Below are 576,716 nucleotides of genomic sequence, written 5' to 3' on the forward strand. Positions count from 1 at the left end.
CTTGTCCAGCCAGATTGCTACAGGGCTTGGCTTTCTGTGTGAGATGCTCAGATGTACACAGCAGGCCAGAATCTGGCCCGAGTGAAGGATGCTACAGAGCTGGAGATCAATCATGACTATTAATAACAGTTATCACAGGATGACTGCTCAGAGTCAATGTCATATGCAGAATCATTCCTCCTCTTAGCATCTGCTCGCGGGGAATCCAGGCACAGGGGCTTCAGTGGATCGGATATTGAGAGGAAGCCTTCCTTCTCCCTCGCCTCCGAGGAGCTCGGCCACTGTGCTGTTAGCTCTCCTGGGACTCCTTGCTTTTCATAGGCCCCTTGTGGTAACTTAATGTATTGGGGCTCCAGGCATAGATATCTGGGGGTTACTGGAGTGCAGAAAGGGGAGGGTGATTCACTGATAGACGCAGCAAGGAGACAGGAATAGGGATGCCAACGTGGCTGACTCAGCCCTGTGTTCCCCCTTCTAGCCACACTCCATCCAGGTTGACCTAATTTGGAGAATCTGTCACTGAGGTTCCAGTGAGTGTGCGCTTGTGCATGTCTCTGCAAGGCTTCCAGGAATCCTGCTCCCCCCGCCTTTCTGATCCATCGCTGCTCCGAGGTTCTTCCTGGGTTTTCAGAAACCTGACTTTTTTGGGGTGGTTCTGCTGGGGGCCAAACAGGTGCCAGGGACGCTCTGTGGCCAGGACCCAGGTGTGCGGTGGGTCTGGATGCCGTTTCTCTATCCAGATGAGACCCCTGCAGCCTTGGGCTGAAGAAGACTCCATGTGGGGCTGCCAGAGGGGCCACGGGACCCCATTTTCCCAGCCACTGAGGAGCTTCTGCAAGGGAGAAACCGACATGTCCGTGAGGTCTGCAACCTCTGGCATAGGTGCTTTTCTTTGGTTAATCGTCACCAGAGGATATTTTCCCATCGATTTTTAGAGAGTGGAAGGGAGAGGGAGAGACAGACAGAGAAACATGGATGTGAGAGACACATCTATCGCCCTGACCAGGGCTGGGGATCAAGCCTGCAACTGAGGTATGTGTCCTTGACCAGAATTGAATCTGAGACCCTTCAGTCCTTGGGCTGACCCTCTATCCACTGAGCCAAACTGGCTAGGGCTGGCACATGTATATATCAATGAGTGAGATTACAAAACAAACAAACCAAAACAGCCCAAGTACCCATCATGAATGAGTGGGTGAAAAAGCAGTGATACATTTACATCATGGAATACTATGCAGACATAAAAAAGGAGATCTTACCTTTCGAGACAGCATGGGTTGTCTTTGTAAAAATGGGTCCTCTCCTTTGCACACGGGAAGAGGATTTGAAAGGCTCCAAAGGACATTCTTATCCTCTCCACCCTACAGAACCAGATGTCATGAAAGTTACACAGAGAGAGCACAGCTCCCCCCCTCCCCCCCCTCCCCCGCCCCCAGGAGAGCTGGGTGGGGAGCCCGGGGCAGAACCAGAGAAGTCTGGGAGTGGTTCTCAGCCCCACTGCCTCTTCCTTCTTTGCTCACCTCCCGAGTAGTGTTTCTTCACCTGGAAAGTGGGGTGAGAACGCTTGTTTTGGGGCCATTAGGAGGATTAGAGGGAACATATGGTGCGACCTGGCGAGCAGTGGCTAATTCATCATTATTAGGGGAGATGAAAGCTAATCACAAATAGTCCGCTGGCAAAAGGGGAGGAGCACCGCTAGGGAAGGAGGAAGTGTTTTGGAAGTTCAGGGGGGAAGGGGCCATTCTCAGCTGAGACAGGAAAGCCTCCCTGGGCCTGGAAGAAAGGTGGGGATTAGGTCTAGCTTCACCTCATGACTTGGCCAAGCTGGAACTACATTTCCCAGGATTCCCCTCCCTGCCTGGGCTTGAGTCAGGGGCCACAGGGCATTTGCGTGAGGTTTTCATGGTGAAGGAGAAGCAGAGCCAGGGTCCTTTGGCCTTGGGAGGTCAATGCACAGGATCCAGGCACCGTCGCTGCTTGTGCACGTGTCCTCACCTGCTGGCTCACTGGGGTGACTCAGCTGTGCCAGTTTCCACTAATGTCCCTCTGCTCCTCCAACTCCTGGGCGGGGGACGGGCTTAGCTCCATGAGAAAGAATGCCAGCTTCTCCTGCAGGACACCCCCACCATCTGCCATTGAAGCTGGAGGCTTAGAGGAGTAAGAGACGAGTATAAGACCTAAATCACATGAGCCTTTACACCTGGGGAAACACAGGAGGGCCTCGAGGGGCCTCACTGCACTTACCCCTCCCTGTTACGCTCTTGCAGACAATGTCCCTGGCCAACCACTCCCTTTATCAAAGGACAGGCACAGGATCTGCTCATCGCTGGTCGCAGGCTTCAGTTGTCTGTCAGCCTGCAGAGCTATTCTAACAAGCCAACCATAGCCTCCCCTGGGAACCAGGGGCCACCTCACCCTCTTGTTACCACAGAGCCTGCCTCCCACGCCCCCGTGGGTTCGCTCTACTCCCAAGTGTAACCCTCTGTGGCCCTGCGTGTGGGGTCCTCCTCCCCGGGGCTGGGAGCGTCTGAGGATCAAGCTGCTCTCCGTCGCCTCTGTCCTGTGTCAGGTGCTGTGTGTTTGCCTGTCTTCATAACGCTCTGGTGGGAATGCCTCCCTCACCAGCAAGGTGAAGAGGTGGTTTTCTTTCTTTTTTTTTTAAATATATATTTTTATTGATTTCAGGGAGAAGGGAGAAGGAGAGAGATAGAGAGAGATAGAAACATCAACAATGAGAGAGAATCATTGACTGGCTGCCTCCTACACACCCTACACTGGGGATCGAGCCCACAACCTGGGTATGTGCCCTTGACTGGAATCGAACCCGGGACCCTTTAGTCCACAGGCTGATGCTCTATCCACTGAGGCAAACCAGCTAGGGCTGAAGAGGTGGTTTTCAATGCAGAGGCCCACCCAGGTTCCAGCTGTTCTCACGAATTCCCGTTCAGCTCCAGGGTTCCACCTGGCCTCGTTCTCCCCATCTGATACCCATCCTTCCTTCCCATCATCCCCCTGTGGACCTTAAGCGACAGTACCACGCAAAGACCACAGCCTGGCAGGCAGCTTCCAGCATTGCATGGGTCAATGCGAGGATCACGTAACTTACTTTGTCCCTGGAGGCTCCGTTCCGCGTGGAGCAGAAACATAATCCTCTAATTCATGGTAAACAATGAATATTCAGGTTCCTTTCCCCGCTCCCTTAGGGGCTAAACAGGGCCTCTCAGCAGGGGAGGAACTGGGCCTCGCTTGGTATCTGTAGACACTGATGTTTCTTGGTTCTGGTCTAAAGAAAGTATTTTTTCTTCTTAGGAGAAGCAAGTATTTAAAAACTCTTCTCATCTTTTCCTCGGGCTATAGCTTAAAAGAAAGCAGAAGCCTCCGCTAGTCAGAACTTGACCTTCCTTTTTCCTTGCAGCTGACCTGGGGACTTTGCTTAGGAGCCATGGCAGCCTCTGGTGCAACTGGAGAGGCCACGAGGCCGATGGGGGATGGACGGGCGCACACATCACTCAACCCTTCAAAACCCCAGATGGAGGACGAGGGCGGCTGCAGGGCCTAGTGTTATGGATCGAATGTGTGTGTCTCCCCAAGTCCATATGTTGAAGCCCGAATCCCCAAGGCGATGGTGTTTGGAGGCGGGGCCTCTGGGTGGTGATTAGGTTTAGATGAGGTCGTGAGGGTGAGGCCGCCGTGATGGAATTAACATCCTTGTAAGAAGAGAAACCAGAGCTTCCCACTCCCCAACCCCATGAACACCCCTGTGAGCACCAAGGAAAGGCCGTGTGGGGACACAGGGAGAAAACCTCCATCCACAAGCCAGGAAGAGAGGCCTCCCCAAGAATGGAATCCGCGGGTGCCTTGATCTGGGACCTCCAGCCTCTGGAACTGGGAGAAATATATGTGAAAGGCACCCAGTCTATGGTACTTTGGGCAGCAGCCTGAACAGACCAAGACACGGGGGTGAGGAGGGGGTGGGGGGAGGGAAAGAGGGGCAAGGCTGGGAGGGTATTCAAAGGGACAGTGATGAATAAGAGGCCCCCTCTGCACCGTGGTCAGGAAGGCTGCGCCTTAGCAAAGCCATTCGGTTGAACGCCCAAGGGCTGTTTGCTGACCTTTCGGAGAGCATTTTTTGGGAGAACGCCAGAAAGAAAAACAAGATTGTCAAGGGTTACGAAGTAGACGAGGATCGAAAGTATGGGAGTGTTGAGTGCCAGACACTTCTCTGAGATGCTAGAACAGAAAAGTGGAGATGGCTGAGGGAGGCCTTAGGGCCTTCAGGGGACACGCAGGTCCCAGCAGGAGGGAGGGAAGGGTATTTTTAGGCCGAGGGAGACTTGTGTGTGTTGGTTGGCAGAGGAGAAAGAGCCAAAGCAAAGGGAGAGGTCAAGTGTGGGCAAAAAGTCTCCACGCTTTGGAACCTCTTTCGGATCCTTGGCTGCATGTGTTGCCAGCTTGGTGATCTTGGATAAGACACCAAACCTCCCGGAGCTCCACGTTCTTCATTTGTATAACCTCTGGGGATGGCAAGTCTATATCACGGGCTTGTTTTGAAATGCGCTACTATTCATTTAAAGAGACTTTGCATAAATACCACTCATTCTCTAAGCAGGGACACATGTACAGAGCTCACAGAGGCCCTGCTCTCCTCAATTGCACATATCAATTCCCTTAGTTGTGTGGACCAAATGTCTTTCAATCCTCTTAATATTCAAAGCAACACTGTGAGATAATTACTTGTATTGTTTCCATTTTACAAATGAGGCACAGAGAGCTTAATAACTCACCCAAGAACACAGAGCTGATGGCTGGCAGGGAGACTGGCTCCACAATCTATGCTCTTAACCACCACACCTCATTGCCTCATGCTGAACGAGATTCGGGATAAAAATCAATTATGTGGCTGATTGTCTGGTTGAACAGAGAAAGAGGTAGAATAATTGCTGGAAAACAATAGCACAGAAGGAATCCATCGGCAGGATCAACAGCCCAAGGGGAACCTTTGGAGGATGAAGAACGAGGGGAGAAAAGACGAAGCTGCAAGGTGACAGCCACACCCTCTGAGCCCCTGTGTCCAGCTGCTCCTGAGGCTGATCAGACCAGTTCCCCACATTTCTGCTGGAGGCAACATAATCTTTTTTAAAAAAATATATTTTTATTGATTTCAGAGAAGAAAGGAGAGGGAGAGAAAGATAGAAACTTCAATGATGAGAGAGAACCATTGATCGGCTGCCTCCTGCACGGCCCGTCCTGGGGAACAAGCCCACAACCTGGGCATGCGCCCTGACTGGGAATCGAACTGTGAACTTCTGGTTCATAGGTCAACTGACACTCAATCACGGAGCCACACTTAAATTAAGATAGGCTGCGCATTTGCCCACTTGCATCAGAAGAACAATACAGATGTGTGCCTGGAATTTGAGTCGGTGGTGAAGGAAGGTGGGGGGGCGGGCTGTCATTTCATGGTAGCAACCAGTGCCTGTCTAGCTGTCTGCATTCATTTCCTAGGGCAGCTGTAATAACAGGTGATATCAACTGGATGGCTTAGACAACGGGAATGTATTCTCTCATAGTTCTGGAGGGGAGAAGTCTAAACTCAAGGTGTCCCTCTGAAGGCGCCTGGGGAGACTGTTCCTTGGCTCTCCCAGCTTCCGATGATGCTGGCAATCCTTGCTGTTTCTTGGCTTGTAGATCTGTGTCTCCAGCACCACATGGCCCTTTTCCCGTGTGTCTGGGTCTCTTCTGCTCTTACAAGCCATGCTGGAGCAGGGCCCACCCTAATCGAGTATGACTTCATTGTAATTTGACAGCAGCCGCAAAGAGTTGATTTTGAAATGAGGTCACCTTCACAGATACCAGGATGAGGCCTTCGGCACATCTGGGAGGGCATAGTCTTGCCACTGCAGCTGGTCGCTTGTTACACATGGCCATCTTCGGCAAAGGGCCCTCTTGATACTTTTTTCTCATTTCCTCCTACTTGCCCACAAGTGCTCAGGCAGTTTTCTGTCTCGCAGGTCCCACGGGAAAGGTGACAATGTCTAGAACAGAGGGAACGTGCTTGACATTGAGTTCCAGATGAGCCCCTGGGATCCACTGTAAAGGTAACAGTGGATGATGAGAGCTGGGCTTTGTTGAGAGACAAGGGACTTGTGAGTTTTGACAAGAAAGCTTGGAGGGCAGAGCACAGAAAGTATAAAAGAAGTCCAAATCCCGGAGAGGACACAGCTATGATGCAAGGGCAGCTTTCCAACTAGTTTGCCAAGGAAAATAAGGATTTGACACGCAAGATGCTTAGGAGGCGATGAGGTTAGAACAGAGCTCTAGGGAGTTATCTGAGAAGGCAGTCTGCCTCCTCCAAGAGCTAAAACTCTAAAAAGGCAAGAATCATGCCGAGAGGCTCAAGGGACCCCACACGCATAGTTGGGGTACACTGCAAGCTTCTTAGGATGGCCAGAGCACATCGCCCTAGGGTAGCAGGTGCCCTAAGGTCAAGGGAGGTAGTTAGCTGAAGAGGTCCTGAGGCACCCAGTGAGGAGCAGGTCCCCAGATGGAGCACAGAGGCCACGGTAGGGACCATGCACCCTAACAGTGGCTGTCAGCGTGGAATACCCCAAGACCAGGGGGACAGCTTCACTGGGATTGAGGCAGCCGCAAGGGTGGAGGCCATCCTCACCACAGGCAGCCTGTCCACTGTCCTGAATCCTGAACCACGTGGTGTTCTAACTGCTCCTTCTCCCTCCCTTCCCCCAAGACTTAAAGACAGGGAGAAAGAAAGGTAGAAAGGTCAGAAGGGAATCCTCCATTTGTGTAACTACCTACCTCCACAAGCTGAGTCCTAAATTGGGAATGACCAATTTTTTGAACTGAGTTTTTACTTTCAATCATTAATTGAAAAAGAAGTGGAGCTCAGTCATGGAGAAATAGAACCATTACATCTTCACAGATCTGGATTTTTAAAAAAATATATATTTTATTGATCTTTTACAGAGAGGAAGGGAGAGGGATAGAGAGTTAGAAACATCGATGAGAGAGAAACATCGATCAGCTGCCTCCTGCACACCCCCTACTCTACTAGGGATGAGCCCGCAACCCAGGTACATGCCCTTGACTGGAATCGAACCCGGGACCCTTCAGTCCGCAGGCCGATGCTCTATCCACCAAGCAAAATTGGTTAGGGCTAGATTTTTAAAATATGTATATTAGTTACCTATTGCTGCATAACAAATTACTACACACTTAGTGGCTGAAAATTGCATATTTCTATGATTTCACCATTTCTGTAGCCAGAGTTTGGGGGATGACAAAGCCGGCTCTCTGCTTTGGGGTCTCACCAAGCTGCCGTGAAGGTGTTGACCGTGGCTGATTCCCATCTGAATGCTCCAAAGAGAAAACTCCACTTGCAGGCTGTCTCAGGTTTTCAGCAGAATTCATTTCCTTGTGATTGTAAGACCAAGGGCTAAAGGCTGCCCCCAGCTTGTAGGGGACACCCATTCCCTGACATGGGGTCCTCTTCGGGACAGGGCACATTCCTTCTCAAAGGCCAGTGGAGAGTGAAAGTGAGGCAGGAATTAGCATAATCATGGAGTGATGCACCGTCCCCTGTGCCACATTCTACTGGTGAGAAGCAAGTTACAGGGGATTACAGGGAGGGGTGACTGTCAGGAGGCAGGGGTCATGGGTGGGGAGGGGTGTCCCTGGGGTTTGTCTGCTACAATCTGTAACATTTCAAACTTGCTATGCATGCTCAGTGGCTGCATACGTTGCCATTCCAGTGTATGGGTTCAAGTGTTTTCAATGAAGTCTTTTGTCAGTTTCATAAAGTTCTGTTAAAGACTCTATTAAAGAACCTCCCTATGAATTTTATATATAAGCTGGGCAATACCTATCTGATGAAGGATGGAAGACTTGAATACGCAGGACTGCACAGCGACTGAAAAAAGGATAACTTCCAAGGCGAGGAACTGTATATCATAGTTCCACACACCACTCCGGTCCAAATGGATTGTTTTCTTTATTTACTCACGTGCCCCTCAATAGCAGTTGGCTGTTGAAGAAAGATACCACACCTGAGAAACAAGAACTTGCTTTTATTACTTTTATTAAGTTGAATAAATAAGAAATAAACAACGACATGTAGGTACATGACATTAATGATTATTTGAAAATTTAAAACAGGTGTCTTTGAGGGTGAGAATGGAACAGTTTCTTTCCAAATTTAAGCTATAAATACAGTCATTTGTACATTTTTTGGGTAGCTATTCTTTAAGAAGTGGCTTTGATGAACTCTCCATTCATTTCCCTCCCCTTCCTCTTTCCTTTTTCTTCTTTAATATTTGTTGATATAATTTCCTTTATGAACCAAACTGGAACAAATAAGCAGAAGATATGATATAAAATTGAAAAAAAAACTGCACGAAAGGAAACTGTCCATTCACATGCGAACTGTTGGGCTAGGAAGTGGTCAGTATCCAGGACATTCACCCAATCAAAGCCCCCGTGGTGGTGTTGCCTTACGCCAACATATAAAAATACCACAGCCCAAATATTGAAACAGGGCTTGGTATGACTGAGAGGGATGCTGCTGGGAATCATCTGTGGACGGGTGTTACTACCACCCATGACATTAATAAGTGGGTCTAGAGAGGAAGAACTAGTCACCACTGTTGCCATTTATTGAGAACGTATGACGTGCCAGGTACTGTTCTAAGCTTTTAGATGCATTAACTCATTTCCTACTCACTCTGTCCTTAGAAGGAACTACTATTATTTGTTCTGCTTTGCAAATAAGGAAACTGGGGCATGGGGAGTAACTTGCCCAAGGTTCCAAGCTTACCCACAAAAGAGCCCAGACCCGAGACCAGTATTCTGGCTGTAGGTCACACACTCTTAACCACCTTGTCTTAAACATCCTGCAGGGTGAGAGAGCTTGGGCAAGTCAGTGCAAACGTCTTTGGAGTGATTACAGAAAGGCAAGCTTGGGCTCCTGGAGCTGTTCCATTAAGTCTCGACCCGTCACTTGGTGAGAAGACCGGGCATGGTGTGTGTTCAGGATGGCAGAGCGATTTCCATCTGCATAACCAGGCAGGTTCTAATGAAGCACATTCTCCCATATTTATCATTTTTGGTCCAAAAGACTAGGTCATATTAACTTTGTGTGAAATGCCATCTTTTTTGGGGGGCCCCCCTTTGAGATACTGTGCTCAGCTCCAGTCAACAATCTCTTGCCCCAGGTGCTAGAAACACTGGGCTCCTCTTAGCGGGGAGCTGGGGGGATGAATCAGCACAAAGTTAGGTGTCACAAAGGAGCCTGACAAGGAAGCCACACTCGGATTTCTGGAAATGCTGTTACAGGTTCCACATGGGTTGCAAGGCCTATAAATATCTCCTCTTCTACCTTTGAAAGCCCTTACTGCTAGTCCAAATGTCAATCCTAATTAGGTTATACGCCTGGAAAGGATTTTGTCATCAAAGATAGTGCTAAAATTGGATGCTTCCTGGCTGAGTGCAACTCCGCTGAGAAACCCAACGACTTCCCCTCCTTGGTTCAGAGGCCCGACTGTTTTCTTTCTTCCCAAGCCTGTCGATCTGGATGAAAACATCCTTTGCTGATTCTTCATCTGTGCGAGGACCTGGGAGGGAAGGTTATGCCCAGAACAAGCCTCCACCTCGCTGGCCGTTGGCCACAATGTCGGTGGGCTCCCCTGGGGACGCCCACTGGCCTTCCCCCTGGCTCCCTGGCAGCTGTGGAGGGCTGGCTCATGGGCCCATAAGAGTGCGATGGGGCAGTTTGCATTTCAGGATGATTTGTCCTCCTACTTTCTCTGTTACTTCTGGCCAAGATTGACTTGAGCTATCCATTGAGAAGTACTGATAGTATTTATTATTCAGTAACTGTCTCCCCCAAGAAATCTTAGTAAGATTAGAGTCCCTTCACTGCCAGCGAGAACTTCTACTGGTCTAGGTGACTTGTGTGGCAAGGTCACCCCTAAGAGGATGGAGGCCCTTGTGACTATGCCCATTCAAGGCCGTGGTTGCTGTCACTGCCCAGGCACAGATGAAAATGGACACGGGGGCATCAAGAGATACCCCAGGGAGTAACACACATGTTTCTGCACTCCCAAAGGGGAAACCTACTTCCTCACGGTGGTCAAGGTCAATTATTCCCACCACGATCGGAACACCCGTACTTGCCTGCTGATCTGCTATTAGAATGGACCCACGATGACTGGACAGCAGCTGTAGCTTTAGGTTGAATGTGACTTCTGCTGTGTTTCCTCGTGGAAACATCTTTCCTCTGGTAAATGGGGCCTCCAGCCCCCCAGAACCTAACATTGTGGGGATAAAATCACAGATTTCTTTGTGAGTCATTGATGGCGGTGGCAAGCAAGGTCCCTCCTACTCCCAAACTTTTGTTCCTGGCTGCATGCACTACCACAGGGGACTTAGCACCATATAAAGGCTGTTGGTTTGAGGTACATGCTCCACCCTGAAGCACAATACGCTGCCCTCTCAGGGTATCATATCTAACCCAGCATCTTAGCTACATCTTCAAGATGCATCATCGATCTCTCTGGGAGCTTCTGGATGTCTCAGGGCCAGTAAATCCCACCCCTCACACTTTCTTTGCAATAGAGGGCCCATTAGTCGTAGTTTTTTGTTGCATGTGACCTCATGTTGATACAATGTCATGCCATAAGCTCTCAGATGCCGGTGGGCCTCAGCACTGGGGCAGGAAAGGAAGAATGACAGATGTTAATCCGGATCACAATTGCTACCCTTTTTAGGCCAGAGAAGAGGAAGAACGATGTAAAATAAGATATAGCTTCAGGCAAAGTCCCGGGCTCAGACTTGTCTCATGGGGAGAACTGAAGAAAAAAATTACTCCTCAGGAGAATAGTTGTCCTGCTTTTGGGCAAAGGGCGGTGGATTCTAAGCTCTGGTACCAGCCGGTCCCTGGCTAAGACCCAGGGGACATATGCTCTGGGTCTCGCTAGCTCTCTTCTCGTGTGGACAAAGTGGTTCTGGAAGCCACTTTGGAAATTCCTCTGAAGACTCACATGTATAGACACTTAAAGCCGGGGCATGAGTACAGGGGGTCTGAATAAAAGGGATCCAAGAAGATCAGGACAAAGTGAAGACAGTGTCTGAGAAGACCTAGTCCCTGGGCTCATGCAGCTCACGGCTCAGCGGAGAGGCCTACTGTTACAATTCAGAGTGGTATGTGCTATGACAGAGGCAGAGGCAGGCAAGTCCAGTCACTGAGCCTAAGTGTGTTTCCCAAGCTTAAGGGTGTGTGAAGGGAGAAGGGGCAATTATGCCATTGGAGGGCACCTCTGAGCTGAGTTCAGAAAGATGGGTGAGGATTATTCAGACAAGTGTGTTAGGAGGTATGATGTTCCAGGTAGAGAAACGAGTGTGTGCAAATTGCAAAGTCACATGGACGAGAGAGCCAGTACAAGTACCGAAGGCTGGCAGAAACTGTGTGTGTGTGTGTGTGTGTGTGTGTGTGTGTGTGTGTGTGTGTGTGTGTAAGGGGGGGGGGGAGATAGAGGATAACGGAGTGTTGGAGAGAGATGAAAGAGTAGTCAAGGGTAGACAGAGTAGATTAGACAAGAGCTTGACCATGGGTGGTCTTATATGGCTTACTGAAGAGTTTGGATTTTTAATTTAAGGCAATAAAACAATCACTAAAAGAAATTAAGCAATAGAGTCAGTGAAGACTAGTGTGGTATAGAGAATAAGATTGGAAAGGGGAGTGAAGGTCTTTTAAAGGTGGGAGAGGTTGACATCTAGAATACAGATGGAGAGATGAGCTGTGGGTAGGAGGGGGGCACTTTTCCTACTGCCCCAGGAGGGCAGGAGTAAGGAAGGGTGCAGCTCAGAAGAGCCTGGGGGTGATGCAGAAACAGGAAAATACACCTTTTGAGGTCCCCTGCTTTTTGGTTGTCTGTCTACTCAGTGTGGAGAGAAGATGGGATGGGGGTTTGGAGAGGGTCCTGGAGGGTTAGCCTGGCCCCTGTAGCCCTGGGCTAGCATTAGAAGTCTGGTCTCACAGGAGCCTACTGCGGAACACTGGCTTCCATTTCTAAGACTGAGAAGTCAGAAGTACCTACTGACCTGTGTGGCATGGCAGGAGCAGTCGGTGGGCGACTGAGTGACAGGGCTGCACTCACCCAGGACCAACTGCCGGCCTTTGTCCCAATGATGGCAACAACAACAACAACCCCTTTTCTGCTGACTATTACACAGGGTTACCAGCACACACTTGGGAAATCTGCTAAATATGATGCTTGGCTAGCGCCTACCCAAAGAGAAGTTTTTATTTAGAAGGGCCCGAGGGAAGGTCAATATTTTCAACATAAAATATGTGAGATTTTATGCAACACGAGGCAAATTACCTGAAACCTTTAAATAATCAGGTTGTTTCTTCACGCTCCCCTCCTCCCAGGATAAAGAGCAAACACACAATAATTAGCTAAATTTAGGAGTTTATTTAAAAGGTTAAAATCTGTCTCAGAGCCTGGGCCCATCGACATTTAAAGCATCTTTTTTACATTCTACAAAACATCTGAACACCGACATTCACTTCATGAACGTCACTCAAAAACATTGACCAGTTTTGGCTGATGCCTGTGCTGGGTGTAGAGATAATGAAAAAAATGAATAAAATGTAGCCTTTACCCCTCACACACCTCCAAGGAGCCCAAGTATTTACCCAATGAGGTCGGCATCACACTGAGAAGGATAGTCCCCTTGTTGAGGGTGGAGGGACTGAGAGATCTACTGGACCAATCAGGCTTGTTTGCCAATGTCCAAACCATATGGCCAAGCACATGATCTCAAGGTGAGTTCCAGAAGTAATTGGTGCTAGAGCTGAGCCTCTCAGTATGGTGTTCTTGCTATTGCATCATTTACCTGGCCAACCCCAAACCCTCTTATAATCCCACATCATTAAACAAAACTTTTCATATTTGGCATAATGGGCACACGAGGCAGCAAACAGGCGAACACATCTTGAGAACAGTCTTTGACAAGGATGGACACTGCAGGTAAACTCCATAGGCATGTGGATGTCCTTGCCCACATGCTCTGATGAACTTTATTGGAAGCATCTTCATTCTTCTTGGTTTGATACAAGAGACTCTCACTCCTCTTGGCAGCATCAGCACCTTGATGTTGAGCAGTCCCTCTTGCCCCATGAGGGGGCTGAATGTCTTCCACTCAGATCCACTGTGCTGAAGATCGTGAAGGAATTTTCAGAGAAGATAAGTGGAAGTTTCAATGGGACAGGGATATATCTTATCGTGTGGCCAAGCAGTCAGAGAAATAGGAAGAGTGTTGGGGTAAGACCACATTGAAATGAAATCAGTCCTAACTGACGCATCTTCCCCTGGCTTGTGCTTTGCTGTGCATGTGTGGAGGGTGTCTCCTGGGCCTGCCATCAGGTCACCTTCCTGGGCAATGGCAGGGCAGTCCTCGCCTTGGACAAGAAGTAAATGCTGGTGGGTTGTTGACATGGTATGTGGGACGTGTTTGACTTGTGTGTTAGCAAGTGGGGGCACGGTGGTTGCAGGAAGGATTGTGCTCTCGCTCAGGGCAAGGGTTCTCATTTTCAAAATTCCTGGGAGTGGGATGCTGTACCAGCACCCCCAGACTATCATCACCCCGTCTCAGAAGTTGCTCCTTTGTAAGACACTTAAAACCCCATATCTAGAAACAGGAAGCAGTGTTTTAGCCGATTGCTAAAATATTTCTGCATCGAATGGGAAGAGGAGGTCCCCACTATTTAGTGAGTCACTCAGCCCTTAGGGGAGCCTCAAAGGATGAAAGATAGAGACAATCATTGAATTAACTCTGAGAACATTCCCACATGCAGCATGGTTGGAAATGCTGTCATTCCTCTGAGTGCCATGCTCAGGTGGACATTGTAGCCAGTGAGGTGGTGGTGGTCTGGCTCTAGGCTCTGCTGTCCCCAAGGACATGTCTGAGCACCTTCCCCCCAACACACACATCACATGAATGTATGTCCCAGTCATTGTTCTCTGCACGGAAAGGTTATCTCTTTGGGGCAGAACACAGCCCTCTCTGGAGGCACAAACATGGCCCTTTCTTCTCGTAGTTGGTTTGAAGTTTCTGGGGCACAAAGAGCGTTTGTTCTTGGCCAAGCATTTCTTGGGAGATGAAGTAGGCAGCCCTTGCCATGTTCACAGAGCTCCTTCTTCCAAGTCTTTTCTTTCTGAAAGTGAAAGACTGAGAAGAGGAAAAAAACAGAAACAACATTCCCACTAAATTGCAGAAACTGTGAGTGAGTGGATCTCACCCAGAACCTGAAGCTGCAAGTAGGCCTGGTGAGAGCGGAGAGTGGGGTTAGTGCTGCCCATGTCTCATTGGCTATTGTCAAGAACCACAGAGGGGCTCAGTCCTTACCATATGTGAAAACTAAGTCGGCCTGCCATGGTTCCATGGATGCTGGTGGAAGATAGAGACTCCCGAGTTAGGGACTAACCATGTCATTACTCAGCTGGGCAATCGGCTCCCAAAGCTACAGGGTGGTGTAGACCAACCCCAGTGGCACAGTGCACACAGTGGGGTGGTGTCACAGCTTAGGAACCCTGAGATTAGAAAGACCCCCCCAAAATTTTTCCAATTCAACAAATATTTATAAAATGCCTACTATGCACCAGGCACCATTCCAAGAACTGGGGACACAAGTGAACAAAACAAAGAATCCTGTCCTCATGGAGCTGACATTGTAGTGGCAGCAGAGAATGAAAACTACGTTAATACTTTCTAAAGAAGTTAGTTATATAGGAAATCGGAGATGATAAGGGTATGGACAGAGAGCTGGAGGAGACATAGGGGAGGGGGATGCCAGAGGGACAGACGTGGCATGAAATAGTGTGTCCGGGAGGGCTTCACTGAAACCAGAGTGGCCTGAAGATCCCAGGAGGTGAAGGAGCCTGCCCGAGCCCACTCAGCTGGACAGGGAAGAAGAGGGTGGGACATGCCCATGTTTGATGCCAAGAAAACCCAAACACTGAAAGAGGGGCTGCTGGCAACCCTGCCAACCTTTGCTTCAGAGGGAGGCCTTGCTTTTATTATCCTGGTCAGCAGTCAAATCTGCCTGTGCCCAGCAGGGACACAGACCTCCATGCTCCCAGCTATTCATGTGGAAACATCCTTGAAGTGATAGGGCAGAGCAGGATCTGTCAGCAGTGCTGCTCAGAAGATGCACACGAACGTTAAAGACCTAGGAAGACCTGGTCCCCACTCTCATGCTTGATGACACCTGAATGGCCCAAGGAATCCTGACATCCATCCGGTCTTCAGTCCCCACACACCAGGATGGTGGCTCAGCCAGGACCCTGTCCTTCCTCATCACCTAACTCTTTCCTACCTTGGCCCCTTCTGGCTCAGAATTTCCTCCGTTACTCAAGAGCCTTCCCGTCACAAATCTCCTCCTCAAACAAACATGGGAACAAACAGACACAGTTCTCCCCAGGCCTGAGGACGCCTTGATGAAAGCCCTTGTGAGGATGGCAACAGCTTGGTTTCTAAGAGCTGCAGAAACCTTTCCTTCCCTCCAGTCTCATTCCTCCGGCTCTGTGCTTGACAGGTCACTTTGGGCCCAAGGGTGGAGAAGTAACATGGGACTCAGAACCCCTGGGAATTAAATTGTTGACACTTAAGTCTTCCCACGTGTCCTTCAGAGAGCCCATGATACCGTCTGGGCCACATTCTTTGCAGAGTTCAAACAGGCTCTTGAGTATGGATACACTCTTAGCTCCCTTGAAACCTTTCTGCATGGATGGCCTACAAGGAACTAGTCCTTGGACCCCCAGTCCTAGTCCAGGCCTGGAGGCTGCCCACACTCTTCACAGCTGGACATGGGTTGAGAGGTCACACCCTCTCTGGAAGGCCTCAGTTAGTTCCTTAACGATCTCATGAAGCTTTTGGCACCTGGGGATCAAGGCCCCAGTCGGAGGGACCTTAGCTGAGCAGTGGTCTACTGCTTGCAGGGCAGGGGGCAAAAGTAGGTGTACAGTTGTTCGTATGGAAAATAATACAACACTTAATAAGAATACAAGGATAGACTCTCTGTTCCGTGTACTCACCACTGGAAACCTAACTGTGCCCCACCCTATATTTTAAGGGCAGTTTAAGCAAAGGTATGTTTTCTGTGTCTTAAGATAGTATCAGGACTGGCAGCAAGGGCACAAGACAATGGGTTGGGGCTTGTCCTGTCTAGCCTATGTTCACTTTATATCGTCTCCCTTCCATCTTTGCCCACCACGCCTTCACCTTCTCTTCTTCATGGGTAGTGACGGCAGACGTGGTTCGGGGTGGACCGGGAGCTGATCGGAGGCTCCCAGGCTCCCATGGCTGTATGAGCAGAGGGCTGTGTGGCTCACTGGCTCCGTGTTCAGACCTTGCCCATTTCAGAAGGTGGGCATTTTTCAGACTACCAGCCGCATAGATGCCTCGGAGGAACCCAGTCCAGTGACCCAATAGCTATTGTCTGCTGACTCTAACTTATTGGACAGAAGATATAGAATTTATCTGAGTTCCACTACACTAATGCAGCAATCAGCTGCCTTAGACCGTGGGCTAATATGATGCCCTCTCCAAGACACTACATATCAGATTAGCGACAGGCAGGCATCCGGAGGAAAATTAACTCTATTACTCTCAATACTGGTCTTTTAGACATCCAGCGCCCGCCCCTTCACTCCACAGATCCCACCTCTCCGTAGCAGGAACACTGGGCCCCGCCTGAGAGGGAGGGAGGCCGGCTTTTTGATAATGTTTACATGTCAAATCATTTTAACGAGCATTTTCAAGGCAGAATTCTTGCAAGCAATCCATTCCAGAAGCAGACATGATGGAGAATTTTTTATTTATGCACAGCTTGAGAGAAAAATTTTAAAAAGGGTAAACTTCTAAGTTGGGGGAATATAGAAGTGTTCGATGGAAGAAAGAGCTTTAACTTTTCCCAGAAAGTAGCATTTCATTTCTTTTGCATAAAAAAGCAGTCTGTGAGGGTGCAAATCATCAGCTGTCAACATGGATTCAATTCTGAAGCTGTAGAAACAACAACAACACAAAAACGAACCAAACCCACACAGCCCTGGAGTCACCCAGTGTTAGTACCAGCGGGAGGTCTCCACGTGGTCCCGGGCCCAACAACAAGGCACCCAGCGTCGCTGCATTTAAATAGGCAAATGGGCGGCCTGGAAAATACGTGAAACAGGAAGGAGGGGAGGAGAGGGAGGGAAGGAGGAAGGGGAGGAGGGAAGCAGAGAGGAAGGAAGGAGGGAGGGAGGGAGGGAGGGAGGAAGAGGAGGAAGAAGCCTCTGAGCGCCTTTCCAGATGGTGGTACCTGAACCAGCCTGTGCTGAGAGGGAGGGAGCCCATGGCGGTGATGGCGGGAGAGGAAGGGGCGTTCCTGGCGACTGAGCAGCGGGGCATTGATTTGATCACGTTTTCTGTTTGTTGCCAACCTCTGGCATGGCGTCCGGGAACCCTCCCCTTTCGGGCAGAGCGCCCGGAGGGATGGCTGTTGGGAGGGTCACACACTCACTAGGGCGCGCTGGGCAGGGGCGAGCCGCAGAAGGCAGCTCACGCTGGGGAAGAGGAAGCTCCCGGTGGAAGGAGCCGGGAGCCGAGCCCCGTGGTAAACAGTGTGAACGGAGAGGAAGGAAGGTGAAGCGAAGGTGAAGCGTCAGGTTTCCGAGGAGCATCCTGACTATTGCCCAGTTTCCCTCCGGTGCAGGCGAGTGAATCAGAGGCAACGACTGAGATGGGCTCCTGCAAACTGAGGTACCAGGCACGGGGCACCAGGACGGTCTGGAGGCAGGACGCACAGAAGCCTCCTGGTTCCCCGCCCCCTCCTTCGCCAGCCAATGGGGCTCAATGTGGAGCAGCGGGGGGGGGGGGGGGGGGGGGGGGGAGGGGCAAACACTCTGTTCTGGGCCAGACGCTAACCACTTGCAGCGTCGCCGGTCACACCACCTCTGCTGTAACTAACACCTCAACACGCCCCAGTGGCATGAAACAGACAAAACGCGAATGGTGCGTGTGGCTGTGTGCCAATAAAACTTTATTTATAAACACAGCAGTGGGCTGGGTTTGGCTCTCAGGCCATCTTTGCTGCCCTCTGGTCCAGCTGGAGGGTCAGGGGGCGAGGAGCACCACATCTGGGAGGCTCAGGACAGCCCCCGGCTGAGCCCGAGACCAGTTGCGGCTTCTGCGCGGTCCCCAGATGTTCCCACGGAGGCCGGAGCGTGGGCAGCCTGGCTGGTTTATCAGCTTGAGTTCTGGGTTCAGCTCTGGGATTTGCAAACAACAGCCTCCGTAAGAAGGAGGACCCAGCAATCAGGAGGAGACGAGAGAAGCAGACATCGAAATAAAGGCAGACAACCTTTTCTTCTTTATTTCGCTTAGACAAAATGCAAAGAGTGTCTCTTTAAATTAAAAAATAAACGAGAAAGAAAACCAAATCGATCCCCCCTCCCCTTCACGGACGACACTCATCCTAAGTAACAACAGAAGGTGAGACCGGGGCCCCAGTTCCTAATGGGAAAGAAAGGTGTGCAAACATGACTAAGTCTCCCCCTGCCCCCGCGCCAGCGTTCCTTGCAGGTTCAGAGAGCGGAATATGCTTTCCTGTTTTCTTTCTCGCAGCGTGTGTGATAGAACTTCCGGTCAGAAGGTTTAATTAGTCCCCCATGCACGTGTAGAAAATCAGTAAAAATGCAATAGCCTGTGAAGATCATAAAACTGGACTTCTTTCCCAAAAAATCAGATGCCCAGGCAGATGGAGCTCACACTCAGACAGAAAAAAAGCAGGAGAGTCTTTGCACTGTCTGTGGTTGCAGTAGTTTCTCTTTTTTTAATATATTTTGGCAATTTTCTTTAATTATAAATATTGGAATTCCGTAAAAAAAAGGTAGCTTTGATTGAGTTTTTTTAAACCGTATTTACAACCGCGGTCCCGCCATGCTGTTTGTTATACCAGGGTGTACGACTTGGCGTACGGATTGCTGCCTTTCAAGTGGCCCCGGGAGTCGAGCAGCGATTCCTGGGAGCTGCTCATTTTAGCTGCCTGGCCCAGCTCGGCCCCTTCGCGCTGAGGTAATGTGGCCACGGCCCCCTGTGGCCACTGCTGTCCCTCTCGGGCGGAGGATGTGGCCGAGGGCGCCTCCATGGGGATGGGCTCCAGGACTGTGGGGCGCTTCAGGGTCCGACTTTTCTGCGGCTCCAAGCACGCCTGCCCTAAGCTCAGGTCCCTGCTGGTGCCCGGGCCACTTCGGTTCAACAAGAAGTCCATTCGAAGGTATGGAGGCAAGTGGATGAGGTCACCTGCAAAGAAACACAGAGCAGTTAGCGGGGTGCTTCAGGTGGCAAGCGGGTGCTGAGGGCCCCTGTGCACACGTGACAGGCCCTCCAGGGCTCAGAGGTGAGCCCTGCACCTGGGTGAGGCTGTCAAACCCCTCGTCAGAGCTCGCTGCAAAGGCGGGACCATCCTCCCCTCTAACGTGCCGGCCTCTCTATGGCACAGGAACTCTTCAGTGTCACACTTTAACCAGACAAATGAGGTCCCAAGGTCCTTCCGAAGCCCACAACAGAAAGAGAAGCCACATCAAAAATAATCCTATATAATAAAAGCCTAACATGCAAACTGTCCTCTCCACCGGCAGTTCTACTTGCTATGACATGGGCTGACCACCAGGGGGTGGCGCAGAACATGGCGGGCATTGGCAATGTGGCACTGGTAGCCGGGCGGCAGTGGAGGCGCTGTGGCCCTGATGGGTGGGGCCGACGCCTGGCTCCCAGGTGCTGAGGGAGAGAGGGGTGCACAGGAAGCCAGGGGCCCAGGTGCTGCCCAGGGCCCAGAGGTCAGCTGGGACCTACCCTTCCACACCAGACCCTCACACTTCAGTCGCCGGCCAGGCCTGCACTGGGCCTCTAGTAATAAATAAAGAGAAAAAGAAAAACTACATCCAAGGCAGACGTGCACACCAAGTGTGAAATGTGCTCCCCGAGTCCCAGGTGTGATGGGAAGTGCTTGGGGGAGCAGGTGCTCCGGGGGCGACAGAGAAAAAATAACGGAGCACCGGATCTGGTTTCGGCAGTTCCACAGGCTGTGTCACCTTCAAGCTACCAGCTTTCTCTGATCACTTTTGGTGAAAATGGCCCCAGTGACACTTTAGATTTGGCTCCGTGAAATCAAAGGAGCTCTAATTCGATGTGGGCCTCAGTCAGTGAATGGGATCAAGGGAAAGCTGATAAGAAGGGCCTTGACAATAAGCTGGCATAGGACTCTTGGAGAAAGACTGGCATAACAGGGCCTTCTTGTGGAAAGGGTTTTGGAGCCTGGCGTGTCAGGATTCAGGCTTGGAAGCAATGATGCATGGGGTCTGTCACTATGGAGTCTAAGGTCAAAGGTCCAGGGGTACCTTGTGATGGGCATTAGTCTTGTTCCTGAAAAACGGAAGTGTTTAAATAAAAACAATGAAACCTCATGCCCCGAATGCCTTGTATGTTAACATTGAAAATGATTTATCTTTATTTCTGGTGGTGGATGTGGAATTCATTCTCTTTAGTGGGGGTTAATTATTTGCAAACAAATATCATGAAGTAATTAACAGCTGTCATTAAGAAATGACATTAAACTGGAAAAGCTCTTTGTAGTGTGAAGAATATTTTACATGAGTCAACTCTAATTTACCATATTTTAAAATTTGTGGATTTTTATATATCCAGTTTCCTAAAAGTGACTGTCTTTATTCCTAAGAGCCTAATAGGCAAATTATATTAATTTGTCCTCTTATTTATTAACATGACTATTGTTTCTTAGTCTTGTTAAAAAATACTTGACAACATGTGGAGTTCATTGACCTCCAGGGTTATTTAAAAATGGAGGTCAGGGATGCGCCCTGCTCTTCCTGAGGCCCAGTGACACTGGACACCTGATGTGCTAGTCATGTGTTGTCACAGACCCGGGAATGAGTTTCTACCCAGCAGCTCCCCACTGAGTGAGGGGCGTATTAAGCCCCCAAAAGCAATCACATCTGGGTCCTGGCTAGATGGCAGGATGCGCGGGTCCTAGATTACATGGGAAAAATGTGTGTGGAATCAAAAGACAGAGCCCACGATATCCGCCTGCAGTCCCCAGGGGCTCCCACTTTAGACAGAGTGATCAAGAGGGTCAGGGCAGCTGGGAACGACTGGCGAGGACTGGAAATCATGAATAATGGCAACTGCTCAGCGCTGTGTCTATACACGGGCTACCCGTGTCTGCTGTGCAGGTCTGCCAGGCCCCTCTCAATACCCACTATCTCTGCTGATGCGGTTTCTCAGGCAAAGCTTTGTGATGCTGTATGATGCTCTACTAGCTCTTTCGACAGTGTGTGTGCTTTCTGATTAGCACCCAAAGTAGCCCTATCAACTGTGTGAATGCTGCAAACGAGCTCTCTCCATCACTCATGCACGAAGGCAGCAGCGAGCACCCACGTAAGCGGTGGTAAGCTTTGTTTATTGAAGGTACTTGGGTCCATTCAAATGCACCCCCTGTGCTAGTCCAAGGACCACTTGGGAAACTGGGTTCTCCAATCATCCATCCATCTTGCATGTTCTTCAGACGCCGATAGAGACAACCCATGCACGCATTACTCCAGGAAAAGAGAGAAGTGAAATGGAAAACCGTGGTGACAACGTGGATGTGGGCACCTGATGGTCTTGGCCTCCCTGCTCTCCCTGAGCCTGTCTCACACACAAGAAACGAAACAATGATTCTAACGGTGGTGATTAAGAGTAGAGGCCAGCCAAAACCGGTTTGGCTCAGTGGATAGAGCGTCGGCCTGCAGACTGAAAGGTCCCAGGTTCGATTCCGGTCAAGGGCATGTACCTGGGTTGTGGGCACATCCCCAGTAGGAGATGTGCAGGAGGCAGCTGATTGATGTTTCTTTCTCATCGATGTTTCTAACTCTCTATCTCTCTCCCTTTCTCTCTGTAAAAAATCAATAAAATATATTTAAAAGAGTAGAGGCCAGGATGACATTGCCTGCATTTCACCTGCTATAAATCTGGGCTCAGTTTCTTCATTCACAAAATGGGACCAGTGGCAGAACCTACCATTTAGGGTTATGGTGAGGATTGGGTTAGATAACGCATGTGAAAAGGTACGATCAGAAGTCTTCCTTCTCAGAGGGGCTGAAGTTATGGGCTGGGGATCTGCCAGGGACATGAGCTGGGAACTATTTTTTTATACCTTTGTTTCTGTCTTTAGTGGGTTGATTAGAGTTCACCTAAAAGATACGCCCGTGTCCTAGCCCTCGGAATCTGTGAATGTGACCTTATTTGGAACAAGAGTCTTCGCAGGTGTAATTAAGGTCAGGATCTCCAGGTGAGATCACCTGGATTTAAGGTAGGCCCTAAATGCAATGCCACGTGTCTCCATAAGACACAGGCAGAGGGAGATTGGAGGCACAGAGAAGAGGGAGGACGCCGTGTGAAGATGGAGGGGCAGGTTGGAATGGTGCGGCCACAAGCCAAGGAATGCCCAGGGCCACGAGAAACCAGAAGAGGCAAGGAAGGATTCTTTCCTAGAGTTTCAGGAGGGGACCTGGCTCTGATGAAACCTTGGTTTTGGCTTCTGGCCTCCAGAATTGTGAGAGAATTAAATTTGTTGATTTAAGCCACCAAGTTTGTGGTACTTTGTTACGGCAACTATAGGACACTAGCACAGATGCCCGTCCTTCTTGGCTGGGGTGGGCTGGGGAACACCGAGTGAACTCTCTCTGAAAGTTCTATGTAGGGTGACAGTCTCTGCTTCCATCAACCGTGGGAAGGAGGGGATCGCTCTTTAACAATAACAGGAGCCAACGTGGCTGTGGTTCACAGGGTTCCTCCTGTGCTCTGAGCTCGTAGGGGCTCCTCTGTGGGCTAAGCTGTCACCCATCCTTCCTTCTCCACTGAGGCCAAGTCAGAGTCACTTCTTCCCGTTTCCCTGCTCCCTGGGGGAGTAGACGCTTGTCCAGCTGCCCCCAAAGGCCCCCGAGGGTTACATTTGAAGCAGCTCTCCTGGATCTTCTCCAGGAGCGAGTAGGAGCCTCAGCCCCCTGCATGCTCCCCAGGGCTCCACATCCGTAGCTAAGTAGCCAGGACCCCCTTGGGTTCTTCCATGTGTTTGACAGCAGCAGTGACCCAGGAGTTCAGGATCTCTTTTGCTTTGAATTCCAAAAAGTCACTTCTCTCAGGTGCACAGGCCCCTTGCGTGCAAACCCACATGGCCACAAACATGGGCGGAGCCAAAGCCCTGCCTTAGGGCTGTCTCTAGCGAAATCTGTTACCGTGGTGTTCTATTTTCAGCAAGGATGTACACTGTCTATCATTTAATTTCCTCCTCCTTGCTTCTGTCCAGCTTTCCTCTCCACCCCTCTCTGAATTTAGAGACTAGAGAGATGGAAATACACACACACACACACACACACACACACACACACAGAAACAGAGGGAAGAAACATGGAGACAGAACAAGGGGAGATGAAAACAAGAGATAAAGAGCCACAGGTAGAGAAAAATGGATGGAAAAGGAACTGAACTGAATCATGGGATGTGGCAGAGAGGAGGAGAGAGAGGACATGGGGTGGCACTATGGGAACAGATGCAGGTTACAGGTGATGAGAGGGCCCTGTCCCCAGGTCTCACAATGGTGGCCCAACCTTCCTCGGGCCTCTGTGTTATGGAAGCATTTCTCCACTTTGCCTCATGGGCCTGCACAGCTGCACCCCTCACCCCATGCCAGTCAGAGGCTCTTATGATTTATGCCTTGAGGAATGATTTGGCCATGATTTCAAAGTCATGCCTTGTCATTTGTCACAATGGTCTATTTCTAACCCTCCTGTCACTGCCCGCTGGGAACCTTTGGTGCCACTAATATTTCTGATGTTTCCCCCCTGTCCCTAACCCCTTTACTCACTGGTACCGTCTCAATTCCTCACCTCCACTCTGACCAGCACAGGCTGCCCCGGTGGTGCCGTGTCCATCTGCGATAGATGCTTGAAGCCTGCCCGCTAAGAGGGCCTCCGGACCATGGCTGGCCCCGATTGTGTGGGAACTGCTGCATTAAAGCTGCCTCTCTTTAGCCGAAGACCAGGAGACCCCCCTCTTACCAGGAAAGCAAAGCTTCCTGAACAATCTCAATATATTCAGACTCACACACAAGTCTGAATGCATTTCAGCTTCGGAAGAATAAGGGGAAAATCAATACCAGCACAGAAGAATCAGTCTCTTGAGAAAATGTATAATGAGTGCACATCTGCCGGGAGCCGGTCCATCCTTGCTGTTTCAAGGGACCTGGCATATATGGCATACGGTTCTTAATCTGTTTGCTCACCTTCTTGGCGCTGTGTTTTAACCAAGGTCACCTCTCCGAGAAAGGTTGTTTCCCCAGGTAGGGATTTTTCCCTGAAGTTAGGGAGGGGATGAAACTCCTTAACTAAGTGCCAGGCGGGTAGTTAATCAATTTAACTACAAACAATCATGCTTAAGCTACATAATCTTTACTCCCTGGAATGGAGATAAGAAACGCCCTAACCTTTGCAATAGAGATTGATAGGATTGAATCAACTGGTATAAATACAGATGTAACCAGACAGAGAGACAGAACTCAGAACACAGAACTAAGGACACAGGGCTTAGAAGACAGGACCAAGAGAGACAGAGCCTACACAGAACGTTCTCTAGAGACAGAAGAACTTCGCTGGAGAGAGCATGCCGGAGGATCCTGGACAGGGACTGGCCTGGGAGCCTGGAGGCGGAGCCTGGCGAGAGAGCATGGCAGGGGATCCTGGACTGAACCTGACTGCGGAGATTGGCAGGAGAGCCTGACTAGAACCTGGTGACTGAACCTGACTGGAGAACCTGAGCGGAGCCTCTCTGGAGATCGAGACCAGAACTTGGCTGGAGATCCTGGCTAGGCTGCTGATCAACTGAATGCTGTCTCCGTGTCATTCCTTCTTCGCCGACTCCGTCCACACCTTTGGGGACCCCTGGACCTGCTGGGGTTGGACCCCGGCACACATCCCATGAATCTATTCCCAGACAATGCACACACCAGGGGGAAACGTCTAAAGTCTGGATCAATGGTTCCCAGCGTGGGGGATTTTGCCCCCAAGGGGCAGATGGCTATGACTGAAGACATCTTGGGTTGTCACAAGTGGGGGCGGGGTTAGCTCCCCCAGCTTGTGCTGGACAGAGCCAGGGATGCTGGTCAGCATGCTTCTATGCACAGCACCGCCCACCGCCCACCGCAAGGAAGTATCCTGTTGATGAGAAACGCATTTAGAAGGTCAAAGTTCATCTTTCCAAGTGGGTCCTTATATCACTTGAAATACACTAGATTCAATCAGCATAAGGACTCATACTCCTCAGCCTCATCCAGTCCACACGGAGTTATGGCCTCAGTTCTTTATGGGAAAAGTGAGGGATGGGCCCCACGGAACAGCAGCCAGAGGACCTCCACTTGACCTGATGGGTGGGAGCTTAGGACAACGGAAAGAGCGTGAACTAGAGAGTTCTGCACTTTGTGTCCAAATCCTGTCTCTGAGAAAGACAAATATCACATGATCTCACTTATATGTGGAATCTAAAGAACAAAAGAAACTGATGAACAAAATAGGACTAGAGGCATGAATGCATGGGACAGACTGACAAGTCTCTGGGTGGGGATGGGAAGGGATCAAGCAAAGAATATATATGCATATATGCATAGGCCATGGACATAGATATTAATGTGGTGAAGGCCTAGGAGGGGTGAGGGCAGGGTGGGGAGAGGCAAAGGGGGTGAAAATGGGGGACATCTATAATAGAGTTAATAACAAAACAATCCTGCCTCTGCCTTGAAATAGTTCTGTGACCCCTTCTAGTTTCAGCTCTTAACTTTAGTCAATTGAAGGATGTTAATTTATAAAGGTACCTTTACATCAAAAAGCTCCTTTCTTATGCTGTATCTCCCTGTGAGAACTGGTTAAGTACATCTGTATGAGGAATTTGGGGACAAGTATGGAACCAATGAATGCATTTCTTTATATATATTATTGATTTCAGAGAGGAAAGGAAAGGGAGAGAGAGAGATAGAAACATCAATGAGGAGAGAGAATCATTGATTGGCTGCTTCCTGCATGCCCTACACTGGGGATTGAGCCTGCAACCTGGGCATGTGCCCTGACCAAGAATCAAACCGAGACCTCCTGGTTCATAGGTTGATGCTAAACCACTGAGCCACAGCGGCCAGGAGAATGCATTTCTGAGAGCCTCCGATTCCAAGGCCTTCTTCCTCTTTCTTAGCAACTGAGACGTGCATAGCCTTCCACAACAAACTCCTGCGGAAGGAAAGTGACTCAGGGCCCCTAGGGACCTCCATCTCCATGGGGCCACCTACAGAGGAACTCCCATCAATTTCTAACAAGGTCTGATATCTGTGCTTGGAAAAAGCTTGCTATTAATGCAAAAGTAAGCAGCACAGAATGCCAACCTTGAGCTCTGGCAATTTCAATGAAAATCACACGGATCAGACTTGCAATCACACTGCAGCTTCAAAGAGCCAGCCGCCAGGGAGCGCGCAGCCCGCCCACACCAGCGCAGGTGAGATCTAACACTTCTTTGGTTTAATATTAATGCGGCAGCACGGTAATGAAAGCTTGTAAACCAACCTCTCTTGGTAAATGAATCTCCACTCCCTAAGGCAACCAGGAAAACCCCTCAATAAATAATGTGAGATAGCTATCGGAGGCCCATGGACACAGATCCTGTTCCCACCCCTGGCTTGTACTTCAGAGGCCTCATGCATTTTTCAGAGCTCATCGATACATCCTCCTACTCACTAGTGAACTTTAACAACTGCTGTGGCCCTGGCCGGTGGGGCTGCGTTGGTTGGAGCATTGTCCCTTACACCGAAAGGTGGTGGGTTTGATTCCAGGTCAGGGCACATACCCAGGTTGTGGGTTCCATCTCTGGTCGGGGTGCGTGCGGAGAGGCAATCAATCCATGTTCCTCTCTCACATGTACGTTTCTCTCTCCCTCGCTTTCTCCCCCTTTGCTATCTAAAATCAATAAAGAAAAAACAAAAGCAAAACACACACACACACACACACTACACTTGTGTACGAAGTGGGGCTTGGACTTAGTGGCTGCTCACGGCTCTTCTGAACTAAAGCAGTTCTCAACCAGAAGCAGGATTGGAATCTGCCCTGACTTTTAGGCAAGCGTGGAGCTCATTAACAGGGACTGAGAAGTCCCCAGTGAGGAAGAGGCCATGGGGCTCGAAGAGAGTTCCCATGTGAGACCCACGGGGACCCACACACTGGGGGACACTGAGGAGGAGCCTGGCTGGGGCCTTGTACCTGCTCAGCCATGAGGCTGCAGACCCCTCTCAGCAACCCCTGTACATACTGAGTCGTCCCATGGAAGGTCCGAGTTAGCCTGGAAATCAGTACCTTCCAGACAGAGGAAGCAGATGCTTGTAGATTTCAGGAGGCCAGAGAGTTGGAGCCCAGAGAGCAGGGGTCACGCCTGGTGAGGAAGAGAGGCCGGCCTCTCAGAACCTCGGAGGTCTTTATCCTGAGAGCACGGCACCTGGACTGGAGAGGGCCGGCTATGTCACTTGAATTTATGGCGTAGCTTCCCAGTGTGGGAAGTAGGCTGCGTGAGGACTTGGTGCCAGCCGTGTCTACACGGGACCACAGTGAAAGACTATGGTCTTTGGTGTTCTCTTCTTACCTTTTTGTATGTTCCCAGATTGCTCCTGACTCATCATGGCATCTCACTGGGCCGTGTGTAGTCTGTCTGTCTCCCCCCTCCTCTCCCCCGCCCCCCGTGTGTAGGAGGGGTGGTGCCTGACTTCCATAAGCTAGATTTTTGCCTTGTTTCTTCAACCCCCTTGTTTGTCAGTCTTGTGTCTTTCAGACTCTCGGTCTGCTGCCATGATACTCCATGCTATTCTGACAAACTACGGAGACTGTGGGAAGTGTTGGTTTAATATACACTATTCGCACTTTTATGTCTTTGAGTAATACTGGGTGCAGTATCTTTTCATGGAGAAGAGAGTCAATAACTATGGGATGAATAAATGAGTGCAATATACTTGTTTATTTGTGTTTCTGTCGATGCAATCACCGTGGTGAGCCTCTGCTTGCATCTGCAGCCCTGGAATCTAGAAGCTTCCTTCTGCTCACACCACAGGACACAGGGAGCCCACCTGCCTCTCCGTCACAGGTCTGTCAGGCACAGGCCTCCTCCTCACCTTCCACTATCTTTGGGCTCCCCAACAACTAGAGCTGAACCCCAATAAGAGAACCAAGAAAGGCAGCGAGCTGGCGAAGGGGCCCAGAGGCCAGAGGAAAGGCTGTCGGAACAAAAGAACAGACTTGGCACTGGGGGACGCACAGCAGCAGCTGCAAAAACCTGCAAACTCCTAGCAGGTCTGTGGGCTCGGTGCTGCGACCAGTGCAGGGTGGGGAGCAGGAGGCCGCAAAAGGCCAGGGGGCTTAGAGAGTGGGCTTAGAGTTCCCAGCTTGGGGCCCCTCCGAACACGCGCCACTTGATGTGTCCAAGGGACGTCAGGCTAAAATTAAAGCAGGGTCTTTAAGAAAACAAAATTGCAAATGTACATCAGAGAGACTTGGTTTTCCAGGAAGGAGCCAAGATGAGCGCATGCGAATATTTAGGTCCCCCCCGAGCGGGGAGTGAAGAGCAATGTGCGGAGGTGTTGTAATGGCTCCCGGGCCCTTCTAACTTGAATCTCAGGGGTACTTGAAAGATTGTACATTTGGCAGCTCAGAGGGAACTCTTGCTCTCAAGGTCATTCCTGTCTCCCAGCCTTTATCTCCTCTTCCCTCTGGACCCCTGGTCCCTGAGGCTCTCTGCTTCATCCGCTGGTCACTCAGAGAACCGGCCAGCCGGCAGCAGGCAGTGGCCATTTCCAGCCGGGAAAGGGCAGCTGCTTTCATCATGGAACGGCTGAGGTCAAGGCTGGGGTCCCGGGGTGTGACAGCTGAGCTCCAAAGGGGCAGAAGTTTCCCCGCTCCTAGCGGGGCAGGCCCTATTAGGTTGCACATTTGAAGCTTTCACTTGATTTAAGTGGCTTTGTGCAATGGCACCTCTCGAGGGCATAGGGTACGCATCATGAATAAAGAAGCAGTAACCCAAGATCGCCAGAAACTGGCTCAAGATGCTACCTGAAACCAAGGCGAGACGCTGTAATCCAAGTCTCAGAAGCCACCCTGGGCAAGAGGAAAAGGAGCGGTTACACTTTCCAGCTGTTTCTTGGAGGAATACAGAGTTTGGTTTATTTGTTTTGCTTGTTTTTAAAGATGGAAATAGCCATCTCTTACCGAAGAAAACAGAACAAGTACACACGTGGTACTGTACTTAAACTATACAAGTCCTAGAAATGCAGCACATTCAACATCCAGGAATTACTAAAACTCTAAAGCTAGATCCTGAGGTGTGCCTTGGGGGTGAGCTGGCCACATTTCCTGGGGCACCTCCCTGCCCCCCTCAGCTGAAGAAGAGATTCCTCTCGGCTTGTTAAGAGCAAGGAAAGAAAAGAAATTACTCTGTTTAAAGTTCGCCTGGAAGATGGCACGCACTTCCATGTCCTCTGGTATTTTACTCACAATTCCTAATAACCTTCATATTTTAACCAAGTGGCCAGCCATATCACTGTCAGCCACAACCTATTCATTCGCTCGACAATGTTTATTAAGCACCTACTATGTGCCAGACAGAGCGTTAGGAGCATGTATTCAATTCCACTAAAGCATTTAAACATATTCCTCCAATAGTCACTCTGCTGCCAGGTATCTGCTAGACTCTGGGAGAGAAATACAAGACGTGTTTCCTATTTCCCAGAGCCACCGTTTGGCCAAGTTCATTTAACTAGATCTTTATTTGTAGAGAGTTTAAAAGCTTGGGATTGTAAATGGGAAAAGGTAATTAAAAAAGAGGACCTGATGGGAGGAGAAGGCTAGCCAGAGACTGTGAAGGCTGCCCAGAGACACACTCCGACTGAGAACCGCCCAGAACCACGCAAAGCACAGGCACGCCCAAGGAAGGCACTGCTAGTTCCATGTGGCCCCCAGTGAGCAGGATAATAAATTGTCACCTGGGGTCTTGAGCCTGGGTGGCATTTAGTTGTATTATAAGGAGCATCAGAAAGGCTTTCAGAAGGATGAGATTTTTTTCCCCCTAAAAAGCCTATTTAATGTTAACCAAATAGTCATAAAGTGTGGACCAAAGTTGGTGGACATGAGGATTCCCACTGATTTAAAATATTATTCATTCCTAAAGTTATAAAATCATTTTAGTCTAAGGCAGCGGTCGCCAACCGGTGATCCTCAGACCACTGGTGGTGCATGAGGAGCGAAAGGTTGGTGACCGCTGGCGTAAGGAGTATGTTAAGATGATAGCAACTTATATAGTTGCGATCTTTCCACTGCTTTAATGGATCCAGGCAATCACATCATGAAAAGGGCTTAAACTTTTTTCACTCTTAAGCTAACAATATGAACAAGTCATCAGAAAGAAACTCAAGCCCTGACTTATTCCAAGGCTGGCACCAATGGGACAGTCCTGTAATCCAGGAGCTCATCCGTGAAGGGGGCACGGTGGCCGTGTCTCTTAGATGGAAGCCTAAGGTACCTAACTGGGTGGGACGGCTATGAGATGGGTGCTCCCCAGGACATCAATGGCCCCTGAAGGAGAACAAACAAAAGAAGGAAGTGAGAAGGGAGCCAGCAGCAACCCTGGAGACACCCTGGAGTCACTGGGAACTAACAACGTCAACAGGCAACAACAGACACAACTGCTAACAGCTTCCCCTGCGTAGGTTCCATTTGTCTTACACAAACCCCATAGCATAGGCGCCGATGTTGTAACCACAGAGCCAGCTCAAAGTGGTCCTGCCCTATTTCTGAAAAAACCCAGAACCGAAGTTTAAACCTTGAATACGCCACTCAAGAGTAACACCTGTGGACCCTTACCTCCCCACCCCACCCCAGAGCCAAAGGACCAAGGCTTGACCAGAACCAGAGCACCAGGGACCCTTCCAGAAGCAAAGGGGCCGCTGTCCAGGAGATTCAGTGCTGAAACCCCTTAAATCTTGCTCCGACTCCTCCATCGGGGAGACAGAGTCGAACTTTGCCTCCTGTCTCCTTGCCATTTGACTTTCTCGTAACCAGAGCTTTTTTCTTTTCTCAAACCTGTGCCGTAGTATTGGCTTCTATGTGCATCGGGCAGCGAATGCTTGCTGGGTAACAATGTTTTGCCCATGTTATAGATGCAGCAACTGAGGCCCAGCAAGACTAAGGACATGCCCACAGGCATGTGCTCTTGCCTCCTGGTCTTTGTTAAAAAATATATTTTTATTGATTTCAGAGAGGAAGTGAGAGAGAGAGATAGGAACATCAATGGTGAGAGAAAACCATTGATTAGCTGCCTCCTGCATGCCCCCCGCCCCCTGTCCTCCCCACCCTACTGGAGATTGAGCCTGCAACCCAGGCATGTGCCCTGACTGGGAATCAAAACATGACCTCCTGGTTCATAGGTTGATGCTCAACCACTGAGCCACACTGGCTGAGCTCTCCTCTCCTATCTTCCACACATTCAGGCAGGGCAGCCACAGAAAGTCGCAGCAGTTTGTCCTACATGTCTCTGCATTTGCTTGCACGTAAGTGTCAATAATAAAAAAAATACTTGAAATAACAACACCCATAAATAACAGCTCATCCTCTCCCCGAGGAGGTAGCGGAATGAAACTAAATGAAGCCATCACTCTTTATTGTCTGCTGGCGAGGATCTTTGCCTCTGCTTGGAAGATTAGTCGCTGGATAGACAATTCTCATTTCATATATTTTTATGTATTTATGAGGCTCATTTCAGCTGGGCCTTATGCCATAAAACCCAAAGGAATCACAGTAATTTAAAAGTGAAGATAAATGTTTGAAATAGAACCAGTGTCGCGGTTCAGGAAATGGGAGAAAGAGAAATACACCTGGATTCAACAAGAAGGGACAGGCTAGTCTGCAAAGCAAAGTCTACAGGCACCTATTTCAGTGTGAGGAAAAGAGGTGATTTTTCAGAGAATAACTACAATGGGCTGCCTTGGTTTGGACCCAGTCTAACGAGGTGCTTTATTTGCCCTGTATAGTGGTATGCAAACACCGGAGCCAACACTCAAGACCTGCGAGTGTCCATAGAAAACCAAGATTTCTGGCTTCTCTTGAGAAACTCGCTCATACTGGGTCCCCATTTTCACTTGGGATCAGTTGGGGTGAGCTTGCTAGGGCCATGTGCTCTAGAACAGCGGTTCTCAACCTGTGGGTCGTGACCCCTTTGGGGGTCGAACGACCCTTTCACAGGGGTCGCCTAAGACCATCGGAAAACACATCTATAATTACATATTGTTTTTGTGATTAATAACTATGCTTTCATTATGTTCAATTTGTCACAATGAAATTGGGGGTCACCACAACATGAGGAACTGTATGAAAGGGCCGCGGCGTTAGGAAGGTTGAGAACCACTGCTCTAGACAGTCCCTGAGCTCTTAAACTGTCCCTATCCCATCACTCCCTTTCCCCCTGCTTCGTAATCTCTTCATTTAGTTACATGATCTGCCAGGCCCTGCAGGCCTTATGGTTTGCAGCTCCATCCACAAACCCAGCCCACCTCCCAGGCTCAAGGCAGAGTCCAAACTGTGATGGATGTGACATTAGCCAGTCACTGTCATGTTGGGTAACTCAGTAAAACCAGGGTCCAAATGCTGGTGCACAGTAGGGCCCCTCTCCTTTGAAGCCCTCGGTGCAGCAGGTTTAAAACACAGCCCCGTGATTCTGAAGCTCCTCCCATTACATGGTGGGAGTCTCCCTCCCTCTCTAGAACCTGGGCTCCTTGAACAATAGAATATGGCGGAAGTGACAGGTCACTTTCCAGCCCCAGCCTGAAGAAACGGGCCATTTTTACTGTCGTCTCTTGGGACACTGGTTCTTAGCACAGAGTCACCATGACATGAGGAAGCCCAAGCCACCTTGTGGCGGAGAAACCTACTTAGGGTGGATGCAGCTAGCACCAACTCTCCACGGGGCCAGGGAGGGAGCCACTTTGCAGGTGGCTCCTCCAGCCCTAATGGAGCCTCCTGTCTGACCTGCTGGAGCAGAGATGAGCTGTCTCCACGCAGCACCCCGCAAATTTCAAACTCATTAACAAAGTAAGTGATTGCTGTTGTAAGCCAACAGCTTTGGCGTGGTTCACTATGCAGCAGGCAATAAACAGAGCACCCCGTCTAAACCCCAAGTGGGCTCTCAGGGTAGACAGGTGTGAATTGGGGTGGGGGCTTCCCTACACAACGGGTGCGCGCATTTCCTGCTCACCTGGCCGATGTGCCTTCGGAACCGCCATGTTCATCACTCGCCCTCCATCCTGAGGTTTGGGGGGAGACGCAGTGAACCTGCAGATCCCCGACTCTGAAGGGGTGCTGGAGGTCAGGCTGTCTGTGTACTCATTTGTCCCTGCCGTCAACTGTTCGGATGATGTGTCCGAGATGAAGCACTCGGTGATGGTGAACTTGGCGTGCCTCAGCTGCTCTTCCATCTTGGCGTGCTCGTAGGCCCTGGCCAGCTCTTCGTAGGTGGAGGAGGCACTTTCAGTGGAGACCATGCTGCTCCGAGCTCGATCTGCACCGGGGGGCAGAGAAGCAAGGCAGGGGAATGATCACTGTGTTTGCATAGGCTGACCACCCTCTCCGGAGTGGGGCGGTTTCTCCCAGGTCACAGGACCACGCAGCAGGAGTCCGGGGTCTTTGAGGACTGCCTTTGTCACCCAGAGGCCACTTCAGAAGCCTCGGCAAAGTGGGCTCAGGACACTGTGTTTCCAATGGTGGGGTGGGGGTAGGGCATCACTGTAGTCAGATACCCCAGCCTGGGGCATTTCCATAAATCAGTAAAGCATCCCATCTTTAAAAATTCTGCTTTTCGCCCTAGCCAGTTTGGCTTAGTGGATAGAGCATTGGCCTGCAGACTGAAGGGTCCCAGGTTCGTTCTGACCAAGGGCATATGCCCAGGTTGCGGGCTCGATCCCCAGTAGGGGGTGTGCAGGAGGCAGGCGATCAATGATTCTCTCTCATCATTGATGTTTCTATCTCTCTCTCCCTCTCCCTTCCTCTCTGAAATCAATAAAGATATATTTTTAAAAATCCTGCTTTCCACTCAAACAGAATTTTTGGGAATGTGCCTAAATGACCTGCTGCCCTCCCTGCTTGGATTTGCAAACGGCTCTGTACCATAGAGACTCTGATGGACGGGAAGGACAAGCCCCGCAGCTCGGCGTCTCCAGCCTGGGCGTGGCTTGGTCACGTCAGGGAGGCGTGACGAGGGTTAGAAACCAAGCCGTGACTAAGCAGAGAAACTGGCCACTAGGCAGAATGGCCCCTGGCCCCTGGCCCCTGGGACTCATTCTTTGCGGCTGCCACCCTGGGTGGGGACAGGAACCTTGCCAGGCCTGAAAGGGTGCAGCCGATTGGAGGAATCTCTGCATTTCAAGCCCCCGAGTGTCAAAGTTTTGAAGTCGCCTCTGGGGAACTCTGAGAGTCTTGTAAGAGAAATAACAGCCATAAAAATAAAGGTACAAGGTGACACTCCGCCTTGGAAGCACTATTTTTGCAGAATATCTTCCAGAACAAAAGAAAATGAGTGTTAAAATTCCCCACAGCGACTAGGTTTGGATAGAATTCTTTGCAAAATTTAGGATGGGAGGGGGGTAGGCAGCCCAGTGCTATTTTTAGGGCCTGTCTTCTCTCCGAAGTGAAATCTGGGTGGTTGACGGCACAGACAAGATAACTTACCTTATAATCAAGCCCTGCTTAATTGTCAAGCGGGGCACCCTAGAGGTGCTCCGACCTTTTCACTTAACTCCAAGTGCAGCGTCTTCATCCTGGAGAAGGTAGGGGCTCAGATGCCCTCCCAGCACAACCAGACATGACTGCCCTTGTGTGGGTGACCATGTAAACATGCCTGTGTCTGCCAGCAGGTGGGAATGAGAAGGAGAACACAGCCTGAGCCTGGGACTCGGGGCACCTGTAGAATGCTGCCTCCTGGTCCTGTGTGCAGAAGTCACTGGCCTGGAGGGCACCCTGCTGTGCACCACATTGGTGTCTGTTAGACAAATGCCCGCACGTTCCCATTTGAAAGTGACCTTGAAAGGGAATACGTACAAACGTATGTACGTAGGAGCCTGCCAAGCCCTTGGTGTGGGCGGGCTCATCCCCGGTGTGGGGAGGAGGTGGAGACCCTACCTGTGTCCTGTGAGGGGCTGACGCTGTAACTGTCACTCTCCTTGTCCATCGATCCTGCGGCCCTGGGCGTGGGCAGCCTCCAGTCGGTGGTGAGGGTGTGTGTGGAAATGGTGGGGTGGGGTCTGTTGAGGGTCCACTGGCTGGCATACCGGTTTCTCGCTGTGGGCCCGGCCTTGGCGTTCCTCCTGGTGGTGGGATCTGCGAAGAGTCAAGAACAATGTCTGTCTCGGTCGCTGGAGGCGTGTGGTCAGCTGGGATAAAGGTGTTAAATGCTGTGCTCCCGACCCAGCCCTATGACCCTCCCTGCAGGCTCCTGCCTCCAGGAAGCCCTCCGTGACTATGCCTGCCCAGAGCACGCATTTCCTTCCTCCCATGGTCGGAGACGTTTATGTGATTCTGAAACATTTAAGGGAGCTCTGTAAGGGGAAGGACATTAGAACTGGACTCAGCTGTTACGGATCAGAACCACGCATCTGGCTCTGAATAGTTGCATGGCCCGACGCATGTCACTTAATAAACTTCCCAAGACTCCCGTCTCCCGTCACACAAGGAGCTCGGCCAACACGCTCTAACTCGGCTTCCTTTCTACAGTTCTCCTCCCGTGACGTGTTGTTATCGGTTGAATTATGTCTCCCTAAAAGGTGTGTCCACATCCTAATTCCCAGGACCTCAGAATGTGATCTGATCTGGAAATGGGTTACTGCAGGGAGATGTAATTAGTTAGGATGAGGTCACACCGGAGTAGGGCGGGCCCCTGGTCCAACAGGCCTGGTGTCCGTATAAGAAGAGACGGACAGGGCAGGGAGCAGGTTATGGGACGGGAAGACAGAGACTGCAGTGACGTAGCCGTAGGCCAAGGAACGTCGAAGATTGTCAGCAACCTTCAGAAACTAGGAGGAGGCCAGGGAAGGATCTACCCTCACAGGTGTCAGAGGGGGAATGACCCTTGATCTTGGACTTCTGGCCTCCAGAACTATGAGACTAATTTCTGTTCTAAGTCACTGAGTCTGTGGTCCATTGTTGCAGTCGCCCCAGACAACTCATCCGGGCATCTCCCATATACCGTGTTCTTCTATCGACTCTGCCTGGAGTATGACTGTTGTGTTCATTCATTAAATTGCACGTTCCCACAGCAGAGGGACGATGCCTTTTTGTCCTAACGCTCTCTTAGGCCTTTGCACATGGGAGCTTCACTCGGTGAAACTGTCTGAACTTTGACACAGATTTGGATATTCACCGTGGAGACCAAACAGTTAATGAGTGTCTGGATGTCACTGTCCACCAGCTCCCAAAGCACAGAGGCTGTGTCCACACAGGCGGTTGCCACACGAGTTACACTTTCTCTAAATCCAGAACCAAAATCAACAGGTCAGGGAGGGTAGAGGGGGGAAGGGGGACCAAGTTCTTTGCTCAACTCTCCAGTAAGCGAAGGAAAAGCTGTCCTAACAGCACAGACTGGGCACTGGGGTGGACACGCATCTCCCTTTCTGGAAGCCTGTGGAAAGCAGAGGGGCTCAGGTGCCTGTAAGGATTTTTCTGGGCTCTGGCCTAAGGCAGCAGAAGATGCCACAGGGGCGGCTTCCGCCTTTACTTTCTCTGCTTCTCAAAGAGGAACTCTAAGCAGACCCCTTTCAACACAGTCTGGCCGCTTCTAAACACAGCCGTCCATGCTCACTGCTCACCACTAATGGAGCAACTCCAAAGAAACAAAACCAAGTGGCAGCGTGTTGCCCTGCCTGGCTTCTGGGCTCTCAGGAGCCTGCGTGTCTGACCAGGGCAGGGCTGGGCACGCAGCCTTGGGTCCCTTTGCAGAGCTGACTCCCATCCCTGGCACACGCAGGTCCTTAGACGAATACGTATGGTCCAGGGCCACTTTATGGATGTAGCGATGGAAGCTCAGAGAGAAGCGACCCGGTAATGAAGTGATGAACATGGAGCCCAACACTTGACCTTCAGTCCAGAGGTTGCCCATCACTCAACCACACGCGTCCTCGCCCTGCACAGCTAAGTGCTCTGATGCGCTGTCCCCTGGGCACGGGCTCGTCTATAATTCCATGTTGGGTCACGGCAGGCCGACCCTGAAAGCGGGGAAATGACTTGCTTTTGAAATGGAGTATTTTCCTCTGCAAGTTTCTGGTAACTGGACTTGGGACCTAATCCATCATTCTACAATGCTGGAGAGAAGCTCTGAGATGGCAGCCAAATCAATAGAATTTAAGGCTTCCTGGGTCATTAATACGCTCTGTCTTGGTGCCCATTCTCCGGGGCATTGATTTTAAGACACATTTCTTCCTGTACTTGCACAATTTCACGGCAGACTTTAATTGGGAGACTTTTTTTTTGCCTTGATTAGAATGCGAGCGATGGCCGAGCGCCGAGCTCTCTGGACAGCCAGGTAGGAATGATAAGTGTTTCTCCACGGAAATGCCAGGAGAGAGGTTCCCTGAGAGAGAGGCACTCTCTCATGGGTGGGAGGCGAAATGTCCTCCAGGCACGAGGATTTGAGAAGGGAGCTTGTTATTTAAATGCTAATGAGTCTCTTCCAGAAAATTACCCAGTTCCTTACATACATGCTGAGGGTTCTTCATTTTTATTCTTGAAGTTTCTTGCAACTGCTAAAGCTGTGGACCAGGTTTATACCTGGTATGGATGCTTGTGGGGGAGGGGTCAGCCAGATAGTCCCATTTCAAGGACACAATTTCCTCCAACCCCCCAAAACCCTCGCCTGCGTTCCCTCCGTCAAGCCCACCCACAGGTGGTGGGGCCGAGACCCTCACTCCCTCAGCCCCCTTGCTCACTGACATCCCCCATGTAGAAGGTTCCATGGGCAGGAAGCACTTGTCAGCTTCTAGTCAAAGCTCCAGCTCTTCTCAAGGTAATTTGATTCTTCACCCCTTTTCTCTAGACCAGGACAGCCGGGCCGTGGCCTGATAATGTTGGGAATATAGGTCATGATATTACTTTCCTGAACCGCAGCCTGCAGTTCCGTTCTGCTCTGGGCAAACGTGTCTTAATCTATAGCATGCGGGGGTAGGTGACACATTTTTGTAATAATCAGGTTTTTGGAGCTGCTGTGTGCTTGAACTGAACTCTTCTCTATGACAGCGCCTGAGACAGCAGCGAAAGTCAAAATTTTCCTTGGATCCCACACGGTAGCTTCCTTTGTCTATTTCACTGGCTCATCTACTGGCCTAACGCGTGTTGGAATTCACTGCTCCTGCATGGAAAGCCTTTTATGTGACGCCCCAACGTTGTAATATAAATACAACTTAGCGATGCGGCCTCACGCCTGCTAGATGGCTAGTGAATGAGAGGGTAGTGACATACATAATTCTTGGCCTCTCAGCATCGGCTCTGACCCTGCCTTAAGCTCCTGCCCATGGAATCAAGTGATTTTCATGATCCTGAATTTGGGATGAGAGGATTTTGTGGATAATGGGGGCATAAAACATGTCATGGGTGCCGTGATCATGGTATTAATCCGTTTTTATTCCCTGATATTATAGGTGTCCAGGCCGCAGCTTTTCATGAGGGATTTCCCAGCTGTCTCAGAGAGAAGATGAAACTGGCAGGACTGGCTACTCCTGTCACTCAGTAAACCAGCATTCCTCACGGGATTATATACACGGCGCTCCTCGCCCAATCGGATCTCTCTGCAGTGCTGTGTCCGGTACCACTCTGGGCGATGGAGTGTGCGTTCTTTCAAAGTCTCGACAAAAAAGATCCAATCCATGTTGTAAACTCTTCCTACTGAACAGATATTGGAATTTACGGGGTCCCTGGATATCCTGTTAGGAGCATCATCTCTACTTAAAGGCAACAACAGGGGGTTGAGAGTGGGCGCTTTGGAGCTAGGTGCCCTAACTCCCGCTTCACTACTGGCTGGCTGTGAGCTCATCGGAGGTGCCCACTCCCCTCGCCTCTGAGGTCTGGGGCAACATCGCCCACCTGCAGAGCCTCTGTGAGGCGTGGAGAGAGGAAGCTGTGGGCACAAGGGAGGGCTCAGCAAATCTCAAGGTCCAGCCCATGATTCCTGAGTGACAAGCACCAGGCAAGGGATGGAGCACGCCCTGTCTAATGGGAAGATGCTAGCAGGACATTTGGTAGGCTGATCCAGGATGGCTAGAAACTCAATTTAGAGGGTTTGACAGAGAAAATACCCATTAAAAATCATCAAACAAGCCCGGCCAGTGTAGCTCAGTGGTTGAGCATCGACCCAGGAACCAAGAGGCTGCCGGTTTGGTTCCTAGTCAGAGCACATGCCTGGGTTGCAGGCTCGATCCCCTGTGGAGGGTGTGCAGTAGGCAGCCAATTGATCATGCTTCTCTCTCATCAATGTTTCTATCTCTCTCTCTCTCCCTTCCTTTCTCTCTAAAAAATCACTAAAAACATTTTGAAGAAATCATCGCACGAGATGCTGGAGGTGCCTGTGGTGTAGAAAGGAGCTCATCAGTAGTGCTGGTGGGACAGGAGCTGCGTCTGGTGCATTTCTCAGTCCAGCCCCGTGCACATCAGGTGCTGCGTAGATGCTCTTTGCACAAATGAATGAGTGGTGGATGAGTGGATGACTTCCAGGTAAATATGACAAAACAAAGCAAAACAAACCCCAGGTCAAATCTAGTGTTTACCACTTCACATGCGTTTGTAACCTTGCACATTTTGTAAGTAAAATAGATGATGGTAATAATCTCATTGGTGAGAGTCTGCAAAGTGTGCTGGGGGGACTGTGTACATATTAAAAGGGACCCTTCCCACTGGGGGAGGAGATACAGTGTCTCAGGAAATGGAGAACAGAGAGGGAAAGAGCAGATTGCCCAAGTCCTGTTCAAAATGCTAACCGTGAGTTATTTTCTATCCCCTCTACTCTGGTTTCAGAGCTTGACAGTCAGTCAGCATCCTATATAATAAAAGCCTAATATGCTAAGTGTCCAGTTGTCCAGTCATCCGTTCAACCAATCAAAGCATAATATGCTAATGATATGCTAAGGCTGCTCAACTGCTCGCTATGATGTGAACTAACCATTAGGGGGAAGACACTCCGATCGGTAGGTGAGCTTGCTGCTGGGGTCCGGTGGAATTGGGACTAGCAAGATGGGCCGGACACGCCCTGGAGCCCTCCTGCGGTCCCACCCCAGCTGGCCAACCTCCTGCGTCCCTCCCCGGCCCTGAACATGCACGGGTGGGGTCCCTCGGCCTGGGCTGTGCCCTCTTGCAATCTGGGACCCCTGGGAGGATACTGGAGAGCCGATTTGGACCCGATTCCGCAGGCCAGGCTGAGGGACCCCACTGGTGCATGAATTCGTGCATTGGGCCTCTAGTTTCTATATATTTACTGGATTCCTACTGCGTGCAGTGCTTGTGATGAGTTGGGGAAGCTGACAGGAATGGAGTCCCAGCTTTTGGTGTATCCTATCCACATGGCAGACAGGGAAGGGAATGAGGTATGGACACAGCCGAGGCCTGTGTTTCACAGGTTGAAAGAGACAGACGGCACATTGTGCGATGTCTCTCATCCTCGTAATAAGAATTTGTGGCAACTCTTTGGCAAACAGAAAATGCTTAGAGACACAGAATCCAGGATGCTGTCACATTCTAGTGTGCAAACAACTTATTTTAGACACTCTTCTTAAAAATAAGGAGTTCTACAATGACAACACAGTCCTACAGTAACTAGATCGGAACAACAAGGTCCTTTGTCATTGAGGAAATGGACTATCAGTGAACCTCGGCAAATATGCCAGGCTGCAGTGAGGACCTGCTCCAGGGGCCTGACGTGACACAGGTGTCACCTCTGGCAGTGGTGACAGGATCTGTGGTACAAAAGGCAACCAGAAAACTGGGCTTTAGGAAGTGCCTGGCCCAGGCTCCTGGGGGTAATTCTCGGGGGTGAGGGGGTGTGCGGGGGAGGGGTATAGCCACTGGCTCTACTTCTAAATAAAAATGAATGCACTTAGTCCCTCCCTCACTATGTGGTTAGGAGAGAATATTTAATGAAAGATGACCCCAAAGATCTTTCACTACTAGAGACTGTTCTGCAGAAGCTGAATGGATGACTCTCCTTTCATTAGGAACTAGAGACGGACGCATGCATTTGAGTAGGTTTGCCTAATGTTTGTTGACATTATTTAGTGAATTCCTCGCAGATGGAAGAAGTGTGGCTCTGTCAGCTGTGGTTGCTGCATGGGGCATGACCCTCAGGTGGAACCCCCAGGCTCAGAGGGAAAGGCAATGTGTGATGCTGGCCGAGAGCCCCTGCAGGACTGGGCCAGCCATTTTTTCAGTTCATCCTCACCACCTCTGTAGCATGGGCTGGAAACCCAGTTTTCCAGTGAATCTCAGTGAGGGTTAACATGGTTTTCCTGCATAATACACTGCTGCTTAGGGGTCGACCAGTTAGCTCCATGAAGCTCAGGGCATTCCACAAATGCTCGACAAGTCAGAAATTATGGAGAATAGCTTTTAACACTCTAATATTTATTTTTCTAATTATAACACTCTAAGAATATAAATTTTTACAAAGAGAGTGATTAGAGATTTAAAAGCTAGACATCAAAGCTTCCCAAAAGATAATAATCGGGAAATCAATTTCTCAGCCTTTAAAGAGATTTAGAAACAATTTCAATTATGAAGGAACAAGAATATCTCATTAATAAGCTCTAGACACCTATTAGGGGATTTAATTTCATTGCAGTAATTAATTTCCATATATCACATATGCAAATATTGAGAGCAAAATTGAATATGATCCCCAGACTCACCAGAATTCTATTTTTTCTCAAACAGTGTGTTCAGGACAAAATCATGAGCTTCGAGGACAGGCAGAGAGACTGACAGCTTTGGGCTGTTCACCTAACTCTGCGGAGACTCAGTTTTCTCTCTGTGAAATAGGGGCTATAACATGTACTATGTAAGTTGTTCCCTTGCAGGGCTGTTGCAAAGATAACAGATACGCTATCGTCTCTCTCTCCCAGTCCTGGCGCAGAAGATACACACTCATATTAATTACTTTTCTCTTTTCCCGTGTTGCCTAAATATAACAAATGAATTTGACCTGAAATTTCGAGTACTTTCATAGTAAACCAGTACCAAGAGTTATTGGCTACAACTGACACCGTTTAATATCAGCTTAGCTCAAGCAATAAAACTTCAACGTTCCAATTAATGATGCCGTCATCCCTATTGGTTTCTGAGGCCTAGGGCTGGCCACCCTTCCCCCACTTTCCTTTGACAGGGACGGAGCAGGTAACATGCTGTCAGCATCGATATCACCCACACCATTCAAGTGTTGTTGGACCACTCACTCGTTCCCGGCCGAGCATCCGACACATCCACCAGGGGCCCGGTGGCCTGCGACACCGATTGGTAATGGACCGTGTGGGTGACCGTCAGGGACTTCTGCTTTGCGGCCTCCCCAAAGTCAGCATCCGTCAGCAGCACGGTGGAGCGGTCATCTAGGGAACAGCAGGGACACAGAGCCAAATGTTTATCCCCTGTACACGACTCCTTGGCCTTTCCTTAACCACCACAATAACCTCATCTAAAGCAACAAAGACAACAAAAAATGGAAGCTCTGCATTAGAACTGGTCCAGAGTTCTAAAAGTGGACTATCCCTAGGGGTTCCTCTGGGAGCATAAATGAAAGCGCATGACCTCAGAGAAGGGTTGCTCCACGCCCTGGGGCCTGGTCTTTTTATTAGGAAGCACTGATTTGGGGGCGGGGCTTGCTGCAGCTTCCTGTTTGATAGAGTTTGGGATGGATGTCAAAGCTCACCTGGGACAGCACCAGCGAGGTGGGCCCCACCCAGCTGTGGGCTGCCATCTGGAGGAAGCGCTGAGCACTAGGAAAACTCCACTGAAGGGTCTATACCGGGGAGGTCACACTGAACTTGGCAAATGTTTGGGGGTTGGGGGGGGCGGGGAGAAGAAAAAGTCTTCAGAGTGTAGGATTCCTCTCTTTTAATTTAATGGTTTTGAGGAATGTTCCTTTTCTTCTCACCTTTTCTGTGCTCTGGTGACTCTAGAACATCCCTTAGTTGACTTCTCAAAATGACTCCCTTGTCAGAGTCTCCTAGTCCTATTGGTGTGGGGACATGTGGGTTCCTGGAGCACGAGCCTGGGCTCAGATGAATGGGGGGCATTTCAGTGCTTGGAGCAGCAGTTGGTTGAGCTGCGTGTCATGATTTGGTTGCCTCAAGATTTTCATTATTTTACTTTGAGACTTTCCACACTTTCTTAAGAGCATCCTTACTCCAAGGGGAGCTCTGGAGAGGATATACGGATTTGTCAGGAATTTTCAGGGACCGCAGCCTGGGATGGAGCTCGTGTGAGCGATCAGTCAGCGGGGACCAGGCTACGGCGTGCCTCGACGGGGAGTGGGAATGTGAAAGTCACAAACAGCACAGCGAGACTTCTGTGCCCAAAAAAGGCTCTGAACAGAACGAACCTTACAAAATCCAATTACTCAGGTTCTGGCAGGAAAGGAAAGCCTCTTGAAGTCGGAATAAAATTTCTTGGCAGAGAAAGCACAGGAAGACTGCCAAGGTGTCTGCTGGCATTGCAGCGTGTGGCACTGGGAGTTTGGGCCTCAGCAGGGGCAGGGCTGGGCTTGGGGGGCTGGCCCCGCAGCCTTCACTGGCCCCTCAAGTAGGCGGCCTTTCCATAGAGACGGCTCCTCGCCGCTGGAGCCGGCATCAGCCCTGGCATCTGCACGTGTGTTTCATGAACAATACGGATGCCTTGTGGTTTCCAACATGCTGCCGGCTAGGAGCAGACCAGGGCATGTGCGGGGCCAGGTTGCAAACTTTTAATGGGAAAATTCTGGTGCCTGTCAGTGTTTGAGGTTCACCATTCATTCCAGGCAGAAATGAATGGCACTTTCATATTGGACTCTTGTAGTCTGAGCCCAGAGCGTTTGAAAGCATCGTATTTCTACTTCCCCAGTAATTAGAAAATGCCATCGACCACTGTCAGCGTCGCCAGGAGGGAAGTGACTCTGGTGACGGATGAGCCTGCGAGGAATGGGATGCATTTACTGAAATGACTACGGCAGCTCTGTCTCTGGTTTGGGCCAGTGATTGGCTACTGGGAGATGATGCTCTCCCAGGCTCCGCCCAGCTTTTAACAGCCTTCCGTGGAATGCTCAACACTCTAGTGTGGAACAGGTAACAGATACCCTAACTATAAGGCCAAAGGGATTATATTTTGATTTTTGAACTGATATTTCAAAATAAATTTTAGTTTTAATGCCCAGGCTATTGAATTTAATGAAAAAGTTTCCCGCTCTGGCCGGGTAGCTCAGTTGGGTAGAGCATCATCCCAATATGCCAAGGTTGCGGGTTTGATCTCTGGTCAGGGCACATATAAGATTCAACCAATGAGTGAATAAGTAAGTGAACAACAACTCAATATTTCTCTCTCTATCCCTCGTTGTCTCTCTCTCTCTCTCCCTTCCTCTCTCTCTAAAATCAATCAATGAATAAATAAAAATATTTCAGATATACCACTGAAAAGAAAAAATTATCAACGAACAGAACATGGTGCCTTATCCTGCTGAGAGTGAGCTAATGAAATCTCGTGTAGTGCAGGATGCCCCCTCACACAACATGGGTGCCTTTTAACTGAACTTGGTTGGTGGAAAGTCAAATTGGACTTGACCGACCCTCTCGAAGTGCTGGCACGCCCAGACAAAACTAACAGCCAGGGCCTCAGAATTTATGAGCCATTAGGTCAAGAGGTCTCCGCTGTTCTATTAGAACATAAAGCAGGGCAGGGCGAGGGGCGAGGCAGGTGTCCTGCCCACCTGGCCGTTTGCCACTGCCTTCCTGGCAGGATCTAGGGTACGTGCTGGGAGGTAAGTAGTTTCAGCCAAGCCACAGGAAAGGGCTGCCCTGGGACCGAGTGCCAGAGAACACTTTCGAGAACAAACAGAGGCAGCCTTGGCAAACTGCCCTGGAGTCTGTTTCCATGGGTACTGGGAAGCTTGGTGATACTTCTGAGGCGAGGGGTTCTGGGAAGTAGCCTGCTGATATGGAAGCAGGCAGCTGGCGGGGGACCCACCCAGCTTCTGCTCCCAACCATCTGTGTGACCTTGAAAACTACATGACCTTGAAAACTACGTGACCTCTCTAAGTCCTGGTTACTCAGTTGTACCCTTTCCCTATGTGGGTTAGGAGGGTGAAATTAAATAATGCACATAAAGAACTTGTATGCATATATGCATAACCCACAGACACACAGTAGTGTGGTGAAGGCCTGGGGCAGGGGCGGGTGCAGGCTAGAAGGGACTGATGGGGAAAACAAGGGGACATCTGTAATACTTTCAACAACAAAAAATAAAACAAATAAAAAAGAATTTGCAAAAAGTGCGTAGACAAGTACATGGCATGTAGAAAGCTCTCTCTCAATAAATGCGACCTATTCTTCCGGTCATTACTGCATGGAAATACGAAGTCTCGGATTCTGGAGCAAATGGAACTACCTGGGCGGGCAGTGTGGGTGGTGGACTTGGGGTGGAAAGAGGAGGGAAGGAGTCAAGACACCTGGGTCCTGGGCACACAAGTCCCCAAAGCCTTCCAGGTGTCTGTCTTGCCATCGTGGGACAAGGGCACTGTGACCCCCAAAGCACTGGGAAGACACGGAGACTGCGTGTAGGTGCTGGGGGTGGGGAAAGAGCCCCCGCACAGACATTTGTCTGTTAGGTGTTCAGCAGAGTTGCGACGTTCCCGCTAATGGAGGCCTTGGTGGAGCTGATGGGGAGGGGACGTGGTGGGCTTCCAAGTGTGCGCCCTTCTAGGGTTGTTTGATCACAGGTGTTTGTTCTACAGCCTCTCCAGGGGAGGCCCGACGTGGATCAGAGTTGGGGAACTCCGATCTCGGGCAACCTCTGAGGTGAATACACGTTCATTCCCCACCACATTTGCTGGCACTTATTATTCTCCTCTAGCTTCCTACTTCTTTGCTCAGGCAGCATTCAAGATGCTCTCATACCTGCTACTTCCCACACCCCATTGGGTGGGCTGAGAGGGCGTGGCTGTGGCAGCCACGTGGTGCAGAGCGGCCAGCGTGGCCCCTTACCAATGGTCTCCATCGTGTCTCTCTCTTCAATCAGAAGCTGGGCTCTGGGTATGTCGATGTGCATCCTCAGGGTCTGCTGCTGCTTGCTCAGGGTGTCCGAGGTCCGGGTGTTCTTGCTGGGAAGGAAGTAGGAGGGAGGTATGAACACACACAGCTCAGTGGTACATCACGCCCGCCTGTGCTTGCGCACCACCTTGGTTTCCTATCTAATGATGCGACTGCCTTGTGGGGAGGAGGGGGGAAGAACATGGCAGGAAAATGTTCCCTTTATTCAAAGTGTGTTTGTTCATAGTACATTTCAGCAGTCAGTGTCGAGGTTCAGAAAATACAAATTGCTAATGGAGCTTGAGTCTATATCTATCAATAGAACTTTTGTAACTTCCCATTTCTTGTGTAAAAGTTCAGTGGGGGAAGGAGCGATTTTAAACCAACAACACTTTTATTGGTCAGGTGGAGAGAGCCTGCTGGCAGCCAGGGAGGAGGTGTGGGACCAGCCGTTCATCGGAGGGGGTCTGACTAAGGGATTTGTAGTGATAGCTGGTGGGGTTTTATTTTTGTTCTGGTAACAAAGCATCAGCCTTGTTAGCTCCCCTGACATCCGCTCAGTGTTCCTAACAGGTATTGCATGTTAGAATAGAAGAAACCCCGCCATTACTGTAAGAACTCTATCTCAAAATTTGTGTGCCAGAAAATGACTCTTGGAGTGAGCTGCCTGATGATCACAAATGAAAACAGGTAGTAAATGGCATGTGATAACCGCATTCAGTTACAGCCCGGAGTAAAAAAAAAAGTCTGCATGTTACACAAAAATACAAAAAGAGGAGAAAGGCTTTAATTAGCCATCTGCACTGGAGAGCTGTGCTCCGTCTTTACAGAATTGTAAGGATCGGGCAGATTTTGAAAATAATCCTCACTTACTGGAACACCCTCTGAGAGGCAGCTGTCATTCAGGGGTTTCAATCAATGTGGTAATCCACAAATCCAACTGAGAATTGTCAAGATCTGTTCTGAGACAGCTTTCTGGAGCCTAAATGATGATTTCGTGACAGTTCATGGAGGATAAAGGGGGTGTCCCTTCTACATCTCAGTGCTTTTCCTCTGACCAAGCATTCACCAGGAGTCCCAGATCCCTCCTTGCCCCCGAGAACTCTTGTCTACTCTTGAACCTTGTGGCTGAAGGAATGCTAATCCTGCGAAGGTCAAGGTCACTCGAGAGGCCATTAGACCTCTGCATAGGGAAGTCCAGGTTAATATCCTGAATATTTTATAATGGCCCTTGTTTTTCCACTTGTGTGTAAACAAAACTGCCCCCCAAAATAACCTCTTCTGCGGGGCGCATCATTCCTCCCCAGGACTTGACCTTGAACCAGATTTCCTGCTCCACAGATGAGCAACTGGGTCATGTAGCTAGATTATGCTAATTACCCAGAGCCCAGATTCAAACGTGTTGGCCTGAATTTTTCACAAGGTCTGTATCCTCTTTTAGTTACCTAACTTTGTTCTCACTTTGTGTGTGGGTAAGTTTTTTAAAACAAAGATCCAAATACTCATATGAAATGAAGAGCATTTCAGTGACCTGGGCTGTGGTTACATCATGCTTCGACAAGCTCTATTTCCCCCAAAACATATGGGAACTACTCCCTGGTGAATGCCGGAAGGACCTGTTTAGAAAGTTCACTAGGGACTTGAGCTTGTCCTTGTACCAGAAATAGAAGAGTGAGCCACTCCCCCCTGCTCCTCATGAATAGTTATGAGGCAGTCGGGGCTGCTCTGCTAACCAGCCAGGGACGCGGGGAAGGCTGTTCTTAGCAACTAGGAGTCCGCTGGCAGACTGACGCAGGAAGCCAGCTACATGACTGTGCTGCCTCATGGCCCGTGACACAGGTTCAGAATATGATTACACTTTGCGAAGTAGGACAATCGGAGCTGGAGGTAAACGGCTCCTCCAAGGACCTTTGCCTCAAAGCCCTGCAGCCAGAGGCAAAAAAAAAAAAAGGCCCAATCAACCTAGAGAGCCAGGGCCTGATTGCTCCCCCCTCCCTTTGCAGTTGCTGAGCCTTTACTTAGAACACTCTACACCCCACCCTCACCCTAGTACCCACGGGGCTGGCTCCCTCCCTCGCTCTTTTAGAAGGAGTGGGCTTGGCCCTGTGTGGGAACTCCTCAGGCTTCCTCTCCCCATTCTCCGCTGAATCTGGTCTCCTTAGCACTGGATGTTCCCTAGCATATATGTAATGGGCTTTTCTATTATCTGTCTTCCCCACTGGAGTATAAGCTCTACAAGGGGTATTTTTCATCTATTCTGTTCCCAGATTCTCCCTAAAACTTAGAACAGTATGTGGCCAAAGTAGGTGCTCAATAAATACTTGTTGAAGGTTAGTGAGAAACCACGCTGTTTCGTGAGTCCAGTGTGAGCTGAGTGACAAATCCCAGAAGCTTTGCTTAAGGACAATAATATTCTCATTCTAAATGAGTTATTAGGTCCTGACTAAATTGTTTCTTTGCTTTAATTTTTGCTGCCATATTTTATAACCTATTGTTGTATGAAGGCTGATTCTCTAAAATTATAACAATTGGTCATTAGAACAGCAGCCAACCTTAAAAAAAATCTATTTAAAGAAACCTCATTTATGACCTGAAACAATATTCTGAATGCTTTCATTATGAAAACAAAAATTGCCTCTTTTATATAATATAGGATCATACTAACTATATTTGTTATTATTGAAATATAACCTTCCACCACCCATTTGCCATCCGGTTGTCTGACTAAAATGACAGAGCTGATGCTGCATAGTGGATGGCACTCCCAGGGTTAGCCAATAAATTACGTGCAGTTGCTATAACTTTTTAAAGTTTTACTATTTCCTTAAGCTTGTGGGGAAAAACTAATGAATACCTCTGCGCATCACCCCCCTCTCCATCTGATATGGAACAATTTGTAAGTATAAAAGAACTAAGGCTATCAGAATCATGCCATCACAATAGCTGGGAGCGTTATTTATACAATGTGTACAAAAATATGAACATCAAAAATGCTAAATGAATTTAAACTCTCAATTTGAACCCTTCTCTGTTTACAACGAGCCCTTGCGAACATTGGTCTTTGGACAATAATCATGTGTTGGGTAGTGCCTTAAGGAGGCCACTCTCCCCTTTTAGAAAAGGAGTTTTCAAACACTTCTTTTTGCTTAATCATATAAAAGGAAAATCCTTCCCATCTGGGCATGCTGGGTGGAGTGTCTCTTCTCCCCTTCCCTGGGGTGACTGGCTTGGGTGAGAGGGATGAGTGTCCAGTAGCATGAAGCCCACGGACTGGAGATGGTGCCATGTGGGAGGGCCCCCAGAGCTCTCAGGTTGTCTCTGTTTGTCCTGCCTATACCTGTCTGGCTCTGGGAGATCTAATCCCGCTGAAATACACAGAACGTTCTTTGTGGGACATGGTTGGAAAATACATGTTACATTCACCCAGATCACAGAATGATAAAGCCAGGAACGATTTCCAATGGGTATTTTTAGGCAAGGGAAGTTGCACACAGAGAAGGAAAATGACACATCCAAGACCACCCAGCCAGCTGGTGGCAGAGTTAGGCCTAGAATGTAGACTGGTGGTTCTATGTTCTTACTGCACCAGCTTGCTAACTCCTCAACTTCCTAAGAAAGCAGCCGCAAGAACCAGGGACAGCGATTTCGTGGCCTTCTCTGTACTAATGCATGTGACTTGCCTGGACTTCCCCAGTCACATTCAAAATAAGGTTGGCCAGAGACTCACCAGGTAGGTGACAGGTCTGTTGTTGCTTACCCTGTTAGCCTAACTTAGACTGAACTGACTGCATGATCGAAAGCATTGCTTTTACCTCTAAATCAATCCCCAGAAATCCACATATTTGAGGAGCTTAGAAGCGTTCTTCCTTTCCAATCGCTTTCACCCTTTGGAGGAAAACTACCTCAACTACCTCAATTGGGAGCAATTACTAGTTTTAATGTTCCTACTTTTCACGTTGGCAATAGTCAACTGGGAATAGCATTATTAATTCCTACTCACATCAACAGGTGGTCTTTCAACCACAGTAATTGCCCTATTAATGAAGAAGATGCTTTCTAATGTCTTGCTTGGGGCTAATGAGAAAGGGGAGGGCTGCATTCTAGGGCAGCAGAGAAGCTAAAAAATACCAAATCATCCGAACTAAACACATGCTGAACGTGTCAGGAAACAGACTCCAGTGTCTCGGGCTTTGGTCAGAGGCATGACCTATGGTTTGGGGTTGGATGGAGGCAGCGGGCAGGAGCTCTCTGAGAGGGTTACACATCAGGAAAGTGGCCTGGAGTAGGGATAGGGACAGGGCCCTGCTGTGCTGAGCCCAAGTGCTGCGCAGTCTAAAGGGGCACCATATGGAGCTCCAGTCAGCCATTGTCAATTAGGCTGTGTCAGAGCGTTTCCAAGAGAAGTCAGAAAGCCAAAATTCAATGTGAAATCTCTTGATTTCTAAGTGTCATCCATAAATTCATATTTTAAGTCTACATTATACAATTTATTAAGTAGATGAGTTATTTAAATCAAATGACTGTGGCTTTTCCAGATGTTTTGTCAGATTTGCTCAACACAAGCACACATGTGTCTGGGTGCTTCCATGTGGCCACAGAAATGCCCTCCTACTCGCTTAGCAAACAAGCGCCGATTTTCACAAGAGCACGGACTCAAGACTTTTTGTGTAAATTTTCATGATCTCATGCCAGTTTGATCTAGTGTGATGTGGTTAGATACTTTCTATGAAGGAGATACTTTATAAGTCATTGGCATTTCTGAATTCTCTTCTCAGCTCCAGGTTCTTGCTCCAAGCCAGCTGACACTTTCATTGGATGCTTAAAAAGCATCCCACATTCAACATGACCCATACAGGTCTTTTCATTCTCATCAACACACCTCGCCCCCACCCTGCAAAAAATAAAATAAAATCCATACTTTGCATCTATCTTCCTAATCTTGGCAAACACTTCCAATGTTCGTCTGATTGCTCACACCAAGTATTTCAGAATTATCCTTGATTCCTCCATATCCTTTACCTACAGCTCACATTGTTTTACTACTTGGTGTGGCCAAACAGAGATGGCTGTGGGAAATGTAAGCCATGGGCCAATGGTAGCCCACCTCTACCTTAGGTCTTCAAAGATCCTGGTGATTTGGGGCATGGGCTCTTTCTGAATAACAAAAATGTGCTAATTTTTTTATGTAAAGATGGGGAAGAAAATTAAAGCCAACTGTGGTGGGGTAGGCAGTAGGAAGAGACCCCACACCCCATTGTCTTTCTTTCCTACATGAGACATCCCACAATGGCAACCTCAAATTCACCAGTGGGGTCCCTGACATTTTTTCTTACCTGGTTCCTAGCCTCTGATTATTCTTTTTCCACTTTTGATTTAATCATTACAATATAAAATATTTGAAATGCAAATATTGGGATATCTTCTATAGTTGTAAACATCTCCTTACTTTTTCAACTAGCTCTAGTCATTCAATACTGAGTGGGACAAAGTAAGTGCTGGGTGCTGCCAACCCGGTGATGACTTAGGCTATGACCTCCAAGACAGGACGTGAACGGTATTTGCAGCAGAAGTTGGTGAGTGCTCTAGTGCAGGGCGCTGAAGGTGCCGTGGGAGCTGAGGGTAGGGAGGATCTTCCCTGATCAGCCCGTTGCCTTGGAAGAGCACGGGTACCACAAATTTCCGTTTGTGGTTCGCTCTTAACTCTTCTCTTGCTACCTCTGTTAGGAAGAAGGCTTGACCTCAAAGGTGGTGTATTTGGGTGGGAGTAAAACCAAAGCCACTCACTTATAATGTGGCTTTTCTATTCCCAGGTCAATGGGGAACATTCTATCAGTTGAGTCCGGTCAACAAGAGAATACCTATGGCACGTATAAAAGTATACTATTTGCTATGCATATGCCCAACTGGGTATACATGAATATTCTGGTACACAGAATAGAAATTATATGTCAAAAAGAATATGTCTTATCAATTTTAGACTGTCATTTAAAAAATCATAAGGCAAGCTGTAAATTGTTCTTTTAAATATGATACCCAGAATGCTAGGTTTTATTCTTACCTCATGAGCATTTCAGCCAAACTCTTTGCATCTGGGGAAAGAAAGTTGACATTAGTGCATGATTAACAACTCATGAACATTCACTCATGCTTTTATGACAAATATTCTACAGAATCAGGTGACAATAGACATTTTGAAATGTGATTGTATACTCATATCACCACTAATAACCACAAGGTTAGTGGATTCCTTATTTCCTTATTTCTCCTACATGGGATATGTAATATATATATATATATATATATATATATATATATATATATGTATATATATATATATATAAATATTACATTATATATATATTACATTACATATATATTTTCATATATATGTTTATATGTATATATATGTTTTTACATTACAAAAAGCACATAATACTAGAGCCATAAAAATTCTCAGACCCCTATTAAAGGCTTTATTACAACCCATTTATTTGCCACTTTTAGAAAAACCCAACTTTATTTTTGGTTAGAAAATTAAAAATTTTAAAGTAATTCATTTATACAATGTAAATTCTACTATTTTTGCTATCAAAATATCAAAATAAAATAGCTTAGGCACCATAGGTCACTTACAAAAGGCATTACTATAGAGCTGGGGGGTCCCTTAGGTTGAACAAAGAATTGTGTAATTGGCATATCATTGTCTGGAAATTTGGCTGTTTATTTCAAACTCAGAAAAAACATTTTTTCTTTATTTTTTCCCCTCTGAGGACATTGTTTACCAAGACCTCTTCTTACCACTCCCGACTAAAGTAATTCCTACCTAACAATGACATAGAAAAAACAAGTCTACTTTTTAAAAAAATATATATTTTATTGATTTTTTACAGAGAGGAAGGGAGAGGGATAGAAAGCTAGAAACATCGATGAGAGAGAAACATCGATCAGCTGCCTCCTGCACACTCCTACTGGGGATGTGCCCGCAACCAAGGTACATGCCCTTGACCGGAATCGAACCTGGGACTCTTGAGTCCGCAGGCTGATGCTCTATCCACTGAGCCAAACCAGTTAGGGAAGTCTACTTTTTTTATGACATTGCTTTGACATTTTCATTGTCCTTAAAATATAATTTGGTTTTTTTACACATTTTGTCCTGGTAAAAATGAATGTTTCCTTTCTTAGAGGACAAAGGCTTTTTGCTTTCCTTTCATTGCTTTCTAAAAAGTCTTGATGTTAATAGTGTTACATGAACAGAACTTTCTGGAAGTGCCTTCAGCTGACTGTGTGACTGGCTGTACAGGGAAGAAATACATATGTTGGAGCATTTTTATATCATCTTTCATCTTTCAGGGGCTGACATTTAAATGCAATCATTTTCATGCTGGGGAGCAGCATGCCATTGCTGGGAAGTAAGGACAGTCACAGCGATCGCCACACGTGGGCTGGCACCCCCAGGATCCAAAGTCAGTCCTTCAAGTCAGCCATGCCAGTTCCCACTGCCCCCTCTGCCTGGGCCTGCGTTTGTGCACAGATGGTTTCAGTCTGGGAAGGGAAGAGCTCCCTTCTATCCCACCCATATGGTGAAGCAAAGAAAGCAAAGCAGCATTAATTCCCAGCTCATGCCTTTATATTTATCTGCACAAAGTAAACACGCTGAGTTTCTTCTCTTCCTGAATGATTTAACACTTGCAAAGTAAATATACATATGCAAATGCCAGAGCTTGGGAATAATTAGCTCTACGCAACAACCACGCAGTGGCGGGTTCAATACTCTAAGAAAGAGGGAACATTGCCAAGACGTAAACATTGTGCCTCAGCTTCCGATGGGAAGGTAACTCGGACGCAAAGGTCTTCAGAAGGGACCTGCTTTCCCCATTTTGCTCATCGTTCTTTTTCTATTCCTGAGGTCAGTCAGCACAGGTTTTTTTTTTCCCTCCTGGGTTTTGTTTCATATCAATGTGCTAAGGAACTGCAGGGCCCAACAGGTGAGAACAGTGCTCCCTCAGATACCGGTGGGCTCTACCTTGTCCACAGCGTCTTCATTGAGGTTAAGCTGCTCCACAGGAGTAGGTTGCCCAAGCCATTTTGATTTACCCTTCCCCGTGCTTAGCATCTTAGAGCACATCTGTTTCTCTGTAAGTCTTAGCTACTATGTCCTCCTCCTGATTTCATCTGATAGTGTGAGAAAAATAACATTCATGGGAATTCACTTCTTCCATTGAGTTCACCTACGAGAAGCTCTGGTGGAGTTGTAAGCACAGGGAAGGGGTGTGGGTAGTTGCCTTCACATGTGAATGTCCCAATATTCTGGAGAGCGGGCACAGGGTGGGCTGGGCTCCGGGCTCCCAGTTGAGCACGTGCTGGGAGTCTGGATTGTGCCAGCTACTTTAGGGCTGCTAGCTTGGGTTCCCTTGTATCAATCTCGGCCGGGAATCACGTCCTCATTCAGAAACCAGGAAACTGGAGCCCAGATAAGGCCAGTCATTAGCTGTAGCTGAGCGGGAAGTCCTAAGCAACGTCTGTTGGTTCAGACTCCTTTTTCATCACTATCCTATGTGTCATATCTCCAGGGACACACAGAGGAGCCGATGCCAAGTGCCAGCTGACTGATGGAGATGGTCACAGGAGACAAGGATGCCAGGTTGTCCCCACATTGGGGGGAGTATAGACTCAGATGGGAAGAGTGCTCCATGATGCAGAGGTAGTGTGCATTTGAAATGTGAGCTCCTCAGGAAGCAAGGGGTTGGGCAGTTAGTTGGACAGCACAGAGACACTTCCAGGGTGGTTGTGAATTGGGAATGGGCAGTACATTAAGGAACAAAGGGGATGTGACTGTGTGCTACTGAATATAATCTGGAAGCTTTTCAGTGTCCCAAGGGGAGAAGTGGAGGGCAGAGGTGGTGGGGGGTAGGGGTGGGTGCTATAAATGAGCACAAACAGGCCATCAGAGAGCTCAGAAGGGGGACTGGGGCGGGAACTGGTTGGCAAAGGTGAGAGGCCTTGAGGGTTGGCTTAGAGGACTGCAGGGAGCAGGGAGTAGATGACATCACAGCAGATAGAGGGTGTGGATACAGAGCGACAGTAGGAAGTTCAGGGAGACAGCAAGACCAGGGCTGGGAGTGAGGTAACACAAGGACAGGAACAGGAGTCTGGAAGGATACGGAAGCAGCAATTCGGGTGGAGCCTGAGGTCTTTGGCTTCAAACAAGCTGGAGTACTTAACATATTATAGAAAGCTGGGGTCACTAGGTGAAGCTGTTCAAGGCACATTTCAAATCAAGTTTGGGAAAGATATCAGGGCTGAGATGAGGCTCAGGGTCTTATTTGGGTTCATAGGGGGACAGTGGAAAGAGATGATGGAATCTTGGACACACCTCTGTATAGGGGAACAAAGAGAATCTGGGACAAAGGAAAAGCTAAAGGAGTTCATCACCACCAAACCAATATTAAATGAAATGTTGAAGGGTATAGAAGAAGAAGAAAGAAGAAAGAAGAAAGAAGAAAGAAGAAAGAAGAAAGAAGAAAGAAGAAAGAAGAAAGAAGAAAGAAGAAAGAAGAAGGAAGAAGGAAGAAGGAAGAAGGAAGAAGCAAGGAGAAGGAGAAGGAGAAGGAGAAGGAGAAGAAGGAGAAGAAGGAGAAGAAGAAGAAGAAGAAGAAGAAGAAGAAGAAGAAGAAGAAGAAGAAGAAGAAGAAGAAGAAGAAGAAGAAGAAGAAGAAATAAAAATAGGAACAGTAAAATGTCAATAAATACAACAAGTGAATCTAAAAATCAAAATAAATGAACAAGGCATCTAATGAATAAATTATTGAATAAAATAGAAACAGAGGCATGGAAACATAGAACAGACTGAAGAATCTCAGCAGGAAGAAGGGTGGGGGGTGGGGTGGGAAGAGATTAACCAAAGAATTTATATGCATAAACACTGAGTGGCCAGATTATTATGACCGCCCCATCAGTACAATGAAGTGAATTAGTTATGCAAATCCTATCTAATAAAAGAGAAAAATGGTAATTGGCGTACGACGATACCCTTTTCATTGGCTAATCAGGGCTATATGCAAATTAACTGCCAACTATGATTGGCAGTTAACTGCCAACTATGATTGGCAGTTAACTGCCAACTATGATTGACAGTTAACTGCCAACTAAGATTGGCAGTTAACTGCCAACAAGATGGCGGTTAATTTGCATATGTAGGCACAATGCAGGGAGGCGAAAGGGAAAGCAGGAAGAAGCCCCCTGCCACTGACAGTGATCGGAAACCCAGGGGGGAGCTAAGAGCTGGGGGGCAGGGCAAAGGCGGCCCTGGGGCCGCCTTTGCCCTGCCCCCCAGCCATGATCAGAGAATCAGGCGCCTTTGCCACCCTGGCCAGTGATAGCAGGAAGTAGGGGTGGAGCCAGCAATGGGAGCTGGGCACGGTCGAAGCTGGCAGTCCCGGGAGCTAGGGGTCCCTTGCCTGGGCCTAAAGCGGAGCCCACGATCGCGGGGCCGCTGCAGCTGCGGGTCCCCGCTGCCCGGGCCGGACACCTAGGCCAGAGGCCTCAGGCCTGGTCAAGGGGCCGATCCGGTGATTGGTGATCGGAGGGTGATGAGGGTCAACTCCTCTGGCCGAGGCATCAGGCCTGGGTGGGGGGCGGAGCCGGGGATTGGGGGGATATGATGGTCCCCTTGCCCAGGCCTGAAGCCTGGGTCAGAGGCGTCAGGCTTGGGCGGGGGGTGGAGCAAGCGATCAGAGGGAGATGGGGGTCCCCTGCCCAGGCATGATTCCTGGGCCAGAGGCCTCAGGCCTGGGCGGGGGCCAGAGCCAGTGATCAGGGGGGTATGGGGGTCCCCTGTCCAAGCCTGACACCTCTGGCGGAGGCGTCAGGCCTGGGCAAGGGGCCGATCAGGTGATCAGAGGGTGATGGGGGTCTACGCCTCTGGCCAAGGCATCAGGCCTGGGCAAGGGGCCGATCCTGCGATTGGAGGGTGATGGGGGTCAACGCCTGAGGGCTCCCAGTATGTGAGAGGGGGCAGGCTGGGCTGAGGGACACTCCCCCCCCCCCCCACACACACACCCAGTGCACGAATTTCGTGCACCTGGCCCCTAGTAATAATAATAAAACCTTGAGAGTATTTGCTTAGGAAGTTTTCAATATTCGGTAGTTTTGGAAGTGTCAATGAAGTACTGATGGGGTGGGCATAATAATCTGGCCAGTCATAATAATCCGGTCACTCAGTGTATATACTACCTTTGGACATGGATAATAGGGTGGTGAAGGCCTGGGTTGGGGTGGGTAGTAGGTGGAAGGGAGTAATGGGGGGGTAAAGGGGAATGTCTGTAATACTCTCAACAACACAGATTTAAAAAAATCATAGAATCAGAGAGTCTTCTGAACATTAAAGAATTTTCAAATCAGCCTCCTAATAAATGTTTGAGTCCCTTCCCTGGTGTCTTGGACAGATGTTAAAATGAGCGAGGCCATTGGTGCTCCAGGGAAGGGGTCCATGATGCCACTGCACATAAAGTGCCCACCTTCACTCCCAGGGTTGACCTGCCTATCAAGCCTGGTGGTCTCTCCCACCTCCACTTGTCTCCATGGGACCACTGCTTTGTTCTGTCTCCTTAGTCCAAATCTCATTTACTGATCAACAGTTCCCTCCCTCGTCTCCCCAACTTCAGTCTCTCAGCGCTCTAAGTGACAGTCACACTGCAGCAAGGGTGATGGACCTGAAACACCCTCTACTGTGTCACACCCATGCTTGGGAACTCTCAAAGGGACCTCCCGGCGAATGGGACCCCTCAGCACAGTGCCAGCCTTCGCATGCTGGTCCCACATTGTCTGTCTAGCCCTTCGGACCCCAAACCTCTCTCTGAGTGTCTCACATGTTCTGCAGAAAACCCATCACTCTGTTCCCCCAAGGCCTCCCATATCTTCTGGAAACATTTACAAAGCATCCGACTATGTCCATGGAGATGCCATGTCTGTTTCTTGGCGTCTGCTTTCTGTTTTCCAGGCTGAATCCTCTCATTTTCTCAACTTCTCCTCAGATGACAAAATTTTTAAGTAATTCTCGTAGGCCTCTCCTCTATGAAAGACCTGTGATTTCAGACTGTCCTTTATTAAATGAGGCTGAGCACAGAACCGGGGAATTGTTTGAGGTCCTCCTCATACACCAGTAAGAACACGATGCTCATTATATGTGTTGCAAATGAATTTTCACAACTTGCATAGAAGTCTTTACAAGTCTCCCTAGTACATTTTATCTCCTTGGTTCCAGCTTTTTGAAGTCCTTTACAATTTGGATTATTCTTCCCTCTAATACATTAGCTTTCCAACCCGGATTTATGTGAACTCAAGATCGGCCCGGCCTGCCCTTATTCTGGCGACAGCCTGGAGCCCCTTATTAATCAGCCCTGTCAACACGCCCAAGGGGTTTGTCCAGGCCTCCAGGGACCCCGTCATTTCCTAACTGCTCACACACCATCCTTTCTATAACCCAAACTAGTTTATTTCAATCTACAATTTCTAGAATTTACTGTCTTTGAAAATGGGTATAGAGTATAACTATTTTCTAACAAGTTTAGTTTGACTCTTCAAAGGTTATCCACAAAGGTTTTGGGTTTATGTCTGTAAAAAAAAATTTTTTTAAAATATATTTTATTGATTTTTTACAGAGAGGAAGGGAGAGGGATAGAGAGTTAGAAATATCGATGAGAGAAACATCGATCGGCTGCCTCCTGCACACCCCCTACTGGGGATGTGCTCGCAACCAAGGTACATGCCCTTGAGCGGAATCGAACCCGGGACCCTTCAGTCCGCAGGCCGACGCTCTATCCACTGAGCAAACCGGTTACGGCTGTCTGTAAAATTTTTGCTCAGAATTCTAAAATATTAGGATTTTGGAGGTCTACGGACTGGACCTCATGACACCTTCCTTACTCCTCCCAGTGGGGACAACGGTTTTCCCTTCGGTGGACGGTCCCAGCAGTGACTGGTGTCACAGCATCCTGCTTGTCACTTGGCAACTATATCATAGTTTGCTGTAAACATGGTTTGCATTCCCCTACCAGCGAGGGGTTGGGAATGTTATTTAATTTAAATCAATTTATTTTATTTTATTTATTTTTATTTTTCTTATTCCTGGTGTTTCATTTATTTCTTATTAGATTTTGGTGTGTGCTTTTTTAAAAAAAGTAAAACTCCACTTCTAAAAAGGCTTAAAGACAATTTACAGAAATAAAACAAAGTATTAATTTAAATCAATTTAAATGATCAGGGGCTCTGATTATTTTTTCCAATCCTTTCCTCCCTCCCTCCCCCCTCCCTCTCTTCCTCCCTCCCTCTCGTACTTCCTCCCTCCCTCCCTCCCTCCCTCCCTCCCTCCCTCCCTCCCTCCATCCCTCCTTCCCTCCCTCTCCTGACTCTCAGTCTACACTTTCTGGCTTGCCCAGCACGCCTCTTGCTGCACATCAAACAGGGCAGGTGCTGTGCCTGCCAGCTGTTGGTATGAGAACATCGTCCCAAGCCTCTTCTTCTTGCCCAACACGCTCAACAGCCTTTGACGTTGCCAGTCACATTTTCCCACGAATTGCGGCTCACTCTGAGCTTTAGACTTTGTGACAACTTTCTCCAACGGCCTCCTACTCCTCTGTCTGTCCTTGGCTCCTGCTCCCCACTTAACCTTTCGGGTCAGGAAATGATGCCAAAACACCGCCAGGAGGGTCTAGTTGTACTGAAACGTGGAAGAAGGAATTTCAAAAAATACCAGTTGCTCACTCTCTGAATGCACAAGCAGGGCTGGGAAATGATGACTGAGGTGGATTTGATGATCAGAAGGTGACTGGTCCTCTGCCTGCAGGAGCACAATTTCATGTGGGGGGTGTGGGTAGAAGTGACACGTGAGGAGATGGGAGCCACGGAGGGGCAGGGTAGCTGACTACAGAATACTTTCCAAGAATTCAAGGGGGGAAGAGGTAGAGAGAAGGGCAGTAAGTTGAAGATATGCAAACTAGAAGGGAGATTTTTTTAAAATATAGGGGAAGCCTGAGGAGTAGTGAAAATAGAAATTGAAAAAGAAAGAAATCAAATATTTTTGATGGGAAAAATAAAATGATAAAGTAGCTATGGATACTCTGTTCATACATCTCCTGATTCTGTTTCATTGATAAACCTTTTTAAAAAAATATATTTTATTGATTTTTTTACAGAGAGGAAGGGAGAGAGAGAGAGAGAGAGTTAGAAACATCGATCAGCTGCCTCCTGCACATCTCCTACTGGGGATGTGCCCACAACCAAGGTACATGCCCTTGACTGGAATCGAACCTGGGACCTTTCAGTCCGCAGGCCGACACTCTATCCACTGAGCCAAACCGGTTAGGGCTGATAAACCTTTTTAAACTAACTTAATATTGATGAAACAGACTATTTCTTTTTTGAATATCCCAAAGTCTGAGAAAGTTTCACAGAAAGAAATCTGGAGTAGGCGACAGTGAGCTGGGCTCCCCGAGTTCCATCATCATTGATCTATAATTCCGGACAAGTTCCCTTCCATTCTCATGTCAGCAAAATAGGGCACAACGATGTCAGGCTTTACACATGACCTATTTGCACAGTGAGTAAGAGGCGGAGACAAGATAGTGTGCAGCACAGCGCTACGGAAGAGGAAGAAGAGGGGGCCCTCTGCTGATTAACTCACGGTTCAATGAGTTCCTTGGAAGAGGCATCCCCAGCCAGGTCAGGAGCATCCCAGCGTGGGTCCCTCCATCCCTGTGTTCCTTTTGTGGACCACTGACCATCGCTCCCACCGTGGGTCTGCACATGGCGTGGACGTCCCTACCAGTACGGTGGCACAGGGCACATTGCAGCAGAGAGAGGGCGCAGGGAGGCTCGGGCCCTGCACTGTGCCAGCGTCGAGAGTCTGAGCTGCCTCATATCTCACACGCTCACATATGTCTTTAAAAAAGAGGACTCTCAGTCACAGCCACATGATAACATTTTCATTTCTGAAGTGCTCGCTAAGGAACATGGAATGTACCTCAACTAGACAGTCACCTGCACACACCCTGAAAAACAAAAGGCCAATGGCGGGGATGGGGGGTGTGGGGTGTGGCAGACCTTACCCTGCACTTTAGCATCTATCAATCATTCTTATTTGCAAGCTTCCTCACAGCAATCCTTGCTTTTCCATGGGATCGAGATGGGTGTCATAAAGCAGCTATTTCATAGGGGCCATATGCCTGCATTTAAGTTTTGACAATATCGCAAAAGGACGTCCAATCATCAGCATGTTCAAATGAAAGGGGATTAAAAAACACAAAATAAATACCCGAAGAAGAAGACCATTGATACCTGCCACCTGAGAACACAAACACGGACAGGACAGACACCAGGCAGGACAGACCTCCATGGCTGACACCAGCTCTCTTGCTCCCGACAGGACACTCCCTGGTCCTCACTCACTGGTCCTTAACCCTGTTGTCACCCACTATTTCTTTGCCTCCATTCTCTAATACAGAACCCTTGTTACTTAGCTCTGCCTAACAAGTTTAGAGATTTGAAAGGATGGTTTTGTTAAGAAATTAAGCGAAGAAAGAAAGAACAGGAGGAAGGGAGGAAGGGAGGAAGGGAGGAAGGAAGGAAGGAAGGAAGGAAGGAAGGAAGGAAGGAAGGAAGGAAGGAAGGAAGGAAGGATGGGAGGGAGGGAGGGAAGAAGGAAGAAAACACAAAACCAAGAGTTTCAGAGAACATGGCTCTGAGCCCATCAAAACCACTTTGGACATTTGTTGGCTTGGCGATGAAGTCTCCAGGCTGCACTCCCAATTTCTTCACCCACAAATACAGAGCAAAAGTAGGTTTAGAGTTGTGAGTGTGTGGAACACAGAGTTTATTCTTGTATTATTACTTATTAACCATTGTATTATTTTCTACACAAACAACTGTACACCAACTTTTGCCCCGCCCTGTATTGTGTCTCCCACGCACGGAGCTCCTCGGACCGGTGTCCTTCATCCTCACTGACTCAAAGTCCACCTCAGGTCTGTGGGTCCTTGGGCTCCTGGGCGCACACTCCTCCCCCTTCAGATTCATCAAGTTCAGGCCATTACAGAGGAGGAGAGCTTTCACCTCAGTTGCAGAGCAGATAACTGACATCTCAGAACTCAGAAAACGCTGGAGACACCTCATGGCCCAGCCTTACACTGTGCCCGTGCAGAACCACGGGGCCGAATGCTCTCTGCGGATGGCCTTCTGGGCTGACCGGCTTTATAATATGAGGCCATTTCAAAACAAGTTTAACAAAGGGAAGAAGGGCATTTGCCACAGAAGCATGGTCACATTTTCTATCACCCACTGATCTTTACCTGTAGCTTATCTGAGGTCTTGGAAGTAGCTTTATGGCTTGGCACGTGGTGGCTGTGCCAACATAACCCTGCACCCTCTCGGGTAAACTCCTTCAAGGAGGAAGCTTTTAGTGATCCCAGAGTTGATTACTTGGCATGGGGATCACTTTTTTATAAGGTTAGGGCTGCTGGGATCCGTGGCCCAACCAGTTACTCATCCTGTAACCTTGCCCTTCAAAGGGTTTAGAAGTGGGAAAATCAGGGCATCATTAAAAGCAAACTGTGGCTTCTGAACTCCTGGATAAGGTTAGAGATGGAAAAAATGTAGCTCTCACAGACAATTTAGACGTTAGGAGGTCGCTATGCTCTAAAATTAGTAAAGTGCTCAGGAAGAGAGAATATAGGTTGACTAAATTGCTTGAGTCCCATTTTCTTTCTTCTCTCTCTCTCTCTTTTTCTCTCTCTCTCTTTCTCTCCCCTCTTTTTTTCCCTTCCTTTTCCCCCTTCCTTCCTTCCATCCTTCCTTAAAAAAACATATTGTTGTATCCACCTAACTAGGTTGCTTGTCTATATTGTAAAACATACCCTGCTTGTAAACATTTAGTCATTTCTAGCAATCAAAGTCAGCAGTATGAAGTTGGCCTCGTGTAGTAACTTTAACAGTGCCCATTAGTAACCCCTACAATATTTGTCTATAATCCAAATTTTCTCATTCCCATTTTTGATCCTGATTGCTGATTGCTCAGACAACTTTGACATATTAGAAATGTCCTTATTTTGGACAATAAAAAATATTGTACGGAGCAACTCCATAGACGCTGCAAATACATTTGAACTCATTCTGACCAAGGCACAGAATCTGTGCCTTATGTGGGTCAGGTTGTAATTGGGCGATTCTGCTAGTGAACTCTGTTTAATACAGAGGCACCTAGGATATTAAACTCTGTGCCTGTAATTTCCCTCCCTGTTGTTAGTTAACATCTCAGGGCCCTGTAGGACTAACAGACAATGGTCCTTCTGGGGCAGGGCCTGGCTTTTGCCCTGGCCTTTCAGAAAGTCCTAGCCACTCTCTCCTATATGGGACACTTCTCACAGTCACAGGACCATGACCCTGTCCCTCACAGGCCTTGGTTCACAGCCACAAGTGGCCAAGGCGATAGTTCTGGGACAGAGTCTTCGTAATCTTTTCTTTCTGGGACCTAGTCAAGCCCGGGGGATAAGTAGAAACGGTTAAGAGGATTTTCCTACGGGGTTTAAGAAATGTTGCATCTGGCACATGGTAGATAACAACGGTTTGTTGAATTGAATGTGTTTGAGTGCATCCGCATTAAAACTCGCCCTCAGGAAGCGGATGGAACTGGGTCCGGCACTTGGCATTCTCGCTGCCCTCCTCTCAGAGCCTTGAGGTGGAGCCTTTGTTAACACGTCAAAAACGCAAGTCTGCAGAGAGATGCCTTTGTCCCGGGCAAGCGGCTGCTCCTCGGCATCCCTCATGAATGCGTCCTCTCTGCCACAGCAATCACTTTCTTCCTCCTGAAACCCTGGTGCAGGCTCTGTTTTTTTCTCTGGCACAAAGGGAACAACCGTTTCTGGGGAATGAAAGCCCGCACTCCCTGAGGTGAAGCATTGCTTTCCTCACCAAGACCCTCTACAAACCGTGGCGTCCAGAACTAGAGGTGCCTGCAGTAAAAACGTCAGTTCCAGCAGATTTTCTGGACAGAGCCCTTGTAAAGCTGTAACTAACTTACAGGAATGATGAAGAATGAAGGTCAAGGGGGCACGGCCCCCCATCAGACTAACCCAAGTGTCCCAGCAAGAGCCAGCAACAGCTCTACTGTCTTTCCTTGCTCTCGGCAAGGAAAGTGAGGCTGGGCGCTGAAGTCAGAAGTAGAATCTACACTAATAAAAGAGAAACATGCAAATTGGTGTCACTCCACTATGCCCACCAGCCAATCAGAGTGGCTATGCAAATTAACCCAACAAAGATGGTGGTTAATTTGCATATGCAGGCACGGAGCAAAGACTGAAGGCTCCGGCCAGAGTGAAGACTTAAGACTGAAGACTGAAGACTGAAAAGGCTTGGCTTCTCCCCTGCAGCCGGACCAAAGGTCTGGGTCCCGGGTGCCGGAGGAAAACTGGTGCCGGCAGCCAGGGGAAGGAAGGCCTATTATGCGAATCTTACTGCAATGGGCTGCTAGTCTATATATATAAAAGCCTAATATGCTAATTGTCCCTCTGACCATTCGACCATTAGACCAGTCTGATGCGCACTGACCACCAGGGGGCAGATGCTCCAACCAGTAGGTTAGCTTGCTGCTGGGGTCCGACCAATCAGGACTGGGCGAGATGGGCTTGACATGCCCTGGAGCCCTTCCATGGCCCCAATCATGCACCAGTGGGGTCCCTCAGCCTGGCCCGCACCCTCTTGCAATCTGGGATCCCTCAGGGGATTTCAGAGAGCTGGTTTCGGCCCGATCTCCACAGGTCAGGCAGAGGGACCTCACTGGTGCCTGAATCCATGCACTGGGCCTCTAGTAGCTGGGAAACAGTAGCTGGGAAGGAAGGAGGAAGCGTGGGGCCAAGGGAGAGACACAAAGGTGAACTTAGCAGATGGCTTTAGTGTTGGGAAAGATTGCCTCAACTTTAACCCATTTATCCAGACCCTTACTGTGTGTATAAAAAAATGAAATATGGGCAATTCATAGTCTTCTAAACGCAACCAGGCTACCTGCATGTCACAAGAACAGACCCTTCTTGTCTGTCTGTTGTTGGCTCCTCAATAATAATGTCCCTCATAGTCCAGGAGACTGTTTTCTGTGAGAGAGGGTTTGCCACACATCCCTCTGGGCTTTCAGTGGCAAACACTGGAAATGAAACCCAGCCCAGCTCAGCTTTTGCTGCATTTCTCAGCACACCGGGCAATGATGTATTTTCGTGGTGCTGTATCGTGGAGCTCCCAGCTGACCTCTCCATTTCTCCCCATTAATCACTCCTTGTCTTGTGCTTATGTAGAACCTGGAGCCCCATTTTAGCATTTGTGACATTTTTGGTTCTATTCCCAGCAGATGCAGTGTGTCTCCCACCTGCACTAAACCCACGCTTCCCAGGCTCTTTGGTTCCATGTCTGCACATCAAACATCTGGGGCAGGGATAGGGTCTGTGACATCATCAGGTTGGGGGTTAATGCATTACAGGGCCTGTCTCAATGAGCTTGGGGTGCGTCGGAAGCTTCGGGCTGCAGAAGATTTAAACGGAAGGATGGTTAAGTGTACAGATGGAGTGCAGGGCACTTCAAATACTGTAACTATTGGCAGAGTGGAGACAAACTGGTGGCAACATGTGTTAGAGTCACATAGAGGGGAGAGTGGTGGGAGGCAAAGACAGGCGGAAATGTCACCGTGTCCTGCTGCTCTAACTGGATGGTGGTCGGTTTAAGGTTTTGCAGAGGAGTGGATGTTTTCCACATGAATCCTCAAGGTTCAGGATATCACAGATGTGGTTTTTTGAGGGGGGAGCAGGGAGTGTAATCCCAGATGTGTTCCTCAAATGCCGCTTTGAAGAATACACAGAGCCCAGCGCTATGGGATCCCCACTGCACTGACCACACACGCGAGCAACTCGGAGAGGCATTTCGCCGAAAGGCGGCCCGTGAAACACTCTGACAGTGCAAAGCGGAGGGCTGGGCCGCACTTGTCCAGCACAGGTTTTGTGTCTTACAGAACTCGCTGTCCTCACACCGCAGAGCAAGGGCAAGCGTGGGCTGTTGGCCAGGCCTGGACGCAGCCTCCGCCCAGCTCAGCAGAGCCGGGCGTCACAATGGTGGGGCCTGCCAGCCAGGCGCTCACCGGCCTGGGTGCCCGTTCTCCAGGATTTGTCCTTAGTTAGAGAGAAACTCTTACTCTGCACTTCAGCTCCAATTTCTGATTCAGAAAAGTGTTTGTTTTCTGCCTTGTCATGCTCTACGTGTACCATCAGCCTTCAGTTTCTACTCCTGCCTATAAAACAGTTCCCATCCTGCCCGGCCCGGGTGGCTCAGTGGTTAAGCATCAACCTAGGAACCAGGAGGTCACAGTTCCATTCCCGGCCAGGACACAGGTCCGGGTTGTGGACTCGATCCCCAGTGGGGGCTGTGCAGGAGGCAGCCGATCCATGATTCTCTCTCATCACTGATGTTTCTATCTCTATCTCTCTTTCCCTCTCCCTTCCTCTCTGAAATCAATGAAAACATATTTTAAAAAATAGTTCTCATTTCCAGAACACATCTGACAGGTCTTCTCAGAGGAAGCCTACTTGCTGCATCACTGGCCTTGCTGAAAATGAATGAAACTGGGGTTGAAAACTCATGAGGAATCACTGTCTTTGCCTACGCATGTCTGGGGTTTAGGAGACTGACTGTCACTCCATTTCTGAGCGACTGAGCAGTAAGGTTGTGCGACTTTTCCCCCGAAGGCTCTGCAGTCTTGCTGTAGGGTCATCACAGGGCCGGGCAGGGGGGACTGGCTCAGGGGGGACCAGTCGAGTGACCGCGGGCCTGGGCCGGACTCACCTCTCAGCCTCTTCAGCCTCTGCTCCCGCCTGCGCCTCCGCACCACCAGCAGGAGCACGAACAGCAGCAGGACCCCGACCAGGATGCAGGAGATGGTCACCAGCATCTTGAGCCCCGCGTTGGTCGTCAGCCCTTCTTCGCTTTGGACAACGGACTTAATGAGTGGAGGGATTGTACCTGAAAGCAGGGCCGTGATGTTAGGTGGCTGTTAATGAGGTCGGCATGGCGGAGTTTTAGGGATGACGGGTTATAACGATCGCGCCATGTGATCCGAGGTGTCGGCGGTGATGGGGGGTGAGGGGAGTCTTTATCTAGGTTCTTGCTGACTGATCTACTCGCTCACGCCCTTCCTTCCGCCTGATTTGCAACTTAGTCTGCGGCACATCAGCTCGGATCGGCACGAAGGGCAAAGCGCACTGCTTTGAAAGAGACTTTGTTTTGCAACGTCCTGCTGGCTGCAGAGAGTAGCGCAGTGTCCAGGCGAGATGCTTAAAAAAGCCACATGCACTCCCTTGGCCTGCAGTGCCACCCCTAGCACCACTGAGAGAGGCCAGTTTGTAAGATGGCACATCAAAGAAGGAACAATAGTCCTGGCAAGTGGACAGAAGCAGTCGGCAGGGAGACTGCACCAAACACCCCGGCTGAAAGATGCCAAGTCCCCTTCCATTTGGTGGTCCGCTTGCTTTTTATCACAGGTGCAAGACCAAGTGTACGTTAGAAACTCTCATTTTAGGTAAAAGAGCTACAGACAGCTTTTCAGAGGGGAGCCATCCAGGTACCCAACGCAGGCTACTTCTGGACCAGACACTTAAGCAGCGCCGGGACATTCAGATTATTTAGAATTATAAGGAAACACCGTAAGCTGCTTTCTATGAAGAGGCCGAATACAATGGTGCAGAGATGCAAACACAGGCATCCTTCTTTATGTAGCACCCTCCATCCCACTGTATTCTCCATGTCAAACAAGGGCCAGGAAGCCCGTCGTTTAGAAAAAAGTGCAATAATACACCTTCGCCTTGAACAATCATGACCGTTAGCTTGCACTTAGTAGGCAGGGCAGGGAGGACAGAACCCAGTTCTCTATGTGATCAGGACGCATGTCCTTCCAACCTGGCAGTGTTTGGGGCTGGAAACCGAAGTCTGCAAATGCTCAGAGCCCAGGGAAGAGGCACAGAAGGGATGCGGGTGAGGGTGGGTCCGCAGAGTCAAGGCAAACACAAGAAAGAGCAGAGGCGTTTGGCGAAAGAAATGGCAGAGGAGAGAGGCAATAAAGAAATGCAAGAATCTGAAACCTGACAGGTACAGATGTGAGGCTCATTGTTAATGGTTGTTTTTCCCAAAGTGGAGAGAATTCTTTGGGCGGATGTGACCTGAGAGATATTAAAGCTCCGTGTCTACGAAACTGGTTCAGAGCAACCCGTCATCTTTCGCAAGGAAAATAGAAAAATGTACTCGTATTTCTTAGTGTTATAAAATCATTTCCGACTTCAGGAAATTAAATACAGCTCACAGGACTTTCTCATGATTATAATCTAAGATCCTGGATAAGTGAGAGCATGGCATTTTTTATGTGCAGAAGACACACTTTTAAAATCTGCAGAGCCCCGCTCGAGTGAGAACCAGTTTCTCATTCTGCGCGCGAGCGGTTTCTAATTAAACAATTCGCTGCAAACACATCACCGACCGGGGCATTGACTGCCTGGCGTCTGCACAGATTACAGAGAAGCTGCTTGTCCCTGTGATTATCGGAAGCCAATTACTGAAAGTCAATAATCGAAAGTGAGAAATCTACTTGCTACCTACATGGGTCCCTGCTAGCAAAGGACTCAGGGGAAGCCTCAGATACTAAGGAAAGTGTCCGTAAGTGTCCACATCACTTATTGTGTAAACCAAAGAAGTAAACTGTGATGGGCGGGGAGCATGCGGGAAGCGCTCCTCTGCCGGTGGGATGGGGACGGCTCTGAATGATGTCGCGTGTAACCGAGGGCTGGGAAGCTAGAGGAACATCAGCCCAGCAGGACAACGGTCACTGTCCAGGAGCTGGGCGGCTGTCCCAGGGCTGTGGGGCAGCGTGCCTGGCACAGGTGGGCCCAGGCTGGTGCGGCCAATACCGGACAGCTGCCACCCGAGGTCCTTCCTACATCCGTGGGCCCCAGGCCTGGAATGATGGAGACGCAGCCATCGGCCGTCATCCGGGACAATCCAAGACAAGACGTCCAGAGGAGGGTCCCAGGCCACCTCACCTCATTCATGTCCTTGGATTATTTCTGAGGGTCCTCAGGTTCATGGACCTTCTTGTCTTAGGAGAGGATAGCCTGTACCCCATGGAAGTTACAGAGCTTTAACGAAACAAGGTCCCAAGTGCACATAGCAGAGGAGGGAACACCCCTTAACCTGCCCTGTGGTAAGTCAAGTATTGGGGTGCTTGCTCAGGCTCAGACTTTCTAGGCTAAGTCACCCACCACCGTGGTCTGCTCTGATCCGTGAAGATTGGACAGAAGGCGCTGAGGAGCTAAGCCAAACATTCTGACACATTGCAGCCGGTTTTGTCTTGCCATTAAAGCCCTAATTCAGCCCCTGAGGGGCGTCCCTGCCAGGTTGCCGGAAGCAGTGTCAACGTGCTGCTCCTGGGGCTTTCTAAAGCTCCCCAGACGCAGGCCCTCAATGCCGCCACCTTCCAGCTTCACTGGGTTGGGCCCTTGTTCAAATACCAATAAATGGCCCTCGAATCGGAGTTGCAGAAATCAAGGCTAACGATACATCAGTAACGATACAGCATCACAAGATACCTCACCTGGTTTTCAAAAAGCTCATGCAAACTTCCTATGTCTCTGTGTGTGTCTGTATATGTATGTGTGTGTATGTGCATGCATGCACATGTATTAGCATCCTGTGACATAATTCTATTCCCATCAGTGCCTCTATTTCTGCTCAGTGATTAACACAAGCTTGTTTATCATGAACTGGTTTTGCACATGCAGTTTAAGTGCTTAATGAGAGCAAAACAGAAAGTTGTATGTGGATTGGGATGGGCGTGGAAGGGGTGGGAGACAACAAGAGCAATGTTAGCGCACAGTCACAGACAAGGCACAGACCATGTGGGAAGAGTCCTTCACCCTGAAGAGCATCCTCCTCACCAAGACTCCCTAATGTCAGTCCCCTTGGCCCTCGTCCCTTCTTTCTGGATGACAGCCCTGGTCATGTGGGTACAATGAGCTAGGGAGCCCTGGAGGGAGGGGCACTGAAGGCTAATGGAGTCTGTGGGCAGGGGTCACTCTGTGCCAAGGATGAATGTCAGATGGGAAAGAGACAGTGAGCACGTGCACATGTCCCCAGACACAGATAGGAGGGCCGTGGAGCCAGCTTACTGCCATCGTAGTTGAGCGTGGCGAAGTTGGCCTGCTTCTCCGCACAGCCCGCGCTGTTGCACACCCTCATCTGCAGCTCGTACCACGTGGCTTCCTGCAGGTCGTACAAAATGTAGGACTTGGAGAGAGAGGTCCGCTGAGCCGTGGTCCAGACCGTGGTCCCAAAGGGTCTGTACTCGAGTGTGAAGGAGGTGATGGGGCAGCCGCCGTCATTCCAGCCAATGAGGTTCAGCCTCACGCGTGTGGTGTTGATGCTGGCAAAGAGCTCTTGCTCCTTCGAGAACTGGGGCTCTGTGGGAGGAGGCACAACGGGATCAGCTCATGGGACAGCGAATGAGAGCCGCCAAAGGCGTCATGTCCCCCGCAGGCTCCTTCCTCCACCTAGGCAGGGGGCTCAGGACAAGGAGGGCTCGAAGGCCACTCCCAACTGGTCCACCATGGATGGGGTCCTGATGGCTCAGTGGGCTGTCTCCTGTAATGACCGAGGTGTGAGAGGGAGCATTAGGTGGGTCAAGGCCATTTTCCTCTATCTTCTGGTTCCCTGAAGAACAATGCAGTTTCACATATGCGTGTCCTTGAGTGGCTCCCAAGGACCTTCTGCAGTGGGCGCAACTGTCTCCGGGGGTGACCTGACTCCAGAGAAGACAGGGTTGGATTTGGGAAATACCAACAGGGGTCCCTCACTATCCGAATGCTTCATGCTGGAGCCCAGAGACCTCGTGGCATTTCTGCAGAAATCAGTCCCTCATCATGCGAACCCTCACCAGGTTATCTGAAACTCAGGTGCCCAAGAACATCTCCACCTGCTCGATTCTCGCGCCCCTGCCATCCAGCCCACAGCACTGGTTCAAATGCAGATGCCAGGGAAACCTGCAAAGACCCCCTCTTTACCTCCTCACTTACCCTCCCCTACAGCTATGGCCCTCCCTCATCCTGGGGTCCCAGGGCTGCAAATTTCACCGTAAGATGCAGTTTCCCTTGGGGTTCATCTCCTCGAAGGTCCATGTTTCAGATTAAACCCCCCCCCCCACTTCACATGAAAGGTTAACAATCTATCCCAGTCACTTCCCACCTGAAGAGCAGGGTCTTTGAGGAGATATGAAAGTTACAGACAGAGGGTCTGGGGTGAGAAAGGGAGAAGATCACACTAGAAGGTCAAAGGGTAAATATCATATTTCATAGACACTTTATGTTGGCACGAAAGCCCTTGCTTTTCAAATGACACTTCTTTTAGCTGCAGATGAGATATTAAAAAAAATAAAAGAACCAGAATACTCCATAAGGACGAGCCATCCCTCTCATTACTCTGTAACCCAGTCAAACCCATGTTGGGAATAACAGAGTTTAAACACACAAACAAACATGCAAATATGTGATGCATTTGTGATGCCAATGTCCCCTTCCATCTGGAAAACAAAGGAACTCCAGAAATAAGAAGGCATACGTACCTTTCCCTAATGTTTTCGCTTCTATGATTTCACTTATGCGCCCGGGGCCCACTCCATTTTGCGCGGTGAGTGTGAACTTGTACCAAGTACCGCATTTCAGGTTTTCCAGGCGATAAGAACGTTCGCTTGGGCTGATGGGAAAGCTTCCCCACTGCTCACTGTTATCCTCCGAGTATTGCAATATGTAACCTTCAGAAGACAAGAAATGCATTCAAAAGAGTGTTATTTGTTTCTACCAGCAGTTGGTTTTTGTTTGCATTTTTTAAAATATATTCTTTTTAAAAAACATATTTTTGTTGATTTCAGAGAGGAAGGAAGAGGGAGAGAGATAGAAACATCAATGATGAGAGAGAATCATTGATCAGTTGCCTCCTGCACGCCCTTTACTGGGAATCGAGCCCACAACCCAGGCATGTGCCCTTGACTGGAATTGAACTCGGGACCCTTCAGTCTGCAGGCCAATGCTCTATCCACTGAGCCAAACTGGCTAGGGCCAATGTTTGCATTTTGACAGGAGTTCTCAGAACACTCACATCTTGGGAGAAGATTGGATCTCTTCTGGTCCCAGGAAAGTTAACCCAGGCCTGAGAAGTGCCTGGTGATGTAATGATTAGTGAAGGATTTAGGCCACACCCGGCATTACTATGGTGGCATTGTTGGGTGGTGTGGTGAGAATAAAACCACTTTCTGTCCGTTCCCTTTTAGGAAGTGGACTGGGCAGAGGGAAATGGACACTCAATCCCTAAACAGCTGCCCTTCAGAGCCTACACACCAGATCCTTGGGCACGAGCACGGTCTGAAGCTGATTTGTTGTTAAGAGACCAAAGCTCTGGGAAAGGGATATATTATCAATGGTGGTGGGGATCCTCTCTACCACCCTGTACTCATTCACAGCCACCCAGAGAATCGGCTCCGAAGCCTGCAGCCCTCCCAGCATGGCGATGGGAACCTGGCTGCTCCTTGGTTTGAAAAACCCCTCTAATACGTCACATGTACTTTATGCACCTTTACTTCTGCTACAGGTAACAACAACTGGCCATTCCCTGAGCTCTAACTATGTGCGAAGCACCGTCCTCAGCCAGTTACTGACATTACCTCGTGTAACCTATGAAGTAGTGATTAGTTCCTCTAAGGCAGCGGTTCTCAACCTGTGGGTCGCGACCCCTTCGGCGGTCGAACGACCCTTTCTCAGGGGTCACCTAAGACCATCCTGCATATCAGATATTTACATGACGCTTCATAACAGTAGCAACATGACAGTTATGAAGTAGCAACGAAAATAATTTTATGGTTGGGTCACAACATGAGGAGCTGTATTTAAAGGGCCAGAAGGTTGAGAACCCCTGCTCTAAGGTCCAGAGGAACACTCTGAGGTCCAGAGAGGTTAGGTGACCATCCCAGGGTCTGACAGATTCAAACATCAATGTCAGAATCTAAAGCTCATGCTCCTTGCCCCTGTGGTCACTGAGACGTTCCTCCTTGGTATGACCTTCATCCCTGTTACCCCAACCACTTTCCTGGGGTGAACAAATCCTGTCTGCCCAGTCCCTATCCCGTCTCCTAAATGGTCACACCCAGGCAACCAGGGTCTAGCCTGCCTGGTGCTTGGTGTCCTTATATCCATCTTGCCCATGAACTCCATTTCAACACTGGCAAAGTGCTGCTCACTTCCACACTCCGGAGCCGACTAAGCCCACACTGGCAGCATCATCATTTGTCCAAGCTTGTCACATGGAGATCACCATCTCTGACTCCTCCTCCCAAGTAATGTCAGTATCTTCCCTACTCCTTCCTCCTCACCTTCCCTCTCACCCTCTGCAGCCTTGGTGTCCGTCCTCTCTCCCGAGCCTCATTTTTTCTTCTGTGCCCCTGATCTTCACTCCTTGAAGCTCCTTTGATACCTGACAAATCTGGACAAATCAGGTGCCTGATGGGTCTGTGTGCGCCTGCTCCCACCGTCATATCCTGACTTCCGCTCCAGCTCTGTCCAAACCGCCTCCTTGGTGCCCTGCACATCATGGCTATTGGGCTCTTCTGAGCTCCTCCATCTCCACCACTTACAGGAAGCTCTTCTAACCTTTGGTGATGGGAACCCCCCTGCTAATGGCGTTGGCCACCACTGTGTTTGGGGGATCCCTGGTTGCCTTTTCTTGGAAACTCTTCATGACTAAAACCAGCTTCATCTCTAAGCCCTTCCGCTGGGGCACCCCTGTACTCCCTCTCCCCATACTCCCTCTCCCATGCTCCATCGCCTTCAGGACCAACACTTCATTTTCTTCCCTTTCTTTCATTTCATTTTAGCCGAGAGCACTAGGGCCCCTTGAACTCTTCCCTCAGTGCCCCATTCCCCCACCCCTGCCCCCCAAAAAAGGTTCTCTAACAGCCTAGAACCTCCGGTGTACCATGTTTCTAAGGAGGCTGTTTGCAATCATCTTCTGACTTCCTGCTGCACCTATCCCACCAGTCACCAGCTCTTGTCATCTCTGATCTGCTTTTCTTCCCAGCTGCCCAGAGTCACTTGAGGAAGTCATTGTGCTGTGATAACTGTGACCACTACAATCTGTGCTGTTTAGCTGCAGCTGGGGCCACCCTCCCACTTGGCAATGACTTTGTTCATCTATTAATGACTCTCTGTGCATTCACACGGCAGCTGTTACAAATCTTACCCACACTCCTCAAACCCACAAATGATCCTCACCCCTAATCATCCAACTATTTTTAAATAATAATCTCACCTCTTTCTTTCCTAAAAAAAGGGAAGATCCTCCCCTTCAGCCGGAGGAGTGCTAATAAACGTTGAACAACTGGCTCTTGGGGGGGGGGGGAGGGAAGAGTCCTGTTTGGTAGCATTTCTCATCTGTGTGGTGTGTAAACACCCAGCCTGGCTGCAGCCTGAGTGCAAAGCTGGGAAGGGATGTGGCACCCAGCTCGTGCGCTGGAAGGAGCTGGGAGCAGGGGCTTCAGCGTCCACTGGCTTCACCCTAAAATGACCTGTATTTCCAGTTGACATCTCACCCTTCCTGCTTTCTCAGAGGGAGAATACCCTCTGCCTTTGGGAATCTGAGCCTTCCATCCTCTCCCACCCCGTCCTCTTTGGTCAGTCACTCAGTCCTCACTCTGTGCATCTGCAGCCTCAGCTGGGATGTCTCCCTTTCCTTGGTCTACAACTTGCTCAGAATGATGTTTTCCAAACTCCACTAACGCTAGAATTACCACACTGTCTCATTCCATCATTACAAACCTCCTTTATTCCGTTCTACTATGCACTCATTGCAAAATTTCTGGACAAATCAACCATTTTCTATCTAAACTCTAAGTTCTCCAACATTTATTCCTGTACAAGAACAGTAACTGTGGTTACTTGAATGAATGATTGAGTACATGAATGAATGAATGATATTGTGTTGACAACATGGGGAGGAAATGGTATGCGGAATCTCAGGGGGGAGGTTAGCACATTTGTTTTTGCTTTCTATTCTGCATTTGTTACTCTTTCATTCAGACAGGAGACACAACGATGATTTTGCGAATGGGATTCTGTGGGTGAACGATGCATTTCAACAAATACCATCACAGTAGATGTGGTTTCTTGTGGAGGAAATGGAAGAATTCATCAGAGGATGTATTTTGGGGAGGAATAAACATAGGATTATTGGATGAGGATGTGTCACTTTACAGCCTGTGGATAATGACAATTAATCAATGATGGTGGACAACCTATTCCTTTTTACCTCTGATAGAGCTGCCCCCGTTGTCCCCAGGGAGCCAGGAGAGGGTGATGGAAGAAGATGTGGTTTTGGACACTGTAAGCCGAGGCTGATCTGGTGGCACTAGACAGGAAACAGTTGTTAGAAAACAAGAATTAGTTTCTCACATCTTTAATCTTCCTGAACAGTCATTTACCAAGTCACGTCTATCAGCCATTCATTAAAGAAGTGTTCAAGGTTGCCAAAATATGCAATTCACTTCTGTCAAGATGTCTATTTAGTTGATATCCTGGGCTAAAGAGATAGAGCAGAGTGAATCTATTATTTAAAGGAAATTCAACGACATTTCTACTTGGATTTATATCTAACTCATTTCCTCACCGATTCCTTGAATTTCTGAGTTGCTCATCACTAATTGAAATCTTCTTTAAAGTTACTAAGGAGACATGCGGTATTTTACCCTGTATTTCAACCACGATTCAAGTGAGAAAGATAAGTGGCATCCACTTAGCTGCTCTCTCCTCAGTGATGTGAAAGAGGGAGGACAAGGATGGCTTACGGGGAAAGAACTACAAAATTTTCCACTTTTGTAGCTACTCCCCCAAGATACAACACACACACACACACACACACACACACACACACACACACACACGCTGAGCTCCGAAAATCCAAGGTGTGCCATGGAGCAGCAGCACCTGAATTACAATGCTCGTAACAGGGTTTGAAGATTGCATACTTCTAACCAATGGGCTTTGATCTTATTTTGGATTAGCTCTGAGGATAACGCCAGAGAAATTCAGAATCAGGTTATCCAAATTGTAGTGACAGCTTCCCATCAAATGCCCTTTTCTTTACTTCTGAGGGCAGCCGGATATATGAACCCAAAGGCATGAAAAGTAGACCCATCTCTTTCAAGTCACAATATGGTGTCTCTCTTCTAAAATGTTCTGGAGTTCTCCTGACTTCAAGTTAAAATTTCAGATCAATTTTGCACTAGATCTTTAAATAGTTATAAAAACTAATAACTATTAGTTTTTCTTCTTCCCGTCCCTTCTGCTGAGGACAATATTGATTTTATTTTCACTTGCCGTGATTATTACTGTGACAATACTTAAATCCAAAGATTTCTTTACCAATAAAAATCAGGTGCATTCACACAGGAACCCAGTCAATGGCCATGTGGGATTTTACACTTGATTTTAATTTACAATCTTAAGTTTGTTGTGTACTTTTATGTATGCGAAGAAAAACTCCACATGTTTTATTAAATACACAATTAAATATTACAGCAATATAGAATTTAGTGTCCTTTTTACATATTGCACATAAGAATTGAGTTAATCAGCAGACATCAAGGGCCTCAGTTCAGACTTGTTTTTTGTGTTTTCTGGGTTACACTTATACATATGCAGAGTGAACCATGTGATTCGTGGAAGTTATGGAGAAGGGCTTTGTCAGCGAAGCTCACGTGAAGGAATATGAGACCAGCTCTCTATCTGCAAAAATGGAACGAGCGTGACCTCTGGAATCATGACTGCTTCCTATTTGCTTTGTTTCATTATATTTTCCAGAATGAACATATGTACTTTTTGCAACACGAGAACAGCAAGGAGCTTTTTCTCAAGGCTGATTTTTAAATGTGCTCTACCTGCCTCTGCCTACAGGCATGCATACGACAAATACCATTACAGAGAGCCCCACCGTCCTGTACCTTGAACTTGTAAGTTTAAAATGATCTCGTCGGAGCCCCAGTTGTTATTGGCGATGCAGCTGTAGTAGCCGGAATCCTCCGCCTTCACCGTGCGGATGACGAAGCTCCCGTTGCTGAACACGCTCCTCCGCCCATCAATCGTCACCAGGCTGGGCGTCCCGTTACTGCCTCACAGGAAGAAAAAGGCACAGATTAAAGAAATTACAATCCAGGTTAGCTGAGGTTGGGGAAGAGCATAAAGACTCTCTTTGAAGCCAGCAGTGCGTTTGGATTCATAAGAACTAAACTATGATTCTATCATGAGAACAATCAGCTGAGTTGTGTTCTTTGTAAAAAATGCTATGCTGACGTGAGTCCCTGTCCCGGGCCTGGATTCACACATGTCCCTGCCTGCTGTGTCCTCCACCACGTAGACACCTGTGACTGCCTCTTCCTGGGGATTCCTTCTGTGGGGACAAGTGCCATTGACCAAGTCATACTATGAACAACTGGATTTTGGGATCTCTTCTAGATTCACTTAAAGTTACAGTTGTTCGTGATTTTGACATTAAAATGGACAGTGGCATGTCAAGGGGGTGACAAGTTGACCCTAGCATGAAGGGAGTTCCCTCATCATCATTCCCAAGGCCACAGTGGCGATTGTCCAGCCGTGTGGGGTCACCTCAGGGAGAATGCCACCTGACCTTGGGAGCTTACATCCTCCCTTTGGATGAACTGACTTTAAAAGAGATGAGAAAAGTGGTCACTGGGCCAAGACCATTATTTCAATAATTGATGTCTTTTGAGTGCTTTTATTTGAAAATAGGTACTCTTCTGAATCCATTTTATATCAAATCTTTATGCTCTCTAGTGAATTTGTCAATCCTTTAAGTCCTATTTTTTTCCTTTGAATAGAGATGAAACACTTTAAAAAGTTACATGGATAAAATACATCTCACCCACTTTTCCCCCCCATCTTCACTGCTATTATTTTAATAATTACTTTTGGGAATGAAACCAGATTTTACATTAGCAAAGTCCTTATTTCTTACAGTCCCTTCTCAGAGCGTTTGAGTTAGGGCTAGTGGGCCCATTATGGCGGACGGCGAAGAGATAAGTGCTAAGTCTTACATACCCTTGGGCACATTCATCTCAGTTATATGAGAAATTTACATGAGAAGGTACAGAAAACGTCCACAGAGGATACTGGGTTGGTTAAACTATTTTCCTTATAATCCTTCTTTTATGAACTTAAAGGCTCTGAATTTAGGGAGGATTTACATAGTCGATCAGTTCCTTTAGTGCTGGAGCCCAGGTCCCTCCCCACCCTCTCCTCTCTATCTGGGAAGAGTGGGCAGGTTTTGCAGCTCTCACTGGACCCGACTCAGTGTCTCTGGTGCAATGTCTTAGCTCCGCTGACGGCACACATTGGGTTACTGGTTACCTGTCCTTCATCCACTTCACCGCAGGCGCGGGGTCGCCCACAGCTTTGCACGGCAAGGCGATGTCCTTCATCCACGGGGTGGTGACCGTGCCGCTGAAGGTCAGGATTCGCGCAGGAGCTGCACGCCAAACAGAGAAGCCCGATTAATGTGCAGACCCGCCCACACAGAGGTCAAGATGACTTTCCCCAACACAGCAGCACCCCAGCAAGGGGCCTGCGGCCCTGCCCGTGAGCATCCCTGTCCACGCCAGTCTCTGGCACCTGGGTTTGAAGACGGCATTTTCACTGGGAGAACATACAAACAGCCGAAAATCCCCACTGTGGCATTTTCCCCTTCTATTGACTAAACATGAGGAGCCCACATTAATTATTTGGGGCTTCATAAGCCCAGTAGCTCCATCCCAGGCTGCGTTTTCTATGAGTCCAATTGTTTTTCAAAACACTTTATTAAACAATTCATCTCAACACCCAAACTGCACATTAAAAGATACTTTTAATATCAGAGAGAGCAGGCGATACAAAGCATAAAGCTCTGAGGGACGGGAAGAATTAAAACTGGAACAACTCCTATCGATCAACGTTCCGGCCTTTCCTGACGTTATTATATCCACTTGATCTTCAGCACGACTACCACACATTAAGGACAATGCGCATTTTCAGAGGGGCCTCCTTTGAAGAATAGCCCTTTGTTCAGGACAGTGATGATGAGGCTCCAACAGGGTGTCATTCCCAAGTGGCAGGAGGGCCCAGAGGTAGAGAGGAAAACCCGGGGTGGACCTGTGACAGCAGAGGCCTCCTTGCAGACAGGAGGGCAGCACAGACAGGTTCCTGTGCCACTTTCTTGCACGAGACACAAAAGTTACAAGAGGCACCAAGATACCCGCCTTCTAGAGGCAAAGCTAGTGTCCATCCCTTGCTGTCCCCTGGGACACTGCTTTCTGGACGCTCCCTCCAGAAGCTCAGCCCGGCCACATCTGGCCTGTGACATCCTTGCTACAGCCTCCATGCTCTCTCTTTCTCTATCTACATGGCGGGAGATGAAGGACCCCGGGACTTCAAATCCTGCAATGGAAGAAGCCTGGATCCCTGAGTCACCACATGGAGTGAGCCACCCAGGAGAGCCCCTGTCCAGAAATACCTGCGCTGGGCTGGCTGTGTTTTTATGCTGAGCCTCTGAAACTCCTGGGATGCCGATTCCATAGCCAGGCACCCCTGTGTCCCCAGCATCGTGCCAACGTGCAATAGGCACTCCAAATCATTGACCAAATTACCAAATGGTATTTCATCTCCCCAGACAAGTCCTACTCCTCTGGAAGTGGCCAGTTGCCAGTTGTGACTCCTCTGAGCATGTCACATCCTCCTGCATCAGCCAGGCCGGTTCTGGCTATGTCTGGAGATGTAACATTGGACACACAAAGTAGGGAAGAGGTAAAGCTATTGCTACTCCTATGTCCGTGTTGCGGTTCCTTTTTTACCCCACAGAGCAGTCCTTATGCCCAGTGATAACCAATGTTTTCTAAACGTTAGGCCAGCTGGGTAGCATGACCAAAGAGTACAACGGACAAAAAAATCCACTAATTACTTTTCTTACCAACTATACGCTTATTTTCTATCTGCCTTCAGAATGCGACACCACTGTGTTCCTTCCCCTCGCTACGTTGTGCTGCTGCTTTCTCAGCTCTCACAGTTATGAGTACAAGAGCTTGTGGAGGTAACACTGGATCTTGGCAGGTTTATTTTCTCCTGCAGGCACCTCTAACCTTATTAGTAATAAATTGCCAATGTGATATATTCAAGAGTCAGGGGGCACCTCCTGCTGGCCTGGGGTTGCGATGTAAATAGCTTTACTCATGAGGAGTGGTAATTTAGGGGGACCCCAAGCCCCGGATGGCAGTAATGACCAGGGGAAAATCAGAATATTCTGTGCCTATATGTACGTGCCTTTGAGAACCAGTATAACATCTCAGGGTAAAGATCAGCATATTCACTTACAGGAACTTTTTGTTTGGTGACTCCAACTTCCCACTTCTACTCAAGGTCTTTGCTTATAGCATTCTATTAACGGGAGAAGAGCATGCGATTTTCTTATGTTTGTAAGGTTCCAAGTTCTATAGACCAAATAGAGACCTTTCCGTTTAAGAAGTGTGATACCTGGTTTTGAGGCAAGTAGAACTTCCTTGGGAGGCTGCTCTGTGGGGATTTTCACTACACAAAAGGGTGAGTGCGGTCCCCTTTTTCTAATTCTCCCGAAGGCACCCTGAGCTGAAAGGCCACTCACCCTTAGCGCTGTGCTCACCTCTAGGAGGATTCTTTTCTGATTTTCCCCAAAGCCCAGTGCCAGCCACCAGCAACACTATTTCTCGGGCTGAAATGTGGTAACATGGGATATTCTGGCTTACTTGATGTTTAGGGCATTGTAAGCTTTAGTTCAGGTAGAACAGAGACTTTAAAACCAGCCCAATCACAATGGCCAACGAGGTCCTTACTACAGTGGCACACCTTTCGCTAACGGCTCTACTGTGATGATTTCACTGCTGTTGCCTCTGCCGGCTGAGGTCACGGCCACCACCCAGACGCTGTACTGCCGGTTCCGGCTCAGGTTCGGGATTCTGTAGGAAAATGAGTCGGGAGAGGCTTCGAACTCGCTGATCACCTGTGACAGGAGACACAAATGTTCCCACATTCAAGAAGGCAAAAGGCACAAACAAATATCCCAAAAGAATGGCTATTCACATGTTATTTATCATCAGAGTCAAAACCCTCCTCTAATCCTTCTCCAAAGGCTGCGTTTGCTATGTACAGTGGGGCCTTGACTTACGAGTGTCCCGACTAATGAATTTTTTGAGATACCAGCTGTCTCTCAGCCGATTTTTTGCATTGAGTTGATAGAGTAATTTGAGTTAATGAGCTCCTTAGCGAGCTCGGTCTCGGAACGAATTAAACTCGTAAGTCAAGGCCCCACTGTATATGACTATGTCTCGCTGTAGTCTACATTGCTCTATGAAGCAACTTTGACAGCCACGGGTGAGCAAATTAACCCTTAACATGATGAAAATGGACCACACATCTGTTTTCAGCTGAGATGGAGTAGCAAAAACCAGATTTAGTTTTCTACCCGAAACCACCAAAAAACACCTGTTTCAAAGGCTTTGCACACCAGGAAATGAAGGACAATGATTTGTGAACAAATGAGGTGAGGCGTCCAACTGCAGAGATTTTACATTTCTATGCGAGTTTCCAGGCCGGGGCCCAGAGAAGGGAGCCCAGGGGGAGCCCGCCGCTTCCCTGAGTTGAGGAGACAGAACGGAGAGACAAGGAGGGAGCTGGATTCATAGGACAGAGGACTGGGGAGAGGGGAGCTGCACAGAGAGAGAACTCCGGGGATCTGAAGAGGGTCCCTCTTGGGTGCACAGCTGAGCAGATCTATGCATGCGTGTGAGGAACTATCAGAGCCAGGAAAGAACCACCTGGAAGGACTGGAGGTCACAGCAGCCAGCATTCATCCAGGGCTGGGAACAGCGCCTGCCCCCACCAGCCAGGCTGAAAACCCTAGAGACTGTCAGGCGGTGGACACAGTGCGTGAGGGCCTTACCTCGGCGGCAGGGAATAGTTAGCACTAGATTCAACACCCCCTGGTGCTGCCTGGCAAATATTAAAAGCAAGGTTCACGAGAGGCTGAGCCAGGAATAGGACGTCCTTGCTGAGGGATGTGTACATCTATATAACGTGTCTCTTCTCTAGCTGCTTTTTAGGGTTTCTTTTCATTACCTAAGGGTAGGAGGGGGTTTGAATGCCAAGGTAACCACACAGACAGCTTGGAAGGACACAGAGATTGGGGAGTCACATGGGAGAAGGCCAAAGGCCAGCTGCAGCCCTGCGCACAGCAGCAGGAAGGCTGTGCTGGGACTGGCTGTCATGTCCAGTTTGGTGGGTAAGGATGCTTACACGTGGATCCTGCAGGAGAGAGCATGACTGGATGTCTAGAGAGGGATGCTCATGGGCATGAGAGGCCTCCAGGGGAGGTGTGCACTGCACATGACCTCAGGCTTATGTTAAACAGCGTCACCTATTGATAAATGGTGCATAACTCAACCATCGTGGACACGTTCAAGAGGTGGCCACATTTAAGAGAAAAAGAGCTAAATGGGGGGGGAAACATTAATGGGAAGCTCACTCCGGACAGTAAAGCATAGCTGTTTGATTAAATCTTTCTCCTTAATGCTCAGTCCAGAATGCTTGTTCCGTGAAAGAGGGACGAAGCAGGTAGCTTCCTTATGAAATGTTTCCTCGGTACTTTAGTACGAGCTATGAAACCATGGATTGTATTTACAATTCATTAATTGTCTTTTTATTGGATACCAAGTTTCCCCACACAACGATCTAATCGTGTTTAAATTGACTTGCTAATTTAATTTCTACATGCATTTCAATCTGTGACAATCCTTTCCAAATACTGGGAATGTTCAATGAGAAGAGCTCGATTTTACTTCCAGATTTCTCCTGACACTTCATCGGGGCGGATACATCAAAGACTGTGAAGCCTTACATGAGCATGGAGGGGTAGAGAGAAACAAAGCAGAACTTGACTCTCTAGGGCCACAACATAAAGAATTGCAGGGTATAGACAATGGTTCTTAGGGGTTAGAGAACCAAATGGGGTAGGAGACATGTGTGAGGAAGGAAGAAAGACACTTTTTTCAATATTTAAATACCTAAATGTTGAATTTTCTTCTAGGAGATCTTTAACTCTCTAGGGTCATCATCTTTAGAGTTGACAGGGATATTAGCCATTCTAGAAGATTTCACTGGGCCCAAACTGTGAGTTAATCTAGAATGTGTGAATATGATTGGGCTACACATTTGTTTTAAGGGAAGATGTAAGTGTTAGTTCAGGACCCATGGAAATCCAGAAGCAGCCAACATTAAGAAAGTTTTGGTGCCATGCATATGACTTTCCATAGCCATGGTTCTTGATGGGGAATTCTACCCCATTGCTCATTTTTAAAAATACATATATGTTTTATTGGTTTTTTACAGAGATGAAGGGAGAGGGAGAAGGATAGAAAGTTAGAAACATCGATGAGAGAGAAACATCGATTCGGCTGCCTCCTGCAGACACTCTACTGGGTATGTGCCTGCAACCCAGGTACATGTCCTTGACCGGAATCGAACCTGGGACCCTTTAGTCCGCAGGCTGATGCTCTATCCACTGAGCCAAACCGGTTAGGGCCATGGCTCATTTTTAACTCAGCTCTCTGCCTGCCACAAGGAAGGAAACAGGGCATCTGTGGACGGGGATTGCCAATTAGCCTGTGCCTATCACACATTCCTGTTAGCCACTTGAGACAAAGTCTGTTCTTCCGCATCTAAAATGTATTTAAACACACCAATTTGATCAGCATCTGGAGTTAACCTAGCATTTATTAATTAACCACTCTCAATGGACACGGCTCTCAGCGGTAGCCACGTTATTTATTTCTTGGCCCATCAGAGATTGTGGAGTAAGGTGAGCAGATTTTTCTCTAGAGCTGAAGTCACATGACAGGATCAACCCATAGCATTCTTGAGGGAAGGCTTGGGCATTCTGTTTGAGACACCCACTTAAAATATAACATATTTCTATAGTCTTCCTACTGAGCTATGACTCATACTGTGCTTACAGAGGTCAAGCTCATGGTTTTCACTGTTCGGTATCATACCAACAGTTCCTCATTGGAAGTGTGGGCACCTGTGGCTGATGACCGATGGCCAAGGGCACAGGACACTTGTCCAGCCGTATACACGGTCTGTCCTGCAGATCTCTGCCTTGGGTGGTGGTAAGAAAACTTACACAAAAGCTCTTAGCGCCAGGCTTAGTCACAGTCAAAGCTCAGACATAGTTGCTGAGTTGGAAAGCGTACGCATTTATTGAGCTCAATTCCAGGGTGTACACTGTAAGGCAAGTTCCTGTCCCAAGGGAGCAGGAAATGATTGTCGCTGGCAGATGGAGGATTCATTAAAATGAGGCAAGATAGGGTTCTGACACATTTCTGCTAAAATCTGGAAAGAAAACCCTTTGAATTTCCTTTGCAAGAGCATTCCTGTCGTAGTTGAGGACAGGATTAATATTGGCAACATGCCTAGGAAAATAAATGGAAACTTCATGAATTTGATTTAAAAAATATGTCGTTTTTATTAATAAGCCTTCTGACACGTTTGCCTCCCTAAAGTGGTACCCAGAGTGGCAAGAGCAGCTGATGGTGTGAACGTAGCAATACCCACACAGAACGGCTCGCACTCGGGTTCGGCCTTTCTGGGTCTTCGCTTCAGGCCTGGGGGTGGAGGCATGGATTTCTAAGGAACCTGACAGCGTCCTCCTCAACAGGATGGGAAGGTGGCCGGAAGGCTCTTGCGCTTCAGTGTCACCCCATGAAAACCTGGGAACAGCGTCTCCCAGACCTGCCTTCACTCCAGAATTATTCTGCCTCATGGTTTTGGTGTAATCTTTCTCCTTTTGTGTCCAAACCAGAACAGTAAGATAAAAGTAGCCATCATGAGGGACTGCAATGGCTCTTTAATAGTTTCTGCAAACCTGGGTGTTTCCCCAATAATTGCTGCGTTCATTTCTGAATCCCTCACACGACTGAGCTCAGCGGATGAACTTGTAAAGCCTTGTGGCCCCTGTCATCCCTCCATCAGGTGCCCTGTCTGCCCTTTGCTTGTGTTTCTTAGGAACTGATGTTTGTTTCACTTTGGAGCTTGGTCTTTCGTGCTCCTCCCACCGCCCTGCTGGACAGAGTCCAGGCTCCCTGAGGGTGGTCCTGCCTCACCCTCCCTCCCCGCACTCCCAGGGCCAGCGCCTCGCAGAGTGGGGACCTGCTGACTACCTGGAGGGAATGTCTGTTGTATTCAGTGACTTTAATAATGACCTAGAAATTATTTGAGCGCAATAAAAAAGGGGTAGCGAGCAGGCTGCTCAGATCAAATTATTCAGTGTGTCTGATGGATATTAAAAAATTCCACTTAAAAATGCAATTAACGTTTTAATAAAAAAAACTAATTCTGTCAAAGAACTATGGTGCTTTAAAAAGTTCTACATCAAATGATTAACATGCGGTTAAAACAAAACAAAACTGGAATGCTCTGATTTTGTAGATAGAATGTTCGCAGCACTAATTTTTTTTAAAACTTCCCCCAAAGCAGAATAAACAAAATGGGTAGCTCTTTCCACCACTGGGAAATGGCACTTTCAAAACATACAAAATCTTTCTTTTTAGTGGCAGAGACACGGTCTGGCTTACATTAAGAACAGGAAGTTAGCTGGGTCAGTTTAAGATTTGCTCTGTTTTAAAAATTCTTGTGTATAATACATTTTGATTGGATTTATTTTCATTTGATTTCACTATTTTCATCTCTTAAAGCCAATAATAGTACAGCACAAAGACCTTCCTAAAGGGATAGGTAGGTGTCCAGCACCTACAGAAAAAGCAGTCTATTAAAAATGTGTTTTATCCGAGTCAATTTGGGTGGCTTCCTCTGTACTTCACTGAGATCCCTGTAGTTGCTATGTTACATATCACTATTGGCTACGTTTAAAAAAGCCTTCCAAACATCTCATATTTTACTCTTTGGCCTTCCAAAATAAAAATCACTGTCATACTAATTGCAACTGAATTAAAGTTGATATCCAGAAAAAGAGGGAAACGCGTCTACTCATGCTATGGTTGAGGTCAAGGGCATTGTCCAACTAGCCAGACTGATGTTCCAGGAGCCTCATTATTCCCATGCTCTTCCCACAAAATCCCCTCCGTCTACTACAGTCTTGCCTCATCCCTTCTCTGTTGTCATTCCCACTGCCACACACATGATCTATCTGTAAACACGCTTTATTAATTTAACTTGATTGCTATCGCCTATTCAATATACTCTGCCAAAAGACGTAGCTTATCATCATATAACTTCTCCCATGGAATAAAGAAATCAGTATGGAAAAAAATAGCTATTTTCATTGTCTTAATAGGAAAATATTTGAACCCAATGTGTTTCCCTCAGTGGTACCACATGTCTGTGTCGGGTGAAATGGAAAAGGTGTTTTCAGAGCTGGAATCTTTCTGAGCGGGGTGACCCACAGGCGTTTCCTCTGTGGCTCCAGGGGGACAGGAGCAGAGATGGGGGTGCGCGTGCAGATGATACACACCGGCCGACGGGTCTGAGCATGTGCTGTCACAAAGCCAGGAGGCTTATTGGCAATTTATCTGCAAAATTGGGCAGGCTGTCTTGTGAGACTGGGCTTCAAATGAGATTTCAGGGCTCATTTCTCTTTTCTTTTGCTCCATAAAGTACAAAATTGGGCTCGGGATTTTAAAGGCCAGGGTTTCTCTTAACCTGAGAGTACATGTCACCTGCGTTTGGAGCAATTATAGCCCCTGGCCAGTTTCCCTTGATGCCCAATGAATCTGAATGACCACGACAACAATAAAAAAGAAAATGAAAGTACAGATCCCACAGAAAGATCGAGCAGTTATCAGTCGGTTCATGAGAATGAGAGGAAGGGGGAAGAAAGGCCATCGTTAGAGGACTGGGTTAGAAAAGACAAGCAATTTCCCCCACTACCTCAAGGAATCAAAGTCTAATAAATAGATGTAAATTACACCATGAAAAATTTATAGAATATCTAGAACCATTTCCATCAGAATTGGCCGTGAAATACTGAGGTCATTTCCCAGGAAGCTTCAGGAATAGTGTTCTAACGAGTTTTATAAACCAGAGTTGGTCAGCATAAGTCTGGGGTGCTCAGAAGTAGCTTTCTCTCGAGGACATGTGTCTAGGTTTATTCCCAGCAGTAGGAGGACACGCTCAGATGCCGAATGCTGGGGTGAGATCTAGCTGATCACCGGGGCAGAGAGAGCTAGCGCATGCCTCCTGCCACTCAGAGGGACTCGACAAAGCTCTGATGAGCAAGTGACTAGTTTTGCACATGTGTAAACGAGGCATGATGGCTTCCATAGGCCAGCTTGTGGCATCTTCCTACCTTCTAGCTTTGTCATGACAGAAAAGAGACCCACCATGGGGTCATTTAGAATGACAGAAGAAGGGTTTCCACGTCGGTGATCCGAGCACAGACATTTTTAGCTAACTCCCTGTGAAAGAGAAAGCATCCCAGCTATGATCACACATGTTCCCGCCTTATTAAGCAGAAATTTCATTATACAATGTAATCTCCATTGGATGACTCACAGTCACGCCCCGAACACTTTAGTTCAATGCAAAAGCATTCGCTGAACAACCACTATTTCAGCACAATACCAGGTTTCCAGAGGCTTAATGATGACTGACAGTAGTTCTGCACTTCAGAAACAAGCCACCAAAGGCGTCCAACTATGCCCCCACCTAACAATGATGCAAGAGATACGGTCACGCCAAAGGAAGGGTGAGCATCAGTGCCGGGAATCCTGGAGGTGAGGGGGAGCCGGCTGCCCAGGGGGGTGGGAGGCTGTGGGGTGAAGAGCCGGGCCTCTGAGCCCAGACGCCTGTGGATGGCGGACGCCGCCTTTGTCCTGCTAAGCTGCGTGCTTCTGGCCAGACTGCGCGTCTCCCGCCGCTACAGGGAAGACACCGCTAACAAGCGCTCCTGCATCAGTACCATCGGGATTAACCAATGGGAAGCCGTGGTTTTAAAAAATGTGGGTCACAGAAGCAATTTAGTGGGTCATGGTGGTCACTCACAGAAGAAAATAAAAAATCCAGTGGAACAGAAAGTATCCGAGTGCATCACACACAGTAAGGTAAGTTTGTTTACGAAGCTTTGTTGTGTGTGTGCTGGCTTGTGACTATAAAATTTATTCCCTACTGTGCCTCTGACTAAACAAGATCGAGAAGCATAGGCGCAAAGTATTTATCACATAGTGACTAAAGTATGGCAAGGATTCAAAAATGGTGGAATAATTTATACAGGATTTAAGCAGAGCCTTAAGAATAAGCATTTTCACATGGGAGAATGAAAGGGAAAAGGCAAGGAGCACCCAAAACATACATAGACACACACACACACACACTCACACACACACACACACACACACACACTCACACACACTCACAGGCACACACTTTGACACACACACACACACACTCACAGACACACACTCACAGACACACACACTTTGACACACACACACACACACTCACACACACTCACAGACACACACTTTGACACACACACACACACTCACACACACTCACAGACACACACTTTGACACACACACACACTCACACACACTCACAGACACACACTTTGACACACACACACACTCACACACTCACACACACTCACAGACACACACTTTGACACACACACACACACTCACACACACTCACAGACACACACTTTGACACACACACACTCACACACACTCACAGGAGACATGGCATGGCTCAGGTGCTGGATGGGGAAGCTCAGTAGAACATGAGGCTGGGCGGAGTTGGAGGACTGTGGAAGTCTGTTCGGGTTATCTTGGAGATTTCGAACATTTTTTTAGCTAAAAAGGGGGGGGGCCAAGCAATGTGCACAAGGGAGCAGCGTGATCAGACCGAGAGCCTGACAGAGTAACCCTCGCAGTGCTGTGGACGGTGGGCGGGGCTCCTGACTTAGTTTGGGTCCCCGGCGAGGACTTGAACCAAGGCAGTGGTGGTGGGAGTGAAAGGAGGGAGCGGACTGAAAAAGATTTTCTAACCACTACGCTGTGTACCTGAAGCTAATCTAGAATAATAAAAGCAAAATATGCTAATTAGACCGGACAGCCAAACAACCTTCTAGACGTCATTCCAGACATCCTTCCAGACAAAGCCACTGTGGCGGGGGCCAAGGCAGAGGTGGTTAGGGGTGATCAGGCAGGCAGGTGAGTGGTTAGGGGTGATCAGGAAGGCAGGCAGAGTGGTTGGGGTGATCAGGCAGGCATGCAGAGTGGTTAGGGGCGATCAGGCAGGCAGGTGAGTGGTTAGGGGTGATCAGACAGGCAGGTGAGTGGTTAGGGGAGATCAGACAGGCAGGCAGAGTGGTTAGGGGCAACCAGGCAGGCAGGTGAGTGGTTAGGGGCAATGAGGCAGGCAGGCAGAGGGGTTAGGGGCGATCAGACAGGTAGGAAGAGTGGTTAGGGGTGATCAGGCGGGCAGGTGAGTGGTTAGGGGCAATGAGGCAGGCAGGCAGAGTGGTTAGGGGAGATCAGGCAGGCAGGCAGAGGGGTTAGGGGCAATCAGGCAAGCAGGTGAGTGGTTAGGGGCAATGAAGCAGGCAAGCAGAGTGATTAGGGGTGATCAGGCAGGCAGGCAGGTGAGCAGTTAGGAGCCAGCAGTCTCGGCTTGTGAGAGGGCTGTCCGACTGCTGGTTTAGGCTGGGATCGGGCCTACACTGGCAATCGGACATCCCCCGAGAGGTCTCAGATTGCTAGAGGGTGCAGTCCGGGCTGAGGGACAACCCCCTCCCCTGCACAAATTTCGTGCACTGGGCCTCTAGTACAAAATAATATTGAATGTAAGCTGTAATTGAAAAACATAAGATGTGGCAGAAAGAGAACTCTCATGATCCAATGTCACGTTGAGGGTGCTATTTTCTCTGGTCATAAAACCCTCTATCAGGTAAAATTCTGGCCCTCCTACAAGCCAGGGCTGTACATATGTCTCAGGAAACCACCTCTGACCCTATTGCTTGTGCTCTTGTGCTGTGCAGATGCCACTGCTGTGTGCTTCGCCACATCACACAGAATGGCGACAATCTCTGGTTCCCTCTACCCCCCTTAGAAATAGGAATTCAAGAAAAACACTCCATCCTGATCATCGCAGTCCCGTGATTGTGATTAGAGCAGTCTCTAAGCATTCTGGTTTTCTCGTCTTCTGGGGACACAATAGGGCTGAACCTCCTGGTTCCCATGTGGTTGGTGAGGTCCTGTGATGAATGCTAGCCAGTGATTTTAAAAAACCTTTTAAAATTTGATTTTTAAAGAGAGAGAGAGAACCAGAGAGAGAGAGAGAGAGAAACATCTATTTAAGAGTGGAACATGGATCAGCTGCCTCCTGCATGCTCCCTACCAGGGATAGAGCCTGAAACCTGGGCATGTGCCCTGACCAGGGCTCAAACTGGCAAACGTTCAGTACACAGGATATTTTTTTTTTCACAGACTGTTTTTACGTAGGGAGAGGGTTAGAGAGAAAATCAACTTAGCTACTGTCTACCCAGGAGCCAATAAGGTTAGCTCACTTCTTCGGATGTCTATTACTTGTCACACTGTGTGAATTGGTCGTTCGAACTCTTACATGTTCAGATTAATAGCCATGGTCCAAAATGTGTGTGGACGAGTCCCTGATTTTCTGCTCACATCTCTGATTGGGGAGGTCGATGTCTCATTGCATTTCCTTGCCCCTCACGGTGAGATCAACCCGGTTCTACTGCTAGACAACCAGTCTCTGCAAGAATGTACAATCCCTCGTCTGGCCACACACACAGTTTCAAATTCTAGTATCTTTTACTACGCTGCACTGAGACAACACCACAGAACAAACGCGTGACTAGAAAATGTATTTTCCACGTGAGAGAGAAGAGCCTGTGTCTTGTAGCAACGTCCTTTTACAATGAAGGGAGGTGAATCGGGGACCTGGAGAAAAAATTCACACCCACAAGGAGGCCGGCTGCGGGATGCTTATAAAGAAGATGAAATGACAGGGCACGTTGTGTCCTGAGTTACCCTCCCATGTCTACATTCAACCAGGAAATCATTCCAAAGAGAAAGCATCTCAGAGAGAGGAGCCGGGAAAATACACAGCGCTAGCTAGGACTGCCCTCTGGTGGTCATCCTGGCACATAGGCAGATACGGAAAAACCTCCAGAAATCTGATAGATCCAGTTTTCTGACTCAGAATTAATTTACAGAAATTAAAGATGAGGGAGAGGTGGACCATTTCTAGGGATTTATAATTTCCTGTTAATTCCATTACCGCCCCCCCCCCCGAATAATAGATGGTCTTTTCACATGTTCACCACTGAAGGGAAGTGTATTAGTTCTCCCTGATCTTTACTTATAATGGTATTTTGAATTTAAAAGTAGGCTTTGTATGGGAGCTCTGCACCTCCCACTCAATTTTGCTGTCAACTAAAACTGCTCTAAAAATAAAGTCTACCAGAAAGATAGGCTCCGTGCTCTTAAACGATGTTGGAAGCAGGTGATCAGCAAGGTGCCTCCCGAGGGAGTAAAACCGGCCTGGGTTCACGTCACCCCACGGAGGCTGCCCAGAGACCACGGGCACCTGGGCGATCACATCCCTCGAGCTGCAGGGGTTTTTAATGTGGTCAAAAGACGGCACAGCGGCACGCTGCTGGCGGTGGTGAGATGTCAGCGAGGTGAGGCATTCAGTTTTATTGCCCCCCTGTCTGGTGGACTTGACCTCATTACTGCCACACTTTGGAAGGGTCTTGTCCAGGAGGTACTGGGGGGCCAAATCCCAGGGTTCTGTGCATGGAGAGAAGTGGAAATAATTTCTATTCCACTCCGCAGACTGTTTGATCATGATTTCAGGAGAGTGCCTCTTCCTTTTTTTAAAAAATTTTTTGTTAATCCTCACCTGAGGATATTTTTCCTTTTTTTTAGAGAGAATGGAAGGGAGGGGGAGAGACACAGAGAGAGAAACATCACTGCGAGAGAGTCACATTGATTGGTTGCCTCTGGCATGGCCAGGACCAGGGCCAGGATGGAGCCTGCAACTGAAGTACGTGCCCTTGACCAGAACTGAACCCAGGGCCCTTCAGTCCGAGGGCCAATGCTCTATCCACTGAGCCAAACAGACTAGGGCAACTCTTTCTTCTTTAGTGATTCGCATTTGTAGCCTGGTAGCATGGGGACCAATATGCCCACAGCATTCAGGAAGGGGCTTGGTCGTCTCACTCATTTAAGCCTCAGTCACTCAGGACTCATATCAAATAAGCCAGGTGGAAGTTTCTAGTTTAAAGACCAGATTGGGATGACAGAGACAGAGGGAGGCGGACGCTGGTGTTCTCTGGGCCCTGCTAGCTTCTTCCCAGGGTGTTGGAGTCAAGATAGCAAGTGCAAGTCCTACAGCCAACAGACAATGGGATGAGTGAATGCAATTACAGCAGCATTTCACATTCTCATGAAGTACGGGTGTTCTCACTTAGCAAGCACTTTGTCTCTGGTGAAATGGTGGCAATAACTTTGTCTCTTTTGGGGCTAAGGAGAGGGGTCTCCATGAATCGCCTCTCAGCATTTCATCTTGGTGTCTACACTGATCTGCACCTCTGGGCTTTGCTGGGAGGGCTCATCCCTGAGAATTCACAGCATGTTTGAAACCAAATAAGGAACCTCCAAGAAAGTTCTGGAACCAACTCTGCCCATATTACATTTACATCCACCTTGACTGCTGCCACTGTTAACATATAAACAAACGGCAGAACATACAACTCGGCATTTACAGCAGAGCCAGGCCTCAGTGAGCCGCCGCGCTCACCCTGCCTCCCACCGTTGGTCATGGCCACTGTCTCCAGGGCCACCAGGCCTTGGGGGCCCTTACAGACTGGGGAAAACATATCACTTTAATTAAAGGATCAATAGATAAATTAGCTCAGGAATGCTATTCAGTGTTGAAAAGGACGGACGTCTGACACAGGCTTCATGTGGACGAATCTGGAACACGTTATGTTGAACGAAGTAAGCCAGTCACAAAAGGACACATACTGTTGACTGCACTGATTCGAGGTCCCTAGAATAGTCACATCTATAGGTGGGAACTGGACTGGGGGATGCTGGGCGTTGGCGGGAGGGGGATGGGGAGTTAGTTTGTTTAATGGGAACAGAGTTTCAGGTGTGGAAGACGGAAAGTTCTAGAGATGGATGAGGGTGATGGTTGCAGCATGTGAATGCGCTTCATGCCACTGAACCATCACTTAAAATAGTAAAGATGGTAAATTTGATGTTACAATATTTGCCAGAATGAAACTAAAATTAATTTGTGTCTACTCCACAAATACGTATGGAATGGCTACACATGTCAAATCCATGCGGGGAGCAGGGACATAGAAAGATGGAGTAGATAGGGTGCCTACCTCAAAAAATGTCATAAAAACTTCCATGAAAACATCATGAATGTTGATGAACCATTTTTCTCTAAAATTTGCCTTTTATATCTGGTTTAAGAAACACTTGGGCTCTATAGGGTTTCTTCAATGGTAGTAACATGAGCGATAATAAATACTACACTTGGAACTCTTCCCTACTCCAAGTTTTCATTCCTATGCAATGAGCTAAGCTGACTATTGTAACTGGGAGGGTCCTAGAGCCTCATTGCAGTCCCACTAGGTCCACGGGGGGGGGGGGGTTGGCTGCTGGCTTCTTAGTGGAGGATGGGGCAGGGGAGGAAGTCAGGGTAGGAGGCGGACACAGGAGGGAGGGAGGGAGGGGACAGGAGAAAAGGCAGGAAGTGCGTTTAACAACCAGGCCAACAGCAAAATCAATAGGTGTTGTCCACTGACTCTCAACTAAGGCACAATTAAGGCCTCTGGGTTTTGATTTTGATAAGCCGGCTGGCAGTTCTGGGGGAAGTCACCAAATAAACAATAATTCCAGACCATTGTGCCCCTTACAATGGTTCAGACGTGTATTTTCAAACGAGGCTTAAAGGAGGATGGTGCTTTGTGTGTGGAGACAACCAGAAAAATAAACCCACCGAGAAGACCCAAGTAGGCGGGGGACAACGGACGGACCTGTCCCCAAGGAGCCCTCGCAGCTGTGGTGGAGACACGTAAGGCACTTGGCTATTTACCAACTTACTGTGGGGTAGGGGTGCGAGCAGAACACGGTGTACTTCCGGATGATGCCGTTCAACTTGAGCGGGGGCAGCCAGGACACAAAGACCATGGAGGCCGAGGCCGCCGCCGCCTTGACGCCCGCGGGAGGACCTGGAACTGGACACAAGAGTGCGCGTTCAGTCACGGAAATGGGGCCCCCCCTGCGCCCAGGCCCACCTGCCTGGCAGGACCCCACCGGCCAGCAGGGCCACCACTCTCCCCTCTCAGCTTTCCAAGGAGCTGAACTGTGTCCCCTCAAAATCCGAGGGGTGCGGCTCTAGCCCCGTGACGTCAAAAGGGACTTCACTGGGAGGTGGGGTCTTCAAAGGGGCGATTGAGTTAAAATGCAATCGTTAGGGCGACCCTGATCCAAGGTGGCCAGTGTCCTTATTAGAAAAAGGCAAATGTGGACACAGACATGCGCAGCGGGACGATGCGAAGACACAGGGAGGAGTGGCAGGAGCCAGGCCCAGAGCCGTTCTCCCTCGGGCCTCAGGGGAACCAGCCCTGCCCACGCCTTGACTTTGAACTTCTGGCCACCAGAACGAGATAGCGCATCTCTGTGGCTGAAGCCCCCGGGGCGGTGACAGTAGGTTACAGCAGCCGTGGAGCTGAGGAAGGTTCTCTCCTTGAGCCCCCCTACGCCCCGACCTTGGGCATGACCTCTAAGAGCTCCATGTTAGCAAGAATGCTGCTAAGTCAGACGGTGGGCGGCAGTCTGTCTAGGCCAGTGGTTCTCAACCTTCTGGCCCTTTAAATACAGTTCCTCACGTTGTGACCCAACCATAAAATTATTTTCGTTGCTACTTCATAACTGTGGTGTTGCTACTGTTATGAATCGTCATGTAAATATCTGATATGCAGGATGGTCTTAGGCGACCCCTGTGAAAGGGTCGTTCGACCGCCAAAGGGGTTGCGACCCACAGGTTGAGAACCGCTGGTCTAGGAGCTATTTTCTTAAGACATTCCTTGTTGTCAGATGACAGTCGGTAAAGTGCTTTTTCTTACAAAGGCATAGGCAAGCGTTAGCATTTTTGGTGAGTCGTGCCCATTGTTGAGTGAATGTCTGACTGGGATCTGAGGGGCGGAAGGGAAGAGGCAGCTGCGGGAAACCATTCTTCCTCGTTCTCCCAGTCGCCCGGCCCTCCCTCCTGCGCTGCTGATGTGATCGCTCCCAATCCCATTGCATGACACCTCCACTCCGATCACAGGCACCTTAAACCTGCCAGGTCCCCCGCAGGGCTCAGCACCTCCTCTCCTGAGCCTGACCTCCTCTGGCCCCCACTCAGGGAATGGCGCAGCTACCTCCTGTCTGCAGAAGCCAGAACCTAGAATTCCCTTCCTGCCACCCCTCCGTCCCCCTCAGCAATGTGCAGGTGGGGGTCCTTCAGACCTCCTCTGGGCGTGCCTGGTCGGTGGGTGGGCTCCTCCTGGCTTGGTGTTGTTTTAGTCCCTGGAAGTGGCCTCTTCTCCCACCCCAGGACCTTGTTACATGATCATCTAGGGTTTGGCGTTCTTTCTGTCTGGCCTTGGAGCCTATAAGGGTACCCTGCCGCGGAGGGGCCATGGGACAGGCAATGGCAGGCGGCCTCTGGGAGCTCAGAGGATCACAGCCCTAAAACCATAAGGTCGATCCTGCCGGTAACAAGTGAGCTTGTGGGGGCGGGGGGAGGGGACCTGTCTTAGGTGAGAACACAGCCCCTGGGCAGAAGACCCGGCTAACCCAGAGCCACACCCTGACCCATGGAAATGGGTAGTGTGTGTTTTAAGGAGCTAAGTTGGTGGTAAGTTGTTATAGAACATGCATCTAGATTCTAGACAGTGAAGGCCTCTACTAATGTATCATAACGTCAGCCATCAAAGTTGTGGTTCTGAGAACCTATCGCCTTGGTTTGAAGTCTGACGGGAGTCTAAGTGAGTGCCGTACCAACACTTCCTTCAGCTTTGTGTTTGCATGATCACTGCTCCGGTCTTGGTGACCAGGCCCAGGCAGGGGCACGTGCTTTACTGAGGAGGAGTTTCATAAATATTGAACATGATTATTATCCTCGGATTTTATCTACATTGTTACATAATTTAATTGAAGCTGACAATACATTCTAAACTTCAAAACTATAAGACCCCATAGTAGAGTAATAAACAGGATCTATATTCTTAATTTTCTGAAGCATAATTAGCTTTATTTCTTCTTTCAATCAGTCTCAAAATTGCATGCAGTTCTAGAAACTACCCCATGTCTATTTACATTAGATATGGAGCCTAGAAGGGTGCCTGGCACAAATCTTTACTATTTCTAAGCCAGGGAGCTCTTCATGTGAACCTGGGAGATCATGTCATTACTGCACTAGTTTTTCTCTCCTTCACCTAATCTCTGCTCTGCTTCCTCTTTAAAGCTGCGGATGGTTTATCCCGAGGAAACACTGACATTCATTCAGTTCTGCATCACTGCTTGTCCTGTGCACCAGCGCGCATGGCCCCCAGCCCTGGGGAAACGGGGATACCCGAGGCAGGGCCCTCCACAACCAATCCCATCTCCATACACCGCCAGCACCGGATGCAAAAGCAGAGAATTCCTGATGGACAAACTAGACTTTGGGTCTCAGGGTCAAGTTTTGAGACAGAGCTCCATGATTTATAAAGCTGGAGGATTAATTAAAAATTGATCTGAAATGACCACCAGTCAATGAGGAGTTGGGAGAGCCTTCCCTTCTTATTGGATTTTCGTACATTCTTCTGAAAATTGCAGGTGTCAAGATTCCTGTTGCTGATCCACTTGCTCTTTAAATAATAATTCCAGTGACATTCGTGTTATTGCTTAGCAATGCAAAAGAGTGCTCCGCCCCTGCTCTGAAGGAGCTGAGATCAAATAATCAGATATCTAGTGTCAAGGACCATCCCACCATGTGTCAAACTAGGTGTTTGCACACATCACTCCACTTTTTATATTTCATTCTGTCTGATCGTTATGGAAATTTCGTACATGCAGACAGTCAGAGAAGGTTAGATAAGGTGCCCAGAGTCCCACGGGCAGCATCTAGACATGGCTCTCCATCTGTTACCTTTTATTAAAAATTAAACGAGAGCTGTCTTCACTCTTTGTAGATCTCTCTATTAATGTGTGACTTCCTCATGGCGGTGCACTTTGACCTGCGATTTCTCTAAATAATCCGATTCCTTTGAGCAGAACCAGCTGACACCTGCACATTCCTGGGAAGGAATGCTCAAGTGTTCTAGAAAAGTGAAAGCTACTAAGGCTTAACTTGTGTGTGGGCCCTATGGTACAGGAAGGCTAGAGAGACAGTGAGAATAATGTGTGAGGTGGAGGGATGGGACTGCTTGGGGGAGCAGGGCCGGGTTTGCTGAGTTCAGAGCCGAGTGAGGCGGAAGACAGCAGGCCGTGGATGTCAGGGACATGTTGTGAGGAGACAGAAATGCTGAAGAGAAGAGTCCGCCCAGGCCTCGGTGCGTGAGTCCCCGGCTTTGATGCCACAGGACGGATATGGGCTGGAGCAAGAGCATGTTAGATGTTCTACGTGGTGAACAGGTTTCACAGACATCAAACCTGCCAGTGCATGACAGGCCCTGGACGATGGGTGCCCACCCCCCCCCCCCCCCCCGCTCCCCCCTCCAGCCTGGGGAACAAGAGTCCTGGAGAGAAGACAGACAAATCCCAGAGCCAAACTAGCACAGGACTCAGGCATCCTGAGCTCATCTCAACCCTCTCTCTGGTACAGCTCTGGGCTCTGATTTGGATGGCTCCACATGGGGATCAATTTGACATCAGTTGCTCCTTCCTTTGTGAAGGTGGAGACTACTTTTCTCACGACTCCTAGAATACTTATTAGAACTCGAACCGTTCTTCAAAGGGGCTTGAATCCGGCCCCTCAGGGTTTCCCTTAGGATAACGCAAAGAACTGTTTGTCGTGCAGTGTCTGTAGCTTTGGGAAATAGTCACATAACCAAGTCCAAATGAGGTGAAATGGCAAGAACTAATGGTCTGAAACAAAATGCACGGTGATTTAAGGTTTTACTAAGCCATCGTGAACTCTTGCAAGAAATTCAAAAAAATGAGCCTGAAGCTCTCAAATGACGGGCTTATTCTAAAGCGAGTCTGAAGCTGGCACAGAATAGTGGGTCTCCGTCCCTGACGTAACTTCCAAGTGGAAGGGTGGCAAGGGTCAGAGCTTATACCTAATGGCTGAAGAGACCCTAAAATTATCCTAATGGCACACAAAACAGGTACAGCAAGCCCTACCGCTCTGGGAATAAAAGGCGTTTTTGCTTAAAATAATACTTGGCCAAAAAGAAATTATAGGGGAAGAGAGAGACAATGGATAAATCAACAAAGACAATAGGAAGCAGATGGCCTGAAGCCTGCTGGCGGATTTTGGGAGGGCAGCCACGGGCGGGGCTGGGGAGTTAAGGTGCGCCCCGTGACCCCGCTTTCCCAACAACAGCTCAGGCCGGGAGCGCTGCCACTTGGCAGGAGCCTCCTATGTCTCCTGTCCTTTCAGACAGAACTGGGCTTCCTGGCTGGTGTGGCTCAGTGGTCGAGTGTCGACCTATGAACCAGGAGGCCAGGGTTCGATTCCCAGTCGGGGCACATGCTCAGGTTGCAGGCTCCATCCCCAGTGGGGGGCGTGCAGGAGGCAGCCGACCAAGGATTCTCTCTCTCCCTCTCTGCAATCAATGAAAAAGTATATTAAACAAACAAACAATGAAAACTGAGCAGCCCACCCACACCGCCCGTCTCACCATCCTCCTTGGTGCGGGTGAAGATCTGCTCGCTCCTGACGCCGTCGCCGGCGCGGGTGAAGGCCAGCACCTGTATGCTGTAGTTGGTGTATTTTTCCAGACCATCCAGCTCCAGCGCAGGCTGCGTGGTGGTGACGTTCTTGATCTCACCCAGCTCTGGAGGACAAGAAAACACGATCTGTTACCGTGGTGGGGGCACGCGCCTTCCCGGCGCGGTGCACGATGTCTAGTGCCAGCCACGCGCCTCCGTGTGTCACACCCTGACGCCACCCAAAGGGACAGTGCACAGCCTTTTCAAGTGGAAAAGCTCACGCGGACCACACTGCCAGGGACATCCGTCTAACAATCAGCAATTCACCCCAGGTTAAGTGTTAACACCCAGGCCAGCCCCACGTGGCCTCTCCCACGAAGTCCTAGGGCAGCGGCTCTCACGCACGGCCCCTCACCGACCCAGGAAGCCGAGGGCCACATCGCTCCTCCGTGGATACCTTTCCCACTGCTCATTAAGAAACTTCTGTGCAATAACCAGGCACGTGACATGGTCACTGGGCTTGTCACGCTCGTCACCTCGAAAGGTGTATGAATGTCTAACCACTAAGCGGTGCACCTGAGACTCAGGTAACACTGTATGTCAACTGCAATTACATTTTTTTAAAAACTGCACATATTTAATGTGTACATTTCAGTGAGTTCGGACATACGTGTCCGCAGTCATACCATCACGACAACCGAGCATCATCTCAAAGTAACAAAGCTCTGCAAGTTTTTGTTTTTTGCCGGGAGCCGGTCCATGCTTGCTGTTTCAAGGGACCTGGCATATATGGCATACTGTTCTTAATATGTTTGCTCACCTTCTTGGCGCTGTGTTTTAACCAAGGTCACCTCTCCGAGAAAGGTTGAATCCCCAGGTAGGGATTTTCCCCTGAAGTTAGGGAGGGAATAAAACCCCTCAACTAAGTGCCAGGCGGGTAATTAATCCCTTTGACTACGAACAATCATGCTTAAACTACATAATCTTTTCTCCCTGGAATGGAGATAAGAAACGCCCTAACCTTTGTAATAGAGATTGATAGGATTGAATCAACTCGTATAAATACAGTTGTAACAAGACAGAAACACACAGAATTCAGAACACAGAATCGAGAACACAGGGCTTGGAAGACAGGACCAAGAGAGACAGAGCCTAGGCACAGAACCTACACAGAACGTTCTCTAGAGACAGAAGAATTTCGCTGGAGAGAGCATGCCGGAGGATCCTGGAGAGGGACTGGCCTCGGAGCCTAGAGACAGAGCCTAGCGGGAGAACATGGCAAGGGATCCTGGACTGAACCTGACTACAGAGATTGGCAGGAGAACCTGACTGGAACCTGGACACTGAACCTGACTGGAGTACCTGTACAGAACCTGGCTGGAGACCCTGACAAGCAAACCCGGCTATGATGATCAACTGAACGCTATCTCTGTATCGTTCCTTCTTCGCCGACTCCGTCCACACCTTTGGGGACCCTTGGACCCGCTGGGGTTGGACCCCGGCAGTTTTTAAAACCTACTCTGAGTCAAAACACACGCATCTTTTGCTGCTGTTGTTGTGTTAATTACTCACCTGAGGATATTTTCCCATGGATTTATAGAGAGAATGGAAGGGAGGGGGAGGGACAGAGAGAAACATCCACATTGACTGGCTGCCTCCCACATGTGCCCCTTCTGGGGCAGGGCCTGCAATTGAGGTACGTGGCCTGGACCGGAATTGGACCCAGGACCCTGCAGTCCTCTCTATCCACTGAGCCAAACCGGCTAAGGCCAAATACATGTATCTTGAAGCACCTAAGTTCTTCCCTAACTCTGAGCTGAGAGGAGGTGGCCCAGCCAACGCCTGTCACCTGGAGCGAACCCTCCAGCATCCCTGCAGAGGTGACACGCTGATGTATCAGAAGGTAAGCCTCAGCTAAAAACGCTTCCTTTTCTGGAGTGGGATCAGCTAATAATATTCAAAGGTGGGACGTTATGCTCTCTGCTCGCAGGCATATGATACGTGGCAATTGGAGAAAACTTTCAGTGATGTGTTAATACCTCCAGGGGGGCTCAGGTTTCGAAATGAGCCACCTACAGAGGAGCCAGCGCAGGAGAGAGAGGCCCGAGGTACGACTCACCCCTGGGGAAAGTGGCCGTTCGTGGAAGGTTTGGGAGTGCCTGCCACCCTGTGTGCCCTCACTAAGAGAATGGCGCGAGGCGGAGGTCCAGGGGATTCCTTCTTGGGTGGCTGGCTAGAATGAAGGCCACTGTGCACCCATTTAGAAAGCGATAAGGCTGCCCATTTGTGTCTCCTGCTCTCTCTTGCCTCAGTAGAGATAACTGACGTGCCGTGCGCGCTTAACTAGGTGCCAGCACTCTTCTAGGTACACGTGCTAACTCAACCATTACATGAATTCTATTATTCCTACATTTTATGGGAGAAAAACTGCGGCAGAGAGGGGATCAGTACCTTGCCTAAGGTCACGGAGCCTAGCGCAGCAGCCGGGAGCATGGGCTGTGGAACCACGGCTTGGCCTAACGCCACAGTCCACAATCCCAGCCACTCGGCCATGACCACTCTGTGGAACTGTCACATCGGCCGGATTAAATGGGCTTTCGGCCTGGTTTTCTCTTCCAGATCTTTGTCTTTCTTTTCTCCATTCTTCTAGAAGAGTGCACAGTACTTCAGAGGTTAATGACCTCCTATTTGTAGTTATGATGACTGTGGAATGTGCTTTTTAATTTTTGCTTTAGATCATCACCAAAAGGAAGAGTTGACGGGGGCACAGGAGAAATGCTGAATGTAAAATAGTGTGTGGGGGAGGCCGAGGCTTGTCATGCACACGCCGGGAGCCCTGTGTGCGGCGAGGGTGGGAAGGGGGGTGCAGAAACGGGCAATGAGGGGAGTTGGGGCACAGACACAGCCTTGGACCCGAACATGAGCTAAAGGCCTGTCGGCACCTTGAACAGATTGTGGATGAGTTCTGGGGGCAGTACGCTTTGCTGGGGGGAGAAAGTAGGGCAAGAAAGGCAGCCCCCCCCTCTGCCAGACACCTTTACCCCAGTGTCTTCTGGGGAGGCCAGAGGGATGCAGATTTTGGGGGGCCACAGTTTGGAAGCTTCAACAGATGCTTGTGGAACGGAAAAACTGTTTGCTCATGGGAGTGGCATTCTGCATTCAGATAGCCAACAACTGTTCGACCCACCAGGGTTAAAGACACTCCCCTCTGAAGGCCGGGTCCGTCCTGGGGGACCACCAGGTCTCTTCCTGTCATATTATTCATTCATGATGTTCATTTTCCTGAACATGTTTAATGTGGGTCAGTTGGATTAGGATAAAGAACCCAAACATAATGAAAAAAAGTGTTCAATATAGATCTCATAAGATCTTTTCAGATTTAGAGACTTCTATGTTGTACCAAAGATTACATACACATGCACCCACCTGTATATGCACATGCACACACATGCTCATATGCGCGTGTGCACGCACACACACACACACACACACACTCAGGGGAACTACATCTAAGGGGGCAGAGGGGTTACACCGGGCCCTGCCAGGAGCTAGTTATGAGAATGTGACTAAATCGTCTGGCCTCCTGGGGCCTCTGTGATTTGTTTGCTCTTCTCTTTGAAGGGGCCTGGGGGTCTCCACCCACAGAGAAAGTGGGCTCTGACCTCGGGGGTGGGAGAAGGCTGTGGCCGGGGAGGGCTTTTCCTGAGAAAGCGTGAGGAGGGGGGAGTGGTGCGAGGGAGATGATCAGCAGGCGCCTGGTCTTTTTATATTTATTTATTTATCCTCCCCTGAGGATGTTTCCATTGATTTTTAGAGAGAGTGGCAGAGAGAGGGAAAGACAGAGAGAAAGATCGAGGTGAGAGAAACACATCGATTGGTTGCCTCCTGCACACACCCTGACCAGGGCCAGGGACGGGGAGGAGCCTGCAACTAAGGCATGTGCCCTTGACCAGAATCGAACCCGGGACCCTTTGGTCTGCAGGCCAACACTCTGTCTACTGAACCAAACCGGCTAGGGCACACCTGGTCTTTTTAAAGAGCAGCAATTACACCAAGAATCACATCTGCTCATGAATTACTATGATAATTAGAATTCATATTTGCATGTTTATTCATATTGGGGTTCGTATTGTTTCAAACTCATTTATCATGAACAGGAATATGACTGCAGTCAAAGCCCCAGTTCAAAATCATCCCCGGGTGATGCTGCCTGCCAGACCCACTCTGCGCACCCCGCCCTCCCGCGGGAAGCCTGTTCCCTGGCAGCAGGGCCTCCTCGCTCAGCAGATGTGCAGGAAATAGGAGGAAAATCATGAAAAATACAAATGCCAGGCAGCAGGCTTCACTTCCTATTTTCAAAGCTCTGCTTCCTTTTTTATGGCTTCACCACGGATTCCTGTCATCCACCTCTCCCAGCTCCATCGGGTCATTTAAAAGCAGATATATGGGAAGGAGAGAATAGTGTTCAGTTTGTTATCAGAGTAAAATGATAGGAAAGGAATATACACAGTATATTCGGAAGTCACACTACTTCTTTAACCAAAAACGATTTTTAAAATTATATTTTCAAACGGGAGTTGTATGTCTTGATTTATACCCCTGCTCATTCTCAAAGCGTTTTAAGGCAGAAAACCAATAGGGGTGGGAGTAACTGCTCCGGAGCCGCCCACCACTGCGGCCAGCGCCCCGGGGGTGTCTGCATGTTACTTCCAGTTAGAATCCACTGTTTTTGTCCTGAAGACAAAAGGGATGAGAAGTAGCTCAGATTCCGATGGAAGGGGTGACTTTTCAGAATGTGCAGTTTCCTAGCAATCTTAGAGGAATTGCTTCTGTCAGGTCTCAAAGTTACTTAACTTTCTGATTATGATAAAGTGCTCAGGCAGTTCACAGGCATATCATGATTTAACCTATGCTATCAAAGATATATGAACCAGTTTTATTTTATCTGATCACATTAGCAGTAGCAAACTGCTGTCTTACACAGATTTTTGAAAACCTTTGGGCAATTGCTAATCACAGTGGTGGTAATAACCCCAGCCTCTCCAGGCCTGAGTGTGTGTGAGTGTGAGTGAGAGTAGGTGAGAGTATGTGTGACTGAGTGTATGAGAGTGTGTGCACATGTGAGTGTGTGAGCTCATGTGAGTGTGTATGTGTGAATGTGAGTGTGTGTGTGTGTGTGTGTGTGTGCAACATGTCCTGAAGGATGAGGGGTTATAGATCTCTACACAGTCACTACATGTTCTGCATCCGTGGAAAGCTTAGGACCACCGTCTGAGGAGTTTGTGCAAAAGCGCCCAGGAATTCCATGGAATTACCTGCTAATTCACAAATGTCACCTCCCGTAGGTGGCAGGTGAGGCGTGAGTGCTGGTGAGCAGTTTTCTGTTCTGAGGGTCCCTCTCTCATCTTCTGAGAGGTAAGTGGGCGGCTTCTACACTGGACATGAAGCACATCACTTTGACCTTCATACAGTGACTAAAAGCACTTGGGGGACACTATGCATTCCCAAGCATTATTTACTAAGTTTATGTGTTTGAATATCCAGGGTTTTCAACCTTTAAGGGCGCAAAGTTGACAGAACCATTTAAACCACATCGTCTATCATGGGACTTAGATACTAATGGGCAGTATTGGCGAATATGAGTGACGTGAAAATCTGAATGGAGAGTCACCACTGGATTCTGGAAATGTTTCCAAGAAGAAGAAAACTGGAGGAATGTTAGTGTCACACTGTCTTTAGGGGAGTGTGAGGGGTTCCGTTTTATCTTGTCCAAGACGAGGAGCAGGATCCAGACCAGGTCTATGCAATGATACCCTATAGCTTTACCGCAATACAACAGACACTGTGGCACATTTTTGCTGTTTTTAACTTTACATCTGCGGGATTTACAGAAGCCTGTTTGGGAGGAGAGAGTGAAGCTGTGGGACAATCCTGTACTTGAATCTGCGCGGGGACTGGCTGTGCACTGGGGGCTGGGGGGCTCCTTGGCCTGGAACATCCCCGGCGGGTGCTGCATCCTCAGTGTGGAGACCAGTCCAGCACCGAGTAGATGCTCAGCGACCCTGGCCACTGCAGGACGAGCGGGCGACTCTACAGAATGCCTCCCAGTGCCTGGAGCTGAGCGGGGCTACACTGGACACCGAGAGGAACCGAGTCCAATCCTCAGCCCAGAGAGGCAAGACTGGCCACAGACAGAACTAGCTGAGGCGTGGACACTGCTAGTGACTGAGCAAATCGCCATCATTCTGCTACTGTCTTCTTTCTCCCTCTGGGGTCAATAGGAGAGCCCCCTGGAGCTGTTTACCTGCTTGGCAGAGCAGGCCCAGGTCCTGAGCAGGAGTGGGCTGTATCTGGGGGCTCAGCTGTGTTTGCTCAAACTCAGGTGAGTGTGCACCAGGAGGCCACACCCACTCCCAGGGGCTGAAAGACACCCCAGGCCAGAAAGGAGGCAGGGCCCAAGGGCAGGGGTGCAGGAGGAGGCGGGGCCCAGGGGCAGGGGTGCAGGAGGAGGAGGGGCCCAGGGGCAATGGTGCAGGAGGAGGAGGGACAATGGTGCAGGAGGAGGCGGGGCCTTGGGGTAGGAGTGCCGGAGGAGGCAGGCCGGAGGGCAGGGGTGTAGGAGGAGGGCAGGCCGGAGGGCAGGGGTGTAGGAGCAGGGCAGGATGTGAGTGTGTGTCTCCAAAATCTTGGCTCCCAAGCAGTGAGCAGACCTAGGAGGCCTTTCCTGTTAGGGCCACAGTGCAGGTGGGCACCTATCATGCTCACAGAGGGGGGATCAGCTTGGCTCAGCGACACCCACCATCCGAAAGCAAAGTCACCCACATGTATTTGACCTAAGAAACATCTGGCCTCAATCTTGCCACCACCTGAGCAGGTACTTTGCCCAAATAGGAGACTTTTTGTACTAAAACTTGAAAGAAAAAACAAACATAAAGAAATAAGAAGAATGAGGAAAAAGAAGCAGGGGGATGAGGGGGGGGGAGGAGGAGGAGAAACAGGAAGAGGAGGGCACAGACATGGATATGATGGCTCCTCAGGGGGCTAGGGCATCCCCCTCAGGCACCCTCCATTCCTCTGACCCCCCTGGGAGGCCAGCTACCGGAACTTAGGAAGTTTCCCTGCTGAGTTCTGCTGGAGAATCAGAGGCCAACCTACTAGCATCTACATCACCTAGAACTTTCTAAATACAGACCAAGCTTTTGGTGATGCCTGCAGAGGTTTGACATGGGTACTTATAATCGGGAAAACACACCTAGGCCTAGATTTCCCAAGCACCACCCCCTCTTACACCTCCAGGTGCTTTTTGGGGGGACGCGATGCCTTAAAGAGCTGCACACACCTGTTAACATGCTGGCTGAGAGAGGAACAGAAGGCCGTGGGGAAAGAAGAAACTGTTCAATGATAAAGAAACGCCCACCATGTCCTAAACCCACATTGGGACCCGGGCCTGCAAATTCCATTGCACATCTTTTGGGGCAAACGCAAGGCCGCCGTTTCATCCTCTTACCTCCGTCCATGAGGTTGGCCCAGTAAATGACTCTAAAGCCCTGGAGGATTCCGTTCAGAGCTTCCTTGGACAGTGTGGACCAGGATATTGATATGCTTTCCGGTGATGTTGCTATGGCTTGGACGTTTTCAGGGGGGTAGCTGGGCACTGCAATGAAATAATTAGCGTCTGTAATAACGGTGGGTGGTTTTATTGGCAGAGCAATACTAGTACTGAATTAGCAACGTTAGTGTCATGTAGCAACGCGCAAGCCAAAGAAAACAGTTGCACTCAATTCCCGGAATGAAGGGAAACTGAGCACCATTCCCCTGTGCAAATATTATGGGCGACTCATTAGACTATCCTGAGTTCATGCACATGTCCTAATAGACTGCCACTGTCTCTCTCCAGATGAGCTACTGCACTCTAAGGAGGTCATCCCCAGCTCGAGGAGCTGTGAACACGCCTGCTCTTACTGTGTGAGTGAAGGCCAGTGCTTGTCTGGTGTATATGCCACCACCCCTGTGAGTTACGGCCTTAAGCTGTATTTACTTTGTGCAACATGCCCCCTCGCTTTGGTAATATCTGGGATGTAAACCGGAAGTCTAGCTCCTGAAAAGTGTTAAAAAGCAGGCATGTCATCATAGCTCATTTACCGCCCCATCCGCCCCCACAGCCCCCTTTCAATACTAAAACATTCTGTCAGGGGAAGGAGAGAAACTGGACCACGATGTTAGGAAACTACTGGAAGTATTTTCCCACATGGAGCTTAGGCAAACCTGAAATGCTGCATGTAGGAGAGGGGATGAAATACTGACTGAGCCACACGCATCAAGGGAAAATGAGCATCAAAGCATAAACCCAAGGGCAGACACGGCAAAGATTGTGAAGGCGGAGAGACAGCCCCAGTCTTTAAGTCTCCAGTTACCTAAGACTTCTCTTTCTCTAAAAAACGGTCAGCAATTCTCAATGGATGTCATCAACTTCTTCAAAAGAGGAAATTGTGCATTGATAAAGCAACATCTCAAACCTATGCTCACGTGGGTAACTGCACAGGAGACCGCTGCAGTGCATGCTTGTTGCCTTACTACCTGCTACTCATTCCTGCAGCTAACCCCACATCTCATCTCTGCACCCAAAACGCCCTGCCTCTGGACACCAGGGTGCTCTGTCTTTTCAAGCACACCCACCAATCCTAGCTTTTAGGTTTCCTTCACGGTCCTGAAAAGCGAGAATGAATTCTTATGGTCACTAGGGGGCGCTCCAGCACCGTGAGATTTGCTCCAAGTCCACTCAGGTGTGTCCTCTGATCTCAGAGGCTTGAAAATAGAAAGCAATCATAAAAAAGAAAGAAAGGAAAAAACCCTCCTGAACATTGATTTGGGAGGAATTCTTAGAAAACCGGATTTCTGCATCCTGGTCAGACTTTTGCAGTCAGAGGGAGAGCGCGGTGTCCCTGGGGAAAAGCCCAATTCTTGTTTGCAAATGAAGGAGAAAGGTGCTGGAGAGGAAATGGATTTTGGCTTTCCGATCCAGACATGTCAAGGGCGGGACCCAATCAATGCAGGGCTGGAGTGAATAAGGGCCAGCTCCCCCATGGAGACCCCGCCCACCCGCAGGCCAGCTGCCTCATCACTGCAAAGCCAGAGGGCGGGGGCCGGGCTGTGGGGAGCCGGCGCCCCAACCAGAGCCAACCCCGGAGGAAGGAAAGCCAGGGCCGAGGCCCTGCCCCTCGGACCTACCATCCTCGAGGGTGGTGGTGATGATTTCCTGAGAAGAAGGCCCCGTGCCGGCCCGGTTACACGCCTGCACCACCAGGCCGTACTGGGTGAACTTGTTGAGGTTGTCCAGGGTGTAGATCTCGCTGTCCCCGGTGGTGTCGATGCTGATGATGTTGAACTGGAAGTTGCCCCCAGTGCTGTACTCGCGGTAACCGATTTGGTAGCCTCGGATGATCCCATTTTGCAAATGTTTCTTGGGAGCCTGTGCAGGGAAGAAAAGAAGACGCTAAAGACGACTCCACGGGAGGGAGCGCAGCGCCCACCCGTTCGGTAGGGAAGCAAACAGGAAATCGAATGACCACGGGAATAATAACAACAGGGTGCAGTCATGGGAACCGCGTCAGGAGAAGCCACCGCACGTAGAGGGCCTGCTCTCGGCCAGGCTCTTCCTTCTCCTGGATGAATGCAGCCCGGTGACACAGCACCACTCCGCCCCCAGGGGCACAGGAGGCCACACAGACACGAGGGACAGGGTGGGATCTGGCACCGGGCCTGTGCTCTCCACCCCTCCTCATGCTGCCGTGGCTGACTTCTCTAAGTGTTTTGGAAAGATGGCTTGTGTTTGGGGGGTCTCAGCGTACACCGCCACCACCAGGTCACCCAGCAAAGTCTACTGAGCTGGGCCCTCGGCCAGAGAGTTCCCAGCACTGGGGCACAGAATTTTTAAAAATATGTTTTTATTGATTTTAGAAAGAGAGGGAGAGAGAGAGAAACATTGATGGGTTGTCTCCTGTACCAGGGGACCTGTGCCCTGGGCATGTGCCCCAACCAGGAATCGAACCAGTGACCTTTCGGTGCACAGGACGATGCTCAACCAACTGCCACAGTGGCCAGGGCCAGAACTGATTTAAAAAAATGGTTCCTTCCTTCTTGGGGCTCACACCCTAAATGGAAATTCCAGAGTAATGGCGTTTCCAGGCTGGAAGCTGGATGTGGACGGGAGTCCACTGCTCACAGGGAGGCCCGTGCCACTTTGGGTCATTTACGGCGATTTAAACTGGGCAGGGAGAGGCCCGAGTTAGCTTTTCCCTGCTAATGGCGAAGGGTCCGCTCAAAGGCAGGGCAATTTTGGCTGATGTGTTGGCCTTTTAAGAGAAACCAGATTCTTCTCAAATATGTTATGGGACACCATCAAAGGGATGCTGTAAAGTAATAAAGGTTTTGTAGACTTTCAGGTAGTCAATAGACATGTGTGTGTGTACATAAGTGTGCATTTGTGTTATGTATTTGTGTGCTTGTATGTGGGAGTGCATGCATATGTGTGCAAGCATGTGCATGCATGTGAGCACATGTGTGTGTGTGTGTATGTCAGAACAAAACATGGATTTTGATCTCTCAGGGCTCTGAAATGCGTTCTCTGCCCTGAAAATGCTTAGCAATCCAGTTGGAGAGAGGAAACAAACACTTCAGGGACCATAGAGAACTCTGAAGTGTCCTAGTGTGCGGGAGTGGACGGTGAGGGCCAGCAGGCTTCCAGAAGTGGTGCGAGGAGAGTGGTAGGCAGCAGCCAGAAGAGGCGGACCCCAGGTGGGCATGGAAGGGGAGGGGAGGTGTGGTAGGTGGAGCCTGCAGAAAGGGGTGGGGATTGGATAAAGCATGGGAGGTGCCTATAGCACAGCCCTGGGCATGCAGACAGGGGAGCTGCCTGGGGGGGGAGGGGCTAGGAGCTCAGGATATATTTATGGATTTGCCTAACAGGCCAACCTCCCACTGGGATCAGATGCCTCCAGCTGCCTTCAGGTGAGGGTCCGAGCTCCACAAAGAGCAGTAACATCACATTTCTCTTTAGAGTAAGTTTCCTCCTTTACCTGGATTACCATTGCTTTCCTCAACTGCTCTGATTTCATGCATTAACACGATGTTACAGGGATCAATGAGACCGTCATGTGAACCATGGCTGCTTCAGTCGAGGTGGCACCATTAGACCCGGACTAACTGTTGTTATAAGCAAATGTCTATGCCAAGCACGTCAACCTCAAAGGCTCATGCGGGCCAAATAAATGAGGCATGCGACCTGCGGGCCGTGAGTTTGACATGCTTGTGCAGTCCTGTTTTCACATGAGCAACTATGACTGTTCCCTTTGCTTTGAAATCCCATATGAAGATTTTTAGATGTTGAGAATTTGATTACCTGGAATTTGTTTACCTAAACCACTGAATTGCATTTGAATCATTTAAATAATTATTACAATTAATTTTCCTGCAAAAGTAATCTAAAAGTCAAATTTAAAACAAAGATACTTCTATTTCACATGGTTTTTAAATATGAAATACAGTGACCCCAATATAAAGGCTATGTTTACGCCCATTAAGGATCCTAATTTTTCAATGGAATCCCTGTGAAGTTTTTTTTTTTTAAATTTATTTAAGATTTTTAAAGAAGAGAGGAAGGGAAAAGGAGAGAGAAGAATATCCATGAGAAAGAAACATCTACAGGCTGCCTCCTGCACTGGGGATCGAGCCTGCAACCTGAGCACGTGCCCTGACCCGAAATCCAAGCCCAGCCACTCTTTGGCGCAGGGGAGGACGCCCGACCAGCTGAGCCACGCCGGCCACGGCTCCCTGGGAGGCTTTAAGCCTCCCTCAGACACCAAGTCAGGACCCCAGCACGGGGCAATGAAGTCAGACCAAGACAAAAGCATGGGGAGCGGGGGAAATGCCCGTAAGAACACGTCTGCACAGTCACCAGTTTAGCAAAACCCTCTGCAAGTAGAGGGACTTGCTTGCCGACATTTAGCTCCTTGGTTTTGGGGGGATGAATCACAACTGTGATCTGTTTGCACAGGTTGGTGGAGAAATCTCGCCCTCCTCCCTATGGGTAACCCCCCCCCCCCCCGCCACAAACCATTCTAACTAGCTTAAATATGATAGACAGCACAGGTGGTTTCGTTCTGCTTGGTTTCAGTATTTTGTTAAAAATAAATAAATCTTGCCCGCCCAGCGTGGCTCAGTGGTTGAGTGTCGATTTGTGAACCAGGAGGTCACAGTTCAATTCCCAGTCAGGGCACATGCCCGGGTTGTGGGATCCATCCCCTGTAGGGAGCATGCAGGAGGCAGCCGATCAATGATTCTCTCATCATTGATGTTTCTCTCTCTCTCTCTCTTCCCCTTTCTCTCTGAAATAAAAAAAAACCCCGATTTAAAAATAAGTAAATCTTTACATTCTTCTTAGAACTAAATTTTGATCCTGCTAGTCCTAGAATGCCATACAATTTTTGTTTTGTTGGGTTTGTTTTTGCTTGTTACATTCTTCTGAGCCCATTTATTTGGACCATGTCATCCATTTATTTTTCTTTCTAAAAACAAGGATTCCAGAGAGTTTGTTCAGATGCCCAGCCAGCTGATGGGGAATGCATGTTTTCAATAAGGATCATTCCAGACAGACCTATAGATTCACAGCAAATCTCACCTCTTACTGCGCATTAAAGGGAGACTTCGGAAAGTACGTGAGTGGAAAAAAATAACCGAAACCCTTCACTCTGCAGCCGGGAGTCAGCGGTCCGAGCCCCTCCAAGCGGGAGCCTGCTGGTCTTCCCAGACCGCGGGGGTACCCAGGGTCCTGTGTCGGCCCTCGCTCAGGGCCCCTGGGTGGGCTGCAGTGCCAAGAGCAGGCCCTGCCCACTCACTGCCATGTTCCACACGTAAGAATTCAGTGTCGCTCCCTACTGAATGCTCCTCCTCCTTTCATTTACCTTTGGGTCCAGGAACGATCCCAGTTTCTTCCTTTTTGTCTCAGAATCTGCCACATGTGGCCCTCTGGGTCCCCTTCCCAGCCTGGCCTTTATTTTCCTCCTGCCCCCTCTCTCTAAAGCAGTGGTTCTCAACCTTCTGCCCTTTAAATACAGTTCCTCACGTTGTGACCCAACCATAAAATTATTTTCGTTGCTACTTCATAACTGTAATGTTGCTACTGTTGTGAATCATAATGTAAATTTCTGATATGCAGGATGGTCTTAGGCGACCTCTGTGAAAGGGTCGTTCGACTGCCAAAGGGGTCGCAACCCACAGGTTGAGAACTGCTGCTCTAAAGCCTTCTTCCACCCTTCTCAGTGCCCTTTCTCCAGCCTCCTCACCCCTCCCGCTTCCTTTGAGAAAAGGTCTCTTCCCATCTCCATGACAACAGCAGCACTTGTGTCTTGCACGTCCATCCCCATCAGCCTGCAGCTGCCCAGGCAGATTCTCCGCTCCTAAGAGAGCTGGTGCCAGCAGGGATGTGCAGATGCACAGGGCACCCTTTCTCGGATGTGAGTGATTAGAACAGGCATGGCTTCTTCCGAGAGCCGCAGCCAGGCCTGGTCCTGCCTCCCCCTCCCCCGCCCACCGCAGGGACTGCACTCTGCAGGAAGCCAGGGCACTGCGGGGGAGCACAGCCTCCACTGCAGAATTCCGCAGTCCACGAGCACGCATTGCTCCTGCAGGCCGAGTGATTCCGCTGCAAAATGAATTGAAAAGTCCCTTTGGGTTCCTCCAAACTCAAGTGCAATGGACCCTGTCCCAGTTCCCTTTGATTACGGGTGGGGGCTGCCTTCGCATCCCCCCCAGCCTTCCCTGCTCCTCAGTGTACACAGGCAGGAACCAGGCCTGGTCTGCATGAGGCATCCTGTGTGTGTGTGGGGGGGGCACTGCGGTGAGTCTGTGATTGAAGTACAAGTACAATGTGGCACTTGAGGAGCTGAAGGTTTGTGGGAAAGGGATATGGGAGAGGTGACTTTTCCAAACAGGGGCAGAGGGTCCCCAGAGAAGGGGCACATCACCTGAGCCTGAAGGAAGGCCAGCCATTGTGAGGACAGGGCGACAAAAGCAATCAGCATCTCCACTGCCCCCAGGAGCCAGAGGTGACCCAGGGGTGGAGAAGAACGCTCAGGGTGACCCTGCGGGGAGGCACTGGGTGCTTGTCAGGGAGGGAGTGTGGAGGGAGCTCAGGAAACACTCGGGCCCACCCTGACCTTTGAGATCAGAAACACATGCGGGGGCAGGGGGCTGGTGACCTGCATTTTAACGAGCCCAACAGGGGATCCTGGGGCATGCTGGGGTCTGAGCACCTCGCTGTCACTGGGGAGTCATTAAAAGGCTGAGAATTTGCCTCACTTGGGATGGACGATTTAGCTAAAAAGCAATGACTCTGCATTCCCTGGTTTTTCAGGTCACTGGTAACCCAATTACCTGGTCGCTGTCTGCAGAACAACAGAGAATGGATGCAAATGGGACTGGAGCCCTTCACAGCCCTGCAAGTCCCCCAGCAGCGAGGGGACTCGCGGCACCTGGGGCTTGGCTGCAGAGGGGACAGGTGCCCTGCTGGATGGAGCAGAGCTGTGGCCCCACCAAGGACTCAGCACAGCCTCGCTAGGTGAATGGACCCCAGCTTTGGAGGGAGTGATGCCAGAGAGAGGAGAAATTGCACGTCATTGCCTCCAAGCGTGTTTTCATTTCTGTCTCTTCTTAGAGTTGCATTACACTACATACAACATTCACAACCTAGGTCTTATACAGTTAAGTATGGCCACTTGCCCCCCTCCCCCAACATTGCCATCCACCGAGGGCTAGGAAAGAATGAGGGAGATCAGAAATAAAGAGTGGGCACATGATCTGACAATGAGATGTGCTCAGAACATCGAAGATATTTCATTCAGGTTTGAGAAATGATGATGAGTGACAGGAGGCTTGAAGGACACACCGTCTCCAGAGGCCAAGAATTTTGACTTGTCGCCAATAGTCACCAAAATCTAGTCAGACTTGGCAGCGGAGGAGGAGGTGGCAGCCAAGGGTGTGTGTGGGGCGGGGACACAAATGTCAAATGTTAGAAACACGTTCTTGGAATGTTCTGCAAAATGGGACTCTATTCAATTTCTAAACTGTAGGGTAGCTCCCATTTCATTCATTCACTCGTTCGCTCACTCACCCATTCACCAACACACATTTGTTGAGTAGCTACTCTTGCTGGGTCCCTCCTTTTGGTGAATGTTGCTGTCCTTTGCATATCATACCATCTGGTAGCCATATAGAGCATTTCCCTCCGGCCATAAGGGCTTATCCAGTGCCTGGCACCTGCCAATGACCACACAGAGGAACTCAGGGCACGTATGCCAACCAGGGAGCATTAGAAAGTGGAGGACGCACGTGACCTGACACGTGTCCAAGTGCAGGTGGAACCAGAGTCTGTACAGACCCCTGGGGGTGACACCATAGGTCCCCCAAATCACACTTTCCTCCTCAGGATTCTACTTCCGTCACTTCTGAAAGTTGGTAGTAATATGCCTCTTGAATTATTCTGTTATTTACATAAAACAGGAATTATTTTCGAGTTTAGATTGTGACCAGCAGGGAAAACAAGACTGATGGCATTCCTTCAAAAGGCAGCATTGTTCTCTTTCCTGTGTTTCTGTGATTACTGAAAGCACAAAGCACTTTTATTTTGTCTCAACTTAAAATTGACAAAAGAATGTCCTAATGGAGGAACCCATCACAAGCATTGAAAAAAGGTAAAATCAATTTTCAAAGTTTCTAATACCAAGAGGAGTTGGGTCTTTAAATAAAGGACAGAAGGGTTCCTTGACATGGAGTGGGTTGATCACTTCTTAGTGCATTAGGGCAAGTGTATTGATATTAGTGACGTGGACCTGAGAGCAGATACTGTCTTTCTGTTCTGCTCAATGTTAGTATCAAGCAGAATGTGATGCAGGGAAATTGAACAGGCACATGGGAAAAATGAGACTAGATCACCAACTGACATCACACACAGGAATAAACTCAACATGGATAAAAGACTTACATGTAAGCCACAAAACGATAAGAATACTAGAAGAAAACATAAGCAGTAAAACTTCAGACATCTCTTGTAACAATATTTTTGCCGATATATCTCCTAGGGCCGTGGTCGACAAACTGTGGCTCGTGAGCCACATGCGGCTCTTTGGCCCCTTGAGTGTGGCTCTTCCACAAAATACCACGTGTGGGCACGCACATACAATGCGATTGAAACTTCGTGGCCCATGCGCAGAAGTCGGTATTTTGTGGAAGAGCCACACTCGGGGCCAAAGAGCCGCATGTGGCTCGCAAGCCGCAGTTTGCTGACCACTGTCCTAGGGCAAGGGAAACACAGCAATTGGGAAAATAAGCAATTGGGACTATATCTAACTACAAAGCTTCTTCACAGCAAAAGAAACCATCATCAAAATGAAAAGGGAGCCCACTATGGGTGAACATATTTGCCAATTCATCTGATAAGGGGTTAATTTCCAAAATATATAAAGAACTCATACAACTCGACATCAGAAAGACAAAAAAATCCAATTAAAAAACGAGCAAAGGACCTGAAGAGGACATACAGATGGCCAAGAGACATGAAAACATGCTCACCGTCACTGATCATCAGAGAGGTGCAAATTAGAATGACAGTGAAGTATCACCTCACACCTGTCAGAAGTGCTGCTATCAATAAGTCAACAAACAGCAAGTGCTGGCGAGGATGTGGAGAAAAGGGAACACTCATGCATTGCTGGTGGGAATGCAGACTGGTGCAGACTCTGTGGAAAACAGTATGGAGTTTCCTCAAGACATTAAATATGGGACTACCTTTTGACTCAGTGATCTCCAGTGAATATATCCTAAGAATCCTGAAACATCAATCAGAAGGAAGATATGCACTCTTATGTTCACAGAGCATTAGTTACAGTACCCAAGATCTGAGAACAGCCCAAGTGCCCATCAGCAGATGAGTGGATAGAAAAGCAGTGGTACATTTACACCATGAAATACTATGTGGCTGTAATAAAGAAGGAACTCTTACCTTTTATGACAGCATAGAGGGACCTGGAGAGTATTATGCTAAGTGAAGTAAATCAGTCAGAGAAAGACAAGGACCATCTGACCTCACTTATATGTGGAATCTAATGAACAAAGTAAACCGACGAGCAAAACTGAACCAGAGGCACGGACACATGGAACAGGCTGACAGTGTCAGGGGGATGGGGAGGGGAGGACTGGATAAAGAAGGTGGAAGGGTTAGCAAAGAACCTGCATGCATAGACATGGACACAGACAACAGCGTGGTGAAGGCCAGGGAGGGTAGGGCAGGGGCTGGGTGGAGGAGGGCAAAGGCGAGGGAGGGTGGAAAATGGGGGACATCTGTAATGGTGTTAACAATAGAATTTAAAAAAAACAAAAACAAAAACAAACAGAATGTGGAAATCGATGCAGAAAAGTCTCCCAGGGCAGTTGGCTCACGTTGCCCTGGCCAGAGAGCCTCCTGCCCCAGGCTCTGAAGCACTCTGTCCAGCATTTTATTTTTTAATATATTTTTATTGATTTCAGAGAGGAAGGGAGAGGGAGAGAGATGGAAACACCGATGTTGAGAGAGAAGCATTGATGGCTGCCTCCTGCACGTCCTCTATTGGGGATCAAGCTAATAACCCAAACATGTGCCCTGACCGGGAACTGAACCATGACCTCCTGGTTCATAGGTTGATGCTCAACCACTGAGCCACCATGTCCAGGCTCTGTCTAGCATTTTATTTTATTTCTTTATTTTGTATGTTGTTGTTTTTTCTGTCCAACATTTTAAATGATGAAGGTAACATCGGACTGTTTGCCTTGCCTTGGGAGAGATGTCTGCGACACAGCAGATGTCATTTGATGTCTATGGAATTCTTGTTTAGACATAGGTTTTCTTTTACTTTTCATTCTAGATCTGCGCTCCAAGTACTAACTTATCTACCTCATGCGATTTCTCTGATAAAATGAGAAAAGTCACCGGCAAGCTGGCTCCATGACAGCTCAGAAAATTAAGCACATTAAATAGTGCGCGTTCATCCGCTCACCCCACGGATTCCATTCCATCCATGTACAGTCATGTGCTGCTTAACGACAGGGCATGTTCTGAAAAACGTGTCCTTAAGTGATTTTGTTGTTGTGTGAACATCACAGAACACACTGACACAAACCTCGGGGGGACAGCCCACTGTGCACCTGGGCCGTGAGGTTTACCACCTTCGTTCGTGCGGTTCGTCATGGACAGAGATGTCCTGATGCCATATTCACTTTAATTTGATCTTCAGGTTTGTTCTCTGTGAAAAGTGGAGTCGGTATTTTATGAGAACCAGTAAAACTATACCGGAGGCAGTCTTTTGAATGTTTTTCTTGAAATTACTACTTATTTATCTGTTACTAGGTTATTTAAAATAAAAATCTTATTCATCAGGAAAATTTCATAATATTTGCATTTACGGGGACATCTTTGCTATCAGAAAGGACCCTGCTGTCCAGAGCCACAGAGGGTCGAGCATCCAGCATGGGAATCAAATCTGGGCTGTTATTCAAGGACCGACCTACAGACTCTAACTGCTCTCCTGTCCTCCGTTCTCATGGTTCTCAAGCCCGTGCTACGAGCTGAGCAGGAAGAGGACATGCCGCTGAGATGTGCTGTTATCTATTTGTCTGTGACATAAGGGAAAGGGCACTCGGATTGGCACTGGTGAAAAGGGTTCAAGTCTCAGCAATGACAAAGCAACTTGCTCAAGGTCATTTTTATTGATGTAGAGACCAGAAGATGCCTAATTTTCTTGAAGTCCAATCCTCAGTCACCTTCACACTATGTCACAGTATTCTTATTATACACAATTTACTTTCTGCAGATGCATTTAATTGATGCTAATCCTACTTTGTGCATAAGGTAATGGCATATTGTCCAGTTACATTTGTATGTATACTCCTCATTTTTCACTGTAAACATAACAGGGTCATACACACCTATGACACTAAGTTTTCATTGCTAAAGTGACTTATCGTATGCTTACTAGAAGATTAAGTAATTTTTAGTATTATCCTGACCATAAGCAATTTTTATCCTAATAGCCTAACTTTAGAACTTAATCCACTTGTCAAATCTGATGTTGATGCACTAAATCAAGAAAGACCTAGGGCTGCTCATCAATAAAAGTCCAGAGTGTGCCCAGCCAGCATGGCTCTGTGGTTGAACGTTGACCTACGAATCAGGAGGTCATGGTTCAATTCCTGGTCAGGGCACATGCCCAGGTTGTGGGCTCCATCCCCAGGGTGGGGGTGTGCAGGAGGCAGTCAATCAATGATTTTCATCATTGATGTTTCTATCTCTCTCCCTCTCTCCCTTCCTCTCTGAAATCAATATTAAAAGTATATTTTTAAAAAGTCCAGAGTGCTCTTTTAGTTGTAGCCTCAGCTCCTATTCAGTAATCTTACTTGCATTTCAATGCTCAACCACTGAGCCACGCCGGCTGGGTTCTTACTTGCATTTCTGATAAAAGTTCTCTAAGTAAAAGAAAACAAGACCATCCTTGCTTCCCAGCTCCTCGCAACCTGCTAGTTTATAACCTAACCATCTAAAGAGAACGGTGGAAGTGCCCGCCCTCTGATGTCCTACACGGTGCCGGGTTTACCCAGGCTCACTGCAAAGCTTTCAGAAGAAACCGTCTGAAAGGATTGCCAACTGGGGAATGTACATGGCCTTGGTCCTAGTCTTTAGTCCAAGTTCAATTTATGTCCTGTCAGGGTCCATTAGCTGGAGAGGGAGAGCTTTCTACTGGGACTGAATGGAGACATGTTTCCTATGCTGAGTCCCAGCCAAGGTCTCCTCCCAGCACGGCCGGGTGTCAGACCTGGATCTCACACTCTTGGCAGAGGAACTGCTTTTGTGAAGGTGGGCAGCATCTTCTCACTGCACTCGGAGGCGGGGAACCAAGAGAACTGCCTGCTGGGGGTGGGAGGCCAGCCAGGAGCCGTACACGGGCCGGCTGTTGGCTCTGCTCTGGGAAGATAACTGGGGTTCTTGGAGAAGACCAATCACAGGGCTAAATCTAGAGGGCTAATTCAATGGACAGATGGAGAGGGATGCAGACTCCACTCCAAATGATGCAAATAAGCAATGAGTGGCTTTATGAACGGTCTCTGTATAGTTTATATACCGACAAAAAGTAAATGCATATATAGTCAGGTAAGGCTTTCTAAGGAGTCCAGAAGTTTCCAAAGGAAAAACTGCCCTTCTTGATATAAATTATTTAACGCAAATGTGAACACTGGGAGTGATTCCTATATTTATTTAATAAAACTAACTGCTTCTACTGAGGATATAGTGAACAAACAAAACATTCCCTCTATCTTCACAATGCTTATAGTCTAGTCATCTGTAAGAAGTCAAGAGAGAATGATCTTACTCTATATGGATGATCCAAAGATTTTGAAATTTTTGTTTTTTATAGTCTCTTGTTACAGGGGAAAGACTCGTTAAAGTAAAGAGAGCTGACAGTCCCTTAAATACCTGTAGGCCATCAGGCTTTTTGATAAAGATGTTATAAATCCAACCCTAGCACCAACTTATTTGCTCATAAAAGAAAAGTAAATTTTTGCAATGTTTCATAGCCTAAGGATTAAAGTGAGGGTGAAAAACTTAAGCAAAATTAATTCCACTGATATAGAAACATAGGGTGTTGACTTACTCAAGTTACTCTACTTATAATTTGATAAGAAAATGACAGTAGGTAAAAATGTACATTTTCCCCATGTTCTCTAACTCTAACGGGGCTGGGGAGAATTTATAACACGAGGGTGGAAGGAATCAAAAAAGGCACTGGTACCTGTTGAACCTTATCGTGTGTGAGCCACCACCTTGGCCCTGCGCAGACACCCATGTATGAGTTGCTCAGAAGCCACAGGCAGTGGGACAACTGGGGTGGGGTCCTCACTGTGATAGCCCTCCGATCTTAGGCAAGTCCTTCCAGCTTCAGGAACCGCCCTCCTGAAACGGGGTCCTCCCAGTGCTCAGACCTAATGACAGGATCATGCAAGAGATGGGTGTGGCGCTTGGCAGAGAGCGGGTGCTCGGGAAGACGCCTTGCCCAGGACTCCCAGGATGCCCCCGGGCCATCAGGTGCTCCTTTCCCAACACGTGTGCCATTTCCTGGAGGCAGAGGGGTTTCAATGTGGGAGTCGAGTGGAGCCCGCAGCTTATTAAATCATTACAACGAAGGTCACTGGCTTTACATGGCAGACTTAGCCCTTTCCCACTGTAAGAGCTCATCTTGGCAGCATATCATAGATTGTAATGAAGCCTCAATTAGTTAAAATTATTGGGGACTGTGGAGATATGGTGTTCTCATTGAAAGTATTCTTCAGATTGCAGATATTTAATTATGTCCCCAAATACTCAATATTCATACTTTATGGAAGGCATGTGTCTCTTCTGTAACATGGCTTCCCCTAAATAAAATCTTGGCCAGAGGGTATGACGCTGAGGCTCAAGAAAGTGGTAAAGTTGTCAGGATGTTTATCCTGAGTCCTCAGCCTCACCATTGTTTTCAGCACCGCAGTATTTAAGCAACTGAAAATTTCATTCTTTTCAGACAGCCCGTGGCTCTAAAAAAATTCCTCATTCAAAACAAAACGTTCACATCAACAGGAAAAATATCTCTGCCTGATGTCTCTCTGGAGAAATGTTTGCAATCAAAGATGAATGAGATGCTCCCTGCCTCTAAGGAGCCCTGAGTACAGCAGAGAGATGCAACCGAACGGATGCAGAGACCATGTGACCGTAACAGCAGGGAGCCATCTCCAAGAGTAACGAGTGACACAGAGGATCAAATGACTAATTCCACCTTGGAGATGCACACGTGGGCACAGAGAGAGGCACGCCAGACCAGAGGGCTAGGGAAGGGCGACTGGACAGGTGAGGGGAGAAGGTCATGAAGAATGTGCGATGGCAGAGGAGAAAGAGAGAGGAGGACAGCTGGGGGGAGCTGCATGGTCCCCCAAAACTGGGGGAAGGACCGAGCAACAAACCCGAAACAGGCTTTGCAGCCTGACTTTGACTGGCCTAGAGCCTCTTTTGGGTTTTGGTCTCTATTCAGTAGGCCCTGAGCCCCTGTGCCAGACTTGATAATGTCAAAATTTGAAATTTTTCTTTGACAAAAGAAATCCTACTAAAGAGGGAATATGCTAATTGACCCTCATGCCATCGCAAAGATGGTGGTGCCCACAGCCAATAAGGAAGGAATATGCCAACTGACTGTCCCTCTCTCAAAAATGGCGGCACCCACAGCCATAAGATGGCGGCGTCCAGTCCCCTCAGCCCTGCTGGGGCAGCAGGCGCGCGGCAAGGCTGGGCCTGCCAGGTCCAGCTGCTCTGCGCACCTGCCTCCAGAGTCCCCCAGTCTCCTCAGGCCCCCAGCTGCTCAGGGCCAGCCTGAGGCACAGGCAAGCCTTGGATGGTGGCTACACAGGGCCACCCAAGGCTCAGGTAACCAGGGCCGGCTGAGGCTTGCACTGCCGGCAGCGGCAGCAGCAGAGGTGTGAAGGGGCATCGCCTTCCCCTGATCTCCGGGTCGCCTCCTGCCCCTGAGGGCTCCTGGACTGTGAGAGGGGGCAGGCTGGGCTGAGGGAATTTTCATGCACTGGGCCTCTAGTAACAAATAAAAAGGGAAAGCTGTTCATTTTGTTCAACAGAAGGTGTGTGTTACAGAAGTGTTGCTGGTACAATAACAGTTAAATTGAACATCCGTCTCCTGAGTTATAGAAAGGGCCACTGCCCTGGCCGTTAAGAGGTTTAGCAACTAAAGGAGCAATTTTCCCACCCAAACCCCAGGGCTCTTCTCCCCTCTATCATGCATCTCTCCTTTGAGCACATCATTTACTTCCCATCAGTGGCCCTGTGACCCTGAATGAATGAGTTTCCACCACAGACGTCTTACATACAATCCCCGTGTTTCCATCCCAACTGCCTAAGGTGGGCTCCCTCCTGGGTGAACATAACTTCTCCTTTCTTTACGTCCTTCTTCCTCCTCCTTTCCTGCCACCTCCTGACATGAACTGTAAATCTGGAACTTTTCACATGAAGGAAAGGCATACTTTATGCACCGTGTCATATCCCACTTTGCATCTGCTTTAGATGATGGATAAGCACACACAATTTGGTTGAGTGAGACACTTTCCTTACATAATTGGGCCAACGAATGGGCAGCCCTTACCTCATTCGGTGTGAGGTCAGCCACATGCCCGTCTGCGTGCGGACAGGCCGGTCAACAACCCCCGCTATGGAGACAGGTCACTGTTCTGTGAACAGCATCCTACAACCGGTTCACGATCTCATGGACACAAGGCTTCCCCTGACTAGCCCACGCCATGCTCATCCTTTCAGCATTCAGGGGAACTTGAACTGTAATTACTGACTTTGCTGCTGCATTTGATGGTGATGAAAGAAGGTAAAGCCCTTTAGAGCCTGAAGAGTTCCCACGCTTGGTTACAAGGGCTCTGTGGACAGACCCCTCTCTCAAGCAGGACCCCACAAGCTTTAGGGGCCACAGCAATCGCTGGCCTTTTTCAGGGGCGCACACATGCAAGGGAACGAGGAGGGCAAGTGGGTGAAACTTCACAGCCTTTCATCCAGCCAGAGTGAGTCAGCTTTCCGTTTGTAGAGTGGCCGGGACGCGTGAGGGGTTAGGGCTTGCTGAGTGCCTTTCATGACATGTGTGTGATGCTCACAGCTGGCGGATGTGCTCACAAAGATGAATGACACCCTTCCCCCACCACGGCCACACTGTCTGAGCAGCTGAACCATCGTGGCCCGCTGCCCGCTGGCATTGCGACTCACTGACACAAAGGGGCCTGCTGCAGGGACTCGTGTTAACAACAAAGCGGTACCCACCCCTGCAATGAAAATCCCCTTTTAGACAGACGTTGGTCACTGAGTGGAAGAGCTCATGTTCCAAGGAAAAAACAAGGACGGGCTTGGTTTTATGGTTACAGGAGGGGTGCATCTGGAAGACCTCACTCAGCCCCCCTCCCCTTCCCTGAGTGAGAAGACAGAAAAAAGGGGGAGGCAAGAGGCAGGGAGAAAACCCAAGCAATGAGAGAAATCCGGAACTAGATTCGTGAGCGTGACTTCACAGAAGTTTTGACCCAGCAACAGCACCCCAGATAAAGTGGGGTTTGGCCCAAGGTGGTTGTCTCCAAGAGCACATACGGGGTGACTAATTCCCAAGACAGTTTCAGCCACCAGGTGAGTGACGCCAGGTGAGGTCCCTGGGGAGTGGCGCTAGTCTCTGACCAGCTGGCACCGGAATAAGACTCTACTGCTTGCTTTATTGGGAGCTTTGCTACGGAACCCTGGAGGAGACAAAGCAGCTGTCTGCCTGCACTTGGCTCAGGCTTCCTTCCTCTTCCAGCAATGGCCAACGCCCCCTGCTGGCCAGCAGCAGTCTGCACCTGCCGGCTGCATCTGGGGGACTACTGCATGGGATGCAGCCTGCTGGATGGTGCAGTCGCTGGTGAGGAAATGGTGGTGGTGGTGGGGGGGGGGGCTGGGGGGTGTGCTCAAGGACACAGCTAGCAGGTGGCACAGGGAGGACTTGTCTCCTCAGTGGGCTCGCCACACACTGTGATTTGCCACTTAGGAAAAGCAATTAGAACCCGTCTCCCCTAGGGGGCAATCAGAGATGCATTCAGGCAGTCTTTGCACGATTTGTCTGGAGACCAGCACTTAGGACTCAATCAGGATTCAAAGAATAAAAATAAGACACAGCCACGTCACTCTCTGTGGATGTAGAATTTGCTGTAAAAGTATTAGGAATGTGGACACAGATCCTGGATTTTAAGGAAAGGGCTCTTAACCTAATTTGGCAGAACTGAATGTTAGTGTCTCGGCATCGTAACAGGTAACATGAGAGAGAGGTGCTCGCCTCCATGGAAACGGTGCCGGGAAAGCAAGAGTCTGTGTGGTTTACCTTCCAGGTGACCCTGATGCTCTGAGACGAGATGGGCTCCAGGTGGACTTCCTGAGGTGGGCCATCAGGAGCTGAAAGACCAAAACCCACAGGCCGTTAGAAGCGGGTTCCACATGGACCAACACCTACACAGCAGGGCACAGGCCCAAGACAGGCCGCTCAGCACCAAGATGCATGTTGGGGGCACGCCGATCTGGCAGGGTCACTGCACTGAGTACCCCAGGGCTCTCCTGCTCCCGGGAAAAGTGACTCTCCAGGGCTGCCCTCACCTTCTTCTTCTCCATGCCTCGGCAACTTGATTAGTAAACTCAAGTGTGAGCAAGTTAACGGGTAAACCAAGACATTCCTTTTATAAAACTCTGCCTGTGGTGCTGTTGAGTGAAGGCCCTTCTCTTTCCCTTGGAAGTCTCTGTTAGTGTCATGGCTTTGGGGCCGACCAGCTACTCAGAGGTACCAAGGCATAAAAAGAAAGAATAAGAGAGAGGGACAGAGGGAGAGAGGGAGAGAGGGAGGGGGGAGAGGGAGAGAGAGAGAGAGAGAGAGAGAGAGAGAGAGAGAGAGAGAGAGAAAGTAAGTAAGTAAGTCAGGATCCTTCTGCCTGAGTCATGTATTTGCTTTAGTTCTTCATACTTTCCAATTACAAATTCTTGTTAACTAGGGGCCATGGCCACAGATGGCAGAAGCAAACTTAAAAAGCAAAAGTGTGCAACTCACACCAACCTATTTCTAATGGCCTTTGGATTCCAATTACATCCAGTTACAGTCAATTAGCATGTATTGGACATGTACTGTGTGCTAAGGACATTGTGTAGAACTAAGGGATGTAGAGCATTCTTGTCCTCCTGAGTTTGTGATCTAACCAGGACAGATGAGATGACATGGCTATGGCCAAGTGTCATCTGAGCAGCAGAAGCAAACAGTGGCCCAGAAGTCAGCAGGGAGAGACCCCTCTGAATGGAAAGGTGTTGTTGGGTTGATTTCTGTGGACATGGCGCCCTTGGCGGAAGGGTGAGGAGCATCAGGGGCTAAGAAAGCAGAAGTAGTGAATGTGAGCTCATTGTGAAGAATTTGAAAGTGAAAGGAAGGGTAGAGATGAAGGTCAGATTGGAGACTGGCAAGGTCAAGGGAAATGTTTCCCTTTTTTTCAGAGAAAGGAGTTTTGAGCAATAACAGGAGGCACAGATGCTTCTCGTCTTACCAAGGGGTTATGTCCTAATGAACCCACTTAAAGTTGAAAACATCGTAAATGAAAATGAGTTGAATACCACACTGTAGTCTATGGTTGTTCACCCTTGTGATTGCGTGGCTGGGAGCTGTGGCTCCCTGCCCCTGCCCAGCCTCGCCAAATTATCATACAGCATATAGCTAGCCCAGGAAGAGGTCAAAATTCTCACTTGGAAGTGTGGTTTCTACTGAATGCATATTGCTTTGGCACCATCATAAAGTCAAAAAATCAAAAGTCGGCCCAGCCAGTGTGTTCAGTGGTTGGGCATCAACCCATGAACCAGGAGGTCATGGTTGGATTCCTAGTCAAGTCACATGCCCGGGTTGCAGGCTCAATCCCCAGGGTGGGGTGCACAGGAGGCAGCTGATCAATGATTCTCTCTCATCATTGATGTGTCTTTCTCTCTCTCCCTCTCCTTTCCTCTCTCTGAAATCAACAAAAACATATTTGAAAAATCATAAGTGGAACCATCACAAGTCAGAGGCTGTCTGTGGTTGCTAAGTTTGTGGGCATTTCAATCTTTCTCCCTGAGTTCAAATTAGGACATTACCACTTAGTAGATGTGGGTGTTTTTGTTTGTTTGTTTTGCTTTGCTTTGCTTTTGCAGGCAGGCTACATAACTTCTCTGTACCTCAGTACCCTTCTCTATATGATGGGACAATAAAATTTCTATCATAATGTTATATAAACAACCTAAGACAGAGGTTGGAGCTGTGGCCAATATAATTAGAAAGAGATTATTTTGGCACTGCATTTTCCATTCTAAGTTTCTAAAATATCATAATAAAAACTTTATATTAAAAAATTAGTCTGCTTTCAGAATTTTAGTTTTTCCTTACAGCTCCTGAGCTACAATTTTTTCACGGGCCCTCATCTCATTGCAAAGAAACAATTTTTGTAAAATGACAGTCTAAGGCAGATTGGATTTCTAACGCTGAAAGTGTTGAAGATCAGCAATTAGGTATCCATTTATTTAACTAAATTGGAAAGCTGTATTGACCTTGACATTTAAGAATTTATATACATGTTTTTGAAGGGACACTGTAATATATATAGCATAGTTTCTTCTTTTTTTAAAAAACAAAGCAAAACAGAATAGTTAGCTCTTCCCTGAGGGAGGAAGAAGGCTGGAAATAAGAATTAACAATGAATGTGATTTTCCAAAATAAACAATCTGCATTTCTACAGAAGCCCAAACTGTTCAATCAGTAAAACAGTCATAGATGAAGACAAAATGTACAGTTCCTAATGTTTGTACCAGGCAAGGCAGCGCTCACTAATTCTGTTTCGCTGCAACTCAGTGATGGCAGACCCTTGGGCACTGCCAGACCCACAGGTCTCCACTCTTGCTTCCTCTGGGGTCACCCAGGCTGGCTCCGCCTCCCTCCCTGCTGAGCCTGCTCCTGGCTTCCTGCTTCCCTGACTGCTCTCTGTGGCTCTCAGTGGACTGTCCTCTCTCCCCCTTCCAACCAGTCACACCAAGACTCAGCCTCAGCGCTCCCCTCTGCCCTCAAAATAGTCTCTCCTGGCTTCACCCGGAATCTTGGTGATAAACCAATCATTCCACTGGCTCAGGGGTCCTCAAACTACGGCCCGCGGGCCACATGCAAATATAAATATTGTATTTGTTCCCGTTTTGTTTTTTTACTTCAAAATAAGATATGTGCAGTGTGCATAGGCATTTGTTCATAGTTTGTTTGTTTTTTTAAACTATAGTCGGGCCCTCCAACGGTCTGAGGGACAGTGAACTGGCCCCCTGTTTAAAAAGTTTGAGGACCCCTGCACTGGCTGAACGACCCCAGTGGGAATCACCCCCCAATGCCCATCTCTGGTTTCCTTATTGGGGAATCACTCGATTGAGGTTCTGCTACATGCAAGGCCCTAAACTAAGCAAGGGCTGGTGTGCAAACATGGATAAAAAAATGAATTGAGGGACAACTGCAGGCCCACAACCACGTGCTGCTCTCTGCTAGGGTAGTACGGCCCAGGGGGATGCTCTTTGCTTGGGAAAGGAGGCCAAGACTGTTCAGTAAAAATCAAAATAAAACCAAGAAGAGTTGACACCTGGAAGGGGAAAGGATAACTTCATTTAAATAATGATTTCTCAAATAAATTGCTAAGTTATTTAACTATTATTCATTAAGCACCTATTATATGGTTCTCAGTGTCTGGGATATAGCAGTGAACAAAACAAGCAACTATTCCTACCCCTGTGAGAGGGAGGAAATAGGTCATAAACCAAATAAATCAATACATTGTGTGGTGTGTTTGATGGTAACAGATGCTACTTTTAAAAAGCAAAGTGTTAACAGAGGGAGGGGATCAAGCCCAAGAGTGGACTCTGGGTTGAACTTGGAATGGGGAAGAGAGTCAGGGTAGGACTCATTGAAAAGATGTTATTTGAGAAAACTTGAAGGAGGGGGAAGAGCACTCCAGAACAATCCCAGAATATTCTAGGATATACCAGAACATTCCAGGAGGGCTGGCGGGAGTACACCCAGCATGCATGAGGAACGTGGAGGAGGTCAGTGATTTAATTTCCAGTGGAAGCTGGGGAAACGACAGTGGAAGCAGACTGCTGAAGGCTGGGGTCGGGGTGCCCCTGGTTCTCAGTGGGTGGACCCTGTGCATCGGACTCTCTCCTTGCAGAGCAGTGATGCCACCCTGGGCTAATGTGCACCAATACTCGTATGTTTATTGTAACACATCTTCCTCCTTAAGTACGGCATCCTACTCCTTAAGCCCCCATCAGATCCTCTCAGCACACAGGAAACCCTTCTTCTAGACCTGCCGCTGCTCTGAAATGTGAAAAAGGATGCCACGACCATTCACTCAGCGCCGGATCCAATGCCAACCCGACGACTCCACACGGTGACCCCTCCATAATCCCGACCTTCCACTCTCCGAGGCATCTGAAAATTCAGTGTGTTTTCTAGGCGCTCCCGCCTAATTGAACGTCCACGTTCTAAGGTCAGACTCATAATGAAAACGGTGAAGGGATCAGCCAGCCCAAACTCAGCCACGGCACTCAGTGGCAGGTGGCCAGGGCACAGCCGCTAATGGGCGAGTTGGTCTGGGTGAGGGTCAGCTGCGGATGACAGGCCGATCTGCGCCAAAGAAACAGGGCATGTGCATCCGTGCACTTCTGCTCCATTAGGAGCTGACCTCATTATCGCTTGGCAGAGTCTCCACTTTAGCTTCAGCTTCTCCCCTTCGGGGGGCTCGGCACTGCAGAGGGGAGTCGGGAGGAGTATCCTGGACAGGGTGACCTCTGCCCCCTGGCTGTGCCCCGAGGTCAAGTGCAGAAGAGCACTGATGCTGCATTTGTGTACTTTCCCGTGAAAACACTCAGTGTTGTGGCATCGGAACAGGGCTGTTTCCAGCGGGACGCAGGAATGCCATGGGCAGGGGGGTGATTCTCTCTGCACTGGGCTTTGCAATGGATGCTACGGCAGGAACCTGGGACCTGATTGCCCACATGGCAAGGCCGACATTAGGGATCTGCACGCCTTTTCTGTGCGGGGAAGACAGTGAGTATTTAGGCTTTGCAAGCCCCATGTGGTCTCATATTGTTCCTCGTCCTCTTCTTTTTAAAATGTAAAAGCTGCCCTTGCTGGTTTGGCTCAGTGGATAGAGCATCAGCCTGCGGACTGAAGGGTCCTGGGTTTGATTCCGATTAAGGGCACATGCCTGGGTTGCAGGCTCAATCCCCAGTGCAGGAGGCAGCTGGTCAATGATTCTCCCTCATTATTGATGTTTCTATCTTTCTCTCCCTTTCTCTTCCTCTCTGACATCAATACAAATAAAAATATAAAGTGTAAAAGCGATTCTTAGCTCAAGAATTTTAAGTGGACTTTGGTGCCTGGGCTCTAGTCTGTGACCCCTTAAATGAAAGAAGGGTGGGACTGATGGTTAATTGGGGTGCAGGGCCGGCCTAAGGGGGGACCACTCTGTCCTCAGCTGCAGCTGATTCTCACCAAACAGGCACTCAAGAGAAGTTCAACATGTAAATTTCGACCTGAAGTCTCCAGATTTTAAAAACTGGCACCTAGTTGTAAAGACCTGCACAGCAACAGGCAGATGCCACCCAAACACCTGCAGGCTGCTGCTGTGCGAGCTGCGGGGACAGGACCCCTGGGACACGCTCCCCGGTCAGGACAGGTGGGTGTCTCAGCCGCAGGCCTGGATGCTTCTGGTAGTCCCGGTGGGAGCTCCAGTGAGCGGGCCTTCTTTCTCCCACCTTCCTCATCTCCCCTTCAGCCTTACCCTTCTCCTTTCTCTACCTTCCTTTCTTTCTGAGGTCCTTCAACATTTCAGTGTGGGGTTAATCCACCATATATTTTTGTCAACAGTCACACACACACACACACACACACACACACACACACACACAAACACACACCATGGAGTCCAGCGTAGCTCCGAGTAGTAATATAGTGTGTGTGTGTGTGGGGGGGGGGGGGACACAGGCCTACCACCTACACACACACACACACACACACACACACACACACACACACACACTCTGCTCATCACTACTCCTCTTCTAAAACCACTCTGTAAGGCATGTTTGTGATGATCCTCCCACATGTACTGAGCAGTCTCCCTGGTGAACAGCACAGAGCGCCATGAGAAACGACCACATAGCTCAGAGGCCATTGCCAGGAAGACTCCCACTCAGTGCTGGTGGCGGGGTGGGGGTAGGGGAGGTGGCAACAGTGCCATCCAAGGGGCCCGGAGAAGGTTTTGAACTGGCGGTCTCCTTGACCTGGCATTTCAAGAAGAGTACAGACAGGAAGACAGAGTCCGAGGGCCTTCCAGACAGGACAGAGCTCGCATGCCGCGGGGAAGGGAAGGGCAGGCTGTCGCTGACGACCATGGAGTCCAGCGTAGCTGCGAGCAGGAATATAGTAGGCGGGGGACACAGACCTCCCACCTCCCAGACGCATTTCTCCAGCCAGGGAGGCAGTGAGAGGTGTCAGGGGCTCCAGACTTGGGCACTCTATTACCATAAAAATGAGTAGATTTCCAGAAGCTTCCACCCAATGATTTTCACTGCCTGCGTGATGGCTACTTTTGTTTTCTTTTCTTCTTCTTCTTTTTTTTTTTTTAGGGAAAGGGAGCAGTTTCGATGAGGAATTGTCATCTCCACACCTTTGGGCTTCCCTGCCGGGAAGTGACAGTAGCAACTAGTAGCCTCTGTGGCAGTTGTAATGAGGGTGTGTATGGTCAGGGAGCGGGGTGGCTGTCGTGAGGGTGTGTATGGTCAGGGAGCGGGGTGGTTGTCGTGAGGGTGTATATGGTCAGGGAGCGGGGTGGTTGTAGTGAGGGTGTGTATGGTCAGGGAGTGGGGTGACTGTAGTGAGGGTGTGTATGGTCAGGGAGCGGGGTGGTTGTAGTGAGGGTGTGTATGGTTAGGGAGTGGGGTGGTTGTTGTGAGGGTGTGTATGGTCAGGGAGCGGGGTGGCTGTAGTGAGGGTGTGTATGGTCAGGGAGCGGGGTGGTTGTAGTGAGGGTGTGTATGGACAGGGAGTGGGGTGGTTGTAGTGAGGGTGTGTATGGTCAGGGAGCGGGGTGGTTGTAGTGAGGGTGTGTATGGTTAGGGAGCGGGGTGGTTGTCGTGAGGGTGTGTATGGTCAGGGAGCGGGGTGGTTGTAGTGAGGGTGTGTATGGTCAGGGAGCGGGGTGGTTGTAGTGAGGGTGTGTATGGTCAGGGAGCGGGGTGGTTGTAGTGAGGGTGTGTATGGTCAGGGAGCGGGGTGGTTGTAGTGAGGGTGTGTATGGTTAGGGAGCGGGGTGGTTGTCGTGAGGGTGTGTATGGTCAGGGAGCGGGGTGGCTGTAGTGAGGGTGTGTATGGTCAGGGAGTGGGGTGACTGTAGTGAGGGTGTGTATGGTCAGGGAGCGGGGTGGTTGTAGTGAGGGTGTGCTTGGTCAGGGAGCGGGGTGGTTGTAGTGAGGGTGTGTATGGTCAGGGAGCGGGGTGGTTGTTGTGAGGGTGTGTATGGTCAGTGAGCGGGGTGGTTGTCGTGAGGGTGTGTATGGTTAGGGAGCGGGGTGGTTGTAGTGAGGGTGTGTATGGTCAGGGAGCAGGGTGGTTGTAGTGAGGGTGTGTATGGTCAGGGAGCGGGGTGGTTGTAGTGAGGGTGTGTATGGTCAGGGAGCGGGGTGGTTGTCGTGAGGGTGTATATGGTCAGGGAGCGGGGTGGTTGTAGTGAGGGTGTGTATGGTCAGGGAGCGGGGTGGTTGTCGTGAGGGTGTGCTTGGTCAGGTAGCAGGGTGGTTGTAGGGAGGGTGTGCTTGGTCAGAGTAGTGGGGTAGTTGCCTTCTGTTCCAGGTGAGTCATAGGAGGTGAATGACTTTGCATTTCAGTCACGCAAACCTAGGCACCAAGACAAAGACAGAATCTGCTTCGGAGCTTTGCTCAAGCTGCTCCTCCCCTTGCGTCCTCCCTCCGCTCACCTGCCGGTGAAGGAGCGAGGCTGGCAGCCGGCACCTGGTAACCCACAAGGCGCTCCGGGAGCCCAGCAGGAGGCTCTGAGCCCGCCTGCCGCCGAGATCCAGGGAGCTGCTTGCAGACCGCTGACCAGGCGGCTGATCACCTGGCCTCCTGGCTGGGAGAGAAACGTTGCCATGGCAACTGCTGGCTGCAGCCCAGGTCACCAGGGAAACGAAATAAAAAGCAACAACACCAGCCTTCCTAATGGCTAATGGCGATCGGAAAGCAGCCCCCAAAGCACCGCCAGCAATAGCTAGCTACCTGGAGAAGGCCCTCGAGATGGGGCAGTTAGAAAAGGGTGAAGAGGAGGGGGAGGTGGGGCACTGCACTGTGTTATATTTTGGGGGCAGCTTATTGTCCCTAAATATCCAGCATAATGAGATTTCAGGAAGTTAGTGGGTTGCTTACATAAATATTTAAATAAGATTCCATTTGTGCAGGAATATGCAGATACTCCTTTCCCACTTATTTCTGAGAAATGGAAAGTACTTTTAAAGCGTGGCGTTTAGTCCATTTATCCAATGTCCGTGTTAAGGAGGAGGAAAGCATAATGACGTCCACTTTGCAGGTAAGAAATCCGCGGAGTACCAAGTATCAGAAATGGCTCATCCTCAGACAGCAAAGCACAAAGCACCCCTCCCCCCACCTTAAGAACAATTTCCAAGTGCCATTATGTGCCAGGGTTGAGAAAAGAGTGCTCATCGCTGTTCAGGAAGAACTGTATATTTTAACCTATTTCCTTGAGAATCCATTGACTACACATATCAAGAGTTAAATTTCGCATTTGTTCTGACCCAGAAATCCTACTTCTTGTTATTTAAACTAAGAAAATAATCTTGAAAATAGCAGAAGATATACCACAAGGGCGTTCATCACAGTGGTGTTCGTAATAATGAAAACCAGAACACGACTGACATGCCTAACAATATAGAATTGGTAAAATAAATGGCAAAGGTACCATTACAAATTGTAGAAAGATACTTAAGAGATATGTAAGAGGGATGGCTAGCTGTAAAGCCATTAATGAGGGCAACAGAGAAGTAGGTGGTGGGAAGGAAGTCAAGGACAACCCTGAAAGATAAACCTCCTGCTGGACTCTTGATCATGGGGGAATGATCGCTGTAACCTTGGTGACGGAGAACCAGGGACCTGAGACTAAGCTTCCAACTTCCCTGCAGCAGTAGGTAGTGGCTGAGTAGCTCTGACTGTTGGCAGAAAAAGGAAAGCTAGCTTTGGGGGCTAGACTCTTTCACCCTAAGAGATAAGCCAGGCTTTGCTTCCTTACCTTTCCTTCCCCAAGAAAACTCAAGGGCTGCTTGCTTCCACCTCTCCTTCTAGGAGTTAGCTTGTCAATCAGCATTCATGGCCACTGCCAAACTGCTCAGTCCTGTACAAATCGCCTAATTTCACCCCCTGGTAGCCACGAGTGGACCACAGTGTTGAAGGGTGTGTGTACACCTGCGTGTGCCTGCATGCATGTGTGGGTGAGGAAACAGTTACAGAATTTATTGAGCAGGTGGTATCACCTGTTCATAGATAGCTCTAGGTGGATCATGGCACCTGCTTTGCCTTTTTCAAATTGCTATGTCTATCTTTTAAGGTTTCAAAACTGAATATGAAATACTTTGTAATAGGAAAAAAACCCCAAAAAAGTTTATTATAGAAACACTGACATTCCTAGTCAATGAAATAACCTGTACTACCATCTCCCCAGCTGCCCACACAGAGCATATTCTTGCCATTTCCTAGGTAAGCCTCCCTCCCTCACCTGGACAGCACAGGGACATGGGCAAGATACACACTCATGGATCTTCTGTCCACCTGGATTCCACGCATCCAAACAAAGGAAGTGTAACAATGGCAAGGTTCTCTAACTCGCACTAGTGGCTAGTGCCATCTGTCTTTCTTTTAAGTCTTGGGTATGAGAACCCTGAACGAAGCCCTATTTGAAGGGCAGTGCCTCCCAAGCAGGAGGCGCTACACTGTCTGTGCTCTGGTGGGGCGTGGAGCCGTGGCGCGCTCTCATCAAAGGTCTGATCCTGCACTAACCACCTGAGCCCCAGAGCCAGCTCCAGGCTCCTGGGCCTCCAGCCAGCCACACGCACCTGCCTCGTCTGCGGTGATGGACAGCTCGTCGCTGGGCTCACTCTTGCCAATCCGGTTCTTGGCGTACATGCGGATGCTGTAGGTGGAGGAAGGGTGGATATCAATGATGGTGGCCGAGTTCAGCTGAGGGGAAACATCTTTGGTTCTCTGAGCAGAATCCCAGGAGTCTTTTGGGTTTTGTTTTTCAAAAAAGAAGAGATAGAGACGTGAGTTTTTTTCCCTCTGCCTTTGCAAGTTCACAAGTAGGAATTAAAAACAAAATCAGTAAAACAAGACAGAAAGAAAAGTCACAACTCAAAGTGAAATTCTCAATGCATTGCTCCCAGTGTCCTGGCGGGAGGGCCATCAGAGGGGGGACGACAACACGCGCATTGTCTACATTGAGGGGGACAGGGGTGTGGGCTCCTGAGCTCAGGGACTCCCAGGCAACACACCAGGTCTGTGGGTGGAGATCACGGAGGGGAGACGACGAGGCGAGAGCTCATGTAGTGGAATAGGCCACGTCTGTGCTCTCATTGGACAAGGAAACAAAAGGAATTAGGGTTCGGACTCCCCTCCACCATAAAGAAAAGGTATTTGAAAACCAGCACAATCTTCAGCCAAGAAGATCCCTTCTCCTCCCAGTGAGAAGTGTTAAAAACAAAATACAGATAAAAATTCATCCCAGTCTCCAGTATAAACGCTGCTTCCCAAATACATTTCTTAAATCTAACTTGAAATCCTTTAGTCTCAGCTCCTTTATTGCAGAAATTATTTTTGAACCACAGATAATTTTAAAGTCAGCACGTGTCTAGTTTGAAGGGTTATCATTGAATAGGTGACAATATGTACCTGCGGATGTTAGGGCCTCAGCCAATCAGGAGAATGTCAGTAAATGGTTCTTATTTCAGAAAGAGTTTGGGCAGGTGCTGGGTGAGGGATCAAGAGATGATGTTGGTTGCAGAGAACAGAACCCCTGGAGATGGAGGCCAGAGAGGATGCTCACACTCCTACACCCCAGGATCCTTTTGTGTGGTGCTCATCACACTTGTAGGAATTGCACTGGGAGCCTGTGTTCCCTGCTGGATGTTAAGCCCCATGCGGCCAGAGACCATGCTTGCCATGTGCAATGCCATATCCTCAGTGCCCACACAGAGCCTGAGAAATGATATGGGCATGTTTAACAGATGAATATATCAATAGCAAAGACCCAGACCTCTGAGCCGGGGATGATCCCACTCTCCTTTCCACTATGGAGGTTCGGAGGGCTGCTCTGCCCAGAGGTCACCATGGTGACTTGTAGGACCAATATGTGGCCTCCAGCCCACCTTTGCTCTAACTTATCAGGGAATAGAATGTAATAGAAGTGAACAACTAATATTCCAGCTAAAAGAAAATACTGTCATTTGGGTCAAGAGGATTGAAGGTGGAAGAGCATGATGTAAAAAGAGAAGGTGCCGCAAAAAATAAATGGCAGGTGACTTAAGAGAAGATGTATGAGGGGGAGAGACATTAATGTCAATGAAATGGCACATAAAGATGAGCCCTGGTCCCGAGGAGAGAAAGCCCGACCTTGTGGAGAAGACATCCAGGACAAGAGAGAGGGAGCCCAGACAGCGCAGACCCAGAGGAAGTGCTAACCACCCAGGAGGCGCCGGCTCTGTTCCTCAGGGCCCCCATCTCCCGGCCTCACTGGCCCTGTCGCATTCCCTGGTGCCGGAGTGACTCCTCTCAAGAGGCCCCCATGGGCGTCACCTCACCCCAGGACTCCAGCTGCCTCTCTGGGGTGAACAAGCCGAGCGGGCCTGTGTTTCCTACATGCGTTTCCCATCAATCCGGATACGTATTCCAAGTCCCAATGCCATTTCTCAAAGCACCACTCTTGGGCTCGGGTGGCCACGGCAGGGCAATCCACAGTGCCCGCCAAGGGAAAAACAGGGCTGCGTGGGTGGCTTCTGAATCCTGTTAACCCTGCGCGTGCTGACGGCGCTCTAATTCCTCATCTCTTTTGTGCGCGGGTAAGAGTCCACGTGGGAAGTGCAGGGCAGCCGCCCAAACCATGATGGTGGCCAGGAGTCAGCAGCTGCCCGCATGCTGGTCGCTGGCAAGAGTGCCGAAGTGGCTCACAATGCAAGATGAGGCTCAGAGCGAAAGGAGGTGGAGCCGCGCCCAGGAGGGGCACTGGACATGAAAACTCCACCCAGGAAGCGTGGGGGACCTCACCCAGAAGAGACAAACCCGGGACCAAGAGCCCCCTGAGTTTCCTGAGTCCAGGTTTGCTCTCACAGTGACAGCAATGGACAAGGACAACACAAGGGCGTTCCGAAGTGGACCTGAAGCCGGAGGAAACCAAGGACTTACCTGATTTATTTTTGCATTCGATATCGTAGCCCGTGATGGGGCTGTTGCCATCGAACCCCATGGTCCACCTGAGGGTGATTGTGCGCGCCTTCACGTCTTTGATCTCGATTTCCGGAGGGTCCGGCGGCTCTGTCAACCAACAGGACACAGAGGCACGGGGTGAGCGCAGACCCGAGGGGCTGGGGGGGCGGGGGGGGCCGCGGGGACTGCTGCGTGGGGCGCCTGGGGGCTCTGTCAGCACCCCACGCTGGAGGATGCTTTTCCCCGGGGACCATCTTCTTTCCCTCCCCTCACTGCGGGGAGGAGAAACCTCACTTTTCCCGGACTGCCCTCTTCAGAGCATGGGCAGAGCCGGGCCACACCGGGAGGGTTTAAATGCCGCTCTTCTAGTTTGGAATCTACAACTCAAACGCTATTTTGAGTTAAATGTCAAATGTTAAACTTGTCTTTTCTTTCGGATCCTCCGGGGTGAGGAGCCCTAAAATTGAGCAGAGAAGGCACTGGCTGCTGGGTCACATGACCCAGGTCCTTGAAGGACTCAGTTCCATGTTGGGCTGCACCCTGACATATCCGGGGCCCCGCACACACTGCCTCCGCAGAGCCGAACTCCCAGGGAGCGAGGGGCTTCACAGCAAGTGGAGCCCACGCAGGCGCCTGGGCACGCGCCACTGTCCTGAAACCGCCTGTCCCCCCGCTGTCTCTGCTGACCTTGCACTGTGAGCTGAATTATTCCGCGGTCCTCCCCGTAGGAATTGATCGCGTGGCAGGAGAAGAAGCCAGAATCTTCTCTCACTGTTGGCAAAATCTATGTGCAAAGCAGAAAGAAACCCACCTTATCCAGTAACACAGAGTGAGGCTTTGGGCTGCAAGAATCTCTCCACTCCCACCCTCCTCCCACCCCAGCACATGTATGCAAACACACACACACACACACACGCATGCACACACACACACACACACACGCACACTTCCAGCAGCAGATCATTTCAGCACAACTGCTATGGTAAAGATGAATGGCTTCCATGTACATTAGTGACATCAGTTGCTGGCTCCTTAAATTGGATGCCTACTTTATGTAGAATGTCATGGGCAAGTTGATAGATATTCCACATATACTCCCGTCCCCCCTCCCCATCCCCATAGCCTGCCTTTAAAGCACCCACAGGAGCCCTGCCTAAGGAGACGGTTGGTTCTGTGAGTCCTGCATTAGAGCCTCGGGCTGCAAGACCCTCATCGGAGGTTCGCTCCAGGAGGACTGCAGGGCCAGACCAGCGAGTGAATCGACACCCGAGTTTCAGACACACGCGTTCCCCCTTGTGTGTGTGCTGGCATCACCTCTCCCCTGCACGCTAAGCATCACTCAATTAGCTACCAACCGTGCCAAACAATATGAGACGATAACACTTTTTTCCAGCGTTTGTGATGGTCTTTGAAGGACAGGGTTTTGTTACGTTGGGTTTTACCAAAGAAGCAAAATATTTCTCCTTACACTATTTTATCCCAACGCCCGTCCAATTTCTCTCTTTATGGGACGTTAAAACCTGCGACAGCATGGGCTGCCATTCCTCCAGGATGAACTGCCTTTAAGGAACTCTAGTTCTCAGGGTTTTTTTATTATTACTGTTACAGTTGGGTTCCCTGCCGTGTTTGTAATAATTTTACTCTTACTAGCACTGAGGAGAAAGCACGGTTTCTGCAGGCTCCTCGCTAATCTCTCTGTCTGAAGGGGAGAGCGATGGTGCTTCACGAGTAAGCTCCAAAAGGTTGCTCGCTGCTTGTTTATCCCCCACACGCACCCACCCACGTGGCAAGACAGGCCCATTCAGCCAATGCACTTAGATCTGATCCGCGGGGCCTGTCGTGCCTTTACCTGCAGAGTGGAAACCACCTCCTCTCCCGCCTCCTTGGTGGACACGAGGTAGCGGGCCATTTCGGGGTTGATGATGCGGTCCTCCTTCTCCCAGCGGACGATGATGGGCTTCTCGCCGTGGGCCGTGCAGCTCATCTCCTTCTTTTGCCCCTGGGTGGCCAGGGTGGTGTTGGGATAGGACGTGATCATCGCAGGAACTGAAAACCCAAAGGGAAACGACTTATTCGGCCCCGAGGGGGTCTAGATGTTCCCCGTCACACTCAGCTAAGTCATTCTCCAAGAGACGTTTCTCCAAAATAAAACCTATTCACGAGACGGCTGAGCAAGAATCAGGATGAAAATAGGGGGAAGGTGGCAGAAAAATGAAACGTGACCCAATGAGCCCTAAGCAACATTGCCGTGTGGCTTCACGCACAGGGGATGTCTCTCTCTTCCAATCCCATGAGGGCAGATGTGGGTCACAGGCATGGCCCGTGGTCCCTAGGACACTTAGGAAAAAGATTGTGCTTGTCAATGAGACTGGGAAGGGGGCTTCCATTAAGAATTATGCACCTTGTTCTGTAATCACAAGTGTTTCTGTCATTTTCAACAACGGAGATGAAACTTTACTAATGAGCGTAGGCGGAGCCCTGATCATTGCTGAGCAATCCCTGAAATCCCTCCCAGACGTTCCCCTCTCTCACAGTCGCTACACACTTTCATAGTCACTGAGAGACCTCAGACCTCCTCTTCTCGCATGACCTATGGCAGGAAATCGCATCCCCGATTCACTGAGAAAACAGGAACCTGGACTTGTGAAATGTCTCGAGTTCCCTCTCCCCCACCTCAAAATTTGACTCTAGACTTCCATTCTTGGCAGTATAGTGCATGACATAAGATCGCACTCCCAGTCCACAAACCACCTAGAAATGCTGGGTAACACTCTACATTTATAAGAAAGTGGGAGAAAACCCAGGAGCCAGGATCCAAAGTGGATGTTGGAAGGCCAGAGAGAGTGTGACGCCAGAACTCTGCTACTTGAGGGCAGGGAACTCAACGTGAGACCCCCAACCCGGACCCCTCAAACAGCTCCATCTTCAGAGCAAGAATATAGCCCACAAAAAATCTTCACTGACAAAGGGAGAAGCCAATGCCACGGCTCCGGGAGGAGCAGGAAACAGAATGGACCACTGGTCCCGTCTCTCTCCTCCGTCGTGGATATTCCTGCTTCAACTTCGCACCCTTCACCATCAGAGCTCTCGGTGCTACTGGACCCCTTGGAGCAGGGGATGTGGAACTTGCACATCTTGTGTGTGTGTGGATGGAGAGCTGAAAGGGAAGCTCACACCTTGACCAAGGAGGAACTGGGCAGGCGCGTTGGACTTCTGTGCCCTGGGCAGTGGGCACACCTGCTCTGTGCGTGAAGCCTCGCTATGAGCCCAGCCTGCCATGACGCTGTGGCACATGCTCATGGTGCTGGGGACCACTTCCCTGAACGTAGTTATGGGAGAGGCCAGGACCATCTCTGAGCTTCTCCTGACATGTCTCCATATCACTTTTCCTTTAATCAGAGAGCGAGAATTTTCTTTATAGCGGTGTTGTCTCAATCTAACCATAAACCTCAACTGTGTATTTATGAGACAAATGAAGTATCACAAATTGTGTCTAAAAGCCTCCAAAGTAGCCCTAAAATATGTACAAAATGTCTATCCTTTGCTTGATTCTGAACCCAGGGATATGATTTATTGGGCCATCGTAAACTCCAACAGTAGGCATGGACCACTGACTTTGAGCAGTAACTTCCAGTTGCCCACACCCCCCAAGCCCATTTTTCCTTTTCCCCTAAGTTTTTTTTTTAAACATTTTATTAATTTTTTACAGAGAGAAAGGAAGAGGGATAGAGAGTTAGAAACATCGAGAGAGAAACATCGATCAGCTGCCTCCTGCACACCTACTGGGGATGTGCCCGCAACCAAGGTACATGCCCTTAACCAGAATCGAACCTGGGACCCTTGAGTCCGCAGGCCAACACTCTATCCATTGAGCCAAACCAGTTAGGGCTCCCCCAAGTTTTTAACATGCAACATTATACATAAAATATGCCCGAATCAAACAATGTGTTCATGAGCCTTTCTTATAGCTAGGTGTCGCCATATGACCGAGTTGAGGGCGATGACATATCTAGGACTTTGGGGAGGCATGCTCAGCTGGCTGGACGCCCTTTGGGCTTCCTCTGTTTCTCCTGTGCTCGCCTGGATTCAGGAACTAGGAGGGGAGCCCCGGCAGCCCTCTTGCACCATGAGGCGACTTTGACGATGGGAACCTGGGTCCCTGATGACACCCCAAAGCTGTCCTCTCAAACCTGGCCTGCCTCATTGCAGACAAAGTTTACACGAGAAAGAAATACGCCACTTTATTTATCCATTATTATCTTGAATTTTTCTGCAATAGGAGACTAGAATTGTTTTGAGCTGACCTTAATCACAGGTCTACACTCTTTGGGGGAATGTGGCACATGCTCTGTATTGAAAAAACGGTTTCTATTTGATGGCTCTGCAGGAAGGATGCAAGGACACCCAGCTGCATACTCAAGAACACCCCGCCTGCAGAACATGGTGGGCACCTCAGCTTGAATCTGTAGATGTGCCGCTGGCTTACTGTGTAACCTTAAACCTTCACTTAACCACTTAATGCCCCAGTTATGTCCTTTGTCGAATGGAGATGATAATTGTTGAGAGGATCAACAGAGCCAGCCCTTAGCACAGCGTCCCTGCTACATGAGCCCACACGATGGCATGCCATGGACCCGATCGCAGGGCCCCCTTCAGGTGAGGCGTGCGTGTGGGCTTTGAGTTAAGGCTCCTTTACTAAAGATGTCTTCAGTTTGGGTTCAAATTCACTAACCAAGATTTTTTTCTTGAAACGTCTGAGGGCCAGGTCACTGCAATTAAAGATCCCAAAGCCGCCACAAGTGGCCAAAATTGCAAAACTGTGACTAAAACTGTTGTAAGCCCACGTTTACTTCCTCTCCTCCTTTTCAAAGCCGGGAAGCATGAAGCAGAAACTGTGACACTCACATTCACCTTAGCTTTGAAACGTGACCGCCTGGTCCCTGCATGGTCCCTCCAGCAAGCAGCCGGCTTTCCGCAGCCCCGCTGCAGAGCACGGCGAGGGAACTCGGCTGCAAAGCCATGTTCTGGAAATGGATCTGTACTAGCACCTCACAGTGTCATGGGAACCTAAAGGCTACAGAGAGGGCTCCCACGGCGCAGTGTTTTCAAACAGAAAAAGCAGTTTGCCAAAGGGCAGGGCATGAAAAATACAGATTTCCTGTGAGGACGTGGCAAGTGTGGTTGCTTCCCAAGTGCAGGGTATTTCATCGCTCTCTCTTCTCTACATTCCCGTGAGAGTGAGCCATTGTGACATAAGGGCTCCTGTCCTGCCTTACGAGCGGCCATGCAGGGGAGCACATGCCCCGTGAAGGCAGGGGGTTCCTCTGGGATGGGATTTCCTTTGACTTCACAACAGCCAGCGAGAAGGGTGCACTGCTGGTCTCCAGAATAACACAGAATTGCTTTGAGGACTTTTCTGTCCTTTTCTTGATAATGAAAAGTTTCACCCGGTGGGCGTGGCTCAGTGGTTGAGCGTCAACCTATGAACCAGGAGGGCATGGCTGGGGTTGAATTCCCAGTCAGGGCACGTGCCCAGGTTGCAGGCTCGATCCCCAGTGTGGGGCGTGCAGGAGGCAGCTGATCAATGATTCTCTCTCATCATTGATGTTTCTGTCTCTGTATTTCCCTCTTCCTTCCTCTCTCTGAAAAATCAATAAAAACATTTTAAAAAAAGAAAAGAAAGAAAAGGAGACACGCCTTACCTAAATCATGGGCCTCTGGTTTAGGCTTTGCCCATCTTACTCTGCAAAATATGCTTCTCTTTTTACGTCTATTTCTCCTTTGGAAGAGGGACCCACCACAATGGGCATATTCGTTCTGGCTAATAAGTTCTGTATTTGGTCCAAAATATTCTGGCAAGCCCATGTTCTCCTATCTAACCCAAGTATTTCCAGCCTTTAAAAGAATGGTCAAAGGATTTTTGAAAGAAATGGGTCATTATCATGGCTCTTCACGATGCGGATGTCAGACGCACGGCCTTTTTACTTGTCACAGTCATGGACGCCGAGAGCAGGCTGTCTGCACAGATTTCTGAAGTGTAACAAGTACATGAGGCATTCTACCGGGACTGGTACCAAGGAGAGGCTGTGCCCACCCTGTCCACGCTGCCAACAGGAGCAGGGAAAATCCAGACCAAGAGAACTTTGTTCAAAGACTGCCTGCCGTGTGCTTCTCCTGCAAAACTGGCCCATGGAGGATGCTGTTTTGCTTCGTTACATATCAATTTATAAATTTCCTTCCTAACCAGGGGACCTTCGTGTTCAGCAAGTCTGCATCTCACGGTATAAGGAGCGTCATGTGACCCACTTCCTTGCGGCAGAAAGATGCAGCGAGGCAGTGCTCTGCTGTGACCAGCCAGGAGGGCTGATGGTGCACCCACCCTCCGGGGCCATTACCTATTTAGCATGAGATGGGGATGGTGGGAGCATTGACACCACTGAAATTGGCCAGCGCTAGAAATCAGGGCTTCTTCCCTCCCCCATCCCACAGCTAGCTGTTTATCATCGACCAGAACCCTGCACAGGAGGTCAGGGCACAACATTAATGTTTGAAAGAGTGTCCCCAGCACACCAGTGGTACGGATAACTTGGTGACTTTACCAAGGCAACTACTAACCTTCCTAACAGTAAACCTACACAGATGAACAGTGCATCCCTGCATCTTTGCACAGATAATGCAGCAATAATTGATGCATGCATTGATTTTTCAACACAAGGCTATAGAGAGAATGAAAATCTAATCAATCACTGATATTAAAGATTAGTTCCAAAACATACTCTCCTGTTTAAATGGCCCCATCAATAAAACAAAACTGATTCAAACAGATTTTTATTTTTCTCTCGGTCTCCAGCTCTGCTGAAAATATCACTGAGAAAGAAACAAAGGGAATACCAAGCACCCTGGCTAGACAACCGGCCTGTCCCGACCATCTGTTCAATCCCTTCATTTACAGAGAAGGAAAGAGGAAACCAGAGAAGAGCAATGAGCGTCAAAGGCCCAGATACAAGAGTCAACCAGGATCTGGCTTTAATGATTCATCATCAATAATGACCCCAATGCCCAACGCCCAGGACTTCCCCTGTTTGAGCAGGAAGGTCCTGCATCCCGAGAAGCCCCTCAGTCCCTCCAAATGGTCAGAACAGAAGTGGGGGAGGGGGATGTGGGACCCAGAACAAGGCAACGAGGCTGTCCCGGCACCCAAGGTGGACAACAGAGGCAGGGACACTTGATTGTCCAGCTGGGAGGGTCAGGGAGAGAGATGTTCTGACACATGAACATTGTAAACTGCTTCTTCAGATACTTGTTTTTATATCCCCCCCAACATTTGACTATGAAATATCTCAGACACAGAACGTTGAGCAGCCTGGCTTCCACACTGCACATTTATACACAGACTGGATGGAAATTATCTTCACTGTTATCTCATCTGCCCATCAAAATTCACTGAACACATCATTTCATTATTCTATTTAACACAGATGTAGGGGAACACACAAACCAGCGAGTGTCTTGAAGATCAAACACTGAGATGGGGGCCTCTTTCCAGATCCTGTTCCTCGGGGTGCAGGCCTGTTGCCATGCTGCAGGCTGGACTCTGGCCGGGGGTCTGGGGACTTGGCTAGAGCAGTGCCCTCTCACACATGTCACAGCAGAAGAAGAGGCGAGAAAAGACACTGGGAGCCAGCAGCTGGGCTCCAACCTCATGCCACCCAAGGACATACTGCTAACAATGGGCAAGGCCATTGGCTGCCCTGGGACTCGGTTTTCTCATCTGACATCTAGGAGGGCTGAGGCAGGCTCAGGAATGGATTAATTTGAAGTTCTTCAATGGATCTAATCTCAAAGGGATTGAAACAATGCAACTGGGTGAGTCCCAAGCCTTCCCATCTGTAATTCTCCTCTCCTTCCCTTTTTCTTCCTAATTCCCACTTTCTTCACCCCCTCCTTTCTTCCTTCCTTCCCTATTTTTCCCTTTCTTCCTCTGTCTCTCCCACACCAATTCCATAACAACAACAGCTAACTTTGATGGATGTTGACTGTATGCCAGGAGCCTTTCCACACATTATGCATGTATTTAATCCAAATGACAACCCCATGGGATAGAAATTCTGGCCGCAGAAATGATCCAAGACATAGTTTTAAGTAGCATTTTAAGTAGCATCAGATTCCAAATGATGCTGCAAATATGGGTGAGATGCATAGAAATAGCATTTCTAGCAGATCCATTGCATCTAAATTAATATTAACAGATGTCTATGCACACGATCCAAGAGAACCAGGCACCAAACAACTGTTTTGAAGGGGGAACGATTAAGATTAAAATGTAAAGAAATTCTAGGATTCCTTTCACACTTGACATCTTATCTCCCTCCTCCGTGTTTCATAACTAAAGAAACAGAGAACTGGAGGGTTTAAAACTGGCTAAAGGAGAACCTCTTCCCTCTATGCCCCTCTCCGACCCCTGGTCCAAAGCTCTACTTCATCGAGTTAGATTTTTAAAACATCAATCTCACCACAAGAGGAATGCAGTAAAGCTAGTTCCTTCATGCCCTATGATGACTTCTTCCTTTTGTCTCCAGGGTGGGGGACACTAGCGGTCTAGGCTAAGCCACGCGTTTGGTAAATAATACACATGCGCTCCTGTATCCTTAAAACTTTCAGATCTCTTTTACATACGTGATCTCAGAGCAGCATGTGTTTGCACAGAGAAGGGAACTTTTAGTCATAACTAGAATAGGACCAGGGAGCTGAGTGATTCGCCTATACCTTACAACTTGTACATGGAAAATATAGAGGACACCCAGGTCTTCTGAATCTCAGTGGAAAGCACCCTTGTCTGGCCCTAGAGAAAGCCCCAGGCTGGTCCACGGGGCATAGGACTTCTGGCTGCAGAGGCGTGGGGCGGCCGGGGCCTCCATAGAAGCCCCTTTCTCTGGGGCAGAGCCCATTCGCGGGGAGATTCCCAACGATGCCCTTGACATTCCTCAGCTGTGAGACAGGACCCAGTCGGTCTCCTGCAAGCCCACTGTGTATGTGAGAGACAGGACTTGTAGGACCCAGAACAGAGTGACAACGGGGAGCCCTTTGTTCAAACCGCAGGGAAAGGGTGCCTTTAAAGTTCTAAATCCAAAGCCTGCTTCTTTCTTCTGAGGCCTCTATTTCCACATGTCACAATGATTTATAGTTTCTAGTATGTCCTGCTCCCTCGGGCTTGGGGCTGGGTCAGGGCTGACCTTCTGGGCACCCAGGACCTGTCTTGAGACTTGGCGTGTACATATGTGGGTCCTGCCAGCACCCGGGGCTCCCACCAGATGACCACCACTCCCTGGGGTTTGGAGGATGACCCCAGGGCTCCCCGAGTCACCCCGAAAGCTCCGTGGTGTTGCTGCCTCTGGGCAGTGAAGGCTGCCACCACGAAGCCCAACCTGATCTTCCAACACCCCCCCTCCAGGTCCCCACGGGTGAAAAACCACAGTGATTGCTGGGTGGATGCGGAGAAGTGGAGGCCTGGGCCCCGGGCGCAGGAGAGCAGGTAGCTGAGCACCCAGTCTGGGGGCAGGAGGTCGTGAAGGTGAGATGACATGAGGGCAAAGGCTCCAAGTCCCCAGTTCATGCCCCACTGTCCCACTGGGCCTCACTTATAAAACATACCAAAATTACTAAAAATTTCAAGATGGCAGCCTAAGACCATTAAAGTCCAAGTGCGGGCTCCTGGGAGCTCAGGGACCCATGTACCTGCACTGGCCACATACCCCGGACCCTGGCCACATACCCTGGACCCTGGCCACATACCCCGGACCCTGGCCACATACCCCGGACCCTGGCCACATACCCTGGACCCTGGCCACATACCCCGGACCCTGGCCACATACCCCGGACCCTGGCCACATACCCCGGACCCTGATCACATACCCCGGACCCTGGCCACATACCCCGGACCCTGGCCACATACCTCGGACCCTGGTCACATACCCTGGACCCTGGCCACATACCCTGGACCCTGGCCACATACCTCGGACCCTGGTCACATACCCTGGACTCTGGCCACATACCTCGGACCCTGGCCACATACCCTGGACCCTGGCCAAATACCTCAGACCCTGGCCACATACCCTGGACCCTGGCCACATACCCTGGACTCTGGCCACATACTCCGGACCCTGGCCACATACCTCGGACCCTGGCCACATACCCCGGACCCTGGCCACATACCCTGGACTCTGGCCACATACCCTGGACCCTGGCCACATACCCCGGACCCTGGCCACAGACCGTGGACCCTGGCCACATACCCCGGACCCTGGCCACATACCCTGGACTCTGGCCACATACCCTGGACCCTGGCCACATACCCCGGACCCTGGCCACAGACCGTGGACCCTGGCCACATACCCCGGACCCTGGCCACATACCCCAGACCCTGGCCCTGGAGCTGGTGAGCCCCAGCCTCCTCGGCAGCCGCCCCTGTCTCTGGTGGAGAGAGCGGCCTGGTGACCTGGGGGTAAAGAAGCTGGGGTGGGAGGGGGTGCTGAGGGATGGGGCATCACTAACCACATCCATGAAGATGGATGGGGCCCGGCCTCCTCTTTCCCTAGCGCCATGACGAAGGAGGCTGGGGGTACAGAGGCGGACCCTAAGAGAGAAGCCCCAGCCCCCTCTCTAACACAGAGCCGCCTGCCAACATGATCTATCATTAGAGCTGCAGTTTCTGTCCTCACATCACCGGGGGCCGCAAGGAACCCACAAGGCCTTTTCCAACCACGGCACACATTCTCCTCGGCAACCTGGCATAAAAGTCACCATTTTCACCACTTTTTAAAATACATGTATTTTTATTGATTTCAGAGAGGGAGGAAGGAAGAAGGAGAGAGAGATAGAAACATCAGTGATGAGAGAGAATCATGCCCCATAGTGGGGATCGAGCCCACATCCCAGGCATGTGCCCTGACCAGGAATGGAACCCTGACCTCCTGGTTCATAGGCCAATGCTCAACCACTGAGTCACGCCGGCTGAGCCGTTTTAAGCACTTTTAAGTGTGAATACAGTTCAGGGGCCTTCGGTGCGTCCACAATGTGTGCCACTTTCACCATCGTCCATTCCAGAGCTTTCTCAGCTCCCCCCGCTCAGACTCTGCCCCCATTGAACACTCACTCCCCACTCCCCGCTGCCCGCTGCCTCAGCCCTGAATCATACGACATTTGTCCTTGGGAGACGGGCTCAGTGCACATGGCACAATGTGGTCACGGTCTCTCCGTGTTACAGCGCGTGCCGGAACTGCATTCCGTCTTATGCCTGAATATATTCCATTGTGTGTAGAGGCCAGATTCTGCTCATCCCTCATCCACCCATGGGCTCTGGGGCTGCCTCCACCTTGTGGCGACCGTGCTAAGGCCCTGTGGTCACTGGTGTGCAGAGATGATCCCGACAGTGTCTGCAGCGCTTCGCGAGCGCAATGGTTCCAGGTCGGTGCCTGCTTCTGCTCAGGCTTCGCAGGCTTTTCTGTTTTGAGGTCTGGGCCTCTCGGCTGCGTCTCCACTCCCTCCTCCGTGAGAACAAAGAGACCCGCAGTCCCCCTCCCCCCGCTGTAGTGAGGATTAATGAGGCTGTGTTGGGGGGCCCCACCGTGTGTGGGGAGAAAGACCCCGTAGAACAGTGGTTCTCAACCTTCTGGCCCTTTAAATACAGTTCCTCATGTTGTGGTGACCCCCAACCATAAAATTATTTTCGTTGCTACTTCATAACTGTCATGTTGCTACTGTTATGAATCGTCATGTAAATATCTGATATGCAGGATGGTCTTAGGCGACCCCTGTGAAAGGGTTGTTCGACCGCCAAAGGGGTCGCGACCCACAGGTTGAGAACCGCTGCCGTAGAAGCACGGAGTGCTGGTCCCACCGCTGCCGAACCGGAAGTCCCTCCTGTCCACACACTATTGTTCATGAAAGTTTCAGCGAGTGGGGCTGCCTCCTGGGCGGCTCTATTCCCCACGAAGGAAATGAGCTCTCCAGCCAGGAATTAATCAGCTCTTAGCACACACGGAAACACCTCCTCGCTGGGTTACTATGCTTACATAATGACGCTCCTCTGATTATAGCCATTAATCAAATATGTGTTTCCAGGCTACCGTGGGCTGCATTGCTGTTAAACTTCAGCAAGATTGACAGCATCTCCACTGCCTGGCAGCCTGGCCAGGGCCTGGTGACATGATTAATTGCATCAACGCAAACTCGGAGAACACTTAGGTTTTATATCATATTCACTCTGAACTCGTTTCGAGTCGCGTTATTGGAAGAAAGTGGATTTATTTTGCATGACAAGTATGAATGGTAACCCCCCGCTCCCAATATTAAAAACAGCACTTTCCTTCCAGTTCACATAGATGTTGGCAGGTCATTTCTTCCTTTTTTCCCTTTTTGTTTGGTCATGTACATAGATGTTACGTTTGCCTAATAATAAAACTTTTAAATAATTAGGTAGAAAAAATAATAAGTAGACTTTGATTTCTTGTCATCACTGAAAGTAAAAATTTAAAAATTTATGAATATAAACTATATTATGAAAAATGGATGAGGTCCAGAATATTAATCAGAAAAAATATTAATCAGTGGTGTGTAGCCATCCCCCGTGGTGATCCCCAGTGATCCTTGAATCCTGGTATGCAAACCATCCTTTTAGCCGCCTTCTACATTTTACCAGAGTTGTTGTTCTTTGTGACCCACAGAATATGGCAAAAGTGGTGGGAATCACCCTGAGATTAGAGTAGAAAGGACTATGGCTCCATCTTAAGCACTGAAGTTCTGTCTCTCTCTCCGATCACTGGCTCCAGGGAAGCCCACCACCACATCACCAGGACACCCAGATGGCTAGTGGAGAGCGCCATGAGGAATGCAAGTGTCTGGCCTACAGGCTGCAAAGATCCAAGGATGGCCGACTGAGCTTTCTGCCTTTTAAAGCAGCGGTCGCCAACCGGTGGTCCGCGGATCACTGGTGGTCGGTGAGGTCCGAAAGGTTGGTGACCGCTGCTCTAAAGTATTCTGATACACACATGGTCTCACTCATATGTGGAATCTAATTCACAAAATAAACTGATGAACGGAGTGGATCCAGACACATGGAAGCATGGAACAGAGTGTAGAATCTCAGAGGGAAGGCAGGGGAAGGTGGATGGGTAGGAGGTAATCAACCAAAGACCTTGTATGCATATATGCATAACCCATGGACACACAGAATAGGGTGATGAAGGCCTGGGGTGGGGGTGGGGGGTGAGGGCGGGATGGAGGGGGTTAATGGGGGGGAAAGGGGGATATTTATAATACTTTCAACAATAAAGATTTAAAAAAATAAAGTATTCTGGTTCAGTTCTTGGAAGGCAAGAAGTTCCTGTGGAAACAGAACCAGCAGTGTCCAGTGGCTTGGACAACGTAGTTAGGCCAAAGCCATGTTCTAACTTTTGAGCAGGTCTTTACGTACAGCTGTTTAGCACAGAGAAGCAAAGGGAGAGAAGATGAGCCACATCCCATGAATGCTCCTGGTGGTGACCCGTCTCACATTCTGTGGATAGCAGCTCCCTGGCATTCAGGGCAGGGTCTCCTGGCACCTCCCTAAGGAGGTCTCAGTAGGGCATTCTAAGGCTTCTTCCACCTGAAGATGCTTGTGCAAGATGGGCCAGTGCCCAGGACATCGACCCTGCAAGCCACACCATCTTTTTAATTTCTGACATTTCGCCTTTTCTTTGAAGCCACTGCGACCACTTGGTCTTCATCCTGGGTCAGTATCTGCGTCTGGCCACTGAGGACAGGGTCCCATGGGCTTGCATCCCACTGCGTATGGAGTTCTGCTAATTTGGCCATCTGGATTTGGTGATAAAATTGGGTTTCTTTAATTTGGTCATCATTTTCTCTGCGTGTCTTTATCATTTGATTGTGCCAGGCTCAAGTCTTTTTTTTAAAGACGCCTGGTGTAATAATGATGATGCTAATTATAGCTAACATGTATTGACTCCGATGCTGAGAGTTTTAGGAGCTTTTAATCTTTACAGCGACCCTAGGAGGTAGGTGCTATTATTACCCTGGTCCTAGGAGGGCGGTTATTGAGTGAGGCACAGACACACTGCACGTCTCGTTGAAGGTCACACAGGTAGGAAGTGGCGGAGCCAGAGAATGCTGGCAGCCTATGGATGCTTTCCCACCTAGATGCACGTCCATAAGCATCTGAGATTAGTCTTGCCCGGATTTGAACTGTATATATAATACTAGGGGCCCGGTGCACGAAATTCGTGCACTGGGTGGGGGGGGGAGTGTCCCTCAGCCCAGCCTGCCCCCTCTCACATACTGGGAGCCCTCAGGCGTTGACCTCCATCACCCTCCAATCACAGGATCGGCCCCTTGCCCAGGCCTGACGCCTCTGACAGAGGCGTCAGGCCTGGGCAGGGGACCCTCATTTCCCCCCATCACTGGCTCTGCCCCTTGCCCAGGCCTGATGCCTCGGCCAGAGGCGTAGACCCCCATCACCCTCTGATCACCTGGTCGGCCCCTTGCCCAGGCCTGACGCCTCCGCCAGAGGTGTCAGGCTTGGACAGGGGGCCCCCATCTCCCCCCGATCACTGGCTCTGGCCCCCGCTCAGGCCTGAGGCCTCTGGCCCAGGAATCATGTCTGGGCAGGGGACCCCCATCTCCCTCTGATCGCTGGCTCCACCCCCCGCCCAAGCCTGACGCCTCTGACCCAGGCTTCAGGCCTGGGCAAGGGGACCATCATATCCCCCCAATCCCCGGCTCAGCCCCCCGTCCAGGCCTGATGCCTCGGCCAGAGGAGTTGACCCTCATCACCCTCCGATCACCAATCACCGGATCGGCCCCTTGACCAGGCCTGAGGCCTCTGGCAGAGGTGTCAGGCCTGGGCAGGGGACCCCCAGCTCCCCGCGGTTGCAGGCTCCGCCCCTGCCCAGGCCTAATGCCTCTGGCTGAGGCGTCCGGCTCGGGCAGCGGGGACCCGCAGCTGCAGCGGCCCCGCGATCGTGGGCTCCACTTTAGGCCCAGGCAAGGGACCCCTAGCTCCCGGGACTGCCAGCTTCGACCGTGTCCAGCTCCCATCGCTGGCTCCACCCCTACTTTTTGCTATCACTGGCCAGGGCAGAAAAGGCGCCTGATTCTCCGATCATGGCTGGGGGGCAGGGCAAAGGCGGCCCCAGGGCCGCCTTTGCCCTGCCCCCCAGCTCTTAGCTCCCCCCTGGGTTTCCGATCACTGTCAGTGGCAGGGGGCTTCTTCCTGCTTTCCCTTTCGCCTCCCTGCATTGTGCCTACATATGCAAATTAACCGCCATCTTGTTGGCAGTTAACTGCCAATCTTAGTTGGCAGTTAACTGCCAATCTTAGTTGGCAGTTAACTGCCAATCATAGTTGGCAGTTAACTGCCAATCTTAGTTGGCAGTTAATTTGCATATAGCCCTGATTAGCCAATGAAAAGGGTATCATCGTACGCCAATTACCATTTTTCTCTTTTATTAGTGTAGATTCTCATCCTGTCTTCGTTGTCTTGTGTATTATTTCACTCTGTGTGATATCTATGTGACATCTAATATATATATATAGTGCCTGCAAATGTTTTCATGGTTGCATACTATTTCTTTGTATTAATATTTCATGGTTTATTTACTTGTGAGGTTTCAGATTTTGGCCACTGCAAACAGTGCAACTATAAACATTTTTTTGCATGCGAACCCCAGACACTTATGCATGAATTTCTCTAGGGAGCATTTAGAGAAGTGAAATTGCTAGTCACGGTGTGTGTATAACTTTAAATTGATGAGACGATGTCAAACAGCTTTCGACAATAGTTGTACAAGTTTGCAGCCTCACCATCTATCTTTGTTCCTAATTTGTCTACAGCAGTGGTTCTTCAAGAGTGGTGCCTGAACAGGCAGCAGAAGTATCACCTGGAAACTTGCTAGAAATGCAAATTCTGGGACCAGGAATCGGCTGAACAGCCCTCCAGGTGAGAACCACCTGCACAGCTGGTCTTTGCATCATCCCTCCCCCGTCTCCAACTCACCCAGAGCCTCCCCCTCGCCTCGGGAAAGGGTGTGGTGGAAAAGCTGCAGGATTTGCAATCAGAGGAGCTGGCTCTGCCAGTGCAGGGGCTGTCCACCTGGATGAGTGTTTACACTCTGAGCTGATACCTCCGTGGGCACCATGGGGACACTCCCTCAGTACAAAGCAACTGCAAAGGTCAAGTGCAGGGTTGTACAGGGTTTATCATCTTAGTTATCTGTTCTCTAGCTAATATTTACATCCACGACTTGTTTTCCAAACTAGGTTTACATTCACCGAGGCTGAAGGTACATGTGTGTAGGCAAGAACCAGAAAGGAAAACCAGAAACAGTGTGAGGGCAATGGTGTCATAGAGATTTTACAGATTTAAATGTGATGTGGGGCTTTTAGAAAGCTTGAGCAATAAATAAAATATATTTGAACACAAATTTCACTTTTGTGGGTTTTAAATGAAATATTAATAGATTTGGTAAATAACAGTGTTTCTGTTTATTCATGATACTACCTCACATGTCCTGAACCGTGCAATGTGAGGAAGGCATGTTTCATGCAGCCCAGGACTGGAGGCAGGTCATAAACCCCAAGTGCCAGGCTAGCCTGAACTTGCGTGTCCTTTTCTCTCAAACAAGAGCCTTCAATTTGCCAAAATTCTTAGTCTGTTTCCAGCTCCAAACCTTCAGATGCTCGTCAGAGATATTATGGCTTAGTGGTCGTAAGTCTACAATGATAGTAAAGTTTATAATTAAAATTCCGTGTGACACTAGCCTCTTCACAAATGCAGGAGTGTTAGGGATAATGTACTTGCCGATGCAGCCTAATGATGTACTACAGACCACACGAGAGACCGAAACCAGCCGGGTGTACACTTCACATCACCATGGCGATGGGTCTGACCAGGCAGCGACCTGCCTTTAGCCGGCTGACGCAACAGGGTGTGGCTGGGGGCTGCCGGCGGCCATGGAAGGGAGACACAGATGAGACCCAAACAGTCGTGGCCTCATGTTATATATTCCACGGTAACCTTCTGTCAGAGCTGCCACAAAGAAATATATTTTACTTAGGAAGTAGCTAAAAATACAAGAGAGAAAAATGCCAGGCTTGCCAAAATATGGGGTCATTTATTCTCTCATATTTAACCTGAAGAATGTCGCATAGATGTCAATAACTGAGACTTCCAGAGCTGCTGCTTTGGTCTGACCTCAGTCACCTTGCCCTCTTCAGTGGGAAAGGCCCACCCACCAGGTGGGAAGCAGAGAGGTCCATATGGGGGGAAGGACATGGTACCACATCCACGAGGGTCAAATACTGCCTTCCATGCAAATCTCATCCTCTTGTCCCCGCCCAGGACCACCTCATTAGCCACTTCTTCAAATGTATTCACTTGCAAGCAAATTTAGCCTCACTCTGGTGACAACGCCACCGCAGAGTGAGTGGTGACACATGGGGCTTGCATTTCCTCTAAGAGTAAAAACAGATCCATTTGCACCGCACTAGAGGCCATCATCATCGCACAAAGAGCTCTCGCATGTTAGTTATGATAAACATACGTTTGCATCATCAATGGGACGACAGGAAAGAGCTCACCATCACATGGGCGATTTTTCCATTATCCAAAGGGAAGTTGTTTGGCTGACATAAAATTTGCCCAAGGCTGCAGTAAGGAAGCACAATGCGGCTTTGTCATCAACACGACACCAAGAGTGGAAACTGCCTCTGTGCCTCTCCTTTATTCTACCCACCTAAACACAAGACAGCTAGCGCCATCCTACGCAACGGCATGCATTACAAAAGAAGTCGAAACCTTGGGCCTGGCTGCCCACGTTTCCTGCCCAGATCCTGGGCACAGCTTCCCAAGGACAGGGGTTCCAAGCACGGAGCCCAGGGTCCGGCTCAAAGGAGAGACTCAATCAACACCCGATGGGTGAATCTATCAACATGTGCTTCCCAAAGTGCCCGTGCGGAAGGGCATCTGAGCTTCAGCATCTCTTCACCATGGTATCGGCTCACCTGAGCCCACGGCTTTCTGGCCCTAACCTATTCCGAGGAGTGTCTGTGGGTGTGGGCTAGTTTATCATGCTGCACATTCACAGAGCTTCCGGGTCTGCTGTAGGGCATCATTTCAGTGGGACACACATGTGGCGTAAGAACCGCGGCTGCCGTTGTCTTTGGCTTAAGGAATAAAACACCCAGCCCATTGGGGACACAGCACAGATGGGGACCCCGGGAAACAGACGTGTGCCCTGATTCTGTTTTGTACAAGCCCAGTGGTCTGAGTTAAGTTCTTTATCGGTTTCCTCATCTTCAAAATGGGGTTAATAATATTACCCTGTCACAATGCTGGATTCTCTATGTTCATCTTGATAAGGAGCCTGGGAGAATGATTGGTACACAGTAAATACTAAGTAAGTGTCTCCTGAATCACAGTTAGGTTACTGAATCACAGATGCTCTTCTTAACGATGTCTGACAGGAGGCTGTGGCCAACAGTGTCACTGGGCTGGACAACTGTCCTCCAGCTCTCCTGACAACTCCTGGAGCATAGGCGCCCCAGTGCCCATCGCCCACCCTCAGAGCTACCATGCCATCTGCTGCGTGAAGATTGCTTAGTCGGGGTTTGCTGGAAAAAAATGCAGCAAAACTGGTAGGGGGCTGTACTGGTTTTCTATCACCACTGTGAGAGATTATCACAAACTTAGTGACTTAAAATAATGCAAATGTATTCTCCTACAGCTCTGCAGGTCAGGGGGCTGGCAGACCTAATTCCTTCTGGAGGCTCCAGGGGAGAACCAGTTTGCTGGTCTTTTCCAGGTTCTAGAGGCCTCCTGCACTCCTTGGCTTGTGGCCCCTTCTCCATCTTCAAAACCCACCCCTTCAATCTCTGGTTCCATTGTCGCATCTCTGTATTTGACTTTGACCCTCTTTTCTGAAGACCCCTGTGACTACATTGGGCCCACCCTGATAATCCAGGGCGATCTCTCCACAGCAAGACCCATAATGAATCACAGCTGTAGAGTCATGCAGCTCTGCAAGGACCACCAACTTAACCCAGCCTCTGAAAGAGCCCACAGAGCAGCCGAAAGTTGCTCATTAAAATGGAGACAGACTGAGAAATTTGAGATATTTTAATCATGATTGTGTACACTCTTATACCATTTTAAAAAATGTGTTCAGTACTTGTCTCATACCAGTCAATTTCAGGGGTTCCTCTGCACAGGCCAGTCCACTTGAGACTCCCTACTTCCACCAGGTCCTTGCAGAAAAGTGGGGCAAGGAGGGTAAAGCTGCTGCCTAGCCTTAAAATTCATATATTGAACCCCTGGCCCCCAATGGGGTTGTATTGGAGATAGAGCTTTTAGGAGTAAAGGTTAAATGAACTAGTAGTTTAAGGTAAATGGACTGGTAGTCGTATAGAAAGAGAGCAATTTTTCTCTCCCCTCCCATGTGCATGCACCAAAAAAGGCCTCGTGAAGACAATGCAAGGAAAGAGTCACCAGTAAACCAGGAAGAAAGATCTCATCAGGAACTTAATTGGCCATCACCTTGATCTTGAACTTCCACCCTCCGGAAGGATGAGAAATAAATGTCTCTAGTTTAAGCCACTAGTCTATGTTATTTTGTTATGGCGGCCTGAGCAGACTAACGCACCACAGTTGTGTACAAACCACACAGGGATCGTAACAGAACGCAAATTGCTGGGTGCCAGAAGAATTTGGAGACCTTAGTGGTACTGACACTGTGGGTCCCCAGACCCCACTTTGAGTAGCACTGACATACACAACCAGGTGAGGGAGCCATCGGGATTAAGACTCAACCCAAGCAGTGAACACTAGCCATTTCCATGGGCTCTCCCTTAACAAAGGTCTTCATCTTCATTCCCGTCCCATGAGACATTAATCTCCTACAATAGTTAATTTTAGGTGTCAACTTGACTCATATTAAACATTGCCCAGATTAAACCTTATTTCTGGGTGCATCTGTGAGGGTGTTTCTGATTGAGATGAGCTCTGAATCAGTGAACTCAGGAGAGTAGATCACCCTCCCCGATGTGAGGGGACATCAGCCAATCCATCAAGGGCCTGACCAACACAGAAAGGCGGGGGAAGGAGGGACTTGCCCCCGGGCCCCTCAGACTAGGGATTTTCGCCGTAGCATCTTTGCCGTAGACATTTTTACTGTGAGCATTTTGCTGCAAACATTTTCTCTGTGTAACTAATTGGCTGTGAGGCAATTTTGCTATAAAAAAAGATAAAATAACTGGTTGACAAAAAGTAAAATGCACACCTGCTTTTCTGTTTGTTTGGTTTCATTTCTCCATTGACAAATCAAGCAACCACTGGAGAAAAGATAAAATAACTGGTTTCCTGGGTTTTATTTCTCCATTGACGAGTCAAAGGCCTCTGGGTGACTGAAAGTACTTAAGTTCGCTGTCAGTTTGGTTCCATTTCTCCATTGACGAAGTTCCCAATAGTTGCTCCCATCCTTCTGTCACATATAGTCTCAGCCAGCCCTCATAACGGTCTGTACAGTGCTGAGTCGACATGGGGGTGATGGTGGACTTAAAATGGCTGGCATTTCTTCCAGATGACGATGATTTACCCCAAGAGTTGGTTTCTTCTTTTTTAATTGTTTTATTGCTTAAAGTATTAGAAAGAGTATTACATATGTCTCCTTTTCCCCCCGCCCTTGACAATCCCCTGGCCTCCCCTACCCCGTCTTATGTCCATTGGTTATGCTCATATGCATGCATACAAGTCCTTCGGTTGTCCTCTTACACCTCCCCCCCCCCCCGCCCCCCAACCCTCCCCGGCCAAGAGTTGGTTTCTTATTTTGAAACAAACTAAAGTGGAGGAGCAAGCGAGGCGGAGGGCTCTCTTTGAGAGCAGAGTTGCACCCCATTTTCTACCAAACACAGACCAGTGTGAAGGCACCGTCCACAGAGTAAAGCCCGCTATTTACTCAGCACTGCCCCGAGTCTGCACGTGTTTTAAATGTACTCAAATAGTTGGTATTTTGCAAAAAAAATAAAAATAAAAAAATAAAAAACCACTTTAATTTTGTTATGTCCTTTTTAATGTCCCTTTTTAAATTTTTTCTGATTTTATCTCTTTTATTGCATGACAGGCTTAAGGCCCCCCATAGTTGTGTGGCAAAAATATCTGTGATAATGATGTCCACAGCACAGACACTTATGATGAAAATATTGAACATTATCTCCACCTCCACCTCCACCTCCGTCTCCATCTCTGCCTCTATCTCTACCTCTACCTCTATCTCTATTTATCTCCATATCTACCCCTACCTCTACCTCTATCTCTATACCCATCTCCTATTAGTTCTATTTTGCTGGAAAACACAAATACAGCTCCCTCAGCATGAAATACAGTTTGTGCGGGTGATCACCTTCCTAATGACCTTTCGGTCATGAACATTCAGCATTGCGGTAACTCCTCTGTCCTGGTAAGAATGAGAGGGCAGGGCAGGCTCAGTGTCTGGCCTCAGGCTAGACAGAGCATGCCCCCCACAGCTGGGACCTGCTCTCTTTCTTCTCCTGCTGGCCAGTCTCTGCTGTTTTAAAATGCATAATGGCTTTAGAATTCCACACTCACGGTGGACATACGTGACGGATGGCCTGCTAATGTCATGCAAAATGCAGCACTGACATTTCCTGGGAAGAACCAACCCGGAGTTTCTGAATCCCCAGACAGCCTGGCTGCGGCCTCCTTTCATCTCTGTGGCTAATCAGTGGAAGGGCAGCGCTCCACTAAGACAGTGCCGAGTGCCAGCGAGGGCTGCTGACGGCCCCTGTGCTGCCCTGGGTCGGCTGCCGTCCCGCCCTCCTGCTAATGAGAACATCTGAGAGATTCCTGACATGCTCTGTCCCTTCAGGCTGCCTGAGGTCAGTAGGGCTGCCTCGATGAAGGGCTATGCTGACACATCAAAGCCTTGACTGGTAAATGAGTGAGGGATGGGCTGGGGCATGTGTTACCTGCCCAGAGTCACCCAAGCCCTCCCCTTCCTGGCACCCTTCTGGGGACTGTGGAGACTAAATAAGTCACACGTATTTCCTGGATGGAGCCAGTGTCTAACTCTGATATTATAGAGAAAATACCTGGTCTTTGTCCTGGGGTCTTGGCAGAGAGCTTCAAAAATCCTTGGAAATTTCTGAGTGATAAGAATGTGTTTTGTTGCCTGGAGGTGTGGTTCAGTGGTTGAGTGTGGACCTATGAACTATGAACCAGGAGGCCATAGTTCGATTCCTGATTAGGGCACATACCCAGGCTGGTGTGGCTCAGTGACTAAACATCGGCCTATGAATCAGAAAGTTACATGGTTCAATTCCTGGTCAGGGCATATGCCCAGGATGTGGGTTTGATCTCCAGTAGGGGGTGTGCAGGAGGCAGCTGATTGATGTTTCTCTCTCATCCATATTTCTATCTCTCTCTCCCTCTCCTTTCTCTAAAATCAGTAAAAATATATTTTAAGAAAATAATAAAATCTATTCTAGAACTATTACAAGAAATCTCTTCTTACACTCACCACCTGGCATTCAAACCTGTAGACTGTTCTCTCCTCTTCCAAACACAAGCTCTTTCATTTATGAGGGTAAAGTTCATGGTTGAGTGCATTTACATCTTGTATATTACTTTGCATTTATTAGAATAGATGATATAGATATAGATATAGATATAGATATAGATATAGATATAGATATAGATATGTATGGGATAGAAAAATATTCTGTACATTTAAAATATATCAAAGCAGTTGCAAAATATATGCTTTTTGTTAGGAAAAGAGTGATCAACATTGGCCCTCAGCTCTTGATAATTTCATCAATTTATTATTTTTTAAATTTCCATTTCAACTTTGAATTTAAGTGACATAAGAATGTTTTCACATTCTTGCAAATAAGTTCCTCCACAGTGTAAAACTTAGAAGTCAAAATTGTGCAATTGATATGTGCAAAACATATTTTGAAGCAAACCTATTTCAGAACTGTATTTTTCCAGGATATAAAAGTATAGAAAATAGACAAGTTAATATTTTCATTGTTCTGTTGGAAATCATAGACTACCTAGATAGAATAAATTATTAATGAAATGGGAAGAATATTAGTCTCTGTGTAGCTAGCCTTTAAATAACACACACACACACACACACACACCCCACTGAATTTACTTTTAAATTCCAGGCCCCTAATAAATGATATGCCAGAGGTCCTTTCCAACCGATCAGTAGCACAACCAAAGTAAAGAAGAGAAAGCTGGTCAAAGCCTGCAGTTGGCAAGGAGCCCCAATTGGTCGAGTAGAAGATTACACCCCCGGAGAAAGGCAGAAGCCATTCACAGCACAACCCCCTGCTACCAAGCAGCGCTCAGTGAGCGTCGGTCCACTTCATGTTCTTCGGTTGAGTTACCGAAATATGAAAATAATTTGGTTACAGGGGCCCCTTTCCATAAAGTGGGTCGGCACCGTGGACCCTGAGCCACGCTACACGTGTCCGTCGTACAGCTGTGTGCTACTTGGTCATGAGTTTCTGGCTGCTTGATTTCATAAGGATCTTAAAAAGGAAATCGATGGATAAGCGCGCTTGTAAATGATCAAATGCATGAAAAAGGACGTCTGAAATGAACACCTCTGGGAACACAACCGGGCATGTCCCCAATAAAACCAACAGGATAGAAATGCAGGTGCTAAAGGCAGAGACCCACTCTTGCTGGGCTGCCCAGCGCCTGTACCCCTGGCCATGGGGACTGAAGGGAGAGGAGCAAGTGGCTCTGTGCCCCAGATGCCAGGGGACACGAGCATGCTCTCAACAGTTGGCCTGATTCCCTCCTCCCCTTTAATTGTGTTTCTAGGACAGCAAGGCATCAACACAGTTCTAGCAAACCAACATTTTGTTTTGTTTTTAGCCAAATGTGTGTGGACACAAGTGGTGATGCCAGCCCCCAAAGACCTGTGTAGGCAAAACAAAGCTTCTTCTTCCTTACTTTTCACCGTGAGGTACATGGACTTGCTGACGTCCGCGCCCACGTCGTTGCTGACCTTGCACAGGTAGTAGCCGCTGTCTTCCTCCACCACGTGCTTGATCAGCAGCGACCCGTTGCCCAGCACCTGAATCCGGCCGTTCAGGGCGATTGGTTGGAACTGGGGCACCCCAGCCCCTGGAATGAAATAAAAAGGAGGAACCGTGATGCACGCGTGAAGACACGTGGGGAGCCAACGAGCCCATGTTCACCCAGAGTCATGGAGAGAAGTGACTGACATTTAACATATAGCCTACATGACAGTCACGGGATACACCATGTGTTTTGTTTTTTTTCCCTCCCTCCAACACTGAAATTCTTGTCTGGAGAGAAATACATTTATTTAAAATGACAGCATTTCAAACTCTGAGATCAAGAGTAAGAAGCCTTACAGAGTGTGTCTACATAAAAAAGACAAATTTAATGAGTATTAAGTACCTGATAAATTATTCAGACATCTCAGTAGAATGACTACAGAAGTAGCTGCCTCTCATTGCACCCTGTGTTCCCAAGGACTTCATATATAAGTATGTAAACATAAGCGCTCTAGGGATATGGGATCTGAGGGCCTTGCTCCTACACACAGCTCAGTCTACAAAGACGATACAAGTATTGCAGATTTCTCTTCTGAGTTCCAGTCTAGAAACACATTAATGTCGTTTGATGCTATTTAAGTAAATAAGTCAGATCATCGCAGTGAAGCAACCCTCTTCTCAGAGTGCCGGCACTCAAGGAGACAATGACACAGCGACGACATAATGTGACTGAGAGAGCCACATAAAACTGTTCCGAACAACATATTTTAGAAATAACATAACAGAAGATGAATGTCTTGAGTGATTTTGGGGGAAGTGGCAGTTTGGAATGGCTCGCTATGTTGCTTGCCCATCTCCTGGGACATGGACGGGACTAGGAGGGTGTGAGGGCTTCTCTCACCTATGACCTTAGACTGACGTACTTGCCCTCTAGTGAACATTCCACCCATATTCCTTGTTCATGAGTCTATTAGACTTTTGTCTTTTTCTTCCTCATTTGCCAAAGCACTTTGGGTCTTAAGAATGTTTCTATATGTCTATTTTATAACAAATATGTCTATTTTTGTTCTTGCTGTTTTAATCGGGATTGAATGTTGAATATCACTGGCTATCTTTTTGTCATGTATTAAGATGATCATTATTTTTCTCCTACAAAAATTAACTATGCATTTTAAGGATTTGGTTTTATAAGATATAAAATTCCTTCTTATGGATGAGAGGTACTTTGAAGCTTTAAAAAACAGGAGGGAAGCCTGTAAGTTTTAAGTGTTTAAACTGGGTCCACAGTTTGAAAGTCTCGATGCCTGTCTCAAAGTTAACAGCAAATTGGGAGTCTGATCTTGTTTAAAAGACACAACCTGAAAATTCACACAGATGCAGGATATAAATGATATATCAGTCAAGCAAACCAGGAAGTATCAAAATGCTATGGGATTTATGTAAAACCCTAAATTACAAAAACCCTACAAATCTAATGAAATGCTGATAGAATATGAGAAAGTTATAGGACTGTTCATGTCAAAAATACATGTTTTCCATTCCTCAAAGAGTTTTTACCAGAAAAACATTTGTAATATTTGACGCATTTATACAAAAGAATTACAATATGAAATTTAACATTAAGCCATCTCAATTAAACAGATAGAAAGTCTTATCTATTAATACCTATCTGGAGAGAGAGATTGCCTCCTTAGGAAAAGGTCCGAATGAAGACAGAAATAAAGTATAAATGCATTTGAAAAACAACCCCCCCTTTTTTTCCCACAGAAAGCGAACCTAACATGCAGGGTGACACCATTTATAAACCTGATCATGCTTTTTGCTAAATAGAATAAGAGGGACCCATTCCTCTACCACCAGGATGGCAGTCCCAAGGCTTAGTACTTTATTTTTTGAGGGTCATGAACTTCCTCACAATTTGATAAAATTATCTGTCATCGACTTTAAATTCATCATTTATTATAAAGAGCAAAATTTACCAGAGTTCATACAATATTCAACATTCTGTAATCTGGTTAGCATAAGTAAACACTTTGGGTAATTAGCCAGAAGATACACTCTAGGAACCAGCAGTCATTAATTAGGAAGCGGTCCATTTTCTGTGGACAGCTGGGGTCAAGTGGGGACAACGTGGATGCTCTATGAATATGAAAAGATAATGTTAAAGCATTATGTAAGGCACATACCCAATTACTGGCTATGCTAACACTGTGTGACCTTCCTTATTTATTGAAAAGATATGCCTGGCAGTGTTCGTAAGGACTGACGGAGTGGGGAGAGCAGGAAAAGAATAGCTCAGTGTCACCAAGGGAGCCCACTTGGAAGGCAGCAGCAAACATTGGTTCGTCTTGTCTTCCATTCTTGTCTTTGCTGGCCTGTAGTCTACTTTCTCTGCAGCCTTAAGTCCATCATCTATGAAATGGGAAGAATAATCCATTTCCAAACTATATAGATTGTTCACACAAGGCAACAGAACAGATGATCAGAAGTCCATGGGAGCTATCTACGACAGTTTTGAAAAGGAAAAATGAACAGAATATAATAGTATTACATATTAAATTATATTAGGAAAAGATGAACCTCCTTTTTATATGGTCATGATGCCAGAATAGATAGGTCGGTGTAACAGAGGGATAAAAAGACAGACTTCTGTGGACACATTTTTCCCCATAGATTATAAAACAATTCAAGTTCATGGGGAAAGGTTGGGCTATTCAGTAAATGGTTTTAGGACAACTGGCTGGCCATGTGAGCAGATGATAATGACAATAATGATGATGATGATAACAGCTAATGCGTATTGACTCATCGCTGTGTGCCAGGCACCATAATAATAAATGCTTTCTATGAATCATCTTACTCAATCATCACATTAAGCCCTTATTCTACTTGCTTCACATACGAGAAAGCCCTGGTTCACCCAGTTAAGTGATTTTCCTGCAGCCCGTTGGTGGTGTGTGTGTCTGAACTTAGCCCACAAACTTAACTGAAAATTTCTCCTACTTCTCCTAGATTCCTACTTTCCTTATTTTTCTAAAATGAAGCCCCCAAATTTAATAAAGATTAATATATAAATAATAGGGTATAAGATTTAAGGATGGCAGCATAAAACCAGCATTTCTTCTCTTCCTGGAAACCATACAAAAGCAAATGGGAGAAAGAGAAACAGAAAATATAAACTCCATTTTGCATAAAATTAGGCACCACAATAGCTAAAACGTTAACCATAAAATAGGTGACTGAGCAACCAGCCTGTATGCTGAGAAGTGTCCATACAGAAGGACAAGGAGAGGCAGACCATGGCTGTGACTCTGAGCAGAGAGAGGCGAGACTCCGGGCACTGATCCCAGCCTCATGAGCTCTCCTGGAGTTTGTCCATTTCAGTAAGTGGCACCTGACCGGGCATAATACGGCTAGCCTTTTGGTGCACAGGATCATGCCCAACCAACTGCACCACAATGGCCAGGGCAAATGACCGAATTTTAAATGCAAACTACTCTCCACTCCTCTCCCACCCCCAAAACCCAGTCACACTCTGACTCTTGTCTTTGGACATTGCCAGGACCAAAGCTTCCCTGGCGGTCAGAAGTGGCCCTGGCTGTGGGCAGCCAGAGAGCAAAGGACGCGCAGGCGGGCCACGGGCTGTGCCTCGGCGATCTCTTTCATTAGCAGCCCCTTTCTGGCCCCCGGCAGCTAACTAGGGGGTAGCCATGGTCAAGACAGTTACTGAAGCCCGTTCTCTCCACCATGAATGGCGTATATGTGCTTAGCTGTGCATTTCTGGGAGGACAGGTGAGGCCCACCATGGTGTTGAGCCCTGATTTAAAACAATTTTTTTTTTCAGATAAGAGGCCTCATTTGTTCGTGTAAAAGAACAGAAAATCAGGAGACAGAATTGAATGTCTTAGAACTCGTGTATCCAGACCCAAGGTCAAAAATGTAATAACATTATTTTCAGCAAAGATTGTTTCATTTCTGCAACAGCTGCCCTTAGCCACTGCATTTACTCAGGAATGCTGCAGCCCAGGGTTAAATTGTTGCATCTCTCATAGCCACAGGCAGAGTCTGGCTTGTCTGCACTTTTTTTGTCACATAAAAAGGAGCTGCACCTGTGCTCTGAGTATTTGATCATTGGAAACACGTTCCATAAACAAGGCTACACTTTCTTAAGAAATATCTTTATTATTTGAATAATTTGAATAATAACATACAATATCTCTATATTCTACTGGGGAACATTAAAAAATAAGCACAATGCTTGGTATTTTATTGGTTGTAAGGCAGGCAATGCGGTGAACTGTGGGAGAGAGTGCACATTAAAATTCTGGCCAGTGGTCACTGCATACTGAAGGCCATAGAAATTGCTTATTCTTTGAGCCAGCAATTTCATGTGTAGAAATTTATCCCCAGGACAAAATGGACACATGTACAAAGGTCAAGGATATAGAAGTCATTATGGCATTTTTATAACAGTGAAAAACTAGAAAAAGCAAACACACAATATCCAACAATAGTGTTGGACACACCTAATTGCCACTTGCCCATCCTCCCCTCTTACTCGGTGGCCCAGCACAAGTTGTGGACATGAAGTCAGTGTGCTCAGCTACAACACAGCTTGCACACCCCCTATGGCTCAGGGTGACTTAGCCAGGGAGGTGTTAGCGGAATTGATTAATGACACATTCTGGAAAGATCCGACAAGGGAGTTGGCTCAGGTGGGAGTGGCAGCCCTCTCCCTTCACTCTTCCTCCTCCCTGGGAATGTGGAAATGGCCACGGAGCTCAGGGGCCCTTTTTAAAATTGATTTCAGAGAGAAAGGGAGAGGGAGAGAGTGAAACATCAATAATGAGAGAGAATCATACATTGGCTGCCTTCTGCACAGCCCTTACTGGGGATTGAGCCTGTAACCTGGGCATGTGCCCTGATCGGAAATTGAAATGTGACTTCCTGGTTCATTAGTAGACACTCAACCATTGAGCCACAGCAGCTCAGAGAGATATATTTGGGTCCCTGGTGACTTAGAGGAGAAAACAACCTAGTCCTGAACTATCTACATCCAGACTCCTTGTGGTTTAAGTCACTGAATTTAATATTAACAAAGGCAAAAGTAGGTAGATGTACTTATTGATGTATTAATATAAACTCTACACAGACATTAAAAATCATATTAAACACCCATATTTGTTGACAAGAAAAGACACTCATAGTATATTGTTAACTGAAGAAAAAAGATTATAAGTCAGAAATATATGTATATTTATATATATGTGTCTGGGGAGAGGTCCGAAAGGCTAAGCAGTAGTCACCTTTGAATGATGTTATTTCAGGGAACTTAACTCTTTTAAAATTCAGTGGGTCAAATTTATAATTTTTTTCTTTGATGATTTTATATAACACATAAAATCTAAAGATAATAGGCTACTGTAGCTTAATTTGCACATTAATAATGGGAAGGAATAAAATGTATGTAATGTCTATGACAGACAAAGCATTACTTAACCTGTGAAAAATACTCTTGCAAATAAATAAGACACGGAGATGTGTGCAAGTACATAAATAAGAAATTTCCCAAGGGGGAAACAGAAGTGGTCAGTTAACATACAACAAAAACATTTTCAATAGCATTAGTGATCTAAATGTGCAATTAAAACAGAAAACCATTCCACTCATCACACTGTGAAGACAGAATAAAAAGATCTTATCTAATTGGCAAGAATGCAGGGACACGCACAGCCTCATACTGCTGGTGGGAGTGTAAATTATTCTAACATTTCCCAAAGGGCCCTGGGCCCGTGCAGACCCAAATCGTTAATGTGCTCATGCTATTTCATTGCTAGGAATTTAGTGGGAGAAAGCAATCACACTTATGCACATTGCATTAACATGCACAGATGCTCACTGCTGTGGTGTTGACAGTTCTGAGAAACTGGACACAACCTCAGGGAGGCAGGGAACGTCCACAGTGGCAAACATTAGAAATATTTTTTGAAGAAGAAAAGCATCATGGGAAATGTTCATAATATCACGTATGCACATCTGTATAAACTAAATTCAATGTATGATGTTGATTTGTTTCCATGTAATGCAACATGGGGCTTCAAAATAAGAAGTCACGTGGGCACACACTCTGAATAACAGGCTTGTATTTGTGAATAAACCACTTTCACACGGACAATGGATGGGGCCTGCTGCAGGGAGTAGCCTCAGAGATTTCTTAAAAGAATTCAGTTGATTCCCCCTGCAAGCCAATGGCGTCTGTGGTGTCTAGCACCGCCCTGGCTCCCCCTCTTCCTTTCCCTGGGAGGAAATACACTAGAAGGGACTGTGGGAAGTGTGCCATTTGTTTTTTCCCCTATTATTGTTATTTTCATAATAAGAAAATGCAACACTGTATTTTAAAGACCAACATCCAGAATACAAACCATGATTAAATAAACATAAATAAATATACTCGTAACAATTAAACATATACAGTAGGCCCCGGATTGTTACAAAAAGATTAAATACATTTGTTTATCCAACTAGTATATATTTGACCCTCAACTACTATTTGATAAATAAATTACTAAATGAGAACACAAAAACAGCTTCCAGTATGTTCATGCACATAAAGAACCGTCCATGGGGAAGATGATAAGATAGATGTAAGTCATATTTACAGTGTCTAGAATGGTTTCCCCATAGTTTACACCTCGCACATTTTTATTCATGCCCGTTTACAGTGTTACCTTAAAATGGAACTGGTGCTTTGCCTTTGAAGAGAAAGCATGATTAGGAATGAAAGCTCAAAACAGACATTGGATGTGTTTGTATGTGATTTGTATCATCTAAGGTGACCAGTTAAATAAAACAATAAAAAAACCTTATTTTCAACCTTCTAAAACCTCTGAATCTTATATGTGTAAATACTGGAGAAATCAATCTCCAAAATGAGCAATTCTGATCATTTCTACTTGTGCTTCCACCTATAGGGGTTGCAGTGGTCTCCAAGCTGTATCTGTAGGCAATGCAGAACTGTCCCAGGTGCTGAAATAACTTACAGGAGTAACCTGCCTCCCCATTCATGATCTTTTCCAGGTCATGTTATACACAAACAGATACTGTCATAGTCTGAATAAAACACGGAGGCTGGCTACTAGTGGTATGTGTGAAAGAAAGACAGACTTGGTGAAGCTGGGGACATATCTACTTACAGGAAACATCTTTGGAAGGACTACAAATTCTCATCTAATTCTTTGGAATGTGCATATGTATGACAGACAACCTGCAAACAAGTAACTTCATACCTTTAGAGAATTTCCATATGATTGTGGGTACAGGATAACCCTCGGCTGAGCAATTGAGGATGACAGCCTTGCCATAAATCCCATCCTGGTCTCGTGGCTGAACCACAAACTTGGGAGGAACTGAAAAGAGAGAAATGTCACCAGTAATTCAGACAAGACCACAACTCATTAAAGGTACGATTTTAAGAAATCCAAGAATTTAGTGAACATTAAAACACGCAGAATGTTTTATATATATGGACATTTTTTAAAAAGTGTTTGAAATTCGGGACAAATTAGGGAAGCTATCTCATTGCAGGCAACTTTTCTTATTTATACCAATGAGCTTTTGCAGATGGAGTTACTTTGCACTGGGGAAAACTAAACTCTCGAGTTTGGGAGTTGAGCTAAACCAAGGGACTGTGGCATTTTGCGTTTGATTTATGTTTTGGAAGATCTTCAGGAATCCACTCCACGGAAAATAGAATCAGAACCACAATTTGAAGAAGAGATAAAACATATTTGCTCATCAAAGAGTAATTATCAAGATTAAGTATTCCTCCTGGTGTGAACTGCTCAGAGCATTTGATAATTATTCTTCCTGAAATAGGAGATGAAGGGAGAGTGAAAAGGCATTCCCTAAAGGATAAAGAACAAGGCATGTTATTGAACTTCTCTCAAAAATCTGATGACGACACACAGACCATTTTTCCTGATGTCAGCACCCTCTGGGCCAAAGGGGGACTATGGAGGCTAGTTGACGTGAGGTCCCATGATGGCTTTATAGTATAGCAATTTAAGAAGCAGATTCAAGCTATATAGTATAGCTATTTAAGAAGCCGATTAAAGCTATATAATATAGCTATTTAAGAAGCTTTAGTTTTGTGTGGTGTTGGAAAAATTCTATTCTTCTGCAAAACAAACACATACACTTAATTGAAAACATACTGCCAAGGGAAAGTAGGTGCTTTGAGTTAAGGTATTGTGATTTTAAGAGTATTCAAGTCTTCTCTTAAGGAGAAGATATGGATTCTTCTAGGAACAGTAGCATCTGAAGGTTTTAGAATCTCGGAATCTTTTCTAGCAGGGCAATGATGAATTATGGGGTGGGCTTTCAATGAGGCAGGATTATGTGAGAGGAAACAGATTGTGTTGTATACATTATACACTTAGCAAATATGGGTGTACTTTCTCTCTTTCACACAATTCCTTGGAAAGCTAACTTTGTCTGCCTGCAATTTTCAGAATTCTTCATTCTGACACAGAAACGTGAACCTACATGTCCATGTAGGTAGATAGGAGTTCCAGCCATCACATGAAATGACTGGGAGGAAGATCAGAGCCTAGGTCAGCCGTGGGCAAACTACAGCCCGCAGGCCGGATCCGGCCCGTTTGAAATGAATAAAACTAAAAAAAAAAAAAAAAAAAAAAAAGACCGTACCCTTTTATGTAATGATGTTTACTTTGAATTTATATTAGTTCACACAAACACTCCATCCATGCTTTTGTTCCGGCCCTCCGGTCCAGTTTAAGAACCCATTGTGGCCCTCGAGTCAAAAAGTTTGCCCACCCCTGGCCTAGGTTAACAAGGAGCTTAGAAGCACACTGACATTATCTGAGCCATAGTGAAGGTCACTTTGGCCAAAAATAGCCAAGGAGGGGAGAAAAATATCAAATAAAAATGAGGCCATTAGCGTGAGCCCTAATCCAATCTGACTGGTGTTCTTATGAGAAGAGACGATTAGGACACACAGACAAAAACCAGGCATGTGCCCCCATGGAGAAAAGGCTGCCATCTGCAAACCAAGGACAGCGGACTCAGAAGAAACCAAACTTGCCAACACTTTAGGACTTCTAGCCTCCAGAATTGTCAGAAAATAAATGCCTGCTGTTTAAGGTAGCCAGTCTGTTGTATTTGGCTACGAGAGCCCTAGCAAACTAAGACAGTAGTCATCCTCATGGCTCGCTGTGGTTTTGATTTGCATTTGTGACGAGTATCTTTTCAGGTACTCGTTGGACATGTGCGTGTCTTCTTTTGAGAAGTGTCTGTTCAAGTCCTTTTCCCATTAAAAAAAAAAAAGACACAAGAGCAGCTGTCAAAGGAACTCACTCCTGTGTTTCCGGAAGAGACACTGAAATGAAGGCTGGGAGTATGGAGCCAAAGGCTAACCACCTGGGTTAAATCTCTAAATCTGCTTCTTCCTGTTCTTAGATGATCTTGTGCAAGTTATCGAATGTCTTTTAACTTTAATTTTCTTATGTGTAAATGGGGGATAACGACATCACTCATCTTACAGGATTGGTGTGGGGATCAAATGAATTAAGATTATAAATGTTCTCAGAACAGAGCCTGAGTCTTGCAGGAGTGCTGGTTAATTTAGGATATTCAGGTATGTGCAGCTTTAACATGACAAACACAATTCCCAACTCACAAGTTAAATAAGTTACACAGTCAATGGATCTCTTCAATGCTGCTTATCTGTAAGCAATTTTACTTCATTTAGATGATATTCTGAGTCAAGTATATTTAATAAAATGTAAATATATTTAAAATCAGGTGACCAGGGAGGACTACCTGACAGTGAATTTCTAGGAAAATGCTAGAGAATTTATAGAGCAAATTTTTCTAGTAAAAATAATCCATCAACCTCAAGGATAAATTACAAAGTTTAAGACATCACACCAGATTCTTCCTACCGAGGTGGAAGGCAAATATGCAGTCATCTACATTCTATGCTCTATTTGGCTCAAATTCTGCTAAGAGCAAGGAACCCCTTGTCAGATACACAGGTAACTAATCTCTTGTATTTCCTCTGGAAGAATGTCTAATTATAATTGATCCATGACCACTCACATTAATTTGGTTTTAATCCAAAGGGATGTCACTTAAAAACTGATCAAAGAGGTTTGCATGGGAAATAACCATTGACATATTGTGAGTGTAAGGTAATTACAGATGGAAATTGCCCATAAAATTGAGAATTATCTTTCATATTCCTCTTTCATCTCTTATTACAGGTCCTGATGATTCTTGGAAAATATATAATATATCCTCAAATTCTGTGTGTTTTCACTGCCATGCCCTAGTCATGACAGGTAGACAGGGTGTCTGTGTGTCCTAATCGTCTCTTCTCATAAGAACACCAGTCAGATTGGATTAGGGCTCACGCTAATGGCATGGTAAAGTGTCACATACCCTCTGGCTATCTGGTTTCAGCACCCTTGGGCTGGACAATTCCACACACTTTACCAGCCCTACTGCACAAGGACCAGGAGTCTCTGCTGTTTTAGGGCCTACTCTGAAGCCACAAATGCTTACTCCCTTCACTGATGCAACCCAGAAATGTGGGAGACAATCATACATCATTGAAGGACAGGAGAAGGGATAAGTGCCCTACCTTTCCATCCTGCAATCCTGTAGGACAATTCTAGGGCAAGTTCTATACTTGCGCTTCTCAAACATTAGAGGGCATCAGAATCGCCCAAACAGCTGATTAAAACACAAATTGATGAGCCCCATCCCCAGAAAGTCTGAGTCAGTAGATCTGAGGTGGGATCCCAAGATTCGGTCTTTCTAATAAGCTCCCCCGTGAAGCTGAGACTGCTGGTCCAGAATCCATGCTTGGAGAACCACTGTACTTTGTGATTCCTTAGAGGATTTCCACCCCCCAAAAATGACCATCAGTTGCCCACAGCATCAACTAGATTATTTAAACAACTTTTATTGACTTTCCCTTCCTTTCTGATCTTATTTTCTATTTTCTCATTCTGGGCTGTGGGAACTACATCTCAAGTACAAGATTTTCAGTTAATTCTGTACCTCACACTCTGCTTTCAGAGGAACTCAACCCAAGACAAGGCTGATAATGGCACTTATCTGGACTTCTAAAACAATCTCCAGACTGGTCTACCTGCCACCTGCTGCCTCACTTGAATCCATTCTCCACACAGTGACCTGAAGGATCCTTCTAAGACCTAAATTGAATGGCCATGACTTCCTTGTTTAAAATCATCAATGCATTCTCATTGTTTCTTGATACAATCTAGAACCTTACAATATTTTTTTTTTGGATTTCTTTTATTTATTTATTTATTTATTTATTTATTTATTTTAATTAAATCTTTATTGTTCAGATTATTACATTTGTTCCTCTTCCCCCCCCCCCTATAACTCCCCTCCTCCCAGTTCCCGCCCCACCCTCCGCCCTCACTCCCCACCCACTGTCCTCTTCCATAGGTGCACGATTTTTGTCCAGTCTCTTTCCGCATCTCCCACACCCCTTTCCCCCCCAAGAATAGTCAGTCCATTCCCTTTCTATGTCCCTGATTCTATTATGATCACCAGATTATTTATTCACTTGATTCTTAGATTCACTTGTTGATAGATGCATATTTGTTGTTCATAATTTGTATCTTTACCTTTTTCTTCTTCTTCCTCTTCTTAAAGGATACCTTTCAGCATTTCATATAATACTGGTTTGGTGGTGATGAACTCCTTTAGCTTTTCCTTATCTGTGAAGCTCTTTATCTGACCTTCTGTTCTGAATGATAGCTTTGCTGGATAAAGCAATCTTGGTTGTAGGTTCTTGGTATTCATCACTTTGAATATTTCTTGCCACTCCCTTCTGGCCTGAAAAGTTTCTGTTGAGAAATCAGCTGACAGTCGTATGGGTATTCCCTTGTAGGTAACTGGGTTTCTTTCTCTTGCTGCTTTTAAGATTCTCTCTTTGTCTTTTGCTCTTGGCATTTTAATTATGATGTGTCTTGGTGTGGTCCTCTTTGGATTCCTTTTGTTTGGGGTTCTCTGCACTTCCTGGACCTGTAAGTCTATTTCTTTCACCAGGTGGGGGAAGTTTTCTGTCATTATTTCTTCAAATAGGTTTTCAATATCTTGCTCTCTCTCATCTTCTGGCACCCCTATAATTCTGATGTTGGTACGCTTGAAGCTGTCCCAGAGGCTCCTTACACTATCTTCGTATTTTCGGATTCTTTTTTCATTTTGCTTTTCCAGTTGGGTGTTTTTTGCTTCTTCGCGTTTTGAATCTTTGACTTGATTCTTGCGCTCCTCTGGTCTGCTGTTGGGTGTCTGTATAATATTCTTTATTTCAGTCAGTGTATGCTTAATTTCTAGTTGGTTCTTTATCACAACATCGAGGGTCTCATTAGATTTCTTGAGGATCTCACTACATTTATCGGCGGTCTCACCAGTCTTTTCGAGGGCCTTACTAAGTTTATCGGCAGCTTCTAGACAGTTCTTGAGAGACCTTAAAAGTGTGGTTTTGAGCTCTATATCTTCCATTTCTGACATTTGTGTCCTGTTTCTTTGTCTCCGCATTTTTTTATCTTTTCTTGGTGCCTCCCCTAGTGGTCTTTGTGCGCAGTCTTGTAGTTAAGCCTTGATTGTTGTCGGTAATACCAGGGGTGATTTGACCTCCAGGCTGACTGGCTATGAGAGTCAGCTGTGTCTGCAGTGGGAGAGCTTCTGTGCTGGATCTCTAGGGCAGTGCTAATCTAGCCTTTTCCTGAGGCTATCCGGCAAATGGTTCTGCGCAGGGCTTGGGCAGGGCGGGTTGCAGGGGATCAAACAGGGTGGGCGGAGTGAGCAGTTATGGCTGCTCTCAGTTCCGTCCCTAGGGGCTCTGCCTCTCAGAGTCCCAGCAACTGCTGCAAACCTCAGAGAGAAAGCTGCCTTCGAGTTCTGACCGAAGCCAGACAGTCCCGCTTCTCCCGTTTGAGTCTGGGTCCCTAGAGACTTGCCTGGATCTGGAGCTCAGAGTCTGGAACTCCCTCCCGATTGAAAACAACAACCTCGCCCTCTGCTGCCAGCCCACTTGCACGCACTCCGCACCTGAGTATTTCACTTCAGCACTGCGCCTCCTCTGAGTCTGGGTATGATATTCTCTTTCCTCCTAGTTGTAGAATTTCCACTCAGCCAGCCTTCCTGTGGTTCTGGATAATGTCTGTTCTGTCCTTTAGTTATATCTCTGAAGTGGTTGTTCGAGGCAGCAATCTCCGGCGTTAACCTATGCCGCCATCTTGGTTTCTCCCCAAGAACCTTACAATATTTTTAAGGCTTCTTATGACTTGGGTCCTTGGTCTCCAGCTTAATCTCTTGATGTTCCCCTTTTGGCATATTATAAAAAAGCTCTCTTCTTGCATTCCAACCTTCAGTCATTGCATACATCTTTTCATTTGAATTCTTGAATATATAGCTTCCTTAAAGCCTTGCCTGCTAATTCCAACATCTGTGTGTCCATTAGTCAATTTCTTTTAATTTCCTTTCTTTTACTTATGGCTCAAATTTTTCTGTTTCTTCACATATCTAGTAAATGTGTGTAAGACACAGTGGATATTCTATGCTATTGAGAGTCTGGATTTTATTGTTTTGTTTTTAAGAGTGTTGAGTGTCATTTCTGCAGAAAGTTAATTTAGTGGTGGAGAAGTTTTATCCTGGCAAGGCTCTCTTTTGGCCTTTTTATGGCTTCTCTAGAGAAGCCCTTACTCCAGGACTAGATTAGCCCTACTCTTAGGATGTGGCCTCTGAAATTTCAACTGAATTCCTCATGCAGTCTGTATTCTGGTCAGTCAGCATTCCAACATGTTTTAGCATTGTGTAACCTTTGGAATCTTTATTCATCTCACATACTCTTGGTTTTTGTTCTCTGCTAGATTTCATGGAGTCTCACTAGATGCCTATGAAGTGTAGTAATCAGCTAAAGACTGAAAGGAAGCAGGATACAAACTTTTAGTAATTGATTTTTGGACAGTTCCTTACTCTCCAGTACTCTGCCCAGCAAAATCCTGAGCCTCCGTAGTTCTAAATCCCTATCTCCACCCAGAAAGATCGCCGTTACTTCCTGTCAGGGTTTGGAAAGTGCTCCAGGAAGAAATCTGGGGTGAATTTGGAGTTCAACTCATATACTTCCCTTCTCTCAGGATCACAGCTCTGTGCTGCTGTCCCACTCCCTGAAAATGGTTACTTTTATCATTTTTTGTCCAGTTTTATAGTTGTTTTCAGTAGGAGAATCAATACATTACCTATTACTCTCTGGTGGCCCCATTCAATAAATTTTTAAATTAGTGTTTCAAGTTAGTTGACCCCAAATCTGCCTCCCTGAAATTTCCAACCATTTCTGTTGCTTCTACCTCTGGAGTTCACACGCCCCCCCACCCCACTATGGTTAATACTATACCAGTTTGAACAAATTCTACTGAGGCAAAGACTCCAATCCCAAATTATTAATTCAAAGATACTATAATTATTGCCTCTTTATCTTGCCACATATTTTTCCTCTCTATTGACTCATTCCAATCAGCATGTAAGCTTCCCTTGTCCCATGTCCATCTCTAACTTCTCTACATTCTGCTGCCTGTCATATCAACATACCTATAAATATGAAAACAGATGCTTTTTCTTGCATTCCCATACATTCATCCACCCCCCTTTCTGCAGCCATGCCACTCCTCAGGGCCACAAATAATATTCATCTTCCTAAACTCAATGACCAAGTATTATTTTTTCCTCTTCCTTTTTTCCTAGTAGGCTTTGGATATATTGTGTTACCTAACTTTCTTGATACACTGCCAATTTTGTTTCCAAGAGCCCACAGTCCCCTGGATTTCCTCCTATTTCACTGGTTGTTCTTTCTTCCTGTTTCCTTTGCTGATTCCTCCTCTTATTGGAATGCCTTGGGTCTAGACCAGCCGTGGGCAAACTATTGCCGCGGGCCGGATCCGGCCCGTTTGAAATGAATAAAACTTCAAAAAAAAAGACCGTACCCTTTTATGTAATGATGTTTACTTTGAATTTATATTAGTTCACACAAACACTCCATCCATGCTTTTGTTCCGGCCCTCCGGTTCAGTTTAAGAACCCATTGTGGCCCTTGAGTCAAAAAGTTTGCCCACCCCTATTCTAGACCCTGTTTCTCCCACATCCTTGTTTCCCTTGTCACACTGGTTACTTCTCACATCTTCTCTGCCTATGTGGAAGACAATTCCATTTACCTTACTAGGTAAAATACATGCTTCATGATAAATTCCTCTTTCTCTCCTTTGCAGCACTCACTTAATAAACATGCTTTGTTTGCTTCACCTCCAATATATATTGCAACTTCAACTGCCATTACCACCTTCATCCAAGGCGCTTTTATCTTGCCTGAACCTCAGAAATAGTCTCTTATCTATTATCCTTGCATTCTGGACCAGTCCATTCATTGCTCAGCTACTAGTGTGATAATTAGAAGGATCAATCAGGCCATGCTACTGATCTGGTTAAAATCACCAATGACCTGTTTGCATTTAGAAAAAAATCTAGACATATTCCTTTGCTGGTAATACCTTGAAACTTCATATTTTAGGTAGATAAAACCTTGGCTTGGAGTTTAGGAGAGTTCATAGTTAGTTTTGTACTTGTGTATTTTTTTAATGAGACAGACGACAGCAATTTCTATAAATTCTAGTTATATATTCATAATATTTCAAATAAATACCATAATTTTGGCTGCTTAACCACCATACCTCCCACGTGTCCCACTCACCTCTCACTATTAGCTGACTCTGGTGCTCCACGGCCGCTGCCTCGTTCCGGGCTATGCAGGTGTAATTCCCGTTATGCATGAGGGAGAGGTTGGAAATCCTTAAGGAGCTTGTGAAGTCGATGTTGTCAATGGTCACCCCAAGGCTCGCGGGGATTGGCCGGCCGTCCTTCTGCCAGGTGATCGTGATGGGTAGGTCCCCTGAGCCCACAACGCACGGGATGAAGACCCGCTGCCCAATGGAGAATCTCGGAAACTCAAAGGGTTGGATAAAAGGAGGGACTGAAAGAAAGGGAGGAAAAGTAATAGAACATTACTTAAATATTACTTAAATACGCTAATGAGCTGTGTAAATATTCTACATGCTCTTTTCCTATAAACCTTGTGCATGACATGGCGCATCATGTTTTCAACTATTGCAACACTCCTACTTATTATCTCATCTCTTCGTCTAAACCAGATGCTGAGAATTCAGGATACTGATGAGGGCTCAGTCAGAAGCCGGGCTGGCAAGCCAAAGGGAGCGAGAGGCTAAGAATTGCGACACCCCCAGCAGTTGGGGAAGGTTTTCTGCTGGGGCCCTTTATAGTCAGCTTCTGTGCAATCAAAACAAAATTATAGAATTTAATTAAGACTCTGAATCATACATTATAGTTAATATGTTCAATGGAAAAAAGATATAGCCAAACTATTTTAAAACATATGTACATAAAAACCCCACCAAAATAGTTAAACATTTTCATGATGAAAGGAAGAATTTAGTAGAGAGAAGTCATTTTCCCAGAACAATCTCAAAATTAGGTTTGTAACTTGTTGCTTTGCTCCCAACACTAGATCAGGAAGCACATTTAAAAATGCAGGTTAAACCTAGAGACCTAGTTTTTAATCATATCACTTCTCTCCTCACTACAAACGTCATCTCCCTAGCTTCAGCCATGAATCACAAGCCTGCAGTATAAATGCTTTAAAAAGTTTTGAAAGTCCCAAATCTCATATTTTACACAGATATAAAAATTAGAGGCAAAAATGAAAACAAGTAATTTTAAAAACTCTTATATGATTTTGGTCACGCCAAATTGCCTCTTTGAGACACACTGCTTTCACTACCTGGTTCATTCCATCACCTTCTATGGAAAATTCTGTGAGTCTTGCTGATAGTGAGAGCTTGTAGTGTTACAGGAGCAGACATTTCGAATGTGACCTGCAACAGGTTCTGACATAACCTTCCTACATGAAGTATGTACATATCTGCTACATGTCACTTACCTCCAGGTTTGCTAATCTCATTCTCTATAATGGGAGTTTCTTACTCCAAGACAGTGCAGAGCCACTGAATGCTGCCAAATGTTAATTTAGACTCTTCTTGATCTTTAATCAATTAAATGTTCATGCTGTTAGTAATGTATAACACTTATTCTTTATACATCCTTAATAAGAATGTTAAGTAATGCTAATACCTTTCTGTGTTTTGAGCCTCAATTAGTAATCAGATATTCTTTCTAATAGGAGGGAGAACAAATGAAAAGAAACATGGTTTGGGTGTTGGTCAGTCTTGGGTAATTAGCAGTGGCTTTTTGATCCAGTTTCTTTAACTATGATTCTATTTCTTCATGTGTAAACTGGTTATAACGAAACACAATTCATGAGCATGTTTGGGGGAGGGCTTTATATAATGTCAGCAGAGAGCCCAGGGGGTACATAGAAGCTGCTCAAGTAGTATCGTCCTATCTTTCCTCTCCTTTACTTTTTTTGGCCCACGACCCATAATTCACTGGGAAAACAAATCAATCACATGGATGCTGAGACTTACTGAGACTTACTGCTTGTATCGTCATGTACCCTTTCTCAATTCCACATTTTGTCTCCTTTTCCTAGTAGCAACTTAACCCATGGGCACCACACAATTCCCAGGCTCACAGCTCTTGGTCCTGAATGCTCAAAGGGTCTGCCTCGAGCCCAAGTCTCCTGAGTCACAGCCATGGGTGTTTTAACCTTCCCAACTCCTTTCCTCATGCTGTCCATCAAGCCCCTTCCCCCCATCCTTTAAGGAGTTTTCTTTTATTAACATCTTCCTTGCTTCATAAAGTTTTCCCCAAATTGTATCTTCTAATTCAAATCCCATGGCCGGTCTCAGAAAGTTCAGCCTCAATTCCACACCCATCGAAGGTGCCCACATGCCAACTGGATAAGCCCGGGACCTGCCCAGGCTTCTAGCTCTGTGCTGTGCATTGAAACGCGAGCTGTGCTCCACCAATTTCAGCCCCCAAATCCCAAGTTCAAAGTTCTCATGGTCTGAGTCCACAATGGTGGTCCATAGATACTTTATACAAAACCACATCCTTCATAAGACTTTCCCAAGCCACTGGTATTTCAGGTTCCCTCTCTCAGCCTCTCCATAATCCAGATCAGAATTCCTGGAATCATCTGGGTTTTTACCAAACCTTGCTTACCAAATCCACTCCTTCCTTTTTAGCTCTCTAATTTAACTAATCTCTCTCTCTCTCTCTCTCTCTCTCTCTCTCTCTCTCTCTCTCTCGGCTCTCACTATCTTACATCCTTACTTAAAATAATCCTCTTTCTTTATCTTTAAAAAGCACTCTTTCTGAGTTCTTTGCCTCAATTTTTCCTCACTCCCACCCTGGCTTCCCACTGCAATGTGAGTGACTTTTCTAAACCACCCAGCGGAGCTGCACTGAAATCCCAAGATGTGTATTTGAGTCTTAAGTACGTTACTGAGCCACTTTGAGTAGGTCTCCTGCTCTTTCTTATTCTGTTTCTCTAATTATGTTTTATCTACATTCCAGAGTCACCATGAGTATTAATTAAGGTCACACATATGAAAGTGTTTTGTAAACGATAAAGTTTAATGTAAATATAAATAGAAGGTGACATTTTTGTCTAGCAGCCAATTAACTTTCCTGGCAGCGCTGGTCCCTAGCAATTAGAATACTCAATTAGTCACTGTTCCAGCTCAATGTGGCACCTAAAATGAGGAAGAAAACGCTTTGAAATGTGTTAAATGCAACACTGCTTGTCAAGTTGAAGTGAAAGAAGGGTTTTTAATTTTCATTTCTCTTTACATGTTTGAACACAGCAAAACTACACTTCTGGTTAGTCAATTATTTCCTAACTACTTAAGTTTCAGGCATTATCAATAATTAACACATTATATCAACCTTTAAGTTTCTTCAAATTTCCAAGTCATGATACGAAAAAAAACAACAACAAAAGGCCATGACTATGACCAAAAAAGACATGACTGGAATATACTATTGTTTCCAAATGTCATCTAAATATCTCTCTCTCTCTCTCTCTCTCTCTCTCTCTCTCTCACACACACTCACACACACACACACACACACACACACACACACCTCTATTTGGTGTTTAAGTCAAGCCCCTGAAATATAAAAAAAATGTAAAAATTGTTTGGACTCACATTTGCAGCAATATTGATGCAAACAAATCGGCCCACTTCCAAAGGATGTCAACCAAGGAGGCATCATACTTGCTCTTCCAAAATCCACTATGTAGTCTAACAGGAAGGTAACAGAACTGTATATATATGAATAAAAAAGAAAGACCGGCCCTCGCTGGTTTGGCTCAGTGGATATTGGCCTTCGGACGGAAAGGTCCCAGGTTCGATTCCAGTCAAGGGCACATGCCCAGGCTCAATCCCCAGTAGGGGGCGTGCAGGAGGCAGCCAATCAATGATTCTCTCTTATCATTGATATTTCTATCTCTTCTCTCCTTTCCTCTCTGGAAGTATATATATATATTTAAAAATCAATCAGTGAATCCATCGGGATAACAAATCGATGCCTCTCTCCCCCTCTGTCTCTCTGAAATCAATCAATAATAAAAAAAGACTGTTTTTCAACTCTGATCCACAGGGAAAGTAAAAAAAAAACTCAGTCATTTCCTATAATTCAGTTGATCCCTTCTTTTCCCCCTTATAATTGAAAACAGTAATGATTATTCATTTTTTAAAAGTTTTGATTTTGCAATACTATCAACAATAAAAATATACAAAAAGCTTTGATTATTAATTTTTAAAAATTGTGACCACTGGTGTGTGATTTAATTTATATGTTTCATTTGAAATTTCAGTGTGCAGAAGTCAATTTGGTTATGGCCTTCTTAATGACATCTGAGTAAAGACTAACATTTTTAATAGTATGTGATTGTTACTGTATATTGAAAATGAGAGGTTATCCTAAGCAAGAAATGCAAGTGGTATCTTAAATTACTCTCAATATCTTTGGTAGGGTTCAATACACGTGAATATGACAAAATAAAAATAAAAGGATGCCCTAAGTTGGCTTACAAGAATCCAGAATTTATTATTTTTTATGTTTTATCTGGGAAGTCCTATATGGCTTAAACAGGCTAAACCCTATATACCTAGCCTACAATTTCCTCATTCAATATGTACAGTTTCATTAGTCTACACAGAAAAGATGAAATTAAGTAAAAGTAAGGTAGGATATCTTGTAGTATTGCTACCTGACAATTATATTTAGTTTAGAAAATGCTCCTTGCCCAGCTGGTGTGGCTCAGTGGTTGACCATCAGCCCATGAAACAGGAGGTCACAGTTTGATTCCCGTGTTGTGGGTTTGATTTCCAGTAAGGGACATGCAAGAGGCAGCTGATCAATCAATATTTCTCTCTCATCTATGTTTTTCTCTATCCATTTCCCTTTATTTCTCTAAATTCAATTAAAAATATTTTTTAAATGTTCCTTAAACAGAAGAAAACATGTTAGCAATGATTAACAAAAAGAATTACAGTAGAACCTCGATTCTCGAACTTAATTTGTTCCGGACGGCTGTTCGAAAACCGAATCATTATTTCCCATTAGAAGAAATGTAAATGGAATTATTCCGTTCCAGATCTCCAAATGATTCCCTGTTTTAACCTTCCTTATATGCAGCACATGTCTAATATATTTTTCAATCTATAACAAAAGGGACATGAAATATAAATGAAAATCTAATAAAATAAAATGTACAGTAAAAAATGAAAATTTAATAATAGTAAGCAGCAAAAAACCATGAAAATATTCACAGCACACTTTCCTGGGAGGTTTAGAGGTAAACTGACCCACACTTGTGCATTCTCTCCTTTTCTGTTGCCCAAGAGACACGCAACTGGTCATACAGGTATCGGCACGAAAGGGTTGTCGGGTTGAGAGGTGAATTGTTCGAGATGGGAGACATTCGAGAACTGAGGTTTGACTGTAAATGCTCTCTCTCTTCTGCCCAGATGTTCACACAAAACTAATTTACATCTAATGAACACCAAATGAACACATACTTTTTTAGCAAGTTCTGTATTTCCACTTCTTGGCAAACCCACTGTTAAATCTTTTCTAATCAAATTTTTGTTCGTGTGTGACATTCCCGTGAGATGGAGCCGTGGAGAGATGCAAGGTGTCACCTGGAGGCTATTCTTAGAGATGGCAGGGGTGGCTCTTGCTTTGTTGACTTGGTTATAAGTTAATGGAGATCTTTGGTTTCACTACAGTCTGGTATCTAGAGGGCGTTCTGCTCTCTTTGTCTGTCTGATCTGATTGCCACACCTGCCATCTGGTCCCCCCGATCCCCACCCCAACCCTGCCTATCAGTAGTCTTTGCTGGACTTCTATTGCCTAATAGGGCTCTTATCTCTGGGGTTGGTTTCTTTGAAGGAGATGCATCACCATTGGATACAGTATATTTTCTGAGGTACTGACCTGCTCAGGGCCTTTCTTACCTGAGCACACTTTAATATGGGAACACACACATTCTTGAAGTCACTATCAGGCCTGTTCATATATTAATTCACTCTCTTAACATCGATTGTTTTCATTTTCCTCCTTCTCTTGTAACTCAAGCTTGTCCCTGTTGTAAAGGCGTGGTGGAGGCAGGCAGCTTATCCAGGAAGCTCATAGCTTTTGCCACCGTGACTTGTCCAGGAAGGGCTGGTGGTCTGCAGAGGGCCAACCAGAGTCCCGCCCTAAAATCTGCTTGTCATATGTGGAGAAGCTGCTCTGAATGAACTAAGCCCAGGTGCTGAGGGAAACACCAAAGACACAGAGAAGGTTCCGATGGTAATTCAGGGTCTGGACCAGGCCTCCCCTGAGGCCTACACTATCTCAGCCCTTCCCAATGATTGGCTGAATACGCCCTTGAAGCTCCGTCCATATCTCCTCAACACACTCTTGTAACTGCTGTGAAGCTAGTTTGATTCAGCTTCCCGTACTTTGCAATCAGGAAGGCCATGGCCAATATATAGATTTGTCACATTTACAAAATTTAAAGAGACAGATTTAAATTTCAAGTTGCCCTTGCTTGAATTTTTGTCAGACATCCTCTTCAGATATTTGGTGAATCGGTTTTAATGTGAATCTAAGAAAGTTATAAGTGTGTTTATATGAAGTTAAAATCTGGAGTGAAGTTTACAAAGTCCCTTGGTGACCACACCTCAACCTGTGGCCTCACACATGATCTGTAACTTTACACATTATCTATTCCTGATGTCCCAAATCTACAGCCCAGACTCCTAAATTTCACTTCCTCATATAGTCAGGTTCCTACTTAATGGGTCGCTTGTTTGTCTAATGTATATTTCAACTTCGACACATCAACAGCTGGACTTCTACTTTCTTCCTTTAAACTTCTTCACTGCATCTCTTGCCAGCTCTGTTGGTGGCAGTGCTGTTCTTCCACTGCTCAGGCCAAAATTTGGGGGTTATCCTTACATCATTTTTTCTCTCATGCCCACATCCAATCCATTAGGAAATCTGATTGAATAGATCTTAAAAATATGTCCATCATCTGCCTTCTACTTCGCTCTCCCAGGTCCAAGCCTCCTTACTGTTCACCTGGATTAACTTTCTAACAGGCCAGCCTGCTTGTCCCTTCTTGCCTGCCAGTGTAATTCTCAGCACAGGACCTAGGTCAGTCCATATGACTTCTATTTAAAATCATCTGATAAATCTCCCCATCTCACTGAGAGGAAAAGCTCAAGTCCTTATAACCCAAGCCTGGGGTACTAGTTGCACGGCAAATGACCCTGCTCGTTCTAACCTCATCTCCTGTTAATTCTCCCCCGCCCCCAACCGCCCCCTTCATTCACTCTGGTCCAGCCTCACCAGCCTCCCTGCTATTCCTCAAGCTTTCCAGGCACATTTCTGACTATTTTGTCCTATCTGTTCCCTCTGTCTAGAAGGTTCTTTCCCCAGATATCTGTTTGGCTATCTTGAACTCCTTTACATCCTTTCTTAAATCTTACCTTCTCAAAGAAGTCTTCCCTGACCACCTTGTTAAATACTGCAAATCTCAAGTCCCAAAACTGTCCCCCTCACCAGCCATTTCTCACCAGATAACTATAAGGAAAGACTGTACTAAATGATGTAATTCTTTATTTTGCAGTCCTTGCAAAGGAGCTGAAAATGTATATACTGCATATTATATGCCTAAAAGAAAAAAACTCCTGAAAAAAAACAACACACCATTTGATTAAATTGTTTTCTAAAATCATAGACGTATTGATCATAAGAGCCAATAAATTCTCCTATAGGGCACAAGCTAGTCTGAGTTGGTTTCTGTCACTTAAAATCAAAGGGATCAAGATTAATGCATCAATTTATGCTGGCCTGGAAAATTTGAAGAATATAAGTTAATTATTCAAATGGCCTTTGCTTGAGTTTATGTCCTCTAAAATACTAAAATTAAAATATTTATGTCTATCCAATGGCCATACTTCTGGCAATTTTTCTGAAAGAACTCATCTTAAAAGCAGATAAAGGCTAATGCATAAAAATAGTTTGTTTGATGCATCATTCAGAATGGCTAAATATTAGAAATAAACTAAATATTTATCACTGAAATACATATTTTCAAAGATATAAATGTAGTTTTTACCCCTGGGGGATTACTGAGACCCCTTTGGGGAGTTTTCAAGAAGACAACCATTTTCATTGTAATACTAAGACACATTATTTGTCTTTCTCACTGTGTTGACATTGGTACAGTTGTGCAAAAGTCATGGGGGTAAGACTGCTAGGGCCTTAGTACAAACCACAGCAGTGACACCAAAATATGTGAGTCATCATGTACTGTTTACTACTGCACACTCCCAGCTATGTTTTTAAACTAGTTTTATTTAAGGACACTTGATGAAACAAACAAAAAAATAATAATTTTAATAAATCTTGACCCGTGTCATTTTATAATGTCTCTGTTCTGTGTTAACAAAATGAAAATAATGCATAAAGCATGTCTGCTGCCTCCTGAGTGGGAATCCAAGTACTCGTGCACTTGTTTGAGTTACAAGCTCAACTAGCCACTTTTTATTTGATGGAATTCCATCTGTTCTTTAAAGAATGGCTACCTAAAAACTATAGTTATTCAGGCTTGTAGAATTGGCAGGCATTTTTCTGTAAAAAAGAAAAAAATGAGTCTGTTGCTCTTATGATGATTATAACTGATTGTGTTTGTAGCATATAATAAAATTCAAAGTTTCAAGCAAAAAAAAAGAGAAGAATTTTGTTGCAGCTGGAGTCTAAAATAACACACTTTTAGGAGTTTTTAGGAAAAGAAAAATGTTTTAAAATTATCGGTCAGGCCGAGACCAGTTTGGCTCAGTGGATGGAGCGTCAGCCTGTGGACTGAGAGGTCCCGGGTTCGATTTCGGTCAAGGGCATGTGCCTGGGTTGCGGGCACATCCCCGGTGGGAGATGTGCAAGAGGCGGCTGATCGATGTTTCTCTCTCGTCGATGTTTCTGACTCTCTCTCTCTCTCCCTTCCTCTCTGTGGGAAATCAATAAAATATATTTTTAAAAAAATTATCGGTCAGACAACTAGATAATCAGGGCAATAATGTGTTTTGTTTTTTTCTAGGGTAATATTAAGAACACATGTCTGGAACACCAAGCTAGAAATTCAAATGAAAGGAAAGCTATATGAACCACAGACCTTCTGAAGAAGTGATAGTAAAGAAAACAAAACAAAACAAAACAAAGTAAAAGAGACCTGGCTGAGTAGCTCAGTTGGTCAGAGCATTGTCCTGATGCAGGTTTGATCTCCCGTCAGGGCACATACAAGAACAATCAATGAATGCATAATTAAGAGGAATAACATAACTCTCTCTCTCTCTCTCTCTCTCTCTCTCTCTCTCTCTCTCTCAAATCAATAAATAAAAATTTAAAAAATTTTAAAATACCACACAGGGCATCTAATGCAATCTATTGTCCCTCAGTCTTTATAACTGAGGAATATAATGTCTTATGCTAAATATGCAGATTAGAACCCACTCCTAATTGTTGAAATGGCTGTGCTAAGTGATGGTGAGCTGAGTGGGGACAGAGAGGAGGCCAGCCTTACCTTTGACTGTCACGTGGACACTCTGGCTGGTGGAGAGTTGTGGTTGCACCAGCACGTTGCACGTGTACTCTCCCTCGTCAATTTCCTTCTGCACATCCGAGAGTTTCAGAGTCCCATTGTTCTCAAACGCCACTTGGCGATGGTTAAAAGGAAGCAGATCGGAGTTCTTATACCACTTGATGGAGTAATACGGATAGCCAATCACACGGCAGTGAATGTATGTGTCCCGACCCGCGATTGCGGTGATGTTTTTCATTGGTCGAATACTTGCAGGCCCTAGAGAGACACAAAGAAACTCTTGAAAATAATTGAAGGGTACATCTTACGTGAGGATACGGGTACACTTTTCCTTGAGTTAAAAATGTAGGTTATTTTCATGTAAGGACATCTTTTTCAATTCATTTTTCTGCATTTGTCATTTTCTCTAAGATGGTTTCATTTCCTTTTGGTTTCGTGACTTCCAAATGAACTGAATGCGTGTGAAATGCTTTAACTATCAACTACTTCGATTAAAGCGTTTTGAATGATATGACAGAAGGCAACTTAACCAATAAAAACTAGTCTGCACCGAAGAAGCATGCTCCTTCTGTGACTCAGTGGCTTAACTCTCTCTACAGATGATGAAGATGGCGGTTAGGCCACGTTGCACCATGAGTGTAAGTTAACACCATGTCCGTGAAGGTTTACCATGAGCGTCGTAGAACAGCAGAGAGGAGAAAGGAGAGCATGCAGAGCATAAACCAGGAAAGGACAGTTCATGTGAACACGTCGAAGAGTAAAACAGGAGAACAAGTGACTAAAGAAACCAAAATGCGATTTCCAACATGATCTGGGCCAGGGCCATTCCTGAGCGGGAAGGAAAGAGTAGGAGAAGGGAGGGGCCAGCTACTCCGTTTCGGCATTCCACGACCCAGCTTGGCGCATGCAGAGACCTTCTCCACTACCATGACTTATATGTGTGTTTTTTTGAGGAGCTGATTTGACAAGCACCTCTTACGTTTATTCGCGCCTGGTACAGGACGACGCCGGCCGAGTTGTTGGCGGTGCAGCGGTAGACTCCCCCGTCTCGGACCTGAGAGCTGGAGATGTTCAGGTAGCTGACCACGTTCCCCTCCGACGTGATCATCTGGCTGATGCGGTGACTGCCCCCCTTGAGAATTGGGTCATCGTCGAGGGTCCACGTGATTGTGGGCAGCGGCGTGCCCTTCACGTTGCACATGAGGGAGACGGGTTCCGCTGGACTCACCACTTTCTCGCTGAAGGCAGAAATAATTTTGGGAGTTCCATCTGCAGGAAGACAAATCATGGAAGCAAGTGGCACATACCGATAATGAAGCCACTTCCAAGTACGACTATTTCATGATTGGGAAGCAGAGGGAGTGGTTATTAACACTACAAAAAACTCTGGTTTTATTGATAAAACTAGATTCCAATCAGAACTAGACTTCACTTTCAAAATAGGTCAGCACAGCATTAGCAAGCTTTAATAAATCACTTATATATTTCCTAACTTTCGTAAGAAGAAGAATGATGATACAATCCAAGTATTCATGTTAAACAATGTCAGCTCCCTAGAAGTCTACAATTCAAAACTGGATGTGTCCACCCAAAGCCATAGCATAGAGGAAATCTATACCCCCAAACCCTCACTGCAGCTTCCCACTCTGCCCAGTTAATTAGGGTTAGCTCAACAGGAGTTAGAGGAATAAAAGAAAGAGAGAGAGAGACTGATGATCTCATCTTCATTTTCTCATATGAATAATCTTTTATAGTTTTAATGACAAATAAGTGCACGTAAATTTCTGCGAAGGCCCTGTTAATGGGTAGAAACTAAATAAAGTCGGACCCTTCTGGCATCCATTAAATATCTCTGTAAGTATCTCAAGTGAGGTGGCCATGTCATTTATCATCCAGCCTGGGACACTTTTGAGAATATAATGGGTACTATGGACAAATTATGCTAGGAGAACAGACACAACCCAAGACTGTCCCCCACAGACTAGGAGCTTAAGTCTAGGGAAGTTTCCAAGGGAATATCCCATATTTTCAACAAAGACCCAATTTTCATATTCCATTATTTTTCTATTACATATAAGGACTAATTACCACATATTGTATTATTATATGGCAGTAATCACAGATGCCTGTTATTATTTTATATGGTTCATAGAAAAAGAGAAAGAGATATGCATATTAAAGAGAAATGTATAAGTCAAAAGTTACCAGGGGGCCTGCCAGCCTCAGGCACATAAATCAACATGGTGACACTATTTTCCTAGGCAGAAACAGGGCACTTTGACATAATTGTGACCACACGAAACAGGATTTCTGAGTCTAGTTATAAACCTTGCTGGAGGAAATTTTTAAAAATTGTGTTCATTTTAAGGGTTTACCTATAATGGAAGATGATCATTAACAAACATTATTTTTTAATTTTTATTTTAAAAGTTTTATTTATAGAGGGTGTCCCAAAATTCACGCAAGATTTGCAATTCAATCCAATTGCAAATCTTGCGTGAATTTTGGGACACCCTATATATATTATTAAAAAATAGATGTGGGAAACAAAACTGAAGATAGTTTTAAATTCCGTCACAGAAAAAGAACTGTTACCATTTTCAAAACCTCTGGAAGAAAGAGGTACCCATCACCCAAACCTTGCAGCCTACTTCTGTGGCCAGCTGGCCCAGCTGTGGAGGGTTCAGGGTTCTCACTGGGGGAGCTGCCCCAGGTGCTCCCCTGTAGCCCTCTGCCAGCTTTTCATTTGCCAATTCCTGAATCTCAACTTCATTCCAACTCATGTCTTGGGCGGCTGGAGAAGGCCTTTGAGGATCTGGGCCTTTCCCAGATGTATTCATACATGGCCTATTTCAGTGTCCTTGGATTGCAAATTTCTTACTTTAACTGTGCAAGGTGAAAACAAGAACTTCCGGATATTAAAATGAAGGGCCTGGGAACAGCGCAGACACCGCCCCAACATGCTCTGCATTTAATTGACAGAGAAGTTAGACGTCATTCTGTTTGTTATTCTCCCTACACAACCAGCTCTTGGGAGCGCGGACAGTATCTTATTTGACCTTCCAGTTCAACAGAGGTTTCTGGGATGTATTTAGCTGAAAATGTCTTTGCAGGGACTATAAAATGTTTTATTTCTCTTTGATTTTCATCTGCTTCACTCTGATGTACCTGCATGTGGTATTCTTTGTATTTGTTCTTCTTGGGGTTTGCTAAGTTCTTAGCTCAGTAATGGTATTTTTTTATACCAGATTTCTGGAAATGATGGCCATTATTTCTTCAAATATTTTCTTCCTCATTCTATGACTCCTATTTTTCTGTGCCTATAATTATATATGTTTCACATGTCACTGAGGCTCTGCAAATTTCATTTGGAGTCCTCTTTTCCTATGTGCCTCAGATTAGATAATTAATTTTACTCTATCTCCAATTTCACTCATCCTTTCTTCTTGCTTCTGCAATTTTTCCATTAAAGCCAACACAGTGAATTTTTTCATTCCTTTTTTGTTTCATTTTATAGTTTCCATTTCTCTGCTAGTCTACCCATATGTCCATTCATTATGCTCAAATTTTCCTTTAAGTTATTGAACACATTTTAAATAGCTTTAGAGTACTGGTTTGAAAATTCTAATACAGTGGGGCCTTGACTTACCAGTGTCCCGACTAACGAGTTTTTTGAGATACCAGCTGTCTCTCGGCTGATTTTTTGCATTGAGTTGATAAGAGTAATTTGAGTTAACAAGCTCCTTAATGAGCTCGGTCTCAGACCGAATTGAACTCTCAACTCGTAAGTCAAGGCCCCACTGTACCTGGATCTTCTCAGGGTCTGTTTCTATTCCCTATTTTGTCTTTTGACCTCTGGCCCAGTATCCTATTTTTTGTTCGTTTGTTTGCTTTGGACATCTAGTTACTTTTATGGTATACTTGGATTCTCCTTCAAATTTTTGCAGTTCAGGTGTCAAGCAAGTTTTTCAAGGAAGTTTATTTTCATATTTTAAGACTCACTACTGTTGTTCCCTCCTTCTTGGACTCTCCACTCGCCTCCCTCAATTTGCAGGTGATTCAACAGCCCAGACCTCTGTCCTTCTATACCTCAATCCCACAAGACTGGTGAATGTCTTCAGAGGAAATGGGGTGTCAATGTAGATACCACTTAATCTTTTCACTTCTTTTGAGGGCCACATCCTTTCCACCTACCTTTAGACATATCTTTAGTGTCTGCATAGAGTTTTGCTTGTCCCAAAGTTCATAATTTCTATCTTCTTACAGGTTAGTTAGTCTGATACATGCTATTTTATCATCTCCAGAAATAAGACCTGTTCTCATTCTTTCTCTTTTTCTTTTTGTTATTTCATTTTTCCAGTCAGTCTGGTTTGATCTTGGCTGTATAAATATTAGATTCCAGTTATGTTAGATTTCCATGCCAGTTTCTTTGGCCTCATAGAAAATACTCTCTATGAGTATGGCATCCATGGCCATTCTTAGTTCAGGGTATTGCGAGATTTTACATTTATGTGAATCCACAGCTATTTCATTGATAATAATAGGAGCTTATGTCTGAGGATACTAGGTAGGCGCCGTTTGAAGGCAGACACTGGATATGCACTTGTGGTTCCCTCTCTCTCTCTCTTCTCTACATTAGCACGGCCATCTCTCAGAAGAGAGAAAAATAACATGACGCTTCTGGCCCTGAATGGGAGCCGACATGCGGCACATGCACCCGTGAGGATGCTCCGTGTGCTCCTCTCTCCCTTTTTATCCGAGTGACAGGCTTTTCGGAGATGAAAGCCGACATTAATTTCCCAGTGAGACCTGAGTGCCTTTGAAATCTTTCTGGCTGTCACTCTGTGATAACCTGAACCCTTTCGACATCATTATGGATTATCAATATGCTCTTTGGGTTTTCTTAGGCTCGCAGAGGGTTGCCACGGTAACTGGGCCTCGAAAGGTAACCGCTGCCTTTTCTACAAAGAATCTAAAAATAGTGACTGTGTAAGAACCACAGTGCAGCATCATTAAGCATCCAGCTCTGTGCTCACTGATTACTTTCTGCACTTAATTATCCTGTGGAACACAGTGTCAGGCATTTCACCTGAGTAGCGTGCCTTTAGCTCGTTTCATCTCTGCTTTAAAAATCCCTTTGTCCTCAAGTAAACGCTTAAATCAAAATAAGAATGTCATTCTAAGCCTGTTTCTTCCTACAAACTAAGGTTAAAAAAGAAATTATAGAAATACTCTGTTAGCCCCAAGACATATTTAAACTTTTTTTTCATACATAAATGTTTTTCTCCCTTTAGGATACATGAAAGTCAGGTAGCTATTTTATTAATTGAAAACAGATACGTTTTAAATGATATAGAAAGGCCCAGTTTCCAACAAGACACACACAAATACAGATAAAAGCTAGCTCAGTTATCTGGTGATAAACACATGTCTCCTTGAACATTCCTTTAATAGCTCCTTTCCTGGCAGAGAGATAAGCTTGAAGATGCAAGGAGGCAGTAGGCAGTTAAATAAAACAACAACAATGAAACATTCCTAAAACCTGTTATCATGCCACCAGGAAATTCCTGACATTCCATTCACCTAGATCTGTGGATATTTGGACCCCACCAGGGACAGCCCTATGAACCCGACACCATTTTGCTCTCCATCAAGCACAACACTGAAATAGCGCCCTGCATTTTGCCATTAAAGTGTTCTCAATGGGGCTACTCTGCACCCCAGGGGACACCTGACATCCTTGGCTGTCACCGTTGGTAGAAAGGTGCTACTGGCATCTGGTGGGTAGAGGCCAGAGGTGTGGCTAAAATCCTACAGCCTTCCAAAAAGAGCATTCCTGGGAAACCCTGTCCTAGCAGGGGCGGGGAACGTCTGGCCCGCGCCCGTAAAATCATTTGGTCCGGCCCTGCCAAGGCATTAGGGGCGAGTTAATTAAACGTTTGACCAAATGCAGCAGGCTAATTTATAAGCTGACCATTTTGTATGGCTCTCGAACGATGTTCTAAATATCCAATGGCCCTTGGCAGGAAAAGGTTCCCCCCTCCCTAGAGCAGCGGTTCTCAACCTGTGGGTCGCGACCCCTTTGGCGGTCGAACGACCCTTTCACAGGGGTCACCTAAGACCATCCTGCATATCAGATATTTACATTATGATTCATAACAGTAGCAACATGACAGTGATGAAGTAGCAACGAAAATAATTTTATGGTTGGGTCACAACGTGAGGAGGTGTATTTAAAGGGCCAGAAGGTTGAGAAGCACTGCCCTAGAGGATGCTGAAGTGTCAAGTAAACCGTCAGTTTCAAAGTTTCAGAGGCAACTTTTAACCTGTGGGCAGCATTCATGTTCACTGACTTCATGTTAAATCCCATTCCTTATGTGCCTTCTACCATGCATGACTTTTATTTCCTCAGAACCTATCCTTTTACTTGCTGGATTTATCTTGAAAAATCAGGTAGGGTTATCAGCTGGTTGGATAGATAGAAAGGTATAGATGGGAATAAAGGTCAGAGAGGTAAAGGAAGGTGCAAACTGGGAGCTAGCAGCACTGGGCCACCCCGGGTCCTTCCTTGGGAGTGCTCTGGGGCTGGGCTCTTTGCAGCCGAACCCGCACCGAGGCCCACTGACCTTCAAGGACCACCTGCACAAAGTCTTGAGCGGACAGCTTGTCCTCGCGCACAAAGCACTGGTACGCGCCCCCGTCACTTTTGACCATGTGATCCATGATAAGGTTTTCGTGGTTGATCCCTGTGATCCTCACATTTTTCCCAGGGTTGAGGATTTCACCGTTGCGGTACCAGGAGAGCTCCTGGTCCTCACTTGCGGTCACGCTGCAGGACAAGGCCACCTGGCTGCCCACGCTGCTCTTCACCTTCCTGGGGCTGATGGTGGCTTTCAGTGGCTCTGAAGAATGGGGTCAGAGAGAAGGAAGGAGGTGAAAATATCACACATGCACACAGCATTTCAACAGCATGCGGGACTCTTGGCAACGCAGGCGTGTCATGGCAAGCACACTCCCTCTATTCTTTTTTGTTTCTGATTTTTAAGAAATTCTTTATTGTTGAAGTGTTACATATGTTCCATCCCCCCTCCCCCGCCCCCCACTGACCTATGTGTCAGGGTACAGCATTGTGGCTGCAACAGCCTCTGTGCTGCTGTTCTCTATTATTATTATTATTATTATTATTATTATTATTATAGTTAATAACTTACTTTTTAAAATTTCTTTATTAATTAAGGTAGTACATATGTATCCTTATTCCCCCATTACCCCCTCCCCACCCTCCCCCCCACTCATGCCCTCACCTCTTTATTATTTTTTCTTTTTTTTTTTTTTTTTACTTCTCTCTCTAGGTAGCAAATAGACTAATGTTGGTCAAATTGCTTTTTCATTGAATACGTATGAGCATTAGCCCACTGACAATAAGAAATGTGATGCGCTGGTTACCAGGAAGGACAGAAATATTTGAATATTTAAATCCTACTGGCCTTGTCTCAAGGAGGCAGGATGGGTTTGCTCTGGGCCACTGTCACACACATATATACTCACTCACATCCCTTAGGTGGCCTAACCAGGGCCAATGCCAGCTCTAAGGAGACAGGCCGACATTAGCATTTGTGACCATGAAACAGGTTTTTGTTTGTTCGTCTGTTTAAAATGAGGCTAACTGGCTTGGACAGGGTTGGAAATCTCAATCTCGATGTCCTACATTTTCATTCAACAAACCCAATTCAAGCTAGCAAGCATTTATTGAACATGTGTATACCAAGGATGGAATTAAAGTCACAGGTGAGGCAAAGATGAATAACGCTTGCAGTACAATTCGCATGTGCCATAAAGGTAGCAAACTTCTTTTGTATGATATTTATCAGGCTCCCCACTATCCTACAAGGTTTTTTAATCTCCACTTTGGAGAAGAGGAAATGGCAATCCAAAAAAAGTTAATTAACCAAATCCACTCAACAAGTAAATGACAGAAAAAACACACAGTTTTTTTACCCCAGTTATTCCTACTGCTCTATTTTCTCCATGCTGTGAAGTCTTTGGTTCCAAGAAGTTTAGGCTTCTAGGTGGATTAGACAAATACAAGAATGAATATAATAACTAAAATAGTGTATTTGAGACATATAATATGTGGCAGAGGGTCAACAGAAGGTCCTCAGATATCAGCATGGATAGAGCTGAGGCAGAGGCATTGCGGAGACTGGGACTCGCCTGAATTAGGGCAGGACGCACAGTGGGGCCTTCGGAAGGGTCTCTGAGAGTCTGAATGCAGCCCAAGGTCTCTGAAGGGGAATCATGGGAGAAAAATGACAAGGGCATCCGGGACAAGATTGCAAAGAGCCTCCAGATTTGGGAATTAAACCAGAGGGAACTAAAGAAAGCTTCCTAGAATTTTCGGCAAGTGAGTGCTACAGTCAGACACATTTTTTAGGAGAAATGATTCATTCTATTGTGATGGACACACGAGAGTGGAAAACTGGTCAGAAAAGAGGCATCGAAAATGCGCGGCTGAGGCACAGCGAGGGCTGGCTCTGAGCTAGGGCAGAGGTGGAGAAGGTGGAGAACACAACTGAGAAATGCTGAGAGACAGTCTCTAGGACTTGGCAGGACTTGGCCAGAGAAAGAAAAGCCTTAAAGAGTGCCGGGAGCCGGTCCATCCTTGCTGTTTCAAGGGACCTGGCATATATGGCATACGGTTCTTAATATGTTTGCTCACCTTCTTGGCGCTGTGTTTTAACCAAAGTCACCTCTCCGAGAAAGGTTGAATCCCCAGGTAGGGATTTTCCCCTGAAGTTAGGGAGGGAATAAAACCCCTCAACTAAGTGCCAGGCGGGTAATTAATCCCTTTAACTACGAACAATCATGCTTAAACTACATAATCTTTTCTCCCTGGAATGGAAATAAGAAACGCCCTAACCTTTGTAATAGAGATTGATAGGATTGAATCAACTGGTATAAATACAGTTGTAACAAGACAGAAACACTGAGAACTTAGAACAGAATCAAGAAGACAGAACCTACTCGGAGCCTAGAGACAGAGCCTAGCGGGAGAACATGGCAAGGGATCCTGGACTGAACCTGACTACAGAGATTGGCAGGAGAACCTGACTGGAACCTGGACACTGAACCTGACTGGAGAGCCTGGACAGAACCTGGCTGGAGAACCTAGCGAGGGAACATGGCTACAGAACCTCGCTGGAAATCCGAAGCAGAACCTCTCTGGAGATCCAGACCAGAACCTGGCTGGAGATCCGGGCTAGAGATCCTGGCTAGGCTGCTGATCAACTGAACACTGTCTCCGTGTCCTTCCTTCTTCACCGACTCCGTCTACGCCTTTGGGAACCCCTGGACCTGCTGGGGTTGGACCCCGGCAAAAGAGGATCAAGGGCTTAAAGTTCACAGTGGAAGGTGACTTAAGGGGGAAGACATCTGGAAAAACAAGGGGACCCCTTTACAAGGTAGAGATGGTGGCAAGTTTGGTTTGGGATAGTGATCTGTGGGTGCCAGCTAAACATCTGCTATGGGATTGGGAGACACGCTCCACGGACCCTCAAAAAGGAAGCAGAGGCTAAACCTTTACACTTGGCTATGAGGGTAAGAGGGAGCAGCAAAGGAAGAGAAGAGATCAAATAGAGAGGGGCTCTGATTTGGAAGCAAGAGAAAAAGAAACAGTTCTATAGGCCATGCTTTTTGTTAAGAGGAGAGAAAAACAAAGGAGAAGTCAGAAGGGAGGATGGGAACATTCAAGAGGCATTTGAGAACTTGTCCACATGTGGCTGAAGTGTACAATGATGAAAACATACACTCCGAATGAAGACTTTGTAATTTTTAAAACATACACAGTGATCAATGCCTTTCCAGAGAAAGCAATACAATACTCGGAGTTGAACAGAATATTGGGGGTGGGGAGGGGCAGGGAACATCTTTGGGAAAGGACAATGCATTGAACTTAGAAATATGGTAAGTCTTAAACATTCAAGTATTTGAAACCCATCTTCGATGCGGAGGGAGCAACATGACTTGCAATGGGAAAGGAATGGGTTTGAACAGGGGAGAGAAGAAGATGTAGCAGGTGTAGATTTTTTGGGGGAAAAAAAACACTGTGGGAAATATGGCAGGTTCACTTGAGATGCTTCAGATCAGCGGTCACCAACCGGTGGTCTGTGAGGTCCGGAAGGTTGGCGATTGATGCTTCAGATAATCTCCTAAGATATAAGCTTTATTCAACAGAAAACAGAAAGCCATACAACATGTCTGAACACAGAGGAGACTTTGAGCCAGTGGGAATAATTCTAACTAGATGTCCAATGCTTCATAATTTCACGCACAAGTTTCTTCAGCAACAGAAATATAACTGTGCCATTACTAGTATATAACTTCCATTTCTTTCTACTCCCAGCCTAAGCAAGTTTGAGTGACATTTGCAGGACTCACCCTAGGCTGCTGGTTCCAGACAGTCACTGGGATGTTTACTTTAAATATATTGTCTTGGGTTGGGATTGGGCTAAAGCCGTCTACATACAGGGAGACACCGAAGAGGCGCTTCCATAACTAGGCATGGGGCTGGGGAAAAGCCAAGGCAAGACAGTGCCTCCCTTTCAGTGTCAGACTCTAGTGATTCCGTTTGTTCGGTTCAGTCCATCGAATTAGACATATGTAATGCTATCTATTGGCAACTGTGTTGACTGAAGTCCTGCAGCTCCATGGCATCTTGGGTATCTCATTTTGACTTGGTTTCCACAGGAGTAAAACTGAAGGTGTTTACCTAGATTGGAGTGCTTCCCCCTGTGATCACTGCCCTCTCCTTTCCTCCCAGTCTGCCTTCAGCACCCCTCTCCACACGGTCCTCAACACAGTCCCCATCAATCAACTGGAGGTTAAATATATCCACATCCTTGGACTAAATGATCTATAATATTGTGTCCAAGTCTACTATTTGAATAGTTTACAGCCTGGTATTTCTGCTGATTACAGCCCCACTTAGAAATTTAAAGAAGCATCTGAAACAGGCCAAGGACAAGCACTTTGATCTGCGTGTGTGACAGCCCGATCCTGCCCCAGTCCCATTGATTTTCACTAAGACTAGCCGATCTTCATTCAACAACTGGGCAACGTTATCTTGGAGATGTAACCTGGGGCCCGATGGAAATCTTAGAATTTGGGGAGTGGGAATCAGACAGACCTGAATCCAGTCCTAAGCTCCAAACTCTCCAGCTGTGTGTGTAACCCTTGGACAATTTGAGCATCAATATCCTCATCTGCAAAGTGGGGCCAATAATGGTCTCAGCAGGACCGCTGTGAAGATCGATGGGATGCTACAGAGAAAGCCCGGCGGTCAGCTTGTCACAAGAGCCCCACCAGCCAACTTCACCATCACAAGTTACCGTCCAACTTACGTTTCACGTACAGGCGGCCTATCACCTTAGCAGTTCCATATCTGTTGGATACTTCACACACATAGCTGCCTGAGTCTGAGGGACGAGTATTCTCAATGAGTAGCCCCGTCACGGTCTTCTGGAACCTTCCAGAAAGTTCCAGGGGCATGTTGTCTTTCAGCCAGCGGTAATCTGGCTCAGGGTGCCCAAGCGCTTTGCAAGGCAGCTCCACATGCTGCCCTGACATGGCTTTGCGGTGATCAAACCCATCCAGTATGGACGGGGCTGAGTTTGCGGGGTCTGCAGAAGGAAGAAAAACTCTTAGACATAGGGAAGGAGGAGCTGAAGTGAGCATTAGCATCACAGAACCCCCTGCATAGTTGAAATTCTATACGTCATGCCAATGATACACATTTCTTCTGCTCAGAATTTGTAAAAGTTTGAAGCAGAAAAGGTACTAAACACTAAGAACTTTGGAGTCAGCATGCTTCAACAGGAGCGGCCCCACAGGCCAAGAACTGGGTCTTCTTATAACCAGTGAATGTCCTACTTCCCCTTTCAAGAGAGTGACAGTAACATAAATAGTTGTTTAACGTTAGTAAACTTTATGTCACAAAAGGAGTTTTACACAGAACTATTCAATCTGGAGGTGAGGTGATGCATTTATTTATTTCACAAATACTGTTTGAACCCCACGTCGGGAACCAGCCCAGCGTTGGGCATTACAGACACAGGCGAGGTGACAAAGACAGGCAAGGATGCCCTCACAGAGCTGACGTTCTAGCTGGGCCAGTGTGTGTGAGGCAGCAGGAAACATATTAGTAAACAAAGACATAAAGGTAATTTAGCCCGTGTAAGTGCAAAGAAGGGACGAAATGGGATGATGGCATGAGGGAAGGTGAATGTGTTCGGGGTGGGGAGTGAGGAGGCTTTAAGAGTGGACAATCTCTCTGAGAAGATGATGTCTGAGGTGAGATAAAGGAATGAAGACAATCAAGGGTTGGCAAAATCTGAATGGTTAAAACAAAAAAAGGAGTTTCCATATTATTAATTATAACATTTCCCTGTTATTAAAAACTTATAAACAGTGCACGATTAGCTGTTCTACCCAATGATGTTTGGCCCACATTACATTCTTGAGCCAAATAAGGAAAAGAATGCCATGTTCTCAAGATCTGGGGAAGCTGAGTGTCCAAGCTCGCTTTGAGGAACTAATGGTCTCAGGGATTACACCAAGAGTGTGAAAACAGAGATTGCCGTCTGGTTGGATGTTAGAAATAAAACTCAGTGACCTTGACTTGCCCTCTCTTCTAACTCTTCCTGTTCAGAACAGCAGGAGGGCTACACTGGATTCTACAAGGACATTACAGAAGTGATGTGGCGTCCTGACACTGCCTTTTCTTCGCTACGGCTGTCTTGGTCCACCTGCAGTAAACCCAAAGCAAAGGCCTGGATCCTCTCTCTTACCCAGGCAGAACCATCTGGAAAGATCTTTAAAATGCTGAGATTCTGAAGACAGCCACCGGGGGCAGACAGCGAGCATGGATGAAAACAGAACAAAAGCATTCAGCTGTAAATTTCCGGAACTTTCCCTGGTAATCACAGAGGTAGAAATGACAAACCTGCAGCTCTGTTCACTGCTCTAGTCCCTCAGGAGAACAGTGTGAATGTTCTCATGGGGTATGATGAGAGGACCTAGATCACCTCCACAGGAATCTGTGATAGAGTCTCCAGGACTCTTCTGAAGTTCCATCCTTCCTTAACTGAAGGATTCTGAATTAAATAATTACATTCACACACATGTTAGACTGTGGCCTTCAGAGGGATTACAAACATAAAGAGCCACAATGTCAGACATGGGGCCTTTGTCAGCCTGGACCATAGGGCTTCATTCCACTTCCTGGAGGAAATTACAGACAACTTCAAAAAGTGTTGTTTTGACTGGCCAGTGTGGTTCAGTGGTTGAGCACCAACCCATGAACCAAGAGGTCACGGGTTCAATTCCTGGCCAGGGCACAAGCTCAGGCTTACAGGCTTGATCCCCAGTAGGGGGTGTGCAGCAGGCAGCCAACCGATGACTCTCATCAATGTTTCTATCTCTCTATCCCTCTCTTTCTTCTCTCTCTCACAAAATCAATAAAAAAACATATATTTTTTTAAAAAGTGTTATTTTGAAGAACAAGTTAGCTTCTTATTAATTAAGTAGTTACAAAATCTGTCATTTTTCTTAAAATAGGAGGTAGAATTAGGGTAGGAGAAGGTGATACAAGCAAATTGTCACCCTCCTTTGGTGGTATAGCTAATAAAAACTTTTTGCAGAACAAGCCTACAATCTTAGGAAACAAAAGGTTCTTACTTCCAATGCTAGCCATAGCCCAAGACTGCACTTTAAACATTTTAATTCTGTCAAAAACTAATTATTGATAGAAATTTCTCAAATATGTTCAAGATAGTGCTGTATAATTCAAATGACTTTTTACAAAGATTAATTGGGATAACTGGATATCCATATTAAAAAGAACTTTGAGCTTTAGCTCACATCACTTACAAATATTAACTCAAAATGGACCATAGATCTAAATGTAAGATCTAAAACTATAAAACTTTTAGAAGAAAAGTTTAGAAAAAAATCTTCATGACCTTGAATTTGATGACGTTTTTAGACACAACACCACAAATAATGAGCATAAGCAACAAAAAATGAGTATATTAAACTTCATAAAAATTAATTTACACTTTCAAAGACACCATTAAAAGAGAAGCAACATACTGGAAAAACATATTTTCATATTATGTTTCTGATAAAAGACATACCCCAAAAGTACAAAGAACCCTTACAACTTTAGAATAAGATGAAACAATATAATTTTAAAAATGGGCAGTATATTTGATTAGATATATCACCAAAGAAGATATAAAAATGACTGAGAAAAACATAGGAAATGCTCAGTATCATTAGCCAGTAGGGAAATGCAAATTAAAACCACAGTGAGATACTACTGCACATCCACTAGGATGGTGACAATAAAAAACACAAACAAGTAAGTGGGGATGCGGAAAAGAAAGCGGAGCCCTCAGACATTGCTGATGGGAATGTAAAATAGGGCAGCCACTTTGGAAAAACAGTTTGGCAGTTTCTTAAAATGTTAAAATTCAATTTACCATAAGGCCCTAAAGTTCCCTTCCTAGGTATCTACCCTAGACAAGTAAAAACCTACGTTCACTCAAAGACTTGTACACAGATGTTCATAGCATGCTTATTCATAACAGCTGAAATATGAAAATAATCTAGCAGTCCATCCTTTAGTGAGCAAACCAAATGTGTATGTACACAAAATGGAATACTACTCAGCAATAAAAAAATAATTAATACTGATACATAGTATAATATGGATGAACCTCAAAAGATTACGTTAAAGAAGCTTGATACATAGCCACATACTGCATGATTCAGTTTATCTAAAACATGCAGAAAATGCAGGCCTATAAAGACAGACAGTAGACAGTGCTTGCCTGGGGCTGGGGCTGGGAAATGGAATTGACTGAAAAGAGACAGCAGAGACCTTTTTGGATGATGGCGATGTTTTAAAATTAAATGACAGTGGTAATTGCACAACTCTATACATTTGACTGAAATCATTGAACTGTATTCTTAAAATGGGAAAGTTTAAAACTGGCAAATTAAATCTCAATAACACTATTTTACAAAAAAGGAAGGTGCATTTCTGTTATATTTTAAGTGACATTTTAAGCATGCTTGCGACAGGCTTTCGCGGTGACACTTGGTCACACATAGAAGTAATACAACCAAATAATAGCACTGCATTTAAACGTCATCACTTAATCTTCAGTTGATTAACTATGTTTCTTTACAAAAAGATTTTCCTTATGTTACCACAATGCTAATATCACACGAGTGTATTAAATTCTTGGTATTATCCATTATGTACCCTATATTCATTTTTTCTTTATTTCCCACATTATGCTTTCTGTTATGTCTATTCTCTGATGCATTCCTTCTAATTTAATTTTCATTTTTTTCTAAATTATGCCATTTTTTTGTTTCACAGATTCATGTTGCTTAGTCATTTTTAATGAACTCTTTATTCTGACTTACACTCCTCTTTCAAAGTATTAAATTATTCTCAAATAATAAGTTATAGTTTTCACATGATTTGTATGTAATTTTTACTTCTAATTGTCAAAACACGATTTGATTCATTTTCATCTTCTCGTAATAAATTTGTGGGAGGTTGGATCTTTTTTCCTTTGTTGCATGTGAAAGTGAGAGAGGGTTCTTCGTTAATTAGAAGAAGCTTCCTGATGGGGAGGGAGATAGAAAGCTCTCCCAGCTTTTCCCTTTGGTGTCTCCACTAAAGAACTCAACACGTAGCCCCTTTCTCAGAGCTATGCCCGCTCTGGGAGGCTCCCACCTTCGGTCATGTGCTTCCTACATCACTGCACTCCTTGCTTTCTGAGGCAGTACTCCACCTTGTCATGTACTATTTTTCTTTTTAAAAAAATATATTTTATTGATTTTTTACAGAGAGGGAGGGAGAGAGATAGAGGGTTAGAAACATCAATGAGAGAGAAACATTGATCAGCTGCCTCCTGCACACCCCCTACTGGGGATGTGCCTGCAACCAAGGTACATGCCCTTGACCGGAATCGAACCTGGGACCCTTCAGTCCGCAGGTCAACGCTCTTTCCACTGAGCCAAACCGGCTAGGGCTGTACTCTTTTTCTTGCATAACATTATATATCAGGTAAGATAGAATTCCTATGGTCTCCATGCTACCCTAGCTTAGTCTCTTTATGTTAGCATTCTCCCTGGCTGATTTGATTTCTAATTCCAGCAGTTTCCCTCAGGGTGAGTATCTGTTCTTCGAAAGGAGTATTTTCTGAACAGCTCCAGTATCTCTGCGGACCTAGACCACCACTGAGCTGTGTGACCACTGCCAGTTACGGCCTTTCCCACCCATTTTCAGCTCACAGTCCATGCAGGTCTATCTACCTGTTGGGATTGCTCTTAGACACACTTTCCCAGGTTTCCACGGAAAAGACTGTCCTCTGCTTTTGGAGAGGAGCACGTGTTGGTTATTTTGCAGTTCTGTGACTTTATAGTGATTCCAACAGGCCTTCTCACCACCTAGTGCTTCTGTGATCCTGCTGCTGCCCCTCACGCCGGGGGGCCTGTTACTCTCAGTAGTATGCCCACACCCACCCAAGAGTTTCTGGGCATTTCCATCACCTGGTTTTGTTGATGCCATCCATGTGTTTTTTCTTTTATCATTGGACTTATTCTGTTTTAATTTCAGTAGAAGTTGGGGATCATTAAAAATATTGCTGTTCATATGTCCCCACCCTGACCATGTGTGCCCCATGTGTATATTTTAAAATAAATCTGATTTAAAATGAAATTCATTTATTTTTTCTTTCGTAGCTTAGAATTTTAGAAGGGTAATCTGTGCTCACTATGTTCTTTTTTAGCATTAACAATTTTCTTAACAGAGGCACCAAGACCTAATAACTATAACACAGGAGAAAGTAACAATTGACATGAAAAAGACAAGAAAAATACATTCAAGTGCAGAGGAGAAATCACTTAATTCTGCCATCTTTTGGTGCTGTGCCTCAAAAACCAGATGGGCTTTGGTTATCTGGGGGCAGGGGGAAGGGAGATCCAGATAGAGCATCATCAGGGACAATCAGTGGGTGTCCAGGAGACAATGGTTTTAATGACCACCCCCCCCCCCCAACACTGAGCAACTTTCCATCACTTCTCCCTCACAAAACACCACCACAAACACAATTACTATAGTCACTGTGGGGACCAATTTTACATTCTATAGGACAAAGGTCAGATATTTTGCATGCGACTTTCTAATGCTGAGACGGAGCTTTCACACGGCGGGCTTGCTCCAGGAAGGGCTAATGCATCACTGCGCGCTTATTTGTTTGACAGATGGGCCAATAAGGAACCAAATGTGAAGATTATGCAAAAGACTGACACTTTCTCAAAGGGCAAATCCCATCAAAGAGGGCACAAAACTGGCATATTTATCAGAGTGGAGGCACTGCTCTCAGATTGCCTTCACCTGAGAATAATCCTGGAGGGGGAGGGAGGGCATGAACGTCCCTTTACCTTTAGACATGGTTCATTTCCCCAACACTGTAGCATCACTGTGGACCACAGGTGTGTTCCACGTGACCCTGCTCTTCTCCCTCAGCTCGGCGGGGTGGGAGGCATCGTGGTGACGGCTGACGTTATCAGCGACAGGCCACACAAACGTGTACGGCGAGGAGGTGCTGTCTTCCAAGGAGAACTCATATTGCGCCAAAGGGATTTGGAATTTCACAAAATATGAAATGACTCCATTGGAATATCCCTATTTGTACTGCATTGTATTGGTGTTGACTTTTTAAAGAAAACAGACCTTAGGTTGATAAAATATTTTGGGGGAAAAGCCTAAAGTCTTGATTTTAGTCATGAATTTCACCATGTGGGTGGCGCCATCTCGGGACACCAGCAAAGGGAGAGCAGAAATAGGGGGTGCTGAGCCTTTACCTGATACAAAGAGCCGGGCGCTGTTGCTCTGCCGCGTCTCCCCCGTGTACCTGTGGCGCGTGATGCAGCGGTAGTTATACAATCCGTCTTCGTTCTGTACATCTTTAATATACAAGGCTCCCGTGGATGTGATGAGAAATCTAGATCCTGAAAGAGAAGTGCAAACGCAGTCAGAGAGGGATTGTTTTTGCTTGAAGAAACCTCATGCAAAGGCTGATCATAGGTGTGCATGTTAATTGAAGGGTCCAAACCATTTTAAATGTTCAGTAGCTTCAATGAGCAGTTTTTAGTATGTTACACAGTAAGTATATACTTAGAAAATTTAATGCCATAAATTATTTTTTTAGGTCTAGGCAATGTATTTATATTGTAGCAAGAGTTGGCGTAAAATTGGTATGTGACAAATGTAGCAGATTTCCTTTGACTATCATTTTTCTCTTCACATGTGACAGACTGAGGGAGTATTAGCTTTCTTTTGTAAATTTTCACCTCATGTAAGTATAAATGTTTGCCTCCGTTTGAAATATTTCACATACAAAAATAAAGTAATAAAATATCCTACAGCCCAGTTGGTGTGGCTCAGAGGTTGAGAGTCAACCAATGAACCAGCAGGTCAGGGTTCGATTCCTGATTAGGGCACATGCTCAGGTTGTGGGCTCGATCCCCAGTAGGGGGCGTGCAGGAAGCAACCAATCAATGATTCTCTCTCATCATTGATGTTTTTATCTCTCTTCCTCTCCCTTCCTCTCTGAAATCAGTAAAAATATATTTTAAAAAATATATCTACAAACTTCCCAGGAAAGACTATCTGATTTCCCCATAACGATAACCCATACTTATGCTATAAGACAACAATCAGTTCCTCTTATAGTCTGTGTTGTAAAGCACTTTGCTATTTCTCTTTAAAGAATGTTATTGAATCTATTGGGGTAACACTGGTTAATAAAATTAGGTTTCATGCTATTTATTAATCATTACTGAAATAATTGGCAATAACTGTTTCACCTCAGGGAGAAAAAGCCACACACAGCCATTGCTCCTTCACATCAGCATGGGACATAGTGTCTCCATGTGACCCCTGATTTTTGTCACCGCACGGAACCTCATCTTCTCTCCTCTGACCTTTTCTCCTTCTTTCCTTTGATTCGACCTGGCCTCTTCCATCCTGGGAGCCCCTGACTCACCTGCCCCCGCCCCTGGCATGTGCACTCCCTTGATCATTAAGCCCCCAGGACAATCAGTGGCCTGTGTCAGATAATCTTAGGAACAAAGCCTGCGCCAGCGACCACAGAGACAGATAACATCCAGGCTTGGATCGTGTTTGAGCTCCAGACCCGGGAAAGCGAACTGACCCCACCAACCAAATCGATGTGACACCAGACAGAATGACTCCCTGGCTGACAGCAGGACCAGATGCAATGACCACCACCCTGCACCCTAGCACCGATCTGACTCCCCTAGCCACGTGATTAATGATCTTTCCCCGATATGGCCTTATCTTCTGTGAGCCAGGTCTTTGAGGTCACCTGTGACTCTGGGTGTGGTGCCATTTCTTTAAAAACTAACCTTTACTTTTATGGCTGCAAACTCCTGTTCACGGTTGGTTGGGCATTAATGCATGCAGGCCAACAAACCCTTTCAGCTTGATAACAATTCCTGCCTGTACAACTCTAGCTGTACAGAAATGGCTAATGTTAAGAGATAAATGTCAGTGTTGCTTTAAGAAGAATGATGATGATATTTTCTTTTGATAGTGTAACTAATATTTGCTGCTCAATTATAATTTGACTAGAGGCCCAGTGCATGACATTCGTGCATGGGTAGGGTCCCTAGTGGCTGCCAGCCAGGGCCTCCCTTTCCCTGTTGCCTGTCGCCGCTGCCACCAGCCAGGGTGGGGCTGGCCAGGGGAGGGGCCACAGGCAGTTGGCCAGCTGGCCCTGCCCCCTGGTTGAACTCCTGGTCGAGGTCCCAGTGGAGGGGACAATTTCCACATTAGGCTTTTATTATATAGGATGATAAACCAAAGGCAAAAGAATAAACCCCGAAGTGAGTTGTTGCACCTACATGGTGGGTGACTCGGAACACTTTCTGCCACTGTTGTATTCTTCTATTGAGTATTTCTGCATCTGATGCAATTTTATGTCAAAGAGAATGATTTTTTTTTTGTCTGTTTGGGAAAAGACTAACATGCCCCAAATTCAACTTCATTTATTATTCGTTTTCTTTAGGTTCATTTGAAACATCCTTTGGTTTATTTTAATCAGAATTTACCAGGGATCTTGACTTCATTGATTTTAGGTCTCAAATATTTACATTGTGAACACAATTCCTACAGTTCTTGGTTATTTCTTGTAAGGACTACACTTTATTCATAGATCAGTTGCTAAAATAAAATAAAAAGGGCTTATCCTTTCTTATCCTATATAATAAAAGGGTAGTATGCAAATTGTCCCCTCCACTGGGAGTTTGACTGGAGTTCCACCAGGGGGCAGGGCCAGCCCGCCAACCGCCCAAAACCCCTCCCCCTGACCATCCCTGCCCCCGATTGGCCCCAGTCGGGTTGGGCCAGCCCGACCCCACCCGTGCACAAATTTGTGCACCAGGCCTCAAGTGTAAGACAAGAGCAATTCAAAAGGGATTGGAAAAGAAAAAAATCATAAGACCAATACTGATCTGGCATAAGCCTTTCAAAGGTTGCAAATTAAACAATGTATTAAATATTTTTAAATCATAAATTCACTTTTTAAATAATTCCATGTAGTTGCTTATTTTAAAATATGCTATAAATACACTAACAGACAAGCTGGAAAAGCTAATGCTGCATATTCAAGATATTTTTGCTTTATCCTCTCCTGAACGGAAGTAACTAAAAATACCTTTTACCACTTGTCATATGTCATCACACATCAAGCATTTCTTACCAGCATATGTTGTGTATAATTGAAACATTTTTTTCTCTCTCAATATATTTTGCATACTTATATAATGCTTTAACAACCAGTTCCTTTAAAGTACAGAGTGACAGACAGAAAAGAGGGATGCAAATATTAGGCATGCAATTTACGTCTCCTTTCTGATATGGAGGATTGTCATTAGAATTGACAAGCCGTCAGCACTGGCAGGTGTAGGTGGAAGCACTGTGTCCAGTATCTCGGGAGAGCTGCGGGGGCCGGGGATACTGAGGGGCCGGCACGCATTTAGCCCCCCGCTGGCCCCCAGAGGGCTCTATTCTCTCGGCACATTTAACAATCACTCACTTTGCTCCTGTAATACGTCACATTTTCTTGTTTTGTTAATCCTCACCCGAGGATATTTTGCCACTGAGAGGTAGACACCAGACCTGCCAACGCTGTTAGAACTTTGTGTTAACTAAGAGTAAAGGGGTTATGAGGAAGTGCTGAAGTGGGTCTCCAACATTAGCTGACATGAGCTTGTACGTTACAGCCACTAAAATAAACCCCCAGCTCGGGACCAGTTCAGCCAGTCTAGAGACATAAAACTACCAATGAAAATAGGATATTTACACAGGTAGGAATGTTGTAGGAATGCTGGGGCTGTGGGGAAGTCTGCTAGGATAGCCGCAGTCCTCCGGCTGTTGTGGCACTGAGTGGTGGGAGAACACGGAACGCCCACACCGTTTCCTCTCCTGCTCCTCTCAGCCCATTCTCCACTCAACATCATGGTCATTTAACACGATGAATCATTCCGATCATTTGGTGTCAACAGAGGGAGGCTACAAGTCATCCACGGCCAACTACATCTCCAAGAGGTCTCTACTCTCCTTCTTCCACCGTGCCCTGGCCACACTGTCCCCTTAATCACTTCACCAGAGGGCCCTGACTCACATCTCAACCTGGCTGGCTCCTTCCCCCCATTCTGGCCTCATTTCTAAGTCAACTTTCCTTTCAGCCCACATTGACTGCACTCATGGCCACGCACGCTCAGAGCACTGGATTTTATACATCAGTGTGAAGTTATCTATCTTGTGTGTGTGGGAGACTGGTTTCACCTTTCTCTCCTCCAACTAGAATATCAGGAACTTGATGTGTCTTGCTCAACTTTTTTTCTCCATTCCACAGAAAAGTGCGTGGCTGGGCTATCCGAAAATACTTGCTAAAGAGATGAGTGGATGAAACATCTATCATTGCTCCTATACAAGAAGTCTCGTCTTAAGTCTGGGTAAAAAGAAGCAAGCTCAAATACCTCTTTTTAGGTTTCAGCATGAATCTTCCTCATGTATAATACATAAAAAGAGTATTTTCCCCTCTTGGAGTGACTATAATATATTCTTGCATAAAAAATGAGCATATTTAAAGATTTTGGTGTTAATTATTCTTCCATTATACTCCCTCCCTGTCTTTTTCCTACACAGCCAGGCTGTTTGATCTTCAATAGGGACAGTAATGTTTTCAGGAAGATTTTAAAAGCATATTTGATTTTTCACTTAGTCAGAAATATATCTCAGGGTTTTGTGGGTTTTTTTTTCTGCTTTTGCAATCTGAATCAAGCTACTAGTAATTAAAAGAACAAATGGTTCTTCTAATAAGACGCCAAATGGTAGCGCGACACCATGAAACTTTGATCAGCTGTGCCTGTCACCTCCAATTGACAGCCATACTGTGTGACGCAGCTGCGCCTTCTAAGCAGGTGTCAGAACAGCCTCTACCATCACGGAGCACGAGATTCAGATCTAAGTTCCAAGCATACAACACCGGGCCTGAGACTCGTTTCTGAATGGATATCTTACATTTTTTCATTTGAAAATCAAATTAGCATGAATTAAAACAGAAGCGAAAATAGGAACTAAATATATAACCCATGATAACTTTAAAGTTATTGAGTTCTCTTAATTCCAATGTTAACTGGAACAGAACTGAGCTCACAGTTGGGTTCTGAGGTGTGTCTGCTCTGTGATGGGCTGGGTGGGTGTCGAGCCACGATTAGATGAAGGGGCTCCAACTATTTCTTGAGCAACTGAGCGGCCTGATACAAATGACTGCTTAAAGGAAATTATGTCGAAATAGGTATCTAAGAGAGGGAAGGCAGTAGGTCCTTAAGATAAGAGGTGTAACCTGGCGTTCTGGGTTGAATTTGGTCCCCTCCCAAATTGCTAAGTTGAATAACAACCCTTCGCACCTCAGAACGTGGCCTTGTTCAGAAACAGGGTCATTGCAGATGAAATTTGTTCAGATGAGGTCCTGCTGGAGGAGGGCGGGCCCCAATCCAATGGGATGGTTTTCCTTGTAAAAAGCAGAAATTTGGACACGGAGACATGTGGGCATCAACACTAACCCTAATCGGTGCCAACAGGTATTGCATGTCTACTGGGAGCCACCACTGCTCTCAACATCCTGTGCTCCGACCCACTTAGTTCCCGCGACGTCCCCCTGAGCCAGGCGCTGTAATCACTCCCATTTTCACAGACAAGAAGAGTGAGGAGCAGAGGGCGAGTGACTAGCCTGTGTTCACACAACTAGCAGGAGCCCAACCAGCACAGCACGATACCCTGGCGTTCTGGCTGTGAGCTCACACCCTCACCCACGGAGCTCCTGGTTCTGGGTCAGGGCTGGAGTGTGAGACAGCAAGGCCGGGCCACGTGGGGGAACCGTGGTGTGGAACAGGAGCATTGCACACAGAAATGTTTAAGCTGAGGAATCAACAGACTTGGTTGGAGTGAAGAGTTTGATGGCCCCACAGGGCCGACAGCTCTCAGAGCAGATACCTCGGGCCAGGGTGCCTGTTCTAGGAAAGACAGTCATTCCTGAGCAGGCTGGTCACCCAGAGGAGGTGAGGAAAGTCAAGCTGGAGGCAGAGTTTGGGGGACCGTTATGGGAACTGATGCCCAGGAGCCCCCAGGGGGGAGAGAGAAGGAAGAGGGCCAGCAAAAGACACAGCAAGACAGAGGGGACAGACGCCAGGAGGGTGTGAAATTAGGAAAGTGGAGGAAGAGAGACCTTCCAGAAAAAATGGTGCAAACATCTCATTTCTGCGTCTTCTTATCACCATAACCTAGAACAGAAACGCAACCTACAGAGCCTCAGTTTCCTCTTCTGCACAACGGCCAATATCACCTTCCTGCACATACAGTGATGGGTGCACATGAGTGCTTCCATAGGACCCAGTCTTTGAAGGGGACAAGTTGAACTAAAATGTGTTGTGATATTAAATAGGAATGTCTGTGCAAGTGCCTGCACTCCAGGAAAGCGGTAATCTGCAGTAAATAATGATGATAAAATAACCCACTTGCTAGATCAATAAACATACTAAATATCTATCTACAAACAGCTTATAATACATAAAATGAACTCAAAGAACACTATATATATATATATATATATATATATATATATATATATATATATATTTGTCAAAGGACACAATAGAAGGCAGGGACGGATGGAGAGGCACACCAAATTCCAGCATTAGAGGACTCAATATTGCAAAGGTGTCAATTTTCCACAAATGAAATGAATGACATGTTATTTGATTTCTGAACAGAATTTATTTAAACTTGGCCAAGTCAACACAGATTAAACAAGATGCTAGCTTCATCCAGGAGATTAGAAAATAAGTAAAATATGTATTTGATAATAGATAGCCTTGGCAAAGGTGTGGGGACATAAGCACCTACAGGTACTCATGAAGCCATTTGTTCTTTGCTGGGCAATCTGCTAGCATGTTCGATCCTATGGAAACACTCATGCACATACACACATCAATGTATGCACAGGAAATGCACTGTTTAAAAAAATAAAAACTGCAGCATTGTTTTAAAAAATTGTAAAGACACCTAAACACCAATTGAGGGGTGAATATATGAATAAATAAATTAGGGTACTTCCATCCTATGCAGCCATTTTGAAGACAGAAAGGTAAATGCATCCATACTCTGTGGAAAGATCTCTGAGACATAACATAGAGTAACTGCAGAATAATATGTAGTGCTCTGTATACATGGCAATGGACATGTGTATGTGGTTAGAAATGTGTGTTGTACATGAACAGAGAGATGTCAGCAGATACCCACCAAAATGTGAGCTGTAGTTGCCTCTGAGGAGATCAGGGGAAGGGAAGGGACAGTCACGTTTACTTCATAGGCTCATGGATCTGAGTATCTCACAAAGAGGCTGTACCAGCGTGCTGCTCGTGCAATGGAAATGTATTTTGAAGAAGGTGTCCGTGGGTGGTGAGCATATGGGCGCCGCAGGCACAGACCAAACTCATTTGAGCAGCACGGCAGGGGGCAGGTGGGAAATCTAGGAAAATATTTATGTTGGGAGTAAATGTGTCAAAACGGCCTTTTGTGGTGCTTGCTTTTCAATCGGATCACATCTGCGAGTGCTTAAAAGCGGAGGGGAGGGCTTCCAATATTTACCCGGCTTTGTAATCCTTCCCTCCAGCACCTGACCCCAAAGCCTGCTGCACCATGATCTTCCTGGCTGCCCCGGTAACATGCAACTTCCCACCTAATCCCATTCAATCCAGTTGGCTTGTGTGCGTTGGCCCTGCCTTCCCCAGTGACAGCTGCCCCTGTGGGGACAAAGAGGTCCCTATTGGCCTGCCTCACCGCTCTCTCTCCCCCTTGCAGAGTGCTGCATTAGTACCTGTTTGGATCTTACTGACATAGGTATTTTAAATGTCCCCCCAAATTGGCTCAGTAGGATAAGGCATCATTTTGGTGGGACCTGTTATATTTTTCAAGTATCGTCAAGGTGTCCAAGATCCACGAAGGCCCAGCCCGGACGGTGGCTGCCTGGAAGAAGTCAGTTGGCCAGAGAGGGTGGCGTGACCCCTGCCCCACCCCGAGCATGAGGAATAAGCCAGTGATCCGGGCTGGCTCGGATCAGTACGGAGTAATTGGCATCTATATGCTTAGCTTCTCTCGAAGGGATCTCACGGAGACATTTTTCTCTTGTAAATAAAATTCTCTCGGTGAATTCTCCTGCAGTTAAATGAGGCTCAATTACACGCTGCTGATTTCAGCCCGCGCACCGCATTCCGACCGTCTACCTAATTACCCTGCTTTGGCTGCTAATGTCAGATCTTCGCTCTCGAGCAGAAACGCGAGTCTGTCATTAATCTCTCCTCTAGTTAGGTTTCGTGGCTGAAAAGAAGAAATCCTTAGGAAAAACAGAAGCTGATTTTCCAATAGGTTATTTTAAGGATTTATTAAAAAGAGCCACAGAAGTTTATAAAACTTGAATTGTATTTATTCATTTACAGGATGAACAAGATGGTTGGCCCCTGACCTCTAGGAGCAAACATTTTAGTCTGGGAGAAAGACAAAGAGAACAATCACTCCCCATGATGAATGCTCTCAGAGAATTAAGACGTGGAGGCTGAACTTGATAAAGAGGAGTGTTGAGACGGGGCATGAGAGTTAAGGGTTTCCGTGGAGGGTGCATGCAAATGTGGTACAAAGGAACGAAAGGGTAGGGCTGAGAACAAAGAAGAGAAGCACGTGCAATGTCCGGAGGGGGAAACATGGAGGCGTGTTCAAGGAACTGATACAAGATACCTCTGAAAATTAGACGTGACTGTCACAGAATCGGCCTGGATGCTGGAGTGAGGCAAAGGTCAGAGGTCATGCCTAGGTTTGCGGGGAGGGGTGCTGACTGGGTGGAGAAGCAGGGCTTTGCAGCGGAGGAGAAGCCTGGGTGTGGCTCTCCTCTGAGGGCGATTTACTTTGGACTCCCAAGCATGAACGACAGGCGATTTTTGTTTTATGCATCTATAACCAATGCCTATGCTTACTCCTTCTGGGGCTCTACTGGAAACTAGTGACCAGCAAAATTCTATTTTTCAATGGCACCCTGTCAAAGTCCTATTCAATTTAAAGTTTGAGCAATTATTATTTTCAGTTATCTATATTCTTATTAGTTTTAATTGCATATTTCTTCTATAATCATCTAATGAACCTTTGAGAATTTTGAGATAAAACTCCTCCTTGGATTGACTTTTGGTCATTTCTGTCATGAAAATATGGTATGTTATTTGGAATCTTAGTTTCCCATTTTCCCCCCAAATACTTTAATATGGCCAATAAGTCAAATGTGATTTGGAGCGACTCAGATTTCTGAGTTTATAAAAAAACAATTATTATGAAATACTTCTTGGCATAAGAAATGTAGAATGCTGGATAAACAGAATAAACATCTGTGTACATGAACAAGAGAGTTCTCAGGTAAGGGAAGTCCTTGGGGACCTATAGGTGAAGAGGGAATGGGACTCTCTAGGGCAGGCTCTCATTGATGCAATAGATGCTGTGGGACATTTGCTCTTCAAAGAAGCAATAGGGACAGAGCAGAGACATCCTCTGCACGTTGGGGAAACTCCTGCAGAAAGCTGCAACCTCGCTAAGTGGACTGAAAAAAACCAACACCTTTTTAGCAAATAGCCTTGCTGTCCCTGCCAGGGTTTCAGGTAGGAACCATGTCTAACCACAGCACTAGCCTTGCTCAGGTTTGGGGTTTGGGTTTACACACTATCTCCAGGGTCAAAGAAGCCTCAGGACAAGAAATTAACAAGCGGTGACCCAGTTACTGAGAACATCTGACAGAAGCAAAGGCGAGTCTTCCTGGAGGACTGAGCCACGGGGGATGTTTACAGACAAGGCCCAACTCTTCCCTCCAATCCTGAGCTCATTACCCCAAACCACTGGGCACGTTAGAGATCAATTTACCATAAGAGTCAGAAGAAACAACTGAGACCTCAGAAATGGAATCACTGTACACAGATTCCTTAATAATTGTTTTGAAATGGTTGCAGAAATATAAAATTGGATCAAGAATAAGAAAAGGGAAAATATATCAAAAAGGACAGATACATCAGATAAACAATGAAATGGAATACTCAGAAATGAAAATTATAATTCTTGATACAAATATTTAGTTTAGAGATAGTTGGGGAAATTAGTGTACTAGTACTGAAATAAATCTAAATAATTTACCAAAAATATTGCCTAAAGAGAAAAAGAAACACAAATATGAAAGAAAGATGAAGGGCCTTGGAGGAGGACTGAAGATCTATATGGATAATAACAATTCCAGAAAGAGAAAGTACAAAAAATAAAGGCAGATAAGCAATATCTGGAGAAAACAATTTGAAATTTCCCCAGAATGATAAGAAATAAGTTTGGGAGTATAGATTCGGCCCTGGAACTAAAGGATGGGCTTCAGGAAAGGTGAGGGTACCCGAGGATGGAATGGGATGCAAAAAGGAATGATGAACCAAGAAATGGGTATGAATGGGTAACTCTAAGCCAGGGGTTCTCAACCTGTGGGTCGCGACCCCTTTTGCAGTCAAAGGACCCTTTCACAAGGGTCGCCTAAGACCATCCTGCATATCAGATATTTACATGACGATTCATAACAGTAGCAACATTACAGTTATGATGTAGCAACGAAAATAATTTATGGTTGGGTCACAACATGAGGAACTGTATTTAAAGGGCCAGAAGGTTGAGAACCACTGCTCTAAACACACGAGGGCTGCATAAAATGATCATCATAATAATGACTAGTATGACAGGTATAAAAAATAAGATGTACCTAGAACACTGCACAATAGTCTTTAAGGTGGGAGGGATGTCATGGGAGGCGGGGCATTCTGAAATCCTGGCTATTCAGCATGGTGGGTTATATCTGTACCTGAAGGACAGCAATCGCTTTAGTACGCTTAGGACACTGATTCACAATTCCTTTCCACTATGTCTAAACCAGATCATGTGTTTTTTAGTTTCAGAAGGATTTTTATGATCATTACTTTATTGAACCTTTATAGCAAAACTAATAAAGACCATTTAATCCTCCCTCACCACCCCCAATTCTCCACTAATTAGTCAGGTTGTGTTCTTTGAAAACATTTGATAACATTATAAGCATTGTCAGCTTCATATTTTGAGAAATGTTTCTAATCTTCCCAAAATCTATTAGACTGCATTCCAGTGCAAGTTACATACTGGGGCATGACTGAAGGAATTCACAGCTGTAGGGTAAGTGAATCTTGCTTTTTTTAAAAAAATGTCTTACCATTTTCTTCCTACATTTTCCCACCTAGCAGTTGTTTATAAACCCACATAGAACATGTTCATTTTTTTTTTATTGGCTTATACAAGCAATTCTCACAGTGATAGAGTGGAACCATTTAGAAATCCATGGAATACAACATGGTAAATGTGCTCTTTCCTTCAATCTAGTTCAACACGTATTTAATAAAAGTAGGATATCCTTTTATAAAGGATGAATAAAAATTCCTTGTGTTCTAAGATAAATTTCTCTCTTCTTGAGAGAGAGAGTACAAAAGGGTTTCCTCCAATACATTTTACTCATTTTGATATCTTCTGATAAATTATTCTCATGTCATGCTGAGCAAACTTCAACTTGTCATCTGAGCAAGGATATAATGAAGCCCTTATAAATGTCTAGCGCTGAAGCCATATTTCTTTCATTGCTTGGTATTAAATTTTAATTAGAGAATATCCTTTTAAATAACCAGTATTTCATGGAAAAAAATAGCATAAATGATGGTATTAAGGAAAAAGCTAATGTCATAAAAAAGACATCTAACTAATAGGCACCACTTTTTTTCTGGCCCATTCTAAAGATGTCCACTGTGTATAACAAATACCACAAAGGACTATACAAAATCAAGAGATGCCAATCAAGAGATGCCGATCTCCATTTTCAAACTGACAGGTACAACAAGAGGTGAGTGAGTAGTTCATGGCAGCAGAGGGAAGGTCTTGGATGAGTGGACTGCCTGTGCCACTTGCTTTTTGTTGTTTCTTTGGCTTCATCTTTCAATGTGGGGTCTACATTAGTGTCTTTGGGCTGCCATAACAAAGTACCATAAAATGGGGGACTTAAACCCCAGAAATTTCTTCTCTCATATTTCTGGAAGCCAGAAATATGAAATCAAATTGCTGGCTGAGTTACAATCCCTCCCAAACCTCTAGAAATGGTTCCTCCCTTATTTCTTCCAAGCCCATGGTTTATGGCCACATAACTCCAATTTCTACATCTGTCTTCACCTCCCCTTGTTCCCTCTGTGGCTGTGTCCAAATTTCCTTCTTGTTATAAGGATACTAGTCATATTGGATGAAGGCTTCACCCTTCTACAGTATGACCTTACCTAATCACATCTGTAAGGATCTATTTCCCAATAGGGTCTCATTCTGAGCTACTTGGGGGCTGTGTGAGACCTTGAACATAGATAGCATTTCGGGTGGACACAATTTACCCTACAATAGCATCTCGAAGGAGCACATAACCTGCCCATCCCATGTAGCACATGGTTGAAACAAGAGTGAGCAAACTCTGCCTATAGTTCTCGGCAAGGGAAGAGGTAGAGAGTTTTCCCTAAGAGAATAGCTTTATTATGAAAAAAGATTTCACGATATATCGCATTTCACATGAGATGAGTTCAGCTGCATGAAATCACTGTGCTCTGAACACCCTCCGTGGAGCAATGGCCACCTCTGCAGCCTCCGCCACACAACCCGTGTTCTCACACTTCCCCGGGCAGGCCTGTGTGTGGGCACAGAATGAGCATAGAGGTGTATTCAATCATTCAGATGAGCTTCACATAAGGAGCCAATTCTATACAAAGTAGCTTATGGGTTCACAAAAACAAAATACAGAAATCTTGAGGGAATTTTAGACAATGTGCTAACCTTGTCTTTGAGATAAGAATGCCACCATTCTTAATACAAATTACAGATCAGTGAAAACACTCATCAGTCTAATTAAACGAAATAATGTCCCTGCAAGTGATTTGAAAGTACAACTACGAAGTCTTCTACTTTTTCTTTCCTCTGGAGAAACACTTAATTTTGTTGGCTTATCCTGAGATTCATCCCTCTCTCCAATATTTGCACCCACCATGGAGTTTTTCTCTAGGCACGTGTGAGGGTGGGCACAATGTCAATGGCAGGACATCTCCTCCCTGGGCTCCCCCCAAGCTCCATGAGATGCAGCTGAAGAGAAACTGCCCTGAAGGACCAAACAGCAACGTCACAGGACGGACACCCTCAGCAGCACTGGTGAGGGCTCAGTGGGATTCTGATACACGTGACACAGGTGACAAGACCAAGGAGGCCTGGACACAATGAGCACCGCCAGGACCTTCTGCTTTGGGTTGCATCCATCACAGGTGAGCCACTGGGTCATTTTTTGTTTTTAATAACAAAGAACATTTTAAAAATACAAGATTCAAGAGATAACAAAATCTACCACCAAAACCCAGCATGAGCAAGAGCCATGAGGTGAGAGATGTGTGCAAAACTGAACATTAGAGATTAGTCAAACTCAGCTTCCTTTACATAAAGAGTTAGACCTCATGCAATTCACACTGTGTACATTAATACCCCATGTGGTTCACAATACTCACTTCAGGTTGAGACCATTCAAGTCTTCCTGGATGAAAGGTTTAGAGTGCCCTCAATCTAGAGTTCAAAATCAGAGAAATGCAGCCTAGTGAATAAACTGGGGTTTTTTTTTTTTAATTAAATCTTTATTGTTCAGATTATTACATTTGTTCCTTTTTTTCCCCCCCATAACTCCCCTCCTCCCAGTTCCCGCCCCACCCTCCGCCCTCACTCCCCACCCACTGTCCTCATCCATAGGTGCACGATTTTTGTCCAGTCTCTTCCCACATCTCCCACACCCCTTTCCCCTCCAAGAATAGTCAGTCCATTCCCTTTCTATGACCCTGATTCTATTATAATCAACAGTTCATTCTGTTCATCAGATTATTTATTCACTTGATTCTTAGATTCACTTGTTGATAGATGCATATTTGTTGTTCATAATTTGTATCTTTACCTTTTTCTTCCTCTTCCTCTTCTTAAAGGATACCTTTCAGCATTTCATATAATCCTGGTTTGGTGGTGATGAACTCCTTTAGCTTTTCCTTATCTGTGAAGCTCTTTATCTGACCTTCAATTCTGAATGATAGCTTTGCTGGATAAAGTAATCTTGGTTGTAGGTTCTTGGTATTCATCACTTTGAATATTTCTTGCCACTCCCTTCTGGCCTGCAAAGTTTATGTTGAGAAATCAGCTGACAGTCGTATGGGTATTCCCTTGTAGGTAACTGAGTTACTTTCTCTTGCTGTTTTTAAGATTCTCTCTTTATCTTTTGCTCTTGGCATTTTAATTATGATGTGTCTTGGTGTGGTCCTCTTTGGATTCCTTTTGTTTGGGGTTCTCCGCGCTTCTTGGACCTGTAAGTCCATTTCTTTCACCAGGTGGGGGAAGTTTTCTGTCATTATTTCTTCAAATAGGTTTTCAATATCTTGCTCTCTCTCATCTTCTGGCACCCCTATAATTCTGATGTTGGTACGCTTGAAGCTGTCCCAGAGGCTCCTTACACTATCCTCGCATTTTTGGATTCTTTTTTCATTTTGCTTTTCCCGTTGGATGTTTTTTGCTTCCTCGCAATTCAAATCATTGACTTGATTCTTGCGCTCCTCTGGTCTGCTGTTGGGCGTCTGTTTAATATTCGTTATTTCAGACCGTGTGTGCTTAATTTCTAGTTGGTTCCCCAATATAAGATCGAGGGTCTTATTAGTTTTCGTGTAGATCTCATTAAGTTTATCGGCAGCTTCTAAACAGTTCTTGAGAGACCTTAAAAGTGTGGTTCTGAACTCTATTTCTTCCATTGACAATTTTGTCCTGTTTCTTTGTCTCCGCATTTTGTTATGCTTCTTTGGTGCACCCCCTAGTGGTCTTTGTTCGCAGTCTTATAGATAAATCTTGATTGTTGTAGCTAATTCCAGGGAGGGTTTGACCTCCAGGCCAAGTGGCTATGAGAATCAGCTGTGTCAGCAGTGAGAGAACTTCTGTCCTCTAGGGAGGTGCTAATCTAGCCTTTGCCTGAGGCTATCCGGCAAATGCCTCTGTGCAGGGCTTGGGCAGGGCGGGTCGAACAGGATCAACAGGGTGGGCCGGCGAGAGCAGTTATGGCGGCTCTCAGTCCTGTCCCCAGGGGCTCTGCCTTTCTGAGTTCCAGCACCCGCTGCGAAGCTCAGAGAGAAAGCTGCACTCGCTCTGACCGAAGCCAGACAGTCCGCTTCTCCCGTTTGAGCCTGGGTCCCTAAAGACTCCCCTGTATCTGGAGCTCAGAGTCTGCGACTCCCTCCGGATTCAACCGCGCCCTCCGCCGCCAGCCCGCTCCGCGCACTCCGCACCTCAGAATTTGACTTCAGCACTGCGCCTCCTCTGAGTGTCCGTATGCGTTTCTAATAAACTGGGTTTGATTTGGTTTTTAAATCCTCACCCAAGGATATACTCTTACTGATTTGAGAGAGAGAGCAAAGGAGAACGGGAGGGGAGGGGAGGGGAGGGGATGGGAGGGAAGAGAGAAACATACATGTGAGGTTGAAATATGGATTGGTTGCCTCCCACACAAGCCCAGATCAGAGATCAAACCCAAAAGCTGGGTATGTGCCCTGACTGGGAATTGAATCCACAGCCTTTTGGCGTACTGTACAACACTCCAACCAACTGGCCAGGGCTAATTTTTTTAAAAATCTCATTCCTCCTAAAAGCCACACCCAAGGAATCAGGACCCAAGTACAGAGCATCTGGCACAGAATGACATTCAATAAATATGTTGCGGGAAAAGTGAAAGATGAATGAATTTCCACCAAGAAGTGAATAGGGATTTAAACATGAAAAGACATATTCCCAGCTCTTGGGAGTTTATATTTGATTTGGGGGAGAAAATACAAAGAAAGTGCTAGCTTGTTATTAAATTATGTTTATCAGCATATATTTAAAATTCAAGGTATACAGAATCCATGTTTTCATTTTTACAGGGTTTTTAAAATTATATTTTTATTACGAATACTAGAGGCCTGGTGCATGAATTCGTGCATGGGTGGGGTCTGGCCGGCCTGCCACGATGGGGGTGTTGGGGGCCGATCAGGGGTGGGGCCAGCGGGGGGTGGGGGGGATGTGATCAGGACCAGATCAGGTTGGTTGGCTGCCACAGTGCATGTCATAGCCACCGGTTGTTCCAGTCGTTCTGGTCGTTCCGCCTTTCCGGTCGCTGGGCATATATATATATATATATATATTCACAGCATAAAACTCTAAAAAATAAAGAAATTGTACAGAATAAAATATAAATCCGCCCTAATTCCACTAGCAAGGTGGAATAACTGACCTCTATACCTGACCAAGAGCTGATGCTATTAACATTTCTGTGTATTTCCTTCTAAACTATTTTCTGCATATAGGTACATGCTCAGATAATTGAGATTATATTGTGATTTAAATAGTTTTGTATTTAGTTTCTTTTACTTGATGTTTTTATTGTGTGTGTACTCAATGGATATTGTACAAATGCTGCTTAATCATGAATGATTTCCTGTCATGAAAAAGTTTTAATGCATCATTTTAATACTGTGTAATAATCCATTGGGTGGATATACAATAATTTAATTAAACTTTCTACTCTTGGGTACTTCTAATATTTTACTAGTATAATTAAAATAAAATAAAACTCTCACATAGATCTTTATCTGTGTTTCTAATTATTACTCTAACTAGATCCCTTAAGTAAAGTTTCTGGGGCCAAACCTCTACTTTTCTAAAGAGAGACATGCAATTGTTGAACTTTTTAGAGCAGTTAAGGAATAATCCTACAATGCAGTTGTGGAGTGGTTTACCACACGGCAGTCTGCTGGGGTCTGAATGAAGCCGTGACTGGTCAGTCTCCTTTACTCAGGATGTTCATGGACATGAGTGGGACAGAGAAGAGCAGTGAGCAGTGATTTTTATGGATTACCATATTCCAGGTATTTTTCAAATTACCTCATTCAATCCCCCAACATCCTATGAATTGAATGAGGAATTGGAGTTCAGCAAGGCCACATAAGTTGAGGACCGGGGTCACATAATCCAGTTTGCCTGACTCCCGATGCCACGGTCCCAATGCTACAGATAAGATGAAACACGAGAGAACGTGGGCCTGCACCACCCCCATGCCTCTGGCTGCGTCTGGGAAGGCAGCTTTTTCCTACCAAGTCTGAGCCCAGCAGGCAGATGAGTCATCTCAACCCGTTGCTCAGACAGAAATATGTGCACAGGAGAAAGCACAGAGGAGGACAGAGCCATGTCGTCCCAAAGGAGGAGAAGAAGGTGGGAGAAACCTTGTCTTGTGTTTGGCTTTTGAAAAGGAATGAATTCCACCCAAAGGACAGTGGAGAGGAGGATTTTCAACACAGAACTGTAGGACCCCAGGCACACAGATTCATGTTTGTTGTGATTGGGGAGTCTTAGGAGGCATTAGGATAGAGATAGAGAGATAGTCCTAGATGGGAGAGGGCTTTAAAAACCAGTAAATCCCACCACCTCAAATATATGCTACTTAATTCCCAAGGGGACTGCCAGGCCTATTTCAAAGAAAGCATATGAAGACTCAGGCAATTTTACATGGTTAAATTGGAGGGGAATCATCAAAGTTTCTTATTATTATAGTTGTCATAAGTGTACTGAGTCCAGTTCATCTAATTTGCCAAAAGACTTGCAAGACTTTTATGAACCTTCTGACTCTGGTAAGAAATGGTGTGTATGCTATTTGAACTTCCTCCTCACTATCCTTTCCTGACTGCTTCCAAAAATAATTTGATGTAGCTCTGTATTTTTAACTTGAGAAGAGGCTATTCTGGGGCATTTTATTTTATTTTTTGTTTTAATGAAGGTCATATTTGATGACAGGAAATTTCTCTTTTCAAAGATCAGGTATATTTTTACTTTAGAATTTATCTTTGTATTAAAAATTTAGTCTCTTTGGTATGCAGCTTTAAAATGAAGCAACATTTTCTACCTGGAAATTGTTAACATTTTCCTCTATTTTAGGTTGAAAAGAATTGAGAGTAATTTGTAAGGTCATATTTTAGGACCACTGCAATTAGGTATAATTGGTTTAATAATACAATTTGGAGATTTCTGTATAGATTTCATAGTTGCCTTTGCAAGAAATTCTTTTGCTTGCTTTTTCTTAAATCAGAAAACTTAAAGTGAAAAAAATCAAATATAGAGACTTTATTAGTTTTATTTGACAAGCACTTGTTGAAACTATGTAGTGACAAGTAGGTTCTTAGTTCATTACAAAGATGGACTCATAAAATAGTTATATTTTGGTGGCAAGTGAAATAAAGTAATGATTCTTTTCCTGTCTCTGAATTTCTCTACTACAGGTAGCATATTTCTAAATTTTCCATTGATGTGGAATTTTCCAATGGGAACTCTTCCAATGGATCTTAGGTAGAATCCCAGATAAAAAGTGATCAGCAGAACATCTGTTGTGATCAAAGCAGGCACAGTGGGGCAGGGATGCCCCCATCTCACCTCTCCCCACCACTCCAGAGGCACCTCCTCCTCTGTCGTATGGCAGCAAGTCTGAAATTGTTAGGCCTCAGGACTCTTTTCCTCACGCTTACAAATCATCGAGGACCTCAAAGAGCCTTGGATGATGGAATGTACAGCTATTGGCATCTACTGCGGCAGAAATGTAAAAGGGTTGTGAAATATTTATTAATTCTTACAAATGAAATAGTGACATTGCATGTTGATATAAGTAAACATCTTTATATGAAAAATAACTGTATTTTCTTGAACAAAAAAGTGGTGACCTAACTGGTTTGGCTCCGTGGATAGAGTGTCGGTCTGTGGACTCAAAGGTGGCAGTTTTGATTCCCGTCAAGGGCATGCACCTTGCTTTCAGGCTCCATCCTTGGCCTTGGCTGGTTGGGGCGCTTGTGGAGGCAACTGATTGATGTATCTCTCTCACATCGATGTCCTCTCCTTGTGTCTCTCCCCCTCATTTCCACTCTCTCTAAAAATCAATGGAAAAATAGCCTCGGGTGGAGATTAACAACAACAAGAAACAGTGGTGGGAAGAGTGACCTTGTGTCCATTTTGCAAATCCGTGCCGTGTCTGCCTTGGCAGAAGACCATGCGATGCGCGTGCCTACTTTTGCTCTGTCTCCTACACTACGCTGTTCTGCTGGAAGGAGGTCAAGACAAACAGGCCGCACACGTGTGTAGCGGAAACAAAGGAGAGTTTCAATAGCCTCTGCAGGTAATGGCGGGTCATTTTCTTTGGTAGCTGCTCAGAGGTTAGTTGCAGTCGCCTTTTCTTACTCTCACATGAAAACCACGGCTCAGAGTTCTGTGTGACCAGACAGATCTATGGCTGACGCATGACTGTCCCGACACCATGCACTGGTCACTTATAAAATATTGGTTCACTGAAGTATGCAGATCTTCTAAATGCTGACACATTCCCCAATATAATATAAAAGTCCTATTGTGGCAGTCACCACTGATCTCATCAGAAACGCCTTTGACCTTTGGGAGGCTGTCCAGCACATGATGGTGGATAAAGGTTTTCCTAAATGTTAGGCTTCAAATTTTACCAGTGAGCTATCAGTTAATTTCCTTGAAGTGACAGGCTCACCTTGGTTCATTTTTTTTTTTAAAAAGATTACTTCTCCTATATTATTATTATTATTATTATTATTATTATTAGAGGCCCAGTGCATGACGTTTGTGCACTCGGGGTGGGGGAGCTCCCCCTCAGCCTGGCCTGCGCCCTGTAGCTGTGGGAGCTCACTGACCACCAGAGGGCAGCTTCTGCGTTGAGCATCTGCCCCTTGGTGGTCAGTGCGCATCATAGCAACTGGTCAACCGGTTGTTCTGGTCATTCCATTGTTCAGTCGCTGGGCTTTTACTATATAGGATCTTCCAAAGGATAAATTAAAGGCATAACTCACTGAAATCGGATACCTTGAGAATCAGTTTACCCAGGTCTGGCCTGTTTGTACAGGGGTGGTTTGCTGACACACAGGAAGGTGCAGGTAAGAGGGGGCTGCCTGCAAGACGACAGGGAAGCATCCCAGGTGTGGTCTGCCTTCCACAGGGACATGCACTTCCTGCTGAGACACTGACATCATTGTTTTCATCCAGGTATATGGACAGGTTCAGCACAAGCACATACGCACTTTCTTACTCTTTCTGGGATCACAGGTTTTGTCATGACGACACCAATTACAACGTCAGGTAAAATCCACTTGAACCTGAAATGTTGACAGGGTCCTAGACTTTGAAGCTGATAATAAAGCTCACGTGTCGGGTGTTCCTTTGAATATTTGTCAAAGAAACAGCAATTACCGTTTGCAGGGCTCAGAAAATTTGATGAATAAAATATTTCAGAAAATAATATGAAATCCAGGCATCTCTGTTTTCATGACATTAACCATCATCATCATCAATGGGGTCACAATTTATTGAACCACCTGGTAAGCATTGTACCAGTTAACGTGCATGGATTATTGAATCGAATTCCCTAATGACAAAAATATTACAGTTTTGGTGCCTTATAAACAGCATGAATTAATGTCTCACAGTTCTGAAGGCTGCAAGTCCAAGATCAAGGTGCCTACAGAATCAGAGTCCAGTGAGGGCCCAATTCCTGGCGCACAGACGGTGTTTTCTGGCTGTGTCCGCAGGTGGTGAAGGGCTGGGGGAGCTCTCTGGGGTCTCTTTCATAAGGGACCTGATCGCATTCATAAGGGTCCCATCTCATGACCTAAGAACCTCCAAATCCTATCAATTGGGGGCTTCATTACAACAAATAAATGCTAGTGGGACACACATACTTAGTCTAAGGTACCTCACAAACATGTGAAAAGCTCTGAGATAAGCTTCATTCTCTCGCGTGGACTCCCTCTGATCTCAGACTCCTGTCAAACACCTTTCTTGTCTCCCGTGAATAAAAGTTCATACTGCATCACCTGACAACTACCTCACTGCGGGTTAATTTCAAAGGGATTTGTCTGTGGCATGAACAGAATGCTGTTGCAAACACTTTACATTTGAAAACGATTCTGGAAATTCACGTGAATAGCAAAGGGGAAAGGCTTTGGACACCGAAAATCATCATCCTGCAGATTCTGTAAACAAAAGCAAGGTTGGAGACATGTTAAATCCAAAATTGTAGCAGAGGGGTGTGAGATTGAGTAAAATTTTTCAAATGAGCTCCTAAGACACACTCTTCCCAGGAGTTAGAAAGAACTGTGTGCCCACGTGGCCTCTTGAGGACTGGAGACCGAAGGTTGAGCGCAAGGCTGAGAGCGTTTCCTTGGAAACGAGGTGCTTCTTCAATACAGCTCAGGGCCCTTCCGGATGTCACATCTTTTCTAAGCACTTGCTCTGTTCTAGAAATCTGCTCTGTGAATTGTCCTTCATTCAAACAAACAAACAAACAAACAAACACGGGGCGCATTTGACTTTTAGATATCCTCTTTAGAAAGTCCTACGGTTGCTTAAACTCCATTTAGCAAACAGGGTTCCTCAGGCACAGGCTCTGTGCCCCTGGCCATGCACAAAGCCAGTAGAGGAAGGGGTGCTCTCCCTTGATTAGAGCTTATCTTGCTGTCACTGTCTTGAAGGGCTCATCAATTTGTACACCTGACGTTGCTTGATTTGGATTCATTCTGCTTGGATCTAATGAATGGGTCCTCTTTCCTAGAATGGCTGATTCCCGTGAGGTCTGCAGGCATACGCAGTGCGCACAATCACACGGACTTCACGTGGCACAATAAAAATCAGCGAACGGAGGGCTATGTCAGCCCTGTCAGGACGATCAGGAGGGACCTTGCAAGAACAACGAGTCACAGCGAGAGACAAGCAGCTCTCCATGTGAGACGGAGGAAACGGAACAAAATCTGAGCTGCGCACATTTTCACCCACACATCAGGTTCCTAGACGCAGACGATCTAGTGCCCAGGAGGTAGGAAATGCAATCTCATGTATTATCTAGTAAAAATGTAATTCGTTCCAGATGAAATACATAACATTAAAGTGGAATTATTTATTTTCGCTCCATGAACAGATAGTTCCTTTATAACGGGAGTCGTGCCAAGTGTGGGAGACACAAGGAAGAACAGGACATGGTCCGCAGCACTGAGGCCTAGCGGAGAAGACAATTAAGTGAAAAGGTGATTTTCCTACGGAGAGACTCTGATATTTGAGCAAAGGGGACTCTGAGAAAACATTGCGGGGCACGTCGCCCATCTACATGGGACCAGAGGAGCTTTCTTTTATCATCTTACCCTCCTGAGACCACATGTGTATAATAGTTCTGTTTAAATTTAGAAGTTGTGCTATTTACCATGACCTAGAATTATAAGCACTGTGCAGTCGTGGGATAAGCCTTAGGGATACAGTTAAAAATGGTCCCCAATAAATCAGGCCTCCCTGTGCCAACATCCCCCTTGTGATCTGACTTTGCCTGAACCCAGGATTCAAGGGGTAGAGTCTATACCGCCCACACTTTGTATCTGGGATGGTCTTGTGATTTGTTTTGCCCAAAAGAATGCAGTGTAGGTGATGTCATTGGGGTTTCAACAGCATCCTCTTAAGGGTATTACAGCTTTTATCTTGGTTTAAGTAAATTCTGGCAGCCACATGACGGAGGCTAAGCTAGAATGATGGAAAGAGGCCGCATTCCGTGTTTGAAGGTAGACCCTGGAGAATGAGATGCTCCTTACAAAAACGAAGGTCACGTGAAGGAGAAGCGAGGCTCCCACGTTGGCAAGACCAGCCATTTGAGCTATCAGCTGAGGATCTACTAGTAGACAGGAGGGAAGGCTGCCTTTGATTCGTCCACCCAGTCCACCCCAGTCCATGTGACACCATGAGGAGTAGAGACACGCAAAAAGACGTCCTGCTAACTTTCCTGTCCCTAAGAATCCTGAGCTACAAAAGAATGTTTACCTTACGCATTATGTTTCGGGGTGACTTATTATGCATCTACTAATAACTTAATAGAGACCACCTTTCCATGTGTGAACCAGATCCAATCAAACCACCTGGTGGTGCAATGCTGTCTCTCAGGGATCCCATGAAAGGAACCCAGATCTGAATAAAGCTCTCCGGCTACTTGGTAGGTTTGTGTCCACTGAGGTGTTAACAACAATAACAACCATAAAACACACTGTACATCTTTGGTTGAAATGAGGCTTATACTGATACTAAGGGACACAGAACAATGTAAGCCCTGGGCCAGCTGACTTCCCCACATGAGAATAAATAAAGAAAAAAATGTTTATGAAGAATATATTAAGTAAAAGAAACAATAAAGGACGCCAAGTCTGGGCTCCAGGCCACACTGACAACTTTCATCATCTGTGCGGCTGGTGAGAAGGAAAGCCTCCTTGTTACATAGGCAGGTGCGGAACAGGCGCACAGCCAGTGCATTGAGAGAGGCTGGGATTCCGGCCTCCTCGCAAGGTGGGTTGCAGTCAGAATTAAAAACAGTTACTACAACGGGTAACGTGAGGTTTCAGGGATAATATAATATAATAATGTAAAGGAAAATATTGGTTATGAGCTATTTCACAGAAAAAAAGCTCCGGGGCTCTGAGAGAATGATGATAGAAGGTCACCTTTAGGCATCACGTTCAGTTTGGGGGACATATTTAACGAGGGTCACTAACGATCAGAAAACTGAATATCTTCTTGTTCTGACATAGCTACTGACTTTCAAGTCTTAATTGGGTCCTTGTGGGAGGTTTCTTTTATCCTAAGATTCAGTTAAACAATTCAAGACATTGGCTATTTAGTTTGCTTGTCAGCTGGCTCTGTCTTTTCCTCCCTGAGCCCATTTGTTCACACAGAAAGGTGTGCACAGACCTTTCTGAGACACGTCCGGAGGGATAGCCAATCGAGGCGCTCACTCACGCGAGACGTGAGCACTCTGTGATGTCAGCCTTAATTTAATGGCATACCCGTGTTCTTCCGCTGATGTGGTTTTGATGAATGAGGCATTTGTTCTCTACCAGGTAGCAATGTAAAATAGCCCCCGCTCGGTGAGTGATGAGTGGGATTGGAATATTACCATCCGACTTGCTTAGGTGTTAGGTGATTTGTTCTTATTTTTTTCTCTAAAAAATCACTTAATATTTCTTTGAATAGCTGTGTTATGGCCCGATATTGATGCTTATGGAAAAAACACAACATGGTAAGCATTCAGAGTGAGTCAAATACTTCAGTGTTCAACCCCCAAAAGACAGAATTCCAGCCCCAGATCTGCTTTCTCATTCACTCTCTCCCTCTCTCTCTCTCTCTCCTCTTCCCTACCTGAGACCTAAACAATGAAATGGGGACTGTCACTAAGTCTCCTAGATATTAATAGGATCATAAAGTAGTGACATGAACATTATGCACATAAATTCAACAACTCCAATAAAATGGATTAGTTTCTCCAAAAAACACACAACACCACCCACAAATTACCAATATGAAATAATTAACCTGGCCTCAATTATTACCTAAACCATATACAGAGTTTAATCTGAAGTGGATCACAGACCTAAATGTAAGAGGTGAAAATATAACATTTCTAGAGGCGAACATCAGAGAAAACTGCAGTGACCTTGGGACCAGGCAAAGATGTTTTATCTAGGACACAAAATAAATCACTAAAAAAATTGACAAATAACTTTCCTCACAATTAAAACCCTTTGCTCTTCCAAAATTACTATTAAGAAAATGAAAAATCAAATTGGAGATTAAGAATACATATTTACAAAGCATATCTCTGCTAAAGAACTTCCTATATAATAAAAGGCTAATATACAAATTGTCCCCTCGATCAAGAGTTCGAGCAGGAGGCGGGGCCAGCCAACCACCTGTGGCCCCTTCCCCCAACCGCCCCCCCCATTGGCACTCCCTCCCCCCCACCCCGCATCAGGACTGTCCATGGCCCCTCCCCCGGCCAGCCCAGCCTGATCGGCCGGCAGAACCCCACTTGTGCATGAATTCATGCATGCACTGGGCCTCTAGTGTATCTAGAATATATGAAGAATACTTAGAATTCAATGTAAGACAAATATCCCCATTAAAAATGTCCAAAATATTTAAAAAGTCACTTCATCAAAGAAGACATATGAGTATATTACAAGGTGCTTAATGTTATTATCAGGAAAATAGGAATTAAAATCACAATTAGATACCACTCACCACCTCACTCCTAGAAAAACTACAATTAAAATGTGCTGGTGAGGAGGTGAGACAACTGGGCTTCTCTCATTTTACTGGAGGGGATGCAAAATGTTTGTAAATGACTTCCTTTTTCTATGTGCGATACACTCTGAGATATCTAGTTTATCTTTTCCTTTCCTATATATTTTTTCTTTAATGCTTGTCTTGAAATGTGAAACTTACTGTATAACCCAACAATGGGTTGCATCCTGCAGTTCTAAGTACAGTGGGGCCTTGACTTACGAGTTTAATTCGTTCCGTGACGGAGCTCATAACTCAAATTACTCGTATGTGAAATCAACAGTGAACGAGTGAGACACGTCATGCTGGGCTGATGTTGTGGCGTTCACTGTGGCGTTCACGTTCGCTGCGCCAACGAGCGGTGGGGTATCTGAAGCTGGTTCGTACCCCGAATTTTAGCTCGCAACTCAAAGCAAAAAATCAGCCAAGAGACGGCTCATATCTCGAAAAACTCGTTAGTTGGGACACTCATAAGTCAAGGCCCCACTATACACTGATTCAGTTAGCCACGTAGGCTTGTCTTGGAAATCACAGCATAGCACAGAGTGCAGAAAAAGTCTGAGCAAGTCCCTCACCTGCCAACAGGAGCCTGCCTAAGGCTACAGAGAGCTCTCAGAACGCATCAGGTAGACCTTGGGGCTGAAAAGCTAAAGAGATTTGTCAAGAGACAGGAGAAAGGCAGAGGGAGAGATTTAAGAGCTCCACCTTTATTCGGCATATTTATGAGTATTCATGAGGAACTGGAAGACAAGTTCATCTCCCTCCAATAAAACAGATCCACAGTTACATAGAGCAGGGTTTGTGACATATTGCTGAAACGTTTTCCAGGATCATGTCTGTAGTTTCAAGGTGGGATTAGTGGAAGCAAAGGAAGAAACTATTGAGGGGAAAGAGAAAACACCTAGAATTTGATTTGAACATTTTTTTTGGTACGCATTAGTCAACCAATAAAACGTATTAATATTAAAACTAAAATTATCATAAAGAGAACGATTTTTCCAATCAAAGACTTTATAGTTATAATTAAAGAAGTCATGATTTTATCATCGTTCCTATAAAAAAGAGAAGCAGATGGAATTTGACTTAAAATCTAGAACCAATAGCAGTATAACATTCCTGAATGTAAAAGGGCGTTGCTACCTCTGGTTGCCACTACACAGCTCTCCAGGAGGGGGCAGCACCGCTGCGAGGCTTCATACTGCAAATGCTGGTAACACACTGGGCATGTCCGAGCAGGAAATGGGTAAATGGTGGAGAAACCTGGGAACTGCCCGGGACGCCATGGTTACTGGGCGAGATGCTGGGGAGACACACTGGCTGATGGTATGGAGCACAAGGTAGTGGGTGCATGGACTTGGAGATTGTGTGGTGGATACCAGGACAGCAGCCCAGGTTCCGAAGGACAGGGACCTGGCCTGGGCCTGGACCGGATGCTGCCCAGGGCCCAGAGGAAGAAGTGAGCTCTGCTCTGCACAAAGCCCCGTCTCTGTAAGAGCTGGTGATCACCAGAGGCGCCCGTCACAGATGCTGGCCACCTGGGAGGCCTTCTCACACTCCATAGGCCACACCCTGTCTCTGTGCTCCTCACCTAGGTTTCTATGCACGCCTGCACCCCCACAGCTCCCCCAACCAGGACACAGCCAAGTTATGCATCCCTGTCATGCTAGCCATTGTTTCCTACCCAGCTTATTGAGATATAATCGACAAATAAAATTTGTATATATAACTAGGTTATACAATACTCCACACTTTTATTAAGGGCATGTGTTTCATAGCTTGGACTTCCTTTCTTAGGTAAAAAAAAAAAAAAAAAAAGTTGAGATCTTCCTACGCAAAGAATTTCCTTGAAACTCCCAACTCTAGCAGGAGAAGCGTCCACAATCCAGACCCATCAATCTTTCTGGGCTGCAGACATGTCCTTTCACAAGGTGACCAGCACAGCGATCTGAAATATAACCGGAGCAGTCCTGTCCTGGCTGGGCATTGGGATCATTCTCTTTCTGGGCGGGGCCACGTGGATTTACCTCTTCAATGCCTGCCTGTCCTTCAGCGCTGGGGTCTCTCTGTTTCTTCTTGACGGCTTCCTGACCACCCAGCTCCCCCCTGGCTTCCTCCCTGTCCCAGCTTCCGGGTCTGCACCAGGCTCTTGACCTACGGCGCCCGCCCCCCAAGGCTATGTCTTCCCCTGTCTGTGTGTGCTGTATCCATCAGGCGGGAAAGCCTTGCAGCCATTGGCAGAGATGTGCGAGGCACCACCCGTGCCTGGCAGGTGCTGGTGTTGAACAGGTGCTTCTGGAGTTTCCACGTCGTAAACAAAACAGACATTCCTCTGAGCATCGCTTGCACAAATGCTATTGTTTTGCCAAAACAAGCAGACAGATAGTATGAAGATAGGACTGAAACATACTCGTTCTGTTTTAAGGCCAAGTCAGATCAAAATGAAAAAATAATCGTTTTCAGGATTTAGGAGTAAAATCATACTGAGCAACTGGCAAATAAAATTGAGAGGATTCATATTAGGGTCGATTTAACTGCTTGAATTAGTAAGAGAAAAGAAACAAGATATTATATTCAAACAGCAGGGCCATATTTCCTGAGCGCTGGCATCTAGGTGTAGGATCGCAGTACTCTCTAGTGGTCGCATTCGAGAGCAAGATGCTCTCAGAATAAATTCAGGATTTTTTTGAAAGGCAAAGAATGCGATGTACATAACGTTTAAAAAAAAATAAAGAAATGGACTCTGGTTGAGAAACTGGGTGCATGGTGCCCGACCGCTCTCACCAAAGGGAAGACCGGCCTTCGGTAAGCCCAGCGCCTGCAGAGCTAAGGCTGCCCTGCGGGCTCACAGGGCGGTGCACGCCTGCGTTCCGCCACCTCCTGCATGCCTGCTCATGCCCTTCCATGCAGAACTGCCTGTGTGCTGTGGCATTGGTGTGTGTCCTTTAGGGTGTCTCTCTAAACTAGAAAAAACTGGATTTCCAATAGAGCTGGTCTCCCCAGGCTGCCAAGGCTGTGGGACTCTGAGGGAACGAGGGACAGCGACCATGCCCCCAGATCCTGCCTCCCACTGCCCCTTAGGTTTGGAATTTTCACCAGGAAGAGTTGTATGTTTGGGTGTCAGGAGTGGTAAACGTAGGCTCTCACCATTTACCACTTTAGGAGAATTAGCCCCTGAGAAGGTGAAACCAAAATGGAGAAGGGAAATGAAAAGCAGATGGGTTCTAAAGCTAAACGTCTCCAGCGTCCTGCCAGGGACAGTGCCCAGCCAGCCAGCTCTGTGGACAGGACACTGGCCTTTTCCTGGGTCCCCTGCTCAGGGGGAGGTGGATAAGAAACCTTGAGGAATATCTGACAAGCCTGTGGTTTCCCTGCCTGGGCATTACTGTGGATGAGAAGGTGCTGAGCATGAAAGATATAGAACAGGTTCTATAATATAACACGTGCCCCACGCACACCATTCATTCTCTCTCTCTTTGGACTTACACCAGGGAGGGCAGACATTCCTGATCAGTTTCTAGACTCCTTTCTGGCGAGCCCCAAGGCCTTCAGAATGCCTCTCAGCTCTGTATGCGAGGCAGCCCCTCCCATCGGATGGAGCTGGCATTTGAAATGTAACTTATTTCCAGTCTTGGATTAGAAGGCACGTCCCATAAGCCCCAAGGGGAGTGACGTATTTGGCTATTTTCATTTCATGAGCACGGATAGAAAGCCTTATTGTGCCAGCCTGCATACAAAGCCTGATTCTTAAAACTTCATGCATTTTATTCAGGATTTTCAATAACATCTTGCAGACACCACACTTGTCAGCCACAAAACCAACATGTCGTTGCTGCAGGTGTATTCGATCGTTAAAGGTCTTGCAGAAAAAAGCCAACTTTCAGATCTGCCATCAATATGATATGTAATCAACTTCAAAACTGTGCATCTACAGACATTGAATAGTGTTGTCTAATCAGGTCTTTTACTAAGTAATTATAATGACACAATCTTATCAGTAAAGGTTAAGTATCTTTTTCTGAGCCGAATCCGATGAAATTAGTCCTGATGTCATAAGTGCCATTTGTCACGGTTAGAGCCAGAGGTGTTGACAGGGCTCGGATGTCTCCGTGGCAACCCCGGGGTTCCATTTCTTTTTGCTGTAACCTTAGACACTAAGGCTGGGAGTGCAGAGAGCATAGCAGGTACTGCCTGGTAATTCATGTCACCTTTTCTGACTTTGCCAGGCAGCGGCTTCTGAGAGGCTCTGGAAGCGTCTTACAGGAGATGGGTCCCTGCCCCCGATTTTGACTCCGCTGATGAGGAATATTTTGAACAGAAACGTTGTGCACTGGGTTTCACTCCCGAGGAAAATCACTGATGTGCACGGATTCATTACCCATAAAGCCTGAGCGAGAGAACACGTATGTAAACAGGATGTAGATTTCTCCATTTCAGAATTCACAAAAATAAACACCCCTCAGCAATGCCACAGGTTCCACAAAATTAAGCCATTTTAACGAAGTGTTTGTTGCAGCCCATGGCTCAAGGAAGGACATTTGTGGAAGAGCTCGGCCCGTGGGGGCATATTGGCAGCTACGCATGAAATGGCAGAAATGCGCTACGAGACCAAGGTCAGCCAAGGGCACCAGGGCTGGTTCCTTACAGAGGATCCCCTTCAGCTGCAGCTCAGTTTCCAGCCAGAATCTCACCTGAAGACTCATGTGCACAATCCAAAGGCCTTCATTTGGGCCCTAATCCGTGGTAAAATAAAGTCAACAAGGCACTTCATAAATGTCCCTGCTGTCCATCTTATTGGGCAAAGATCTAAGAGTGAAGATTGTGGGTAAAAGGATGGGGGGAATGCTGGGATAAAAATTTAGAGAAATACTGCAAGCAAAATATTTTCTGTTCAATTGTCCTTATTGTTTTATAAATATCAAATACCATTTTTCCACTTTAATAAACTAATATGAAAATAACAATTTACTTCCAAAATTATTAAGTTAAAAATGTAATTATTCTATTTTTAAAAATTGTATGCATGTATAACCAGACTTGGGACATACCTTTTAAAATATATTTCTTCATTATTTCCACACAGAACTTATGTTATAGAGGGACTTGTGTCCCTTCCACTAAACATGTGTTGAAGGTCTAGCCCTAGATCCTCATGAAGGGCCCTTACTTGGAGACAGCTCTTTACAGAGGTATCAAGGTCAAAGAGGTCATTAGTGCAGGCTCTAGCCCGATATGACGGGCTGACCCTCACAGAAAGGGGATATTTGGACACAGAGACAGTCATGCACAGAGGGAAATGGTGTGAAGACACAGGGAGCAGACAGCAGCCATGTGCCTGAGTGATGCAGCCACAAGCCAAGGGATGTGAAGGTTGCAGGCACAAGCCAGAAGCTGCGCCGGCAAGGACCGACCTCCCCTAGAGCCGGCGGGGGTGTACTGCCTGCCCACACCTGATTCTGGATGCCAAACGGTGAGAGAACAGATTTCTGTTGCTTTAAACCAGGTGGTTTTGGGTAATTTGTTTTGGCAGACACAGAAAACTAATACAATTTACCTTGGATGAAAGTTAAATATCTATTTCCAGATCGCAGTGCCACTTAAAACTTCAACAGCAACGCCATCCTACCAATGTAGCAAATGACAGAACTGAGGTTTGAGTCCCTTAAATGAATGTTAGGGTCAAAAAGTTAATGCTATCTCTGAGATTAAAAATCTTTTCCCCTAAATTTCTTGTTCATTTCATAAGTGAATTAAATAAGATTACAACCTTTTATCTGCTTTACTAAATTCTAAGGTATATTGTACTTACCAGTGCTTCCAACCCTGTAGTTCCTAATCAACATTTTGTGGATATATATACACATACACACACCCACACACACATACACTCATATAGATATGTATACATACACATGTACAAGTATATATACACATGTATATGTATACATGAACATATATACAGATGAACAATATGTCTATACATGTTATATTTGTTTAACATATATGTTATATACACATGCATATCTCTAATAATAAAAGCATAATACGCTCATTAGACCGGGCAGCCAAACTACCTTCCAGATGTCCTTCCGGATGACCTTCCGGACGAAGCCTTGGCTGTGAGGGCCGAGCCCCTTGCATGAAGTTCATGCATCAGGCCTCTAGTACATACATGTATGTTTTCATATATGTACAGGGCGGGGCCTCTAGTATATGTATGTTTTCATATATGTACAGGGCGGGGCAACAGTAGGTTCGTAGTTGTAAGGACACAAAACACAGAGTTTACTCTTATATTATTCTTTATTAATTATTGTTTTATTTTCTATACAAACAACTGTAAACCTACTGTTGCCCCACCCTGTCTATGGTATTTTGGCAAAGGGGAAGATAAAGAATGTAAAATTCCCTCTAGGCTAATATCCCTATTTAGTGTTGAGAATATCATGAACTTCCCTTTCATAGACTGGCCTAACACACACACACACACACACACACACACACACACACACACACCCTCCGCATTATCAGACTCCTCCCATTCAGGAAAATAAAACATGATGAAACAGACATTGCGCCTGTGTGTAGAAATCTTGCATTTAGGCACCTTCCCAAGTATCATGGTAAGTAACCCCTTGAACATGAGGACTCTTACAGTCCACACATATGCACTGAGCACACACATGCTGGGCTCTGGCTACCATGCAGGGAAGATAATTGGTGAACAAGACAAAACCTTTGCTCTCAGGGAGCTTGCGGTTGTATCTGAACCTTAGATGTTATTATATGGCATCAATGAAAAACAATTTCATTGCAAACAAAACTGCAACTTTGCAAAGTTTTTCAAAATATCACTTGAGGGTTCCATTTTACAGACTTTAGAAAAGCAGTGCTGCCTCTCCATTGGGTGAGGGCATGAGTGGCGGGGGGGACAATGGAGGGATAAGGACACATACGTGATACCTTAATCAAAAATAAAAATGTGTAAACTCTAGACCCAGACAGAGTGGGCTCTCATCTCAGGTAGCATCCATGGTTCCTGGAATTGAGGGTGTGGACAGATTGGGGGGCGGGGGCATTATTCAGTTTACCGGGCAGAGCAAAGCCCATTACCTAACCCTGCTGTCTAGTGCCCCTTTCATCATGGAGCCAGAAAATGAGCTGTGAGTAGGCATAGTAAAGGGAGGTCTTAGTAACTACCCCTCACTTTGCCGCACTCAACTTTTCACAGCTCAAAGCAACTCCGTGGTCTACGTGTGAGCCTCTCTGTTACACAGATGGGGAAACTGAGGCCCAGAGGGTCCCGTCACTGTGCATGTCCCACGGCTCCTGAGCCGGACTTCGCATCCAGGGCACCTGAGTGTGAAGCATGTTCTCACAGCCAGGACCCCACAGGGCCCCTCCCGTGTGTTGTTCTTTCTGGGCGTGAAAGGCGCATTTCTGCTATAAGCGCTGCCCATTTTCTATGCCTCAAGCTATCAGCACCTACAGGCACAACAGCCAGTCACGTGGTCCTTCATTAATGCATCCGTCCCTAACAAAGCGAGCACCATGGCAGGCGGCGTGGCTGCTCCGGGCGACGTGAGGGGCTGCTCATTCCTCTGCTGCTCCTGCTGGGGGGCCGTCTCCAACCCCTGCTCACAATATTATTTTCTGGGAAAGCTATTTTCCTAAAATGCAGCTATCAGGGAAGGAACATGAAAGCTTGGAGGGGGGTGGTTGGGTTTGCTCTCGCTGTCGGCTGGTGGCAGAACCAGGGTTCGCCCTTCCCACTTACCTCCTGTCTAGGTCAACGATTAGCAAAGACTGGACAGTATCTCCCGAGTCAGAGCCTGGGAGGGGCTAGTGACTTTCAGGGCACATCTGGACCCCTCTCTGCTTCCCACCTTGGTCTTCCACTTTTAAAAAATTGTTTTATATTTCAATGACAGTTGACATACAATATTATATTAGCTTCAGGTGTACAACACAATGATGAAATATTTATATAATTTACAAAGTGATCACCCGATAAATCTAGACCCATCGGATAACATACATCTAACTGGTCTTTCATCCCAGTCTTCCCTGGAGTTCCTGGCCTCACATCGAAGTTGCTCAGCCCAGGCAATTCCACACCTTTCCCTACCAACCACTCATCACTGTTTTCCTTCTCAAGAGTGTTGGCACACACGATGACTCAGTGATAGGTCATTCCTATTCTGAATGTTAATACCACACGAAGTCCACTAGGAGATAATACATCTACAGTCCTACTGACAGACACCATAGGAAGAAATGTCCACCCTCTCAGCTGGTACAGCCAGAGCCTGTGTGAATGACCAGCTTGTATGCAGAGAGAGAATGTTGACATGCCTAAAAGGGGAATGCAAACATGGCAAAACATTAGCAAATGTAAAATAGCAAATGTAAAATAGCAGATGTAAAACTTTCCAGTGTCTCAGATTTAACCTCAATACCTATCATGAAAAACAGATTATGTGAACTTCGGACTTAACATGAAGTGGCTGAACTCAGCCTGGTAGGTGTGGCTCAGTGGTTGAGTGTCAACCCATGAACCAAGAGGTCACAGTTCAATTCCTGGTCAGGTCACATGCCAGGGTTGTGGGCTCAATCCTCAGTAGGAGGCGTGCAGGAGGCAGCCAATGGATGATTCTCTCTCATGATTGATGTTTCTATCTCTCTCTCTCCCTTCCTCTTTCTGAAATCAATAAAAACATATTTTTAAAAAAGATAGAGACTCTTTTCTAAAAAGTGGTTGAACTCAGTCTCACTGGACATGGCTTTGCCAGGCTCTCTCTGGGACAGCTGCTCAGCTGGGGGCTCAGGGCACAGACCCTTCAGTACTCGTTCCTCCTAATGGCACATTATGCAAGAAGAACAAAGTGAGCAATTTTCCTAATCAGGCCATCAAGTGGAAATAATTAACAAAATAACATAGCAGCACCTCAATTATAATTACAAATAGCAATTCCAACTTGCCCTGTGTGAGAAGACGTGTAAAGAGTTATGGATTTGCATAATTATTCCTATTCTCAAAGTTATATGGATTATCAGCAACACACTAGGTGTCACAAGAAATACCTACTTAGACATCATATCAAGATCTTTTGGAGAGAGTACCTTTACCACAAGACCTATCCCAGCTATCCATCAATGGGTCATTTTTTTAATAATACTGGGAAGTAGCCACAGTGATGCTCATTTGTAAGTTGGGGTTGGTAGGAAATGGAGAAAGTGTGAACTCTAGAGTTCCTTTCTCTAAAGACCCCCAATGCTCTCCTTTCCTCTCTCTGAAATTAATGAAAACATTTTTTAAGGAACCAGCATGTCTTCTGGTGCCTGTTGATAAATAGCGGACCTTCGTTCTTTCACGAGGTGCTACAATGCAGGTGCAAAGTGCAAGGTTGTAGGGTTACCCATCATGGTTTTAACTCCCACACACTGCAGATATTGACATCCTACTTCATATATTTATGCCATGTTTTTCTGGAGGGTGGCTGTATGCTCTAATAAATAAAATCGGTATATTTTGATAAATCTTCAACAGATGAAAGTAGGGTATCCTGAAACAGAAATACTTTTTTCTCTTTGCACCAAGCTGCCAAATGGGCTAGCAACAGCCCAGTTTACCATGCGTTAGCTGTGTGTAGTCAGGCAAATTGCTTAATCTGTCTGGACCTCAATTTGCTGATTCCTAAAATGAGGATATTAATATTACCTCCTCCATTGTGGAGCTGTTGTGAGAATATAGACATTAAGGCACCTGTGAGAGCAGGTAGTGCTCTGATAATTAGCTCTCATCAGCTCTACCAACATACACTCAGGCAAAACAGGGTCAGAGTGTGGGTGATCACTTATCAAAGATCCTGTGAGAAATGATCGGCCAGCCCAGTGCTGCTAATATCAGCCAGCCAGCGGTGAGGCTGTTCAGCTGTTAACGCAAATGGACTAGAGTTGAGTCTGAAAGATTGAGTTCAAAATAGAAAGTTTCAAGTTCACATGAAGAGAAAGCTATCTTCAAGAAGACAGGATGAGCAATACTGCAGATGTTTGAACGTGAAGAATTCAGTGCTGAGTGCTTCGTCAGCACATGCTGGAAACCTCTGACCGATGCTGGCTGAGTCTGAGTCCCCTGCACACAGCAGAGCCACCGAGCCATCTTCAACCACAACATGCCATTCTGCACCTTGTCCCCATGCTGAATGCCTCAGCCTGGACCAGGCAGGACCGCTGACCTCATTAGCTTTCACCGTGGCCCAGTCCTTGGAGAAGGGCTCTTCTCTCCTGAGCTGGTAATAGGAGAAAAGAGGAGGGAGCCCCAGCAGCTGGTGTCAGTAAGGACTCCGACTCTCCCCAAAGCCCCGGTCCATGCTTACAGCATGGCCTTTGACCTTTGACATATACACTTGCTCTCTCTGACCATGTGGGTCCCCGGCAAAGGCCGCCTCATCAACAAGCTTGAAGCTTAGGAAAGTCAGGTGGGATGAATCATATATGTCTTGGTTAGGGGAACCCATATTAAATACAGAGAAAACAGCAATATTTGGCTATAAGGCAACCTTGGCTACAGGGTGGAAAATATCCCATAAACATAAATTCTTGGGACATGTAGCTGCCACGTGAATGACATCCTGGGTGATGGCATTGAAGGTCATGAGGAGATTGGCACCCAAAATCCTAATTCTTTGAACTTCTGACTCATTGTTCAACTCAATGAGAGGTCTCAAGGGAGACACATGGAGGAAGGCATTCTAATAAAGGACCAATAGCAAATGTTAAAGCTCAGGAGTCCAGATGCCCAGGTTTGAGCCCTGGCTGTGCCACCCTGAGCAACTTGCTTGACCTCTCTGAGTCTCAGAGCCACCCCATATAACAAGAACTGCCACGGGAGGGAACACAGAGGATTGAATGAATTGAGAAGGAAGGATTCTGTTTAGAGAACACTTGGAGAAAGTGGTAGCTGTTCCTTTTATTAATAGTTATCATTCATGTTATTAGAATGGGCCACCTGGAGCCTTGAAGACACTCTTCTGATTGAGGTCAGGGCCTAGAATGCAAGCGGGCCCAGAGTCTCCGCAGTCCTAACCCCCACACTGATGGCTCAATGGAACCTTCCGTTCCTACCAATCTGAGGGCCAGAAATGGTAAAGCTGGGGAGGACCCACCCCGATCTGAGAGAGACGGAGAGTCTGCCTGAGTCCTCGGTACACCAGGTCCAGACCCTGACCAAGGATTCCAAGGAAGAGACAGCAGCAGGTCCATCTTTCCTGAGAGCCTGTGCCTTTGCTCCCTTGAAGGCCTCCTCCTCGGTCTGCAGTTCCTCCTCAGCCTACCATCGGTTTCCCATCCATCCGGCTCCAGGGACGGAGCCCGAGCACACGGGGATTGTCCTCCGCCTCTAACAGGTGCAACTGTCAATCATGACTTAATTATCCAAGAGAAAAGAGTGTGTTTCTTTTTGGCAGTTCTGTTTCGGTAATAAAGACAGTAGATGCTAAACAGCTCCCCAAAACGAAGAAAGGTGGGATACATAAGGACAGACCGTGATAATAAATTTAGGAAGCATTTACAACGCAACCGCCTCACAGAAATGTCCTCCTCCATCCACTTCCCCTAAACTTCCCCCTGTAGAAGCCATCCATGAACTTCCTGTTCCAAAACACAGATAATTCCCCTCCAGGCCGTAAAAGAAATGAATAATGAACTCCCAGCAGGTGTGGCTCAGTGGTTGAACACTGACCTATGAACCAGGAGGTCGAGGTTTGATTCCAGGTCAGGGCACATGCCCGGGTGCCGGGCTGGATCCCCAGTGTGGGGCTTGCAGGAGGCAGCCCATCAATGATTCCCTCTCACTATTGATGCTTCTGGCTCTCTCTCCCTTCCTCCCTGAAATCAATAAAAATATATTTAAAAAATAAAAGAAATGAATAATCTCAGGATAACATTTAAGCTCCTTGCCCTGGCTTTCTTTCCCCTGGGAGCAGCCTCCGTCTTTGGCTCGCCGTGCTCACTCACGTGACGGATGTAGACTCGGGCAGTAAATATCTCTACAGGTCACAATGGGAAACCTGGGGGAGGACCCACCCACATGGAAATACCCTGTAAATGCACCAACCTAACTTGGAAAAGAACAATTTAATATGCAAATGGATTTCTGAACAATTACTATCTTATGCAAGTTGGTTTGGGAGGTGTGTGCGCACAGAAGTCCATAAGGTTAAGCCAGTGGTCGGCAAACCACGGCTCAAGAGCCACATGCGGCTCTTTGGCCCCTTGAGTGTGGCTCTTCCACAAAATACCACGTGCAGGCGCGCACGTACAGTGCGACTGAAACTTCGTGGCCCATGCGCAGAAGTCGGTTTTCGGCCTGGATGAGTCTATTTTGAAGAAGTGGCGTTAGAAGAAGTGAAGGTACATTTGCTGAGGTCGACTTCTCAGAGTGAGGACGTTTTTAGCAAAGGCCAGCTTAGGAGGACCCTAATTAAGTTAATAACAATGTACCTGCCTATATAGTTTAAGTTTAAAAAATTTGGCTCTCAAAGGAAATTTCAATCGTTGTACTATTGATATTTGGCTCTGTTGACTAATGAGTTTGCTGACCACTGGGTTAGGCTATTTCAGGGAAGTTACGAAAGGAAAGTGATAGTCCTTGCAGTTCTTGTTTACCATGTAAACATATTTTTACATTAAAAGTGAGTTTCCATAGTTAATATAATCACCTCTAAGTATTAGACAAAGTATGAACTGTATTGTCTGCCTCTTGGTATGGAGTAAAATGTTACATGTTGTGACATCAAGCACACAATATAGTATTGGCGCTCAGGTAAGCAGGGGGTGCTACGGGGTTGTGGGGTATCAATGTGTGAGAGTTCTCTCCCAGCAGAAAAAAAGGAAATGGGATACGGCGGGTTTTTTTTTTTCTTGATGCATGACGCAAACGCTTCCCTCTCAAGGCTAATACTTAGCAATGCAGCTGCAAAAAAGGTCTGATCTAGGATCGGTGCCAAGTGCTATATTCTATACAGGAAAATGGGGCAAATCTGCAAAATCCTGGCTGGGGCTGAAATTAGTAGTTTATGTCTCAGTTCTTCAATTAGATGTAATTAGGTAATTCCACATTAGATTCAGAATGACATTTAAAATGAGTTCTGATATTTGTAATCTTTCCATCCCCAGCGTGAGATAGAAAGATGGCTGCCCTATTTCTGAACGGACAAGGCTGTGTGCATGTGAGTATGTGAGGAGTGTGCACATAATTCTCTCTCACACACACACACACACACACACACACACACACACACACGGACTATCACACTCGTATAAAATTACATCAAATGAGGCCTGATGCATGTGTAAACTCTGCCTGTTTTCTGAGCTCAGGGGGTCGGTAGGCGATACCTATGCTCCCTTTTCTCCTTGGGGTGGTCTTCTTCCTTGAGAAGGTAAGGAGGACGGGGACACCAGCTGAAAAGCAGGCTCTGTCCCATTGTCTCCCTGCGACAGGAGATTCCAGGGCCTGTGCCACCAGGAAAGGTCACGCTGACAAGCTGACAGCTGCAGTGCGGGGGATTCTGCAGTCCGACTGGCAAATGGCTTTCCAGCCTCACTGCACAAAACGCCTGCTTTCCTCTGCATTTTCACAACTGCTTCGGGGAGCGTCCTCTGCCCCCACACTGCCCCCCACCCCCCAGCCATCCTTGGGGACCGTGGCCCATCTCCCGATCCAGGGCGTTAGGAGGGAAACCTAACAAGCCTCTGGGTGCTGGTTAGTACAATGTCGGTACATAGCCAGCGCTGCTGATGGTGAGGAGAGATGGATACAAGTAGGGTCCCTAAAGTGCTAGCCATTCTCTTTCCTAAGAATGGATAACAATCTGTTAGGAAACATTTACAGGGCGTCTCACTATGTGAGGAGCACGGAGGGCTACAGAGCACACAGCCCTTGCCCTCCTGGGAATGACCCCAACGAAAAGCATCAGGAGATGAACTGCTCACTCACCAGGAGGAAGCAGCAGCCTGCTCCCGGGTCAGCAGAGGCGGCCATTGTGTCTGCTGCAGTGCAAGGGCGGCCGGGCCCTGGGCTGGGACTGCTCCTGTCACGCGAGAGCCACTTCCCTGCGTAGGAGGCCCCAGCTGGGGGCAAAGTCCCTGAGCGGCCCCCAACCCCTGCCCGCTGGGGCAAAGAGAACTGCATCCTCGTGAGCAGCATCATATACTGAAATGCAAAGGGACACGGGCACCACGGCTGCCTGCTCACGAGAAATAAGGGCGATCGGCTGCTTTCTCTAATCTGTTTAAGCAGAAGCTCTCCCATGTCCTGAGGACTCTCTCTCCTGTGCTTGGAATCTGTTCCTGGTATGAGAAGCAGCACACAGATGGGAGAAGGGCATCAAGAACGCAGAGATAAACCTTCCAGGGATTTAAATACATTTCAAGGCTGTGGCAGGGTAGGTGGAGAGGCAGACAACTGGAACAGAAAGGGGAGACTCGAAAGATATTTATTTTTTAACAAATAAATGTTTGGCATGTGATAAAATGGTATTGGGCATCAGTAGGAAATAGTCAATTATTCAATAAATGGTCTTGAGGCAACTGGAACTTTTAGAAAAACTTGAAATTGCATCCCAACTGAATTCATAGAATCAAACAAGTTCCAGAGATCTAAACAACACAAATAAAATAATGAAATTATTCGAGGAAAATGGGAATTTTTGTTCTATAACCTAAGATAGGAAATGGCTTTCGAAGTATAGTACTAAACTGTGATGTCATAATCAATTTATAAATCCAACCACCTAAAAGTCAAATATTTCTGTAAGGCAAAACTGAAAGCAAACAAAGTGAGAAAAATGTTTGCAATTCATATTTCATAAAAGAGATAGTTCCTTAAACTGTGATGAAATCCTATACAGTAATCATTTAAGGGGGAAAAAATCAACCATCCCCAAAAAACAGGAATGAGGGGCATAAATTGGTGGTTAACTGAAAAGGAATATGTTGGCATATTTGGTTCATTCATAATGAGAGAAGCTATTCAAGTGTCTGAAAGACTGTTTTCACCTATCCCAGTGGCAGAAAAGCAGATGCTTGATGCCCTGAGCCAGCCAAGCTTCTGTGAACACTCACATACGGGAAGGAAAATATATAAAAGCTCTCAACAGACAAATCTGCAATATATATATCACATTTTAAAATCTATGTTACCTTTTTTAAAAAAATCAAAATAGACTTTTATTGATTTCAGAGAGAGGAAGGGAGAAAGAGAGAAAGATAGAAACATCAATGATGAGAGAGAATCATTGATCAGCTGCCTCCTTCATGCCCCCTACTAGGGATCAAGTCCACAATCCAGGCATGTGCCCTGACCAGAATCAAACCATGACCTCCTGGTTCTTGGGTTGACATTTGACCACTCAATCATACTGGTTGGGCTGTATGTTACTTTTGATTCAAAAGGTTCAGTTCCAGGAATTTATATAAGAGAAAAAAGGGCTATGTACAAACTTATTGATTTATTAGATTATCAGTAACAGCCCTGTTTGTAATTGCAAGAGAACTGAACACAAAATGTTCATTATTAAGTGGCTAAGTAAATTGAAGTACAGTCATACATCAGAAATGATACCGCAGTTTATTTTTTTTAAATATATTTTATTGATTTTTTACAGAGAGGAAGGGAGAGAGATAGAGTTAGAAACATCGATGAGAGAGAAACATTGATCAGCCGCCTCCTGCACATCTCCCACCGGGGTTGTGCCCGCAACCCAGGTACATGCCCTTGACCGGAATTGAACCCGGGACCTTTCAGTCAGCAGGCCAACGCTCTATCCACTGAGCCAAACCGGTTTCGGCGATACAGCAGTTTAAAAGAGTGAGGAAACTGATGTGAATGAAAAAATTTTCCAGAAAGGTGTGAGTTATAATCTACCATTTGTTCAAATAGATTATATTTCTGCATATGTTTATAAATCCATTGGGTGTCTCTGAAGGGCATTTCACAGTGTTTGCCCATGAAGTAGGGATGGAGCGACTATGGCAGAGTTTATAACTCTTAAAAAAAATGAAAATGATGATAATTATAACAATTATTATAATAATTGCTTAAGATTTTCTAGAATCCCTTTGTCAGGACCCGGCATATCTATGTCTAGTCTCTGTCTAGTCTCCATGTCTACACCTACGTCTATGTCTATATATAGAGTCTATAATTAAATATCCACAAACTTAATCCTATTTTAACCCTGTGAGGTAGGCGCTTCAATTCCTTGACATCCAGAAATTCAGAGAAGGTCAGTAACCTGTCCCAGGTACCCCACGCAGCTACCAGGTGGGAGAGCTGGTTTCACACCCAAGATTCTGCTCTCGAGTCAGGAGTCCAGAGGCAGGTGGGGTAGGCAGAATGACAGCCCAACGCTGAAGAAATCAGCTGACCTCACGGTAGGGACATTGTCCTGGGTTTCCGGGTGGGCCCAGGGTCATCACAGCGACCTTAGAAGTGGAGTGAGAGTCAGAAGCAGAGTCCATCAGAGCCATGTGAGGTCAGAAAGGCCTCACCAGCCACCGCTGGCTTTGCTGACCGAAGAGGCGGTGAGGGGAGGAATGCAGGCGCGGGAGCTGGGAAAGGCGGGGCAAGGGACTCTCCTCGGCAGCCTCCACAGGAAACCACAGCCCTGCCAGCTCCTCCATTTTAGCCCAGGGAGACCCACTTAGCACATTGGACTCCCGACGTCCACAACTGTCCGATGTGCCTGTGCTCCCTGCAGATGCTTAGGTTTGTGCTGCTTTGGGAAAGCACCAACAGGAAATTAATACTGAGCATAAGGACAGCAGAATGACCACAGGAAGGTCAGAAGGCATAGGGAGCGGTGTAACCCCACTCCTTTCCCGTCGGAGGCCCCTTCCTGCAGATTTCCACCAGAGTTCATGCGAGGAATACACGGGATTCCAGCCAGACCGCCTGCAACCAGACCCCAGAGCTCCGTCAGCGAGCACAGTGGTCCTCACTCACCGTGTGGTCCCTGACCAGCGGCCATGGTGTCCCCCCAAGAACCAGTGAGAAAAGCACATCCTTGGACCCACCTTCAGATCCCAGAAACAGAAACCCCACCAGGGTAGCCACTAATCTGGTTTAGCAAGCCCTCGGGTAATTCGGGCGTGGTGCACATCGAGGACCCTGTGCGTATGAAGGTGCTGATTCAGGCAGAGAACTGGCTCCCTAACTTTACACTTGGAATCCCTTGGGGCTTTCTATAGAACTCCCACCCCCTAGGACCCCCCTCTGCAACTCAGACCGGTTTCCGGTCGGGGAGGGGACTCGGCACAATTACATGTTCAAGTTGATGTCGATCAAGGCTAGAAACGACATCATTAAAAATGGCTACATGAGTCCACTCGTCTGCCCCAGGGTGTGAAGCTGCGTTCTCTCTTCCAGGGGTGTTGCTGGAGCTATTTAAGGAGCGAACAATGACCCCCTGCTCCAACAACTTGTTTGATTATAAACATGTTTGGTAAAAAATATATACATATATTTCAGCAAGACTGTCAAATTCTAAGGCCTGTTTGCTTTTTAAAGCACAAAAATAAAAGGAGAGCACACCCTAGCTGCTTTGGGTGCGAAAATCTCAGAAAAGACTGTGACATATGCAGATGTGGTCACAAGGGGTGCAACATGCGTGGAAGCGCTGCTGGCAAACACAGGCCGGCATCCCGCAGGCAGATGCGCGGGCCCATCTGCGGCTCTGAAGGCACTGATCACCAACCACTAGACTGGCGTCGGGATCACAAGCCTCCCGCACTGCTATCCTTTCAGAAACAAGGCAACATGCAGCCTACACGCGCCTGCCCGCCTGGAACCCGAGATAAATGACATTCACCCCGATCTAGTCCCACCTCTGGCACCGACACCGCCTTCCATTCCTGAAACACTGGTTTAAACAGGCAGCCCTGCCATGGCGTCAGCAGCTCCCATGTGACTGGTGACTGTCCAACCACAGGGTCCCAGGCCTGGAGGTGGGAGGGGGTCACGGAGCCCAGGCCAGTCCCTGGAAGCCTGAGTCCTCTCCATGGCAATTCTGACAAGCAAGTCTCCATCCTCTGCTCCAACAGGCACCGTGACGGGGAGCTCGCTACCTTGCGGTCAGCTTATTCCCTTTGTGAAATATTGTTTTTAATAGTGATCTCTTCCTTGTGTAGGCCTGCAAGTGCTTCCCCCACTCCTGGCCGGTGAGGAGTAGAATCACTGTCATAAATATGGCCCTTCTGACCCCGCAGTGAACCCCACAGCTTCTCTCTCCTCCTGCTCCCAGGACCTCACTTTCTTTAGAGCAAAGTGCTAGCCAGCTCTTTGGAGCCATCTCAGAGCCTTTTGAATTGCTTGCAGGCAGATCAAGGCTGCAAGGACACTGGCACTCCCCCGGTACCTAAACGAGATTTCTGCTTGTTTCCAGAAACACTCACTGGAGTTGATCTTGGCTGATCATCGCTTCAAAAAGTCACATGTTTTTCCTAACGTGGTTATACTTAATATTTAAAAATTTTTAGCTAACTTTGTTCATCTTTTAAAAGTAACTTTTCTATATTTTCATTAACTTTAAAATAACTGGATCTTGTGAATATAGATTTTAAGCTGAAGGATACACTAGCCCAGTGATGGCGAACCTATGACACGTGTGTCAGGTGACATGAGAACTCATTTTTTTAGTTGATTTTTCTTTGTTAAATGGCATTTAAATATATAAAATAAATATCAAAATTATAAGTCTTTGTTTTACTATGGTTTCAAATATCAAAACATTTCTATATGTGATGCCACCAGAGTTAAGTTAGGGTTTTTCAAAATGCTGACACACCGAGCTCAAAAGGTTCGCCGTCACTGCACTAGCCTGTATCTAAAGGTATTTACCAGCTTTTACCACCAGAGGGCTCCCATATTTTGGTCATTAGTACTTTGCCTGTATTTGAACAAACAAGAACATAAAAGGGATTTGTAGAAGCAGCCATACAATTTAAATATAAACTGTTACTGACACAAAGATACATCAGATATTTTTTAAAAAAACACACGATTTGAGTGGTCTTAACCTCAATACACCATCTCCTGACACATATGTACATTCACACACAGATTTAATCCACAATTACTTATTATTTAATTGATCTTCACCCACAAATTTAAATGTTTGTGCTCTGTTTGTCTGCATCTGTAGAAACTGTCACAGGACTGTTTTATGTGAAAGCATGAGTGCTCTAGTTTCAGGAATCTAGAGCTTTCTGGGGGCCCGTATTCAGAAGGGTGGGTATGACATGAAAGTAATGAGCCTCTCAAATTGAGAGTGATAACAGAAGCCTTGAATCCTACGACCTATGCCAGGGAGGACTTTACAGTAATGTCACACCAAAGCCAGCTGTTTTGTCCGGTACTTCCCTCCCGAGGCAAGGGTTGCTCCCGGAAGGTGGCTCAGAGTCGAGGGCTCAGTGCCTCCCTGGCTCAGCGAGGCCACCGCAAAGGGACACCAAAGGTCAGTGTCCCCATCTGTCTTCCCAGGCACCCTCATTGAGCCCAGCAGTAAGGTTACTCATAGTCATGAAGCCACGTGGTTGTTTTTTTAATTAACATTAGCAACTCAAGACTAATCAAGGACCCACCATCTTAAACCCACAGTCCTGGGGTGCCACACGTCCAAGGAAAATTATTATGAATTCTCTGGGTTTTGTTTAGCAACTTTAGTTTCCTTATGGACATTTTAGGGTTTTCCCTCCCTCGGCTCTGGCTGTCATATTTGATTCCAGGTTCTATCTGCCCATTTCTTTCCTGGTACTTTCTCACTTTAATGTGTCAGCGGGAGTAAAATGTAATTGGTAACGATCGATCTGTAAACAGCCACTTCCTCTCTGGAGGTTTAGCATAATTGCCATGAACTCTGACCCGGTTAGTGGCACATTATCGCGTTCACTCAACTCTTTGCTTTTAAAGTTCCGACCTCACATGTAGAAAAGGCAGGCTGTTCACATGGCAGAGAAACACGCTCATGCCAACGCTGCGAGGCCACCTGGCACAGCGGGCCGGACCAGCAGCTGACTGTGAACACGGGGCGCGCTGGGGTCCCGGTTCTGTTCTGAGTGCTTTGCAGGCATTAAACCATTGACTTCTCCACGGCAACCTGAGCAGCTGGCTCCTGTTTTCCATGCTGTGTCTGTCCACGGAGAGACTGAGAACGTGTAAGCCACCTGCCCGAGGCCACAGAGCGCGCAAGGTGTGGAGCCAGCCTTCACCCCCAGGTAGGCAGGCTCTGCACCCCACAGACTCGCCCTCACCTCGGATCCTGTGCATACGGGGAGGAGTCCTGCTCCGTCACATCCCCAGGAGGGAAAGCACAGAGGAGCCAAGGGGCTGAGCAGACTCCTCAGCACTTTTCTGGGGACAGAGCCGGACTGACCTCACTTTCCTGACGCGGGGTCACTCGTGGAAGGTTTTCGTTCTCTTATGTCATGGGGACATGTCAACGTGATGAGTGTGTCTGTGCCTGGATATGGGGAATGTGACACTTCGCCCTTCAGTCCTTACATTTCGAACACAAGATGACATCACATTGCAAACATATGTTCCTGAGTTGATGGGTGTGAGTTTTTCATAATGAGTCATATTCTAAATTCCCAAAGAGCTATTTAAAGCAATCCAGGAATAAATCATTTCTTTAAATGAAAGAAGACTTTTGGGAAATAATCCTCTTGTGATCCTATTGGCGTACCTGTTCTAATTTTCACAAATTTGTTTTCGTTATTTGCAGATACACATGCATCTTTTTTATTGGCTATATTGTTTCTTAAATGGGAAAAAAAAAGAATGGTAAAACTTCATTTTGAAATGATATTATCGTGGGTTTTTCATTACCAGGCCTGCGGGAACGTAAAGATTTAAGATGATATTGCAAATACGTCCAAACCCAAGACGGGACCAGCGGGCGTGGTTTGTTTCCTTTGTGTATATGTTTTGGAGGAGATGGTTCCAAGAGGAGAGCACCATACAGAACCTAGGACGGGAGGCCAGCACCTGGGCAGGGGACCTGGGAAGAGGACATGCTCACCCCGCACTGCGTGTCGGCACACACAGCAGTGCCCTGGGCCTTTGTGTTGCTAAGGTCACAGAGGTCAGCCTCTCAGTCCCAGCAAACACGACCGTCCATTGAGAGCACTAATGTATTTGAGCAGAAGTCTCAGTGTCGTCCTGGGAGAACAAAGGGCCAGTTCATCAAACTGGCAGAGACCTTGCTGAGAGCAGCCAGAGTAACTCAGTTCACCTGCCGGCAAGAAGGGCCACCTCATCTCAGCTAATGGCCATGAACCTCTCGGCCAGGCTGACACAGAAGAGCAGGGTGACCTGCATTCACGAAAGAGTGACACATTCCCTTGGGGCTACAGATGATTAAAGTTACAGCAAATGTGCAATGTGAATATAATGAGACGAGTGTTCGGATTCGTCATGAAGCTCACTGAGAAAACCTACCGCTGAAATAAGAGTAACTAAACAGGAGAATGAGTAGGAAGCCATTCTGACAACAGAGCAGGCCCATCTAAGGGCAGCCATGCTTCCCAACATGCCCAAAGGTGAAATAGGGCCACGATGAGGCTCTGAAGAGGGCCCGTGGTCACCTGTAATGTACATCACGCAGGTCCCATGAGGTCCACATAGGCATGTGCAACTTCTTTAGATGGTGGGCTGAATCGTGCCCCCAAATCATACGTGGAGGTCCTAACCCTCGGCTTCTCAGAATGTGACTGTATTTGGAGATGGGTCATTAAAGAGGTCATTAAAATGAGGTCATGTGGGTGAGCCTTCATCCAGTGATGAAGTCCTTCTAAGGAGATGAGATTAGGACTCAGACACACACAGAGAGATGACCATGTGAAGACACAGGGAGAAGACGGCCGTCTACAAGCCAAGGAGGGAGGCCTCAGAAAAATCCAACCCTGCCGACCCCTGGATGTTGTATTTCCAGCCTCCAGAACTATGAGAAGATAAATGCCTGTTGTTTAAGCCACTCGGTCTGTGGTACCTTGTTTTGGCAGCCATAGCAAACAACTACTGATCATGGAAACACACACACACACACACACACACACACACACACACCCCTAGAAAATTCCAGAAAATGGTCCCAGAACTCCCCGGGCATGCTCCTGTGCAGTTCATAATATTCCATCCTATTGTTTTCTAATTTTTTACAGGTAACACTTATCTGCATCCAAAATATTAACAAGAATGATATACAAATAATCCTACAAAATAGCAAAAAAATGCAGCAGCCACAGAACTCCTGCCTCCTCACCCTTTCCGCTCTGAGCTAGCCAGGCCCCTGGGGCTCCGGCCGAGCAGAGTTTGAAAAATGCCGCTTCCATTCTGATGCCTGGCGAAGATCTAATATGTCAGCAAATTACCTCAGGTTTGCACATTATCATTAATCACGGTTGTCATGGGGGCTAGCAGCACTGCCCGGACATAATAAATAACAACGACCTTAGGCATGTGTAGGCAGACCATGTATGTGTGTGTGCAAGCGTGTGTGTGTATGGGGGAGGGGGGGCCCCAGTCCATTAGAGACACAGGCAAACGCTGCTCTTGGCACGTCCTCTGAAGGTCCCTGTGGAGACCCCCCAGAAAACCCGGCTCCTGCAGACGGGGAGCATCGGATCAACAGGACTGGCCAGCAACCTTCCAAGTCCTTCTGCAAGGCTCTCAAGGGCGGCTGAAATTTGCATCTCTACAGAGGAAAAGAAGGCCTAGATCCCAGGCAAGAGCGGGGATTGTGGCTGCCGGACTGCCCTCCGATTCAGAAGACGGGACATGTCAGAAGCTTCTCCAGCAGTCAGGGGCCCTGCATTGCTCCTGCAGCCAGACATTCAGTTAACGCCAAGCTCTCAATCTCAGGGCTTAGCACTCCGTCAGAACTGGGGCGTCCTGTGTTTACTGTGGGTGAGCCTTCAAACTCTGCTTTGGTGTAGGCCTCCACGTTCAGACCAGGCCCTTGGAAACAGGCTTGTGGCACCCCCTGAGGGCTGCCTGGCCAGCGGGCTCCCTCCTCCTGCAGACTCTGGATTCAGATGTGGCAGGGAGGCTCCTCCTGGCATGGACCTCAGCCTCCTTTCTCAAGGTTGTAGGTTACAGTCAGGGCTCTTTCTGCCACCTTCATCCTAGTCTAGGTAGGAACGCTGCCACCCTCAGTGGCCTTAGCAATGTGCTTCTTAATGAACGTGCTCACTTCTGCATGCAAAATGGTCAGCCTATTCAGTTTGGGAAGGTCCCAGTTTCCTTGGCCTTTCATTTCATTGATTTCGTGTGGGGTTTCAAACTGATTGTTCAGTTATTAATTATCCAATACCGCCTATTCCATATCATGTTTCATCTTGGTGCGGATGCTCCTTCACGTCCCAGCTAAACTAGGGGCCTCCCGGGAGAAGGAACTTTATCTGAAAGGTGGTTGTATTTCTATTGAACTGTCCCTATTTGAAAGGCACGTTGTCCAGATATGTTGATAATTTTAGGGAAGGCGAATAGGACGGGGAAAGCCAGTTAACTCTCAGTTTGAACTGCAGCTCAGCCACTCATTTTGGTGCAAACTTGGACCATTCCTTAGCTTTAACTGTCCTGAAACTCAGTTTCCTACTTTGCTAGATGGGGCTAATACCACCCACAGGGTTGCTATGAGGTTTAAATATTTAGACAACGCTGGCAGAATGCACCACTACGTGCCTGGCACATAGTAATTGATTTATAATGAAAATACTGATGATGATGACGATGATGATGATGATGGTGATTGCAAATATTTAATAAAATGTAGATTTATAATTACAGTTTGCTCACCACTTTGTCAGCTAAATTATTTGTGGTCTTATCTAACAACCAGATTTTGAGTGTGTTTATGGAGATCAAATCAATATGATCAATGCAGTTAACCTTGAACTGGGAAGCAAACTTGAGGGGCAGTCCAGAGGGAGGTGGGAGAAGGCGTACTCCCTCACCTTAGTCCAGTAACCACAGTTTTGACAAACCTAGACCTTCTACCCTGTAAAAATAATATTTAGATTTAAAACTATGTATCTTTAAGTTTAAAAGACCAAGTATATATTTTCATTGCATAAAATTGGGATATTTGGAAGAGCCCAAAGAAGAAACAAAAATTCTAGAGCACTTAGGATCTCAATGTGGAAAGGTTATAAATACATTTTTAAAAAATATATATATTCAAACTTCATTCACACAATACTCATAAATTAGAAGGAATATGAAATTAATGTATTTTTGCTGAATAGCCTAGAAAGATAAAAACAGTTCTCTGTCTACCATAGAAAATGCAAACTTGACCTAATAAAAGCTAAGAACAAAATAAAGGGATGGGGAAAAAACAGACATCATCCTTAAAAAATAAAATTAAAAAAAGAAAGTAAAACAAAAAGATAGTGGATAAAATAGTGTTTATCTAAGGGGTGGGCAAACTTTTTGACTCGAGGGCCACAATGGGTTCTTAAACTGGACCGGAGGGCCGGAACAAAAGCATGGATGGAGTGTTTGTGTGAACTAATATAAATTCAAAGTAAACATCATTACATAAAAGGGTACGGTCTTTTATTTTTTTTAGTTTTATTCATTTCAAACAGGCAGGATCCGGCCCGCGGGCCGTAGTTTTGCTCACGGCTGGTTTATCTGCTAGCCTTTTCTACAGGAGAATTTGGTAATTTCTCTGATGTTCAGCACTGGTGTTTTAGAGGACTGTCTAATTTTTGTTGATCTGCATGAATCACCTATAATTATTTCCACCATATGTACTTATATCCTCTCCAATGAACTTACCCATTAGAAAGAGCATTCGACTCACTTTTCTCTGTTTTGGAAGCGAGTGATCACCCACAGTACCTTATGTGCTCAATTACCTCTACCCTGAGAGGTATGCTCTTAATTTGAGCACAAATTTCCAAATTATTTTAGAATTTTATCAAAATTATACATTTGACTTAAAATCCAGACACACACTTCCATGTAAAAAATTGTGCTCAGTATTTTATGAGATAAAGATGATAAGTTTTCTACATTGACATTTTTCTGCCTACTATTTTTTTTATTCCTCACCCAAGGACATGATTAGAAAGAGGAAGGGGGGGAGGGAGGGAGGGAGGGAGGGAGGGAGGGAGGGAGGGAGGGAGAGAGAGAGAGAGAGAGAGAGAGAGAGAGAGAGAGAGAGAGAAACATCCATCAATTGCCTTCCATTTGTGCCCCAAACAGGGGTTGAACCTGCCCCCCAGGTATGTGCATTGAATTGGCAACCTTTAGGTGGACAGGACAAGGCTCAACCAACTGAGCCACTCATGCTGGGTTTTCTGCCTATTTTTAAAAATATTTCCAGTAAAGTACAACATACTTAGAGAAGAGTACATTTATTTTAAGTGAACAATGCAATTGAATTTTCACCAACTGACCCCACCCATGTGACCAACACTTATATCAAGACAGCTCCCCTGAAGGCCCCTCCCCCAACCCTGTGTCTTTGTGGTCATTACGCACCCTCCAAAGTCAACCACTCTCCAACAGCATCGGTTAGTTTTGCTGTTTTTGAACTTTATATAAATCGAGTCACACGCTACATATTCTGTCATGTCTGGCTCCTTTCCCTCAACACTGCCTTTGTAAAATTCATCCGGGTTGTGTGTACTTGGCGGTTCCTTCTCATTGCCTTGTAGTGTTATGTATTATGTGAACATACCTCAATTTACCTCTCCATTCAGCTATTTGGGGGAATTGGGGTAGCTTCCAGTTTGGAGCTATTATGAATAGTGCTGTTAAGAGCATTCTAGTACCTGTGCATGGTGAACAAAGGTAAATATTTTTGTTGGGGACATACCTGGGAGTGGAAGGGTTTTGTCAGAGAGCAGGCATATGACCAGTTATTTAAGATACTGACAGTTTTCCATAGTGGTTGTACTTGCCTTTCTTTTTACCAGCCTAATGAAGTAGTAAATTACAAAAAGGATTATGCTATACTAAAATTATGGTCATTTCTTTGTTACATATAATCTTCCACACACATGGAACATCCTAAAGGTTCTAATTTTAAGTGAACAAAGACTTACAAACAATGAGATTACTGCTGATACTACCACCATCACCACAACTACGACAACGAACTACAACCATGCAACTGGTAACAACTAACCCCCTGTATGCGCCAGGCCTGGTGAGAAGTGCTTTATGGCAACAATGCATTTCATCTTCTCCGTAACCCTGTAGATTCCGTTGTTGTCCCCAGTTTTCCATGATGAAACCAGAGACATAACCTGTGGGTGACGTGACCAAAATCACAAAGCTACCCACCAGGTCTGTTGGGCTCTAGACCCAGCTCTTTCAGCACAAGGTTCCTGCTTCAGCTCCTGGAAGCACATGGGTCGTTACTGCTCATCCGGGTTCCCTCATGGGGCTATTCTGTTAGTCCTTCTAGAAACATCTCACGTGGGATTCTCGAATGGGTTGTCATAAATGTTTCTCTTTGAACTGCAAGATTTTATATTCTAGCAATGAGGAGAAGAAGGTTGCTAATATTTTAGATGTCATTTTCATGCGTGCAAGTGCAGACACCCACACACAAACACACATACATGTCTAGTGGTTCCTTGTATTGGGTGAATGGTAGCAATGTGTGTGAGCTATACCAAAAATAAATGCATGAAATCAGGCTTCCTTTTACCATGCTCTTTGCTTAACTTAGCAAAACTGAATGTTGTGTGCTAATATTCTCCCCCTAAACACAGTGGCAGAGGCAGGAAGTGCCTGCACTTAACACAAAAAAGAAGGTGGGCCATAGTCAGTTACAAGGTCAGAGGTCATTTCTTTATTGGTCCTCCTAAAAGGCTGCCCTGGCCTCAGGGGCTGGAGTTTTCTGTGCCCGGGCTCAGGCTCCTGTTTGGAAAAGGGGTTGTTCTCTATATCTAGATGCGGCCTCAACCATAAGAGTTACAAAATGACTGGAGCCTGAGACAACCCATTTCCCATGCCCAGCATCCCTCCTTTAACCGTCTAAATCAGCGGTTCTCAACCTGTGGGTGGCGACCCCTTTGGGCGTTGAACAACCCTTTCACAGGGGTCGCCTAAGCCCATCGGAAAACACATATATAATTACATATTGTTTTTGTGATTAATCACTATGCTTTCATTATGTTCAATTTGTAACCATGAAAATATATCCTACATATCAGATATTTACATTACGATTCATAACAGTAGTAAAATTACAGTTATGAAGTAGCAACGAAAATAATTTTATGGTTGGGGGTCACCACAACATGAGGAACTGCATTAAAGGATTGCGGCATTGGGAAGGTTGAGAACCACTGGTCTTAATTCTGTTGAATAGACACGCGGCAGAGACCCATGTGGTCTGCTCACAGGCTCACATACAGTAAGTCAAATTCTATGCATGACAATAGAGGCGACATGTAGGAACATCATAGAATTTGTTTCCTAAACACCTGAAACATGGTGTCAAGATAATTTTCAACCGCTGTAGAAATCACATATTTCTCATGTATATTTCTTCCATATTAAAACATCTAAATATGTAATGTATACAATTTTGATGGTAGAAATTTGGCACCATTGTTGCTTAAAGTTATTAATTTAGGGCCCAGCACTAGGCTGCAGGACTATTACAGGACGAGGTGCCATGCATTCTGAGAGCGGAAAGTTCCAGCGACACTGTACAAGTGTGTACACTAGAAATGCCATCCTCCACCCCCACTCAGACTCGGGATAACTAGACCTTAAAAATAATATTGGTTCAAAGACAAAAGACACGCTAGACAATAATGTTTATGTATTTTCTCTCTAACAACTGAAACACGTTTTGGTCAATCTACCAAATACATTGATTTGGAAAAGAATGAACCATGTCTACTCATCTGGAAAAAAGGCTTTGAAGCTGTTAAATTCACATTAACTCCGCCCACAGGGGCCCCTGCGGCAGAAGCCACTGACTTCATAGACAGTTTCCGGGAGCCAAGGATGGGCTTGCTCAGGAGAATGAACCGGACTCAAGTCCCAGCATTGCTCAGGATTGGTGGAAGTGCCAAAAAATAACTCAACCAGACTACAATAGTATGATTTCCTTCTATGTTTAAAAAGCATACAATAAACCCATAACCACATTAAGAGCAGGAACAGTAAATTATGACGATAAAAAGCACCGTCCTAACTCACATGCAGGGGTGTCTAGTTACTTCATTAGAGTTGGGTTTGGGTTCTTTACAGCTAACTACCCTGGGAGGCCAGCAGGGCAGGTATCAGATCCCTTGGAACAGTGGTTCTCAACCTTCCTAATGCCACGACCCTTTAATACAATTCCTCACGTTGTGGTGACCCCCAATTTCATTGTTACAAATTGAACATAATGAAAGCATAGTGATTAATCACAAAAACAATATGTAATTATATATGTGTTTTCCGATGGTCTTAGGTGACCCCTGTGAAAGGGTTGTTCGACCCCCAAAGGGGTCGCGACCCACAGGTTGAGAACCGCTGCCTTGAAGGGAGGAGGCAGCTGAGCGAGTGACAGCAATTTCATGAAGCCACAAGCAAGTGGGTGAATAACAGAGCAGGAACCAGAACCAGAGCCACTGCTGCTGACATACCGGGAAGGCTGTGCCTCACTCCAAGGGGTCCATGCAAGGTCTCAGTGAGCATGAAGGAGGCGATCTCAGAAGTTGCTGATGTCACTATGGATACTGTCAGAGCAGCAGGACTCCATCCTTCCTGTGAGCTCCCTTCTCATTGTTTCACGCCCGAAAAGGCTCCACACCACCCTATAGAGGGCGCTCTTGCATAGAAAAGATCACTCCACGCCTCTTCATTCACGTAAGTGCATTTCCTCCCCAGGTTCCATAATTCTTAATGTGGCCATGCGAACCACTATTCTAAACAGAACTCCTGTATACCTGTCTGCTCTGTGAAGCACCTTCTCTAATAGGTACCCAACTTTATGCCCTTAGAGCTAAAGAACAGTATAACTAAGTGGGCCTGTTCTCTTAATCCATGCCGATACCCCCACATAATAAAGCCAATGATTGCTTGGGTTACATTTCATACTGGTCTTTCCTCCCATGTCCTATCTATATATCAGGGTCCCCCCCCCCTTATTTTTTAAAAAAATATATTTTATTGATTTCAGAGAGGAAGGTAGAAGGAGAGATAGCAACATCAATGATGAGAGAGAATCATTGACTGGTCTCCTGCACACCCCACACTGGGAGTTGAGCCCACAACCTGGGCATATGCCCTGCCTGGAAATCGAACCGTGACCTTCAGGTTCATAGGTTGACACTCAACCACTGAGCCACTCCAACCAGGCTCTTTTTTTTTTTTTTAAGTAGAGATTTTCTCAAAGTTTTCCCTAGCTACAACACAGGCATCATTTGAAACAATTTTGTGTTTTTGAAATTGAACTGAAGGACAACTTTATTGGTTTTGAGAATCAAAACCAAAGAAATCATAACATTTTCCCATTACGGGAGTCATTTCAAAAGGGATGAGAGCAAAAGGTAACACATGTTCCCAGAGGCTGGGTCCTCCAAGGGGAGGGTGATAAATGCTGTGATTCTAGAATTCTTGATTCCCTTGGTTTATTGTATATGTGAGGCCCCTGTATTTATTCCCAAATAATTTCAACAAGACAATTTCTGTCTTGGCACTGGGCCTCAGCACTTGCGGAGGCGCAAACCTGGGACGCACAGACGGCCGAGTGGCCCACTTCCAACAGATGTGCGCTGGGAAATGAGGTGCTAACATGTGGAATGCTATCAGGGACACTAATGACACCCAGCCTGCCCAACTGTGCAAATGTAATTAAGGCAGACTTGCTGTGCTGCGGATGCAATTATTTTCAAAAATACATCTGACTTGCTTTTTATATGTTGATCGAATGTGGCAGCCAAAGACATCTCATAAAATTTCACAACAAATTAATTGTGACTAATTTTTTTAAAAAAATACACATCATTCTTCTTAATTTTTGGACGGTGAAGGACATATAATGAAAAGTAGTATACACATGTGCATACACATATAAGCACAAGCCCCTAATGCCTTAGCATCACTTACAAAATAGAAATGTAAGCATTTCACCAGTCAGATTTTATTTTAATTTAATTTTGATTCTATTGCAAAGGAAAGAGAAGAGGGTAAACATTTATTGAGGATGAATTATGGAGGTTCTGTAAAATTATGGTTTTTATCATTTAAAATATTTTAGTTTTTATAAGAGAAAAATCAGCTAAATGGGCAACATATTGAGTTAAGAGTTGAGTGTGGCTGGTTTTTGTGTCACTGGCCTAAACGCTTTGACAAGAATTTACAATGGAAATTATATTCTTATGAGCTATTTTTCAGAACAATATTTTGTGTGGATTGTAAAACTGCAATGTCTTCACCCGATTAGTCTATGAAAACTTTCTTTACTAACATCTGTTATTTTTCTATATAACAGAACATATTATAATTAAACACATACAATAAAATTGCTTAAGCTGTTTATCAGGTACAGTTTTCACATAATCCATTTACCAGCTATGAATATCATTAATACATAAACCTTGATGACTATTTTGCCACTTAAAGAGTGCCGTCCCAGGATGGGTAGGAAAGTGGGCCTGGCTCTTATCATGTTAGAAGTAGACCTAAAACACACCAGGGTTGCCCTAAAACACAGGTTTTTTTTTTTTTTTTTTTAATATATCCTTATTGATTTCAGAGAGAGGAAGGGAGAGGGAGAGAGAGAGAGAAATATCAACGATGAGAGAGAATCATTGGCCTGCTGCCTCCTGCACACCACGCCCCACAACACACACACACACACACACTGGGAATCGAGCCCGCAACCCGGGCATGTGTCCTGACTAGGAATCCAATACTGACCAGGTCCTGGTTCATGGGTTGACGTTCAACCACTGAGCCACACCAGCCAGGCCACAGGTATCTTTTGTATGACTAAAGTTTTTGATGAAAGAGGAGTTAAACATCAAATATCTAATTATTTCTTTCTCTCCCAAGGCACTGCGCAATCACATTTTATCTTTCCAGGAATTAAGCTGTTTTAATCTCCATATTTCTGCTATTGGCCCATATTTATAAATTGTTAATTCTATGGACTAATAGGGGGTCCTAGTAGATGGAAGATTATGCATGGTCTTGCTCTCAAGAATGTCCCACCCACCCCCACCCAGGTCTTCTAACCTTCCGCAGACTCCCCACCTTCAAGCATGGCGCACATCGCAAGGCCTCGCACTGGGGTTAAGTCCCATGTTTCCCTATTTCAAGCATGTTGTGAGGAAACTGTAGGAGACAGAAATGGACATAAAATGAAGTGGGCATCGAGTACCCTTATCCAGCTGACACACCCTGGCCTGTTTTGCTTGTCTTTGACTCTGGTGTTTCCAACTCCATGGAGACAGAAGTTCACTAATAGAAGACGTGTAGGCAGGCAAACACTTCCTGGGTGACAAGGCAGAGGACCCCTGTCCCCACCACACAGATAGACTGTCCTGTGGATGAACAAACCCTGGACACCAGATGCTCACTTGCACCAGCTGTAACTCCTTCCCAGGTCCCTCATAATGAGAGTCGAACACAACCTTTGTTTTCATTGTTTTAAGAAAAAAAACACACATTATTTCTGAGCTTTGGAGTCTTTGATAAATTCCATTTTATAAGGTATATATTACTAGGTATGTATTTTACACAATGAGGATGAATTCCATTTAAACTAAGAAATTGGCTTGCATTGTATTTATGTTGCCTTGAATGTAATATAGGTCAGTGAAGGTCACATATAAAAATAAGAGAAAGGAAATTTCAGCACTATAGTCACATCCCACCCTACCCCACCCCCCAGAGCAGATGGTTCCCACCTGTTCTGGTCCCATTTCTTTGATTTGTGCCTGTTAATTTCAGAATTTATCTTTCCTTCCAGTTCTGCCACACAGAGGACCAGTGAGGGTCCCCTCACCACCCACATGGGGTAGGGAAGCTCAAACCTGCACAGTCCAGGGTTCCCCAGGTCAGCCGGATTTAGATTGCTTAACAGGTTTCTCAGATCCACAGAAGAACAGAGAAGAAGCAAGAATGAGAGAACCACAGCAGCGAAATCTTGACAGGGCAGCTCATGGCCAGAAGATAATGGTGAACATTTGCATTGGAAGGCCCCCAATCCCTTTACTCAGGAGCGCACCACAAGTGATTGAACGGTGCACTTCCAACTGGTCATTCTCCAGCAAGCACTTAACTCATTTATTCTCCATGGCTGCACAGACATAAATGCTTTCAAAATTGGCTCCAATTAGCATTTATCATATGCCACTCTCCTCTCAACAAAAATGCATCATTGCTCACTCGTGCTCCAAGAGCCCAGGTTTAAAGATAATTTGGAGATTTGCTTTCCATAAAAAACAGGTATCGACATTCATCTCTGCACAGCTTTGTGTCGCTAAATGGAAACTCATGTCCGAGCTGCATTTCCAGCTCACGTTGGGAAATGCTAACATGACCTTTCAGAGTGCCAGGAATCTTCGAACCACGGGAGTTGTGAAATGTGAAGAATCCAGTTTCTGAAGGAGAGTATCATCGGAGTGCCGCCCAATGTACCCATGAAGCTGAGCGCACAGGAGGGTTAAGAATGGGGGCCTTGGCTTGAGAGCTGGGCTTGCATTCCGCACGGGACCTAACCTTGCTTGGCCTGTTTCCTCAGTTGTAAAATGAGATTGATAACATTTGCTTATTATTGGGTTGCCTAAATGCTCAGTGCAGTGCCTGCTTCACCAGTGGGTGTTCAGGAAACAAAGGCTATTGTTATCACAAGATTGCTATGGTCACTTTTATATGAATGTCTGATGCCACAATTTCTACACTAATGACCTTGGAAAGTTTATTCTAGGTCAGTGAGCCTCAGTTGGCTCATCAAAAAAAAATGGGATAACATCATCCGCTCGGCAAGACTGCTATGAGGTCCAAACAGAGTATGTTGAGCACTGACCTAGTGACTGAGCCTGATAAAGGGTCCAGAGACTTTCTCCTCCTGTACAGAAGGGCAATTTGGACACAATTTCTGTAAGACTAGACAAAAAATGGAGATATTGTTCAACTTCTATATAAGTCAGTGAATTATCATGAAGGAGTTATCTACTATTGTTCAGAATCTATAAGCAGATCTAAAAGAAATTACAATTTAAAGGGGAGGAGCATTTGTAACACTTTCATCAATGAAGATTAATTTTTTAAAATGCCAAAACAATAAATAAATCAAATGAAGGAAAAAAGGTTACATAAACATATCCTAATATGCAATATTTTACATACCTATCCGTCACTAATCTGTGAAAAGTTGGCAGATAGTAAAAGGAGAATAAACACGATTGTAATTCTCCAATAGAATTTAGAATCCACAGAATGCCCAAAACTGCCTGAGAGGGAAGGTTCATTAGAACTCGAGAGAGTTTCTTAGAACATCTGCTGTGCAGCCCATTCTTATTCAAGAAGGGAGCGGGGGCTTTACCTGCCAGCCCAGAGGATGGGAAATATTCCCGGGAATGAGACAGATCGCTAATTCAGTATTAAATGAAACCGTCTAAATTTCCCTGAGCCAGAAAGCAGGCCACACTGAAATATGTGTATGAATACTGACGAGCAATAAAAGTTAAGAAGAAACCATCGTATCTGTTTATGTGGCTATGTAGCCCAATAGAGTAAAGCACAGTGTGTCTGATATGCAGGCAGCTGCTGAGGAATCCTAGCTCAACAGCACAACTAATTCCAGCCACAAATGTTATCGGGTGGCGATGAATTTTGACAAGAAAAAACAGTCGATACCTTCACTGCCTTCTCTCCTGCCCTCTTGCTCAGATACTCCAATGAAAGCAAAAGAAACCTAGAACCTCTACTACAGACAGCAGGGTGGGGAATGTCTGGCATGTCGGCCGTAGAAGGCCCATGAAACCATTGGTCCGGCCCTGCCAAGGCAACTGCAGCAGGACTCGAAATTCAATAAATCTGGGAGCTTTTTTCATAGCAACATAAACTTACATGAAATGAATTATATTAAGTGAATGATGTTATAAATACCCAATGGCCCTTGGCAGAAAAAGGTTCCCCACCCCTGACATACAGGATGACAGTAGCCGGGACCTTCCAGATTGGGCCAGTTTCTACAAAAGATCCCAATTCTTCTTCTTCTTCTTTTTTTTTTTTTAAGGTCCAGAGTGTTTTTTCTTTTTCTTTTTTTAATATATATCTTTATTGATTTCAGAGAGGAAAGAAGAGGGAGAGCGAGATAGAAACATCAATGATGAGAGAGAATCACTGATTGGCTGCCTCCTGCAAGCCCCACACTGGGGACGGAGCCTGAAAGCCAGGCATGTGCCCTGACTAGGAATCTAACCATGACTTCCTGGTTCATAGGTCGACATTCAACCACTGAGCCACGCCAAACAGGCAGGTCCCAGTTCTTTTTTTTTTTTTTTTAAATATATTTTATTGATTTTTTACAGAGAGGAAGGGAGAGAGATAGAGAGTTAGAAACATCGATGAGAGAGAAACATCGATCAGCTGCCTCTTGCACATCTCCTACTGGGGATATGCCCGCAACCCAGGTACATGCCCTTGACCGGAATCGAACCTGGGACCTTTCAGTCCGCAGGCCGACGCTCTATCCACTGAGCCAAACCGGTTTTGGCCAGGTCCCAGTTCTTAATGAAGAATCCACCCACCAACCAGTTGTGTGACTTAGACTTCTTTACCAGGTGGGATGAGCCATGTGTCAACATGCCCGTTAGTTCTATGAGAAAGTTTAGAGAAATGATTAGAGAATTTAACTGTATCTCTCCATTGCCTTTCTCCCAACCATCTCTATGACAATTAGGTCAAAGGGGCAGAAATGCAATTAAGTTGAGCAAATAGTGTTTGAAACCTACTAGATGCAAAGAAAGGAGTCTGCCAGGGCTGAGCTGATGTGAGCACCATTCCTTGATAGGAGCACTCCCCAAGCACCAGGAGGGCTGAAGCTGAGGAGCTGGAGGAGCCGGAGGAGTGGGAGGAGCCAGAGGAGTGGGAGGAGCCAGACATTGCAGGAAAGAAGGTTTGGAGCCCAAACCTAACTTGTTGTTAGTTCTGGCCTTTTTCACTTACAAATATTTTTATTTCTAAAATTTCTGAAACCCTCTTAAGTGCAAATATTTTATAATTACAACATGTGTGGTCTTGTTTCATGGCGACATGGGCATTCGGGTGGTAAATCGCTTATTTCCGCAGAGGTTGTTTTTTATTTCGTTGGCTGATTAAAACTCTTATTTCTACTAATTCTTCCAGGAACCTTTCAGGAGTAGATATCCACTTTGTAAGGGAGAGTGAGTGCCCATCAAGATCTCATTGTTTGAATTTGAATGACACAGCCGGAATGCCAACTCTGCCATTTTATTTTCCACATCTTTTTTTTTTTCTTCATTCATGCTTTCAAAACCATAGCTACAAAATACAATCCTTGACCTTGAATATCTATCTCACAGCCTTTATCACAAAAGGGCTCCAGAAGGGAAAAGATGGCAACCTCACATCTAATAATCTGAGGAGGATCTCAACAAAAAAGACAAAAACAAAAAACAATTTAAAAAGTTAGTGCAGCTCCCAGGGGCTTATAGCAGCTCCAGACTGGTCATCTCCCCAGGACCTAAGGACTAATGGGGGCCCAATAGGAGCCACAACCTAGCAGAGAAGGAGCCGGAGCCGGTAACATACAATAAATACCCTGACAGCGTCTTCTCCTGCCCTTCAGTCTCCCGTTGGTGCCCCCATTAGCTGAGCCCCACAAGAAGCCAGATGACGAGGGACCCCATTGATGTATCCACCCTCCTGGGGCCCAAAGCAGGATGAAGACAGGCAAAGAGTGGCCCTGGGAGAAGGGTGGAAGGTGCGCAGCCAAGATTGCTCTTCTCCAACAGAGCAAGGTCAAAGACGAGGGTGGTTGCAAGGATGCTCAACACAACTTCTGGCTATTACCACTAAACTACTCACTTCAGGCAGCCCGGAGATAATGAGTCAGTGTGTCTTCTGTGCAGGGGTGCCAGATTTAGTCACAGAAATGCAGGGCCTAGTTAAGTCCGAATTTCTGATAAAGAGTACATGGTTCCAGTGTTCTTGTGGCCCCTAAAATATTTGGGATACGCTTGTACTAACATTACCTATTGTTTATCAGAATCAAATTGAAGTGGGCTCCCTGTATTGTATCTGACAGCCCTAGTTCTTTGTATGAAGTTATTACTCCTGTCCCAAAGGACAAGGGCAAACCATGAGTTTCCGCCAAGTGTGTTATATTTAGTATGCATCCTATGAATTTCCTATTTTTGCTTACCTTTCCAATTTAATTCTTGGGTCCTCCCTTCCTACAAAAGATGCTATTTTTATTCATTGCAATATATAGATTGTCTCCATTGAGAATGGTCTGATTTTATTCCCAGTGAGGTTATCCATGAATTGCCTCTTTTCTCCTGAGAATATATTTGTTTAAAATAGGCTCAGCATTCTGTTGCCAGGCACTAAAGTTTTGTTATGTGTCTTCTGTGTGCAATGGGAAATACAAGTTTTAGTAAAGAAACAACCTCATTTAGAAATATTTTCAGTATAGTTTTAAAGGAAAGAAACGCACACTTCTATGGAAACCAATACAAGAGCAAGCAAGATTGTGGCTCCACAGGGTGAAAGGAGTCCTTGGTTTAGTGAAGGAAGGTACTCTTTGGGATGGATCAGCATGGACATTCTTGGAACCCTGCTATCATGGTGCCACACTGCAGCTCACCTATGTGCTGGGAGATGCTGAGGAGGGGAGGGGCACCATGGCTTGGTTGTCGTCACTGAGGGCGCAGTGATGGCTTCTCCCTCCCCCTGACCTTCTTGGGCCCCTTCAACTGATTCCCATCTCACTCAAAATGAAGCCCAGAATCCTCATGGGACTTGCCATGACCTTCCCCCAACACTCAGCTCTCATCTCTTCTTTTCTCATCTCTTAGCTGCTCTCCTTCAGCCACCCTGACCTCCTGAGGGTCCTGAGTGTTCCAGGCACACAACCACAACAGGGCTCCTGCAACTGCTCTTGGGTCTCCCTGTCACCCTTCCATTCCCATGTGGCTTGTTTCCTTGTTCCTTCATGGACATCACTTATGTCTGTTCCTGTGCCAGTACCAAGCAGTTTTGAGAACAGAGGTTTTGTAATACAGCTTTCTATCCGGTATTGAGATCCCACCTACTTCGTTCTTCTTTCTCGGGATCACTGCGGAAGCCTTAAGAACCTTGGTCTCAGTGTCACATCCCCCGAGTTTAAGTTCATCAAACACTAAACTGGCCCTGAGCACAAGGCAGGTCAGCCCCACTGGTAGCCCCCTTGATGCCTGTTGGCTCTATTTAGAAATGTGGCAAATAATTCATGACACTCATATAGCCCTTTAGAATTCATAAAAAAGTCTCATACACAGGATCTTAGTCTTCACAGTAGACCCACAGTGGGTTGTTTTCCCAGCTTTATAGGTGAGGAGACTTGTCAAGTTGGCAGCAAAGGGGTTAAGGGGGGCCAGTGGCAATGCCAAGTCCAGGGAAGCTCCTTACTCACGGCAGTGGTGAGGCTGTGCGTGATGGCCTTGGTTTTAAGTGACTTGGTCACAAATTGCTCCAGTGGAGAAAGCAGTAGCATATGATGACAGAATCTAATTTGAGGCCTTTTCCCTGACTGTCACCAGTTCTTATACACAAAAATGAAAGGATGCCTTCAGCAATTTGCCATGATCAGAGGGCCCCGCTGGGGAGCAGCCAGCAGACACACGCTCACTTAGACATATAATTTTCATACAACCCAGTGAAACAGTTTTAATGTGTGGTCTTTTAATTTTACGTGAACTCGTTCTGGAAGCGTGCACTTTGGCATCCACGAAGTTATCTGGGGGCCTCACACACAGAGACACAATCTGGCCTTTAATGATGGAATCATATACAAACATGCCTAGGAACCCAGGGTGTTGGGGCTGGAAGGGACCACAGAAAATGCAGCCCCACGGTTCTCAAGCAGAGGCCCCAGTAATCGGGACGTGTACACATGAACCCATGGTGTACGTGCTGTCCAGGATACCAGCGTTTCAATGTTGCTTAATGATAAGCAATCTCAGATATTATACCGAACACATGTAATGTTTCCAAGAAGAAAACTCCACATGCATTTTTAAGACTCACTACAGGTTTCACAGATGGTTTAAGCTGGCAGCCGGCTGCTTTGGGCAAATCCCAGATCCTCTGGGTTTTATGTCATGCTGCCCTTAGGGGTAGGCAAACGGAAAGATTGAAGAAAAACGAAATCTACTCAATTAGCAGATGAGTAAAACTTAAGACCCAGACAAGCTCCGACTAATAAAGATGTTAGAATCACTACTGCTCCCAGTGCTGTGCCTCGCCCTCTTTTCAGAAGCTACTGTGCCTGGTGTCTGAACCAGTCGCACACCTGTGCGTTGCACTTGGCCAAGGCATGCGAAGGGGTGGTGTTAGCTTGCTAGGGATGCCATAACAAGGCACTGCGAACTGAGTGGCTCAAACAACAGTTCTGGAGACTAGAATCAGACCAAGGAGTCAGCAGGGCCACCATCCTGTTGATGGTGCTAGGGAAGGACCTGTTTCAGTCCTTTCTCTGAGGTTCTGGAAGTTCCTTGACCTAGCATTCATTTTATTCATTGTGTGTGTGTGTGTGTGTATGTGTGCGTCCAAATTTTCCCTTTTAATAAGGACACCAGTGAGATTGGCTTAGGGATCCACCCTTCTCCAGAGGTAGAGTGTAACCTCCTCTTAACTTAGCTAATTACATCTGCAATGACAGTTTTCAAACCAGGTCACATCCTGAGGTACTGCGGGGTTAGAACTCCAACATGCGGATTTACTGGGTGAACACGACTCAACCCCTAAAACAGATAAAGTCCATCTGGGCTCAGACTGGATGAACCGGTGGTTCTGAGAAATGGCAGCGAGCTTCAAAGCCAAGACAAGCCCATCGGGTGCCCTTCCCTGAGACTTTCTGAAAATGCTCTGCAAAATCCACAGCTACCATAAAGTCTCGGATTTTCAACTTGATATCTCATCTGTGCCCTCCTCAAGAGTCTGTAATTGATTAATGTTGCCAGTCTCAGGTCCAGATGTACAGAGGAAAAAGCAATGGAGTTTTGAACAAGCTTCCTATAAAAGAGCAGCACGCCATTCCATGGCACTGCTGTCCAAGAAGGCCTTTCGGAAATCCATTAAGTGATAAGTAAGAGGCAAGTCTCAGTCAAGCTGGAGTTAATGCATTTCATATGTAAGGGGCTTAGATTTAGATTTATTCTTGCTGTCTGTGTATTTCTGCATTTTTGTCAAAGGGTCACCTAATTCACCATAACTGGACACTCAAGACCTGGCCCAAAGGAAGCATTTAAAAGTGGTGCACTGGCTGGTCAATCAATGATTCTCTCTCATCATTGATGTTTCTATCTCTCTCTCCTTCTCCCTTCCTCCCTCTGAAATTAATAAAAACATATAAAGATATTTTTAAAAATAAAAAATATAAAAATAAAGGTGGCGCACCATGTTTTGGCCTCAGCATCTTCCCATATGAAAATGGCACCTGACTGTCCTCCCTGTCCCCTTAACCGTCTTCCAGCCCCAGCGTGACGAGGGTTCTCTAACCATGGCTGCTGCTTCGGACTCTTTCATGGAATGTCCTCCTTTTATTGAAAGTGAGGTTTGTACTGAGTAGAATGCGAAAAAGGCGAGTTCTACTGCTGAGCATTTAGCACACAGTAAACATGCCACCAAGAAATGAGCGTTGCAAATTCAAAGGCATAACTTATGCTAATTAGATGTCAACTCAGTTATGTTTCTATGGTCCTAGGAAATGAGACTTTGAAAAATCATCTCTTAAAATAGATTTTAATGTCACCTTGGAGTATTGAAGTTAACAAAGACTCAACAATGGCCATCATTCAGAGCAAACATGATTCTTGGACTCAGCAAAACTGCAGTATTCACAGGTATTCCAGGATGACCTTCTCTTGTCAAGGTCAGCTGATTAGTCACCTCAACTCTGTTTGCAACTTTCCACGTGACAAAACAAACTCACAGGTCCGGGCATTAGGACGTGGACCCCTTTGGGAGTCACTGTTCTGCCTACCATATATACTAGTAAAAGTTTGTTACGTGGCTTCCTTTATACACTGCATGTTTCGCCTTATGCTTCTGGAAACACTGTTCTGAGGAGGGTTCCACAGGCTCTATCCGATGGCCAGAGAGCTCCATGGCACTCGATGGGTTGAGGGCCCTGACTCAGGCAGTGAAGCTGAGGGCTAGGACATCAATGAAGCACCTGCCACGCAGACAGGTGCACACATTCCCTGTAATCCTGCGTCCAGCAACCTCCACGCCAGAGGATTGGTGATGCTACTGTGAAACCAGGGTCTTAGAGAGCCATTTGCCAAAGGCCACAAGGCTGATGAGTCCGGAGCTAAATCCTAGGGGTGCTGGGCTGTGCGCTGAGCTGAAAGCCCTCCCCAGGCCCTTTGACATCCTAGCATGCTCACTCACTGCCAGAGATGCTTCAACCAAGAAAAAATTAGGATCGGCCCACATAGGCCCCCTCTTATGAATGCATCTGACCAGAGTAGCAAAATATAAAAAATAAACTCCAGTCACATCTATTGCTAGCTTTCTCATGTTATCAGATCAGAGCTTATTTCCATGCATTTATGACAAGAGCGCACGTCTCTCACTGGCCGCAGCGGCTGGAAGGAAGCAGCAGGCGGTGCCGAGGCTCTCAGGGAGCTGCCGGGTGCCGGCCACACTGTGCCCACACGTGGCTTCAGCAGCCTCTCACCTTCCTCTCGTCACTGTAAGAACCCTCCAACCAAAACACACTGAACAACCGGAACTGATGGCCGGGCTCTTGGAGGGGAGGAATAATCAGGTTGTGTTTCTGCTGGGATTCTCAAGCTACAAAGATTGTGTTTTGTTTGAAGCTGGTAGCATCTACACTAGGTAACGTGGAACCTTGACCCATACACTTAACTTCAGCTCCAATGTCAACACTGACTTATTGGCATTGTGGATTGATTGGCATTGATTATCACAGTATTTATCACTCCGCTGGGTCACTGGCTATAGACCTCTTCCAGGCTTTCGAAGGAAAGGTGCTATGGGGTAGTTCGTAACAGCAATTCTCATCGACGGCTACTGTGTGTGGTAGAACCAACCACGTGACACAGACATCCCACCTCCCTGTTCTGTGTGGCCAGCCCTGGAAGATCATGGGTACCAGGCCTAAACAGTGAGGAGAGGAGGACAGGAGGGGAGGGGAGGGGAAGAAAGAGGAGGGCATCTGCCTATCACCGATACCAAGTCTGATCTGGAATGGAGGCTGACTCCTGGGCCAAGTGGCCATCGGGACTCATGGGCATCAGGTCACAACCCTGGTGGTGGCCACATGGACACAGCTGGACAGGAGGCCTCCAGCCCTGCCTTCCCTTCTCCACGGTTCCCTCTCCAAGTCCCAGCTCTCTCCCTGCCCAGCCTTCCTCAGCTGAGCAGTGCCCCTCTCACTGGGACAAAATTCCCATGCGGAATGCTGTGGCTGGCGGGCGTTACGTCAATGCAAAAATAAACTGCCTGAGATTCAGCAACTCATAGTGGCCACGCTACCAGTTTACCTTGTAAACCAAGCATGTCAAACTCGCGGCCCGAGGGCCACATGCCTCGTTTATTTGGCCCGTGCTAGCCTTTGAGTTTGACATGCTTGTTGTAAACACTGACAGAGGGAGCAGAGCTATTGTTGCAGAGGTAAGTAACCTCACAGGCTAGAACTTTCTTCCTGCTATTTTTAACTGGCTTACTTGCTATTTGATTAGAACAGGAAAGTCTAATGATGCTTATAATTCACTCATCACATTCTAAAAAAAGACTGGTAAATTCTAAAAAAAATCCATTTCCCAGACCTCTGTTCATCCTTTTCAATGCAGCTTGCTGCTTCTTTACTCCGCCTCATGGAATTCCAGAGAACACCTCTCAGTGGCAAACGCTGTAATGAGGCTTCTCCATGTGATGAACCTGGGAGTCCCTTAGCTTCCTCACCTGCTCACAAGAACGCTTACGTTACTAGGAGAACAGGCTGTTGCTAAGGCCTGAGGTGGCCGGCAGAGCCTTCTAGCTTCAGAGATGCCCATTAAATTGCTCTTTGGGGATCTCAGCTCATCACGTCACAACCCTCAGGGAGTTGCTTAATGAGTGTGAACTGCAGTGGCCCTCATTTAAAACCGCACCACGCGTCCGTCTCCTGTCCCTGCGCACTTGGTGCTCGCGGCATGCCTGGCCTTTAACACTTCACCGACCACTCCATCCATCAACACGGATGACTACGAAACGAGCAAAGCTGCTACATTAGCTCTTTTGCATTCAGGGAGATGTTCCCAATCATGCAAAGAACCATTAAAAGAAAACAAGATACCAAATCATCCATCGTAGAGTCAAAACTGAATCGGATGCTCTTGACCTAGCGTGTGCTTCTTTTGAGGCCTTCAAGGCTCACTGAGGAAGCTCTATTACTATCCAGAGCACGCTCGCACTGCAAAAGTATGTAAGCAACCTCAGAAGCTGCCCCGGAAATCTCAAAGACAGACAAGCCTTGTCAAGGCCTCCTCACCACGATCCCCACGCCGGGCTCGCACGCGGTGGGGAGTGATCTGCCCTTGAGAGAGGCTGCTACGTGGCGGCTTCCTCTGTATCCATGGGCCCCTTCCCTCCCTTCATTCCACCTCTGCATCGATGCTTCCTTGTGGAGCTGCTTTACGAAAGCACCAACCCCGGGGCCTCTGTGACCCCAAATCCACAGCTATTTGCCAAATGGATCTGTTGGGAAATGGGTAGATTTGAATGTGGGTTTTTTGTTTTCCTTAAAGTAGAACAACCCGGAATTGAGAAGGCATACATAATCTGGGTGGAGGGAAGCATACGAAGAGATACATTACACTATCAGTGAGGGAAAGAGGCTGTTCGCTTTGGGTATGTATCATTCTGAATCTCAGCAGGATTTAAAAGGAATTTGGACAGGACCCCCCAATGCCCAAGATGATGCCAAACCTCACCATTTCTGAACCATTGGACTTGCCAAAGCACACAGACACGGCATTTGTAACTTTTGGAAAATCAGTTCAATCAATCAGTAATGAAATGAATACAATGGAACAGGTTGAGATTCACGCTTCATCCACACATTAAATGGGAATTAACATGCTGCTTGTAACCCAGAAGGAGACGGTAAAAGTTCCATTTTGATTTTCAGAATAACATTGTTAAATGCGAGCTGGTAACAGTAAGAAGATCCACAGCATAGATGAATTTAAATCAAATGAAAAGCATCCTAACTAAAACGTGTGGCATGTGACCATGCAGAGAACAACATCTGACAGAAAGAATGATGGCAAAATGATGCGCCTCTGAGGCGAAGGTTCGATTACTATTAAAGACTTGGTAAAAACGAGATCAGGGCCTGCACACGGGAAAAAGGTCTAATATCTGAAGCACAAAGTTATCCTTGCTGCCTCTTCAAACTGCAACTTGTCCTCATTGAAAAAAGCTGCCCCGCCCCCCTCCCAGCCCATAGAATTCTGACGGTTTCTGGACACGGACATCGGTGGCCCAGTGTGCGTCACACAGAAAGAGACGAGCTTGACTTGGCCCCCAACCTCCCAAGCACAGTTGTTTGCAGCCATAGATCCCAAAAAAGGAAAGCACTAAGCAGAGTGTGAAAGGAGTGTGCACAGTTCCCCCCCCAATGCCCAAGACGATGCCAACCATCCCCATCTCCCAGGAATCTACTGAGCAGCAAAAGGCCTTTTTCTGAGATAACTTCTCCTTTACACTAATGGGTGGAGACATCGCTGGCAGAGCCCTGCCAACACGCATTAGCCCACGGAGGCTAGATTTCCTTCTCTTCGTGGGGGACTGTGGGGGATGCTATCGCCCCTTTGTTCATCTCGCTCAGAGTGGGCTTGATTCCCCACGGGGCCTGTGTGTTCACCCCAGTAGCAAATGTCAGTAAGAGATGGGTTCAGGTTGACAAGGAAGACCAGACACAGGCCTGATCAATAAGCGGCATTCCAAATGCAGCAGCTAGCTGGTGAGCATCCTGTGGAATCACATGCCAAGGCAGGAATAAGAACCATGGCTTCACACTCTGTGAGGACATAACAATGTCATGGGTGCAGTGGGAAGCAAAACAAAACTAGACTAGAAAGAGAGTTTTATAAGAAATGCTTAGAAAATATTTTTCTGAAAAACTCCAAAATGGCCCCCAAAACATCCCAAAATAAATTACAAAAAATCACTCTGAAATCATTATATTATTGCTAAATCTAATATAGACATAAACCCTATCTGGCTATCTATATATATAAAAGCCTAAGTGAACAAATGACCGAACAAGTGAATGACCGTCGACCAGTCACTATGACACGCACTGACCACCAGGGGACAGACATGCACAGGATCGGGCTCCCTCCTGTCTGGATCGGGCCTGCGAGGATCGGGCTGAAACGGGCTATCTGACATCCCACGAAGGGTCCCGGATTTCAAGAGGGCACAGGCCAGGCTGAGGGTGCACGAATCTGTGTACTGGGCCTCTAGTACTTCAATAGAAGGCGAGCATATTGAGGGAAGAATTTATTAATTTCAGCAAAGCTACTATTTTATCACTAATATCTGTGTGTATAGTCAAAAATGACCTTATTGTTGCCTTCTAATAAATCCTTCTTTTAGGAATTAAAATACATATTTTTAAATACCAAGTTTTCAAGATATTAAGAGTCATACTTACTTACTAGTACATATTATAAAAAAGCAATAAATTTATGTTTCAGAAAATCATTTTTATGTTTGTTCTATAGTTTAAAAAGTCCTTAAAATCCCCAGCTTTTAATAAAAGGTCAGGATTACCTTATATTATCCACATATGTGTTGATAATAAAGATTAGATTTATTTGGTAGGATTTCTATTAATTTGTGTAATTCTGTTCATGGTATGCTGCTTCACAGTTCATAAGATGATGCCAAACCTCCCCACCATTTCAGCACCCTTGGGAGAGGAGAGGAGGGAAGAGCAGACGTTATTATACCCATTTTACAGATAAATAGAAATAGCCCCCAAGAAAACACAGTTGATAGATTGATGTTAAAACTATATTTATATATGGTACAATTAAAATGTGGAGAATTAAGCTTAATGTGAGTTATTCCATACATTTCTTTATTAGAGTAATACAGAACTTCCCACTGAAAAAGAAATTTTCATTCAATGAATGTTACTTAATCACAAAAATAATCAAACATGATCTTGATTAACTTCACTTCTTCAAAGAAAAGGTGTCTTTACTTCAAATAATGGGAGGAATTAAACAAGCAGCAGATCACTAATGTCCCTTTCGGTTCCAACATCCCATGAGTCTTTGAATTGTGTAATTCTCACTGCATTAAGTTATGACCTTGAACTTTCACCAAAACAAGCCCCTTGCACCTCTGATTATGCCCCAGCCTCCTTTCACCAACCGGAAAGGCATCAGGTTGCAGGGAAAGACTTGGGGGGCAGAAATAAGTTCTCTGGCGTGAGAACAGAGAGGGAGACGCGTCGCACAGCTTTGCAATAAGAAGGTTTGAGTTTGTCTGGGCCAGGGGTCAACCTAACAATGACTTCCTTCCAATAAAATGCCTTTCAGGGACCACAGGTGGGAAGAAACGCGTCTGTCCATTCTATCCTGAACGAGCCCTGTTCTCTCTCACTCACAGAGATGACCGAGTGCATTTTACTTCATAGCTATCATTGTACAAGTAACAATTTAACACCTACGCCGTGCAGTCACACTATTGCACACTGGGGATGCAATGGCGAGGAAGCAGGCATATCCGCCGACCTTCTCAATCTCACATCTACTAGTCAAGCTGTTGGAAATAATGGGCCCCTTGTGACCGTCTGGAGTCTACACTGTCAGAGACTGGGATGTAGGGTTCTCCAAACCTTGCAGAGGGGCAGGAGGGAGCGTGTAAGGCCTTCTTCATGTTGCGTTCATTAGGCCGCACCCATGTGTCCGGGAGCAAGGACTAGCTCTCAGAGGCTTCCTGTCAGTGGACATCCTTCAGAAAGCATCGACCTCTGACTACTTGGCTAATCAGTAATGGGAACAGTAGTCAATTCGTCCATTTGTCCCTTTGCACATCATCTCTAAATCTGACTGCACATGTTACCTTTTCACAGGAAGGGTATACCATGTTAGAGTAGGTGCATTGTCCCCCCCCTGGTCACAATGGAGCCATGAACAGCACAACTCTGTCCCCGGGGGCCACTTCCAGAATTACAGGGAAGGGCCACATTTCCAGCTTCCTTGCTGGTCCATTTCCCCCACAATTTATAACAACATGCATCACCATGGCACATGAAACGGGGCTCTTGTGTTCCTCTCTCCCTTTATCTCACTACCCCATTTCTCTTTCTTCTCATTTCTGTTTGTCTTCCTGGAATCCTTGTGTCCTTTTCCTTACCTGCTCTACTCGGTCTGCCTTCTCTTCCTGTTTCCCCTTCTCTCTGCATGAACATGACTAAATTTCACCAAGTGCAGAAGATGTAATTATGAGCAACAAAGAGCACGGCTCACAGCAGGGGACAGCGGGGACCTCTCACTCAGGTCACTCATTGTCTCTAAAGAGATGCCACCTGCCCCTGGACAGAAAGAGGTGGTACTTCATGGCATCTTGTCAACCCAGGAGGGAAATTACTGCCCAAAATAGATGTGCCTGCTATTTCCATCGGCGTGCAGAGAGCACCGCGGCTAAGAGAATAAAATCTATCTTGGGAACAAACAAAAATCTAAGAATAAAAACATGCAGATGGGTGTTGAATAAATGGAGAGATGGCAAGAAAAATAACATACTTAGGAGTGGAATTTTAACATCAGATGTATGTAACAATGAAGAAAACATAGGCACAGTGAGAAATAACCCAACTATTTCCAGGAACCACAGACTGGAAGAGGAAACAGAAAGACACTTCATAAATTTTCCAGGTTCTGGTCACAGGCTAACTAGGTAGATGGTGCCGTGAAAGAGCACAGAACCATATGCAAAGTCCGAGGTCATTTGTGTGCCCAAGACAGGCCTCAGCTGGGCATGGACTAGCAGGCACACATTTTTCTTCAAAAATGTGCCTTTCAAAAATACAGAAGCAACCTCTTGAATAATTTAAGAGAAATAGCGACAAGTACAAAGACAATCCAACGAACCTGGGAAACCACACTCACCCTTCCCAAAGAGTTAGCTGCTCTCTTCACAATCCCAGAATCACCCTTTCTCCCACCCTGTGCTGTCACCAAGCCAGGGCCCCCTGTGCTGCCTCGTCATCCCAGGGAAAATGGACCAGGTTGTCTAATTAATTTTACTACTTCAGAATTCTTTCTGGTAATACAGTTCATTGCTAGAACTCTGGATTAGTAAGGAAACGCCCTGACCTCCAAATCAACACATTAGCATATTCAGAATGTAAGGAGTTTATCTCCTTACTAAAAATAAACCAGGGGCCCAGCCAGTGTGCCTCAGTACTTGAGCATCAACTCATGAACCAGGGGGTCACAGTTCTCCTGGTCGGGTCACATGCCCAGGTTGCAGGGAAACCTTTTTGTGAGTGTGTGCCAAAACCAGGAAAATCTCTGACTCAAAATTCTTCTGCGTGCCAACCCTAATTTTTTGAGAACATGTTACGCCTACTTGATAGCTCTTAAGGTGTACGTATGTGAAGAACCTTGAAGAAATAATAAATTCATTCGAGCGACAAAAACACAGTATATGATGATGAAAAATACATTTATTTTTTAATGTATACATGTTATGTAAAATTATTTATCTAAGATGCACCTACACTGAATTTATCTGAAAAATAAAAATGTTGATATTAAGAAAAAAATTGCAAATGGAAGATTATAAGAGAGGGTTTTGCGTGCCAGCAAAAGTTACTGGCGTGCCATGTTTGGCACGCGTGCCAGGGGTTGCCCACCCCTGCCCTAGAGGGGGCATACAGGTGGCAATAGACTGATGGTTCTCTCATCGTTGATGTTTCTATTCCTCTCTCCCTCTCCCTTCCTCTCCGAAATCAATAAAAATATAAAGTAAAAAGAAAGCATGGGACCTCAGGATCTGTTTTCTTTCTTGACGTTGCATAAAACCGGCAGAGATTTCAATAGACAAGAGTCAGACAGGTGGTCACAGTGTATATGCTAATGTTCTGTGGCAATATTTAATGGTGCAAGTAAGGTAAGAAGTACTGACATCCGTTAAATATAAAAGCAGATTTTTTTATGGGGCCTAAACTGCAGCCACATGTACAAATGGAACCCGCAGAACAATTTGCTTTCATTCCTTGTCTTCTCTCTGGTCCTAGTAAATACAATATAAATGTGTGATGTGCATAAAATAACAGTGGTTACTACATCATTACTGTTACTGATTTACTGACGGAGCTTACGCAACCCCAGCTATCCTTCTCCAATGACCTTCTGCAAGGAAGGGCCATGATTCAGATATGAAGACGCTGAGAGGGTCACCTGGTCATTTTATCCCAAAACAGTGGCAAGGATGGGTGTGGTCTGGGAAGGAGGAGAGAAAGGAGCCAGAAACGGTGTTTTTCTAGAAGAGGAGGTTGTACAGAATTCACTTTTATTAGCATCGATGAACCTGTAAGTATTGAAGACCTAGATTTTAATAAAGGCTGGGAACTCATCCATTAAGGCAAAATAAAAACAAATTCTGGCCCTAGCCGGATTGGCTCAGTGGATAGAGCATCAGCCTACAGACCAAGGGGTTCCGGGTTCAATTCCGGTCAAGGGCATGTACCTTGGTTGCAGGATCCTCCCCAATCCGGACCCTTGTTGGGGCTCGTGCAGGAAGCAACCAATCAATGTGTGTTTCTCTCACATCGATGTTTCTCTCTGTCTTTCCCTCTCTCTTCCACTCACCCTAAAAACCAATGGAAAAATATCCTCAGGTGAGGATTAACAAAAAAACACACAAACAGAAAAACAAATTCTGCACACGGCCTCCTCTTCCTGAAAACACTCTTTCCCGCTCTTTTCTGAATGTATCAAAGTTTCTCAAGTGGAACCCTTTCTAAAGCAATAGTTCCTTAACTTTATTTCTAGAAATGTCTGTGTCATCAAAAAGTATGTTTAATTTGTAATCTTGAAAAGGAAGTTACACAAAGAGCGCAGTCACCGGCAGCCGAGCGTTCGTTCAGCCTCGCCCCTCGACAACAATTGGCCTCTTTTCTCCATCCCTTTCTGCTTTTCTCTAATAACAGTAATTCTTCTTCTTGCTGCTGCTCGGCAATTTGAGAATAACTCGCAGGCATGGTTCCCCTTTGCCCCCAAGCACTTCAAAATTATCCTCTGAGAATCTAAAGATAGGCTTTTATGGAACCATGGCACCATGATCGATTTTAGAAAATTAAGATTTAACTGGGGATGTCTTTGAATTTAATAACTTGCAAATGGTATTGTGATAAAGCTCCAGTCAAAGGTACAATCACTTTTCTTTCATCATAAAGTCTTTTCTCACGCCTCACCCCAAGGAGCTGAACAGAGTAAAGGCTTCTTGAGGCAAAGGTTTGGCCTCCTGCTCCCAGGTGCCCGGAGCCCCCAGGGGCAGCACGGACCTACTACGCGCAGGGACAGTTTGCTGATTTCAAACGTATTTCCAACCGTAAAGTATCCTGTGTGTCTAGAACAATACAGGGCGGGGCAAGTAGGTTTACAGGTATTCGTATGGACAATAGTGCAATAATTAATAAGTAATAATGCAAGAATAAATTGTATTTCACGTACTCACAACTGTAAACTTCCTTTTGCCCCACCTTGTATATGGAGTGATTCTCAACTGTGTTTAATGCCAATGAGATGGATATGACCCATGCATTTGGGAGCATTTTTTTAAAGAATATTAACTCCCCTCCGCCCCCCAAGATAACCCTGAAACATTACCCCTAACTCAGTGTATTTTGAAAAACGCTCGACATTTGTGTCATTGGTTTGGGTGTTAAGCGTCCATTATCTACACCCAACGCTAAGGGTAGTCACCATGTTGGATTGATCCTGGGATCGCTGAATCACGCTACCCTTTTATCTCCCCACCACCCCAGTCAAATGAAAAACATCTTCTAAAGAAACGCAAGATTCTCCAAACTGCTTCTATTAAAAGTAAATTTCTTAATAACTGCTTGGTTTTATCACTACTTCCCCAAATTCTAATTAATTCTAACTCCAAACTGTGCAATTATAATACTTCTGCTGAAATACAAATTATCTGGTGCCCCCGGGGTGAACAGGTTAGAATGTGGCTCAGGCTCCATTCAGCTCTTTCTGAGAGCAAGGAAACCACGCAGTGGCCGGGGGCACCCCTCCCCCAAACACAGGCTGTTCCTCTCCCTTCCTCTTTAGCGAGAAGACGGGGCCAGAGCTGACAGTTGGCATCCAGGCGGTTTAATGCCTCTCTCCGCGGGGCCGGGACAGGCGGGGGCATGCCAAGTTATTTTTGGCCAGGCACCGCAACACACAGAAGCTTCGGGAGCCTTCATTTAGTCAGTGGCCTAAGTGGCCGCTGATATACCTGCAGAATGTGAATTGACGTTGCCATGGAAATAGAACAACTCTTCCCGGCCCTGTCAGAATCCATCTCTCTCTGCAACTCGGCAGCAGTCAGAAAGGAGAGAAAGGCCAGCTCCAGGGAGAAAATGAGCAGAGGGAGGGGCTCTGCCCGGCCTGACAGAGTGGAGAAACCCAGGTGGCTTTTTCTGAATGCACAGGCATTGTTGCCTTGATTTGTTACGTTTTAATATCAATAACGAGGCCTAATCATTGGTATAGGCCTCAGAGATACACATCAATATCCACATGTGGATCCTAAGAAATGAGAAAAAAAATCCTACTTTATGAACCAAATAAGTGTCTGGGAATTGGTGGCCCCAGATTCTTCAGCTTTTGGGAGTCCCTGTAGCGTCTGCAGACATGCAGGGTGGGAACCGGGCTGAGGCCGGGCCTCCCTGCCACACAAGCACAAGGCCTCGTCTGCCCCAAGTGTCGAGGGGGGAGGGGGAGGTGTGCTTTCTGCTTGTGCAGAGGGAACTGTCAAGAGTGAGTGTGTCTGGCTGATTGGCAATCTCTTCATTTTGTTGTTCTTTGCTTTTTAGGGACCAGAAGCATATCCAGTTTCATGTGTGATTTTTTTTTTCTGTGTGGGAAATAATTCTATGTAGTTGTCCACTCTGGTGGCCCTTTTTGATCTCAATATAATTTCTCAGTATTTCCAAATATTTGAGATAGAAAGGACTGAAAGTCCCTGTTTTCCAATGTTCTTGTTTAGAAGCAAACGACGACACCCTGAAACCCAGAGAGACGGAGTGACTCCCAAGGTCACAGAATTGGTGAGATCATTGAGGCAAGGCTCAAGCTCTGATCGGATGTGGTGCCTGCTCTCTTGCACCACGGTGGCTCTGGCTTCACCGCTCACTGTCCACATGGCCATGAGTGAGCTGATTGCCTTCTCTGGGCCCCAGTTGTCCTCATCTGCTGAGCAGGGACAGAATTAGCACCTCTCTCTGGGTTCGTATGAGGATCAAATAAGATATTTCATGTGAAGTGCCTAGCAAGTGTCTGGCTGATAGCAAATAGTCAGAAAATGAGAACTCTCATTATTACCAATGTTTTTATCAATATTCCCATCTTACATATAAAGAAACTGTTAAGCCTCAAGAAGACTTCCCAAGAGACCAGATTTTTTCCTTTTTTTTTTTTTTTTTTACCTTTTGACCCTTTTACCCATTTCTCCTCCGACCCTGACCCCCCTGTTCTCTGTATCTATGAGCTTGTGTGTATCCACTGTTGTTGTTTGTTTTTCTTTTTAATTACCCTTGTAAGAGAGGATATGTGGTATTTTTCTTTATCCATCTGACTTATCTCACTTAGCATATTGCTCTTGAGGTCTACCAATCTACATATATAAAAACCTAAGTGACTGGCCTACTGGCTGGTAGCTATGATGCGCACTGAACACCAGGGGGCAGACGCTCAACACAGGAGCGGAAACCACAGGCATGAAAACATGAAACAGACTGATGAATCTCAGAGGGAAGTGGGGAGGGAGGGCGGGAAGAGATTCACCAAAGATCTTATTAACATACTAGAGGCTCAGTGCACAGATTTGTGCACCAGTGGGGTCCCTTGGCCTGGTCTGCAGGGATTGGGCTGAAACCAGCTCTCCGATATCCCCTGAGGGGTCCCGGATTGTGAGAGGGAACAGGCCAGGCCAAGGGACCCCACCGGTACACGAATCCGTGCATTGGCCTCTAGTGTTGTCATGAATGACAAGACTTCATTCTTTTTTATGGCTGAATATTCTATTGTGTATGTATAGACACAGATAGATACAGGTAGAAATATAGAGATATACATAGATATATCATAATTTCTTTATCCCTTCATCCATCAATGGACACTCAGGTTGCTTCCATATCTTATCTATTGCAAGTGCTGCAATGAACACAGGGATGCATATGTCTTTTTGAATTAGTGTTTTTGTTTCCTTCGGATTAGCACCCAAAAGTGGAATTGCTGGATCATATGGTAATTCTATTTTAGATTTTTTTGAGAAACTTACATACTATTTTCCACAGTAGCTGCATTAATTACAGTCCCTCCAAGGAGGGTTTCCTTTTCTTCACATCCTTGCCAAAACGTGTTATTTCTTGTCTTTTTTATAGTAGCCAGTCTGACAGATGTGAGGTGGTATCTCATTGTGGTTTTGATTGCATTTCCCTGGTGATTAATGATGTTGAGCATCTTTTCATGTGCCTGTTGGCCATCTGTATGTCTTCTTTGGGATCTTCTGCCCGTGTTTTAATTGGATTGTCCCTTTGCTATTGAGTTGTATGTTATTTATGTGTTTTGGATATCAACCCCTTAGCCAATATAAGATGTGCAAATATTTTGTCCTATTCAATAGGTTGCCTTTTAATTTTGCTGTTGGGTTCTTTTGCTGTGAAGAAGCATTTTAGTTTGATGTAGTCCCACTTATTTTTTGCTTTTGGTGTCAGATTTTAAAAATCATCCCCGAGACCAAGATCAAGGAGCTTACTGCCCATGTTTTCTTCCAGAAGTTTTATGGTTCCAGGTATTATGTTCAAGTCTTCCATCATTTTCAATAAGTTTTTGTTTATGGTGTGAGATAGTGGTCCAGTATCATTCTTTTGCATGTGGCTGTCCAGTTTTCTGAACACCATTTATCAAAGAGACTGTCCTTTCCCAGTTGTATATTCTTGGTTCCCTTGTCATTAATTAACTGTCTATGCAGGCGTGGGTTTGTTTCTGGCCTCTCTATTCTGTCTAATTGGCCTATGTGTCTATTTTTATGCCAATACAGTAGTCTCCTATTATTCGAAGGGTATATGTTGCAAGACACCGAGTGGATACCTGAAACCTCAGATAGTTCTAAATGCTATACAAGGGTGGGTAAAAGTAGGTTTACAGTCGTGAATACACAAGACATAGAGTTTATTCTCATTATTATTTATTAATTATTGTATTATTTATTTGTATTATAACTGTAAACCTACTTTTTTCCACTAATGTATATGCTATTTCCCCCCCTATATATACATACGTACACTTTCCAGCTTCTCTTTGGCAAATCCAAATTGGCAGCATCACTGCTCTTGCTCTTTGGGGTCATTATGAAGTAAAATAAGGGTTCCTGGCCCAGAAGCCCCGTGACACTGCAATAGCCCATCTGATACCCCAGAGGCTCCTAGGTGACTAATGAGCATATACAATGTGGGTGCACTAGACGGAGGGATGATTCCCGACCCAGGCGGAACAGAGCTGAACTGTGCAAGATTTCATCACGCTACTCAGAACAGCACACAATGTAAAACTTATGAATTATTCTGCATTTTTCCATTTCATATTTTTGGACTATGATTGACTGTGGGTAACTGAAAACATGGAAAGCAAAACCACGGGTCAGAGGGAACTACTGTACCCTACCGTTCTTAATTGCTTTAGAATGCAAAAATTCTTTTTCGTAAGACAGCAGCGATCCACTACCTTTTCCTTTTCCCCAGAACCTAAAACCAGCCTTTCAGGGCTGCTCCGTAACGCGTTTAGAGCCTCGTTTTCTCCGCTGTCTGCCTCACAGGGAGACTGACTCAAGGAGTGCTAAGCGCTCCCATTCAAGTATTCCCATGATGTCATCTAGCATTCTGCTTTCAGTCTTAAAATGCATTAGGTAGCCCATTCCACCCGAAACTTTACCTGTCACAGTATACATAGGACTGTGCATGTAAGAGCAGCAAATAAACAGGAGCCAGGGAAGAACCACTGTGACTTCTCTCTGCTTCCCTCTACATCAGGGGTGGAGTTTGTTGGTGTTTCTGGGGGCTGCAGCCCTGTGAGGGCCCAACCCTTAGCTGCTGTCTGGCAGAAGGAAGGTCAGAGATATACATGCTGTCCATGGAGAGAGGGCCCAGGCCTCCATTTCCTCGTCATGGGGACTTGCAGCCGCAGCTTGTTCCTGCCCTAGTTGAGACCCAGCACACGGGGGTCACCTGGAATGACCCCTTTGGCTCTGCAAGTGTCTCTAGCTCAGCTCACAGTCCCAGCCTCTGGGTCCCATGGTCTGCTGGCCTCGCTCTGACCTGACAAACTCTGGGTTCACAGATATATTGGTATTTAATGCAGGGGGAGGGCGTACCCAGGGTCCAGGGAGAGGACGAGGAACCTTGGTCATGGTATTACTGAATACGGCAATGCTGGAATAACCAGGAGGGCTGCTAAGTGGCTCATGAGCATATACTGAGTACACCACCAACAACAACCTTTAAGGCTGTTACAAGGGGCCCCAAAGGCCTGAGGCACATCCTGCTTCACTGTTTGGAAGAAGCACAGGCTCAGTCATCACTGATGTGGCAACCAGCTGGTGAAAGAGTCTCACAGCCCTGACAGCATGGCTCAGTGGTTGAGTGTGGACTTATGAACCAGGAGGTCATGGTGCGATTCCTGGTCAGGGCACATGCCCGATTGAGCGCTTCATCCATGGTGGGGGGCAGGCAGGATTCAGCCCATCCATGATTCTCCGTCATCACTAATGTTTCTTTCTCTCTCCCAGTCCCTTCTCTGAAATCAATAAAAGTATATATTTTTTAAAAGTTTCACAGACCATTGTGCACATATGGTCAGTGAGGCTTTGCCCATGTCCACAAACCATCATCACCTAAAACTTCTATGAAATTATACTTCATTGATGTAGGGAGAAAAATCCATGCATCATACTATTTATAAACTTGGTAGTGTCCAAGTGCCTTATATTTAATTGCTCCTAGATGTGTGGAGAAATGTGTGGTTAGTTTTATATGTCAGCATGTGATTTAATGAAATGCCAAAGGAGATGTTGCTTGAAGGTATTTTGGAGACATAGTTGACATGTACAATACTTTCACTTCATGTACAAAGACTATGGTCGATAAACCAGATGGGCCTCAACTGGCCAGGTGAAGGCTCTTTAGAGCAAACACTAGTTTCCTGGAGAGAAGACATTCTGACTCAAGACTGGAGCCTAAAAACTGGCCTGGGTTGTCAGCCCCATGCAGAAGCAAGTATCATTTTCACAGAGGCATGAAGTCAGTAATCAATAATATGAAAACAATCAAGTAGCAATAAACATGAGTAAGTTGGTGTTATGTTTCAATTACACACAGCACCGATGTTTTTAACCTGAAATCAAGAAACCAAACTCTGATGAAGGTTTTATATTTGTTAATTTCGCTGATTTTGGAGCAATAACTGATAGAGAAAAATATATAGATAGAAAAATAAGTAGATATATCAAGAATGTGTATATATATATATATATATGTATATATATATATATATATATATATATATATATATATATATATTAGAGAGAGAGAGAGAAAGTATATATGTCCTCTTGGGTCTTGTTATTATTTTTCCTCTGGGAAACCTTAATGCAATTTGAACATTTTTGACTAATGTTCAAATAAAAAAAATCCCCCAAGAAACAACAACAAAAAAGGCACCTTTGTAAATCAACTGTGTGACTTAAATCAGATCAAATTATTCTAGACCCAAAAATTTGAATCCCCTGCCTCCTGATACATGTGAGTAATTACATTATTTCAGGTCTACAGTCCACTCTATTGGAAGGTGTTTAACTCCTGGGAACCAGTGCATTCCCAGAGGGACATGGCCGCCTGCCCTACATCACACACGATGTCGGTTAGCCTGCAATGCCGGGATTCATTCCACTGGGAGAACTTCCCTGAGCCGTAAACCCACAAACTCCAAGCTGAATGCCAGTGGCCCTCCGAAATGCCCACACTCAGGAGGTGTGCGTGTCAATAGCTCCGCCTAACTTCTAATACAGTACCTTTCTTTTTCAAGAAAAAGTGATTCTTTAAAACACATAGAGTGAGTCAAACAGGAGGGGCAGGATTAAATGCGTTACCACTACATTCAAGCAAATATCCTATATCATAAAAGGCTAATATGCAAGTTGTCCCCTTTGACTGCTCCCTATGATGTGCGCTGACCACCAGGGGGTGGTGAGGAATGAAGGAAGGCCCTGGCCAGCAGCTGGAAGGCCCTGATCGGCCCTGATCGCTGGCCAGGCCTAGGGACCCTACCCTGTGCACGAATTTCATGCACCGGGCCTCTAGTGTTTCCCATAAAAGTGTTTCAAAATCCAAGACTGCTGTCAACAAGTGAACTGCCTCAAGTATGTTTATACTTTATAAGTACTCCAGGGAGGAAAAAAATAAAACCACCAGCATTAAACTGAATGGAAAAAAAAATATAAAGGCATGGGCACTCATCGGCTTACAACTGTGAGTACATGGAATGGGTTATTCTTGTAATTTTATTTATTAATTATTGTATTATTTTCCATACAAACTGTAAACCTATCTTTGCCCACCCCTCCCATACTGTGTATATATGGCAACAAAAGTAATTAAACTTGAGTTAGCACACGATAACGGCGGAACGGGCTTCGCTGCTTAGCTTCTAATCGACTCTGACACAATATGGGTTCAAGCAGCTCTAGAAGCCTTCTCCCTCTCCGTGCTTTTATAACAATCGTACAACCCCTGCTGTATCTAGAGCAGTGGTTCTCAGCTGGGGGCAAGTTTGCCCTCCTGGGGACATTTGGTAAATATCTGGAGATTGTTTTTTTTGGTCACGGCTGAGCCTGAGAGGGTGGGTGATACTGACATCTAGTGGGATGCTGCTAAACATCTCAGAATGTCCAGGAGAGTCCCGCCTCCCACAGAAAAAAAGAATTACTGGCCCAAAATGCCAGTGCTGTGGGGTTTGAGAACCCAACCTCAACCTTCAGGTTGACAAACGCTAGAATGAAATTAGGCATGAAATACGCACCTTCCATTGGTATGTGTTATAATTCTACTGAAGAGGGAGGGAGGTCTCTTGAGGAAAGTGAGGGCATTCCCAGGCAGTCGGCAGACAGAGAGCTGGGGGTCCAGTCACCGTGCAAATCGGCACGCAGGTCTCCTTAGGAGAAGTGCTAAGCAAACAAAGCCCGTCTCAGCCCGGTCGCCACGTGCTCAAATCCACAAGAAGGGAAAACAGCGAGGCAATTTGTTCCACTTGATTATCATTCATGTAGCTCAACAGCGACGTCAGATTGGATGTTCACGATCATCGAGCACAAATCACACAAAATGTATCTAATAAGAATGCAATGTCATTTATAAATGCCTTCATTAATTTGATTTTTCCCCTTTTAAAACAATGAATGCTGGTAGCTAAATCTCAGCCACATTCTTTCTTTGGGCTCTGGTGCCTCAGTGCTGCAGGGTGAGTCTTTTCTAACTGGAATTTTGAGGCCTGGCTCATCCAGGGCAAACATTTTCCCTTGAAAAGAAAAGAAAATTGACCAGCTGATGCCTGTGGTCATTCAGGAACAAAACAAATTTTATCCAGGAAGGCATTAGACCTTTCCACATAAGGCAGGGAGGTTGGCTGAGGGTTTGTAGGACTCAGATGACAGAAGCTGGCAGTGGGAAAATGTCCCCTCCCTCCTTCCTCCAATTTCAATTCCATGTCGCCACCTTGGTGCCCAGAGCTGGGGGTAGTCTGGGGCTCAGGGATGGGAGGGCAGAAGCAACATATAATTGTCATGTGAGAGTGACGTCGATAAGTCAACAATATGAAAACGTTCAATGAGCAACGAATGCTGACGGGCCAGGAAGTTGGCTTTATGATTAGACTACAAGCAGCTTTCGACCAGGAATCAGGAGACCAAGATGCGGATAAGGCTGTACATTTATTAATTCTGTTGACCTTGGAGAAGTAACTTTACTCCCATTTGTGTTTCCTAATGAATTAACGCTTGCAAACACCCAAACACTTCAACTTTTAAAAAATCCTAACCTGAGGATATGTGTTATTGATTTTAGTGACAGAGAGGAAGGGGGGGAAAGGTGAGAAACATTGACGTGAGAGAGAGACTTCAGAGTGTTTGGTTTTCATCACCAAGCACCGATGAAGTGTCCAGCCTCAGTGTCTTGGATTTGAGCAACTATGTGTTTATCACCATTTCTTCTTATTCTTCCCTGCTTTTCTGTTTGATTGCTTTACTGGCTTGGTCTACAGTCTACAATGTTCGGTTATTCCATCCTTAGGGCCCTCTGGCCTTCCAAGCTCACTGCCCCTTTCCCATGATGCTTTGTTCCTCTCATCTTCTCTTTCCCTTTGGGGCACTGCTCTGGGGTTGGCACGGCGCCTCGTCCAGTAAAAGAGAACAAGGACCTTCACACCCTGTGGGTGACTGGCCACAAGGCCAGGCCTTCCAGGAAAGTGCCACTGCCCCAGTCACACCCGCTCTGATCGGCTTGTTCAGGCCCTGAGGGACCATGGGAGGGCTGTTTAAGGGGCTCTGGCCTCATGGGCCCTGGTTCTATGATGAGAACATTCACCAGGACTGGTCATTGTCCTCCACTCCCCAGCTACTTGGAAGATGAGGCAATTGCCAGGGGTTAGAGCTGGTGTGGCGAGTGGGTAGGATTCGGTACAGGAGATGATGAGAGTAGGCCACGCATCAGCTGGAGGGCAGGAACTTCGAGGACCAGATTTTTGAGGCAGTTTGGAGAGAATCGCATGGGGTAGCTTTGTATCTTGCATTGGCCTATAGACCACAGCCCAAGTCAATGTGCAGCTGAGGGTGCAAGAGGCCTAGGCCTCTCTGCACTCTCTACTCTCTCTCTCTTTCCCTCCCCCCCCCCTCTCTGTCTCTCCCTCTGTCTCTTTCTCTGTCTGCCTCTGAAGTCTGCTGAGTTGTCATGTGAATGAGCCCAGGTTCGTCTGTTGGGTGACAAGAGACAACGGGGCCAGTTCCTCCCGTCACCATGACACACACCTGCCCAGCCAAAGCAGAGTCACCATCCTGACCAGCAGCTGACCGCAAACTCGTGACTATATCCAGTTGAGCCCAGCCCAACCGCCAACCTCCAGACTCCTGAGCTAAATAATTAGCTCTTGTTATAAGCCACTGGGTGGGGGTGACCTGTTGCAGTGAGGGACAGCTGATATCATCTGGAACAAATCCAATGCGCCCGTCTTGCAATGCCTGATCAGGCTGCGGTCACTACTGGTGCATAGGAAACACGAAGCCACTCCTGTCTCTAAGGGAGGAATCTCCTTTCTTTCTCGCTGAACACCGCACTGGGCAGAGCTATGGGAAAGGAGAGGGCACCCCTTGTCGAAGCATCTCTGAGATTCGCACAGTGTGAATGCTGGCAGCCATCCTCCATCTCTGCATCCCAAAATAGCACAGCCCCATATGAATGCTTAAGTGCTTCCATGACAAAGACCATAGCATTCCTGTGAAGTCCTCATGATGGCTCGATAAATTATTAATTTAACTTCGCAAAGATCTCCATGACATAAGCGTGGTCATAGCCAATAAATCCTGGGCCATATTGAATGGTGAAATTTCAGAATTCCATTACATGCTGGAATTCTCTTTCCTCCACATGGCTCAAATAAGATGCAACAGACACAGGGCAAGACTCACCATGTTAATTAATTGCTAAGGGAGCCCCTCTATGAACATGATGGTATCATTCTGTTACATTAAATTCTGGCCCCTGTCATTTTATTATACTTATTTAAAGAATATAGAGAAATAAATGTTTTTACAAATAGAATATGCATAAACATTTGTCCTGGATTTTCTGGGACAGCCTGATTTAAAATATCCCTTCCCTATATACTGGGTAATGAGCTTCCTTGAACTAAAAGAAAAATTGTTTCTACTATAACCGTCGTGACATCGCTGACACCATTGTCTATATTACTGATAAACTGTGTATGCTTGGGCCTTATCTTTCTAATGAAATGGCCAGCTCCTTAAGGTCACGGGACTTCAAGGACCCTGAGATTGTTTAAGGAGATGATGAACACAATGGTGCCTCATTATTTTGGCTTCATAATGATCAAAACTACCTCCATCTCCTGCCTGTGTGTGTCACTGGATCTATGCATGTCTGAATGGGTGTATAGATCATTGTCTTTGTGTTGTCCTATATACATACAGACACGATATTTTAAATATTCCAAATGTATTAAAAATTGTGTCTATTTCCCCAGTTTCCTAATTAAAGACCTGAAGCACAAAACGTAACCAATATACAAACATTATAGGAAATGAATCCACCTACCTATCATTTTCCCTTCTTTTTATCTACCTACCCATTCACACACCCCTTCACCAATCTGTTAAAGATACCTAGTGCATTGTATGTATGATCTAAATTTAATGTGGTTGGACCATTTAAAATGCACTCAAGTGATTTTACATCCATGCTATTCCTACAGAAGATCAGAAGTTATCCAATAGAGGATAAAAATCAATGCCAGGGCTCTGTATTAAAATAAAAATTTAAACAGGCAACTGCATTGGGTTTTTTATCCATTGAAATTAGGATATTCCCAGGTTGTAGTATGTAAAAAATTTTAATAAAAATTGACTTTTATAACAAGAGTAGAAAATTTGACCCCAGGTGGCAAAATCAATCCAAATTCCTTTTGACATTTTCTAACCTTAGAATTTCTCCAGGAGCAAAGTAGTTGTATAAAGATTATATTCTTGGGTATTAATTATTTTGAGTATTTCCACAGGGAAAAAAAGTAAATGTCATTTGTGACAGTTCAGGAGAAAGTCAAGGTTTTACTTTCTCTTACTCATAAGACAAAGGAAGAACTAGGGACAGCAACTAGAAAACACATCATCTCAAATATAGCTGAAGGGCACCTCCTACATCAAGGGAGGAATCAGGTGATCAAATGTGTAGGCCCAGCTTCGAGGCACTGGCTGGGGGCTCCTGCCAGCAGTCACCAGCTCTGTCATTTCCCTCTGCAGGGAGATGGCATTTATCATCATGTTCATTTTTATGAACATATTCCATGAAATACTGCCTTGACCAACATTCTTTCCAAGAGCATGTATCTTGCTTCTTATCTAGGATAATTAGTTAAGGGTGATACATCCTTCTTAATTTATTCTGTATTGCTTATTTTATCTGTTATTTATTATCCTCTGGTTTGGAAATAATGTACAGAACTGTATCAAACAATAGCTCACCAAGCATTACCCTCTGGGCTCATCTTAGCATTCTAACTGACTCTCTGGATTTATGTACAGATATCTAAACTATATATATAAAAGCCTAAGCAACCATGCAACCAGTAGCTATGAAATGCACTGACCACAAGGGGGCAGATGCTCCGACCAGTAGTTATGACATGCACTGACCACCAGGGGCAGATGTTCAATGCAGGATCTACCGAGCTGCAGTGACTTGGCTGTTCTTGGATGGAGCCTGATTCTGGGGTGCGTCACCCGAGAACTGCCCTCTTGCAATCCAGGACCCCTTGGGGGATGTTGGAGAGCTCGTTTTCACCCCATCCCCACAGGCCAGGCTGAGGGACCCCACCGGTGCCTGAATCTGTGCACTGGGCCTCTAGCAGAAGATAAAAGGAAGAGAGAGTTCCAGTTTGGGGGAAGACAATGGGCTTTGTGACAGACACACCTTGCTGAGATCTGGTTACCCAACAGGTGGTCATGGTTAGCTGTAACCTTGGATACCAAGTCACTGGGCTTTAATCTTATTCTGCCATTTGTCCCTACATAATCATGTGTATTTCCTTACATATCAACATGGATATGATGATACTCCTTTGAGGGTTTGGGGAGAATTAAATGAGATAATACATATTAGAAGGCTTCAAAAAGTGCTTCATGCAGAGTAATTACATAAAACGATGTGTACTTATCTTATTATAGCATGTAGGAAATTGGGCAAATAATTTTCCAGACTTATAACCTCATCCATAAAGTCAAGCAAAAATAGGAACAGAAAAACAACAAAAAAACAAAAATAGGAACAGAAAATAGAAACAGAAACTACCTGTGGCAGCATGTGCAAAGTTCCTGGCAAATGCCTCAAATGCCTGCCACACTGTGTCTCAACAAGCATTAGTCTCCTTATAACTTCATTCTGCATTTACCAATCAGGACACTAGAGTTATGATGTGTTATGGGTCAAAAAGTGAATTCATCATACATACTGTGGAAATTCAAGTAGCTTTAGACAGAGTATATATATATACTACTATATATATATATATATATATATATATATATAAAGTCTAAGCAACCGTTACAGCAGAATGACTAGAACGACTGGTCACTAACACCAGGGGGCAGACACTCAATGCAGGAGCTGCTCCCTGGTGGTCAGTGCCCTCCCACAGGGGGAGTGCTGCTCAGCCAGAGGCCAGGATCACGGCTGGTGAGCGCAGTGGCGGTGATGGGAGCTTCTCCCGCCTCCACGGCAGCACTAAGGAGCAGCGAGCAGGCAGGCCGTAAGGAGAAAGGGGTCCGGACTGCGAGAGGGTGCAGTCTAGGCCAAGGGACATCCCCCCTACCCCCGCCATGCATGAATTTCATGCACTGGGCCTCTAAAATATATATATATATTCTAGTATAATATATATGTACTTATTAATGTATTCATCTTAATTTTTAGCAGACATTAATTGAGCATCTACTATGTAACAGGCACTGTTCTGGGAGCAGAGGGTACAAGGATGTACAAAAAGAGCCAGTTCTGTCCTTGAGAAACTCAGAGGCCAGTGGGAATGATAGGCAGATAAATATCTAAGACGCCAAGGCCTGGCGGTTGTGACATGGAGGAGATGCTGGCAGCAGATCCAGGCTTAGTCTGAAACAGTTCCACGTGGCAGGCTTGGACGTGGTTGTAAAGAGATTAATCAGAAAGAGATATTGTAGCAGAAAGAGGCAGCCTGGAGCAGACTTACAATTGAACTTGAACCAATTGTCATTTACTTCAGCCCCTTCTAGTGACTTTGGCTACACCAAAGTGGGCAGCTTCCTCAAGCACATGACTATGGTAACAACCCTAACTGTAAAGTGGTCATGTTTTTTTAAAAATGGAAATGATTCCATCTTTTAAGAAAAAGAACTCTGGCCCTAGCCAGTTTGGCTTAGCAGATAGAGCATTGGACTGCAGACTGAAGGGTCGAGAGTTTATTCTAGTCAAGGGCACACACCCAAATTGTGAGCTCAATCCCCAGTAGGGGGAATGCAGGAGGCAGCTGATCAATGCTTCTCATCATTGATGTTTCTCTCTCTCTCTCTCTCTCTCTCTCTCTCTCTCTCTCTCTCTCTCTCTCTCTCATTTCCTGTCTGAAGTATATATATATATATAATATATAATATTATATAATAAAAAAAGAACTCTGATTTCTCTGTTTGGTGTTAAAGAGAATTTAGCCCCAATTAATAAGGAATATCAAAAAGGAAGCAATGCCTAAGTATGAAATGACATTTTGCTTTTATGCTGAGCTTACTTTCTGTGTGTGCTGTCTACGGATTCTAGAGCAGTGATTTATTTTTCTGCTTTGATATTTCTCTAGGTGAGCTCTCTGGATCACCTACTGTTAAAAGCATCAGGGATGTTGTTTTCAAATCAGATCTGAAGGCCCCTCAGACAGACTTGCTCCATGAGAGGGGAGCAAGGTGCATGGGGGAGGACCGGGAGAGCACTGTTCATGTGCATTAGCCACTATGTCCAGAGCTATTTCTCCAGGTCCCCTTTCTTACAAGCACAATAGAGGAAGGAGATGGCATTAAGGTAGCTAATTCATATACGAAGAGAAAGACTTGCACTTCATAGTATAAAAAATTCAGAAGCACTTTTCATGAGTTAGGATTGGGATGGGAAAGACACTACCTGAGATTGACCACCTGTTAGAAATATTGAATTTCAAATGAGAAAGAGGACTTTATTGCTGAAAAGCAAGTTTGAAAGCCTATGACCATTTGCAAAGAAAACAGAGTCACCACGAGATGGACTGTGGCTGAAATCGCCTGTAATTCGTGACAGAGCAAGAACTCCTTTTCTTTCCTGTGTCTGACTTTCAGGGGTAAGCAAGGATGTTGAGATAGGTCCATACGAAAATTCAATTCCCGAGTTTTTGAAAAGGGAAATATGGTCTAGTTTTTCAAGCATAGTTTTTATATGCAGATATAATCCAGAGCATTCCGGGTGGGTCTTGTTTCACCTAATGGCTTTATCAATACAAATCATTTTCACAAATAATTATTTACAAATATTTTCATGTCCCTCAATTGTCTTAGGTGCTACGGAAGAAATATGATTTTTAAAAAGATAACTGTCCTTATGTGCCTAGGACACATTATTTTAGTATAAACAACTTTACACAAATACTTTTATATTGAGTTGCATTATGTATTTAGGGCTGCTTTATTTTGAAGCATGATCATCCTCAATATCTTTAGAATTCCTGAATTCTTCAAATATTGACTAATCAGCTGTCAGATTTAGGGGCTTTTCCTACTCACCTCCTCTTCACACACACCACCAACAAGCGGAGAAAACAAAACACACTCTAGTCATTATTTCATTCATTCATTTCCATCTGGATAAAGGAGAGGCCTTTCCAAATATAAATATATTAACGAGTGCCATCATTACAAGCCCTCATTATTTTTGTTTTTGCTTATCTGTGTTGTCTAAGGTCCATTTAGATTCTTGAGAAGGTAAAGGACAGATCAAACACCAATTCCTCTAAGAAGACTCCACTGACTTTCCAATCTTTCTTCCCGGGTCCAGAGGGCTCAGAGACTCTGCCTTCACCCGAGGCCTGCTCTTCTGTCGGTCTTAATAACCAACGTCTCTTCCTTCCATCACCCGCCATGGACTGTGAGTTTCTGGGGGTCCCAGAACTGTGTTCCACTTTCTTTGTGTGTTCCACCCTCACTCAATATGGCCTTAATTCTTCCAAAGTGTAGGAAGCTTGGTAAAGGAGCCAACCAATAAAATTCTCTAGGATACAAAGGCTTAGAAACTGTCAATCAGAAAAAGATTGATAATAGCCATACTTTCACAAAAAGAAATCACCGTCTACTCTTCCATCTACCACCCATTGTATCTCCTTTGCTTTATGTCAAAATGTCCTACTAGGGTCGTCCAGCCTTTTTGGCCACCTGTTCCCACTTGGATCCACTCCAGCTTGATTTTAGCCACATTACTCCCTCAACAGGCAATCCTGAGCCAACTACCTAACCACAGAGAGAACATATTCTATGAAAAGAAATCGTAAATATATTAAAAGACAAAATGTTGAAAATAAAACTAGGAGAAAATGCAGTGACATAGCAATATAACCTTGATATAGGATAGGCCTTTCCATATGTAAATATATTAATGAATGCCATCATTACAAGCCATCATTATTTTTATTTTTGCTTATCTATGTTGTCTACATACTACATAAATGTATAAATTTTCAATAAGAAAAAAGAAATTCACATTAAGGCACACGAACTAACTCAGAAGTTTCAGTGATAGACCCTATTTCTTTTTATTTAAAAAAATATATATTTGTATTGATTTCAGAGAGGAAGGAAAAGGGAGAGAGCTAGAAACATCAATGATGAGAGAGAATTGTTGATTGGCTGCCTCCTGCATGCCCCCGACTGGGGATGTGCCCTGACCGGGAATGGGATTGTGACCCTCTGGCTTATAGGTCAATGTTCAACCACTGAGCCACACTGGCCAGGCATGTAGAGCCTATTTCAATATTCACTCTATACCACGCTTTGGTAACAGACTACATTTAACCTTTTCTTTGAAACTGGACCAATGGAGGAGAATTTATAAACAACATAAGGCACGTGCTGATAAGCAGCAGATAACAGAAGTTGTAAATGCACAAGGAGACATGGAAAAGCTTGAGTTCCAGTATTTTCAGCAAAGAATCCTAGCAAGAGCCGTCTACACACTGTTGTTTGCACCTTTCCCTTTAGCTTAGTTTACTTCATAAATTAAAAGTTCCCGTCTCACCGACTGATTGAATAGAGGCTCATCCAGAGCTGAAATGTTAACGTGTTGCTAGGAGACGTGTTAATGTGTGCTCATCTCACACAGCAGGGTCATACAGTTCACAGAAATGGATTTCCTTTCTGTAGGGTCTCAAGTCTGATCACTTGCAAAATGAATTTTGAAACCTACTGCAAAGTAAGAGGACATGGACAATCAACTATTTAAACATCAAGGCATCGTTAAGGGAAAGCTACTTTGGACTAACAGGTGCTGTCCTGGGGGCTTTCAGGGATAGACATACATACATATATGTATGCACATCCGTATATGTATTCTAAGATCTAAGACCAACTTTTGGCAAATTGTGGTGTCATTACACCCATTGAAATAAACCTTCATATGTAAAGAAATATGACTATCCTTAAGGAAGAATCATTTTCCAGTATATTAATGTCCAGAAGGACTTTGAAGAAATGCATCTAACTTCAGCAACATATGGCCCTGACCAGGTAGTTCAGTTGGTCTAGGTACGCCAAGGTTTCAGGTTCAATCCCCAGTCAGGGTACATACAAGAATCAACCAACGGATGCATTAATATATGTGAAAACAACAAATTGATGTTTTTCTCTCTCCCTCCCCCTCTCTCTAAAAGTCAATAAATAAAAATTACACACAATAAAAGTAAATTCTGCAACATATACTGCCTTGAAAGTAATACGAAGTAGGCATCTGGGATAAACTTCAATTTATCTTTGCTTTGGACGTGGCAGGTGCCGCAATGGACAGCAATCGTGTTTAGTTGTGGTCTTCGGCAGTTTTCTTCAAGGAGGAGGAATCCGACTGGAACGGGGTGGTAGCCATGACACTCAGTAGTGCGCCAGCTGAGTAGGTCCGCAGCTGGAGACAAAGAGCGAGCCAAGCAGAGCAAACGGAAGGAGGTGGAGAAAAGGGCATAGCAGCTCAGGCATGTCACAGGGACCGCCTCTCTGAAAGCGCATGGCATGTATTGCCTCTCATTTCTCACCGAGACTATCTCTCCAAGCTCTTCACTGAACTAATTAATTTTGGAAGCGATGCCTGATGATTCCAAATCAACAGAATATTTCAAAAATAAGCATCTAATCTCCAAACGGGAAAGTTAGAATGTTCTTTCTAGACATGGTTGGAAATGGCCTTTTCAATGTGAATCTGAAGTTGTAATAAAAGAAACACCTTGCAGTGGTTCTCAACCTTCCTAATGCCGCGACCCTTCAATACAGTTCCTCATGTTGTGGTGACCCCCAGCCATAAAATTATTTTCGTTGCTGCTTCATAACTGTAATGTTGCTACTGTTATGAATCGTCATGTAAATATCTGATATGCAGGATGTATTGTCATTGTTCGCGACCCACAGGTTGAGAACCGCTGTTGGGGCAAAGACTGTCACAAGGACCCCTCTGTTGGCCCGGGGTCCTCTCCCACACAATGCCGAAGTCAGAGGGGGGGTTGGAAACGTGGTCCCAGGATCCTCAGGGCTATGAGGAGGGGCCTCTGGAAGGGGCTGTGGCAGGGAAATCTCTATCCATTCAGCCAGAGCCACCCTGGTTTTAACATTGTCTATAGTATTCAGTGCGTTTAAGATGCCAAGAAGGCCCCATGTGACCTGAGGTTTGCTGGGTATTGGTGTTCCTTTGGATGGAGGTCATTCATTCAACAATAGAATTAATTTAACAAAAGCCTGTGTAAGACTTTTGCAGAGAGGACTAGTGAGAAGGCGGCTTTGCTCTGGTGGAGGGGTGCTGGGCTGGGGCTGGCTGGGCCGGAGGGCACGGTATGAAGGCTGCTGCCCTCTGGGGGGCGCTGGAGCCTCAGGCCTCAGGCAGCCCCTTCCAATTCCCCTGGGAGCCAGCAAAGCAGCCCAAATGGTGCCGTGAGCAGTCCACTCTCCATCAGGGGGGTCTGCACCATCCTGTCTGTCCCCAAGCCGCCCATCCCAGCGGGGCCCTGTCCCCAGGACCCCAGCGACTGCCTCTCTAGACCCCCCCTTCCCTGTACACGCCACACCACGGCCTGCCTTTCCTTCTGGGGCACCTGCCGGGGCAAAGGTCTGAATCGGGGGACAGAGAGGAACATGAAATGGTGGCTACATTCACATCGGCCCAGGAGCCAGCCTGCACCCTGCCTGTCACCTGCAGGGACCGCAAAGCGAACTCCGCAAAGCCACGGCCACGTCTCCTTTGCAAACCCAGCATTCAGCTGCCAGGCCGCGTGGAGACCGTCCTCCTCAGGGTGAAATTTTAATGCACTGTTTGCACATCCAAGCAAAAGGGTCTGCATAATTCATAAAGCACAGGGCATGTTTAAAAGGGGCGGGCGGGGGAGCGGGGAGGCTGTGAAGGAGGAGGGGACCTCCCTGAGCTGTTCAGCCACACAGGCCCCAGGGACGGGAGGGTCCGGAGGGCAGGCGCCTCTCCTGCTTGTAACGGGCACGGTGATGCCTCACCCGCAGGAACCTCGCTCCCAAAGCTGCCGCCGCCCCAGCAGCGGCCCAGGGGGAGAAGACACGGAACGCCAGGCCCCATGGACGTACCAATGCTGCCACCGTCCCTCAAATGTGCATGGAATAGTCCAGGCGCCCTGGCCAGACCTCTGCGCCCTTTCCAGGAACAATGGGCTATCCTGGTCCTGGCTAGGGGCAGGGGCAGGGGCAGGGGCAGGGGCAGGGGCAGGGCCAGGGGCAGGGGCAGGGGCAGGGGCAGGGCCAGGGGCAGGGCCAGGGGCAGGGGCAGAGGCAGGGGCAGGGCCAGGGTCAGGGCCAGGGCCAGGGGCAGAGCCAGGGGCAGGGGCAGGGCCAAGGCCAGGGGCAGGGGCAGGGGCAGGGAGGAGGATGGGGGGGGGGGGTGCACATTGCCTCTGCAACCCCGGGAGCCGGGGAGGAATTCCTCGCCATGTCATCACCAAGGGGCGCCTGGCAGAGGCAGCCCTGCATATGGTGTCTCCAATTTTTTAGTGACAAGTGGTGGCGTGTTAGCACAGCGCCGTGGAGGAGCGGAGCGAGCTGGCGCCTAATCACTCCCCGTTGCCTGCACCCTCGGGCAGAATCAGATTGCTTTATGCAGATGAGCTCATAACAGTTCCTTCAATTTGGCTTTTATATAAAAAATACGCCAGCTCCGCACACTGTGTCAACAGCCACCCGAGGGCCTACCACTTTACAACGCAAGTGTATTACTATTTAAAGACAAGCTTTTAGCTGAACATCAGTGCTGCCTTCAGAGTTTAATTACCGCCCTCCCCATGGGGCCCAATGAGCCGGCCACTCCTCCCAAGGGGCTTCTGCTTGGTGATGATCTTTAACTAAGTAAGTAAATGCCAAACCAGCTCCGCTTAAAGTGCCCGCGTCAGATTTCCCGCACGGCTGCCAGGCTGTAGGTGACTGGTAATGAGCCGTGAGCAATTGAGAACCCTGGGTGATTAATTTCTAATTGAAAAAAAAAAAAAGTAGTAGACCACTGATAATAAACTGGTAGAACAGAACGCACATTACATATGGTGCATACTACCAGACTATAGCCGATACAGGAAAATACATATTGCATTTTTATTCCCTCTTCTGCATTACCAGAGAAAGAGCTTAATAGCAGAAGCCAGCTCCTGAAACTGTTCCCCGTGTTATTAAAGCAGTCAGTCAATCCCGACACCAGAGAGAGCCTTCTCCCGAAACCCTCTCTCCGTTTGCTGAGCTGAGTGGAGCGGGTTTGAGAGGCTGAGTCAGGGTTTCCTCATGCCCTGCACAGCAGTGGCCATTCCCCGGGCCCTTTCTCCCCAAGTCCCATTAAGCAGGCACATCTTTGGGATACACAACTGTCTTTCAGGAGACAATTCAACATGTCAAGAGCTGTACACATTGAAACGGTATCAGAAAGGGGTCCAGAGAGTTAAAATCTGGTACAATTCCAGAAGCCATCCAAGTGTTGGAATAGGGTGAAATGAAAAGAATGCCTCGTATCTTCTAGTTTTGAGAAAATATATTAAAAAAAATTAAAGATGAATTAAGGGGTAAATTCAATCTTTAACTAAACCAAGCTTGGTAGAACATTCCTTAAGGTATCGACTGAGCTGCAAAAAGGCCAAGGTTTTCATTCCGGAACATTCCAGAAGGTTCTTTGGTCATCTGTTTTGAGATTAAAAAACAAACAAAAAAACCCACACACCCATGGCTGTGAAGCTGTGCTGACCAAGAGAATGGCTAAGAAGATCAGTGGTGGTCATTGTGTGACAGTCTCTCAATATTTGTGTAACCAAACTACATCAAATAAAGCTCCAGAAATGTTGATTGGTGGTGCTGAGCCACGTAAATTATGTGTTTATTTCATATGGCTGAGCAGTGAGGCAGAGAGACAGCTCACTCGGGGGTTGAATGACCCAGGTTCTCGTCCTGCTGCTTCTATGGATAAGGTGTTAAATTTTGGAATAAGTCATACTCCAGCCTCACGTTCCTCCTTATTTAGCTAGAAGACTGTATCACCGTATTGAGGTTTTTGAAACTCTAGCTAAGCAAATGCAGAGAGGAGTGGGGTAATGGAGGTAAGAGGAACCACCTAGAGGTACACTGTGCGAGAAGCTGCTGATAAACACTGGTCTCTGTGCTGAGAAAGGCAAGACTTCCATGTATCCTCTACATGCAGTGTACACAGTAAGTCCTCCTCAATGGGAGAAAATTAGCCTTGGGAAAGGGTCTTTGAAGTTCATGTTAGAAGCCTACCTACCACAACCAACATGTAGGGAATCCCCTCTGTTCTTGTCTTTCTTTCTTTTTCTTTCTTTCTTACTTACTTGCTTGCTTTCTCTCTCTCTTTCTCTCTTTCTTTTTCTTTTTAATATGTTTTATTGATTTTAGAGAAAGAAGAAAGGGGAGAGAGAGATAGAAACATCAATGATGAGAATCATTGATTGGCTGCTTCCTGCACGCCCCCTACTGGGGATCCAGCCAACAACCGGGGCATGTGCCCTGACCAGGAATCAAACAAGTGACCTCTTGGTTCATGGGTCGACGCTGAACCACTGAACCACACCAGCTGCCTCTTCGTTTCATTTAATAAAGTGTGAGAATTACAAGGAATTTTAGCAAGCAAACAAGGTAGACCCAAGCTAAGTTCTGGTAAAAATTGAAGCTAAATTCTTAGGAGAAATACACTCAGATCAAAACATTGATCGCTTGGAATATTTTGGGTAAGAAATTAAATTGCAGGGCAGGACACAATCCGTAGCCCTGTTGGTAGCTTCTGGTTCCACCCGCGCCGAGTCCATGACATCCAAGCATGATTTGCATGAGCAAAGGGTGAGCGGGCCACACCCACTGCACCATGACGCTGATCTTAGGGCGGGCTGTGCAGGACAAGTTGGCTGTTTGTCAGGGCTGAGAGGCAAGGCTGCAAGGGAGGCCAGCACCGCAGAGCTCCAGGAGCGCGCTGTCACCACCTGTCCTGGAAGAAGCGCCCGTGCTACAGAAATGGAAGGAGAAACAGCCCAATTGAAAGCAGAGGTTCCAAAATGAGAAAGCCCGGAAATGCCAGCAGCCATTCCCAGACCCGCCCACGATGGACAGGAATCCTTCAGATCTACGATGACAACTGGGGCAGCAGTGCCCTTCAGCACACTACACTGCCCCGCAGCCTCACATGGAGACCCCCACACTGGGGACCAGCTCACTGCGGGCCCCGTGTGCCTCCACTCACTCCGCTCTGGGTGTGAGCAGCACTGAGCACCCGCCACACGGCCCAGAAATCCTCCACATGTTAGAAATACTTCTCTCTCCTTCAACCACCTGCTACTCCCTCTCAGCATTTCACATGCCCAGTGCTGCTAAAAGGCTAGTGGCCTCATCCACTTTCTTTTCCAACTAGATTCAAACCACATTTCAGGCTAACACAGCTGACCGAATCCATGGGGGAAGTCCTTCCATTATATTTTTATCTACATAAATCGGCTCTTATGCCATCTTTCTGCATTTTTCACCTCTGTGCCCACCTTTGTGAACTAATTTCACTATGATTTGTGCCCCATAAATAGTTTGGAGACTACAATTAGATGTTGCGTCCCTAACAGCTTCCTTTACACCCAGTGAAATAATGGGCATTAGTTCCAATGAGTAAGGACTCCTAATGCATCGCTATGATTGCCCTGAAAGAACATACAGATCATCTGGAAACGGTTTTCTCATTTTCTTAGTCTGGGATTAGGATGCAAATCCAACCCGGAAATTGAACCATCCCTAAATTGCATCGTGGCTGATCTGCTTACTGCTCGGAACCATCTGCCCTTAATTGTAAGACAACAAATCGTTTAACAATCAGCTCAGATTAAGGGACAAAGCTCTTAGAAACAGGCTCTATTGGTGGAATTTAAGAATGAACAGGAACAGCACCTATCCCAACATTTCTTTCTAGATTTGGAAACTCCAGCAAGTGTTTTGTTGGTATGTTCGAGTGGTGCTGTTAAGAAGGGACTGGAGGGCTTGCCTTCGATATCTCAGAAAGGACAGCTGTGCGCCCTGAGGACCATCCACGCCCTCCTGAGAACTTCCAGTGAATTCTGAGACCCGCGTGAGAACAACCTCTTATTCGAAGGGCATTTCATACGGAAGGGCCGATGGGGATGGAGCGGAAGGAAGTCCACCAGGGCTCCTGAGCGACCATTCTGTGTGGTAGACACCTCCTAGGTTGTGCACGGAGGGGAGGTCCTTGCGTTATAACCTCCAAACAAGTAAAATATTTTTATACTATGAACCTAAATACATATTCAACTTTTTTCTCACCAAGGCGTCCTCTGACAACCAAGAAGTGCAGTAAAGTCTCCCAACACGTCTCCCTCTCTCTCAATTCTCATGGGGGCTCACCAGTTTTCGCCCAAAAGCATGTTGCAGGCACTGGCCAGCGATCCCTGTTTCTATTCTCAAATTAAGTTCAACTTGTAATTTTTTTCTCCTGAGTTATTTCTTTTAACATCCAAAGGCAGTCATATATGACTGATAGAAGATATTAGAAATGGGAGTTTCCTGAGAGATCACTTAGTTCAATGTGCTCACTGAATGGAGCACAAACTGAGGCCCAAGAGGTTACCTGATTTGTCTGGGTCACAGTAAGTGGTGGAGCCACGCCTGGGAGGAAACCAAGAATCCCAAATCCCAGAGTAGGGGGCTTGCTATCTTGTCATGTGTTCACGTCAAGTTTGTTGGGGCTTTAAAAAATTTGATTTTTTTTTGTTTTCTTTTTACCTTCCTTTTTTTTTAAAAAAAAATGTTTCTATTGATTTTAGAGAGAAAAGAGGGGGGAGGAAGAGAGAGATAAAAACATCAATGATGAAAGAATCATTGATTTGCTGCCTCCTGGACGCCCCTACTGGGGATTGAGCCCACAACTCGGGCATGTGCCCTGACCAGGAATCAAACCAGTGACCTCATGGTTCCTGGATTGACATTCAACCACTGAGCAACACCAGCTGGGCGACTGTTTGTTTTTTGATGACGTTACACATTATTATATTGAACCAATTTAAGAAGTTAACGAACATAATTCTGAGCTGAACAAAACCAGACCATTTAGGTAGAAGATACAGAGGAAAGGGTAGCTACCATTCCTAGAAGAGTGAAAACAAGGTGGTTGACTGGACCTTGGAAACGTGTCTCTGACCGAGGAAACATTTGCTCCCGGCTCATTCCATGCGGATGGTCCTGTGTGAACCCAGCCCCCCTGAGCCCCTCCAGCCTCTCAGCCAATGCTGACAGGCAGCTGGTGAACAGTCACTGGAGCTCCATGTGCACTGGATATGCGCTGAGTAAAGAGTGTGAATGGCAGTCCTCATTCAGAAAAGCACACAGGTGGTTACTTCGCTCTCAAACAGAAACAGACAGCGCATTCCTTCCTTTTCACAAACCATCCCGGTTATTTTGTCCCCTTTGGAAATGACTTTGAACCCTGACTGTTCTTGGCAGTACGCGGAGAAGTGTCCTTCGCTAGGGGTGCCACGATGAAGTGGATTTATGAGCCCAAACACGGATCTGATAAAGGGGCAGAAATCATTTTTATTACGTACATAAAACAGCTCCTGGCCAGGACAGCCACACTGTCCCCGGACGACCAGTCTATGTCACTCCAGAAAGCAGCTTGCTTTTTAAAGGTAACCTTTTAAGAAACTTAAAGTTTAAAATGGAAACTCTCAAAACACAAAGGGAAGAAACGCGATTTTAAAAAGTGAAAAAATAAAGCGCTAACGGGGATATTTGGAGAACAGATTTATAGTTAAGGACAGTCCATGTGCAGACGAACGATTACAAGCAGAATAAGAACCTCAGGGACATGTCCTCTCATACTATATGTGCCTCACAAGGTCCACAATCTTATCCACTTTTAAAAGTAAGAGAGAACCTCAGATCTTAAGCGCAAAGTCATGCCCAGCATTTGAGACTCGTCGTAATTATAAACAAGCACAGAAACCATAATTATGAACTAATAACTACATACGACCGTGTTTTACCGGGGATGGCCAAGGCAACTTCTCTCAGGACCTTTTACTGTGGGAGAAGAAGCAAAAAAGAATGAGACCAATGTTACACTGTGCTTCATTTCTTTTAGGAATTAAAATCTACTATTAGAAAAAAAGCTATTTTAAACCCACAAATTAATGAGAAAAGAAAAAAATTACGGTATTTGAATGACTACACAGATGAGGAAAATGAGTGGGAAAATGGTTGATTCAAAGGTAATGGCAACCAAGTGAACACAGCACTACAGGGTTTTGGTCACATTTTTAAAAAGCAAATGCTACCATCTCACCACTTACATGTCAACGATTCCCATTCGTGCATCTTTTTTAAAAGATATATATGTAGGTACATACATGTGCACAGGCATCAGACATGTGTGTGTGATTATTTTTTAAATGGTCAGTGAGATCATGGAATCCCTGAAAAGAGAAATCCAGTCTGAACTAGCAGAAGGGTCGGGGCTGAGAGTTTCCATGTCTCCCTTTCAGCTGGGGAGCTTGAACCAGTATTCCTCATCCTTCTCCAAGACTTCTGATTCTATGTGTGTCTGTGTGTGTGCGTGCACATGTGCGTGCGTGCGTGCATGAGTGCATTTGTTTGGTGAGAGGACAGTAGATCTAGGCATCTGCATTCCTAGGGTTCTCTGTGTGATTGTTTTGCACTTTGAAAAATCAATGTTTCAAAGATGTCAAAAGCTCCATCTGCATTTTTCCAAGAGTGATGCACGCAGCAACTTTCCCTTTGAGAAGCACAGAGCCCCCCCGCCCGGCAGGTCAGGTCACCTCAAGATGAGGGACGCTCTGGACAAGCCTCCCACTGCCTTCTCCTGCCTTCCAATGAGAAACGATGCCTCAGCCGCCATGATTCCTTGCAAGGAGCCCCTGCAAGTGATGTTGGGGAGGGTCACCCACATCAAGAAATGAATCATGGGCTACCATCTACAGGTGATTCCAGCAACTGAGCACTGTCAGCTCGGGGGGCCTATGGGGCGCAGTGCTTAGCTGCTGCCCAGGACTCCCGGTGTCCCCCCCCAGCACTCCTGTGGCACTGAGGCACAAAGGCACTGGGTTCGGACCATCCCACTGCCCATTTCTGAGGCTTCCCATTATGATCCTCTGTGGGAGGTATTCCCCAATGATGTTGTAGGAACCAACCCCTCATTTTTCTTTGAGCAAACCAATGACACCAACTCACATATTAGAGCTGGTCTCACTTCCTTTTCACAAAGGCCCCAACTGACCATTCATTACCCTCTGTTGTCTCTGGGATACCCGGACGTGGTCAAGAAGAGAGAAAACATTTATCTGCTACTTTACGCCACCAAAACAGATTGGAATTGCTTAAGCTAACAGGTTTGTGGTTGTTTTTTTAAAACCATGCTAAAAGTTCTTTTTAATTATTGTTATTATTTTCCTTATTTCTCCTGTGGCCCATTTGACAAATTATTTCATTGCTAACAGAATGAGAAAATATATATATATATATATATATATATATATATATATATATATATATATGGATTCTCATTGAAATTGTTGATTCTTGTTCTTTCCATTTTGCCGTAAAGTGTAGATGGCACTGTAATTTGATAGCTTTCTCCCTTGTGGGTGTCAGTAGAAAGTATAAAAGAAAATGATGGAAATTTTCCCCACGTGGGTGTAGAAGCAGAACTCGCTGGAAGTTCACTGGAAGTTCATGTTGTCGTTCGGGGGCCTGATGGTCTCATTTATACAACAGACACAAGTTTGCAGCCATAAAATGTCCCTGACTGAGAGCATGAAGCCATGTAAAAAGCTTGCTTATTACAAGATCTCCTGAAAAGGAGGCGCACCAAGATCCTCGAGTACTTTGTGACTCCCCACAGGTCTGGCTTTGTGCTTTGCAAAAGGCTCTGTTTCTTTAACTCCTCGCTCGTCAAATTCTCATTCATGAAGGAAGATGAGAAGATGTCAGAGCTGAGCGGCAGGGCTCACGGGGAGTCCACGTGTGCCATCTCTGCACAAGGAAGGATCTCTCCTGCTCCTCCATGGAAGTAGGAGACCCCTGAAAAGCTCAGGGCAAGACTGGAAGACCAGCAGTCAGGAGGCGAAGCAACTCCTGGGGCTCCCGCATTGGCTGGGGGGCTGGAGGGTGTGATCTGGAAATTCCTGACCAGCTCCCGAGTCCCTGACCCCACGTTCCTGTGAATATCCGCAAGCCCCTTGATGTTGACATTGACCCCATGCTGAACCAGTGAGGACAAGGGTGTCTCCCGTTTATCCACTGTTAATATTATACGTAAGTCCTCTTTGTTTATGGGGATTATGCTAGGAGTTGTGGGTTAACAAATAATAAATGCTACTTTGGAGAAAGAAAGACAAATCTGAGATGGCCAACTGTGCCATTCATTGCCAAGATGAGCTTGGACAGTCCAGCATGGCTCCAATGGACTGATACGGAACTGGGCTAGATTCTACACCTCAGTGTGACCGCCATTTCCACACCTGAACCCCTAATGGTGCCAACCACCTACAGCGGAGATCCAGTCCACCAGAATAAATGAGCGAGGACCTAGCGCCCCCTGGTGGCAACATATCCCACACGCAACAGTTTTTTTCAAGAGTATATACATCCTTTGAAAGTATGACTGACAAAAAATAAGTTCATATGCATTTCAAATACACATCATTCCATCATTTTCTCACAGGAGAAAGTTCTTAGAAAGAACGTAAAACGCCTTGTTTTCACTGAAGTCTGTTTCCACAGGGCAGAGCACTGCTTTGGGGGCTGCCACTTGAGACAATCTATTTGGTCGCCCATCTTCAGCTTTTGTTTGGTGAAATGACAGCTCATTTCCTCTATTTTCCTTTGGCTTTTCTTTAATGGTTTACATCTTAATAAAACTTGGGGTTTGTGTAGGCTTGTCACTGTGTGAGAGTTTTCTATACTTTCTCTTTCTTTCTTTTTTGTTTCAATCTTAGTTCCAACCCCAGCTCTCCTGGTGACATTCATGAAACATAATAATGACAAAAGCAAGCAGACAAAGCCGTTGTTTCCCTTTGTGGGGAGGGAAGGCGTGTATGGGGAGTCACTGAAATTGCTTGGGGGGGATGAACTTGCAGCAAAAGGATGAAGGGAGGGAGGCTGGCCTGGGGCCCTTGGTGCACATTTCAATTTTTAATAACATCCGGGTATATTTCACTTTGTAAACTCCTCAAGTCACATATTTTTCATTATTTAAACGTGACTTCAGTCACTTTTGCCAACACTGGAAGCAATCAAGGTATCTGATAGGCGAATGGATTAAAAACAAAACAAAACAAAAAACCTCTGGTACATCCAGATAATGAAATATTATCCTATATAATAAAGAGCTAATATGCTAATTAGACCAGATGGTGGAACGACCTTCCGGATGACCTTCTGGAACGACCAGTGGGCGGGGCCGAGGGGCTTAGAGGCAGCTGGGGCCTCCAGGTAGCCGGGGCTTCAAGGGCCAAGCCCCTTGCACAAATTTCATGCATCGGGCCTCTAGTTCAGTGATAAAAAGAAATGAGCTATCAAGTCATGGGCAGACGTCAAGGAAACCTGAACGTATGTTACTACACGAAAGAAGCCAATCTGAGAAGACTGAAAAGTGCATGATTTCAACAATATGACATTCTGGAAAAGGGAAACCTATGAAGATAGTAAAAGAAGCAGGGTTGCCCGGGATTATGAGGGGAGGGAGGGATAAATAGGCAGAGCACAGAGGCTTTTAGGGCAGTGAAATCACAGAGTGTTACCCTGCAGTGAGGGATGTAGGTCCCTGTACATTTCTCCAAACCCATAATGTACAGCACGGAGAATGACCCTGATGTAAAGGATGGGCTCTGAGTGATACTGGCATGGCAATGAAGGCCCATCAGTTGTAACCAATGCACCGTCTAATGGAGGAAGTTGGTAGCGTGGGGGGGGGGGCTGTGCCTGGGGGGTCAGGAGGCATATGGGAAATCTCTGTGCCTTCTCCCCAATTTAGCTGTGAACCTAAAACACTAAAAATATAAAGTCTTTCAATTTAAAAAAAAAAAAAGAGTGCCTTTGCTGATGTTTTCAAAGACGACACAAACCTAGGCATCTGTCCATGCTACTGACTTTGCCCACATCCTGGCCTCTGCCGGGAGAGGTGTGCTCAGCTCCTCAAACATCATCAATCGCTTGCTCCCCTCCATCCTCTCGACATCACGCCATGCACCCCCCCTCCCAGAGGAAGCTGAGCTGTTTACCTGAGGTTCCTCCTCACAGTCACTCCCCTGCTTACCCCCTCACATCACCGCCTTCCTGAACGGACTCTCTGTTACCCCTGAAAATAACAGCTCGTTAGAAAGTGATCAGAGATTGAGTGAGCAATTGAATATAATTACACAAAATTATACAGATCTTAAACCAGGCGCCCTGGGACATGTCTGAGGGTGGGAAGCTGACGCTTCGTGTCACTAGGGTGTGACCGGAGGTCCCCTGACAGCCTGAAGGGGGGAAGGAGATGACCCCTTGCTGCCTACACACAGAGCCTCATTCCTCACTGCACAGGCGCGAGAGGTGACGGCGGAGGGAATCAGCAGCCCAAACGTGAACACCAACCGGCAGGAGAGGGATGCTGACATGAAGCATGTGCAGAACCGAGCTGTGGGAGGCATGGCCCATGGGTACAAGCCAGGCTGACTTCTGCCCAAGAAAGTGCCCACAGAAGTGGGAGAGAGTCCATGGTCAAGGAGGCAGTGCCGTCTCAAATGACAACAGTGCCAGGGTGCTCTCGCCCACTGACACCACTGAGAGGGTGGCCTGTTTGCCCAGAACTGTCCATGTTTTCGCCTTGAGAAGCATGCATCCAAGCTACTCCTCTGTCCCTGGCTAACAGGAGCGTTAGTCACCCTGCTCCTGTGAGACCTTCTATACTAACACGCCATGGAGAAGCCATGAAGGCCGGTCCAGAAGCTGGCAAGCTTTCACTAGGTCAAGGATATTACCTTGATTTTGAATAATAATATGTCCCAGCGGGTGATCACCCTAACGTACTCAGCAACTCCTGGTTTTCAGTTGCATGTTTAGAAGCAAACCTATAAAAACACAAACAAAACAAAACGAGCCTCCTGTTAAAGCTCACTCCCGAGGCACAGTCCGGATGGGGGAGGCAGAGCTGAGGAGACACAGGCTGAATTCCCTGGCTCAGCCTTCCCTTCTACCAACACCCACCCTCTGCCCTGCCCTCTGTTTTAAATATCAAACACCTAATGAGGACCACAATCAAGGTATTTGGGCAGGCTTCTAAAATAGAAAACAGAAACCACCATAAAACATCCTGGGCAGCTCTCCCCTAGAAACCTGGTGTTAGAGGGAAGCACCCGGTTACCACGGGGAGCAAAGCGCTTTAGCATCACAACAGACCATCTGCAGAAAATAAATGATTCTAGAGCATGGATGTCCCCAAGAGGGAGAGAAACGAACACGGGTGGGTTTGCCTCCTCCACGTTCTTCGCTCGGGCTCGGTAATTAATCTTCAGAGGGAATTCGAGGCAACCGTTCTGATTTTGCACAGGAACCAGCCAGCCTGAGGGAGGCAGGGCGGCTCTATTGGCTCAGCACCCCTCCTGCCACCCCTTCCTCCTGCTCCTTCTCTATCGCCATTTCTGCGTTTCCTTTGTCCTGTTTTACACACATACTTGGAAACGATGCCCAGTACAACCCTGGTCACAGCAGCCCCGCCCACTACAAGCCGTGTTAGAGACACTTAGCTCCTCTCTCTGAGCCTGGCCTCCGGCATGGGATGCTGTCAAGACCAAAAGAAGGAGCGTGCAAGACGTGAGCAGGACGATGGGAACGTTATAACCAGCCCATAGAGCTCACCCTTGTGGGTTCCATCAGTGCAATTTCCATGGAGTGGTACCAGCCTGGGGGGGGGGGGGCGTCATTCTGGAAACCTATGGGGATTGTTTTTCCATGATGACGGGGCCCTGGTGGGGCTGCAGAGATGGGAGAAGCTGGGATCCCAAAGCCCTAAATGTGAAGACCAATCCCACGTGGGGAATAAATACACCAAGTTTCAAGAGCCTTTCAACTATCCTGTTGTGTTGATGTAGATGAGAAGCCTGTTCATTATTTTCAGACTCCGGAATCTAACTCTATTTAGCTCATAAACAGGAACATTTGGTACTCAGTCCAAACGCATATTGATTTTTTTCAAAAGTGTGATTTCTGTGTAAATTAAAGGAAAGTTGTATGTTTTTCAGCTCATAACTTTCCTGAGAGAGTTCCACTCTTTTTTAAAAAAACAAAAACAAAAACGTGTTTATTGATTTTTAGAGAGAGAGGGAGGGAGAGGGAGAGATAGAAACATCAATGATGAGAGAGAAACATCATTTGATCAGCTGCCTCCTGCACGCTCCCTACTGGGGATCGAGCCCACAACCTGGGCATGTGACCTGACTGGGAATCAAACCAGGAACCTCTTGGTTCATGGGTCGACACTCAACCAGTGAGCCACACAGGCCGGGCGAGACTTCCACTCTTTGAAAGACACCCATGGCACTCCTGAAAATAAACAGTATTACCTTCTTACCCATGTAATGTTTAAACCCTTGCAAAAGATGTATGCAAGTACTCATAGCATCACTATTTATAACTCATGAATGGATAAACAAAATGCGGTATGTCCACACAATGGAATACTATCTATATCAGTGATGGCGAACCTTTTGAGCTCGGCGTGTCAGCATTTTGAAAAACCCTAACTTAACCCTGGTGCCGTGTCACATATAGAAATTTTTTGATATTTGCAACCATAGTAAAACAAAGACTTATATTTTTTATATTTATTTTATATATTTAAATGCCATTTAACAAAGAAAAATCAACCAAAAAAATGAGTTCTCGTGTCACCTCTGACACGCGTGTCATAGGTTCGCCATCACTAATCTATATATGTAAAAGGTGAATATGCAAAGTGTTCCCTTGGGAGTTCAACCTGGAGACTGGGAGTCCATTGCTTACTATGACATTCACTGACCACCAGGGGGCAGCGTGGATCATGGTGGGCATTGGTGACATGGCGCTGGCAGCGGGCAGCAGTGGAGGTGCTGCCGGCCCCAATGGGCCCTGACAAGAGTGGGATGACAGCGGGATGGTGGAGTGGGGGCCTAATCATCCCCTGGTCACCCTGCAGATGGTGACCAGCAGCAGCGGCAGGGGTTGGGGCTTCTGCCTGGCTCCCAGGTGCTGAGGGAGCGAGGGAAGGAGGAGGCAGGGAGGCAAGGAACCTGATCGGCCCTGATCTCGGGCCAGGCCTAGGGACCCTACCCGTGCACGAATTTCGTGCACTGGGCCTCTAGTTTTACAATAAAAAGCAACAAAGTATTGATACAACCTCAAAAACATTATAAGTGAAAAACAACAGACATGGAAGACCACAAATATTATGATTCCTTTGCATGAAACATCTGAAAAAGGCAACTCTCTGGGCAGAAAGTGGGTGTGGTTGCCTAGAGCTGGGACTATGACGGGGAATGACGGCTCATGGAGGCAGGGCTTCTTTCTTATTGATGGAAATGTTTTAAAACATTTAAAATCTAAAATGTTTTAGATTCTGGTCTGGGCTTCACAACTCTGTAAATCTACTAAACATTATTAAATTGTACATGTAAAATGGGTGAGTTTTATGATAGGTAAGTCATGCCTGAATAAAGTTATTAAGACTCAATATAATGAATTAATTGTAATCAAAAGACAACACAAAATAAAAATCATTCTTAATGAAATATGTAATTCCCTGGGTAACGCTTGCACACGAAGCCTGGGAGTTGGCCCCTTGGCACTGAATCTCCCCACATGTGACGTCTGTGAATTCAGACCCCGTGTGTGGACAGGTAGGTGATATCATTTATACATTTCACTTCAGGAAGTAGGGTTATTCCAAAATATCTGTTATCCAAAGGGAGTTTGGATTTGATAGTGTTGGGGACCACTGGCATTTTTATTCTGCACCCCTTCCTGCAAATCATTTGTTTCTATTTGAGAAATAACTCAGAGGGGTTAAGTAAATTACCCAAGATCGCGCCTGTGGAGTAAGGCTGACCTGGGCCCATTCCTGGTTTATCTGCTTCCCAAGGCCAGGCTCACAGCAGCGGCCGGACCAGCCTCCCACAGTCCCTCCATCAAGGCAGCCTCTCAGAGCTCTCATGTCTCCTAAAGCATCAAACTCTCCTGGTTTTCACGTTGAACAAATGCATTTGGCTCTCGGGACCTATTCAAGGATGAGATACATAGCCTGTGTTGGAGGGTGAAAGCGGGGTAGAGAGAGACAGAGGGAGAGAGAGAAAGAGGGAGAGAGAGGGAGGGAGGGAAGAAGAGAGGGAAGGAGAGAGGGAGAGAGAGAAGGAGGGATGGAGGGAGGGGGAGGGAGGGAGGGAGGGAGGGAGAGAGAGAGGAAGACAGACAGAGAGAGACAGAGAGAAATGGCCCCTGGAAAGGGAAAGGGGGAGCTAAATGGAATCCGGGTTGTGGTAGCAGGACTGTGCAGTGGAGGGCAGAGCTCCCCTGCCCTGGCTCAGACACTCAGAAAGGCTCCCTCCTCTCCCTGTCCCCAGGATTTCCTTCCAAAGGGTCAGGCTTTGCACTTCATGGCTCGTCTCCTTGGCCACAGATGTGTGGACCTGAGGCTGACAGTCGGGGAGGGCTGTGTCCTGCGCGGCATGTTGAATAGCCGACCCTCTGCCTGGGGAGTCTGGATGGTAGCTTTCAAAGGCTATGAGCAGAACACAGAGGGCAGAAGCTGAAAGGCAGATGGATGGAGGCCTGACGTGCTAGGAGCTCTGACGCAGGATGAAAAGGACAGCACTGGCGTTGGGAGGGAGAGGGAGGACAGAGGCATACAGGGGCTGAGACACCATGATGGGCTCGCACAGCTCTGAGACAGCGATGAGGACCGGCCAACGACACGGTCACAGGTGTCTGTCATGGGTACCACAATCCTCGAGATCGCGTGTCTTGACTTAAAAAATGCACAAAACTACATTTTATGTATCATATGTGAAAGCTTTATTTTAATACAGAATGAGGGTGAGCATTACTTGGCATTAAGGAAAATCGGTGTGCCTAGAAGATCTGCCTCCACGGTGGGTATCTGGAAGCTGGAGGGGATGGAGGTCATAGGGAGGAGAGAGGCAGGTAGAGTGCAGGGACAATGCTGCTTCCCCAAGCACCTACCCAAAGTGCTGTCTGTTCTATAGTATCTTATTTTATTGTTGATAGTATTACAGCTATCTCCCATTTCCTCCCCATTTACCCCCCTCCTCCCTTCCCCAACCCCCACCTCAGGTCTTCACTACCCTATTGCCTGTGTCCACTGGCTATGCACATCCTATACAATAAAAGGCTAATATGCAAATTATTTCCTCGGGAGTTCAACCAACCGGGAATTTGACCACTTGCTATGACATGCACTGACTACCAGGGGGCGGTTCAGAATGAAGGAAGGACCCAGCCCGGCGGCTGGCAGCCAGGGGAAGGAAGGCCGGCCAGGCCTAGGGACCCTACCCATGCACGAATTTCATGCACCAGGCCTCTAGTCATATATAAATTATTTGGTTTCTCTTTTCTCGTCCCCCCAGCCCCACATCAAGGTATGTCAGTCTGTTCTATGCCTCCCTGATTCGGGTCTTATGTTGTTGGTCAATTCGTTTTATCCATTGGATTCCACAAATAAGTGAGATCGTGTGATATTTGCCTTTCTCAGACTGGCTTATTTCACTTAGCAGAATATTTTCCACAGCATCTTAAGGAAATAATGCTGTTAAGACTATGTAGCGAAGGCACAAGAGGGAAATGGAGGGGCATAGCGTTTGAACGTGCACTCTCTTCTGCCAGCCAAGGTGCCGGTGTCTCCTCTAGCCTGACCTGGTCTCAGCCCCAGGGCCGCTGGGTGTCTGTGACTGAAAAGCCATGTGGCTTAAATCACCTGACAGCTTACCGGCCATTCCTCAGGGCAGCTAGGTGAGGAGACACTCACTTGGAGAAGAGAACTAAGGCAGGTTCTTCTCTCCTGGAAGGAGAGGAAGCCGCCTGGAGCTACTCAAACCCTCAGGTCAGAGGGGACCATGGGTCTTGGAGCCGACTCGGGACTAGTCCGGCTTCAGCCTCTGATTGATGTGGTTCCAACAAAAGCAGCTAAGATGCCACTGTGTTCATGAGAGGCCTCCTGACACATCCTCACAGATAAGCCCCCAAAGGAACCCTGGGAGAAGTAACATCAGATTTCAACTGGAATTGATTTGCATTAACTCGGTTGCTGTCCCCACGTTGTAAATGGCTTCTGCATTATCACCACCAGCCATATGTTCGCATCAGTGCCTGGGGTCTTCAAGACGGACGGACACGGCCGCCAGATTTCCTTATCTGTGGACGGGCTCATGGGCCCAGGCCGCACTCATTTTCAACATCACATAAGCAGGCGAGATTGAACTTGAAGACAGGAAAATGCCTCCTAATGGATCACTTTCAGCCACGTTTAGGAAACCATGCCGGTCTTCCTGCAGACTGCATATTGGAAGATGGGATTATTACCGATCCTCCCAGTTCTACACATGCCAACACACACCTGCAACAGATGAGCCGCTCAGTATAAACTTCACACAGGAGCTAGTAGACGCTTCGGGAAGGCAGGCACACCTACAGAGCTGAAATGTGAATTCTCACACCCAGAGGGGAGACACTTGAGTCCCGATTCAAACCCAGTCCCCTTCTCCCCTGCTAGATGGCCATCTAGCCTGCATCCTTTCCCACTTTCACATGTGTTTCTGTTGCCCTAAATGTCAGGGGTCAAGGTTTTCCCATTAGCCTGCCCTTAGTGTGTGCGTCAGGACAGCGCCCGAGCAGCTGGCACAGTGACGCCGGGAACCTGGGCTCAGATGGCCCAACGTTTCTGGGACCAAATCCTGAGATGCTGGCAGGATGCCATGACCCAGCACATGCCCTAACACTTCACCACACAGAGGAGGGGAAAGAGTAAAAGCAATAGATTGAAATCTTAACATAATCGAGGGAACTGTGGAACTTTCTCTACAGTGAAAGACAGACACAGCTAAACCTTTGACCCTCAAATGCACCCAAGTAGTTTAAGACCTTCTGGGTGCCCTGACTCCCAGGCTCAGGTTCAGCCCGGTTTGGCCTTCCACACGCCTGCTCACCACCCAATATGTTCTTCATGGCTCCAGAGTCATTTGAATTTACCATGGACTGGATTTAGCAAATTTATATTTAACTGAGTTTCAAATTATTTTTAAATTCTCCCTTTAGTTCAAAGCAGTACACATTATGTAGCAGACTGCTTTCAAAACAACCTCATTATCTGCAGCATCTGTGGGTGGCTGCCATATTTCTCTGAAAAAAGTCAGTCAGCCAGGAAGGAAGGGAAGTAACGTCTCCCCCACCCCAGCACCGTGAGAGAGACCCTCGTCCACTGCGTTTGCCAATTTTATGTGTTAACTTACAGCTGGGCAGCAGCACCAAGTTTTTCCAATACTAGTCTAGGTGTTGCTGGAAAGGTATTTTTCATGTGTGGTTAACACCATCTATCAGCCGGTTTGAAGGAAACATGACTACGCTGGGTAACCTGGGGGAGGTCATCTGATCAACGGAAAGGCCTTAGAGCAGAACTGAGGTTTCCCTGCAGGAAGAAGAGACTGTCAGCTCCTGCCCCACAGCTCCCAGCCTGCCCTGATGGCCTGCCCTCTGGGTTTCAGACTTACTTACCCAGATTCCATAATTATGTGAGCCAATTCCTTGAAATACATTATCTATCTATCTATCTATCTATCTATCATCTATTTATCTATCATCTATCTATCATCCCTCTATCTATCATCTATCTATCATCTATTTATCCATCTATCTATCTACCTATCTATCTATCTATCATCTATTTATCTATCTATCATCTATATCTCTGATTTATCTATCTCCCATGGACCCAGACTGATATGCCATCTTGTGCCAGAGCTATTGAATATCTCTCATAAGCTCAAGTTGTGTATAATGAGAAATGTTCTTTTTAGGTTTATGCAGCTAGGTTTTCCCCCAATTTATTTGCTTTTTTGTTTTTCTATGCCCCCTTTTTCCCCAAAGGGGATTGAAGATATCAACATAGCAATATTATAATTTTAAGTATCATAATACAACACACAGGATATTTCATAGTAATAATTAATAAATGACAAAAGAAAGTTTATAACCGAAAAGTCAAGAGGCAAGAATCTAGTTAGCAAACAAAATAAATGCCAAAAGCTGGGAGAAGGGCAGAAAAACCAAACAAAAAAGTCCCTACAAAATTCCCAGGATGCCGGAGACCAATTCCAGCATGTCATAATTTCAAGAGTTTCATCAAAAGGTTAATGAGACTTGGGGACTCAACAGGTTTGAGTCACACATGTAGTCACCTGCATCTGGGAATGGCTAAAGGCATTTCCCCAAACCTGAATAGGAAACTGACTGTGGCTGCCAGACAGCTAAAGGGCATCTTAATCACATGTTATTGCCTCCTACTGGCCAAACACCTGAACAGCCGTAGGCTATTCCCCAAACTGACAATGCTTCTGTACCCTTTGAAACCTTACCCTTTGAAGTGTATGATCTCCACCTTGCCTTAGGACAAATGGTGTTAATAAAAGCAAGGGTCCTAGACAAGGAGGGAGTCTTCAGTTCCTTTAGCTGAAGGTCCTCGGACCCCCAATGCCTTTCAAAATTATAACTGTTCTCTGGACTCTTTATTAGTCTCTGGATTCCTATGTCATCTGCGCACAGCCTTTTCCAGATTCCTGAACCCTTCTTGATGCTGGGACATGAACCCCGGCACCTAGACATTCACCAAGTACACTGTAGTGACCCTCCAGAGGCTGAGAGCAGTCCCCTCGGGAGGAAAGAGGTGCCCCCAGGTGCAGAAAGCCAAGACAGAGTACAGAGAGCAAAGAGAACACTCCAGAAGCTCAAAATGCTGGCAGGCCGCCCGCAAGCAGAACGAGCATGTCCCGGGTGTGGGACACCGGTGACCGGCCCTGCAAAGCACAGGCAGACCTGAGGAGTCTGGCTGGTGCTCCGATCCCAAGCCTTGAAGCAGTCGCAACCCCAGCTGCAGGACGCGTGAGACGCCCGGTGACCTGAATCTAATGAGAGATCTAATTCTGCAACAGAGCCCACCACTGGTTCAGCTGCGCGCTGGATGGACTCAGCCCCACCGTCAGCCTGACAGAGGGGCATGCCCTTCTCAGGAGGCACACTGTGCTCATTTCACAATGTTTAGTACGAAATAAAAATCACAAGATACACAAAGAAGTGAGAAAAGGGGGCCCACCTTTTAAAAAGGGAGCTGTTCATAGAAGCAAATAAAGAAATGGCCCAGATGACTTGAATGATCACTCAGGGACTTGAAAGTCATGAGAATGAAGGCTCTAGAAAAAAATGTTGGACAACATGTATGAACAGATAGAAATTTCAGCAGAAAATGGAAACAGTGAAAACAAAACTCAAATGGGACTATCAAAATGGAATTATGTGATATCAGAGAAGAAGAATTTAGTTAATGGGTTAATTAGCAGGCTGGACATTGCAGAGAAAAAATATCAATGAAATCAAAGGCAAGCCAAAAGACACTACCTGGACTGAAACACAAAGTGAAAAAAAACACAAAAAAAACACAAAGCATCCAAGATCTGTAATATACTATAAAGCATATCAATAATTGGAGTCCCAGAAGGGGACTCCAAAAATTTTTAGAGACAAGAGAAAATACTATTTACATTGATAAAATATATGAATCTACATATCCAAGAAACTCAGCAAACCACAAATGTGATAAATTAAACCAAAAATTTTAAATTATGCATAGGTATAGCTCATCAGAGGCAAACTATCTAAAACCAAAAAATGGGGAAAAAATTCTTAAAAGTAGCTTGAAAAAAAAAAGCAATGTCATATGAAGGGGAAGGAAGTATTAAAAAAAAAAGATGGTTGAATTTCTCACAGTAGAATAAAGTGTTCAGTGCCAAAAGAAAAATAACTGTCAATATAAAATTCTATATTTAGCCAAAGTATACATTAAAAATGAAGACCCTTTCAGCCAAAAGAAAACAGAAATTTTATAGCTACAAGAAATGCTAAAAGAACTTCTTCAGGTAAAAGAACTTCTTTAATATGCATGTGTTTGTGTAAACAGATAAATATATGTTTGTGATATCTATGTAAGATATGTCAAATATATATTTAAGCTAAAATTTTTCAAAGCAAAAATAGTAATAACATGTTGTGAGGTTCATAGACTATAGAAAAATAAAAGAGCACAAAGGGTGGGAATGAGAGAAATGGAATTATACAATCATGAAGCTCTTACATCTTGTATAGAGCTTAATATAATTGGAAATTAGAAAATGGTAAGTTAAAGATACATACTATAATTTCTAGCAAGCCTAAGAATAACAAAAATGTATATTTACATAGTTAAATAGAGTTAAATAATTACTTGATCATTCAAAATGAGGCAGGAAATAAGGAAAGAGAAACCTATATCAAGATAAAATACTTTAACACAGTCATTTGATAATTACATTAAATATAAATGGACTAAATTGCACTTCAAGACTAGTTGTTTTTTTAAAAGCAAGATCCAAATATAAGCCTCTTACAAGAAACACACTGAGAACATAAAGAAAGAGATGCTTGAAAATAAAACATTCAAAAACAATATACTATCCAAGGCTATGTTTATATTGGATGTAGTATAATACAAGAAAAAAAGCAACAGCAGAAATAAAAGGAATATTTCATAATGTTAAGAGGCACTCCAGCAAGAATAACAAACCTAAGTTTATATCTACCTAACAAAGAGCTCCAAAACACATAATGCAAACAATGACCAAATTAAGGGGAACATTTTTAAAGCCTACATTTATAGTGGGAGATGTTAACATACCTTTCTGTACGACCAATAAAATAAGTAGACCCAAATTTGAAAAAAATATGAAAGGTTTGAATAATACTTCCAAACAACTTAACCTATTTAGCATTTATAGAACACTACACTGAACAATTGCATAATACAGATTCTTGCCAAGAGGCCATAAAACATTCACTAAGATAAATCATATTCTTGAACACTTAAAAAACACTCAAGTCAATAATAATTCATACAAACGATGTTAGCTGACAACAATGGCATTAAAATTGAAATCAATAATAATAAGATAGCTTTAAAATTACGCAAGTATTTGGAAGTTAAATAACATATTTTTAAATAGGTGCTGACCTACAGAAAAACCACAAGGAAAAATAGAAAATTTGGGGGATTGAAGGATAATGAAAACACAACATATCAAAATGTGTGGAATACAGTGAAAACAGTCCTGAAAGGGAGATTTATAGCTTTGTCTGTCAAAATAGAAAAAGAAAGTATAAAATAACAAATAGACGCTGCTAAGTTAACAAGCTAGAAGAACAAACTAAAGTAGAAGAAAGGAAACAATAAAAATAGAGTAGAAATTAGTAACATAAAAACAGAATGAAAATTTAGAAAATGAACAATGTGAAACTTGGTTTTCTAAAAATATTCATAAAATTGATAAGACTCTAGCAAAACTATTCAAACAAAGAAGAGGTAAATGTAAATTTTCCATACTAGGGATAACAAAGGTAGCATCTCTCCAGTTCATCCAGGTATTTAAAACATAATAAGAAGATATTATAAACAACTTCATGCCAATAAATATGAATGCTTAAACAAAATGGGCAGAGTCCTTGAAAAACATCTTTCCACAACTAGTGCAAAAAAAAAAAAAAATCCAGGTAGCCCAATAGTTGTTAAAGAAATGAAATCCACAACCAGAAACCTTCCCATCAAAACAAAACTAAAAGAAAATACTTCAGGCCACACATCAACATTTAAGGAAGGAGTGATAACAGTCCTTCACAAATCTCTTTTACAAAATAGAGGAAGAGGAAATATTTCCCAAATAATTTTCTGGGGCCACAGGATCCTGATATTAAAAACCTAACTAAGACATTAGAAGATAAAAAGGATAAACAATATCCATCATGAACATATATACAAAAATCTGTTAAATTGTTAGCCATTGAATGCCAACAACATTCAAATAATAATACATCATGACCAAGTAGAAATACAAATTTGTTTAAGATTTAAAAAGCAATAAAAATAATCTATTACATCAATAGAATAAAGAAGAAAATTCCCATAATTGTTTCAATACAGGATGGGGCAAAGTAGGTTTACAGTTGCAACTGGAAACAGGGTTTTTCTTGTATTATTTATTAATTATAATATTACTAGAGGCCCTGTGCATAACATTTGTGCACTGGGGGGTGGGGGATGTCACTCGGCCCGGCCTGCACCCTCTCGCAATCCAGGAGCCTCAGGAGATGTCTGACTGATGGCTTAGGCCCACTCCTGTCAGTTGGACATCTTTAGCGCTGCCATGGAGGCGGGAAAGACTCCTGCCACTGCTGCTGCACTCAGAGCCGTGAGCCCGGCTTGTGGCTGAGCGGCGCTCCCCCTGTGGGAGTGCACTGACCACCAGGGGCAGCTCCTGCATTGAGCCTATGCCCCCTGATGGTCAGTGCGCGTCATAGTGACCAGTCGTTCCCCGGTTCAGTCAATTTGCATATCACCCTTTTATTATATAGGATTTTCCAGATGAATAACTGGAAATCTACTTTTGCTCCACCCTCTACATACAGAATAAACATGTGACTATATTTAGCCCCATCGAAGATAAAACTCTCAAAAAACTAAGAATAAACAGAAACTTCCACAATCGGATAAAGGACATCTATGAAAACTATACAAATAATGTTATACTTAATGCAGAAATATTGAATACCTCCCCCTTAGTATTGGGATCAAGGAAAAGGTATCCACTCATCACTTTTATTCAATTCTAATCAACACTCAACATTGTATTAGAAGCTAGTGCAATAGAGTGAGAAAATAAAATGTCAAAACCAAACCAAAACAGTATATTTTAAAAATTACTTATAGTACCTGATTTTGTTTTGTTTCATTTTGTTTTTAAGTTGTAGAAGAAATAGGCTTAGGAAACAAGTTATAGAGGCAAAAGAAGGGCTCTTGGAACTTAGAAGTGAGGAAGGTCAAGGTGAGGAGTTGACTGGCCGTGGGGGGGGGGGGGACGGTTGGTGGTGGGGGGGGAGAAGGTGGGAGGGCAGAGTGCCAGTACCTGATTGTTAAGGTTGTAATAAAACCTTCGTCAATCAAAACAGTGAATGCAAAACCACCTCAAAATTACATCATTTGATTTTCATACCAAACTGTGGAACTGGCATGCAGATAGACAATTAGATCAGTGGGAAGAATAGAGATACGCACATACACAATGGTTTTTTTAAACCAAGGTGCAAATTGAATTAAATGGGAAAGTGGGGAGAGAAAAGTTTTTCCATGAGTAATGCTATAAGAATCTGAAAAATAGACAGAGGAAAATGAACCATGAGTCCTACCCTCATTCTTCATGTAAAAATTAATTGAAGATGGATTGTAAGACCTAAATGTAAAAGCATACATTTCTAAAAGAAAGCTTAGGAGAACAGATCTGTGTTGGATGGACAAAAAATGTATTGATCACAAAAATGAAAAAAAATCAAGGAATTAAACTTTATCAATGTATTTTAAATTTTCTAATTTAAAGGCACCATTTAAAAAATACATAGGGAGGCTACAAATAGGAAACATAATGTTAATGAAAAATAATTTATATCCAAAATTTATAAACAACTCAGTAATAAGAAAACAAACAATCCATTAAAAATTAGATGAAATACTTGAATATTCATAAAAGAAGATATGCTGTGCCCAGCTGGTGTGGCTCAGTGGTTGAACTCAGACCTATGAATCAGATCACGGTTCAGTTCCTGGTAGAAGGGCACATGCCCAGGTTGTGGGCTCAGTCCCCAGTGCAGGGTGTGCAGGAGGCAGCCAATCAGTGATTCTCTCTCATCACTGATGTTGCTGTCCCTCTCTCCCTCTCCCTTCCTCTGTGAAATAAATACAAATATATATTTTTTTTTACAAAAAGAAGATACACTTTGGTCAATGAGCACACAAAACAGCATCATTAGTAATCGGGTAAAGGTAAATTAAAACCAAAGTAAAATACCATTCATATACACAAATAATAATAATAATAGTGTCATACTAAAAGCGGAACAGAATGTGGAATAACGAGAACTATCATACAGCTCTGGCAAGACCTTCAACGGCACCTTCTGAATACAGTTAAATATGCAGTCTCACTCTTAGTAATTACTCAAAAGAAACACTAACATATTTCCCCCCAAATATTGGCACAAAAATATTCTTACCAGCCTTTCTCATGTTAGTCAGCCCCAAAGTCTGAAAACAGGAGAACGGGAACTTCCTTTTTAAATAAAGAATCACATTTTCCGAGGCTGCAACATGTGTATTCTTAAGTATTACATCGAGAAATAGCAGCCAGGTACCAAAGAACGCACCCGGTGTGATTCTGTTTCTATGGCCCAGGAATAGGTAAAACTACTCTGTGTTGATAGAAATAAAAAGGGGCTGCATTTGGGGGTGGCGGGGAACACTGACTAGTAGGAAACAAGGGAATTTCCCATGGTTAAAATTAATTGCCATGTTTTACATCTTCTTTGGGATGGCGTTAATATGAGTATATTCAAATGACAAAAGACATCAAGCTGAACATTTTTCATCGGTGCACTTTATTTCAAACAAACTATAACACAAAAAATCAACTCAGAAAAACTATGAATTTCTGTTTAATGTGGGAAACCATGGACAAAGTTAAAATGGTGACATAAGAGGTAAAGGTATCTATATAATAAAGAGGTAATATGCTAATTTGTCCATTACGGTGTCCCAGTCACAACCAGTCTGTGGGCAGGGCCAGGGGCGAGGACTTCCGCCCCCAGCGCTAACGTCACACTGCCTGCGTGCTCCTGCGTGGGTCCCTGTTCAGCACTGGTATGACACTGCTGGGAGGCGGGGGCTGGGGGGGGGGCTGGGCTTGACCGGGGACCTAAGGCCACACCCTCCACCCTAGCTCCAGGCTGGGAGACCTCAGGCTGTGCCCCTCACCTGGCAGGGCTTGACAGGGGACCTTAGGCCACACCCCCACCCCGGTGCCGGGCTGGGGGACCTGAGGCTGTGCCACCCACCCAGAGGGGCTTGACAGGGGTGGGGCCGGCCGGGTATAGGTCTCCTGCGTTTTCGAAGTGCATGAGGGTGGTGGGCGGGGACTTGACTCTAGGTCCTGTGGCGCACCCCAGGTTCTGACAGGAAGGAGATTTTATATACATTTTACTAATTTTCTTTCATCTCTGACACTTTTATTATAGAGAAAGGGCAAATAGCAATATTAAAATATTTCTTCTCATTAATTCTCTTTTAATGTGCACGAATTTCATGCACCAGGCCACTAGAGTGTGAGAGTGTGTGTGTGTGTGTGTGTGTGTGTGTGTGTGTGTGTGTGTGTATGTATATATATATAATGGATTTCAGAGAGGAAGGGAGAGGGAGAGAGAAACATCAATGATGAGAGAGAATCATTGATCTGATGCCTCCTGCACACCCCCTACTGGGAATCGAACCCACAACCTGGGCATGTGCCCTTGACTGGAATCGAACCCAGGACCCTTCAGTCCACAGACTGGCACTCTACCCATTGAGCCAAACCAGCTGGGGCAGGTAAAGATATTTTTAATGTCTAAAATCAACAAAACTTAATATTTAAAATATGTGAAGAATTCCTGAAAATAAAAAGGACTGAAAGCCCAATAGTAATAGAACAAAGAATATTAATGAGCAATTTCTAAAAAGAAAACCCAGAGGTTCAAATGGATATATAAAAATCCTAAAATTATTTTGTAATCAGAAAAAGTAAGTATCAAAATAATGAGATTTTCATCTATCAAAAATTAGAAAATCACCCTAGCCGGTTTGGCTCAGTGGATAGAGTGACAGTCTGCCTGCAGACTGAAGGGTCCCAGGTTCAATTCTGGTCAAGGGCACGTGCCTGGGTTGTGGGCTCCATCTCCAGTAGGGGGCATGCCGGAGGGAGCCGATCAGTGATTCCCTCTCATCATTGAGGTTTCCATCTCTCTCTCCCTCTCCTCTCCTCTCTGAAAGCAAACGAAAATACATTTTTAAAAATTAGAAAACCAGATATTTTGAAGGGTTGGTGAGACTATAAGAACATGGGAACCCTTCTGCCTTATAAATAGGATGCAGGCTAACGCAGCCACCGGGCAGAGCAATTTTGGAACATGTGGTCAAATCCTTCTGTGCCTATCTCCTCAAGAAACTCAGACACAGGCCTAGACAAAGACAAATCTGAGGAAATTTGTGTAGTGATGTTTACATTGGTGGGATCTTAAAGATAATCTGTGTGTCCACTTTCAGGGAAGTAGATAACTAAAATGTGGTGGTTACAGACCACAGCACACACTGTTGCTGTAAGGTGCAAGAAATTCAACGTACACAGAGCAGCATGGAAAAATCCCAAACACACAGTGCTGATGACAATGAAAAGATGCATGCCATCATTTGAATATGTAAATTTAAACCAACATTTGCATAAAATAATTCACAATGGACAAAAAGATGAAAATTAAACACATTAGCACATTTCAAATGATGGGGGGGGGGGCGCTCAAGGGAGTGACAATGGAAATAAAAGAAAATAAACAGAACAAAGGGAGTGGGATTCTCACTTAGACCAGCGGCCACAGTGTGCCACGCATGACAGCAGAGTCCCAGAATCCTCTGAAACTAAACTATTTTTTATTTTAGTTTTTTTTTGTTTGTTTAATCCTCACCCAAAGATATTTTTTCATTGATTGATTTTTTTTTTAAGAGAGAGAGAGAGAGACACATCAATTGGTTGCCTCCCATACATGCCCTGACTAGGGTGGGGGATCAAATCTGCAACCCAGGTACGTGCCCTTGGCCAGAATCAAACCGCAACCCTTCAGTCCACTGGCTGACACTCTAACCACAGAGCAAAACTGGCTAGGGCTGTTCTTCTTCTCTTTTAAAGCTTACCAACATCTTCATATTAGAATTTATTTCTTTTTAAAGAATATAAACAAGTAACTCAGTCAAACATATTTTCAGTTCCAGAGCCACGCATTATCCTCTAAGGATGCTGAAAAATGTAATTTATTTGAGCTGACGCTTATTTTTAATTCCCTGATCGCATATGCTGTGAGATTACCAAGTACTAGTGAAATGTGCTTGAGTCACAAGGTAATTACTTTAGCTAAATGTCATTCTGTGGTTTAAGATTATAGTCCTAAATTCCGGTATTTAACAGAACCAACTAAGCCTCCTTAGATGGGTGACCTAGTCCTAGGATCCGTATGTAATAAAACCCCCACAAAGTAACTCATCCGTATGTCGATTCTGAATGTGTATCCCAGTGGCTGATTTCATGTCTAAATCCAAATCTTCATGTCAGATAACAGCAAGAAGAGAGGCACAATTGTTTTGAAATAATGAGAATACTTATTCGAAAGGCAACAAATCATAAAGTACCTGTGTCAATGTTTTCACTGTGACTTTCAGGTTGCCGAAATGGAAAGAACAAACACAAAGAAACACATTCTCTCTCTCTCTCTCTCTCTCTCTCTCTCTCTCTCTCTCTCTCCACACACACACACACACACACAAAACACAATTCAGAAAAAAAGATAATAGTCCCAACAAGGAGCAAGAACACATGAAAACACTCATAGGTTCTATGTTATAAACATACATGTAGTCAACATATAACTGCTGAGACAAGTCCCAGAAATGGTTTTTAAAATGCACCATTTATCGCAGGAGGACAGACAGCAATGTGGAGAAACAGATATGAACACGCCTCATAAATACTTAAGGAAACTCCAGTCGCCGAGAATCTGTACACATCCCATGCGCACAATGATAAGACCCGGAGAAAGTGAGACTCTGGTAGGTCACACATGGCCTTCTCATAAATACTTACTGGAGGCTGAAATGGGGTCCTGGACACTTGCCTAACTGGAAGCCAAATGTCAGCGTTCAGAACAAAGTGCCCCAGATGTGGGAGAGAGTGAGTGAGCAGAGCCTGCGCCCTGGGCCGGATGGCACAGCAGGTATAGCCTAGAGCGACTGTCCTTACGGGAACAAAGGGACACTCCTTCCTACAGATTCCACATTGATATTTGGGCAACGGAGAAGCAACACTTGGAACGGACTATTAGAATCATAATTAGATGAATTAAATTTACCACTACATTTTAGAAAACAATAAAAAAGAAAGCAATGCCAGGGACAACTGACTATATGTGAACTACGAAGAAAGACCACGTAAGAATGCAGAAAAGTGCAACATGGAATCACGAAAGGAAGCGTGTAAAACCATCACTGTATTTTCCAAGAGACACGCTTTATCAGTGGAAAGCAATGGTGTATGATGGGCCCTGCCAGCCACACACAAGGCTATTTGGGCCAAGCACACAATGGTACCATCCGAAGCAGTCGCTGGTTTCCAGGTTGAGGACGGATTCTATTAACAATTCCAGGCTGGGTTTAATTTCCGTTGATTTGATGCTTAGTCATTCAACTCCCAGAGTCGCATGTGTGGCATATCCATTTTCACAGCTAAAGGCCACACATGAAGGGAACAGTGAAGGGAACATGAGTGCCTCTCCTGCCCTCCTTCATTCCACCACACCCTACACCTGCCTCAGCGGTCTCCGTGGTCTCTTCCCAACATCACCCAACTCCGAGGGTCCCCAGGCCAACCAGGGGAATGGGCAGGAGAAAGCAGAAAAGTGCAAAGAGAGAGGATATATTCTTATTCTCAAATGTGAATTCCCTTTTGGCTCTAAATTTTTTTTTTGAGTCTTTCCAAATTGCTCAGTGAAACCAATATAATCAGACAGTCCAGAAGGATCTGGAAGAATTGTGTTCACACACATGCATAATGAATGACCTCTCCTACAAGACCTGGGAGGCAGAGTAGAGTGTGCTTGTGTGTCACCCGGTGTTAGAGACCATGGCGCTGAATTCCAGAAATGTTGACTGACTTGGTCTTGATCACCTTATGTGGTCCACTGTCATGTAACCACTAACATGGTCCATGAAGGAGCAAGAGCCTTTGGTGTGGGTACCCATCACCCGAGGATTTATTAAATGAGGATTCTGATTCAGGAGGTCTGGGCAGGGTGTGAGGGTTTGCTTTCTTATCTTTTCTATTTTTTCCATCACCATCTATCCCCTCTATGGCCCCAACCACTTCCACCCACTCCCCTCCCCTCCGCAATCACCACTCTGTTGTCCATGTCCATGAGTTCTCTCTTTTTCCTTGTTGCTCAACCCCTCCACTCCCACCCCCAGCCACCCCTGAACCCCCAGAGCTGTCTGCCTGCTCTCTATCTATGAGTCTGTTTCTATTTTGTTTGTTTATGTTGTTTATTAGATTGCACATCTGAATGAAATCATATGGTACTTGTCTTACTCTGACTGGCTTATTTCACTTAGCTTATTATTTTCCAGGTCCACCCATGCTGTCACAAAGGGTACAATTATCTTCCTTTTTATGGCTGAGTAGTATTTCATTGTGTAAATGTACCACAGCTTTTTAATCCACTCATCTATTGATGAGCTGCACCTGGGCTGCTTCCAAATCTTGGCTAATGTAAATAATGCTGCAGTGAACACAGGGGTGCATATGTTCTTTCAAATTAATGTTTCCAGTTTCTTCAGATAAATTCCCAGAAGTGGAACTGCTGTGTCATTTTTAACTTTTTGTGGTAACTCCAAACTATTTTTCACAGTGGCTGTACCGATCTGCATTCCCACCAACAGTGCACGGGGATTCCCTTTTCTCCACATCCTCGCCAACACTTGTTGGATTGTTTGTTTGTTTGTTTGGTGGTGTTGAGTTTTATAAGTTCTTTATAAATTTTGGATATTAGCCACTTATCAGATGTATCCTTGGCAGATATGTTCTCCCATTCAGCGGGTTGTCTTTTCATTTTGTTGATGGTTTCCTTTGCTGTGCAGAAACTCTTTAGTTTGATGTAGTCCCATTTGTTGCTTTTTCTTTTCTTTCCCTTGCCCGAGGAGATATATCAGAAAAAAATATTGCTATGAGAAATGTCTGAGATGTTACTGCCTATGTTTTCTTCTAGGATTTTTATGGTTTCGAGTCTAACATTTCAGTCTTTAATCCATTTTGAGTTTATTCTTGTGTGCGGCGTAAGAAGGTGGTCTAGTTTCATTTTTGCACATTTTATCCCATTTCCCCAGCACCATTTATTGAGTAGACTATCTTTAGTCCACGGTATGTTTTTGCCTCCTTTGTCAAATAGTAATTGACCATATGACGTGGGTTTATTTTGGCCTCTCTATTCTGCCCCATTGACCTGTACTGATCTATGTCTATTGAGGGTCTGCCTTTCTGGCCAGCTTCCAGGGGGTGCTGACAGCCACATGCACCCTTGGGGGTGGCGACACAGCGCTAGATATCTGCCCAGAAGGCAGGCGGAGTGTAGACAAAAATCCATGATTACAACCTAATATTCCTGGAAATCCTTTTTTTTTAATGACACTATTGCAGATGTCCCCGTTTCCCGTCCCCGCCCCCCCTTTGCCTGCCTCCGCCCAGTCCCTGATCCCCTTCCCTCTGGCTGTCACCACACTGCTGTCTGTGTCTATGGGTTATGCATACATGTTCTTTGGCTAATCTCTTCACCTTCCTTCATTCACCCCCGACAGCTGTCAGTCTGTTCCATGTGTCCATGCCTCCGGAAATGCTGGGCCACTGAGGAAAGAAGCGCTGTCCCCTCCATACTTCTGAAATCCTCAATTTGTTTCTGAAGCAAATTCCTGCACCTAATAATCCCATATTCCAATCACAACATCATCAAATTGAACTACGGGGGAAGGCTGGGCTTTCACTGTCAGCAAAGGTGACATCTGGGGCAGCAACCATGTGAGATGGATCTAAAAACAACCAACGAGGCACTCACTCCATCACACAACAGGAAAGAAGAGCAGACGAGTCATTCAAAGGGTCCATTAAAGAACAGAATCTTTTCTAAAAATGCAAAAAAAAAGTAAAACCATTTTAATGAAATAAAAAAACCACTAAATAACAACACACACAGAAAGGAGAATAATAGGTTTGGGAGCAAATTAATAATAACATCACCATGATAACCTCATCAATGAAACAAGGGTTCCTTGGTGAAGATCCGAAATAGATCACAGAGACCAGTCTTTTAACTGAAAATTACCTCAAAGTCACCTCAGTTTTATCTCCACTTTATTTTTATTTTTTACCAGAAAACCAGGGCCACATTGGAGCATAAAGCACATCATTTTTCATGACAACTCTGTGCTATGACTCATGACCAAGTATTTTTCCCTATAAAAATGCTTATCTCTACACTGATATTTTAACACAGCATTCACAAGTACACATTACTTAGAACATATTCATGTTGGAAAATGTTTTCTGTGTTTATTAAATTTTATACCATATTTTCTTAGCATCAGTTAATTAAAAATTGAAAGAGGAAATCCTGGCCAGTGTGGCTAAGTGGTTGAGCATCACCCTATGAACCAGGAGGTCGCAGTTCAATACCTGGTTGGGGCACATGCCTGGGTTGTGGGCTCAATCCCCAGTGTGGGGCGTGCGGGAGGCAGCCAGTCAATGATTCTATCTCATCGTTGATGTTTCTATCTCTCTCCCTCTCCCTTCCTCTCTGAAATCAATAAAAATATTTTAAAAAATGAAAGAGGCTGTGAAGCATATAATTGACTACACTACCACAGGGTGAGAATGCATGATCTTCATCACAAAGACTGAATTTGCCATTTCATAGTCCTCCCCAAATTCCAGGGAGGCCTCCCACCAGCATTCTCTCTACTGGACACACGTCTGTCACTGAAATCTGATAAGGATCATCAGCTATCTAAAAACTTAAATTTTTAAAGATGCTTTCATTGAACTGTTAGCCCATTCAAATTGGAATATTCTGTAAAAGTCAGCATTTGCTGATGTACAAGCCAGGGTGTTCTTTTCATGAACTTGCAACGCCTTCAGGCTTGAGCTGAAGTTGAAAGGTAAACATTTGCGTTTGGGTTAGGAAGTCCTTGTCACCTTCCCATGAAATTTCTGCAGTCTCTGGGGGTTGGGAGATCAAAGTCTCATGCTCAGTGAGCCTATTTTTTATTTTATTTTATTTTTTATGTTTCTGTTTATTTTTTCTTAGAGGAAGAGGAAGGGACAGGGAGAGAGAAACATCAATCGGTTGCCTCCCATGTGCATATACCCTGAACCCAATTATTGGCTGAACCACAACCTGGGTATGTGCCCTGATGGGGAATCAAACTGGTGATCTTTGAATCATGGGACAATTCTCAACCACCTGAGCCACACTGGCCGGGGCGAGCCTGGGTTTTAATCCCTGCCAACAATCAATCATCTGATTCCCAGCACAGAGAGCTGGCCCTGGCACAGCGCTGCCCACATGGTTAGGACTTCACGAGCCTCATTCCACCTGGTCCAGGTACACAGGACTTCACAGAATTGATACAAGAAGAATCTAAAATTCAGACTCCTGCTCAGCATTTGGGTAGAGAAAACTGGTCCCTTTTCCTCTTGCCCAGTAAACAAGTGGCATGGGGTACATCTGTCAGGCCTGCGCTTACATCATTCCTGATTTGTACACCTCACATTTATTTCCAGGGGCCTTGGTCGGCAGGAAGAGGCAGGTTCCACTGACTCCAAAGCTCACTTTCACTGCATTGCAGAACCTCCTGGTATTTATTTTACATTGTCACAAGTTTGGGAGAATTTTCTCTGTGAATATCACTTGGTTAATATCAACATTGGTCAGAACATCATTACCGTAGAAGGAATAAACTTGTAATTAACCTCAAAGAGGGATCTGATGATAAAAGCTTTTATAACCACCAATAGATGCCAGAGGTTTCAGCTAGTGGTGACAGGAAGAAACTAGTGAAACTGTCATTTAAAAAAAAAATAGACTCCTTGAAATCATAGAGACTATATCTTTATTTTTATTTTAATACAGATTCATAAGAAAAGCCTGATCAAATGATTGACTAGCAAAGGAATAAATCATGATAATTCAAAATATATAATTACAGTATGGAATGCTCATATTCTAGTCTTTCATTTTCCTATGGAGCAGACAAAAGAAAAAACATAGGATGTTTTTTTCTGGGTAAACTATTCATGTAATATCATTTGTTAAAAGCCTACGGACTATTTGATTGAAGTTGAAAAATATCATTTCACTTGCACCCTATTCCAGGCTTTTAAATCTTTGAAACACACAGGCGGGCTGCACTGGGAGGGTCTGTTCAGCTGTGAGCAGCAGATTGTGCACCAGGTTGAGATGCCTGGAGTATTCTATTCAAGATGAGTTCTGGGAGAAGCAAGGGAGCTATGACCTATGATGGGTGAATATATGCAGGCTCTAGGGTTGTGCCAGGGAAGTTTCCTAGGTAGGGTCAAGGGACATAGCGAATTCTCCTTTAATAATTTCCACTCAGTCCCTTAATCATATGCCAAGTACGTGTCGACTCTATGAATGGCCCAGAGAAAAATGCCTTGGATTTATGTCATTTAATAGCTTAGCAACCATTTCCCTGGGATCAGCTTGCTTCTATGTAGTAAGTCCTAACCGAGGCTCGTGAAGTCCAGCCCGTTTTACAAGTGAGAGAATTGCCTGCCATGGGAATTACATGATCTGCCCAAGAAAACTACAGCGAGGAAGTGGCAGGGCCCTCCTCCGACTCCCTCAACCAGGACCTCCCTCCCACCAGCTTCCCGGTGGCATCAGGGTTGCTACAGGCACCACATTGGAGGAGAAGGCCACACCTGCCAGGAAGGGGACAACACCCACATGTAGTTTTACTGGTAGCACTAAGTGTGATTTTTAAAAATATGTTTTTATTGATTTCAGAGAGGAAGGGAGAAAGAGAGAGAGAAATATCAATGATGAGAGTGAATCATGGATCGGCTGCCTCCTGCACACCCCCTACTGGGGATTGAGCTCACAACCCAGGCACGTGCCCTGACTGGAATTGAACCCTTACCTCGTGGTTTATAGGTTTACACTCAACCACTGAGCCAAACTGGCCAGGGTAACTAAGTGTAATTTTTAATCTGACTTTTATATACATAAATGATGTATTTTCATTTTGCTAACCCTTGTCTGGAGCCATGAACTTTCTCTTTTAAAGCCCTATGAGATGCTTGGTAAATCTGTAAAAACAATGAACCTCTGTTGGTACATTATTACTAATTGAAGTCCATAGTTTATATTCAGCCTCACTCTTTGTCTTATACCTCTGCTAGGGGCCTGATGCACGAAATTGGTGCAAGGGACTCTGCCCTCGCAGCAGCCGTGGCAGCTACATCCGGAAGGTCGTCTGGAAGGTCATTCAGCTGTCTGGTCTAATTAGCATGTTATGCTTTTATTATTATAGATGGGCTTTGACAAATGCATAATATCATGTCCTCACCATTACAATAGCAGATGGGATAGTTCCACTGCCCTAAACATTCTCTTTCACTTATTCATCTTTGATACACAAAATAAATCAACTTGACCATGGTATCTAAATCTTTTTATACATTGTTAGATTGGATCTACTAGTATTATTGAGGAATTCTGCAGGAGAAATGTTGTTCTACAGTTTTCTTTTCTTGCAATGTCTTTAATTTAGTTTTGGTACAGTCATACCTCAGATATGTTTCAGGTTCAGTTCCAGACCATGCCAAGCAAATAGCACAATTAAACAAGACATACTTTTTTTGTTTCCTAGTCACATAAAAGTTATGTAGTCTGTTAAGTGTGCATTAGCATTATGTCTAAATAAATGTATCTACCTTCATTAAAAAATACTTTATTGCTTAAAAATGCTAACCACCAGCTGAGCCTTCAATGAGTTGTAATCTTTTTGCTGGTGGAAGGTCTTGCCTTTATTTTGTAAAAAAAAAAAAAATGCACTATCTGTGAAGCACAATAAAGCAAGGAGTAATAAAGTGAGACATGCCTGTATTGGGGTAATACTGGTCTCACAGAATGAGTTAAGAAGTATTTCCCCTGCTTCTGTTTTTAGGAAGAGATTGCAGAGAATGGCATCATTTCTTCTTTAAATGGTTGGCAGAATTCAGCAATGAAATCAGCTGGGCCTACTGCTGTCCTCTTGGGAGGGTCATTAATTATTAAATTCCTTTACAGATGTAGCCTTATTCAGAGGATCTATTTCTGATTGAGTGAATTTTAGTAGTTAGTTTGTGTCCTCCAAGAAATCAGCTCAGTTCACCTAAGTTACCAAATTTATGGGGATAGCATTTTTTTTATAACTTTCCTTTATCATTTTAATGTCCATGGGATCATTAGTGATGGCTCCTCTTTCATTTCTGATATTAGTAAGCTATGTCTTCACCATTTTTCTTGATAACCTAATGGGAGGTTTACCTATTTGATTCATCTTTTCAAAGAATTAGATTTTAGTTTTATTGAGTTTTCTCTTGGCCTCCCGCTTTCAATTTAATAAACTTCTCTCTAATACTTCTTTTCTTCTGCTTACTTTAGGCTTATATTGCATTTTTTCCCTAGTTTCCTAAGTTGGAAGCATTATGATAGATTTTAGATAGTTCTTCTTTTCTAATATACCTTCAATGTTATAAGTTTCTGTTGAGGCAATATTTTCAATGCATTGCACACATTTTTATATTTTCATTTATTTTAAACTGTTTTAAAGTTTCCCCTGAGAATTTTTTTTTTATTTAGAAGTTTGTTTTTGTTCTCTAAATATTTAGAGATTTTCTAGCAACTTTTCTTTTACTGAATTAAATTTAAGTCCACTGCAGTTAATTTTTCTGTAGTGTGGGACCGCATTTGGTTTGGTTTCTGAGATTTTAAATTTGGTGAGGGATTTTTATGGCCCAGAATGCGGTCTCAGTGAACATTCCGTGTATGTTAGCAAAAAGGGGCATTGGGTGTTGCTGAAGTGGTCCATGGATGCCAAATAGATTCTGTGGTTTCATGGTGCTGCACAGGTCTGCTACGTCTTTACTGACTCTACTTGGGCACTCTGTCAGCCACTGATATAGAGGTATTGAGGTCTCTATAATAATGGCTTTGTCTACTTTTCCTTGCAAATTTTATTTCACCATCATTTATTCCTCCTACAATGCCCCTCCATTTTCATGTAGATCTGCGTTTCTGACATATCATTTTTCTTCTCTCTGAAGAACTTCTGTTAACATTCTTACAAGACTGGTCACCAGGTCACCTGGTGATAAATTCCGTCAGACTCTGTCTTGAAAAATATTTCTCCTTCACTTTCAAAGAATCACTACATTGAACATATAATCTTATGTTAGTTGCTTTGTTTTTTTCTTTAACGCATTACACATTTTACTCCACTCTCTTGCTTGAAAGATTTGTGGCCAAAGGTCCAATGAAATTTTTATCCTAGTCCCTTTACAGGTAATGAGTTTTTCCCCCCTCTACCTTCTTACAATAATATTCTCTTTACTTTGGTTCCTGCAGTTTGAATTTGACATGTTTAGATGTATAATTTTTGGATATTTATCCTATTTGATGTTCTTTGAGCTTCTTGGATATGTGATTTGGTGTCTGTCATTAATTTTTGAAAATTTCTTCGGTTCCTTTATCTCTTTCTCCACCTTCTGGCAGTTGCATTATACATGTATTACACCTTTTGTAATTTTCCCACATTGCTTGAACATTCTGTTCCTTTTTTTTCCTCTTTGCATTTCAGTTTGAGAAGTTTCCACTGACATATCTCCAGGCTCAATAATTCTTGCTTGGTTGTGTCCAGTTTACTAATGAGCCCATCAAAGCCGCTCTTTTCTGCTCCATAGTTTTTTATGTCTGGCATTTCCTTTAGATTCTTCCCTAGAGTTCCATCTCTCTCTTTACTCACCATTTTTTTGCATATTGTCTACTTTTAATCATTAGGACCCTTGGAACATTTGTAATAGTTGTTTTAAATTTCAAGTCTGGGCAGTGCCCTTGGCAGTCCTGGATCTATCTCTTGCTTCAACAGTGTTTGGACGGAACTGACCCAGGGATGACCCTTCTTCCAGCCTCCGACCACTCTCCTGCCTCTTATCCAGTCACCACCTTCAGAACCACCACCGACACCAGCCAACACACAGTTTTTGTGTGTGATTTTTTCTATCTTAACTCCTTATTGCCAAACAGCCACGAGCTCCCAAATTCATCAGAATTATCCTACTGAGGTGGAGGCTGCAGTCCACCTCGTGGCCAGCCTGCATCTGTGGTCCTCCCGCACCTACCTCTCTCCGGGCTTCTGTTTCCACCAGGATGATGTGGCTCTCAAGGATGTGGGCCACTTCTTGCTGGGTTGGCGGAGAAGAAGAGCAAGGGCACTGAGCATCTCTGACAGCTGCAAAACCAATGCAGTGGCTGCATTCTCTCCAGGACATGCTGAGGCCTCCCAAGATGAGTGGGCAAAACTCAGGCACCATGGAAGCGCCCTGGCTTTGAAGAGGAACCTGAACCGGGCCCTTGAGGAGCTGTAGGTCCTGGTTCTACCCTTGCAGACCCTCAGCTCTGTGACTTCCTGCAGAACCACTTCCAGGTGAGGAGGTGAAACTCATCAAGAAGATGGGCGACACCTGACTCCCCTCTGCAGGCTGCTGGCCCCCAGGCTGGGCAGGGCGAGTATCTCTTCGAAAGGCTCACTCTTCAGCATGACTAGGAGCCCGTGGAGCCCAGAGGCCTTTGAGGGGCCCCTCTGCATCCCCTGGTGTCTAGCTTTTATCTGAACCTCTTCCCCAAACTACTAGCCATTCTTTTAACCACCCTGAAGCCCTCTCCCATGCATTGGGCCAAATGAAACAAGAAAGCTTTTTGCAGGAAAAAAAAAAAGTCTGATAATTTTAACATCAGACCTGAGTCTGCTCTGACTCTTGCTTTGTCTCTTCAGATGTATTTTCTCTTGCATTCATTACTTATAATTTTTTGTTGAAAGACAGTCATGATATATTGAGTAGTAGGAGCTAAGATAATTAGGCTTTTAGTGTGATTGGAGCTGGGCTATCTTTAATGTTTGATGTAGCTCTAGGTTGTCACAGGTTTCCGTTTCCTTGTCTTATTTTTATTTCTCTCTCCTGCGGTCTCTGTGTTTCCCTTGGAATTCCTTTTTAGATAGAGTCTGTGTCCGGCAACTCTCTCCATTATAATACACTACTATTACTCTGGATTCTGTAGATGTGGTGGTAAGGTGTGGAGAGAGGAAACCTTCCATAATTTTATGACTAAATCTGAGGTTTTAGTATCTCTGAGTCCCTCCCTGGGTTGTAATCTACAAAAGTAGTTTATTTTTACTAAGCTCCCCACCCCACCCCGCTCCACCCCCCTCTAAGTGAGAGAGGAGGAAAGCTAGAGGGGGCTATGGTGGGATAATTGCTCTTTCTCCAGTCAGATAAGGCTCTGGCAGAGTAAGTTGCCTTAGAAGTCAGAACTGTACTATTGACAATGCACTGGGGTCATTTTAAATGGTGACTGCTCACTCCCCATGCTCAACACAAGAAGGGGGTTTTCTCAGATCTCCACGTGAGAACATGGGGAGCTTCCTGGAGGTAAAATCCAGGAAGGAGGAAGACTCCCAGCAAATTTTAACGCTCCAGCCATTCACACTTACAGCCAGCACTTTGTCAAACTTGCCATGGGATGTTCCCACCAGTCTTGCCCCGGTAAGAGGACCTTGCCTGTCATTCTCTGTCTGGGCCTCTCTCCAGGTGGCAAACCGCCACTCTGACCTCACTTGTCCAATGAATCTACACAGAATCATTGATTTTCAGTTCGTTCAGGGTTTTTTTTCTTATGGGGAGGGGTTGAGTGATGACTCCTAAGCTCTACGCATGTCAAAGCTAAAACTGAGAGTCAGCAAACTTTTTCTGTCAAGGATCGAATAATAAATATTTTTTACTCTGAGAGATATACAGTCCTCATGGCCACTACTGGAGTCTGCAGCTCAATGTGAAAGCAGCCACAGGCTGTATGCAAATGACCTGGCGTGGCTGTAACTCAATTCAACCTGAGCTACAAAAGCAGGTGGTGAACTGGACTTGGCCTGTGCGCCATGGCTGGCCAGCCCCTGCTCTAGACTGAAGGCCACAGACTGAAACGCCATCAGGGGTCAAGGAGGCTGCAAGCATGAACCAAGTTGATGGGCTTTAAATAAAAACTAAAGTGCTCTTTCCTTATATGCTAAACACATGTTCTTTACGTCCACAACAATAGGCTGTATCTTGTTTTTCTTGAAACAAATATTTCACTCTTCACACAAAGGTGGCTACCACAAACCATTTACCACTTCTAAATCACCCTAAGGAAGTAGCCGGCATTGTGCATATAATGGGTGACTGGCATTTTGTCTCATTGTGAGGGGCCCCTGGGCGGGAGCGGGGGCGGGGGTGATCCCTGGGAAATAAGGGCCTTTGTGGCTACATTTACAGTTTTTCAAATGGAACTCTTAATCTAGATTGTACAGAACCTTTGACATTTTAAATGTTGGCAGTTACTCAAAATAAACTTTTAAGCATCAAAAAAGACAACACCATGTAGACCAAGCATGAATATTCTATCTGGCTGAACCTGGCTCTGGGCTGAATTTGTTCTCCAATCTAGGCCAACCCCTAATTTTACCAGCAGGGTCCCCAGGACTGTGCCATATGCCATCGCTGCCAAGCAGGCCGAATCTGTGGGTCCCAACACAGCTCCCATCAAATGCACCTTTTAAGCCGCAATGGAATTAACTTTTCCCTGCTCTGTATGTACTGAGTCGGCCTCCATATCATTTTCTTCCACCAGTAACACCAACAGTCCCCATGCTTACATTCCGAGGCAGCTTTCTCAAATCAGCTCACTTCATAATTCCTTCTTTTTTTCCCGAAGAGCACAATTATATTTCACTTAATCAGCAAAGAACTAGTAAAACAATCACCATCATGTCTGCGCTGTGAAGTCACAGCAAGATCGATGGTTCTGATCAGTCTTAGGAAGTCTGCAAGGAACAGCTTATTCAACAACCGTGTTCACTCGCTCACAACTGGCTTCCCTGTGCCACACAGGCCTGTGTAGTGCTGAATTGGTCTAAAAAAAATTTTCTCTTTGCAAGGATTTCAGCTTTAATCTTTATTTAGCAGAAAGCTATACTCAATCTTCTGGGGACAAAATAAAAACAGGCGATTGGCGGGCGTATCCCTACCCTGACAGGTCTCATTCCCTATGCTCCCTTCCAGATGGAGGAGGGAGTAAATCCGAAGGGGGAGGGCTGGGGTGACCTCCTGGAGGCTGACAGTGGAGGGGTAGTGAGGAGAGGGGAGCCTCCAGCTGGGGAGTGGCTGGCGGGCTCAGGCCTGCACTCACTGTGGCCCTCACTCACGATCCATTCATTCAAGGTTCCAAAAGAAAGAAGTACCAACTCAAAGGCACCATGAAGGCCAGCAAGAGGCTGAGTATGAAGTACATGCACGATCACAATGAACCTGACTGAAAGATTTCCATGTCAGCAGCAAGAAAATCATTGTCCTGAAAGCCTGGTGACGTCACCTATTTCATTGCTATCACCTTGGAATGCCATAGGAGGATATTTTAATGGCGTTAGGTACAGAGACTGATATTTCAAAAATCTATTTCAAGGTGGAAAGAACAACGAAACATGCTGTGACTAAATGCATTCAATAAAATTAGGGAGAAATGGCTAGATCTTCCCCGGAGAGTAACCAAAGCCGTCTCATCACACGCCAGGCACCCGTGTGTCTGTTAGCATTTCCTAAACTGGTGTTCTAAGGAAAATAAGAGATAGGGATGAAAACAAATGTGTGGGTTTTGTCTAAATTGGTTTCGAAAATGTAGGTAAGATACGGTGAAACGGGTATTTTTACTATGAAAGTTGTGAGCATTTTTACTTGGCTGGTATGCTTCACACTCTCCAAAAGAGATCTCTGCTATGAATTTTCAAATCTATTGAACACCAAGGCTAGTATTTAAATGCACAAAGTCCAGCTTCTCCCAGGGAAATGTTTAACGGGACTTAATTTAGGAAATACTAATTTATTTTATTTGTTGGCAAACTTAAATGATAACTTCACGTACTAAGAAGTTACATTTTCAATGCCCTTAGATGATGCAGCCTGTTTGGTTCCAAGGGTCCCAGGTCCCCTCTTCATCTCTCCCTCCTTAAACTTAAGTGTTAGTTCTCGGAGCTAACGGATTCCTACCCTGTGCCATTCTCATGCTCTACCCATGCTCTCTCATGGGGAGAACATTCTGACGGCGATGAATTGCTTCGGGTTTCTAAATCAGTGTTTTCTTTCCAATCTGGTCTAGGAAGAGTTAAAATATGCACCTCTTACGGAATTTTCAATGCCAGAAGAAGCAATTAAACAAAATTGTTGTCATAAAATTGATTCTGAAGGGAGATACAACACCTGGTTAGTTATCAATTAATACCTTTTTATTATGTTCTGCCTGGCTTTCTTCCTTCTTATGTGTGATGATACCTGGGCCAGGGTTATTTATGATTTACGGATGGCAATTAAGATTTATGCTCATGGGAAATGCTTTGCATCTCTGTGTAGAATGATACTTCAACAGAGCTGGAATCAGAGCCAGGGTCCAGAATGTTCTTTCCATATTTGCATATTACAGTCCAGCATCAGGCTAGCTTAGCTGGTGCTTCCACGTTGCAGGTCCATGGAGGAAACATGGGTGACTGCAAGAGCTATGAGCAACAGGAGTCATGAGTGTGAACTTCTTTGTTCGGGAGATTATATACCTCCACATTTTCATGGGCTTGCAGTGGCTAAAAGGCACCTTCCCTATGTCACCCCAACTTCATTGTATGTATGTTTGTCTCCCCTTTGTCCAGTCCTTCCCCCAGTGATGTGCAGGGAATGGGCCTATAGTACCCTGGGGAGTGAAACTGTAGCCCCCTAGTGAATGCCCATGCTTATAATGTCTGCCTCCCTTTTGCTCCTTTCCTCTCTATAATAATAATAAAAGCATAATATGCAAATTGACTGAATGGCCGAACAGCGCAATGACCTGTCTGGACGACCTTCCAGACAAAGCCAGGGTTGCGAGGGCCAAGGCAGCCGGGGCTGCGAAGGCCTACTCTTGCACAAATTTCATGCATCGGGCCTCTAGTTATTAATAACTAGCTAATTACAGCTGCATCACAAACACCCATATTTTACAAGTTTACTCAAATAGCTGTCTATTTTCTTCCCTCACTGGAATGCAAGCCGTGCGAACACGGGAACTCCCGTCTGTTCTGGTCTCTATGTGCCCCAGTCCTGAACAGCACCTGGAACATACAGGGGCTTAGCACCTGCTTGGTCAATGGAAGAGTGAAGGCATTTGGAAACAGCTTGTATGGAGAGAGGGGCAGCCAAGGCTGAAGAACGAAGAGGCATCAACAGGAGAGAAAGGGGGTAAAGAGACACGGGAGAGAGGGAAGGGTGCAGGGGAGAGCAGCACTAGAGGCAGATGGAACAGACAGCAACACCAACCAATCGTGTGTGAGGTCCAAAGTGTGAGTGAAGACTATGGGATTCAGAATGAACAGTGCTGGTGACCTTCTAGAAAGTGGTTTCAGTAGAAGGGTCCAGTCTGGCAAATAGCTAAGGAGTTAAAGGGAAGATTTAGAAAATAGAGTTAATGAAAATCATCTCATTGAGGAAGAAAGAGGGAGTGAGGGGGCCCTACCAGCCAGCAGGTCCTAGCACAGAATTGGGAAAGAAGTGCTTGTGACTTCAGAAGTTGTGTGTGAGCTTGTGTGTGTGTGTGCGCGCGCGTGTGCCTATGCCTGAATATTTAAGTGTGTCTGTGCCCGAGTGTGTATGTGAGTGTCTGTGTGTGCATGTGTCTGAGTGTGTGTCTTGAGAAGGTGGCAAACACCCAGGAGTACCGAGGAGTCGTCCTTACAAGCACACAAGAACTAACTTTACCACAATCTATTTTATATGTAAATGAGAAAAATTAACATGAATTTAAAATGCCATCGACACTGTGAATTTTAGTTTCTCTATTTCAATTCCAGGAGATAAGATATCACAATGTCCACACTTCAATTTATTTAGGACCTTGTTCCATAATAATTCAGAACTGAGTTTCCAAGTCAAAAGAACTGATCCGAACATGCTGTTGACTCAGACAGACAATGGTTGGAATACAGTAAAGTAAGTAAAATAAATGCCCTGCATACGAAAGTAAAATAAGTGAAAAGCCCCGTAGGACCCAAAGTCAGAGGCAAAATGAAATCTCTGAAGAGGAAAATGCATTTGGTTCTAATATTCTCGTAATAGATTTTTTCAAACATGATAAGGAGATTGAAAGAAGCCTGGGTAACTCTAGATAGATTATGCAAATGCTCGTTTCATTTCTCTGCTTCTGAGGGAAGTATCGCCACCATTTTTAAAGCTGCAAACCTCCAACATTTCCTATCTCTGTTCCCCAGCCGGCGAGCCTGACCAAAGGATTATGCGTAATGCACCGCGATGCGCAGCAGACAGTCATGCGGAGCTCAAAAGCATCTCAGAGACTGCAGTTGCCGGGGGCTTAGGAAGAAGAATTTTAAAATACAGTTCCATGGTTTCCACCAGCTTATCTCAACCAAGAGGTTAAATATTCTCTCTCTACTGCAGGGAGAGAGGGAGAGAGACAGAGAGGGAGAAAGGGGGAGAGGGAGGAGAGAGAGATGGAGGGGAGAGAGAGAGAGAGAGAGAGAGAGAGAGAGAGAGAGAGAGAGAGAGAGAAAGGGAGAGAGAGAGAGAGAGAGAGAGAGAGAGAGAGAGAGAGGAATTTGCTTCTTCTCCAGCTAGGAATGGAAATGACTTTGACTCTGATTTGAGGTTATCTCATAACCACTAGGGCCTTCTCTCGTCTCCCCTTGTTTTGAAAGTGTGAGGTTTACACCCAGTAGATATCTCACACCAAACTTTACCACAGTCATTCTTTCTTCAGGGGAGTGAGTGCCTCTAACCTAGACCAACATGCCTCGCCCTTACCCAGGCTGAGAGGAAGGGAATGGGAGGATGCTGTATTCCCATTGTCGCCTCTTCCTCAGCTGCAATGACGGCCTGCCAGGGACAAAAGCCACTGCAGCCTGAGTATGTTCGTGCAGGATTCCCAGGGCTTCTTTTCACAGCCTCTCATTCAATAAATACTCCATGTCTTCAGAATGTGCCTTTCAAATCAACGCTCCTGCCGTCAGTGTGCCTGGACCAGAGGCCCACCCACACTCAGGTTTCCTGTGGAATGCCCCAGACCCCAGGGGCCAGAGGAGAAGTAAGCCCCCCTTCGTCACTTGAACACGACCTTTGTCACTTGAACACAAACTTCATCAGAAGGCAGTTGTAGTTCCCCATCCTATATAATAAAAACCTAATATGCCAATAGACCCAATGGAGGAATGACTGGTCTTGCTATGATGTGCACTGACCACCAGGGGGCAGACGCTCAACGCTGGAGCTGCCTCCAGCCCTCAGGCCTCAGGCCAGACAAGGCGGGTGCTAGTGGGTGGGCTGCCCCCCTGCCCCCCTGCCCCCCACCCCGCCGCAAAATCACCCCGCCAGTCCAGTCGCCCTGCAGAGGCAGGCAATCAGCGGCGGTAGCAGCGGCTGCGCTGCAATTGAGGGGCGGGGCTGGCCAGCAATAGCCCCAGCGATCACCTCTTAGGCGGGTGCCCCCCCGATCACCCCATCAGTCACCCCATAGATAGGCCCTGATCGCCGGCCAGGCCGAGGTACCCCACCCATAAACAAATCCCGTGCACCAGGCCGCTAGTGTAGAATAAAAAGACGGATCCCAATGGAATTGACCCAGAAATATCTATTCTTGTTGGAATCGTCAGAGGCCAAGGTACCCAACCCACAGCCTTCATTTTTCTGAGGAGGGCATAATCAAATTTAGTCTTTCTTAAGTGAATCTCAGAGATAAGGCCATGCATTATAAGAATAAGTAAACGGCATCTATATTTGCCTTAATGTGCCAGTCCATGCTAAACAGAAATGAGCAATGATGATTCTTCTGTCCTGTATTTGCACTGCTACGTAATCTGTGCTGTCCCTGACCACCCACGTGCATTCCTGAACTTTCCAATGGAATTTCCTTGATAACATGATGCTAACGTGGCCACTAACAGAGGGCTGGACACCAATAAACTAAGTAACGCTGACAAGTACGACACCAAGGTGATCATCCGCTTGGATCATTTCTAGCAAAAACTACCCCACGAGTTCGTCCCTGGAAATAGATTCAAGACTCTTAGCCTAAATATAACTTGTCATTCAAAACAGAATCACAAGCCCTGGGGTTTAATATTTGGGTGCCAAGGCGTCCCCGAGTTTATAAAATTCAAATTAAACAGACAGTCACCACCCCCTGCGAGCAGGGTGAATTCGGATGGTTTTGTCGGCGTGGCAACGCGGGGCTGTAATTAGGGACTGGGTAGTGCTCACTGCTCACCAGTTGGGTGTAAGCTTTAAACGAATAACTCAGCAATTAGGAGAAAAATGAGCAGTAATTACACCCATTTCACTCGCGGCTAGACAGATGGAACGCTTTCTCCTCGTTACTGGCAAACTGTCACGACATTTATTTCATTTTTACTGTTTACTATTTGTTGTACTTTGATTAGGAGTAATTACAGGCTAGGAAAGTATGAAAAACATGAGTGATGAGTATTTTTTAAAAATAGAAGGAGGCCTTTCTCCCGCTCCCTGCAGACACTCGCCTTTTAGATCCGATGGAGACGATAGCCATGTGTTGGAGGCCCCTTCGTTCCCAGAGGGCTCTTCAGCGGGGAGCCTCCACGGTCACGATTACCCCACCGCCCCAGCCCCGTGGTCCCTGCACCGTTTCCCGCAGCCTCTGCAGGCCTCCCGCACCCTTTGCGTCCAGCGGTCCCGCCTGCGCCTGGGATGAAATGAACAATGCGAGAACGTCACGGGGCCTTGCTTTCATTGGTTTTAGGAAGAGAAGTCCAGTCCCTTCCACCACAGTAGCATAAGCCAATCTGCACTGTCCAGTACACAGCAAAGATTTCCCTGCAAAGCCCTGCAGTGCAACTGGCCTCGATGTTAAGGTTACGTGATATTTACCTTGTAGTTACTGACAAGACATCAGCCGGATGGGTAACACCGGTGGGCAAACACGTTTGCAGTCATTTTAAGCCACTGTGTTCCTAGCCAGTATTATTAGCTTCTAATTTATGGGGGCTAGGAAAGTGTGTATTTTTACAGAAATATGAATGACAAGAGAGCACAGAGAATTACCACTCACTGAACACAGGCTCCAGCTGATATTAAAGATGGAATCTATTCTAGAGTAAGTCCCCGCGTGCAAAATAATGTGTTCTCCATGTGCACGGTGCTTTGTGCTGCTTTAAAATCATTTTTTTGTGTGTATCAAAATTACCTAGGGCAGCAGACAGCGAACTGCGGCTCGCGAGCCACATGTAGCTCTTTGGCCCCTTGAGTGTGGCTCTTCCACAAAATACCGACTTCTGCACATGGGCCACGAAGTTTCAATCGCACTGTACATGCGCGCCCGCATGAGGTATTTTGTGGAAGAGCCACACTCAAGGGGCTAAAGAGCCGCATGTGGCTCGCGAGCTGCAGTTTGCCGACCACTGACCTAGGGGGCCATTCCAAATTCTAAGTCCCATGACATAGTCCCGGGAGAAATAAAAGCCATCCCAGTCCACAGTTGGCCCACACAAAAGCATGATTTTACAAGAAGAAAATAAAAAACAAAAGCTTTTCCCTTTCCTGAAAGGCATACTCGAAAACAGCTCAAAAGGTGTTCCTTGCATCAGTTTTTCTTAATGGGGAAAAAGGCGTGGCCTCGCCTTACACGGCTCCATATTGATTCATGGCCTGGCCGTGTGTTAATGGCCGTGTGTTAATGCCGCTCTAATGGCCGTGTGCACGGATCTGCTGCGCCCGGGCGATGCAGGGAATTGATTAGTTCCCTTAATGAGCCTTGGACGCTGCTGCACACGGAATGCCAAGCAGGGGCGAGTGTGGGGCTGAGGGTCCCACCTCAAAACCGCCATCGAAAAAGGGGGGGGGGGCGGCTGGAGGCAGGGATGCGTCCTCTCCTGGGGGCCGCTGCAGACACTGCACCGTCTCCCCTGACGCCGGGCTCAGACCTGCGCGGCAGCGAGAAGCACGCGTGGCCTGGAGGACAGCGGAACCAGACGCCTGCCCTGGACTCGTCTGCCCCCTCCCACTGGCTGGCCCAGCCCGCCCATGGCGATTCACACCTTCCTGTTACCAGGGAAAGAGCCAGGCAGCCACCCCTGCATGCCAGGTGCGTGCACGGCCTCCTAAGATTTTAGCTGGAAACGTCCCAGAGGAAATAGACCACGTAACGCGTTTAAGAAGGCCAGCTCAGCTCACGGGCAGCCAGTGACGGGCGTGCGGGTGAGCGGGAGACACGGGCAGGAGCTGCTGGGGGGCCAGGTGCTGAGGCGGGAGGAGCCCGGGAACAAGCCAGGAGGCGCAGGGGGAGAGGGTGTCGCCACTCCTGTCGCCAGGGCGCAGCCTGCATCAGCCCTTAGTGTGAACACCCAGAGCTCGAGGAGGGCACAGAGGCAGAGCACACAGAGCCAACGGCTCCCCCCCTCCCTCCCCTCCTCCCCGCACACACCACACACACACACACACACACACACACACACACACACACACACACTACACAGCAAACCACACCATATACACACACCCACAATACACACACCACATTCACACATACACACACTACACAGCACACCACACACATACACACCGCCACAATACACACACCCACAATACACACACCACATCCACACATCACATACACACACACACACACTACACAGCACACCACGCACATACACACCGCCACAATACACACACCACACACACACACACTACACACCACACCACACACCACATTCACACACACACACACTACACAGCACACCACACACATACACACCGCCACAATACACACACACTACACAGCACACCACATTCACACATACACACACTACACAGCACACCACACACATACACACCGCCACAATACACACACCACATTCACACACATACACACTACACACCACACCACACACCACATTCACACACACACACACACACTACACAGCACACCACACACATACACACCGCCACAATACACACACACTACACAGCACACCACATTCACACATACACACACTACACAGCACACCACACACATACACACACCCACAATACACACACCACACACACACACACACACTACACACCACACCACACACCACATTCACACACACACACACTACACAGCACACCACACACATACACACCGCCACAATACACACACACTACACAGCACACCACATTCACACATACACACTACACAGCACACCACACACATACACACCGCCACAATACACACACCACATTCACACACATACACACACACTATACAGCGCACCACACATACCACACACCACACACACACGCACCACACCATATACACACCACACACATACACACACACACACACTACACACACACACACCACACACACTACACAGCACACCACATCATATACACATACCCACAATACACACACCACATTCACACACATACATAGACACTATACAGCGCACCACACATACCACACACCACACAAACACGCACCACACCATATACACACCACACACATACACACACACACACACACTACACACACACACACCACACACACTACACAGCACACCACACCATATACACATACCCACAATACACACACCACATTCACACACATACATAGACACTATACAGCGCACACAATACACACACCACATTCACACACATACACACACACTACACACCACACCACACACATACACACGCACACCACACACACCCAGAAGACACACCACACACAATATGCATACACCCACAACACACACACCACACATACCACACACACACCACACCAGGAGAGAAGCAGATGGGAGACTGCCTGTTAAGAATTTCTACAATTTTAAAAAACAGTATGTGGAAACAATTTAGGAAAACATTTCTACTTTCAGAAAGAAGTGCAGTGCGATCACCTAATCCCAGGTGTCCAGGTGGGAGGAGAACTCCAGCCCCGTGCTGGGGAAGGAGAGCCCAGCACTGAGCACCCAGCAACAAGCACCCAGAACCCAGAACCCAGCCCTGTGCTGGGGGAAGGAGAGCCCGGCACCCAGCACCCAGCACCCAGCCTGTGCTGGGGAAGGAGCGGGCATGCTTTCAGAAGGCACCCAGTTGGTGTAGGCTGGCAATAAGGGAACACCCTGCACAGCACCGTGTCTGTGGGGTCAGCGGTAGTTTTCCTCTTGCCTCCGTCAGGAATGGGAGGGTTTTCTTAATGAGATGACCAGAGAAGGGATATTGTGTGATGAAAACTACACATTGACGATAACCCCGATCCTTCGGGCCATGAAATTAACTGCGGTGACTGAAGAGAGAGCCTTCCGGCTAAAGCCACAGCCCTGTTCCAGCCAACGAGGGAAGCAGCTGAAAACAACGTGACTAAAACACAAGAACTGTGGGTGAGGGTCAAGGCCCTAAAGATCACGGAGAAGTGGGCGTTCCCTGACACCCTGGCTTCCGATTTCTTGCTCCCAACGAGAAAGAGTGGGTTGCTGACTTGGTCTAGACCAGGGGTGGGCAAACTTTTGACTCGAGGGCCACAGTGGGTTCTTAAACTGGACCGGAGGGCCGGAACAAAATCATGAATGGAGTGTTTGTGTGAACTAATATAAATTCAAAGTAAACATCATTACATAAAAGGGTACGGTCTTTTTTTTCAATCGTTTTATTCATTTCAAACGGGCCGCATCCGGCCCGCGGGCCGTAGTTTGCCCACGGCTGGTCTAGACTCTAGAGTCCCTTTTCTTGTCCACTGAACTTCCTACAAACTGTCTCTTTTTTTTTTTCTTCTTCTGGGAGGCGATTTTCTTCATCTTAATTCTTCTTCCTTGGATGAAATATTTAGAGAAGATGTAAATCCTGACCCCCAACATAAAGTATCTAAAAGGAAAGACTGGGGGACTCTACCCTCCCGACATGGGAGTCTGTACTTGTTCTTCAATAAAATTTCCACCCTTGCTGTAAAAAAAAGGGGAAAGACTCTCAGGCCCAAAGGGTCACAGGAGGAAATGGGGCACAGAAGACGCAGTAAGCGGAGAGGGGTGTGTGGGGGGTTCCCTGGGTACCTCCCGTCAGTGTCCGAGGAGCGCCATGCCCCTGCCCCTGCACCGCCTGTGCCGGGAAGCTGGGCTCGGGTCCAGCCCCAGGTTTTCTTCCAAAGCGTCTCTGCGCTTTGCTACAACCCTGCACGTGATGCTGCGAATCCGTAACACCATCAAGACGCAGCGTTGTTCACAGTTCACTCTGGGTCCTTAAAGGAGGGAGAGTTCAAGCCGTGACTAAGCGCCAGGCTGGGGACAGTGGGCTCCATGCTGCACGCGTCACTCATCACTCACTGGGTCGGCCCTGTAGGAGCTGCTCGGTGCCTGAGACTCGCTCCTGCGTGGTAACAGCAACAGCGTGGGCCTTCGCCCCGTGTGGACACGTGCTGTGTCTCTAACAGTTACATTTGGATCCTGATTTCTGCAAAGTGTTTCTGAATCGGCTGGCATGCTTCTCTATCAGACATATTTGAGAAAATAATAACTGTGAACAGCTCATTAAACATTCCAAATCTCACAATGCAAAAAAATCTGATTAAACATTAGTCCTAGATTAATGGCAAATTTTACATAAGTTCTTCTTCTTATTAAACTAGAGGCCCGATGCATGAAATTCGTGCAAGAGTAGGCCTTCCGTCCCCCGGCTGCCGGCACGGCTTCTCTCTGGCATCTGGAACCCGGGCTTTCCTCACAGCCCCGGCTTCATCCGGAAGAACGTCTGGTCTAATTAGCATATTGCACTTTTATTATTATAGATAAATTTGACTGACTTTCAAGAAATCCCGTTACACAAACTACAGTCCAAGGACTGGCTCCCCTGTCTAAAATGGCGACATGCTAGGAACAGGACCAGGATATCATAGTGCCGGCGTGGTTATAACCCAGAACCTTTGGCACAGTTAGAATATAAGCTGGAGGTCGCTTAAGACATCATGTCAATTCAAAATATTCCTTCTGCAACTGTTTACCACCAGATCTCATCAGACGATGGTAAGTGACAGCTATTTTTCATTTCATGACTCAGAAACCCTAGGACTTTCAAGACTAATAAAAATGTTGCTGGTTTATAAGATGCCACACATCTGTATGAAAAAACAAACGCTGAGCATCACCCAGCTGTTTCTAAACATCCAGATGTTCTGGAATCATCCACCCGTGGGTCTTGCACGTTGAAAGCACCAAATCATGATGTGAGCGGGCAGCAGTGTAACACAGGGGGCGGGGGGGGGGAGGCATTGACGTGAGTTAGACAATGAAATGAGTTCAGCTGGTACACGCAAGAGAACACGCAAGGATTGACAAGAAAAAGAAAAACAAGATGGCACCACTGGTGTAGGCCATATTCTTACAATCATAAAAACAGGGTTTTGAAAAAGTGGAATAAAAGATTCAGTGACTACTGTGCTGCCTATATTTCTGGAGAGAGATTAAAATAGTCAATAACCGGTATGATTATATCAATCATTAAAAATAAAACTTTTCTCTGGCTATATACATGCCTGTACACACGCGCACACACACGCACGCACGCACGCACACGCACACACTAAAACTGCCCAGCAAGTGTCTGAAGCTAGTGCCAGTCATTCACCAAACCATTTTGCTGTACTTCTGGCTTTAGGAGCTGCTGGTGTGATGGCTTGTTGGGTATGAATGTCCTGAGCCGAACAGCGCCCCAGCTGAGCTGTGATTGCACATCATACACTTTCATAACTTCCTCTCAGTCGACAGTATCAGGGACCTCCCCTGGTCGCACAGCAAGTGCTCGGATTAGATGTGCCCTGGATGCCCGCACTTTCCACGCAGCCTGAACTTAAACGACCAGTAGCTTGGTCCCAACCCCAATTCTGCACCCGTCTCTCACTGGCGGGAATCGAACCTGGGACCGTTCAGTCCACAGGCCGATGCTCTATCCACTGAGCCACACCGGCTAGGGCTCCTGTCATCCTTCCCATCCCTCTTTCACGGCTGCATGCGCTCTTTCCTGGAGAGTCTATTTTATTTGCACACACAAATGGCAATGACCTCGGGTGACTCAGAGTCCCTTCAGAGCCCTCAGGTGAGCATTTTTCGTCTGGTTTTGCAAACCCAGAAGCCAAGCCCACGTTGTGCTTGTGCAAAAGCGACTGTCACCTGGGCCATTAGCGGCGGCCACACCAGCGGCATGCGAGCCCTCTGCCCGGCCTCCAGGTGACAGGGAAAGGCCCAAATGCACTGCTAGACGCTCGGATGCAGAAGGTATTCGGGGGCAGCAGCACGCTCTGCTCTTCTCCCTGTAAGGCACCAGATGCATCGTTTCTGAGCAACCACTGCCCATTTCCGCACCACGTTTGTGGTGGCTGCTACCTCAAGAGGATGAACTGCAATCATGTAATTTTTCTTCCCGACTGTCTTTGACGCTGGCCATGTGAAGGCTGGAGTTTAATTAGGTGTGACATGTGGACAGACATGGCCTCGCCCAGGGAGGCGATACAGGCCCACAGCGAGGAGCGCCACAAATAGAAGCCAGCAGAAGGCTGTCCCCGCAGTGCAAGTGAGGGTCTCATGGTGCCCTGCATCTCAGCCCATCTTATCTGATGCAGAGCAACGTTGAAGACGAGGGGGAGACCAGAATACTAAGTGCCAACTGTATGCAAAGCACTGTTCTACATCAACCCCTTAATGCAAGTATGGTACCCAATTTTTCTGTTTACCGAAAAAAAAGCAACCAAAAAATAAAAATGTGCTTAATGAAGATTTTTTAAAGGTTTCTAATGACTCAATTAGTCAAGTCTTGTATTATAATACAGTGCTGTGGTTTTTTTGCATGAGTGAGTTGATTTTCTATCTACGCCCACCACGTGGGTGGTGTCTTTCTGGACCTTGAGGGAGTGCGCGAACCCCCTTTTGCATGGTCCTATGGACTGGAGCTTGCGGAGTAAGGAGCAGTGCGCATGCTCAGGCAGGCCCCTAAGCGGGACCTTCCATCCCCAGAGGTGACTTGCGCCTGACATGAAAATGGCTGACATGAGAAATACATCAATAACTCGCCCTGGAGATGGGTTCTCTGTGGGCCTAATTATGCAGGCCATTTTCACAGACAATAGGAGCAAACAAACCAGAGTATAAGTCTTTTTAAAACGAAAGGAGTGAGAAGCAACACGGGGGCTGGTCCAAGTGCCTTTCAAGTTGCAAGGAAAAAGGAAATGGACCACGTCCAGGGTTAATTCCCCCTGAGAACAGGAAGGCCAGGGCGCTGCAAGGAAGGAGGAGTGGCCGCGGGCTCTGAGCGCTGGTCCTAAAGCAACATGGCCACGGTTTCCTGAAAACCACCACGAGGGGAGAAATCTTCTAGAATGTGGCAGCTGCCAGGAAGTGCTCAGCGGGAGAACCGATGCTTTGCTGACTCTTAGCACGAAGTGGTGCGTTTTTATTAGTTTATACACAGAGACTTTCTGGGAGGATAGACAACTAAGAAATACAATAGGCACCTGTGTGAGGGTGGGGCCTGCAGACCTGGAATGGGATGGGGGAGGGAGGGTAGAAGTAGAGTTTTCTCTCTATGTCTTTTATTTTCTAAAAACTATATTTTTATTGATTATTGATTTCAGAGAGGAAGGGAGAGGGAGAGATAGAAACATCAATGATGAGAGAGGAACACTGATTGGCTGCCTCCTGTACACCCCACACTGAGGACTGGGCCCACAATCCGGGCATGTACCCTGACTGGGAATTGCACTGTGACCTCCTGGTTCATGAGTTGATGCTCAACCATTGAGCCTCACTGGCCAGGCAACATCCTCACTGGCCAGGCAACATCCTCAGTCTTAACATCGACCTCCACAGCTGGGGAGATGGACAGCTCTCCAGATGCTCCCATTCTTTCTTTCTTTTTTAAAAAATATGTTTTTATTGATTTTAGAGAGGGGGGAGAGAGAGATAGGAACATCAATGGTGAGAGGGAATTGTTGATTGGCTGCCTCCTACACACCCCACACTGGGGACTGAGCCCACAACCCTGAAGTGTGTTCTGGAATCAAACCCTGACCTCCTGGTTCCTATTTTTCATGCCACTTCCTATCCATAACCACTTGACGTTCGGCTCTATCTGTCTCTCTGTCTGTCTATCCGTCCATCCGTCCATCCATATCAACCACTGAACCACAGCACCCGGGCTCTCTCTATTAAAAAAAATGCTTTTAGAGTTTTGAATTAAGAATGTTTTCCTACTTTCAGAAGTAAGTAAAATAATAATAAACAGCCGACAGTAAACCCTGATTCAGAAGATGCTACTGCGTGGGAACTAACTGGTCCCCAAACAGCTGTCCCTAAGGAAGAGCCCCTCCTCAGCCCCAGAGAAGCTGGCTCATCCTGAGATGTTGCCAGGACACAGCCAATCCTGGCAGAAGAAAACATAACCAGGGCAGTTCCACAAATGTCACCTCCTCCCCGCTGCACCGCATTAGCATTTAACTTCAGAGATCGGCGAAGACACTGACCTTCTCCGGGCTTCTGTCAAGCCCTCCAGACAACTGCGCCCCTCTGGCCGCCTCTGCGAAGGCCTGGCAATGAACTAATATGTGGCCTGCACTTCATCTGAGCGAACATCACGGTGCTGTTGAGCCAGAGTGACACTCTAATAGGTCACCGTGAGCTGAGAAGGCCTGTTATTGCAGATCCTCACCACGGGGCATCGTGGGAATTGTACAAGAAGCTTCATATTCATGAAGCTTAATTAGAGCAAAATTGCCAATCTGTAAACTGCGGCTGCATTTGGATACTGCTTTCAAGCCCGAAACATGAGCCAGGAAACCGCGGTCCCCTGGAGACACCCTGCTCTGTGTGCGGAGAAGCACCAGGGAGAGGGAGCTGGGAGAAAGAAGCGAACTGAAAACAGACCAAGAGGCGCTCTATTTACCCAGAAAACTGAAAATGCCAATCGCATCACAGGTCTTATCGCGTCCCTCTAATCAGCCAAAACGTCCACATCGGTGATTAAAGACTCAAATAGCAGCGCGAATCGCAGGCATCATCCTGAAGATGAGACACACTGAGTTACGGAGAGAACTCGGAGGCTGCAGAGGCCGAAGGGACTGCCCATCTGCTCGGTACCAGCTGCGTGAGGCTGAGGGTGCAGCCCCTGCCACGGTCAACTGGAGGTCCTCGGGGCTGCCTCAGAGAAGCAGCGCCTCTCAAAATAGCGGGGATGGAGGGGTCTCAGCAACTAAGAGCAGAACCGGCTCAGTACCGCTCCGCACGCTGAGATGGGCCCGTGTGTCAGCTAGGCTCTCAAATGCATCCGTGTATCTATGTGACAGGAACCGAGGTGATGAAAACTCTGGCAGGGCTATGATTTCCTAGCAAGAAAGAATCATTGCCCATGTGAATCCTTCCCTCCTCCCTTTGGAAAAGGAATCTTGGTTGTGCTCTGGTCCACAGTAAATGCAGAATCCTATGGCATGTCATGGCACTTCCTGTCCATAACCACTTGAGGTTCAGATCTATCTATCTATCTATCTATCTATCAATCTATTTGCCTATCTATCCATCCATTCATCCATATCTATCACCTGCCTACCCCTCTTATCCATATCTAATATCTATTCTCCCATCTATACATCCATCCACCCACCCATCCACCCATCCATCCATCCATCCATTGACCCACAGTTACCTACCCTCCCTCCATTCATCTATATCTATCATTAATCCATATCTATCTACCTACCTACCTATCACCTATCTATATCACCTCCTCACGTAGCTGAGCGTGGCTATGTGTAACGTTCCCTTCCGGCGACCTTTAAAGCTGAGGCAGGTGAAGAGGACCATGATGGGTGATGTTTTCAGACAGGTATCGCCAAATAACTCACATATGAGCAACACCAAATGCACTTCACAATTTTAAAAAAATCACTGTGAATAAATGCACTGCTTAGAAGAGGACAGCCAGTGTAGAGTGACACGGCCACGACAGCGGCAGTGATGACAGCGGCCGCCACCCACTGAGCGCTGGTTCTGTGCTGGGGACCACGTTCAGAGCCTTCACACCCACCACCTTGCCGTGTCCTCGCCACAGCTGAGGAGATAGAGGTCATTACCTCAGGGAACAAGCCCTCGGAGTTGCGTGGCATCAGAGACAGGGTGTGGCCATAGATCTGCTCACTTAAGACCTGAGACCTTAAAGACCATACACAGCTGCTTCTCTCCAAATCCTAATGAAATGACCAAAGAGAGAAGGAGGGAAGAAGAGAGAGAGGGAGGGAGGGAGGGAAGGAGGGAAGGAGGGAGGGAAGATTAGAGGGACTTAAGTCAATGCTAGAAAACAGGAATGATGCCATCACTTGGCCAGAAAGTATATCAATTTATAATCTAACAATAACAACAACAACACACATCTGCCATCTATCTGTAATTTCCAAATCAGAAAATATCTCAAAACTGAGAAAGTCTCTTCATGATTCGCCTGCCAGCAAAACCTGGCCCTAATTGACAGAGTACAGTTTGGTCCCGGTCACACCCAGAATGAAAGGCCTAACGTTCTGCAGAAACCCCTAAGCAGTGCCGCCCCATGTTCCCCTGCGCGGGGTACAGAACATTCAGAATATGCATTATGTCGCTCGTCAAAAATCTGAGAAATTCTGAAGCACGTCTGGTCCCCAAGGTTTGGATCAGGGCTGAGAGCATGTAGTGTCTGTAGACCCAAAGAATCCCTTTGCCATCACATGTCCTTGGCAATCAAAGCAACCAGAAATCAACCTGAGATCAAAGCCAAACCAGCAATGACAGAAACTTAATAAAAAAGGAGCATGCATCTCAGTAACTGATGGGAAAGGCAGCCTGCTCCAAGGCGAGGAGGACCGGGGGCAGTGTTATCACATTACGGCCTGACATCATCCTCTTTCCCCTCCAGGCTAACTTCATCACCCAGTTTAGCCTGAGCCCAAGGACAGCCACTGCTGGACCCTGATTACATTTGTCCCCCCCGGCTCACTGACCCTTGACCTTGAGGTTTGGGAAGTCGAATATTTTGGTGCAGTTTCTGTAGAAAAAATAGGGAAGGTTTGGAGAAATGCTTCTTAAAAACTAAAGGTGAATCTTAACATTTTTTATATCATTTATTACATTTTTAAATCTACCAACTAACAGCTGCTATAATGGACTGATTCATATATACGTTGTAAGAGTATCAAAATATGCCTAGAAATAGGAGTGAGATTTTGTTCTAATATTATTTATGGCAAAGCATGAACCCCTGTCTCTGTGTTGAGCTGAAGTGTCCGTGTTATTATTACTCTGTCTTTTTCTGTTTATGGGAAATGCATGTATTCATCCAACGATCTTTCAACAAGATCACCCTCACTGAACCCCTCCTCTGTGCCATCCCCAGAACCAGACTGGGATGAAAACAGGTAAAATTCCTACTTGAAAGGTTTCATAATTCAAATAAGCAATTATATTCGTTTCTTGGGTCTCCTGAGGACTAGAAGACTGACTTTTCATTGGAGAGATGAAAATGGTGTTGATTTGCTTCATTTAGTGGAGTTCGGATTGTAAAATAGTTAATGACCACAGATTTACCTATCAAAGTGGGTATATCCCTCACACTATACAGAAATGTGGGATGTCATCAGGCAGGGAGGGGAGGAGGCGGGGAGGACCGGAAACTATTTCCGTCTCTGTGGCAGGTGGCAGGCGGGATCTCTGCTTAGATTGTGAACAGGGACAAAAGACAATGTGAAAACGGGAGCTGTTTAACTCCACTTTCCAAAACTGGGCCGATTTCTTTGAGCAGAAGTTTCTTGCTTGGTAAATAAATGCAAACCATATAGCAAATAAATATTTGAGAAAATAAAACTATAAAATTGAGATTTCCAGTATTTACAATATTTCTATGGAGTTATTTTTATTTTTCCAAAGTACTAATAGTACACAGAGGGTTAGAGCATAAAGTCACATAACCAGCCCGTGGTAGCCCACAGGGATTAGGCCTTGGTGAGTGCCCTGGGATGAAGTCACTCACCGGAATCTGAAAATGATCAGTCATGTCATTCACTGTCCAGAAAACATTCTGAACTCTAGATCCTGCGCTGGGTGCTGTCATGATAATTTCCCCAATCCTTCTCCTTACATCCCTAAAAGACCCTGGTACGCACCAAATCACATCAGTGGATTCAGTCACCCAGGGTGACAGACAAGTGTCTGTTGTGCTTGTCCAGGGCCGTGGTCTTCAGCACCAGTAGTACAATAGACTCACGTGGGCAACTTTGTAAAACAGGGATGCTGGGCCAAGCCCGGACCAATGAGAGCAAATCTCTGAGAACAGGGCATGCGTGTTTGTGAAAACCACCCAGGTGGTTATCACGGACGATCGGACCACGGACCTCAGACTTGCCACTCGCAGTGTGGGCCTGGGACTAGCAGCTTCTGCAAGCCCTGGGAGCTCGTTAGAAATGCCAAGTCCCAGGCCCCATCCGGAACGACTGAATCAGAATCTGTTGGAACAAGACCCCTGGGTGATCCATGTGTTCACAGAAATTTAAGAAACACTGTTCTAGGACAACAAAAGGTCACATTTCATCTTCTGAATTAATAGCCTGTGGTACAGTTAGGCTGCCGATCACAACACTGTCGGAACCAACAGCCTTGTAACTTCTCTATGAGACGTAGGTCGCTCCAGACCACCAGGAGCTGCCAAAGGACTCTACCTTCTTCCTTTAGGGTAACCCCACCAAAAGATTGTCACTGGGAAAGAAGAAAGGTCAAGTTCAAACACTGGGGCTAAGAAGAGGCGGTGTGGGAGAGTGTGGGCACTATTAAGGTCAGAACGTAGTAATGTCTTCCCCTCCCTTCCAATACACACTGGATTATAAATCCCTTCCTTGAGTGAAGGGACTATGTTCCTTCCTTATTTATATCCATATTCACAAAGCCAAGTGCTGGGCTTGCACATAGTAGGTGCTCACTAAAAATTTATTGCAGAATTTAGTATCTTGAATAGAGGACAACTCTGTTATTCACATACTTTGAAATGATGAAAAAAATGTCTCCACCCTTCAGTTTTTCACTGTTTTTATCTATATGATCAGCTTAAATTATTTACTTTAAGATACAAAATACTCAGGAACTAAAAGCTCACTGATGTGTGCTACATGATAAACAGACACAGGAAGCGCCGTGTATCTAGAAGCACTCTTCTACATACCGCGTGCCCACCTGGAAACTAGTACACAGATAAATTCCATGTGCACGCATTAAACAAATACCCACTGAGTTTACACGAGGTGCCAGCTCCTCTTTAGACATGAACAAACTGATCAGACACTGCTTTCTTGTAGCCTATATCCAAGTTATATATCATTCAGGCAACCACAGTGTTAAAGAAAATAAAGACTGATAAAAATCACCGTAATTTTTTCTCCAAATGTTATTACAATTTTAGAGTCTACAATTTACTTGTTTTTCATTTTCTAAGAGATGACTTTTTAAAACATATGGCTATATTTAAAAAAAAACTATCCAAATTCAAAACCATCAACCATTTATTCTTTGAAAAAATACTAGGACAAAACAATTCTTATGATGATTTTTAAAGCTATCTCTAAAATACAATGTTACACATATGAAAATATTTAAAGTTAATTCATCTAAGGTCTTTATCTGTGAACAAAATCAATTTTCCCATTTAAAGGGGGAAAATGCCATAATTTTTAGAACTCTGGTAAAAAAACATAATATAAAACCTATCATAACTATTTTTAAGAATACAATTCAGAAGTGTTGGGTATATTCAGATTAGTGTGCAACCAATCTCCCGAACTTTTTGTTTATAAACCTGAAACTCTGTACCCATTAACAACAACTCCTCACTTTCCCACCCCACCCTAGCCCCTGACCCCCACCATTCACTCTCCATGTCTAGGAAACTGACTACTCTAGTACCGCCCATAAGTGGAATCACTTGTCTTTTTGTGATTGACTTATTTCACTCGGCATAATGTCCTCAAGGCTCATCCATGTTGTAGCATGTGTCACAATTTTCTTTCTTTTTAAGACTGAATAATATTCTCTTGCATGTATATACCACATTCTGTTTATCCAGTCTTCTGTCTATGGACATTTGGGATGTTTCTACCTTTTGGCTATTGTGAATAATGCTCCTGTGAACACAGGGATTCAAATTTCTCCTCAATAATTTATTTTGTAAAAAATGAGTTTCTAATTGCTTTTGCATTGGTGATTCACCATTGTCTTAAAACAAAAGCAATTATAAAAAACAGAAGACAAGTCAAATATATTTTTTTTTCATATAACTTGTACAAAAGAAAATAGTGGGTCTTCATCAAATAACATTGCTATTACATTAGCGGGGGGGGGGGGAATCCTGATTTAAAAGTTAAAACTAAGAAGTGAAAAACATTGCTGCAATACAAAAGCATGGAACAAGTTGAAAAGGACACAATTTATACCCATGTTCTAATTAGAAACATGGCCACATAAAGTTTCTCCAGAGAAAATCGATTGTAGTCTGACCACATTTACTTTCTTGAAGAGATATAAAAGTTCATTTCCCTCACTACTTGATTTCAGAAGAAAATTTAAGCGCTGTCCTTGATGGAGAAGTATTTGGAGAAAGATCAAAGTGGAGAGAGAAAATGACCCAAAGGTTGAAAATTGTCAAACTTAAAAGAAGCGGTTGGAAGAATTTCTCCTGAAGAAGAATTGGCTGAGAGTAGCCTGGAAAAGGATAAAGTCTCCACACACTAAACAGGAATGAGGAAGGGGTGACTATGGGCAAAGGAGAACATGGTTTAAACTTATAAAGATGAATTAAAGGCAGCTTGGATGCTCGATAAACAGAAGAGCAAGGAGAACCTAAGTCGGCACTTCTCCAAGAAGCCACATTCACAGCAAAGAGTAGAATGTGCTCTTTACAAGTAGCTTAAATAAGTGAGGCAAAATTAAAGAGTGAATAACTGAGGTGTCAGCTGGTGCCCAGAGTTCTCAGGGTGGGGCAGTTGAGAAGAGCTCACCATCACTTTTTGTCTCAAGTGTCTAAACCATTCGCTTTCCTTAATTTGGTCTAACCTGAAATTGGTCCCTGAGAAAGCAGCTGAAGACAGGGGTGAGGCAGAGTAAGAACACGTCAGATGAAGCCCATGGTGATACAGAAGTGAGAAAACCAGGTGAGCAAAGCTAGGAGGCAGTGTCTTGTGAAAGATGCAAAACCAGCCTTCAGAAGGTACTTTTAGAGAGCTTGAGACAGGACAGTCCTCTCTCATCAACACCAAGAAGATATTTTCTAATAGGGCTCTGCCTATTATTACAAGCTATTCACTTTATTTGATAACATCCATAATAATAAAAGCATAATATGCTAATTAGACCGGACAACATTCTGGACGAAGCCAGGGCTGCAAGGGAAGCGTAGGTCCCGGATGCCAGAGGGAAGCCGGTGTTAGCAGCCAGGGAAGGAAGGCGTACTCTTGCACGAATTTCGTGCATCAGGCCTCTAGTTAAATAATAATGTTTTTCTATCTATTAATAGGACCACCATCTATTAATTCTCCAAGCCAAAAATCTGGGTCATCCTTGATAACCATCATTCTGTCACCTATCACACACACTCAATCTATCAGCCAACATATCAAACCTTCCCCAAGCATTTCCCAAATCTGTCCTCATGTCTACAACTCCCGTCAAGTCTCCACCATGTATACCGACTACTCATTCGCTGATGCATTTGCTCCCACTCCCCACTGCTCTCCATATAGCAACCATGGTCCCATGGTCCCCTGCTGTCCAGTATTCAACAGTTTTCTATTATCTCTATGAAAGAACCCAAACTCCTCAACTGGGTGAGAAGGCCCTACCACTCTGAGCTTCCTTCTCCAAGCTCATTGCTCTTGGAGGTCTTGGTCCCCCCTGAGGACCCACACAGAGCTGGTTCCCTCTTGCTGCTCCATCCTTTCCTCCCACTCCACACATGGTCACTCTGGAGCTGGCCATGATGGTGTCTTGCTTTGTAGTGGTGAGGATACAAATAATGCCAAGAAAGGCAGGAAATAAAATCTGAATCCAATAAAACCCATAACATCTATGAACTAGATTCTAGAAAAATAGAAATTTCAGATTTTTCTACCCATAAACTGTGCTAACATCTAGCTCATTCTTAATCTTTAGTCAATGAACCTAAGACTTAAAAAATGCCACTTTTATATAAATCAGCTCTAGTTCCCTTAAATTCTCTCGTAGTATTTCCCAAATTGTCTTATAAGAAGCATCATGGATGGTCTTGAGAGATAAAAATAAAGGAAAATAAAAATTCCCATGACCACAGGATTCCCGGGGCATGGTCCTTTGGTAAAGAACTGTGTTATTATTTTTTTAATATGTCCTTTCCTAAATTTTTAAAAATATGTTTTTATTGATTTTAAGAGAGAGAGGAAGGAGGGGGATGGAGAGATAGAAACATCATTAATCGGCTGCCTCCTGCATGCCTCCTACTGGGGATATGAGCCTGAAACCCAGGCATGTGCCCTGACCGGGAATCCAACTGGTGACCTCTTGGTTCATGGGTCAATGCGCAACTACTGAGCCACATTGGCAAGGCCTAATTTTTGGGGGGAACCCAGAATCCACATGACCTTTCCCCTATCCACTTAACCTCTCCATGGACACAGCTTGGGACATGCTGGCGGAAGCCATCCCATCAACTTGGAGGAGCATCACTAATTGTAAAGAACAATCTTCTTTATGGTTCTAGTCTTGCCCCAGAATCTCAGAGCTTATAACCAGCAGGAAAACAACACTCCAGAGAATGTATCATTAATTTTTAAAACATGACATTCATAATCTGCCAGGTTCTGGTTTGAAGACGTGCCAGTTGTTCATGTTTAGCTGTGTACTCTGAAGATTCACATAAAAATACCATGGTTTCTTGTATAGGGCGTGTTTCCTCCGTTTTTCATTATACAATATTTTAAATGTGCACAGAAGACAAAACGAGTATAATGAACCTCCATGTGTCCATCACCCATTTTAAACACTGATCAGGTCTTGCTGCACGCTGCCCCCGTGCACTGCATTCATTTGAAGCAAATCCCAGAGAGCCTAAAGGAATTTTTTTAAGAACTAAATTTTGGTTAATATTTGTCATTAAGAGTAAAAAAAGCCACAAGTCTAACCCAACATTTACACATACATAAACAGACACATACAAAGTGCACATGTGTTAAAACACATCATTCCAGTTGCTTTTGAGGTAGGCTGGAGTCCCTAAATTCATCTCACGGCATGGCGTGGGAGGTGTGTTCATGGGTCTCTCTCGTGTTCAGTTACAGATGATAAGGACTCGGTATAAAATGTTTGTTCCAGACCACGGGGATCGATACGATAGCACACTTTTGACTGTCAGATCGGTTTGATCCACACAAACACTTCAACAAAAGCAAATCAGCAGGCTAGAGCGGAGAAGAAAAAATCAATACATCTTTGAATTAATCATGCAGCCGTCAGGGGGAATCCTGGTGCACAGAATTGACGTGGACGTGTGGCCTATTTGCTTTTCGCTTTTCTTCTGGTATTCTTTCATTTCCATCTAGTGCCCAGTCCTTATCGGATTCTGTAACTGAATTCACATAACTGTCCCTAATGATAGTTTCTGTTCCACCCAATTCTTTTAGGAAAGGACTTGAGACCCAAAGATAAGTCAAATTTAAATCCTAGGAAACGGTGCATTCCAAAATGCTCAGTTTCCTCCAGCCTTGAAATTCTGGTTCCATATGACAGTTACTAATAAACAAAATTCTCTGTAAGACTGGATTTTACATCCTAGGTGATAACGTGATGTACCAGGTACATAAAGAATTTTCCTGAACCTTCATGTTAGGTTCTGACTCTCACCATTGTGAACACCCTGTTGTTACACAGGGGCTTTCACATGTTTGGCACTCATGCCACCTCAGTTTACCAGATCCTCCCAAACAGACATATCCTCAGTCACGTGTCCCTAGGCCCAAGAAATACCCTGTCATATGTCCTGTCATAGGCCCTTCTACTCTCCTACTAACCACTTCACAAGGCACAGAGTAACGATCAACAAATCAAGTCACTATTAGAAAAAGTAACCTAATCATAGATCCTGAATTTACAATAGAAGCAAAAATGGGTATTTGGATATTTTTTTCCTATGTACTGCAAATAGGTATAAAATTTGAGATATCTGTGAGGAATGTGTAATCAATGAATATTGTAAGTACATAAAAGCAGTTTTCTTGGTTCATTCTTTTTTTTTAATAGACAATTATGCATGCACTTACCACCTACCAAAGATTCCTTTTTAAAATTTCAATATAAAATTTAAAATAAACATTCTGGTAATTTTGATAAAAGACAAGAGGGACACATATGTAGTCATCTTTCACTTCAACCAACCAAACTCAGTAAACAAAGAACAGGAAGAGTCTGAGAAAAAATCCACCTGGATCCACACGTTTAAGATGGCAGACAAATCACGCGAGGATCCCAGCGGAAGTCACCCGCCAGGCCTCGGAGAAGCCAGAGCTCCGACCTCATGTCTGACATGGACTTCAGAGTGGCCTGGACACCGCTCGGGCAGAGCCAGGACGTCCTGGCCAGCACCGGGAGTTTCAGTTCTCGTCACTGAGGGAATTCGGCAGAAGAGAACCCCGTGGAGACATGGATGGGTATATCTTTCCTCCCACAGTGGGAGGACAGAGAGTAGAAGTCAGCAGAAGAGGGAGTAACTGGGACAGATCGGGGCATGGACTGATGGAAAATAATGGCAAGGCCAAGTTCCTAGGCGCTGAGTAATTGTTTGTGGGTCATTCAAACATTCCCCACCAGGCTGAGATATACTTTCTTCAAGATTTCATTGTTCATGATGGGACTGTGTAATAGAGATAATGTTCTAAAATCCCGAGTCCTAGAATAATTTTTTGAAAGCAAATGACTTAGCTGGGGGATTGGAGCTGTGGAAACACGTCCCATGCGTCCAGATGGCCCCTGCGCTGCCTTTCCTCGGAGGCTGGAGCCCGGCCGCCTTCCCTTCTGGGAAACAGCCCTCCGCAATCTCAAGTTCATTCGGCTCTCTCAATGACAGGGTTCAATTCCAATGGATAGCAATGCCAGGAACTGAAAATGTCACCATCTAATTAGGGCGGGGGAACAACGCAGCGTGGCCTCTCTTTCCTAATGCCATCTATGGTTTGCACACGGCCTGATGAGGGCTTTTTGTAAAATCCCTTACTCTTCCTGGTACAAGAACAACTGCAGTGAAAGTGACTGGCACAGTTCCATGGGCACAGCAAGAGGGGAAACGGACGCGTAACAAAGGAGCAAAGGCAGCAAGGACGGACAGGAGGTCAGGAAAGGGCGAGGCCTTCAACATGAAACGGAGTCTGAAAGAGACACTCCCAGCATCTTTATCAGAGCGTTTCACATGGTCCGAACCGCAGTTGGTCTACTCAGCGGTCGCCAACCTTTCGGACCTCACGGACCCCCAGTGGTCTGAGGACCACCGCTTGGCGACCGCTGGCTACGTGATGGGTGACAAGGTTGAAAGGAAGCAAAAAGTGCCTGAAATTCATGCGGGTTTGGGTGCTTCTAGGTTTTTCTGGGGGTCCACTGTTTCACAGTTTTCCTTACCTCTTCAGCACGTCCCTGATCCAAAAAACATCAAGAAACATTAACCTAAGGACATTTCCACCTATAAAGGAATATATGTGGGTATATATTTTTTCATTCCCAGATATACAGCAGGTTGCTTGCATCAAAACACATTATAAACATTTGACATGAAACTAAAACTTCAAAACTCAGAATTGTAAGTCTACTTCAAAATGATTCATTTTGAGAAGTACAATTTTCAATAAACTTCTTTTAAATCAATAGTTAAAACCACCCCACCAGTCTCTACAGTTTCTTCAATATAGTAAGCCAGTGCCCTTTTAAACGGGTCATAGACTAACAAATGGCAACCTTTACAACAATGCCTTATGCATAGCAAGTGCTTAAATGACAGTCATGAAGGGATTTTAAATTCCCACAACACCCACAACAGGCTGAGCCCTCACGTTGCCACTCACTGCCCGGGGGCCTCTGCCTTCATCCATGAACTCATTCCAGGCGATCTGGCCCAGGACAGAGACCGGTGGACCCTCTAGGCAACATCCCCATCCTCACCCGGGTTCACAAGGGTAAGCCCACAGGCTAGGCACCTGCCATTCCTGCTGCCCCCCCCCCCAAGGTGACCTTTCCAGGGCTCCACCGTGAAGGTCAGAAGGATACTCGGTGCTCTAAATTCTACAGTTGTTAGGTGCAACTTCATCAACTGGTGGAGCACACTGATCCCTATTGGAAACAGGCACACCACGCACAATGCCGTAAGTATAGTTGACTGTATTTACTGAGTGTGTGTGTGTGTGTGTGTGTGTGTGTGTGTCCCCTTAGATCAGCGGTTCTCAACCTGTGGGTCCTGACCCCTTTGGGGGTCGAACGATCCTTTGATAGGGGTTGCCTAAGACCATCGGAAAACACATATATAATTACGTATTGTTTTTGTGATTAATCACTATGCTTTAATTATGTTCAATTTGTAACCATGAAAATACATCCTGCATATCAGATATTTACATTATGATTCATAACAGTAGCAAAATTACAGTTATGAAGTAGCAACGAAAATAATTTTATGGTTGGGGGTCACCACAACATGAGGAACTGTATGAAAGGGTCACGGCATGAGGAAGGTTGAGAACCACTGCCTTAGATAAATGAGAAAAGTATATTCCCAGGCACAAGCCCGTGGCTGTGGATCCAGGACATCGGGAAATGCTATAAAATTCCCCTAAAGGTCTTGGCAAATAAGGATTTCCATCAACTTGCACACCTGCCCATATTCAGTGCCGTATTTTAACAAAGGCTGCAGCATGGAACTGTAAGGAGGTTTTAAAAATAAAATTATTTCATGAAAATCAAAGGAGGCAGCACTGATTTTGGGGCTAGGAAATCTTGGGGATTTGGAACATCCCTTTCCCTCGAACAGCATCCTGTTGTTCAGTCCGCCGTGAAATCCCGGCTGCCTCTGATTGGCCTGCCCGGATGCTCTGCACTGGAGGAGAGGGCCGAGAGCGTACTGTGCAGTAGCAGGAGCAATGTAGGAAAGTGAACGCTCCTCTTAACACACTGAGAGTAATTTGAAAGAAAACAGGGGGGTGGGGGGGCACTGGGGGGATAATGACACATATGTAATACCTTAATCAATAAAGAGAAAAAGAAATAAAAGTTGTTACACTTGCAAAAAAAAGAGAAAGAAAACAGCACCACCATTTTGATGGGAAGGTTGCTCATTCAACATTTATTCAGTAAATATAAGTTCCTACTATGTGACAGGCATCCTGTTATACTTGAGGTCAATGGGAAGAGATGGCTTTAAGTTAAAATTATTTTAATCCTAAATGATCTCAACTATTTTGATTTTCCTCTAGTTGTGCAATATTGTTTCCAAAAAAAAATAACAACACCATGAAGTATATTGTCCTTAAACCACAATTAAGTGCCCTAAATATGTCAAGTGCCAGAAGGTTATACTAGCTTGGATCATACCATAATCAAAATCTATTTACTTGCTTAAATATATCCCTACTCTCAAGTTATGGCTGTTGTAATTTGCATGTCATTCAGTTGACAATTTTTGTTGACTCTAAGGCATTTACACACTGTAGGAAACTGAAAAAAAAACACATAAAAACACACATTTTTTTGAAAGAAAAATCTCTACTAGAGAGTGAGAATTGCAAGACAGGGCCTTGGACAAGTCCTGAAACTCGCTGTGCCTCAGATTTCTCATCTGTACAGTGGGGCCCATGAGAGCAACCGCCTATGAGGCTGTTGACAAGTAGTTAGCTATAGCTTGACATACACTGCTAGCTTTTCCGCAAACATATGCTGATTTATCTGGTGTTTAAGACAAAAAATAAGACCCTTTCATTCTATCTAGCTCATGGCCCATTTTATATGATCCAATTTCTGTTAAAGAAGAGTAAACATTTAATAAAGTAAGTAGAGAGTTGCTTATGTTATAAAATCCAACAGACCCTCTGAGTTCAGTCGCTCTCTAATGTTCTCGTATTGAAATTGTAGGATTTGGGTCAATGGGCTCCATGCCTCCTGGACCACATCTCACACTTTAGCAAAGCTTCTTAAACAGAATTACTTCTGCTGTTGCTCCATGACAAACTCCACACACAAAAAAAATCAACTTATTTGTTTTTAAACCATGGAGTCCTGAGCACCGGGAACACTGTGTCCTTCTTTCCTTTAAAAGAGGGAAACACAGGATTCAGATGCCCAATAATCTACTGCACAAGAAAATAGCAGCGTTTATCAGACGTGTGAGCGCTCACGGTATCATCAGCTTGCTTCCTAACATCTGTCCGATGGTAATGCATCAGTGTAACCCAGAAAGCTGGGCAGGGGGGCAATACAACATGAGTTCAGAAGTTGCAGATTAGATTTAGAAAGTGAGTTGACATGCAAATCATCTCTATCAGTTAGCTCGGGCTGCATAGCAAAATACCACAGACTGGATGGCTTACACAATGGACATGTATTTGCCCACAGTTCTGGAGGCTGGAAGTCCAAGAGTAGGGTACCAGAATGGCCAGGTCCTGGTGAGATCTCACTTTCTTCCTTGCTGTGTGCTCGTATGTCTCTCTTCCTCTTCTTATGAGGCCACATTCCTATCAGATTAGTGCCCAACACTTAGGATCTCGTTGAACCTAAACTAACACCGAAAGCCCTATCTCCAAATGCAGTCACACTGGCGGTTAGGGCTTGTGAGTTTGGGTGGGGGGCACAATTCAGTCCATAGCATGAAACTGCAAGCCAAGAAGTTTGCCTATACTCCCTGGTGTCTTGGCCCTGGCCATCCCGATTCTGTCCCCGTCCTGGCCCAGCCCAGTCTGACACAGGGCGCGTTACATCAGCAGAGGGACAGGCAGCTGACGGTACGGCTGCCAGCTGGCATTCTAACACAGTTGGGGCGGGACTAACACAGCACAGGAGCATCCGTGCCCCTTGCCAAGATAGCTGCACTTCTTGCCAAGGATTTCTGCTTTTTTTCTTCTTTTAAATATTTTTTTTATTTAAGGATCTCATTTATCAGCTCTCTATCATGTGTGAAGCAGGAGCTGGAAAGACATATAATATGTGTGAGAGAGGGTAAAAAAGGAATTAGAAAAAAATTTTAATGTACGGGGTTGAACAGTGTCCTCCCTGAATCTATGCTCTTCCCAGACCCTCCTGATGCGACCTTAATTGAAAATGGGGTCATTGTAAATGTGATTAGTTAAGATGAGATCATAGGAGTAAGGTGGGCCCTTAAGCCAAGATGACTGGTGTCCTTGTAAGAAGAGGAGGTGGGACACAGAGACACACACAGAGGGAAGATGGCCATGTGACAACAGCAGCAGTGATTGGAGTGATGCATCCACACGCTAAGGAACACCAAGGATTGCTGGGACCACAAGAAGCTAGTAGAGAGGTATGGACTGGATTCTCCCCTGGAGCCTGCAGAGAGAGTGTGGCACTGCTGATGCCCTGATCTTGCACTTCCAGCCTCTGGATCTGTGGTGGAACACATCTGTTATTTTAAGGTGGGGTTAAAGGTGTTGTCTTAATGTGTTGTTTCCCATCTAATCTGTGATATTTTGGAAACTAATAAATACTATCTAAAAAAATGAAGAATGCAAAGGCAAATTCATATTTGGTCACAGGTGGCAGGAGGAGAGGAGGCAGTGGGGAACAAATAGGCCGAAGAGAGAAGACAGGTCCACAGTTAGAATCATCTCCATAGAAGTGATGGAGAAAGCCCTGGGAAAGGGATGAGATGACCAACAGAGAAAGTGGAGACCGATGAGAAAAGGGAGCGAAGACTGAGTTTTGGGGTTACTTACTTGCTCAGGTCTGAGCAAGAAAGACAAGATAAGAGACAGTGGATAATGATCAGAGAGGAGAAAGTCAACCAGGACAGTGCAGTGTAGTTTGTCACCCAAAGGAAGGCAACGGGTGGAGGAGGAAGGTTAGTGTGCGCATTCTTCAAGAAGGTCAGAGAGAATTTGCACCAAGAGATAGCCTTGGCATTTGACATTAGGAAGTCCTGGGTGACCTTGAAAATTTAAGTTTCAGTAGAATGTAAGAGGCATAGCCCAAATCAGGAGAGGTTAGGAATAGTAGTGGATACAGACTATTAGTTTTAAAAATGTTCCAGGAACAACAACAATAACAAAACACCAGAAAGAATGAAAAACACACAGTAGTATGAAATTTGACAAAGGGAAAATTTCTTTAAAATCGGGGGACTGTGTCAGAAGAAACACAGTGATCATTAAGGAGATGATGTCAGAGGCAAGAGGAGAAACTTGAAGCAAGGTCCCAGAAAACTCCAGGAATCTTGACAATGGCATTGGCTGGAAGGAAAGAGGAACGTCTCACCCCGTGAGAGAACACACGAACATATACCCAATGTTTGAGGTAGGAGGGAGAGCTGCGAGAGCTGAATTCAAACTCACCATATAAAACGATATAATCTTTGGAAGACTAGAGAGTAGATCCAGGAGAGGCTAGGAATGGGGAACTTAAGACTCTGAGGAGAAGCTTGGCCAAGCCACCTTCAACAACATGAAAGGAATCAACAGAAATATGAAAAGACCTGGAGAAACAGTGAAGGGCCAGTTAAAATCAATTGGTGGGAATGGTCAACGCACAATCCCTAGCGATGCTTTTTAGGCTGGACTGGCAATTCTACCGGTGATGGGCTACCGAGGAGGGAGGAAATCTAGGGTGCTCAAAGCTGCATCCCCTGTCCCATCTGCCTAGCAGTGAAGCCACAAAAGGCTGACAGTCACTGGGACTCGGTTTGGTGATTTTCTGGGGCTCCAGCCACCAACCCACCTTGTGATGAGGGACTCTCCTGCACTTGGTCCAGCCCAGGGCAATGGAAGCAGCAGCAAGAGCCCCAGACAACCCATGTTTATCTCAGGTCTTGACTTTGACTCCATGTTGATCTCTTATTCTTTGTGTTTATAAATGTTTACATTGAAACCTTCATGTTTAAGGTGTATGCTTGTAGATCTTGGGTCCTGCCTTCTTATTGGATGGCTCATTGCCCAAGGAAATTTTGATTCATGATAGCTGATTGTAGCTTGATGACAATGATAACATTAACAATATTAGTGTTACCACTGCCTGGTATTATTTTGTGAATGGTCCTGTTATCCTCTTCAACGTTCCTGCTATATGAGAGCTCACAGATGAACAAAAGACCAGAAAATGCACCTGCGTCCAAATTATATCTGATGGACTTGGCTGACCATCTGCTTCCTGTGCCTAGAAAGAACGAAACGTCACAGAGAGAGGAGCGCAGGCGGAAGATCCCTCACAGCTGAACATAAACTAGATTTACATTTAGGTGAAGCCAGGAAAGAATCGGGTCAATTGTCTGGGATATTAACGTAATCTGGGGTGAGCTCTAACTGTGGGCTGGGAAATAGTGAAGGGCCCTTAGGGGATGAAGTCCTCAAAGTATACAGTGTCTCATTCCCTTGCTCTCTCTAGTACTTCATGCTGGACATACTGAAAACGTGAGTTGAATGAGTGAAAAAATGAGCCATCATCATTGAGGAAATAATCATACAGAAAAGAGTTTACATAGTAGGGCTGGGACTCCTCTCCCTAGAAAGGCCTGTTTGCAAGTCTTGGAGCTGGGATTCCTATAGGGTCCCACCACCCTGACGGTTCAGAGTGGCTCACTGTGCCTAACCTGTGCAAACAATACTGTTTTCGCTGGACACCTGCCCTCCTTCAGGAAACCTGGGATTGATGTACGTGACAGTCAGAGGGTGCCTGTGTGACCCCCCCGCACCCCCCCCCAAATAGCACCCGTGGGCATCGAGTCCTTACTGAGCCTCCATGTAGGTAGCATCTCACATTGGTTGTCACTGCTCCCTGCTGGGGATTGTTTCCTGGGTGACGCCACGGGGAGACTCTTGAGGAGTGTGCCTGGTTCCCCCAGATTTCTCCTCCCATCATGTGCATTCCCTTTGCTGACTTGCTCTGTGTCCCTTCCCTGTAACAATCCCAGCCATGAGCACGACAGTGTGCCGAGTCCTGCACATGCTGCCAGGTACCCCCAAACCCTTCGCACACACCCTTCAGAACATAAAAAGTCTGTGAGATGCGATCCAAGAGGGGAAACTTGGCCTGGACAGTCATTGGCTTGACAAATGGAATCTTCATATCCTGTCATTTTGTAGTGAGGGGAACCAGCACAACCACCTTTCATCCACATGAGGCGAAAAATAAAAAAGCACTTTTCCACGATCACGCGGCCAATCTGTGCTAGAGCCGCACTTAGGAGCCCTGCTCTCCTGGTAACACTTGGAGTGGGGAATCAAGGAGTGTTTTAAGGTGACCTTCATTTCATAGTAGATGGGGTGGTTTGTGCGAACACACACACACACACACACACACACACACACACACACGGCTCTCCTGAGATCCTCTATCTAGCTCAATCTGTTATCACGTTTTCCTGTGTGTGTTTTTTGTTGTTGTTTTCTTTTAAAAAATGATTATGTTAACATGCCTGTGGCAATGTGTGTGTCTCTGTCCCAGCAGATCGGAAGTCAAAACAGATTTGGGGGGGGGGGAACCCCTATCACCTACAGTGCACAGTTTCTGCTTGTGAGAAGGGCATGTGCCCTTCCAAAGGCTGAACCTGGGAGACTTCCGTTTCCTCTGACCTTTCAGGACCTCATTAGTGGGTTATTTTTGGAATAACTGACGAGCCACTCATCTAACATGACCTTTATTCTCAGTGTCATGAAGAATTGCCTCCAGATCCGTAAACAACCCAGTTTCTAATGACTTCCAGGTGGCAGCGGAGTAACACGTTAAAACGGGATTAGTGAGCAACAGACTTAACTGGCAAAATTGTGATCAATTAGTGGCTTTAAAAAAAGAGAGAGGCCAAGACCCTCCGTTCCTGTGAACTTTTGTGTGGAATAGAGAGGGGTGGGCAAAAGTAGGTTTACGGGGCCATTGTCACCTTCTGAGTTAATAAAGCTCCTGTAAGAACCATAGCCTGCATGTCTTTTTCCATTCAAACAACTATAAACTTATGTCGCCCACCTATGTATCTTTCAGTTACCTCACTCCCCAAAAAACAGCACAGTGAAATAGTGCAGCGTTCTTCCTTTCTATTCCCGTTGCTGCCTACCTCCTGTGCTGAGAGCAACTCCCAGGGTTGGAAATGTACCTCGTATTTGCTGGAGAGAGAGGGGGGGGGGGGGGGGAGAACGGACAGATAGCGATATGGATGGAATAAATAGATGAAGGGAGGGAGGGAGGGAGGGAAGGAGGGAGGAAGGACGGAAAATGATCTGTTCCAGTTTTCATTTGTTCTATCAATTAGTTTTAGTGCAGTGCTGACGAACCTTTTGAGCTCGGCGTGTCAGCATTTTGAAAAACCCTAACTTAACTCTGGTGCCGTGTCACATATAGAAATTTTTTGATATTTGCAACCATAGTAAAACAAAGACATATTTTTGATATTTATTTTATATATTTAAATGCCATTTAACAAAGAAAAATCAACCAAAAAAGTGAGTTCGCGTGTCACCTCTGACACACGTGTCATAGGTTCGCCATCACTGTTTTAGTGAGTATCACAGAAACTCTTCTCTAAGTCCGCCACTCCCTGGTACTTTCAAACCGGGGACTACAGGTCTGTTCCTGAAGTCATGTTGATGTTGATCACATTCCCTTCACTCATAAGCACCTTGAGGACTGAACTGGGTCTTATCGCCATAGCAACCTGAGCAGCTATGCAGCAGGTTGCCTTGAAAATGCTCAGTGACTAGGAATAAAATTAAAACATACGTGTCTTAGAAAGAGGGAGCATGGGCTCGCAGAGCCGTGTGTCAGTCACACAGCACATACACGGTGACACACCCACCACGGCATACCTTGCCGCCCCAAAGGCTGTGCCCCTCTCCCTCCAAAAGACAACAGCCCCATCCAAGCTGCTCTCAGTCTAAGTCGCAGGGCTGTGCTTACGGTAAACCTCGCCCAACTGGGTTGACTGTATCCATGATGCATTTTCTCCTAATCCTCAAATGCTAATGGACTTTTCTGAATGGACATCTCCCTCCCCCAAAAATCATTTGAGGGTGTGTCTTCGAAGCCTCTGGCCCATGCGCCTGTGGCAGCCCTCACACCCTCACAGCACAGAACTCTCTCCCTAGGGCTCCCTAAGAGCAAAGCCGTCTGCATGGGGCCAGCGAGGGGAATGCTTCTAAAGCACAGGCTCCGCCTTATCTAGATGGCCAGACCCAAACTCAGCATCCAAGACTCCAACAGCCTCTCATGTGCAGTGCTAGGCTGATGTCCTTTGATATTTAAGGTGGGCAGGAAGTGGTTCTTTTACCCAAAACACGGGAAGAAGAAAAGCATCTGTGGACTTGAACTCATTGATCCTGAGAGATAAGATCCTCCTTGACTCATCACTTAGAGATGATCTGATGGGAAACATTGTGACAGAAATCGGGCCAGGGCTGAAGAGGGAGGCAGATTCCCTGGGAAGAGTACAATGTTTGCTTTCTCCATTTTTTCAAATCCAGTTGCCCTTGGGCTGTGTCTTTGATGTTAATGTAGCTAAACCCCCAGTGAGAGTCTCAGAATTTTATCAGCGAAAACAGACGCGGGATGCTGGGCCCTCCCGTTGCTGGCCTCCCTCATCAGGAAGAAATGCTCACCAGGCCATTGCGTGGCACCCAAACATGAAGCTGTTGTCATTGTTCTTTTCCATAACGGGGTCTTCTGTCTCTATCTCCACAGCAAAACCTCCCAAGGCACAGTAATGCCCAAACTACTGCATTTTTATTGGGCACATTCATATGCTGATATTGACCAGCCTTTCGTTTTGGCTTGGGGAAGTAGTAAGGACGTCTTTAAAATGAGTATAAACATCATGGCTCATTGTCCTGGCTCATTTCAGTTAGGTAGGAAGGCGGTAAGTCAGGATCTATCATCAAAATTGAGGACATTAGATGGCAGGGTGCACATCTGTCCCAGCAATACACATTCTCAAGCCGCCTATTGTCCATTGTTCCAGAGTCTGAGAGTGAAGGTTAACCATGTGGTACCTGATAGCCCAGGGGAAGGGCCCAGGGGAAGAACCCAGGTAGCCGGCAAAGCAGAAGGAAGACAGCATCAGTCCTTAGGAGCCTCCCCTTCCCCTGGGAAACGACAGGATTCCTACCTTTAGGCCTGTCCTAGCTTGGGCTGCTATAACAAAATATACACTGGGTGGCTTAAACAACAGACATTTATGTTTTGACAGTTGCGGAGGGTGGAAGTTCAAGGTCAGGGTGCCAGCACGGTGGGCTCTGGTGACAGCCCTCTTCTGGATTGTAGACAGCAGGCTTCTCAAGTGTCCTCACATGGTCGATAGCGCTCTGGCGTCTCTTCTCCTACGGACACTGGTCCCACCATGAGGGACCCCTCTTCATGACCTAATATAACCTTAATCACTTCCCAAAGGCTCCCTCTCCAAATACCATCACATGGGGAGGGAGGAGGGGATAGGGCTTCAATATGTAAATTTTGAGGGGACACAAACATTCTGTCCATAGCAAGACCACTGAGGTATTCTTCTCCAAAACCATTTAAAATGAACCAACTTATATTCTTAATATCAGTGAACTAATGACCTCATATGACAAGGAGGCACCACTTGATTCCTGAGTCTACAGTCAGGTCAAGTTCAATCTGCCCTGGGAAGAAATCAATGAGTGGCCTACTGTGCAGTAAGCTAATGAGAGCAGCTGCTGGAATGGCTACTGGAACTGCGGTTCACATAGCAACAGAGATAGACCCCTGATAGTTACTTCTCTCCCTATAAGAACATAATCCAGTCATTTATTTTCTCATCAAAGATAAAGGGCAAAACACAGTACGACATGCCAGTGGAAACTGTTTCATTTCTTTTTATAGGAAGACACCATTTTAATTTTTGTAATTGAAAAGGAATTCCTTTATGACAAACACTCATTTACCTTGGCCAAGATTTCCAAAGAGCCCACAACCTCTGTATGAGGCCAAAGCTCAGCCATTAAAACAGGCCTTTGCTGCTCTGGCCTCCCACAAGGTGCTCAGGACCCAGGACCCAGGACCCAGGACCCAGGGGTGGAGCCAGACATCCCAAGGCAGGTGGGCCAGCCTCAGCCTGTGCAGGCAGCTCTCACCCTGCGCAGGTAGCTTCCTGCCCGGAGCCTGAGAGGAAGTAGCAGCCAAGAACCTCCTGTGCACCACGCCCAGCCCTCCACCCGCCTCTCCACTTACTGCTGTAGAATACTTACACAGCCTGGTGTTCATGGCTCATTTAACCCATCACTTTCCAAAGAACTAACAGAAGTGTCCCAGCCTGACTCAGGGGAGGCTGGGATATCTTGGAATCCGAGGAAGAGAGGTGGGATGACAGCCACTGCCAATGACTAAATCTAAACTACTTCCACAAGGAGTTACTGGGCTCATCAAGGTTAAGGTTAAGACACACCTTAACCTTTTCCCGACCATCTGCTGTGCACAGGGATGTCTCTCCTGGAGCTCACAGCTAACTCAGAAGAAGTCCCTTGGTTTCTGGGACCTCTGTGCTGTTCGAGGTCACCCCCCACAGTCAGACCCAGCAATTCCACTTTGGGAATTTATACAAAGAAAACACCACCACTAATTCAAACAGACATGTGCATATCCATGCTCACTGCAGCATCTTTACAATAGCCAAGATATGGAAGCAACCTAAGTGTCCATCAATAGACAAATGGACAAGGACATGGTGCATACACACAATGGAGTATTACTCAGCCATAAAAATGAATGAAATCTTGCCCTCTGCAACATGAATGGACTTAGAGCAGTGGTTCCCAACCTCCCTAATGCTGTGACCCTTTAATACAGTTCCTCATGTTGTGACCCAACCATAAAATTATTCTCGTTGCTACTTCATAACTGTAATGTTGCTGCTGTTATAAATTGTAATGTAAATATCTGATATGCAGGATGTATTTTCATTGTTATAAATTGAACATAATTAAAGCATAATGATTAATCACAAAAACAATATGTAATTATATATGTGTTTTCCGATGGTCTTCGGTGACCCCTGTGAAAGGGTCATTCGACCCCCAAAGGGGTTGCAACCCACAGGTTGAGAACCACTGACTTAGAGGGTATTGTGCTAAGTGAAATAAATCAGACAAAGACAAAAATCTTATGCTTTCATCTGAGTATAGCACTAATTAAAGTGTCTAAGAAACATATGAACACACCCATAACAGTATATGTGCATATATATATATATATATATATATATATATATATATACACACACACACATATATATAAAACCTGTATTAAAAACCTGCACAGAGACTCATACAGATAGAGAACAAACCAATGGTTGTCAAAGTGAGGGGCAGCAGTGGGAAGGAAAAAAATGGTGAAGGGAATTGAGATATACAAACTTCTAATTATAAAATAAATAAGTCATGGGGATGTAATATACAGCACAGGGAATACTGCCAATAGTATTGTAATAAATATGTACAGTGACAGGTGGTTACTAGACTCATCATGATCACATCGTAAGGTATATAAATGTTGAATCACTTGGTTGTGCACCTGGAATGAATATAACACTGTATGCAAATTATACGCTAGTAAGAAAGTCAATTGACCATGGGTGTGATAATTTCCTTCTAGACTTCCCCCTCTGTTCCACTGATCAGCAAGCTTAGCTCTGCACCAATATCATGTGGTCTTGATTACTGTCGCTTTACCATAAACTCTGAAATTGGAGAGTGCAAGTCCTCCCAAAACAAAATAAAATGAATACCAGTGCCTCCCCAACCACTCAGCCCTTGGGGCCCAGAGGAGGGAGGTCCCAGCCAGGCTTGTCCTCTGGGCCTCCCTGCCTCCCTGTCACACTCAGGGTCCTGGCCACAGAGAGAAAAGTAACCCTGCCCACCTAAACCAGCCCAAACTGCTTTATTGACTGTGATCACCAGTGGTTTTTACCGTTTGCAATCTCCATGCCTTCATGACCTCCTTCCCTGGGAGTTTGGCAGGTTCACGGTGCGGGGCTCGGGCACTGGGAACCAGGGCTGACAGTAGCCATCGCCAGTCACAGTAGAGGCTGCATTTCCAGGCTTCCCGTGTGTGGCTCATTATACTGTTTCGGGGGCCCTGTTCTCAGTCTTAACTACCTGAGTATGAAAATAGTTTACATTCTCACTCTGTCTCAATCTCCCTCTGTCTCAATGTCTCTATCTATCTGCCAATTATCTATCAACAATCTATCCACCTATCCGTCTATCTCTGCCATGTGGAGACTCTTGACAATACCCTGTGTTTGATTAAATGGTTTACTTATAAACAAACAAAAACTTGCTATTAATGTATTCTGAATGAGATAAAAGCAGGTACTAGATCTGTTTTCTGGATGTTTTTGTGAAAGAAGAAAAGCCAGGTGCTTATCCATGATACATGTTATTTTTTAAATGTTGCCCATGGATGAAGCTCCTCTGCCTGACCGAGGAGTGGACCTGGGAGTCGCCTGTCCCTATCAGCACGTGTCACCTCTGCATCTGCCTATCAGCATCCTCTCCATTCACTTGGTATAAAATCCCTTACATTTCATTTAATTAGGCTTGTGTGTTTAAAGAAAAAAGAGTGTATTCACATAGATTGCAAAAAGACAGAACCTGCATATGTGTGTAGCACTAACTACAGGTGTTTAGGAAACATATGAACACACACATTATATTATAAAAACCTACACAAAACCTATAAAAGATCTATCTATAGATAGCTATCTAGGTATGTAAAACCTCATGGTAAATACTTTGATTTCTCACCCAGATTTCCAGGTATTCGCTCCTTCCAGGAACATGTCCCACTGAAGTCAGGAATGACCATGGGACTTGCTTTGGCCACTTAAATATGAATAGAAATGGTGTGTGTCACCTCCATGTAGAACAGCGGTTCTCAACCTGTAGGTCACAACCCCTTTGGCGGTCGAACGACCCTTTCACAGGGGTCGCCTAAGACCATCCTGCATATCAGATATTTACATGACGATTCAGAACAGTAGCAACATTACAGTTATGAAGTAGCAACAAAAATAATTTTATGGTTGGGTCACAACATGAGGAACTGTATTTAAAGGGCCAGAAGGTTGAGAACCACTGACGGGGAAGCAGGCAGAGGCAGTTTGCATTCTCCCTGCTCCCTTGCCCCTCCAGGGCAGACCCTGGGGTTGTTAGATGGCTCTTATAAGATGGTGGAGCCTCCATCAGCGCCGACCCCCGAGTGTGGGAGATTGTAAATATTGCCCAAACCCCCCCCCTCCCTGAACCCAGACGATCTGACTCTGGGCTCAGCCAGATGAACTTATTACATATAATCTCTCCATCTGCCTCCAAGAAACCAAAACAACCTCTAAGGAGAAGCAATTAAAACCATTAACAATCAAAATTAGCAACTAGAAGTGCACAGGTGAGTATCTATCCTGATTATTGCAATAGTTTTCACTTCTTAAGCATAGTATGTCTGTCATACTCTAACAAATAGGATGATGCATCAACGTTTATTGTTCAATAAAGTGCGAGGCACTTCAAATTCACTGTAAAGATGATATTAGGACATGCTGAAACATCCATTACATCCTAGTTTACTGTGATACACTTTAAAGGCCAAAGATTTAATTTTTGATCTGGACTTTTTAATGGTTTGATGATTTTTTTCATTGTTCTTAAATAGTAACCTATATTGTCTAGCGGGCCAATAAACTGATAAACAGAAATGCTTTGTCACCATGAGAGTTTAGTTCCAATTTCTTCTCTCTGTAAATTGTCAAAGTGTTGACAGTATTCAAGGATTACATTCAAACGCATGTGCGCAAACATGCATACACATACATGATATAAAGGAAAGCAATTGTTTATAACCCATTGTACCACATTCAGTGCCCAACACAGCTGTTTGCCAAAAGCAGCCAACAGTCATCATCCAACCATGTGCAAACCAGGAAACTGAGGCTCGTGCCCACATGGCCTTTCCAGGTAAGTAGTAAGGAGCAAGGACTCAACTCAAAAGCCGCCATGGAAGAAGTACCCCTCCTTCTTCGAAGCCAGATTCCCATTGTCTCATTGGTGGACACCAAAACAAGTCAAGAAATTACTTATATACAAATAGGCATATTTCAGTGCTGAATAGCTATGCTAGCTAGAATCTTCAAGAACGAGGCCAGAGACGCCTCATCACTCAAAGACTTCCGAAAGGGTCAAAACGGCAGAAAATCAGAGCTTCATTTTCTAGTTTTCAGTTTCAGACTCGTCCTCAATGTACCACCAAGGCCTCTCACAGACAGGATAATCCTACCTCCCTATTTCCAGCTGCATAAATAAAAACACAATTTCCTTATAAAAATAAAACACCAGCTATAGCGTATCGTGTAAGTAACTAATTTTGATCCATTCAGTCAATCACTGAAGAATATCTGATTCAAGCCAAGTAAACCAAGATGAAACGTTGAAGCCGCCATTTACTCATGAGATAGCACCATCTTAAGGACACTAGTTCTCGACTACGATGAACGCACAGGAAGAGGCCCGACTCGATGTGTGGAACACCCTGCGAGAAGGTGACCTGACGCGCTCGCCTGGAGGCGGGGAGCCTACCTGAGATGAGTGAAACAGTGTCTTTCTCCCATGAGACGACGGTGATGTACGCCTCCACCGAGGAGGGGATAATGCACTTGAAGACCGCGACATTGCCTCTCATGGTTTTCTGGTCCTCCACACGGACTGTATAGGGCTCCCGTAAAACTGCAAGACAGGAAGGGGACCGGGTAACACAGGCGACCTCCTTCTGAGAGCATCTCACCTGGATGTATACACTGTATCCCATGGATAGGAACTGCAGCAGAGAGATTTATGGGGGGAAATTTTAAACAATCTACATTTCACGTCTTAAGGACTTTCATTCATTACCAATAAGCTCCCCAAATACGAAAGGGCAAGGGTACACCTAAACAGAGTTCATCTCCCCCAAAGGCAGCTCCATGTGGGAAGTAGCTTCTAAGTGGAGTCATGATGATAGAGAACGGCTCTCCGTGTCCTCTGAGGACCAAGAAAAACATTTCAGACTATAAAGAGAATTTTAAAATCCAAGAAAGGCAACCTCTCCTGGAAATGCTTGCAAACTACACAACAAAGAACTCTTCATGAGTGACATTTTAATGACAGTTGCAAAGCAGTTTGGGAAACAATGATTCTGCTGCCCATCATGGAGGGAAGGACGCTGATGAGGGAGCCTGCCCGAACCCACAGCAATAGGACTATCCCAGAAAGTGCTCAAAGCCACTTCCATGAATGAAGCATCTGGGTTCAAATTTGAGCCCTACCACTCTTGCCGGCTATATAGTAGGGATTTAGATGAAAACATCTACCACAAGGGGTGGTTGTAATGGCCTGATATTGTGGATAAAGCATTCAGGACAGGCTCGGGTACAGCTACACAAATCCACGCCATGTCCGTGGAAGACCTCTGTGTCCAGGGCAAGGAGACATCCATGCGTCTCACCAACATTATCCCTCACGCCAGCTCCGTAAACATGGGAAGGGCTTACTTCCTGAGTGCGTCATTGTCCTCCAATTTGAAACGAAGGTGCTGGTACAGGAAGATCTTCAAGGTCTGGATTTCATAAATCTTTGACTTTCTAAGATATCCAGATCTCTTAAAATTTTAGTCATTTATTGGAAAATATGTGGCAAGAAAACTAGCATGAAATTAATTTCAAAAAATTAACGTATCAACAAACATAGGAATGGTTTCAAAAGGGAACTGTCCTCTTGGGCAGAGGTAAATAATGCCACCTTGTTTTCGCTTCCTTTTTTCTCCTCTTTTCTTCTTTGTTTTGGGCTACTTTTTAATGAGTCCATTGTTTCTACTTTGTTGGTCTGCTAGCCATAACTCCCTGTGTGGTTATTTCAGGGGTTGCTTTTTGTGGTATCCATCTGTAACACCATCATTTATATTCAGGTGATGCTAGACTACTTCCCATAGAATAAGAGAACCCTAAAACACTGTACTTCTCTGTCTACTCCAGGCCTTAATGCTACCATCCTCATTTTATTTGTACCTATGTTACAATCCCCACAAGACACGGCTGTTATTTTGTTCAATTGTTTTTTTAAGGATTTTAAATTTAAAACGGGGTTTATTTACCCATGTAGTTACTTTTTTCATTCTTCTTCTTTGAGTATCCTCCATCAGGTGTCATTTCTTCTAATTGCAGGACATTTTTTCTAAAGATGTCTCATAGTGCAAGTCTTTCAAATTTTGTGTGCCGAACGCCTATATTTCACCTTTATTTTTGCAAGATTCCTGCGTGCAGATTTCTGGATTCACAGACCCTTTTCTTCCAGGACTTCAGAGGTGCAGCCTCACCGTGTTCTCACACTGATTCTGAGGGAGTCTGTCGTCATCTTTCCCTTTGTCCCCCTATGTGTGATGGGTCCCTTTCTCTGGCTGTTTTTAATGTCCTCTCTTTCTCATTGGTCCCACGCAATGTCTTCTGATGCACCCTGATGTGTTTTTCTTCATGTAGTTTATGCTTAGGTTTCCTGGGCCTGTGGGGTCTGTGGATTTATAGGTTTCCTCAAATTTGGAACATTTTGACCAGTATTTTAACTTCTTTTTTATTTTATCATCCATTTCTTTGGGGAGTCTATTTGTATAGTAAGCTTATTTGACATATTTTTCAAGTTTTTGGAATAAACTTTTTTTTTTTCCGATCAGTTTTAGGTTTACAGAAAATTTCACAGAAAGTACAAAGAGTTCCCATATGCTCTTCCTCACCACCCCTACAGTTCTCATTATAAGCCTCTCAATTAGTGTGATACATTTTTATAATTAATAAATGAATATTTATACATTCTTATCAGCTGAAGTCCATAGTTTACATTAAGGTTCACTCTGTTAGACAGGACTATGAATAATGTCATGTATTCATCGCTAAGGCATCATCTGGAATAATTTCACTATCCCATAAATGTCCTATTTGCCCCACAACCCTTGGCGACCACTGATCTTTCTACCTTGCCATAGTTTTGCCTTTTCCAGAATGTCATACCTTTGGATTTATACAGTATGTAGTCTTCTCAGATTGGCTTCTTTCACTTAGTAACATGCATTTAAGGTTCCTCTATGTCTCTTTATGGCTTGATAGTTTATTTCTATCAATGAGTAATATTCCATTGTTTGGATGGATATATCAGTTTATTGTTAAGAAATATTCTTGTTAAAATGTAAAGAAAGACACTTTAAGAATTTTGCAATAGGAGTCATGATTATTTCAATTGGGAGATAAATTTTGCTCAACTGTATATACAGCAAGAACAAGTGAACATAGAGAGCCAACCACAAAGCAAGGGGGTCAGTGGGTGGAAATTACTAAGAGGAGACATCAAGGGTAGGGAGTCTTGTTAAATGTGGGCTGAACACTTACACATCACAAGTGAGAGGAGGAGCTCGACCAGATGTTAACAGTGATCAAATAGCAAATATCAGAGGTGGGGGATGACTTGGCAGGACTCGTGCTGAAACTGGGCTCAGGGAGAATAGACACGGAAGGTCAAACTAGTTGAGAAGAGGGCTCAGAGGAGCCTGGCAGAAATTTACTCAAGGATGGAGTCTTCGTCATTATCCATTCACATACAGAAGGGCTTCTTTGTTGCTTCCAATTTTTAGTAATTATGAAAAAAGCTGTTATAAAAATCCATGTGCAGGTGCCCTGGCCAGGTGGCTCAGCTGGTGGGAGCATCACCGCATCCACCAAAAGGTTGCAGGTTTGATCCCAGTCAGGTTGTGGGTTTGCTGCCTGGGAAGGGTATGTATGGGAGGCAACTAACCAAATGTTCTCTCTCACATCGATGTTTCTCTCTCCCCCTTCCTCTTTCTAAAATTCAACAAACATGTCCCTGGATGAGAATTTTTTTAAAAAGATTCAGCCCTGGCCGGTTTGGCCCAGTGGAGAGTTAGCCTGTGGACTAAAGGGTCCCAGGTTCGATTCCAGTCAAGGGCACATGCCCAGGTTGCAGGCTCAAACCCCAGAAGTCAGCCAATCAATGATTCTCTCTCACTGATGTTTCTCTCTCTCCCTCTCCCTTCCTCTCTGAAATCAATAAAAATATATTTTAAAAAAAGATTCATCTGCGGGTTTTTGTGTCCTGCATCTGGAAACTTAAGGTGAGAAACTGGGGCAATCACAGGGCTCAGATGCTTTATTCCAGTTTCTCCAGGATCACTTCCCTGCACCCTGGGGTGGCCAGGCTGGGAAACTGGCACTGGGTATATTTTGTCTGTGTGTGGGGGTTGCTGCTGCAGAAAGAAGGGAAGATGCAGCCCTTGCTCCTCCATCTTGGCCGTAACCAGAAGTCCAGTCAAATGCCCTTCACCACAGCTCACTAAGGAAAAGACATGGCGAGGATTGGACTTGCCCCTGGTCACACAGCAGATGACCTCGCTAAGCAGTGAGCACCGCACAGGCAAGGGACAGACCAGTGCAAGTGGCCTACTCGCTCCGGTCCCTAGGACAAAGAGGCCAGAACGTGTTTTATTTACAGGAAAACTAAGATTGCTGCTTAATGAGGCAGCATGGGTGACCTTTTCCTAGTCCCTTGGCACTCAGACCTGGGTCAACTCGCTATTAACTAGGAAGAATACCAATGTTCTGTACCGCCACAGGAGAGGGTATAGGCCATTTTACCCAATGGGTTCTTCCAGGGAAACCCCTGTGCCAATGTCAAGGGAGCTTTAGATGACTTGCTACATTGGGGGATGCCCCAGGAGTGGGTGCTCATTCTACACAAGCCTGCAGGACAGTCGGCACTGGGCATCAGACAGCCCCCCACTGCCCTCCTGCCCAGCTGCCCAGCTCTGCACCGGCATCAACACAAAAATGGGGAACCAGCCTTTTAAGGATCTACTAAGCAATCTAAAAATTATCACAACCAGGATGTGCTCATAAGAAGTAAATTAAAGGAAAAGAGACATTTCTTTGAGGTAACGTGACTGTCCGTCGTGTAAGTCCGAACGGACACAGCAGCGGTGTGGGTGCTGGGCTCCCGGAGTCAGGAAAACCAGCACGTGGACAGCAACTGCGTAACTATGTGGAAGGTGGCACAGGTGCCGGGCCAGGCGATGGCATCCCCACCCCTCCCCTGTTCCCTCTGCCCTGCAAAAGCAACCAGTTCTACGACAAACCCAGAAAACAGCAGTTAAAGCCGCAGTAAGCATGTAGTTCCTTTATCTGACCTGAAACTCGAGGCAGAAATAGCAGATTCACACATACAAGCACAGCTGTTTGAAGTTCCAGGTTTTTCTGGGAGTTTGTCTTTGTAGCCTATGAATATGTTTTTTATGACACACTGAGTTTTTTTCAGCCTTCCAGGTAGAAGGCATTACTCAAGTCCCCTGCCGTCTGATTTGGAGGTCCCTACGTGAATTTCACGTGCTTGTTTTATTTATTCGGGACATCAGTTCTTCACCTCTCTTGGCGAAAGCCAACCTTCTTCCTTTCTTCAGTGCATTTCTGTGCAAGTCTTGGTGTTCAGGAGCTTGTCCTGGAAATGAAAACGCAGCTGGGAAATGACGGCTGGTGGGACGGTGGCAGTCTGACGCCGGGTGCTCATGTCCAGGAGACCACAGCTCATGCTGTGATGTCTTCAGGTAAGGCCTCCTCGCCTGCCGCAGTGGATGCCCAAGCCGCTGTCCCGCTCCCCGGGGCGGAAGACAACAAAGTCACGTTCGCTTTGCCCTGCCATTATATTGAGTCGTCTCCCAGTATTTGAAAGGCTAGGCTTTAAAAAAACACATTAAAACGCTGTTTGCTAACTGGAGTCTAGCTGTGCGTTTGTTTTTCAGGGTTTTGTTAAATCGTTAGAATGACACACTGTGTCCTGGCTGGATAACTTTTAAAGTCTGCGAATCAGAGGCCATATTCCTGAGTTGACTTGCAGCGATGGCAATTTTAAAAAAACACACATTATGATGTTAAAAGGAACAAACCAATTCAATAAACCAATGTTTATTCATTGACAACATTCCAGTAACACGTGACACAGTAAAAAATGTTAACAGCGCCTTTTTTATTTCACATTAAATGCAAGACTGTGAGACGGAGTCTGCTTCACTCACAGTACACACCACTGCAGTGGTTTTATTCCAGCTCCGTCCCGGGCCTTCTCTCCTCTGTCTCCTCCCTGCTCCCTCCACTGCCCACCTCTGGGACGGAGTTGGGGAGGAAAGGAGCAAAGAGGGGGACAGAAAGCAAGCACACTGGGTTTGAGGCACTGGAACTGCGAGTCAGAATATCCATTGGTCAAAATGCAATAAATTTGGGGTATGGTTTAGACCAGCGATGGCGAACCTTTTGAGCTCGGCGTGTCAGCATTTTGAAAAACCCTAACTTAACTCTGGTGCCGTGTCACGTATAAAAATTTTTTTGATATTTGCAACCATAGTAAAACAAAGACTTATATTTTTGATATTTATTTTATATATTTAAATGCCATTTAACAAAGAAAAATCAACCAAAAAAATGAGTTTGCGTGTCATAGGTTCGCCACCACTGGTTTAGACCTTACCAACTTAATGTCACTGAGTCCAGCTTTTGGTTCCAGCATGTAAGACACTCTGAAACCTGGCAAGAGAGGCTCTGGCATCTGAAAGAAGCCACCAGCAGTCTCCAATTGAGCATTCGCTGGTTCTCAGCTGACGGTGTTTTTGTTTTTGTTTTCTCTCCTGAGTTTTTCACAAAATCCCCAGCAAATATCACAGTGCCTGGAACAGAGGCCCCTTTCCATTGTCAGTGTTGACCCAGCGTTCTTTCTTTGTCCATGTCTGACTCCCCCATTAGGGCGAGAGTTCCATGAGAGTAGTTACCATTTCTTTTCTCACATCTACTCCGTGCACCCGGCAAAGTGCCAGAACCATAACAGAAGCTCAAGGAAATATTTGCTGAGTGAATACATTCAAATTGACCCGAGCACTGTACTGTAAACTTTTTTTTTTTTTGTACTTGGACATTTTAATGAACTTCCCTCCATGTAGCCTCAAGCTACCAGGACGCAGGCCCCACCAACACCCTTCCTCTTCTCCTCGGCTCTTCCGCTGACGAACTTGGCCTTCACAGTGACAGGCTGGATTCCCCCAACTTCCCAGTGTTCAAGGACTTACAAGGACAGAGTCGTAAGAGTTTACAAATGCACGGAAATGTTCAAATGTGGTAAAAAATGTGGAATGAAAATAAAAACACCTCCGCAAGAAAAAGGCGAAAGGGGAGTATTGACAAGCATCTGGGTATTTGTTTCACTGAGGATGAGAACCAACCGTTTCCACGTTTTTCCCCAACAACGTCAGGCACCCGGAAATCCAGTCGAGAGACACGCTCACAGGAGGGACTGGTGACAGGGTGTTCGCCGACTCCCAGCTGATGGCTGGGAATGTTTGCCACCCGCCCCACCCCCGAAGGCAAGAAGGAATCCACTCTACTCACCAGCCTTGATGTGGACATCCTGACTTCTAATTTTCCCTGAAGGATTCTCAGCTGTGCAATAGTAAGTATTGTCATGGATTAAGGTACTAAAGCTCGAAGGAGGGAAGGGGAAAATTTGGAGAGTGCCGTTGGGGTGGACGTGGCGGATCCCGGGGACATCGTAGATCTCCTCGCCCGTCGCCAGGTACCATCTGAGAGACACAGGAGGGATGCCTGCAGCCGGGCAGGGCACCAGGGTCCCCGTGGTGCTCGCGAACACTACCTCTTGCACAGATGCATTGACAAAGTAGAGGCTGGAGTGGAGGTCCTCACTGAAAACTGGAAGACAACAGCACAAGGATCGGTCAGTTAACGCTCCGGAACCTGACTTTCAGTCAGCCTGGCCCCGGGGCAGGGCGGGAGGGTATTTTGACACATAATTGCAGGGTTCGACTAAAACTAAATAATTCAAAATTACCCAACCTACTACCGACAGAGAGGCTGTACTGAAAAGGAAGCTCCATCCCAGCTGATGTGGCTCAGAGGTTGAGCGTTGACCTATGAACCAGGAGGTCACGGTTGGATTCCCCATCAGGGCATATGCCAGGGTTGAGGGCTCGACCCCAGTGTGGAGGGTGCAGGAGGCAGCCAATCAATGATTCTCTCTCATCATTGATGTTTCTATCTCTCTCTCCCTCACCCTTCCTCTCTGAAATCAATAAACATTTATTTTTTTAAAAAGTAAGGTCCATCCTCCTTTCATGTTTTTACACAAACAGTAGTTTCCCAGGGTCTTAACTTTGAAGTTTACTCTTCAGCTCCACGCCCTGTGCCCTGATCTATCTTCATCGCACAGACCACTCTCGGAATTGACATTATGCATTTTGTATTCATTTTTGATCTGTCTCCCTCTGGAACATACACCCCGTGAGTCTGATCTGCTGACACTGTTACCTGGGCAGAGAATCCAACATCCAGTCACGTGCTGAGTAAGGAGAAGCTAAGTGAAGGCGTGACCAGATCCAGGTGCTAGGATCAGATCATGCTGGTGGGTAGTTAAGCTGAGGGCTAATTTTGAATGAAATTAGTCACCATTTTTTAAATTAAAATTGAAGATCATATGCAAAGCATTTTAAATAGCAAAACTGGTTTTCTGAAAATAGTGTCCCATCAACAATGCGTTTTTTAATTGAAACTATGTAGCCATAATAAAGAGAACTTTGACGAAGGCATCCTTTAATTCCATCAACTTATGGCAGTTTTTGCTTAAATTTTTATATTTCCTCTTCCGGTCCATCTGCATTTCTTACCTCTATAATTATACTACATTTCTTGCTTATATAATTATACTATGCCATAATGTGCATACATAAAACACGCAACTGTTATAGACTGCTTCATTCTCTTAACACTATCTCATACACATAATTTCATCTTCCTAGATGCACTTCACAAGTAAATATTAGTGGATGCACATTTTATGTAACATGGTTTCCCAGACTATTTTCCTGATCTTGGTTATGTAAGTGGTTTCTGTTTTAATTGCTGTCAACAAAGTGTCTGCAAACCTGTTCACACACATTTGGCTTTTTAACTTATTTATTGAGCACCCGCATTGCACTCAGCAACACATAGCTGCTGAGTGTCATTTATGTGAAGAAAAAAAACTCAACATAGAGGACCCCCAAATTAAACAGAATATTTATAAATGCCACAAAGACCTGTTTCACAGACATCTGTGTTTTTATGATTTTCTAAAAATGAGTGCACACCCAGTCACATCTTCACAGCACGCCAAAGGCGCCCTAGAGACTTGGAATTCACCTCACTGGGAGCCATGGGGAGAACTTTCACTGAGCAGCCATGGCGGAGCGGGCAAAGCTGGGAGGCTAGAGGTGTCATTGCATTTACTCCGTGAACAGTTCTGCCAGCTGAGTGTGGGCTCCTCCCTCAGGAAGATAATTTGGAGATTCAGAGGGGTTATCGCTTGACCCAGAATTCAGGACTAAGACGTTAAAAAAATCATCTTTCTGATGAAGATTTCATTTCATGATATGGCTGCCTTGTTCTGCAAATCTTGGGGGAAGCAGAGTGCATGGGCTTTAGAATCCTCTAGATACGGTGTCTTACCTGAACACCCCCCGGCTTTCTCCTGGTCTCTCTCCTGCACTGACCAGGAGTTTGCCTCCTGAGGCCAGGGCTGACTCAGAGCTGGGGAAGCAGAGGGGCCACCATTTGTCCAAAGATGGTGGAGAAAAATGCACTTTATAAAAGTAGTAGTAGATTTACTCAAAGAGAAGACAGGGTGTTCCACAAGCAGTAACTGATAGTTTCCTCTTCCAACAATAACTAACGTTTTTAGCAATGCTCCACAAAGCAGAATATGAAAATTACTAATTAAGAGGTTGGTTCAGATCGGAAGCATGGTTGCGATTTTATATGTGAGTTTTCTAGGAAACTGACATCACCCCAAACACACTGTTAGGAACAAGATAACTGTCACTCGTCAGGGCTAATTAATTCCACCCAGATTCTTTTTCTTTTCCCTTCCACATTACTCTTCTGTCAACTGAATATATTTGACTTTATTCTTTTATATCATAAAAGTAATCCTGTTGCCTAGCCAGAGCACATGTGGCTGAGCGTCGACTTATGAACCAGGAGGTCACAGTTTGATTCCCGGTCAGGTCACAAGCTCAGGTGGCGGGCTCTGTCCCGTGTGGGGCGTGCAGGAGGCACCTGATCAATGATTATCTCTCATCATTGATGTTTCTCTCTCTCCCTTACTTTGTGAAATCAATAAATATATAGATATATAGATATATTTTTAAAAGTAGCCCTGTTAAAAATGAGACTTGAAAAATGTGAATGTATATAAGATATATTTCCAAAATTAAATGTATATTTCCAAAATTAAACGTTTCCTATTGTAAACCACATTCCAAGAGCCAGCTTGTGAAAGTACTTAAATGACTATGATGAGAAAAATGCAAAATAAATGTTTAATCCTAATAGTTAAAAAGATAATTAACCTATGGGGATTACCATCACTTCTGACATTTTTTAAAGGTATTTTATGTTAGTCTTTCTATTTCACACCATTGGGTTTAATAATGGAACATAGACTCATTCTCTAAGATACACATCATTTGGCCACAGGCAAAAAAAAAAGAAAGAAAAAATCACACAAAAATCAAACTATATCCCAACAGCTTTTGTTTCTTCCATCTAAGGGACCATCCATCTGCTTAAATAATAGCACTTCGTTGTACGGAGTGCCATGCACACTTTAAATGCAGTCGCTTTTGCTACCCCCAGGAAGTGCAGGCAATCTGGATGTGAGTGTGAAAGTTCCTTAGCGTAACTGCCATTTCACAAGAGAAAGCCAGCGGAAACACTGGCATGACCCGCTGTCTGACTCAGGTCTACCGTCCTGGGGTGTGGACACTGGGACGCGGAGGAGGGGCTGGAGGGTTACGCGGTTGGCAGAGTTCTCCGTGTTTTATATCGTTACAACAGATGGCACAACCAAAGCTCCAGTGACAACAGGAAGAAGAATGTTATGCTGAAAGGAAAAACAAGTCAATATTGCTTTCTTTAAAATTCAAATATGGTGCACAGAAGAGACGAGGCGGAGAGGGTACAGGAAGCGAGGACACGATCATTCATTCGTGCAACCATCTCTACTGGGCACCTGGCAAGTACCGGGCCCTGTGCAAGTCCCAGTAACGCAAATGTGCATGAGTCATGGTACTGCTCTCAAGGAATGTCTGGTCGCAGGGGCGCCGTGGCTGGCAAAAGATCGATGATAATTCGCTGGCTGTGTATTGATACAGAATTATTCTCAACATGGTGTGGGAGCCTAAGTGACAGACACTAACCCAATCTGGGGACGAGGAGGAAAGCTTTCCAGGTCAGAGGGGAAGTAGATTCTAGGCAGAGGGCATAAAAATGTTAGCACATGGCCCCAACCAGTTTGGCTCAGTGGATAGAGCGTCGGCCTGAGGACTGAAGGGTCCCAGGTTTGATTCCGGTCAAGGGCATGTACCTTGGTTGCGGGCACATCCCCAGTAGGGGGTGTGCAGGAGGCAGCTGATTGATGTTTCTCTCTCATTGATGTTTCTAACTCTCTAGCCCTCTCCCTTCCTCTCTGCAAAAAGTCAATAAAATATATTTTAGAAAAATAATGTTAGGATAGGGAGTTGTCCCAGGAAGGAGAGAAGTGAGAAGACACTGGATCACAGGGACCCCAGGGCAGATCTAACAGTGATGCACACACTGGGAGAGGGAGCTTGAGGTTCTGACACGCGCTCATTTATTCCATGCGTCATCACTCAGCAACTACTAATTACCGGGCACTGGGCCAAGGCCCGGGACACACTAACAGCCACGGAGCTTACATTTCACACGCTCATTGTCAAGTCTAGGTCATAAGGGTGTCAAATCGCATGCAAAAAGCAGGTGCTTTATTCTGCAGGCAGCGGGGAGTCCCATGCACAGGTATATACCTCAGAGAAAAGAATGTGTGTCCACACAAGAACTTTATGATCACCAAATGTGCACACTGCCCAAGTTTATCCATCAAATGAAAAATGGATAAACAAAATCTGGTATATCCACACAATGAGATGTTGCTCAGCAAGAGAAAAATGAAATACTGATACATGCTTTAAATATGACTGACCCTTGATAACCTTCTGCTAAGCCAAAAGAAAGCTAATCATAAAAAATACATCCTATATGATCACATCCATATAAAATTTCCAGAAGAGGAAACCCGATGAAGATGGAAAGTGGATGCCTGGTTTACTTAGGGCTGGAGGAGAGGGTGAGCGGGCAGGGGAAGGATAGCTAAAGTATGAAAAGATTCCTTTTGAGATGATTAAAATGGTCTGAACTCGACTGTGGTGAAGAATGTATATAGCTGAAAATTTACTAAAAACCAGTGAATTGTTCAAATGAGTGAATTTTGTTGAACATAAATTCTCTCAATAAAGTTATTTTTAAAAATAGGGAGGCAATGAACATTTTGAGACAGAACAAGCAATTTCCCAGATTGTAGTTTTACAAGGGAACTACTGGGTGCATGAGGAGTGAAGACTACAGGAAGGAAGTCAGATAGGCTGCTGTAGGTGGCCTAGACCCGTGGTCAGCAAACAGCGGCTCGAGAGCCACATGCGGCTCTTTGGCCCCGTGAGTGTGGCTCTTCCACAAAATAGCACATGCGGGTGCGCATGTACAGTGCGGCTGAAACTTCGTGGCCCATGCACAGAAGTCGGTATTTTCTGGAAGAGCCGGTATTTGTGGAAGAGCCACACTCAAGGGGCCAAAGAGCCGCATGTGGCTCGCGAGCCGCAGTTTGCCAAGCCGCAGTTTGCCGACCACTGGCCTAGACCCTCTGGGCACTGACGATGTGAAGGAAGGAGAAAGCCTAACTATATAGCTATGTCTGCTATGATCCCACCAGAATTTGTGGTCAGGGGTATAAAAGTGATGAGAGTGAGGACAAGGAAAAAACCATTATGATCCTAATTTAATAGCTTGTATACCTGACTACACAGCTACACCGTGAATAAAAACAGAGAACATACAGGGAGTGCTGACTGGGCAGAGGAAACAGCAATGCCAGTTTTACTCAGGTTAAGGGGACACTGTTCTTGGGTCTCCCACTAAGAAGTCGGGAATAGGGGTCCAAGGCCCCAGAGAGAGCCTGAACATAAGGGAAGCTGAAGGCCATCACTGGGTGAAATATACCAAGAAGAAAGTAAAGAACAAGGAGACACAAAGCCCAGAGATGGATTCTCGGGGACAGTTAATAGGTAAAAGTCAAGCAAAAAATATTTGGCCAAGGATTGCACCCCAAAAACATAACGAACTCCTGCAAGTCAATAAGAAAAAAAGATATTCTAATAAAAACTGGGCAACAGACTTGGGCAGTCACTTTCCAAAGGCCAATATATAAGTGATCAATAAGCACATGGAAAAGCACTCAGTGTCACTGCCATCAGGGAAATGCAAATGAAAAGCACAAGGAGTTACCACTACACACCCGTTTCAATGACTCAAACGGCAAAGAGAATATACTGAGTGTCTCAAGGATATGCTAGCAGAGCAATAGGAACCTCGTAAGTTGCTGGTAGGAATGTAAATTGACCATCATTGTGGGAAACTGTTCGTCAGTAGCTATAACACCTGAAACGATGCACTCCCTATGACTCAACCGTTCAACTCCCAGGTCTTCATCCAACGTGCCCTCACAGAAAAAGACACATTGGTACATTCATAGCAGTACTATCTGTAAGAGCCCCAAAGTGAAAATCACTCAACTATCCATCAATAATAAAATATAATAAAAATATACTGTGATATATTTGCACATCAGATCACTATATAACAATAAAAATGAACAGTCTACACAACCATATTATGAATCCCACAACCATAATGTGGAAGGAAATCAAACACAGTAAGAATACATACTGTATTACTTCATTTATATCAAGCATAAAAATAGGAATGACGAGTCTATGATGCTAATAATGGTTGCCCATTGGGGAGGGGGGCACGGAAAATGGAAAGGGCATGCGGGGGCATTCGGGCTGCTAGCTGGCTGTATTCATTTTCTTGTTCTGGGTGCTGGGTACAGTGATGTGTTCAGGGATGAGAATTTCATTTGAGTTTTACCCTGTGATATATTTAGTTGCACACTTTATGGATATATTTTATACTTCAATGTAAAAATTACATATTGTAAAGGAATGGGAAAAGAGAGAAGCACCATAAGGATAAAGAAAACATTCAGGAGCTCCCATCCGAGAGAGAGCAATGCCTTAAACCAGAAGGATGGCATTTGGGGACATCAACTGGCGGTTTTCAAAAGTGTCAATCGCTTCAGAGATCAGAAAACGGAGAACTAAGACCATTAGATTTGCAAATAGGGTATATTCATTTTGAAGGGAAATGGCATTTAGGACTTTTCTTGATTTTATAGGAATATGCAAATAGATATGCTTAGTAAAATAAACTTCTTTGATAAAGGTCTTCCAAAATGAAAAGAAATAGAACTTAGCCTCAGGCAAACATTAACTAGAAAGCATGATCCTTAGCTGATTCTAAGACTCCAAAATATTTTTTGTATTTGAATAAATGCCTTGAAATGTAGAGTCATCTTGATCAAATAATCTGAAAGCAGATAAATGGATAGTCTAATAATAACTTAGAAAGCATTCCAAAATATTATAAAATAATTCCAAATCAGATTATAAAAATGTAGCAATTGTGCATTTAATGCTAATATTTTTCAATAATTATATCTATTCCTCAGCATTGAAGCAATGATGCAACTGTCCTCCTTAGTGAGAATTTGATAAAACTTCACAATGACATAGAACTGAGAAATATGAAATTCTGCCTTTGTCCATAATAAAACAATAAAAACAACAACAAAGGAGCTGGATTTATCCTCCTATGTTCAAACATTCAGGCAATACGGAGCAGTGAGCCATGAGGCGGGGCCTACTAATGCCCAGCTACTTCCTGGAGAGAGCTTCCACATCGTCCTGAAAGAAGGAAACAGAATAGACCTTCTTTTACATTAAGTATAAATGGCCTAAAGACCCCAATCCCAGTTGGTGGGATTTCTTAGTTGAGTAGATAAACTGTGAGGCTCGGGGAAGCCAAGGCCACTAGATCTACAGAGCAGAGAGAAGGAAGCTGCATAGAGAGGGAGCTCCAGAGATCTGAAGAAGGTGCCCTTTGATGAGTCTTTACTGGTATTTGCACATGTGGGAGAGAACTACCAATGCTGGATAGGGGACACCATAAAGGAGCAGGTGGAAAATCCCGGAGCTCTCATATGGGAGAGACTAGTTCATGCTCCGCCAGACAAAGTAGAAAGAACTAACATATAAGGTATCAGATGGAACTCTCAAAAGGGTATCACCACAATAGTGAGGCCCAACGTGTTCAAAACACCTAACGGGAATCGCAGAATGGATCCCAGAGGGATTAAATTGATCCCAAGTAACTTAACTGCACAACAAATACTAGTTAATTAAAAACAACAAATTCAATAATAAATAATCTAACGTATACAATACCTGGCATCCAATAAGATATTGGACACAAGCAGGAAAATAATGCACTAATGTCAAGATTCAATTCATTCAATAGAAACAGACACAGAAATGACAGATGACAGAACTAACAGACATTGGAATTAAAATACCTGTTAAAAATTTTCTCCCAATATATCAGTATATTTTAAAAAGTAAAGGAAATAAAGGGCATATGGATGAAAAAAAGGATATAAAAATAGCCAAAATGAAACTTCTTGAGATTAAAAATATATGAAATTTTTTAAAATGAGCAAGTAAAATTAACAACAGCTTAGACCTTGCAGAAAAAAAATATCAATGAACCAAAATACAGAGTAATAGAAAAATAGAAACTATACAAACTGTAAAACAAAGAAAAAGGCTCAAAGACAATAAACATTAAATCAATGAGATATGAAACAATATTGTGTGACCAAATATATGTATATTTGGAGTTCAAGAAGGTGGAAGTCAGACAATGTTTTGCAAGAATTAATATCCAAAATTTTCAAAATGTAATAAAAACCAGAATCCCCCCAAAAAACATAAATTCATTGAACACAAAACAGAAGAAACATGAAAAAATCAATTCATGACACATTAGAATTAAATTGCAGAGTGTCAGTGATAAAGAGAAAAATCTTGAGGGTAGCCAGATTTTTAAAAGCACACATCATACACAGAGAAACAATGAATGCTGGGAGACTTATCTGAAACAGTGCAATCTAGAAGACAGTGGAGAGAAAAACTAAAGTATTACTCAAAAAGAAAAAAGACACCTATCTACCAATCTAAAATGCTATTCCCAACAAAATCTTTCCTAAATGAAGGAGAAATAATGAATTTTCAAACATTCGAAAACTAAGAGAATTCATTGACAGTAGGCCAGAAATATAAGAAATGTTGAAGGAAGTCAATATTTCAGGTAGAAGGAAAATTATGCCAGGTAGACATCTGTGACTTCACAAAATAAATTAAGAGTGTCAAAAAATGGTAAGTATGTGCATAGATATTTAAAAAAAAACAAAACACCATTTCCTCATTTTAAAAAATCTTCGAAGGACAATTTACTATTTAAAGCAAAAATGATAATAATGTATTGTAGGGTTTACAACATATACAGAGAGAAAATGAATAATACTAGGTGACAATCTACTTTTGTAGGTTTCTTCTACTAAATGTTGTGTGATAATGTTATTTGAAAGTAGGCCATGTTAGTTCAAAAGATGTATGTTGTAAACCATAAAGCAACCACTTTTTAAAAACCAAAACCTATTAACCTATTAATGTAGATAATGTGACCATTAAAAAATACTCCAATAATCCAATAGGAAAGAAGACAAGAAAAAAAATGAGAGAATAGATGGAATAAATAGGGAACAATTATCAAGATGTTATATTTAAATCTAACTAAATTAATGTTTACATTAAGTATAAATGGCCTAAACACCCCAATTAAAAAAGGACTGTCAGAATGGATGAAAAATCAAGCCTAACTATATGTTATCCAGAAGAAACCCATTATAAATATTTTTTTTAATTGGGTAGGTTAAAAGTAAAAGCATAGAAAACTACACCATGCTAACACTACTTTCAAAAAAGCTTGAGTGGCTATATAAATATCAAAGTCGATTTCAGGATAAGGAGTAGTACTAGAATGCTTGCTTCCTAATAAAACCTTCAATTCATCGAGACGACCATCCTAAATGCTTATGTACCTGATAAGAGAACATCAAAGTAGAGAGCACTGAGAACTGGGATTCTTTCTTTTTTAGTGCTAATTGCCATTGGGGTGATAACAATGTTTTCTGTTGAGTATTAATCTGCCTTCTTATACTTTGCTGTTAATAAATTGTGTGCCGGGGTCCAGCCCCAGCGGGTCCAGGGGTCCCCAAAGGTGTGGACGGAGTCGGCGAAGAAGGAATGACACGGAGACAGCGTTCAGTTGATCAGCAGCCTAGCCAGGATCTCAAGCCAAGTTCTGGTCTCGATCTCCAGAGAGGTTCTGCTTCGGATTTCCAGTGAGGTTCTGTAGCCATGTTCCCTCGCTAGGTTCTCCAGCCAGGTTCTGTCCAGGCTCTCCAGTCAGGTTCAGTGTCCAGGTTCCAGTCAGGTTCTCCTGCCAATCTCTGTAGTCAGGTTCAGTCCAGGATCCCTTGCCATGTTCTCCCGCTAGGCTCTGTCTCTAGGCTCCGAGGCCAGTCCCTGTCCAGGATCCTCCGGCATGCTCTCTCCAGCGAAGTTCTTCTGTCTCCAGGCTCCGTGTTCTGTCTTCTTGATTCTGTTCTGAGTTCTGTGTGTTTCTGTCTTGTTACAACTGTATTTATACCAGTTGATTCAATCCTATCAATCTCTATTACAAAGGTCAGGGCGTTTCTTATCTCCATTGCAGGGAGAAAAGATTATGTAGTTTAAGCATGATTGTTCCTAGGTAAAGGGATTAATTACCCGCCTGGCACTTAGTTGAGGGGTTTTATTCCCTCCCTAACTTCAGGGGAAAATCCCTACCTGGGGATTCAACCTTTCTTGGAGAGGTGACTTTGGTTAAAACACAGCGCCAAGAAGGTGAGCAAACATATTAAGAACCGTATGCCATATATGCCAGGTCCCTTGAAACAGCAAGGATGGACTGGCTCCCGGCAAATTCCCCCTTTTTTATTTTTTAAAAGCAAGCATTAAAAAGAAAAACCTGAAACGCTCTCTTGTATCCATTTTAAGAGTAGGATTGGCGCTTTCTGCTATTACCTGAGTCCTGATCTATCACCCCAGGGAGAGCTTGCCAATCCTGCACTTTCCCGGGGTGGAAAGGCTGCAGTGGGGTTAAGAATAAGGCTCCTTGGGCCTACCTTCTCCCATGCCTCTACATTTACCTTTCCGGCACCTTTCCTTCCTCAGAAAAGCATGGACATACTTCTTGTATAAAACGTTCTGTCTGACTGGGAGTAACCTTAATTCCTCTGCTAACAAGCATATATGTTAAAAGATCAATACGGAGTCTTTTTTCTTTAGACTCAGTATGGCACATCTTCTTAATCTAAAGATCAATACAGAGTCTTCTTTCTTTGGACTCAGTATGGCACATCTTCTCAATCTAAGAATCAATACAGAGTCTTCTTTCTTTGGACTCAGTATGGCACAACTTCTCAATCTAAGTTCTGTACTATCCACCTTCTTACCCTACTTATCCTCTATAGGGGGGTCTGTAGCACCCTGGTGGAGTCCTATCCGTCCCGAGTGTGGGGTTCTCAATGGGGGGGGCTTACCTAAGGGAATCCTGTTCCAGGGGTTCCCAAAGGTGTGGACGGATTCGGTGAAGACTATCCACCCTCTTCCTAAGGTGGAGTCTGATCCGTCCCGAGTGTGGGGGTTCTCAATGGGGGAGGGGGGCTTACCTAGGGGAATCCTGTTCCAGGGGTTCCCAAAGGTGTGGACGGAGTCGGTGAAGACTATCCACCCTTTTCCTATGGTGGAGTCCTATCCGTCCCGAGTGCGGGGGTTCTCAATGGGGTGGGGGCTTACCTATGGGAATCCTTTTCCAGGGGTTCCCAAAGGTGTGGACGGAGTCGGCGAAGACTATCCACCCTTTTCCTATGGTGGAGTCCTATCCGTCCCGAGTGCGGGGCGCTTACCTAGGGGTCCCTGTTCGGGCGCCATATGCCGGGGTCCAACCCCAGCAGGTCCAGGGGTCCCCAAAGGTGTGGACGGAGTCGGCGAAGAAGGAATGACACGGAGACAGCGTTCAGTTGATCAGCAGCCTAGCCAGGATCTCAAGCCAAGTTCTGGTCTCGATCTCCAGAGAGGTTCTGCTTCGGATTTCCAGTGAGGTTCTGTAGCCATGTTCCCTCGCTAGGTTCTCCAGCCAGGTTCTGTCCAGGCTCTCCAGTCAGGTTCAGTGTCCAGGTTCCAGTCAGGTTCTCCTGCCAATCTCTGTAGTCAGGTTCAGTCCAGGATCCCTTGCCATGTTCTCCCGCTAGGCTCTGTCTCTAGGCTCCGAGGCCAGTCCCTGTCCAGGATCCTCCGGCATGCTCTCTCCAGCGAAGTTCTTCTGTCTCCAGGCTCCGTGTTCTGTCTTCTTGATTCTGTTCTGAGTTCTGTGTGTTTCTGTCTTGTTACAACTGTATTTATACCAGTTGATTCAATCCTATCAATCTCTATTACAAAGGTCAGGGCGTTTCTTATCTCCATTGCAGGGAGAAAAGATTATGTAGTTTAAGCATGATTGTTCCTAGGTAAAGGGATTAATTACCCGCCTGGCACTTAGTTGAGGGGTTTTATTCCCTCCCTAACTTCAGGGGAAAATCCCTACCTGGGGATTCAACCTTTCTTGGAGAGGTGACTTTGGTTAAAACACAGCGCCAAGAAGGTGAGCAAACATATTAAGAACCATATGCCATATATGCCAGGTCCCTTGAAACAGCAAGGATGGACTGGCTCCCGGCAATTGTGCATACAAAAAATCAAATCTTACCTCTCATGCCTATGGTTGGGTTATTAGGCTCCATCCATATTGGTCTCCTCAGGGCCTTGGGTCCCCAGATCCTTCCCTACGTCATGGCCTGCAAAAATACTGGACTCTGCTGGGATACTTCATCATCCTTTGCCTAATACAGTGGGGTCTTGACTTCCGAGTGTCCCGAATAACGAGCTGTCTCTCGGACGATTTTTTGCAATGAGTTGATAATTTGAGTTAACGAGCTCTTTAATGAGCTCGGTCTCGGAACGAATTAAACTCGTAAGTCAAGGCCCCACTGTACTACTAATTCTTTGAATTTCAGCTTAAACATAATTTTTTTTAGGAGTTGATTCCTGGACTTATGTTTCCCAGACTAGACCCCATGTCCACTCCGCTTGCTGCATCATTCTTTCCCAGCTCTTAGCTTTTGGTGTGTGTGTCACTCATACACATACACACACACACACACACACACACACACACACACACACCACTCTATTGTAATCTACAAGAAGGGCCCTATATATAGATGATGCAACCTTACATGGCGCATCATGCCCTGCATAGTACATCAAAGAAGCCCTCAAAAAGGACTAAGTAAATATTTAAAATATATTATCATTATAGATACATAATTCCTTTAAAGGAATAATATTTAAACTGTACTTCATATGCATCATCAATTACAATCTAAATTCCATTATATAGATGTCAAGGGACAAGAATGAGTGGCTTAGAGAAAGAATTTCTCAGATCATAAGAAGAACACATTTATGAGGTTTTAGCTACTATGTGTAAGAATGTGGTTTTTTTTTAATCCAATATTTGTACTGATTTTGCAACAAGGAATACGAGCTCAATTTTGCTATGTGTTTTACAAATCTCTGGAGGAAAAAAAAAAAGAAAAACGTTAATGTTTTACCCAAAAAACATCTAAGTATTGTTTGCAATATCCTCCCAGAGAAGTATTTCCATGTGTGTATAGGGAATTCATTTCAGATAAAGTCCCTGTCCCTTTGGGTGGATGAAAGTCACTCTCAAAACTGCTGGCAGTTAAGTGTACATTTTCAGAGAAAAATACAGACCCTGTAAGAGTAATATGTATGTAGTTTGCTATCTGCTGCCATTTATATTTTAAGCTCAAAGGTTTCAAAAGGCACGAAAGTGGCTGGTGATTTGGAAAGAGCAGAACGCACTGTGGGAATTATGATTATGATTATAAGCAGCAAAGCACACGAATAAACCCAAATAATGCAAATGACTCCTTAGGATTTGGGAGTATAAAATTTGGGAATAAAAATAGAACAAATTAATGGAGAAAGAGGGATGAATACAGATTCGCATACGGAATTAAAATTAAGAAAGTCATCAACAAACAGAGTGGGGAGAAAGCTAACATCATGATGCTGTAGACAAAATTGCTTTCTGGGGATTAAAAGGCTTGCGAGAGAAAAAAGATTACAAAAGAGAATGTACAGAAACATAGTAATATAAACTAAAAACACGGAACAACAATAAAATCAGACCATCATAGGACAGGCAGAATAAAATTAACTGAAGCCCAACTGAGTCAACTACCCTATGACTGAAGAACAAAAACGAATTAAAACCAGGGACTTCAATGGCACCTCAACAGAAAAAAAATACGTAAAATCTAAGTCTGGTAGTGAAACCTGAAGCTCCAATGGTCATTGAAAGCATGGAAGTCAATGATAAAATGACCCACGTTCTTAACCTCATGGCTCGGCATCCGTTTCTTTTGCTAGAACTTCACCTTGCCCAGGGGCCCTCAACTTTCCATTTGGCTTTGGCCTGAGGACTTACATAAGTCTAATTTTTAAAGTAATTTATTTTTTTAGGTAATGCCTGGAATTTACTTTGTGTTTTAGTAATAAAGCAAGTGGCCATTCTCATAATCGCAAATATCCCCTAAGTCATAAGTGACAACAAATCTTCCAATGAGAAGATTCTTAGAGGACTGACCTGATTCTAACCTTGCTCCCTCCAATGCACCAGCCTAAGTTCCAGACCCAGCTACTCCCTGCTTCCTCTTGTATGACTCTCTCGCTCACTCCTGGACGGTGAATCAGGGACCACCCACCTGCCACCATGGGCATCTCACTGCTGCCTTCATCTTACCTCACTCCCCTGTGTCCTTAGGACCATGTGTCATTTTCTTTACTATCATCTTGAGGGCATTCCAGGGGCAGATGGGCGGACAGTGGCAGAGCATGGATACTCAGCGGCCTTGTCTTCCAGCTCTGCATGCTGTCACAGTGACAAGAAAAGCCTGCGTCTAGGTTCCAGGTAGGACACCCCCCTCTCTCTATACACCACACAGGATGCTGGGGGACATGGCGCAGAACTCACCTGACTCTTTCATCTGTACTCTCAGACCACCTAATCCAATTTTGCATATTTTGCCCTTGCTTCGCCAAGATACTGCTAATTCACGTGACTCTATTCATTGTTGTGCCTTGGATGTACTAAAGGGGACATTACCATCTTTGTACACCATCTGCTAACACAGGATTGACCCCCTAGAGAATGGAACAAACACTTAAATGTCACTCAAGTCAGGCCTCCGTTGAAGTCGAAAGGGTGTTCCCTTGGGACAGAAGGTGCCACAGGCTGCTATGGGGCCTCTCTGGACAGCTGTGTGCCTTTCACAGGAAAACACAGGACGGACCTAGAAGCCTACACCCAGGCTGCCAGGCCAGGAAACAAAGATATGGCAAAGTCAAAACATGTAACTACCCTGCACCCCACTCAGAAACTTCTGGAAGATAGACCAAAAGGCAGCAAACCAAGAAAGAGGCATGTGTTACACCCAGGAAACGGAGCCTCCAGCACAGGTGAGAAACAAAGGAACTTCCCCAGTGAGTCTGCAGGGCTCCAGGGTGACAAGAGCACAGCAGAAACGAGTCCGCTGGTGCAGCAAGAAGGAGCCCAGAGAGGTTTCACAAAATGAATGAAGAAAGAAACGTCTGGAGACCCCTGATGTCGCTGCATGTGGTCAAAGGACAGCCTCGCCCTGCTGCGGGGCGCAGGGGAAGAGGGAGTCACACCCGCAGTGAAAACCACGGAAACAGAAAAGTAAGCGAGTGTTAACCCCGGGAAAACACAAGGATCCCGCCGGTAGGAAACGTGTTCATCACACGCCGTGTGGCTCAGCTGTAGCACGTGCTTGCCTAGATATCATGACGTAAACCCTACATATTCGTTTAACCCCAAATGCTAATATCATTATGTGGAAAAAAATAGAAGATAAGGAGGAAAGGCACTGGCAGCCCATAAAATTAAGTTAAATAGATTTATAAGCCTAAAGAAATAAATGTTTCCATGTAAACAGAGAATTTGAAAATACAGGGGTGGGCAAAAGTAGGTATACAGTTGTTCATATGGAAAGAGACATGCAGGTTATGATCATCACAATAGCTTTATTAACTGAAAAAAAAAGTCACAATGCAGCTGTAAACCTACTTGCGCCATCTCTGGTACAGCTCTTAATATTAGGAGGACCTGCCAGGGCCTCATCGTCTCACATACTCTGTGGTCCCTGCTCCCTGTTCCTTCTCGGATGTTACCTCCTCCTCTCCCTCCCTCATTCCAGCCTCACTGGCCTTCCCACCTTCCCTGGAGCATCCCCGCAGGCTGGGCTCCTGGGTGTGTCATACAGTGTCCCCCTGGCCTGGGAACCACCTGGCTCCTCCCTCCCCTTTTCAAGTCTTTGCCAAACCGTCTCCTTCCCCCTGAGGCTTCCTCTGACCTCAGTGCCTCCACCACAGGGAGGCCTCCAGGGTGCCCTCGGTGCTGGTGCTGTTTCTTTCCACAGCATTTATCCCCTTCCGTGTCCTGAATAATTTACCTGTTTATGGGCCTTTCTGATTGTCTGTCTCTCCCTCCCCTTCAAATTTTACTTCCCGAAAGGTAGTTGGTTGATTTTATTCCCTGCTACAGCTCAATAATTACTTCTTGAAAACGTGACTGTTTGATTCTGTTCAATTAAATACACATAAAATACCCTAACTGGTTTGGCTCAGTGGATAGAGCATCGGCCTGTGGATTGAAGGATCCCAGGTTCGATTCCGGGCAAGGGCATGTACCGTGGTTGTGGGCACATCCCCAGAAGGGGGTGTGCAGGAGGCAGCTAATCGATGTTTCTCTCTCATTGATGTTTCTAACTCTCTATCCCTCTCCCTTCCTCTCTGTAAAAATCAATAAAATATATATTTAAAAAATACACATAAATAAATCTCAGAGAACTAGGACCCTTTACAATGTGCCTTTCACTACAAGTGATTCCCAATGCCGCCTGTACGTCTACAGAGCATTAGATCCATCCCAAAGCATTTTCTGCCAGCCCATCTCATTCAGTCACAGAGTGTTGCTGTCACACCCTGGGCTGGGTGACAAGACAGAGGCCCTGCGTACGGACCAGGGCGGTACAAAGAGGAGGGTGCCCCTCACTCCGGGAGGTGCCTGTGTATTTGACATTAGTGGGCTGCCTAGTTATGTGTCTTGCTACCAAGACAGTATCAACGATGCATGACTCAACCTTAAATTTAGTTTAAATCTATCCTCACTGCCTTTGTTTTGGTTGGAATTGAAGAGCTAACGTTTATTGAACGTGTACTGTGTGCCAGGACCTTGCAAAGTACTTCTATACAAAACTTCATTAACCCTCGAAACCCGTGGTCGGCAAACTGCGGCCCGCGAGCCACATGCGGCTCTTTGGCCCCCTGAGTGTGGCTCTTCCTAAGCCTTAGGAATAGCCTAATTAAGGTAATAACAATGTACCTACCTATATAGTTTAAGTTTAAAAATTTTGGCTCTCAAAAGAAATTTCAATCATTGCACTGTTGATATTTGGCTCTGTTGACTAATGAGTTTGCCGACCGCTGCTCGAAACCAATCTTACAGGCAAGTTGTCATTGCTGCTGTCACGTGAGAGGTGAGAAACCACATAAGCTTTGGCCTCTGCAGGAAGGAGCAGACCTGGGATTTGCCCCCGAACTCATTTGAGCAGGGACTGTGTTAGGGCTCAGACCTCCTGAGAATGAGAGGCTAGTCTCAGGCTTGCTCCTCAGAGGGAGGCAAAGGCACCTACAATTTTGTGTTCAGTTCCTTAAAGGTCGAAATCCCCAAGTCAGACGCCTCGGACGTACCCACTGTGGCCATATAATGATTTCCAATTCTCATCACAGGATGTGCTGGGCCAGGAGCTGTATTTCTCGGGGCTCACTGCAAACAAAGCCATTCTAACCGAGTCTTTGTCATCTTTCATCTCTGTCATCACCTACCTTCAGCCACACTGAGCTCAGCAAGGACATCCTTCAACTAGAACTGCACACAAAAAACAAAAAAAAATCAAAACTCAGCCCCTGACATGTCTTTGATTATAGCACTTATTTCCTCTACCTGTCTTTTTTTGTTTGTTTGTTCTAGAAAACCCTAATTACCTACCTTGCCGTACTTCTTCCCCAAATTAAAACTGTGATTAAGGATTGAAACAACCAAACCAGAAAACACGGTGTTCGGAGAGGTTGCCTCTAAAGCAGTGGTTCTCCACCTTGGCTGCACATTAGAATCACCTGGGGATCTTTTTAAAATCCTGATTTCTGGGCCTCATCCTCCGAAATTCTGTTTCTTTGTTCCTAATGTTGTGGCCCCACCCCATAACAAAGAAACAGAATTTCCGGAGGATGAGGCCCAGAAATCAGGATTTTAAAAAGATCCCCAGGTGATTCTAATGTGCAGCCAAGGTTGAGAACCGCTGCTCTAAAGACATCCCCTCCCCGGTGAAACGTAGCCTGTTCAGAACACACCGAGGCATTAGTGCTAATTTACAACTGCACGAGGCCTTTCCCTCCAGAGACCAACTCGCGGCTGGAATTCATTAATTCTGACAGTTTGCCTAGCACACGAGCGTGGATTCGCTGAGTCATAGAAACTGCGATAAAGAGAGAAGAATCGCATTCTCCCTGCTCTCAAGTATTCATAAGAGAATGGGGTTTGAACAGTTAGTTTCAAGGCAAGCAGACACATCATTAGCCACCCCAGAAGCTCTGAGGGTTCACCGAACGGAGCCCTCCGGCCTCTGGAGTCTCCTTCCTGATGTGCACCAACCAGCTGTGCAACGGGCCCAAGCAGCCTGGGGCTCAGACGGAGGTCATGAAACAGAGTCCCTTATCCCGCCCTGGCCCTGGAATTGGACTTGATCTGGATTTGACACTTCATTCGGAGAAGTGTCCCTGAGGCACATCTCTTCCTGAGGGCTCGGGCTGCCCTGGGTGGCTGGCTGTTGCCACATGAATTCTCCAGAACATTTTTAAACTTAAAGAGGGAGAACTTTGAAAATATTCCCTGCGCCATGGCTTCTGAAAACCAAATTGAGTTGTGACGTCTGAACGACTAACTGGAAAATTCTAAATTAAGCCAACCCAGGCATCACTCATTTCCAAGAGGGAGCGGGGAGACGGTGCCAGCCCCAGCCTTTCCAGGTGTTTGATAAAAATCAGGTCTTATCTGTAAAGACAGACTAGTTCTAACCTTAAATGGCATCACACGGAGGAAAGAATGCCAGGGTGCTTCTGATCCTGTTATAAGTCTCCCCACATGAGAAGTACCTGGTGTGAGATGCGGACGGGACAGTTACCAAAGCGACACCATGTAGGGGAGAGGAAGGATCAGGGACAGGGATTGGGGCTGGCCTCACAATACTCACAATACCCCCGCTTCTGGATCCGCAGTGTCCTCATTTGCACATTGTGGGATGGCTGCAGTATCATATTAACTGCAGTGCATGCAACTTGCTTATGACTGATGCTCACATGGACACCATTAGGAAATACGATAAAGCAATCCTATTACTCTTAGAAATCGTTGGCAATAGAAAGGAAACCCATGGTCCCAAGGATCCCTGATAGGAACTGTCCTCATGTTGGCCTGGAGATTAAAGGCAGACAGCTGCCGCCAGCGCTGAGCCTCGGGCTGCAATGTTTCAGGACGGTGACACGGCGGGGCAGCCACAGCCTTGAAGGTTAGTGGGTTGATGGTCAGGTTCTTACGCCTTCCGATTAAGAAGCATGAAATAACTGGCCTTGGACTAGACACCTTGATTCTGTAACTTGACTGTCTTGGCATCTCCTTCTTGAGGCACATGGGGAGGGTCCTGGAATGAATTACATGTTGGCCCTAATCCCTACAATAACAGAATTATTGAGCCCATTTCAAATGAGCACGAATGGCATGATAGGTTCCTCTTTGTCCCTAAACGGGTCCTAATTAGCTGCAGGTCCCCTATAACTGGGAGATTATAGCTCAAATCCAAGACAGAAGCATAAGAATGACGAATTAAAATCACTTCTTGAGAGGAATCAAAATGTGAAGAAGGCAGTAGATGTGACCATTATCACTATTTAATGATCTGCGAGCTAGCACTGGGCGTGGAGCCAGCCCCTCGGAGATGACGATCTCCAGCTATTGTTCCTTCCACCGTAAAAGTCTCTGCTTCTTGCGCTGGGTAAGATCTATGCACTTGGCAGGTCAGACGCACGCATAAAGTGATCTGGGGAAATTACACCGACAGCTCAAGTTTTATATGGAAAAATGTCCGCATCCATTTTCTTCCAATATCTGAGAAACACATTCTCTAAAATCAATACAACCCATGAGGCCATGCTATGCCAAAGGCTGTGCCAGCACTGGGGGTGGAATGGGGTGGGAGGGGGTAGAGGGTGCATGTAGGCACTGGAGGAACACAAAGCCAGGTAGTTGCTGCTGCCCTGCTGTGAGCCACAGGTGACAGGGATGACAAGAAGGGAGGGTGGACAAAGTGGGGAGGAGGAGGCGCAGCTGGAGCTGGGACAGAGCCCGGGAGGGCAGTGGATGCTGCCTGCTGGTATCTGGCAGCTTCAATCCCCACCCTGGGTCTCTTTCCACGTGGAGGTTCCTTATATTGGAGAGGTGGTTCTCTATTGAGGGGCCACTTGGCCATGCCTGGTGACACTGTGGATTGTCGCACTGGGGGTTGGGGTGCTACAATACATAAAGACCAGAGGCCAGGGGTGCTGCTAAACCTCCTACAGTACACAGGACAGGGACCCCAATAAAGATTACCCAGCCCCGAAAGTCAGCAGCGCGTGGCTGAGGAACCCTAAACTGAAAGGCAATACCCTCGGGCTTCTGTCCTTCCCTCCCCCACCCCAGGCAGGAGGCGAGTTTGGGAGGAGGAGGGGCACATCCCCTCTCCCTCTCCTCTGGCACCTGTCTGCCTGCAGGGACCACGTCCTCTGGTCTGCTCTCCCCCACGTGGTGCACTGAGCTCAGCCTGGCTCTGGGCTCAAACTGAGACTTTGTCACGAAATGATAGTTTCATCTCCATGTTCGTTCTCTCTCTCTCTCTCTCTCTCTCTCTCTCTCTCTCTCTCTCCCCTCCCTTGCTCCCCCCCACCCCCATCCTCGAAGAGGTGTGGGAAGGGAACCAGGATGTCTGATTGGCTTTCCTAAAATCCCAACATCAGTGACCCTGCACTTGAAAATACATGACAGGCCTTCACTACATTCTCCAAATGCCAGCACTTAACGAACGAGGAGGAGCTTGAGCCCGAAGCACGGGATGAGCTGTGCGAGCACTCCGTCTGGGGAGGCACAGCCCCTGAAGGCGTTGGGAACTCGGCCTGAAGACGGAACCCAGGGCCTCAAATCCAAGGAAACTCAAAGGAAGACTCTCAGCTTCAACGGCTTCTAAGGAGACCAGACTGCGGGGCTGCTCTAAGAAGTCTTTATTTTATTTTTTTATTTTTTAAATATATTTTATTGATTTTTAAAATATGCTTTTCATTGAAACCAGGTGTAACTAAGTGTGGAGATGAAGGTTAGCTAGACTTACTGTGGTGATCATTTCACAATATATATACATACAGTAAATCTAGATTATGTTGTACACCTGAAACTGATACGTTATATTTCAATTACATCTCAATTTAAATATTATACTAGAGGCCCAGTGCACGAAATTTGTGTGCTTGGGGTGGGGTGGGGGGTTCCTCAGCCACCACCACTGTGCTCGCCAGCCATGAGCCCGGCTTCTGGCTGAGTGGTGCCTCCCCCCTGTGAAAGCGCACTGACCACCAGGGGATAGCTCCTGTGTTGAGTGTCTGCCCCCTGATGGTCAGTGCACGTCATAGTGACCGGTTGTTCCACCATCAGGCCAAAACCAGCTCTCTGACATTCGCTGAGGGTTCCAGGATTGCGAGAGGGTGCAGGCCAGGCCGAGGGATCCCACCGGTGCACGATTGGGGCCGGGGAGGACACAGGAGGTTGGCCAGCAGGGGAGGGACCATGAGAGGCTCGAGGGCATGTCTGGCCCATCTCCCTCAGTCTGGATCAGCCAGATCCCTGCAGCAAGCTAACCTACTGGTTGGAGCATCTGCCCCCTGGTGGTCAGTGCACATTATAACCACTGGTTGACCAGTCAACTGTCTGCCCCTGATGGTCAGTGCATGTCATAGCGACCAGTTGAGCGGCCCTAGAATATCATTAGCATATTACGCTTTGATTGGTTGAATGGCTGACTGGATGACCAGAGGATCTGACACCATATTGGGCTTTTATTCTATAGGATTAAAATTTAAAAATTATATTTTATATGTGTTTTATTGTTAATCCTCACCTAAGGAAATTTTTCCATTGACTTTTAGAGAGAGTGGAAGGGAGGGGGAGAGACAGAGAGGAACATCAATGTGAGGGAGACACATCAATTGGTTGCCTCTCATGGATGTCCACACAGGCCATATGGCTAACAAGCAGCAGAGTCACAACTCAAGCCAGATCTGTGGCATTCCCAGCCCAGGCTTTCCTTCTAGAACTCACTCTGAGCCTATGATCTTAAGTAGCACAGATGATTTCGGCATCAAGTTATCCTTTCCGATCTTCTTTAAGACCCTACAAAGTTGGAAATTATCTAAATAAGCCATAAGAAGAAAATGATTAATTGTGGAGCATTGGTTTACTGGAATATTATGGATCAAAATTACATTTAAAAAGATTATGAAATACTATAGAAATATTTAAGATACAATGTAAACAGAAAGCAAAATTGCGATTATACCATGATTTCAATTTGAAAAATAAGTTTATATGTTTTTCTTAAAAAAAGACTGTAAGGAATGTTCTAGAATTCTGGGAGTTAAGACTATCGAAGATATTTCCCTTGTCTGATTTCTTGATTTTACTAATGGATGACTTTTACTAACGGGTTTCTGAATTCTGTCTGTTAGTTGTAAAGGTAGGTTTTGATTTCACTATTATACGGGAATGATGAATATGATAAAGATCACACGTTTACTAAAAAAGCTTTATACGGAAATAAAGCAACATTTTCAGCAGCTATCACAGGAATCTGCACGTAAAAGCCAGCAACCTCTCTGGGCAGTGATTCATAAGTCATAGATCAGCGCCTAATTGCAGGGCTGATGGCTCCAAGTCACAGTGAGGGGAGAACCAGCCTGGGTCAGCCTGGCCTCGGCCCCTCTGCTTACGAACCTAAAACCAGGAGGGAGAGCCTGGGTGGCTCCTTCTAATTGTGTGTTTGCTTCACCTGACCTTGATGGTACCGACCGACTTCTTGCCGGCATTTCTTGAATCATTCTGCTTGCCACGCTGCTCTGAGCTCTGTCTAGCTGGACAACAATGGGACCTAGAGCAAATTAATTTATCTAAGCCTCAATCTATTTATCACTAAAATGGAACTAAAATGAGCTTATACTTATGCAAATAAATATGTTTATTTAGTGTAATTTCTGGCCAATAAATGTTCAATGAAAGGCAGTTAGTATAATTAGTAATAAAATAGCATAAAAGATCATATGTAAACTGTGTCTGCTCTGCACACGTAGGCTGAGGAGAGGATTACCTTCCCTCCTCTCTTCATCTTCCCTTATCTCAGCCGTTGACCAGGAGAAAGGAGGAGCCTACCTGATCTAGACAGGGGACTACAGCATAACGGGAGGAGCCTGGCCCCTTTAAAGGGAAAGGTGGGGTCCTGCCCCTGAGGATCAGACAGAGAAGCCCACCTACGTGGGGGCGGGGCAGTGACAGAGAAGCTTGTATAGGAAAGAGACGTGTTCACCAACAACCTCCCCTCTGTTATTAATTTCCCATCAGTGTATTGGGTTGCTGGGTCAGCCATAACAATTACCATAGACGGGGTGGCTTAAGCAGCAGAGATTTATTTTGTCACAATGCTGGAGGCTTGGGGTCTGAGATCGGGTTTGGTGTCTCTGTGGCTTGTAAATGGCCACTTGCTCTGTGTGTCCACACGGTCTTCCCTCTGTGTGACCATGAGTCCTATTTCCTTTGTCTTAGAGGGACACTAATCATCTTGGATTAGGGCCCCGCCTAATGACACCCTTTTCCCTAATGACCTCTGTAAAGGCTCCATCTCCAAATCCGGCCTTATTCTGAGGAGCTAGGCGGAACATTTGCGGGAGAGGGACACAATTCAGCCTGTAACACTGAGGATAAAATACAGCTTTTATTTCCCACAGTCACTGTGGCCCTTAAAACTTATAGATTACAGTTTTCTCCAGCAAAGAAAATCTCCTAAATCAGGCAAGAAGTTTAGTCTCAGTTGCTTATTCCACTTCAGTCTAGTTTTCAGACATGACTTTCAGCAGCCAGGCCACTGTCACAGGTGGAAACGCTCTTCATGAAAGCCCAGCTCTGGAAGAAGCAGTGAGGCTTCCTCTCACCACATGCAGACCAAAAGCCCAGCAGACCTTTACTAAGAAACAGGAGGGGTGTCTTGGCGGTGGAGTCCCCCTAAGGAGCGGGGTCCCAGCCCCACACCAGGCCCCCAGCCCGGGTTTCAGCACCAGGAGAGAAGTCCCCGTAGCTCCCAGCTGTGAAAACCAGCTCTGCAAGCAGCCCTGTACCACCCTAATTGCTCAGCCCATAGCAGTTATAATTGGAAGCAGAAATCAACTGTCACTTGCTCTGTCACCCCAAATCCAACCCATCAGAAAACCCCAACACTCACCCTTTCTATCTCCTGGAAACATGCCCACCTTTCGCCATGTCCATTTCACCTGTCATTAGCAGTATCGCAATGACCCCTATCTGTCTGCTGCCTCATGTCCCACCCTCATTAGGTCGACTTTCACCACAGTAGCCAGAGAAACGCTGTCATATAATGAGTCAGAAGTGACATATAATAAGTCCCATCGTGTCAGTCTGCTCAAACACCTGCAGTGGCTTCCTTCTCCCACTTCCTCTCTGTTCCCATCAGCTACTGCACCCCTTGCTTCCCCTGCTCTTGCCACAGTGGCCTCCTTACGGCATCTGAAACACACCAGACACAGTGGTGCACGCTGCTTGCTCTGCCTGGAAGCTCTCCCCTCAACACCTTTGTCAGATTTATTTCACTGAGCATCGTACCTGCTTGGCGGACTCTCCTCCTCACCTCCTCCAGGTACTCACCCAGATGTCCCCTTCTCAGCCTCTCTGTCTGAAACTCCGCACTGAAATGCCACGTCTCCCCTAAAATTACTCTTCCCCTAACACTGCTCTTCTTTGCTGTTTCATTTTTCTCGATACCCCAACTATAACACAAAGGGCTACATATTCTAGGTATCTTTATTGCCCCTTTTCGTCTCCTAGGGCTGTTTGCCGGTTCTGTTCTGCTATATCCCCAGCACCTAGAATCAATGTGCGACACACAGTAATCTTCCTCAAATTATCTGTTGAATGGACAGACTATACACATCATCTTGGATAAATCTCAAAGCAATAATGTTAAAGAGAACAAAGCCGGTCCCAGATGAACACCTCCTCTGTGGTTCTAATCACCTGAAGTTCAAGAACACACACATCTCAGCAAGATGTCCCTTAGGCCACAAACATCCGTGGCCCAACCACAAAGAAAAGCAAGGACGAGCTAACATCCAATTCAGGAGAGGGGGTGCCTCTGTGGGAAGGGATGTGATTGGAGGGGACACAGGGATTTTCAAGGACACCCTTCTGTTTCTTAAATTAGATAAGGATTTTCTACATGTTTATATTTTCTTAGTGTAACAAATCTTTAAGTTGCATTTTAAAAAGATGAGAAAAATCACTCAGAACACATCAGCAACATCACCTCTCCAGAATCCAATATTCAGAAGATAACTTCTGAATAAATGCCCCCCCCACACACACACACACATTGATCTGATGATCTGTTCTGCTTACTCAGCTGTGTAACAAACTCACGGTGCTGCAAAATCAGGCTGCTTTTTCTTGGCTGCACAGCCCAAAGGGATGACAAAACTCATCCCAGGAGACTGGCCCCCATGAACAGTAAAGGCATGAAGAAGGGGAAGGTTCTCTTATTTTGCACCCCCCAACAGCACATGGCCATGATGAGAAAATTGCCGATTCATTACCCAAACCTCGGGGTTTTACCGAGTAGCATGAGGATCTTTACGCTGATGAGAGAATGGGCTCCCAAAGACTTTGCCAAGAGTGGGTGGGAGCTTCCTTTCTGAGCTGTCTCCCCTTTTCTGAAAGGCCAGCTCAGCGCTTCCTCCTGCCCCGAGGGGGCTGGGCCCCTCTCTCACTCACACGTGGGTCCTCTCGATACCCATGCAGCTGGAAACTACGTCATGAGTCAGAGGCTCCATTAAATGTTCTTTGTTAGGAAAATTACCTGTGGCTCTACCAACAGCTGACAATTTGGCATGGAGAGCAAGACGACCTGAGGCAATATTGAGAAGACATGCAGTTAATGTCGAATAGTGTTCTAGCACTGGATAAGAACAGATGTTCAACTGGAGCCCCTGGGTAAAGCTCAAGGAAATAACTAAGGAAATGCATGAATGGAGGAAGGAGGAAGGGAGGGAGCAAGGCAAGAGGGGAAGGAAATTGGGAAGGAGGGAGGGAGGGGAAGAAGGAGGAAGGAAGGTGTTTGTTCTCTAATATAACCACAGCAATCAACACTAATAAAAGAGAAAAATGGTAATTGGCGTACGAGCTACCCTTTTCATTGGCTAATCAGGGCTATATGCAAATTAACTGCCAACTAAGATTGGCAGTTAACTGCCAACAAGATGGCGGTTAATTTGCATATGTAGGCACAATGCAGAGAGGCGAAAGGGAAAGCAGGAAGAAGCCCCCTGCCACTGACAGTGATCAGAAACCCAGAGGGGAGCTAAGAGCTGGGGGGCAGGGCAAAGGCGGCCCTGGGGCCGCCTTTGCCCTGCCCCCCAGCCATGATCGGAGAATCAGGTGCCTTTTCCGCCCTGGCCAGTGATAGCAGAAAGTAGGGGTGGAGCCAGCGATGGGAGCTGGGCACGGTCGAAGCTGGCAGTCCCAGGAGCTAGGGGTCCCTTGCCTGGGCCTAAAGCGGAGCCCACGATCGTGGGGCCGCTGCAGCTGCAGCTCCCCACTTCCCGGGCCGGACGCCTAGGCCAGAGGCGTCAGGCCTGGGCAAGGGGCCGATCCTGCGATTGGAGGGTGATGGGGGTCAACGCCTGAGGGCTCCCAGTATGTGAGAGGGGGCAGGCTGGGCTGAGGGACACTCCCCCCCACACACCCAGTGCACGAATTTCGTGCACCGGGCCCCTAGTCCTATCCTATCTAATAAAAGAGAAAAATGGTAATTGGCGTACGACGATACCCTTTTCATTGGCTAATCAGGGCTATATGCAAATTAACTGCCAACTAAGATTGGCAGTTAACTGCCAACAAGATGGCGGTTAATTTGCATATGTAGGCACAATGCAGGGAGGCGAAAGGGAAAGCAGGAAGAAGCCCCCTGCCACTGACAGTGATTGGAAACCCAGGGAGGAGCTAAGAGCTGGGGGGCAGGGCAAAGGCAGCCCTGGGGCCGCCTTTGCCCTGCCCCCCAGCCATGATCAGAGAATCAGGTGCCTTTGCCGCCCTGGCCAGTGATAGCAGGAAGTAGGGGTGGAGCCAGCGATGGGAGTTGGGCATGGTCAAAGCTGGCAGTCCCGGGAGCTAGGGGTCCCTTGCCTGGGCCTAAAGCGAAGCCCACTATCGCGGGGCCGCTGCCACTGCGGGTCCCCGCTGCCCGAGCCGGACGCCTCAGCCAGAGGCGTTAGGCCTGGGCAGGGGCGGAGCCTGCAACCACGGGGAGCTGGGGCTCCCCTGCCCAGGCCTGACACCTCTTACGGAGGCCTCAGGCCTGGTCAAGGGGCCGATCTGGTGATTGGTGATGGGAGGGTGATGAGGGTCAACTCCTCTGGCCGAGGCATCAGGCCTGGGTGGGGGGCGGAGCTGGGGATTGGGGGGATATGATGGTCCCCTTGCCCAGGCCTGAAGCCTGGGTCAGAGGCGTCAGGCTTGGGCAGGGGGTGGAGCCAGCGATCAGAGGGAGATGGGGGTCCCCTGCCCAGGCATGATTCCTGGGCCAGAGGCCTCAGGCCTGGGTGGGGGCCAGAGCCAGTGATCGGGGGGAGATGGGGGTCCCCTGTCCAAGCCTGACACCTCTGGCGGAGGCGTCAGGCCTGGGCAAGGGGCCGATCAGGCGATCGGAGGGTGATGGGGGTCTACGCCTCTGGCCGAGGCATCAGGCCTGGGCTGGGGGCAGAACCAGTGATGGGGGGAAATGAGGGTCCCCTGCCCAGGCCTGACGCCTCTGTCAGAGGCGTCAGGCCTGGGCAAGGGGCCGATCCTGCGATTGGAGGGTGATGGGGGTCAACGCCTGAGGGCTCCCAGTATGTGAGAGGGGGCAGGCTGGGCTGAGGGACACTCCCCCCCACACACACACCCAGTGCATGAATTTCGTGCACCGGGCCCCTAGTATAATAAATAAAAGGCCAGCGACCATAATGACTAGAATGACCGCTCAACCAGTCGCTGAGGTGCACTGACCACCTCTTGCTTCCTACCCCTCTCACCCCCCCTACCCCCAGCCCCAGCCGCAGGCTCCAATCACAGCATGGCAAACGGGGAAGCATGGGGAACAGGGGGGGTGGCGGCAGGGCGGGGCTGGGACTGGCGAGCAGGTGGAAGATGGCCCTGATTGCAGGCTAGGCCTAGGGACTCTACCCGCGCACGATTTCATGCACTGGGCCTCTAGTTATTACATCATAGACACTCAATACATATCTGTCCAATGAATGAAGGAAATGATGGCTGTCTAGTGACAGGAGAAAGCATGGCCCCAAATCTTTAGCCCCTGGTCAGGGATGCTCCACCTGAATCACCATCAGCCCTTCCGCGTCCACTGCGTGAAAAGCTCAAGTGAAAAAGCATTTTCCTCTGTCTCTTGCCAGCCTGTGGACGCTCCTGCTCCACGGCAGGTGTTGACGAGCACGTTGCTTTATTTCGTTACTAAATGTTTTGGGAGAGTATCTACTAGGAACCTCCAAGTTAGAGTATCAGGAGGTTTTCCTTGGTCTGCTGTATCCCAGAAAATGACTGTACTCCATGGAAACTTTGATGAGTCCAATGTGGTGGCACCTTGACCTGTATCTCCGGGTTGCAGAAATCCTTGGATTGGCCAAAACCTTCCACAGCTCAGCTACAGTTCTTTCTCCTCAGGAACTGTGCTGTCCAGTGTAGCAGCCACCAGAACACGTGACCATTACGTTCCAATTCAGCGAAATTAAATACAATTAATAACTCTATTGCTCAGTCATCCTGACTACATTTCAAGTGCTCAATAGTCACCTCTTCCCAGAGGGCGGCCGGACACTGAATGGCTTAATGTTCTCGGACAGCGGTTCTCAACCTGTGGGTCGCAACCCCTTTGGATGTCGAATGACCCTTTCACAGGAGTCGCCTAAGACCATCAGAAAACACATATATAATTACATATTGTTTACAGTAGCAAAATTACAGTTATTAAGTAGCAACGAAAATAATTTTATGGTTGAGGGTCACCACATGAGGAACTGTATGAAAGGGTCGCGGCATTAGGAAGGTTGAGAACCACTGCTCTAGAACCTTTTCAGCATCACAATATCAACCTTCACCTGGGATTGTGCCTCTGTGGATGTTTAGGATAAGCCAGCTAGAAATTCTTAAAATCACCAAAAGTGCTAAAATAATCTAATAAAGATTATGGAACTAGATAAAAGACATGAATCATAGTTTAAAAAGCAAAAATATACATGAAGCCACATTTAACGGGTGTGCAGGATGAATAGATCCTCCACTTAGAGATGAAACAACAAATTTATACAAAGAGCGAGCAGATACAACTGACACTATTTAGACCTGTATTGTACTGGATTTAAAGCAAATGCATTGGTCAAGAAACAGACTAATCCATTTACGAACTAATTGGATTGTTAGGTGCACATTTCTATCAGAGTAGCCCGAGGTAGCACTTCCAACTGATGGTAGTAATTGCTTTTAAATAACCTTAAGATGAGTACAGTCATCTTAAATGTCCTACTTAACTCCTTTCCTATTGTAGAAATCACGCTATAGATCAGGCTAATAGGGGACACACACCTAATATGCGTACAAAGGACAACTGGCAGAGTCAGAAGTAACAGGGTACGGAAAGGAACTGGGTAGCCTGCATTGAGACAAAGTCGGAGCTGCCCTTAGAGCAAAGCCGGCCCCCATCACTGGGAACACCCTTCCATCATCTACAGATGCTGCCCCTATGACGTTAAAACTATGACCAAGACTTCTCCCTGGGCAGAAAGGGAAGCCACTGTGGGAGGTGCTCTCACACTCTGTCGCGGTGAGACCCTCACAGGATGTTTGCAACAGAGCTCTAGGGGAGATCAAAGCAAAGACGGGCCGGTTGTCCGCCCCCACCCAGTGGGGTGATCTGAGACCGGCAGGGAATGCTACCCTTGGGCCCCCGGCGCCTGCCAGCCTGGAGGCCACCAGCTGCTTCCTGGTGGGATCTGCCTCCTGCTGGCCCTGCTGCCTGGGTGGGACCTCCCGTCTCCACCAGGTCACAGGTCACAGGTCAGGTGCCCGGTGTAATCTCCCGAGTCTGAGAGCCCCTCTGCAGCGTTATTAGGAGTTGTTTATTCTCCAGGGTGTCTGTGGCCACCAGTGGTAATCTCCCATTAAGAACAGCAACAGAAGTGTCCCCTGCGGAAGGAATTTGAGGCTCTAGAAAAAGGAGGGGGCGTATTTGGAGGCACAATCATTGCCATAGGCTACGCTACACCCTGCACGACCGGCCTTGTAAGAGCTGCACGAAGGCGTGTTTTTTCCAGAAGAAATTAGTTCAGGGCCATTTTGCTAGAAACAGGCTGCGTATCTGCTGCAGGCCCTGCAAGGCGGGTGTTCGTCTGTCTTGGCGTCCCCGCCCGAGGCTGAGCCTCCTCATGACGCTGCCAATGAGTTTTATTAAAGGCAGCGAAGGGCCTTCATTCTGCTGTGTTTCCCTGTGCAGATGCCCCCAGTTCTCATCCCCAGCCCTGGTCAGGGGCGGGGAACATGGTTAGCTTCCCCTGCCCTGTGCCAACCATGCGGCCTCCTTCGCCCCACGCCACACCCGCGTGGCAGCCACACCCCGCCCTGCTCGGACCCAGACCCGCGGGAGGCAGGCAGCCGGTGCTGGGGTGACAGCTGGCACGCCAGCCCCTGGGAATACAACGTTTTAGCACTTCATAAATTTCTAACAAGGTTTCAGATTGCCGCGCCTCCCTCCTCCCGGCTCTGTCAGCTAGCGCCAGGCGGGACGGCTTATTAGAGCTGCGGCGGGAAGTGCTGCTGGTGAGATTGCTACTTATTAAAAATAATGAACTGTTAGGACAAAATTGCAGAGTAAGGAAATGCTCCCGTTCCCCCCACGGAAGAAACTACAAAACACGTCCTTCCCAGCTCACGTGCACTCGGTGCAGACGGATGTACGTGCCAACCCAGGCACGGATCAGAACGGGGCATCTGATACGCGGCATCCTTCAGCCTAAGGAAGGTGGCGTCATAAACCCAACGCCCAGGAACCTCAGTGACAACACTGAGGAGGAACATGGAGGCTGGGTGTCAGCTGTAAAGCAGGTCCTTTCGGATTCTCCTCCTGCATGGTTTTCCCTGGGGGAAGCTGATCGCTGGTGAGGCATTCCACGGAGAGGAACGGGCCCCGCCTTCTGGGTTTGATCGCCATCGCTGATTTTTATAAATAACAACTGCAATAAGCCCTCTTCGTTCCGCGCCCTGTTTGAAAAGGAAACGTGCTGGACCGGGACTGTGCCGGACTGAGGGGTCGGAGGAGGACTGAGGGGTCGGAGGAGGAAAGGAGAAAGGAAGGAAGGTAACGCACAAGGAGTCCCACGTCCACAAGAACACGCGAGAGAGGGCGAGGGACGAAGATCTGCGAACTGCCAGAGAGGAAAACAGTCGCGGATGTCAAGCGCAGCGCAGGGAAGACAGCCCATCATAGGAAACAGCTGTGGGTGGTGTCATGTGGGCGCTAGACTTACACAGGGGAGCACTCCGTAAGTTACATAAACGTCTAATCACTGTGCTGTACACATGAAACAAATAGAATATTGTGTATCAACTGTAATTACATTTTTTTAATAAAAAAATATTTAAAAAATTAAATAAAAACATGTCAGCAGCCCAGGGGACGGGGTGAGTTCAGAAAAATAAAAGAGAAAATTATAGACTTTGACTGTGAGAACGGCACAGCACCATCCCTGCTTCCCTCCACACAAGCACCGCGGCCTTGGCCTGCAGGTGTGTCTCCTACACCTCATCAGCCGGAAATAGCAGGGATCGAACTGGACACAAGAATAGAACGGGCAGAACCAGAGCACGGCCAGATCCTGCCAGGGGCCCGGGTCCAAATCCCTTTGAGCAGGGCCACGGCCAGGCACCAAGCAGGCACTGGGCAGCCAGTAGCCGCTGGACGCACCCAAGGCAGCGGCCACTGCCTACACGGGGGTCTGGCTCCCTGATGTCTGCGGGCTTTCGCAGCCTGAGCAGGTGAGTGTTAGGATGACATGTAAGTAAGCTTCGGCAGCCAGGGTGGGAGGCCATGCAAAGAACACTGCCCCGGCTGCGCCTGCGGTAGGGAGGGTAGGCCTCCCTTAGGACCAGCCTCCCTGACAGAGCAGAGCAGCGAGCTCAGGACTGGGCGTCCAGACAGCTCCGGCTGCATTTCACATGCAGCGCACCACTTGGTATTGGGCCCAGCCCCGCTCCCAGCTGGTCCTGGGCAGCCCAGTTCATTGACGGGAGGCACTGCCAGTTCCACAGATGGCGGCCCCCTGTGACCTTGGGGATCTTTGGAGCTGCGTTACCCATAGTGACTCCACATTGACAAGTAGGTTACTTGGCAGTTTTTCTCTCTCCTCCTCCTCCTCCTTCTTCTTCTCCCCCCTCCCGCCACTAAAAAATATATTGCATTTTATTTTCCCTACATATGCAGAGGTTTGGTGACAGGGTCAAAAAGGAAAAAAAAGAAAAATAAAAAGTGTGCTTAAGGAGAAATGACTTACAAAACACTCCAACGTTGACTAACAATGGTAGAAAACAGAAATGTGGATTTGAGAAATTCATCCAAGCTTTTTGCACATGGCTGTAAGTTCACCAAAGAAAACAAGGTCACCCACCCCAAGCCGGCTCTGCACCCAGATTGCAGCTCTGAGCCACTAGAGGGGACCCACCCACCTGCACCCTTACTTTACAGTGATGTGGCCTTTGGGGACTGCGGTGAGATCATCCTGGGAACAGCATCCTAACATGTTGTGTATGCATCCTGCATTTTTACACAGGTTTCCACGTGATGTTATGGGCATTGTGGGATCTGATGCCTGCGGAAATCACAGCTTGTTTTCCACCAATAGGAACCATTATTCTCTGCCCCTCCCACAATTCCTGCAGGCAGACAGGGGAGGACAAGACAAGTAACCAGCCCACATCTGGGCCTAAGGAAGAAATTTGACTCGAGTTTAAATTCATCAGACACAGTTTCCATTTCCAGGTGTTTGCACGGTTTGCTGAACATCACGGCACGCTCTTTCCCCAGCAAATTCAGAACCCCATCTGTTAGAAGCCCCGGTGACCTACATCCCCCAACCTGGGAGTGTTTCCAGGTGAAGGCAGGTTCCCTGAGGAACACACTGACTGTGGGCAGAGGGAGGCCAGCACTTACCAGGAACAGCAGGAGCCTAAACCCTGGGCAGGGTCTGCAGGGGGAGGTTTGGGGGGGGGGGGGATGGAGGAGCTTATGGAGGAGACACACACTGGAGGAGGTCTACGTGAGACGTGGCTGAAGTTTATCCCACAGGGAGGCTATCAGAAGACTGGCATTAAATACGGTAGGTAAAGACCTCCTTCAGTGTCAGGGTACAGTCCTTTGGGGGCTAAACAATCTGCAGAGGAGTGGGGGCTGTGTGCCCATAATGCCTCACGGGAGCCTGCACCGCGGGGCAGCTAGGTCAGGCTGCTCATCTCCTGGCACACACACTACTACAATTCTGCAGCACACCAACAATTATACTTTTTGCCGATCTAACAAAAAAATAGGTATGTTTTTGATTGATTTATAAGACAATAGTAATGACCTATGCTTTTTGCTCCAAGGTGACTTTTTAAAAACATCAGGTGCTGCCAAACCGGTTTGGCTCAGTGGATGGAGCGTTGGCCTGCAGACTGAAAGGTCCCAGGTTCGATTCCAGTCAGGGGCATGTACCTTGGTTGCGGGCACATCCCCAGTAGGGAGTGTGCGGGAGGCAGCTGGTCGATGTTTCTCTCTCATCGAGGTTTCTAACTCTCTATCCCTCTCCCTTCCTCTCTGTAAAAATCAATAAAATATATTTAAAAAAAAAAACAAGAACAAAAAAAAACATCAGGTGCCTATTCGTGTATGTAAGGGTTTCTGGTACCAAGAATTAACCAATCAAATGCAATCTTATTATGCAACGTGACCAATAAGATGCAACTCTGTTACATGACCTATATATTTATGGTTTAAGACAGAACATTCACACTGAATGGCTACTGCTGTGTTGACTGTTGCTTTTTTTTTTTTTTTTGACAATCTGAGGGGAAAGACGTCAATGCCCTAAATAGTCAGGTGCGACATGTTTTAAAACTTCTTGCAGCACAGATTGAAAATCACCGCCTTTAGAGGCGCACAGGGTCCGCCTTTACCTCTGCCATCTCCTCTGAGGCTCTGAGGGACCGTAATTGGTGCCAGATCCCCCTCATCAGGAGCATTCCAGAACAAAAAGTGACACATTTATTTTTCTGTGATAAACCATTTGCTCCTCCATAAACATATTTTTAATTTTTTTTAGTATTTTTTATTGATTTCAGAGAGAGGAAAGGAGAGGGAGAGAAACATCAACGATGAGAGAAAAGCATGGATTGGCTGCCTCCTGTGTGCCCCCTCTGGGAATTGTGCCCCCAACCAGGGCATGTGCCCTGACTGGGAATCGAACCATGACCTCCTGCTACATAGGTCGATGCTCAACCACTGAGCCACACTGGCTGACCCTCCATTAATCTTCTTAATCATTTGGATTTTCTGAGCAGTCTTCTAGAAAAGATGGTGTAGCACTGTTAAGCTCAGACTCCAGAAGGAGGGAGGCCACAGAATACAGGGAAGGTCCTGCACCAGCTTCGAAACTCACCCCCTGAAAATTGTGATTTTTCTCCATGAAATCAAAGTCACTGGTGTGGCCAAACGGGGACCGGCAGCCCTGAACCTTCAGCACGGCTGGGTTTGTCGGAGAAGAGGTAACAGCTAACATTCACCTCCTGCAACTGGCCGGGTGCTGCTCCAAAAGCTGTGTGCACAGTAGGGGTTCAGAACAAGTCGCCCCAAGATGTGCCCCTCGGCGTAAGGGTTATTTCAGGCTGAACAGCATCAGGCTCAGGGGACTCAGGAGGGGCCCCTGGCCTCCCCACAGCTGCCTGGAAGGGTTCCGCGAGGACCTGCTTTAGGAGGAGCCATCATCACAGGAACTGCAGCTGAACAGGAGCCGGTGTGCTAGACAGCAAGGAGCCCTGCACGGCGCATTGGACCCAAGTCCTCTCTGCGTCCCACCATGAGATGGCCCAGCTCACATGGTTTACCAGCTGTGAGCTCCATCCATCTCACGGCATCGCCTGACTTGCCTTTGAAGTCCTAGAGCAATGATGGCGAACCTATGACACGCGTGTCAGAGGTGACACGTAAACTCATTTTTTGGTTGATTTTTCTTTGTTAAATGGCATTTAAATATATAAAATAAATACCAAAAATATAAGTGTTTGTTTTACTATGGTTGCAAATATCAAAAAAATTTTTATACGTGACACGGCACCAGAGTTAAGTTAGGGTTTTTCAAAATGCTGACACGCCGAGCTCAAAAGGTTCGCCATCACTGGCCTAGACCCTGCTCCCTCCCCTTCGCCCAGAATGACATGCAAACCTCCTTTTGCCTGTGTTTGGAATCTTCACGATTATGGGAATTTCTTTTTCTCTTTTAAATCCTCACCCAAGGATATTTTTCCATTCATTTTTAAAGAGCGTGGAAGAGAGGAGGGGAGGAAGGGGGAGAGAGAGAAATATTGCTGTGAGAGAGACACATCGATTGGTTGCCTCCAGCATGCACCTGGACTGAGGCTGGGGATCAAACCTGCAACCCAGGTACATGCCCTTGACCGGAAATCAAACCCGGGGCTTTTTGGCACTTCAGCTTACACTCTAACCACTGCACACACTGGCCAAGGCGATTGTAGAAATTTCCATATGAGTGTATATAAACTTGATTTTCCCCTGTTAATCTGCTGTATGTCATTTGAAGTATTTGACCAGCTCAAGGAACTAAGAGGGAAAGGGGAAATTTCCTGTCCCTGCCAGCACGAAAACTTACTTAATTCTCACAGCAGCCCTACAGGAGGCAGATGTTACTATTATTCCCCACTTTCCAGATGAGAAATCTGAGACACGGAATGTTTAGGTAAGCTGCCCAAACCGCTCAGCTGGTAAGACAAGAAACAGAGCATCCAACCCTAAAACACTTAAGAGCTTATTTAGGAAACCTTTGATCAGTTACTAAGAAGAAACAAAAAACAAGAGGACCAAGGTACAGCAAAAATAAATCTAAATAAAACATCAATACACACAAAACATTTAAAAGGAGGTGAAAAAGCTGCACGGGTGAGGAGCACGGGGACCTGGGCAGCGTTTTCTCCTGGAACCTTCGGGAAGAGTTAGAATGTCTGGGAAGGAGAAGAGCAGCCATTGAAGCGCCATAGGATGAGCACAGGCCACTCGGGGTGGGCGTGGGGGAGACATGCTCCCAGGCCGGCTGCCTTCAGAGGGGCCTGCGGGGAGCTGCAGAGGCTCCTGAGCAGACAGACCGCTTTGGGCCTGACGCTGCAGGACACGGCCCCCCGGGCGTGCAGGACGCAGCGGGGATAGAGGGGCCGTGGGGTGCACTTGGAGCAGGCCCCGGGGGTCCTTCAAGGGCCTGGGTGCACACTCAGGCTGCCGTCCTCACTCAGCTCTGAGCTGAGATGGAGGGAACCAGATGGAGGGGTCATCCCGGGAGTAGAAAGCAGTGAAGTTCATCGCAGAGAACAGCGCGCCCTTTGCAATTCTCCCGGAATGTGGAATTCTGAAAGTGCGCGCTGCTCCCTGGGACAGTGAGCGGGCTTTCCTTTCTCGGCGCCTACCCCGGGTGGGATGGGCCGCCTCCTCGGCCCTTTCTCAGAGGAGCATTTCCAGGCCTTGCTCAGCCTGGGTACTGGGTCCCCAGTGTGTGGTTCGTGTCCATCTCAACGGTGCCTCTGCGTAAATCAAGTGGCAGCTGGCCCTGCTGGTGTGGCTCAGTGGTTGAGCGTCAACCCATGAATCAGGAGGTCACGGTTGGACTCCCAGTCAGGGCACATGCCCAGGTCGTGGGCTTGATCCCCAGTGGAGGGTGCGCAGGAAGCAGCCAATCAATGATGCTCTCTCATTGTTGATGTTTCTATCTCTCTCTCGCTCTTTCTCTCTGAAATCAATACAAATATATATATTTTTTTAAATCAAGTGCCTGCTGAAGATGGGATGAAGATGGAATGGGGAATCCAGGACAATACATCTTTTATCCTCAATTACTTTAGGTAAAACTCTGAAACCAATCTGTTTGATTTGTGATGCTATTGCTACTGCCTCCAAAACTGTTTCTGATTTGGAAATGCATTCCAAGGGAGTACACTGGGAACGCAACCTAAAACCGCCAGGTAATTGAATTTTACATGCATGTTGTCTTTCCAGGGGAGATGCATGCCTTGCATACAATGGAGAGAGGAAGAGAGGGAGACTGGATCTTAAGGTGTCATCTTCATGTGGATGCTTTTTATTAGTTCATAAAATCTGACCATGTTAATGGGAAGGAGGCTGTGAAAAACATTCATTTTTTGCTGCACAGGCTGAGACAGCAAAATAAGATGGCTGGGATTAATGGAATAGATACAGATTTTTTCTAATAAGGACTGATACAATGTCCTGTTGTGTCAACACAATTCATTCCCAGTTTCTGTTATTGTTTCGTGAGGAATCGATGAAAAAGCAATGCAGTGGTTACGGCCCATCTCTTTCCTCGCAGTTCAAAGTATCACAGGCCTGCATCCTACACCTTCAGGTCTTCGGGGTTCTGTGCGGACCTCCCGTAGGTTTAGAAGCTGCCACAGTCTCCCCTGGGCAGGAGCCCCACCCATCCCAACAGCCTCTGTGGCTCGAGAGCCTCTCCTGCCAAGCCCCCTGCACCTCTGAACCGGGGCACTACCCTCGCCACTGCAGACAGCTGGAGGCGTGGTGGGCATCTGCCAAGCGGCACAACACGGTACCCTGGGTGAGGGTCTCCTGCCATGCAAAGCGGTTGACACTTGTCACCCATCAGGACCTATCACAAGGATTCGGTTAAGAATCACTGGCACGGTGGGAGCTGTGGCAGCCCAGCAGAGCCCGTTCCGAACCCGTGGACCCATCTCCTCGCCACTCAGAGTGTCAGCAGCCAATGCCTCTCAGCCTCCATCACCCCCTCACCCCAGAGAATGTCCCTGCCAAATAAGAGTGAGCTCACCCTGAGGGACACTCCCCCTCCTCCTGGGGAGCCCACAGTGAGCAACTGGCTGAGCTGAAGTTCAAAGGGTGGGGTGGCCCCAGGGCCACGGGTGGAACAAATCCCCTAGGGTTGTGGTCGGCAAACCGCGGCTCGAGAGCCACATGCGGCTCTTTGGCCCCTTGAGTGTGGCTCTTCCACAAAATACCACATGCGGGCGCGCACGTACAATGCAATTGAAACTTCGTGCCCATGAGCAGAAGTCGGTATTTTGTGGAAGAGCCACACTCAAGGGGCCAAAGAGCCACATGTGGCTCACGAGCCATGGTTTGCCGAGCCGCAGTTTGTCGACCACTGCTCTAGGGCACTGCGCTCCAGGCCTCCTGGAGGTCAGGTGAGCTCAGCCTCCAGCTGAAACCACATGCCTGACTCCTCCCGCCCCTCACACTGAAACCACATGCCTGATTCCCCCCGCCCCTGACATGGCCCTTTTCCGAGGATCCTCAGTCATTTGCACAAGAATCCCCTTCTCAGCTCCGCTCCTAGAGAACCAACTGTGTGGGGGCTGCCAGAACTAGTTAGCACAAAATGGGGGCCTAAAGCAACAGGACTTCATTCTCTCGCAATTCTGGAGACCAGAGCCTGAAACTGAGGTGTAGGCAGGGTCGGCTTTTCCGGAGGCTCTGAGGAGAGAGCAGCACCAGGCCCTTCCCTGCTCCTGGTGTTCATCAGCAGTCCCTGGCATTCCTTGGCTTGTAGGCACATCATTCCGGTACCTGCCTCCGTGTTCACATGGCCTTCTTTTCTCTGTGTCCCTGCGTCTACATCTCCTCTGACAAGACACCCGATACTGCTGACCACTGCTCTTGGGCACTGCGCTCCAGGCCTCCTGGATTCAGAGCCCACCCTGAATCCAAGATGATTTTATCTCCAGGTTCTTAGTGGATCTAGAGACCCTATTTTCAAACCAGGTCACATCCTGAGGTTCCTGGTGAACATGGATCTGAGGGGACACCATTCAACCCACTACATCAAACAGACAGTTGAGTATCACACCTACCAGGCAGGGTTAGTGAGAGAAGGCTCAGGTTCTTGGCCTCTCTGACCCCACAGAAAGGCACACTGGGCCAGGACATTGATGGTCAGGCCACTGTGGGTGTGATTCCAGGGAGGTCCCCCCACTATGCTGCTGTCACTCCTTAAAAGGCGAGTGTAAGCACAATCCTACAAGCAAGGGCGTCATGAGGCTGCTGGGCACAGGGCAGTGTGGGCGGAGATGCCAGCTGCTCCAGCAGTTGTTTGGGGAGGCTGGATACCCGTAGCCTTGGGGATCCACTGGGAGCCGGGTTCAGGTGCACTGAACCAACTTCCCCGGAATGGGAAGGGAGCCATTGGTCCCACGGAAGCTGAAACTGGGTTGAGTCCACACACTGGGAACGTGGGGAAAGCGCCAGCTGAGGCACCGTCTGGCATGCAGGAGGGAGCCCCAGACCTCCTTCGCACAGGGGTGCATTTCCTGCCACATCCTACAAGGACAGTCAGCCCAGACTTGGTTACTGTGAGAGCTTCGCCATAAAACCAATCTGTTCTTTCTGCCTGAGATTCTACTAGAAAATACAGAGTTAAAGATTATCCGAGGGAGGGAGAGAAAGGCAAGCATGCTTCCCAGCAGGCCGTGAAGTAAGAGGCACACAGATGACAGTGGCTATGCCCAGAGCCTAATGAGTGAAGCTGGCGGTGGGCACCAGAGTGCAGACCCACGCCTTGCACGAAAAGGGTTGAGACGTGATGTCCAGAGCTTCCTGAAAGCCCTGTTGCCTTCCAGCTCTAGTTTCCAGAAGGGCCACCTGGCAATAGTTCTGTTTTTCTTGATACCTAGTCATGTATCTAAGGGTCCTAGCATTCACTCCCACATGGATCCTTTCCGATAAACTCTCATTACTTAGAATGACATGAATCAGTGTGGTTCCAGTGCATGAAAATAAGGCGACACAATATCCCATCAAGTTCTGAAGATAAAATTATTCCAAATATGGGACACCACACTGACAACCTTAGGTATAAATAAAGCATCTTTATACTAGCTACCACCTTAATCATGACTTAGTCATACTTGTATTTCAGGCGAGTCTGAGAATCCATTTAGTTAAACATCTTACTATAATCACTGAAAGGGCTAAACTCAGATCTAAATAATCTCAAAAAACAGGCTGGATAGACCTTGTTGCTACTACTCACCCATCATCCATTTACTCAGTATTTATTCACTAAACAGAAACTAGGGAATACAATGGTGCATACACGCAGATATAATTACTACGTTGGTGGCATTTACATTTATAGGTGACACAGATTTAACCAGATGATCATAGAAACAAAAGTAAACTTCTCGATAAGTGCTACAAAGGACACATGATGCTATGAGGCTACTTATGAGGGTAGTTTTCTCTACTCTGGGGTCTGGAGGCATGTGGATGGAGGAGAAGGAAAAAGAATCGCTTAACATTAGGCTGCAAATGCATTTGGAGAGAAGGATTTACACCATTGGTGACTGAGGTAAGGACGCTGGTGTTTGTTCTGTGTGAAATTAGCAGGCTTTAAAGTGAGAGATGCCAAAGCCGGTTTGGCTCAGCGGATAGAGCGTCGGCCTGCGGACTGAAGGGTCCCGGGTGCGATTCCGGTCAAGGGCATGTACCTGGGTTGCAGGCACTTCCCCAGTGGGGGATGTGCAGGAGGCAGCTGATCGATGTTTCTCTCTCATCGATGTTTCTAACTCTCTATCTCTCTCCCTTCCTCTCTGTAAAAAAATCAATAAAATATATTTTAAAAAAATAAAATAAAATAAAGTGAGAGATTATATGACAAGGCTCTTCTTTTAAAAAACAATCAAGCTGGCCTTTTAATTCAAGCTGGCAGACTGTCTACTAACATTCCCTCTTTTCTCCCCCACAAAAGGGGGGAAGTCTTATGATGGCAAAGAAAATAGAGCTGTCAGCAATCCAGAGCTCTCAGTGGGTTCAGAAGAGCAGGTTCTCTCGCCACACAGCGAAGATGAGGATTCCATGAGCCCTGACCACGCATGGATGTGCCCAGTTTCGCTCCCCTTTTGCTCCATCTTGAGTATGAATAGACAGCCAACAGCCATTAGACATTCAAGGAAAGCCCACGTCATTAAAGACGAGGAGCAAGGAAAATAAACAGGAAAGCGTGAAGTCAGGATGAGACATGAATCAGATAAAAACAAACTAAAATTATCAAGACCACTATGTCTAAGAGGTATTCAGCAAAGGATTCTAGAAGACCATTTACTTGGGAGATAATAATAGAATAGTGATGGAGAATCTGAGTGGCATTAAGAGAAATGAAGAACAGAATGAGAAAGCCGAACACATCCAACTGGAATCTCAGGGACATAATAATGAATGAGAGGAAATAATTAAAAGGAAAGCGATGTTTACATCTCCAGGACTAACAGAAAACATGTGTCAAAAATCCCCAAAGCACAATATACTTCAATAAATGAAAGTAGGGTATACTGGTATAAAAGAAAATTTACATTTGAGCGCATTTCAATAAAATTACAGAACATGAGATACAAAGAAGTCTTAAAATGAAGCCAGAGAAAAACAACACATCACCTATAAAAACAATTTAAATGGCAGCCGGTTTTCATTTGCCGTATCTGGCATCCGACGCGCAGCAGTCCGCTTTTCTCCAGATTTGGTGGAGGTGAGGACATTCTTGAGGTTTTCCAAACTGCCCACTCAGCTTCCTGGGCAACTAGGGTAGGGGTGAAGGCCAAGGTCTGGAGTTGTATCCTGAGACTGCCCACCTTTCCTTACCTGGAGAGCACCCACTTTGTTAGAATTCACCCATTCCCACCAGCCCCTTCGTTAGCTCCTGCCCATGTCACTTGGTTGTGTATTATGTAGTGCATTGATGCTTAGGGGCAGGAGGTTGTGACCTGAGCTCTCACCTCCAATGTAATCGCTCTGAAGTGTTAGTGAAATTTACTAAGCATACATGAACTTGCACAGCCAAAACTAAGCTCTGGTTGCACTATTTTCATGTTTTAAAAAATATCTTCCCAGTTATATTTACCCAGACATAGGATAGAAATGACACTATCCTAACTGCGCAGACTCAGTTGAGTAGTGCCAAAGGTTCATCAGTTGAGCACCCAAAGGTGATCCTCACAAGTCAAGAAACATTGATGGGAACAATCCTTTCTCACTAGACTTGACACATGCTACCTATATTAGCACTAGAACGTTCTGGAATGTCAGAAGCATCAAGGTGAGGCATTATGCCAACTAATAACTGTAAGAGTGGTCAATGTTTATGCAGCTCTTATTATGTGCCACATACTGTTCTAAGCGTTTTATATATTTAACTAGAGGCCCGGTGTATGAAATTCGTGCACTGGAGTGGGGATCCCTCAGCCCGGCCTGCACCCTCTCACAGTCTGGGAGCCCTTGGGAGATGTCCGCCAGCCAGCTTGAGCCCGCTCCCCCTGGGGATCAGGCCTAAGCTGGTAGTCAGCAATCCCTCTTGCTGTCCGGGACCCCTTGCTCCTTACCGCCCGCCTGCTCACTGGTCCTTACCCCTCAGCTTGCTGCTCCTGCCACCACTGCTGCACTCTCCAGCCGTGAGCCCAGCTTCTGGCTGGGGGAGTGCACTGACTACCAGGGGCAGCTCCTGTGTTGAGCATCTGCCCCCTGGTGGTCAGTGTGCATCATAGCAACTAGTCGTTCTGGTTGTTCTGCTGTAATGGTCGCTTAGGCTTTTATTATATAGATTCATTTAATCATCAGGACATTATTATAAGAGAGCATTATTATTAGCCTGATAGTGCACGATCAGAAGCACAAAGGAATTTAGTAACTTGCCCAAAGTCATCCCTCAGTCCTACAGCCAGCATCTGAAGCTGCGTGTGCTGGCTCCGGGGTCCTGCCCTCTACCACGTGCTGTGTTGTCTCCTGAGTAATTTTGGTTGGTGATTTTTTTGCAGTAACCCTTACATTGCTCACAGAATGACTTAAGCATGTCCTAACCACAGCTGCCACTCGTCATCCCCTGAAGTCTGGCTCGGCCGGTTCACTGGATAATTATGGAATATTGTCTAATTTACTACCAAATCAGCCTGGGAAGACTTCCAAGCGCCTTCCGTCATCCGTCTGCATTTCTTATGTAAAAAGCCAGAGGCCGCCGATTAAATTGGCATCATGCATTATTTATACCCCATGTCCACATGACCCCAGTGGAACTGTGGAAATAGCGGAGTGGGAGTAGCTCATATTACCGAGTGGCTACCAACTGCCTGTGTGAGTGTGAGTGTGGGCAAGTGATGTATCTTCCCGCTGCCACCATTTGCCCGGGCCAGGGGACAGCATCGAGGAGCACAGGGTTCTATTTTACCGTCCTCTGGACGCACGGCTTCCCTTACTTGGAAAGACTGAGTTCAGAAAACGCTCTTAGCCTTGTAGAAAATGAAAGGCTGGCTTCCCTCTCCAAATGCTAATGTCACGGCTGAAACAAGAGGTGCAAGGAGATGTCTCTCTTTTGAAGGAAGACAGCAGTGAAGACAAGAATAAGGAATAAAAACCCTACTACACGGCTGGGCTTATAACAATTAGGTTTACCCTAAATATTCATAAGAGGCTCTTCCATGTGGGACCACCTTCCCGGGGTAACCACAGGAAGAAAGCTGATAGTAATCAATCATAACCAAACACCAAGTCCAAAGCAGTTTGGAGGTGGATGACCAGGGGCTAGAAGCTCTGATTGAAACAGCTGGCTTGGTAACCTGTTCCTGAAAGCATGTGGCCCTTTAAGAGTTCCACCCGGGTCCGACTGGGTGTTCAGTGGTTAGAGCATCGGCCTGCGCACCAGCGGGTCATGAGTCTCATTGCCAGTCAAGGGCATATAGCTGGGTTGCAGGTTCAACCCCCATCCCTGGTGGGGGGGGGGGGGGCATGTGGGATGTAACCAATCTTTGTGTCTCTCTCACATCGATGTTTCTCTTCCTCCTTCCCCTCTCACTTCCAATCTCTCTAAAAATCAATGGAAAAAGTATCCTCACTCTTTGGGTGAGGATTAAAAAAAAAAGATTTCCATCCAGAGGAGGAAATAACAATTAATCAACAATTAAAGGGATTTCTTTTCATGATCCCACAGAAGGAGCTAATGCGTTACCTTAAAGTAGAAAATGAATTCCAGGTAGCCATGCTCAGGCTATGACCCACCAAGAGGAGACTTTTTTCACAAAAGATTGCTTTGAATTTGACACCTGCAGTCACAGTCCAAAGAAACTAGTCTAACTGCTTCTTTGTAGCAACAATTTATTTTTCTGTCTTAACATTTCAGGCAATGACTAGCTAATTATGGAGGATTATGGGCAGATGCGTGTCCTCCCAAAATTTGTATGTTGGGAGTTCTGACCACCGGTACCTTAGAAGGTAGTCCATGAAATATAGCCTGTGAGTCTCACAGAAAATAAGTGACCATAGTGTGTCAGACCCACACTCCACAGGGAGGAGCCTCCAGCCATGTGGGGTTCAGGGTACCCTCAAATGTGACACCAATTTTAAATGGAAAGCTTGTACTCCAGCCACTCACAAGGTCACAAAACATTTTAACATTTTCCTCCAGACCTGGGACAACAGGTATACCTGCCAAATTATCTGTGTGTATTGTCATGCCACTATCATATGTAATATCAAAGTCATATATGCCTGGTCCAGACCCACAGTGGACTTCAAATCTCCTCCCATCATCACTAAACAGCTAGTCCAAATGGATATACCACTTGCTCATTTCATACTTGGGACTTATATACTACACCATTTTTCTTTCTTTTTTTTAATGTTTTTGTTGATTTTAGAGAGAGGGGAAGGGAGAGGGAGAGAAAGAGATAGAAACATCAATGAGATAGAAACATCAATTGGCTGCCTCCTGCATGTCCCCTACTGGGGATCAAGCCCACAACACAGGCATGTGCCCTGAACAGGAATCGAACCAGCAACCTCTTGGTGCATGGGTCCATGTTCAACCACTGAACCACACCAGCTGGGCCTATACCATTTTTCATGTAAAGATTCACCTTCCTTGTAAAATCAAGACACTTGGGTTGCCTTGTATTGTTTAGAGTTGAAGGGTGGCTCATCTTAGAATCGACTCGTCATGGCTGATTCACCTGCATTCACTGCTGTGCACCCATTCTGAGCCTACTTACTGACGTCCTACTATGTGCCAAGAAGCAGTTCTATGTAACATGAGACTCTTCGCACTTAACACCCGTGACCTGCTCAAGCCAAAATGAAGGTACACTCAGTACTTTCTGATACAGCATTCTACCCACAGACAGAGTCAGGAGAGTGGAAGCATCAGACCCTGAAGACATGGGAAAAATCGGGCTGTAATATTCTCCTCTCTCCTTCCCCAGCATTATGCTGGAGGGCAGTTTAAGATGATGGTGAACGGCAAACATGAAAGACGTGAAACATGAAGCAGGGAAAGACGTCACTGAACAAGGGCAACACGCTGTGTGAGCAGGTGTGCACCCCCCTCTGCCACTTGCAACGCTGGCCCAGAGTGAGTGAGTGACCCATTTTGCTGTACAGAAAGCTGACTCTGCGTGTGTGTGCGTGCGTGCGTGCGTGTGTGTGTGTAACACCCACAAACTAACACCAGATTCAAAAGTGCACCCTGTTCTGCCACTTGCAACAATGGCCCAGAATGCAATGCTGTGCAGAAAGCTGACTGTCTCTGTATGTGTGTAACACCCACAAATTAACACCAGAATCACAAGTGCCTTCCCCTTCCTTCACCTCTCCCAAGAATTCCTTACATATCCACAATTAACTAGATCTGTTGCGTTCTGAAATGAATACGTGCTATTCACTAAGAAAACATTATCACACAAATGGATGTGGATTTTTTTCTGAATCTGTATTTCTGTGTTTTGAGTAAAAATAAATGTTTAACCAGCCCACACAGTTTCTTTTCCAACAGAAAGGACAACATAATGAAAATTCAGGGAACAGGGATGGGACCCTGCCCGTTGTGTTTTGTTTATAAATAAATTTGGTTCCGCTTTGGGTTAAAGGGTCACTTTGGTTGGTGAGACAAAGAACTTGCATTTTATAGCTTCACTGGAGGAAATACTATAGCGTGGCCCTCCCAGGCAAAACGGCCGCTGACCACAGCTTATTAATACTATTGCAACTCTTATCCATATTGGTCCATTTCTTCTGTTTCATTTTGGGTTGGGATTGCTGGTATTGCCACTTCCCTGCCCCAGAACTAATAATATTAGATGACTTCTGGCAATAGCTATTTTTAACCACACTCTCTAAACACCAGCGTCCTATAAACTCAGCAATTTGGGCACACAATATGTGTAACTCCCTGGAGAATATTACATGTGGGTTTTATTTTAATATCAGAATCCATTTACTTTAAAAACATATGGAAGGGATTCTATGATGATTTAAATCTAAAACCATAATCCAACTTTTCATTTAAACTAGATTATTGCAAGGACATTCAGTCATCAATCAAAAAGATGAGCTTAATTTTCACATGGCTCTGTTGTGTAATGTAGCACTGTAACACTACCACAGTTTTAGATTTAACCGATAGAAGAAGTGTTTTTCACTTAGCAATCAGAATCTCAGTCTGCACTTTCTACTAGAAAAATATTAATATTTTCATGTCATTGCCTGGAACATAGTTGGCACTCCAGTTGAAACAATAATAAAATATTAAGAAACTGTGACAATTATTTTACTACGCACGCTTCCTTTTACCCTTTGGGTTGACTAGAGGATATTGCACACACATCTGTTGGGCAGATGTTGACAGAGTTTGATAATCCTGTAGGACACACTGGAACCGGAGAAGCACTGAGCCAATCAAGAAGAGAAGGATCCCAGACAGCAGATGACAACCGAGATAAACATGAATCCCGCTTTTGGGGACTCACTCAAATCTTAGTCCTTTGGCTCCAAAAAAAGAGTGACAGCCAGGGAGTGGTGCTCTGAGTCGGATGCTACCTCAGGCCTGCCCCTGCTCTGGCACGTCAGCCTGGGAGACGTGACGGCGAGGACTGGAGGTGGCTGTGCGGCTTTGTCAACAACTGGGACCAAAGTCCATGATCATAGCAGCTGCTGCACGGTGTCCCGAGAAGCCGCCTGGGTAGTTCGAATGTCACACGGGATGCAGAAGAGCATACGGACTTTTCTGTTCTCCTTCCTACGTCGGATGTTCCTCCCCAGCACTGAGGCTCTGCCTGCTGTCTCAGCCCATTCAGCATCAGTAGTCTTGTTCTTCCTCCCAACCAGGGTTGAGCTGTGGCTTTTAAGGCTCAGTAAAGAGACAGACGGGTGGTTCCCGTTCCTCCCAATATCAGAGGTTCACAGCCACTGTCCGCAACACAAAGGAGCCTCAACCTGTTCATTAAAAAGCTCCTCCCCAGGTGCACGCCTACCTTTACGGAGCTTATCCTAGAAGCGTCTCTCATAGGCCCTGACTAAAACCCTACTTATCTTATACAGAACGGAACCCATCGTGGTTTGCTCTTGACGAAGGAATTACTTTTACAATTCCTCATCCTTGTATGTGCTTGAAATTTAAAACACATGACATGGGATAAATTTGAATAAATTTATAAATTTCCCTCAAGGCTTTCTGATGCTTGTGTTCCTGTCATCCTGTTACATGGAATCACTTTTAACAGGCGATTGGGCTTGGTTGACTTTTGGAAAGAATAATCTCGTGTGTGTGTGTGTGTGTGTGTGTGTGCGCGCGCGTGTGCGCATGCACACGTGTGTACATGTGCTATTCCTAGTGCAATAGAGCATAGGAGATGTCCGGGATGCTATAGGATATAGCATTACCAATAACTTATGTAAGAGTTCATGAACTTTCCTAGGGATCATATAACAGAAAAGTAGTCAACATTCCACTCATGTGTTATCTGCCAGCATGCACTCTGCTGCTCCCTGTCCTGGGAAGAACTTTCTGGAAACGTGCTCAGCTGACTGGCTGATGGAGCAGAGGCCTCACAAGCACTGGGTGAGTGGAGGGTGCTACGGGTTATGTCATTCTTCCCAGAGGCCCTAATACATCAAGGAGGGAGATGGCATACACTGCTCTGTATCTTCTTAAGTTGTCATAGCACCTCTAGTCATTTATATAATAAGTAGAAGAATAAAATATCAAAATATGTCATGTTTTGTTCTTGGAGTCAAGATACAGTGAAATGGTTTCCTGTCCTGGCCCTAAGAGGTTACGAAATCGTCTGAGCGAGCAATAAAGGTGCCAGTCCTCATACTGTCTTAATCCCGACCTCGGGCACCTGGGCCACGAAGCGCTGAGCCCGGGCTCTCCCCCAGCTCACCCTCCACGGCGGACTTGGCAGGCTTCCCGCCTCTGTGCTGTCCTCCTGCCCTCACCGGCTCAGCTACAGGCACTAAGCAGTGCCCCCTCTGAGAACTCGGACCAGAAAGGGAAAACCCTGCTCATTCCATCCGGGGCCTATTTGAGTTTCCTTCGGTTTACAGAAGGTTCTCGTACAACGATGAGCGTGTGATGTGGGTGGAATCGCGTCCCTCTAACTCCATCTGTGGAAGGCCTATCCCGCAGCACTTCAGACCTGACCTCCTTGGAAACAGGTCTGCTGCAAATGTCATTCGTCAAGACGAGGTCATACTAGAGTGAGGTGGGTACCTAGCCAACATGGCTGATGTCCTTATAGAAAGTGGGAATCTGCACAGAGACATGCAAACAGGAAGGATGACAGGTGAACATCAATAAGCCAAGAAACACCAAAATTGCCAGCAACGCAGCAAAAGTTGGGGGGGGGGGGCATGGTTCCAGCATGGCCGTCAGAAGGAACCAACCCTGGATCTCAGACGCGTGGCCTCCAGGCTGGGAGAATATACCCCTGTGGGCAAGGCTCCCCTTCTGCGGTCCTTTGCTAATGCAGCCCTGGGGGACGTAGCCAGCATCAATATACTCGGTTGATGTCTTTATAATGTATGCACCACCTTCAAACTGCCGACACCATGGGGCCTTAGCCTCTCATTCCTTACAAGTTTAGGAGCAACATTCTCTCTGTGGATAAAAAACGGCTCTTCACATCAATGAAATGGGTGCAACACTTGGATCTTGCAAAGACTAGTTACTCCTCAAAAGAAATGATGACCAAATGCAATTCCTCACTGAACCAAATTATTTTATGAGGAAAACCATGATTAAAGAACTTGACTAAAATTATAAATTTGAAAGCCAATTCTTTGGTTCATGCCAGATGTGATATTGAGTAAATCCTATTTATTACTCAGTCCACTATAAACCAAAAAGAACCACCCCACTTTGACTTCATATATAGACATAGACACACCTGTATGTGTGCATGTTTACATGTGTGTGTTTGTGCATACATTAACATATATGCATGCATACACATGTGTCTCTGTATAACCTAAGATGCTCTCACCCATGATGTAAGGCAGTGCAGAGCAACACCACACAGCACGTGAGAAAAGACACCGGGCTGACAGGCAGAAGCAATTTAAGGAAAATTAAAGCTTTACAGAAGTCTCTGGGAGCAAGCCAAAGGGCAATTACACCAAGTCCAAAAAATTCAGCATCCTCATTCTCCATTATAACCCCCAACACACACACACACACATACACACACACTCACACACTCAGCTGCTGATCCTCCAATTTCTCCCCCATCACATCCCACGTTCTCCAAACAAACTGTCTCCAGCTCCCCTCCGTTTCTCCTGCTTCTATTAGGCCCCTTCTCCACCAGCAGCTCTCTGCCCGTCCCCATGTAACCCCTTAGTTTTCTGGGTCTTCTGCCTTTAGTTTCACCTTGGGGCAATCGCCTCTTATTCCACACAGGGGTTTCCTTCACAGAGGAGAGTGAAGGAGGCGAGAGGCTTCGGAAAGAATGCAATTACTTTTCATGCCTTATCTTTTCCTTTCCTTCCCATCGTACAAAGTAAAAATTCTGTCACCCTTTCAAAAATGCTATTTCCTATAAGAGGCCCTGAGGTCGTGGACTTGGAGGTGTGGCCTGCTTGCTCAGAGATTCTGCTGACTTGTTAGTGCTCATAACAAGAGAAGCCTGAAGAAGTCTGAGGTGGGTCCCATCTCAGCCCTTGCAGAGACTGCTGCTGTTCACCATGGGCTCGGTGAAGGGGAAGAATTAGAGTCTGTTCAAGCTGCCATAGCAAATACCACGGACATTTCCTCCTCACAGTTCTGGAGGCTGGAAGTGCAAGATCAAGGTGTCAGCCGGGCTGGTTTCTCCTGGAGCTCTCTCCTTGGCTTGCCGGAGTCACCTCCCTGTGTCCTCACGCAGTCTCTCCTCTGTGCACAGCCGACCTGGTACCTCTTCCTCCTCATATAAGGGCACCAATCCTATTGGATTAGTGCCCCACCCTTATGACCTCATTTAACCTTAATTACCTCCTTCTAGGCCCCTTCCCAAAGTAGATTTTCAACTTGGGAATTTTGGGTGGACACATTTCAAGCTGTGACAGAAGGGATGAACAAACATATGACAGAATGGGGAAGGACAGAAGTCAGCTGCCAGGAGTCACATTGACTGTCTTCAGACGCTGCTGGGATCACAACAATGGGCAGTGAGGACGCCGGTGACATCTGGAGAGCAGGAACCTCACAGACAAATTGAAGAAACAAATACGCCGTTGGCCAAGCAAAACACATCTGTGGGCTGCGGACTATCAGGTTCCAGCCCCTGTTGAAGAATTTCTGGCAACTTTCAAAACTGGGTGCTGACTGCCTGAACTGGCATTGGTGGCCCAGCTGTTCGCTTGTTTTGTTTTTGTTGGGTGATGAGAATTCCGTTAGCTATGGGATGGAAGAAGGAGCTGACTCTTAGAATGCATTCCGTTCCCTTGGATGCATATGTAGGGACAAGAGGTACACTACACGTCTCTTAATTTCCTTAAAATCTTACTTCTGCCTCCTATTGTCCAGAGCCAGAATAAAAAGAACTCATTTCTACAGCCTGAACCAAAACATAAGTGTGTGCTGGTGGTTAGCGAACTGGACAAATTGTTAACATGCTGGATAGATGGTACCAAATTCTGACAGAAGGCAGGCAGGTTTCGTGGCACTAGCCCATTCGGATCAGCCAGCAGTGACTGCCTGGAGGATTCTGGGTTTAGATGGAACTCACAAGCTGGACTCCCGTTACTTAGCCATTCCGTTATGGATGGTGGAGGGCGGGAGGGCGTTGCAGCCCCAGGACATGGAAGCACACAGGGGAACCTACCCTCAGACAATCCCTCCCGCCCAGGTGCCCCTAACGGAAACTTACTCTGGGGGCTTTGTGAAAATATAGAGAGCACTTCTGATTTCAACATGAAACCCAAGAAGCAGGTTTATTCCTTTTTATTGCTTGGGAGGTTGGGGGTTAGTATTTTGTGGTTTGTCTTAAAATAATTATCTCTGTAATTTTTATTGAGTCTATAATAAGCTTATTGATTTTTTTCCTCTTAAAATAAGCAATATTCCATGGGAAAAAGGCCAACCTTTCTTGGCATGACCTCTTTTTTTTTTCTTGGAGATTATTAATTTCTTTTTAATAGACCTCATACTGCAAAATCAAATTTTTATATCACAAAGGGATTTACATTTATCTTGAGCTGCACACTCTTCGTCGTCTATCAAACCCCGTTTAAGTTTCTAATTGAAATAATTTTTCAAGTGTTGGGCAATAAAGGGGCAATAAGTGATCTATTTAAATTATTTAATCAGCTGATTCATTATTAATTCGGTTTTGTTCCTTGCTGCACAGTGAGGCTAAGATGATGCCTTTGATTCTCGAATCTTTTCTGTCATTTGGCAATAGCAGAAGTGGCTGTTCTTTCCAGCCCGCGTGTGCGCGGCGGGCTCTGAGCACTCAGGCAGCGTCAGTGTGAATCACAGTGAAACTTAATGCATGAACTTTGTTTTGCAACAGGCAGTTCCCAAAACAGAGAGTGGTGAACACAGCGTGCCTGCTCTTAGTCAAACTAAAAAAGAAATTGACCACCGGATAGGACGAGCCATTGCACTAAGAAAGACCTTGTCCTTCAGCATTTAAGGGCTCATTCATGCCTTGGTCTACACTACACTCTTCCTTCCATTCCTTAAGACTGATCTGTCTTCAATGTGGCTTATGTAATGGATTCTCAGCTAGTCTATCTGATTGGCTGGTTTGCAGATTTCTGAAACCCTTTGACCAGCATCTCTATCTGGTAATCCTTTTCACAGCACAAACTTGTGCAGAATACCAGCCTCCCACTCCAGCTGATTCATGCTCACACTGACTGTTAGAGGTGCTGGCTTGGCACTTCTGCATGCCGCTACGCTTCACAAAAGGGCAAGAGCAAAGGGCCATCAACTGGAAAGAGAAAGGTACCTCTTTGTCCGTATTGTCCTCACCCCTCAGACGTCAGAGGGGGAAGAACCATGTGTTGCAACTACCATGACATTCCTGTAAAACTTTCCAGCACTTGCTCTAGCCACCAAAGGACATCCTCTGATGGAGCAGCTCCCACCTCGTTGCTGGCCGTGCTGACCTTTTGTTCACAACCCAATGGCTTGTTTATTGAACAAATAAACATTAGGACCTACTAGTCCTCATTAGGGGCTGTGAGCATGTGAAATAAAATGACACACTATGCTACTCGGGCAGTGTAGCTCAGTGGTTGAGCGTTAACCTATGAACCAGGAGGTCACGATTCAATTCCTGGTCGGGGCACATGCCCAGGTTGCGGGCTTGATCCCCAGTGTGGGGCATGTAGGAGGCAGCCGATCGATGATTCTCTGTCATCACTGACGTTTCTATCTCTCTCTCCTACTTTATTCCTCTCTGAAATCAATAAAAAAATATTTTTAAAATGACACATTGTGCTTATCTTTACTCTCCTGCTCCAAGATCCCATCACTGGTTTATCACCCTTTTGATGAGTGACACTGACCATTAACAATACAGTAAACACCGCCGATTCCCAAGTACAAGTTACCATCATAATTAGAAGAATAGAGCCCTTACCCAGGGCTACATGGGTAAGAACTCAATGTCATGGTCTCTTCTCCATACAGTCCTAAAACCTAGCAGCCATGAGCCCAAACACCCAAGTAGTAATGGAAATGAGTCATGACCTTTCAAGATGGCAGGTGATAGAGGCAGAAGAGTTAACCGTGTGTCTGAGACACCTTCTCCCCAGTGAAAGCTCAGGTTTGACAGGCTGGTTTATGAATAAATTCATGACGTGTGATGTTTCCAAAATGTCTGTTAAGAACCATTTCAAAATGAAGTCATCAAAATGACTGCACGGTGTATACTTCAGATTCCGACAGCCGGGGGGAAGAGGTGCTTATTACACAGAATTCATTACCAGTATTTCGAGTGTAGCCTCTCTATGAACATTTGTTCAGGATTGCTTTTGCACAATGGTTTGGAACATCAGCAGAGAAAGAGCTAAGTGAGAAATCCCAGAAACCCAGACTTTTCTTCAGCTTGTTTTTCTTCCCCTGCCTTGTTAGAAAAAAAAAAAAATCATTCTTTTTCTTCAAATTTTAATGCAATTGAAAGGATTTGATATATTTTTTTAATTTATCAGTTTATGTTGTTAAGAGTAGGGACATCACTTTAATGTGGGAAATGGAAGCTATATACCAGGGATTTTCTTTCATGATCACATGGGGGTAAAGAAATCCTTTGTTGTATGCAAATTGCCTTTCATAGGTATTTAATTCACAATGTAAGTATGTGCAGACTTACATGATATCAATTCTTATAATTTTTGAATTCAGTCTGGAGCTGCTAAAAGATGAGATTACATGGTTGAACAATCAAATGAGCCAAAGGAGGAGATTTGGGCTCAAAAAATATGCTAAAGGAAAAAAACTACTATTAACATAGAATGACCAAAATAGTAGGTTAAGGATTAGAAATACTGCTGCCCCATCTGATCTAAAAGGAGAGCTGGTTAAGTTCTGACACACAAGCAGAATTGAAGGAGATCAATGTGTAAAGCACAGAGAACAGAAATCACACAGACACACCCAAACAGGAAAAGTCAAGTAGTGTAGAGCACATAAAATCCTATATAATAAAAGCCTATATGCTAAGTGTCCTGTCATCTAGTCAGCCATTCAACCAATCAAAGTATAATATGCTAATGATATGCTAAGGCCACTCAACCACCCACTATGACGTGCACTGACCACCACGGGGCAGTCAACTGCTCGCTATGACGTGCACTGACCACCAGGGGAAAGACACTCCAACCAGTATGTGAGCTTGCTGCTGGGGTCTGGCCAATTGGGACTGAGTGAAACAGGCTGCACACGCCCTGGAGCCCTCCTGCGGTCCCTCTCTGGCTGGCCAACCTCCCATGTCCCTCCCCAGCTGGGCTAGTGCACTGGTGGGGTCCCTTGACCTGGCCTGCACCCTCTCACAATCTGGGACCCCTCGGGGGATGTCGGAGAGCCAGTTTCAGCCCAATCCCGCAGGCCAGGCCAAGGGACCCCATTGGTGCAAGAATTTTTGCATCAGGCCTCTAGTTCAATAATATTTATATATCAAAAAAGCTCACCATTAGCAAAATTACAATACAAACAATGACCTTCAAAATTGTACATATTTATTTAAAAAAATAATTCGAACACACAACAACAAAAAGCTTGCAAACCTATTTTTCAAATAACATACAAAAGAAAAGAAATGGGCAAAGCAAATGAACAGGCAACAACAACAAAATTCCTGGGACAATCTAAATTCACAATAGGGGGACTAGCTGAGTCTATTGTAAAAAATACATATAGTAAAATAGAATACTATGGAAGTACTAAAAAAAAAGCATAATTTTGAATATATGAAAAAATTCCAAAATATTAACAGTATCTATCTCCACATTGCAGAACTACAACCGTTTTCTTCGCTTTGCTTGTGTGCTTCAAGTGTTTTACAAATTCTACATATTCAGTATATATTGTTTTGCAATTAGAAAAAAAGATAATCAGCATTGGAAAAGTTTTAAAAGAATTTAAAACTGGAACAAATTAGATCAAAGACTTCAGCATAAATGAGGGGAAAAATTCTTCCTGGTCCTATAAAATTATAGCCTAAAGACTTGAAATATTTTACTTCCAAGAGTAAACTGGCAAATTTTGGATAAATGTCATTACCTACACTGACATTCTTAGATATTGGCAGCTATGCCTGTAGCAAAGGACAATGTTGAGTCATACATGTAAGGACATAGCTTGGACCCAAAGAAAAATTCCATTTCCTCAATTGTGTTTGCACTGAAATCTGCTGTATTCTGGAGTGAGTGGGGCTGATGGGACCAGAAAGCTGGGGCTTTAGATTGGATGGTGCCTCCTCACTGACTTTGAATCCACATTGCCAGTGGGTTAAGATGGGAGCTAGCACATCAACTCAAGCTTACTGCCTGCATCACCTCCCCTTATCTAGGAAAACCATTCCTGTAACTTTATCAGGGTAACTGATCATTCAAACACAAGGAAAAATAATTATCCTACAGTATGAGTTTCTGGTCGCCACTGTAACAAACTAACACAAATATAGTGGCTTAAAAGAACACAAATTTATTCTCCTTGCAGGTCAGACATCCAAGGTCAGTTTCATGAGGCTAAAGTCAAGGAGTGGGCAGACCAGTGCAACCTCCAGAGGCTCCAGGAAAGAATCTGTTTCCCTGCCTTGTCCAACTCCTTGAGCTGCCTGTCTTCCTTGGCTTGTGACACTCCCTCACATCATTCCAGCCTCTGGTTTCATCATCCCATCTTCTACCATCCCTCTCATCTCCTGTTCCCTCTTAGTAGGATGCCTGTGATGACATCAAGCCTTCTAGACCATTCCAGATAATCTCCCCACATCCAGAATGTTAATTGAAACACATGTGCAAAATCTCGTTGTCCATATCAGATAATAACCACAGGTTCCAGGAGTTAGGACATTAGGACTTGAACACCCTGGGGCAGGGAGGGAGGGGCGCAATGTGAGTCAGCCTACCACAACCACCAATCAGCTAGGCAAGGCCCAGCCTATAAAATTCTCCATAGAACAGCAATTTGGCACATTTGTTGTTGATATTTTAGAATCATGACAAACTATGATTCTCTTCAGAAATATGAACTTGAAGGTAAGGCAGATAAGTGGGTTTCTCGGAGGAAAAGGAATACTCATTCTCAAATTTCTTGTTCTTTCCCCAAGTCTTGGATGAGTGCTGCACAGCAGAAAACTCACATGTTTTTAAAAACAATCATGGCACATCTGCCATATGGTGGATACAGATGTGAGCAGAGGCGTTTGCTTTACAAATGCAAATGACGGTTTGACTTTCCTATGGCCTCTCTTTGCCAAGGGAGCAGAGAAAGATGAGAACACTGCCTGCCACCTGACCGCCCCTGTGCCACCCCTTGCCCTCCCCAAGCCTGATACTCCAACGAAGGGCAACTGAAGCCATCAATGGAGGTTCCTGAAAATCTGTTAAATAAAAATATCAAACCTTTAGGTTTTTTAATGTGGCAGGACCCACATACAGAGGCTCCTGACATATTTTTTGCCACACCCACTAGTAAATGATCTCAAGCCTCCAACCTTTCCCTTCTCTTTCTCCTCACAGTTCATCACCCAAAAAGGTGACATCTTTGTGTTTCCATGATCAACACACCTCTGAGGTGTTTGGTGAGTAAATAGTTACTAGAATATACAGACACTTAAGTACTGAACTCCAACATGGACAGACTAGCAAGGAAGGGGGAGGGGGAGAGGGAGAGAGGATGGGGAAAAGCCACTTTTGTGCCCATACCTGGACCCTTGAGCGTTGTTAAAGACGGGGAAGACTGTGTCACAGCAGATGCATGGTCACCAAACTACCCAGGCCCCTCCACGTCTCCAAGGAGAGGTTCACTCTCCTGCTCTCCAAAATGGGCCTTCACCTTCCTAACCTGCCCAAGCCTCAGCCCCTCACCCTCAGGGGCCAGTCTTCCCTCCCCCTTTACAGAGAAAAGAAGGGTACCGTCAGTTAAATCCCTTTAACCGCTTACCACCACCAAGTCTACAAACATGCCAGGGTCCGATCCATTCTTCCCTCACTTGGGTTAGAATGAGACCGTGACCTGTTCAGGACAAGGCACTCCTCCGGCTGTGTCTGCAGGGAGAGGGGCAGACAGGCCTCCCGTAGCTCCAAGCGTGGCTGTGGCCTTGCGGAGCCGAGTCTGGCTCAGAATCGGGAGAGCCAAGGCCTGCACACCTCCCTTTACACGGAGGAGCGGAGGCTGTTCTTCCAGAAGGTGGTAGAGCCTGGGATGCATGAGCTTAGAGTGGCCAAGACCCCAGTGTCTTCCTCGCTCCCAACGTTCTCTCAATTACCCAGTTCCCCCTGGGTCCTTGTCCCCTCAGTCGCCACTGGCTCTCCAGTGATGGTCACCATGTAAATATGCTCAGGTCTCCCCAGTGTGTAGGTCTCTCCTCGGCCCACACGCTCCCACTACTGACCGCTCTCTCCTCCCCATTCCCAGTCTTCCTGAGGTGCAAACATCCAGTCACTCCGCTGCCCACTCCAACCTACTTCCCGCCCCATCCTCTTAATCTTCAACCATTTATGGCCACCGCTTCCCAGTCTTCTTTCCTGAGCCGCCTCTCCCTGCCCAATTCCAAAATGTTGGTGTTCTTGGGATTCTAACGGAGACCCTCTTCTCAATTCACTCTCCACCTGCTCTTTAGAGACCTCGGCCATACCCGTTGCCTAACTCACCATCTATGGGCCAACTCTCCACTCTCCCCAGGCCTGTCTCTGGAGCTGCAGACCCACACTTCCAGCTGCTCTGATACTCCACTGGAATGTACTCACAGGCATGTCAAACTGACCAGGACCACACCTGCGCTTCTGTTTTCTCCTTCCTCCCTCCCAAAACCGCTGTAACCGCAATGTCCCTTCACTGGTGAAAGGCCCATCCATCCACCCAGCTGTCCAAATAGATTCTCCTAAGTCCATCTCGAATTGGCTCGCTTCTCCCCAGTTGCATTCCTCAGTCCTAGTCCACGCTCCCCTCACCTCTCTCTCCGAGTGAGCTGTAACAACCTCCTAAATGGCCTCCCAGAATCCACTCTTGTCCCACTCTGCGACCTCATTACCTTCCTATAATACGGCCACCTCACTCCCTTGCTTAAATACTTTAACAATTGCCCAGTGGCTTTTGAGTAAAACTTGATCCTTAATATGAACCATCTCTTTCTAATCTGGCCATTGCTCACGTCTCCAGTCCCATGACACATTCTTCCTGTGTCACCCTCCCTCCCTATGGGAAGATTCCCTCAGTTTGTTTGCTCATCCACATCCCTTCTCTACCCTGTTCTCTGGCCCGTGAGCTGCCCAAGCCCTCTGACTTCTGGGGGCTCAGGGCAGGGGGAGCCCCCACAGGAGACGGGAGACGGCTAGAGGAGTGGAGTCAGTTATTAATCGCCCTGGTTTACTTCCTCCTCCGTCTGCTTAGCTTGCTGCATCCATCAACCACAGGTCACCCCTCCTGGCACAGTGACCCTGTCCTTCTGGGAACCACCCCATCACCCTTTCACCCCACCGGGCTAAGGGCAGTGACAAGTCAGCCATTGCAGGGCCCAGGGCCTGGGGCCCTCCTCTGTGCTCTCCTGACACCCAGCCTACACCTTTGTAACGGTCCCTGTGTTAAACACTCTGGCCTTTAGCCGGATTGGGCCATCCACGTCCTGTTGGGATCCTGCCTGGTGTACCCTCGTCCTCCACACTCTAGTCCTGCGGCCCTTCCTCAGATCCTTCAGCAGGCCATGCTTCATATCCCTGGCAGGCCCTACTGCCCTGAGTGACACATGGGCTGCATGAAGTCACCCACTGTGCGCTCTTAAGGAGCCATCAACTTTGCCGCTGGTGCACTCCCAATGCTGCCGGTACTGACTTCTCTCTTTAATGCCAGCTCCATAGGGCAGGGACCATGTGGGTGGCACCCAATTCCCCCAGTGCCTGGCACCCTGCAGGTGCTCAGTAAGTATGTGTCAACCATCAACTAGTTTTTCCAAGTTTCCCTGATGGGAATCTGATGATATTTAATGTTTCACTTAAGCACTGGTGTTATAAATGTAGAATTACTACACAGATAGCTTTGGATGACCTTGGGTAAAAAATGACATCATTTATTTCCAAATCCTAGAGGTATTCAAAACGCATCCTTCATTTTGACAGTGATGAGGTCCAAAAAATGTATAAATGGTACACAATATGTGCAAATGCATTTGAGGGCAGGATTCCCATTAGTTTCATCATCCGAAGAAATCAGTCTTGAATAGCAGACCCAAGGTAATACATAATGAAAAGGATTATAAATATTTGATTAGTGGTTTCTTATTATTGAACTCTGTTGCTGACTGACCATCATACCATAGGGTGTCCAATTCCTTCACTTCAAGAGAAACCTCTATGTCCTATAAACCTGGGTCTAAACACAGGTCCTCATACTGGCTTTGTTCCACTGACTCCTGAGCCTTAGGTTGGGCCATTTAGGAACCAGCCCGTCCTTGGCTTTTTGATTCCCCTGAACTGTTATCAACCAAACTGCAGGTCCTCCTGCCCTCACAGCCCTCTGGGGCCTACCTCCTGGACTTACTCACTTTGAGAAGTGACCACAATACGGCCAGCACTCCTGTGCTAGGTAAATTATACCTCAATAGAGACGTGAAAAATAACATTGGGGAAGTGTTTAATCAACTGAACCATGCAATCAGTCCCCACCTGCCACAGACTAGAGTTAGCTGGCATGTGCCTGTGTCCCCATCAATCTTAATGCTCCGTGTCAGCTGGCATTTCCATCTTATATGCAGAGCAGAGGCCCCCACCTAGTGTGATCATTCAATAATTATTTGTTGAAGTGAACTCTAGTGGAGGCGAAAAAGGACATTTTCTGGACATCAAAATAATGCTTGTAAAAACGGTTTCACAAAACCCTTGCCCTAAAATATTCCTTTATAAGCAGCTGACAAGTGGTGCAGGAAAACTGCGATGATTTGGGTTTGAGAAGCAGACATGACATTTAGCTAAAGACCCAACAAGTCAGTCATTGGAGAAAAAAGGGGGCAGCCATCTGTCCCCTGCTCCAGTGCCCAGTGCCGGCTGCTGGCCCCGCCAGGGAAACTGTCGGATTATGGCCACATGGCTGAGCTCATGGACCGAGGAGGCAGCTGAAGCTACTTTCCACTTGAGAGGAACGTAAGTCGTTTTCTCTCTGGAGTCTGGCGGAAGGGGCACGGCACTTAAATCAAAAGAGAAGCCCTGGCCAGCTAGCTCAGTGGTTAGAGTGTCAGCCCCAGGACCAAAGGGTGGGCAGTTTGATTCCCAGTCAAGGGCACGTATCTGGGTTGCAGGTTCCTCAGCCGGCGCATGCGGGAGGGAGGAACCAATCAATGTGTCTCTCTCACATCCATGTTGCTCTCTCCCCCCTCCACTCTCTCTAGAAATCAGTGGGGGGGGGGAAATATCCTTGCGTGAGGACTGAGAGAGAGAGAGAGAGAGAGAGAGAGAGAGAGAATTCACCAGAAGTTCTCCTGGGCCTTGAAAGCCCAACAACTCCTCCTGATGGGAAGCTATTTGAACCAGGAGCTCGGGTGGGTGGGCAGAGGTGGGCTTTGGGGTCTGAGTGATCTGGGTTTGGATCCGGACCCGTCAGTCATTTTCTGCTCCAGCTCTAACCCCCCTGGACCATGGTTTTCTCACTTGTGCCACTGGAATAATAATAGAATCTTCTACTCGGGGTCAGCGCAGGTTTGAAATGAGAGGCTGGACCATGACTGATGTCGGAAATACTCAGCTCGGTGCCCTGGAGCCCCCAGGAAAGAACATGCCATTAAGGTAAATGGCCAGAGCCCCAGTGCAGCCCGGCAACAAATAAAACCAGCGGCTCCGTGTGCCCTTGGTCAGGATTTCAGAAGCCCTTTCCAGTGCCCATCTGCCCGCGAGGAGGGGGCCTCCGATTTCATCACTTTCGTGCCACAGCCTGCAGACTCGAGGAGGGAGACCCAGAGCAGCTGTGATACACGAAACACAGACTGACTTTCTGAGGGTATTATGTAGTAACCAGAGCCCTCAAATTAGTATCTGAGGTTCTGCATTTTATTTTTTTGTTTGTTTTTTGTTTTTGTTAATCCTTACCCGAGGATATTTTTCCATTGATTTTTATAATGGAAGGGAGGAGGAGAGGCAGAGTGAGAGGAACATTGACGTGATAGAGACGCATCAATTGGTTACCTTCCGCACGTGCCCTGACCGGGGCCAGGGACTGAGCCTGTAACTGAGGTACGTGCCCTTGACTGGGAATCGAACCTGGGACCCTCCAGTCCTTGGGCTGACGCTCTATCCACTGAGTCAAACTGGGTAGGGCAGAGGTTTCATATTTAAGAGAGTCATCACTTCAAGTGAATGATTTTTTCTTTATTCTTGACCCTTCAAGAATAAATCCTGCCTTCTCTCAGCCAAGGTTCTGATAACTAAGAAATTAAGCGCTAAATTTGAGTTGACTTAATTATTCCCACAACTTCACCAATATGAATCATAGAGAAAGTATACTACAAAGAAATTTCAGTTTCACCCGAAGATGGGCCGAAGCAGGCACAGATCCTTCCTCCAGGAATTGAGAAGGGGCCTGGGGCCTCAGAGCTGGTGGCCATACCAGAGCAGAGAGAGGAGGTCTACAGAGACAACGGAGTTGATTCTCTAAGAGAAACAGGCGATGCCCTGTGTGGGCCTGGAGACCGAGCGAGCAGCTAGCCCAGCTCCGGGTCTCTTTTCAGGTCCTGCCCTACTCTCTCGTCTAGAGAAATCTGTGTCTCCCACCCAACCTCCGTGTGGGGGAGTCAGGTTGAGTAGATTTCTTGATGAAGCCCCTTGGTGGATGTCCTGTGGGCCAGGCACCTGAACCACTGTGAGTCCAACTTGGTTTTGGATCGTAATTCACAACCACTGTGTTCTCCAAGTGGGGCACTGGTGCTCAGGTGAAGAGAGAATATTCTTCCTCCAGCCCCCAACTTCCTGGTACTAGGTGTAGAAATGACGGCTGATAGGGAAGGTCAACAGAACAAGGAAAGGCTTAGCTTTGCAGGGAACATATTGTTGAATGAACATGTTGAAGCTTTCCTTAGATGTGTTAGGGTCACCAAGGAAGAACGAAAAAGGCCAAAAGGGGTAAAGAATTATAAATTTACTAGAGGCCTGGTGCATGAAAATTTGTGCACTCCGGGAGGGGGGGTCCTTCAGCCCAGCCTGCACCCTCTCCCAGTCCAGGAGCCCTCAGGGGATGTCCCACTGACAGCTTAAACCTGCTCCCGCAGTCTGGCCTCCCTCTGTGGGAGGCAGGGGAGTGGACGGCCCCACCCCCCAATTGCCCTTCTGCCACCACCACCACCAGTTGCTGCCACTCCCCCCTCCCACTCTCAATTGCCGTCCCCTCCCTCTGCCCGCTGGCACCCACCTTGGCTGGCCTGGTGCTGCCCACTCGCTGGTGCCACCCCCCACCGACCATTCATTCAGCTGTTTGGTGGATTTGCATATTAGGCTTTTATTATATAGGATTATTACATCTGCTAGCAGAAGGGCTGAGACCAAAATGGCATCAGCAGGGCAGAGTAGGGGGAGCAGGACATTTATGTCTCTTGTAAGGGTCAGTCAGAATAACCGGTGCAGGTGGGGGCCAGGTGTAGATAGTCCACTGGAAACTGGGTGAGGCAGTTTACTGGAAACGAAAGGCCATTAATCATGAGATCTATAATGAGAATAACAGGACAATCACCGGGAGGGGCGAGAGCTCCAAGCAGAGTATAAGGGAGCACAAGAAAGTGCCTAACAAGATGGGGGAAGATAGCCAAGGAGGGGCAGGAAGCAGTATAACTGAGAGTGTATGACAAATAGATGACATCCAGAAATCCCTGGCTTATAACCTCACACTCTGCCTCACCCCACCAGCCACTCTTAACAAGAAACAGACCTTTCACTTTCACTGCAGGTGCTCAGGTCAAAGGGCACAACCAGTGTGTGAAAGAGGGTGGGGGTCAGCCCAGCCTTCCCAGGTGACCTTGATGCTCACATCCTCAGCTACCTTGTACTGTCTCCTCTCCTAACACAGGGACAACCACCTCTGTCATCCCAGCTCTTCACAATCAATCGTACCCAGCACTGCCGTCACACCAGATTCCACTTTTACCCATATCCTTATGGCATAGCTATTTCTGGGGGACAGAAGGAAAAGACGGAATTTGGTTTGGACTCTTTGCTTTAGAAGTGACTTGGAGAGTTCCAAGCGGCTACGTCTAGACAACTGAATACACAGGTGTGAAACTCAGAGTAGAGCTGGAAATGGTAAGTCATGGGCATTCATTTTATCATCCAGGAAAAGAGTGGAGAATAAAGGCAGAGGCGAGGCTGGGGTTGAGCATTAATGAATTCTAACACTTAATGGCCATGCACAAGCTGGCAAAGACTGAGATAGCGACTAAAAAAATAGGAGACAGCAGGGGAGTGAAGTAGGTTGGAAGTCAAGAAAGAGATTGTTTCAATGAGAAAGGAGTGGTCACTGAAAAATGAAGATTGAAAATTGTTCATGAATTTGGCAATATGGAAGCCATGATGGCCTTGGAGTAAAGTGTTTTAGTAAAGGGAAGGGGCTGACTGGGTGATGAGTGAATACAAGGTGAGGACAAAGGGTCAGTGAGTGCAGACCTGCCTTCAGTGACATTTGGCTTTGAAGTATAAAGAGAGAGATAAGAGGATAATAGAAAGTGAAGTAAACAAGAAAGCGCTCATGCGCATGAGAATGCAGACAAGTACATACTAAATAGTACGACAGAGAGGATGGAAAGAGCAGAAATGAAATAGCACTCCATTCTACAGAAGGCTGGGGATGAGTTGTTGACATCAAACCCACATCTCTTTGCCCTGAAGAATGTGGTTGGGCAAGAGAACAAAAACCAGTGAGACCAAACATAGGCATTAAGCTAAGTAACAGTGGCATATGAAGACAGGGAGATGGGGGAGGCCTGACTCACTGAATCTTCTGGTCACTGGCAATTTTCCTGTGATCACAGAGACACAGCTGGAAGTCACTGCCGCAGCCAAGCGACCACACAGTACCCGAGAGGAAGCAGAAAGCAAAGGCACTAATAAGCACGTGCGACCAGAATGTCACTGGAGCGTGCTGATAAACAGCTTTATCTGTGCCCCCAAAAGGGCTGGGTGTGCCCACTGGGCAATTCTCACACACATGAGGGACCACAGAACCGCGTGGGCTCTCCAGCTGTGTATACATCCCAGGGCTCTTCTCAGAACCTTTTGGAACACTTTCTCAGTGTTCGACCTCAGGCTAAAATGCTTGAAGCTGTACTAATGCTGTCACTGGAGTTTTCAGAACCATCGGTGTGGGAGCCCCACCTCGCTAGATAAAGGACCGAAGTTAGAAATGCTGAAAGCTCTCCTGAAAAGATGCCCTACGAAAAGAGAAATATTGCTTTTTCTCAGTTACAGTTAATGGCTAGTTTTAGAGCTCGCATAAAGAAGTGCAGTGATGAGGAAGGGAGCTGCTTATCTCTATTGTGTTGGTACTAAAGGCTTTGCAGCAACACTGGCAAATAAATAGCTCATTGACATGGAGAGATTTTCGTCAATCTTGGGGTAGCGAGGTAGAGAGGAAAACGGACATAAGGAAAGAACAAGATGAGATGTTGACCTGTAGATATGATTGACTGACTAGAACCACATCCTCACTGCTCTACAGGCAGAAGTAAACATGGGGACTGTCCACAGAGACAACGAGGCAATCCAGTTAACAGGAGGTAGACCAGATAACTAAAATGTTCAGGTGCTTCCCACACTGAACTTCCATTATCTAATGGCCAAAGAAAATACTGTGAAGGCCTATTTATCTCATATTCTTATTAGTGAAAAATAGCATTTTGTAAGGCAATTGCAAGATTTAAATTCATGATGACAATTTACAAGTTCAGATAAACACAAATAAAAACCAGGACTTAAGAAGGGCCACATATCAAATATCCCTCACATGACTTGCTCTGCTTCTGAAAGAAAAGGCTCAAATGCTACAGCAGCCCTGTGATGGGGGCAGGCAGTTACAGATGACAGTTTTCAGATTGAGTGGAGAAAAGAAACCCATCGTCACCAATCCTAACCTTCCCACTGTCGCCATTTTGTTTATTTCCAGTTGCAAAAACAAAAGGCAATCTTAAAGCAACCTCGATCTAAACTGTATTTGTACGCCATGAGGTGCCTATCCTTTGGGAATTTTCTGGGGACTTAGGAATGGACAGACTTACCATAAATAAGGCTATTTTCCCCGAAACAAAACTCATCGGTTCCAACCAGCAGGCTCAGTCCTGGAGCCTACAACCTGGGCTGACACAGATAATGCCTTAGAGGCAAGATGCTCCCTCACGGAGGCCCAGAAACCTACCCAGTGAATCTGAGCAAATGTAGGTCCTGCCATCTCCCAGGATAGAGCTGGCACCGACCTCTGCTGGAAAAATTCAAAGGCAAATTTTTCCAACGCTAATCAAACCTCTTCCACTTCATGAACGCCCATGTCTTCTAGGGCAGCTGCGACGGTGGTGTTTTGCAAATGAAATCCTGAGAAAGTGGTTCTAACCGCACGTGATGGACACGGGGACACGTGTCCTTGACCAAGGTGTTTTCGCATGCATCCAGTCCATTTGATTTGATGTTCGAGATAGCTTTGTTGAGGGGTACATGATTTTGGGGAATTGGATTATGATACTGGTCCTGACGCAGAAGATCTGAGTCCATGTTGGGCAACGTTCCCCACCTTCCTGTGACCCAGTCTGCTCGTCTGCAAAGGGCAGAGGGCTTTAAAGGAAAGGATTGCTATGAGACTCACATGTGATCATCAAAGATCTTAGCACAATGCCTGGCATAGACAGCTCAGTGGACTGTGGCTGGCACTCTTCTCTGCTGTCGTCATCACCTCCACCAATGAGGCCCCCTGACTGAGAGCCAGGAAGATCCCAACGTCAGACACTCACCCAGAAAGAGCAGATGCTGCTCCTGACCCCCGTCGATGGCTTCTTCCAACCCACCATGGAAGCAACTTGAAAAGCGCAAAAGGAAATAATGGGTGGGCTCTTGCATTTTAAATAAATGGAAGCCGAGAGAGGGGTTGTGTGGCTTGAAGCTTGGGCAAAGGCTTGTGGCTTGCCCTTAGCTCTTGGTGATGAATGCAAGATTTCAAGATGCTGGCAGCCTTCCCTGCCTCCCAAATTAAAAAAGGGGGAGAAGGGAGGGTGGAATGGGGTGATCATCTCCACCAAGAGCTGCAATGACAGGAGGGAACCTTGGTCCCCATTTCAGCATGCGCCCAGGACCAAGGCCCAAACACCGCAGACAGCCTTTTAGCATTTTTTAAGCAACACATGACTGGCTTCAGAACAAATCCATTTTCTTGAGAATATATACCTCCAATCTGGAGAACATATACCTGTATTCATTTTTCAAATACTCAGATATGTCTGCGGGTTCAAACACACCAAATGTCCCCAGGAGGTAACTAGGATGCCCCCGTGAGAAGCAAATTCCGAATCTCCACCTCCTTTCCAGCTCTGTTCCTTTCTGAGCTTCCCTACTGTACCCAAGGCTGAATGGGGGGCGGGGGGGGTGCATTTCACAGCGTTTAAAATCACTGCACTCACCTATGCAAGAGGTAGGGACGGAAAGCTCCCACGGCTGAATAATGGGTTTTCCTTATTTAAAGATATGAAGTAAGTTAGATTTTTTTTTTCCTGGTGCCAACAATTAGGAATACACACTTCCTGTTTCTAAGCAATTTCAAGTTTAATTAGGATTCTTTAAGCCCCATTTGTCTTAACAATTTGACAGCTCTGGCTTCCCCTTCCACACCCACACTTTGCCTTTTTCACACTGTTCCCCGTGTGTAGTATTTCAGTCGGTGTAAGTGCCAGGAGGGAAGGGAAGCAAGCAGAGTGCAGCTCGGGCGCTTGTGTCTTCTCGGGCACCCTTGGCAAGGCACCTGGAGGGGCGGTTACTCTCCCGTGACTGACAATGATCTCTGAGCGAATCATGAAAGAGTCTTAGCAAAAGATGCGTGTTTGAGGGGCTTCCGTGGGATGAAGAAGATGACATCACAGGAAGACTGTGCAGGAGCGCACCCTGTTTGTCCATTTAAATTAGTTTCATCATCCACAAGTGTTTAAAAAGCAGGAAAGCAGGCGTGATGCATAATGCATTGTGTCATGATGCATAACAAGTAGGCCTGCTCCCCGCCACCCGGCTCCCAAGCCTTCACAATCTCTCTGAGTAAGCACTTTGTTCTAAAGGCTCTGACAAAAATGTCATTTAGGGACTTTCAAATTTACAGCGAGGCCATTTGTCATCATGTATGTGAGAGGGGGAGGAAGAGAAAAGAGTGGTGGGCTGCAGGTTCCTCGCCTCCCAGCCTCCTGGTGGTGAGGGCTCCCAGGACCCGCCCTGGAAAGATGGCACGGGCTGTCCCTGCAGGGCGCCTGCACACAGAACCCTCCCCCCGGGGGTGCGCGGCTTCTCTTTACAACAAACAAGAAACTCATATGAGACATCTATTCCCTGTTCACGCATGAGCAGAATGATTTGCTCTTGGAATGGCCAAAGTTAAGTGAAGATTTGGAAATAAATTCCCAACTTTTGTATGGTTTCTCCAATTCCCACCAAGACGGAGGTTGAAGGTGGGATGGCATTAAAAACATTCTTTATTCTATGCCCAGCCAGCGCGGCTCAGTGGTTGAGCACTGACCTATGAACCAGGAGGGTCACAGCTAGATTCCTGGTCAGGGCACATGCTCGGGGTGTGGGTTTGATCTCCAGTGTGGGACTTTCAGGAGGCAGCCAATCAATGATTCTCTCTCACCATTCATGTCTCTATCTCTCTCCTTCTCTGAAATCAATAAAAATATATTTTAAGAAAACATTCCTTATTCTAAAACATCATTTTTAGAACATATGATAAAATCTCAGCTAAAGCTACATTTATGCAACAACTAAAACCCCCTGGGAATTAAGAAATAGATGTTCAAAAAAGAAAACAGATCACATCTGGAATAGACACTGTTACTTTAAAATGATCATTTTATAAGAAAGCACTTTTTTTGGATTTAAAGTAAAATCTAGACCTAAAGTGCACATGTGCTATTCCTCATTGAAGTAGGGAGAAATCAGAATTTGTGATGGAGTAAGCCTCACACCGTGCACTCTTCTTCAGCCACTCATTCCACGCTGAGCACTAGTGTGTGCTGGAGTCTTTACCAAACCCTGGGGCTACTATCCAAGGACCCTAAATGGGGAATAACCGAACAGCAAGCCCCAAAAGCTGACTGTTCTGGGACTAGTGAGAAAGGGTTAACGTAAATGATTTAATGAGTGGATGATTAATGGTATTCAAAAGGCAGATTCAAGTAACCAGAAAAATTCTCTTTCAGCTAATTTAACATTTGGCCATAATTGAGCACAGACTGCCTTGAGCCACAGCACTTTGCTGGGCTGCACCCAGGGATGGGTACTTTCTGGCCCTGTGTTAACTCTCCCAGGCGACAGGGGTGGCCCTTGTCAGTAGAACATCTTCCTGGGCTTTCAGAAATGACACCCAGAGAGCAAAATGCAGGGACCAAACTTCAATGGCTGTGCGCACACGTTTTCAATTGCAGCCACATTTAGCATCCACTACACCAGGAATTCAGGAACATAGAGCTACTGCCAGGTAATTACTGATCCTCACAAACTTCTAGCGTAGTGGTTCCCAACCTTCCTAATGCCACGACCCTTTAATACAGTTCCTCAGGTTGTGGTGACCCCCGACCATAAAATTATTTTCATTGCTACTTCATAACTGTAATGTTGCTCCTGTTATGAATCATAATGTAAATATCTGATATGCAGGATGTATTTTCATTGTTACAAATTGAACATAATTAAAGCATAGTGATTAATCACAAAAACAATATGTAATTATATATGTTTTCCAATGGTCTTAGGCGACCTCTGTGAAAGGGTCATTCGACCCCCAAAGGGGTCGCGACCCACAGGTTGAGAACCGCTGTCTAGTGTGAAACACCCATTTCAGTCGTCCGAAGAGATGATCATTGGCCAGACTCTTAAGACAGATCATGCAATATAGCATCAAGTATTGATCCGCTCTGACCTATACTTCCCTTTCCAATTTCTGCTATCCTTCCCATTCATGCATTTGGAATCACATAAATTGTCTAGAGCTGGGAGGCAGGTCAGCTTGGGTTGAATCCCAGTTCTGTCCCAAATCATATTGTGTCTTCTGAAAAAAGTCAATTTGCATCTTTGATTCTCCCTTCCCTCTTGTCTCTTAAACAAAATTTTGACAGGTGGCTGCCCAAGTCCCTTCCATCTCTAACTGTCCGTGGTTCTAGGACTCTGGGGCCTTAAACCTGGGAAAGTAGGGCAACATTGTCAGGAACGGGATGAGGTGGAAAGATGAATATTTGTGGAGGAAGGTATGTGCTGAGACACATAAATGAAGGCTCCCTCCATGTGACCATAAACATAAAAGTTTTTGAGCAAAAATGAGAGCCATAAATGTACATTGAGGGGGAAAAAAACAGTATCTTAAAGTTGAAGTCCATAGTCATGAAAAAAGATGAAGAATGGAAAAGCAAGGGGAAGGTCTTTGCATGAGGAGCTCAATGTGACTGGAACCCAACTCCATCTAGGATTTATGCCAAATTAAACATCAGTGACCCCTCAGGATTGAGTGTGGGAATTAGCATTAACTTCCTTATTGAGCAATAACTTCTCTAGAGCATAATAATATGTTGTATTTTATTATGCCTTTAATTTAATAAGGTGCTTTTTGTAACATAAATTTTTATTGATTTCAGAGAGGAATGGAGAGAGAGAGAGAAAGATAGAAACATCAATGATCAGCTGCCTCCTGTACACCCCCCTCATTGGGAATCAAGCCCGCAACCCTGGCATGTGCCCCAACCAATAATCGAACTGTGACCTCCTGGTTCATAGGTTGACGCTCAACCACTGAGCCACACCTGCCGGGCAATGAGTTGCTTTATTAACATCTACTATCAACAATCCAGTAAAACGATTATTGTTACCAAAACATGGCAAACAGGTCTACTACAATTTCTTAAAACATCTCCCCCATTTTGATTTTGTCAAGTTGTTATTTTTGACTTTTCACATCCTAGGAGTCAGGACATTTTTTTATTTTATGGTTTCATGTCCCTTGTAATGAACCACCTCTCAGCCAGGCCTTCATGTTCCCTTCGGATATCAATACTTTGGCCAAGTTTTCCCCTTCAGGTTTTTCCAGAAGTTACCGCAGTAGATGTCTAAAAATTAAAACCACTTTCTAAGAAGGATCGTGTGAAATAAGAAATGTAAGGCTATCTACTTTAAATAAAGGAAAACCACAGCAAATCACTTGGACACTCAGATGTGCTGACAGACAAATTAACATCATACATTCAGAAGTCAGAGAACTACAATGTAAATCGTATTTGCTTATTCAAAGGATTACGGTAAAGGTCTCGGGTAAGACTGAATTTGACTGGGTTATAAGGTCAATGAATAATTAAAGATCTTTTATTCCTCACGCTCCACACCCTTTTGGCCAAATCCCCTTAGCACAGATGTTACCCATTCTAGCTGCAATGCAAATCTCTGCTTGTGTACAGACATCAACGTTGGTGCAACATGTTCTAGATCATTATAGAATCATAAAACATAGCTGGTATCAGAATTCTAAGTTATACATTTTACCTTTTGTAAACTCTTCATTTGCAACTGACAAGGAATTCACTAGGTTTCCCTCACTTTATTTCTTTCATTCATCTTTTCCTGCTGAAAACCAAAATCCATTACTTTCCATGCTGTAAAGTCTTAGAGCCAATTCAGGGGTTTGAAACAGCTGTCGTCGCTGCTACTCCATACCAGCTATGTGCCACAAGTGGACGCCTTAGAAGCGCTTCCATTTCTAAATGTCCCCCTATGATGTAAAACTGAATTTTCCCCACACAGCCTTGCTCTGAAAGTCTTTGAAAGCTTCTTGCTGCTGCCTGAATTTCTCTCCTCATCCTCCCACAGACCCATAGATCAGTCTCCAAATGTATAGTACTCACCTCTACTTCCAAGCCTGCAAGCTGCATGCACACCTGCAACACACATGCGCACACACACACATACACACACACAAATGCACACACATCATTGCTGCCAACCCCCAGCCCAATCCTCACATTGCTTCAGCACTGATCCATGCATCGTAGATTTCTACTGAAGCTGCTCCTCTTCTGAGAAGCCTTCCCTGATTACAGCTAACAGCTTGCTCCCTCCTCAACTTTTAATGTTTTTTTCTGAATCATAAGCAACTCAGTTTTTAATTTAACTAGATTAGATTACCAAGTTTATCTCCTCGTATTATTAGTGTATACCTCAGTTTTAAGAAAGACCTTATTCCCTTGTACTTGTTTACGTCATAATTCCCCAATGAAATGGCCAACTCTTTAAGGATGGAAATCATCTTTACACTTTTCTTATCTTATTACATAGTTCCCCAAGGGCAAAAAATAAGCATAGTAAATATTTTCCGGTTAACTAAGAAACACTCTCCTTCTGAGAATGTCCATTGTTGAGTTTATGTTGGTTTCATGATCAGTCATTAGAGACATTAGTAACATTCTGTAACAAATATCAGCCACTTTAGATAATGCCAGTTTGTCACAATATGCATCCAGGAGATATCTATCTATCTACTATATATATATTTCATATATATCATATATCATAAGAAATTTTTCAGTTTTAAAAATGTAATTCTTGCCCTAACCGGTTTGGCTTAGTGGATAGAGCGTCAGCCTGCGGACTGAAGGGTCCCAGGTTCGATTCCGGCCAAGGGCATGTACCTTGGTTGCGGGCACATCCCCCGTAGGAGGTGTGCAAGAGGCAGCTGATCAATGTTTCTCTCTCATCGATGTTTCTTACTCTCTATCCCTCTCCTTTCCTCTCTGTGAAAAATCAATAAAATATATTTTTTAAAAAATGTAATTCTTTATCAATAAGTACAAAAGTAAAGGAGTTTTTAATAAGTTATTATAAAAATAATGCTTAATCTAAGGACACAGATTGTGTGTGTGAACACATATGGAAGGGAAGGAAAAATATAAATTAAAAAATGAGACAAGTAATGTGGCTTATGAACTGCATTGTGCATTAGTTTGAGTTTGGAGTGATTCTAAGTTAATTTTTACTGATTTTAAGAGCAGAGAAACTTTGGAAACTCACAGCATGGAATAAATGATTTAACATGTTTTTTAACGACATCATAGGTTTCTATGAAGAACAGTATATAAAATAATGGGTGCTTGGTAGATAACATTTTACAGTGGTGCATCTTAAGGTTTAGTTACAATGACAAAAATTATAAGTCTTCATAGCTGTGGTTCACCCTTCCTTTTCTGGTTCATGTCAAAGGGAACCAAAATTTATCTCAATTATCCATAAAAAAAAAAGATGGTGATTGCTACAGTGAAACCTTATCTCAAACTCCCTCTCAATTTTAAATTTTTGTATGCTTTCCTTTCAAGAGAAATGTGAAAACTAGAAGGAATTCGAATTGCTAGTTATTTGTTTATTTAAGTTGATTAATCTTTCAGGGTGTGCCCTCTGATCTGTACATACTGCGGTCCTGTTTTCAGCATCTCTGGGTTATGCTGTGGTAACTGAACTGCAGAATGGATTCTCTTAGGTGCTATAAAACCCTGTCCATGGTTTCGTTCATACAGTTTGCATGCAGGCAAATTTCACAGTCTCAAAAAAAAAAAATAGTATGGTAGTAATTAAGCATATAAGGCCACAAACCTATTCACGCCTTTGTTTACGGTAAATCCATGCAGGGAGTAATGGGGTAGTAGAGACCTGTCTTTACGAGTAGTCGAGTTTAGAGCATCCCCACTGATATGCCTCTGGACCCTGTCCATAACCTGTGCATACCGCATCCACTGCCATCCTAATGGCAGCGGCCTCCTCCCTGCTCCCCGGGAATGGCCTGCGATTTTTCACCCTCCCACCAGCACTCGGCTTTGCAAACTTTCCTGTGCACCACAGCCAAAACACAGCACTGAGTGCTCACGTAACTTTGACACTATGACTTTGACACATAAACCTCAAATTTAATTTGAGATTTTTAAATTCAAAGGCCTCCATATTCGCTGGCACTCCCATTTTTAGATGCACTGTCTACAATGACATTGCATAGAAACTCAATGGAGCTACATGCTTCCCTGCCACATCCGGGAAGATCTCTGCTTTTCACCTTTATTTCTGCCACTCTTTGCTGTCCACTCAGAAACATACACATCCCAAAACCTCCTTCCAGCCCCATTCCAATAGGCTAATCAGAAGTGTGTCTGCTTCCGTCAACAGTACAGAACGTCCTCTGCACGTTCAACATGGCAACCACCATCCTGTCCAGCCTTTTTGTGGTTGTGAGTTTGCCCTCTCTTCCTTGGGGCTTTGCTGTGATTTATAAAAGAGGGAATTCTCTTATTTCTTCAATAGTCCTCGGTACACTGACTTGCCCTCGTGTAGTCAGTCAACAAATGTTTATGAAGCAACCTGCCTACATGTCAGGCCCTGTTCCAGGATCTGGGGATACTATGATGGACAATGCAAAATCCCTGCCTCCTGGAGCTTACAGTTTAGTGCCTCTAATAGGTGCTCAATAAATATTTGCTGTAATGTTCTTGAACCAAGCATCTTTGTATTCCCCAAGGTGTACATAATATTTTAATAATTATATAGATATTCACATTTTTAATTAAGGAATTTTTATTGTTATGCCTCTAGGAATGGATCAGAGTTGAAACTTCTAGAGGGTAATGTTTGTTGACCTTTCAATCAATATGCATGTCCAAATATTCCACATGAAAAAAACTCGTGCAGGAGGTCGAGGTAGAATCATCTAAACTCTTTAAGAAACACGTCCCATGGATACTTTTATAAAATAATTCAGCTGCAGTAATGAGATTGGGACTTGTATTAACAAAACTGGTTTGTGACCTTTTTCATAAAAGCCTCAACTGATACAGAATTCACATTCAATTTCAGTCTCCAATTACCACTTTCAAAAAAATATCTTTATATGATGGCCTTGAGAAGATTGATGGTCAGTTCAGGACAAATGAAACATTCTTAAATGTACTTAAAGGAAGATACTCAATTTGAACTTGGGGGTTAGCAAAGACATCACAATGTAATATAGATGTAACATACATGTCACCCCTCCTCCAGTTTCACTCTTAAGCACACTAACTATAGGTCATAATATCACAAAATAGTCCAACAGCTGAAAAGGATAAAAGTTAATTCACTGTCTCTTACCCAACAGAACTCAAGCAAGCAAATGGGGGTTGACAAGGAAATGTAAATGAATTTTCCCACTTATACACTGATTCATAAAAATTGGTATTTCATTTTCTCAACACCATTCTTTATTGTTCAGCTTGAAAGCAAATGTAACATAATCATTTTCAAAGCTGAAAAGAGGCCAGTGAACACACATGGCTTTGTTTGAAAGACCTGGCGACACTCAGGATGTGAAGAAAGCGAAGTCCTGAATCACAGCTCCCGTCTGCCCACGCCCCATGGTCACTGTCTCCAAACCCCGATCTCATTTCCTGCGAAACTGACTTTAAAAGAACTTCCTCCCTGGACTGTGTGAGGATGAATGGAGGCCACGGAGACCAGTGGGTGTGTAAACAGACACGGGTGGAGGCCCGGTTCTGCCATCGAACAGCTGTGTGACGGGCAGCACATCTCTAACCCCAGCTTAGCCACAGTGCTGATCACAGTGATGCCAACCTCCAGCTTCGAGCATTACAGGAAGCAGCGCCACACGTCTAGCAATCGATAGTGTCAATCATTATTGGCATTACCATCACCATTATTATAATGTTCATCACTAGTGCATATAACATGGAAGCCGAGGGCCTAAACACCTTAGATGCCCCTTAAATGTGAGTTTCCCTTTACTCTCCTTCTTTTTATATATGGGAAGAAGTACAAGCAGGATTTCGTTCTCGAAAGAAAACCAAGAGATTTTAATCTGTTCAAATGATATTGCACAATTTTCGGAGTGGGGGGATGTGAAAATCTAAGTGGATATTTTCTCTCCCTGCCGACATTAGTTCTGCTGGTCCAGAAGTTCTGAGGGGCGGTATGTGGGATCAGTGGCATGTTGTTTCATGTGTGGCCTATTCTTAAATAAATGATGCTGTAAGCTCCAGGGAGATCAAGACAAGTGCACATTCTGATACTAAAAATATATATACAGCCTGGCCAGTGTGGCTCAGCAGGTCACCGGTTTGATTCCCAGATTGTGGGCACAATCCCAAGTAGGGGACGTGCAGGAAGCAGCCGATCCATGTCTCTCTCTCATTGATGTTTCTCTCTCTCTCTCCCTCTCCTTCCCTCTCTTAAAAAATAATCAAGAAAAAAAAAAAGTCTCATAGCCAGTTAGCCTGGAGGTCAAATCACCCCCGATATTGCCGACAACAATCAAGGCTTAACTACAACAAGACTGCACACAAAGACCACTACGGAGTGCACCAAGAAAGCATAAAAAATGCGGAGACAAAGAAACAGGACAAAACTGTCAATGGAGGATATTGAGTTCAGAACCATACTTTTAAGGTTTCTTAAGAACTGTCTAGAAGCCGCCGATAAATGTAGTGAGATCCTCAAGAAATCTAATGAGACCCTCGATGTTATGATAAAGAACCAACTAGAAATTAAGCATACACAGACTGAAATAACGAATACTATACAGACTCCCAACAGCAGACCAGAGGAGCGCAAGAATCAAGGCAAAGATTTGAAATGCGAAGAAGCAAAAAACACCCAACCAGAAAAGCAAAATGAAAAAAGAATCCGAAAATACGAAGATAGTGTAAGGAGCCTCTGGGACAGCTTCAAGTGTACCAACATCAGAATTATAGGGGTGCCAGAAGATGAGAGAGAGCAAGATATTGAAAACCTATTTGAAGAAATAATGACAGAAAACTTCCCCCACCTGGTGAAAGAAAGACTTACAGGTCCAGGAAGCGCAGAGAACCCCAAACAAAAGGAATCCAAAGAGGACCACACCAAGACACATCATAATTAAAATGCCAAGAGCAAAAGACAAAGAGAGAATCTTAAAAGCAGCAAGAAAAAGAAACTCAGTTACCTACAAGGGAATACCCATACGACTGTCAGCTGATTTCTCAACAGAAACTTTGCAGGCCAGAAGGGAGTGGCAAGAAATATTCAAAGTGATGAATACCAAGAACCTACAACCAAGATTACTTTATCCAGCAAAGCTATCATTCAGAACTGAAGGTCAGATAAAGAGCTTCACAGATAAGGAAAAGCTAAAGGAGTTCATCACCACTAAACCAGTATTATATGAAATGCTGAAAGGTATCCTTTAAGAAGAGGAAGAAGAAGAAAAAGGTAAAGATACAAATCATGAACAACAAACATGCATCTATCAACAAGTGAATCTAAGAATCAAGTGAATAAATAATCTGGTGATCATAATAGAATCAGGGACATAGAAAGGGAATGGACTGACTATTCTTGGGAGGGAAAGGGGTGTAGGAGATGCGGGAAGAGACTGGACAAAAATCGTGCACCTATGGATGAGGACAGTGGGTGGGGAGTGAGGGCGGAGGGTGGGGTGGGAACTGGGAGGAGGGGAGTTATGGGGGGGAAAAAAGAGGAACAAATGTAATAATCTGAACAATAAAGATTTAATTTAAAAAAAAAGAAAAAAAAACTATATGTATTCTAAGTACATTTCTGGTAACCAGAATACCCCATTATGCTAATAGAGAGTGAAAAAGTAACAGGCTGTACAGAAAAGTCCAAACATTGCTACAGTCCTCAAACTACAAAACAACCATGTAACCCCATGGCCAAGAGCAGAAACCCCTCCAGAGCAGCCCTGCCCCCGTGCGCCTCTCTCACGTCCTTTCCCACACGCTCTCAGCTTCCTTATAGCAGGAGGCACTTCAGAAGCATTTTAACTCGACGGACCTCCACGCCACCCAGCCGGACGTCCCTGGTGTGGAAAAAAACTCACTGAATGAAAACAGCGGTGAACACCAGCACCTTAAGCCACGCTCTCCAAACCCCCAAACTAACAGAAACAAATGGTGGAATACTTTTCAAGAAAACACACACTTGAAAGAAACAGAGACACTGGCCCATGGCCCCCACGGACACAGGAAGCTCATTTCATGTGACACTGGGAGGTGGAGGGATGCAAACAGGGAGGTCTCTCCCCCAGGTAAAAAGGTTTTGGGGGACTAGAGAGCACTGGCCTCCTGCCCACAGGGCCACATCCTCCCCTCCCGCCATTCTCCGCATCTAATGGCATCAAATAATCAGGGCTCTCTAAGCTGGGTTCCACGTTTCCCAGAGGCCTCTACAGTCCAGCCCTGGGAGAGCAGGCTATAAAATCATCCTTTTCCCAGGCAGCAGAGAGGCCTTGCAGTGCTTTTGAAACAGAAACCTATGTTTTCAGGAAGAACAGGCCTCGGCCAGCCCGCAGAACAGGGTGCTGTGGGCACAGGGTGAGCAGGCGGGAGAAAATGCCGTCGGAGCGCTCTGCCGGGGGGGATTCATAGAATCCTAACTCAATCATCCGATCAAGCCCTAATCAGCATCATCACTTGAGGGGAAAGTGGCTGGAGGAGCCCAGGAAGACCTTGACACTCGTGTTCTTAGTGGCTGATGGAAAAAGGGTCAGAGATTTGTTTTGTGTGTTTTTTTAATTCTTGGGAAAAAGTAGTTTCATCAATGACAAGCATTACTAGCTATGATTTTTGTAGCCAAAGAAATGATGATTGAGATTTAGAACATATTCCTTCTTGCTGGCTCTCCAGGATCAACCTAGCATCTATACAAAACTGGTATTCTACTGTAGCAACTAGACTCTAAGTTATTTAACTTAGGGCTTCTGAACCTCAGCACTACTGACATTTTGGACCAAAAAATGTATTTGTATTTGTCCTGGGGCGGTCCTGCACACAGTAGGGTGTTTAGCTGCATCCCTGGCCTCCACCCACTGGGTGCCAGTAGCAGCGCCTCCTTCCCAGACTCCCGAGAACTAAAGTGTTTCCATGCATTGCACCCCATGCCCTGCAGGGTGAGATTTCCCCTGGTGAATGTCACTAATTTAACTGAAAAATGCAATTTATCAGGAGCATTCCCCTTATTTATTTTTTTAAATATGTTTTTTTTTAATTTACTTTAGAAAGAGAGCAAAGAAGAGGGATAGACAGATAGAAACATCAATGATGAGAGAGAATCACTGATTGGCTGCCTCCTACACGCTCCTATTGGGGATCGAGCCTGCAACCCGGGAATGTGCCCTGACCTGGAATCCAACCATGACCTTCTGGTTCATAGGTCGACATTCAACCCCTGAGCCACACCAGCTGGGCAAGAGCATACCCTTTTTTAAAATGATCAAATGATAAAAGGAGGGAGGAGGGAGCCTTTTTTATCCACCTGCCAAAAATAATAAACCTAAAATAAGTCCCATGGAGTTTACCTTGTATCTCATGGCTCTGTTTAGAGCTTCATAATAACCCATAACATCTATGCTTTTCCTGCACTTCAGAAAAAAATCATTATATACCAGACTCTCCCCATGCAAAGACCTCTAGAGAAACACAGCAGATCCAGGGGGGGGGGACCCCAGAAGGGCCACCCATGGCTGAAAACACTGTCCCTTGCTTCCAGACTTCCGTGGGCCCCAAGCCGCTGAGAGATCAGTGCAATGTCCCTCTACCTGCCCACGTGACAGCAAACCACCTGTGACTTAGGAAATCAATACGGAGGCAGGAAGGCGTCAGACCACAGGGAAATAGCCCTGTCTTCCCACACTCTCATTGTGTGAAGCTAAGCTCTGATTTTTGCTCCCAGTTTCCAAGGAGGGAGAGAGAAAGGTGAAAATGATGGCGAGAGAATGAAGTCAGCCCCTCCATTTCAGGCAAATGCGACTGCAGTACAATAGCGATCCTTACAGGGCCCTGGCTGTGGGTCAGACCACACCTACTGACATGCATTTTGTTTGTTTGTTTGTTTGTTTTAATATATTTTTTAAAATGTTTACTGATTTCAGAGAGAAAGGGAGAGGGAGAGAGAAATCAAAACATCAAGGATGAGAGAGAATCATTGATCGCCTGCCTCCTGCACAATCCCCACTGCGGATCGAGCCCACAATCCTGGCATGCATGTGCCCTTGACTGGAATCGAACCCAGGACCCTTCAGTCCACAGGCTGACACTCTATCCACTGAGCCAAACCAGCTAGGGCTGACTCATTCTTATGGAGAGATGTCAGAAACCTCTGGGAAGAATACTCCACTCTTATTAAGGAAGGTAATCAATATTTTCTATGAATTAGGATGATTTTATCTAATAATAAACCGGAGTCACACAACCTCTCCTCTGTATTTTCTCTAAGGTACGTGTTTAACCCTGTATTGTTAGTCATGGGTCTACCACAGGTTATTGGACTTGGTGACGGGAGTGACCATGCCTTTTCCCTGCGGGAGAGATGAAGGCTGGCCTCCTCCGCTGGGAATTACAAGAGAACAGCCTCTACAGCGCCATGTCGGTTGGGAAAACTCCACATCAGAAAGGAATCTATTTTAAACTGGTATCTTCTTCTACAAACTCCCCTGGCAAAGCTGTGCCTTCTTAGCACAGCGCCCTCCCCCTTTTTTAAAGGGACACGGGTGTGGGAGCCCACCGTTGCGGAGAATCGGCGCTGCCCTGATTCGTGGAGTTATGAGTAAGCAGAAATCACGTCTCTTCAGCCTACAAGGTCTTTCATGCCGTTTTCTTCTAAAGCTAAAAATCAAAACAGCCGCTCTGAAAGATAATTTCTATACTGAATCACAATAAAACCGCCAAAGCATTATAACATCAAACTTGTTTAAGATGCCTAGGAGGGGAAGTTATTTTTAATATGATCTAAAATAGGATCTCAGGACACAAAATGATATTTTTAAGGTTCTGAATTTAGGCTTCTCTCCAGCACACATTCGAGTCTATTTTAGTTCAAAAATCAAGGACGCGGTGGTTGGGAAGGATTGTTCTGCCACTAATAACTGTCCTCAATTTGCCCACGTATGTGACAAGGCCTAAAATGCATACATGTCCTTATACACCATGTTCTCCGTCTATAACAACTGAGGGACACGCTTCTTATGGTAAATACAGCCAACTTGGGGGTCATTTACCTAAAAGAAGGGAGCAGAGGCCAAGGAAATCCCAACGAGCACAGGATCCCCAGCCATTTGCATCGGGCTGTGGAAGAAGCGCATGTGTCCTGATACCTCGGCGATGGCCTGTGTCATGTTCCTGCGCCTGCATCAAAGCAAAACCTCCAGCTGCAAATAGGTCCCTCCCCGTCCTGTCTCATTCAGCCCTAGCTCATCTACGCTGTTCAATACCGTGACCCAAACACTTCCCCACCACCGACCTCTCGCGTAGAACCATGTGGTCACACTGAAGTGACCCAGCTGGGTCCGTGCAAGAAAAAGCAATGGAACCAAGTCCACAGGCGAAGCACACGCTAGCAGCTAAACTGAATATCAACTATGCTAAGACAATTTTTAAATGGCACACACATATATATATATATACACGTATATTTATATATGTAGATGCCAATACGTATAGATGGTACATACATGCATACATCATTCTCACTCTACTAGCATCCAAATTCAGTGTCCCAGGAGGGACCCCACCTCCCTCCACTCAGGGTCTCCCCTGTTAGCCGCCCCCACTGCCACTCTCCCCAAATCCATCCAAACCTGTGCATACAACCCCCAATATTCACTGCTCAATAGAAAGCTCTCCCACAGTGCATTGGGGTCCACTTGAAACTTCATTGGGTTGACTTTCTAGCTATGCCTGGCCTTCTACCTCACACAGGAGCTGGGCAGTCCTTTTCAAGTGGATGGTTGGGTCAGAGTGAATGATGGGTCACCTGGATCCGAATGATAATGCAGATTCCCAGGCCATGGATACCCGTGGCTACAGAACCAGCCTGGGTGGTGGTCAGGCCCGGGAAACCGTGTAACAGACTATATTAACCATCAGCTGAGCCTGTGCACAGTCGAGCTGTGGGGCCCTCTGGGGTGGGGAAAAGATGTCAAAGATACAGATCAGAACTAGACCCGAGGTGCTTTTCAAACCACAGCCTGCTCCTAAAACCGAGCCGGCATCGGAGTCTTCAATGGGAGGCTCATGAGGGAAAGGCTCTAGGAAATTTCCATACCTCCTTCCTCTCTGACCCCGCCCACCTGGGAGTTGAGACCAGTGCCTCTGGCCCTCACCTGGGAAGGTCCAGGCAGAGGCACCTGAACTAGAACAGGGCTCAAGGTGTCCACAGCAGCCTGCATCCGTGCCCGAGGGAGCCTGCATCCTCCTTCCTCCCCTCATGTTCCTATTCTCCTCACAGGGGGTGGGAGCAGCGCGTCCTCCATGTTCTTGGTCTTCTCATCACCTTTACTTCCACTGCCTGCAAGCATCTGATACGGCGGAAGCCCACCTCCTCAGCCATGGGGCGACGGGGCTATGGGGTGGGAGGGAGACGGGGGGAGTCCCTGTGACTATTAATAGCAAAGGGGGTGTAACGTGATGTGAGCTCTGTGGCACAGATGAACCAACCACTGATCCAAGTATGTACCCAAAGCAAATACCAAGGTCACTTCTAGGTCAAACGTTCCTCCCCAGGTATCTATCCATCAGGCCTATTGTAAAACAGTAGCCACCAGAGACTGATTCTGGTGAGTCCTCATACACATGCACACGAATGGTAATACACCATCCCACCCCCTTCTGCTGGCATGTCAAGGTACCAGACAGAGACGGCCGGCGAACTTGGGCTTGGCCAACCTGAATAATTTATGAAAGAATTCCGTTCCTCAGAGAGCATTTCCCATTTTTGCAGGTTTCCTTCTCACTGGCCAGCGGACTAGACAAACAACTGCCCTTTGCAGGGGCCGGCGATGACCGGGGTGACTGTATCACGGCGGCGCTCTCCCTGCGGTGCCGAGTTGCCTGCGGAGCCGATTGCTGTGGGGGGCCGGCAGCTCACTTCTGAAATCTCACACGCCATATTACAAAGCATTGTTCTTTCCACCCTGGCAGCTACAAATCAGTTATTAAAAATGCTCTGCCGCTGATATGAAGAAGTAAACACGGTAATTGCGCAGACTGGGGCTTGGGGGTTTTCTGGGTCCTGTGGGAACCCCGAGATCAAACCCAGCCCCAGAGGGGCCGCTGCGCAGGAACAAGTGCACCTGCACGTCCTCTAATGAGAAAGCGAGTTGACTCACAAGTTCCCACAATGCAGCTCAGGGCCCTCGTAGGAATAAAAAAGGGGATAAAATATAAAAACACAGAATTCCGGGGGTTCTAATTATCTTCAGGCTTTGCCTATGTCTTATGACATAACAGGATAAATTTTCCCATCACCCTCAAGCTGGGGTGATGAGTGTAAAACCAGGACCCAGGAGAAAAATCAATGCTTTACTCAGGACTGGGGACAGGAACAATGGTTAAGTGTCTCCACGGCCATCAGCCATTTCCAATGACATGGCCCTTGGCTGTGTGACACAGGCCCCCTCCGTCAGCATCCTGTCCACCCCGGCGGCCCAGGCACCTGGCTCCAACCCCAGTTGCATGACGTCCCCTGAGGATGCAGAAAGCACCTGGGCGCTCGGTGGTCACCAGGCTTCACTGGGAGTGTCATCACCACTGACGTCTGGCAGAAGCATCCAATAATTTGAGAGCTCAGGTATCAAGAAAGAACTATAAACTGACTCTCCCCATATTTATGCACAGTGGACAACAAGAGTTGCTTAGATTCAGTGTAAAACCAGCTAAAAAGCTGTTTCCTGGATCCTCGTTTTCATAGTCAAAGAGGCAAGACTCGCCTGAATGGGAATCGGTAATTAGATCGTTCACCTCTCTCTCCACCACCTCACCCAGCCTGCCCAGCCCACCCATCTCACAGAGGGTTCTTCCTAAGACAGAGGCAAATGGTTTTCACAGCATCAGGTTCGGGGGCAGGACAGGACCTAGCTTTCGTCCAGATTTCCAACCTGAAAACCAGCAGTACTGCCACACAAATTCAAGGGTTCCACTCTCCCTAGAGAATACGGCCAACTTGGAATTAGTAAAACCAAAATGCTACAAGGAAGAGATGCCGGCCTAGGGAGGAAGACGATTTCATCTTCAAGAGCAAGCGTGTTCTTTTTCCTTTGTCCAGTTACATTTATGTCCATCAAACAGCCTGTGGCCACATCACCTGCCCCATTTGAATGACCAATGAGAAGAGCATAAGCCACGATTGAAATCCCCAGAATGTAACATCTCGTTAACATGGAGGAAACTGGGACCATTGCAAGATCCTAAATTTGAACACTTCTCGCAGGAACCACTCTACTGTGAGCATGCGTGTGGCTTCGGCCAGAAAGGCAGCGCTTACTGGGAAATAAATATCTGTAAATTCAACACCTGCCCATCACCCCAGGCACATTTCCAGTAACATATATATTGGCTACCCACCCCCCACCCCCACCACCCACGTCTGACATGGACTTAACCCCTGAAAGCATTTCTAGAAGGTTCTGCAGAGTCAAATTGATTTCTCAGTATTTCACCAAAGGTCGCTCTGCTTTTTTCCTGCCCCCAAGATTCTGTACGGTGCCGGGAGGTGAGGGGAATCCGGCACCGAGTATGGAGGTGATGTCTCGCATTTTCAACTCTTCCTTTCCTCTCTAGCAGCCACATATAAAGCCGGCTTTCTATAAATAGGGCTGCTTGGTCACCCTCAAATCTTACTGTCTTCTGAGTGAATATAACTGAGATAGGGATGCAGGCAAGATTCGCTAGCCTCTCTGGTAGTGGCCTCTTTCCTTATTCTTAGCACATCATTGATCTTGTCAACCCCATTCACCCCCTCTCCATTAAACCATACGCATACATACATAATGCAGGGGTTTAAAGACCCCAAATTAACACAAGTCAATGTTTTTTAAAAAATCTTAAGTATTGATCTTCATTGAACAAATACAGATCTCCAAAAATCAAAAGATGGCCAATACTATAAGCAATAAGACACCTCATTGATTCTCATATTTGAATAAAAATCAAAATTCTAATGATGAAAACGTATTCCTTTTATGTTATTTTAATGTAGGAACCAACTTTTACATTTGGTTCTGCGGCAGAATAGGAAAATAAGGTAATGATGAGAAACCCATAAATCCAGAGGGTGCTTAAGAAAATAGTGTGTGGTATTATTTTAAAAAATGATTAATGCCTAAGAACTGAGCTTTGTTTTGATGTCCTGGGTGGCTCTTTGATGGAGAAATGAATTCCCAGGAACCCCTAGGAAAAAACCATACGTGTCCGTTTGATGTGTCTGGCTGTTTTTCAGAACCGACAGCGCATACGTGGAGTAGAGGGTTTTGAACCCGTCACGTGGCAGAACACACTCGAGAACAAGGGGTCCACGGCATTTCAGAACTTATTTCTGTGACGTGTGGGCCGCTCCACGCGGGAAGAGCGCCCGGAGCAATCCCATCGTGTGATGTCATGGTGATGGAGTCCCATCGCTTATTCCAAACGCGAATCCCTCTTGGAGAAGAGAAGAAAGTGCCCCAGAGCACTTCTAGAAAACAAACGCCTCTATGGCCACGAGCCAGTGTGTCTGAGCGAGATGGCAGGAACTGAGGAGTCCACAGGGTGGCCTGGTGCATCTCGCAATGTTAGCAGGAGAGGCTGGGCTGGGAAGGAGGAGATGGAGGCAGGAGAGGGAGGAGGGGAGGGGCTGGAGGGGAGGAAGGCTCCTCACATCATTCGTTCCTTCTTCACTCAGCCCCTGAACATGGATGTTCGCCTCCTTTGTGCATGCGCTCTGCACATGCGTGTGTAAGAACACACTCGGGCCTCCCAGGAGCCTGACCTGTGCACCTAACTATCCAGGGAGGGAGGCTGCCACCAACCAAATAAGCACCAAATAAACAGAGTTACCGATGGCCCTGGACGCCACCGAGGGACCGTGCAAGGCGTCACGACAGAGCTCAGTGCAGAATTCAGTTCTGGGGAGCAGGTCTCTGACCCGGCCCTTCCCAACATCCTCATCAGAACCATCTAAACCCTGGACCCAACGCCGGGCTGTGTGCACCTGCCCCCGGGTGCTTCCCGCCAGCCCCCTGGTGGCTGGTGTGTCACCTGCAGATGGCACCCCTGGGCCTGCGCCCTGAGAACTGAGGACTGCATGGTGGGCACATGGCAGATTGCTGGAATCCCACATCCCCACTGTCTTATCTTAACCCATAAATGAGGCGAGCAAAACGCAACTTTGAATTTTCTCTCATTTTTAAAACATGGAAAAAAAGGAATATACATATAGTGGGAGGAGGGGCAGGGAGCAAAAAGATGAAAATGCCTGTGCTCAGCTCTCTGGAACACAAAGAGTTAATGCCCAGTCCAGGAGAAAAGGTGCTGTCCAATCTCCCTGGGGTGGGGGGGGGGGGCGAGGGGGCTCCCGGCTCCCCCCAAAGGACCCCCGGGCAGCCAGGAGATTGACAGGCTGCGGAGGCGCCTCACCCGTCTCCATCAGCAGAAGCCAGCAGTGCCTCCTGGAATGACATTGGAAGGTCAGCCAATCAGGCGCGGGGCTGCTCCTGGAGCTGCCACCTCCAGAGGAGACACAGGGGCTGCCACCAGGCCTCCCCTGCAGTTTGAAAGGGGGTGCGGCCCACCAGCCCCCAGACATCGCCTCTGCCTGTCTGTGGACTCTCCAGATTTCAAAATACGGCTTTGAGCACGGCCCTTCTTTGTAAAACTGGGAACAAAGAGAGCTGGACCCTGCCGTAGCCTTTGCATCACTCCCGCTGGAATGAATTCCCCGACACGGGAGTCTGGGCACCATGAACTTGAGAAATCAAATCCGGGAGGACAGCCTCTGACGGCGGCACAGCCTCTCCCCTCGGAGGCGATGCAGCCGGCTCTGCTGAAGCCGCCGCAGCAGACGCGTGAGGTCTGCCGCCCACTAGTGTCCTGAGGCAGGGACACAATTGACATGCAGGTAGCACCACCTTCCTGTCTCCCGCGCCCATGGAGCCCGGCACCCAGCGCCAGCAGGCGCTTCAGCACAGCAGCCAAGGAAATGCCCAGACGCTGCGGTCTGGGTCTGCACGCGACCGCCCAGGGCCCCGCCTGCTCTGCCCGGTGGGCCAGACACACAGGGAAACAAGAAAATGGGGGGGGGGGGGGGGCTCTGAGAATGCTGCTGCCTAGCCCAGTGCTAAATGTGTTCTCTTCCCTGCCTGTTAATTATGAATGAGGCACCTTCATACTCTCACCGCAGGATTCGCGTCCTTTAGTGAAATGTGGGGGCCCTGGGTGTGTAAATGTCTCCACTGAGAAACCCATCCTGTTCTTTTCCAAACATGAATTTCCAGTCTCCTGCAGTGTTCCGAGGTCTCTCTTTATAAAATTACCTTTTCTGTCTCCCCCTCCCCCCTCTCCCCCCACGCCCCTCCTTCCATCCAGTTTGCGTGCACACTGCACCAAGTCTCTTCAGGAAATACTCATCGTGCCTCACCCCGGACACATCCACGATGAGACCCTAGGACAGCTGCGTGGAGGTCCAGAATTAGGGATTTAGATGAGCATTTTCCCGTCAGTAATTATTTTCCACATCAGCGTGCTGTATCCAGGGAGTCAGCGATGCCGCTCTGGTATGAACTGTGGTCACACCAGAGTGGCCTCCAGGAGAGCATCCGGGGGGGTGGGTGGGGGGGCGGCTGGCATTTATTAAAGGTCTGCCTGGCATTTCTGTTTCTCTACAGAGGACATTTTGTGGGGGCATGCAGCTTAAGAGACCTGGAAATTTGAAATGGACCCTGAAATTCTGGGGTAGAATTAGAATCTGCTTAGTAAAACCAGGTGGGGGGTGGAGGGAGGAGGGGGTCCTGAAATTATTCGCCTGATACCACTGACTTACATATATTTACATGAATTAAAGAGAAATCATCTGAAAGCCCTGGAAGTGCATTTGTACTCACAAAGGTCTGCTTCTCAATTTAAATAAAACCCCAAGTTTGTGGCATGCAATTCCTTGCCGAGATGCACAGGTGATGCCTGGAAGGGTCTGGACCCCCACACCCCTCCCCCGCACTCTCTCTGATGACCACCCTCTTTCTCTCTCCCATCACCGCGCCCTCCCCAATGTCCACAGGCTCCCTGAAAATAGCAACACAGAGGAGTCCCCGATTCCACGGCTCAGAAAAAGGCGACACCGGGGCCACACGTGTACATGGAACGGAGATGCAAGGATACTGACAAAAATACATCCTGTACAATAAACCTGCTTATTAGTCACAACCCTGCTCATCCGGAGGCCCACCTGTGCTTTTAGCAAGCATTCTCATCTAGAATGTGCTCGCTGGGGTTAAAGCCAGGAGAAGCTGTGGTAAGACACAGGCAGCATGACTCTGCCCAGAGGAAACATGGAGGGACATGTGTGGACGTGGCTCTGCACATACAGGGACCCAGTCACCGAAGGTCTCCCGTGAGAGCTGCCGGAACACTGCAGAGCAAGCTGACTGCTGTAGGCGTGCTGACTGCACCTGCACAGGTGAGGTCATGCATTCAAGGCTTTAACCCACGACGCACTGCTCCCTGGCTTTCCATTTTTACCCAAACCCTGTCTGCAGCCTGTCCAGCAGCCACGCTTTCAGAAATAAACCTACACCCCACTCCATATGTAGGGGAAATGCCGCTGTCTACTGTTCACACGCAGATGCATCTTCCTTTGCTAGCACCCCACATGTCAAGCTCCATCATCCCTGACACACAGATATGTTTTCATCATGTCAGACCTTCTGACGTGTGTGGCCTAGCAGTAATCAGTTTGGGTATTAGAATGCATGGATCTTGTATCCAGCACATGCAGGAATTTTTCAAAATTAAGGAAGACCGAAATATGACAGTTGTTGAAAAAATATACTTCTCTGTGTTTTTTCCAAGTCTCATTCAGAAAGGAAGGCATCTTTAATTTCACATTTTTAACAAATGAACGGGCAGCATTCAAACCGGACTCATATTATCGCTGATGTGAGTATACATGTTATGGTCCTTTGCACAGTACACATTGAACACTGAGCATCATTCATTGAAAATCTCTTTAAAGCTGGTTTCCCCTCAAAAAGAAAGAGCTCAATGCTCTACAGTCAGCTTTTTTTCTTTTACCAATGCTTGGTCATGTAAAGAGAGGGCCATTTTTATGCAAGAGAGTCAAGTCAGGCCCATCGCCTCCTGGCAGGTGGGATCAGAACATGCTACACAGCAACGTAAAACATTCATTTGCATGTACAGTCTAGACCCCGTATTCTGAAAGCTACCTGTATTCACGACAGGACTCATCAGGGTGATTATCAATGTCCTGAAAAAGGGTATAAGAAGATAATGCTCCCAGAACGTGGTGTTCTGCATACACAGATGCTTTGCATGTATTTTCCATGTAGTAGAATATTTGAGGTCTTATACAATTTTCTCAAGGTATGATTCCTTTATGATTATTTCAGTATAAAAGCTGATTCAAATATTTACCAGTATCAGAGGCTGTCTCAGAAATCCTTCCCTGCTATTTCTGTCACATGTAAAAGTGAAACTGTAGAACAGAAGCTGACGGACTGAGGACCCTAACCGGCACCAGCTCTTTCGTCACCCCGAACCACACTCCCCAACGGGGTGGAGGTTTCCTTTCATCCAGGAACCCAGGCCTCTCCTCGGAGTCCCAAGACGAACGCCCGGTGGGTGAAACAGGCTGTCATGGCTTTGTGGCACTGGACACGTATGTGAGCCTGCCTGCGTGCCCTCCGTTTCGCATGCATCGCCACACATCAGCCCAGGCGGAGCTCCCCCCAAGGTAAATCCCCGCGAGGCTGCAGAGGAGGCGGAGTGCCCTCTGGGAAAGATGGGTGTCATGTCAGAACTTGTTGCAACCCTTCCCTGCTGGGAAGCCTCCGGATGGAAGTTGTGAACACTTCGCTTCAGGTTATATGACAGAGCAAAGGAGCATCTGCATGTGAATTTCAGGAGAGCTTTCCTGCAGCTTACCTTTCCTGTCACCTTTTTTTTTTTTTTTTACAGAGTTTATGCATTTCCTCGGGCCTGTGGGTGTGTTGTTTCTTTAAGTGCTCTCTACACAGGCCAAGAAAACGGAGCCGATGCACTAACACCCAGCTGCCCTGTGCATCCCCCAGGAAAACCTTAGCCTCCCCTTGGCTTCTGGTATTTTCTCACAAGGGCAAGATTTCCTCTCCCTCTCCCTCTCTCTCCCCCTCCCTCCCTCTCCTTCTCTCCCTCCTTCCTTTCCTCCCCCCCTCCTCCCCTCCCCATCCCTGCCTCCCTGCCCTCCTGGGGAGGGTATTCTGCTTAATGCTTTAATTTTAACTGTCAGCAAGTCATACATTTTATGCAGATTTGTGTTCCAAATCTGAACTAGGAATTGACGCTGTAGCGACTCCCAGGCAATGCCAAAGGATGACAATTTCCTCTCGTCCCCAAATAAGAGGGAGCCATTCATACATGTAAGGTCATATTTACGCGGTGACAGGCAGCCGAAGGTGCAGTCACACTTACGAATTGGGTCTGACTCAGAGCCACGGCTGTTCAAATGCCCAGGAAGAAAGCTGTTCAAAATGTACTATCGGGTGGGCATGAGGCAAGCTCGGCTCCTCACCATCTTCCCCGGTTTCATGTGTGCAACCACACAGGTGTTTTTTAAAAACCGGTCCACATCTCAGATGATGTAATGCTTATGAGAGCATATTTTTCTATAAATGCCTGCGAGAACAGTGTAGTACCAAGGAGGTGGGGGCGGGGCGGGAGGGCAGATCTGTCTTACAGCCGCCGCCGGGGGCCAACTGGAACCGAATTAAAGGGCACGTTTTAAATGCTCATCAAGCTTAGCACCTGAAGGCAGATGCGCCTAATGGCCCCTCCACCCGCCTGCACCAGGACTGCCACGTCCGCCTGGGGGTTGTAATGTGTCCAAGTGCCCCTCTCCCCGCTTCCTCTCCCGGCGCCAGGTTGGTTCTGAAGGAGGGGCCACCTAGAACTGGAGTTGTCACTTTGCTAGGTAAGCGCCTCGACATGATTAGAAAGCAATATTCCCGGCCTCCTCACTGCCTCCTCTCCTCCCAAGGAAATTTAAAAAAATAAATAAAAGCATGATCGTGTAAGCAAGCAAAGATGGGGAAACCCGGCAAGACTTCCCATGCATCCAGCCCCCCGCTCCCGTCATAGGAGACACGGGAATCATCGCCACCCGCAAGGCTCACCATTCGCGAAGCTCTGGAACAAGGAGAGGGCCAGTATCCACATGCCCCTGCTGCTCCCCGGCCTCCCGCGAGCGACGCGCCGGCCTCGCCCCCCGCGCTCCGCCCGGCTCCGCTCGCTCGCCACCTGCCCGGGGGCCGCCGCCCGCCCGCCGCCGCCGCCGCCGCCGCCGAGCCGCCTGGGCACGCGGCGCGGCCGGGCTCCGGGGCGAGGGCTGCGCTCGCCGCGCGCCGCGCTCCTGCACACCTGCTCCCGGGCGCCGCGCCCCACGCTGCGGCCAGAGCGGGCCGCCGGGCTGCACCCGGGCGCCCGCAGCTCAGGGCTGCACCCCGGTGCCCTCAGCTCGGGGGGCCGCCGGCAGGTCGGCAGGTGCACAGAGCCGCCCGCGCGGCCGTGAGCTCATCCCGGGCGCCCGGCGCCCCGACTGCGCAGCAAGCGGCCTCCGTGCGCCGGCCTCAGCCTCCGCATCCAGGCAGCCGGCGGGCGGGCAGGCGCATCTTTCCTCTCCTGCGGCCCGAGGCACAGTGATCCCTGCTCACCTTCCCTGCCTGGGAGGCGCGCGGGCGGGCGGGCGGCGGGCAAGGAGCGAGCGGCGAGCGGAGGCGAGCGGGGGACCCCTCCCCTGCCTCTGGCCGCCGGGGCGCTCTGCAGTCTTAAAGCGGCCGCGGAGAAGTGGAGGCGAGCGGGAGGCAGGACCGGCGAGAGCGCAGCCACCACACCCTCACGCACAGTCATCAGGGTGCATTTCTGAGAGGCTTAAATAATCATTTCAGCAGCCTATTATTTTTAGTTATCTGCTTGCCGGCTGCACATAAGACATGGCCAGGGGTGACTGTTCCAGAAGGTTGTCAGCTAAGCAGAGGAGACCATGAAATGCTAGCAGTTTAAAAAAAAAAATGTGCAGCTGGATTCAGATTTCCTATTTACTGTCAGAAAAGCCCAGTTCATTAGCCTGGAGGGAATGATGCTTCCAGATCCTTGCTGCCACTATAAAGATCTCTATGGTCTCACCGGCTAATTTTTAATTATATCAAATACACTGTAAACGACACACATAGGCAATTCTAATTTTGCTCTCTGGTGCAAAAAAAAAAAAAAAAAAAAAAAAACCACAACTGACTAAAATTGCTGATAATTTGAATAATTCCAAACATCTGGCCCCTCCTACATTACTGTGAAAAGCCAGTATGTTCACACTTCCTGAATATTCTGTAAGGTTCTTGAAGTCATAATTATATTCAAATGAAGGCTTCAAAAAGGGCATGCGTCCTACTTCCTCACTTTGCAAAATAATGACCCACAGGGCTGGATTGCACCCCAATTTACAATCCAAGGTAGAATGCCCAGAGGCAGGGCAAAGGCCTGAGGAGGGGCATTGGTGGGGGAAGGGAGGTCTCATGGGAAATGAGTGGGCTTGCTGGGCACTGCCAGGCCCCAGGTACCCCTCCAAACATGAAAGGGGGAGGGTACACACCTCCACTGGCTCACAAATAACAGGCAAAGCAAATGGTGAGGCAGCAACAAAATGGTGCTTTACCCGACTTGGGCACAAGATGGCCAGGCCGTGTGTAAAGGCAGGGCCAGCTGAGCCAGTGATGCTGCGTGCTCGCCATCACTCTGCAGCTGCAGGTGGTCACGTGCTGCTGCCCACTCAGGACCTCAGCCCAGCCTGGCTCTATCGCACAGGCCTGTGTCCTCTGGCTTGGCAGGCGAGCGGGGCTCACAGTCTTTCCTAAACGCAGCCCAGGAAGGCAGGTGACAGGGTGGTTTCTGCTCCTGCATCCAGCTCCCGCACACATACATCCAATTCACAAATTCTTAGCTGCACGCCAGCCCTTGACGAGGCTCCCCTCCGCCTTCATTGTGAGCCCTCCAGCCCTGGTTCCGACACACCTGCGTGGGAGCACAGCTTGGCCGCTGACCCGCCCCGGGCCCCAGGCCTGGTACTGTGCCTCGTTATCCTCATCACAGAAAGGAGATTATCATGGTACACACGCAGATGGTTGTGAAGATCTGGTGGCATGCTCCGGTGGTCACTGCCACAGCGATGGCTGTGGCTGGTACCGAGGTTGGGAGCAGGGCCCACTACTTAAGGTCCGTCCAGCGCAAAATAAAAATGAGGGGCTTCTTTTTCAAAGAGAAAAACACACCATTAAAGGTCCTAAACTATAAAAGTGACCCCTTTCTCCACCTGTCATGGTGTTTTTATTTGCCATTTAATGACATGCTTCCTTGGGCATAAGAACTGTCACTGGCGACTGCACATGACTCGGAGCAGCACCAGTGACCCACATCTACCACCTTCTGCTGGTCCAAGGTGCTGTTTCCCCGGCCAGGGTTTGGGGGGACAGTCACTCTCCCTTCCCGCAGACCACTGCCCCGGTGCTTGGTGATGGAAGAGCCCCAGGGTTGCAGGCACTGAGCTGGGAAGCACTGTACCTAGATCGCAGGTGGGGAGAGGCTCACCCTGCTCAACATGCTTGCAGAATATGCCGTGAGAACATTGCCCTGGGGGAGGGACAGCGGCTGTGAGACCCCACCCTCAAATAGCACCCAGATGCAGGGACACGTTTCCTGCGTGCGTTCTAGGCCCCAGCGGGCAGACAGCGGGTGGCCAACAGAGCCAGGCCTTCTCTTCCAACATGACCCTATTGAGAAGCCCCCTACTGAAAAGCAGCAGTGAGTGCAGAATGGGGGGACAGGGCTGGTCAGGGCCCAGGGCACCATGGATGGGGGAGTGGGCAGCCAAGAATGCCTCCCCAGGAAATGGTGGCAGGAAAGATAGTTTGGAAGCTGTAAATACAGGAATAAAATTACTTTTAAAATAATAAAATAAATTTTAAAAAAAGAAGCAAGACATGAAAGAATATATTTTATATCATTCCCCTTACATAAAAGATAAACATTATAATAAAAATAAATAAATAAATAAATAAAAATAAACAAATAAATAATTTCCTTCCTATGTGATAAAAAAGAAAATTAACAAAAATTTCAAGATGGCAACTACAGAGCATTTAACCCCAAGTGCACGCCCTTTGCAGGGGGGGAGGGGGGGTCTCCATGTAAGTACACTGGTCCCACCCTCTGTGGTTGTCTGTCAAATGCACCTGCCACAGACCGAATTGGTTAATTATCTAGAATCGGCTTAATAGAGGAGAAAACTCTTTTCACAAATATTTTTAGGAAATACAGTGGGGCCGTGACTTACGAGTTTAATTCGTTCCGAGACCGAGCTCGTTAAGGAGCTCATTAAGGAGCTCGTTAGCTCAAATTACTCTATCAACTCAATGCAAAAAATCGGCCAAGAGACAGCTGGTATCTCAAAAAACTTGTTAGTCGGGACACTCGTAAGTCAAGGCCCCACTGTACTTTAGTATAAACACACTTCCCAGGACAGTCAGCTCCATGTCAGACATTGCATCTCTCCAGTTCAAGAAGCTGTCCCTGCAGCCTGGCACAGTGCCTGGCACAGGAACCACATGGAATGGAGCAGATTTCAGATGCCCACGGAAAGTGGCCCGTGCTCCAAGATGCACACCCACAGAGCGCTGTGGACATTTAGAGGAGAAAGCGCGCTTCATACTCACCCTCAGAGAAGTCTTTCCGAGGCGATGGCCATTGAGCTGATGCTTCAAGTTAATGTGAAAATTGATTCAAAGCAAGGGGCATTCTGCTCTGACCCAGTGGACATCAGGAAAAGCTAAGTTGCCAGGGTCCCGCCCCAGCGGTCCAGGGGTTCCCAAAAGTGTGGACGGAGTCGGTGAAGAATGTTTTACACAGAGACAGTGGTCAGAACTCTCTAGCTCTCTTTGGCCTCCGTGGACCTTCCTGTGTCTGGCTGAGGCCACAGAGAAAGATCCCCAGGCAAGCTGAGCCTTTATTTTTACAGTCAGAGGTAAACAAGGTAGTGGTTACCAAAGTTACACTGTTCTTGTGAGTTTCACTTGTTTTTGTTCTTGTTGCACTTCCCTCAGCCCATTAGCTTCCCAGGTAAGATCTAGGGAGTGTCATAAGGTCAAGCCTAATTATGCTGAGAGGACTGTGCCCTCTAAGCTGGGACTTGTTTGTGACTTTGCCAACAGGTCAGCCCGAGGCTTAACCCTATAGCAGCTCCCCACACCATGTTCAGGTTTAACATGCGCTGGTTTGAAACCTCCTCTGGAGTTACCGGGTGAAATATGAAGGCCACTGGAGATTGGTAGGTGGCTGTTCCAATAAGCAAGTGGATGCTTGTCTTGGGTGGCTACCCCCACCCACCAGCATCTTGTGAGTTTATGTAGAGGCCTTCATGGGGTTCAGGCTCATATAGGTTCCAGATGACCTCAGCAACACCTACTCTTTCAAAGTATCGTCCTTGAAGGGGCTCCTAGTGCTGAAAGGAGGAATGGAGGGGTGCGGGAAGGAGCCTCCAATTTCCCCTCAGGCCCCAGGGTCATCCTGCAGTCTGGTCCTCTTGATGGCCTCTTCCAATAATGCAGTTCTCCTCGGTGTTCCTAACTGAGGTAACGCCTGGCCTCCTGAAGACCACCCTTTGACCTGAAAGCCTTCCCTGTGGCATTGCCTCCCTTGTCTGCCTCCTGTCAGCCCTCCTAGCAGAAGAGAGGCAAAGTCAAAGAGACGACTTCCGTGTCCATTTGAATGACACCAAACAAGAAACAACACACGTGGCGAGCAGCATCCGCCAATCACATTGTTACTCCTCTGCTTGTTGTTGGAGGATCGGGAGAGCGTGCCTGGGTGGCGGCATTTGAGCCGTGCTCAAAGGTGAGGAGGAGGTCGCTCGTAGATAGGATGCACGTGGAGGTATTTCGGGTGGAAAGGTCAGCAGTGGCCACAGTGGGACAGCTCACGTGTAGTTAACTCTGACCCAGAAGATAAGTAGTTGCCGGTGTTAGGGTCCTCGGGCTGCCGAAACGAGTTCCACAAACAAGATGACCTAAAACAACAGAATGCACGGTCTCATGGTGCTGGAGGCCCACAGTCCCAATCAAGGTGTTGAAACATGTCGGAGAGGATCCTTCGTCTTCCAGCTGCGGTTGATGCCAGCAGACCTCAGCATTGCTTAGCTTATGGAGGCACCGCTCCGGTCTCCACATGGCCTTTCCCTGTGTGTGTCTGTCTCCTCTCTCCGCGTAAGGGCAGCTGCCATAGTCAATGAGGCACTCACCCTAATCTAGGAAGACCTCACCTTAACTAATTACATCTGCTACTGGCAATAACCTACCTCTACATACAATCACATTCTGAGATCCTGGGGGCTAGGGTTTCAATATCATTTGGAGGGAAACACAATTCAACCCATATCAGGACCCGAGATGCCTCACATCAAAGGCAAGAGGCCTGGGAAAGCTTTCCTGAGAGAAAGGAACATGGTCTGGATGAGGACCCGGGGTCTTGCCCCGCCTCTCACTTGCACCAGAGGCCCATGCGTGGTGCATGTGCCCAGAGAAGCTCAGAATTGATCCCGGAGTCTCAGGTTCTTTCCTTGGAAATGTTCTTATCTTAAATGGTTGTTGAGATGATCATATGAAATATGGATCTGGCTTTGATAAAGATTACACAGAGAACAATTGCATCATCATTACTGTCCCCAACTGGACCTGTAGAAACATTTTGAATAAATTCATCACTTGACAAAGCCTCATTCTGGCTGCTGGTGCTTTGATTAAATTGAAACCGGGCACTATTACACCTCTGAACAGCGAAGGGCAGCGACAGCCAAGGTGTCAGCAATGGCCTATCCATTTCTTCCTCCAGTGAACTGATGGGGACCTTGCACACATATCTGGGGCATTCCTGCTGCCTACAAGGTCCTCTAGCAGTTCCTGGGAGCTTGAAGATGAAAATATGGACTGGGAAGGGCACTGGGTGGCCTCTAGCCTGTTTGAAATGTTCTCTGCCTGGATTTGGGTGGAAGCTTCAGGGATACACACACACACACACACACACACACACACGTGCGCGTGCACGTGCACTCACCAAGCTGTACACTTAAGGTTAGTGTACTTTATGCACTTTATTGTATGCAAAAAAATGACTAAAACACAGTCCCTACTAGTCTCACAATTTAGCGGGATATTCAGATAATGGGTGCAATAACTTGATAAGATAAGCTCTACATTCAGGAGGTGGCACATCTAGGCCTGCTAGCTGGGGCGTGTGTAAGAGTGTGTGTGTGTGTGTATGTGTGTGTGTGTGTGTGTGTGTGTAGGCACGGCAGAAAATGAGACAAACATGGAAGGCCAGTGCAAGGAGGTATCTGGACTTTATCCTGAAGGCAAGAGGAATCCACTGGTGTACGGTCAGGAGGCAGTGACAGGAGCAGATTTATGTTTTGGAAACCTTCCCTGATAAGGACACAGTCAAGAATGGCCTGAGGGGTTTGAGAAGGACACGGGAAGACCATTAGAAAATTAGCCTGAGTCCAGATGGAACATGATTGAGACCTGCTGAAAGCCATGGCACTGCGATGAAGACACTTGCATCCTATAATATTGGGAGACATTTAATAGGTGAGACGATAAGAACTTTGAAATACCACTGAGAGTGATGACAGTGGCTGTCAGTGTCCATGCAGCAGTTCTTCAGCTCATCACTGATGTTTACTCAGCATCCAATGTCCAGCTCCATGCCAAGTACTGTGCATGGGAACTGAATTCAATTCTGGCCTGTGAGATAATGGTATTAGGGTACTAGTGGTACTCCCATTCTTCAGATGAAGAAACCTCAACTCAGAGAGGCCCCGAAGCATGTGCTGTAGCACCCAGCCAGTTAGGGGCAGAGCTTGGCATGAATCCAGGCCCAACACCCTTAGGTCTGGAAAGGACTGGTCTTCTCTGAACAATGGTAAGAGATAGAGAGGAAACAGTAAGAGACAGGCAGGAAGCAGTGAGAAATAGGCAAGAAGTGGCCAGAAATGGCAGGAAGTGGTGAGAGAGGCAGGAAGTAGTGAGAGATAGGGAGGCCTCCAAGATGACTCACTCCCAGGGTTTCATCTCAGATGCCTGCTTGGTCAGAGGAGCCACTGACCAAAGAAAGAAACACCATCGTCTCTTATAGGCTTCTAATGTTCCTCTCTACTTCCACCCACATTCTAGTATTCTAGTCGCTATAAAGCAGCCGGCATGATCTTTTAAAACACACACACACACACACACACACACACACACACACACACACCAGATCACTGAACATTCTGTTCAAAACTCCCTTTTGCCTTTACATGGGCATGTGCTCTCCACCACCACTGTCACTATCATCGCCATCACCACCACCATCACCCCACCATCATCACCTCGACCACCACCACCATCACCACCACCACCACCACCACCATCATCACCACCAACAACAACACCACCATCATCACCACCTCCATCACCACTATCACCACTGCCACCACTATCACCATCACCTCCACTACCAACACCACCACCATCACCTCCACTACCAACACCACCATCATCACCACCTCTACCACCACTACACCCTACCACCACTGCCACCACCCACCATCACCACTATTACCATCACCACCACCACCATCACCAGCTTTCGGGCTAGATCTGCTGTGTTTCTACTTGCACTCTCGGCACTGGCTTCCTTGATTTCCCAGGACAGGCTCACTCTCTACATAAAACCTGCTCCCTCAGGTGCCCCCATAGCTCTCTCCAGACTCTCCTCACTCCCTACACAGATGCCTTCTCTTCTGAGAGGCTTTTCCTGACAAGCCCCTGCACCAATAGCATTTCTACCCTGTCAATATTTATCCTCTGAGTTTTTTGTTCTCTATAGTTATTTATACATACACATACCCATTAATTGGCTCATCCACCTCTGCGAAACCGTGACTTCATCTTTCTCTTCACTATTGTGTTCACCACACCTACAACAATGCTTAGCATGTAGTAAGTGCTCAATGAATTGCTGCTGAAGGATGAGAAACCAAGACGAGGTTTTCAAGGGAAACTTCATCTGAGGCCAACTGTCACAGCATCTCCTCCGTTTCACTTCCTGGGAGGCACATAGTATTGGAATAACAAAAAGGACACCCAGATGCAGGGGAAAAACAACCCTCTTCATGTCAAATAATCCAACTTGCACAAACATTTCATCAAAATAAATATTTCTTTACTCCCCACTGGGCAGGTGGCTTGCTGATGGGCACTCTAACAAGTTATTTTTCCAATGAAGACAGTTTGGGGATTTGAATGAGAAGAGAAGGTCAAGGCGGGGTTGGTATCAAATGCAGCAAACACTTCAAAGGGAAACATAAGCCTGTGTGGAGAGCGCTGATCACGCCAGCCCACTGGGACTAGAGTGATGGGAAGGAGGATGGTGGAGGAAGGGGCTGGAGGAGAGGGGCCATGGGAGAGCAGGAGGAACCTGCCTGAGGGATCCCTGGGTTTCGGGGCCCCTGCATGTCTGCCTGGGTCTAAAGCCAAGGGCTGCAGACTCACCCCTCTGTTAAGACTAGTGTTCACGCAAAGTTCCCGCAGGCCTGAGAAGTTCAAGGCAGCTGTGCTTTGGACTCACTAAAGTAGCCTCAGTTCCGAACACGGACGAGCACTCCTTCTGGGTTTAGCACAGGGCTTCACATTGTGGGACATGACAGGTGTGGCTTAGGGCAGCGTAGGGGAAGCAGGCCACGCTCACTGGGGACCCCGTGTCCGCAGGCACAGCTCAACTCTGTGGTTTCATGAGCAGCAGCATTGGAAGAAGAGCTGATAAAACACCTGAGGCCACTGTCATTCCTGGGGGAGAAAGGACAGGGAGGGGCAAGGGACCAAAACAGCAAGCGGGAACGCAGGGGGAACAGGCCTGTGTCCTCGTCACGTGTGTGGGTCTGGAACAGCGTGGTGAACATGAAGACTGTGGGGTCAGGCCTTGGCAGGGCCCCTCGGAGCTGTGTGACCCTGGATGGTGGTTTAGTTTTTGGCCTCAAAAGACCACCCTCCTGCATAGCCATTATGGCCCAGGGGCTGAACGTGTACCTATGAACCAGGAGGTCATGGTTGGAATCCTGGTCAGGGCACATGCCCAGGTTGCGGGCTCAACCCCCAGTAGGGTGTGTGCAGGAGGCAGCCAATCAATGATTCTCTCTCATCATTGATGCTTCTCTCTCTCTCGCCCTCTCCCTTCCTCTCTGGAACCAATTTTATATATATATATATATATATATATATATATATATATATATATATATATATATACACCAGAGGCCCGATGCACGAAATTCATGTAAGAATCGGCCTTCCTTCCCCCAGCTGCTGGCAGCAGCTTCCCTCTGGCACCTGGGACCCGGGCTTCCCTCACAGCCCCAGCTTCTCTGGAAGGTCATCTGGTCTAATTAGCATATTACACTATATATATAATTTTAAAGTACAAATATTTTTTTAAAAAAGATCATCCTCCTCACCGTGCTTAGGCCACAGGGCTGCAGAATAATTAGACAAGTTAAGTGGGCAGAGCACCTAGAACAGAGCCTGACACGCAGGGAGTGAAAGGCCCAGGAAGTGTCAGTGCTCGCTACTGGTATTGCGGCTCCTTTGTTGTTGTTGCTCTTGGTGAGGCTGCTGTTGGCTGAGGCAAGAATGCAAGAGCAGAGGAAAAGGGCCCGGTGTGAGCACTAGGTCAGGTCAGGAGCATGGAGGAGACAGGGCAGAGGAGAGAGGGCAGCTGCAGTGGGTGAAGAAAACTGTTGGGAGCTTCCCTTTAACTTTGTGAACCAAATTCTAATAGCTTTAGAGAAGTCAGACAGAGTGGGGGGAAGTGAAATCGAACCCTGAGCTCATTTCAGACATATTTAAAACTAGAGGCCTGGTGCATGAAATTCGTGCACTTGGGGGAGGGGTCCCCTGCCTGGCCTGTGCCCTCTCACAGTGCGGGAGCCCCTCGATCAATCTCCCCAAAGAGGTAGGCCCCACCCACCCATCCGGGGCTCCTCGATGGATTGCCCCAAAGAGGTAGGCTGGAGCAGGGGGTCCCGCCTTCGCACCGCACGGTGTCGCCAAGCCCTGGCCACCCATGTGAGCCCGCTGCGCACACATCCTCCTGGTGATGGATTGTGACAGCGAGAGGGCATCACGGCGTGACAGCGTGATGACCACATAGACCAGCGGTTCTCAACCTGTGGGTCACGACCCCTTTGGCGGTCCAACGACCCTTTCACAGGGGTCGCCTAAGACCATCCTGCATATCAGATATTTACATGACGATTCATAACAGTAGCAACATGACAGTTATGAAGTAGCAACAAAAATAATTTTATGGTTGGGTCACCACATGAGGAACTGTATTTAAAGGGACAGACGGTTGAGAACCACTGACATAGGCTTTTATTAGTATAGATATGCTTAATGTAAAAATGAAACAAGAAAAACATTTAGATGGTTTAAAAAAATTAAGCCAACCAATTCAGATAGTAGAATGCCCTGGGGAAAGTATGTCTAACCTCAGGGCCGGGGATACACTAGTAAACTCGGCAGAAACCCCAGGGGCTACAAGAGACAGTCAAGTACAGGCAGTCTCGGCAAAATAGAGCTGAGTCTGGCAGCACACTCACCACGTGCAGGACAGATACAGGCAGATACAGGCCTCATGTCAATCACAGGTTGAACATTTACCGGTTGATAAAAAGACCATCAGGTCAATGGGAAAATGGACACATGGTTTGAATATGACAGTTCATAGGAGAAGAAAACAGAGCAGCCAGTAAACCTGAGAAGCCACTCAGCCAAATTCATAGGCAACAAATTATACGTTTAACCCCTAGAGTGCCGGGGAGAGTGATTGTGCTCCTCCTGTCTTGCGCCAAAAGTGTCGGAGCGCGATCACGCTCCTCCTGCAGTGTCACTATTAGATGCTAGTAGTTCACTCTTTATTGACAGACGGCACCTAAGTGCAGATTACTTATGATGCCAAATGTTTTATGTTCTAAAATTGACCACTGGCATTTATCTGCCTAATTTTTTACAGGTACTATGATTTTATGAAGTTTACTCAGATTTTCAGCCCTAAAGCTTCGAAATGGCGTCCAGTTCTAAGTCTGCTTTTATTAGTGATGATGATATTGCTAAATATGTCAATTCTTGCTGTGAAGATGACGATTTTGTGGGAGATATTGGAGAAGGGTGTCCCTCTATTTTAACATTATATGTTTTGTTCAAATTTTTTTCTACTAGTATTTTATAATACAATCAGCAAACAATATATGTCAAAGATGAAAACAAATGTAGTAAAGGTTTCCTTAAGTTTTTGAATATGTAACTTCATTTACTTGCGATTCATAATTTTTTCCCTAAACTGCTGTAAAATCAGCAAAAATGCCTTGGCAATTTTAGCATAGTTCCACAGGCACTCAAAGGGTTAAATGCCAATTAGATATTGTGTCTCACCATGAATCGAAAGGAATTAGAAGAACTACGAACCAAACGGTAATGTTGGTGGGACGCAGGGAGAAGGGGCACTTGGAGACATTGCTGGTGGCAACGTGATGTTTTTGTAGCTTTATTTCTAACTGACGCTGGCAATATGCATTTTTTTAAAAAAATGGAAAAAAATACACTTACCCTTCAACTTAGCAATCTTACTCTTGGGAATCTATCCCACCGAGATAAAAGATAATAATAATAATAATAATAATAATAATAATAAATAATAATACTCATCCTTAAAGCTATTTGTACAATTCTATCCACTGTGGCATTATTTGAGAAGAAAACAGTAAGAAAAAAGGAAGAAAATTATCTGAGTGCCCGTGAATGAGGAATGTGGAATAAATTTTGTAACATGCATGCAAACATTGAAACATCACAGCAAAAAATAAAAATAAAAATCAGTGATGTAAGGACATCTTCACCACATTTAATTAAGAGAAAAGCAAGATAAACAGGACTATATAAAATATCTCGTTTTTTGTAAAACAAACAATAACAGAAACCGTGTGTGTGTGTGTGTGTGTGATTGTGGAAAACTGTTGCACAACAAATGTAAAGATCTGTTACCTGATTGGACTGAGACGAGGAAACAGGACGAAAGAAGGGAAGAAATTACTGAAAGAAAAAACAGGAGGTGATTCAGAAAAAGTAGCATGTTTAACCTGAGCTCACTTACATGAAATATAAATGTCAAATTAAAATGCTAATGTTAGCCGGCTGGTGTGGCTCAGTGGTTGAGCGTCCACCTGTGAACCAGGAGGCCATGGTCTGATTCCAGGTCAGGGCACATGCCCAGTTGTGGGCTCAGTCCCCAGTGTGGGGTTTGCAGTAGGCAGCTGATCAATGATTCTCTCTCATCATTGATGTTTCTATCTCTCTCCCTCCCTTTATCTCTGAAATTAATAAAAACATATTTTTTAAAATTAAAAATAAGTAAAATGCTAATGGTAGTCGTTTATGCTGTGATACATCTGCTTGTTCTTTACACTTTTCTGAGTTGTTTGATCTTTTATTTTCTTAATAAGAATCTCTATTCAACTATAAAGATAAATTTTTTTAAAAAGAACCTCAATAAATAAATTTAAAGACACTAATGAAATACATGAAGCCCCCCAGCAGGCCTGACAAGGTCATGGTATGAGCGATAGCTTCCTGAATCCAGGTGTGAATCCAAGGCGTCAACCTTCCCATCTCCTTCTCTCCTGGCCTTTCTGGTCCTTCCTGGTGAAACCTGGTCCCACTTTAGGGGAACCCACTTCCCTCCACAGGTGTGGGTTCGAGGGCTGTTCTCCCCTGTGGCTGGCCACTCCTCCTCGTCACCCACCCTCCTGGATCCCCTGACCTGAGAGTCATGCTGCACTCTGGACCTCCCACCACACTGAGTGTGAGGCAGATGGGAGCCTGTTTTGACCTTTTCTTACTATAAAAATCCCTCAGCCAAGCAACATGCACCCTCCCATGCGCCTCCCCACTCTCCCTCCGAGGGCTGAGTCCCGGGACAGGAGCCAAAACCAGAGGCAGTGACAGGAGAAAGAGACCCGTTTCCAGGGCTTGCCTGGCGGAAGCTCTTGCAGAGGAGACCAGCTCAGGGGAACGGGAGGAAAACAGTCGGTTCCAGAAGAAGGGGCAGGGAGCCCCCACGCAGCCCTGTGGCAGGAGAAGCTGGAGGGAGCAGCCGGGCTCCAAGTGCCCTGGGAAATCTCGCCCGAGGTCAGGCACGCAATCCCAGCTTGTCCGGAGTTCATGGCCTTGAAGAAACATCGCAGGCACGAGGGTGGCCAAGGGCAGGTCCTCGCAGCCGAGAAGGCCCAAGGGGCCACCAAGCACAACTCTGAGTCCACACCATGGGCGACGATGTCTTTCTCAGACCAGTTTCCACATGATGTTGTCTAATTTTAAGAAAACCTTTGAAGAATAACTCTTAATATTTGTAAAGTATTTTAAATTCTTTATTGCCATTCTGTAGGAACATTGATGGATATTACTCCAGGAATGGGCATGCTGCAATGAACAAATAAATAACCTTTGCTTGTCAGAAGTACTACTAGCCTTTGCAATCAATGGCAAGGCAACCTGTTCCATCCCAGCGGATCCTTTCCGAAGTAGATGAGAGACGTCAGCGTAGGATCTGTCACTAGGACATCTTGTTTGGTTGACAAGGACTTACTGAGCTGCTGCTATGGGCTAGGACTGGGGCATGTCCGTTACACTGGTGAGCAAACAGCAACCACTTCGCCCATGGGACATGCAGTCAGCATTACACTCATCAGATGGAAATTACACTCACTCTGGTTTGCTCCTGAGAGCACCTTATTAAATCCCAACTGATGTGTTCCTGATATTGTCTTCAAGAGTTCTCTTTTCAAGCAATTTACAATCATGGAAAATACCAGGTATACATTTATGTAAAAATAGAAGTGGGCAGATGGTCATTAAAGTAGTGTTTGCAGTAGCAATTAGGAATTAAAAAATCAAATATCCACTATTGGGGGCCAGGTAAATAAGTAATGGTGCTGATGGTGGAATACTATACAACCTTTAAAAAGCTGAGGCAGCTTTAGCATCTATATGTCAAGAGGTCCAGAATGTTCTGAAGTGAAAGAGAAAACAGTGGGTACTATATGTTCCCACTTACATAATAAAACGTGTATGCATTTGCCCATTTACACGCGTGTACACAACTCCTGGAAGGGGGAGAAGCAGTTGTCCATAGTTGCATCTCCAAAAGGGGACTGCAGTAGGACATGGAGGGAATACTTAATTTCATGCAAGTCTTTCCTATCAAGTAGATGCTTTCTTATTACTTTTGTTTCATTGTACTATGCATACATGTACTTTTTCAGTTATAAGTCATTAGCATAAAGAGATATCCATGAGCTTTAAGTTATTACCTATAGTTTTGTCCAATATGTCAGAACTCTATGAACCAATATATCAGAACCAATATGTCAGCTACTAGTCACATGTGGCTATTTACATTTAAAGTGAATTAATTAAACTAAAATAAAAACCCAGTCCCTCCGTGGCTCTGGCCACGTATGGAGTGCTCAGCAGTCACCTGGAGCTGGAGGTGAGGATATTGACAGTATGGATATCGAATGCTTTCGTCATGGCAGACAGTTTTAGTGGACAGAGCTGAATACTCTTCTCAAATCTGGAGCCAGAAAATTTTCTCTGAAATATCTAAGCCTTTGCTCTTCATAGTAGAGTTAATGCAGAAGAAAAACACTGAACAGATTTTGCGTTATCGAACAAGACAGGCATTTTCTTCAACATAACTTACATCTCTCCCTCTCTCACCCTCTCTAACCACCAGGAAAGTGAGATGCTCAGCCCTTTAACCTTTTACAGTGTTGTGGCTTTAGGCTCTAAGGTACCTTGCATATATTTTACATATTACAATGTCTGGGTACTTTTACCCCATGGCAACCTAAATTATTCAGTATTCATTGATGCTATTTATAAGCATAAAGTGATAAAAAAAAAAGTAAGTGCCAAGCCAAAAGTCATCTGAATTTTTCATTATTGGAGCAATACTGGTACCTCTTCACTTTTTAAGATCCCTCAGCCTCTAACTTGTTTAGGTTTCTGAGGTCCCTCCCGACTCTGAGAAGCCACAAGCAAAGTTCCAGCTGAGAGTGAAGCTTGGGTAACTACGGATCCCCTACGGGGTATTATCAGTACATTTGGCTCAACAAACCACAGAGAACCAATGAGTCAGTTAGTGACTGTCCATCCATTTCTACTCTGAAATTTTCACTTGTGTTTCTTAATCAGACTAGTCTGAATTCAAATCTTCTCTAGCCACTCAAACTGAGGTCTTGGTCAGTCAAATGCCCAGGAAATAACTCTGAAGACTCAGAAGTCTGCTTCCAATCAGAGAAAGATAAATGCAGAATGAGGTCTTCTCCTTGCCCTTCAGAAAGGTGCGAAAGTAGAAGGTGCTAAAGTTCTCTCCTCCGTGTCCAGAGCTGCCTTCCTCCCAGCTACCAGAACCTCAGGTCAGCATCTGGCTGAAGAGCAGCCCTCCGGAGAACTCTGGGCAGAGAACACATGCATCCCATTGGTTAATAACAGTGTCTGCAACACCGAGCCCCACACCCAGCCATCTGTTAGACCGGGGGTTTCCATAATCAAGCCCTAGAGGAAGGAGTGTGCATGAATACAGATGTTCTTCCAGTCAACTTCTTTTTTCTATGGTCGGACTTCCTAGAAGAAACTGCAATGAACTGCCTTAGAGGAGAGAAACTAGCACCTGCAGAGAAACTGCAAAGCCATGTGCTCGCCTGCAAGCAGATATTCCAAGTGACCTTTCTTGCTACCATGAGAGGAATAAATCTCCTGTTGCTGAACACTCTTATTTGCAACTTTTATGGACGTCGGCTTATAATGGCAACCTGATCTGAACTCAGCACGCAGAAGTGAGACAAAGATGGGGCCTGGCCCAGCTCGCACAGAGCATCCTGTCCCAGGCCCAGCATGTCACGAGGAGAGCCTAGCGCAGGATGTGGTGACATAACATGTTTCTGCTGCTCACTGTCACTGAGGCTGGAAGACCCAGCAGGTGTAACCCCACGAGGATCTGCCTTAATTTAGAAGATGCAAAGGGGTGAAACATGACGGGATCCATGGTATTTTGCTCTTTAGCTACCAAAGTGGCTCTGAATACAAATTAAATAAGTATTGACAATTTCACGTTTGTCAACCAATATCCAGTCCATTCCTATGGGTAATTTTTAAGTAAGCATAGCAATGGTTCATTACTGTGGTGCTGATAGGTAATAACGTGTTCTTCGTAATGAATTTTCCCAAAACAAATTTGTGGGACACATTTTATGTGAACAAAAGACACTTCCCCAAATAAAGATTAATGATATCAACTTTAGAGTCAGACAGATGAGGGCTAGCATTTGTCTCTCCAATTACTAGTAATGGGACCTTAAGCAGCTCACTCTCAAGGCCTCAGTCTCCTCATCTGCAGTCTGGGAATATTAACAGAACACCGCTTGTGAGGTTAAACAAAGCACCAACTCTGCTCATAGCTGCGCTGGCCCAGCAGAGATGCTCACATGGTAATCATTTTGCAATATATTCATATGTCAAATCATTATTGTGTGCACCTTAAACTTATACAATGTTATATGTCAACTAGAGTGCCGTTGCACGAAATTCATGCAAGAGTAGGCCTTCCTTCCCTGGCTGCCGGCACCGGCTTCCTTCTGGCACCCGGGACCCAGGTTTCCCTCGCAGCCCCAGCTTCATCCGGAAGGACATCCAGAAGGACATCTGGTCTAATTGGCATATTAGGCTTTTATTATTATAGATTATATCAGTAAAACTTGGGTGGGGGACTTACTACAAAGCTACAGTTATCAAGACAGTGTGGTACTGCATAAGGACAGACGCAAAAATCAATGGAACAGAATTGGGAGTCCAGAAAGAAACCCTTGCATTTATGGTGAATTCATTTTCACAAAGGGAGCTAAGGCAATTCAAGGGAGAAAGGATAATCTTTTCAAAACAAAGTGCTAAGACAATTTGATATTCAAAAGCAAAAGAATAAAAATTGGATCCGTTCCTTATATCATACACATAAAATTAACTCAAACTTAATCATAGACCTAAATGTAAGAGCTACAACTATAAAACTCTTAGGAGTAAATGTTTACGACCTTATATTAGTCATAGACTTACCAAAAAGCACAAGACACAAAAGAAAAAAAGCATATATTAGGCTTCATAAAAATTAAAAGCTTTTGTGCTCCAGATGACACCATCAAGAAAGTGAAAACACAATCCATAGACTGGGGGAATATTTCCAAATGCTATATCCAGGCTATATAAAGGGACTTGTATCCAGAATATATAAAGAACTCTTATAACATAATCATTAAAGAGTAAATAACCCAATTTGAAAATAGGCTCTAATTAGACATTTTTCCAAAGAAGATATGCAAATGATCAATAACACATGAAAAAATATTCAACATTATTAGTTATCATAGAAATTCAAATAAAAACCTCAATGAGATACCATTTAACAAAGTATTAGAAAGAGATAATCACGAATGTTGGCAAGGATTTAAAGTGACTGAAACCCTCATTTAGTGTTGCTGGAGATATAAAATGATACAGCCACTTTGGAAAATAGCTTGGCAACTCCTTAAAAAATTAAACATAGAGTTAATATATGACCCAGCAATTCTAGAGCATCTCCTCAACTGAAATGAGACTTGCGATTACATAAAATATCATACATGAATGTTTTAGAAGTGTTATTCAGACTACTCAAAAAGTGGAAACAACTCAAATGTACATCAACTGATAGATAAATAAAATGTGGTATATCCACATAATGACATATTATTCACCTATAAAAAGGAATAAAATATTGATGCGTGCTACAATGTGGATAATTCTTAAAAACATTATGCTGTGTGGAAGAAGTCAGTTACAAAGGACAACATGGTATATGATTTCATTTATATAAAACTAGGGGCCCAGTTCACGAATCCATGCACCTGGCACGTGGGCTGCGAGGCTGCAGTGGGCACAGGGGCAGGTCTCAGCCCATCCTCCCTGCCCCTGCCCAGCCCCTCCCGCAGTCCCCCCGCCCCCCCCCCCCGTCTGCTGGCAGCCCCGCTCACGCCACCACCGCTCCCACGCGCTGATGGCGCTGCTTACACCCCCTGACAACGCAGAGCGACTGGGGCCGGCGCCAGCAGTGGGTGTGAGTGGCGGCTGCTGCCCCGATCACCCCTCAGTAGCAGGGGGAAGTGGAGAAGCCCTCAGGGGCGATCGGGGCCGGCAGCCACTGCTCACACCCGCTGACAGCGCCAAGCGATTGGGACCAGCGCCGGGTGCCTGCAGCGGGTTCAAGTGGCAGCTCCAGCACCGGCAGCGAGTGTGAGTGGGGCTGGCGCCCACAGCAGATGGGACCGTGGTGCAAGGAGCAAAGAATTTTCAGTAACCACCAGAGGCTCGTCTCTATGACAGCAACCGGCACCCCACCTTGGCCTTGCACCCCTGCTCACCTGCTCCACCATCCCGCCGTGGCCAACACCCGCCATGTTCCATGCTCTACCACCCGCTGCCGATGCCTGCCATATTCTGTACACGCGCCCTGGTGGTCAGCACACGTCATAGCACCCGGTTGTTCGGCTGTTCCGCCGTTCGGTCTATTTGCACATTAGGGTTTTATATATATAGCTACCCAGAGTAGAACAATTCATAAAGACAGAAAATAGATTAGTGGTTGCCTAGGGCTGGGGAAGGAGGGGGAGGAGAGAATAGGAATTGACTTCTGATGGGCACAGTGTTTTGTTTTGTTTTTGTTTTTGTTTTTTTTGGGGGGGGGGCAATAAAGTCCTAAAATTAGATGTGGTGATGGGTATACATCTCTACAAATATGATAAAAATAAATATCATACCAGTTGGGCAAGTTTTTTTGTTTTTTTTCTTAATTCTATGGTGCTCCAGGAGCCATTATCTATGTTTCCTCATTGAACAAATTAAGCAACAATGTGGATTGGTTATTACCCATCTGTTTGTGCAAATAGAGACTAATACTTTACTCAGGGAAGAATGATTAAAAATTTTCAAATCCGTAGTCCAATGTGTCAACAAACCCACAAAAATAACAAGAGCTCTGGGATTCCAAAAGGGCATCCTTTTCTCTTCCCCCTTTTAAGGCATTTTTCCCAAGGTCTAAGTCACTTACATTCAATATGTCCAAGGAGCCATGGCCTACAGAGCTGATGTCGTGCGTAACAGCGTTGAGAGATAATTCACATACCCTACATTTGACCCATTTAAACTGTACGGTTCACAGCCTTGAGCAACCATCATCAAATATAAGTTAGAAGATTTTTGCTACCCGAGAACGAAACCCTGTACCATTTACCTTTTCTTCACCTTTTCCTCCATCACCACCACCACCCCAGCCCTAGGCAGGGACCAGACTGCTCCCTGTCTTATGAATTTGCCATTTCTGGACATTTCATATGAATGGACTCGTGCAGTATGGGATCTTTTGCATCTGACTTCTTTCATTCATGTTGTAGCATGTGTCAGTACTTCATTCCTTTTCATGGCTGAATAATATTCCATTGTATTTACCTTCCACGTTTGCTTTATCTGTTTGTCAGAGGATGGACACATGCTGGTTTTCTTAAAAAATATTTTTATTGTTTAAAATATTACAAATAGTAGTACAGATGTCTCCTTTTTTTCCCCATTGACGTTCCCCCAGCCTCCCCTACACCCCCCCCCCCTGCACAAGCCCTCACCCCACCCCACCCAGTGTCTTGTGTCCATTGGTTATGCATATATGCATGCATACAAGTTCTTCAGTTGATCTCTTACCCCACCTCAACATTCCCCAGCCCTCCCGCTGTAATTTGACAGTCTGTTCGAAGCTTCTCTGCCTCTATATCTATCTATCTTTTTGTTCATCAAGTTATAATGTTCTTTATTATCCATAAATGAGTGAGAGCATGTGGTATTTATCTTTCACTGACTGGCTTATTTCACTTAGCATAATGCTCTCCAGTTCCATCCATGCTGCTGCAAATGGTAAGAATTCCTTCTTTTTTATAGCAGCGTAATATTCCATTGTGTAGCTGTACCACAGTTTTCTAATCCACTCATCTGCTGATGGGCATTTAGGCTGTTTCCAAATCTTAGCTATTGTAAATTGTGCTGCTATGAACATAGGGGTGCATATATCCTTTCTGATTGGTGTTTCTGTTTTCTTGGGATATATTCCTAGTAGTGGGATCACTGGGTCAAATGGCAGTTCCATTTTTAAATTTTTGAGGAAACGCCATACTGTTTTCCACAATGGCTGCACCAGTCTGCATTCCCATGAGCAGTGAAGGAGGGTTCCTTTTTCTCCGCATCCTCTCCAGCACTTGTCATTTGTTGATTTGTTGATGACAGCCATTCTGACAGGTGTGAGGTGGTACCTCATTGTCGTTTTGATTTGCATCTCTCGGATGATTAGTAACTTTGAGCATGTTTTCATGTGTCTCTTGGCCTTCTGAATGTTCTCTTTCTAAAACTGTTTATTTAGGTCCTTTGGACAAATGCTGTTTTAACTTTTGGTTATTACGGTCAATGCTGCTATAAATATTTATGTACACGTTTTTGTGTGGAGATTTCTTTTTACTTTCTTGGGTATAAACCTAGGGATGGAATTGCTGGGTCTTATGGTAACTCGATTTTTAACTTTTGGGGGAACTCTAAGACGGTTTTCCAAGGCGACTTCACAATTTTACATTCCCACCAACAATGTGTGAGGGTCAGGGCTGATTTCTGAAGGTTCATCTCTAAGCCCCTCCTTAGCTGGCCTGTGTGCACATCCCCTGCTGTGGGGCTCAGCCAGGTCACCTCCAACCCCAGCCCTGGACCTGCACGTGGGGAGAATCACTCTGCCCCTTAAGGTCCAGGTGCGGTTCAGGTGGGCTGATTCCTGCGGGCACCGGCGGGGACAGGAGGCTGCAGCAGGTGCTCAGGCGATGATGCAGGCCTGCGTGGCTTGTCATCTGCAGGAAACCACAAAAGTGGCCAAAACCTGTGAATTACAAAGCAATCCTCTCAGGCAGACCAGAAGCGGCTTTAAGGTGAGGGCCAACGGCCGCCTTTCTCCTCTGCCCCAGGCACATGCCCTGGGAAGACTGTCCAGGGAGAGACCCCAGCCGCCAGGTGGAATAAAGCGCTACATCTCCGCTGGAATTGAAGGGAACTGGTTCACCTGATCCCCACTATTGCTTCAAGACACAGAAGCGCTCACACCTGCGCATCAAGTGGTCCATAAAAGACCCACCTTAAAGGAGTCTGACCAGAAATAGTCCATTTCACAGCCGTTCCGTCCAGGAAAGACGCAGCGCTGAGCAACTGCAAAAGCAAAACGAAGAGTGGGCACAAGCAGCCCCACTTTAGGCCCAACGTGGAGCCAGCATCACCCTGTGGCCCCTTCCCGGACTCTACCCTCAGCTTCTGCAAGACGCGCACTGAACCACGGAACCACTGAACGGGCCTAGTAGCCCAGCCGGGAATCTGTCACTTTCCTAGAAGCTCAGAGGAGGAACCTGGGGGGGGGGGGCTGAGAACCCCTTGGATGTGCACACAGGTAAGGGTGGGGGCGGGGGGCGGGCAGGAGCCTTGAGAAAGTAAAAGGGCTGTTTATTGCAAGTTAGATGCAGCTGCGGCTTTGCTAGCGAGGTCACTTTGAAAGGGACAGAGTTGTTCGAAGTTTCTTCATCAGCTTGTAACACAGAAAGGTGTCCATCGGTGAAGTCATTTTTGGAAGCGTGGTGTCCATGTAGGACACTCCTGCCCAGTGGAAACTTAAAGGAGCAACACCCGCGGGCGGTGGCTCTCACCTGGGCTAAGCAGTGGGACAAGGAGAGGCCGGGATCCAGGGGCCCCACCACTCCCCACCTGCCCCGCTGGCTCCTGCACACCTGCTCCCCGCCCCACGCTGCAGCCAGAGCGGACCGCTGGGCGCCCTCAGTTGGGGGGTGGGGGTGGGGCCGCCGGCAGGTGGGCAGGTGCACAGAGCAGCCCCCGGGCGCCTGGACTGCGCAGTAAGCGCCCCCCTCACCTGTGCACCAGCCTCAGCCTCCGCACCCAGGCAGCCGGTGGGCGGGCGGGCAGGCGCATCTTTCCTCTCCTGTGGCCTGAGGCACAGGGATCCCTGCTCACCTTCCCTGCCTGGGCGGCGTGCTAGCAGGGACCTCCCCTGCCTCTGGCCGCAGGCGCTCTGCAGTCTTAAAGCGGCCTTCTCCTCTGACAACCCCGGGTTGAGGGAGGGAGGGAGGGAAGGAGGGAGGAACAGCAGGGAGCCAGGGGACTCAGCCTGAAAAATGGAAAGGTGGACTGGTCTGCAGTCTATTCGGGGCCCCTGGTCGCAGTCTAGCCTTACATCGTGGTTTAAAGCAGCTGTTGTCCAAAAGGCCCAAGAAGTATTATGCCGCCTTATAGATGTGCCCACTAAGCCAGGCGATGCGCGTGGCAGCCTTGAGTGGCACCATGTCCTCTGCGGAGAGCATCCGCGGGCTTCCCTGTGCGCCTGGGAGACAGCGTGTTGGGGCGGCCTTGAGGTTCATCCCCACAGGAGGACACAGACGGGTGTGACTGCCCGGGAACAGGCAGCAGCTGCACGCAGCCCAGTTTCCACCACAGGTTCCACAGGGGGGCAACTGGAGAATGAGTTATTAACTGCATTTTTTGCATTTTTATGGTTCTAGGGGCCTCATATACAGCATATAAATATATATTGTGACATATTTATGCATTTCAGTTCTCTATTATATGTTTTGAAACTTTATTTGCTATTTTTTCATATCACTTCATATTATTACTATTTTTTTAAACAATTTCTTCAGGATTTCTTCCTCAGTACCTCAACTGTCCTTTCGTTCTTTTATTTTTCTCTTTCATGGCTGCCATGTTCTTTGGAAGCTTGTTTAGACCAAGTTAATGGCCTTTTAGGCTTCATTCACATGAGCAGGAGTTCACTTTTTGAATAGTAAGAATTATATGTCATGGGGGGTGGGGGGGCATCAGGATTTCAGAGATGCTTAGGTGGGGCACGGCCAAAAAAAGGTTGGGAGCCACTGTCTAATCGCTGGTAGGGTTCTGAGTCTGTGGCTTGTTCACATTGTCCTCATATTTCCTAACTTTTTAAAGGAAATGTTTCTTGAATTCTTTGTGAATCATTCCCTGAAAGCCTAGAAATGCACAATGTATTGTAGAAGCAAAGGGATTCGCAGTTAGCCACGGAGAGCTGGCCACCGGCTCCCCTCAGAACCTTCCTCAAATGGCAGTAAAAGAATGGAGTCCAAAAGGACTAAGAATGGGAGGGGAGCCTGGCCAGTGTGGCTCAGTGGTTGAGTGTCGACCAATGAACCAGGAGGTCGCAGTTCGATATCCTGTCAAGACACATGCCTGGGCTGGATCCCCAGTAGGGGGCGTGCAGGAGGCAGAGATCAACGATTCTCTCTCATCATTGATGTTTCTATCTCTCTCCCTCTCCCTTCCTTCTGAAGTCAATAAAAAATATTTTTTTAAAAGAAAGGAAATGTAGCCGAAAGCGGTTTGGCTCAGTGGATAGAGCGTCGGCTTGCGGACTGAAAGGTCCCAGGTTCGATTTCGGTCAAGGGCATGTACCTGGGTTGCGGGCACATCCCAGTAGGAGATGTGCAGGAGGCAGCTGATCGATGTTTCTCTCTCATCGATGTTTTTAACTCTCTATCTCTCTCCCTTCCTCTCTGTAAAAAATCAATAAAATATTTTTTTTTTTAAAAGAAAGGAAATGTAATTGTAGGACTTTTGGCTCAACTGTGACTAATATGTATGCAGTGACTGAGGAAATACTAAAACCGAACTGACCAAAGTCTTTACACAAGCACGTTGGGCAGAGCTGGGGAGGAACGGGGTCTTCTGTGGTGGGAGGAAGAGGTGTGTGAGCACTGAAACTCCATGACCCATAGCAGGCAGTCAATGGGTCATTTCTCCAACTGCACAGATGAAGAAGTCACAATATAAGAAGGTTATTGAGAAACAGGGAAGTAAACACTGGGGGGTGGAGAGGAATGATGCTTAAAATGCTCAAGGTCGCTTCTGGGAGTGCAAGTTGAGAGCGGGGAGGGTGGAGTAATGTATTCTCCTCTCCCCTTTTCTTAAATCTAGGCATGCTAAAATAAAATGGCCTTTTTGAAAAATGGGGTTTAAAAGAATTTAATCAGTGGTGTCAATGCTGAGTGGCATTCTTCTGAGGCTAATGAATGACCAGGGTGAGCTTGCCTGTCCCTGAGGTCTGGGCACATGGCCCAAGCCAGGCTGGCCCTTTGTGCGGGCAGGCTCCACCTGGTGGCCGATGTGTGCACAGGATGCCGTAGTGACAGGGATGGTTCCTGGGACTCCTAGGAAAGTGGCAGCAATTCCTTAATTCTCCTGGTTACCTTTGGTCTGAGGAAAGTGAACTGGGAGAATACTGGACACAGGAGACTCGTCCTTCTTCTCCCCACATTTCGAATTGGGGTCCCTGCCATTTCCCCTCCTGGTCTCAACCTTCTCCCCCAGCCCTTTCTCCCCTGGGCAGAGACTAGGGCTGACCACCAATCCTGTTACATCCGGATTTTCTAAAATCACTGTTTATGGCTAGCGCACAATAGGAGGAAGACTGTCTTAACTTTAACCTAGTCAGAGGACCTGTATTACTTTTAGAAAATTATATAAATAATAAAATGTTTATGGGACAAGAGTGTGATAAGCCAGGAGCAACGAGTGGGTATCTGAGGAAAAAGAGTCACCGGCCTACTTCACCCTAATCATCGACCTCCTCGCGCAGGGCGGAGGGGTTACCGTCCAGGAACCCTTTCCTGCTTTCCTTTCCTGATTTCCAGCAGATTTCAGCTAAATTTTCTCAATTTTTTAAAAAAATGGTGACACCATATTGCTTATGGCCCCCAGGCAAGTTGCACAACTTTTTGTGTGTGTAACCAGTTCAGTGCTTACCAAATCTTTTCCCCCATGGAAAGAAAAACCCCATTCTGTCCTTTTACCTTCCCCTAGCTCATTATTGCTACCATTTGCATTCATTTGTTCAGTGAAATTGTACAAGAGGCATCATTGTCCTTAAAATGGACGCTCGGGGTCTCAGGCTGGTTTTTCTCCCAACAATGGAGAGCAAGCATGTCAAACTGGCGGCTAATGGGAATAGTTCATAGTTCATTTGAAATCAAGAATAAGTGTTACAGGGCATATGGCAATTTTACAAGGCCCGCAACTCAGCCAGATTTGGCCACCCCGATTCTGTGACATGGACATTAGCTCGCAGGGAGGCCTCAGTTACAGCCAGAAGGAGTTGCACATCTCACCTCTTCAGCGTATGCACCTTTGGATATTCGAGCAGAACTTTACGGGAAAGGGGCAAGAACTTAAGTTCTGAGAGAAGGGGAGAAAAGAAGGACGTAGCATCCTGCGAGAAGGCGTCAGTTTTCATAGTGGAGAGGTTTTCTAAGAGGCTAACAGGGAGTTCCAGTTAAAAGAAGCTGGGTGATCAGCTTGTTATGTTGAACACATACAAGCGCTTTCTAGAGCCACGTTCGAAGATGTTGTGTGTCATAATATAAACTTAGCATTCCACCTAAAAGTTTTAAAGGGGTGGATTTATTATTCACTATTGCCACATCTGAAAATATTTTAAAGTATTCATATTTGGACATGTTATTAAATTTATTTAATTTTATTTTAAATGATTTAATAAGATATTTTAGCCCAGCCGGTATGGCTCAGTGGTTGAGTGTCAACCTATGAACCAGGAGGTCACAGTTTGATTCCTGGTTGGGGCACATGCCTGAGTTGTGGGCTTGATCCCCAGTGTCAGGCATGCAAGAGGCAGCAGATCAATGATTAGCTCTCATCATTGATGTTTCTCTCTCTCTCCCCTCCTCCCCTCCTCTCTGAAATCAAGAAAATAAATTTTTTAAGTTATTTTAGGCTCCTGAGATATAGAATATTAACACCTAAGGTTTTTACCCTGTGCCTACCTAAGTTGATTATGAAAATCACCTTATAACTTATCCATTCCCAAGTAATTACAATCTTAACTATATCCTTTAAAAAGTGTGTTTTAGGGTTTTATTGTCCTAATGTTGAGTCCAGAACCATCACTGTGCACCTTCCTCACGATCCCACTCAGTCCAGGCCACCAGCTCGGTCCACCTTTAGGGCCTGTCTCTGTGAGGAAGGAGCGAGGGGGCTGTGTAAAGAGTGGGAAACAGCTTCTATGTGATTTGGGAGCAAAGTGCACCAAACCCATAAACCACAAAATAACTTACATCCAACAGCACATGCGCAGTGTGGTGGCGTTCACGCGGTTCTGTTCCACTCCCTCCCTCCTGCTTGTTATTGCATTATCGCGCTGAAACACATCGCACGCTCTCTGCATTGCCTAACAAATCTTTAGGTTTTACGTTCAAAAATGACTTCTATGCTGCCATTTCTGCTTGCAATTTTATGTCAAAGGGTAAGGAAAATTGAATCAGGCCGTCATCCGTGAGCTCCATCTTCACCATGTAACTCCCCAGACATCTGCAGCGTGACCAGTGTTTGGTGACCACACCCTGAGGCTGTAGGTAGAGGCAGGGAAGACACTGTTTTGACGTTGCCTTAAAATTTTGTTAGTAGCCTGGGTGCAGAATTGGGGATCACCGGTACATTTTTAGTTGGCTTAGACTGAACCTCAAAAAATTACTACCATCAGGACGTTTTGCCCACAGACACGAGCCTTTTATCTTCTTGGCAGGCACTTGGATTCAAAGGCAGGGTGTCCCCCGAAAATGTATACACACTGAATAATTATTCATTCCAGTGGGTTAAATCTGAAAAGAAATGAGCATCAATTGAGTTATCAGCTGTTAAATGTGTATACATTTTGGGGATGCCCTATATATAGGCTGAATAAAAACAAAACATAGTGTGTTATCTTGAAGCTGGTATTTAGTTTTCCACTTTATTCTTTCATACCCTCTCCCATATTTCATTTTTTAAAAGCTCCATCAAATGCTATTTTGTATTGTACTATACCGTGTTTTCATGTACATTTAATTAATAAGCATTTTAGGACTTCTGTGTAGTTGCTGTGCTTAAGGGTTGCAGCCATGTTCCATGGGACAAAATAGTGTGACTTCCAGCATTAATTTGATTTGGCTTTAAAGGGAGTGCAATACTGCGGGTGGAGGGGGGACTTGCAACACAATGATGATGATGATGATGATGATGATGTGAATCTTAAGGGCAAATGGATATGCAAATAATTGTAATCCTGAATACAGTGCAAGGAAACTCAGGCACTGCAGGTGGGAACACCTGGGTGCTAGGGTCGTCTACATTGTAGCAGAAACCCGTTGTCCAGCTGCTGGGGCTGGCTCCAAGGCTGTTGCTAATGGCCGCCAACCTTCAGATGACAAAAAGCTAAGGACATGTTTTGGCTCTTAGCGGTTGCAAGGACTCACTTATCACACTCTCTTATTTTTATTGCAAGCATCAGAATTTCCGGTGCAGGGACTCTGATTTGTGCCACCATCCTGGGGAAACTGAGTCTGGGATGACTGTCTTCCCACTATCGTCATGGTCACATTTTCTCTTTTTTCCCAACGGATCATGGCTCCTGAAGGGATTCTTGATCCCCCAGTTCTGTCATTTCAGCCGGGTCCCTTCCCATGCCGAGTAGTAAAATACCACGGAATGTGCTTCGGAGTAAATCAGCGTCCGAGTCGAGCAGTAACCGACCTCGGACTTGGGTTCTTTACCAAATATCGCAATTAGCGGCTGCTTCCCTGGAATATTAGTGATTCATTAACTACACACCTGACCTAATCGCTTCCAGGACATGTGAGTACACTGCCGCAGCCGCGTGGCCCACATCTCTGGCAGGGGAATCAGTCCACACGATTTCAAGCTGTCTCCGTCCAACTTAATGATGTTAACCCAACAGCATGTGTTTGTTTTGGGGTTTTGTGACCTCGCGTCAGGCAAATCGGTAACTGCTCTAAGCCTCCATTTTCTTGTCTCTAGAACGGAGATAACACAACTAAGGTGGACAAGACACAGCTAAATGCATAGACAAATAGGACTCAACGCAACTTGTGACGTGGTCCCGGCAGGCTCCAGGCTGCTGGGAGATCTGCATTAGGGGGCCCGGCCAGTTGAGGGGGTGGGAAACCCAGTGATGTGAAGGCTTGGATACTGGACAGAAGAGAACGGTGAGGGTAAACGTCAACCATTGAAGCCATAACCCGAAAAACAGGACAATTCAAAAGAGTCGACACTGTGCTGGCCCCAAACCCCAAGACCGCCAGCAACTTGACTTCCCTGCCGAGCACTGGGCCCGTGTTAGGGAGCTGTCCGCAGGCGCGGGAGTCATTGCGGTCGCGCTTGCCCCACCGAATCCAGCACAGGCACGTCAGGGAGCTGAGCGCTCGTTTCCCTGTGAATGATGACTATGAAGCTTTTGGGTTTTACCCAAATCTGTGTTTTTCCACAGTACATTTGCTCCCGAGATTGGAGAGGGTTTCCAGGGAGTGCTTGTGAAGACAGCGAAGGGAAGAGGCCAGATTGCAGACTCCCCGTGCCTGGTCCCCCTGGGAAGAGCCCGTTTATCTCCTGCCAATGGGGCCAGCGCTGGGCCTTGCCAAGCTGCACAGGCCTTGCCAAGCTCAGTGGCAGCAGACCACTCACTAGTCACTAAACGTGAAAACCGAGGGGCAAAGGCAGCCACACCCCAAGGAGTGCCGGTGCCGTGGGCAAAGCCTGGCTTGCGAGTGCTTACGGGGACTTCTCACAGGTGGCTTTCCGAGTGTGTCCTTCTTACCAGGGCCACACAGGATTGTGTCCTAGCATCTTCCTGTATAATAGTGAGCAAGACAGAAAATATTGAATATCAGAAAGAGGCAAAGTGATGAGGGACAAGTCAGGATGCTTATAGTCAATCCATATTTATGGCTGAATGGTTGGTGCTGGAGTGTGCACCTAATTCTCATAGTTATCTGACCCATTGGACTTCTGCCTCATTCTTATCACTTCGCTGCCATTCCCCGGTGTTTTCTCCACTCCAGCCACCTCCTTCTTTGGCATCTCCATGCAGGCCTCCCTTTCCGGCAGGTTGGCACAAGGGCACCCTGACAGAGCTTGGTCTCCAGGCCTGGTCTTCATGTTTTTGCATAATTTCTGGGAGGAAGTATTAGTGAGGAGGACAAGGAGCAATTATTATGCCTCTGTTGTTCACATAGCTTTGCAAATTAGTTGATGCATATGGATTACTCACACAACAATCGTATGATGCAGCCACTAATGCCACCTGCCTCAGAAATGGGGATGCAGGGCGGAGATGTAAGCTGGTACAGGCATGACGCCTTGCCATTTCAGGTCAAAGATATGAATACTTTCTTGGGGAGGGGGCCGTGTGACACTTGCTTTATTTCTTTCCAAATGAAATATTTAATCGACGAGATTAAGTTGTGACACTGTGCCCCGAGGACAGGTGCTTGGTTGAAAGCCCGCAGGATCAGCGAGATTCTGCAGGAGAAACATGTGGGTGCAGAGAGACGGGGCTCCTGTAACTGTCACGGGAAAGCACCGTCTCATCATGGGTGACTGGTGCTGGGGGTTTCCTCCATTGAGTGAGCAGCTGGTGGAAATCTAGCTCATCTAAATGAGAACATTAGCCCATCATGGACTTACCGGAAATGCTAAACATTTTATCTTCAGAGACTTAAAAAGTAACAGGGAGCCCAGCTGGCGTGGCTTCTTGGTTGAACATCAACCTATGAACCAGAAGGTCACGGTTGGATTCCCAGTCAGGGCACCTGTCCGGGGTTGCAGGCTCAATCCCCGTGGCGATTCTCTCTCTCTCATCACTGATGTTTCTTTCTCTTCCCCTCTCTTCCTCTCTGAAATCAATAAAAATATATCTTTAAAAAAAAAAAAAAAGAAAGAAGGGGATGTTCCATTGAAGTGGCAGGAAGGAACTGGTCCTGTAGCCCAGCGTGGCCCAGGGCTCAGAGGCCACTTCACGCAGGCCCAGTGCCCGGGCAGGTTATTTCCCTTTATCAGCATTGATTCCACATCTCCAGGTGGAGGTACTGGGTAATACTTAGCTCAAAAGACTGTGTGAGGATTCAGAGAGGAAAACAATACTTGGCGAGTGGAAGGGTCTGTGGAAATATGTCAGACACACACAGCTGATTGAGAAGAGATGAATGCGTGCTTTACTGGAAATTCAGAAGGAGGGCTGTCACGAAGAATTGCAGGGATGGTGGCACCTGGGGGCTAGGGTGGGGGTCCAGAGGTACCTAACAGCATGGCGGGCAGCCCGGGGGATCAGGCTGTGCCGGGGTGTGGAGGAGGTGATGGGCAGCTACGATGGAGGGTGTGTATCAGACAGTGCCGGATACTGAAAGGAAGGCCATGCCAGGTGGCAGGCAGCATTGGAGAAAGTGGCATCTGCTTGGACGTTGTCTCTAGATGTACCTGTCCGTGTAGAGTACAGACAAGTGGGTCCTCTAACCCGATGAAACAATTGAAGGTGCTGGACATACACAGGCCTTGCAGTGTATTTATAGTCAAGAACAGCAATTAAGAGCCAGCAGGTGTCCTGAAGGGAAAGTCCTGTCAAAAGCATTTATTAAAGCAAGATCCCTGGTCTGTTAGATCGGAAGGATCTGTTAGATATCAGGGATGGGCTCCTGGGGCTGTGAGCTGGACTTCAGCAAGTCCTTTGACAAAGACTGACATTCTTGTGAGCACAGAGGAGAGCTGTGAGGAGACTGAACACAGGAGGGAGCATCGCTAGCTGGACAACAGCTTGCAGAGTGCTGAGTGACGGGTTGCCATAGCGACCAATGGGTTCTCGGTTAGCATGTTAAAGAACCACGGTCTGACTTCTGCCGTTCATATTTGATCAACAAGTTGGATGAGGACCACGTGATCGCCAGCCATTCATGTGACACTAGGTGGACTCTACGCTGAGCGCGTAATCAAGCTTCCCGAACACTGTTACCATGGGGACAGAGGCTCAGCCGGGGAAGGTGAGGAAGTTCTGGAGATGGGTGGGGAGTGACTTCATGTCACTGAACTGTTCCCTAAGATGGTTAAAGTGGTTTCTGTTTTCTTACCACCGCAACAAAAACTGTTAATGTTGCTACAGATGAAATAAATAGGTTTTGCATCTATCAATTCTATTTAGTGGAAGAACGCAAAGCCAAAGTACAGCGTGTCTCACCTCTGGCTGTGCTGTGAGAAATGTTTGTGATAAGTTTTCAGTTCACTCGTGATGGGTTTGGAAACAAGAGCGCATTTAGAGGGGGTGTGAGGGAGGTTCCGTTTGGTGTTATGTTGGTGTCAGAGGCACGCTGTTCGAAGTTCACCGAGGGCACTGGAGAACGGGAGCTTTAAGACACCGTTTCACTATAAATACCAAATTCAAGAAAGAACCCAATATTAAAAGCAATTATGATTGACCACTTAATTACAAAAAATAATTTTAACAGATAAATGATACAAATAAGACATGTAGGTAAAGTCTGTATACATATTTGACAACCTTGACAGCGTATGATGAGTATATTTCACTTTATACTATATTTTGAATCTGTTCCGTTAAGTTGATGTAACGGCTTTTAAGCAAATGTCTCCATGAAATGTCGAAGTGTCACCTCGTTATTTGTTTACAATGTCATGGAACTAAGTCCAGCGTGCCCTAGCTATGCTACAGTGAGAAAGGAAGCGGGCTCACTTGAAAATTTTAATACAGATATCAATAGAATTGAGAAACTTGTGAAATTAGATAAATGACCCAAATCCAAATGGTTTTTTCAATGATCTGAATTGGGATAAATCCCCCACCATACTCAATATTTCAATTGGTCTCCACTTAGCTATTAATGGATACAAAAAAATTGGGAAATTTCACTGAGGAAATCAAAGAAAAATCAGGAAATGAAAGAACTAGGGGGGGTGGGGGGAGACAGATATGGCTGGAGTGAGCTATAGAGTCAGAGACCTTGGGTTTGTGCCTCAATGTCCCCCTCTGTCAAATGGCCTCAACACCTACAGGATTGAGTGCTGTGAGAAGGAAATGAAGCAATACCTGCAATGCTAATGAACCTATTGCTTTGAGGCTGGTTCATAGGATGAAGGAAGTACCTTCCCATCAGGATTGGGGGGCGGGGGTGGGGAAAATGCCTTCAACCTTTTCTCAAAGGTCTCTTAGGCAAGTTCAATGAGAGGACCTTACCCTCTTTCTCTCTGTACATATGTGTGCACATTCAGACAGGCAGACACACACACACACACACACACACACACACACGCACGCACACATGCACACACACACCCTGTTAGTTCAGTTTCTCTGGAGAACTCTCCCTAATATGCCCACCTTTGCTTCCGCACCATCAGTGCAAATGTCAACACTGTGAAAAAGACAAATGGCATCTTCGTATTAAATTAAGAAAATCGTGTAGATAATATGACAATGTGAAAGTACTGGTATTAAAATTCCCAGAGGTCCACGCCCACCCCGGGAGAGCCGCATCCAAACCCTTTGCCTCCTGACATCTCTACATACAATCTCCTGCCTTTACAGGAGGCACATCCCAAACCTGATTAGCAGGAGCGCCTAATGATGGCCCCTAAGAGACGGCTCAGCAGTGTCCTCCTGACACCATTTCCCCAGGTGCTCTTGGTTCAGAAGTTTTCCTGACGACTCAGTCTGCATTTCTGTCCCTGCTCTTCAGGTATAAGAGTCGTGCATACTTTATTACTATAAACTACAGTGGGGCCTTGACTTACGAGTTTAATTCGTTCCAAGACCGAGCTCATTAAGGAGCTCGTTAACTCAAATTACTCTATCAACTCAATGCAAAAAATTGGTGGAGAGACAGCTGGTATCTCAAAAAACTCGTTAGTCGGGACACTCGTAAGTCAAGGCCCCACTGTATAAGAAATTGAGCCATCATGGCACGGGAACAAAACAGGACATGTTCTTTACGCCCTTCCTGTCTCCTCAAGACTCAGCGTGTGTGGGATGAAGCCTCGTGGTGCTGAGAAGAGGCCGGGCAGGTACTCCTCCCGCTGGCTGAGATCTCAGGAGGCCCTGGACCACAGCCAGGCCACCTCAGGAAACAGGAGGGAGCGGGGAGATTCCACAGTTGGTGGCCAAGCAATCTCCTTGCCTGGGGGCCCGTTAGCATTGAAGTTATTGAATAAACAGCCGTCTGGCAGTTGGCTATGAGAAGCAGATCCTACTGTAAATGGGTTAGTGAAAGGCAGGCCCTTCCACAATCAGTTCCAATTATTCCAAGCGGGGCACAGTTTCTAAATTTCTAACATTCAGGAATTGTTTAGATGTCTGAAGAATTGCAGAAGCTAAATATGTTTTTTGCTTTGGGGCTTTGAAGAGTGTTTCCCATTCTCATTCTTTTCTGTCTTTGCCTTAACCTCCCTCTAGTGCAGTGGTTCTCAACCTTCTGGCCCTTTAAATACAGTTCCTCATGTTGTGACCCCCAACCATAAAATTATTTTTGTTGCTACTTCATAACTGTAATGTTGCTACTGTTATGAATCGTAATGTAAATATCTGATATGCAGGATGGTCTTAGGCAACCCCTGTGAAAGGGTCGTTCAACCGCCAAAGGGGTTGCGACCCACAGGTTGAGAACTGCTGCTCTAGCGTCTGGTTGACCAGCTGTCCCATTGGGGTATGAGAAAGGAGATTCGTTTATGGTCATTGGGAAGCAAAGATTTAAAATGCCTGGAGGCAGGTCTATGACTGTCCTTGCCTGACACCAGATGGAGAATTCTGACAAGAGCCTGGTGCTAGAGGGTGAGAGTCCCTGCCCCCCGACCCCTGAACCCACCCTGTGGATTTCCTATGAGAACTAGAATTAACATGCTCAGCTATAGCTTGGGAGCGTGCTTGCAGCTTAACTGATCCTTTCTACTTAAGTGGCACAGGATGACATGGAATCTGAGGAGCAACTCTAGGGGTGATCATGGACTCAGGGTGCAACTGCTGGTGGGCAGCCCTGCTCGTCACCAAGGATGCAGTCACCTCAGGACAGCCCTGCCCACTAGAGGTGCCATTTTGCTGGAATGCACTGGTGCACTTTTATTCCTGCGCTGCCCTTGAGTTCATGAATGTCTGGGCGGCCACCGTGCATGCTCTTCCACACTGGGAGGCTCTGAAAAGTGACAGACAGACTAGCCATAAAAGTCAAGTCCAAATGCAAAGAGTCTATGACCCATCTCTGGAGGGGAAAGTCCCCCTTTCAAATGTGGTGTTTGGGGAGTGGATGGAAATTTCCACCTGCCCTAGGAATCAGGTGCTCCCACACGTGTCATTCATTAGGGGTGTTCTGTGAAAACAGAAGCCAGGCCCTAGCTGGCTTAGCTCAGTGGATAGAGCATCAGCCTGCGGACTGAAGGGTCCCAGGTTCAATTCGGGCCAAGGGCACATGCCTGGGTTGCGGGCTTGATCCCCAGTAGGGGGTGTGCAGGAGGTAGCCGATCAATGATTCTCTCTCATCATTGATGTTTCTATCTCTCTCTCCTTCTCCTTTCCTCTCTGAAATCAATAAAGAAATATATTAAAAACAAACAAGCAAACAACAACAACAACAACAAAAAGAAGCCAGGCCGTGCAGAGAAAAGGGAAGGCAACAGGATTGCCGTCACAAAGGCAGGGAGGAGAGGCTGGGCGCTGCTGGAGGTCGTCCCCTGGGCGGCAGGGAGCACCTGTGGATCTCGCTGAGAAAGACAGTGGGGGAAAGGGGCAGCAGTGGAGGGCTGGCCAAGACCAGGAGGAATGATGCTGCTGGGCCTGGACCTTTGCATGCTTTAGAGGAAGTGCTCACTCGGGTGCTCCTGCTTGTATAAATCACTCCGAGGAACATCACCCCTGTGGTGGGAGTCTCCAAAAAATAGGAGAAATTTATGCCTGCTGCGTTCACACTGCCAGTCATCGCCACCAAGTGGATCGAAAACTCCCAATTTAAACCTCTATTGGAAGTGTCAGAATGCAGGGGTTACTGGCACCTGCAGCCGGAGATCTCCGAGCTCCTCCAGGAAACATCTGGCTCTGAGTTTCCTTTTCATTATGGAAAATCCCAGACGCTCCTCATATAAAGAGATGACCATGTGCTTCAGGGACAGGGCCAGGGCCACGTAATCTCTAATTCGCAGTCTGAGTTCTTGATTTAAACACAGTTGGTTCTTCTAACCCAGTGGTCGGCAAACTGTGGCTCGCGAGCCACATGCGGCTCTTTGGCCCCTTGAGTGTGGCCACGAAGTTTCAATCACACTGTACGTGCGCGCCCACATGTGATATTTTGTGGAAGAGCCACACTCAAGGGGCCGCAGTTTGCTGACCACTGTTCTAACCAGCTGAGAAACACCTCCCAGAGTTGGAGTAGCAACTAAGTTTTTCTTCTTCCATCCCCTTCACACACACACACACACACACACACACACACACACACACACACATACACATGCCTACACGCGCACGCACATGCATCACCAATGCTCTCCAAATTAAAAATTCTCTTACTCATTTTCTAGCTTCAGGTCAAAGGACAAAATGGGAAGTGGTCTTTGAGGTTATATTTTCACTTTCTAAAAATTCTTACCCCTTCCCGAATAAACATCACGTTGGACATAAAGGAGCCCTCCTACCAGGTAGGGCGACACTCTCTCTCCTGCCCGTGACATTGAACAGGAGCAGCGCAGGTGGAGTTTCTTCTGTCTGCATTTCAGGGTTAGACAAGGGCTTATATTTTGGACAAATGGTGAAATGTGCCTGATTGTTTTTGTTGTCGAATGTCGAAGAGCCCACCAGCCTTGCAAGAAGAACACAGGGGATGGGTGAGAAAACGCTGAGCATGTCAGGGCCGACATCACCATCCTGAGCTTGATTGTAAGACCCTGTGACCTGGTGGTCATGCAAACAACAGGTATGCGGGCAGACAGATGAGAGCCCTCCGGAGAGGAACTCACCTAAAGTCAGAGCAAGGCCAAGGCCCAGAATACTTTATGCTGTTTTATCTATATTATGATATAACAATGATAAAGGTAATATGATGTAATATTGATAACAATAGGATATAACTATAAATGTTAATTTTATATTCCAGTCACAGCTGCCAGTAGGATTCACTGTAAGTTTAAACTCAACTCCTCACAGGATGAAGTTTGCCATAATCTCCTCCACGATCAGATGGTTATCAGTAGTTAGGAATAAAAACGATGCTGTTGAAGATGCAGATTAGCCATCCAAACTGCCTAGTCACTTTCTGTTCCCCTGAGGTACACTGAGTCTGTGTGAGTCTGTGTGAGTCTGTGTGAGTCTGTGTGAGTCTATGTGAGTCTGTGTGTATGAGTCTTGTGTGTGAGAGTCTGTGTGTGTGAGTCTGTGTGTGTGAGAGTCCGTGTGTGTGAGTCTGTGTGTGTGAGTCTGTGTGTGTGTGTGAGTCTGTGTGTGTGAGTCTGTGTCTGTGTGAGAGTCTGTGTGTGTGAGTCTGTGTGTGTGTGAGTCTGTGTGTGTGTGAGTCTGTGTGTGTGAGTCTGTGTGTGTGAGTCTTGTGTGTGTGAGTCTGTGTGTGTGAGTCTTGTGTGTGTGAGTCTGTGTGTGAGTCTGTGTGTATGAGTCTTGTGTGTGTGAGTCTATGTGTGAGTCTGTGTGTATGAGTCTGTGTGTGTGTGTGTCTGTGTGTGAGTCTGTGTGTATGAGTCTGTGTGTGTGTGTCTGTGTGTGAGTCTGTGTGTATGAGTCTCTCTGTGTGTGTGAGTCTGTGTGTATGAGTATCTGTGTGTGTGTTTGTACTGTGTGTGCATGTGCTATGTGTGCGTGTGTTTCTATGAGCAGTGGTTCTGCCCCACGAGTCCGTACCCAGGCTAAAACCTTTGCGTGCTTTAGAGGAAGAGCTCACTCGGGTGCTCCGAAGAGCCTGTGGAGTGAATCATGAAACCATAGAATGCGTGCAGCATGGGTTTTAAGTAAGCCGTTACTTTATGACATACAGTGCAGCCATAGGGTGGGCCAGGTAAGATAAAGAGTAAGTGGCTTATGAACACAGCAAAATTGATAGATGTATTAAGTACAAAAAGTAAGCTAGTAACCTGTAAGACATGTCAGGGATAGATGCAATAAGTCCTTAAAATATGATGTGTTAAAGAAGGTCTGCGAATAGCAGGAAAGGGCTGGAAAGTCATGATTGTGTCACCTCTGGGTGTGTTGTCTCCCCGAGACTCGCCCAGCCATTAGGAACGCCCATCATGGTCTCTCCACGGCCCGGTGCTCTGCCCAAGAAACAGATGAAAACCATGTCTCCTCAAAAGACTAGTGAGCTACAGACCAGTGAGCTACAGACTAGTGAGCTACAGACTAGTAAGCTACAGACCAGTGAGCTATAGCCCAGCCACGCCTGTTTCCCGGTGTCTCTCCAAGGAGCAGGCATGTCGAGTGGCCAGGGCACCTCAACTCCAGTCCTCACAACCACACCCTCAATGGGAAGCTGAGGTGGCAGAGGAGAGAGCGGACCCAGGAGCACCCGGGACCCTGGGACTCGGAGTTCACACTCGCACCCTCTCCGAGGTGTGTCTTACCCTTTCTCCACCTGCTTCCCTCCCTGTGACGTGGCTGATTTCATCAGCTCTGGGGTGCCAGCATCTGAATGTGGTCCTCTGGGTCCCTTTTGCTGCATCATGTCTGGGACAGCCTGCCTGGGAGCGCACTGGGGCTACTGTTGCATCCAGGCAATATCCTACACAATAAGCGTTTTCCTTATTCCCAAGCTTTATTTAATTTCATTGTCACCCGGATACTATTAGTTGTTTGGTATTTGTTGAAGATTTTTCTTTGTGACCGAACACATGACCATTTTTTTCAATGTTGAATATGAACTTGAAAAAAATGGTATAGTCTCCATTTTATAAGGGAGAGACTATACTTCTTTTCAGTCTTGTGTAAATGGTACTTTGCATATCTTATCTTTTTTAACAGTACAATTGTTTCTTGCTTGTCCTATCAATTTCTGATAGAGTTGTTTCTATGATGCACATATGTTAACTTCCTCTTATAATTTTCTGAGGCAGATAGATAATTGAGTAGATTTGTTTTATAGTTTGTCTTTTTTTATATATTAAGCCACATACTTTTTAGACACGTGCAGGTCTATGGTTGCTGCTTGCTCTCTGGAAAACATTTGTTTTATCTTGAAAGCATCTGGTTTTATCCCTGATGGTGCTTTGCCCCTTAAATTCTGCTTTGCCGACACTGTCCAGTTGTGTCGGCAGCTTTTGGTTAACATGGGCGTCTGTGTCTTCTAATCAACTTTCTTCCAATCTTTCCCCACATTCTGTTTAGGTATGCCTCTTTCCAGCATCGTATAGTTGAATTTTTAAAAGTCCATTTCCTTGCCCGGCTGGCATGGCTCAGTGGTTGAACGTCGACCTATGTACCAGGAGGTCACTGGTTTGATTCCCATTCAGGGCACATGTCCGGGTTGTGGGCATGCAAGAGGAAGATGATCAATGATTCTCTCATCATTGATGTTTCTCTCTCTCGCCCTCTTTCTTCCTCTCTGAAATCAATAAAAACATATTTTTAAAAGTCCATTCCCTTGTTTGTTGCCTGCTATATAATAAGTCAAATCATATGCAATTACCAATATTCAAATGCTCTTCCATAAAAAGATGGCAGGCTCATACTGCTCCACTGGTGCTTCTTGTGACGCATTTTGATGCATTGCTGCCATCTCACTTTGTTATGCTTTTCCTCCTTTGCTTCCTTTTTTCCTCCTTTCCTGCCTTTTGTTGAGTGGATTTATTTATTGTGTTTTCTTCGCCAGCACTTATTTCCATTGATTCAGAAATTACAAACTGTTTTCTGTGCCTCGGTCGTTACCCTTAAATTGTGAATGCACGAACTTTATTATAACCTTAATTGAATACTAAGTTTTTTGTATCTCACTAGCTATAGCCAACCCCTTAATAAGATGAAGGTGATCTTCTCTTACCACTTTTGTCCAGCTTTAATTCCACATTTACCAACCTGAGAACAATACTGATTTTTATAGCTCATCGTCAATTAGATGTATGTGTTTATCGCCATCTGTGCTCATCAGCTTTTTTCTTGCATCGCAGTCCCTCCCTCCCGGTTCATTTTTGTTTTGCTGGAGCTCATTGTGTAGTTGACCTTTCAGCCAGGACTGGTTGTTGGGGGCAACATTTCTACTCTGCAAGGGGGGGGGGCTGAGAAACACAGGGCCAGAGGGGCCCCACTGAAACCTGGGGTTCCATCAGCTCAGAGCACAACAGTGCTGCCACAGCCCAATCACGTGGATTCAGTGAATGAAAGGACAGTACCGTTCATTCCAGAAAGAGAAGTCAACATCTTGAAATGCTTTTCTGCTCAGCTGCACACGTAAAGAATCAAACCTAAACGTTTTTCTGGGGACACCAAAAATACATGAGCAAGCTGCCTGGACAGCGGGGAACAGCAGCAGCCTCGGAGTGGGCACTCCTGCCCCTGGTTTATGGATTGAATGTATGTGTCCCCCCAAAATTCACGCATTGAAGCCCTAACCCCCAGTGTCACTGTATTTGGAGATGAGGTCTTAAAAGAAGTAATGAATGTTAAATTAAGTCAAAGGGTGGGTCCTGATTCATCAGGATGTGTGTTTTTATAAGAAGAGAGCCTGCTCTCTCACTTGCCGCATGCACAGGCATTGACAAAAGGCCAGGTGAGGATATGGTAAGAAGGTGGCTGTCTGCAAGCCAGGAAGAGAGGTCTCCCCAGAAAGTGCACTGGTTGGCACCTTGATCCTAGCTTCTACCCTCCAACACTGTGATAAAACACATTTTTGTTGTTTAAGCCCCTAGTTTATGATATTTTGTCATGGCAGCCCAGCAGACTAACACACCCAGTATCGCACCTGGAGACAACTGAGGCCGAGGAATGATGTCACAGGCACAGGCTGGCCTCTCTCCGCCCAGACCATCACTGACAGCAGGCCCTGGACACAACCTTCCCTACATGTGTCAAGGGACTCTGGAGCCCGAGAGAGCCAGTGGGGGTAAAGCTAGAGAGGTGCAGTTTTATTTGAGGTAGGATTACAGCAGACAGCACTTGTGCCTATTAACAAGCAGCTTCCTCAGGACCACAGAACTGGGAGCAGATTCCAAATCCCTCTTGACTTGTTTTTCGCTCTGCTACCATGGGGATGGGAAGTCATTACAAAGAACAAGTGCCTGTTAGAGTAACACTCACATGGGGCTCGAGACACACTGTACCCGCATCTGCTGTTGCCTTGGTGAGCTAAGTCACCTTGAGTGAGTCACCTGCTCTACCTACATCCATCTGCTCTTATCTATATTCAGCAGAGTGGGTGGGCCAGGTGATGACCAGGGTCCTTTTCAGCACTGATATCATCATTCTCTCCCAAAATATAAATTGGTGAATTCCACTTGCATATCCTTTGAGACGTGGGTTCTGTTAGCCATCCTGGCACAGATGGTCAGGTCGACGCTGAAATGCACAGGCTTTGATGTAAAGGAGCATGCATTTCCTGTCATTTATGTAAATTATAGCTTCTTGGCTTGGAAATCAAAGAGTTGTTTGAACTGCCAATTCTATCCCCTCCATTTGGGATCTGACGTGTCTCTGAAATTCTCCCGTCACTTAGGAAATCGCCTCTTGGTGTGCACGATGGAGGCAGGCTGGCCGCTGCTTCTGCAATCCTGGCAGGCTTGGTCCTATGATGCTAGCAGACGGGATACCTGGGTTTCATGCTAAGTGAAGAGAATTGGAGGGAGGAGGAGTAGGGAGTTACAGAAAGGTAATTGCAAGGTCTGCTTTTCACATGCTCTCTATGCTTAAGTCTCATTAAAATAAGACAAGTGAGCATTGGCCAAGGGAAGAGGGAGGAGCAGGGTCTTTCTCCCTTGGACAAAGGCCTTGAGAGAAGAGCAGCAGCTAGTTTAAGGGACAGAAATGTGAGTTGTGCAGTATTTGAGTGAGTCTACCCCTGCTTGGTGAGAAATGGAAATGAGCCAGGTTGGTCTGTATCTTTCAGGTAATCAGAGACATAGAGGGTTTGGTTTCTCTTTTGTTTTATTTTTTAAATTTTTAGTTACAGTTCACATCCAGTAAATACCATCACATTGGGGGTTAGGATTTCAACGGATGAATTTGAAGGGAACACAAACATTCTGATCATAACGACTTAGAAATGGACTCTCTCTTGGAGTCTCCAGAAGGAACCAGCCCTGCCGCCCCCTTGATTTTGGCCTAGTGAGACTCATTCTGGACTTGTGACCTCCAGAACTGTAGGAGAATAATTTTTTGCTGTTTGAAGCTATGCAGGTTGTGTAATTTGTTACAGCAGCCACAGGAAACGAGCAGAGACCCTTCATGAAAGGGGTGTCAGACACATCAAGAGAGGAGGGGTTTCCGGGTTTAATGTGAGTCAAAGGCTCAGGTCTTAATGAATGTGGTGGGTTCTGGGGCAAAAGAAAAGACAAAAAGAGAAAAAGGAAGACAAGGAAGTAGACAGGAAGGAGACCCACCGTCCATAACACACATGCTGGAAGAACCCAAGGTCATGGGTAACATGAGGCTAGGGAGAGGAGCTTTCGAACTCCTGGATAAAAAGCATGAACTTCATGTGGTTGGCAGGAAAATATGTAAATCCTAAGACTGAACTGGTTATAACAATATAGTCACACCAAAGACCCAGCCAGTTGTTGTGTGGAATGAGGGCAACATCCAGTGATGCTGGAACATGTAATTAACCTCAACACTTCAGTTAAAACAATTCCCTTTTTGCTTTATATCAGAAATATCCTATATAATAAAAGGCTAATATGCAAATCGACCAAACAGTGGAACAACTGCTCGCTAAGACTTGCACTGACCACCAGGGGGCAGATGCTCAACGCAGGAGCTGCCCCTTGGTGGTCAGTGTGCTTGCACAGGAGGAGCACCACTCAGCTAGAAGCTGGGCTCACAGCTGGCGAGTGCAGTGGCGGCGGTGGGAGCCTCTCCCCCCTCTGGGGCAGTGCTAAGGATGTCCAACTGTCAGCACATCCCCTGAGGGCTACCAGACTGTGAGAGGGCACAGGCTGGGCTGGGGGAACCCCTCCCCGCCTGAGTGCACGAATTTCGTATACCAGGCCTCCAGTATATATATATTAGAGACGTGTTACTCTTGACCTGCATTGCCTAATACTTACTTTGATTTTGTACTGGAAGACTCAATGCAAATTCAGCTTTATCTACTGGAATTGGTCATTTCAGTAAAAAAAAAAAAAAAAAACAACTCCTATAAAAATCTCGGTATACTCTATATATTTTGATTTCCTTTAGTCTTAACAACCATTTATGATTGTTATGAGCTGTGGCCACTCCTTCATTTGTCACCAGGCAGCCTGCATGGAATTTCATTGCGTTAGCATGTTTTCTTTAACTTTTTAAAACCCCTGTTGGAGACTCTCCTGAAACTAGCCTTGTTTGGTCTAAAATTACAGCTAAATCCACCTAATCCCCATGGTTCTGGTAAAGCCCTTGCCTCTAAAATTTTAATTTTTTAAAGTGCATTTGCTTTCTTTTGAAAGCACAGTCCTGACCAAATATTTCCCCAAGGGTTCCATTTGGAATCAGCGTTGCAGGAGCTGGCTGAAGGGTAATTTTCATGTCACAACCCTCCATGGCTCATGAGTACGCAGTGGCACGTTGCTAATGCTCTCTGTTGCATTGGTGATGGACAGCAGGTTGGGTCTTTACTGCAAACAGGCCCCAATTAGTTAGCTGAATGTATTGTTATAACTATATATGATTTCTTAAAATGTCTCTCTCCAACCATATATTTCATCCTTTCAGAATTTATAAGATTTTATGACAAGTTCCCAGGGTCACTGATGGGCAGAGTGTACCTAATTTTTTGTTTTTCTTGTCACATTGAACCCTTTTTATATTAGTGACTTAAAATCTGTTGGCATTGAAATTAGCAAGAAAGTTAATATTTGAATATATTAAATCAATTTGACTTTTTAAAATCATAACTAGAGGCCAGTGCACAAAATTTGTGCACTCAGGGCGGGGGTGGGGGGGGTCCCTCAGCCCAGCCTGCACCCTCTCATAGTCCGGAAGCCCTCGGGGGATGTCCAACTACCACAGAGGCAAGAGAGGCTCCCACCACCACCACTGTGCTCACCAGCCGTGAGCCCCGCTTCTGGCTGAGTGGCGCTCCCCATGTGGGAGCGCACTGACCACCAGGGGGCAGCTCCTGTGTTGAGGGTCTGCTCCCTGGTGGTCAGTGCACATCACAGTGACTGGTTGTTCTGCCATTCAGTCGATTTGCATATTAGCCTTTTATTATATAGGATTATTACTCTTGCTTTAGAAAAGTGGGGGAAGTGATTTCAGATTTTAACAATATTTCACGATAAACAGGGAACTAAATGAGACCATCTATTGAAACAGAAAATGGCAGCTGAGGACTGAAACATAGAGTGAACTGCCAAAAACATGAGAAGTAATATGTTCAATCAACCAGCTCAGTCAGGTGGTACATAGTAGGAATTCAAGAAATACTTGCTAGATGAATGAAGATTAACTAAATTAAAAATTGGTAAATATAAGAAATTATTTATCCCTGAGATAAAGTTTAATTAATATTCTTCCACATAATATTTGCTTTTACAGAGAAAAAAAAACCACATAAAATAAGGCCTCCTCCCAAAATTGTGGTAGCCGTCAAGTTCATGCAACATGTGATAAAACCTGTTGCCCTCACTTGAGTCTATTGTTTGTATTTTGCTGAAATGCTCTAAGATGTAGCTCTCCTCTGTGCCAGTCTAGCCACAGCCAGCCAAATCACAGGCAGGTGCTCTCTGTTCTGTGCAGAAGCAGATTTACTGAAGGGGATTTCTGAAAGAGAATCAAGGACCATCAAACATGGGTTTTCATCAGAGGAAAGCAGAGGATGGAAAGCTTGATTTTTCCAGGATTATTTTTTTTCTGCGTAAGGTGTAGCATGGCAACCAGTGCTGATATTCACCAAGCTGAGCTGTGTGACTCAGCATCCGAATCTTACTGTACGACCTGAATCTGTATGATTTGGCTTCTCTGGATGGCTGGGTAATGCGTTTGGATTCCTTTGAATTGTCCTGGCCTGTAGGGAAATTACACAGAAATCAATACCAGGCTTATTGAATACTAGCCTGCTTGGAGGGAAAGTCTTTTTTAGGTCTGCTTCAAAAATGGCAGAGATACCCGATATAAAATCGGGCCTTCTGGCTCTCACCTGAAGGACCATCACTGTGTGGTGATAGTGTCAAAGAATACCAACTAATTATTGAAATGCAATTTTAATCTTTAAGGAAGTCTTTAAAACTTGCCCACTAGTAAGTCATAGTTGTGGCTTGGCTGATGGAAAACTCAGAGGGCAGTTGGGCAGGGATATGCTTGGAATGACAATATCCGGTGGGTCCCCCAAATGTAACTCCTACAAAGTTGCATATTTCAGTGCTCACCTTAAGAAGATATGACATTTAAATAGAATCCAAGTCACATGAAGCCACAGGTCATTTTAACTGTCCTAGTGACTATTCTTGCATTTGAATATTTTTTAAATTTACTATCTTAATTGTTGACAGTATTATAGATGTCCCTCCTTTTCTCCCATTGACCCCCTCCACCCTGTTCCTGTCCTCCCCTCCCCAGGCCTTCCCCATACTATCCTCTGTCCATGGGCTACACATATATGCATGTAAGTTCACTGGTTAATCTCTTCCCACCTGCCTCCTTCCCTTTGAAACACGTCAATCTGTTGCATGCTTCAATATCTCTGGATGTTTTTGGTTCATCAGTTTATGCTGTTCATTAGATTCCACATATAAGTGAGATCATATGATACTTGTCTTTCTCTGACTGGCTTATTTCACTTAGCAAAATACTTTCCAGAACCCTCCATGCTGTCTCAAAGGGTAAGAGATCCTTCTTTTTTACTGCTGTGTAGTATTTCATGGTGTAAGTGTACCACAGTTTTTTAATCCATCTACTGATGGGCACTTAGCTATTCCTAGGTCTTAGCTATTGTAAATAACGCTGCTATGAACATAGGGGTGCATATATTCTTTCTGATTGGTGTTTCTAGCTTCTTAGGATATATTCCTAAAAGTGGGATCACTGGGTCAAGTGGCAGTTCCATTTTTATTTTTTGAAGAAACTCCACACTGTTTTTCCATAGTGGTTTTACCAGTCTGCATTCCCACCAACAGTGTACTAGGGTTCTTTTTGTCTTATATTCTGTTAATCTCCCAATTATTTTCTTCTCTAGTCTTCCTCACTCCAGAAGAATTCTGATTTAAATAATGGCTTATAACAATGATGTCTGTGTGCTCAACGCGATCAAGATGCTTCCGTAAAGTTTCTTTCATTGCCCTGTTAAATTTCTTGCTTTCTTGTTAATTCCTCTGATAAGTTTTTATTGCTTTATTCTTGACTATTCCAATGTGTTTCCTTGACTTTAGATGCCTCTCAATTCACTGTTTGCCATTTATGGTATTCTGTGTTTGAATGAGAGTCTCCGTTACTCATTGCTAATTTCAGAGTTTCTAATTAAGGGCCATCTGTCTATTCCATGTCTATCTAATTCACATACATGATATTTTATAATTTATCTCCAACCAGTGGTTCTCAAAGTGGGGTAGGGAGTGGTATTTCGTAATATTCTTATTCATCATATGAGATGATCCATGGTGGGAAACAAATAGCCAATCAACCGTGGGGGCTGTGGCTGCCACAGTGCCTGAACTCTGCAACCAGAATCAGATTTCTGGGAGTCACGTTTCCTTATGACGAATTAGCACCTGTGCTAACATCTCACTCTTAGATTGTGAATTAAAATTTTGCAAAAGAAAACTTTCCAAGTGGGAAACTGAGTGATGATCATTTCACAATGATAGAAGCATTTTAGAATGAGGGGTCTCAGCCTTTTGTCCAGTGGAGCAAACCCCTGTGACATTCCTGGGAGGCCCATGGGTTCTTGTGAATTCTATATGAGCAGAAGCGCTGCCAGTTTGGACCAAAAGGGACAGAGAGAGGATGAGATGAGAGGAAGCTGTTGAACGCCTCCACCATAACCCCCATGCTCTCCTGGCAGAAAGCAGTTGATAAAACTTTCAGCTAAAAGAAGTGCCACCTTGCATGACCAAGGAAAGATGATTTGGGGCAAAACTAAGAACCCAGAGGCAGAGGTGAGAGCTACAGAAGGTTCTTCCCAGGCCTTGAAATCTAAGGGTTTGCCTACCTGGATTTCCAAATGTCTTTGGATGGGTGACTTCTTACCCTCCTTTTCTGCTATTTTGAATGGGAACGTCATTTGTTGTTAACCCATGCCTGTCCCACCACGGTATGTTGAAGGCAGGTGTCTTGTCTCTTCAGTGTCTATGGTTCTTGGATGGGGAGGAATGGTGCCCAGAAGCTGGACTTAATGGAGTGACCCCTATGCACCTGATTTCGATGGGGAGATCTGTTCTTTAGAACTGATGGGATTATGGACTCTGAGTTGATGCTATGATGAGATGAGATCTTTGAGCGTTTTTGGATGTGTGAGGGATGGGCATGAACCTTGGCGACCAGAGGACAGATTGCGGTAGGCAGAACTTTGTTCCCCATGACATAGACTCCTGGTGTTATGCTGTGAATGTCCTATCTATAAAAAGGGAATTTGCTAATTGACCCTCAGGCCATCACAAAGATGGCGGCACCCACAGCCAATAAAGCGGGAATATGCTAATTGACTGCCCCACCCTCAAGTTGGTGCTGACAACAGCCAATAAGGAAGAAATATGATAATTGACTGTCCTGCCCTCAAAGATGGCAGTGCCCACAGCCAATAAGGAGGGGATATGCTAATGATTGCCCCACCCTCAAAGGTGGCAGTGCCCACAGCCACAAGATGGCTGGCAGGGGAGGGCACTTGGGGGCGAGCCGGCCAGCAGGGGAGGGCAGTTGGGGGCGATCAGGCTGGCAGAGGAGTGGTTAGGGGGTGATCAGGCTGGCAGGCAGAAGCAGTAAGAGGCAATCAGGCAGGCAGACAGGAGAGTGGTTGGGAGCCAGCAGTCCCGGATTGTGAGAGGGATGTCTAGCTGTGGGATCAGGCCTAAACTGGCAGTCAGACATCCCCCGAGGGGTCCCAGATTGGAAAGGGACAACCCCCCCCCCCCCAGTGCATGAATTTTGTGCACTGGGCCTCTAGTCTGTATTATAAAAGGCCAGTGGCGGTAATGCCCTAACACTGGAACGACCAAATGACCGGTCACCAGGAAGTGCATAGAGCACCTTGTGGTCCCTCCCCCAGGCCCGTGAGCTGCTCATGGCCATGGAGCAAGGCTCACAACTCACACGGCGCAGCAGGATTCATGGCTTGAATGGCACGGAGGGGCTTGCAGCTCGTGCGATGAGGTGGGGCTCGCAGCTTGCGCAGCGTGGTGGCTTGCAGCGGCAAGCTACATGTGCATGGTGGGTGGGTCTGGGTCTCGTGTGATTTCACGTGCTGGGCCTCTTGTGTTACATAAGAGGGCACAAACGACTTTTCAGATGTAATTATGCTACTAATCAAGTGGAAGCACTAGGCTGGGTTATTTTGGTGGACCCCATGTCATCACAGGAGCCCGTCAGATCAGCAGGAGAGGAAGTAAGGGAGATTTAAGGCAGGAGAAGTGGTTGATAGGCCATCACTGCCTTTGCAGATGGAGGGGACCAGGAGCCAAAGAGTGAGAATGACTTCCAGCCATCAGCCTGCAAGGAAACAGGGAATTCTGTCCTGCAAATGCATGGAACTGAACTCTTCCAGTGCCTGAGTGGGCCTGGCGAGGGTCCTGGCCCAGAGCCTCCAGATGAAAGCCCTGCCTGGCCAATACCTTGACTGGATTTGTGAGGCCATGAGAAGAGACTCCAGCTTCACCACGTTGACTTCTTGAGTTAGTAATTTGTACAGCACAATAGGAAACTAACATAGTTTCTCAGGCATTGTGAAGAAAAAGGCCCTTCCCACCAGCCAAGACCTTTCCGGGTCCACTGGCCATTGCTCCTCTGCTGAGAGCAGGTGGAACAGCCTGAAAGAAAGGCTTGTTTGCATAAGGCACACCTTCTGTGACATCGTCATCATGCAGCATATCATTCCCCCTCCTGCGTTTAAAACATGTGCACTTTCAATGCCATTGCAGATCACCCTAGACATTTCCCCTCTAGCAATCACTGCCGGGTAACAATTTGACTTGAAATAAGACTAAGGCTTCAGATTTTTATTCAAATTCTTTTCTCAAACAGACGATAAGCCTGAGGCTTTCAGCAGATTGGGTTCTCAATGGCTGTGTGAGAACTTGGATGATGGGAGAGGGTAACACTGCCATAGGGTGGGGCTGGGGAGACCTACCACCAAGGTCAAGTAGAATGGACCAACTGGGTGCAAGGGTGACATAGGGGGTGGAGCCAGAGCAGGTCCCTCTGACAATGGTGTGCAGCCATTTTGTTGTGCAATTTTTATCATTTTGGGGGCAAACCTGCCACCTGCCCTCTCTAGCCCCCACTGGGCTCTATCTTTTTGTAAGGCATTTATTAATTTCTAATTCTCCATGAGGATGGGGACATATGTCTGCTTTATTCACTGCTGCTTACATCCAGCTTCTGGAGTAGCACACACAGTAGGCCCTCAACAGAGTAAAGGAAAGAGAAATGACCACATTTAGGTCTCTGAAGATTGGAGGGGGCAAGAGTATCTATAAGGAGAAACTTTAGGGGCCTCACGCAGTAATTCATTGGAGAGTTAGCAACGATCAGATTAAGGTAGTAAGTTTTACTCTTGTGAAGAACTATACCACATAATTTACAAATAATAATGCCATATATAATATTCTTCATTCTCAATTCCACATATCAAGTTGATCCCACAATATGCAGTCAAGTAGTAAGTGATGGTTTCAAATACTCATTACATTTATTTTTAGCATAATGAACTTAGTTGTAAGTTAATATTTAATTTTTAATAATTACATTTTCATAACTTGATGTTTTAAAACCAGCTCAGTGACTACTGGAAAACTTCACGGTCAGCCTCATGAGGCAGTACAAGCCAACTGCCTCATAGAGCAGCACAAAAGGGGAGGTTCCAGGACTGAGCTAGAAGCTCGGCTCACACGACTGGATAGACAGCCTGTCACTCACTCAGAGAGGAACCATGATGAAAAACCAGCTCAGCATGGAGGCAGAGATATCCGGTTGGGATCATGGGGTTAGAATCAGGCGCGTCAAGCTGGACTTGACAACCAAACTCCTGAGTGGAGATGGCCGGTCAGCAACTGGATGCACAGCCCTGGGTCCGCTCAGAGGATGACCAGCACTGAGGAAGAAATCTGTGGGTGGGGGAGATACCCCAGGGAGGGGGTGTATGAGTGAAAGAATCGGGCCCAGGCCTCGAGAAACTGCATGGAATGGTCAGGTAAGGACCAGCCTGCAAATCACACCGAGGATGGTCCCCCCAAGGGGTGAAAGGACCGCAGACAAGTGATGCTGCCGAGGCCAGAGCAGAAGCCGCTACAGGATGAGGTCAGCCATGTGGAGAGCTACAGAGAGGCTGGAGTACGATCAGAACTCGGGTGACTGGGGACTTCAATAAGAACAATTTCAGTGCAGTTGTGGGTGGAATGCCGAGCACAGAGAACTGAGGAGTTAACCCAAAGTGGAAATAGAGAAAATTAATATTTTTCTAGAAGCTTGGCTATAAAATGGTGAAAATGTATAGACTCACATGTGCGGTATGTAGTGCAGGGCTGAGGAAGTGAATTATTTTACAGGAAATAAAATCCTTGCTCAAGTCCAAAAGTCAATAGGTCAGTGATGGCGAACCTTTTGAGCTCGGCGTGTCAGCATTTTCAAAAACCCTAACTTAACTCTGGTGCCCTGTCACATATAGAAATTTTTTGATATTTGCAACCATAGTAAAACAAAGACTTATATTTTTGATATTGATTTTATATATTTAAATGCCATTTAACAAAGAAAAATCAACCAAAAAAATGAGTTCGCATGTCACCTCTGACACGTGTGTCATAGGTTCGCCATCACTGCAATAGATAGAATCCAGTAGAAATATACAGGATTCAGGGAAAATGGAAATAAGGGATAATGTCATGAGAACCTGGGAGGATTCTAAAAATAGACCCAAACACATGGGCTTTATTATATGTGTAGGGTGACATTTCATATTATAGGGGAAGCTTGATAGCCATTCAGGAAAAATATATGAATCTGTATAAATCTGTAAATTAAAACAAATTCCAGAATTTTTAAAAATGGAAATGATAAATGTATCACAAATAAGCATGGATGAATTATTTTTAAATACCTTAAAGGTCAAAGGGTCTTTTTAAGTGAGATAAAAAACCTAGAAGCCTTAAAGGAGAAGATGGATAAATTTGACAACATAATGTTTTAACCTGTATAAAACACCACAATCAAAGTAAAAGACAACAGAAAAACTCTGAAAAAATACTTGCAACTGATATCACAAAGGGCTAGCTTCTTGCAAATAGAAAAAAAAGCACCTATAAAGTCATATAAAAAGCAAGAAATCAATGAAAAAATAAAGAATATAATGGTTCTCAGAAAAGAAAACTCACATGGCTCTTAGGTGACGTTCAGCATCATCCCTTACAAGAAAGTGCAAAGTAAAACTACACTAATGCCACTCATTATTATCAGGTTGAAAAAATTAAAATTAAAATGTTTCTTTACACACTGGACCTGACAAGGAGTGGGGAACGGGCACTGTCACACATCGGCTGGTTCAAGTGTTAATCGGCAGAGCCTCTGTGGGCACAATTAGGAATTTAAAAATTACAAGTAAACTGACACTTTGAACTTGGGGTTTCACTGCTGAGAACGTATCATACAGCTTTGACTGACAATCTGCTACAAGTTCTCCATTCTTAAGGTGTATCTTGGAAATTGGAATGAATATTACAAATGATGCTGTGACTTATTTTAATTAGCGGCATTTTCTTCCTTCTTAATGGCACATAAAATAATAGTGTGTCTTATTAAGGCATCTTAGATCAGACGATGTCAGTTTGTAGAATATTGTTCATTACAGCAGGATTCGGCAAAGATGATGAGAGTAAAGTGTGAAGCGCTGTGTATAGTTGCAATTACCCACATAAAATTCCTAGTCTCTGGCTGTGATCTATATTTATCTGCATTAATGGAGGCATGCAGTATGCATATACATGTGACCAGTCACACTTTGCTTCTGTGTGTGTCACCTCCAGGGGAGGGAGCTGGGTGTCTGTCCGGAGGAAAGAACTGGAGAGAAATGACACATTCTCTCATGTATTTTCTAAACATTATGCAAATGTATCGTGTAAAAATGGTAAGAATGTGTCATCTAAAAATGAATATTATTAAAAATGGAAAATGTACTATTCACACTGCAAAGTCCTGCTTTGGGTAGGCTTCGTGATGATGCTCACTTACCACTGCCTGCGTGGACCATGTGCTCTTGGGCCTGGGGAGGACATTTGTGCCACAAAATTACTCTCCATAGGTGTCTAGCTATGGCAGAAAGTCCTTAATTCAATTACTGAGTGTTCTTTCCATCGGTCTGTAGTATCCTATATAATAAAAGACAAACATGCAAATTGTCCCCTCGACTGGGAGTTCGCTCGGGAGTTAGACCAGGGGGTGAGGCCACCCTGCCAACTGCCTGCAGCCCCTCCCCAGGCCGGCCTGATTGCCCCAATCAGGATGGGCCAGCCAGACCCAACCTGTGCATGAATTCATGCACCGGGCCTCTAGTATTAAATATAAAAGCCCTTTAGAAAATATGATTTGGGGTGACTGGGCTCACAGTCTTTAGAACTAAATCCAGTTCTAATAAAAAAATATTAATCCTTATACTTTCCTAATCATAAAAGCAATACCTTCTCAGGGAAAACAGAAAGTAGGAAAGGAAGGAAGGAAGGAAGGAAGGAAGGAAGGAAGGAAGGAAGGAAGGAAGGAAGGAAGGGAGGGAGGAAGGGAGGAAAGAGGAAGGAAGGAAGGAAGAAAGAAAGAAAGAAAGAAAGAAAGAAAGAAAGAAAGAAAGAAAGAAAGAAACTGAGAAAGGGGATGATGCCTTTCAGCAAGGGTGGAAGTGAGGAGCCAGGGATGTAGTCAGGCCCAGGAATGCCTGCTGCAAACTGTTTGGTGATTTATAAAATGATGATGCTACATGTCACAGGGTTACCATGACCCAGCTAAGGTCAACAGTGGCATCAAAACATCTGTCAAGTACTCTTGAACAGTCTTGCTTCCTGTAAAGATGGTGGCCATGACCGGTGCACACAGGAGGTGTTTGCGAGTTCCTTGAGAACATCCCTACATTCTCATCACCAGCCTATGCACCCAGCACGTGTGGGTGGTCAGTGAACACTAACTGAATGCACGAGGAGGTGGCACAGGATATTGCAAATCCCACCAACCCGGGAGCCAGACCCCACACTCACACCTCAGTTGAGGGGTCTAAATAGGTCACCAATACTTCTGAGTCTATACATGACACAATAACACAGTTCTTGCTATGGAAATTAAAAAGCAGTCTATGCGAAGGTGGGCACACAGCCCCAGGAACAAAATCAGGCTGCAACAGTCTTCCTGCAATTATAATGCTCACTGCTGGGAAGGCATTTGGGCTGAGGGACAGAGCAGGGTGCACAGCCCCACTGGAGATGGAAAGGTCGGCAATGACGATGCTATCAGGGTATGAAGCTCTTCAGATACGGCTCCGCCCAACCCTCCCTGCAGACACACAGGGGACATGCAATGGTCAGCAAGTGAAGAAAAACCTGCGTTCTTCCAGCTTCTGTTTCAAACAAAGATGGCACTTGTCTACACTGCCTGATGATGGTTTTACTTATTGGGAACAGATATCCTAGGATGGAAGAGGCATGGGTGGGCTCGGGCTGTAGAGCAAAATGCCAGGCCTTGGCTTCAGGGGACTCTGTTTAGTTCTTTTGCTCATTTGGTGAGTAACCTTTGGCAGCGTCTCGAGTTAAGCTATCTATACTCATAAAAGCCTATGTGGTTGTCACACCCTCACGCCATGATGCCCTCACGCCACAATGAGCGATCACCAGGAGGCTGCGTGTGCAGCGGGCGCACGCGGGTGGGCGGGGCTGTGTGTACATGCAGGTGGGCGGGGGCTTGACACTGCGTGCGTGGCGCAGAGGCGGGACCCCCAGCTCTGGCCTACCTCTTTGGGACAATCCATCGAGGATCCCCGGGTGGGTGGATGGGGCCTACCTCTTTAGGAAGGTCAATCGCGGGGCACCCGCACTATGAGAGGGCACAGGCCAGGCTGAAGATCCCAACCCCCGAGTGCACGAATTTCGTGCACCAGGCCTCTAGTTCTCTCATAAAACAGAGCTAAAACATCTGTCCTGCCTACCCACAAGGTGCTGTGAGACTCCAAAGCAAATGAAATGAGAAGATATTCTGCAAATTATAATATACTAAACAAATAGTTCGTTATCAACAATGTTATTGCAGTTGATATTGGTAGATGGATGGTAAGGGGGAGCTTCATGAGCTACATAAAATAGTAACTTGGGTTGAAGAGGGCTTTCTTGTGACTCAGTAGAGCAGGATGCTAGGGGGTGCTTTCTACAGGCAGAGTGTCTAGTTTGGATCCTAGCAACACCTCTTCCTCCCTGTGTGAGCGCCAGCTTCTCTAACTAAAATGAGTGTTAGTCTGTGTATTTCATTGAGGTAAGGATTAAGGAAGACAAGCCTATTACACTCAATGTGACACCTGCTCAGTGACGGTAGTGTTATTGTTACTGCTGTCATGTTTGGTTGAACTGAGTCAATTCATAGAATTAGGAGAGCCCAAGAAGAATGGCGCTGGACCCTTCTCTCTCCTGTGAGGTGTGGTCTTTAACCATGGTACCGGACTCTTCATGGGCTCATTCTCACTCATTCAATTGAGAGGAGACCAATTCCACAACGAGTTGTGAAATTCTCACTGAGCAGTGCGGACTAGGGCTGATTAGCATACTGCTTAGTAGTAACACTCTTTGGAAGGTGGCTCCAGGCACAGGGCTGTTCCCTAGGAAGGTGGAGTGAGCGAGGCGGGAGAAGACCTGAGAGCTGAGGAGAGAGAGAGGGAAAATGCCTTTTGGTTCCCCCCTTTGCCTCTCCAGGGGTGCAGATGCTCTGCCCTAGAACCATGAGACTAAGTTCTCAAAATACGTGTCCGTGGCTGGCAGTTTCCACCAGCTGCAGCCTTCCCACCAGTGGGCACCTCTGTGGGCACTGCTGCCCATTCCACCCCCAGGCTTTGTTCATCTCATTCAGGCTTTCAGCCATTCACAGCAGCTTGTTGTGGAAGCATTTTGCAGAAGCCTCCAGAACAAGGCACTTCCTAGTCCTCTGAGAGCTTACGGCCCTGGAAGGGTCCCTCAGATCTGCCCCGCTTACAGCAGGAGAAAGCCAGCCCTTGCTTGGGGCAAGCCTTTGTTCTTTCTGAGTCTTGTACGTATCAGTAATTTACTCCCTTTTTCTTTTCTAGAAACGTTTCACAGTAGAAATGGTGGCATGGAAAATGGTGTGTTTTCCTGGTTCCAGATAAGGAGAGCTGTAAATAATTTAAAGTTCTTGCGGTGCAAGATTACCAAACAGAAAGGGCATTTTTTATGCTTGGCACCGAGGAGAGTGGAATAAGAAATGGTGCCAATTTTCCTACAGGTGGAGCTTTAGCTGCTTTATAATGTAAGCACTTTGACTCTGAAATAAGTAATGTAATGAGAGTTCTTGCCGGGCATGCCAGCATTAATGTGAGGCCATAGGAATAATGGCCCACATTTACCTTCCTCTCAAAAAAAAAAAAAAAAAAAAAAGAAGAAGAAAAGAAAAACCCCCCACAAAATTACTGATTAAGTCTCGGCCTGGGACCATTCAGCCACACCCCAGGGCTCAAAGACTGTGCTCACAAACACATTTATGTCATCACAACTGTCCAGGTAAACACACCAAACTCATGAAATGATGTTACTTTACAGCACAAACTTCTGGTGTGTATGTTAGGTGAGTCTCTGTAAGCCACTATATTTTAACGCATCAGTGTGACCTATTTTCCACCCCTTCATCTAGAGGTCATCAGACAATGGGGCCATGTCCAGTTTCATCTGACCCTCTGACGCCCTGTGCCTTGCGAGCACCTCCCAGGATGCCCCGCTGTCTCAGCGAGGCCTGCAGGATTTTCCTCCTTTATGTCCAGGTTAGTGCTGAGCCTGGTCAAGCTCCACGCCTATGAACCAGAAGGTCTCAGAGCAAGAGGGAGGGAAGCCATCTTGCCCAGATTCCCTCCCACCCCCACCCCACTCCCTGGGAAACGTGGACGGGGCGTGTCATGGAGAGAGAAACAGACTTCTGGTCTCCCCTTCGATGCCATTGTGGAAGGAGGGCTGCCGCCTGGGCACCGGGCCATTGGGTCCTGTGTCAGCTAAGCAGTTCCAGATCCCTGGAGCTTGGGGCCCGGGAAGGGCTTGGCCATCAGGCTTTCTGATGACAAAGCACAGCATTAGCAGACAACAGCCCGATGTACATCAGGGACCATAACACAGATTTGTAGACAGCTGCTCAGTGTCACCAAATGCAAGTCAACCAGACCTAGAGTTTGATTCTAACGGTAGCTGTCAGTCCCTCACACCAGAGCGCGGGCTTCAGCCTTGGGTGCCAAACACTTGGTCTCTTTAAGGCCATGACATGTGTCCTCAGAGGTACAAATGAATTTGGCTGATGTTTTCTATCAAAAATTAAAAAAAAAAAAAACAGAAGAAGGAAGGGAGGAAGGAAGAAAGGAAGGAAGGGAGGGAGGGAGGGAGGGAGGGAGGGAGGGAGGAAGGAAGGAGAGGGGGAAATTATGTTAAAAACCACTGCCTCCTGTAAAATGGCCTCCATGCTTGAAGCAGGAGGGCACCATGGGCTCCCCTAACGATAGAAGACAGAGAATAGATGCTCAGCTATTTCACCTGCAAGAGCCCCCAGGCCCTTCACTCTCTGAGCATGCCCAGGCAGCCGCTGGCATCTGCTTGCCAGCTGGGCCCACCCTCACCTCTCAGTCCGGTAGCGCTTCTCCAGGCAGACTTTCCACGACCCGTGGAGCAGGCCAGGTCTTTCCTCATGCGCTCATTGCACTTATAGCTGCCTCCTTAATTCGATTTCTTTCTCCTCCATCAAAGTGTAAACTCTAGGGGTGGGAGGGACTTTATCTGCCATGTTCACAGCCTCATCCCATGAGCCACTTGGTCAATACTTAACAGTAGTCCCTGACTCAATGAGCACAGGCGTCTCATTAGATGCTTTTAAACGCAGGTACGTGCAGGTGACAGGTTCTGTGTTCTCCTGAAACCAAGAGAACATTGTACCCTTTCTTGGCCTCTTCCTGGGTCGGCCATAGACTCAGCTATCAGTTGGATACACTTTGGAAAATATTTAGTTATTACTTAAAAAAATCCAGAATGAATTTCTTGTCACATGGCTCACAGAACTGAATGCTTGATAGCTAATCTTTACAGATTACTGCCATGTCTCTGTTGCTCTCTGGATAAAAGGGAGACACAGGCTGCCAGCTTTGTCACCAACCTCCTGAGAAATGGACGTGTGCCGGAGACCAACTCCAGCATGGATAGCAGGCTGCATCTGGGAATGGCTGAAGGCATTTCCCCAAACATGAATAGGATACATTAAATTGACTGTGGCTGCCAGAGAGCTAAAAGGCATCTTAATCTACATGTTATTGCCTCCTACTGGCCAAACACCTGAACAGCCGTAGGCTAATTCCCCCATTCTGACAATGGACTTTATACCAAACCCTGACCCTTTGAAGTGTATATCTTTGCCTCGCCTCAGGACAAGTTGTGTTAATAAAAAGCATGGGGTCCTGGGTAGACCAGCGAACCTAAGGCCTTAGACTTAAGACCTTAGAACTTAGCTTCTTTAGCTAAGCTCCTCTGACTCCCAAATGCCTTTCAAAATTATATTTTGTCTCTGGAGTCCTCTTATTTAACATCTACGCACAGCCTTCTCCAGATTCCTATGCCCTTCTTGATTCTGGGACAAGAACCCCGGCAGATGTGGGCGGAATGGCCCCTCACGTTTGGGGTGTTCGGCATGGGCGAGAGGCAGCATCCAAGCTGAGCATCTGGTTTCTTCTCAGCCATGTCTCTCTTGTGAATACTTAACCCTCCAAACCGAGTGTGAGCAAAACATTTAAGATGCTTCACCTTCCAGCATAAATGATGAACACCTGCTTCCTAGTATCCTCTGCTGTAGGTAGTTAGTAGCAAACTACATTAATTTTCCCTTGGAATTCACCTAGAGCACAGATAGTGCGATTTGAAGGAATCACAGAATGACTCCCTTCATTTCAGCCCTGTTTTTAATAATCCCCAAATGCGAAGAGTGTGTGAGGACTGTGCCTGTCCGACTCTGAGGCCAGGACTGCTGACTGGGTGGCAGAGAGAATCTAGAGAAGGCAGATGTCCCTGTGCCCTAGGGGGACACAGGGCTGCCAGTCCTTCAGGTGCAAGTGAAGACTCCCTCAGGACTGATGTCAGGGGGACTTAGAAGTATAGCCACCCACAGAGCCCCAGGGACATGCTCCCTTGTCACCGGCTCCACCAGGCTCCTCCTAAACTGCAACTATGCAATGGTGGGAGGAACGCCTTCATCGCCCCAACTCAGGAGAGTTTTCTGATCAGGTTTGTGGGAAGAATGGCTTCTGGACCAGTGGCCCTGCTGGCCTTCTGTGTGACAGAGGACCTACCTCCATGGGTGGTCACAGACGGAAAGAGCAGGTGGTTCAGGTCCTTCAGTCACCCCTCGGTCCCCAGAGCCCCTGGCACTAGCTGGGGGTACAGAACATGTTTGTGTGCCTGGCAGTGCTGGGCTTTCTGGATAAACGTGTCTGCCAGTCACATCCCAGGCAGATGCTCTCTGCTCAGCAGTGAGCCATTTGTGTCTGCAAAGGGGAGTTCCCATCTCTGAGTGTAAAGCTAGCGACTCACAATTCTTCAGGCTTAGCGTTAGTTCGCACACATCACAAGTATTCAAGACGTGTATAATACTCCTCCATATTTTGAACAGGCAGACATTTCAACCTTAGAAAGCCCCCCCAAATGAAGAAAGGTGTGTTTGTGGTCAAAGACTCAGACTGCCACTCCCCGCCCACCGCCGTCATCCGATCTCCAACCACTCCGAAGTCACCCAGACTATTTGTTTCATGGCTTTTCCTGGTGCTTGACAACTCACATCCTTGCCAGGAGGTTGAGAAATTAACATGGTGCTTTTCTGCTTTTTCTGCTGCATGCTGACCTGGTGTTATATAATGTGGGAACATTTTGAGATTATTTTTTTAAGTTAACTTTTCTTTCCTTTTGTTTCTGCGTCTCTCTCCCCTGTTTGTCATTTCCAGTATAATTTTTTTGGTCTACCTCTAAGTAGTCCTTTGTGACTCTACACTGAACGTTTCCTGTTCTTTGTGTTGTTTCTAAAGAAATTGCAATTTTCTGGGCTCTAATTAAAGTGCCCCACAGGACACGCCAGTTTTCTCCTGCTTCGTGTAATATTGTGCAATTTCTGCTATTGTGCCTTCTCCTCTTTATGGTGCCGAGTTCTCCTCTGTTGCCTTAGATGCCCATAAGAACCATAGATAGACGTGTGTTTACTCTACTTCTCAAAGTTGGAAACACAAATATAGGATTCCTGCTCTTCTTGACAGACCAGCACTAAGCATGTGGGGGTAGTTGCATATTCCCAGCTAATTTGATGAGCCCACAGGTGAGAATTAGACAGCTTGGCTGATACCTACCCCGGAGTGGTCCCCACAGACAAATGCCAAAATGAAAGCATTCTATCTTTTCTTATTAAAAAAATAAGGATCTCAGCCTTCTGATTCCAGGTAGCTATAGTAGGACATGGCCGACCTATAGCACCACTACCAAATTTTTCTGAAAAGGTGGAGAAATTACACAGCTCATGGTTTTAAAAGGTTGGAGAACTCTGGAAGTGAGGACAGCTAGAAGAACTAAGCCTCAAGATAGAAGGGTTCCTCCTCGGTGAGGTGGAAACCGCTGACTGTTTTCTTCTCTGGGCATAAGTGCCAGGTCTGGGCATGAGTTGAATGTTAGGCTTGGCTCGAGTGGGGGATGCTGCTAGTAGATACTGGGCTGCATCTGTGGATGGAGTGATGGGCTGGAGACCACGTAGCCCTGAACAGGCATGTCTTACCCGGGAGGCGTTGGCTGAGCGTGGCAGCTTTGCTGGAAGCCAGATACAAACACAGACGGCTACTTCCCACCTTCACCAGGCTTAGGAGACCAGTGCTTCTAGAACAGTGGTTCTCAACCTTCCTAGTGCCGCAACCCTTTAATACAGTTCCTCATGTTGTGGTGACTCCCAACCATAAAATTATTTTCATTGCTACTTCATAAGTGTAATTTCCTACTGTTATGAATCGTAACGTAAATATCTGATATGCAGGATGTATTTAGGTGACCCCTGTGTAAGGGTCGTTCGACCCCCAGGTTGAGAACCGCTGCTCTAGAGACAGGAGCTCACCACTAAAACAAAGCCAATCTCCCTCTCAAATCACCAGCCATTTGTAAGGGGAGAGTATGCTTAGAAACTTGGAAGGACAAATTAGCTCTTTATTATATAGGATATGATAAATATTTACATTTAAGTAATTGTTTTAGAATATTAATATCCATTTTCAATCTTACTGAATTCTGGTTTTAAAAAATGTAGTCTTTGGAATTATCCTTTGAGAATTAATATTTGCTTTGTTGTCTAATATGTGATTAATAGTTTGACTATCCCATGAATATATTCACTTAATAATGCATAAAGTCGGATGCCTTTTTTAAAGTGAAGGATAATGAAGACTTTCTCAGACAAAGGCTGACTGAATTCATGGCTAATGGATCTGTGCTACAAGAAATGGTCAAATAAGCTCTTCAGGAAAAAGAAAGGGTTAAAAGTCAGAAACTGGAATCGACACAAACAGAGGAAGGCTGTTGTCCAGGCTGCTGCCTGTTGGGTTGGATATGGAGGTGAAGCACAGTGTATTGACTAAGGGTTGTTTAGGGGCTGCTGATCGGAGTTGTATTTACTAGGTACAATATTTGTGGTCCCTAAGCATTACCTGGTCTTAGGGAAAGTCTATTACATGTATCCGTAGCTTGGTTTTGAATTCAGAGGCCCCAAGCAGTTACGTTGACACTAGTTCCATTACAAGGTGACACCATAAATACGATGTGCTTCTGGCTTCAAAATGACTTTGCCCTTCGGAATTACCCACGGGAAATCTTGAGAAAAATACCTTCTAAATGGATCATTTTCACAGCGCTGTGTTATAAACATGTCCTCAGATCCAAGTAAGGCTCTCTGCAGCTACTGGGTTTGGGACGTGCCCAGAGCCCACTCTCAACATGTCTTTGGCACCTTCCTGCAGCCCCCGGGAAGGTCAAGGTGCTGGCAGACTTTTGGAACTAGCATTGAGCCACGGAAACATACTCTCAACCTTATTGAGGAACTACTTACTACTTACGGGGCAATAGGAAAAAACAGATCTACATTTTAACCCAGACTCCAGACAATGGGCCTAGGACAGGCATGTTAAACTCGCGGTCCATGGGCCACATGCATGGATTATTTGGCCCATGTTAGCCTTTGAGTTGGACATGCTTGGCCTAGGACCGTGGTCGGCGAACCGCAGCTCACAAGCCACATGCGGCTCTTTGGCTCCTTGAGTGTGGCTTTTCCACAAAATACCACGTGCAGATGCGCACGTACAGTGCGATTGAAACCTCATGGCCCATGCACAGAAGTCGGTATTTTGTGGAAGAGCTGGTGTTTTGTGGAAGAGCCACACTCAAGGGGCCAAAGAGCTGCATGTGGCTCACGAGCCGTGGTTTGCCAAGCCGCAGTTTGCCGACCACTGGCCTAGGATATTGAAGTATGGTAGCAATCATCTCAGGTAGAAACTGTAGTTTAACTCTAACCCTGCTGTTTGGCTTAACAATAGAAAAGTTATTTTGATTTTCTGAATTATATAAATCATCCCATTCAATTGAATGCGTTATTGATTATAATGTGAATATCCCATTGATTGTGATCTTACTGGTTTTAGAAAGCAAATTCCTCTGTACCTGGGAACCAGGACAGCACAATTATCCCAAGGCCTGAGGGTTCCAGATAATGTTTCCCTGTCAACTCAGTGGTCCCAAGACCAGGACAGCACAATTATTCTAAATTGCCTCAATGGCTCTAGTTAATGTGTTCCTGGCAACTCAGTGGTCTCAAGACCCGCGGGCTCTAGATAATGTGTTCCTGTCAACTCAGTGATCCGGAGACCCAAAACTATAATTAACATGCTTAATTCTGCTTCTGTAAACTGCTTTTTTTGCGAACCAGGTTCCTCATTCCAAAGCCTGGGATGTAATCAATACCTTTGTGATTTTTGCCTATATAAATCTGGTTTTGCGGCCATCTTATCACTATGAGATTTGGGAGAGCAAGACGCCCCCTCATCGTCCCGGATTTGCAATAAATATGACTCCTTCATTCGACTTCTTGAGGCGTCCTTCTGTGATTCGCAGGGTACATTACAACAACATCTGCTTCTTAATGCCCATGAAACTAAAACCTGATGTAAAACACATGCCGAGCAGTACGCGCTCATCATTGGGGTGCTTGCTGCTACCTGCTCCACGGCTGAATAAAAATTTCCACCAAGTAGTATAAACATTGGTTATTTTGCTTCTGGTCAGCGATTCCTGGGAGATTTTCCCGAGTTAAAGCAAGAAGGTTTTTAACCGTGTATCTAATTAGCCATGATTGCCTGTGACCGTGGACAGTGGGTGATACAAAGGATCGGTTCTGGTTGGTCAAATTCCTAGAGGTCCTTCTCTTCTATAGGAAATTGTTCTTTTCCTCTGAGATGACATTCGAAACCTCAGTCATTCATTCTACCAAGATTTCTGTGCTGTGTTGACTACTGATAGGACAGTGAATGAAGCAGACGTGTACTTCCTCTGACAAAGCTTACAATCTATGGAGGAAGATGCATCTTAACCCCCAAATCCCACCAGTATTAAGGGTAGCAGGTGTTGGGATGGAAAAACACCTTGTGGGTGAGGGAGGGGCAAGAATCACAAGAAAATAGGGCCTGGGGGCCTGGTGTCTGCTGGAGTCAGGGAGGCTTCCCAGAATTCATTGCCTTGACTCTGAGTTTCCGAGTTGCCAAGTTGCCGAAGGGCGAGAGGAGCTTAGCGGACAGCAGGCAAGAAGAAAACCTGGGAGGGTGTCTTCATATAAGCAGGTGCTGCCCAAGTTTTTCTGCCAAGGCCCACCGAGAAAACATGGTTGGCTTTGCAGGCCGCATCTGTCACTACTACTCAACTCTGCCATTACAGCACAAGCCATAGACAAAATGTAAGCAAATCGGAGTGGCTGCGCTTCAATAAAATTGTTATGGACACTGCAATTTGAATTCTGTGTAATTTTCACATGTCACAAAGTATTCTTCTTTGTTTGTTTTGATCAACCAATTAAAAATGTGAAAACCATTTTTAGCTCACAGGGTACACAAAACCAGACAGTGCCCCGGATATGGCCCATGGGCTGCAGGCTGTAGAGCCCTGGGGTAAGCCAGGAAGGAGGTCCGGCTGGCAGTGCACAGCCCGGAGGAAAGGCCTTCATAGCTCAGACTCCACTTAGAGAGGTCAGCATGGAACACATCCTTCCCCAGAATCTATGTGCAAATTAAAACTGCTGTTTTGTAAACTATTAAATGTACAAAAACATAGGCTTCTATTGTAGTTGTTTATGCTCTTATCAAATGTTAATGTTGGGGCCAGAGAGGGGTATTTAAGTTACCTTATTTGCATGTAAGGAAATGCACAATTGCCCAAGGTCAAGGGAGTGTTCTTAGGAGACCTCATTTAAGACTACAAAGGAGTAATTTCCTCTCCTCTGGTGATGAATGTGTCCTCCAGTTCAAGCTGCTTAACATTCATTCTCAGCTACTAATGAATATCAGTTAGCAAAATGGGGAGCATCCCAAGATAGCATTCTTTTGCTAGAGAAGAAATGCTCAGGAAATCCGTATACATTTTCTTTAAAACAACAATAAGGTGTCAGCAAGCCCAGGCACATAGCTGAGTTGAATTAACAAAGTTATTGGAGGTCTGAAATCGCTATGATAGAGGAATGTTATTCATAGGGAAATCTCAATCCTTATTTTCAATTAGATTTATTTTGTTTTCTCCAAAGTAAATTAAAATGAATTTATTACAGTAAATGAAACTTTCATTAGAAACATCTCAGTGTACGAACACGGCACATACACGGTAGACCTGTATTTCCTGACTGTCTGTCCAAGGCCCGAATGGAGACACTGGGACATAGATTTCTAAGGCCCTTGTTACTGACAACAGGCTCATTGCCTCTGAGGTTTCTGGTTCAGCTGCACACAGTAGAAATTGGGAGTAGAAGTAAGGAGTCAAAAATATGAGGAAAAATGTAGGAATGGGCTGGATGAAATTCAATCATCCAGGGCAGAGGACAATATTGGACAGACTTTAAATAACCATTCATACATTCTCCCAAAGAATGTGCAGGAAGGTGTCTGTGTAGAAATCAGCTTTTATGCTATTCAGGTCTGACTGTAAATAAAGCTACTAAACAGATGTAGGAGAAGAAGGCTTGAATGGAAGGTTCTCAGGTGTCAGGAGAATCCTAGAGGTCAGCAGTGCAGCCAGCCCGGGGCCTCTCACAGCCCGCAGGAATTCCTTGCTCAGCATGGCTGACAAGCTATCCCTCGGCTGCCGAGTCAGGACACAGAGGAGGGACCTGGGAGTCTTGAAGATAAACAGCATGAGCAGGCCCTGGACAAAGTGATAAATGAAGTCTACCTTCATGGCTCCCAGGTGCCCTACTCGATGCCCTTTCTCCTCTGCAGAAAATCTCTAACTTTTCATCTGCCTGGCACCCTCTTCTATCCTTGCTACGGAACCTTTCAGTTCATCAGAGTTCCCAAGTGGGATTCCCTGCTCTGTGTGATAACAAGCACCCTGTCATGGGAAGCAACCAAGCCAAAGCCGCATAACTGAGCACCAGGAACACTGTGGCAGGGCACTGAGTGGGGAAGCAGGGCTGAGGCCCTCCGTCCACACATTAGCTGAGGCTCTGATGACATCAATTGTATATGTTGCTATAAATTCAACAAATTTTTATTTACTTTTATAATAGGACAGGCACGATGCTGGGGACCACCATGAAATTTCAAGCTAAATAGGCTGTATGCTCTATTCATCACTCGACTCAGCCTGTTGCATGGAACAAAGTAAGTACTCAGTGTTTGTTGAGTGAATGAATGAATGAATGAATGAATCATTGGTACAAAGCTAGATAATCCTTAGCTAAGTAATATAATCAATTTGCTGAACCCTCAGTGCCTACATTTTTCTAAATGGGATTAATAACAATTCTAACTGCTTAGGGTTAAAAGAATGAATTTTAAATTGCAAACTCCTGCTTTTGCCCAAGGAAGAGTAACTGATTTAGTATTTGCACTCTTGCCATTAAAACAGATTAGAAAAAAACACATATGAAATAGGTATTTTCAGACATTGGACAACACACAGTACAGAACTGTGATTCCTGATTTAAGGGCAACAGTGAGGTCAGCACGTGGCTGCCCAGGCTCTCGGCCTGGAGCCTTTCCAGACCACAGGACAGAGGAGGGAACCCGCGCCGATCCCAGCAGAGTGCTGAGCTGAGGGGAGAACCTTGCCTTCGGGAAGCGGGTGGCAGCCAGAACGTGTGAGCAGGATACGGAAAGGAGGAAGCTACGCAGAGGAAGACCTCTGAAAATCCCCCTCAGGAGTCCCTTGCTGTGAACCTGCACCTGTCCAGGGTGAACATCCACAGGCTGGGTAAGGAGAATTCTCCGGGAAGGAAAACGTATGTGTGGTAACTACAGGCTAACGGTTCCAGAGCTCACGTATGACGGGGAATGATTCAGGGACCCACCAGACACGAATGGTTCATTGAGCACCCAGGGCTGTGTTTTAGTAGAGGGACAAACTACCCCTAAAAATAGGCTACTCTAGACCTGCTCCATAGTATATTTTAAAAGAGCCCAGAAGGCCTGGAGCTATAGAAAATCCAGGCCTCAGCCAGCCCTGGAGCAGGACAAACCCCGGGAATGCCCAGGAGGAATGCTGGACGAACCTCAGCCCTGCCCTACGGAAGCCTGAGTCCGGAGGTGAAACCTCCTGCATGTGTTTGTGGAATGCCACTCATCACTGGGTCCACACCTGGGCCTGCTGGTCTACCTCCGCGTATCATCCAGCTGAGCTCCAGTGCTGACAGCTCTGGGGAGGATGTCCAAAATGAAATTCCTTTTCTCTCCCTCCATGTCTTTTAAAGAGGAGTGACTGTGTTTACTGTGATTTGGTTGGATTGTGTCAGCAGCTGAAACAATTGTGTTGATTGCCGGGACCGCTCGGTCAGGGCAGCTTCCATTTCTATTAGTAAAAGTGGAGAGGCTTCAGGAAGTCCCATGCAGAGGCCTGCACGTAGCCTTCCACGGGGTGGGGGGCGGGGGAATATGCTCATCCAAGGGGCCTCCCTCATCCCTCAGCGGCTCCAATTAAGCGCTGATTACAAACCTGAGCCTGCTGCTTTCGGAGGTCATCAACCCTCTCTCACTGTTTCATTGAAAGCGACTCAAGCTCTGGGAGGGAAACAGCAGATGTGCACAAAATCAATAGGCGCACCCTCCACTGGGACAAGTGCACTGAACTCCAGATCAGACCTCTCGGCACCAGAGGAGGAATTCTGGGGGGAGCAGAGAGGGGGAGACAAAAACCAAAACCAAGCATCACAGGGCACGCTTTGAAGCAGGAGAGCCAGCAGCTCGTGCAAACACTGCCAGGACTCATGGCTGTAATTCTGGAAACTCTCCTGCTTGAAGAGGCTGTCTTGCGAGTGTTGAGTTTGTTTCTAAAGATCTCATTGCCTTCGTTCATGAAGAGCCACAGCTAGTATTTGGATGAGAAACACTGACTGAGGTTGCAGTGTTGACCCTCTTTATGGTTTTTCAAGTACTGAAGGGTTTTGCTGTTGTCTTCAAGGTGGAGGGGGGTCACCCGGGCAGGGTCTCAGCCAGTAGCTGTGCCATTCAGGGCAGAACTGAAGCATTGCAGCCAGTTGCCCCACCCGCTGGGAGTGGGCAGCGGGGGGTGATTCCTCACCCTGAGTGTGGTGGCAGAATAATGGCCCCTACAGGTGCTCATGTCCTCATCCCTGGGCCTGTGGCTATCTTACCTTACAGGCAAGAGGGGATTCACAGATGGGATTAAGGATTTTGAGATGGAGAGGTTTTCCTGGGTTATTGGAGAGGCCCAATCTGATCACTGTGATGGTTACAAGAGGAAAGCAGGAGGGACAGACAGAGAGACATGAGGACAGAATAGAGGTTTGAGGCAGAGAGGAGGAGAGAGACCAAAGACGCGATACTACTGACTTTAAAGTGGAGGAAGAGACCACAAGCAACAAAATGCCAATGACTTTTGGAAGCTGGAAAATTCAGGGAAACACCTCAGAGACGTCAGAAGGAACCAGCCCTGTTGAACCCTTATTTCAGTACTTCTGACCCCCAAAACCAGAAGATTGGAGGTTTCCATGGCAACTGAAACTGGGTATGTGGTCATCTATTACACAGCAGTAGAAAACTAATACACTGGACAACCCAGAGGATAGCCAAGCTCATCTAGAAATCACGTATCAGTCTGATTGAAGGAAATGTTTGGCCCTGTCTTCCAAATGTTTGTGCAAATGAGGAACACACAGACCGTGACCTCGAGGCCATGCACCTCTTCAACCTGTAGCAGCGAACACAAGAGACGACTTCCCAAGGCCTGAAGTTCCAGAAGGTACTTCTTAAGGTAAGACTTGAGGGGATAACAGGATGACTAGAAATTAGAAAAACCAACGCTTTCAGACCCAAGTTTCTATGGAGCTATGCGTTGTGAAGACAAATAATATGTTCTTTTTCCCTCATCTTGTCATCTGAGGGGCCGTCCTCAGCACTCAGCGGCTCCAATTAAGCCCTGATTACATACCTGAGCCTGCTGCTTTCGGAGGTCATCGATGATGGAAGAATGTGTAAGAATGAAAGGGGATTTAAATTGGTATGCAAACAAAAATGCTTGCATGCAAACAGCTCACAGAGTCTCTCAGAGGCTGCATTTTTATTTCTGCTTCCAGCCTTCCTGCTACCTGATATTTCACAGTTGGACTAAAGTTTAGCAAATGCCTGTCTCGCCTGTCACCAGCTTCCTTCCCACACACGTGGCAGACATCACTAGCTGATCATGTGCGGTCGGTCCTTCAGGCTGGCTGCAGTCTCCTAATTCTCAGCACAGCCTCTAACCATCAAGGCTAGAGCTGGACTCCCGAGGAAGCCAGCTTGCCAATCCTGGGATGAAGCAGTGTCTATGGAAATCTATGAATGCAAAAGATGTTTCATCATGTTTCATCTATGAATGCAAAGATGTTTCGCCCTCCGTGGCCTTCAACATGAAAGTACGTCTGGTCGGCACCATCAACTCTTAAAGAGGTGGCGGAGAAACAGCCTGCCATCTGTAAGGAGGAACAGACTGGCCTGGCCAATAGGGTGCTTCCTAGCTTGGGAGCCAGGTGGCGATTCTTGAGCCGCTCAGCAGGGTGGGGCTGAGAGAGGAAGAGGAGGGAGCAGAGAGAAGAGGCAGGAAGGTGCTGAAGATGAACGTCCCAACCTGACAGCGTGGCCCAGGGCCAGCTCCCCGCTAATGCTTGACGGTGGGGTTTCCTGCTTCATGACCACATCCATCCTCCCCCTCTGGTTCATGGGCCTCCTGTGACACCCTGTTCTAAGGGCTGGCGAATCATTTCAGTTGCCATGGAAACCTCTGGCCTCATCTAGTGATATCATTAGGATTTGAGTGAGCTACACAGCACTGCTGTGGTCCGTCGGTTGTAAAGGTTAGAGCATCCCAGGGCTCACGGTCTCCACTGAAGTCGTGATTTTTCATGAAGGCATGTTTGCTCTGTTGCTAGGGAAGCTGCCCTGGGATTTGGCTGAAGGGGCAGAGAGTTTATTTCACAGCATCTCCTGTAGAGGAAAATCTGATTGCAGGTTTCTAGAATGTGACTGTCACAGTGCAGTCTGATAGGCACCTTCCTGAGGTTCCCCCTCCAGGTCCCAGGGAACAAAAGGCAGCCAGGTAACTGGCAATTAGACCTGGTGAATGGAAAGAGGAAACTAAAGGACATGCGCACACGCTGCCCTGGAGTATCTTATTTTTTCCTTTGTTATTTAGATACTAAGATTGAAGCAGAATGCTGGGCTGGGTCATTCCTAAAGCCGCAATCATTCATTTCTCACCTTAGAAGCTAAGTAATACCAAACTTGGGAACTGATCAAAATACATTATAAAAAACCCCTAAGATGATTGCAGATATCAAAATGTTGTAGAACCGTCTTTAGGAACAATAGTGTTCAAATTTTAAATGAAGAAGCAGTTTCCAAAACTACACAATATGACGCAACTTTTAGTGATTAGTATGTGTGTGTAAAAGTTGAGAATTATGTAAACAAGAGTGGTTAAAGGATAGAAGAGGTAATGATGTTGTTTAACTTTTTCTTCATTTTCTGAATTTTTTGCTGAGAAAAAGCATCCCTTTTGTAAAGTGGAAAAAACTAAGCCCTTTTAATGTTCAAAAAATTTAGTAACTCTAATAAGCCTGTTTATAATAACAAGCCTGTTGAGCTATAATAATAGGTCGGAGAAAAGTGACTAAACATGCTCTCACACCCCTTTATCACACTGATGCTCACTGCCAGAAACTAGACGGGTGAATCTTCAGATTAATTTCCATCATCATAGTTATCACCTTCACCATCATCATGACTATTATTTTCATCATAATCATCACCACAATAATTATCATCACCACCACCATTATCATTATCATCATCACCATCATCATCATCAACATCACCATTATCACCACTATGACCTCCAGCCCACCACAATTAATTCACTTAATAATGGCACTCACCAAGCATCAACCCTCTCTGGTTGTTCCTGCTTCCAGGGAAGCCCTCTGGCTAAGACTTCATGTATTAAAATTCAATCAGTTGAAGAAAACAGGCTTTTCCCGGAAATTGGTAAGGATCATATTGTTTGGCCCAAACCTGTTCTATCCCCTGATACATCAGAAACTTACATTTTCTCTCTGTTTCTCCAACATTTCTTGCTGGTACAAAGGGAAGGGGAGAGAAAAATAAGAACTGTGGCTCCACATAAGTCATCATGTTTGGAAGGTGAGGCATAGACAGACATCCTCAGGAAAGTGAATGGAAAACAGGGATGGGCACTGTTGGGGCAGGAATAAAATGTGTGGGAGGGGAGTCCTGGAGAGGATCGGAATTTTTTGGAAATCAGCTGAGCATTTGGCTTGAGCATGATGTACATTATTTGCACCCCAAAAGCCCTTCCTGGGCTCTTAGCATTTAGAGCAATGAAGCCTTTTCTTGGGAGCTTGTGTGATTCTTGTGTGTGTGTGTGTGTGTGTGTGTGTGCGCGCAGTTCTATTTAAATGTTTCCAAACTCATCACATACACACACACACACACACACACACACACACACACACAGCCATCTTCCTTTAAGAAATCTGATGCAAGAAAATTATTCAATGTGGTTTGAATCCTGGGCAGCAGGACAAGGAGCCGCCCACAGTGAGGTAACCAGATGTCCCCTTTGGGCACAGCCCTGTTCCTGCTGATCTTGGTGAATGGTCGGAATGTCGGCCAGAGCTCAAGAGCAGGGAACACAGCACCGAAGAGCCAAGCAGGCTGCTGGCAAAGGTGGCTGGAGGAGAGGAGGTCTTAAGTACGCATGACTGAGAACACTGGGGAGGAGGCACCTTCCGAGCTAGACATGTTCTCCATGCAGAAATGCTGCAGGAAAAAGCACGTTTCAGAATAAGACAAGGCAACCATGTAGAGCAGCGGTTCTCAACCTGGGGGTCGCGACCCCTCTGGCGGTCGAACGACCCTTTCACAGGGGTCGCCTAAGACCATCCTGCATAGCAGATATTTACATGACGATTCATCACAGTAGCAACATGACAGTTATGAAGTAGCAATGGAAATAATTTTATGGCTGGGTCACAACATGAGGAACTATATTTAAAGGGCCAGAAGGTTGAGAACCACTGATATAGAGGATAAACCCTGAACAAATTGAGAATATTTGCCTTGATGCATGGGATTTGAATGTGCTTCTGGAGTGTTTGGTTTTTATACAATATTGTGAAAAGTAGGTCAAATATATATATACACACACACACACACACTCATACACACACACACACACACACTAGAGACCCGGTACAGGACATTTGTGCATTTGGGGGGGGCGGTCCCTCAGCCCGGCCTGCGCCCTCTTGCAATCTCGGACCTTTCCGGGGATGTAGCAGTATGCCAAGCGACAGGTTGCCAGGGAGGAGCCAGAACTGGAGCTGGGCGCCACTCACACTCATTCCGGCATACTGCGCCTACTGCTGCCACTTGGTAATGCTCCCGCCACTGCAGCTGTGCTTGCCAGCCGCGAGCCTGGCTTCTGGCTGAGTGGTGCTCCCCCTGTGGGAGCACACTGACCATCAGGGGGCAGCCACTGCGTTGAGTTTCTGCCCCCTGGTGGTCAGTGCACATTATAGTGACTGGTCAACTGGTCATTCTGGTTGTTCTGATCGTTCCGTCATAATGGTCGCTTAGGCATATATATATATATATATATATATATATATATATATATATATATATATATATGTAACAGAGGCCTGGTGCACAACATTCGTGCATTGGGGGGGTCCCTCAACCCGGCCTGCATCCTCTTGCAGTCCGGGACCCCTTGGGGGATGTCTGCCAGCTGGGTGGGGAGTAGGCCTAAGCTGTCAGGTGGACATCCCCCGAGGGGTTCTTAACACTGCTGGGGAGGTGAGAGAGGCTCCCGCCACTGCAGCTGTGCTTGCCAGCCAGAAGTGAGCTCACTGCTTCTTAGTATTGCCTCAGAGGCGGGAGAGGCTCCCACCACCACCACTGCTCTCGCCAGCTGTGAGCCCGGCTTCTGGCTGAGCGGTGCTCCCACTGTGGGAGCACACTGACCACCAGGGGGCAGCTCCTGCGTTGAGCGTCTGCCCTCTGGTGGTCAGTGCACGTCATAGCGACTGGTCATTCGGCTATTCAGTTGATTTGCATATTAGGGTTTTATTATATAGGAGCTCTTATTGGGGGTACAGGCCACACTCTGCCTCCCCCAGCTCTTTACCTTCATTCATCAGCCCACTCCCATCCCTTCCTCACCCCCATGCTGGTGCTTGTGTCCAGACATCAGGAAGAGAATGGAAGGAGTGGATGCTACTCCAGATGCCAAACCCCACCCCTTTGTGGAGCACTAACCAGACCCACCTCTTCTGCTTCTGTCAGAGGAAGGGGCAACCCCTGCACCCGTGAGGAGGAGGCACTCCTATTCCTGAAGGCCAGACAAACTGGCCCTTCATTCTCATCAGGTCTTTAACCCCATCCCCATGCTCTTACCATTATCATGTCCTGTAGTGGGAAGTTGAACAAGCTGAGCCAAATGCCCACTACAGGGTCTCGATGGATGAATTTAGAGATGCCCATTTTTAGTCTTGCCGAAATCCGAAATTATGGGCATGACGTTCTATGCTATAGGCACACATAACTGTTTAGCGTAACAAAAACTGGTCTCAAATACAAAGAAAAAGCATTTAATAATGCAGGTGAATAAAATAAGGAGGCAGTAAGACCCAGCGACCTCCACCCCGTTTCGTTCCCCCACCACAGGAATACAATTGCATTCATTAGTCAGTACACCTGGGCAATCACTTCTTTGGCCTCCATTTTGAATGTGACATTTCCCAAAGAGAAAGCCTGGCCAACACGAATAAATATGGCATTGCATCTAAGACTAAAGCCAATTTAGGAATTAGGTGCTCCCTGCAGCCCACAGCCTCTCCTGTACATGTGGGAATCGCTCTGCACATTGTGAAAACTACTAGGTCACAATGAATGCCTGTGGAGTATGGGCCCATCACCATATAGGAGCACAAGGAAGGCAGCCTTGATGGGAAGTAGAGCCACAGGCAAGAAGGCTGTATGGGTCCAACACCGTTAAAATGAGAAGAAAGGAGACAGACCAAGGCAGATTGATACCCACAGAAATAGTCAGTGTAGACAAGATCTGCGGCTGACAAGGAGGGAAATACGCCAAACAGAAGCCTGCTTGTTAATCCCAAGCCCAAGCTACAGCTGTTAGGAAGGAATTAGAGGCGCTTCCGGGGAGCTTTATAATGGCAGGTGCATATACCTTCCTTGTGTAACAAGGAATGGGAACATCCAAGAACTCTCAGTGGTCAGAACACACTGTCCTCTTACTCCAAATAGTAAAGAGAAAAGTAGAAAATAAGAGATTGATTTTAAACCCATCGTTTAAACTTTTCCAGACTGTTAAACTTTGCTTTCTTATTGCCAAGGTTAATACAGTATATACATTTTGTTCTGTAATCATTATTGTAATGGGTTTCTAGGTGGATCTTGAAATATAAAAATCAATAACATCAAAAATAATGCTATAATAAATTGTCCCTTTTGTATGGATTTTATTTTTCCTGGAATACTTTCTATCTATCTATCTATCTATCTATCTATCTATCTATCTATCTATCTTGTAATGTCTGTTTTTATCAGCTCTTTACCATCATCTAATGTTTCAAGAACATTTTCAAATATACAAAATCATTTTTCTTCTCTTATCTTTATGGAGCCCTTTGCTCTAGACCAGTGGTTCTCAACCTTCCTAATGCCGCGACCCTTTAATACAGTTCCTCATGTTGTGGTGACCCCCAACCATAAAATTATTTTCGTTGCTACTTCATAACTGTAACTTTGCTACTGTTATGAATCGTAATGTAAATATCTGAAATGCAGGATGTATTTTCATTGTTACAAATTAAACCATTATGTTTAATTATAAAGCATAGTGATTAATCACAAAAACAATATGTAATTATATATGTGTTTTCTGATAGTCTTAGGCAACCCCTGTGAAAGGGTTGTTCAACCCCCAAAGGGGTCACGACCCACAGGTTGAAAACCACTGCTCTAGACTAATCTCTCTCTAGTTCTGTTGCAAAACTATCAACCTATATAGAATCTACTCTTCTTGCACCTTAAGTCTTCTTCTTTTGGTTCACTCTCTTGTTTTGCTGGAGCACATTCTTGTATTGCTTTGTCACAAAGGTTGCTTAGAAATAAAACAGGGTTTTTGCAGAATCTGTCTTCACACTTAGTTGATCATTTTCTTGACTTTAGAATTCTAGGCTGTAAATCACTTACCTTAGAACTTAGAAGATATTCCTCCTTGTCTTACAATATTAAATGTTGCTTGTAAGAATTCCACAGGCAGTCTGACTTTGATCCTTTGTAGGTGAGTAGTTTTTACTCTCTGGAGGCTTCCAGAATCTTCTATAGTTGGCATATTTTGAACCTTCACTACAATGTGCCTCAGTATTGTCTTTCTCGTGCTTTATGCTAAGACTGGAGGATGACTTCAGAGGACATATACCTTCTTCAGCTCTAGAAAATAATCTTGTAATATTCCTTCAAAAACTGATTCCTCTGTGTTTTCTTTGGTCTCTCTCTTTCTGGACATTCTCTTAAATTGTCTTTTGGCCATTAAAAGGACCTTTGTTGTTTTTTTAGGTGCTTATACATTTTTTTATCCCTTTATTTTGTTTTTGGTCATACTTTATAAGAGATTTCCTTGATTTCACTGTTAAACCTTGTATTGAATTCTGTAATTTGAAAATATTTTTTTCTTTTCACAAGATTATTCTTATTCTCTGATACCCTTTAAAAAATCTTATTTACATATTATGGGTTTGATACCAACTCAAATCTCTCTGAGGACACCAATTAGGATCTTTTAAAATACCCTTTATCCCTTGAATTATGTGTTTCATCCTGGGTCATCTTAGGCTTGTTTATCTTTGCCTTTCTCCTTACAGCCTCTCCTCAAATGTCCGTAGCCCCCTGCTGTCCATTTATATTTTAAATATTGCCAGGGCAGAGCTGTGAGCTCTGTTTGTAAAGGAGGCCTCACCTGGAAGTTGTCACTCCAGCGTGAGCAGGACAGAAACAAGCCATACCACTGGGGCCCCAGAATGCACTTCTTTGGGCACCAGCCCTCCCCAGCTGCCCTGCTACTTCCCAGGCAATTTGCTCAGTTTCCTCAGTGATGAATGCTTTGCTTTTTTGCCTGAGGGGTAAGCATCTGCCTGTTGTCTCTTCTGTGCTCAAAGGGTAGGAAGGGAGTTGTCAGGGCTCAACTCTTGCTTACACCTCCCACATCTCACTCCCATCCCCAAATGTGTCTGCGAGCCAAGCCGCTGTGGGAGTCCACGGGCACCCAGGCGAGTGGTTTGGAGGCTGTTTGGGGTACAGTCCCCTCTGGACCTTCTCCCCCTGATTTGCAGTCACTGTGCCTGCTCGCTCGCACCTGCGGGAAACATGTAGAGGCCTGTCCTCCAGTGAGGGTCCCGCCAAATCGCTTTATGGTTGTAAGCGAGTCTATTTTTTATTCCTTTACTCTCTCTTTAATAGGATTTTGAGAGGAAGAGAAAAGAAACTTATGTACTCAGCCTCTCATTCTGAACTAGAAGCCATTTTTGAAGTAATTAATGCCCCCCAAAGGAATAAGATTTAATTATTAAAAAAATCAAATAAGATTTCCATTCGATGGCATTTTCTCAGCTACCACTTTGTTCAAGGTGCTGGACTAATAAGGGGACTTACAAAACAGTGGGGTTAGGGGTTTGGTCCTGGTCCCAAGGGAATTTATATTCTGCGACAAGTGACAGATGTTTATCAACACGCTCTGACTGTACATGTGACTCTACATTGACTTTAAGAAATGAACAAGTATGCCTGGCCGGTGTGGCTCAGTGGTTGAGCATTGACCTATGAACCAGGAGGTCATGGGTTCATTTCCTGTCAGGGGACATGCCCAGGTTTCAAGCTCAGTCCCCAATAAGGGGCATGCAGGAGGCAGCCAATCGATGACTCTCTTTCATCACTGATGTTTCTCTGTCTCTTTTCTTCTCCCTTTTTCTCTAAAATCAATAAAAATATTTTTTTTTAAAGAAGAAATGAACAAGTATACCTGAATGTGCCTACGTATGATGTTGAGTGCAAACATTCTAATTTGGCTGCAAAAAATAGGTCTGGATTTCCAGAAAGAAAGAAAAAATGACAGGATGGCAAAAGAGCAGTGAAGAGAGAAAAGATGGCATCCCCGGGTGGAAGGAGCTTGAGCCCTGGGTAAGCAGAGGCAATTCCTGGCTTTTAAATCAGTAAAAGGAAACCTGATGGTGGTGGGGAGGCTACTGTTCGTTATACTGTTTGCAACCAAATTAGAATGTTGCACAAAGTCCTTATGCAGGCGCATTCCGTTATATTCTGTCATTTCTTAGACTCAGTCTGCAGTCAAATGCACATCGTAATCCTCTGATGAAAAGTATGATTTTATTTATGAGGGTCAGCATACAAAAAATAGTCAGTAGTATTATTTAGGGGTGTGATAACTGAGAGGGGGCATAAGTGAGGCCTTTGGGTGCAGAATATGTTTTATTTCTTGACCTGGGTGCAGTTTACCTGAGTATGTTTACTCTAGCAAATTTTATCCAGCTGTATTCATAGGGTTTCTAATCTACATTTCAGTAACACATCCTAATATATAAAAACCCAGGGTCTGTAACATCCAAAACGACCGAAGGCTTGACCGACCAGAAGTCAGTGCTCGGTTGCCCTGGTGACCCAGCACTGACTGCCACCACTGCAGGCGCCCCGACCCAGCACTGACTGCTGAGGGGGGCTGAGGATCAGAGAGGCCTGAAGAGAGAAGCAGGGTCTGATCGGTAGCCTCAGTGGCAGCTGTTGATCAGCACTTGCCTCTCTCTTTCTCTCTGGGCCTGGCCAGTAGCCACACCCCTCTTTCTCTCAAGCCTATGCTGGGGTTGCTGATCAGCCCCACCTCTCTGATCAGACCCGTTGATAGGCCCAGAGATGAAGACTGGCATAGAAACCAACCAATCAGAACCAAATCTGGGTGAAATGTGAGCAGCCAATGGCTGCCTAGGAGGCAGAGGTTTTGATGCTGACTGGCATAGAAATCAACCAATCAGAACCTAATCTGGGTGAATTGTGAAGGCAGAGCCTAAGGTGGGCTGAGGAGGGGTTTTAAGGGCAACAACTATTTGGTGTAAGGTGTAAGAAAGGGGTTCAATTTTTTTAATGACTAGTTTGGCAGTATAGTGCATATGGTTAGCTATCAGTACAGATATAGGGATTATGTATTTTTGTCTGCCAAGAGCATCTCCTCCTGCTGAAAAACACTTTCCCCCCAACTTAAGCAATCCTATCCTATATAATCTATCTATACTACTAAAAGGGTAACATGCTAATTAGACTGGGTCAACCGGCCATCTTCCAGACGTCCAACTTCCTTCTGGGCAAAGCCATGGTGGTGGGGGCCAAGGCAGAGGCCATTAGGGGTGATCAGGCTGGCAGGGGAGGGAAGTTGGGGCGAGATCAGGCTGGCAGGGGAGGGCAGTTAGGGGCAATCAGGCAGGCAGGCAGGCAGAGGGGTTAGGGGCAATCAGGCAGGCAGGCAGGTGAGCGGTTAGGAGCCAGCGGTCCCAGATTGCGAGAGGGATGTTCGACCACCAGTTTAGGCCCGATCCCAGGCCTAAACCAGTGGTCAGACATCCCCTAAGGGGTACCTGATTGGAGAGAGTGCAGGCTGGGCTGAGGGAACGGCCCCCTCCCCCCATGCATGAATTTTGTGCACCGGGCCACTAGTCTATTATAAAAAGAAGAAAAAGGAGGACAAAATAGTTCAAATAGCCTTCTCTTTAGAGTATATTGCAAGAGGAAAACCTAGAGCAGCAATTTTCATGGGTGGCCACAAGAATGTTTAAAACATGCAATACCTGACTAGTTAGTCAGGGGCACTGACCTCTTTTCCCTTAAGTTGTCAAATTAAAAAATGACAGCAGTCAATACAACAATGGTCGTCTCATTGAATAAATCAAAATTATAACTATTTTTTTTGTCAGATAGGCAAAAAATTATATTTTGGGGTGTGCTGCAGAATGTTAGTAGTTTGTGTGCTATGAGATGAAATGGTTGAATATCACTGATCTAGAGTAAAGACCAGGAATTCCTTGGAAATAGGAACTGTTGATCACAGAATCTCCAGGATCTGGAGTATACCTGTCCCATGGTAGGTGTTCAATGTGTGTTTGTGGGAGGGAGAGAGAAGAAGAAAGGGAAGGAAGGAAGGAAGGAAGGAAGGAAGGAAGGAAGGAAGGAAGGAAGGAAGGAAGGGAAAGGAAAGAGGGAAGAAAGGAAGGAAGGAAGGAAGGAAGGGAGGCAAGTGGGAGGGAGGGAAGGAGGAAGAAAGAGGAGGGAGGGAGAGAGGCAGGCAGGGAGGGAGGAATGAGACCTTTATGTACTCAACCACTGGATCCAGAGATTTTTTTATTTTGTCACCACAGCATTAACTAACACACTTCCTGTGAGCTCGCACGGCCAATGTGCACACACCCATCAGTAGCAAACATCACTCCCTCTCCCAGAGCACGGCCTTGCTGAGGTCAGGGCTGCTTCCCACCTTAAACAGTCCTGGGATCCTCAGCTCACTGAGAAGATGTTGACTGGAGTCACTTCTCACCCTCATGTACCCATCACCGTGGCTCATGTATGGCAGGCCCGGACCAGTATAATGGTGGACTGATTGCTGCAGGGAGCAATGGCCAAGAGGTTGTAAACAGGCGAGACAAATAGCGGATTTTCCTGGAAGTTTGCCAAAATCCCACTAAAAACACCAGCTAATCTGTGCTCACCGTGGGCATATGGGTGGATTCTCCCCCTGGAAACCCCTCCCAATGCTTTGTCTCCTTCCAACCTGCCCAGGGAGCAAGGGCTGCCTTGCAAGAGTGCGGCCTCCTAGGTCAGGACCAGGAGCTGGCGGAGATGCCACCCATTCAGCAGGATGAGCTTTCATTAATGCCTCAGAAAGGATGTGAATTCCACTCCTCCCAGGCTCGCCGAGCCATAGCAACCTCTCCCGCCGTGCACTCTCCGCGCTGAGGGGCTGGGGAGCCCAGGGCTCGCCTTCCTGGGTGTTCATGGGGAGACGGAGAAGGTTACTCAGAGAGTGAGCAGCTGTAATGGTTTCCCTGAGGGGGAAGCATCCTCGGGCCTGCGGAGCATTTTGCAGCTTTTCTTTATGCATTTTTAATCAATTCTAAGCTACTTACAAATATGTGCAATTACTTTCTGCACTTCGCTTTGTAATAAGATTTAATGACTCTGCTTCAATCCTCCGGGTGAGCATTGATAACCTGGCTCTGCGATTTAAAATTTCGCTCCGCAGAGGAGGGGGCTAAAACAAATGGGTTTTTCTTCTTGGGGATGGGCTGGGGGTAAGGGAATCAGAATATTTAACCTTCAAATATCCTGAATATGAGAGAACGGAACACCTCACCTACTTTAATCAGAAACCCTCATAGTATCTGATTAAAATACAGAGCGGAAAAAAAGCCCAGACAACATAAGCTCGTTCTTTAACACATTTTACAGATTATCTTAAACAGAGAGGCCTGGAGGCACCCTGAGAGCCCATCTGGTCCATTTGCCAGCATTTAGAGAGGGAATGTCCTCCAGGTGTCCTTGACGAAGAGCATGTCTCCCAGCTCTGCAACCACTTGGAGGAGCCGCAGCTCCGCACCCTCCCGCTACCTGCTGACCACGTTCTGCGATGAACAGTAATAAACACAGCGGCTATCCACCGCTCAAAGCGCCACGGACATCGGTACAGAAACCCGGGGAGCGAGGGATTACTGTCCCGCCCATGGCAGGTGAAGACGCACAGGAAGGCTTTGACCCCGTTCTCTTTGGGAGCCTCTGAGAGCCGCAGCGCATGCTCATTGAGAAGAGACCCTGGACCCACAGGATCCTGTGATGCTGCTGCGAACCTGCTGACCTCACTCTGCAGAGAAGTCCCTCCCCTCGCATCACAGCCAGCACCAGCTCAGCCTCGCCTGCTTTTCAATGAGAGCACGTGGGCACAAGGCACGTGGGAGATTCGGCTCATCCTGAGCCACCGCACCCAGTGCCCCCCTCTGTCCAGGACTCTAAGGGGCTGAGTGGCTGACCTGGGGAAGCAGGGACACGGGCAGAAGGCCCAAGGCCTAGTTGTCATCACTGAGTTGCTATGCAACCAGGTAGCCAACAAGCGGCCCACGTTCTTTATCTAAGAACGAAGGGGGGTGAGCTAGGGAGCCTCACGGGTCCCCTTTCAGCTTCACCACATGCAGATTTACGTGGCAGCCATCTACTCGGCGTCGTCAGCTGCGTGGTGAGAGTTACAGGAACTAAGGTCTTTTCCTGCACGGAGTCTAGTCTCTCAGTGTGCAATGCTGTCACCAAGGTCCAGGCGCAGAGCCCCGTCTCAGATGAGCCCTGAAATAGGCCAGGTTTCTGCTTGCCGTCCCAGTAGAATGTTCTGCCGCCAGAGCCTCCTCCTTCCTCTCCCCACCAAGTGTCCCTCCTGCAGGAGGGAAGTGGGAGCTGCTTCTCCACGAAGGCCCAGATTAGCTCAGGGATCCCAACCACTGGAACAGGGAAGACCTGTGTGGGTCCAGGAGCTCCTGGCGGGTACAGGCCCTGCTCTTGCCCATGGACTGTCCACTACTGAGCTACCGCAGATGGCTTGCAGCCTGGATGCAGCCATTGCCACAATCAGGAATGACTCCTACAGCCTTGTGGGAACTGCCCTTAGTTCCCAGGAAGGAAATGCCTGGGAAGGCCCCAACCCCACTCCCAAGGAGTCCCCCACCCCAGGCGTCCTGTGAAAGGAGCAGTTCTGCCAGTTGGGCAACTCAAGGTTGCATGAGTTAACAAGGGGCGTTTCGAAATGTTTTCCTCTAGGAGTGAGGCACAGGTTAATGTAACGGACAACCACATTCTGAGTTGCTGAACTTCAAATTTGGTTCATTTCCTTTTTATCTGCTTAGATACAGAATGGTTTTTACTTAAAGGTGCATGTGTAAGGGTGGTTGAAATGGGCAGGTGTGGTGAGATTCCTTCATTTAGTGGCTGGAGAGGCAGTCAGCAGTGTGGAGAGAGACCGTATGACCAAGGGGAGGGAAGGGACCGTAGAAAGAAGAACAGGAGATGAAGCCACATGCTGCCCTGATGTGCCTAAGCTGCTTTGGGGGGTGGGGTGGGGGCTGTGCAGACAGAAACTTTTATGGGAGAGGGTTTCCCCAGCCGAGAGTGTGGACAGGGAAAGGTAGGTCTTAGTGTGCCATCCCTTCAATGGACTGAGCACCCGGATGGCACATGGAGAATTTAAAGCTCAGTGGACGTGGCAGAGAAGCTGGAGGGGAGAAGCCAGGGCCTGAACAGACCCGGACAACAATGGGGTGCAGGGCAGTCAAATTGGTCAACTGAGCTATTTGCAGGAAGCTTATTTTCCATCATCAACAGCCCACCAGAAAGCACAGCCTCTCGGACAATCCCTGCTCTATGAGCAATTGTCCACCCGACCCACTGTTTCCAGAAACGCCTTCAGGGAGTGGAGTTTCCATTGCTATGGTCTAAAGCAGTGGTTGGCAAACTGCGGCCCCTTGTGTGTGGCTCTTCCACAAAATACCATGTGCAGGCGCGCACGTACAGTGTGATTGAAACTTCGTGGCCACGCTCAAGGGGCCAAAGAGCCGCATGTGGCTCCCGAGCCGCAGTTTGCTGACCACTGGTCTAAAGGAAACCCTCTACCTAGACATGAGCTCATGCAGCGCATCTGCTGGGACGTTGGGCAGCAGTGTGTCCTAATGGCGGTCATGAGGCAGACACTCCTGGGAAAGGCGGACACTGAGCTCTCAGGACAGCTCCTGGCTGGGAATTGCAAAAATAATTACAAAAATTACAAAAACCCCTCTCTCTTCCAAAAATGTGAACACTTAAGCCAATGACATAGACTCAATCGGGCATTTTACAGGGCCTCCCCCACTTTAAAGATGTGACCATTTGATTGTCTCACACAGAGAGTCTCTCTGAAGGCGTTTCTGGAAACAGTGGGTTGGGTGGAAAGGAAGTAATAATTCTTGAGTTTCCCTAGACCTTGGACCTCAAAAAGACCTACGACTCACTCATGGTAATGGCCAAGAGGGACAAAGTCTGAGTATCTCTCAGCCTGGCCCTGACATCTAGTTGCTTCTCTCAGTAATAACAACAAAGAAGGAGCTGTTGTAACCCATTTACAAGCGAGGAAACTGAGGCAGGCAAAGCGGCCAAAGACACAAAGCAAGTAAATGGAAGAACTGGAATGCAATCCTAGGTCTCTAAAGCAACAAATAATTTTTAAGTAAAACATTTTAAAATACTATTTGCGTGTTTAGTCAAAAGTAAGGTTTCCTCGGGCGGGGGTGGGGGCAGCCTTATTCCTTAAAATGCTTTTACGTATCTCTGCTTTGATATTGTAGTAGAGTCTTAGAGGGCAACCAAATTCTTCTTATTTGTGAGTTCTCCTGGGGTATGATGTCACTGCCCCCCCACCCCCCCACGCAAAACAATGTACCTACTTTATGGTCCTTTCTCTCTGGCTCCCACATTTATAAAATGCTAGTCACAGAAGTCCTTTTCCCTGGAACCATGTTAACTCCAGGTCTCAAATGTCAGGGCTGTACCTTCTGCATTTGCATATTGAGCAGTCCCCCTGCATTTCATTCTTATGTAGGCACCTAAATTACTATATAGTAGGGATCGGTCTAGGTAGTACATGGTCATGCTAATATATCTAATATACTAACCTAGTACATCCCGTGTAGGAGGCTATAAAAGCTAGAGCTTTGGTGCCACAGAAACAAAGTTTAAAGCCAGCTGTGCCGTGGGCATGTCACTGAATGTCATTGTGCCTCCCTCTCCCGATTGAAAATGGTGAGAGCCATGCCACAGGGTGTGTGCAGATTGAGTGAGAAAGTAGAGTTCCCGCACCTTTATTACTATGGTCCCTATGATATAGGACCATTCGGAAAAGAGCGTGTGCAGCCTGCATGGGGATCTTGAAGAAGAATAGGATTTTCATAGGGGGAGGGGGAGTGGTAAGTGGGAAGTTTCTGGCTGAAGGAAGTTTCTGGTCAGGACATGGAGGCAGGACAAAGAAGGTCCAATCTGTGTGACAATGTGAAGAGCATCCTGACTGGGAACCTTGGAAAGTTGAGTGAGAAGATAGGATGGGGGCTGAGGACTAAATTAGAGGGGTTTAGAGATGATGGATGTCAAGAAACTATTTTGTTTTATTAGGAATGGTATGCACTAATCATTATCACTGTCACCATCCTCTCCATCATCATCACCGTTAACATCATCGCCTTCATTATCATCACCACCAACATCACCATCACAATCACCACCATCTCCACCATCACCATCACCATCATCGCTCTCTTATCTTTTTTTCCTCCTCTTCTCTCCTCCTGTATCCCTCCTTTTCCTCCTCCTTCATCTTTATCTTTGTCTTCATCTTCAGCCTCCTCTTCTTCCTCGTCTTCTTCACCATCATAAGCATAGATAACATATAATAAGCCTTTCCTATGTGCCAGACACGGAGCTAAAAGCTTTCTCCCTCTTAAAGAGGAGACAAGACAGTAGGGCATAATTTCTAAAACACGTTTCATGCTATGTGAACCTAGGTCCTTGTTAATTACCTATAATTACCCGTGTCTCTTTTCTGTAGGGCCACTCTCTTTTCTCTCATTTTTTCCTTTTTAACATTTTTATTTGAAATAAAATTGTTAAGCCTCTGCTCTGTGGCACTTCTATGAGGCCAATGGCTTGTTGACCTGGGGAGCTGCAATTCCACACTGATAATAGATAAATGCCCTAACAAAGCTGGCCCTCGGTTCTGCCCTGTGGGGGTGGGAGAAAGCTTCATGGAGATGGCGACGTTGCTATACACCCTATTGTGGGAATTTATCAAATGGATAAAGTGAGGAGAAGTGGAAGGAGCTGGGAAAATACCTGGAGGGTGGGGCAAAGTATGGGCACTAAAGTGAAAATCAGAAAACAAAGATGAAAACCGTGCAGAGAGAGGCCCACGTGTAGATGAGCAGTGTCTGAGTTTCACAGCGAGATGCACGAGGCTCAGGCGTCAATGGAGAAGGCGTGAGGCGAACACCTGCAGATGGAGAAACGTGAGCACAGATCCACTTCCAACTCTCCCCACCCTCGCGGGCGAGACAGTGGAACATGGACGATGCCTTTCCACCTGCGTTTCTCCAGAAACCAAGCGTGTGGCGAGAAGGAAGTAATCATCTCCTCCAAACATGTGGCCTCATCACAGATTGAAAAGTTGTTTGCATCTCCTGCTGGTTCTTTACGTAATAGAGTCCAAATGCTTTAAATCACTAACGTGAGTCCTCCACATAAAGGAATATGGCCATGAAGTTGAACTTGACACATAATTTTTTTAAAGCAATTTCTGCCTATATAGTCGAGTCATTGCACAATCCTAATGGTGCAGAGTCTAGCCCAGGATTTGCCTTCAAAATGTCCTGGGGAGAGGGCAGCTGGAGGGAGCAGGATGGGCAGCTGCAGGGGCAGCTGGAGGAAGCAGGAGGGGCAAGTGTCCTGAGCCTGAGAAAATGGTGCATCTTTTAGCAATAATTTTTGAATCACCTCATGTGCCTCTAAGAGAACAAACAACTAGTTTTAACCGCAGCCTTCTAAAAGACAAATAAGAGCATTCACAAAATTAAAGAAACGCCGAGGATGCAAAACTGTGGCCAATTATGCGGCCGCCGGAGTGACAATGACCAGCTGACAGTGTCGGCCTCCTGAAAGGAGCCATTCTAATTGGGCCTCCGACGGACCCCTAACTAGGGCAGCGCCGCTGGGCGCCTGGGCCGTGCGGTGCATTTTAATTGCTCTGCTGGCATGTACTGGACGCCACTGGTCTGGCTCAGCATCCTTTGTGGCATCCGACTTGACCACAAATCAGGTAGGTACACACAAAAAACAGCCGCAACATCCTCCCTCCGAAAGGCACTTGTATTGTTTTGGGGACGTTTGATATTTACATTTTCATGACGGTGGAGCTGGGCTGCAGTACGGGGTGGAAGCGTGGTGCGCAGGCGGCGAAGTTGTCTTGGCCAAGACAGGTCGGCAGGCAGGAGGGGGGCTGAGGGCGATGGGAGGAGGACAGGGGCAGACCGGCAGGTGGATGAAGGCACCCTGCCGGTTATGCCATCGCCGGAGCGGCAGGATGGCTTGGAGAGCACACAAGGCAGGGCGCGATCCTGCGGGGAGAGCCCGTGTGACGTCCCCGCGCCGCCCTTGCGTGTGGCCGCACCCCCGCCGCACCCCCGCCGCACCCCCGCCGCAGCCGCTCCCGGATGCGATGCGATGCTCTGCGCAGTCACGTGTGCGGCCGGGACTCAGAGGGAGCCCGCTCCTCTCCCACCTGCTGGCGGCTTCCTGAAGCGCAGGGCGGGCTCCCTGCCGCCCCAGTTCCTCTTCCCTTCCTCTCCTTTGCAAACCGAAATGTGGCGCCGAGAGGGCTCCGAGCTAGGCTGCGTGTCCCCATCGCAGACGCCTCTCTTCCGATGCGTCTGCGTCTCTACAGGTAGTTCCGGGCCGTTTGCAAAAACAGAAAGTTCTGACTTGGACGGTACACGTTTGATGATGTCAACACTCAGCCATTTGGAATGGGAGCGGCTGCCAAATTCCAGAAAGAACTTCCCTTTCTCGTTGGAAAAGACAGCAAGAGTCCTCCTGCTGTCTGGAGGGAGGGGTGACGTTTTGATGTCCATAAAGCTCACTGTTCTGGACTCTGAGAGGGGCTCTGGTCACTAGAGGGACCTTCACCACAGAGGAGCACTGGCCCTCATCGCGACAGCTGTAGCTGGGAGGTGGGGAAGGAGGTGGGGGGGGGGGGGGGGGCGGGCACAGGTGGATTCCCAGACCCGGGAAATTAGGCTTCCAGTGTTATTCGGGCAAACAATGAACTTGACCAATCTTGTTTCCTGTGCCTTGACCAGAAAGCCAATGGAGTTAGCTGTTTGGAGCAGGAGGGGTACAACTGGGAGTTCCAGAGAGGGGGCCAGGAGGGACTGGATGGTTTAGCTACATCAGTCAACACCATGAATCCTGCATATTTAAAGAGGCAGATAAAATTGGACAAAATGGGAAAGACAAGCGCGCTTCATGGTTGTATTCTAACATGAGAGGCTTAACTTGCCGACATTGACCCAGGAAAGGGGTGCTTGGGTAGGAAAGGGGCGCCTTCAAGAAACAGCTGGAGGCTCTTTACAAATCAGTAAACCGCCCTGTGAAAGAGGCAGTAGATGTGGGTGTCCTCAGGGCAGCGGTGACCTCAGAGAGGCGGTTGCGGACAGACCCAGGTGCATGAGGACCTGGGGCGGCTGCACACAGAGGTCTCCCAGTGTGGTCCCTGGACCAGCGGGACCAGCCCCTTTTGGGAACTTGCTTAAGAGGCAGGTTTCGGGGCCCCACCCCAGACCGGCTGAATGAGAAACCGTGGGTGGGACCCAGCCATCTGTGTCTTAACCAGCCTTCCAGGTGACTTGGAGGCCCTGAGTCAGGACCGCTGAGCATGCGCACGCCTTTGCTCCCAGCACCTGCTAGTTTGGAGAATAACAGCTGCTGGGCTTCATTGTCCTCTTGTTCCCTTAGAAACGAGGAGGGGGGTTGACCAGGGAGAATGAGGGGCAGGCAGCTCTGTTCTTGGGCCTGGCAGGCCATCTCCCGGGTGCACCCCCTCCCCTGCTCTCTCCCATCCATCCTCAGGATGGGCTCCCTCTGGGGGAGACCTTCCCTGGGAGCCTGAGCCCCTCCATTGTTGGGGTCACTTTCATTGAGCCCTACCAGGCAGGCTGTCTGAGGGCTGGTGCCCCATCAACATGCACCCAAGTGTGCAGGGGGCGGGGTCAGCTGGGAAAAGAGGGGGGGGGGGGGGGAGCTGGAGAGGGAGTGAGGGTGGAGCTGAGGGAGCCATACTCACCAGAGACTCGTTCAGGGAGACTTTGGGCACAAGCAGCAGCACTTGAGGGCCCAGCAGCAAAACGAGGGCCCCCGAGGCTGCCAAAAAGACGCCCTCCCTCTGGGGAGAAGCTGCCCCTGGGAGCATCCTGAGCTGCTGGGGTCCATCTACTGCCCCTGCGGGACCCACGCACATCAGCCGAGGCCCAGCTCTCCGGCAGCTCCAGGGACACGGGCCGGGCAGGAGCACCAGAGCCAGGCCTTCCCACTCCCCACCCCTCCCCACGCAGGACTCCCCTGTAGGCTGTCTCTGCTCTGGGCACCCTGTCACAGGGCCCAGACTTCCTCTCAGGGGCAGACCCAACTTGTGTCATGTGACGCAGCAACTGGGAGAAGGATTCCAACCCAGGCACCGCGCAGCCTGCCTCCCATTGGTTCTCACATGTCCACCTGAAGGCAGACCGTCTCCTGCCCATCAGTTTACCCACCGTGCCCAGGTCATCAGTGGCAGCCAGTGAGCAGTTAATGAATAAATAAACGGAAAATTATGCCTCGTGAGTTCATTGGCGCCCAGCCCTCAGGCAGCTGCTGCTCTGTTGGGAAGTGTCCTTGCGTCCATATTGGCCCATAAATTGAAAAAATAATTCTTCACACATTTATGTAGACCATTATTTAAATGTATATAGAAGCTATTATTGTGGTGAATGAAATAATATTCATGTGTGCTGTTTCTGTTTTTAAGACAGCAGATTCTAGAATACAAGACCTTGGACAGATAGGTTCCATGACGTTGTCACATTAAAATAAGAGTGATAGCCCAGCTGGTGTGGCTTAGCGGTTGAGCATCGATCCATGAAACAAGAGATTGCTGGTTCTATTCCCGGTCAGGGCACATGCCCTGGTTGTGGGCTCTATCCCCACCCAGTAAGAGACGTGCAGGAGGCAGCAGATTGGCGATATTTCTCTCTTATTGATGTTCTATCTTCCTATCCCTCTCCCTTCCTCTCTCTCTCAAAACCAATTTAAAAGTATTTTTAGAAAATTTTGAAAAGAGAGTGGCAATAATGGGACATGAATTGGAAGGAGGAGATGGAGATGGAGATGGAGAAGGAGAGAAGAGAAGCTAGAGGAGGAGGAGGAGGAGGAGGAGGGGGAGGGAGAGGGGGTACAGAGAACCCATCTCTGGGGCAAAAACCACCATGAGGTTTTCTTCCTTTCTCTTACATAATATCCCACGTCCTGTGATTTTACCCCAACAGGGTTCACATAAGAAAATCTTAATTTGATTCATCTAAGAACCAACCCCCTGACTGGCCAAAGCAGAATTTGAGCTTGAGTTGTACGGGAGATTTTCGAGAACTATCTTCCACATTAAAATTTCCCAGACTCTATGCAAGTTGTTTGGGCATAATGAATCAGCAAGAGTGGAGGCTCCTGCAAGCCACATAGAAAACACACGCAGGGGCGGAAATGCAATTTGCTGTCTGCGTTACCAGCAATAAGCAATCTTTTATATCATCATGTAAGATCTAAAAATAGCTCGCTGTAAATTCGGGGCCTTGTACATCTGAGAGGCTGTGCACAAAAGCCAGTTATTCATTATTCTCTACATTAAAGGCTTCAGCAGTAAGAGCCCAATTAACAAAAAAGACCAGTGGGAAATTACACACAACACTTTTTGTTTATTGCAGAGAGAGTTCCGTTCATATCTCACTAGCAGGAAATTTTGTACCGACTCGCATAATTCACACATGGCATTCTTCCCTCTGCATTGAGGGCTCTCACAAATTACGGTGCAGAAAGAAATAGAGAAAATAGTGATTTTTAGAAAGATGGTGGCACCGTGTCATGAAGAGTGAAGAGCCGTTTCCGCGGCCACAGGTCAGGCTGGTAGTCTTTGATAGGTGGGCAATGCCATGGATGAGGGAAATAAGACATTTTTGGAGGGGAGACCAGCAGCCTGACTCTGCACCTAGTTAGTCAGTATCTCTAATGCACATTCCTGTTAGCCTATAATCAAGTCACTGCCCCTTCCTTAATTATCTGGTCTTAGAAGACCTATTTACCTAAATACTCACATTTCACAGAGGCCATAAACCATTAACAATACACAACCCCTGGAGGGGGTTATCAGCACTGGCGCCAGGCCAGGCCTTTAGGTGTGGTCTCACAGCCCCCATCCCCACACACGGGGCTTTTTGCAAAGCCCGTGGAAGGTCCGGAAGTCTGATCCATATATGGAGGACAAGGAAACCAAAGGGCATAAAGAGAAAGCTTCCTCCATATTGGTTTGCTCGGCGTTTGGAAACAGGCTCCCCTGAGTCACGGTACTAGTACATCTGGAAATAAATGGGATTTTCCTGTATTTCCAGGGACTCCTGTGTGTTTTTTTCGGTCGCCTGGTAAATTCTGTAACACCATAGCTGTGGCTTTGAAGAAGCAGGGGGAGCATGACTCGGGAATTCAGATTCTAGTTAAGGTGGGATGATTACTCTGCAGATTGTCTGAGGATTCCTGGGTGTGTTGTGCAAATGACCTCTGATCATGCCCTCACCCTGCCATTGTGGGGTAAGGTTGGGGTTCTCCCACCCACTCCCTGTGACAATCTCCAGCCTCAGAGTCCTCTCCTGCCAAATGAGATGGTAATAAGATCATATTTGCGAGACCTTGAGTCTCGGTTACTGCAGGACTACTTCTCAAGGGCATTCCCAGGAACCCAGACATCCAAGGAGAAATCACAGGGATGACCTTTGCCCTTCAACCTTCAAGAATATCATTTTCTCTTCTTCCCAATCCCCAGTGTCCATGATATAAAATAACTTGTGACTCTGCTAAGGCCCATATTTGGTTGCCAACCAGGAGCTGGCACTTTGGAGCAAATCATTTGGCTGGAGAATGAGCCTGCTAACCACCCAGCACCCCCATTTGGAGGAGCCCAAGTGGGTCTCTGCTCCCTGTCTCAGTGAGCAACTCCTAGGCACTGATGGGACCCCCCCTCACCCTAGAGGAGGGAGTGGCCACAAAGTGAGCCTCTGGCTAGTCTGCGATGGAGACACCCCGGGAAACAATAGTTCTTTCCTAGGGTTCAGGTGCCGTGTGTGCTGAGAGTGAGGGGTGTTCAGCAGGGCTTGGGTCTCTGGCAAGCCCACCACCTGCCCTTCCATGGGTGGAATTATGTGTTATCACTGCATCTGAGAATCGAAGTTTGTATTAACATCTCAAGACATATCTTTTAAGAATATCAAAGATCTAAAAAAAAAAGAATATCAGAGGTCTTTCATGTCAATCCCCCCCCCCCTATTATGCCTAAAATTGCCAGGAAAGAGAATGTGATTTGTTTAAATATATGTCTTGATCATGTGGATGTGTTATGATTTGAGTGTTCACATGTAACAGCCGCTTCTGTGATCATGGCATGCTTCCAGTGGGTCTTCTTTAATATTCAGAGGGACTAAACAGGCCTCCCCATGTTCCAGAAATGCTAGGGTGCAGTCATAAATGTTACATTGCACACACAGGGAATAGGCACAGATGAGGTCAAAGTCAAGAGGGAGGGAAGAATCTGCCACCCGGCGTGTAGGAGAACACAGGGACTTATGTGACCATGGCAGAAAGCAGGTCCAGTCTCCCAGCTCCCCAGTGGCTCAATTCCCAGACCTCTCCATCCCGGGGAACAGTGTCTAGTCAGTTACATACTGGGTGCCCAGAGCAAAGCATACGATGTTACATCAGTAAGTGCCAGATGAGCAACCAGAATGTGGGAAATAAATATGATAGCTTTTATTTAATATGATTTTTACCCATCCTATGTATTACATATATGCATACATATATCATACAAATATATATTAATCACATACATGTAATTATAGTAATATATCTTCTATATTCACATATTCATATGTAACATATTATGTATGTATATTGAAATTATAGATATATTTTATATATTTATGTAATTACATGTATGTGTATGTACATATATATGATGAGTAGAAATGATAATTCATGAAAGTAAAATATATTACTATAGTTATATTTATATAATTAATGAATGAATATACACATAAATGTATGTATTTTGGAGCCCATGATCAATATTGTTTCCAAGTGGTTCTATATAACCACTTGGTTCTATATAACCACAGATGACCTGTGTGGGCCTGGACACAGTATCTTCTTCACCTAATTTTAAGATTGGGTTGGCAGTATTTCCCCACACTCACTTGTAATCAACTAAAAATGCAAGATATTCTTCACTTACACTATGCTAGTCCAGGCCTCCCTAAACTGGTATCTACATTTCAGAACTCTATTCATTCTTATTTGGATTTCTTTTATTGATTTTTGCCCTCTATTTTTTGTCAGGGTGGATACATGCATTTGCCCTCAACTATGTTAAAGAATGAAAGTGATTTTTTTTAAAAGGATGGAAAAACTATGCAAATCATCAACAGAGGTTGTTCCAAGATGGTGAGTTTGGGAGGACTTATTCTACTTCTTCATATCTGTCCTACTTTTGAAATATTCTACAGGAAGCGGGTATTTCTATGATGACAATGAAAAGGCAACCACTTATAAAGAAAATGTGTAGTTCTGCCATCCACCCTCCTACTTCCTCAGCGGATGTGTGGATGCCAGCGGTAAATGCTCTGAGTTCATATTCTTGAAAGTTAATGCAGGATTTGAGGTATAACTTTGACTTGGTTTTAACAATTTATTACCATTAAATTGTCACAGTTTCAAACAACAATAACATTTAACTGTGTGTGTGTGTGTGTGTGTGTGTGTGTGTGTGTGTGTGTGTACAGGGGTGGGCAAAAGTAGGTTTACAGTTGTTTGACTAGAAACTAATACAATAATTAATAAATAATACAAGAACAAGCTCTGTGTTTTGTGTACTCACAACTGTAAGGCTCCTACTTTTGCCAACATACTATATAATAAAAGCCTAATATGCTAAGTGTCCGACTGTTTGACCATTTGACCAGTCGCTATGACATGCACTGACCACCAGGGGGCAGACGCGTCGACGGGTATGTTAGCTTGCTGCTGGGGTCCAGCCGATCAGGACTGGGCGAGAAGGGCCAGACATGCCCTAAAACCCTCCCGTAGTCCCTTCCCAGCCCTGATCTTGCACCTGTGGAGTCCCCCTGCCTGGCCTGCGCCCTCTCACAATCCGGGACACCTCGGGGGGTGTCGGAGAGCTGGTTTTGGCCCGATCCCCGCAGGCCAAACCAAGGGGCCCTAGTTATACATAGATGTGAACATGGTCAGGAGAAGTGTGGGGGCAGTGACGTGGTCTGCGTACCCCAGGCTGCAGAGCGCACTGCCCGGAGGGACCTCATCCACCTGATGGTTTGGGCAGAGCATCTGCATGCGGCGGCTCCTGGGGATGGAGGCCCCTTTCTCAATGTCCTTCTAAGCCACCTGCTGGCCACCTTGGACATGAATCCTTGGTTTACTGATTAATGGCTAATTCGCATCAAAAAGACTGCTTAGCTAAACCCAGATCTTACGTCTACTACCTGTTCACATCAGCAGGTGGAGGCCGCTGTACTTTTCTCATAAACATGTCACACCAACTTTGCCCGGAACAAAATAGTTAACCGACAGTTAAGATTTCTTTAACGTTTTTATTAATGATTCAAGATGTGACCGGTGGGATGAGCCATTGCGAGGCCAGCTGTGTCACCCCCATGAGCCATGGGTCCATCCACGGTCCCCACTGTTCCCCTGGAGGCGCCAAGAGGAATCAGAGTGTGGCTGATTCTGCCCAGAGGGCAGGACAACCAGGGTGCCGTCACCGTGAGCAGATACGTCACCTCCCCAGAGCTGAGACAGCATCGGAAGCATCCCACAGAACTTTAGACGGGCCCGTGCTAATAAGCAGAAGCTGGACTGTGAGTGTGTTTAGTTCTGAACATTGGAATGGACAAGAGAAACCAGAGGCATTTTGGATGTCCTTGCGTCTCCTGGAGGCCGAAAGTGCTGATGGAGAGGAAAGAACAGACTGATACCTGGGTGTTGGAAGCAGAGACCCAGGCCACGTACCAAGAATGTGGACGATAAGCCAGAGGTGTCCCCCAGCATGTCACTGGTGGGAACAGCGGCAGCAACGAGAAGAAACCAGCCGTTGGGAAGAAAATAACATCCTGTAGGGATTCCAAATTGGTACGAGAAATACATCATTGTGTTTCTAAAGATGAAAACATTCACAGCGTGGATTGCGAATACGCTGCTGTTATCAATGACTCCGCACAAAGTGTATTATTATCTCGATTATTAAACTAGCAGCTTGGATGCCACCATCATGACATGACTGTGCGAAGGAGGTGGCAGGGTCGGCCTCCAATTAGCGAGGACATGGGGGCCTGGGGGTGGGCGAAGCTGGCAAACAGGCCCAGCGTCGGAGGCGCAGCTTCGGTCCCGTGCCTGACCATAAAGTGTACAGTGGAGACCAGCTCTGCAAACTCACCTACAGTGCGCACATATCACTGTACAATTACACCGGGTATATTCTGTACGTTCCTGAAAAATCGTGTGTAAATAATTCTTTACAGAAAAGCAAATTATGCTTTAAGTGGGCCAGAGGAGATAATAACATATACAATGGATTGCTTTTAAAAATGTTTGAAATACAAAAATGTCAGTGATTAGTGACAAGGTGTGCACAGCTAATCTGTGGCCCTCGTTCTAATTTGATTTCTTTAGTTTGTTTTTAATATGTTTTTATTAATTTCATAGAGAGGCAGGGAGAGGAAGAGAAAGATAGAAACATCAATGAGGAGAGAGAATCATTGACCTGCTGCTTCATGCACACCCCCGCCTGGGGATCGAGCTCACAACCTAGGCACGTGCCCTAACTGGGAACTGAAATGTGATTTCTTGGCTCATGGGGTCGACGCCCAACCACTGAGTTACAGTGGCTGGGCATTGAGGGTTGTTGTTTTTTTAAAAACCTGATATGTAAAATGACAGTGACAGTAAAACAAATGCTGATTATGTCTTCTGGAAATAAAGAATTCTTGTGTAAAACGATGCTTTTTCCTGGTGTTTTGTGTTTTGTGTGTGTGCTGTAGACCATGAATCCAGCTGCTGCGTCCAGGATTGCTGGCTGTGTTAGGGTTCATTGCAGCAGCTCCAACCTGACTTAGGGGGTGAGGCCGTGGGAACCAAAAGGAAGTACACAGCCCCACGAGGCTGGATAAAGAAACAGTGACAGCAATCATACAACTTGGAGGACCATATACAGGCATAAAAACCTCCGGTCTCAGAAACCAGCCCACGGGAACGTGACTAAAATATGCTGCTGTCCTCGCCAGAGAATTGGGTGGCTCTGGAGGGAAGCCAGGCTGGGGGGTGTGGGCAGTGGGACAAGGGACCATAGCTGATTCAGTGCCCTGGAAGAGCCTGCATGCTGGGGATGCCAGAGTTTCCAGGCCCAGTGCCTGTGAGACAGGTTTCCAAGGCCCTGATGGTGGTCACAGGCTCTGAGGAAGGAAGTTCCCAGGTCCAGAGGGCGGGCAGCAGGGCTGGGTGTGCCCACCAGCCTGATTCTCAACTCCATGCATGACAGTGAAGCAGGGTTAGCACCAGCCAGGGCTTCCTCCCTAATGCCAGCCAGCTGCCCACAGGGAGCCCAGCACACCCCCCAGCAGGACACTCTGCTTGGACACACCCGTGTGCCCAAGTCTGGCCAGGGCTCCACTCAACATCCAAACATACAGGTAACTTCCCTACTTTGCTGCTAGGACTGTCTATGAAGGAGAAAAGAAATCCAATTCAAAATAAAACTTTCTGAAAATTTACTCACTGAAGAAAATTAGCAAATCACTATTGAAATTCAGACGATGAATTATTTTAGGAGATTCTCAAATTCACACAATGGCGGGAACTGTATCAGAACTGAGCACTAAAGAAAAATTTGCACCCTAAAAATTTTAATAGGAAAATGAGATGTACATTGGTAAATTATCCTATATAATAAAGAGGTAATATGCAAATTAACCTTCACACCCTCACAAGATGGCTGCCTACGACCAAGCTGGCAGGGGGGTTAGTGAGGGATGACCAAACAACTAAACAGCAGGCTGCATGCAGAGGGGGGCTGTGAGGGGCGACCAGGCTGGCAGGGGGGGCAGTTGGGGTGACCAGGCCAGTGGGGGGGGGCAGTTAGAGGCAACCAGGTTGGCGGGGGTGCAGTAAGGGGTGACCAGGCTAGTGGGGGGGGGCAGTTAGGAGTGACCAGGCAGGCAGGCAGGTGAGCGATTAGGAGCCAGCAGTCTAGGATTGTGAGAGGGATGTCCGACTGCCGGTTTAGGCCCGATCCTAAACGAGCAATCAGAGATCCCCCAAGGGGTCCCGGATTGGAGAGGGTGAAGGCTGGGCTGAGGGGACCCCCCCGCCCCCTGTGCATGAATTTTGTGCACTGGGCCTCTAGTATATATGTATATCTATCCAGATTGGAACATTTAAAGGTATAGGAAGAGAAATTGCATTCTGTTGATACAAGAGATAGAATAGTGTCTGCCATCAAGAATATGCTGGCCTGAATATGCTGGGGGCTAGATGAAACAGGCAGAGGGATGAAACAGCACAGGTTAGTGGTCACAAAATAGTCGCAAGGGTGTGAAGTACAACCTAGGAATATAGTAAAAAATATTGTAATAGCCGAAACCGGTTTGGCTCAGTGGATAGAGCGTCGGCCTGCGGACTGAAAGGTCCCAGGTTCGATTCCGGTCAAGGGCATGTACCTGGGTTGCGGGCACATCCCCAGTGGGAGATGTGCAGGAGGCAGCTGATCGATGTTTCTCTCTCATCGATGTTTCTAACTCTCTATCTCTCTCCCTTCCTCTCTGTAAAAAATCAATAAAATATATTAAAAAACAAAACAAAACAAAACAAAACAAAAACATTGTAATAACTATGTATGGTGCCAGGTGGGGATTAGATTTATTGGGGTGATCACATCATCAATTATATCAATGTCTAATCACTCCACTGTACACCTCAAATTAATATAAAGGAATATTGAATGTCAACTGTCATTGGAAAGTAAAAAATAATTTAAAATAACATTTTTAAAATTTTTTAAAGAATATGTTGGCTTTTCAAAAGAATCAGCCATCAGCATTGGACCTGAAAGTGTTTCTAAGAGACAGGAATCACATCTCCGCATGACCACCCTCACTGTGGCTAATGTGCCACTGCTTTTCGTTCTAAAAACATGGCCATGTGACAGCTTAGGCGCTGGCTGGGCAAAAGGCCAACGATGTGGCTGATTCCCGGACCACCTCGTCTTTAGATTCTGGTATATGCCACACGTGTGTAGCTGTCACCTTAGCGTGAGTCACATATTTTCTGGGCAGGCATGACACACACCAGAAGTACTAGATCACTTTCGATGTTAATTGCAATTACATAGAAAAACATAACGTGCTGCCAAAATATTCACAGGATAATTGCCCGTGGTGACAAGATAATCTTCCCATTCTTTCCAAACAGAATGTGCGCCCATCTAATTGCTCTGCAATCTCCCAGGCAGAGCTGTGCACGAGGCCCCAGCCAAGCAGGTACCTTCGCACGAGCAGCTTCTCTCCGGGCACCTTTGACGATGGCAGAGGAGGTGTGTGGAAACGCCCAGGGTTTGGTCAGGGTTTCTCAACCTCCGCTCCACTGACCTAGGGAGCCAGAGATCTTTTTGATCTCTTTTCCTGTATATGTGCGTGTGTGTGTGTGTGTGTGTGTGTGTGTGTGTTTGAGGGGAGGGGGCACGGGTCTTCCTTGTGCATTGTGGGATGTTTAGCAGCATCCTGGTCTCTACTCACTAGATGACTATCACCTGCATCCACCCCCGATCACACCCCAAGAGGTTTCTGAATGGAGCCAAATGCTCCTGGGAGGCAAAATAGCCACCCACCCCCATTGGGAGCCACTGGAAAAGATGTGTTTGCCCGGTTGGTAAGAAGGTCCTGCTTTCAGCCGTTGGCCCAGGCCCACACCAGAAATAGAGCAATGCATCTGTGACACCCCGTGTCCCACAGCCCTCCTCCCTGCCTCTCCCCACATCTCAGGAGCCCGGAACCTGCTGCCCTCTCCTCCAGTCAACCCAGCTCTCAGAAATCACAGCTTTTCTCCCTCCAAAGAGTCCAAAGAGAATCCTGCTGCCTCCCATGTTCCCCACAACGCAGCCCCTCGCCCCCTCACCGGAGCCACACTTGGACGTGCCTTGAAAAATAAAATACCAATCGATCGTGATGTTAATACTCACGGGGGTGTTGGGTGTAATTTCAGAATATGTCTTTGCCTGCAATTGGTACACCTTTTTACCTGTTGACTCTTAGGTCTGATCAAATAATCGAATTGACATTCCCTCCCCTGGGAAACTGACCTTTAGACCATTTCACAACCGACATTCCCTTTCGCTTAGACCACATCCCATTTGCTAAGACCGGACTTGCCCAGCATCAGAACCCAGCCAGGGAATTCCCTGCCAGAAAAGCCTGCCTAGAATCCTTGAAAATCTCTAACTCCCCATCCCTGGGGGCTGGCGCCATTTGGGGGCTCAGCCCATCTGGGTTTCCAGATGATCTGATCAATTTATAATTCTTTACCCCAGTCGGCCGCATGTATACCTCCTCCGGCGACCCTGACATGGACCGGTTTATTTTCTGTCTCCCTAGTTCAATGGAAGCACCATGAGGATCAGGGTCTTATGCGTCTCATTCCTCATTACATCTCCACAACCAACAGCACCAAGGAGGCGCTCAGTACACACAGAATATCTGTGGAATGGGAGAGCTGTTCTCACAGCCCATCTGCTTATGCCCTCAGTGCCCTCTTGCTATACGCTGCCTGCTGTGGCCTTAATTTCCCCCCACTGCACTTGAATGTCATCAAGGGCAGGGAGCATGTCTCCTTCACCCCCAGCACCTTGCAGACCATATACTAGTATATCGGATGTTTGATAGATGGTTGGACAGATGTGTTAGCTAGATTAGAAGAGTAAAAATTATGCCTAGGGCTGGCCCTGGGGCCCCTGGTTTGACGGGGAAGGTGATTTGCTTTCAGGATTTAAGCACCAGTCACACAATGGACCATGTAAAAGCCATCCCACCTGGTCATGCAGACAGGAACAAGCAGATGAATTTCTGAAAGTATCTGTATGTTGACACTTCCCATTTGTCCCCTAGGTTGTAATTAGCACTGGGGTTACTTTCACTTTTCAATGCCTCTTATGAGTGCCCAGTTCCATCTCCCCAGCCTGCGCCTTAAAGAATAGGGGGGAATGCGCCCTGGGGCATCTCTGAAAGCCACCCTCACCTTCACAGCAGAAAATGCGAAGGGCCCGAATCAAACCAATTCCCTCTCCACGCTGATTCTAACGTAACAAGGGGTAAAGACAAATGTGTTGATTTTCTTCTGGGCTCATGACCTGATTTCCATCAGACCTTCACCGATTCTTTCAAGACCTTGACCGAGCATTCATGTGTGGGAATAATTTCACTCCCATTGTTACTGTCGTTTTCTGTCCCAATAGATGTCTTGATAACTTGGGGCTGCCCAATGACATTTCAGCAATCTTGTTTTCCTCGGGTCTATAAAAGCAAAAAAAAAGAATGAACTAAACCACATACGTTATTTGAAGAAAGGAAAGGGAGAAAATGAAGAAAGCATGCAAAATATAGATATTTTAAAGTACGGCTGAGAAAACCAGCATCCAAACCATTTGTAGGAGAATTATAGTACTTTCCATTTAGAGGAGCGGGACAAGTTAATTGCATAGTTCCCATGAAATAAACTACGTGGTAATTGCACAGAAACTCCTGTGGAAACCGTGGTAATTACACGGAACTAAAGCCTTCTAAAATAGACCCAGAGTTACCGCGTCCACATACAATGGGGAGATGCTTAGCTTCTGGATGTGAATACAGCCCCGTCAATGACTTTGGATGCCAGTTTTTGAAGATAATGATTTTTAAATGTAGGCATCTTTCTAGAAATGGTCTCTGGCACATTATTTCCCTTCCAAAAGTGGGAGAAAAGGCTCAGCTAATGACTGCCAGGCAGCGAGAATGTTGACAGTAATTTCCTGTCTGAAAGAGGTGAGGATCTCCAAAGAAACACATGCCCAGTCTCCATCTCAGAGCGGAGCTTTGGGTTGTGGGCTCCCATTTGCATGCGGTGTGTCGACTGTGAAAGGAAGCTGCTGGTCAGAATGGAAATGGCTGAGTTGAGAAGTGAATGGTACAGTACATTTTGCAGAGAGCAAGCAATTTTCTTGGGAATAAAAAGGCTTGTTATATAGCCAATCCCCCCAAACAATCACCTTTTGTCGCTCTGTTTTACAAATCCTAAATTATTCAGCTGGGGAAAGAAGGGGGAAATACGTGGATGGTGGGGATTGTCGGGCCCTCAGAAACTCGGCAGAGTGAAAAATCATGAAAATTGGCTCCTGGGATGCTGGTTCTTGGCATTGGGTTTTTTGAAACAACTTGCTAACCCTGGGGCCTAACGTTACTCAAAAGGTCAGGCTCCCCTTCCTTGCTCAAAACTTGGGGATCAGGGTTCCAGAAGATCCAAATTGAGAGTTTTCAACCATCCCCAGGGTTTCTCTGTGGATCAGCTAGCTTTCTGCCCCCGCCCCCCCACCCCAACCCTGCCCGACAAGATTGAGAAACTGGTCTGATGGGTGCTCAGCTCTCTGCCCTGCAGCCCTATGAGCAGGTCTACCAGTTGGCTGAAGCCCAGGGTCAAGACCACATCAAGGCCGGATTGGGAATTAGCTGCCAAGGCGTTTGTGCATTTAATTTTATAGACATTGTCCTGCTCAGTTGATGCCAGGCTCAATGATAAGCATGAGAGTAAGAAATGGGATTAGAAATGAGAAAAGCCAGACAAGGGGGGGGGGATTTCTAATTGCACATCATTTAAACCTTATATGTGCTCAGCTCTGGCATGGCCGGGCCAGCTCCAAAACCAGGAAGAAA

General features: G+C 46.3%; 1 protein-coding gene across 1 annotated transcript; it reads right to left on the bottom strand.

Moving 5' to 3' along the window:
- Nucleotides 1-18,064: 18,064 nt before the first annotated feature.
- On the bottom strand, nt 18,065-478,136 carry DSCAM (DS cell adhesion molecule). The gene is made up of 34 exons (XM_059685889.1): nt 477,941-478,136; nt 477,404-477,799; nt 386,334-386,651; nt 379,453-379,599; nt 204,047-204,193; nt 197,500-197,778; nt 192,727-193,002; nt 187,073-187,369; nt 186,083-186,358; nt 176,717-176,995; nt 168,198-168,317; nt 160,841-161,014; nt 138,653-138,849; nt 137,491-137,587; nt 136,783-136,911; nt 134,442-134,609; nt 124,615-124,685; nt 108,833-109,073; nt 107,112-107,258; nt 99,574-99,729; nt 94,802-94,935; nt 81,494-81,647; nt 78,995-79,112; nt 77,572-77,735; nt 75,882-75,980; nt 72,151-72,339; nt 70,703-70,993; nt 67,335-67,511; nt 52,525-52,555; nt 46,422-46,537; nt 42,650-42,799; nt 35,349-35,546; nt 33,430-33,732; nt 18,065-19,359 (listed from the first exon to the last, which is right to left on the bottom strand). The coding sequence occupies exons 1-34, from the start codon at nt 478,134-478,136 to the stop codon at nt 19,007-19,009; spliced, it is 6,588 nt and encodes a 2,195-aa protein (XP_059541872.1). The 3' UTR covers nt 18,065-19,006.
- Between the last annotated feature and the right edge of the window lie 98,580 nt (nt 478,137-576,716).

Source organism: Myotis daubentonii, chromosome 3 (genome assembly GCF_963259705.1).
Source record: "Myotis daubentonii chromosome 3, mMyoDau2.1, whole genome shotgun sequence".
NCBI lineage: Eukaryota > Metazoa > Chordata > Mammalia > Chiroptera > Vespertilionidae > Myotis > Myotis daubentonii.

Excerpts from the sequence above, each read along its gene's own strand:
- DSCAM (XM_059685889.1), bottom strand. The coding sequence starts at position 478,136 with ATGACTGTGCGTGAGGGTGTGGTGGCTGCGCTCTCGCCGGTCCTGCCT. Across the intron at positions 176,996-186,082 it reads TGTCCACGTGACAGTCAAAG|TCCCTCCTTTTATCCAACCC; the intron begins GTAAGGCTGGCC and ends CCTTTCTTTCAG. Across the intron at positions 77,736-78,994 it reads GTGAAGTGGATGAAGGACAG|TAACGGGACGCCCAGCCTGG; the intron begins GTAACCAGTAAC and ends CCTGTGAGGCAG.